This window comes from Ranitomeya variabilis, chromosome 6 (genome assembly GCF_051348905.1).
Source record: "Ranitomeya variabilis isolate aRanVar5 chromosome 6, aRanVar5.hap1, whole genome shotgun sequence".
Lineage (NCBI taxonomy): Eukaryota > Metazoa > Chordata > Amphibia > Anura > Dendrobatidae > Ranitomeya > Ranitomeya variabilis.
This window is the reverse complement of record NC_135237.1, coordinates 231,176,707-231,753,422: the sequence shown is the minus strand read 5'-3', so window position 1 is coordinate 231,753,422 and position 576,716 is coordinate 231,176,707. Positions and strand designations below refer to the sequence as shown.

At 46.2% G+C, this 576,716-nt stretch overlaps 2 protein-coding genes across 8 annotated transcripts; one reads left to right on the top strand and one right to left on the bottom strand.

The window, feature by feature from the left end:
* Positions 1–153,616: 153,616 nt before the first annotated feature.
* ERP44 (endoplasmic reticulum protein 44) lies at positions 153,617–520,656 on the bottom strand. Of its 7 annotated transcripts, XM_077269494.1 has the most exons (14): positions 497,045–497,115; positions 464,456–464,528; positions 429,326–429,365; positions 426,930–427,028; positions 408,188–408,386; positions 398,374–398,489; positions 370,953–371,137; positions 328,085–328,200; positions 323,903–323,960; positions 323,335–323,451; positions 233,432–233,543; positions 201,896–202,037; positions 174,651–174,753; positions 153,617–154,011 (listed from the first exon to the last, which is right to left on the bottom strand). In XM_077269494.1, exons 6-14 carry the CDS (start codon positions 398,471–398,473, stop codon positions 153,907–153,909), a joined length of 1,038 nt encoding a protein of 345 aa, XP_077125609.1. In that variant the 5' UTR covers positions 398,474–398,489; positions 408,188–408,386; positions 426,930–427,028; positions 429,326–429,365; positions 464,456–464,528; positions 497,045–497,115; the 3' UTR covers positions 153,617–153,906. The 7 variants fall into 7 exon arrangements, with proteins under 7 accessions (XP_077125609.1, XP_077125606.1, XP_077125605.1 ...); XM_077269491.1 differs by lacking the exon at positions 408,188–408,386 and having other exon boundaries at positions 497,045–497,317; XM_077269490.1 differs by lacking the exons at positions 408,188–408,386; positions 426,930–427,028; positions 497,045–497,115 and adding an exon at positions 520,186–520,655.
* On the top strand, positions 444,844–447,066 carry LOC143781072 (uncharacterized). Its single transcript, XM_077267623.1, has 4 exons — positions 444,844–445,365; positions 445,456–445,572; positions 445,820–445,996; positions 446,369–447,066. The coding sequence occupies exons 1-4, from the start codon at positions 445,308–445,310 to the stop codon at positions 446,410–446,412; spliced, it is 396 nt and encodes a 131-aa protein (XP_077123738.1). The 5' UTR covers positions 444,844–445,307; the 3' UTR covers positions 446,413–447,066.
* Positions 520,657–576,716: the final 56,060 nt, after the last annotated feature.

Genomic DNA, 576,716 nt, shown 5'->3' with positions numbered 1-576,716 from the left:
CCTAGCCGGAGTCAGGGTAGGATCTCTCATTTGCTCGCTGTGGAAGTCATCCAACTGGACTCCCAAATCTGGTAGGCAGGGTGCTGGATGGCTGTCTGCCTCCGCCTCTCGCTGAGTTTCCTCAGTTTCCCCCGCCATAACAGAAGGGGAACTGAAGGTTAGATTCAATAACCTCCCCAGCCACATCTGCCTGTGGGACCTCCTCTAGGAGTTCGGGACCTCCAGATGGCATGGGAAAAGATTCACCGCTACGGTGAAGGAGAAACTGATTCTCCCACAACTGCCAGAAATGGGGAAAATCCCTGCCCAGGATTGCATCCTGTAACAATGCGGGAACGAGTCCCACTTTGTGTTGCACAGACCCATAGGGAGTGGAAATCGATATGACCGCCGTTAGGTACGAGCAGGTGTCACCATGCACACACGTTACAGAAAATTTGTCAGACGAACCCGATGGAAGTGCCACCAGACTAGCTTTCACCAGAGTCACCACACTTCCAGAGTCTAGTAACGCCACAACACTTTTCCCATCAACAGATAATTCACACAGGTGTTTCGCTATATCATTTTGACCCGCATTCACATTCACTAGCCGTGTAACCAAAGACATGCGTTTCTTAGAGTCTGTAACATCGCACTGCATGGGTTTAGTGGTAACAGGACAGTTCACACAAATATGGCCCTTCTCATGGCAGCGGAAACACCTAACAGGCCCCCTATTGAGCCCACCATCCATCACTCTCGGTCTCGGAGTGCGAGCAGCCCCGTGTTCCTCCCCCACAGTTTTTGGCGATTTTCCTTCACCCGTAGTCGCTGGAACAGTCTTACCGGTTCCATGAGGAGAAGGCACAGACCGGGTGCCAGTGGTTTCGTCGGGAAGTCCTTCTGCCACGGAATAACGCTCGACCAACTCCACAAGTTGATCCGCTGTCGTGGGATTTCCTTGGCTTACCCACCTTTTCAGCGCTGGAGGTAGCACTCTCAGATACTTGTCCAGGACAACCCGCTGAATTATTTCTGGGGTTGTCAGTACCTCGGGTTGCAGCCATTTCTTTGTCAAGTAGATCAGGTCAAACATCTGAGACCGCGGCGGTTTATCTGGCTGGTACGTCCACTGGTGTACCCTCTGCTCACGGACAGCCGTCGTCACACCTAGCCGGGCCAGGATCTCAACTTTCAGCTTCTCAAAGTCCTGAGCGACTTCCGGGTCTAAGTCATGGTAAGCTTTTTGGGCCTCGCCGGAGAGAAACGGAGCAATCAAATCGGCCAATCGTGCCTTCGGCCACTTCTCCCTCAACGCCGTCCGCTCGAACGTTGTCAGGTATGCTTCGACGTCATCTTCTGCAGTCAACTTTTGCCAGTACCGACTAACATGGATCCTTCTGGACTCTGCTTCCGGGTCTACCTCAGGCATGCTCACCAGGCGCTGCGCCACCTGTTGGAGAAGCTGGCGGTCTGCAACCGTCATGTCCAATAACTCCTTCAGCTGTGCGGCCATCAAGCGATTAGCTTCATGCTGTGCGGCAGTGGCCTGCTGCTGTATGGCAGTGGACTGTACTAGGGCTTTCACCACGTCTTCCATACTGTCGCCTGTGCCATGTGTTGCCCGCGTTCTCCACCACAATGTAATAAAACACTCCAGGATCGCCTTTGCTGGGGTCAAAGGTCACGTGGTTTGTGCATTGAATTCTGAGGCGACAGCAGGTTTCCAAGTTGGCTGACCTCAGGTCAGATTTATTAACGTGAAAGCAACATAGAAAAACAAAACATAAAAATAAATCCTAGCCTGTCCGGCACTAACTAAACCAATAAGCTGCTATCTAACAACTGGGGGGGCTTCTCCCACCCAGCCAACAACACACAGTCCTTGAGCTCAGCTCTCACTCACGTTTGTCTCACACAGACAGGCAATCTGTGTGCCCCAGGCTGACACCGGAAACCCCCAGCTGGTCAATAGTGTTGAGCGATACCGTCCGATACTTGAAAGTATCGGTATCGGAAAGTATCGGCCGATACCGGCAAAGTATCGGATCCAATCCGATACCGATACCCGATACCAATACAAGTCAATGGGACTCATGTATCGGACGGTATTCCTGATGGTTCCCAGGGTCTGAAGGAGAGGAAACTCTCCTTCAGGCCCTGGGAACCATATAAATGTGTAAAAGAAAGAATTAAAATAAAAAATATCGCTATACTCACCTGTCCGACGCAGCCGGGACTTCAGCGAGGGAACCGGCAGCGTTGTTTGTTTAAAATTCGCGCTTTTACTTGGTTACGTGAATTCCCGGCTTGTGATTGGTCAGGGCGGCCATGTTGCCGGGACGCGGACCAATCACAGCAAGCCGTGACGAAATTACGTCACGGCTTACTGTGATTGGTCCGCGTCCCGGCAACATGGCGCCGTGACCAATCATAAGCCGGGACGTCACTGGAGGCTGGACACGCGCGCTTTTTAAAAAAGTGCGCAAGTCCAGCCTCCCGTGACGTCACGGCTTGTGATTGGTTAATGGCGGCCATGTTGCCGGGACGCGGACCAATCACAGCAAGCCGTGACGTAATTTCGTCACGGCTTACTGTGATTGGTCCGCATCCCGGCAACATGGCGCCGTGACCAATCATAAGCCGGGACGTCACTGGAGGCTGGACACGCGCGCTTTTTAAAAAAGTGCGCAAGTCCAGCCTCCCGTTTGGACACACCTTCTCATTTAAAGATTTTTCTGTATTTTCATGACTATGAAAACTGTACATTCACACTGAAGGCATCAAAACTATGAATTAACACATGTGGAATTATATACTTAACAAAAAAGTGTGAAACAACTGAAATTATGTCTTATATTCTAGGTTCTTCAAAGTAGCCACCTTTTGCTTTGATGACTGCTTTGCACACTCTTGGCATTCTCTTGATGAGCTTCAAGAGGTAGTCACCGGGAATGGTTCTCACTTCAGGTTTAATAAGTGGGATTTCTTGCCTTATAAATGGGGTTGGGACCATCAGTTGTGTTGTGCAGAAGTCTGGTGGATATACAACTGATAGTCCTACTGAATAGACTGTTAGAATTTGTATTATGGCAAAAAAAAAGCAGCTAAGTAAAGAAAAACGAGCGTCCATCATTACTTTAAGAAATGAAGGTCAGTCTGTCTGAAAAATTGGGCAAACTTTGAAAGTGTCCCCAAGTGCAGTGGCAAAAACCATCAAGCGCTACAAAGAAACTGGCTCACATGAGGACCGTCCCAGGAAAGGAAGACCAAGAGTCACCTCTGCTTCTGAGGATCTGTTTATCCGAGTCATTAGACTCAGAAATCGCAGGTTAACAGCAACTCAGATTAGAGACCAGGTCAATGCCACACAGAGTTCTAGCAGCAGACACATCTCTACAACAACTGTTGAGAGGAGACTTTGAGCAGCAGGCCTTCATGGTAAAATATCTGCTAGTAAACCACTGCTAAGGACAGGCAACAAGCAGAAGAGATTTGTTTGGGCTAAAGAACACAACGAATGGACATTAGACCAGTGGAAATCTGTGCTTTGGTCTGATGAGTCCAAATTTGAGATCTTTGGTTCCAACCACCATGTCTTTGTGCGACGCACAAAAGGTGAACGGATGGACTCTACATGCCTGGCTCCCACCGTGAAGCATGGAGGAGGAGGTGTGATGGTGTGGGGGTGCTTTGCTGGTGACAATGTTGGGGATTTATTCAAAATTGAAGGCATACTGAACCAGCATGGCTACCACAGCATCTTGCAGCGGCATGCTATTCCATCCGGTTAACGTTTAGTTGGACCATCATTTATTTTTCAACAGGACAATGACCCCAAACACACCTCCAGGTGATGGGGTGCTACGCCAGATGACCTGGCCTCCACAGTCACCAGACCTGAACCCAATCGAGATGGTTTGGGGTGAGAATATAAGACATAATTTCAGTTATTTCACAATTTTTTGTTAAGTATATAATTCCACATGTGTTAATTCATAGTTTTGATGCCTTCAGTGTGAATGTACAATTTTCATAGTCCTGAAATTACAGAAAAATCTTTAAATGAGAAGGTGTGTCCAAACTTTTGGTCTGTACTGTATATATGTAATAGAGTGCAGGGTTGCGTATGTCACCACGGAACAGACAGACCAACTGTTGAAGGGGATTTATTAACAGGGGTAAAATTCTCCTCACAGGGAGTAAACAGGGGGTTAATAGAGTCAAACAGTAAACAGTTAAGCGGAATCAAAAGGGTTAACGAGTGTTCTTGTAACTTATCAGCCCAGGGTGGTCCTGACTGGAGGGTCCTTTTTCCAACGTGGATACAGTCACCAGCAGGGCTTGAGATCCTGAAGTCTCTTCTGTGTCTCCTGGAAAGTCCGGGGTTAAGCCTCTGCAGCCTGTTCTTCTCAAAGTGAAATTGGAACCAGGAAATAGCACAGTCTCTCCGTCACTGCTGCAGGAGTCTCCGTAAGCCTGGCAGCTTCTCTGTAGTAACGATGTCACACACACACTGGGCAGTTACTTATCACACTCAGGGATCTTTGCTTGTCACTGCGGTCACCAGGGCTGCACTGAGTCACTGTCTCTGCACTGTCAGGGGAAGAGTCTTCTCAGATTATGGAGGCTTCCAAGTCCCCACTCTCACTCCAGCCTTAGTGCCCTCACGGGGAGCACTCCGTCATGGGGAGCACGGTGCTGCAGCCTGCTTTCTCTCTGGCACGCTGTCCCCTCTCTGGCGCGCTCTCTCTCCCGCACTTTTCTGACCACTCCCCTCTCTTTTCCCAGCAGTCTCCACATCCCCTCTGTCCAGGGCAGAAAGTCTTCCCCCCAACAACCCAGCTGTCTGACTAAGTGGTTCCAGGCAAGGAGCAGGGAAAGCAACCTCCTTACATTCCCCCTCTCTTAAAGCTCGCCATTCCACGAGCGAGGACTCTTCGTGCTTCTCTTTGTTCTTTGGAGGGGAGTCAGATACCTGCGATTCTCGCATCTCCTTCTGCCTTTCTTCTTGTACATACTCCCAGACTAAATGGTTTAGGAGCTGCTCATCAGTCAGGTTGAGATACGCTTTCTCTGCTTCATCAACAACTGCTGTCTTCTTCTTTTTCTTCTTCCTCATCTTAGCTTTGCCGCTAGCAGATGTCTGCGTAGATGATTCATCCTCCTCCTTGTCGTTATCGGAAACTTTAGGGACTTCTTGTTCGGGCTCCTCAGTTTGGGGGCTTAGTACAAGCAATTCTTCTCCATAGCTCCCCCTCTCTTTGACAGGAGCATTCTCGTCAAAGCTTGAGTCAGATGAAATAAGACCATGCAGGCCGGACACTTTGTCATCTGCGCCGGGCTCTGCGGGCATCATTTCCCAGGGTTTCTCAGCCACACGCCCTGTCTCACACAGCTGCTCCATTTCCCTTGTCCGATCAGGAACTGGTGAGCTGACAGCCAGCACATTCTTCACCTCAGGGGACGACATCAGTGGTTCCTCCTTCTCATCGACTCGGACCTTGAAAACGAGTGTCGCAGGAACACTTGGCACTTTCTCTCCTTCTTCAGGACCTCGTGCTGGGCAGGTTAGTAAAGCACTTTGGTGGTCTTCTCGAGTGAACGTCACTTTCTTCCCGCCGGACTGAGTCTCACCAACAAAACCTTCAGACCCAGGCTGTAGATCCACCAGGTTCGCCTTTATGTGTTGGGACAGCGCAGTCATTTCACCAGAGATGCCTGACACATTCTCCACCTCTTCTTGGCGTCCGACATTGTGGTACTGTCTTGCCCTTGGTGGAATTCTTCTCTTCCTGCCGTACCATTCCCTCCAGGGGCGACGTTCCCTCCAGCTAGCAGGACCCTCAGAGGGGTGAGCGGATCTCTGCCACCGCTCTTCTCGGGTAGGGCAATCTCTGGAAATGTGTCCCACCTTTCTGCACGACCAGCACTCACGTCTGCGTCTGTCTGGAGGGCGCTTCAGTCTGGATCGTCGACCTCGGCGGGGGACATCTCTCAACTGCGGTTGCTCTTCACCCCAGGATACGGAGTTACACTCTGGGGCCACCACCGAAGCCTTCTTCATGCTGCGCACCTCTCCTCTATCTCTTTCTGGCGGCTTCCACACGTTGCCTCGGGGTATGCCGCTGGTCCCCAAAACAGCAGTAAGGGCTTTCCCCAGACTCTCAATCTCCTCCCAGATTCTTCTTATCTTCAGCTGGGAATCTCGGGTCCACATCGCCTCTTCTTCATTTTGACTGGGTGCTCCGCAGTTGTAGCATCTAGGCAGTCTTCTTCGCCGAGCAGCATTAGGCTCACTTTGGGGGCCGGTCTCTCTTTCTCGCACCGGAGGGCTGTACTCTGCAGCAGGGATCTTCTTATATTCAGCCACCTCCTCACGGACTCGCTTAACCTCCTTCTTCAAGTCTTCTATCCATTGAGGGGCTGTTACCTCCCTGCTCCATACCTTTCCCACTGGCGCTACCACCCCTTGCTCACGCGTGCATGCCTCACTCCCGACCTCACAGAAAGTCATATCTAGCTTTACGCGCATGCGCTCTCGCAGGGCCTGTTTCATCAACACATCTCGCAAGCCTGTCACCAGTTGGTCTCGCAGCACAATGTCAACTGACCCCACACCTACGCCGTCCTTCCGTATAATGGCAGTATAAAGCTCTTGCAGTGCGTTCATATATTGAGTCACGGTCTCCCCCTCTCTTTGCACCCGGCGGAACAGTCGCATGCGCAGCTCCCCTACGTCAGTGGGGTCCCCATGCGTCTCCTCAAGTATATGTAATACTTTGTCCAGGGTATCTCTCGCCTGGGGGGGTCTGAGCATAACAGAGTCCCGTGCATCCCCCTCTAGGGCCATCACAGCTATTTCCACCTGCAGAGCCGGTGTCATAGGATGCATCCGCATCATCCCTCGGATGCGCTCCGTCCAACCCCACAACATGACATTACTCCCTGAAAATCTTGGCAGGTTAGCTAACATGGCTCCCAGGGAGATGCTAGACCTGGGACCTCCCTCAACTGCTTGGTCTGCCCCTTCCACGCTACCGTGTGACATCCTGCCGACTACGCCAAGTGTAATAGAGTGCAGGGTTGCATATGTCACCACGGAACAGACAGACCAACTGTTGAAGGGGATTTATTAACAGGGGTAAAATTCTCCTCACAGGGAGTAAACAGGGGGTTAATAGAGTCAAACAGTAAACAGTTAAGCGGAATCAAAAGGGTTAACGAGTGTTCTTGTAACTTATCAGCCCAGGGTGGTCCTGACTGGAGGGTCCTTTTTCCAACGTGGATACAGTCACCAGCAGGGCTTGAGATCCTGAAGTCTCTTCTGCTGCAGGAGTCTCCGTAAGCCTGGCAGCTTCTCTGTAGTAACGATGTCACACACACACTGGGCAGTTACTTATCACACTCAGGGATCTTTGCTTGTCACTGCGGTTACCAGGGCTGCACTGAGTCACTGTCTCTGCACTGTCAGGGGAAGAGTCTTCTCAGATTATGGAGGCTTCCAAGTCCCCACTCTCACTCCAGCCTTAGTGCCCTCACGGGGAGCACTCTGTCATGGGGAGAGCGGTGCTGCAGCCTGCTTTCTCTCTGGCACGCTGTGCCCTCTCTGGCGCGCTCTCTCTCCCGCACTTTTCTGACCACTCCCCTCTCTTTTCCCAGCAGTCTCCACATCCCCTCTGTCCAGGGCAGAAAGTCTTCCCCCCAACAACCCAGCTGTCTGACTAAGTGGTTCCAGGCAAGGAGCAAGGAGCAGGGAAAGCAACCTCCTTACATATACAGGGTAGGCCATTTATATGGATACACCTAAATAAAATTGGAATGGTTGGTGAAGAAAGTCAGGTGACACATCAAACTTATTGAGAATTTCACAAGAAAAGTAAGAGTGTGCTTGGTTTTAATGTAACTTTATTCTTTCTTGAGTTATTTACAAGTTTAAGATCACTTATAAAATGTGTTCAAAGTGCTGCCCATTGTGTTGGATTGTTGTCAATGCAACTCTCTTCTCCCATTCCTGACACATTGATAGCAACACCGCAGAAGAAATGCTAGCACAGGCTTCCAGTATCCGTTGTTTCAGATGCTGCACATCTCATATCATAAGGCAATTGTCTATGCTGTGGCACTTAGCCTCTCTCTTCCCACTGCCCTGTAGTGGTGGCATATGGGGTAATAAGGAGTTAATTGTATTGTAAGGTGACATTACTGATCCTAAAATATGTAAAAGGTTAAATCAACATAAACACAGACATAAAAATGATATGAAAGACCACAGTTTTGCCATCTTTATTCTTCTGCTAATCCAAACGATGCCCTCGATCTCCTGTAATAAATAAAACATTTTAAAAAGCAACAATATACCCATATCCCTCCGGTGTACAGACACAAGGCGTAATCCCTATCTGGAAGTTAAATAGTTTACAACCTGGAGTGGTGCTAATGCTATGAATGAGAAGATGCCAGCTGCAGCATCAGTGAAGTCAGGGCAGCCTCCCAGCCAAACCTGCGATGCACTCGGCAGCATGGGAAAATGAACTGTCATGATCTGTGATCCGATTTTTTATCAGATTGCACTCATCCATTTTCTCGCAAGTGAGTATGAGCCCTAAGGCCCTGATTTTTTTTTAGGATGAGTAAAGGTTTGGATTTGGGACATATTTAAATTTGCACAAACTCATTATGCACTTTTGTGCCATTTTTACATTTTTTTAGTCCTCATTATTTTTTCTGATTGCTCAACAATGTGGACATAGTTTTCACTATCCAAATGTTTTTGGTTAATTCATCATTTGAAACATTTAGAAATTCTGTAGATTTTTTGAGCAATATGCCAGTACACAGAAGTGTGAAATCTGTCTAATTTTTCTTGCTAAATTAAAAAACAATTTGTGACATTCTACTCTAAAAAGGCACAAAAAAGCAAAAGTGAAAAAAAATCTTTCAATTTGCGCTAAATTCCTGAAACATACTGTACCATTTTCATAAATTTAGCACAAAGTCTATCAACGACAACAAAGTTAAGACAGAAAAATTACTTAAAAAAAGGTCAATTGATGAATCGGAGCCAATATATATTTAAAAAATGTATATCAAATTGGAGTATTACTGACATGGAAAAATATTGGGTTATTTATGTAACGTTTTATTGCAAAGAATAATAAAATATTACAATGGTAATAAACACTATTGTTATATAGTTATTTTAGTCCTATTTCTTTCATAGGAAAATTTAATTAACATAAGGCAAACTTGTGGCTGAAATGTTTGCAACTGTCCATGACCTTGCTGTAGAAAAAAAACAAATTAATGTGGCATTCACTGATTTTCCAATGCAAAAATGTATGTTTTAAATCTGCCAAATGTAAATTGACACTAATAGTGTCTATAATGTTGAACACTAATATTTTTCTGAGGGAAAGAAGAGTATGGATTTTGATTTGGTGGGTGGGGCCCCTCGGGGTCTGATTTTGGGGGCTGGGCCCCTCGGGGTCCGATTTGGTGGGCGGGGCCCCTCGGGGTCCGATTTGGTGGGCGGTGCACCTCGGTGTCCGATTTGGATGGCGGGGCCCTTCGGGGTCCGATTTGGTGGGCGAGGCCCCTCGGGGTCCGATTTGGGGGGCGGGGCCCCTCGGGGACCGATTTGGGGGGCGGAGCCCCTCTGGGTCCGATTTGGTGGGCGGGGCCCCTCGGGGTCCGATTTGGGGGGCGGGGCCCCTCGGGGTCCGATTTCGGAGCGGGGCCCCTCGGGGTCCGATTTGGGGTCCGATTTGGTGGGTGGGGCCACTCGGGGTCCGATTTGGGAGGCGGGGCCCCTCGGGGTCCGATTTGGTGGGTGGGGCCCCTATGGGTCTGATTTGGGAGGCGGGGCCCCTATGGGTCCGATTTGGGAGGTGGGGCCCCTCGGGGTTCGATTTGGGGGGTGGGGCCCCTCGGGGTCCGATTTGGGGGGCGGGGCCCCTCGGGGTCCGATTTGGTGGGCGGGGCCCCTCGATGTCCGATTTGGGGGGCGGGGACCCTCGGGGTCCGATTTGGTGGGCGGGGCCCCTCGGGGTCTGATTTGGGGGCGAGGCCCCTCGGGGTCCGATTTGGGGGGAGGGGCCCCTCGGGGTCCGATTTGGTGGGCGGGGCATCTCGGGGTCCGATTTGAGGGGCGGGGCCCCTCGGGGTCCGATTTGAGGGGCGGGGACACTCTGGGTCCAATTTGGTGAGCGGGGTCACTCTGGGTCCGACTTGGTGGGCGGGGTCACTCTGGGTCCGATTTGGTGGGTGGGGTCACTTTGGGTCTGATTTGGTGGGCGGGGCACCTCAGGGTCCAATTTAGTGGGCGGGGTCACTCTGGGTCCGATTTGGTGGGCGGGGTCACTCTGGGTCCGATTTGGTGGGCGGGGCCACTCTGTGTCCAATTTGGTGGGCGGGGTCACTCTGGGTCCGATTTCGTGGGCGGGGTCACTCTGGGTCCGATTTGATGGGCGGGGTCACTCTGGGTCCGATTTGGTGGGCGGGGTCACTCTGGGTCCGATTTGGTGGGCGGAGCCCCTCTGGGTCCAAATTGGTGGGCGGGGCACCTCAGGAACCGATTAGGTGGGTGGGGTCACTCTGGGTCCGATTTGGTGGCCAGGGTCACTCTGGGTCCGATTTGGTGGCCCGGGTCACTCTGGGTCCGATTTGGTGGCCCGGGTCACTCTGGGTCCGATTTGGTGGCCCGGGTCACTCTGGGTCCGATTTGGTGGCCCGGGTCACTCTGGGTCCGATTTGGTGGCCCGGGTCACTCTGGGTCCGATTTGGTGGCCCGGGTCACTCTGGGTCCGATTTGGTGGCCCGGGTCACTCTAGGTCCGATTTGGTGGGCCGGGTCACTCTGGGTCCGATTTGGTGGGCCGGGTCACTCTGGGTCCGATTTGGTGGCCCGGGTCACTCTGGGTCCGATTTGGTGGCCCGGGTCACTCTGGGTCCGATTTTTTGGCCCGGGTCACTCTGGGTCCGATTTGGTGGCCCGGGTCACTCTGGGTCCGATTTGGTGGCCCGGGTCACTCTGGGTCCGATTTGGTGGCCCGGGTCACTCTGGGTCCGATTTGGTGGCCCGGGTCACTCTAGGTCCGATTTGGTGGGCCGGGTCACTCTGGGTCCGATTTGGTGGGCCGGGTCACTCTGGGTCCGATTTGGTGGGCCGGGTCACTCTGGGTCCGATTTGTTGGGCCGGGTCACTCTGACTGACAGCAGGATAAGGGAATGGCTGATAACAGAGAATAGACTGACAGCAGGACAAGGGAATGGCTGATAACAGAGAGAATAGACTGACAGCAGGATAGGGGAATGGCTGATAACAGAGAGAAATAGACTGACAGCAGGACGGGGAATGGCTGATAACAGAGAGAAATAGACTGACAGGAGGACAGGGGAATGGCTGATAACAGAGAAATAGACTGACAGCAGGATGGGGGAATGGCTGATAACAGAGAGAATAGACTGACAGCAGGACGGGGAATGGCTGATAACAGAGAGAATAGACTGACAGCAGTACAGGGAATGGCTGATGACAGAGAGAATAATTGCGGGAAAAAAGCCTAATAAGAATAAATAGACTGACAGCAGGACAGGGGAATGGCTGATAACAGAGAGGAGCTGATATTATCTGACTGAAAAAACCTGTTTCCTAGTGGGCTCGTAGGCGTTGGCATAGTAACTGCGTCTGACTGCGCATATCAATGAGCTAATCAGCCAGGTGGCAGTTTTGAAATTGCCTCAGAAATCAGGCCATTATACCATATGAGGAAATTTCCCTATTGAAATGCATTGAGCAATGCTTTCCAATGGGGGGAAAACAATTTTCAAACGCAAATTGCGCCAAAACTACAAATCCGATCGACACGAAAAATACTTAGCACACCTCTCGTGGACGCTGGCTTCGAAATGACACCTCACTGGAGTCTGTGCGTTTAGCGGTTCGGGCCGCATTAATTGCGGAAAAAAGCCTAATAATAATAACTAGATGGGTATTTCCTGAAGGAACTACAGATAGTGCTTTGGAATGGTGCCCGGGTTGCCCCAGCAAGACTTTCACACTTGGGTGCCCCTCAGGCGCTGTTTTGGTAGTTGTAGCCACTCTGGGTCCGATTTGGCGGGCGGCGCCACTCCGGGTCCGATTTGGCGGGCGGCGCCACTCTGGGTCCGATTTGGCGGGCGGCGCCACTCCGGGTCCGATTTGGCAGGCGGCGCCACTCCGGGTCCGATTTGGCAGGCGGCGCCACTCCGGGTCCGATTTGGCAGGCGGCGCCACTCCGGGTCCGATTTGGCGGGCGGCGCCACTCCGGGTCTGATTTGGTGGGCGGCGCCACTCCGGGTCCGATTTGGCGGGCGGCGCCACTCCGGGTCCGATTTGGCGGGCGGCGCCACTCCGGGTCCGATTTGGCGGGCGGCGCCACTCTGGCGGGCGGCGCCACTCTGGGTCCGATTTGGCGGGCGGCACCACTCTGGGTCCGATTTGGCGGGCGGCGCCACTCTGGGTCCGATTTTTCGGGCGGCGCCACTCTGGGTCCGATTTGGGGGGCGGCGCCACTCTGGGTCCGATTTGGCGGGCGGCGCCACTCTGGGTCCGATTTGGCGGGCGGCGCCACTACGGGTCCGATTTGGCGGGCGGCGCCACTCCGGGTCCGATTTGGCAAGCGGCGCCACTCCGGGTCTGATTTGGCGGGCGGCGCCACTCCGGGTCCGATTTGGCGGGCGGCGCCACTCTGGGTCCGATTTGGCGGGCGGCGCCACTCTGGGTCCGATTTGGCGGGCGGCGCCACTCTGGGTCCGATTTGGCGGGCGGCGCCACTCTGGGTCCGATTTGGGGGGCGGCGCCACTCTGGGTCCGATTTGGCGGGCGGCGCCACTCTGGGTCCGATTTGACGGGCAGCGCCACACTGGGTCCGATTTGGCGGGCGGCGCCACTCTGGGTCCGATTTGGCGGGCGGCGCCACTCTGGGTCCGATTTGGCGGGCGGCGCCACTCTGGGTCCGATTTGGCGGGCGGCGCCACTCTGGGTCCGATTTGGCGGGCGGCGCCACTCTGGCGGGCGGCGCCACTCCGGGTCCGATTTGGCGGGCGGCGCCACTCTGGGTCCGATTTGGTGAGCGGGTCAATAATTATAATAAGACTACAGATAGTGCTTTGAAATTGTGCTGTGCTATCACTTTAAGAGCTGATATTATCTGGCAAAACTGTGCTGGGGTCATGTACAGTTCGCAGGCGTTGGCATAGTAACTGGGCCTGACTGCACATATCAATGAGCTAATCAGCCAGGTGGCAGGTACATTTCAAATTGCCTCAGAAACCCGGCCATCATAACCTATGGGAAAATATCCCTATTGAAATGCATTACAATGAGGGGAAAATACATTTTCAAACGCAAATTGCGCCAAAACTACAAATCCGATCGACATGAAAAATACTTAGCACACCTCTTGGGGACGCTGGCTTCGAAATGACACCTCACTGGAGTCTGTGAGTGAAGCGGTTCGGGCCGCATTACGTGCAGACTGAATAATAATAAGAAAAATAAGAAGAAGTTTACCACGGTGGAATAACAGTATAGTGCTTTGTTCCAAAGCACTATAATAATAAGTTATCCACGTTCGGATTACAATATAGTGCTTTGTTCCAAAGCACTATAACTAGATGGGTATTTCCTGAAGGAACTACAGATAGTGCTTTGGAATGGTGCCCGGGCTGCCCCTGCAAGACTTTCACACTTGGGTGCCCCTCAGGCGGTCCGATTTGGTGGGTTGGGTCAATCTGGGTCTGATTTTGTGGGCGAGGTAAAAATCTAGGTCCGATTCAGTGGGCGGGGTCACTTTTGGTCCGATTCTGTGGGCGCGGTCACTCTGGGTCCGATTTGGTGGGCGGGGTCACTTTGGGTCCGATTCGGTGGGCGGAGCCACTCTGGGTCCTATTTGGTGGGCGGGGCACCTCAGAGACCGATTTGGTGGGTGGGGTCACTCAGGGTCCGATTTGGTGGGCGGGGTCACTCTGGGTCCGATTTGGTGGGCGGGGTCACTCTGGGCCCGATTTGGTGGGTGAGGTCACTCTGGGTCCGATTTGGTGGGCGGGGTCACTCTGGGTCCGATTTGGTGGGAGGGGTCACTCTGGGTCCGATTTGGTGGGCGGGGCCCCTGGGGGTCCGATTTGGTGGGCGGGTCCCCTGGGGGTCCGATTTGATGGGCGGGGCCCCTCTGGGTCCGATTTGGTGGGCGGCGCCCCTCTGGGTCCGATTTGGTGGGCGGGACCCCTGGGGGTCCGATTTGGTGGGTGGGTCCCCTTGGTGTCCGAATTGGTGGGCGGGGCCCCTCGGGGTCTGATTTGGTGGGCGGGGCCACTCGGGGTCCAATTTGGTGGGCGGGGCCCCTCGGGGTCCGATTTGGTGGGCGGGGCCCCTCGGGTCCGATTTGGTGGGCGGGGCCCCTCGGGGGGCCGACTTTGTCGGCGGGGCCCCTCGGGGGTCCGATTTGGTGGGCGGGGCCCCTCGGGGTCCGATTTGGGTGGCGGGGCGCCTTGGGGTCTGATTTGGGGGCGGGGCCCCATGGGGTACAATTTGGTCGGTGGGGCCACTCGCGGTCCGAGTTGGTGAGCGGGGTAATCTACTATATAATTGTCTAAGGGCGCTTCCGTCTTCCTGTCACCGTTATTCGTTCGCTGATTGGTCTCGGCAGCTACCTGTCATAGCTGCCGCGACCAATCAGCGACGCGCACAGTACGGAAGAAAATGGCCGCTCCTTACTCCCCGCACTCACTGCCCAGAGCCCGCATACTCCCCTCCGGTCAGCGCTCACACAGGGTTAATGGCAGCGTTGACCGCGGTGTAACGCACTCGGTTAACGCTGCTATTAACCCTGTGTGACCACCTTTTTACCATTGATGCTGCTTATGCAGCATGAATAGTAAAAATATCTAATGTTAAAAATAATAAAAAAAATAAAAAATAGTTACATACTCATCCTCCGGTGGACCCTCCGGATCAGGAACCGGCCTTTCCCGCTCCGCGCAACGCCCCGGTCACCGCTGCATGCATTGCGGTCTTGCGAGATGATGACGTGCGGTCTCACGACACCGCTACGTCATCATCTCATGAGACCGCAATGCACTCTTGGGACCGGAGCGCGCAACAAGCATCGGGTACCGGCCGCTCCAGGAGGTGCAACAAGCATCGTGTACTGGCCGCTCCAGGAGGTGCAACAAGCATCGTGTACCGGCCGCTCTAGGAGGTGCAACAAGCATCGTGTACTGGCCGCTCCAGTAGGTGAGTATGTAACTATTTTTTATTTTAATTCTTTTTTTTTTTTTACAGGGATATGCAGTATACTATGTGACTGGCAGGGCCGGTTTTAGGCAAAGTGGGGCCCTAGGCAAAAGTTTAAAATGGGGCCCCAAATACTAACATATTGCACATCACACAGAAATAGTAAAAATAATAAAAAAACCAAAAAACCTGCTATTCTCACCTTCCGTCATCCGCCAGTGCGCGCGGCTGCCGCCAGCTTCCGTTCCCAGAGATGCATTGCGAAATTACCCAGAAGACTTAGCGGTCTCGCAAGACCACTAAGTCATCTGGGTAATTTCGCAATGCATCTCTGGGAATGGAAGCTGGCGGCAACAGCGCGTGCATCGGGACAGCTTCGCTGGACGCCGGAGGTGAGTATATAACTATTTTTTATTTTAATTATTTTTTTTAACATGGATATGGTGCCCACACTGCTATATACTACGTGGGCAATGTTATATACTGCGTCGCTGCTATATACTACGTGGCCAGTGTTATATACTGCGTGGGCTGTTATATACTACGTGGGCTGTGCTATATATTATGTGGGCTGTTATATACTGCGTGGCTGCTATATACTACGAGGGCAGTGTTATATACTATGTGGGCTGTGTTATACACTGCGTGGCCACTGTTATATACTGTGTGGCCTGTATTATATACTGCGTGGGCTGTGTCATATACTGCGTGGACTGTGTTATATACTGCGTGTCTGCTACAGTATATACTATGTGGCTGCTATATACACACATACATACATATTCTAGAATACCCGATGCGTTCGAATCGGGCCACCATCTAGTAGATTACATAACCACGATATGTCTGGTATCTGCTCTACATACAGTTAGGTCCATATATATTTGGACAGAGACGACATTTTTCTAATTTTGGTTATAGACATTACCACAATGAATTTTAAGCAAAACAATTCAGATGCAGTTGAAGTTCAGACTTTCAGCTTTCATTTGAGGGTATCCACATTAAAATTGGATGAAGGGTTTAGGAGTTTCAGCTCTTTAACAAGTGCCACCCTGTTTTTAAAGGGACCAAAAGTAATTGGACAATTGACTTCAAGGCTATTTCATGGACAGGTGTGGGCAGTCCCTTCGTTATGCCATTCTAAATTAAGCAGATAAAAGGCCTGGAGTTGATTTGAGGTGTGGTGCTTGCATTTGGAAGGTTTTGCTGTGAAGTAAACATGCGGTCAAAGGAGCTCTCCATGCAGGTGAAACAAGCCATCCTTAAGCTGCGAAAACAGAAAAAAAAAACATCCGAGAAATTGCTACAATATTAGGAGTGGCAAAATCAACAGTTTGGTGTATCCTGAGAAAGAAAGAAAGCACTGGTGAACTCATCAATGCAAAAAGACCTGAGCGCCCACGTAAGACAACAGTGGGGGATGATCGCAGAATAATCTCCATGGTAAAGAGAAACTTCTTCACAACAGCCAACCAAGTGAACAACACTCTCCAGGAGGTCGGCGTATCAATATCCAAATCTACTATAAAGAGAAAACTGCATGAAAGTAAATACAGAGGGTTCACTGCACGTGCAAGCCACTCATAAGCATCAAGAATAAAAAGACTAAAAAACATCTAAAAAAGCCAGCACAGTTCTGGAAGAACATTCTTTGGACAGATGAAACCAAGATCATCCTCTACCAGAATGATGGAAAGAGAAAAGTATGGCGAAGGCGTGGTGCAGCTCATGATCCAAAGCATACCGCATCATCTGTATAACACGGCGGAGGCAGTGTGATGGCTTGGGCATGCATGGCTGCCAGTGGCACTGGGTCACTAGTGTTTATTGATGATGTCACACAGGACTGAAGCAGCCGAATGAATTCTGAGGTATTCAGACCCACACTGTGTGCTCAGATCCAGCCAAATGCAGCCAAACTGATTGGTCGTCATTTCATACTACAGATCGACAACGACTCAAAACATAAAGCCAAAGCAACCCAGGAGTTTATTAAAGCAAAGAAGTGGAATATTCTTGAATGGCCAAGTCAGTCACCTGATCTCAACCCAGTTGAGCATGCATTTCACTTGTTAAAGACTAAACTTCAGACAGAAAGGCCCACAAACAAACAGCAACTGAAAACCACCGCAGTGAAGGCCTGGCAGAGCATCAAAAAGGAGGAAACACAGCTTCTGGTGATGTCCATGAGTTTAAGACTTCAGGCAGTCATTGCCAACAAAGGGGTTTCAACCAAGTACTAGAAATGAACATTTTCTTTAAAATTATTTAATCTGTCCAATTACTTTTGGTCCCTTTAAAAACAGGGAGGCACATGTTAAGGAGTTGAAACTCCTAAACCCTTCATCCAATTTTAATGTGGATACCCCCAAATGAAAGCTGAAAGTCTGAACTTCAACTGCATTGGAATTGTTTTGTTTAAAATTCATTGTGGTAATGTCTATAACCAAAATTAGAAAAATGTTGTCTGTGTCCAAATATATATGGACCTAACTGTATACCATACATACATACAGATACACATATAAATACAGTATATGCAAACACATACATATACCATCCGTAAAAAAAAGGGAAAAAAGTCGGACCGCACCAACAGTCTGGGAGAGATGTGGTGGGAACCGCTCACCTGCACGCTGCTGGCCAAGGCATCGAGTCCTGGGTGCCGAGTTCCACAGAAGAAATCCAATGGTAAATGTCAGTGAACGCAGAAAAGGAACGCACTCACTAGACGTCCGATGCAGGTACTTTATTGATACATGAAACACATCTTCACGGCCGGGGGTGCTGGATGGGGAGTGCGGCGAAGCTGGACAACAGCTGTTTCGCGCCTGGCTGGCGCTTCAACAGGTCAGTGCATACATATACCATACATACACAGATACACATACATATACTGTAATACATACACATAGCGTACATACACATGCATATACCGTACATTCACACACATACCGTACATACATATACCGTACATACATATACATGCATATACCGTACATACCTACACACATACCGTACATTGTTGTGAACTCTATTTTTAGGCTCCCTCTAGTGGTCACAAGCGGTACTGTGTAGTGTTGTCTTTCTGCAGGTTGGCTGCATCAGCTGGTTCGTTATCCTTGGTTGGTTTCCTATTTAACTCACCTGGATACTCAGTTCCTTGCCTGCTATCAATGTATTCAGTGCTCTTCAGATTCCTTGTGATAACCTTGCTCCCAGCCTCTCCAAGACAAGCTAAGTTTTTGTCCGTTCATTTTTTGATTATCAGCATTCATCATGTTTCTTGTCCAGCTTGCTAAGATGTGATCTCCTCGCTTGCTGGTTGCTCTAGGGGACTGAGTTTCTCCCCCCACACCGTTAGTTGGTGCGGGGGTTCTTGAAATCTCAGTGTGGATATTTTGTAAGGGTTTTTTACTGACCGCACAGACCCCTTTACTATTTTCTGCTATCTAGTATTAGTGGGCCTCATTTGCTGAATCTGTTTTCACCCCTGTGTATGTGCCTTCCTCTTACCTCACCGTTATTATTTGTTGGGGGCTTCTATATCTTTGGGAATTATTTCTCTGGAGGCAAGAGAGGTCTTTCTTTCTCTCTAGGGGTAGTTAGTTCCTCAGGCTGGCTCGAGACGTCTAGGATTTTTAGGCACGTTCACCGGCTACTTCTAGTGTGTTTGGATAGGTTCAGATTTGCGGTCAGTCCAGTTTGCCACCTCCCTAGAGCTTGTCCTATGTTTGTTACTTAGCTGGAGTAATTTGTGATCCTCAACCACTAAGGATCATAACAGTATAGCAGGCCAAAAAAGTGTTTAATGCATCGCAGAAGTGGGATAAAAAGAAGACCTGAGTACATTTTTTTTTTTCCTCACGCTTTTCCTTTGCTGCAGTCTGTTTAGCTTCTTTCATCCCCTGGAACTCTGGGGGGTTTTGAGTTCAGCTGCAGACATGAATATTCAGACTCTGACTTCTAGTGTGGATCATCTTACTGCACGGGTGCAAAGTATTCAGGATTTTGTTATTCATAGCCCTATGTCAGAACCAAAGATGCCCATTCCTGAGTTGTTTTCTGGAGATAGATCTAGGTTTCAGAATTTTAAGAATAAAAGTTATTTCTGTCTCTGAGACCTCGTTCCTCTGGTGATTCCGCTCAGCAAGTTAAAATTGTTATCTCCTTGTTGCGTGGCGACCCTCAAGATTGGGCCTTCTCTCTGGCGCCAGGAGATCCTGCATTGCTTAATGGAGATGCATTTTTTCTGGCTCTTGGACTGCTTTATGAGGAGCCTAATCTTGAGAATCAGGCAAAAAAGCGTTGCTGGCTATCTCTCAAGGTCTGGATGAAGCAGAGATGTATTGTCAAAAATTTCGGAAATGGTCGGTGCTTACTTAATGGAATGAGTGTGCCCTGGCTGCAAATTTCAGAGAAGGTCTTTCTGAGGCCGTTAAGAATGTTATGGTGGGGTTTCCCACCCCTACAAGTCTGAGTGATTCTATGGCTTTAGCCATTCAGGTTGATCGGCGTTTGCGGGACCGCAAATCTGCTCATCCTTTGGCGGTATTTTCTGAACAGAGACCTGAGTCTATGCAATGTGATCGAACTCTGACCAGAATTGAGCGACAAAGTCATAGACGTCAAAATGGGTTGTGCTTTTACTGTGGTGATTCTACTCATGTTATCTCAGCATGCTCTAAACGTTTTTAAAAAATCGCTAAACCTGTCACCATTGGTACGATACAGCCTAAATTTATTTTGTCTGTTACTTTGATTTGTTCTTTGTCATCCTACCCGGTTATGGCTTTTGTGGATTCGGGTGCTGACCTGAATCTGATGGATTTGTCGTTTGCCAGGCGCTGTGGTTTTGTCCTGGAGCCTTTGGAATTTCCTATTCCTCTGAGGGGAATTGATGCTACGCCATTGGCTGAGAATAAGCCTCAGTATTGGACGCAAATGACCATGTGCATGACTCCCGTACATCAGGAGGTGATTCGCTTTCTCGTTCTGCATAATTTGCATGATGTTGTCGTTTTGGGTCTGCCATGGCTGCAGGCTCATAATCCAGTTTTAGATTGGAAAGCTATGTCTGTGTCAAGTTGGGGTTGTCAGGGAATTCATGGCGATACTCCGTTGGTGTCTATTGCTTCTTCCACTCCTTCTGAGGTCCCTGAGTTTTTGTCTGACTACCAGGATGTATTTGATGAGCCCAGGTCCAGTGCCCTGCCCCCTCATAGGGATTGTGACTGTGCTATAAATTTAATTCCTGGTAGTAAACTCCCTAAGGGACGACTATTTAATTTGTCTATACCAGAGCATGCCGCGATGCGGAGTTATATAAAGGAGTCTTTGGAGAAGGTACATATTCGCCCATCCTCTTCCCCTCTTGGTGCAGGATTTTTTTTTGTGGCCAAGAAGGGCGGTTCTTTGAGACCTTGTATAGATTATCGTCTTCTGAATAAAATCACAGTCAAATTTCAGTATCCTTTGCCACTATTGTCTGATTTGTTTGCTCGGATTAAGGGGGCCAGTTGGTTCACTAAGATAGATCTCCGTGGTGCGTATAACCTTGTGCGCATTAAGCAGGGAGATGAATGGAAAACAGCATTTAATACGCCCGAAGGCCATTTTGAGTACTTGGTGATGCCTATTGGACTCTCTAATGCTCCTTCTGTGTTTCAGTCCTTCATGCATGACATCTTCCGAGAATATCTGGATAAATTTATGATTGTTTATCTGGATGACATTTTGGTCTTTTCTGATGATTGGGAGTCCCATGTGAAGCAGGTCAGGATTGTGTTTCAGGTCCTGCGTGCTAATGCTTTATTTGTGAAGGGCTCAAAATGCCTCTTCGGAGTACAGAAGGTCTCCTTTTTGGGTTTTATTTTTTCTCCTTCTACTGTGGAGATGGACCCAGTCAAGGTCCAGGCTATTCATGACTGGACTCAGCCTACGTCTGTTAAGAGTCTTCAGAAGTTCTTGGGTTTTGCTAATTTTTACCGTCGTTTCATCGCTAATTTTTGTAGCATGGTTAAACCTTTGACGGATTTGACCAAGAAGGGTTCTGATGTGACTAATTGGTCTCCTGCGGCCGTGGAGGCCTTTCGGGAACTGAAGCACCGGTTTTCTTCAGCTCCAGTCTTATGTCAACCAGATGTCTCTCTCCCCTTCCAGGTCGAGGTTGATGCTTCTGAGATTGGAGCAGGGGCTGTTTTGTCACAGAGAAGCTCCGATGGCTCTGTGATGAAGCCATGTGCTTTCTTTTCAAGAAAGTTTTCGTCTGCCGAGCGGAATTATGATGTTGGTAATCGGGAGTTGTTGGCTATGAAGTGGGCATTTGAGGAGTGGCGACATTGGCTCGAAGGAGCTAAACATCGTGTGGTGGTCTTGACTGATCACAAAAACCTGATTTACCTCGAATCTGCCAAGCGCCTGAATCCTAGACAGGCTCGTTGGTCGCTGTTTTTCTCCCGTTTCAACTTTGTGGTCTCATACCTGCCTGGTTCGAAGAACGTGAAGGCTGATGCTCTTTCTAGGAGTTTTGTGCCTGACTCTCCGGGAGTTTCTGAGCCGGCTGGTATTCTCAGAGAGGGAGTGATTTTGTCTGCCATTTCCCCAGATTTGCGACGAGTGCTGCAGAAATTTCAGGCGGATAGACCTGACCGTTGTCCACCAGAGAGACTGTTTGTCCCGGATAGATGGACCAGCAGAGTTATTTCAGAGGTTCATTCTTCGGTGTTGGCGGGTCATCCTGGGATTTTTGGTACCAGAGATTTGGTGGCTAGGTCCTTCTGGTGGCCTTCCTTGTCGCGGGATGTGCGTTCCTTTGTGCAGTCTTGTGGGATTTGTGCTCGGGCTAAGCCTTGCTGTTCTCGTGCCAGCGGTTTGCTTTTGCCTTTGCCTGTCCCGAAAAGGCCTTGGACGCACATTTCCATGGATTTTATTTCGGATCTTCCAGTATCTCAGAAAATGTCTGTCATCTGGGTGGTGTGTGATCGTTTTTCCAAGATGGTCCATTTGGTGCCCTTGCCTAAGTTGCCTTCCTCCTCCGATTTGGTTCCTCTATTTTTTCAGAATGTGGTTCGCTTGCACGGCATTCCTGAAAATATTGTGTCTGATAGAGGATCCCAGTTTGTGTCCAGGTTTTGGCGGACTTTTTGTGCTAAGATGGGCATTGATTTGTCTTTTTCATCGGCCTTCCATCCTCAGACTAATGGCCAAACCGAGCGAACTAATCAGACGTTGGAAACTTATTTGAGATGTTTTGTTTCTGCTGATCAGGATGATTGGGTGACTTTTTTGCCATTGGCCGAGTTTGCCCTTAATAATCGGGCTAGTTCTGCTACTTTGGTTTCGCCTTTTTTCTGCAATTCTGGTTTCCATCCTCGTTTTTCCTCGGGTCAGGTTGAGTCTTCTGACTGTCCTGGGGTGGATTCTGTGGTGGATAGGTTGCAGCAGATTTGGAACCATGTGGTGGACAATTTGAGGTTGTCACAGGAGAAGGCTCAGCGCTTTGCCAACTGCCGCCCCGGTGTGGGTCCCCGACTTCGTGTTGGGGATTTGGTGTGGCTGTCTTCTCTGTATGTTTCTATGAAGGTCTCCTCTCCTAAATTCAAGCCTCGCTTCATCGGTCCTTATAAGATCTTGGAAATCCTTAACCCGGTGTCTTTTCGTTTGGATCTCCCAGCATCGTTTGCCATTCATAATGTGTTCCATAGGTCTTTGTTGCGGAGGTATGTGGTACCTGTGGTTCCTTCTGTTGAGCCTCCTGCTCCGGTGCTGGTCGAGGGAGAATTGGAGTACTTGGTGGAGAAGATTTTGGATTCTCGTATCTCTAGACGGAGGCTTCAGTATTTGGTGAAGTGGAAGGGCTATGGTCAGGAGGATAATTCCTGGGTTGTCGCCTCTGATGTTCATGCGGCCGATTTGGTTTGTGCCTTTCACGCGGCTCATCCTGATCGCCCTGGGGGTCTTGATGAGGGTTCGGTGACCCCTCCTCAAGGGGGGGTACTGTTGTGAACTCTATTTTTAGGGTCCCTCTAGTGGTCACAAGCGGTACTGTGTAGTGTTGTCTTTCTGCAGGTTGGCTGCATCAGCTGGTTCGTTATCCTTGGTTGGTTTCCTATTTAACTCACCTGGATACTCAGTTCCTTGCCTGCTATCAATGTATTCAGTGCTCTTCAGATTCCTTGTGATTACCTTGCTCCCAGCCTCTCCAAGACAAGCTAAGTTTTTGTCCGTTCATTTTTTGATTATCAGCATTCATCATGTTTCTTGTCCAGCTTGCTAAGATGTGATCTCCTCGCTTGCTGGTTGCTCTAGGGGACTGAGTTTCTCCCCCCACACCGTTAGTTGGTGCGGGGGTTCTTGAAATCTCAGTGTGGATATTTTGTAAGGGTTTTTTACTGACCGCACAGACCCCTTTACTATTTTCTGCTATCTAGTATTAGTGGGCCTCATTTGCTGAATCTGTTTTCACCCCTGTGTATGTGCCTTCCTCTTACCTCACCGTTATTATTTGTTGGGGGCTTCTATATCTTTGGGGATTATTTCTCTGGAGGCAAGAGAGGTCTTTCTTTCTCTCTAGGGGTAGTTAGTTCCTCAGGCTGGCTCGAGACGTCTAGGATTTTTAGGCACGTTCACCGGCTACTTCTAGTGTGTTTGGATAGGTTCAGATTTGCGGTCAGTCCAGTTTACCACCTCCTTAGAGCTTGTCCTATGTTTGTTACTTAGCTGGAGTAATTCGTGATCCTAAACCACTAAGGATCATAACAGTACATACATATACACGTACTGTACATACACACATACAGTTATGTACACATATTGTATATACATACCGTACATACATATACCATACATACACACATATACACATAAATACAGTATACCGTACATACATACACATACCGTACAGAGATACACCGTGCATACACAGATCTACACATATACCGTACATACAGATACACATACATGTACCATACATACACACAGTATATACACATATAGTATAAACATACCGCACACATATACATACTGTATGTACATGCATATAAACATACATATACCATATATACATACAAATTTATTGCACATACACAGATACACATACATATACTGTGCATACATACACATACTGTACATGCATACACACAGCCATACAAATATACCATACATACACACATATACCGTACATATATACAGATACACACAGATAGAAACATACACATAGATACACACACATACAAGCATATACATACACACATACCAATGTGTGATATCAGCTCACAGGTGATCAGAGGAGCCCTGGATGAGGTCACATAGTTCAGCAGGAGAGGGCTGCAGAACCCACTGCTGTGGGGGAAGGGGCACAGAGCAGGCAGGACTGATATCAGCCCCCTGGTGCTGCCGTGTTGTGTGTTGTCCCGTGCAGTGAGCTTCCTCCCCCATCTCTTCTCTGTGAGGTGCAGCCTGCTCTGATTAGAACAGTGGAGGGAGCAGAAGACACACACTAAGTCCTGCTCTTCCTCCATGATGGCTCTATGTGCTGTGCTGTGGGGCCCCTGACTGTAGGTGAGCACTCGCCATTAGGACACGCCATGCAGGAGGACAGACGGCATCCAGTGAGCGCTCTCCTCAGTCTGGTCACTGTGAGGTAAGGAAAGCGTTCATTGGCCAGCGTCCCTCCCTGCATGACACGCCCCCTTTTTGATCTCCTGCACTTCGCGCTTGCTCTCTGATTACAGGAGGGAGTGAGAGGGGCCCGATCCTGCATGATACCAGGCCTGCCTCCAGGGCCACCCCTCCACCTCTGGGCCCCGGAGCAGTGCCATCAGCAGTATGTCCAACCCTGGCTGCCTAGTCTGCCTGCCCCTAACGCCGGCCCTGGTGACTGGACAATATACTACGTGACTGGGCAGTATAACTACGTGGCTCTGCGCTGTATGCTGCGCGGCTTTGCGCTGTATAATGCGCGGCTCTGCGCTGTATACTGCGCGGCTCTGCGCTGTATACTGTGCGGCTCTGCGCTGTATACTGTGCGGCTCTGCGCTGTATACTGCGCGGCTCTGCGCTCCATACTGCGCGGCTCTGCGCTGTATACTGCGCGGCTCTGCGCTGTATACTGCGCGGCTCTGCGCTGCATACTGCGCGGCTCTGCGCTGTATACTGCGCGGCTGTGCAATATACTACGTGGACATATATATTCTAGAATACCCGATGCGTTAGAATCAGGCCACCATCTAGTAATAATAATAATAAGACTACAGATAGTGCTTTGGAATTGTGCTGTACTGTCACTTTAAGAGCTGATATTATCTGACAAAAGCTGTGACCTGGTGGGCTGATGTAGAGTTCATAGGCGTTGGCATAGTAACTGTGTCTGACTGCGCATATCAATGAGCTAATTGGCCAGGTGGCAGTTGGCAGTTATTTTTAGAAATTGCCTCAGAAATCAGGCCCATTATAAACATATGGGGAAATTTCCCTATTGAAACGCATTGAGACACTTTTTTCAAATGCAAGTTGCGCCAAAACTACAAATCCGATCGACACGAAAAATACTTAGCACACCTCACAGGAATGCTGGCTTCGAAATGACACCTCTCTGGAGTCTGTGAGTGAAGCGGTTCGGGCCGCATTAACTGCGGACTGAATAATAATAATAAGAAGTTTACCACGATGGAATAACAATATAGTGCTTTGTGCCAAAGCACTATAACTAGATGGGTGTTTCCTGAAGGAACTACAGATAGTGCTTTGGAATGGTGCCCGGGCTGCACCTGCAAGACTTTCACACTTGGGTGCCCCTCAGGCGCTGGTTTGGTAGTTGTAGCCCCTCAGGGTTGAGGCCACTCTGGGTCTGATTTGGTGGGTGGGGTCACTCTGGGACCAATTTGGTGGGTGGAGCCACTCGGTCCGATTTGGTGGGCGGGGTCACTCTGGGACTGATTTTGTGGGCGGGGTCACTCTGGGATCGATTTGGTGGGCGGGGTCACTCTGGGTCCGATTTGGTGGGCGGAGTCACTCTGGGTCCGATTTGGTGGGCGGGGTCACTCTGGGACCGATTTGGTGGGCGGGTCACTGCATCCGATTTGGTGGGCGGGGTCACTCTGGATCCGATTTGGTGGGCGGGGTCCCTCTGGGACCGATTTGGTGGACGGGGTCACTCTGGGAATGATTTGGCGGGCGGGGTCACTCGGGGGCCGATTTGGTGGGCGGGGCCACTCTGGGTCCACTTTTGTGGGCGGGGCACCTCAGGTGCCGATTTGGTGAGCGGGACCCCTCAGGTGCCGATTTGGTGGGCAAAGCCCCTCGGGCTGATTTGGTGGGCGGGGCCCCTCAGGGTCCGATTTGGTGGGCGGGGCCACTTTGGGTCCGATTTGGTGGGCGGGGCCACTCTGGGTCCGATTTGGTGGGCGGGGTCACTGGGTCCGATTTGGTGGGCGGGGTCACTCTGGGTCCGTTTTCGTGGACGGGGCCACTCTGGGTCCGATTTGGTGGGCGGGGCCACTCTGGGTCCGATTTGGTGGGCGGGGCACCTCGAAGTCTGTTTTGGTGGGCGGAGCACCTCAGGGTCCGTTTTGGTGGGCGGGGTCACTCTGGGACCGATTTGGTGGGCGGGGTCACTCTGGGTCCGATTTGGTGGGCGGGGTCACTCTGGGTCCGATTTGGTGGACGGGGTCACTCTGGGACCGATTTGGTGGGCGGGGTCACTCTGGGACCGATTTGGTGGGCGGGGTCACTCTGGGACCAATTTGGTGGGCGGGGCCCCTCGGCCTCCGCTTTGGTGGGCGGGGCCCCTCGGCCTCCGATTTGGTGGGCGGGGCCCCTCGGCCTCCGCTTTGGTGGGCGGGGCCCCTCGGCCTCCGCTTTGGTGGGCGGGGCCCCTCGGCCTCCGATTTGGTGGGCGGGGCCCCTCGGCCTCCGATTTGGTGGGCGGGGCCCCTCGGCTTCCGATTTGGTGGGCGGGGCCCCTCGGTGTCCGATTTGGTGGGCGGGGCCGCTCGGCCTCCAATTTGGTGGGCGGGGCCTCTCGGCCTCTGATTTGGTGGGCAGGCCCCCTCGGCCTCCGATTTTGTGGGCGGGGCCACTCGGCCTCTGATTTGGTGGGCGGGCCTCTCGGCCTCTGATTTGGTGGGTGGGGCCCCTCGGCCTCAGATTTGGTGGGAGGGGCCCCTCGGCCTCTGATTTGGTGGGCGGGCCCCTCGGCCTCTGATTTGGTGGGCGGGGCCCCTCGGCCTCTGCTTTGGTAAGCGGGCCCCTCGGCCTCCGCTTTGGTGGGCGGGGCCCCTCGGCCTCCGCTTTGGTGAGCGGGGCCCCTCGGCCTCCGCTTTGGTGGGCGGTGCCGCTCGGCCTCCGATTTGGTGGGCAGGGTCCCTCGGCCTCCGCTTTGGTGGGCGGGGTCCCTCTGCCTCCGCTTTGGTGGATGGGGCCGCTCGGCCTCCGATTTGGTGGGCGGGGCTCCTCGGCCTCCGATTTGGTTGGCGGGAACCCTCGGCCTCCGATTTGGTGGGCGGGGACCCTCGGCCTCCGATTTGGTGGGCGGGGACCCTCTGCCTCCGATTTGGTTGGTGGGGCCCCTCGGCCTCCGATTTGGTGGGCGGGGACCCTCGGCCTCCGATTTGGTGGGCGGGGACCCTCGGCCTCCGATTTGGTGGGCGGGGACCCTCGGCCTCCGATTTGGTGGGCGGGGACCCTCGGCCTCCGATTTGGTGGGCGGGGACCCTCGGCCTCCGATTTGGTGGGCGGGGCTCCTCGGCCTCCGATTTGGTTGGCGGGGCCCCTCGGCCTCTGATTTGGTTGGTGGGGCCCCTCGGCCTCCGATTTGGTGGGCGTGGTCCCTCGGCCTCCGCTCTGGTGGTTGGGGCCCCTCCGCCTCCGCTTTGGTAGGTGGGGCCGCTCGGCCTCCGATTTGGTGGGAGGAGTCCCTCGGCCTCCGCTTTGGTGGGCGGGGCCGCTTGGCCTCCGATTTGGTGGGCGGGGCTCCTCTGACTCCGATTTGGTTGGCGGGGTCCCTCTGCCTCCGCTTTGGTGGGCGGGGCCGCTCGGCCTCCGATTTGGTTGGCGGAGCTCCTCGGACTCCGATTTGGTTGGCGGGGCCCCTCGGCCTCCGATTTGGTGGGCGGGGTCCCTCTGCATCCGCTTTGGTGGGCGGGGCCACTCGGCCTCCGATTTGATGGGCGGGGCCCCTCAGCCTCCGCTTTGGTGGGCGGGGACACTCGGCCTCCGATTTGGTGGGAGGGGACCCTCAGCCTCCGATTTGGTTGGTGGGGCCCCTCGGCCTCCGATTTGGTGGGCGGAGTCCCTCGGCCTCCGCTTTGGTGGTTGGGGCCCCTCCGCCTCCGCTTTGGTGGGCGGGGCCGCTCGGCCTCCGATTTGGTGGGAGGGGTTCCTCGGCCTCCGCTTTGGTGGGCGGGGCCGCTTGGCCTCCGATTTGGTTGGCGGGGCCCCTCTGCCTCTGCTTTGGTGGGTGGGGCCGCTCGGCCTCCGATTTGGTGGGCGGGGCTCCTCGGACTCCGATTTGGTTGGCGGGGCCCCTCGGCTTCTGATTTGGTGGGCGGGGTCCCTCTGCCTCCGCTTTGGTGGGCGGGGCTGCTCGGCCTCCGATTTGGTTGGTGGGGCCCCTCGGCCTCCGATTTGGTGGGCGGAGACCCTCGGCCTCCGATTTGGTGGGCGGGGACCCTCGGCCTCCGATTTGGTGGGCGGGGACCCTCAGCCTCCGATTTGGTGGGCGGGGACCCTCGGCCTTTGATTTGGTGGGCGGGGACCCTCGGCCTCCGATTTGGTGGGCGGGGACCCTCGGCCTCCGATTTGGTGGGCGGGGCCCCTCGGCCTCCGATTTGGTGGGTGGGACCCTCGGCCTCCGAATTGGTGGGCGGGGCCGCTCGGCTTCCGATTTGGTGGGCGGGGTCCCTCTGCCTCCGCTTTGGTGGGCGGGGCCGCTCGGCCTCCGATTTGATGGGCGGGGCCCCTCGGCCTCCGCTTTGGTGGGCGGGGCCGCTTGGCCTTCGATTTCGTGGGCGGGGCTCCTCGGCCTCCGATTTGGTTGGTATGACCCCTCGGCCTCCGATTTGGTGGGCGGGAACCCTCGGCCTCCGATTTGGTGGGCGGGAACCCTCGGCCTCCGATTTGGTGGGCGGGGACCCTCTGCCTCCGATTTGGTGGGTGGGGCCCCTCGGCCTCCGATTTGGTGGGCGGGGACCCTCGGCCTCCGATTTGGTGGGCGGGGACCCTCGGCCTCCGATTTGGTGGGCGGGGACCCTCGGCCTCCGATTTGGTGGGCGGGGACCCTCGGCCTCCGATTTGGTGGGCGGGGACACTCGGCCTCCGATTTGGTGGGCGGGGCTCCTCGTCCTCCGATTTGGTTGGCGGGGCCCCTCGGCCTCCGATTTGGTGGGCGGGGACACTCGGCTTCCGATTTGGTGGGCGAGGCTTCTCGGCCTCCGATTTGGTTGGCGGGGCCCCTCAGCCTCTGATTTGGTTGGTGAGGCCCCTCGGCCTCCGATTTGGTGGGCGGAGACCCTCGGCCTCCGATTTGGTGGGCGGGGACCCTCGGCCTCCGATTTGGTGGGCGGGGACCCTCAGCCTCCGATTTGGTGGGCGGGGACCCTCGGCCTTTGATTTGGTGGGCGGGGACCCTCGGCCTCCGATTTGGTGGGCGGGGACCCTCGGCCTCCGATTTGGTGGGCGGGGCCCCTCGGCCTCCGATTTGGTGGGTGGGACCCTCGGCCTCCGAATTGGTGGGCGGGGCCGCTCGGCTTCCGATTTGGTGGGCGGGGTCCCTCGGCCTCCGATTTGGTGGGTGGGACCCTCGGCCTCCGAATTGGTGGGCGGGGCCGCTCGGCTTCCGATTTGGTGGGCGGGGTCCCTCTGCCTCCGCTTTGGTGGGCGGGGACCCTCGGCCTCCGATTTGGTGGGCGGGGACCCTCGGCCTCCGATTTGGTGGGCGGGGCCCCTCGGCCTCCGATTTGGTGGGTGGGACCCTCGGCCTCCGAATTGGTGGGCGGGGCCGCTCGGCTTCCGATTTGGTGGGCGGGGCCCCTCGGCCTCCGATTTGGTGGGTGGGACCCTCGGCCTCCGAATTGGTGGGCGGGGCCGCTCGGCTTCCGATTTGGTGGGCGGGGTCCCTCTGCCTCCGCTTTGGTTGGCGGGGCCGCTCGGCCTCCGATTTGATGGGCGGGGCCCCTCGGCCTCCGCTTTGGTGGGCGGGGCCGCTTGGCCTTCGATTTCGTGGGCGGGGCTCCTCGGCCTCCGATTTGGTTGGTATGACCCCTCGGCCTCCGATTTGGTGGGCGGGAACCCTCGGCCTCCGATTTGGTGGGCGGGAACCCTCGGCCTCCGATTTGGTGGGCGGGGACCCTCTGCCTCCGATTTGGTGGGTGGGGCCCCTCGGCCTCCGATTTGGTGGGCGGGGACCCTCGGCCTCCGATTTGGTGGGCGGGGACCCTCGGCCTCCGATTTGGTGGGCGGGGACCCTCGGCCTCCGATTTGGTGGGCGGGGACCCTCGGCCTCCGATTTGGTGGGCGGGGACACTCGGCCTCCGATTTGGTGGGCGGGGCTCCTCGTCCTCCGATTTGGTTGGCGGGGCCCCTCGGCCTCCGATTTGGTGGGCGGGGACACTCGGCTTCCGATTTGGTGGGCGAGGCTTCTCGGCCTCCGATTTGGTTGGCGGGGCCCCTCAGCCTCTGATTTGGTTGGTGAGGCCCCTCGGCCTCCGATTTGGTGGGCGGGGTCCCTCGGCCTCCGCTTTGGTCGTTGGGGCCCCTCCGCCTCCGCTTTGGTGGGCGGGGCTGCTCGGCCTCCAATTTGGTGGGAGGGGTCCCTCGGCCTCCGCTTTGTTGGGCGGGGCAGCTTAACCTCCGATTTGGTGGGCGGGGTCCCTCTGCCTTTGCTTTGGTGGGCGGGGCTCCTCGGACTCTGATTTGGTTGGCGGGGTCCATCTGCCTCCTCTTTGGTGGGCGGGACCGCTCAGCCTCCGATTTGATGGGCGGGGCCCCTCGTCCTCCGCTTTGGTGGGCGGGGCTGCTCTGCCTTCGATTTGGTGGGCGGGGCTCCTCGGCCTCCGATTTGGTTGGTGAGGCCCCTCGGCCTCCGATTTGGTGGGCGGGGACCCTCGGCCTCCGATTTGGTGGGCGGGGACCCTCGGCCTCCGATTTGGTGGGCGGGGACCCTCGGCCTCCGCTTTGGTGGGCGGGGACCCTCGGCCTCCGCTTTGGTGGTTGGGGCCCCTGCGCCTCCGCTTTGGTGGGCGGGGCCGCTTGGCCTCTGATTTGGTGGGCAGGGTCCCTCTGCCTCCGCTTTGGTGGGCGGGGCCGCTTGGCCTTCGATTTGGTGGGCGGGGTCACTCTGGGACCGATTTGGTGGGCGGGGTCACTCTGGGACCAATTTGGTGGGCGGGGCCCCTCGGCCTCCGCTTTGGTGGGCGGGGCCCCTCGGCCTCCGATTTGGTGGGCGGGGCCCCTCGGCCTCCGCTTTGGTGGGCGGGGCCCCTCGGCCTCCGCTTTGGTGGGCGGGGCCCCTCGGCCTCCGATTTGGTGGGCGGGGCCCCTCGGCCTCCGATTTGGTGGGCGGGGCCCCTCGGCTTCCGATTTGGTGGGCGGGGCCCCTCGGTGTCCGATTTGGTGGGCGGGGCCGCTCGGCCTCCAATTTGGTGGGCGGGGCCTCTCGGCCTCTGATTTGGTGGGCAGGCCCCCTCGGCCTCCGATTTTGTGGGCGGGGCCACTCGGCCTCTGATTTGGTGGGCGGGCCTCTCGGCCTCTGATTTGGTGGGTGGGGCCCCTCGGCCTCAGATTTGGTGGGAGGGGCCCCTCGGCCTCTGATTTGGTGGGCGGGCCCCTCGGCCTCTGATTTGGTGGGCGGGGCCCCTCGGCCTCTGCTTTGGTAAGCGGGCCCCTCGGCCTCCGCTTTGGTGGGCGGGGCCCCTCGGCCTCCGCTTTGGTGAGCGGGGCCCCTCGGCCTCCGCTTTGGTGGGCGGTGCCGCTCGGCCTCCGATTTGGTGGGCAGGGTCCCTCGGCCTCCGCTTTGGTGGGCGGGGTCCCTCTGCCTCCGCTTTGGTGGATGGGGCCGCTCGGCCTCCGATTTGGTGGGCGGGGCTCCTCGGCCTCCGATTTGGTTGGCGGGAACCCTCGGCCTCCGATTTGGTGGGCGGGGACCCTCGGCCTCCGATTTGGTGGGCGGGGACCCTCTGCCTCCGATTTGGTTGGTGGGGCCCCTCGGCCTCCGATTTGGTGGGCGGGGACCCTCGGCCTCCGATTTGGTGGGCGGGGACCCTCGGCCTCCGATTTGGTGGGCGGGGACCCTCGGCCTCCGATTTGGTGGGCGGGGACCCTCGGCCTCCGATTTGGTGGGCGGGGACCCTCGGCCTCCGATTTGGTGGGCGGGGCTCCTCGGCCTCCGATTTGGTTGGCGGGGCCCCTCAGCCTCTGATTTGGTTGGTGGGGCCCCTCGGCCTCCGATTTGGTGGGCGTGGTCCCTCGGCCTCCGCTCTGGTGGTTGGGGCCCCTCCGCCTCCGCTTTGGTAGGTGGGGCCGCTCGGCCTCCGATTTGGTGGGAGGAGTCCCTCGGCCTCCGCTTTGGTGGGCGGGGCCGCTTGGCCTCCGATTTGGTGGGCGGGGCTCCTCTGACTCCGATTTGGTTGGCGGGGTCCCTCTGCCTCCGCTTTGGTGGGCGGGGCCGCTCGGCCTCCGATTTGGTTGGCGGAGCTCCTCGGACTCCGATTTGGTTGGCGGGGCCCCTCGGCCTCCGATTTGGTGGGCGGGGTCCCTCTGCATCCGCTTTGGTGGGCGGGGCCACTCGGCCTCCGATTTGATGGGCGGGGCCCCTCAGCCTCCGCTTTGGTGGGCGGGGACACTCGGCCTCCGATTTGGTGGGAGGGGACCCTCAGCCTCCGATTTGGTTGGTGGGGCCCCTCGGCCTCCGATTTGGTGGGCGGAGTCCCTCGGCCTCCGCTTTGGTGGTTGGGGCCCCTCCGCCTCCGCTTTGGTGGGCGGGGCCGCTCGGCCTCCGATTTGGTGGGAGGGGTTCCTCGGCCTCCGCTTTGGTGGGCGGGGCCGCTTGGCCTCCGATTTGGTTGGCGGGGCCCCTCTGCCTCTGCTTTGGTGGGTGGGGCCGCTCGGCCTCCGATTTGGTGGGCGGGGCTCCTCGGACTCCGATTTGGTTGGCGGGGCCCCTCGGCTTCTGATTTGGTGGGCGGGGTCCCTCTGCCTCCGCTTTGGTGGGCGGGGCTGCTCGGCCTCCGATTTGGTTGGTGGGGCCCCTCGGCCTCCGATTTGGTGGGCGGAGACCCTCGGCCTCCGATTTGGTGGGCGGGGACCCTCGGCCTCCGATTTGGTGGGCGGGGACCCTCAGCCTCCGATTTGGTGGGCGGGGACCCTCGGCCTTTGATTTGGTGGGCGGGGACCCTCGGCCTCCGATTTGGTGGGCGGGGACCCTCGGCCTCCGATTTGGTGGGCGGGGCCCCTCGGCCTCCGATTTGGTGGGTGGGACCCTCGGCCTCCGAATTGGTGGGCGGGGCCGCTCGGCTTCCGATTTGGTGGGCGGGGTCCCTCTGCCTCCGCTTTGGTGGGCGGGGCCGCTCGGCCTCCGATTTGATGGGCGGGGCCCCTCGGCCTCCGCTTTGGTGGGCGGGGCCGCTTGGCCTTCGATTTCGTGGGCGGGGCTCCTCGGCCTCCGATTTGGTTGGTATGACCCCTCGGCCTCCGATTTGGTGGGCGGGAACCCTCGGCCTCCGATTTGGTGGGCGGGAACCCTCGGCCTCCGATTTGGTGGGCGGGGACCCTCTGCCTCCGATTTGGTGGGTGGGGCCCCTCGGCCTCCGATTTGGTGGGCGGGGACCCTCGGCCTCCGATTTGGTGGGCGGGGACCCTCGGCCTCCGATTTGGTGGGCGGGGACCCTCGGCCTCCGATTTGGTGGGCGGGGACCCTCGGCCTCCGATTTGGTGGGCGGGGACACTCGGCCTCCGATTTGGTGGGCGGGGCTCCTCGTCCTCCGATTTGGTTGGCGGGGCCCCTCGGCCTCCGATTTGGTGGGCGGGGACACTCGGCTTCCGATTTGGTGGGCGAGGCTTCTCGGCCTCCGATTTGGTTGGCGGGGCCCCTCAGCCTCTGATTTGGTTGGTGAGGCCCCTCGGCCTCCGATTTGGTGGGCGGAGACCCTCGGCCTCCGATTTGGTGGGCGGGGACCCTCGGCCTCCGATTTGGTGGGCGGGGACCCTCAGCCTCCGATTTGGTGGGCGGGGACCCTCGGCCTTTGATTTGGTGGGCGGGGACCCTCGGCCTCCGATTTGGTGGGCGGGGACCCTCGGCCTCCGATTTGGTGGGCGGGGCCCCTCGGCCTCCGATTTGGTGGGTGGGACCCTCGGCCTCCGAATTGGTGGGCGGGGCCGCTCGGCTTCCGATTTGGTGGGCGGGGTCCCTCGGCCTCCGATTTGGTGGGTGGGACCCTCGGCCTCCGAATTGGTGGGCGGGGCCGCTCGGCTTCCGATTTGGTGGGCGGGGTCCCTCTGCCTCCGCTTTGGTGGGCGGGGACCCTCGGCCTCCGATTTGGTGGGCGGGGACCCTCGGCCTCCGATTTGGTGGGCGGGGCCCCTCGGCCTCCGATTTGGTGGGTGGGACCCTCGGCCTCCGAATTGGTGGGCGGGGCCGCTCGGCTTCCGATTTGGTGGGCGGGGCCCCTCGGCCTCCGATTTGGTGGGTGGGACCCTCGGCCTCCGAATTGGTGGGCGGGGCCGCTCGGCTTCCGATTTGGTGGGCGGGGTCCCTCTGCCTCCGCTTTGGTTGGCGGGGCCGCTCGGCCTCCGATTTGATGGGCGGGGCCCCTCGGCCTCCGCTTTGGTGGGCGGGGCCGCTTGGCCTTCGATTTCGTGGGCGGGGCTCCTCGGCCTCCGATTTGGTTGGTATGACCCCTCGGCCTCCGATTTGGTGGGCGGGAACCCTCGGCCTCCGATTTGGTGGGCGGGAACCCTCGGCCTCCGATTTGGTGGGCGGGGACCCTCTGCCTCCGATTTGGTGGGTGGGGCCCCTCGGCCTCCGATTTGGTGGGCGGGGACCCTCGGCCTCCGATTTGGTGGGCGGGGACCCTCGGCCTCCGATTTGGTGGGCGGGGACCCTCGGCCTCCGATTTGGTGGGCGGGGACCCTCGGCCTCCGATTTGGTGGGCGGGGACACTCGGCCTCCGATTTGGTGGGCGGGGCTCCTCGTCCTCCGATTTGGTTGGCGGGGCCCCTCGGCCTCCGATTTGGTGGGCGGGGACACTCGGCTTCCGATTTGGTGGGCGAGGCTTCTCGGCCTCCGATTTGGTTGGCGGGGCCCCTCAGCCTCTGATTTGGTTGGTGAGGCCCCTCGGCCTCCGATTTGGTGGGCGGGGTCCCTCGGCCTCCGCTTTGGTCGTTGGGGCCCCTCCGCCTCCGCTTTGGTGGGCGGGGCTGCTCGGCCTCCAATTTGGTGGGAGGGGTCCCTCGGCCTCCGCTTTGTTGGGCGGGGCAGCTTAACCTCCGATTTGGTGGGCGGGGTCCCTCTGCCTTTGCTTTGGTGGGCGGGGCTCCTCGGACTCTGATTTGGTTGGCGGGGTCCATCTGCCTCCTCTTTGGTGGGCGGGACCGCTCAGCCTCCGATTTGATGGGCGGGGCCCCTCGTCCTCCGCTTTGGTGGGCGGGGCTGCTCTGCCTTCGATTTGGTGGGCGGGGCTCCTCGGCCTCCGATTTGGTTGGTGAGGCCCCTCGGCCTCCGATTTGGTGGGCGGGGACCCTCGGCCTCCGATTTGGTGGGCGGGGACCCTCGGCCTCCGATTTGGTGGGCGGGGACCCTCGGCCTCCGCTTTGGTGGGCGGGGACCCTCGGCCTCCGCTTTGGTGGTTGGGGCCCCTGCGCCTCCGCTTTGGTGGGCGGGGCCGCTTGGCCTCTGATTTGGTGGGCAGGGTCCCTCTGCCTCCGCTTTGGTGGGCGGGGCCGCTTGGCCTTCGATTTGGTGGGCGGGGTCCCTCGGCCTCCGATTTGGTGGGTGGGGCCGCTCGGCCTCCGATTTGGTGGGCGGGGACCCTCTGCCTCCGATTTGGTTGGTGGGGCCCCTCGGCCTCCTCTTTGGTGGGTGGGGACTCTCGGCCTCCGATTTGGTGGGCGGGGACCCTCGGCATCCGATTTGGTGGGCGGGGACCCTCGGCCTCCGATTTGGTGGGCGGGGACCCTCTGCCTCCGATTTGGTGGGCGGGGACCCTCGGCCTCCGATTTGGTGGTTTGGGCCCCTCCGCCTCCGCTTTGGTGGGTGGGGCCGCTCGGCCTCCGATTTGGTGGGCGGGGACCCTCTGCCTCCGATTTGGTTGGTGGGGCCCCTCGGCCTCCTCTTTGGTGGGCGGGGACTCTCGGCCTCCAATTTGGTGGGCGGGGACCCTCGGCATCCGATTTGGTTGGTGGGGCCCCTCGGCCTCCGATTTGGTGGGCGGGGTCCCTCTGCCTCCGCTTTGGTGGGCGGGGCCGCTCGGCCTCCGATTTGATGGGCGGGGCCCCTCGGCCTCCTCTTTGGTGGGCGGGGCCGCTCTGCCTTCGATTTGGTGGGCGGGGCTCCTCGGCCTCCGATTTGGTTGGTGGGGCCCCTTGGCCTCTGATTTTGTGGGCGGGGACCCTCGGCCTCCGATTTGGTGGGCGGGGACCCTCGGCCTCCGATTTGGTGGGCGGAGACCCTCGGCCTCCGCTTTGGTGGTTGGGGCCCCTCCGCCTCCGCTTTGGTGGGTGGGGCCGCTTGGCCTCCGATTTGGTGGGCAGGGTCCCTCTGCCTCCGCTTTGGTGGGGGGGGCCGCTTGGCCTCCGATTTGGTGGGCGGGGTCCCTCGGCCTCCGATTTGGTGGGCGGGGCCGCTCGGCCTCCGATTTGGTGGGCGGGGCTCCTCGGACTCTGATTTGGATGGCGGGGCCCCTCGGCCTCCGATTTGGTGGGCGGAGTCCCTCTGAATCCGCTTTGGTGGGCGGGGCCGCTCAGCCTCCAATTTGATGGGTGGGGCCCCTCGGCCTCCGCTTTGGTGGGCGGGGCTGCTCTGCCTTCGATTTGGTGGGCCGGGCTCCTCGGCCTCCGATTTGGTTGGCGGGGCCCCTCGGCCTCCGATTTGGTGGGCGGGAACCCTCGGCCTCCGATTTGGTGGGCGGGGACCCTCTGCCTCCGATTTGGTGGGTGGGGCCCCTCGGCCTCCGATTTGGTGGGCGGGGACCCTCGGCCTCCGATTTGGTGGGCGGGGACCCTCGGCCTCAGATTTGGTGGGCGGGGACCCTCGGCCTCCGATTTGGTGGGCGGAGACCCTCGGCCTCCGATTTGGTGGGCGGGGACACTCGGCCTCCGATTTGGTGGGCGGGGCTCCTCGGCCTCCGATTTGGTTGGCGGGGACACTCGGCCTCCGATTTGGTGGGCGGGGACACTCGGCTTCCGATTTGGTGGGCGAGGCTCCTCAGCCTCCGATTTGGTTGGTGGGGCCCCTCGGCCTCTGATTAGGTTGGTGAGGCCCCTCGGCCTCCGATTTGGTGGGCGGGGTCCCTCGGCCTCCGCTTTGGTAGTTGGGGCCCCTCCGCCTCCGCATTGGTGGGCGGGGCTGCTCGGCCTCCGATTTGGTGGGAGGGGTCCCTCGGCCTCCGCTTTGGTGGGCGGGGCAGCTTAACCTCCGATTTGGTGGGTGGGGTCCCTCTGCCTCCGCTTTGGTGGGCGGGGCCGCTCGTCCTCCAATTTGGTGGGCGGGGCTCCTCGGACTCCGATTTGGTTGGCGGGGTCCATCTGCCTCCGCTTTGGTGGGCGGGGCCGCTCGGCCTCCGATTTGGTGGGCGGGGCTCCTCGGACTTCGATTTGGTTGGCGGGGCCCCTCGGCCTCTGATTTGGTGGGCGGAGTCCCTCTGCCTCCGCTTTGGTGGGCGGGGCCGCTCAGCCTCCGATTTGATGGGCGGGGCCCCTCGGCCTCCGCTTTGGTGGGCGGGGCTTCTCTGCCTTCGATTTGGTTGGTGGGGCCCCTCGGCCTCCGATTTGGTGGGCGGGGACCCTTGGCCTCCGATTTGGTGGGCGGGGATCCTCGGCCTCTGATTTGGTGGGTGGGGCCCCTTGGCCTCCGATTTGGTGGGCGGGGTCCCTCGGCCTCCGCTTTGGTGGTTGGGGCCCCTCCGCCTCCGCTTTGGTGGGCGGGGCCCCTCGGCCTCCGATTTGATGGGAGGGGTCCCTCGGCCTCTGCTTTGGTGGGCGGGGCCGCTTGGCCTCCGATTTGGTGGGCGGGGTCCCTCTGCCTCCGCTTTGGTGGGCGGGGCCGCTCGGCCTCCGATTTGGTGGACGGGGCTCCTCGGACTCCGATTTGGTTGGCGGGGTCCCTCTGACTCCGCTTTGGTGGGCGGGGCTCCTCAGACTCCGATTTGGTTGGCGGGGCCCCTCGGCCTCCGATTTGGTGGGCGGGGCCGCTTGGCCTCCGATTTAGTTGGCGGGGTCCCTCTGCCTCCGATTTGGTGGGCGGGGCTCCTCAGACTCCGATTTGGTTGGCGGGGCCCCTCGGCCTCCGATTTGGTGGGCGGGGCCGCTTGGCCTCCGATTTGGTGGGCGGGGTCCGTCGGCCTCCGATTTGGTGGGCGGGGACCCTCTGCCTCCGATTTGGTTGGTGGGGCCCCTCAGCCTCCCCTTTGGTGGGTGGGGACTCTCGGCCTCAGATTTGGTGGGCGGGGACCCTTGGCCTCCGATTTGGTGGGCGGGGACCCTCGGCCTCCGATTTGGTGGGCGGGGCTCCTCGGCCTCCGATTTGGTTGGCGGGGCAGCTCAGCCTCCGATTTGGTGGGCGGGGACCCTCTGCCTCCGATTTGGTTGGTGGGGCCCCTCGGCCTCCGATTTGGTGGACGGGGACCCTCGGTTTCCGATTTGGTGGTTGGGGCCCCTCCGCCTCTGCTTTGGTGGGTGGGGCCGCTCGGCCTCCGATTTGGTGGGCGGGGAACCTCTGCCTCCGATTTGGTTGGTGGGGCCCCTCGGCCTCCTCTTTGGTGGGCGGGGACCCTCGGCCTCCGATTTGATGGGCGGGGCCCCTCGGCCTCCGCTTTGGTGGGCGGGGCTGCTCTGCCTTCGATTTGGTGGGCCGGGCTCCTCGGCCTCCGATTTGGTTGGCGGGGCCCCTCGGCCTCCGATTTGGTGGGTGGGAACCCTCGGCCTCCGATTTGGTGGGCGGGGACCCTCTGCCTCCGATTTGGTGGGTGGGGCCCCTCGGCCTCCGATTTGGTGGGCGGGGACCCTCGGCCTCCGATTTGGTGGGCGGGGACCCTCGGCCTCAGATTTGGTGGGCGGGGACCCTCGGCCTCCGATTTGGTGGGCAGAGACCCTCGGCCTCCGATTTGGTGGGCGGGGACACTCGGCCTCCGATTTGGTGGGCGGGGCTCCTCGGCCTCCGATTTGGTTGGCGGGGCCCCTCGGCCTCCGATTTGGTGGGCGGGGACACTCGGCTTCCGATTTGGTGGGCGAGGCTCCTCAGCCTCCGATTTGGTGGGTGGGGCCCCTCGGCCTCCGATTTGGTGGGCGGGGACCCTCGGCCTCCGATTTGGTGGGCGGGGACCCTCGGCCTCAGATTTGGTGGGCGGGGACCCTCGGCCTCCGATTTGGTGGGCGGAGACCCTCGGCCTCCGATTTGGTGGGCGGGGACCCTCGGCCTCAGATTTGGTGGGCGGGGCTCCTCGGACTCCGATTTGATTGGCGGGGTCCATCTGCCTCCGCTTTGGTGGGCGGGGCCGCTCGGCCTCCGATTTGGTGGGCGGGGCTCCTCGGACTCCGATTTGGTTGGCGGGGCCCCTCGGCCTCCGATTTGGTGGGCGGAGTCCCTCTGCCTCCGCTTTGGTGGGCGGGGCCGCTCAGCCTCCGATTTGATGGGTGGGGCCCCTCGGCCTCCGCTTTGGTGGGCGGGGCTGCTCTGCCTTCGATTTGGTGGGCGGGGCTCCTCGGCCTCCGATTTGGTTGGTGGGGCCCCTCGGCCTCCGATTTGGTGGGCGGGGACCCTTGGCCTCCGATTTGGTGGGCGGGGATCCTCGGCCTCTGATTTGGTGGGTGGGGCCCCTTGGCCTCCGATTTGGTGGGCGGGGTCCCTCGGCCTCCGCTTTGGTGGTTGGGGTCCCTCCGCCTCCGCTTTGGTGGGCGGGGCCCCTCGGCCTCCGATTTGATGGGAGGGGTCCCTCGGCCTCCGCTTTGGTGGGCGGGGCCGCTTGGCCTCTGATTTGGTGGGCGGGGTCCCTCTGCCTCCGCTTTGGTGGGCGGGGCCGCTCGGCCTCCGATTTGGTGGGCGGGGCTCCTCGGACTCCGATTTGGTTGGCGGGATCCCTCTGCCTCCGCTTTGGTGGGTGGGGCTCCTCAGACTCCGATTTGGTTGGCGGGGCCCCTCGGCCTCCGATTTGGTGGGCGGGGCCGCTTGGCCTCCGATTTGGTTGGCGGGGTCCCTCTGCCTCCGATTTGGTGGGCGGGGCTCCTCAGACTCCGATTTGGTTGGCGGGGCCCCTCGGCCTCCGATTTGGTGGGCGGGGCCGCTTGGCCTCCGATTTGGTGGGCGGGGTCCGTCGGCCTCCGATTTGGTGGGCGGGGACCCTCTGCCTCCGATTTGGTTGGTGGGGCCCCTCAGCCTCCCCTTTGGTGGGCGGGGACTCTCGGCCTCAGATTTGGTGGGCGGGGACCCTTGGCCTCCGATTTGGTGGGCGGGGACCCTCGGCCTCCGATTTGGTGGGCGGGGCTCCTCGGCCTCCGATTTGGTTGGCGGGGCAGCTCGGCCTCCGATTTGGTGGGCGGGGACACTCTGCCTCCGATTTGGTTGGTGGAGCCCCTCGGCCTCCGATTTGGTGGGCGGGGACCCTCGGTCTCCGATTTGGTGGTTGGGGCCCCTCCGCCTCTGCTTTGGTGGGTGGGGCCGCTCGGCCTCCGATTTGGTGGGCGGGGACCCTCTGCCTCCGATTTGGTTGGTGGGGCCGCTCGGCCTCCGATTTGGTGGGCGGGGACCCTCGGCATCCGATTTGGTGGGCGGGGACCCTCGGCCTCCGATTTGGTGGGCGGGGACCCTTGGCCTCCGATTTGGTTGGCGGGGCCCCTCGGCCTCCGATTTGGTTGGTGGGTCCCCTCGGCCTCCGATTTGGTGGGCGGGGTCCCTCGGCCTCCGCTCTGGTGGTTGGGGCCCCTCGGCCTCCGATTTGGTGGGAGGAATCCCTCGGCCTCCGCTTTGGTGGGCGGGGCCGCTTGGCCTCCGATTTGGTGGGCGGGGTCCCTCTGCCTCCGCTTTGGTGGGTGGGGCCGCTCGGCTTCGGATTTGGTGGGCGGGGCTCCTCGGACTCCGATTTGGTTGGCGGGGTCCCTCGGCCTCCGATTTGGTGGGTGGAGCCCCTTGGCCTCCAATTTGGTGGGCGGGGTCCCTCGGCCTCCGCTTTGGTGGTTGGGGCCCCTCCGCCTCCGCTTTGGTGGGCGGGGCCCCTCGGCCTCCGATTTGATGGGAGGGGTCCCTCGGCCTCCGCTTTGGTGGGCGGGGTCCCTCTGCCTCCGCTTTGGTGGGCGGGGCCGCTCGGCCTCCGATTTGGTGGGCGGGGCTCCTCGGACTCCGATTTGGTTGGCAGGGTCCCTCTGCCTCCGCTTTGGTGGGCGGGGCTCCTCAGACTCCGATTTGGTTGGCGGGGCCCCTCGGCCTCCGATTTGGTGGGCGGGGCTCTTCGTACTCCGATTTGGTTGGCGGGGCCCCTCGGCCTCCGATTTGGTGGGCGGGGCCGCTTGGCCTCCGATTTGGTGGGCGGGGTCCGTCGGCCTCCGATTTGGTGGGTGGGGCCGCTCGGCCTCCGATTTGGTGGGCGGGGACCCTCTGCCTCCGATTTGGTTGGTGGGGCCCCTCAGCCTCCCCTTTGGTGGGCGGGGACTCTCGGCCTCTGATTTGGTGGGCGGGGACCCTTGGCCTCCGATTTGGTGGGCGGGGACCCTCGGCCTCCGATTTGGTGGGCGGGGCTCCTCGGCCTCCGATTTGGTGGGCGCCCCGGGGACTCTCGGCCTCTGATTTGGTGGGCGGGGACCCTTGGCCTCCGATTTGGTGGGCGGGGACCCTTGGCCTCCGATTTGGTGGGCGGGGTCCGTCGGCCTCCGATTTGGTGGGTGGGGCCGCTCGGCCTCCGATTTGGTGGGCGGGGACCCTCTGCCTCCGATTTGGTTGGTGGGGCCCCTCAGCCTCCCCTTTGGTGGGCGGGGACTCTCGGCCTCCGATTTGGTTGGTGGGGCCCCTCAGCCTCCGATTTGGTGGGCGGGGACCCTCGGTCTCCGATTTGGTGGTTGGGGCCCCTCCGCCTCTGCTTTGGTGGGTGGGGCCGCTCGGCCTCCGATTTGGTGGGCGGGGACCCTCTGCCTCCGATTTGGTTGGTGGGGCCGCTCGGCCTCCTCTTTGGTGGGCGGGGACCCTCGGCATCCGATTTGGTGGGCGGGGACCCTCGGCCTCCGATTTGGTGGGCGGGGACCCTTGGCCTCCGATTTGGTGGGCGGGGACCCTCGGCCTCCGATTTGGTGGGCGGTGCTCCACGGCCTCCGATTTGGTTGGCGGGGCCCCTCGGCCTCCGATTTGGTTGGTGGGTCCCCTCGGCCTCCGATTTGGTGGGCGGGGTCCCTCGGCCTCCGCTCTGGTGGTTGGGGCCCCTCCGCCTCCGCTTTGGTGGGTGGGGCCGCTCGGCCTCCGATTTGGTGGGAGGAATCCCTCGGCCTCCGCTTTGGTGGGCGGGGCCGCTTGGCCTCCGATTTGGTGGGCGGAGTCCCTCTGCCTCCGCTTTGGTGGGCGGGGCCGCTCGGCTTCCGATTTGGTGGGCGGGGCTCCTCGGACTCCGATTTGGTGGGAGGGGCCCCTCGGCCTCCACTTTGGTGGGCGGGGCCCCTCAGCCTCCGCTTTGGTGGTTGTGGTTGGGGCACCTCCGCCTCCGCTTTGGTGGGTGGGGCCGCTCGGCCTCCGATTTGGTGAGCGGGGTCCCTCGGCCTCCGCTTTGGTGGGCGGGGCCGCTCGGCTTCCGATTTGGTGGGCGGGGTCCCTCTGCCTCCGCTTTGGTGGGTGGGGCCGCTCGGCCTCCGAATTGGTGGGCGGGGACCCTCGGCCTCCGATTTGGTGGGCGGGGACCCTCGGCCTCCGATTTGGTGGGCGGGGACCCTCGGCCTCCGATTTGGTGGGCGGGGCCCCTCGGCCTCCGATTTGGTGGGTGGGACCCTCGGCCTCCGAATTGGTGGGCGGGGTCGCTCGGCTTCCGATTTGGTGGGCGGGGACCCTCGGCCTCCGATTTGGTGGGCAGGGACCCCGGCCTCTGATTTGGTGGGCGGGGCCCCTCGGCCTCCGATTTGGTGGGCGGGGCCCCTCGGCCTCCGCTTTGGTGGGCGGGGTCGCTCGGCCTCCGATTTGGTGGGTGGGGACCCTTGGCCTCCGATTTGGTGGGCGGGGACACTCGGCCTCCGATTTGGTGGGCAAGTACCCTTGGCCTCCGATTTGGTGGGCGGGGACCCTTGGCCTCCGATTTGGTGGGCGGGGACACTCGGCCTCCGATTTGGTGGGCGGGGCTCCTCGGCCTCCAATTTGGTTGGCGGGGCCCCTCGGCCTCCGATTTGGTTGGTGGGGCCCCTCGGCCTCCGATTTGGTGGGCGGGGTCCCTCGGCCTCCGCTCTGGTGGTTGGGGCCCCTCCGCCTCCGCTTTGGTGGGTGGGGCCGCTCGGCCTCCGATTTGGTGGGAGGGGTCCCTCGGCCTCCGCTTTGGTGGGCGGGGCCGCTTGGCCTCCGATTTGGTGGCGGGGTCCCTCTGCCTCCGCTTTGGTTGGCGGGGTCCCTCGGCCTCCGATTTGGTTGGCGGGGCCCCCCGGCCTCTGATTTATTGGGCGGGGTCCCTCGGCCTCCGATTTGGTGGGCGGGGCCCCTCGGCCTCCGCTTTAGTGGGCGGGGCCCCTCGGCCTCCGCTTTGGTGGTTGGGGCCCCTCCGCCTCCGCTATGGTGGGCGGTGCCGCTCGGCCTCCGATTTGGTGGGCGGGGTCCCTTGGCATCCGCTTTGGTGGGCGGGGCCGCTCGGCTTCCGATTTGGTGGGCGGGGTCCCTCTGCCTCCGCTTTGGTGGGCGGGGCCGCTTGGCCTCCGATTTGGTGGGCGGGGCCGCTCGGCCTCCGATTTGGTTGGCGGGGCCCCTCGGCCTCCGATTTGGTGGGCGGGGTCCCTCTGCCTCCGCTTTGGTGGGCGGGGCCGCTCGGCCTCCGATTTGATGGGCCGGGCCCCTCGGCCTCCGCTTTGGTGGGCGGGGCCGCTCGGCCTTCGATTTGGTGGGCGGGGCTCCTCGGCCTCCGATTTGGTTGGTGGGGCCCCTCGTCCTCCGATTTGGTGGGCGAGAACCCTCGGCCTCCGATTTGGTGGGCGGGGACCCTCGGCATCCGCTTTGGTGGGAGGGGCCGCTCGGCTTCCGATTTGGTGGGCGGGGTCCCTCTGCCTCCGCTTTGGTGGGCGGGGCCGCTCGGCCTCCGATTTGGTTGGCGGGGCCCCTCGGCCTCCGATTTGGTGGGCGGGGTCTCTCTGCCTCCGCTTTGGTGGGCGGGGCCGCTCGGCCTCTGATTTGATGGGCCGGGCCCCTCGGCCTCCGCTTTGGTGGGCGGGGCCGCTCGGCCATCGATTTGGTGGGCGGGGCTCCTCGGCCTCCGATTTGGTTGGTGGGGCCCCTCGGCCTCCGATTTTGTGGGCGAGAACCCTCGGCCTCCGATTTAGTGGGCGGGGACCCTCGGCCTCCGATTTGGTGGGCGGGGACCTTCGGCCTCCGATTTGGTGGGCGGGGACACTCGGCATCCGATTTGGTGGGCGGGGACCCTCGGCCTCCGATTTGGTGGGCGGGGCTCCTCGGATTCCGATTTGGTTGGCGGGGCCCCTCGGCCTCCGATTTGGTTTGCGGGGCCCCTCGGCCTCCGATTTGGTGGGTGGGGCCCCTCTGCCTCCGCTTTGGTGGGCGGGCCCCTCGGCCTCCGCTTTGGTGGTTGGGGCCCCTCCGCCTCCGCTTTGGTGGGCGGGGCCGCTCGGCCTCCGATTTGGTGGGCGGGGTCCCTTGGCCTCCGCTTTGGTGGGCGGGGCCGCTCGGCTTCCGATTTGGTGGGCGGGGTCCCTCTGCCTCCGCTTTGGTGGGCGGGGCCGCTCGGCCTCCGATTTGGTGGGTGGGGCCGCTCGGCCTCCGATTTGGTTGGCGGGTCCCCTCGGCCTCCGATTTGGTGGGCGGGGTCCCTCTGCCTCCGCTTTGGTGGGCGGGGCCGCTCGGCCTCCGATTTGATGGGCGGGGCCCCTCGGCCTCTGCTTTGGTGTGCGGGGCCGCTCGGCCTTCGATTTGGTGGGCGGGGCTCCTCGGCCTCCGATTTGGTTGGTGGGGCCCCTCGGCCTCCGATTTGGTGGGCGGGAACCCTCGGCCTCTGATTTGGTGGGCGGGGACCCTCGGCCTCCGATTTGGTGGGCGGGGACCCTCTGCCTCCGATTTGGTTGGTGGGGCCCCTCGGCCTCCGATTTGGTGGGCGGGGACTCTCGGCCTCCGATTTGGTGGGCGGGGACCCTCGGCCTCCGATTTGGTGGGCGGGGACCCTCGGCCTCCGATTTAGTGGGCGGGGACCCTCGGCCTCCGATTTGGTGGGCGGGGCTCCTCGGCCTCCGATTTGGTTGGCGGGGCCCCTCGGCCTCCGATTTGGTTGGTGGGGCCCCTCGGCCTCCGATTTGGTGGGCGGGGTCCCTCGGCCTCCGCTCTGGTGGTTGGGGCCCCTCCGCCTCCGCTTTGGTGGGTGGGGCCGCTCGGCCTCCTATTTGGTGGGAGGGATCCCTCGGCCTCCGCTTTGGTGGGCGGGGCCGCTTGGCCTCCGATTTGGTTGGCGGGGTCCCTCTGCCTCCGCTTTGGTGGGTGGGGCCGCTCGGCCTCCGATTTGGTGGGCGGGGCTCCTCGGACTCCGATTTGGTTGGCGGGGTCCCTCTGCCTCCGCTTTGGTGGGCGGGGCCGCTCGGCCTCCGATTTGGTTGGCGGAGCTCCTCGGACTCCGATTTGGTTGGCGGGGCCCCTCGGCCGCTGATTTGGTGGGCGGGGTCCCTCTGCCTCCGCTTTGGTGGGCGGGGCCGCTCGGCCTACGATTTGATGGGCGGGGCCCCTCAGCCTCCGCTTTGGTGGGCGGGGCCGGTCGTCCTTCGATTTGGTGGGCGGGGCTCCTCGGCCTCCGATTTGGTTGGTGGGGCCCATCGGCCTCCGATTGGTGGGCGGTGACACTCGGCCTCCGATTTGGTGGGCGGGGACCCTCGGCCTCCGATTTGGTTGGTGGGGCCCCTCGGCCTCCGATTTGGTGGGCGGGGTCCCTCGGCCTCCGCTTTGGTGGTTGGGGCCCCTCCGCCTCCGCTTTGGTGGGCGGGGCCGCTCGGCCTCCGATTTGGTGGGAGGGGTCCCTCAGCCTCCGCTTTGGTGGGCGGGGCCGCTTGGCCTCCGATTTGGTGGGCGGGGTCCCTCTGCCTCCGCTTTGGTGGGCGGGGCTCCTCGGACTCCGATTTGGTTGGCGGGGTCCCTCTGCTTCTGCTTTGGTGGGTGGGGCCGCTCGGCCTCCGATTTGGTGGGCGGGGCTCCTCGGACTCCGATTTGGTTGGCGGGGACCCTCGGCCTCCGATTTGATGGGCGGGGTCCCTCTGCTTCCGCTTTGGTGGGCGGGGCCGCTCAGCCTCCGATTTGATGGGCGGGACCCCTCGGCCTCCGCTTTGGTGGGCGGGGCCGCTCGGCCTTCGATTTGGTGGGCGGGGCCCCTCGGCCTCCGATTTGGTGGGCGGGGCCCCTCGGCCTCCGATTTGGTGGGTGGGACCCTTGGCCTCCGAATTGGTGGGCGGGGCTGCTCGGCTTCCGATTTGGTGGGCGGGGACACTCGGCCTCCGATTTGGTGGGCTGGGTTCCCGTCCTCTGATTTGGTGGGCGGGGCCCCTCGGCCTCCGATTTGGTGGGCGGGGCCCCTCGGCCTCTGATTTGGTGGGCGGGGTCCCTCTGCCTCCCCTTTGGTGGGTGGGAACCCTCGGTCTCCGATTTGGTGGGCGGGGACCCTCGGCCTCCGATTTGGTGGGCGGGGACCCTCTGCCTCCGCTTTGGTTGGTGGGGCCCCTCGGCCTCCGATTTGGGGGGGGGACCCTCGGCCTCCGATTTGGTGGGCGGGGACCCTCGGCCTCCGATTTGGTGGGCAGGGACCCTCGGCCTCCGATTTGGTGGGCGGTGACCCTCGGCCTCCGCTTTGGTGGGCGGGGCCGCTCGGCCTTCGATTTGGTGGGCGGGGCTCCACGGCCTCCGATTTGGTTGGTGGGGCCCCTCAGCCTCCGATTTGGTGGGCGGGGACCCTCGGCCTCCGATTTGGTGGGTGGGGACCCTCGGCCTCCGATTTGGTGGGCGGGGTCCCTCTGCCTCCGCTTTGGTGGGCGGGGCTGCTTGGCCTCCGATTTGGTGGGCGGGGTCCCTCGGCCTCCGCTCTGGTGGTTGGGGCCCCTCCGCCTCCGCATTGGTGGGTGGGGCCGCTCGGCCTCCAATTTGGTGGGCGGGGACCCTCTGCCTCCGATTTGGTTTGTGGGGCCCCTCGGCCTCCGATTTGGTAGGCGGGGACTCTCAGCCTCCGATTTGGTGGGTGGGTACCCTCGGCCTCCAATTTGGTGGGCGGGGCCCCTTAGGGGCCGATTTGGTGGGCGGAGCACCTCAGTGGCCGATTTGGTGGGCGGGGCCCTGCAGGAGACGATTTGGTGAGCGGGGCCCCTCAGGGGCCGATTTGTTGGGCAGGGCCACTCTGGATCTGATTTGGTGGGAGGGGACACTCTGGGTCCGATTTGGTGGGTGGAGCACCTCAGTGGCCTATTTGGTGGGCGGGGCCCCTCAGGGGACTATTTGGTGGGCGGGGACCCTCAGTGGCCGATTTGGTGGGCGGGGCCATTCTGGGTCCGATTTGGTGGGAGGGGACACTCTGGGTCCGATTTGGTGGGCGGGGCTCCTCAGGGGCCGATTTGGTGGGCGGGGCCCCTCAGGGGCCGATATGGTGGGCGGGGCCACTCTGTGTCCGATTTGGTGGGCGGGGCCACTCTGAGTCCGATTTGGTGGGTGGGGCCCCTCAGGGGCCAATTTGGTGGGAGGAGCCAGTCAGGGATAGATTTGGTGGGCGGGGTCACTCAGGGTCCGATTTGGTGGGCGGAGCACCTCAGGGACCGATTTGGTGGGCGGGGTCACTCTGGGTCCGATTTGGTGGGTGGGGTCACGCTGGGTCCGAATTGGTGGGCGGGGCCACTCGGGGTCTGATTTGTTGGGCTGGGCACCTCAGGGGCCGATTTGGTGGGCGGGTCATTTTAAAAGCTGATATTATCTGGCAAAACTGTCCTGCTGGGGTCATGTACAGTTCGTAGGCGTTGGCATAGTAACTGCGTCTGACTGCGCATATCAATGAGCTAATCAGCCAGGTGGCAGTTGGCAGTTATTTTGAAATTGCCTCAGAAAGCAGGCTATTTATAACCTTCAGGGAAATTTTCCCTATTGAAACACATTGAGACAATATTTTCAAACGCAAATTGCGCCAAAACTACAATTCCGATCGGCACGAAAAATACTTAGCACACCACTTGGGGACGCTGGCTTCGAAATGACACCTCACTGGAGTCTGTGAGTGCAACGGTTCGGGCCGCATTAATTGCGGACTGAATAATAAAAACTAGATGGGTATTTCCTGAAGGAACTACAGATAGTGCCTTTGGAATGGTGCCCGGGTTGCCCCTGCAAGACTTTCACACTTGGGTGCCTCTCAGGCGCTGGTTTGGTAGTTGTAGCCCCTCAGGATTGAGACCACTCTGGGTCCGATTTGGTGGGTGGGGTCACTCTGGGACCAATTTGGTGGGCGGAGCCACTCTGGGTCTGATTTGGTGGGCGGGGCACCTCAGGGACCAATTGGGTGGGCGGGGTCACTCAGGGTCCGATTTGGTGAACGGGGTCACTCTGTGTTCGATTTAGTGGGCCGGGTCACTCTGGGTTCGATTTGGTGGGCGGGGTCACTCTGGGACCGATTTGGTGGGCGCGGTCACTCTGGGACCGGTTTGGTGGGCGGGGTCACTCTGGGACCGATTTGGTGGGCTGGGTCACTCTGGGACTGATTTGGTGGGCGGGGTCACTCTGGGACAGATTTGGTGGGCGGGGTCACTCTGGGACCGATTTGGTGGGCGGGGTCACCCTGGGACCGATTTGGTCGGCGGGGTCACTTTGGGTCCGATTTGGTGGGCGGGGCACCTCAGGGTCCGATTTGGTGGGCGGGGCACCTCAGGGTCTGATTTGGTGGGCGGGGTCACTCTGGGTCCGATTTGGTGGGCGGGGTCACTCTGGGTCTGATTTGGTGGGCGGGGCACCTCAGGGGCCGATTTGGTGGGCGGGGCACCTCAGGGACCGATTTGGTTGGCGGGGTCCCTCTGGGGCCGATCTGGTGGGCGGGGCCCCTCAAGGGCCGATTTGGTGGGCGGGGCCCCTCAGGGGCCAATTTGGTGGATGGAATCACTCAGGGGCTGATTTGGTGGGCGGAGCCACTCTGGGTCCGATTTGGTGGGCGGGGCACCTCAGGGACCGATTTGGTGGGCGGGGTCACTCTGGGTCCGATTTGGTGGGCGGGGTCGCTCAGGGGCCGATTTGGTGGGCTGGGCCACTCCGGGTCCGATTTGGTGGGCGGGGCACCTCAGGGCCCGATTTGGTGGGCGTGGCCCCGCAGGGATCTATTTCGTGGGCGGGGTCCCTCAGGGGCCTATTTGGTGGGCGGGGCCGCTCTGGGGCCGATTTGGTGGGCGGGGCCACTCTGGGTCCAATTTGGTAGGCGGAGCCCCATCAGGGGCCGATTTGGTGGGCGGGGCCCCTCAGGGGCCGATTTGGTGGACGGGGGCACTCTGGGTCCGATTTGGTGGGCGCCCGGGGCCACTCTGGGTCTGATTTGGTGGGCGGGGCACCTCAGGGGCCGATTTGGTGGGCGGGGCACCTCAGGGGCAGATTTGGTGGGTGGGGTCCCTCAGGGGCCGATTTGGTGGGCAGGGTCCCTCAGGGGCCAATTTGGTAGGCGTAGTCCCTCAGGGGCCGATTTGGTGGGTGGGGCCACTCTGGGTCCGATTTGGTGGGCTGGGTCACTCTGGAGCCGATTTGGTAGGCGGGCCCCCTCAGGGTCCAATTTGGTGGGCGGGGCCCCTCAGGGGCCGATTTGGTGGGTGGGGCCACTCTGGAGCCGATTTGGTGGGCGGGGCCACTTTGGGGCCGATTTAGTGAGCGTGGCCCCTCAGGGGCCGATTTGGTGGGCGAGGCCCCTCAGGGGCCGATTTGGTGGGCGGGGACACTCGGTCCGATTGGGTGGGTGGGGCCCCTCAGGGGCCGATTTGGTGAACGGGGCCCCTCAGGGTCCGATTTGGTGGGCGGGGCCCCTCAGGGGCCGATTTGGTGGGCGGGGCCCCTCAAGGGCCGATTTGGTGGGCGGGGCCATTCGGTCCGATTTGGTGGGTGGGGCCATTCGGTCCGATTTGGTGGGAGGGGCACCTCAGGGTCCGATTTGGTGGGCGGGGCCCCTCAGGGGCCGATTTGGTGGGCGGGGCCACTCTGGGTCCGATTTGGTGGGTGGGGCCCCTCAGGGTCCGATTTGGTGGGCGGGGCCCCTCAGGGTCCGATTTGGTGAATGGGGCCCCTCAGGGGCTGATTTGGTGGGCGGGGTCACTCTGGGGCCGATTTGGTGGGTGGGGCCCCTCAGGGGCCGATTTGGTGGGCGGGACCCATCAGGGTCCGATTTGGTGGGCAGGGCCCCTCAGGGGCCGATTTGGTGGGCGGGACTACTCTGGGTCCGATTTGGTGGGCGTGGCCACTCTGGGTCCGATTTGGGGGGCGGGTCCACTCTAGGTCCGATTTGGTGGGCGTGGCCACTCTGGGTCCGATTTGGGGGGCGGGGCCACTCTAGGTCCGATTTGGTGGGCGGGGCCCCTCAGGGGCCTATTTGGTGGGCGGGGTCCCTCAGGGGACGAATTGGTGGGCGCGGCCCCTCATTGGCCGATTTGGTGGGCGGGGCCCCCCAGGGGCCGATTTGGTGGGCGGGGCCCCTCAGGTGCCAATTTGGTGGGCGGGGCCACTCTGGGTCCAGTTTGGTGGGTGGGGCACCTCATTTTCCGATTTGGTGGGTGGGGCCACTCTGGGTCCGATTTGGTGGGCGGGGCCCCTCAGGGGCCGATTTGGTGGGCGGGGTCACTCTGGGGCCGATTTGGTGGGTGGGGCCAATCAGGGGCCAATTTGGTGGGCGGGACTACTCTGGGTCCGATTTGGTGGGCGTGGCCACTCTGGGTCCGATTTGGGGGGCGGGGCCACTCTAGGTCCGATTCGGTGGGCGTGGCCACTCTGGGTCCGATTTGGGGGGCGGGGCCACTCTAGGTCCGATTTGGTGGGCGGGGCCCCTCAGGGGCCTATTTGGTGGGCGGGGTCCCTCAGGGGACGAATTGGTGGGCGCGGCCCCTCATTGGCCGATTTGGTGGGCGGGGCCCCTCAGGGGCCGATTTGGTGGGCGGGGCCCCTCAGGCGCCAATTTGGTGGGTGGGGCCACTCTGGGTCCGATTTGGTGGGCGGGGCCCCTCAGGGGCCGATTTGGTGGGCGGGGTCACTCTGGGGCCGATTTGGTGGGTGGGGCCTTTCAGGGGCCTATTTGGTGGGTGGGGCCCCTCAGGGTCCGATTTGGTGGGCGGGGCCCCTCAGGGGCCAATTTGGTGGGCGGGACTACTCTGGGTCCGATTTGGTGGGCGTGGCCACTCTGGGTCCGATTTGGGGGGCGGGGCCACTCTAGGTCCGATTCGGTGGGCGTGGCCACTCTGGGTCCGATTTGGGGGGCGGGGCCACTCTAGGTCCGATTTGGTGGGCGGGGCCCCTCAGGGGCCTATTTGGTGGGCGGGGTCCCTCAGGGGACGAATTGGTGGGCGCGGCCCCTCATTGGCCAATTTGGTGGGCGGGGCCCCTCAGGGGCCGATTTGGTGGGCGGGGCCCCTCAGGCGCCAATTTGGTGGGCGGGGCCACTCTGGGTCCAATTTGGTGGGCGGGGCACCTCATTGGCCGATTTGGTGGGTGGGGCCACTCTGGGTCCGATTTGGTGGGCGGGGCCACTCTGGGTCCGATTTGGTGGGCGGGGCCAATCTGGGACCGATTTGGTGGGCGGGTCACCTCAGTGCGGATTTGGTGGGTGAGGCCCCTCAGGGGCCGATTTGGTGGTCGGGGCCACATTGGGTCCGATTTGGTGGGCGGGGTCACTCTGGGTCTGATTTGGTGGGTGGGGTCACTCTCGGTCCGATTTGGTGGGCGGGGTCACTCTGGGATGCGATTTGGTGGGCGGGGCACCTCAGGGACCAATTAGGTGGGTGGCGTCACTCTGGGTCCGATTTGGTGGGCGGAGCCACTCTGGGTCCGATTTGGTGGGCGGGGCACCTCAGGGTCCGATTTGGTGGGCGGGGTCACTCTGGGTCCGGTTTGGTGGGCGGAGCCACTCTGGGTCCGATTTGGTGGGCTGGGCACATCAGGGTCCGATTTGGTGGGCTGGGCACCTCAGGGTTCGATTTGGTGGGTGGGTCACTTTAAGAGCTGACATTATCTGGCAAAACTGTGTCTTGGTGTAGTCATGTACAGTTCGTAGGCGATGGCATAGTAACTGGGTCTGACTTCGCATATCAATGAGCTAATCAGCCAGGTGGCAGCTGGCAGTTATTTTAAAGTTGCCTCAGAAACCAGCCCATTATAACCTATGGCAAAATTTCCCTATTGAAACACATTGAAACAATGCTTTCCAATGAGGGGAAAACAATTTTCAAACGCAAATTGCGCCAAAACTACAAATCCGATCGACATGAAAAATACTTAGCACACCTCTCGTGGACGCTGGCTTCGAAATGACACCTCACTGGAGTCTGTGCGTACAGCGGTTCGGGCCACATTAATTGCGGAAAAAAGCCTAATAATAAGAAGAATAAGAAGAACTAGATGGGTATTTCCTGAAGGAACTACAGATAGTGCTTTAGAATGGTGCCCGGGTTGCCCCAGCAAGACTTTCACACTTGGGTGCCCCTCAGGCGCTGGTTTGGTAGTTGTAGCCACTCTGGGTCCGATTTGGCGGGCGGCGCCACTCTGGGTCCAATTTGGCGGGCGGCGCCACTCCGGGTCCGATTTGGCGGGTGGCGCCACCCTGGGTCCGATTTGGCGGGCAGCGCCACCCTGGGTCCGATTTGGCGGGCGGCACCACCCAGGGTCCGATTTGGCGGGCGGCGCCACTCCGGGTCCGATTTGGCGGGCGGCACCACTCTGGGTCCGATTTGGCGGGCGGCGCCACTCTGGGTCCGATTTGGCGGGCGGCATTACTCCGGGTCCGATTTGGCGGGCGGCGCCACTCCGGGTCCGATTTGGCGGGCGGTGCCACTCCGGGTCCGATTTGGCGGGCGGCGCCACTCCGGGTCCGATTTGTCGGGCGGCGCCACCCTGGGTCCGATTTGGCGGGCGGCGCCACCCTGGGTCCGATTTGGCGGGCGGCGCCACCCTGGGTCCGATTTGGCAGGCGGCGCCACTCCGGGTCCGATTTGGTGGGCGGCGCAACTCCGGGTCCGATTTGGCAGGCGGCGCCACTCCGGGTCCGATTTGGCGGGCGGTGCCACTCCGGGTCCGATTTGGCGGGCGGCGCCACTCCGGGTCCGATTTGGCGGGCGGCGCCACTCTGGGTCCGATTTGGCGGGCGGCGCTACTCGGTCCGATTTGGCGGGCGGCGCCACTCTGGGTCCGATTTGGCGGGCGGCGTTACTCCGGGTCCGATTTGGCGGGCGGCGCCACTCCGGGTCCGATTTGGCGGGCGGTGCCACTCCGGGTCCGATTTGGCGAGCGGCGCCACTCCGGGTCCGATTTGGCGGGCGGCGCCACTCTGGGTCCGATTTGGCGGATGGCGCCACTCTGGGTCCGATTTGGTGGGCGGCTCCACTCTGGGTCCGAATTGGTGAGCGGGGCAATAATTATAATATGACTACAGATAGTGCTTTGGAATTGTGCTGTGCTCTCACTTTAAGAGCTGATATTATCTGACAAAACTGTGACCTGGTGGAGTTGGTAGGCGTTGGCATAGTAACTGTGTCTGACTGCGCATATCAATGAGCTAATCAGCCAGGTGGCAGTTTGCAGTTATTTTTAGAAATTGCCTCAGAAACCAGCCCATTATAAATGTATAGGAAAATTTCCCTATTGAAATGCATTGAAACAATGCTTTCCAATGAGGGGGAAACAATTTTCAAATGCAAATTGCGCCAAAACTACAAATCCGATCGACATGAAAAATACTTAGCACACCTCTCGTGGACGCTGGCTTCGAAAAGACACCTCACTGGAGTCTGTGCGTTCAGCGGTTCGGGCCGCATTAACTGCGAAAAAAAGCCTAATAATAATAATAATAATAACTAGATGGGTATTTCCTGAAGGAACTACAGATAGTGCTTTGGAATGGTGCCCGGGCTGCCCCTGCAAGACTTTCACACTTGGGTGCCCCTCAGGCGGTCCGATTTGGTGGGTTGGGTCAATCTGGGTCTGATTTTGTGGGCGGGGTAAATCTAGGTCCGATTTGGTGGGCGGGGTCACTTTTGGTCCGATTCTGTGGGCGCGGCCACTCTGGGTCCGATTCGGTGGGCGGAGCCACTCTGGGTCCGATTTGGTGGGCAGGGCACCTTAGGGACCAATTTGGTGGGTGGGGTCACTCGGTCCGATTTGGTGGGCTGGGCACCTCAGGGTCTGATTTGGTGGGCTGGGCACCTCAGGGTCCGATTTGGTGGGTGGGGTCACTCTGGGTCCGATTTGGTGGGCGGGGTCACTCTGGGCCCGATTTGGTGGAAGGGGTCACTCTGGGTCCGATTTGGTGGAAGGGGTCACTCTGGGTCCGATTTGGTGGGCGGAGCCACTCTGGGTCCGATTTGGTGGGCGGGGTCACTCTGGGTCTGATTTAGGGGGCGGGGTCACTCTGGGTCCGATTTGGTGAGTCGGGCCCCTCGGGGTCCGATTTGGTGGGCCGGGCCTCTCGGGTTCCGAATTGGTGAGCGGGGTAATCTACTATCTAATTATCTAAGGGCACTTCCGTCTTTCTGTCTCACAACACCGCTACGTCATCATCTCGTGAGACCGCAATGCACTCTTGGGACCGGAGCGCGCAACAAGCATCGGGTACCGGCCACTCCAGGTGCAACAAGCATCGTGTACCGGCCGCTCTAGGAGGTGCAACAACCATCAGATACCGGCCGCTCCAGGAGGTGAGTATGTAACTTTTTTATTTTAATTCTTTTTTTTTTTAACAGGGATATGCAGTATACTATGTGACTGGACAATATACTACGTGACTGGGCAGTATAACTACGTGGCTCTGCGCTGTATACTGCGTGGCTCTGTGCTGTATACTGCGTGGCTCTGCGCTGTATACTACGCGGCTCTGCGCTGTATACTACGCGGCTCTGCGCTGTATACTGCGTGGCTCTGCGCTGTGTACTGCGCGGCTCTGCGCTGTGTACTGCACGGCTCTGCGCTGTGTACTGCGCGGCTCTGCACTGTGTACTGCGCGTTCTGCGCTGTATACTGCGCGGCTCTGCGCTGTATACTGCGCAGCTCTGCGCAGCTCTGCGCTTTGTACTGCGCGGCTCTGCGCTATATACTGCGTGGCTCTTCGCTGTATACTACGCGGCTCTGCGCTGTGTACTGCGCGGCTCTGCGCTGTGTACTGCGCGTGTCCGTGCTGTGTACTGCGCGTGTCTGCGCTGTATACTGCGGGGCTCTGCACTGTATACTGCGGGGCTCTGCGCTGTATACTACGCGGCTCAGCGCTGTATACTGCGCGGCTCTGCGCTGCATACTGCGTGGCTCTACGCTGCGTACTGCGCGGCTCTGCGCTGTATACTGGGTGGCTCTGCGCTGTGTACTGCGCGGCTCTGTGCTGTGTACTGTGCGGCTCTGCACTGTGTACTGCGCGGCTCTGCGCTGTGTACTGCGCGGCTCTGCGCTGTGTACTGCGCGGCTCTGCGCTTTATACTGTGCGGCTCTGCGCTCTGTACTGCGCGGCTCTGCGCTGTGTTCTGCGCAGCTCTGCGCTGTATACTGCGCAGCTCTGCGCTGTATACTGCGCGGCTCTGCGCTGTGTACTGCGCGGCTCTGCGCTGTGTACTGCGCGGCTCTCCGCTGTGTACTGCTCGGCTCTGCGCTGTGTACTGCGCGGCTCTGCGCTGTGTACTGCGCGGCTCTGCGCTGTGTACTGCGCGGCTCTGCGCTGTGTACTGCACGGCTCTGCGCGGTATACTGTGCGGCTCTGCGCTCTGTACTGCACGGCTCTGCGCTGTCTACTGCGCGGCTCTGCGCTGTGTACTGCTCGGCTCTGCGCTGTGTACTGCGCGGCTCTCCGCTTTATACTGCGCGGCTCTGCGCTTTATACTGCGCGGCTTTGCGCTGTGTACTGCATGGCTCTGCGCTGTGTACTGCGCGGCTCTGCGCTGTGTACTGCACGGCTCTGCGCTGTGTACTGCACGGCTCTGCGCTTTATACTGCGCGGCTCTGCGCTGTGTACTGCACGGCTCTGCGCTGTGTACTGCGCGGCTCTGCGCTGTGTACTGCACGGCTCTGCGCTTTATACTGCGCAGCTCTGCGCTGTGTACTGCACGGCTCTGCGCTGTGTACTGCGCGGCTCTGCGCTGTGTACTGCGCGGCTCTGCGCTTTATACTGCGCGGCTCTGCGCTGTGTACTGCGCGGCTCTGCGCTGTGTACTGCACGGCTCTGCACTTTATACTGCGCGGCTCTGCGCTGTGTACTGCGCGGCTCTGCGCTGTGTACTGCACGGCTCTGCGCTTTATACTGCGCAGCTCTGCGCTGTGTACTGCACGGCTCTGCGCTGTGTACTGCGCGGCTCTGCGCTGTGTACTGCGCGGCTCTGCGCTTTATACTGCGCGGCTCTGCGCTGTGTACTGCGCGGCTCTGCGCTGTGTACTGCACGGCTCTGCACTGTATACTGCGTGGCTGTGCAATATACTACGTGGACATGCATATTCTAGAATACTCGATGAGTTAGAATCGGGCCACAGTCTAATAATCATAAGACTACGGATAGTGGTTTGGAATTGTGCTGTACTGTCACTTTAAGAGCTGATATTATCTGACAAAACTTGTGACCTGGTGAGCTGATGTAGATTTCATAGGAGTTGGCATAGTAACTGGGTCTCACTGCGCATATCAATGAGCTAATCAGCCAGGTGGCAGTTATTTTTAGAAATTGCCTCAGAAACCAGCCCATTATAAACGTATAGGAAAATTTCTCCATTGAAACGCATTGAAAGACTTTTTTCAAACACAAATTGCGCAAAAACTACAAATCCGATCGACACGAAAAATACTTAGCACACCTCTCAGGAACGCTGGCTTCGAAATGACATCTCACTGGAGTCTGTGAGTTTAGCGGTTCGGGCCGCATTACGTGCGGACTGAATAATAAGAATAAGAAGTTTACCACGGTGGAATAACAGTATAGTGCTTTGTTCCAAAGCACTATAACTAGATGGGTATTTCCTGAAGGAACTACAGATAGTGCTTTGGAATGGTGCCCGGGCTGCCCCTGCAAGACTTTCACACTTGGGTGCCCCTCAGGCGCTGGTTTGGTAGTTGTAGCCCCTCACGGTTGAGGATTTGGTGGGCCGGGTCACTCTGGGTCCGATTTGGTGGGTCGGGTCACTCTGACTGACAGCAGGATAAGGGAATGGCTGATAACAGAGAATAGACTGACAGCAGGACAAGGGAATGGCTGATAACAGAAAGAATAGACTGACAGCAGGACAGGGGAATTGCTGATAACAGAGAGAAATAGACTGACAGCAGGACGGGGAATGGCTGATAACAGAAAGAATAGACTGACAGCAGGACAGGGGAATGGCTGATAACAGAGAAAAATAGACTGACAGCAGTACGGGGAAGGCTGATAACAGAGAGAAATAGACTGACAGCAGGACGGGGAATGGCTGATAACAGAGAGAATAGACTGACAGCAGGACAGGGGAATGGCTGATAACAGAGAGAATAGACTGACAGCAGGACGGGGAATGGCTGATAACAGAGAGAATAGACTGACAGCAGGACAGGGGAATGGCTGATAACAGAGAGAAATAGGCTGACAGCAGTACAGGGAATGGCTGATAACAGAGAGAAATTGACTGACAGCAGGACGGGGAATGGCTGATAACAGAGAGAATAGACTGACAGCAGGACGGGGAATGGCTGATAACAGAGATTATAGACTGACAGCAGGACAGGGGAATGGCTGATAACAGAGAGAAATAGACTGACAGCAGTACGTGGAATGGCTGATAACAGAGAGAAATAAGTATTTCCTGAAGGAACTACAGATAGTGCTTTGGAATGGTGCCCGGGTTGCCCCAGCAAGACTTTCACACTTGGGTGCCCCTCAGGCGCTGGTTTGGTAGTTGTAGCCACTCTGGGTCCGATTTGGTGGGTGGGGCCCCTCAGGGGCCGATTTGTTGGGCGCTGTATACTGCGGGGCTCTGCGCTGTATACTGCGGGGCTCTGCGCTGTATACTGCGGGGCTCTGCGCTGTATACTGCGGGGCTCTGCGCTGTATGCTGCGGGGCTCTGCGCTGTATGCTGCGCGGCTCTGCGCTGTATGCTGCTCGGCTCTGCGCTGTATAATGCGCGGCTCTGCGCTGTATACTGCGCGGTTCTGCGCTGTATGCTGCGCGGCTCTGCGCTGTATACTGTGGGGCTCTGCGCTGTATGCTGCGGGGCTCTGCGCTGTATGCTGCATGGCTCCGCGCTGTATGCTGCGTGGCTCTGCGCTGTATACTGCGCGGCTCTGCGCTGTATACTGCGCGGCTCTGCGCTGTATACTGCGGGGCTCTGCGCTGTATACTGCGCGGCTCCACGCTGTATGCTGCGCGGCTCCACGCTGTATGCTGCGTGGCTCTGCGCTGTATAATGCGCGGCTCTGCGCTGTATACTGCGCGGCTCTGCGCTGTATACTGCGGGGCTCTGCGCTGTATACTGCGCGGCTCTGCGCTGTATGCTGCGCGGCTCCGCGCTGTATGCTGCACGGCTCTGCGCTGTATAATGCGCGGCTCTGCGCTGTATGCTGCGGGGCTCCGCGCTGTATGCTGCGCGGCTCCGCAGTGTATGCTGCGCGGCTCCGTGCTGTATACTGCGCGGCTCTGGGCTGTATAGTGCGCGGCTCTGCGCTGTATACTGCGGGGCTCTGCGCTGTATACTGCGGGGCTCTGCGCTGTGTACTGTAATAATAATAAGACTACAGATAGTGCTTTGAAATTGTGCTGTGCTGTCACTTTAAGAGCTGATATTATCTGGCAAAACTGTGCTGGCGTGGTCATATACAGTTCGCAGGCACCTCTTGGGGACGCTGGCTTCGAAATGACACCTCACTGGAGTCTGTGAGTGAAGCGGTTCGGGCCGCATTACGTGCGGACTGAATAATAATACGAATAACTAGATGGGTATTTCCTGAAGGAACTACAGATAGTGCTTTGGAATGGTGCCCGGGCTGCCCCTGCAAGACTTTCACACTTGGGTGCCCCTCAGGCGCTGGTTTGGTAGTTGTAGCCCCTCAGGGTTGAGGCTTGGTGGGCCGGGTCACTCTGGGTCCGATTTGGTGGGCCGGGTCACTCTGGGTCCCATTTGGTGGGCCGGGTCACTCTGGGTCCCATTTGGTGGGCCGGGTCACTCTGGGTCCCATTTGGTGGGCCGGGTCACTCTGGGTCCCATTTGGTGGGCCAGGTCACTCTGGGTCCCATTTGGTGGGCCGGGTCACTCTGGGTCCCATTTGGTGGGCCGGGTCACTCTGGGTCCCATTTGGTGGGCCGGGTCACTCTGGGCCCGATTTGGTGGCCCGGGTCACTCTGGGCCCGATTTGGTGGCCCGGGTCACTCTGGGTCCGATTTGGTGGCCCGGGTCACTCTGGGTCCGATTTGGCGGGCGGCGCCACTCTGGGTCCGATTTGGCGGGCGGCGCCACTCTGGGTCCGATTTGGCGGGCGGCGCCACTCTGGGTCCGATTTGGCGGGCGGCGCCACTCTGGGTCCGATTTGGCGGGCGGCGCCACTCTGGGTCCGATTTGGCGGGCGGCGCCACTCTGGGTCCGATTTGGCGGCCCGGGTCACTCTGGGTCAGATTTGGCGGCCCGGGTCACTCTGGGTCCGATTTGGTGGCCCGGGTCACTCTGGGTCCGATTTGGCGGGCGGCGCCACTCTGGGTCCGATTTTGCGGGCGGCGCCACTCTGGGTCCGATTTGGCGGGCGGTGCCTCTCTGGGTCCGATTTGGCGGGCGGCGCAACTCTGGGTCCGATTTGGCGGGCGGCACCACTCTGGGTCCAATTTGGCGGGCGGCGCCACTCTGGGTCCGATTTGGCGGGCGGCGCCACTCTGGGTCCGATTTGGCGGGCGGCACCACTCTGGGTCCAATTTGACGGGCGGCGCCACTCTGGGTCCGATTTGGCGGGCGGCGCCACTCTGGGTCCGATTTGGCGGGCGGCGCCACTCTGGGTCCGATTTGGCGGGCGGCGCCACTCTGGGTCCGATTTGGCGGGCGGCGCCACTCTGGGTCCGATTTGGCGTGCGGCGCCACTCTGGGTCCGATTTGGCGGGCAGCACCACTCTGGGTCCGATTTGGCGGGCGGCGCCACTCTGGGTCCGATTTGGCGAGCGGCGCCACTCTGGGTCCGATTTGGCGGGCGGCGCCACTCTGGGTCCGATTTGGCGGGCGGCGCCACTCTGGGTCCGATTTGGCGGGCGGCGCCACTCTGGATCCGATTTGGCGGGCGGCGCCACTCTGGGTCCGATTTGGCGGGCAGCGCCACTCTGGGTCCGACTTGACGGGCGGCGCCACTCTGGGTCCGATTTGGCGTGCGGGGGCACTCTGGGTCCGATTTGGCAAGCGGGGGCACTCTGGTCCGATTTGGTGGGCTGGGTCCGATTTGGTGAGCGGGGCAATAATGATAAGACTACAGATAGTGCTTTGTAATTGTGCTGTACTGTCACTTTAAGAGCTGATATTATCTGACAAAACTTGTGACCTGGTGGGCTGGTAGAGTTTATAGGCGTTGGCATAGTAACTGGGTCTCACTGCGCATATCAATGAGGTAATCAGCCAGGTGGCAGTTATTTTTAGAAATTGCCTCAGAAATCAGGCCCATTATAAACGTATTGGAAAATTTCCCTATTGAAATGCATTGAGACACTTTTTTCAAACGCAAATTGCGCCAAAACTACAAATCCGATCGACATGAAAAATACTTAGCACACCTCTCAGGAACGCTGGCTTCGAAATGACACCTCACTGGAGTCTGTGAGTTTAGCGGTTCGGGCCGCATTACGTGCGGACTGAATAATAATAATAAGAACTAGATGGGTATTTCCTGAAGGAACTACAGATAGTGCTTTGGAATGGTGCCCGGGTTGCCCAGCAAGACTTTCACACTTGGGTGCCCCTCAGGCGCTGGTTTGGTAGTTGTAGCCACTCTGGGTCCGATTTGGCGGGCGGGGCCACTCTGGGTCCGATTTGGCGGGCGGCGCCACTCCGGGTCCGATTTGGCCGGCGGCGCCACTCCGGGTCCGATTTGGCGGGCGGCGCCACTCCGTGTCCGATTTGGCGGGCTGCGCCACTCCGGGTCCGATTTGGCGGGTGGCGCCACTCTGGGTCCGATTTGGCGGGCGGCGCCACTGTGGGTCCGATTTGGCGGGCGGCGCCACTCTGGGTCTGATTTGGTGGGCGGCGCCACTCTGGGTCCGATTTGGCGGGCGGCTCCACTCTGGGTCCGATTTGGCGGGCGGCGCCACTCTGGGTCCGATTTGGCGGGCGGCGCCACCCTGGGTCCGATTTGGCGGGCGGCGCCACCCTGGGTCCGATTTGGCGGGCGGCGCCACCCTGGGTCCGATTTGGTGGGCGGCGCCACCCTGGGTCCGATTTGGCGGCCGGTGCCACCCAGGGTCCGATTTGGCGGCCGGTGCCACTCCGGGTCCGATTTGGTGGGCGGCGCCACTCCGGGTCCGATTTGGCGGGCGGCACCACTCTGGGTCCGATTTGGCGGGCGGTGCCACTCTGGGTCCGATTTGGCATTCGGCGCCACTCTGGGTCCGATTTGGTGGGCGGCGCCACTCTGGGTCCGATTTGGCAGGCGGCGCCACTCCGGGTCCGATTTGGCGGGCGGCGCCACTCCGGGTCCGATTTGGTGAGCGGCGCCACTCCGGGTCCGATTTGGCGGGCGGCGCCACTCCGGGTCCGATTTGGCGGGCGGCGCCACTCCGGGTCCGATTTGGCGGGCGGCGCCACTCCGGGTCCGATTTGGCGGGCGGTGCCACTCTGGGTCCGATTTGGCGGGCGGCGCCACTCCGGGTCCGATTTGGCGGGCGGCGCCACTCTGGGTCCGATTTGGCGGGCGGCGCCACTCTGGGTCCGATTTGGCGGGCGGCGCCACTCTGGGTCCGATTTGGCGGGCGGCGCCACTCTGGTCCGATTTGGTGGGCTGGGTCCGATTTGGTGAGCGGGGCAATAATGATAAGACTACAGATAGTACAGCACAATTCCAAAGCACTGTCACTTTAAGAGCTGATATTATCTGACAAAACTTGTGACCTGGTGGGCTGATGTAGAGTTTATAGGCGTTGGCATAGTAACTGGGTCTCACTGCGCATATCAATGAGCTAATCAGCCAGGTGGTAGTTATTTTTAGAAATTGCCTCAGAAATCAGGCCCATTATAAACATATTGGAAAATTTCCCTATTGAAATGCATTGAGACACTTTTTTCAAACGCAAATTGCGCCAAAACTACAAATCCGATCGACACGAAAAATACTTAGCACACCTCTCAGGAACGCTGGCTTCGAAATGACACCTCACTGGAGTCTGTGAGTTTAGCGGTTCGGGCCGCATTACGTGCGGACTGAATAATAATAATAAGAATAAGAAGTTTACCACGGTGGAATAACAGTATAGTGCTTTGTTCCAAAGCACTATAATAAGAAGTTTACCACGGTGGAATAACAGTATAGTGCTTTGTTCCAAAGCACTATAATAAGAATAAGAAGTTATCCACGATGGAATAACAGTATAGTGCTTTGTTCCAAAGCACTATAATAATAAGAATAAGAAGAAGTTATCCACGATGGAATAACAGTATAGTGCTTTGTTCCAAAGCACTATAATAAGAAGAAGTTATCCACGATGGAATAACAGTATAGTGCTTTGTTCCAAAGCACTATAAATAGACTGACAGCAGGACGGGGAATGGCTGATAACAGAGAGAAATAGACTGACAGCAGGACAGGGGAATGGCTGATAACAGAGAAATAGACTGACAGCAGGATGGGGGAATGGCTGATAACAGAGAGAATAGACTGACAGCAGGACGGGGAATGGCTGATAACAGAGAGAATAGACTGACAGCAGTACGGGGAATGGCTGATAACAGAGAGTAGCTGATATTATCTGACTGACAAAACCTGTTTCCTAGTGGGCTCGTAGGCGTTGGCATAGTAACTGGATCTGACTGCGCATATCAATGAGCTAATCAGCCAGGTGGCAGGTGACAGTTATTTTTAGAAATTGCCTCAGAAACCAGGCCATTATACCCTATGTTGAAATTTCCCTATTGAAACGCATTGAGACAATGCTTTCCAATGAGGAGAAAACAATTTTCAAACGCAAATTGCGCCAAAACTACAAATCCGATCGACACGAAAAATACTTAGCACACCTCTCGTGGACGTTGGCTTCGAAATGACACCTCACTGGAGTCTGTGCGTTCAGCGGTTCGGGCAGCATTAATTGCGGAAAGAAGCCTAATAATGATAAGAAGAAGTTTACCACGATCGGATAACAGTATAGTGCTTTGTTCCAAAGCACTATAAATAAGAATAAGAAGTTTACCACGATCGGATAACAGTATAGTGCATTGTTCCAAAGCACTATAACAAGAAGTTTACCACGATCGGATTACAATATAGTGCTTTGTTCCAAAGCACTATAACTAGATGGGTATTTCCTGAAGGAACTACAGATAGTGCTTTGGAATGGTGCCCGGGCTGGCCCTGCAAGACTTTCACACTTGGGTGCCCCTCAGGCGCTGGTTTGGTAGTTGTAGCCCCTCAGGGTTGAGGCCACTCTGGTTCCGATTTGGTGGGCGGGGTCACTCTGAGTCCGATTTGGTGGGCGCGGTCACTCTGGGACCAATTTGGTGGGCGGAGCCACTCTGGGTCCGATTTGGTGGGCGGGGCACCTCAGGGACTGATTTGGTGGGCGGGGTCACTCAGGGTCCGATTTGGTGGACGGGGTCACTCAGGGTCTGATTTGGTGGGCGGGGTCACTCTGGGTCCGATTTGGTGAGCGGGGTCACTCTGGGACCGATTTGGTGGGCGGGGTCACTCTGGGTCTGATTTGGTGGGCAGGGTCACTCTGGGTCTGATTTGGTGGGCGGGGTCACTCTGGGTCCGATTTGGTGGGCGGAGCCACTCTGGGTCCGATTTGGTGGGCGGAGCCACTCTGGGTCCGATTTGGTGGGCGGGGTCACTCTGGGACCAATTTGGTGGGCGGGGCACCTCAGGGTCCGATTTGGTGGGTGGGGCACCTCAGGGACCGATTTGGTGGGCGTGGTAACTCTGGGTCCGATTTGGTGGGCGGAGCCACCTCTGGGTCCGATTTGGTGGGCGGGGTCACTCTGGGTCCAATTTGGTGGGCGGGGTCACTCTGGGTCCGATTTGGTGGGCGGGGTCACTCAGGGTCCGATTTGGTGCTCGGGGCACCTCAGGGACCGATTTGGTGGGCGGGGTCACTCAGGGTGCAATTTGGTGGACGGGGTCACTCAGGGTCAGATTTGGTGGGCCGGGTCACTCAGGGTCAGATTTGGTGGGCCGGGTCACTCTGGGTCCGATTTGGTGGGCGGGGTCACTCTGGGTCCGATTTGGTGGGCGTGGTCACTCGGGGTTTGAATTGATGAGCGGGGCAATAATTATAATATGACTACAGATAGTGCTTTGGAATTGTGCTGTGCTATCACTTTAAGAGCTGATATTATCTGACAAAACCTGTGTGCTGGGCTCATGTAGAGTTCGTAGGCGTTGGCATAGTAACTGAGTCTGACTGCGCATATCAATGAGCTAATCAGCCAGATGGCAGTTGGCAGTTATTTTGAAATTGCCTCAGAAATCAGGCCATTATACCCTATGACGAAATTTCCCTATTGAAATGCATTGAGCAATACTTTCCAATGGGGGGAAAACAATTTTCAAACGCAAATTGCGCCAAAACTACAAATCCGATCGACACGAAAAATACTTAGCACACCTCTCATGGACGCTGGCTTCGAAATTACGCCTCACTGGAGTCTGTGCGTGCTGCGGTTCGGCCCGCATTAATTGCGGAAAAAAGCCTAATAATGAAAAGAAGAAGAAGTTTACCACGATCGGATTACAATATAGTGCTTTGTTCCAAAGCACTATAACTAGATGGGTATTTCCTGAAGGAACTACAGATAGTGCTTTGGAATGGTGCCCGGGCTGGCCCTGCAAGACTTTCACACTTGGGTGCCCCTCAGGCGCTGGTTTGGTAGTTGTAGCCCCTCAGGGTTGAGGCCACTCTGGTTCCGATTTGGTGGGCGGGCTCACTCTGGGTCCAATTTGGTGGGCGGGGTCACTCTGGGACCAATTTGGTGGATGGGGTCACTCTGGGTTCGATTTGGTGGGCGGGGTCACTCTGGGTCCGATTTGGTGGGCGGGGCACCTCAGGGTCCGATTTGGTGGGCGGGGCACCTCTGGGTCTGATTTGGTGGGCGGGGTCACTCTGGGTCCGATATGGTGGGCGGGGTCACTCTGGGTCCGATTTGGTGGGCGGGGCACCTCAGGGACCGATTAGGTGGGCGGGGTCACTCTGGGTCCGATTTGGTGGGCGGGCCACTCTGGGTCCGATTTGGTGGGCGGGGTCACTCTGGGTCCGATTTGGTGGGTGGAACCACTCTGGGTCCGATTTGGTGGGCGGGGTCACTCTGAGTCCGATTTGGTGGGCGGTTCACCTCAGGGACCGATTGGGTGTGCGGGGTCACTCAGGGTCCGATTTGGTGGGCGAGGTCACTCTGGGTCCGATTTGGTGGGCGGGGTCACTCTGGGTCCGATTTGGTGGGCGTGGTCACTCGGGGTCCGAATTGGTGAGTGGGGCAATAATTATAATATGACTACAGATAGTGCTTTGGAATTGTGCTGTGCTATCACTTTAAGAGCTGATATCTGACAAAACCTGTGTGCTGGGCTCATGTAGAGTTCGTAGGCGTTGGCATAGTAACTGGGTCTGACTGCGCATATCAATGAGCTAATCAGCCAGGTGGCAGTTATTTTTAGAAATTGCCTCAGAAACCAGCCCATTATAAACGTATAGGAAAATTTCTCCATTGAAACGCATTGAAAGACTTTTTTCAAACACAAATTGCGCAAAAACTACAAATCCGATCGACACGAAAAATACTTAGCACACCTCTCAGGAACGCTGGCTTCGAAATGACACCTCACTGGAGTCTGTGAGTTTAGCGGTTCGGGCCGCATTACGTGCGGACTGAATAATAAGAATAAGAAGAAGTTTACCACGGTGGAATAACAGTATAGTGCTTTGTTCCAAAGCACTATAACTAGATGGGTATTTCCTGAAGGAACTACAGATAGTGCTTTGGAATGGTGCCCGGGCTGCCCCTGCAAGACTTTCACACTTGGGTGCCCCTCAGGCGCTGGTTTGGTAGTTGTAGCCCCTCACGGTTGAGGATTTGGTGGGCCGGGTCACTCTGGGTCCGATTTGGTGGGTCGGGTCACTCTGACTGACAGCAGGATAAGGGAATGGCTGATAACAGAGAATAGACTGACAGCAGGACAAGGGAATGGCTGATAACAGAAAGAATAGACTGACAGCAGGACAGGGGAATTGCTGATAACAGAGAGAAATAGACTGACAGCAGGACGGGGAATGGCTGATAACAGAAAGAATAGACTGACAGCAGGACAGGGGAATGGCTGATAACAGAGAAAAATAGACTGACAGCAGTACGGGGAAGGCTGATAACAGAGAGAAATAGACTGACAGCAGGACGGGGAATGGCTGATAACAGAGAGAATAGACTGACAGCAGGACAGGGGAATGGCTGATAACAGAGAGAATAGACTGACAGCAGGACGGGGAATGGCTGATAACAGACAGAATAGACTGACAGCAGGACAGGGGAATGGCTGATAACAGAGAGAAATAGGCTGACAGCAGTACAGGGAATGGCTGATAACAGAGAGAAATTGACTGACAGCAGGACGGGGAATGGCTGATAACAGAGAGAATAGACTGACAGCAGGACGGGGAATGGCTGATAACAGAGATTATAGACTGACAGCAGGACAGGGGAATGGCTGATAACAGAGAGAAATAGACTGACAGCAGTACGTGGAATGGCTGATAACAGAGAGAAATAAGTATTTCCTGAAGGAACTACAGATAGTGCTTTGGAATGGTGCCCGGGTTGCCCCAGCAAGACTTTCACACTTGGGTGCCCCTCAGGCGCTGGTTTGGTAGTTGTAGCCACTCTGGGTCCGATTTGGTGGGTGGGGCCCCTCAGGGGCCGATTTGTTGGGCGCTGTATACTGCGGGGCTCTGCGCTGTATACTGCGGGGCTCTGCGCTGTATACTGCGGGGCTCTGCGCTGTATACTGCGGGGCTCTGCGCTGTATGCTGCGGGGCTCTGCGCTGTATGCTGCGCGGCTCTGCGCTGTATGCTGCTCGGCTCTGCGCTGTATAATGCGCGGCTCTGCGCTGTATACTGCGCGGTTCTGCGCTGTATGCTGCGCGGCTCTGCGCTGTATACTGTGGGGCTCTGCGCTGTATGCTGCGGGGCTCTGCGCTGTATGCTGCATGGCTCCGCGCTGTATGCTGCGTGGCTCTGCGCTGTATACTGCGCGGCTCTGCGCTGTATACTGCGCGGCTCTGCGCTGTATACTGCGGGGCTCTGCGCTGTATACTGCGCGGCTCCACGCTGTATGCTGCGCGGCTCCACGCTGTATGCTGCGTGGCTCTGCGCTGTATAATGCGCGGCTCTGCGCTGTATACTGCGCGGCTCTGCGCTGTATACTGCGGGGCTCTGCGCTGTATACTGCGCGGCTCTGCGCTGTATGCTGCGCGGCTCCGCGCTGTATGCTGCATGGCTCTGCGCTGTATAATGCGCGGCTCTGCGCTGTATGCTGCGCGGCTCCGCGCTGTATGCTGCGCGGCTCCGCAGTGTATGCTGCGCGGCTCCGTGCTGTATACTGCGCGGCTCTGGGCTGTATAGTGCGCGGCTCTGCGCTGTATACTGCGGGGCTCTGCGCTGTATACTGCGGGGCTCTGCGCTGTGTACTGTAATAATAATAAGACTACAGATAGTGCTTTGAAATTGTGCTGTGCTGTCACTTTAAGAGCTGATATTATCTGGCAAAACTGTGCTGGCGTGGTCATATACAGTTCGCAGGCACCTCTTGGGGACGCTGGCTTCGAAATGACACCTCACTGGAGTCTGTGAGTGAAGCGGTTCGGGCCGCATTACGTGCGGACTGAATAATAATACGAATAACTAGATGGGTATTTCCTGAAGGAACTACAGATAGTGCTTTGGAATGGTGCCCGGGCTGCCCCTGCAAGACTTTCACACTTGGGTGCCCCTCAGGCGCTGGTTTGGTAGTTGTAGCCCCTCAGGGTTGAGGCTTGGTGGGCCGGGTCACTCTGGGTCCGATTTGGTGGGCCGGGTCACTCTGGGTCCCATTTGGTGGGCCGGGTCACTCTGGGTCCCATTTGGTGGGCCGGGTCACTCTGGGTCCCATTTGGTGGGCCGGGTCACTCTGGGTCCCATTTGGTGGGCCAGGTCACTCTGGGTCCCATTTGGTGGGCCGGGTCACTCTGGGTCCCATTTGGTGGGCCGGGTCACTCTGGGTCCCATTTGGTGGGCCGGGTCACTCTGGGCCCGATTTGGTGGCCCGGGTCACTCTGGGCCCGATTTGGTGGCCCGGGTCACTCTGGGTCCGATTTGGTGGCCCGGGTCACTCTGGGTCCGATTTGGCGGGCGGCGCCACTCTGGGTCCGATTTGGCGGGCGGCGCCACTCTGGGTCCGATTTGGCGGGCGGCGCCACTCTGGGTCCGATTTGGCGGGCGGCGCCACTCTGGGTCCGATTTGGCGGGCGGCGCCACTCTGGGTCCGATTTGGCGGGCGGCGCCACTCTGGGTCCGATTTGGCGGCCCGGGTCACTCTGGGTCAGATTTGGCGGCCCGGGTCACTCTGGGTCCGATTTGGTGGCCCGGGTCACTCTGGGTCCGATTTGGCGGGCGGCGCCACTCTGGGTCCGATTTTGCGGGCGGCGCCACTCTGGGTCCGATTTGGCGGGCGGTGCCTCTCTGGGTCCGATTTGGCGGGCGGCGCAACTCTGGGTCCGATTTGGCGGGCGGCACCACTCTGGGTCCAATTTTGGCGGGCGGCGCCACTCTGGGTCCGATTTGGCGGGCGGCGCCACTCTGGGTCCGATTTGGCGGGCGGCACCACTCTGGGTCCAATTTGGCGGGCGGCGCCACTCTGGGTCCGATTTGGCGGGCGGCGCCACTCTGGGTCCGATTTGGCGGGCGGCGCCACTCTGGATCCGATTTGGCGGGCGGCGCCACTCTGGGTCCGATTTGGCGGGCGGCGCCACTCTGGGTCCGATTTGGCGTGCGGCGCCACTCTGGGTCCGATTTGGCGGGCAGCACCACTCTGGGTCCGATTTGGCGGGCGGCGCCACTCTGGGTCCGATTTGGCGAGCGGCGCCACTCTGGGTCCGATTTGGCGGGCGGCGCCACTCTGGGTCCGATTTGGCGGGCGGCGCCACTCTGGGTCCGATTTGGCGGGCGGCGCCACTCTGGATCCGATTTGGCGGGCGGCGCCACTCTGGGTCCGATTTGGCGGGCAGCGCCACTCTGGGTCCGACTTGACGGGCGGCGCCACTCTGGGTCCGATTTGGCGTGCGGGGGCACTCTGGGTCCGATTTGGCAAGCGGGGGCACTCTGGTCCGATTTGGTGGGCTGGGTCCGATTTGGTGAGCGGGGCAATAATGATAAGACTACAGATAGTGCTTTGTAATTGTGCTGTACTGTCACTTTAAGAGCTGATATTATCTGACAAAACTTGTGACCTGGTGGGCTGGTAGAGTTTATAGGCGTTGGCATAGTAACTGGGTCTCACTGCGCATATCAATGAGGTAATCAGCCAGGTGGCAGTTATTTTTAGAAATTGCCTCAGAAATCAGGCCCATTATAAACGTATTGGAAAATTTCCCTATTGAAATGCATTGAGACACTTTTTTCAAACGCAAATTGCGCCAAAACTACAAATCCGATCGACATGAAAAATACTTAGCACACCTCTCAGGAACGCTGGCTTCGAAATGACACCTCACTGGAGTCTGTGAGTTTAGCGGTTCGGGCCGCATTACGTGCGGACTGAATAATAATAATAAGAACTAGATGGGTATTTCCTGAAGGAACTACAGATAGTGCTTTGGAATGGTGCCCGGGTTGCCCAGCAAGACTTTCACACTTGGGTGCCCCTCAGGCGCTGGTTTGGTAGTTGTAGCCACTCTGGGTCCGATTTGGCGGGCGGGGCCACTCTGGGTCCGATTTGGCGGGCGGCGCCACTCCGGGTCCGATTTGGCCGGCGGCGCCACTCCGGGTCCGATTTGGCGGGCGGCGCCACTCCGTGTCCGATTTGGCGGGCTGCGCCACTCCGGGTCCGATTTGGCGGGTGGCGCCACTCTGGGTCCGATTTGGCGGGCGGCGCCACTGTGGGTCCGATTTGGCGGGCGGCGCCACTCTGGGTCTGATTTGGTGGGCGGCGCCACTCTGGGTCCGATTTGGCGGGCGGCTCCACTCTGGGTCCGATTTGGCGGGCGGCGCCACTCTGGGTCCGATTTGGCGGGCGGCGCCACCCTGGGTCCGATTTGGCGGGCGGCGCCACCCTGGGTCCGATTTGGCGGGCGGCGCCACCCTGGGTCCGATTTGGTGGGCGGCGCCACCCTGGGTCCGATTTGGCGGCCGGTGCCACCCAGGGTCCGATTTGGCGGCCGGTGCCACTCCGGGTCCGATTTGGTGGGCGGCGCCACTCCGGGTCCGATTTGGCGGGCGGCACCACTCTGGGTCCGATTTGGCGGGCGGTGCCACTCTGGGTCCGATTTGGCATTCGGCGCCACTCTGGGTCCGATTTGGTGGGCGGCGCCACTCTGGGTCCGATTTGGCAGGCGGCGCCACTCCGGGTCCGATTTGGCGGGCGGCGCCACTCCGGGTCCGATTTGGTGAGCGGCGCCACTCCGGGTCCGATTTGGCGGGCGGCGCCACTCCGGGTCCGATTTGGCGGGCGGCGCCACTCCGGGTCCGATTTGGCGGGCGGCGCCACTCCGGGTCCGATTTGGCGGGCGGTGCCACTCTGGGTCCGATTTGGCGGGCGGCGCCACTCCGGGTCCGATTTGGCGGGCGGCGCCACTCTGGGTCCGATTTGGCGGGCGGCGCCACTCTGGGTCCGATTTGGCGGGCGGCGCCACTCTGGGTCCGATTTGGCGGGCGGCGCCACTCTGGTCCGATTTGGTGGGCTGGGTCCGATTTCGTGAGCGGGGCAATAATGATAAGACTACAGATAGTACAGCACAATTCCAAAGCACTGTCACTTTAAGAGCTGATATTATCTGACAAAACTTGTGACCTGGTGGGCTGATGTAGAGTTTATAGGCGTTGGCATAGTAACTGGGTCTCACTGCGCATATCAATGAGCTAATCAGCCAGGTGGTAGTTATTTTTAGAAATTGCCTCAGAAATCAGGCCCATTATAAACATATTGGAAAATTTCCCTATTGAAATGCATTGAGACACTTTTTTCAAACGCAAATTGCGCCAAAACTACAAATCCGATCGACACGAAAAATACTTAGCACACCTCTCAGGAACGCTGGCTTCAAAATGACACCTCACTGGAGTCTGTGAGTTTAGCGGTTCGGGCCGCATTACGTGCGGACTGAATAATAATAATAAGAATAAGAAGTTTACCACGGTGGAATAACAGTATAGTGCTTTGTTCCAAAGCACTATAATAAGAAGTTTACCACGGTGGAATAACAGTATAGTGCTTTGTTCCAAAGCACTATAATAAGAATAAGAAGTTATCCACGATGGAATAACAGTATAGTGCTTTGTTCCAAAGCACTATAATAATAAGAATAAGAAGAAGTTATCCACGATGGAATAACAGTATAGTGCTTTGTTCCAAAGCACTATAATAAGAAGAAGTTATCCACGATGGAATAACAGTATAGTGCTTTGTTCCAAAGCACTATAAATAGACTGACAGCAGGACGGGGAATGGCTGATAACAGAGAGAAATAGACTGACAGCAGGACAGGGGAATGGCTGATAACAGAGAAATAGACTGACAGCAGGATGGGGGAATGGCTGATAACAGAGAGAATAGACTGACAGCAGGACGGGGAATGGCTGATAACAGAGAGAATAGACTGACAGCAGTACGGGGAATGGCTGATAACAGAGAGTAGCTGATATTATCTGACTGACAAAACCTGTTTCCTAGTGGGCTCGTAGGCGTTGGCATAGTAACTGGATCTGACTGCGCATATCAATGAGCTAATCAGCCAGGTGGCAGGTGACAGTTATTTTTAGAAATTGCCTCAGAAACCAGGCCATTATACCCTATGTTGAAATTTCCCTATTGAAACGCATTGAGACAATGCTTTCCAATGAGGAGAAAACAATTTTCAAACGCAAATTGCGCCAAAACTACAAATCCGATCGACACGAAAAATACTTAGCACACCTCTCGTGGACGTTGGCTTCGAAATGACACCTCACTGGAGTCTGTGCGTTCAGCGGTTCGGGCAGCATTAATTGCGGAAAGAAGCCTAATAATGATAAGAAGAAGTTTACCACGATCGGATAACAGTATAGTGCTTTGTTCCAAAGCACTATAAATAAGAATAAGAAGTTTACCACGATCGGATAACAGTATAGTGCATTGTTCCAAAGCACTATAACAAGAAGTTTACCACGATCGGATTACAATATAGTGCTTTGTTCCAAAGCACTATAACTAGATGGGTATTTCCTGAAGGAACTACAGATAGTGCTTTGGAATGGTGCCCGGGCTGGCCCTGCAAGACTTTCACACTTGGGTGCCCCTCAGGCGCTGGTTTGGTAGTTGTAGCCCCTCAGGGTTGAGGCCACTCTGGTTCCGATTTGGTGGGCGGGGTCACTCTGAGTCCGATTTGGTGGGCGCGGTCACTCTGGGACCAATTTGGTGGGCGGAGCCACTCTGGGTCCGATTTGGTGGGCGGGGCACCTCAGGGACTGATTTGGTGGGCGGGGTCACTCAGGGTCCGATTTGGTGGACGGGGTCACTCAGGGTCTGATTTGGTGGGCGGGGTCACTCTGGGTTCGATTTGGTGGGCCGGGTCACTCTGGGTCCGATTTGGTGAGCGGGGTCACTCTGGGACCGATTTGGTGGGCGGGGTCACTCTGGGTCTGATTTGGTGGGCAGGGTCACTCTGGGTCTGATTTGGTGGGCGGGGTCACTCTGGGTCCGATTTGGTGGGCGGAGCCACTCTGGGTCCGATTTGGTGGGCGGAGCCACTCTGGGTCCGATTTGGTGGGCGGGGTCACTCTGGGACCAATTTGGTGGGCGGGGCACCTCAGGGTCCGATTTGGTGGGTGGGGCACCTCAGGGACCGATTTGGTGGGCGTGGTAACTCTGGGTCCGATTTGGTGGGCGGAGCCACCTCTGGGTCCGATTTGGTGGGCGGGGTCACTCTGGGTCCAATTTGGTGGGCGGGGTCACTCTGGGTCCGATTTGGTGGGCGGGGTCACTCAGGGTCCGATTTGGTGCTCGGGGCACCTCAGGGACCGATTTGGTGGGCGGGGTCACTCAGGGTGCAATTTGGTGGACGGGGTCACTCAGGGTCAGATTTGGTGGGCCGGGTCACTCAGGGTCAGATTTGGTGGGCCGGGTCACTCTGGGTCCGATTTGGTGGGCGGGGTCACTCTGGGTCCGATTTGGTGGGCGTGGTCACTCGGGGTTTGAATTGGTGAGCGGGGCAATAATTATAATATGACTACAGATAGTGCTTTGGAATTGTGCTGTGCTATCACTTTAAGAGCTGATATTATCTGACAAAACCTGTGTGCTGGGCTCATGTAGAGTTCGTAGGCGTTGGCATAGTAACTGAGTCTGACTGCGCATATCAATGAGCTAATCAGCCAGGTGGCAGTTGGCAGTTATTTAGAAATTGCCTCAGAAATCAGGCCATTATACCCTATGACGAAATTTCCCTATTGAAATGCATTGAGCAATACTTTCCAATGGGGGGAAAACAATTTTCAAACGCAAATTGCGCCAAAACTACAAATCCGATCGACACGAAAAATACTTAGCACACCTCTCATGGACGCTGGCTTCGAAATTACGCCTCACTGGAGTCTGTGCGTGCTGCGGTTCGGCCCGCATTAATTGCGGAAAAAAGCCTAATAATGAAAAGAAGAAGAAGTTTACCACGATCGGATTACAATATAGTGCTTTGTTCCAAAGCACTATAACTAGATGGGTATTTCCTGAAGGAACTACAGATAGTGCTTTGGAATGGTGCCCGGGCTGGCCCTGCAAGACTTTCACACTTGGGTGCCCCTCAGGCGCTGGTTTGGTAGTTGTAGCCCCTCAGGGTTGAGGCCACTCTGGTTCCGATTTGGTGGGCGGGCTCACTCTGGGTCCAATTTGGTGGGCGGGGTCACTCTGGGACCAATTTGGTGGACGGGGTCACTCTGGGTTCGATTTGGTGGGCGGGGTCACTCTGGGTCCGATTTGGTGGGCGGGGCACCTCAGGGTCCGATTTGGTGGGCGGGGCACCTCTGGGTCTGATTTGGTGGGCGGGGTCACTCTGGGTCCGATATGGTGGGCGGGGTCACTCTGGGTCCGATTTGGTGGGCGGGGCACCTCAGGGACCGATTAGGTGGGCGGGGTCACTCTGGGTCCGATTTGGTGGGCGGGCCACTCTGGGTCCGATTTGGTGGGCGGGGTCACTCTGGGTCCGATTTGGTGGGTGGAACCACTCTGGGTCCGATTTGGTGGGCGGGGTCACTCTGAGTCCGATTTGGTGGGCGGTTCACCTCAGGGACCGATTGGGTGTGCGGGGTCACTCAGGGTCCGATTTGGTGGGCGAGGTCACTCTGGGTCCGATTTGGTGGGCGGGGTCACTCTGGGTCCGATTTGGTGGGCGTGGTCACTCGGGGTCCGAATTGGTGAGTGGGGCAATAATTATAATATGACTACAGATAGTGCTTTGGAATTGTGCTGTGCTATCACTTTAAGAGCTGATATCTGACAAAACCTGTGTGCTGGGCTCATGTAGAGTTCGTAGGCGTTGGCATAGTAACTGGGTCTGACTGCGCATATCAATGAGCTAATCAGCCAGGTGGCAGTTGGCAGTTATTTTGAAATTTCCTCAGAAATCAGGCCATTATACCCTATGAGGAAATTTCCCTATGGAAATGCATTGAGCAATGCTTTCCAATGGGGAGAAAACAATTTTCAAACGCAAATTGCGCCAAAACTACAAATCCGATCGACACGAAAAATACTTAGCACAACTCTCATGGACGCTGGCTTCGAAATGACGCCTCACTGGAGTCTGTGCGTGCTGCGGTTCGGCCCGCATTAATTGCGGAAAAAAGCCTAATAATAATAAGAAGAAGTTTACCACGATCGGATAACAGTATACTGTTTTGTGCCAAAGCACTATAAGGGTACGTGTCCACGGTCAGTAAACGCTGCTTGTTTGACGCTGCGCAGAGCTGCAGCGTCAAACACGCAGCGTCCAGATGTTCCAGCATAGTGGAGGGGATTTTATGAAATCCCGTGTCCACTATGCATGGAAACCCGCACGCGGCGGGCCTGCGACTCCGGACATGCTGCGCGTCTTTTCAGATCGCAGCATGTCCGTACACCTTGCGGGGACGTAGCATCCCCGCAAGGCATAACACAGGGCCCTATGGGAGGGGGGCGATGATCCCGGATGTGTACAGTTAACACATCCGGCATCATCGCGTCCAAAAAGGGGGCGGGGCTAAGCGCCGAGCGGCTTCGCCGCTCCGGCGATTCTGCCGGCCATCCTGACCGTGGACACACAGCCTAATAAGAAGTTTACCACGATTGGATTACAATATAGTGCTTTGTTCCAAAGCACTATAACTAGATGGGTATTTCCTGAAGGAACTACAGATAGTGCTTTGGAATGGTGCCCGGGCTGGCCCTGCAAGACTTTCACACTTGGGTGCCCCTCAGGCGCTGGTTTGGTAGTTGTAGCCCCTCAGGGTTGAGGCCACTCTGGTTCCGATTTGGTGGGCGGGCTCACTCTGGGTCCAATTTGGTGGGCGGGGTCACTCTGGGACCAATTTGGTGGGCGGAGCCACTCTGGGTCCTATTTGGTGGGCGGGGCACCTCAGGGACCGATTTGATGGGCGGGGTCACTCAGGGTCCGATTTGGTGGACGGGGTCACTCAGGGTCTGATTTGGTGGGCGGGGTCACTCTGGGTTCGATTTGGTGGGCCGGGTCACTCTGGGTCCGATTTGGTGGGCGGGGTCACTCTGGGACCGATTTGGTGGGCGGGGTCACTCTGAGCAAGATGCTGGGACCGATGTCTCCGCTGAGCAGGCTCCACTGCGGCAGGAGAAGAATGGGAGACCGCAGCGGCCGTTGCTGAGGGGACATGTTCTTGGCGCAAAGAGACACACGCCCGAACATAGTCTGCGACATCACGAGTCATATGCGGCCACCAGTATGTCCTCGCCAGTAACTCAGATGTCCTTTTGGAACCAAAATGTCCACCCACCCTCCAGTGTGCCCAAGAGAGAACCTCCGGTCTCAAACTGGATGGTACAAAAGTCTTGCCCGGAGGCACAAAAAAATGGAGGGTGAAATGAAAGCGGGAGAAGAACAAGGACCATCTGGCCTGGCGAGAATTTAACCACTGGGCTGTCTGCAGGTACACCAAATTTTTATGGTCTGTGAAGACTTGGAATGGAAAACAAGCTCCCTCCAAGAGATATCTCCACTCCGAGAAGGCCAACTTCATGGCTAGCAACTCCCTGTCCCCGATGGAATAGTTCCTCTCTGCTGGTGAGAAGGTCTTTGAAAAGAAGAAGCAAGGATGCTTCCGACCTTGAGCATCCTTTTGGAAGAGGACTGCTCCAGCACCAACAGATGAGGCATCCACCTCCATGATAAATGGCTTATCTACATCGGGGCGATGTAGGATGGGAGCGCTAGCGAAGTGTGTCTTTATGGAGTTAAAGGCCTTGGAGACCTCCTCAGACCACAATTTGGGATTTGCCCCCTTCTTGGTGAGGGCAACCAAGGGAGCTACCAAAGTTGAGAAGTGCAGAATGAACTGACAATATTAATTAATGAACCCCATAAAGTGCTGCACCGCTTTAAGAGAATGGGGTTCCTGCCAGTCCATCACAGCCTGTAGTTTGGCAGGATCCATAGCCAATCCCTGGGAGGAGATGATATAGCCCAGGAAAGGTAAGGACTCCTGCTCGAACATACACTTCTCCAACTTGGCATAGAGGGAGTTTGCCCATAGGAGGTCGAAGACTTTGCAAACATCTCTCCGGTGGGAGTCAATATCTGGAGAGTAGATGAGAATATCATCCAGATAGACTACGACCGAGGTGGTGAGCATATCCTGGAAGATGTCGTTCACAAAGTCTTGGAAAACGGCTGGGGCATTACAGAGCCCGAAGGGCATCACTAGATATTCATAGTGCCCATCCCTGGTGTTAAAAGCCATCTTCCATTCGTCCCCATCGCGGATGCGAATCAGGTTGTAAGCACCCCGCAGATCTAGTTTAGTAAACACCCTTGCTCCCCAAAGCCTATCGAAGAGCTCAGATATCAAAGGCAAAGGATACTTATTTTTAACGGTGATGGCGTTAAGACCCCTGTAGTATATGCATGGACGCAGTTCCCCACTCTTCTTCTGCACGAAGAAGAACCCAGCCCCAGCAGGTGACACTGACTTCCTGATGAACCCTCTTGCCAGATTCTCTTGAATGTACTGAGACTTTGACTCCGTCTCTGGGAGAGATAACAGATAAACTTGACCCCGGGGAGGCTCAGCAGCCGGCAAGAGATCAATAAGACAGTCATAGGGGCGATGGGGTGGAAGGGTCTCTGCCGTCTTTTTGGAGAACACATCTGCATAAGACCAATATTGCTTGGGGAGAGAGGATGGACCTGCGGGTATCTCTGTTGTAGCAACCTGAACGCACTCCCTCTGACACCTACCCCCACAAGATTCACCCCAACCCAAAATTCTGCCTGAGGACCACTCAATATGAGGAGAGTGGTATCGTAGCCATGGTATCCCCAACAGGACCTCATCAATTCCTTCAGGAATGACGAGCAGAGATATAATCTCCTGATGGGATGGCGACATGGACAGAGTAAGAGGGATGGTCTGGTGTGTTATCTGTGAGGGCAGTGTCGACCCATTCACCACTCGTACCGTTACTGGTTGAGCTAGCATAACCAGGGGTATTGCGTGACGTTGGGCGAAGGCTGAAGACATAAAATTGCCCTCCGCCCCAGAATCCACGCAGAGCTCTACCGAGTGGGTGGATGAGCCAATAATTATTGTCCTCTTAAAGGACAATTTGGAGGCAAACGTCGCCGTGTCTAGTGTACCTCCACCTACTATCACTAGACGCTGGTGTTTCCTCGGCCGCTGGGGACATCTGGTGGCAAGATGTCCTGACTGCTGGCAAACATGACAGACCTTGTGTGCACAAGTGGTCCGGGACTTAGATCCCTCATGTGACACTTCCATGGCCACATGTGACTCAGGAACCAGGACCGGAGATTCCAGAGGTTTGGCAAAGGTGGGAGCCAGCCGAAACCTCTGCCTACACTGAGCTCGCTCTAACCTCTGCTCGTTAAAACGGAGGTCAATACGAGTGGAGACAGATATTAACTCCTCCAGTGTGGCAGGAATCTCCCTAGTGGCCAGAGCGTCCTTAACGTGACCAGCCAGCCCCCTCCAAAATATGGGGATAAGGGCTTTATCCGACCATTCCAGCTCAGAAGCTAAAGTACGGAAGTGGATGGCAAATTGGCTGACCAAGGACTCACCCTGAGTTAATGCCAGCAGTTGGAGCGCCATATCATGGGTGACTCGAGGTCCTAAAAAGACCTGTTTCAGAGTGCTCAGGAGCGGAGCACTCTGCACCACATGATCACAACGCTCCCACAGCGGTGTAGCCCACTCCAACGCCCTGTCTGACAAGAGGGAAACAATAAATCCCACCTTAGCTCGCTCTGTAGGAAAACGTGCAGCCAGGAGCTCGAGGTGAATAGAGCACTGACTCACGAATCCCCTACAGGACTTGCTGTCTCCAGAAAATTTCTCTGGCAGCAGAAGGCGAGATAATATCGGAACAGGGGTGGCAGTGGACAGGGTTGCTGCAGCTACGCTAGCAGCCTGTACAGCAACTGCGGTAACATCCACAGCTGAGGTTGAGCTCTCGAGAGCCGCCAACCTACCCTCCAGCTGCTGGATATACCGCAAAGATTGCTGAATGTCCACCATTTACTAGCCAGACCCTGGCGCTAGTATTATGTTAGGGCTAGAGGAACGCACCAAATTAATATAGAGACTTTATTATAATATATTCGTTCGCAGCCCGGGGTCCACCGTGCAGGAGAACCTGCTGCTAGCAAATGCGGAACTAAATAGCGGTAGGAGCTACCTCTGTTACTTCACAGAGTAGCCGTGAACTCAAAGCACTGCGCCCTGTTAACCTTCACAGTGGCACAGGCTAACTACCCAAACAAGAGCAGTCAGTGGTCATGCATGCACACAAAACTCCTCGCCGGAGGTGCCAGCATTCTAGGGGCTTATTTCAGCCGGGTCCCTGAACACTATCATACGTGACCACACTGGTGCAAAGTACAACATACAACAATACTAGCGCATGGCCGTGCGGCCATGCGAGCCTTAAATAGTTGCAGCACATACAGGACCTTCCTAGAAGGACCAATGAGAGGCTGCCACAGAGCGTGAGCACCTACAGGACCTTCCTGAAGGACCAATGGCCTTAGCTGCAGTGTCTGATCATGTGACCCTCGATCTCCACTGATCTTACTCTGGGCATGCTCAGAACGAGAAAAGCAGGACTTAGTCCCAGAAGCATCTGCTCGCCGCTGCCCAGCACTGACTCAAATGGCAGAAGCAGGAAAAGCAGCAGTAACTCTCTGTACAGAGTCAGACTGAGCAAGATGCTGGGACCGACGTCTCCGCTGAGCAGGCTCCACTGCGGCAGGAAAAGAATGGGAGACGGCAGCGGAGATGGCCCAAGATTCCCCTTGTGCAGAGGCGGGAACTCGACCCCTAACACATGGAATCTGGTAATATTCAGGCTATCCTTGACTGCCCGGTACCCAAGAACGTTAAGGAGGTCCAATGTTTTTATGGTTTTGCAAATTTCTATAGATGCTTCATTCGAAATTTTTCTGATATTGTCCGTCCCATTACTTCCTTGACAAAGAAGGAAAAGCCCTTTAAGTGGTCATCACAGGCTCAAGGAGCTTTTTATCAGCTTAAGATCTGTTTCACATCAGCACCGTTGTTGGTACACCCAGATCCAACACTTTCTTTCATTGTGGAGGTGGACGCTTCTGATAATGCTTTGGGGGCTATTCTCTCCCAAAGAACTAGAGAGAAGGGTCTGCTACATCCTTGTGCTTTCTTTTCCCGTAGACTAACCTCAGCAGAGAAGAATTACGATGTGGGAGACAAGGAATTGATGGCTATTATTGCGGCTTTCAAATAATGGAGGCATAATCTGCAAGGAGCTGCACAACAGATCATAGTGCTAACTGACCATCGCAATTTAGAGTTCCTTAAATTCGCTAGATGTCTTTCTCCTCGTCAGGCTCGTTGGAACTTATTTTTAAATCAATTTAACTTTATCTCGTACCGTCCAGGTTCTCGTAATGGGAAGGCTGATGCTTTATCCTGAATCCATGCTGCGGATTCCGTACATAGAGCCCCGTCCAAGACCATTCTATCTGATGCCAATTTCATTAGAGTTATCCACAATCAGGACTTGTGGAAGGAGTGCAGGGAGGCCTATGATGGTGATGTATTTCTGGCCAACCCACCTGTGGATATTAATCTTGTCTTTAAGGGTGGCATGTGGTTCAGAGATCGACGTTTCTACGTCCCTGAGGTCGTCCGTCTGCAGATCCTCAAGTTGGTACATGACTCCAAGTTGGCTGGTCACAGGGGGGCACAGAAGACACAAGAGTTCCTGAGCCGATTCTTCTGGTGGCCAACTTGCCTGAAGGATACCAAGGACTATGTTCTCTCTTGCGAGGTATGTGCTCGTTACAAGACTCCTCATGTGGCACCTACTGGTCTTCTACAACCATTACCTGTTCCGTCCCGCCCTTGGGGGTCTATATCAATGGACTTTATTGTGGAGCTGCCTACATCGGGGGGCATGAATACAATCATGGTGGTAGTTGATCGCCTGACTAAAGCTGCTCATTTTGTTCTGTGCACCGGCCTCCCCTCAGCTAAAGATACAGTGAACTTGGTTATACAGAATGTCTTTCGGTTGCATGGGGTTCCGGATGAGATCATCTCTGACGGTGGAGTGCAGTTCACTTCAAGATTCTGGAAGGGGTTTTGCTCTGCACTCAATATTAATGTCTGTCTCTCTTCCGCTTACCATCCCCAGACAAATGGTCAGACTGAGCGTACCAACCAGATGCTGGAACAATATCTAAGATGCTATGTCAGCCATTTCCAGGATGATTGGTTGGAGTTGCTGCCGTTAGCCGAATTTTCATATAACAATTCTCAGAGCGCCTCCACTAAATTTACACCTTTCTTTGCCAATCTGGGTTATCATCCATGTATCTTACCTAGGTCTCCAATTAATTCTCCGGTTCCAGCAGTGGAGGAAAGGCTGACTGCGATGAGGCAAAATCTGGAGGTTCTGAAGGAATCCCTGACCACCACAGCTCAAGAACGTTATAAGAGATCGGCTGATAGATTCCGTAAACCTGCACCCATGTTCAAGGTAGGAGATTCCGTGTGGTTAGCAACTAAGAATCTGAAGTTAAACGTTCCTTCACAAAAACTTGGACAGAAATTCATTGGCCCTTTCAAGATCAACAGTATTGTGAGCTCTGTGGCCTGCCGGCTGAAGCTGCCTAGGACTATGAAGCTACATCCAGTTTTTCATGTATCTTTACTAAAGCCTGTATCTCCTAATACCTTCCAGGGACGTGTTGTGCCACCTCCGCAGCCTGTGGTGATTGATGGGCAAGAACAATTTGTGGTGGAGGAAATTGTTGATTCCAGGATTCGCAGGAATCGGCTCCAATATCTGATAAGATGGCAGGGATATCCCCCTGAGGAAGACTCTTGGGAACCTGTGGAAAACATCAATGCCCAACAGAAGATTTCTCATTTTCATCAGAGATTCCCTGAGAAACCAGGTCCAGGATTGTCCTGAGGCCGCTTCTAAGGAGGGAGTAATGTCAGGACTCTGAACATTTTTTATTACCTTTTGTGCATTACTGCCCTTTTCCAAGATGGCATCTTTGGTCTCATGTGCACTGTGTCTTCCTGCTAAAAACTCCACCCCATCCTTCAGTCTGTGCTAGAGTATTCTGCCTTGCATCCAGCTCCTGACCTCTGATGACTCCCTGGCTTTGCACCTGCTCCTGTGAACCTGTGTGGAGATCCTGTTACTCAGCTCTGAGTTCCTGCTGCATACACCAGTTCCAGTAATTCTCCTTCATCTGCTGCTCGTGTTTACTTCCATCTGCATTTGCTGGACATATAAGCTGTTTCTGCTTTGCAAGAACCTGAGACTATCACCCAGGCCTCCCTGGTTGAGCTAAGATATTATTTGAACTGCCTTATAAGCATATCTATCTGTGTTTTGGACTAAGCAAGGACTTATTCGTATCAAGTATCCTCAAGAATAATTGTGCTTCATAGACTTTCTGCGTGATTGCATTTTCCTCTGAAGTTTCCTATAGACTGCTAAGCTGCATTTAATATTTACTCCAAGTTTCGTGGACTTGAGTTTTTCTGCACCTGTTTGAATCACCGTGTGAAAATATAGACTTTACCACTTATAAAACTGTGTCCTGTAGTTGTCTTGTTCTACGCAAAGAGTCTCCTGAGTTATCCCCTATAATTATTACAGTCTAGTGGAAGTAGGTGGAGGTACACTAGACACGGCGACATTTGCCATCAAAATTGTACTTTAAGGGGACAATTATCATAGGCTCATCCACTCATTCGGTAGAGCTTTGCGTGGATTCCTGGGGGAAGGGCAATTTTATGTCTTCTGCCTTTGTCCAATGACACGCAATACCCCTGGTGATGCTCACTCAACTAGTGACCGTACGACTGGTGAATGGGTCGACACTGCCCTCACAGATAACACGAAAAAACACCAAAAACAGGCAGAGATGCTTACCTGTCTGAATAGGCCTCAATACTAATGCACAAGCAGGATGCAGCGGACCCAAATGAAATAGCAAATGCACAGGTGCAATACCTTGGATTGTTCCTTTTTTGGTGTTTTTCATGTTAGTGTAGGACTGGCAATAAGTAAGGACCCTTGACGTGGGTTGCCAGCTTCCATATTATGGCCAGAATATCAACCAATACCTTACATATATTTATATGTTTTGTTTTTGCACGTATATCTTTTTGCAGGGTGCAGCTGGGCCCAATTGGTTCTGTACACTGTGGCCTCTGTTCACACGGGATGCATTTTGGCACTGGGCAGCCCGCCATAGGGCGTTATTAATAGGCTGGAGCCAGATGCCTGCATTCCCTGTGTGAACACGCCACATACAGTTTTTATCTTAGTGCACGGGTGCACCACACGGCCAAACCCTTATTGAAGGCTGGCTGTCTCATCAGGTATTGCACCTGTGCATTTGCTATTTCATTTGGGTCTGCTGCATCCTGCTTGTGCATTAGTATTGAGGCCTATTCAGACAGGTAAGCATCTCTGCCTGTTTTTGGTGTTTTTTCTTGGATTGTTCCTTTTTTGGTGTTTTTCATGTTAGTGTAGGACTGGCAATAAGTAAGGACCCTTGACGTGGGTTGCCAGCTTCCATATTATGGCCAGAATATCAACCAATACCTTACATATATTTATATGTTTTGTTTTTGCACGTATATCTTTTTGCAGGGTGCAGCTGGGCCCAATTGGTTCTGTACACTGTGGCCTCTGTTCACACGGGATGCATTTTGGCACTGGGCAGCCCGCCATAGGGCGTTATTAATAGGCTGGAGCCAGATGCCTGCATTCCCTGTGTGAACACGCCACATACAGTTTTTATCTTAGTGCACGGGTGCACCACACGGCCAAACCCTTATTGAAGGCTGGCTGTCTCATCAGGTATTGCACCTGTGCATTTGCTATTTCATTTGGGTCCGCTGCATCCTGCTTGTGCATTAGTATTGAGGCCTATTCAGACAGGTAAGCATCTCTGCCTGTTTTTGGTGTTTTTTCTTGGATTGTTCCTTTTTTGGTGTTTTTCATGTTAGTGTAGGACTGGCAATAAGTAAGGACCCTTGACGTGGGTTGCCAGCTTCCATATTATGGCCAGAATATCAACCAATACCTTACATATATTTATATGTTTTGTTTTTGCACGTATATCTTTTTGCAGGGTGCAGCTGGGCCCAATTGGTTCTGTACACTGTGGCCTCTGTTCACACGGGATGCATTTTGGCACTGGGCAGCCCGCCATAGGGCGTTATTAATAGGCTGGAGCCAGATGCCTGCATTCCCTGTGTGAACACGCCACATACAGTTTTTATCTTAGTGCACGGGTGCACCACACGGCCAAACCCTTATTGAAGGCTGGCTGTCTCATCAGGTATTGCACCTGTGCATTTGCTATTTCATTTGGGTCCGCTGCATCCTGCTTGTGCATTAGTATTTAGGCCTATTCAGACAGGTAAGCATCTCTGCCTGTTTTTGGTGTTTTTTCTTGGATTGTTCCTTTTTTGGTGTTTTTCATGTTAGTGTAGGACTGGCAATAAGTAAGGACCCTTGACGTGGGTTGCCAGCTTCCATATTATGGCCAGAATATCAACCAATACCTTACATATATTTATATGTTTTGTTTTTGCACGTATATCTTTTTGCAGGGTGCAGCTGGGCCCAATTGGTTCTGTACACTGTGGCCTCTGTTCACACGGGATGCATTTTGGCACTGGGCAGCCCGCCATAGGGCGTTATTAATAGGCTGGAGCCAGATGCCTGCATTCCCTGTGTGAACACGCCACATACAGTTTTTATCTTAGTGCACGGGTGCACCACACGGCCAAACCCTTATTGAAGGCTGGCTGTCTCATCAGGTATTGCACCTGTGCATTTGCTATTTCATTTGGGTCCGCTGCATCCTGCTTGTGCATTAGTATTGAGGCCTATTCAGACAGGTAAGCATCTCTGCCTGTTTTTGGTGTTTTTTCTTGGATTGTTCCTTTTTTGGTGTTCCTCACAGATAACACACCAGACCATCCCATGTACTCTATCCATGTTGCCATCTCATCAGGAGATTATATCTCTGCCCGTCATTCCTGAGGAAATTGATGAGGTCCTGTTAGGGATACCTTGGCTACAGTATTACTACCCTCATATAGAGTGGTCCACAGGCAGAATTTTGGGATGGAATGAATCCTGTGAGGGTAGATGTCAGAGGGAGTGTGTTCAGGTTGCTTCTACTGAGGTACCCGCAGATCTTTCCTCTCTCCCCAAGCACTATTGGCCCTATGCCGACGTGTTCTCCAAAAGGGCTGCGGAGATTCTTCCGCCTCACCGCCCCTATGACTGTCCAAATGACCTCTTGCCTGGTGCAGAGCCTCCCCGGGGTCGAGTCTATCCGTTAACTCTTCCAGAGACGGAGGCAATGTCCCAGTATATCCAGGAGAATCTGGCAAGAGGATTCATTAGGAAGTCAGTGTCACCTGCAGGGGCTGGGTTCTTCTTCGTGCAGAAGAAAAATGGAGAACTACATCCATGCATAGACTTCAAGGGTCTTAACGCCATCACCGTTAAGAATAAGTACGCACTACCCCTAATATCTGAGCTCTTTGATAGGCTACGGGGAGCAAGGGTATTTATTAAACTAGATCTGCGGGGTGCTTACAACCTGATTCGCATCCGTGAGGGGGACGAATGAAAGATGGCTTTTAATACCAGAGATGGGCACTATGAGTATCTGGTGATGCCCTTCGGGCTCTGTAATGCCCCAGCCGTTTTCCACGACTTTGTGAATGACATCTTCCAGGATATGCTCACCACCTCGGTTGTAGTCTATCTGGATGATATTCTCATCTACTCTCCAGATATTGACTCCCACTGGAGAGATGTTTGCAAAGTCTTCGACGTCTTAAGGGCAAACTCCCTCTACGCCAAGTTGGAGAAGTGTGGCTATATCATCTCTGCCCAGGGATTGGCTATGGATCCTGCCAAGCTACAGGCTGTGATGGACTGGCAGAAATCCCATTCTCTTAAAGCGGTGCAGTGCTTTATGGGGTTCATTAATTACTATCGCCAGTTCATTCCCCACTTCTCAACTTTGGTAGCTCCCTTGTTGCTGGTGACACTGTTGGGGATTTATTCAAAATTGAAGGCATACTAAACCAGCATGGCTATCACAGCATCTTGTAGCGGCATGCTATTCCATCCGGTTTGCATTTAGTTGGACCATCATTTACTTTTCAACAGGACAATGACCCCAAACACACCTCCAGGCTGTGTAAGAGCAATTTGACCAAGAAGGAGATTGATGGGGTGCTACGCCAGATGACTTGGCCTCCACAGTCACCAGACCTGAACCCAATCGAGATGGTTTGGGGTGGGCTGGACCACTGAGTGAAGGCAAAAGGGCCAACAAGTGCTAAGCATCTCTAGGAACTCCTTCAAGATTGTTGGAAGACCATTCCCAGTGACTACCTCTTGAAGCTCATCAAGAGAATGCCAAGAGTGTTCAAAGCAGTCATCAAAGCAAAAGGTGGCTACTTTGAAGAACCTAGAGTATAAGACATATTTTCAGTTGTTTCATACTTTTTTAAGTATACAATTCCACATGTGTTAATTCATGGTTTTGATGCCTTCAGTGTGAATGTAAAATTTTCAGTCATGAAAATACAGAAAAATCTTTAAATGAGAAGGTGTGTCCAAGCTTTTGGTCTGTACTCTATTTATATATCTATATATTGGTTTAATGCTGGTTTATCAGCTGATTCTTTTTTCTTTTTTCTTTTTTCTTTTTTTTACTTGGTCCTTTATGCGACTTCAATATTTACTTGTCTGACAACTGGTCTCATACAGTGCCATACAAATGTATGGCATTGTATGAGACCTGTCAGTGTTACACAGGCAGATCATCTGTTAGACTCACCTATGGGAGTGGAGAGAGGTGAATATTCTTAACTCTTAAGAAGTAGCACATGTGAACTCCTGGTAGCTGCTGGAAGCCGGCGACTACGGCCGACACTGTGCGTGCTATAAGAGAAATGAAAATTCATTGCCAGCACAGTGAATATTAATTTCTCTTTAACAGCGGGCACAGGACTTAGCCGCAGGTCCTGCCTCCTGTGACCCACTGCTCCACCGCTCACCATCCCCCGCCGTCTTCTGGGACAATGAATTGAGTATAAGCCGAGGGGGAAATTTTCAGCCCAAAAAATGTGCTGACAAACTTGGCTTACACTTGAGTATATATGGTAAATTGCTAAAGTTGAAAGAAATTTGAAACAGACAGATACTAAGGAGTATTTGGCTAAAATGTATGATGAGATGAAAATAATTGAAGTGAGAAAATACAAGAGACAAAATGGAAAAAATAGAAGAATTGGTGGTGAATATTTCAAAAAATGAACTGACTTTCGCTGAGAGGTCTGTGATCAAAAAGGGTTTGAATTTTGTTTCTACACATTTGATTGATTTGTTTTTGTCACAGATTTTTATAAGTTTTGTAGAAATCTAAGACTATTTTTTATTTTTAATTACAAAAATAAGTTAATAAAGAGAATACCAACTGAACGGAGACAAAAAAAAAGAAGGTACTTCAAAGCAATGATCGAGTATAATTTATTAAATCATTCCAATATGCAGTTATTAGTGAAGTAAAAAATTGATACATTTTAAGAAATTAAATGGCTCTAATAAATTAAGAAAGCAATTAAGGGGTGCAGTTTTTACAAATAAGCAGGAATCCAAGCATGAAGCTTTTAAACAACTGTCTAATAAAATAGCTTACAGTCTACTCCCTGGTGATCACACACTATCTAAAAAGCAGGAAAGTGACTTAATTCAGCAAAAGGCATAGAATTAGGTGTTTAGTATGTGAAAACTAAATATTGCTAACTAATAGTGATGGGCGAACCCCTAGAAGTTCGGACGGCAGGTTCAGACAAATAGTTACAAAAAAGTTTGGGTGCCAGAGTAGTATCCAAACCCCATTCAGATAAATGCGGGGTCCAAATATTCATTGTTTGCCACGCTGTCATCTGCATGACAGCGCGGAAAACACTAGCTCTGATCGGTGGTAAGATAATTAATGCTGGTCAGAGAGCTGTGTTTCTTATGCTGGCGGTAAAAAGTTTACCTCTATTCTCCTCTGTGTTTCATAATTTGATAACCAGCACGGCAAAACTGCGAGCTGCAGGCTGCAACCCTCATCTACCAGCTTTGTAAAAAATGGGGGGATTTCCCCCAACGCCTTTTAAAAAAAAAATTATTTATTTAAACAATTAAAAAAAAACGTCTTGGGAACCCATCTATTCTTTCTAACAGCCATGATAAAGCTGACGGATGAGGGTTGCAGCCCGCAGCTGTCAGTTTTGTCATGCTGGTTATCAAAAACCGAGGGTAAACCAAGCCATTATTTTTTTATTTATTTATAGCGCAGGATGATGAGTATTACCATCAGCTGGTGGTTGCTCTAGCTGTGATTGGCGACATCAGGCAAAGTACAGCTGATGCCTGTGACAGAAGGTAAACATTTTACTGTCGATTACAGCTATTGCCTCACGCTATCATGTGACAACATGGGAACCGCAGCGCTCTGACCAGTGGTAATAATCTTACCGCCGATCAGAGCTGCCGGTGTTTCTTATGCTGTCATGCAGATATCATGCATGGGAAACACCCAATGTTCGGGTTGCTGACCCCAAACAGCAACACGGACTTCCTGGATAAGGCTGTGTCAGTGCCCAAGCAATAGGTGTTCAGGTTCACCCATCTCTTCTAACTAATGAAAACCCTAGAGTCCCTTTGTTCTATTACCCTAAAATTAATAAAAATCTTAATTCTCCTCTTTGTAACTCATTGTGTTTGGTATGAATTCTGTCTTCCAACCAATTGCCTCATATGAAGATTTTTTTTTTCAGAAAATTGTAAAATCACTTAAGAACTGTTTAAAAGATACTGATGACTTGTAGTAGAATTAAGTCAATTGACTTGTCACAGGTTAATAATAATAATCTTTATTTTTATATAGCGCTAACATATTACGCAGCGCTTTACAGTTTTGCACACATTATCATCACTGTCCCCGATGGGGCTCACAATCTAAATTCCCTATAAGTATGTCTTTGGAATGTGGGAGGAAACCGGAGTGCCCGGAGGAAACCCACGCAAACACGGAGAGAACATACAAACTCTTTGCAGATGTTGTCCAAGGTGGGATTAGAACCCAGGACTCCAGCGCTGCAAGGCTGCTGTGCTAACCACTGCACCACCGTGCTGCCCTTAAATGACTTTGTTTGTTTGATGCCTGTAGCTAGTACACAAATATTCCGAATGATGAAGGTCTTCGTACTATCAGATAAACTGTGTGAAGATCCACATCTTACTAAATCTTATCTTATCATTGTTGGAAATGATATTGAGTAAAAATGTCAGATTTGGTGATGAGTATTACCTGCAGCTGCAAGGGCACAATCAATGGGGTCCTCTGTAGCCCCAGGTTTGCTGTTTGCTGATATGTACAGTATGTCAGATTTTGAGGAGAAATTTATTTTTTTCTAGCGATCTTATCAAATTGTGGGTTTGATATGTGAATATGTCTATTTTTGGACAGGTTCTGTTGATATTCTTTCTTTTGAACAAATATATTAATCCCTTAACCCCCTAGGGTGGTTTGTATGTAAATGAGAAAGCCAATTTTTACAATTCTGACCACTGTCCTTTTATGAGGTAATAACTCTGGAACGCTTCAATCGATCCCGGTGATTCTGCCAATTTTTTTTGTGACATATTGTACTTCATGATAGTGGTAAAACTTCTTTATATGACTTGCACATAAAATGCAAGAAAATCAATCATTTTTGGTGTTGTTCATGTGCAGTAATTTCTTTATTTGAGTCAGCATTCGGTTTTTATTTGATTGCTCTAGATTTGCACAGGTATAAGGCCGGTGTCACACTGGCGTTTTTAACGGCCGAGTGCAATGCGATGAAAAATCGCATTGCACTCGGACCAATGTTCAGCTATGGGGCAGCTCCCACCAGCCGACTTTTTGTCGGCCGTTTTCCTCTGTCCGAGACAAACGCAGCATGCTGCGATTGTCTCGGACCGAGGAAAACTCTTGGCTCACTCACACCCATATAAGCCTATGGGTGCGAGTGAGACAGCGCACACCACTCGAATATTATCCGAGTGCTGTGCGTTATAAGCGGACCCCAACAATGGAGGAGATGGAGAAATTCATTTCTCCGCATCCTCCGCAGCTGTGCTCCGATCCTCCCTGTGCGAGAGAATCGGAGCAGAGACACATGACACTCGGCTCCTGCTCTGCTGCAAGCAGGAGCTGAGTGTCATTAGCACATCGCATCCGATGATATCGCATCGGATGCAATATGCCAGTGTGACGCCACCCTTAAGGGTAAGTTCACACAGGGCGATTTTGCTGCTTTTTTTTCTGCAGCAAAACCTGATCTTCTTGGCAGGAAAGAAGGTGTGTCAAAAACGCAGGTTTAGGTGCGTTTTTTTCTCTTTGTTCATGCTAATGTCCTTGAATTTTCAGCAGAAAATAATACCACCATTTTTGCTGCGTTTTTTTCACACCCATTCAAGTCAATGGGTGAAAAAAGGCAGCAAAAACGCTGAAAGAAGTGACATGCTCTATGTCCAAAAAACGCAGCAAAGTACAAAATACTGATCACACAAAAAAACAATGTGTGTGCATGAGATTTCTGAAATCTCATAGGCTTTGGTGGTATTGTAAAAAGCAGCTGAAAATTTGCATAAAAAAGCAGCAAAAAAAGCAGCAAAAACACCCTTACTCTTAATTAACTTATTCCATCATTATTTATGTTTTAACAATTTTAAGCACTTGTTTTCATATTTAATTTCGTGAGCATTCACCCTGTACTTTTTTGGCTATACCTCTACACTATTGAACCATACATTGTCCTGCATTTTGGTAGTGCTACTTTGTTTAAATTTCTTTTTAATATTTATACTAATAAAAACATTTTTAATGGTTGAATATACTCTTTTGACCCTCCCATTGATTTAATACGTTCAGTTGGGCCCTCCTGTGTTGAAAATACTTAAGTAACATTTCCCACATGGAAATGGCACAATTATGGAACCAACATTTTTGTTGTTGTTAGAAAGTTATAAGGGTTAAAAGTTAAACAACGATTTCTCATTTTACAACACCATTTTTTTTTTAGGGACCACTTCACATTTGAAGTCACTTTGAGGGGTCTATATCATAGAAAATACTCCAAATGACACCATTCTAAAAACTGCACCCCTTACTGTGCTCAAAACCACATTCAAGAAGTTTATTAACCCTTCAGGTGCTTCACAGGAATTTTTGTAATGTTTAAAAAAAAAAATGAACATTAACTTTTTTTTCACAAAAAATATATTTCAGATCCAATTTTTTTCATTTTACCAAGGGTAACAGGAGAAATTTGTCCTGAGTATGCCGAAATCCCATATGTGGGGGTAAACCACTGTTTGGGCGCATGGCAGAGCTCGGAAGGGAAGCAGCTCCGTTTTACTTTTTCAACACAAAATTGTCTGGAATTAAGAACGGACACTATGTCTCGTTTGGATCCCAAAAAAACACTTATTGAGCGGGCACCATCTGCATAAGAGGTATATTTACGAGGATCACCACCTGCATACTATTGTATAAGCAAGACCAAACAGAGCAAAAATGTATGCATACAAACTGGGATCACCACAGCAATTTAAGAGTTTATCAAAAAAGCATCTTTATTGAGGGAACACCACACGAAGAACATATAAAAACATTTAAAAACCCCACACTGGGACCTGGGGTAACGGGTCTATATATATAACAGGTAAGTACCGTCATACAACATACAACATTGTACAGCCAATGTGCAAAAATGCCTAATTTACAAACACCAGTGTCCTTCACATATGGACATAATATAATATGATATAATACATAAGCAACACCCCAGATAATATACCCTTATTTTAAGCCAGGCACACAATACCGTGTTCTATTGAAGAGGGTCCCAAAGGAAAGAATATAATGCATATAATATGCTTAAGAGGTGCTAAGCACCATCCGGATCACCAGACCAATGTAATTCCTATATTCTTACCCTACCTAACAGACAGGCAGTAACAGGGCTCCTGGCAGGGTGGTTTAAGCGAGGTTCTGGCAGGCTGTGCAGTTGTTAGTAACCCACACGTATCGACGCCTATAGCGTCTTCCTCAAGGTCAATACAAAGTATGGCACGTTCCCTTCCTTAAATAAATCAATAATTCCCTATTATACATACCAGGTGTGCACAGCAGCGTCGGCCATGATACACCATTCTCGGCGTCTCACAGGATCTATTGCGCAAGTGCAAGGGCGCTAGTCGTCATCACGCAGCGTATGTAGCCGGCGCATGCGCGCTGCACACTTCAATGTACCCGGTCTCCATGTACAAGTAACCAGGCAAGCTAACAACCAACGCATATGCGCAAAACACGTCAGCGCTTAATGTGTTTACTAAGGGCACAGCGTGATCGATCAGCAGCCCACAGATACCAGTGCGCCTGCGCAACAGTATTTTTGAATTAAAGTGATAGATGCTCAATAATTGTGTACCACTTGATGTAAGTAGGGATGTATGTCCTCATAGTGGTCACACTTCCTGACCTCATATACATTGTTGGCAACATAGCCTGACGCACGGGAGTATAACGATACCTAGACGGACGCAAGCTCATCCTATTTACAGTGGTTTAACCAGTGACAAAACAAACTATAGATAAAGGACGTCTAGGTCCAAGTAGTAATACTCATTACGGACTATCGCAGGCGCACACACTTATGGTGATATAGATAGTGGCGCCAAAGACACGGACATATAAATATGTCAATACGCCTAGATATATAAAATAATTGCTATTGTGGACTACAATCTATGTGGGGTAACCCCATATAGAGTATGAACCAATGTGGCCACATGGTATGTATGCGCATACATTTTTATGGGTGGAGTAAATCTACTCCCACCTGTTAGAACAGAGGCTGACATCCTCAGCATCAGTCCCTTAAAAAGTATGTCCCTAATGTAGTTCACAAATACCTTTTCAAGCAACAAGGCTATTTACATAAGGTGCAGTATAAATATTACATCCTATCCCAGAATCCTCTAGAATAAATATAAGTAAAAAGCCCTTAAATAATATACATCTAAATACGGCGCCCATACAGACAGTTCATTACTGAAATTTACTCTTAGATAAAGAATCCCCCTCAAAGTAGGAGTAACAAATTGCTAACCGGGATAACAGATAGAGAAGAGGCGTAATGCCCCACTGGGGAATAAGTTTAGTAATCTTAATGAGAGTAAAGACATAGATTCAATTGTCAACTATAAAGAACACACAACAAAGGCAATATAAGCATCAAGAATTATTCAATAGGGTAAATGTTTGTCTCGTGGGCCTCTAATCACCAGCAGGTAATACGTCTTCATTTCATTTATTGGATAAGTCACATATTCTGGTCCCCCTTGAAAGCGATGGTATATCAAATGGAATCAAATAGTCCATCCTGTTGATCTATAATGAAAAAAAGAGAAGACAAAACGTCCAAATATAAGAAAGACTTGGACTAGGCCCAATCAAATTCATACCCAGTGGAATCCACAAAGAGCACTTAGGTCAAAGACCTATAGTCTTTTTTAGAAGCCTGTATATAGGAGTTCACCATTCAGGCCACCCGGTATTAGACTCTCAAGCTCGTAAATCCAACGGGACTCCTTTCTTAGTAATTCGTCTGTTAATCTGCCCCCCTAATATTAGGGGTGACCCCCTCTAGCCCCATAACACAGAGAGACCTTGAACTACCATTGTGGTGTTCCAGGAAATGGGAAGCCACAGTGGTAATCTGTTTGCCTTTATCTTTATCACTTCTCGCTGTGGATATACTAGAGATGTGCTGCTGCACTCTACGACGTAATTCTTGAGTCGTTTGTCCGACATAGATTTTATGGCATCCACAGATTAGGGCATAAACTAGGTTGTGTGTACGGCAATTAAAGTAAGATCTAGATTTTACCCGAAAGGGCAAAGAGGGAACAGAAATACCCGTATCGGCCAACATAAGTGGACATATAGAACAACCCCCACACGGGTAGGAGCCAAGAATGACCTTACCTGAGTGGGTTCTCGATGTAGGCCTTCTAAAATGGCTCCTGGACAAATGATCTTTCAGGTTTCTCGCTCTTCTAGCCACAATCCTTGGTCTGCTGGGGACAAGTGTCTTCAACCTCGTGTCGTGCAATAGAATTCCCCAATTCATATCCATCAGGCGAAGTACGTCATCCCATTGGTTGTTAAATCTCGTAATAAGGCTCAGTTGGTCCTTGTTAGCTCTTTGTTGTGCTTTAAGGACTTCCTCCCTTGATTTCTGCCGTGAGTATTCAAATGCCCTTGAAACAACCCTACGTGGGTATCCACGCTCGTGGAAGCGATTCGTGAGCTGTCTCGATTCATCATGGAAATCTGCTATGGTACTACAGTTCCTTCTAACCCGAAGGAACTGTCCCTTTGGGATACTGTTGTGTAGATGGTTTGGGTGGAAACTAGAGTAGTGCAGAACGTTGTTCGTTGCGGTCTTCTTCCGGAAGAGAGTGGTGTTGATCCGGTTATCTTGGACCATGATCTTCAGGTCTAAGAAATCGACCAAACTCCTAGAATAACAAGAAGTCAGTCGAATATTGCACTGGTTCATATTGAGTTCATCGACAAACTTCTCAAGTGCCTCTGCCGTACCTGTCCACAAAACAACAATATCATCGATGAATCGGTACCACTTCAAAACACTTTGTTGAAAGTACCGATTCTTAGATACTTGAGTTTCCTCCCACCACCCCATAAAGAGATTTGCATATGGGGGCGCGCACCTAGCCCCCATAGCTGTACCAGTCACTTGTTTATAGAACACCCTATCAAAGGTAAAATAGCTCTTTTCAAGGACCACATGGAAATGGCACAATTATGGAACCAACATTTTTGTTGTTGTTAGAAAGTTATAAGGTTTAAAAGTTAAACAACGATTTCTCATTTTACAACACCATTTTTTTTTTTAGGGACCACTTCACATTTGAAGTCACTTTGAGGGGTCTATATCATAGAAAATACCCCAAATGACACCATTCTAAAAACTGCACCCCTCACTGTGCTTAAAACCACATTCAGGTGCTTCACAGGAATTTTTGTAATGTTTAAAAAAAAAAATGAACATTAACTTTTTTTTCACAAAAAATATATTTCAGATCCAATTTTTTTCATTTTACCAAGGGTAACAGGAGAAATTTGTCCTGAGTATGCCGAAATCCCATATGTGGGGGTAAACCACTGTTTGGGCGCATGGCAGAGCTCGGAAGGGAAGGAGCTCCGTTTTACTTTTTCAACACGCATAAACCGCAGGGATCCACAAATATAACAATTTTTATTAATTTCAAGTCCTAACACAGAACACTAACAAGGTAAAAACATTTAAAATAAACAATAGAAAAATTACCCAAGAAAATAAATCTCACACGGGACCTGACCTCCTACACAATATGCCTCTGTAGTCCTGAACTAGTGGCTATAATAAGAAGTGTGTCAGTCAATAAAAATCACACAATGCAATATGTGCAGCTATCAAACCAACATACAGTACTACTTCAATAAATAGACCAAAGCATGAAGCATATAGCATATAGTTACCCACACAAAGAGATCCTGGTGGACATGCTCACGGTCAATCAGTGCAAAAGAATAAGAAGAGGCAATAAGGACGTCAGCCCCCCTGTGACCCACCCAACGCGTGTCGTGACATAAGTGACTTCATCAGGGGTAATAATAGTGTACTGTGCACTAGATACTGGGTTATATAGTACTTACTAATGAACAGATCTGGTACAGCTGTTTGGAGGCTTGTGTGCAGGTCTCATGCCTTGAATTCACAGCGTCCCGGAAATAGCCACTGCGCATGTCTGTTGGTTACCTAGGTGATGCACTCACTTCCAGAGCGACCCCCCTCCCTCCTGTCATCACGGAAATCCAAACACCAATACAAGACCGTGGAGGAGCGCTTCTCTCCACATTCCTCTCCTCTGCAGGCATAAACAAGCCTGTCCTATTTTAAAGGGCCGGTCCCAAAAAAAAAAAAAAAAAAAAAAAGCTCATTGCTGCTTGCCAAAGGCCGCTATCGCGCATGTCCCAGAACTTCCAGGTCTGTTGCTATGAGTCCCTAGCAACTCTCGGACGTCCTGCCTAATCTGCGCAAGCGCCCTCAGGACTGCTGCCGTTCTGAGACCAGGACGTATGTCCGGGTGATGCGCTGCCGTGAGGAGCTCACTCACGTGGGCGCACCAACCCCACACACCCCCAGCCCCGGCAAGGTCAGCTATGTTGGTACATCTAAGTCACACAAATATAATATCAAAAAGAGGGGGGTTGATTTAACTCACCCATTAAACGCAAGAAAGCTTTCCTTGATTACTCAAAGCATGCACCAGACATTATCTGTCTCCAGGAGACTCATTTTTCCACCACTTTCTATCCTAAATACTTTGATGCCAACTACTCACAACACTATACGTCGAGCTGGGATAAAAAAAACGAGAGGTGTCGCTACTTTCATTAGAAATAACTTCCCATTTCAACTCATCAGCGCACAGTCGGACCCGGAGGGCAGATTCCTCATAACCCTTGGAACGTCACGAAACCAGACAATTTGCATTGTTAACAGCTATCTACCCGCAGCCTCCCAGAGGTCGGTCTTTCAACTAATTACATCAAAACTAGCCACTCTTACGTATGACCACCTTATCTGGTGTGGTGACTTCAACTTTATCATTAATCCTAACTTAGATAGCAGCGCTCAGAAGCGATCAGACATAACTAAAGCTGACAAAAAGAAAATCCAACACCTAATGAAAGAAAACTGCCTGGTCGATGTATGGAGGGAATTAAATGGTCCTGTAAAGGGTTACACATGTTTCTCGCCTGCACATCGGTCCTACTCGAGAATAGACCTACACCTAACTACAGCAAGAACGATTCCATCGGTCTTATTCTCTCGTCATATTCCATCATCATGGTCTGATCACGATGTTGTCCTAACAACATTTAAATTCAATGTCACCACCTCCAAATTATTCAAATGGAGACTGAATGAATCCTTACTAACTGACCCTGCTACTCTCTCTAAAATTAAAGAGGAGTTGGATCTGTACTTCCAGACCAATTCCACTGATGACACTTCCCCTGGACTAGTGTGGATGGCACATAAAAAATTTATTACCGGCTCACTAATTAAAATTGCATCCAATAAAAAGAAACAAAGGTCTGAATTACAAACACGCTTAGAGACTAAACTTATGAAACTTGAACTTGCTAACCAGACCACCACTACCCTCTTCCTGATGAAACAAATTAGAGACACTAAACTACAATTAGATGCTATACTTACAAACAAAACAGAGAGAGCGTTGACATGGACTAAGTCAACTTTTTACAAATACGCAAATAAACCTTCTAACATGTTGGCACGTAGACTCAGATGCAAAGAATTTTTAAATAATGTCACCTCCATCAAAGATTCCAAAGGCAGAATTTCCGCACACCCGGATATAGTATACGAGACATTCCGAGACTATTATCAGAAACTATATTCCTCCCCACAGATAACCTCACCACAGTCCTTATCCTCCTTTCTTGATGAATTGAAAATTCCTAAAATCCCCAACTCTGCTGTAGATCAACTCCATACACCAATATCGGAGGACGAAATTTCTGCAGTAATTAAAAACCTAAAGAAAAACAAAGCCCCCGGACCTGACGGCCTCACGGCACTATATTACAAAAAATGTATAAACATCCTCACACCACACATTAAAAATTACTGTAATGCTCTACTAAATGGCACCCAAATGCCTCCTGAATTCTATACTGCTCATGTGACGGTAATCCCAAAACCAAAGAAAGACCATCTCCTTCCCAAGAATTATAGACCCATATCGTTATTAAATGTTGACCTCAAACTCTTTACATCCATCATTACCACTAGACTCAACAAATTTTTACCTACCCTTATTCATCGTGACCAAGTGGGGTTCATACCTAATAGACAAGGCCCCGATAACATTAGGAGAAATTTAAATATTGTACATTCAGCAAACTTCCACAAACAACCCCTGCTATTATTAGCTTTAGATATAGAGAAAGCTTTCGACTCAGTCTCATGGTCCTATCTATTTGAAGTCCTAGCCAGATTCGGCATCCCCAGTACCCTTATTTCGTGTCTCCAACTACTATACGACAGCCCTACAGCTTACCTGAAACTCCCGTCAACTAGACCTACTCCTATCACCATACAAAGGGGGACGAGACAGGGCTGCCCACTTTCTCCAGCCCTGTTTGCCATGGCCATGGAACCACTAGCTGAGGCAATAAGGCTTAATCCGAACATACTTGGGCCTGTGGGACATGGCGCACAATATAAGGCGAGTTTATTTGCGGACGATTTATTGCTGACTTTGTCCAGCCCACTTACCACTCTCCCAAATTTATTTTCAGTCCTACGTAGATTTGAGTTGATCTCAGGACTCAAAATTAATGTCGACAAATCTGAAGCTCTATTTCTTAACACCACTAAGGATATGCAAACAAATATTATTTCACAATTCAAATTTGCAAAAAATGAACATTATATAACTTATCTTGGAGTCAATCTTACCTCTCACAGGTCGACCCTATTCAAGTGGAACTATCTCCCACTAATAAAAAATCTCCGAGCTGACTTAACCAGATGGTCTGCCATGAAGCTGACCTGGTTGGGCAGATTGCATGCAATCAAAATGGTCTCTCTGCCTAGATTTCTGTACTTATTCCGCTCTCTCCCCATTCCGTTGCCTCATGAGACCTTGCGCGAGGTCCACTCTATGATTTCAAAATTTATTTGGCAAGGAAAAAAACCCAGAATCCGTCAAAAAACTATGTTCATACACAGAAAGCTGGGGGGGCTTTCCATGCCTAACTTCACTCTGTATTACAAGTCGGCTCAGTTGGCCCAATTGACTAACGCCTGTGCTGCCATCCATGCTCCAAGATGGGTTGGTCTGGAATCGTCCCTCTTGCAACCATTTTCCTTGTCTGGCCTTATGTGGTCCACACAAAAACTACCAAAAGGCCTACACATTACAGCACCTTTCACAGCTCATTCCCTGATCCTTTGGAGGAAGGAAAGGTTTAAATTTGAACTCCAATCTAGGTCCGCCCCGCTGACCTCCCTCTTCTGCAACCCCATGTTCCCACCGGGACTTGACCCGCATTCTTTTACTTGGTGGAAGCTTAATGGAATCACCACTCTAAAACATCTCTGCTCACCCTTTAATATAATTTTAACCAGACAAGAATTCCTACATAAATATAATCCACCCACTAATGAAACCTTTCGTATCTATCAGGTTTTCCATTTCGCGGAACAACTTCTACAACATAAAAACCCTTTTCGCACGACTAGCTTTGAACAAAGGTGTATGGATGACCCACTGGGAAGAGGAACTATTTCTCTGCTATACAGTTCTCTCAATGCGACGCATGAAGTTGACAAATTACATTACATGAAACAGTGGGAGGAAGACCTGGGCATCCAATTAACTTTGGAAGATTGGAGGCGATGCAGTGACACAGTTTCTAGAGGTAGTCATCAAGCCTCCCTAGCAGAGACATCCATTAAAGTCCTGCAGAGAACATACCAAGTCCCAAGTAAACTCCACACTATATACCCCAACATTTCAGATCAATGCTTTAGAGGATGTGGCGCTGTGGGAGATATGAAACATATTTGGTGGGAGTGTCCGATAGCCTCGACTATGTGGCGGGAAGTGGGATCAATAATTGAAAAAATGTATGGCGGAGCAATACAACCTGACCCGACCACATTCCTCTTGGGAGCCAAATATCCAGGATTTTCTAACAAATTTCACAGGCTGATAAACCAGTTGCTTATGGCCGCTAAATTGCATATAGCTACCAACTGGAGGATGCCATTTCTCTCGGTCCAAACAGTTAGAGATAAAATGAATTCAATCCTCTTATATGAACGTATACATGCGACTAGGGAAGATGGGTGGGAGGCCTTCTACCAAATTTGGAAACCGTGGATGGATCTTAACACGAACTTGAATCTTGAACAAACCTTGACTATATCTATTTGAGTCTCCGCTGCCATGTGGGAGATTCTGATGTCACTGGGGTTGAACCTGTGTTGGGTGGGGAGCGGGGAGGTGGGAGGCGGAATTTATAAAACGGAACAAAGTATAATCTTGTCTGGTAAATATACTACAGCTTACCGCGAAGTAAAAAGCAGAATCTCATTTCCCTCCCCATTTTCCCTCCATTTTGTCCCACCATGTCTTTGTCTTGTTTTATTTGTATCTTTGAAATTGAGTTAATGTATGTACGGTTTTGCCTCTTTGTTTAGTTTAAAGCTTACTGAACTCCCTTGCAAGGGAATCTGTTGTTCAATCGCTATGTCATTGAAAATAAAAATTATTGAAACTAAAAAGAGGGGGGTTGTTGAAAAAGAGAGAAAAAATGCTAAAAGAGGTGCCAAAACAGCAAAACAATGCACCCTACACATAAAGGCTCTATCTTAATGGTTAGAGGGACATATCAATATGAGGCATCCACATATAACCATTATACCCATATAATTAAATATAGAAGTCTTTATCAGAATACTTCATCATAGAGACCTAAAGGCATAACAGTGCAACAAAGTCCACAGATATTACAGTTGTTTATAAAACCCCGTAAATAGGAGCTCTTCATTTAGTCCTCTTGGGGCAAGACTCTGCAGTTTATATATCCACTTAGATTCACATCTTAGTAGTTGATGGGTATGGTTGCCTCCTCTGATGGTCTCTTTGACCGCTTCTAATCCCATCACTCTTAGGCTTTTTATACTGCCACTATGGACATTCAAAAAGTGCGTAGCCACTGAAGTTAGTTTTTTTCCTTTTGCGAGATCCTGTTTAGCCATATTGATATTGGAAATGTGTTGTTGACACCTTTTCCTCAATTGTTGGGACGTTTGGCCCACATATAGCTTGGGGCATTCGCAGAGTAGTAGATAGATCAAATTGCTCGACCTGCAATTGAAATAACAATCAGACTTAATTGGAAATGGTAATACATCCACCCGAACTTCTTGCCGTGCAACCATGAACTGGCACACGCTGCAGTCCCCACATGGGAATGTACCCAAAATTTTTCTGCCAGTGCCTAGTTTGTTTTTGGGGCGTTGATAATGGCTGTGGCACAGTTGGTCCTTGAGGTTGCTGGCTCTCCTAGCCACCACCCTAGGAGTCGGTGTAATGTGTGGAATTAGTCTCGATTCGGATAGAAGAATATTCCAATTCTTATTCAATATTCTATAAACATCCGACCACTGATTATTATATGTGGTGATTAAGGAAAGGGGTTGTTCTGAGCTACGCACCTGTTGATTGAAGAGGCTTCGTCTTTCTCTTTGTCTTGCTTCTCTATATGCCCCAGAGACTATTTTCCGTGGATATTGCCTATTTGTGAAACGGATGGTTAAGTCTCCTGCTAATTTTTGGAAATCTTCTGTTGAACTGCAATTTCTACGAAGCCTCAAGAACTGACCTTTTGGAATCCCGTTTTTCAAGTGTACAGGATGAAAGCTGGAGTAGTGTAAAAGGTTATTCGTTGCCGTTGGTTTACGGTACAGACACGAGGAAACACGTTTATCCTTCACAGTAAGTTTGATGTCCAGGAAGTCTATGGTACATGGGGAGATGGTGGAGGTAAGTCTGATGTTAAACATATTGTGGTTCAGGTCTTCAATAAATTTCTCACATTCAGATAGCGACCCTGTCCATATAAATAGCACATCGTCTATATACCGTCGCCAGGTGATTACCTTCTGCGAGAACCTTTCCTACTGGAACACCACATTCTCCTCCCACCACCCCAAAAAAAGATTCGCATATGAGGGCGCACAACGCGCCCCCATAGCGGTCCCAGAAATTTGCCTGTAGTATTTCCTGTCAAACGTGAAATAACTCTTATCAAGAACAAAATGAAGAAGTTCCAACAGAAACCTATTGTGCTTCTCATTATAATGATGTTTATCCAGATAGTATGAAACTGCTTGAATACCCAAATCGTGTGCTATATTCGTATAAAGAGATTCCACATCTAAACAGATTAACAATGCATTCTCTGGAATCTCCAAGTCCTCTAGATGTATCATCAGATGTGTTGAGTCCCTTATATACGAATCAAGCAGAAGGGCCAGGGGCTGAAGGAAGTGATCCAAATAGATACATGGTCTCTCCATGATCCCCCCTATACCGGAGACTATTGGTCTTCCTGGGGGCAAAGTCAATGACTTGTGCACTTTCGGCATAGTGTAGAAGGTTGGGACTACAGGATGCTTGGTAAAAAGAAAGTCCGCTTCCCTCTTGTTGAGAATACCCTCCTTCATTGCTCTCTGTATAAGACAGTCTAATTTCCCCTTAAAGACCCAAGTGGGATCTGAGGGGAGAACATGATAATTGTTGATATTATTCAATTGCCGTAAGGCTTCTGTGATATACATCTCATGAGGCCAAAGGACCACATTTCCCCCTTTGTCTGCTTCTCGAATGAGAAATTCATTGTTGTTCCGTAATCTCCGTAGGGCTTGCTTCTCCCCCATAGTAAGGTTAGCATGTCTGGTGGAGTCAAGTTTGAGTCCTTCCACATCTCTACAAACACTATAAAAAAAAATTTGAACTGCCGGAAACAGTGACAATGCTGGTGTTACCTGTGATGGAGATCTTCTAGTAAATCTTGTCTGGTCAGAACCATTCTCATTTTCCTGCAAGAGTTCTAGGAGGTCTCGAAACGTTTGTCTTTCATCATCTGGGAGTGAATCAACTAGAGAGGGTTTATGATATAATAATTTGAAAGTCATTTTTCGACAGAATAAATAGATGTCCTTGACCAAAGTAAACTTATCCAAAGGATTCATGGGTGAAAATAATAGACCCTTCATTAAGACTGATTTTTCAACGTCTGAGAGGACATAAGTAGATAGATTAATAATTTGAAAGTCTTTTGTCGCTATAGGAGTAGTTGGCGTGTCTAATGTAGTTACCGTTTCCGGTTGAGCCTCGTCTCCCTCGTATACGTTGGTGACCAATTCCGATGGTTCCTGCCTTTCTTCCGGGATGGCTTGTGGTTTACGCCTCCCCCTCCTCCTCCTGCGCCGCCTATTGCACCCTCCGGATCGCTGAGGTCCGAGGATAAAAAATCACTAGAAGAAAGTTCATGTCTGGACAGTGGTTCAGTTGGATTATCTCCAGCATGCAATATCTGCAGCTATCAAACCAACATACAGTACTACTTCAATAAATAGACCAAAGCATGAAGCATAAATAGAAGGAAATCTTAGATAAATTTGAAAAAGAAATCATTAATAAGAAAAGGACGAAATTCTATAGGGATAAGACGGACTTTGCCAGAGATCAAGCCTTTAGATGGGTACATCGTGGTAATAGACGCTATACTAGTAATATTCATCCGCATGCTGGAGATAATCCAACTGAACCACTGTCCAGACATGAACTTTCTTCTAGTGATTTTTTATCCTCGGACCTCAGCGATCCGGAGGGTGCAATAGGCGGCGCAGGAGGAGGAGGGGGAGGCGTAAACCACAAGCCATCCCGGAAGAAAGGCAGGAACCATCGGAATTGGTCACCAACGTATACGAGGGAGACGAGGCTCCACCGGAAACGGTAACTACATTAGACACGCCAACTACTCCTATAGCGACAAAAGACTTTCAAATTATTAATCTATCTACTTATGTCCTCTCAGACGTTGAAAAATCAGTCTTAATGAAGGGTCTATCATTTTCACCTATGAATCCTTTGGATAAGTTTACTTTGGTCAAGGACATCTATTTATTCTGTAGAAAAATGACTTTCAAATTATTATATCATAAACCCTCTCTAGTTGATTCACTCCCAGATGATGAAAGACAAACGTTTCGAGACCTCCTAGAACTCTTGCAGGAAAATGAGAATGGTTCTGACCAGACAAGATTTACTAGAAGATCTCCATCACAGGTAACACCAGCATTGTCACTGTTTCCGGCAGTTCAAATTTTTTTTGATAGTGTTTGTAGAGATGTGGAAGGACTCAAACTTGACTCCACCAGACATGCTAACCTTACTATGGGGGAGAAGCAAGCCCTACGGAGATTACGGAACAACAATGAATTTCTCATTCGAGAAGCAGACAAAGGGGGAAATGTGGTCCTTTGGCCTCATGAGATGTATATCACAGAAGCCTTACGGCAATTGAATAATATCAACAATTATCATGTTCTCCCCTCAGATCCCACTTGGGTCTTTAAGGGGAAATTAGACTGTCTTATACAGAGAGCAATGAAGGAGGGTATTCTCAACAAGAGGGAAGCGGACTTTCTTTTTACCAAGCATCCTGTAGTCCCAACCTTCTACACTATGCCGAAAGTGCACAAGTCATTGACTTTGCCCCCAGGAAGACCAATAGTCTCCGGTATAGGGGGGATCATGGAGAGACCATGTATCTATTTGGATCACTTCCTTCAGCCCCTGGCCCTTCTGCTTGATTCGTATATAAGGGACTCAACACATCTGATGATACATCTAGAGGACTTGGAGATTCCAGAGAATGCATTGTTAATCTGTTTAGATGTGGAATCTCTTTATACGAATATAGCACACAATTTGGGTATTCAAGCAGTTTCATACTATCTGGATAAACATCATTATAATGAGAAGCACAATAGGTTTCTGTTGGAACTTCTTCATTTTGTTCTTGATAAGAGTTATTTCACGTTTGACAGGAAATACTACAGGCAAATTTCTGGGACCGCTATGGGGGCGCGTTGTGCGCCCTCATATGCAAATCTTTTTTTGGGGTGGTGGGAGGAGAATGTGGTGTTCCAGCAGGAAAGGTTCTCGCAGAAGGTAATCACCTGGCGACGGAATATAGACGATGTGCTATTTATATGGACAGGGTCGCTATCTGAATGTGAGAAATTTATTGAAGATCTGAACCACAATATGTTTAACATCAGACTTACCTCCACCATCTCCCCATGTACCATAGACTTCCTGGACATCAAACTTACTGTGAAGGATAAACGTGTTTCCTCGTGTCTGTACCGTAAACCAACGGCAACGAATAACCTTTTACACTACTCCAGCTTTCATCCTGTACACTTGAAAAACGGGATTCCAAAAGGTCAGTTCTTGAGGCTTCGTAGAAATTGCAGTTCAACAGAAGATTTCCAAAAATTAGCAGGAGACTTAACCATCCGTTTCACAAATAGGCAATATCCACGGAAAATAGTCTCTGGGGCATATAGAGAAGCAAGACAAAGAGAAAGATGAAGCCTCTTCAATCAACAGGTGCGTAGCTCAGAACAACCCCTTTCCTTAATCACCACATATAATAATCAGTGGTCGGATGTTTATAGAATATTGAATAAGAATTGGAATATTCTTCTATCCGAATCGAGACTAATTCCACACATTACACCGACTCCTAGGGTGGTGGCTAGGAGAGCCAGCAACCTCAAGGACCAACTGTGCCACAGCCATTATCAACGCCCCAAAAACAAACTAGGCACTGGCAGAAAAATTTTGGGTACATTCCCATGTGGGGACTGCAGCGTGTGCCAGTTCATGGTTGCACGGCAAGAAGTTCGGGTGGATGTATTACCATTTCCAATTAAGTCTGATTGTTATTTCAATTGCAGGTCGAGCAATTTGATCTATCTACTACTCTGCGAATGCCCCAAGCTATATGTGGGCCAAACGTCCCAACAATTGAGGAAAAGGTGTCAACAACACATTTCCAATATCAATATGGCTAAACAGGATCTCGCAAAAGGAAAAAAACTAACTTCAGTGGCTACGCACTTTTTGAATGTCCATAGTGGCAGTATAAAAAGCCTAAGAGTGATGGGATTAGAAGCGGTCAAAGAGACCATCAGAGGAGGCAACCATACCCATCAACTACTAAGATGTGAATCTAAGTGGATATATAAACTGCAGAGTCTTGCCCCAAGAGGACTAAATGAAGAGCTCCTATTTACGGGGTTTTATAAACAACTGTAATATCTGTGGACTTTGTTGCACTGTTATGCCTTTAGGTCTCTATGATGAAGTATTCTGATAAAGACTTCTATATTTAATTATATGGGTATAATGGTTATATGTGGATGCCTCATATTGATATGTCCCTCTAACCATTAAGATAGAGCCTTTATGTGTAGGGTGCATTGTTTTGCTGTTTTGGCACCTCTTTTAGCATTTTTTCTCTCTTTTTCAACAACCCCCCTCTTTTTGATATTATATTTGTGTGACTTAGATGTACCAACATAGCTGACCTTGCCGGGGCTGGGGGTGTGTGGGGTTGGTGCGCCCACGTGAGTGAGCTCCTCACGGCAGCGCATCACCCGGACATACGTCCTGGTCTCAGAACGGCAGCAGTCCTGAGGGCGCTTGCGCAGATTAGGCAGGACGTCCGAGAGTTGCTAGGGACTCATAGCAACAGACCTGGAAGTTCTGGGACATGCGCGATAGCGGCCTTTGGCAAGCAGCAATGAGCTTTTTTTTTTTTTTGGGAACCGGCCCTTTAAAATAGGACAGGCTTGTTTATGCCTGCAGAGGAGAGGAATGTGGAGAGAAGCGCTCCTCCACGGTCTTGTATTGGTGTTTGGATTTCCGTGATGACAGGAGGGAGGGGGGTCGCTCTGGAAGTGAGTGCATCACCTAGGTAACCAACAGACATGCGCAGTGGCTATTTCCGGGACGCTGTGAATTCAGGGCATGAGACCTGCACACAAGCCTCCAAACAGCTGTACCAGATCTGTTCATTAGTAAGTACTATATAACCCAGTATCTAGTGCACAGTACACTATTATTACCCCTGATGAAGTCACTTATGTCACGACACGCGTTGGGTGGGTCACAGGGGGGCTGACGTCCTTATTGCCTCTTCTTATTCTTATGCACTGATTGACCGTGAGCATGTCCACCAGGATCTCTTTGTGTGGGTAACTATATGCTATATGCTTCATGCTTTGGTCTATTTATTGAAGTAGTACTGTATGTTGGTTTGATAGCTGCAGATATTGCATTGTGTGATTTTTATTGACTGACACACTTCTTATTATAGCCACTAGTTCAGGACTACAGAGGCATATTGTGTAGGAGGTCAGGTCCCGTGTGAGATTTATTTTCTTGGGTAATTTTTCTATTGTTTATTTTAAATGTTTTTAACTTGTTAGTGTTCTGTGTTAGGACTTGAAATTAATAAAAATTGTTATATTTGTGGATCTCTGCGGTTTATGCATGTTTCTTTTTTTGGTTAATTCATTAGTTACATTTTGACATGCAGCGGGTCGAGCCAGTATATATATAGAGATGGTGCCCTCTATTCAGTTGTTCTCTTTACTTTTTCAACACAAAATTGTCTGGAATTAAGATCGGACACTATGTCTCATTTGGAGAGACCCTGATGTGCCTAAACAGTGGAAACCCTCCACAAGTGACACCATTTTGAAAACTAGACCCCTCAAGGAACTTATCTAGATGTGTGGTGAGCACTTTGAATCCCCATGTGCTTCACAGAAGTTTATAACATACAGCTGTAAAAATTAAAAAAATGATGTTTTCCACAAAAATGATCTTTTCGCCCCCAATGTTTTATTTTCCCAAGGGTAACAGGAGATATTGGACCCTAAACGTTATTGTGCAATTTGTCCTGAGTACGCTGATTCCCCATATGTGAGGGTAAACCACTGTTTGCACGCATGGCAGAGCTCGGAAGGGAAGGAGGTTCGTTTTAGTTTTTCAGTGCAGAATTGGCTGGAATTGAGATCGGATGCTATGTCGCGTTTGGAGAGACCCTGATGTGCTTAAACAGAGGAAACCTCCAACAAGTGACACCATTTTGGAATCTTAATCCCACAATGAACTTATCTAGGTGTGTGATGAGCACTTTGAACCCCCAAGTGCTTCACAGAAGTTTATAATGTAGATCCGTAAAAATAAAATACTTTTTTCAACAAAAATGATATTTTCACCCCCAATTTTTTATTTTACCAAGGGTAACAGGATAAATTGGACCTCAAAAGTTGTTGTGCAATTTTTCTTGAGAACGTCGATACCCCACATGTAGGGGAATACTACTTTTGAGGCACAGTGCAAAGCTCAGAAGGGAATAGGCACCATATTGGAGTTCAGATTTTGGTGGAATAGTTTGATAGTGCCATGTCACATTGGCAGAGCCCCTGAGGTGCCAAAACAATAGAAGCCCCCTATATGTGAACTCATTTTACAAACTACACTCCCCAATGAATTCATCTAGGGGTGCAGTGATCATATTAACACCACATGTGCCTCACAGACTTTTATACCACTGAGCAGTGAACAAAGAATAAGTTACATTTCTACCACTAAAATGATGTTTTAGCTCCAAGTTTTTAATTTTTCTAAGGGCTAATAGGAAATTGTTCTAAGAACAAACTGAGGTCCATTTTTTCCTGAGTGTGCCAATACCCTACATGTAATCGAGAAATATTTTTCAGGTACAGTGCAAAGCTCAGAAGGCAAGGAGAGCCAGATTTTACTGTTGTGGTTTGCAGGTGCCAAAACCCACTGGGAGAGCCCATGAGGTGCCAGAACAGCAAAACCTCCCCTTAAGTGACCCCATTTTATGAACTACACCTCTCAATAAATTCATCTAGGGGTGCAGTGATCATTTTGTTTTAGCCAAAGATTTTACATTTTCACACAAAAAGTGGGCAAAAATGGCACCAAAATTTGTCCTACAATTTTTACTGAACATGGCAATACCCCACACGTGGCTGTCGCAGTACTACTTATCTATATGGAGAGACTTAAGAGGAACGGAGTGTTATTTGCCTATTCAAGTGAATGGGTCTGTGCACATGTCAGTGTCTTTCCACGGACCATGTGTCCGTGGGCAAAACGCACTGACATGTCCGTTTTTAATGTCAGCACAGGCCACAAAACTTCCAACATGTGCATACGCACAACACACATGGATGTTATCTGTGTGACATGCATCGGCGCCTGAGAAGAAGTGTTACAGTAAGTGCTGTTCCCCGTCATCGGGTGCTAAACTCGGCTGTAATCATTATGAGAGACATTTAAGTGATAAAAGAGCAGGCGGCGGCTGACGGGACTATTACTCTCATCAGACTATCCCTGCTGCTAATAACAGTGCCAGTAGGAGTGGCTGATGGGGTATTAATCAGCCACCGCCTGAGCTATAAATAAATGAAAAGAAATGGCATGGGTTCCCTGTATTTTCTATAACCAGTTAGGCAAAACTCTGGGGGCTCAAATCCTCAGCTGTCAGCTTCAGCAAGGCTGGTTATCAAGAATAGAGAGGACCCCATACTGTTTTTTTTTTTAAATTATTTAAATAATTTAAAAACACAGTGTGGGTTCCCCCCATTTTTGACAACCAGCCTTATACTAAAGCTCACAGCTGGGGGCTGGTATTCTCAGGCTGGTAAGGGGCCATGGATATTGACCCCTGCAGCCAAAAAATAGCAGCCCGCAACTGCCCAGAAAAGTCACATATATTACATGCACCAATTCTGGCGCTTTGCCCGACTCTTCCCACTTGCCCTTTAGCGGTGGCAAGTGTGGTTCACATTTGTGGGGTTGATGTCACCTTTGTATGTTCAGGTAACATCAAGCCCATTTCTTAGTAATGGAGAACTGTCTATAAGACACCTCTCCATTACTAATCCTATAGCTATATGTTAAATAAAGACACAGCAAGAATAAAGTCCTTTAATTGAAAAAAATTAGACTCCTTTATTATTCTCAATTAAACCATACTTACTGCAACGCCTAATTCCTGCGAAAACTTCGATCTCCTCTAATAAAAGTAAAATAAAAAAGCAACAATATACCATCCCTGTATGTCATTATGTCCCATGCCGTAATCCATGTCTGGGGATAATTAGTTTTCAATCTGGAAGGTGCCACTGGTGAATGAGCAGCTGGGAATGCAGCGTCAGTGACTAGGGGTGACGTCATAGAGGTTACCTCCTGTCACCAGGATGAGTTCACAGCTGGGCTGCGCTGCGATCCCTGTTGGCACCGTGAACGCTCAGTGACCGGGGGTGACGTCCTAGAGGTTACATCCGGTCACTGGGCTCCGTTCCCAGCTGAGGTGAGATCCCCGCTAGCACCGTGAGCACTCAAGTGACCGGGGAGTGACGTCATAGAGGTTACCTCCGGTTACTGGGCTGCATTCCCAGCCGGGCTACGATCCCCGCTAGCACCATGAGCGCTCAGTGACTGGGGTGACGTCATAGAGGTTACCTCCGGTCACTGGGCTCTGTTCCCAGCCGGGCTGACCTGCGGTGAGATCCCCGCTACCAGAGTAAGCCGATCACATTATTTCGGGGGTTAAAGTGCCGGGAGCCGTCTGTGACCACACCTGGCACCTAGTGCCGGGTGTCAGCTGTCAGAATCAGCTGACACCCGGCGGTGATTGCCCACGCTCCCCAGTGAGCGTGGCCGATCGCTCAGATGTAATATTCTGTCCATGGTCAAATTGGCCCAGGTCACATGAACGGATATTACGTCTGATGTCAGAAAGGGGTTAATGGTTGTCATCCACTTATCAAACTCGCTGTACAAAAATATGAGGGCGAGTTAAATTTTCTGGATGTGAAAATACAAATTGAAAAGGGGGTATTAAAAATGACAATTTAAAAAAAAAAAAATTGATAGAAATAATCCGGTACATAGACAAGTGATGATACCCAACAGATTTTTTTCTTGAATACCAAAAGGTCAGTTTACAAGATTGCAGAGAATTTGTTTCTAGAAAAAAAAAGAATGAAATACATTGATAAATGAATTAACAGCTAAATTAGCATAGTTACATTGAATAACATGGGTCAGCAAGCAGTCAGATTCAAAATCCAATAGCACGTCTTTTTTAAGCTTGTTTGCATAAGCCCTTGTTCAGAGGTCAGTGTTTGTTCACGTGCAGTGGCATGTAAAAGTTTGGGCACCCATGGTCAAAATTACTGTTATTGTGAACAGTTAAGCAAGTTGAAGATTAAATGATCTCTAAAAGGCCTAAAGGTAAAGATGACACATTTCCTTTGTATTTTAGGCAAAAAAATAAAATATATTGTCATTTTTTACTTTTTAAAAATTACAAAAAGGAAAATATGCCTATGCAAAGGTTTGGGCACCCTTGGATATTTCTGTGCTAAAATAATTTTGACCAAGGTTTCAGACCTTAATTAGACTGTTAGAGTTATGGCTTGTTTACTATCATCGTTAGGAAAGGGCAGTTGATGCAAATTTCCCAGCTTTATAAAAACCTAGCCACCTCTAACCTTGTGCCAAAATACAACAGTCATGGGCTATTCTAAGCAGCTGCCTTGCACTCTGAAAATGAAAATGGTGGTGTTCCACAAAGCAGGACAAGGCTATAAGAAGATAGTAAAGCTTTTTCAAGTTGCTCTTTTCTTAGTTTGAAATGAAATTAAGAAATGGCAGTTATCAGGAACAGTGGAGGTCCAGATAAGGTTTGGAAAAACAAGCAAAATTTCAGTGAGAGCTGCTCGTAGGATTGCTAGAGAGGCAAATCAGAACCCCTTCTTGACTGCAAAAGACCCTCAGAAAGATTTACCAGACTCTAGAGTTGTGGTACATTGTTCTACTTTTCAGAGACACCTGTACAAATATGGCCTTCAGAAGAAAACCTCTCCTGCATCTTCACTATAAAATTCAGCATCAGAAGTATGCAAAAGAACATCTAAACAAACCTGTTGCATTTTGAAAACAAATCCTGTGGACCGATGAGATTAAAATAGTACTCTTTGGCCACAATGATAAAAGGATTGTGAGGAGTAAAAAAATTTCAGGAAAATGTATCTCTAACCATTAAGCTTGAGGGTGGCTCAATCATGCTTTGGGGTTGTTTCATAGCTAATGGCACGGAGAACATTTCACGGGTAGAGGGAAGAATGGATTCAATGAAATTTCAACAAATTCTTGATGCAAACATAACACAATCTGTAAAAAAGCTGAAGTTGAAAAGAAGATGGCTTCTACAAATGTCAAAATCCACAATAGACTACCTCAAATGGTGCAAGGTGAAGGTTTCACAATAACCCTCACAGTCCCCTGACCTGAACATCATTGAAAATTTGTGGCTAGATCTCAAAATAGCAGTGCATGTAAGATGACCCAAAAATATCACAGAACTGGAAGAATTTTCCAAGGAAGAATGGATGAAAATCCCTCAAACAAGAATTGAAAGACATTTGGCTGGCTACAAGAAGAATTTACAAGCTGTGATACTTTCAAAAGCGGGAGCTACTAGGTACTAACCATGCAGGGTGCCGAAACTTCTGCATCGGCCAATTTTCCTTTTTGTAATTTTTAAAATGTAAAAAAAAATTACAATATATATATATTTTCCTAAACTACAAAGGAAATGTGTCATCTTTAACTTTAACCCTTTTAGAGATCATTTTATCTTCAACTTGTTAAATTGTTCACAATAAAAGTTATTTTGACAAGGGGTGCCCAAACCTTTACATGCCACTGTACAAAATTAAAATGACAACAGAGTCAATATTTCGGCCTGTATCAGATTTTACCATCAGTGTTTCATTCGTTTTTGTTTTTTTTAATGTATGGATAAATAAATTACAAAGTTTGTCCTATCCTTTGCAATGTAAAAATCACAGACAGAACAATGATGCCATCAGTGTGCTGTCTGTGACTTTCATGGACCCATAGACTTGCATTGGTACTTCTCATCTGTTATACAGTTTAAAAAAAAAAAGAAAAAAAACTCAAAACCAAAAATGGTGTTTTGCATTTTTGCACAGACAAAAAAAACATAATAGAGACATTTGCTAAAAAAAGTTATGATAAAAAGATGGTGAAAGAAATTAGCAATGAAATTGGGACAAAATCAAAGGAAACTAATTAAAAATCAGGAAAACAGGTGTGTGCATTCATATCAGTTTATAATAGACTTGTAAAAAAAGATCTATAAAAAAACACTTAGAGCCTATTACAAGATGACCAGAAGGTCAGAAGACTACGGTATTTAAAACATCCCCTAGGGTTAATTTTATCAGAGATACCTAAATTGATGTTTTTATGAGCATGTACCCATGAATTGCCAAAATTGTGATGCCATCATTAAGGAGGACTGCATATTCCACCTCCTCGGCTATTAGGCTATTTGAGGAAAAGCTGAAAAAAAATCACCAAAGAGAAAGGCAAAAAGAAAAATGAAGAAACATCAGTAGAAATTTGGGTTAAATAAAGTTGAAAGACATTTTTTGGGAATGTAAAGGAGCCAAAATGGATGATCTTTGAGATAAAAATGAATTCAAAGAAAACTACCAGTCGGAAAAGGCTATTGCTTATTTTCTATAAATACAGTAAGCTCAAAGGGGATGAATGAATTTTAACGTGCGATTTCCTATAAAATCATATGCTAAATGATGTGTTTGTTCTGCCCTTGTTGAAGTTAAAGCAACAAATGGGGTTATTAAATTAAGAATACATGAACTGCATGATATATGAGAGTATACAGCTCTGGCAAAAGTTAAGAGACCACTGCAAAATGTTCAGTTTGTCTGAAATTTGTCTGTATATTTTTGAGTATAATGTAAATTGTTAATTTATTCTATAAACTTCTGACAACATGTCTCTGAATTTCCAAGCAATACATTTTGTATTTTTTTTTCTGAAAAAGAAAAATGGTCAAAAGAAAAGTAAAATAACCCCAGTGCTTTCAGGCCTCAAATAATGCAAAGAAATCAAGTTCATAATCATTTAGGAACAACAATACTAATGTTTTAACTCAGGAAGAGGTCAGAATTCAATATTTTGTGGAATAACCATGATTTTTAATCACAGCTTTCATGCATCTTGGCATGCTTTCCACCAGTCTTTCACACTACTTCTGGTGCAAAAATGTTTGATGTCTTGTGACTTTCCATCATCCTCTTATTTACATTCCAGAGGTTTTCATTGGGGTTCAGGTCTGGAGTTTGGACTGCCCATGACAGGGTTTTGTGTGGTCGTCTCTTAAATTAAATACAGCTCTGGCAAAAATTAACACAAAGGGTAATTACTTTAAAAGATTGTGAATTTATTGCTCTGTTCATACTGAAATCATTTTTATGTTTTAAAAACCTTTATCACATGGTGTTTTTCTTTTTAAGTAAGGGAAGCAAGGTTGAGTGCTTGAGAATGGGGAAGATGCCCAGAAATGTCGCTACAGGTGCAGACATCCCATTCATCAAGGAGCATCTCTGCCTTTAATCACTGGAATGAAATTCCAACATAGTCTACACAGGATCATTGTTGACTTTCTTCACTGTAGTGAATATGGGGGCTGTCAGTTGCTCATAAAAGTTATGTATTAATTATTATTTCTAAATTTGATAAAATAAATATTGAAAAATCCAACGTGTTCAGTATTGTATTTTTTGCGCTTTGATATATGTATGTAGTTGTGCAAGAGAATATGACTACAACAAAAGAATGGCCTCTCCAACATTCTCTTTGGCCAGAGTATGGAAAAATAAGGTAATTCATTAAAATGCAAAAGCATTCATTTAGCTCATTGATAAAATTCAATGAAGTAAAGACATAGGAAGATGTCTTTATTGGGCCTCAGATTTCTAATCTTCAAGATGAGGAGTTTCTACATTTGTTCCAGGGCAAGGAAAAAGATGCATGGGTAGCATTTGTATTTGTGGCAACTATTTTTGGGGGAAACGCAATAACAGATAACTATGAACAATTGGTGAAAAATTGACTCAAAATATAATGATCTTGTCCTTAACATTTAATTTTTAACATTCGCATCTAGACTTTTTTTTCCCAAACTGCGTCACAATGAGCAACGTGCACAGTGAATGATTTCACCAAGATATTGTGGCTATGGAGAAAAGATATCAAGGAAAATGGAATTCATCAATGCTTCCAGATTACAGTTGGACAATAGTAAGATGATCCAATGCAGGAGTACAAGAGTCAAGCAAAAATGGAGTTGCCACTGAATGAGAACTAAATTTTGTAGTGCAATTTCTATAACTGTTTATAATTTGCAATAGTGTTTAGACATGTTTTAGTTACGGTATTTGAATTGTTGCAAAGTTTCCCCTGAATAGATATCAGAAAATTGCCGTAACAAAATATTCTGCATCTCTATATTTGCAAAAATAATATTTCAATGTAGTGAAACTTATGAATTATAAAGTAAAACTCTGAAATCACAGAAACAAGAGCCAATTATACAGTTTGATTGTCAGATTTGAATTCATGAGGACAAGGACAAAAATATTAAGAAAATGTTTATTTTATAAGTGAACCTTTTGAAAATGTATAAACTGTATAATTTAATCCTCACACTATTAGCATCTGTCTGGTCTGCCCTGCACCATTTCCCCCTTTACTGGAGTAGATAATCCCCAGGCTTACAGAGGACATATCGTGCTGCAGCAGAGATACTCCCATGCTGACACCCTCTAACAGTCCACTGTAGCTGATAGCTTCCTGCAATCCCTCTTAAGGCCCCGTCACACATAGCGATTTACCAACGATCACGACCAGCGATACGACCTGGCCGTGATCGTTGGTAAGTCGCTGTGTGGTCGCTGGGGAGCTGTTACACAGACAGCTCTCTCCAGCGACCAACGATCAGGGGAACGACTTCGGCATCGTTGAAACTGTCTTCAACGATGCCGAAGTCCCCCTGCAGCACCCGGGTAACCAGGGTAAACATCGGGTTACTAAGCACAGGGCAGCGCTTAGTAACTCGATGTTTACCCTGGTTACCAGCGTAAATGTAAAAAAAAACAAACAGTACATACTCACCATCTGATGTCCGTCAGGTCCCTTGCCGTCTGCTTCCCACACTGACTGAGCGCCGCAAAGTGAAAGTGAAAGTACAGCACAGCGGTGACGTCTGTTGTGATTCGGTTATTTGGCTCCCCCAGTGGTCGCTTGTGGTACTGGTGTCTTGTGAGCTTTTCACCTGTTTCTATCAGGATGTGGGAGTTTCCTATTTAGCCTTGTTCCTCAGTCATTCCTATGCCGGCCATCAATGTAACCAGAGTCTTTCTGTTGCATGTACCTGCTCCCAGTCTGCTGACCAGCTAAGTTGGACATTTCTGTCCTTAGTCTATTTTTGTATGTTTTGTCCAGTTTGCAGTTATGTGATTCTCTGCAGCTGGAAGCTCTTGTGGGCTGAAATTGCCACTCCGGTGCCATGAGTTGGCACATGAGTTTAAGGTAATTTCAGGATGGTTTTTGATAGGGTTTTGTAGCTGACTGCGAAGTCCACTATTGTATAATTCTGCTATCTAGTTAGTGGGCCTCGCTGTGCTAAATCTGTTTTCATACTACGTTTGTCTTTTCACCTTAACTCACCGTTATTATATGTGGGGGGCTACTATCTCCTGTGGGGAATTTTCCTCTGGAGGCAAGCCAGGACTGTGTTTCATCTATTAGGGGTAGTTAGTCCTCCGGCTGGTGCGAGACGTCTAGCGAAAACGTAGGCACGTTCCCTGGCTACTATTAGTTGTGTGTATAGGTTTAGCATCGCGGTCAGCTCTAGTTTCCATCACCCGAGAGCTTGTCCGTTTTTCTATGTTTCTGATGTTCCCTTGCCATTGGGAACCATAACAGTATGGCCGGCCTACATGTTTAATCTATGGGCTGAAGCAGGAGAGAAAAAGGAACTGTGTGGAATTTTTTTTTTTTTTTTTCTCTGAAGTTGCACTCCAGCTCTAATTGCAGTCTCCTGCTTTCCTCTCCTCTTAACCCCTGAATGGCTCAGATTTTATCTGTTGAAATATGGATCTCCAGAGTCTGGCTACAAATTTGAATAATCTTGCTGCTAAAGTTCAGAATATACAAGATTTTGTTATACATGCTCCTCGGTCTGAACCTAAAATTCCTTTACCAGAGTTTTTCTCCGGAGATCGATCTTGTTTTCTGAATTTTAAATACAATTGTAAATTGTTTCTTTCTCTGAGATCTCACTCTGCTGGAGATCCTGCACAGCAGGTTAAAATAGTGATTTCATTATTGCGGGGTGACCCTCAAAATTGGGCATTTTCATTGGCGCCAGGGGATCCTGCGTTGCTCAATGTGGATGCGTTTTTTCTGGCCTTAGGGTTGCTTTATGAGGAACCTAATTTAGAGATACAGGCTGAAAAGGCCTTGATAGCCCTCTCTCAGGGGCAAGATGAAGCCGAAATATATTGGCAAAAATTTCAAAAATGGTCTGTGCTTACTCAGTGGAATGAGTGCGCTCTGGCGGCAAATTTCAGAGAAGGTCTCTCTGATGCCGTAAAAGACGTCATGGTGGGGTTTCCTACGCCTACGGGTCTGAATGAGTCCATGACAATGGCTATTCAGATTGATCGGCGTTTACGGGAACGCAAACCTGTGCACCATTTGGCGGTGTCTTCTGAGAGGGTACCAGAGAGTATGCAATGTGATAGTTTTCTGTCCAGAAGCGAACGACAGAATTATAGGCGCAAAAATAAGTTGTGCTTTTATTGTGGGAATTCAACTCATGTTATATCAGCATGCTCAAAACGAACAAACAAAGTTGCTAAATCCTCTGCTATTGGCACTTTGCAGTCCAAGTTTATTTTGTCTGTGACTTTAATTTGTTCGTTATCTTCTATTGTCGCGGATGCTTATGTGGATTCTGGTGCCGCTTTGAGTCTTATGGATTGGTCCTTTGCCAGACGCTGTGGGTTTGATCTAGAGCCTCTGGAAGTCCCTATACCTTTAAAGGGTATTGATTCTACACCATTGGCTAGTAATAAACCACAATACTGGACACAAGTGACTATGCGTATGACTCCAGACCATCAGGAGGTGATTCGCTTCCTTGTGTTGTTTAATCTACATGATGTATTAGTGCTGGGATTGCCATGGTTGCAAACCCATAACCCAGTCCTTGACTGGAAAACAATGTCTGTACTAAGCTGGGGATGTCAGGGAAATCATGGGGGCGCACCTTTGGTTTCCATTGCTTCATCTATTCCCTCTGAGATCCCGGCTTTTTTGTCTGATTATTGTGATGTTTTTGAGGAGTCTACTCTTAATTCTCTTCCCCCTCACAGAGATTGTGATTGTGCCATAGATTTGATTCCTGGCAGTAAATTTCCTAAGGGTCGTTTATTCAATCTGTCGGTACCTGAACATGCTGCTATGCGAGAGTATATTAGGGAGTCCTTGGTAAAAGGACATATTCGTCCTTCTTCGTCTCCTTTAGGAGCAGGGTTCTTTTTTGTAGCCAAAAGAGATGGTTCTTTGAGACCTTGTATTGATTATAGACTCTTAAATAAGATCACAGTCAAATATCAGTATCCTTTGCCATTGCTGACAGATTTATTTGCTCGCATTAAGGGAGCTAAGTGGTTCTCTAAGATTGATCTTCGCGGTGCGTATAATTTGGTGCGAATTAAGCAGGGGGATGAGTGGAAAACCGCATTTAATACGCCCGAGGGCCATTTTGAGTATTTGGTAATGCCTTTTGGTTTGTCAAATGCCCCTTCGGTCTTTCAGTCTTTTATGCACGATATTTTCCGTGAATATCTGGATAAATTCATGGTTGTGTATCTGGATGATGTTTTGATTTTTTCGGATGACTGGGAGTCTCATGTTCAACAGGTTAGGAAGGCTTTTCAGGTTTTGCGGACCAATTCTCTGTTTGTAAAGGGTGCAAAGTGTGTTTTTGGGGTTCAGAAGATTTCTTTTCTGGGGTACATTTTTTCCCCTTCTTCTATTGCGATGGATCCTGTTAAGGTTCGGGCAATTTGTGACTGGATGCAGCCGACTTCTCTTAAGAGCCTTCAGAAATTTTTGGGCTTTGCTAATTTTTATCGTCGATTCATAACTGTTTTTTCTAGCGTGGTCAAGCCTTTGACTGATTTGACTAAAAAAGGTGCTGATGTTGCCGATTGGTCTCCTGCTGCTCTGGAGGCCTTTCGAGAGCTTAAGCGCCGCTTTTCTTCTGCCCCTGTGTTGCGCCAGCCTGATGTTTCACTTCCTTTTCAGGTGGAAGTTGATGCTTCCGAGATTGGAGCGGGGGCGGTTTTGTCACAGAAAAGTTCAGATGGTTCAGTGATGAGACCTTGTGCGTTCTTTTCTCGAAAATTTTCGCCCGCCGAGCGAAACTATGATGTTGGTATTCGGGAGCTTTTGGCGATGAAATGGGCATTCGAGGAGTGGCGTCATTGGCTTGAGGGTGCTAGACATCAGGTGGTGGTCTTGACTGATCACAAGAATTTGATTTATCTTGAGTCGGCCAGACGTCTGAATCCTAGACAGGCGCGCTGGTCGTTGTTTTTCTCTCGGTTTAATTTTGTGGTCTCGTATCTGCCAGGTTCTAAAAATGTGAAGGCTGATGCCCTTTCTAGGAGTTTTCACCTATCACCTGATTTCCCTGGTGATTCCAAACCTACGGGTATCCTTAAGGATGGGGTGATATTGTCTGCTGTCTCCCCTGACCTGCGACGTGCTTTACAAGAGTTTCAGGCGGATCGGCCTGATCGTTGTCCGTCTGGTAGATTGTTTGTGCCGGATGAGTGGACCAGTAGAGTCATCTCGGAGGTTCATTCTTCTGCGTTGGCAGGTCATCTGGGAATTTTTGGTACCAGGGATTTGGTGGCCAGGTCCTTCTGGTGGCCTTCCCTGTCTCGGGACGTGCGTACTTTTGTGCAGTCTTGTGATGTTTGTGCTCGGGCCAAGCCTTGTTGTTCTCGGGCTAGTGGATTGTTGTTGTCCTTGCCTATTCCTAAGAGGCCTTGGACACACATCTCTATGGATTTTATTTCTGATCTCCCTGTTTCTCAGAAAATGTCTGTCATCTGGGTGGTGTGTGACCGTTTTTCTAAGATGGTTCATTTGGTACCTTTGCCCAAGTTGCCTTCCTCATCTGAGTTGGTGCCTCTGTTTTTTCAGAATGTGGTTCGGTTGCATGGTATCCCGGAGAATATAGTTTCTGACAGGGGATCTCAGTTTGTGTCCAGATTTTGGCGGGCGTTTTGTGCCAGGATGGGCATTGATTTGTCTTTTTCGTCTGCATTTCATCCTCAGACGAATGGCCAGACGGAGCGTACTAATCAGACCTTGGAGACTTATTTGAGGTGTTTTGTGTCTGCTGATCAGGATGACTGGGTCACCTTTTTGCCGTTGGCAGAGTTTGCCCTTAATAATCGGGCCAGTTCTGTCACTTTGGTTTCCCCTTTCTTTTGCAATTCGGGGTTCCATCCTCGTTTTTCATCTGGTCAGGTGGAATCTTCGGATTGTCCTGGAGTGGATACTTTGGTGGACAGGTTGCATCGTATTTGGGGTCAGGTGGTGGACAATTTAAAGTTGTCCCAGGAGAGGACTCAGCATTTTGCTAATCGCCATCGTCGTGTTGGTCCTCGTCTTCGTGTTGGGGACTTGGTGTGGTTGTCTTCCCGTTTTGTCCCTATGAGGGTCTCTTCTCCTAAGTTTAAGCCTCGGTTCATCGGTCCTTATAGGATTTTGGAAATTCTTAACCCTGTGTCTTTTCGTTTGGACCTCCCAGCATCCTTTGCTATCCATAATGTTTTCCATCGGTCGTTATTGCGGAGGTATGAGGTGCCAGTTGTGCCTTCTGTTGAGCCTCCTGCTCCTGTGCTGGTTGAGGGTGAATTGGAGTACGTGGTGGAGAAAATCTTGGACTCCCGTGTTTCCAGACGGAGACTTCAATATCTGGTTAAGTAGAAGGGCTACGGTCAGGAGGATAATTCTTGGGTTTCAGCTTCAGATGTTCATGCCTCTGATTTGGTCCGTGCCTTTCATAGGGCTCATCCAGATCGCCCTGGTGGTTCTTGTGAGGGTTCGGTGCCCCCTCCTTAAGGGGGGGGGGTACTGTTGTGATTCGGTTATTTGGCTCCCCCAGTGGTTGCTTGTGGTACTGGTGTCTTGTGAGCTTTTCACCTGTTTCTATCAGGATGTGGGAGTTTCCTATTTAGCCTTGTTCCTCAGTCATTCCTATGCCGGCCATCAATGTAACCAGAGTCTTTCTGTTGCATGTACCTGCTCCCAGTCTGCTGACCAGCTAAGTTGGACATTTCTGTCCTTAGTCTATTTTTTTATGTTTTGTCCAGTTTGCAGTTATGTGATTCTCTGCAGCTGGAGGCTCTTGTGGGCTTAAATTGCCACTCCGGTGCCATGAGTTGGCACATGAGTTTAAGGTAATTTCAGGATGGTTTTTGATAGGGTTTTGTAGCTGACTGCGAAGTCCACTATTGTATCCTTCTGCTATCTAGTTAGTGGGCCTCGCTGTGCTAAATCTGTTTTCATACTACGTTTGTCTTTTCACCTTAACTCACCGTTATTATATGTGGGGGGCTACTATCTCCTGTGGGGAATTTTCCTCTGGAGGCAAGCCAGGACTGTGTTTCATCTATTAGGGGTAGTTAGTCCTCCGGCTGGTGCGAGACGTCTAGCGAAAACGTAGGCACGTTCCCTGGCTACTATTAGTTGTGTGTATAGGTTTAGCATCGCGGTCAGCTCTAGTTTCCATCACCCGAGAGCTTGTCCGTTTTTCTATGTTTCTGATGTTCCCTTGCCATTGGGAACCATAACAGACGTCACCGCTGTGCTCTGCTCTCACTGTACGGCGGCACTCAGTCAGAGCAGGAAGCAGACGGCAAGGGACCTGACGGACATCAGATGGTGAGTATGTACTATTTGTTTTTTTTTACATTTACGCTGGTAACCAGGGTAAACATCGGGTTACTAAGCGCGGCCCTGCGCTTAGTAACCCGATGTTTACCCTGGTTACCAGTGAAGACATCGTTGGATCGGTGTCACACACACCGATTCAGCGATGTCAGCGGGACCTCAACGACCAAAAAAAGGTCCAGGCCATTCCGACACGACCAGCGATCTCGCAGCAGGGGCCGGGTCGCTGGTACGTGTCACACATAGCGAGATCGCTACTGAGGTCGCTGTTGCGTCACAAAACTTGTGACTCAGCAGCGATCTCGCTAGCGATCTCGCTATGTGTGACGGGGCCTTAACAATCATCCAGTTGCTGGCAGTAACTATTCACCATAGCATCTAGAGCAGTGTTTCCCAAACTCCAGTCCCCACGGACCCCAACAAGTCATGTTTTCAGGATTTCCTTAGTATTGCACAGGTGATGGAAGTATCAGTAGTTCTCTCACTTGTGCAGCACTATGGAAATCCTGAAAACATGACCTGTTGGGGTCCGTGAGGACTGGAGTTTGGGAAATACTAATCTAGAGGATTGAACAGCAAGGCACTGTTCTTTAATAGACCTTGGCTACTGCTGTAAGAGATTAGTTGTCAATTAAGCCAAGCTCCCTGTAGGAGATCAGTTGTCAATTAAGCCGGTGGTGATCCTGCAGGCACTATTCCAGCGCATGCCCAATCACCAGGACATGTTATACCTCATGTTGCGGGAACTATTTCCCAATGAAGACATATATGTATGTTAAATGCCAGGAAGGGTTTAATTTTTACATGTCAGTTGTTACCTTTAGCTACAGTGCCGTGAGAAAGTATTTGGCTCCCTGGAACTTTTCAATCTTTTCCCACATATCATGCTTCAAACATAAAGATACCAAATGTAAATTTTTGGTGAATAATCAACAACAAGTGGAACACAATTGTAACACAAATAAACGTATCCAGGTGTTAGAATGGCTAAGTCAAAGTCCGGACCTCAATCCAATCGAGAATCTGTGGAAAGAGCTGAAAACTGCTGTTCACAAATATTCTCCATCAAACCACACTGAGCTCGAGCTGTTTGCCAAGGAAGAATGGGCAAGAATTTCAGTCTCTTGAGGTACAAAACTGATAGAGATATACCCCAAGCGACTTGCAGCTGTAATCGCAGCAAAAGTTGCCGCAACAAAGTATTAAGTTAAAGGGGCCGAATAATATTGCACTCCCCACTTTTCAGTTTTTGAATTTCCACAAAAATTTTAAATAACCAATAAATTTCGTTCAACTTCACAATTGTGTTCCACTTGTTGTTGATTCTTCACTAAAAATTTACATTTGGTATCTTTATGTTTGAAGCATGATATGTTGGAAAAGGTTGATAAGTTCCAGGGAGCCAAATACTTTCGCAAGGCACTGTATTTATGTATTGTTGTATCATTTAATGTAAAATGTATTCTTAAAACTAATAAAATAAGTTTCAGGATCTAACCATCACATCTCCACTCATTTTCACAGTCTCTCATATTTATTGGGCAATGATGACAGGTTTCAGAGTTTTCTTACATAGAAGTGCCTTTCTGAGAAATACACGTAGAAAGTGTTTACAGATGCTGCTGCGTTCATGAGTTCTCATAATAACCAAGAATTAAATAAAATAACTTTGTAATAATAGATCTGTTTGGCTTGCTTATGCAGATCCAGGATAAAATGTTTGTTTGCATATAAAATTGTACTTGACAGGCACACATGTTCTAGTTTGACCGCCAGGTGCAATGAGAACCATAGGTTCCCTGCAAGTTCATTTAATTGGTGTCAAAAGGGTGAGAGATGGAGCCCCATCCCACTCTACCTTCTAAATGCAGCAATCGCCAATGACCACAACTTTTAGAGGGCAGGTACGAAGAAGCCACCTCCCTGGAGGACCCAGAAGGACCACGCGGCCATCTTGGTTCTGGGGGTCTGCAGGCAGGGAGAACCTCAGACAACGCAATCACATCACGTTGTTCTGAGGGTCTGAGAGAAGCACACAGGGAGACCCCTCCCTGCGCGATGCTTCTCTATGCCACCAGAATGCTGCGATCTTGTTTGATTGCAGTGTTCCGGGGGTTTAAGTGGCGGGTGTCAGCTGTGAGAATCAGCTTACACCCGGCGGCCCCGATCAGCCGCACACCACCTGAATGTGCACCTCATGTGCTGCGATGTACTATCCCATTCATGGTCACACGGGCCCAGCCCACATGGACGGAATAGTATGTCGGATGTCAGAAACGGGTTAACCCTTCAGGTGCTTCACGAGAACTACAGCAATGTGTAAGGAGAAAATGAAAAATTTACTTTTTCCACAAAAAATTTACTTTGGAATCAATTTTTTTATTTTCACAAGGGTATCAGGAGAAAATGGACCACAAAATTTCTTGTGCAATTTCTCCTGAGTACACCAATACCACGTATGTGGGGGAAAGCCACTGTTTGGGTGCATGGCAGGGCTCAGAAGGGAGGGAGCACCATTTGACTTTTTGAACGCAAAATTGGCTGGAGTCAATGGTGGCACCTTATCGCGCTTGGAGATCCCCTGATGTACCTAAACAGTGGAACCCCCCCAATTCTAACTCCAACCCTAATCGCAACACACCCATTTACCTAATCCCAACCCTAACTTTAGCCCAACCCTAATGGAAATACATTTTTTTTTATTTTATCATTTTTACCTAACTAAGGGAGTGATAAAAAGGGGTTTGATTTATTATTTTCTATATTTTGATCACTGTGATAGGGCCTATCACAGTGATTAAAATGAACCAATAGGAAAATTTCCTATTGTTGCCGGCAGATCTGGGAGGGTGCTGGTGGCAGGGGGACTTCATTGGGGGATGCAGGGACACTGGATGTACCGGGGGGGAATCGGGGGAACACATTTCTCTCTCTTCTGATGTGCGATCACATCAGAGGAGAGATTAAATGGGAAATCTGACTTTTTTTTGCGGTCGCCGTTATTCCGTTAACCCCTTTCTGACATTAGATGTACTATCCTGTCGAGGTGGGGTGGGCCCATATGCCCACCGACGGGATAGTACATCATAGCAATTGGCTGAGCTCACGGGGGAGCGCGGCCGGGTGTCAGCTGACTATCGCAGCTGACATCGGGCACTATGTGCCAGGAGCGGTCATGGACTGCCCCAGCACATTAACCCCTGGCACACTGCAATCAAACACGATCGCAGCGTTTCGGGGGCATAGGGAAGCATTGCCCAGGGAGGGGGCTTCATGCAGGCTTCCCTAAGACCCTCGGTACAAGGCGATGTGCTCACCTTGTACTGAGCGTCTCCTCCCTGCAGGTCCCGGATCCAAAATGGCCGCGGGGCTGCATCCAGGTCCTGCAGTGAGGTGGCTTACAAGACCCTACTCAGTGCAGGCGCAGGGAAGCCTCCCTGCTGTGCCTGTGTGATTGCTGATCTGACACAGTGCACAGCAAAGTGTCAGATCAGCGATCTGTCAATTTATTGTGATGTCCCCCCCTGGGGCAAAGTAAAAAAAAAAAATTGTGTAAAAAAAAATAAATTCCTAAATAAATAAATAAAAAAATATTGTTCCAATAAATACATTCCTTTATCTAAATAATAAAAAAAAACAGATAAAAGTACACATATTTAGTATCGCCGCGTCTGTGACAACCCGACATATAAAACTGTCCCGCTAGTTAACCCCTTCAGTGAACACCGTAAAAAAATTTAAAAAACGAGGCAAAAAACAACCCTTTATTATCATACCACCGAACAAAAAGTGGAATAGCACACAATCAAAAAGACAGATATAAATAACCATGGTACCGCTGAAAACGTCATCTTGTCCCGCAAAAAATGAGCCACCATACAGCACCATCAGTGAAAAAATAAAAAAGTTATAGTCCTCACAATAAATCGATGCAAAAATAATTCTTTTTCTATAAAATAGTTTTTATCGTATAAAAGAGCCAAAACATAAAAAAAATCTAAATTAGGTATCGCTGTAATCATACTGACCCGAAGAATAAAACTGCTTTATCCATTTTACCAAACGCGGAACGGTATAAACACCCCCCCAAAAGAAATTCATGAATAGCTGGTTTTTAGTTATACTGCCTCACAAAAATCGGAATAAAAAGCGATCAAAAAATGTCACGTGCCCGAAAATGTTACCAATAAAAGCGTCAACTTGTCCCACAAAAAACAAGACCTCACATGACTCTGTGGACTAAAATATGGAAAAATTATAGCTCTCAAAATGTGGTAATGCAAAAAAAATTTTTTTGCAATAAAAAGCGTCTTTTAGTGTGTGACAGCTGCCAATCATAAAAATCTGCTAAAAAAACTGCTACAAAAATAAATCAAACCCCCCTTCATGACCCCCTTAGGGGAAAAAAAAAGTATTTATTTCCATTTTCCCATTAGGGTTGGGGCTGGGGCTAGGGTTAGGATTACATTTACGGTTGGGATTAGGGGTGTGTCAGGGTTAAGGGTGTGGTTAGGCTTGGGATTAGGGGTGTGTTGGAGTTAGGGGTGTGGTTGGGATTAGGTGTGTGTTTGGGTTAGGGTTTCAGTTAGAATTGGGGGTTTCCACTGTTTAGGCACATCAGGGCTCTCCAAACGCGACATGGTGTCCCATCTCAATTCCAGCCAATTCTGCGTTGAAAAAGTAAAACAGTGCTCCTTCCCTTCCGAGCTCTCCCATGCGCCCAAACAGGTGTTTACCCCAACATATGGGGTATCTGCGTACTCAGGACAAATTGGACAACAACTTCTGGGGTCCAATTTCTCTTGTTACCCTTGGGAAAATAAAAATTTGGGGGGCTAAAAAAACATTTTTGTCCCACAAAAATTATTTTTTATTTTCACGGCTCTGTGTTATTAACTGTAGTGAAACACTTGGGGGTTCAAAGTTCTCACAACACATCTAGATAAGTTCCTGGGGGGTCTAGTTTCCAATATGGGGTCACTTGGGGATTTCTACTGTTTAGGTACTTCAGGGACTCTGCAAACGCAATGTGATGCCTGCAGACCATTCCATCTAAGTCTGCATTGCAAATGGTGCTCCTTCCCTTCCGAGCTCTGCCATGCGCCCAAATGGTGGTTACTCCCCACATATGGGGTATCAGCGTACTCAGGACAAATTGCAAAACAACTTTTGGGGTCCAATTTCTCCTGTTAGCCTTGGGAAAATACAAAACTGGGGGCTAAAAAATAATTTTTGTGGAAAAAATAATTTTTATTTTCACAGCTCTGCGTTATAAACTGTAGTGAAACACTTGGGGGTTCAAAGCTCTCACAACAGATCTAGATAAGATCCTTAGGGGGGTCTACTTTCCAAAATGGTGTCACTTGTGGGGGGTTTCAATGTTTAGGCACATCAGGTGCTCTCCAAACGCAACATGGCGGCCCATCTCAATTCCAGCCAATTTTGCATTGAAAAGTCAAACGGCGCTCCTTCCCTTTCGAGCTCTGCCATGCACCCAAACAGTGGCTGTACCCCCACATATGGGGTATCAGCGTACTCAGGACAAATTGCACAACAACGATTGTGGTACAATTTCTTCTGGTAACCTTGGGAAAATAAAAAATTGGGGGCAAAAGTTTTATTTTTGTGAAAAAATATTTTTTATTTTTACGGCTCTACATTAGAAACTTCTGAGAAGCACTTGGTAGGTCAAAGTGCTCACCACACATCTAGATAAGTTCCTTAGGGGGTCTACTTTCCAAAATGGTGTCACTTGTGGGGGGTTCCAATGTTTAGGCACATCAGTGGCTCTCCAAACGCAACATGGCATCCCATCTCAATTCCTGTCAATTTTGCAGTGAAAAGTCAAACGGCGCTCCTTCCCTTCCGAGCTCTCCCATGTGCCCAAACAGTGGTTTACCCCCACATATGGGGTATCAGCATACTCAGGACAAATTGCACAACAACTTTTGGGGTCCATTTTCTCCTGTTACCCTTGGTAAAATAAAACAAATTGGAGCTGAGGTAAAATTTTTGTGAAAAAAAAATTAAATGTTAATTTTTTTTAAACATTCAAAAAATTCCTGTGAAACACCTGAAGGGTTAATAAACTTTTTGAATATGGTTTTGAGCACCTTGAGGGGTGCAGTTTTTAGAATGGTGTCACACTTGGGTATTTTCTATCATATAGACCCCTTAAAATGACTTCAAATGTGACGTGGTCCCTAAAAAAAAATGTGTTGTAAAAATGAGAAATTGCTGGTCAATTTTAACCTTTATAACTCCCTAACAAAAATAAATTTTGGTTCCAAAATTGTGCTGATGTAAAGTAGACATGTGGGAAATGTTACTTATTAAGTATTTTGTGTGACATATTTCTGTGATTTAAGGGCATAAAAATTCAAAGTTGGAAAATTGCGAAATTTCCATTTTTTCACAAATAAACGCAGGTAATGTCAAAGAAATTTTACCACTATCTTGAAGTACAATATGTCACGAGAAAACAATGTCAGAATCCCCGGGATCTATTGAAGCGTTCCAGAGTTATAACCTCATAAAGGGACAGTGGTCAGAAATGTAAAAATTGGCCCGGACATTAATGTGCAAACCACCCTTGGGGGTAAAGGGGTTAATAACGGTGACTGCAATATGGTTTGGTAAAAACGACCTGAATTATGTTCTCTGGCATCTCGGCTACCCCTGGTAGCCGAAACCTTGGAGAAATTCCAACTCTGGGGGGTTCTATACACGTGCTTCTCAGCAAAGATAAAAAAATGGCACTGAGGCGTAAGTACCCTTAACTGCCGCCATTAAAAGGCATATCGGCAGTCGTTAAGCAGTTGTCCAGAACAAAAGTTCATTGTAATCAGTCTTTGGATAATTTCCACAATTGGATGTGTAAATAAAATGCTCCTGTGCTGAGATAATTTTCGAAATGTGCCCAGGGCTGGCGTCAGCACCCGGCGCACCCGGGCAAGTGCCGGGGCCCTGGCGAGACGGGGGGGCCCACTCACGCTGTCAGAGATCCATCTGGCCGTTCAATTTGTGCTGGCACAAGCATCTTCTCACTGTCAGTGCAGGGCCAGGCACATAGGGGTTAAGAAGGCAGCCAGCGTGACACTGTTTGTGGGCGGAGAGAGCACGTTCTCCTGCTCTGCTCTCCCGCCCGCCCCTCGCTGGCTGCACTCACTGACTGCTGAACTGAACTTATCAGATTCAGGCAGCCAGATTCCGAAGGAGCTCCTAACCCGCCCTGAGTGAGTGCGATGTATCTCTGTATTCTGACAGTCTGGGTGACCTGGGGCGGCCACAGCTGATATACTGTATATTATATACTTCAGCAGCCGCCCAGGCCCCCAGCACCTGTCCTGTATATGTATATACTGTATCTATACAGCCTGTATGACAGTATATATAATATATATACAGGACAGGTGCTGGGGGCCTGGGCTGCGCGGCTGTTGAAATATATATACACTGCACAGTACCATCACTGCCCTGTATATATACACTGCCCAGTACCGCTCCTCGTGTCCTGTATATATACACTGCACAGTACCATCACTCCCCTGTATATATACACTGCACAGTACCACTCCTCCTGCCCTGTATATACACTGCACAGTACCACTCCTCCTGCCCTATATATACACTGCACAGTACCGCTCCTCATGTCCTGTATATATACACCGCACAGAACTGCTCCTCCTGTCCTGTATATATACACTGCACAGTACCACTCCTCCTGTATATATACACTGCACAGTACCACTCCTCCTGTCCTGTATATATATACACTGCACAGTACCACTCCTCCTGTCCTGTATATATACACTGCACAGTACCACTCCTCCTGTCCTGTATATATACACTGCACAGTACCACTCCTCCTGCCCTGTATATATACACTGCACAGTACCACTCCTCCTGTCCTGTATATATACACTGCACAGTACCACTCCTCCTGTCCTGTATATATACACTGCACAGTACCATTTCTCCTGTCCTGTATATATACACTGCACAGTACCACTCCTCCTGTCCTGTATATATACACTGCACAGTACCACTCCTCCTGTCCTGTATATATACACTGCACAGTACCATCACTGCCCTGTATATATACACTGCACACTACCGCTCCTCCTGTCCTGTATATATACACTGCACAGTACCACTCCTCCTGTCCTGTATATATACACTGCAGAATTTTCAATAGCTATCACTCATGTAAGAAGTGAAATCTGGCATTGTACTATAGCTATATTTCTCAGCTGTATTTGTGCATCATGAATCGTGGTATGTGTGAAAGGGGGGGCCCACTGAGACTCTTTCGCCCGGGGCCCTCAAAAACCTGGAGCCGGCCCTGAATGTGCCCCTGCTATGTGCTGTGTAACGGCTGTGTCTTACCCTGCAAGGAACAGCATACAGACATTACAGCATGGGCTCACAAATGATTCCTTCTTTGAGGTAAAACATTATTTAAAAGCAGGCAGGGAAATGTTTTACCTCACAAAAAGAATCCTCTACAATCCCATGCTTTCCTGTCAGTTTCCTATCTTTTGCTTCCTCCCCTGCCCAGGAGCTGTGGTATGATCAGACCATGTCGCTGCATGGACAGACACAGCCATTACACAGCACATAAAAGAGGCACATTTATAAGATTATCTCAGCACAGGAAAATTTTATTTAATCACTTCCAAATCACTTGGAAATTATTATTATTCCAAGATATATTGATTATAATTAACTTTTGTCTCTAGTTCATGTGAAACCCCTGTAAGACACGTGCTAGAGAGGTCCATAAGCCACCACTTCTTGGTAAAGCCCACAGAAATGAGCTCTGATTGAAAAGGCCAATATTGATTTAATTCTCTGCACTTTCTGGGATTCTTGGTCGGTGGACTACCGTTCAAAAGTTTAGGGTCACCCAGACAATTTTGTGTTTTCCATGAAAACTCATACTTTTCCACTATCGTTCAAACATTTGGATTAATAAAAGTATGAGTTTAAATAGAAAACACAAAATTGTCTGGGTGACCCTAAACTTTTGAACGGTAGTGTATTAATCCAATGAGTTGCCAAACGAATTGAAAATCTAGTCCAGACATTGACAGAGTTCGAAAAAAAGATTTTTATTTGAAATAATAGTTTTCTCCTTCAAACGTTGCTTTTGTCAAAGAATGCTCCCTTTGCAGCAATTACAGCATTGCAGACCTTTGACATTCTAGCAGTTAATTTGCTGAGGTAATCTGGAGAAATTTCACCCCATGCATCCAGAAGCCCCTCCAACAAGTTGGTTTGGCTGGATGGGCACTTTCTGCGTACCATACGGTCAAGCTGCTCCCATAGCAGCTCAGTGGGGTTAGATATGGTGACTGCGCTGGCATTACAGATAGAATACCAGCTCTTTGCTTCTTCCCTAAATAGTTCTTGCATAATTTGGAGGTGTGCTTTGGGTCATTGTCCTGTTTTAGTTTTAGTTTTTTTTTGCTCCAATCAAGTACTGTCCACAGGGTATGGCATGGCAGAATGGAGTGATAGCCTTTCTTATTCAAAATCCCTTTTACCTTGTACAAATCTCCCACTTTACCAGCACCAATGCAACCTTAGACCATCACATTACCTCCACCAAGCTTGGCGTCAGGCACTGTTCCAGCATCTTTTCAGTTGTTCTGCATCTCACAAAGGTTCTTCTGTGTGATCCTAACACCTCAAACTTGGTTTTGTCTGTCCATAACTTTTTTCCAATCTTCTTCTGTCCAATGTCTGTGTTCTTTTGCCCATATTAATCTTTTCCTTTTATTAACCAGTCTCAGATATGGCTTTTTCTTTGCCACTCTGCCCTGAAGGCCATCATCCCGGAGTTGCCTCTTCACTGTAGACGTTGACACTGGCGTTTTGTGGGTACTATTTAATGAAGCTGCCAGTTGAGGACCAGTGAAGCGTCGATTTCTCAAACTACAAACTAATGTACTTGTCTGGTTGCTCAGTTGTGCAGCGGGGCCTCCCACCTCTCTTTCAACTCTGGTTAGAGCCTGTTTGTGCTCTCCTCTGAAGGGAATAGTACACACCGTTGTAGGAAATCTTCAGTTTCTTGGCAATTTTTCACATGGAATAGCCTTCATTTCTAAGAAAAAGAATAGACTGTCGAGTTTTGCATGAATATATGATATCAATGGTTAGCACTCGACAGAACAATATGGGTATATGGTGCTAGTGAAAAAGGACCATTGGCTCCGTAGATACAAGTTCAATGTAGAATCACTGCACTCATACAATGGAAAAAGGTATGCTTCAGATGAATATTTATTAATGGTGATGAGTAAAGCGACAGCTAGAGACATTTCGGCTGGAAAACAGCCTTTATCACATAGTCGCTGGAAAATAAAAAAATATACATACAGTGAGGACCAGATATGTACAAGATATATACAAATATTTACAAAGAGGCATATTCAAAGGTTCATTAGTAATGCAATATGCATTGATATAGTAAGATCCAATGAATACCTAGAGGCATCATAGACAAGAAAGCAGGTTGCTGGCAACAGTCATGAAAAAAAACGCAAGTAAGACTAACAATAATCAGGCAATCGCAAACCCTTTTGAGTGAAGAGTCACCGAGTAGATAGTGTCACTGCTATGCAATATTTCATTTAGCGCAATGTCCTATAAGCAAGAGTGATGGAAGGCATAATTAGGTAGGGTACTTGGTAATAAAAATATTAGGCAGTAGGAGGCTGATTTAAAGGGAACCTGTCACCCACAAAATCGAAGATGAGCTAAGCCCACCGGCCTCAGGGGCTTTTCTACAGCATTCTGTAATGCTGTAGATAAGCCTCCGATGTGTCCTGAAAGATGAAATAGAAATAATACTAGGCAGTAGGCGGCTGATTTAAAAAAAGGAAAAACATGAAAAAAGGAAATGGGGAGGGGAGAGGAGTGTGTCAGTTGTAAGTCTGTTAATGCTTTAGCAGACTCTGACTGTACTACCACCACTTCACCAAAGCCACCCAGACTCCCTTTTGACCATGGCCACCATCCATCTATGCAAAACGTCCATAACCTCATTCACAAACACTGGCCTCTACTAACCAAAGCTTATCCTAACTTTGCCATATTCAAAAATCCGCCATTGATGTGTTTAAGAAGGCTCCAGAACATCAAAGACAAATTGGTCAGAGCCGACATGAGACATTCTAACCAGACATCCACACAAACCTTGAAGGGGCTTAGAAGAACGGGCACCTTCCCGTGTCTTAATTGCATGAGTTTCTTTAACATCATTAAGGGTGATGAGGTCATCCATCCACGCACAGGTAAATCTTACCCCATTAAGGATTATTTCACTTGTGAAACTAATTTCGTGGTGTATACCATCAAATGTCCTTGCGGACTACTATAAGTGGGAGAGACCACTCAGGCTATCAGGGATCGCATTTCTAGCCACAAGTCTACCATCAGATGCGAAAACAAATGGCTACCTCTACCTGCACATTTCAAAGAGGCCAAACACAATGTGTCCCAACTAAGGTTTCAAATAATTGAGAAAGTGCCTAAAAGGATGGCAACCACATCCGTATACTTAAACAATGAGAAACCTACTGGATATACACCCTGGATACTCTTTATCCTAGCGGTCTCAACGGTGAGATAGATTGGCTGATATGATATATTTCTCTCCTTAGACCCACTGAACGTGGCCTCTCTGACCTTTCCCGACGCCTGTGCACTGCAGTACTTTGCTCTGCCCACAACAGGGCAGACAAAATACGCCTGCCCCGGAGCCGCAGCGTGAATACAAGAAGAGGACGTCATCGTAAAAAGATGGGAGGCCCCAGACTGGACCGCCCCCCCAGGTGAGTATAATCTAACCTCTTTTTCTCATCTTTCAGGACACATCGGAGGCTTATCTACAGCATTACAGAATGCTGTAGATAAGCCCCTGATGCCGTTAGGCTTAGCTCATCTTCGATTTTGGGGGTGACAGGTTCCCTTTAAATCAGCCTCCTACTGCCTAATATTTTTATTACCAAGTACCCTTCTGTCAGGACTCTGAACATTTTTTATTACCTTTTGTGCATTACTGCCCTTTTCCAAGATGGCGTCTTTGGTCTCATGTGCACTGTGTCTTCCTGCTATAAAACTCCACCCCAGCCTTCAGTCTGTGCTAGAGTATTCTGCCTTGCATCCAGCTCCTGACCTCTGGTGACTCCCAGGCTATATACTTGCTCCTGTGAACCAGAGTGGTGATCCTGCTACTCTGCTCTGAGTTCCTGCTGCATACACCAGTTTCCAGTAATCCTCCTTCATCTGTTGCTTGTGTTTACTTCCATCTGCATTTGCTGGACATGTAAGCTGTTGCTGCTCTGCAAAAACCTGAGACTATTACTCAGGCCTCCCTGGTTGTGCTAAGATATTATTTGAACTGCCTTATAAGCATATCTATCTGTGTTTGGACTAAGACAAGGACTTATTTGTGTCAAGTATCCTCAAGAATAACTGTGATTCATAGACTTTTTGCGTGTTTGCATTTTCCTCTGAAGTTCCCTATAGACTGCTAAGCTGCGTTTAATATTTACACCAAGTGTTGTGGACTTGAGTTTCTCTCTGCACCTGTTTGAATCACCGTGTGATAATATAGACTTTACCACTTATAAAACTGTGTCCTGTAGTTGTCTTGTTCCACGCAAAGAGTGTCCTGAGTTATCCCCTATAATTATTACAGGATACTCTAGCCACAGAATAGGAGACTGCTGGAACAATGACTGCAGAAAGCAGATTAGAGCAGGTGTTTTCCATAATTAGATCACTGCAGAAAGATGTGGAAGGTCTGCAAAAGAAGCTTGGAAGCTTTGAACACAATCAACAAGTGTTTGGACAGACTTTGCAGGACTTAAGCACCCGCATGGCAGCCCAGGAAAACAAACTTGCTGGCATAGAGTCCCAGTATGGACGGGCTTTTCAGGACATAAGCACGCAAATAGCTGCATAAGCGACTTTACCCTCTGGGCAACCGCCACCAGCTAGCCCACCTAAGTTGCCCCCATTCAGATTTAATGGTGATCGTGACAAATTTTGTTGCTTTGTGAATCAATGTATGCTATATTTTGATGTGCATGCTGACCATTTTCCTAATGATAGATCCAAAGTATTGTGTGTAATAATGCTGTTGACCCCACGAGCGCTCGCCTGGGTGAATCCGATGATTGAGTCTCGTGACCCACGGTTAAATAACTTGAATTATTTTTTTGGCCGCTATGGCATTAATGTTTGATGACCGTAATCGCTGTGCAACCGCTGAATCTGCTTTATTGTCAATACGCCAGGCTAAACGTTCTGTTATTGAGTATGCTACTGAATTCAGGAGATTAGCGGTAGATACCAATTGGGAGAGTTATGCACAATTGCCTATTTTTAAAAGGGGTCTGTCTAGTATTGTAAAAGATGAACTAGCTCGCTCTGAGTCACCACAAGAGCTAGAGACATTTATACAGCATTGTGTGCGCATAGACATTCGCCTTACTGAGCGTAGGCAGGAGAAGTTTGCTGCATATAACCGTATTTCTAACTTTTCCCTTCCTTCCAAAGAGCCTGCAGGTAAAACATCTCGGGAGGAGGAGGCGGTGCCCATGCAAATTGATTCCGTTCAGAGGCGCGAGATCAATGAGCGCCGGGAGCATCGCCTTCGTGAAAGTCTATGTTTCTACTGCGACCAGTCTGACCACTTCTTGATCAATTGTCCTAAGTGTCCTAGACGGCCTAACAAGGTGCTAGCAGCAGTAGGGGAGTATGACAATTGTGATGATGAGTCTGACATCTCTGAATGTAGCCTGCCTTTAAACACTGTATTCCATTCACTTTCTATGACTTCACCCCCCAAGGAGCTTAAGGAAAAGAACTCTCACTGTTCTCTCCCTATTAAGATCCTGTGTTCAGGACAGTGGATTTCCAGTGCAGCTATGATTGACTCTGGTACAGGTGGCAATTTCATGGATATCACATTTGCCAAGGAACATGGTATTGAAATTCAGCAAAGAGCCTCTCCAGTTACCATGGAAACAGTGGATGGGTCACCTTTAATCTCTGGGCCTGTGGATCAGGAGACCGTACCCCTTGAAATTTTGTTGGAGCCTAATCATCAGGAGCAACTTTCTTTCTTGCTAATTTCTTCTCCTCATTTTCCTGTGATTTTAGGCATTCCTTGGTTGCGTTCTCAGAACCCAATTATCAACTGAGAGACAAAGGAGATTATCTTTCCAACAACGAGCAACTCAGCGTTAACAGAAGCTGTCCCTGAGTCCACAACTACGGAACCACATGTACAGGTATTTTCTTTACCTCCAACATATAAAGAATTCTCTGACATCTGTGACAAGAAGAATGCAGATCAGCTTCCTCCACACAGGCATTATGACTGTCCCATTGAGCTGCTTCCTGGGGCAGCTATTCCTTTTGGTAACGTATACCCTTTGGCGGCACCTGAGCTTCAAGCCTTAAAGGAGTATATTGATGAAAATCTGGCCCAAGGCTTCATACGTCCTTCTTCCTCACCAGCAGGGGCACCTATATTTTTTGTAAAAAGAAGGATGGGACCCTGAGACCCTGTGTTGACTATCGGGAACTCAATAAGGTAACCGTACGAAGCCGTTACCCTTTGCCTCTGATTCCGGAATTACTGGAAAGAGTCCGCCATGCTAAGGTGTTCTCTAAACTGGATCTTCGTGGGGCTTATAATTTGGTGCGTATTCGTCCAGGGGATGAGTGGAAGACAGCATTCAGATGCCAGTATGGACACTTTGAATATCTTGTGATGCCCTTCGGCCTTTGTAACGCCCCTGCAACGTTTCAACACCTTGATAATGACATTTTCAGAGATTTGTTGGACCAGTTTGTGGTGATCTATTTGGATGATATACTAATCTTTTCTGACTCTTTACAGGAACATGAAGAATATGTCAAAACTGTTTTAAGACGTCTGAAAGAGAACCATCTGTATATTAAGCCGGAGAAATGCGAGTTCCATCGTTCTGAGATACAGTTCTTAGGTTATATCATCTCTCCCCAGGGGCTGAACATGGAATCTGGTAAAATTCAGGCTATCCTTGACTGGCCAGTACCCAAGAACGTTAAGGAGGTCCAACGTTTTATTGGTTTTGCAAATTTCAACAGGCGCTTCATTCGAAATTTTTCTGATATTGTCCGTCCCATTACTTCCTTGACAAAGAAGGAAAAGCCCTTTAAGTGGTCATCACAGGCTCAAGAAGCTTTTGATAGGCTTAAGATCTGTTTCACATCAGCACCGCTGTTGATACACCCAGATCCAACACTTTCTTTCATTGTGGAGGTGGACGCTTCTGATAATGCTTTGGGGGCTATTCTCTCCCAAAGAACTGGAGAGAAGGGACTGCTACATCCTTGTGCTTTCTTTTCCCGTAGACTAACCTCAGCAGAGAAGAATTATGATGTGGGAGACAAGGAATTGCTGGCTATTATTGCGGCTTTCAAAGAATGGAGGCATCATCTGCAATGAGCTGCACAACAGATCATAGTGCTAACTGACCATCACAATTTAGAGTTCCTTAGATCCGCTAGATGTCTTTCTCCTCGTCAGGCTCATTGGAACTTATTTTTAAATCAATTTAACTTTGTTATCTCGTACTGTCCAGGTTCTCGTAATGGGAATGCTGATACTTTATCCCAAATCCATGCTGCGGATTCTGTACCTGGAGCCCCATCCAAGACCATTCTATCTGATGCCAATTTTATCCATGATCAGGACTTGTGGAAGGAGTGCAGGGAGGCCTATGACGGTGATGTATTTCTGGCCAACCCACCTGTGGATATTAATCTTGTCTTTAAGGGTGGCATGTGGTTCAGAGATTTACATATCTACGTCCCTGAGGTCATCCGTCTGTAGATCTTCAAGTTGGTACATGACTCCAAGTTGGCTGGTCACAGGGGGGTACAGAAGACACAAGAGTTCCAGAGCCGATTCTTCTGGTGGCCAACTTGCCTGAGGGACACCAAGGACTATGTTCTCTTGTGAGGTATATGCTCGTTACAAGACTCGTCATGTGGCACCTACGGGTCTTCTACAACCATTACCTGTTCCGTCCCACCCTTGGGGGTCTATATCAATGGACTTTATTGTGGAGCTGCCTACATCGGGGGGCATAAATACAATCATGGTGGTAGTTGATCGCCTGACTAAAGCTGCTCATTTTGTTCCGTGCACCAGCCTCCCCTCAGCTAAAGATACAGTGAACTTGGTTATACAGAATGTCTTTCGGTTGCATGGGGTTCCGGATGAGATTATCTCTGACCGTGGAGTACAGTTCACTTCAAGATTCTGGAAGGGAAAAAAAAAAAAAAACACAAACAAAAGGAGAAAAAACGTCCACTTGAACATATTTAGATAAAAATATTCAAAACTTTATTAGAGTATAACAATCACATACATGCATAAATGCATAAAGTACAAAATGGGTGTGTTGTAAACACAGCCAAATAGCAGGAGACACAAAAAGGAGAAACGTGGCAATGACCAAGTTAGAGGGGGAATACTCAAATATACCCTTCTGGTAGCAGCATCAATTAACCCCTTCCCGACCTGTGACACAGCGTATGCATCATGAAAGTCGGTGCCAATCCGACCTGTGACGCATATGCTGTGTCACAGAATGATCGCGTCCCTGCAGATCGGGTGAAGGGGTTAACTCCCATTTTACCCGATCTGCAGAGACAGGGGGAGTGGTACTTCAGCCCAGGGGGGGTGGCTTCACCCCCCTGTGGCTACGATCACTCTGATTGGCTGTTGAAAGTGAAACTGCCAATCAGAGCGATTTGTAATATTTCACCTATGAAAATGGTGAAATATTACAATCCAGCCATGGCCGATGCTGCAATAGCATCTGCCATGGCTGGAGACCCCGATCTGCCCCCACCCCACCCCACCGATCGCCTCCCCAGTCGTCCTTTTTGCCCCGATCTCCGTTCCGCTCCCCTCCTCCCTCCTGTCGGCTCCCCCGGTCCTCCTGTCCGCTCCCCAGGTCCTCCGACCCCCCCCCCCCGTGTTCCGGTCCCACCCCCCATACTTACCTAGCTCCGATGTCCCTCCCGGTGTCCGGCCGTCTGCTTCATGGGCGCCGCCATCTTGGAAAATGGCGGGCGCATACGCAGTGCGCCCGCCGATTCTGCCAGCCGGCAGATTCGTTCCTGCACATTTTGGTCGCTGTGATAAGTTCTATCACAGCGATCAAAATAAAAAAAAGTAAATAAATCACCCCCTTTATCATCCCCATAGGTAGGGACAATAATACAATACAGAAAATATAATTATTTTTGTTTTTCCATTAGGGTTAGGGGTAGGGTTAGGGGTACAGTTAGGGGTAGGGTTAGGGTTGCACTTAGGGTTGCACTTAGGGCTAGGGTTGCACTTAGGGCTAGGGTTGCACTTAGGGTTGCACTTAGGGCTAGGGTTGCACTTAGGGTAGCACTTAGGGTTGCACTTAGGGTTGCACTTAGGGCTAGGGTTGCACTTAGGGTTGCACTTAGGGTTGCACTTAGGGTTGCACTTAGGGCTAGGGTTGCACTTAGGGTTGCACTTAGGGCTAGGGTTGCACTTAGGGTTGCACTTAGGGCTAGGGTTGCACTTAGGGTTAGGGTTGCACTTAGGGCTAGGGTTGCACTTAGGGCTAGGGTTGCACTTAGGGCTAGGGAAGCACTTAGGGCTAGGGTTGCACTTAGGGCTAGGGTTGCACTTAGGGCTAGGGTTAGAATTAGGGTTAGAATTAGGCTATGTGCACACGGTGCGGATTTGGCTGCGGATCCGCAGCGGATTGGTCGCTGCGGATTCGTATCAGTTTTCCATCACGTTTACAGTACCACGTAAACCTATGGAAAACCAAATCCGCTGTGCCCATGGTGCGGAAAATACAGCGCGGAAACGCTGCGTTGTATTTTCCGCAGCATGTCAATTCTTTGTGCAATTCCGCAGCGTTTTACACCTGCTCCATAATAGGAATCCGCAAGTGAAATCCACACAAAAAACACTGGAAATCCGCGGTAAATCCGCAGGTAAAGCGCAGTGCATTTTACCTGCAGATTTTTCAAAAACTGCGGAAAAATCCACACAAATCCACAACGTGAGCACATAGCCTTAGGGTTGGAATTAGGGGTAAGACTAGGGTTAGGGGTGTGTTGGGGTTAGGGTTGTGGTTAGGGTTGGGATTAGAGTTAGGGGTGTGTTGGGGTTAGTGTTGGAGTTAGAATTGAGGGGTTTCCACTTTTTAGGCACATCAGGGGGTCTCCAAACGCGACACGGCCCCACCATTGATTCCAGCCAATCTTGCGTTGAAAAAGTAAAATGGTGCTCTCTCCCTTCCGAGCCCCGACATGTGCCCAAACAGTGCTTTACCCCCACATATGGGGTACCAGCGTACTCAGGAGAAACTGATCAACAACTTTTGGGGTCCAATTTCTTCTGTAACCCTTGGAAAAATAAAAAATTGCGGGCTAAAAAATTATTTTTGAGGAAAGAAAAATGATTTTTTATTTTCACGGCTCTGCGTTATAAACTTCTGTGAAGCACTTGGGGGTTCAAAGTGCTCACCACACATCTAGATAAGTTCCCTTGGGGGTTTAGTTTCCAAAATGGGGTCACTTGTGGGGAGTTTCTACTGTTTAGGCACATCAGGGGCTCTGCAAACGCAACATGATGCCCGCAGAGCATTCCATCAAAGTCTGCATTTCAAAACGTCACTACTTCACTTCCGAGCTCCGGCATGTGCCCAAACAGTGGTTTACCCCCACATATTGGGTATCACCGTACTCAGGAGAAACTGGACAACAACTCTTGGGGTCAAATTTCTCCTGTTACCCTTGGGAAAATAAAAAAATCAGGGTTAAAAAAAATTTTTTGAGGAAAGAAAACGTATTTATTATTTTCACGGCTCTGCGTTATAAACTTCTGTGAAGCACTTAGGGGTTCAAAGTGCTCACCACACATCTAGATAAGTTCCCTTGGGGGTTTAGTTTCCAAAATGGGGTCACTTGTGGGGGGTTTCTACTGTTTAGGCACATCAGGGGCTCTGCAAACGCAACGTGACGCCCGCAGAGCATTCCATCAAAGTCTGCATTTCAAAACATCACTACTTCACTTCCAAGCCCCGGCATGTGCCCAAACAGTGCTTTACCCCCACATATGGGGTACCAGCGTACTCAGGAGAAACTGATCAACAACTTTTGGGGTCCAATTTCTTCTGTAACCCTTGGAAAAATAAAAAATTGCGGGCTAAAAAATTATTTTTGAGGAAAGAAAAATGATTTTTTATTTTCACGGCTCTGCGTTATAAACTTCTGTGAAGCACTTGGGGGTTCAAAGTGCTCACCACACATCTAGATAAGTTCCCTTGGGGGTTTAGTTTCCAAAATGGGGTCACTTGTGGGGAGTTTCTACTGTTTAGGCACATCAGGGGCTCTGCAAACGCAACATGATGCCCGCAGAGCATTCCATCAAAGTCTGCATTTCAAAACGTCACTACTTCACTTCCGAGCTCCGGCATGTGCCCAAACAGTGGTTTACCCCCACATATTGGGTATCACCGTACTCAGGAGAAACTGGACAACAACTCTTGGGGTCAAATTTCTCCTGTTACCCTTGGGAAAATAAAAAAATCAGGGCTAAAAAAAATTTTTTGAGGAAAGAAAACGTATTTATTATTTTCACGGCTCTGCGTTATAAACTTCTGTGAAGCACTTAGGGGTTCAAAGTGCTCACCACACATCTAGATAAGTTCCCTTGGGGGTTTAGTTTCCAAAATGGGGTCACTTGTGGGGGGTTTCTACTGTTTAGGCACATCAGGGGCTCTGCAAACGCAACGTGACGCCCGCAGAGCATTCCATCAAAGTCTGCATTTCAAAACATCACTACTTCACTTCCAAGCCCCGGCATGTGCCCAAACAGTGCTTTACCCCCACATATGGGGTACCAGCGAACTCAGAAGAAACTGATCAACAACTTTTGGGGTCCAATTTCTCCTGTAACCCTTGGGAAAATAAAAAATTGCGGGCTAAAAAATTATTTTTGAGGAAAGAAAAATGATTTTTTATTTTCACGGCTCTGCGTTATAAACTTCTGTGAAGCACTTAGGGGTTCAAAGTGCTCACCACACATCTAGATAAGTTCCCTTGGGGGTTTAGTTTCCAAAATGGGGTCACTTGTGGGGGGTTTCTACTGTTTAGGCACATCAGGGGCTCTGCAAACGCAACGTGATGCCCGCAGAGCATTCCATCAAAGTCTGCATTTCAAAACATCACTACTTCACTTCCAAGCCCCGGCATGTGCCCAAACAGTGGTTTACCCCCACATATGGGGTATCAGCATACTCAGGAGAAACTGGACAACAACTCTTGGGGTCAAATTTCTCCTGTTACCCTTGGGAAAATAAAAAAATCAGGGCTAAAAATTTTTTTTTTGAGGAAAGAAAACATATTTATTATTTTCACGGCTCTGCGTTATAAACTTCTGTGAAGCACTTAGGGGTTCAAAGTGCTCACCACACATCTAGATAAGTTCATTTGGGGGTCTAGTTTCCAAAATGGGGTCACTTGTGGGGGGTTTCTACTGTTTAGGCACATCAGGGGCTCTGCAAACGCAACGTGACGCCCGCAGAGCATTCCATCAAAGTCTGCATTTCAAAACGTCACTACTTCCCTTCCGAACCCCGACGTGTGCCCAAGCAGTGGTTTACCCCCACATATGGGGTATCAGCGTTCTCAGGAGAAACTGGACAACAACTTTTGGGGTCCAATTTCTCCTGTTACCCTTGGGAAAATAAAAAATTCAGGGCTAAAAAAAATTTTTTGAGAAAAGAAAAATGATTTTTTATTTTCATGGCTCTGCGTTATAAACTTCTGTGAAGCACTTGGGGGTTCAAAGTGCTCACCACACATCTAGATTAGTTCCTTGGGAGGTCTCGTTTCCAAAATGTGGTCACTTATGGGGAAGCTCCAATGTTTAGGCACACAGGGGCTCTCCAAACGCGACATGGTGTCCGCTAATGATTGGAGCTAATTTTCCATTCAAAAAGCCAAATGGCGTGCCTTCCCTTCCAAGCCCTGCCGTGCACCCAAACAGTGGTTTACCCCCACATATGGGGTATCATCGTACTCAGGACAAACTGGACAACAACATTTGGGGTCCAATTTCTCCTGTTACCCTTGGGAAAATAAAAAATTCTGGGCTAAAAATCATTTTTGAGGAAAGAAAAATTATTTTTTATTTTCACGGCTCTGCGTTATAAACTTCTGTGAAGCACTTGTTGGTTTAAAGTGCCCACTATGCATCTAGAGAAGTTGCTTGGGGGGTCTAGTTTCCAAAATGGGGTCACTTGTGGGGGAGCTCCAATGTTTAGGCACACAGGGGCTCTCCAAACGCGACATGGTGTCCGCTAACGATTGGAGCTACTTTTCCATTCAAAAAGTCAAATGGCGCGCCTTCCCTTCCGAGCCTTGCCATGCGCCCAAACAGTGGTTTACCCCCACATATGAGGTATCGGCGTACTCAGGAGAAATTGCCCAACAAATTTTAGGATCCATTTTATCCTGTCGCCCATGTGAAAATTAAAAAATTGAGGCTAAAAGAATTTTGGGTGTTGAAAAAGCCACGCGAAACGCGCGTCCGGGGGGACCAAGCGAGGAGGGGATACCAGCCCTGACCACTAATGGGTAAGCAGCAAACACATATGAGTATGTGATTATGTATACAGGGTGATCTTATAATGTATATCAGATACAATGATGGTACATGGTCACACATGATCTTTTAGATCTTAATTGATGCTGCTACCAGAAGGGTATATTTGAGTATTCCCCCTCTAACTTGGTCATTGCCATGTTTCTTCTTTTTGTGTCTCCTGCTATTTGGCTGTGTTTACAACACACCCATTTTGTACTTTATGCATTTATGCATGTATGTGATTGTTATACTCTAATAAAGTTTTGAATATTTTTATCTAAATATGTTCAAGTGGACGTTTTTTCTCCTTTTGTTTGTGGTTTTTGTATTTTGGAGTAGTCCTGGAGGGGCACCTGTTGGGTGCCTAGAGAGAGCTGGTATTATCCGCTCATCTGTACAAAATATATTGGTGCTTCATGACTGTAGTATTAAAGATTCTGGAAGGGGTTTTGCTCTGCACTCAATATTAATGTCTGTCTCTCTTCCGCTTACCATCCCCAGACAAATGGTCAGACTGAGCGTACCAACCAGACGCTGCAACAATATCTAAGATGCTATGTCAGCCATCTCCAGGATGATTGGTTGGAGTTGCTGCCATTAGCCGAATTTTCATATAACAAATCTCAGAGCGCCTCCACTAAATTTACACCTTTCTTTGCCAATCTGGGTTATCATCCGTGTATCTTATCTAGGTCTCCAATTAATTCTCCGGTTCCGGCAGTGGAGGAAAGGCTGACTGAAGGAATCCCTGACCACAGCTCAAGAACTTTGTGAATGTTTTTCCCAGCAATATGCGCTCCTGAAGGATGATGATGGAACTCGATATTCTGATTCAAGGATGATTTTTATTTCAAACTAAAATACAACCGTTTTGACTTCTTGGAGTCTTCCTCAGGTACAATGTCATGCATATAAACAGATCTATCTGAACACATTTTATAGCAGATATCCCTGCAAATCAATTTGGGTGGGGGCTGACAGATCTATTCGTCAGACACACCCAGATACTCAGATATGCAGGAATTTGCACTCTGAGGAATCTAACAAAATTCATATACCAAATAAATTCTATACACAAGGTTTTTTTTCCTTTTCTTTGTTTCCCCACACAAGGAAGAAAAAGTTAAAAAATTCCACACTAAAAGAAAAAAAAAATTTACACACAAATTCTTCACTAAAATGATTTTTTCTTTTCTAAAAACACTATAAATATAATTATACTATATATAAAATTTCTTTTTAAAATGCTATTAAACATACTAAAGTGTGATTTCATACTAAAATGTAAAATCCTACAAACATATACATTATAACAAAAAAAAAAAAAGGAGAAAAAAACACCACTTCCTTTTTTCACATTGGGACTATTTCCAAATGCCAAAGTACTCTATTAGTACAATTCACAGGTATTTGCTCCAACGGGGTTACAGAAATATTGAATGTTTTATTATGCTTCAAACATAAATGCCGGGATAAGCTCTGTTTTAAAAAGCCATTTTTAGTATTGTCTGTGGCCATTCATACGGGATCTTAAGGACTGAATAGTCCGACCCACGTATTGCAGGCCACAGGCACAGGTAATAACATATATCACAAAATCACTATCACACGTTAGTTTTTGTGTGATCGTTATGGTTTCACTCGTACTATACGACGTGAGGTGATGAGTCATATGGGTGATAATTTTGCAGGTACAACATTTTCGGGAACCACATCGATAAATACCCGGTTTGGAAGCATCCGTTTTATTTATCCTAATTTTTTCTTTTCTCTTTATGCATTCACGTTCCTCATCTTTGGTCATTCTGAGATTACTAGGGGCAATTATACCCTTCACTGTTTGGCCCCTACGAAAAGTAATATTGGGTTTGTCTGGTAAAAGTTTTTTCAAAAATGTATCTTTTTTCAATAAGTACCAATATTTATTTAAAATGTTTCTTATCTCTGTATTACTACTATTAAAAGCAGTGATAAAATTATACTGCCACCCATCTTTTTTTCTATCCTTATTATTTTTGTTTTTATTAGTTATCTGCTCAGGTTTTTCTCCTCCTTCCTTAGTTATCCCCTCTTCCACTTCCTTATTTTTATTATTCTCTCTGGATAAGCACTCCTGCTGAGTTCTTTCTAGATTGGTTCTATATGCTGCCATAATTAAACGCTTTGGATATTTCTTATCCGTAAACCTATCGATCAAAATTTTCGATTGTTCCACATAATCTTTATTTGTATTATTTCTCCTGATTCGACGGAACTGGCTATAAGGAATGTTTTGCTTCCATTTTTGATGGTGTGCACTCCGATAATCGAGGAAACCATTGGTGTCAGTTTTCTTGAAGTAAGTTCTAGTGCTAATTTTTTTGTTTTTATGAGATATTTCTAGATCAAGAAAATTAATTTTTCTTTATTAACCTCTGCGGAAAAAGTGATACCCCAGTCATTCCTGTTTAATGCCACAATAAATTCTTGAGCTTCAACTGCAGTGCCTTTCCAGAATATAATTAAATTGTCAATGAAGCGTCGATAATATATTGTTACAGTAAGGTAGCTGACATAAGGGGGATGAGGACTTGAAGCACCCCATGAAAAGATTCGCAAAACTTGGGGCTACCCGAGTCCCCATAGCGGTGCCAAGCCGCTGTATAAACAATTGCCCCTGGAAAGTAAAAAGGTTGTGTTCCAATATGAATTTTAGACCCATTATTAAAAATTTTCTCTGATGTTCTGGCATATCAATTACCTCATTCAAATAATGTGAAACTGAATTTATTCCCAATCTATGATCAATATCGGAGTAGAGCGTGTACGTCTAAAGTTATGAACATGTAATCTTCTTCCCAAACAAAATTTTCACATTCTTTTATTAATTGGCTGGAGTCTAGGAGAAAATAAGGTAATTTTCTAACTAGATCCTGCAGGTACAGATCAATGTAATGAGACAGCTGACTAGTTAGTGACCCTATCCTCGAAATGATCGGTCGTCCGGGAGGTTTCACAAGATTTTTATGCACCTTGGGCAGATGATAAAATAGGGTTGTATTTGGATTTTTGTTGGTCAGGAACCGTTTTTCCCTTTTATTTAGGATGTTTTGATTAAAGGCAGTGTCTATCAACCTATGATATTCTTCGATATGTCTTTTGGAAGGGTCAACATCTAATTTTTTTATAGTATTTTACATCCGATAATATATTATATGCTTCTTCCAAATAGTCCTCTCAGTCCTGAATGACAATACCCCCTTCTTTATCTGCCCCTCGAATCACAATTTTTTCATTGTTCTTTAAAAGCTTCTTTTTCTTCCTTTGAAATATTCATTTTTTGAATGGTTCTTTTATTACTTAGTCTGTTTCTACCTACAGAACTCGTATTTTCTATTTTCCCTTTTTGTATAGTTTTTCCAGTCTTATTTAATCCCCAAAATTCCTCAGATACTAAAGTATAAAAAGTGTCCAAATGACTGCCTCGATGGTGGGTGGGGTTAAAATTAGATTTGGGACATTTTTATGTATACTTTCACTGGATAGTATGGTATCTGCTTTTTCAAGTTTTGACTTCATCCTTGTCTTTACACCCTGCTGTTCGATCCATTATAGCAAAATGTCTAATAATTGTTAATTTGCGGACATACTTATTTAGATCAAGAAATAAATCAAAAGGCCTGGCTCTTTGTGTGGGACAGAAGCCTAGACCTTTAGATAGAATTTCTTCTTCAGCCTTAGAGAGTTGATGTTTTGATAAATTGAATAATTTAATCGTACTATTCTCTATATTCCGTTCAGTATTCTTTTATAAAATCCTCCTTCTTTTAGAGAGACCAGAGTTTTTTTTTTCTTTCCTCCCTCAAGAGCCTCTGGTCCTCTTTTTCTTTTTGAGGACTGCAATGGTGTTGGGGGAAAATACTTTGTAATCAAATTCTTCTTTTGTGCCTCTATTGGAGGCGCTACTAACGAGCATGTCTCCAGACTGTGTAAAATTACCTCTGTGGGTGGTTGTGTTATTCTTGGTACAATCTCTAAAAAAGATATCTTGGAATTTGCTGGAGAAGGAGATGGTCCTTGTACTACTGTGGTGTAAAGATTAGGAGGTTCAGTAGTGTCATGTATTGTAAAAATACTATAATTAGGGCAAAGTTCAGATATGTAATTCTGAGGTCGTACTGTTTCCTGTAATTTTGTACTTGCAAAGTACCTGTCAAGCGCAGGGCCGAGCTTAGTAACCCGATGTTTACCCTGGTTACCATCGTAAATGTAAAAAAAACCAAACAGTACATACTTACATTCCGGTGTCACGTCCCTCGCCGTCTGCTTCCCGCACTGACTGTGAGTGCCGGCCAGCCGTAAAGCACAGCACAGCGGTGACGTCACTGCTGCGCTCTGCTTTTACTTTACGGCCGGCACTCACAGTCAGTGCGGGAAGCAGACGGCGAGGGACGTGACACCGGAATGTAAGTATGTACTGTTTTTTTTTTTTTTACATTTACGATGGTAACCAGGGTAAACATCGGGTTACTAAGCGCGGCCCTGCGCTTAGTAACCCAATGCTTACCCTGGTTACCCGGGGACTTCGGCATCGTTGGTCGCTGGAGAGCTGTCTGTGTGACAGCTCTCCAGCGACCACACAACGACTTACCAACGATCACGGCCAGGTCGTATCGCTGGTCGTGATCGTTGGTAAATCGTTTAGTGTAATGGTACCCTTAGAATTGTAAAAGGTACGCAAACCATTTACTATTTCATTTTGTTTTTTCTAAAACCTATTGTTGTCTCCCCATGATGCGGTTCCTGTGGAGTTGACCTGACCAGGGGTTTTTGGTTTTGTGGGAACTTCATTGTATTTAGTCAATCTCCATCCTGGCTGTGGTTTCTCTAGATGTTTTTTTGCCTGTTTTTTTAGATCAAAAAAATCTCTGCGGATCTTTTTGGTCTTTATCTCAATTAAATTGTTTTCAAAAATTTGTCGATTTCTATTCGTATCCCTATTAAGTGCTTCATACAGAGGTAAAGAACTATACTAAATTCTTCTAGATCATTTTCACATAATGTTGCAAAATTTTTTGCTAGCTTGTTACGTTTTTCTAAGCAGGAGTGCTTATCCAGTGAGAATAGTAAAAATAAGGAAGTGGAAGAGGGGATAACTAAGAAAGGAGGAGAAAAACCTGAGCAGATAACTAATAAAAACAAAAATAATAAGGATAGAAAAAAAGATGGGTGGCAGTATAATTTTATCACTGCTTTTAATAGTAGTAATACAGAGATAAGAAACATTTTAAATAAATATTGGTACTTATTGAAAAAAAATACATTTTTGAAAAAACTTTTACCAGACAAACCCAATATTACTTTTCGTAGGGGCCAAACAGTGAAGGGTATAATTGCCCCTAGTAATCTCAGAATGACCAAAGATGAGGAACGTGAATGCATAAAGAGAAAAGAAAAAATTAGGATAAACAAAACGGATGCTTCCAAACCGGGTATTTATCGATGTGGTTCCCGAAAATGTTGTACCTGCAAAATTATCACCCATATGACTCATCACATCACGTCGTATAGTACGGGTGAACCCATAGCGATCACACAAAAACTAACGTGTGATAGTGATTTTGTGATATATGTTATTACCTGTGCCTGTGGCCTGCAATACGTGGGTCGGACTATTCAGTCCTTACGATCCCGTATGAATGGCCACAGACAATACTAAAAATGGCTTTTTAAAACAGAGCTTATCCCGGCATTTATGTTTGAAGCATAATAAAACATTCAATATTTCTGTAACCCCGTTGGAGCAAATACCTGTGAATTGTACTAATAGAGTACAAAAGTTAAACTGGAAAGAATCATATTGTATCTTCCGTCTGGGTACATTATACCCAGATGGATTAAATGATGTTATAGAAGGTATATGATGTACAAAGCAAATAAATTGACAGGTAGAAAATTGCATATTAGTTTTTTTAGGTTTGATATGAATGAAATTTTGAAAATTTGTATTTGGCATTTGGAAATAGTCCCAATATGAAAAAAGGAAGTGTTTTTTTTTTTTTGTTATAATGTATATGTTTGTAGGATTTTACATTTTAGTATGAAATCACACTTTAGTATGTTTAATAACATTTTAAAATACATTTTTATATATAGTATAATATTTATAGTGTTTTTAGAAAATAAAAAATCATTTTAGTGAAGAATTTGTAAATTTTTTTTCTTTTTTTTTTAGTGTGCAATTTTTTTAACACTTTTTTTCTTCCTAGTGTGGGGAAAATAAGAAAAGGAAAAAAAAACCTTGTGTATAAAATCTATTTGGTATATGAATTTTGTTAGATTCCTCAGAGTGCAAATTCCTGCATATCTGAGTGTGTCTGACGAATAGATTTGTCAGCCCCGACCCAAATTGACATGCAGGGATATCTGCTATAAAATGTGTTCAGATAGATCTGTTTATATGCATGACATTATACCTGAGGAAGACTCCAAGAAGTCGAAACCGGTTGTATTTTAGTTTGAAATAAAAATCATCCTTGAATCAGAATATCGAGTTCCATCATCATCCTTCAGGAGCGCATATTGCTGGGAAAAATATTCACAAAGTGTTAAGAGATCGGCTGATAGATTCCGTAAACCTGCACCCATGTTCAAGGTAGGAGATTCCGTGTGGTTAGCAACTAAGAATCTGAAGTTAAATGTTCCTTCACAAAAACTTGGACAGAAATTCATTGGCCCTTTCAAGATCAACGGTATTGTGAGCTCTGTGGCCTGCCGGCTGAAGCTGCCTAGGACAATGAAGGTACACCCAGTTTTTCATGTATCTTTACTTAAGCCTGTATCTCCTAATACCTTCCAGGGGCATGTTGTGCCACCTCCGCAGCCTGTGGTGATTGATGGGCAAGAACAATTTGTGGTGGAGGAAATTGTTGATTCCAGGATTCGCAGGAATCGGCTCCAATATCTGATAAGATGGCAGGGATATACCCCTGAGGAAGACTCCTGGGAACCTGTGGAAAACACCAATGCCCAACAGAAGATTTCTCGTTTTCATCAGAGATTCCCTGAGAAACCAGGTCCAGGATCGTCCTGAGGCCGCTTCTAAGGAGGGAGTAATGTCAGGACTCTGAACATTTTTTATTACCTTTTGTGCATTACTGCCCTTTTCCAAGATGGCATCTTTGGTCTCATGTGCACTGTGCCTTCCTGCTATAAAACTCCACCCCAGCCTTCAGTCTGTGCTAGAGTATTCTGCCTTGCATCCAGCTCCTGACCTCTGGTGACTCCCTGGCTATATACCTGCTCCTGTGAAACTGAGTGGTGATCCTGCTACTCTGCTCTGAGTTCCTGCTGCATACACCAGTTTCCAGTAATCCTCCTTCATCTGCTGCTTGTGTTTACTTCCATCTGCATTTGCTGGACATGTAAGCTGTTGCTGCTCTGCAAAAACCTGAGACTATTACTCAGGCCTCCCTGGTTGTGCTAAGATATTATTTGAACTGCCTTATAAGCATATCTATCTGTGTTTGGACTAAGACAAGGACTTATTTGTGTCAAGTATCCTCAAGAATAACTGTGCTTCATAGACTTTCTGCGTGTTTGCATTTTCCTCTGAAGTTCCCTATAGACTGCTAAGCTGCGTTTAATATTTACACCAAGTGTTGTGGACTTGAGTTTCTCTCTGCACCTGTTTGAATCACCGTGTGATAATATAGACTTTATCACTTATAAAACTGTGTCCTGTAGTTGTCTAGTTCCACGCAAAGAGTCTCCTGAGTTATCCCCTATAATTATTACACCTACCTAATTATGCCTTCGGTCACTCTTGCTTATAGGACATTGCGCTATATGAAATATTGCATAGCAGTGACACTACCTACTCGGTGATTTTTCACTCAAAAGGGTACGCGATTGTCTGATTATTGTTACAGTTTTACTTCTGTGTTTTTTTTTCATAACTGCCGACAGCAACCTGCTTTCTTGTCTATGATGCCTCTAGGTATTCATTGGATCTTACTGTATCAATGCATATTGCATTACTAATGAACCTTTGAATATGCCTCTTTGTAAATATTTGTATATATCTTGTACATATCTGGTCCTCATTGTATGCATATTTTTTTTTATTTTCCAGCGTCTATGTGATAAAGGCCGTTTTCCAGCCGAAACATCTCTAGCTGTCGCTTTACTCATCACCGTTAATAAATATTCATCTGAAGCATACCTTTTTCCTTGTATGAATGCAGTGATTCTAAATTGAACTTGAGTTTCACATGGAAGTTCTTTTTTTCTGGCAATTTTGAGAGTTTAATGGAACCAACAAATGTAATGCTCCAGATTCTCAACTAGCTCAAAGGAAGGTCAGGTTTATAGGTTCTCTAATCAGCCAAACTGTTTTCAGCTGTGCTAACCATCCATTAGCCTTCTTACACAGTTAGCAAACACAAAGTACCATAAGAACACTGGAATGATGTTTGTTGGAAATGGGCCCCTATACACCTATGAAGATATTGCATTACAAACCAGACGTTTGCAGCTAGAATAGTCATTTACCACATTAACAAGGTATAGAGTGTATTTCGGAAACATTTAATGTTAGAGTCATTGGAAAAAACTGTGCTTTTCTTTCAAAAATAAGGAAATTTCTAAGTGACCCTAAACTTTTGAACAGTAGTGTATCTCTGTATGCACACTTATACAAAAAAAGCTGACAGTCACTGACCACTGGAACAAGATCCCAGAAAGAGATTTAAGTGATTAAAACACAGAATATACTCAATCTTTTCTCACAAAACTATCAGTCAACTCCTAGTCACCTGCTCTATAACATACTGCCTGCATTTTATGGCAACAGGTCACCTTTAAGGAGAAAACCTTATTTGCTGTGTAGTTATCACCCAATGTGGAGTTTTGCTTTTCTTTGTTTACTTGAAGCAATTTCTTCATCTTATATTCAGTCTTATTGGTTTTCTGTTGGGTTTTGCATAGAAAAATTAAGATTCTGGAAAATACCTATAGAAGTAATGTACGAAAACAACTTATGTTCTATTTGAAAGAATAAGAACCTTCCCTGCTTGGTTACATTGTACATTCTCAAATTGCTGAATCTCGTGTTCTTAAAATAAAGACATAGACTTCACAAGAAAAACAAAAATTCAATTTAATGGGGAAGTGCAATTTAACAACTTATGTAAATTTCATGATAACTTTGTAGTTATAAAAAGGACCGTTGGTTTCATAAATTTAAATTTTCATATTTTCAATGTAAAAGTCTGTACAGAAAGAAACCACCAAACAGACATATTTACAAACAGTGGGAGCAAATAAAAATAATCCAATATTGTTTGTGTATCCCAAATAAAAAATACAATTCTGAAAATATAGGCTTGATCAAACATTAAGGCTTCCACGGCATTTCTAATGTACTAAAGCTCATCACGATCCCTTTTCAGTATAGTGTACCTATATTCACTTGGTGCTAATTTTTGGAAAGAACTCTCAGGAGGATTACTTGCAATATCTTGAGTTTGCTAGAAAAACAAACAAACAAAAGAAATACATTGATAAATGAATTACCAGCTAAATTAGAATAGTTACATTGAATAACATGGGTCAGTGTGCTGTCTGACCCAAAATCAAATAGCACACGTCTTTTTAAAGCTCATCTGCATAGGCTCTTGTTCAGAGGTCAGTGCTTATTCACTGACCTCTCATTAGATTTAAATTCTTATTTCTTCAAAGAGCACCTGATAAAATGCTAGAAGTTATGCCAATCAAATTGCCACAAATTGGATGCACAAACAGAACCTATGAGATTTGTACATGAAACCATAATTTTCCATTTGTGAGTTTTATATATGCAATTAAATTAATTGTAAATTCATTAGATAGGTCTTCAGAATTGTAAACATTCATGTTTAGCAATATTGTGGTTTTTCAAGTATGGGAGTTTTCTTTAAACAAAAGATGTCACATCAAAAATAAAGCATTTCACTCTTTCCACTCAATGTTGGCCTTCTTGACAGAGTCCTATATTTTCAGATCTAACTTGTCACTTCATCCAAATAATTTTGAGACTTTTTTTTGTGATACATTGTACCTTTTACCTTTTTACCTTGTACATTTATAAAAATGGGAAATTTGCCAAAAACATTGATAAATTAGGAGTTGCATGAGCATTTAAACCCAATTGTTTTGGCCTTTTGGCAACACTGTCAAGAATTAATTTTGGGTAAGGAATTGCAAAAAAAAAATTGATAATTGATTATGCAATTGCCGTAATCATGATGACTATTTTCCTATGCCGATGTCAAATTGATATTTTGTTTTACAACTTTTACACAAAAATTTACATTGAGAGAGCCTTTTTTAATTTTTATGTTGACAGACCCACATTTAGTATTTTGTTTCTTGGAGACATATCATTTGTACCATTTTTGGGTATATGCCTCTTGCATAGAAAATTTATATATAATTTTTTACAAATGTTTTTTGTGTGTCGCAATATTGTGTGATCCATAACTTTTTTTTCTTTGAATAGACCAAAGTTGCTGCTTATTTTGTGTGTGGGATAATTTGAAGTAATTGCTACTCTTTGGGGTACATACATTTTTGAAAATTTTTTTAGACACATGCTCACTGTGCAGTAAAAGTGACAGTACAATTTAATTCTTCAGGACAGTATAATTAAGTAAATGATCTGAGTTTTCTATAGTTTTTCTAAGCCTTGTTTTTACTTTTGTGGTAATTCTCAGTCACTTCAAAAACACTCTGATGGTGTTAGTGACAAAGCTGTGGTGAAATACCTGTTGGGTCTCTTGGTGGGTGAGCTGATGATATCTATGTATCTCTGTTATCCAAATATTGAACGTAATCTATTTGTATTTACTATCTATCATTACTTCATTATTACTGATGTATTCTCTTTGGGGTTTTAGCTAATTACTTTGTTATACTGGAATAACCTGTTATATTCAGGCTCTCTGAAAAGACAGCAATAGTTTAGCCATGTGACTTGTGTTTACACCCCTTTTCTCATACCGATTTGTATCTGGAACATCCTTAGATGCATAGATACACTATGTCAATGCACCCTTTTTGATTAGCTCAACTACCAATTTTCTTTGTTGTTTGTGCCTGCTCTGATTTTTGGCTTAAATTGTACTGTTTATTGTATTTTGTTCTTGGCACATTGTTTTTCTCTTTGGTTGCATATTTGCAGAAACTTGATTCCAGCTTACCCAGTTACTCTATGCTCATCCACCTGGGGCTCAGACACCGGCCTCGCCCTGGCCTCATATTAAGGATAATAAAAAAAATTGTAGTCCGGCTCAACAGGACTGGATTTTCCTTTTCTTTTTCAAAAGAAAATATGGTGCATACAAAAGAAAAATTTACATGGTCGACATGACCCAGTCAACACGTTTCGACTGCACTAGGCAGTCTTACTCAGGACTCATGAACATTTAACTCAAGCTTCCGGCCATTGGGCCGGAAATCCGCCCACTGGTGATCCCCGTGATCGCGGGTCACTGGTTCATTGGCATGACAACCAGTGATCTCTATGGTTGTCACTGCTGGATTGCTGTGAGTCCCACCCAGTGGTCGGCGCTCATAGCTAGTGAGTAATTCTACTACATAGAGGCAATCTGATCATCGCCTCTTTGTAGCAGAGCCGATCGGGTTGTGGCTGCTTCTATTCTCCCATGGAGACTATTGAAGCATGCCAAAATAAAAAAAAAATAAAAAAAAATAAAATTATATATATATACACACACACATAATTGTCTAAGGGGTACTTCCGTCTGTTTGTCTGTAACTTCCGTAACGGAAATCCCAGGTCGCTGACTGGTCGCCGGCCGGCCGACCGCGACCAATTAGCGATATTGGGGCTGGAGTTAAACACTGCTTCACTTTTTACTATTGATGCAGCATCAATAGTAAAAACAGATAATGTTAAAAATAATAATAATAATAAAAAAACACCATTATAGTCTCACCTTCCGGCGTCCGTGGCACCCTTTCCCACTCCTAGCGACGCTTCAGTCCCAAGAATGCATTGCGGAAATGACTCGAGATCACGTAGCGGTCTCGCGAGATGATGACGTAGCGGTCTTGCGAGACCGCTACATGATCACGAGTTATTGCCGAAAGGCATTACTGGGAACGGAGCATCGCTAAAGGCCTGGGCTGGATCCGGGGGCCGCCGGAAGGTGAGTATATAACTTTTTTTATTTTAATTTATTTATTTTTTAACAGGGATATGGTGCCTACATTGCAATATACTACATGGGCTTTGTTATATACTACGTGGCCAGTGTTATATACTGCGTGGGCTGTTATATACTACGTGGGCTGTGTTATATACTGCGTGGGCTTGTTATATACTACATCGCTGTGCTATATACTACGTGGGCTGTGTTATATACTACGTGGGCTGTGTTATATACTACGTGGGCTGTGTTATATACTACGTGGGCTGTGCTATATACTACATACATATTCTCGAATACCCGATGCATTAGAATCAGGCCACCATCTAGTATGTATGAATGAATATATAGATAAAAAAATTACAGCAGCACATGTACATGAATCTAGGCCATGTGAAAACACAGACAAATATTCAATATGAATTATACTTCTCAAAAATATTTTTTTCAAAAATTTTTTTTTTCATAAAACTTACAGTAATAGATGAAATGAAGATTCTTAGCGCATAAATTGGCCAATTCATGTGTGCCAATCAACCCCTCCTCCCATTGACCTTGCAGGTGACGGTAATCAACTCTACCTGCCCATAAATTGTAGATTTAACCCAGAGAGACATGTTTTGTCCATAGTTGTAGGCTGGTGGCCCAAAAGTGGCATGTATGGTAGAATAGGACCCATCAGAGGGAGATCACCTTGCCGTGGTTGATGGGCACACATGAATTGGCCAATTTATGCGCTAAGAATCTTCATTTCATATATTACTGAAAGTTTTATGAAAAATTTTTTTTTGAAAAAAATATTTTTGAGAAGTATAATTCATATTGAATATTTGTCTGTGTTTTCACATGGCCTAGATTCATGTACATGTGCTGCTGTTCTTTTTTTATCTATGTAATGCAGTTTGCACGTGTTCACATTAGGGGTGCTGGTTGTTTTTTTTTCTCTATTTAGTTATTGGATGTTGACTGCATCCAGACTGATCTTGCACTCTTCCCATTGACCTTGCAGGTGGCGGTAATCAACTCTACCTGCCCATAAATTGTAGGTTTAGCACAGAGTGACATGTTTTGTCCATAGTTGTAGGCTGGTGGCCCAAAAGTGGCATGTATGGTAGAGTAGGACCCATCAGAGGGAGATCACCTAGCCGTGGTTGATGGGCACACATGAATTGGCCAATTTATGCGCTAAGAATCTTCATTTCATCTATTACTGTAAGTTTTATGAAAAAAATTGTTTTGAAAAAATTTGTGAAAAAAATATTTTTGAGAAGTATAATTCATATTGAATATTTGTCTGTGTTTTCACATGGCCTACATTCATGTACATGTGCTGCTGTTCTTTTTTTTATCTATGTGATGCAGTTTGCACGTGTTCACATTTGGGGTGCTGGTTGTTTTTCTCTCTCTCTCTCTATATATATATATACACACACACACATACACAGTACAGAGCAAAAGTTTGAACACACCTCATTTAACCCCTTAAGCCCCGAGGGTGGTTTGCACGTTAATGACCGGGCCAATTTTTACAATTCTGACCACTGTCCCTTTATGAGGCTATAACTCTGGAACGCTTTGACGGATCTTGGCGATTCTGACATTGTTTTCTCGTGACATATTGTACTTCATGTTAGTGGTAAAATTTATTCTATATAACTTGCGTTTATTTGTGAAAAAAACGGAAATTTGGCGAAAATTTTGACAATTTCGCAATTTTCCAACTTTGAATTTTTATGCCCTTAAATCACAGACATATGTCACGCAAAATACTTAATAAGTAAAATTTCCCACATGTCTACTTTACATCAGCACAATTTTGGAACCAACATTTTTTTTGTTAGGCAGTTATAAGGGTTAAAATTTGACCAGAAATTTCTCATTTTTACAACACCATTTTGTTTTAGGGACCACATCTCATTTGAAGTAATTTTAAGGGGTCTATATGATAGAAAATACCCAAGTGTGACATCATTCTAAAAACTGCACCCCTCAAGGTGCTCAAAACCACATTCAAGAAGTTTATTAACCCTTCAGGTGTTTCACAGGAATTTTTGGAATGTTTAAATAAAAATGAACATTTAACTTTTTTTCACACAAAATTTATTTCAGCTCCAATTTGTTTTATTTTACCAAGGGTAACAGGAGAAAATGGACCCCAAAAGTTGTTGTACAATTTGTCCTGAGTACGCTGATACCCCATATGTGGGTGTAAACCATTGTTTGGGCGCATGGCAGAGCTTGGAAGGGAAGGAGCGCCATTTGACTTTTCAATGCAAAATTGACTGGAATTGAGATGGGACGCCATGTTGCGTTTGGAGAGCCCCTGATGTGCCTAAACACTGAAACCCCCTACAAGTGACACCATTTTGGAAAGTAGACCCCCTAAGGAACTTATCTAGATGTGTGGTGAGCACTTTGACCCACCAAGTGCTTCACAGAAGTTTATAATGCAGAGCCGTAAAAATAAAAAATCATATTTTTTCACAAAAATGATCTTTTCGCCCCCCAATTTTTTATTTTCCCAAGGATAAGAGAAGAAATTGGACCCAAAAAAATGTTGTGCAATTTGTCCTGAGTACGCTGATACTCCATATGTGGGTGTAAACCATTGTTTGGGCGCATGGCAGAGCTTGGAAGGGAAGGAGCGCCATTTGACTTTTCAATGCAAAATTGACTGGAATTGAGATGGGACGCCATGTTGCGTTTGGAGAGCCCCTGATGTGCCTAAACACTGAAACCCCCTACAAGTGACACCATTTTGGAAAGTAGACCCCTTAAGGAACTTATCTAGATGTGTGGTGAGCACTTTGACCCACCAAGTGCTTCACAGAAGTTTATAATGCAGAGCCGTAAAAATACAAAATCATATTTTTTCACAAAAATGATCTTTTCGCCCCCAATTTTTTATTTTCCCAAGGGTAAGAGAAGAAATTGGATCCCAAAAATTGTTGTGCAATTTGTCCTGAGTACGCTGATACCCCATATGTGGGTGTAAACCATTGTTTGGGCGCATGGCAGAGCTTGGAAGGGAAGGAGCGCCATTTGACTTTTCAATGCAAAATTGACTGGAATTGAGATGGGACGCCATATTGCTTTTGGAGAGCCCCTGATGTGCCTAAACATTGAAACCCCCCACAAGTGACACCATTTTGGAAAGTAGACCCCCTAAGGAACTTATCTAGATGTGTTTTGAGAGCTTTGAATCCCCAAGTGTTTCACTACAGATTATAACGCAGAGCCGTGAAAATATATATATTTTTTTTTCTCAAAAATGATTTTTTTTTTAGCCCCCAGCTTTGTATTTTTACAAGGGTAACAGAATAAATTGGACCCCAAAATTTGTTTTCCAATTTGTCCTGAGTACGCTGATACCCCATATGTGGGGGCGAACCACTGTTTGGGCGCATGACAGAGCTCGGAAGGGAAGGAGCGCCATTTGGAATGCAGACTTAAATGGATTGGTCAGCAGCCGTCACGTTGCATTTGCAGAGCCCCTGATGTACCCAAACAGTACAAACCCCCCACAAGTGACCCATATTGGAAACTAGACCTCCCAAGGAACTTATCTAGATGTGTTGTGAGAACTTTGAACCCCCAAGTGTTTCACTACAGTTTATAACGCAGAGCCGTGAAAATAAAACATCTTTTTTTTCCCACAAAAATGATTTTTAGCCCCCCAAATTTTTATTTTCCCAAGGATAACAAGAGAACTTGGACCCCAGAAGTTGTTGTTCAATTTGTCCCGAGTACGCTGATAACCCATATGTTGGGGTAAACCCCTTTTTGGGCGCACGGGAGAGCTTGGAAGGGAAGGAGCACTGTTTTACTTTTTCAACGCAGAATTGGCTGGAATTGAGATTGGACGCCATGTCGCGTTTGGAGAGCCCCTGATGTGCCTGGACAGTGGAAACTCCCCAATTCTACCTGAAACCCTAACCCAAACACACCCCTAACCCTAATCCCAACGGTAACCCTAACCACACCCCTAGCCCTGACACACCCATAATTCTAATCCCAACCCTAATCCAAACCGTAAATGTAATCCAAACCCTAACCCTAACTTTAGCCCCAACCCTAACTTTAGCCCCAACCCTAACCCTAACTTTGCCTCCAACCCTAGCCCTAACCCTAACTTTAGCCCCAACCCTAACCCTAGCCCTAACCGTAGCCCTAATGGGAAAATGGAAATAAATACATTTTTTTAATTTTATTATTTTTCCCTAACTAAGGGGGTGATGAAAGGGGGTTTGATTTACTTTTATAGCGTTTTTTTATATCGGATTTTTATGATTGGCAGCTGTCACACACTAAGGCTTGTTTCACACTTGCGTTTTTATCTGCATGCATGCGTGAAAAAACGCATGTAAACGCGGTAAAACGCATGCGTTTTTATAGAAAAACACAAGAAAAAACAAGAAAACCCTATCCCTAACCCTACCCCTAACCCTAAACGTGACTGAAATACGTGGCACTGAAATACGTGACACTGAAATACGTGACACTGAAATACGTGACACTGAAATACATGGTACTTAAATACGTGGCACTGAAATACATGATATGTGGCACTGAAATACGTGATACGTGGCACTGAAATACGTGGCACTGAAACACGTGGCACTGAAATACGTGATACGTGGCACTGAAATACGTGGCACTGAAATACGTGGCACTGAAACACGTGGCACTGAAATACGTGATACGTGGCACTGAAATACGTGGCACTGAAATACGTGGCACTGAAATACGTGGCACTGAAATATGTGGCACTGAAATACGTGGCACCGAAATACGTGGCACTTAAATACGTGGCACTATGACTGTCAGAAAATGTTCATTAAACGGTTAGGGGTGAGGTTAGGGGTAGAGTTAGGGTTTGGATCCCTTTATCACCTTGATGGTGGTGGGTGGCTTTTCAGTGTGTTTCCTGTTTTTTTTCGATAAAAACGCATGCGTTTTTAATGCAAACAAATGCATGTGCTTAAAAACGCATGCGTTTACATAGACCGCAATGCATTTTTTTGCCGCAGCAAAAAAACGCCGCAAGAAAATACTGCAGGTTGTATTTCTGAAAATGAACGCATGCAGAAAAAAAACGCATGCGTTTGAAAACGCGACCAAACGTGTACAAAAAAACGCATGCGTTTTCAATGTTAAATATAGGGAAAAAACGCATGCGTTTTTTTGTGCAAAAAACGCTGCAGACAAAAACTCAAGTGTGAAACCAGCGACGCTTTTTATAGCAAAAAAGTTTTTGCGTCTCCACATTTTGAGACCTATAATTTTTCCACATTTTGCTCCACAGAGTCATGTGAGGTCTTGTTTTTTGCGGGACGAGTTGACGTTTTTGTTGGTAACATTTTCGGACACGTGACCCTTTTTGATCACTTTTTATTCAGATTTTTGTGAGGCAGAATGACCAAAAACCTGCTATTCATGAATTTCTTTTGGGAGAGGCGTTTATACCATTCCACGTTTGGTAAAATTGATAAAGCAGTTTTATTCTTCGGGTCAGTACGATTACAGTGATACCTCATTTATATCTTTTTTTATGTTTTGGCGCTTCTATACGATAAAAACTATTTTATAGAAAAAATAATTATTTTGGTATCGCTTTATTCTCAGGACTATAACTTTTTTATTTTCTTGCTGATGATGCTGTATGGCGGCTTGTTTTTTGTGGGACAAGATGACGTTTTCAGCGGTACCATGATTATTTATATCCGACTTTTTGATCGCGTGTTATTCCACTTTTTGTTCGGCGGTATGGTAAAGCGTTTTGGCCTCGTTTTTTTTTTTTTTTCCCTTACGGTGTTTACTGAAGGGGTTAACTAGTGGGGCAGTTTTATAGGTTGGGTCGTTACGGACGCGGCGATACTAAATATGTGTACTTTTATTGTTTTGTTTTTTTTATTTAAAGAAATGTATTTATGGGAATAATATATTTATTTTTTTATTATTTATTTAGGTTTTTTTTTGTTTGTTTTTTTTTACACATGTGGAAAAAATTTTTTTTTTACTTTTTTACCTTGTCCCAGGGGGGGGACATCACAGATCGATGATCTGACAGTGTGCACAGCACTCTGTCAGATCGGCGATCTGCTGTGCAGGGCTGCAGGCTTACCAAGCGTCTGCTCTGAGCAGGCGCTCGGTAAGCCACCTTTCTCCCTGCAGGACCCGGATGCCGCGGCCATCTTGGATCCGGGACCTGCGGCGAGGAAGGAGGTAGGAGACCCTCGCAGCAACGCGATCACATCGCGTTGCTCCGGGGGTCTCAGGGAAGCCCGCAGGGAGCCCCCTCCCTGCGCGATGCTTCCCTATACCGCCGGTACACTGCGATCATGTTTGATCGCGGTGTGCCGGGGGTTAATGTGCCGGGGGCAGTCCGTGACCGCTCCTGGCACATAGTGCCGGATGTCAGCTGCGATAGGCAGCTGACACCCGGCCGCGATCGGCCGCGCTCCCCCCGTGAGCGCGGCCGATCGCTATGACGTACTATCCCGTCACTGGGAATTAAGTCCCAGGTCACCTTGACGGGATAGTACGTCATATGGGATTAAGGGGTTAAAGATTTTTCTATATTTTCATGACTAAGAAAATTGTAAATTCACACTGAAGACATCAAAACTATGAATCAACACATGTGGAATTACATACTTAACAAAAAAAGTGTGAAACAACTGAAATTATGTCTAATATTAACAGCTTAACAGCGCAGATCCATTCAGTCCCGCCATCCAACACAAGAGACGCTCTCACAAATCACTTAACCATCTGCTCACTCTTTCTATCCTCCTTCTCCTAGTCGCTGGAGACATCTCTCCCAACCCCGGCCCCCATGTTATAGCCAGTCAAACCTCCCATTTGCTACACCCAGAAATCCCTCTAACCTTATTAATATTCCATACATGCAGAAGGTCTCTTTCAATTGTGCCATCTGGAATTCTCGCTCTGTGTGTAATAAACTCTCCTTCATTCATGACTTCTTCCTTTCTAACTCTCTTAATCTCCTGGCTCTTACTGAAACCTGGATCCAGCAGTCAGGCACCACCGCTGCTGCTGCGCTTTCATATGGTGGACTACACTTTTCTCATACCCCAAGATCAGACAACAGAGCAGGTGTAGGCGTTTGTCTGCTCCTTTCACCCAAATGTACCTTCCAAGTTATCCCCCAAGTACCATCACTTGTATTTCCTTCCTTTGAGGTCCATGCTGTCAGACTCTATGTCCCCTTCTCCATGCGAGTAGCGGTGGTGTATCGTCCTCCCGGCCCCTCTCATCAGTTGCTGGATCACTTTGCCACCTGGCTTCCACACTTTCTCTCCTGTGACACCACCACCCTTATCATGGGTGATTTCAACATCCCCATTGCTTCTCCCCTCTCCCCATCTGCTTCTCACCTTTTATCTCTAACCTCCTCTTTTGGCCTCTCGCAGCATACTAACTCTCCAACGCATGAAGATGGAAACTCCCTTGACTTGGTCTTCTCCCGGCTTTGCTCAGTGGATGATTTCACAAACTCCCCTCTCCCTCTCTCTGACCACAACCTTCTTTCATTCTCTATCAAGAACTGCCATCCCGCTCAGGTCACCCCCACTTTCCACACTTATAGAAACATACAGGCCATTAACACCCAGAAACTTATGAAGAACTTGCATTCCTCATTGGCCCCAATCTTCTCCATCTCATGTCCTGATTCTGCACTGAAGCATTACAATGAAACCCTGCAAAGTGCCCTGGATGAAGCTGCACCTCCTATACATAGAACTCGGCACAGACGGCGACAACCGTGGCAAACACGTTTCCTGCAGCGGTGCTCCAGGTGCGCCGAACGTCTGTGGAGAAAATCTAATCTACCCGAAGATTTCATCCATTATAAGTTCATGCTAAAAACATACAACTCTGCCCTTCACCTCTCCAAACAAACCTATTTCAACACCCTCATGACCTCACTGTCAAATAACCCTAAACGTCTCTTTGACACTTTCCAGTCCCTACTCAACCCAAGAGAGCAGTCCCCAACCACGGATCTCCGCGCTGACAATCTGGCCAATTACTTCAAAGAAAAAATTGACCACATTCGACAGGAAATCATCTCCCAATCTCTTCATACCATGCACTGTCCTCCCTTCCCCACTGCATCTAGTTCACTCTCTGCCTTTGAACCAGTTACAGAAGAAGTAAGCAGGCTACTTGCATCTTCTCGCCCGACCACTTGCACCAGTGACCCCATTCCGTCACATCTCCTCCAGTCCCTATTCCAAAACAGAAGGACAGCGCTCCAACCAGGTGTTATAGTCCAATAAAAGAAGTCTTTATTTCAGCCATGATAAAACAGCAAAGCAGCAACGTTTCGACCTATCACCGGTCTTTTTCAAGCATGCTTGAAAAAGACCGGTGATCGGTCGAAACATTGCTGCTTTGCTGTTTTATCATGGCTGAAATAAAGACTTCTTTTATTGGACTATAACACCTGGTTGGAGCGCTGTCCTTCTATTTTGGAATATATGCTGTACCCAGGAGGGTTCCCTGGATTTGGAATGAGCGCCCTATATAAGTGAGTGCTGACAGCTACCTTTATACTATATCTCCTCCAGTCCCTTTCCCAGGCTGTTACCTCTCACCTAACAAAAATATTCAACCTTTCCCTCACTTCCGGTATTTTTCCCTCCTCATTTAAGCATGCCATCATACATCCATTACTTAAAAAACCCTCCCTCGACCAAAATTGTGCCGCTAATTATAGACCTGTCTCTAATCTTCCCTTCATCTCCAAACTCCTCGAACGCCTGGTCCACTCCCGTCTTAGGCTAGGTTCAGATTGCGTTAGGGCAATCCGTTTAGCGCTAAGCGCTAGCGGATTGCGCTAACGCAATGTCTTTTTCGGGTTTGCGTTAAACGTCCCCACTAGCGCAGATCCCCGCTGCAAGCAGCGTCCGAGGCGCACCACAAAAGAACGGCACATCGCTAGCGCGTGCCGAAAATGTCACGCGCTAGCAATGTGCGTTAACATTGCTGGCAATGGGAGCGCTAATGGACGCGTTGCACGGCGTTAATTTCGCCGTGCAACGCTGTCCGTTAGCGCTAACACCAAAACGCAATGAGAACCTAGCCTTACCCGCTATCTCTCAGATAACGCTCTTCTCGACCCTCTTCAATCTGGCTTCCGCTCTTTACACTCTACTGAAACTGCCCTCACTAAAGTCTCTAATGACCTACTAACAGCTAAATCTAATGGTCACTACTCCATGCTAATTCTCTTGGATCTCTCCGCAGCATTCGACACTGTGGATCATCAGCTCCTCCTCACTATGCTCCGCTCCATCGGCCTCAAGGACACCGTTCTCTCCTGGTTCTCCTCCTATCTCTCTGACCGCTCCTTCACTGTATCTTTTGCTGGTTCCTCCTCCTCTCACCTTCCCCTTACTGTTGGGGTTCCTCAAGGATCAGTCCTAGGCCCCCTCGTCTTCTCTTTGTATACTGCCCCTATTGGACAAACAATCAGTAGATTTGGTTTTCAGTACCATCTCTATGCTGACGACACCCAATTATACACCTCTTCTCCTGTTATCACGCCGACCTTTTTAGAAAACACCAGTGATTTTTCTTACCGCTGTCTCTAACATCATGTCCTCCCTCTATCTGAAACTGAACCTGTCAAAAACTGAACTCCTCGTGTTCTCTCCCTCTACTAACCTACCTTTGCCTGACATTGCCATCTCCGTGTGCGGTTCCACCATTACTCCAAAGCAACATGCCCGCTGCCTTGGGGTCATCCTTGATTCCGAGCTTTCATTCACCCCCCACATCCGATCACTGGCTCGCTCTTCTTATCTGCATCTCAAAAACATTTCTAGAATTCGCCCTTTTCTTACTTTCGACTCTGCAAAAACTCTTACTGTTTCACTTATTCATTCTCGTCTGGACTATTGTAACTCTCTACTAATCGGCCTCCCTCTTACCAAACTCTCCCCGCTCCAATTTGCCCTAAATGCTGCTGCCAGGATCATATTCCTCACCAACCGTTACACCGATGCCTCTACCTTGTGCCAGTCATTACACTGGCTACCCATCCACTCCGGAATCCAGTACAAAACTACTACCCTCATCCACAAAGCACTCCATGGCTCAGCATCACCCTACATCTCCTCTCTGGTCTCAGTCTACCACCCTACCCGTGCCCTCCGCTCCACTAATGACCTCAGGTTTGCATCCTCAATAATCAGACCCTCCCACTTCCGTCTCCAAGACTTTACACGTGCTGCACCGATTCTTTGGAATGCACTACCTAGGTTAATACGATTAATCCCCACAGTTTTAAGCGTGCCCTAAAAACTCATTTGTTTAGACAGGCCTACCGTCTCAATGCATTAACCTAACTATCCTTGTGTGGCCTTTAAAAAAAAAAGTTCCTCGCATCATGTTCTCATACACTTTATGCAGTTAATAGCACTCTGTGTCTGTACTGCTACATACTTAGGCAGTTAACTGGTTCATGCAGCTTTACATGAACACCCGAGCCTTACATTATGGCTGGTCCAAATAACTAAAGCAATTGTTACCATCCACCTCTCGTGTCTCCCCTTTTCCTCATAGTTTGTAAGCTTGCGAGCAGGGCCCTCATTCCTCCTGGTATCTGTTTTGAACTGTGATTTCTGTTATGCTGTAATGTCTATTGTCTGTACAAGTCCGCTCTATAAGTTGTAAAGCGCTGCGGAATATGTTGGCGCTATATAAATAAAAATTATTATTATTATAATATTCTAGGTTCTTCAAAGTAGCCACCTTTTGCTTTGATGACTGCTTTGCACACTCTTGGCATTCTCTTGATGAGCTTCAAGAGGTAGTCACCGGGAATGGTCTTCCAACAATCTTGAAGGAGTTCCCAGAGATGCTTAGCACTTGTTGGCCCTTTTGCCATCACTCTGTGGTCCAGCTCGCCCCAAACCATCTTGATTTGGTTCAGGTCTGGTGACTGTGGAGGCCAGGTCATCTGGCATAGAACCCCATCACTCTCCTTCTTGGTCAAATAGCCCTTACACAGCCTGGAGGTGTGTTTGGGATCATTGTCCTCTTGAAAAATAAATGATAGTCCAACTAAACGCAAACAGGATGGAATAGCATGTCGCTGCAAGATGCTGTGGTAGCCATGCTGGTTCAGTATGCCTTCAATTTTGAATAAATCCCGAACAGTGTCACAAGCAAAGCACCCCCACACCTCCTCCTCCATGCTTCACGGTGGGAACCAGGCATGTAGAGTCCATCTGTTCACCTTTTCTGCGTTGCACAAAGACACGGTGGTTGGAACCAAAGATCTCAAATTTGGATTCATCAGACCAAAGCACAGATTTCTACTGGTCTGATGTCCATTCCTTGTGTTCTTTAGCCCAAACAAGTCTCTTCTGCTTGTTGCCTGTCCTTAGCAGTGGTTTCCTAGCAGCTATTTTACCATGAAGGCCTGCTGCACAAAGTCTCCTCTTAACAGTTGTTGTAGAGATGTGTCTGCTGCTAGAACTCTGTGTGGCATTGACCTGTCTCTAATCTGAGCTGCTGTTAACCTGATATTTCTGAGGCTGGTGACTCGGATAAAGTTATCCTCAGAAGCAGAGGTGACTCTTGGTCTTCCTTTCCTAGGGCAGTGAGCCAGTTTCTTTGTAGCGCTTGATGGTTTTAGCAACTGCACTTGGGGATACTTTCAAAGTTTTCCCAATTTTTCAGACTGACTGACCCTTAATTTCTTAAAGTAATAATGGCCACTCGTTTTTCTTTACTTAGCTGCTTTTTTCTTGCCATAATACAAATTCTAACAGTCTATTCAGTAGGAGACACAGTGGTTGGAACCAAAGATCTCAAGTTTGGACTCGTCAGACCAAAGCACAGATGTCCACTTGTCTAATGTCCATTCCTTGTTTTCTTTAGCCCAAACAAGTCTCTTCTGCTTGTTGCCTGTCCTTAGCATTAGTTTCTATTTTACCATGAAGGCCTGCTGCACAAAGTCTCCTCTTAAGGGCTCCTTCTCACTTGTGAGCAACTCGGATGAGTCTCGCATGGTTAAAACCCGGCTCTGCACCCGGCACTCAGATCGGAGCGTGCGACCGCAGAGGGATACATGCAGCTGCATACTCCGCTCCTCTGTGCCGGCAGCAACGCCGGGGTTTTGCCGTGCGAGACTCATCAGAGTCTCGCACAAGTGAGAAGGAGCCCTAACAGTTGTTGTAGAGATGTGTCTGCTGCTAGAACTCTGTGTGGCATTGACCTGTCTCTAATCTGAGCTGCTGTTAACCTGCGATTTCTGAGGCTGGTGACTTGGATAAACTTATTCTCAGAAGCAGAGGTGACTCTTGGTCTTCCTTTCCTGGAGCGGCCCTCATGTGAGCCAGTTTCTTTGTAGCGCTTGATGGTTTTTGCAACTGTACTTGGGCACACTTTCAAAGTTTTCCTAATTTTTCGGACTGACTGACCTTCATTTCTTAAAGTAATGATGGCCACTCGTTTTTCTTTACTTAGCTGCTTTTTTCTTGCCATAATACAAATTCTAACAGTCTATTCAGTAGGACTATCAGCTGTGTATCCACCAGACTTCTGCACAACACAACTGATGGTCCCAACCCCATTTATAAGGCAAGAAATCCCACTTCTTAAACCTGACAGGGCACACCTGTGAAGTGAAAACCATTTTCGGTGACTACCTCTTGAAGCTCATCAAGAGAGTGCCAAGAGTGTGCAAAGCAGTCATCAAAGCAAAAGGTGGCTACTTTGAAGAACCTAGAAGATAAGACATATTTTCAGTTGTTTCACACTTTTTTGTTAACTATATAATTCCATGTGTTATTTCATAGTTTTGATGCCTTCAGTGTGAATTTACAATTTTCAGTCATTAAAATACAGAAAAATCTTTAAATGAGAAGGTGTGTCCAAACTTTTGCTCTGTACTGTATAAATATATATATTGAATGTGTGTGTGTAAGTGTGTGTGTGTGTATGTCCGGGACTGGCATCTGCACCGTCGCAGCTACAGCCACAAAATTTTGCACAGTCACACGTCTGGACCCCGAGAGCGTCATTGGCTATGTTGTGAGGCAAAATTTTAACCCTGCGCTTTCCAATTCACCAAACAATTTTGCCCCATCTACATAATGGGGAAAAAGTGAAAGGAAAAGTGTTGGAGGCAAATTGACAGCTGCCAGATGTGAACAAGGGGGACTTAAAGAATGAGAGCGATGGCGCCAAAGAGTGTATACCGTACAGTTGCTAAGGTGGGACCCCGACATGGGATACTCACGACACACGGGGATATGAACACACACACAAAATGCACCACACACTACCACGTGCTTGAACACATATACCACCCTCAGCACACATTTCACCACACATACACCAATCTCGCCACATGAAAGTCGAAACACAAAAGTCACTGCTCAAAACTCGCCACATGCAAAATTCGTCACATGCAAAACTCGCTACATGCAAAACTAGGCTCACGCAAAACTAGCCACACGTGCAAAACTCACCTCATGGAAAACTCGCCACACGCAAAACTTGCACACGCGGAAAAATTGACACATGCACAAAAGTTGCTACACATGCAAAAGTTGCCTCACACAAAACTTGCACATACTCAAAACGCACCACACATAAAACTCGCCACACCCAAAACTTGCTACACACAACTTGCTACACTAACCTGTCATATGCAACTCGACACACAAAAAGTTGCTACACGCATGTCGCCACACAAAACTCATCTCACAAAAGTCTCTACATGCATGTCGCCATAAGCAACTCAACACACACAACGTGACACATGAAACTCACCCTAAAACACACACAAGTCTGGTATTATCCTTCAAAAATAAAAATCTGATTAATAAGCAGACAAACTACAAAAGCAACAAATGTACCATATTGGAAATACGGCAGCTGTCAGTCACATGACCTGTCTATTATGTGCATGTGTGAGCCAATATATACTGCCAGGGGGGAGGGCTTCCTGTTGGCTGGGGATTTATCAGGCTGCCAATTTAGCTTACAAATACTGAGGTAAAAATACTGACCAAATAATGTGTGAACGAGGTCTAATACAGGAGGAGATGACACACAGGTATATACTATAAACAGGAGCAGATGACTCACAGGTATAAACTCTATACAGGAGGAGATGACTTACAGGTATATACTATATACAGGAGGAGATGACATACAGGTATATACTATATACAGGAGGAGATGACATATAGCAGGTATATACTATATACAGGGGAGATGACATACAGGTATATACTATATACAGGAGATGACATACAGGTATATACTATATATAGGAGGAGATGACATACAGGTATTTACTATATACAGAAGAGATGACATACAGGTATATACTATATACAGGAAGAGATGACACATAGGTATATACTATATACAGGAGGAGATGACACATAGGTATATGCAATATACAGGAGGAGATGACATACAGCAGGTATATACTATTTACAGGGGAGATGACATGCAGGTATATACTATATACAGGGGAGATGACATACAGGTATATACTATATACAGGAGATGACAGGTGTATTCTATATATAAGGGAGATGACAAACATGTATATACTGAGGGGAAAATGAGAGGTGTGAGGTGAAAATGAAAAGGTGTGAGTGCAAAATGAGAGGAGTGAGGGAAAATACGTGGAGTGATCGGAAAATGACAGATGTGAGGTCGAAATGACAAGTGTTAGTGGGGAATGAGAGGAGTGAGGGGGGAATGAGAGGAGTGAGGGGGAAAATGAGAGGCGTGAGGGAGAAAATTAGAGATGTGAGGGGAAAATGAAAGATGTGAGGGGAAAATGAAAGATGTGAGGGGGAAAATGCGAGGCGTGATGGGAAAATAAGAGAAGTGAGGTGCTATAACTAACCACAGATACTTACTATGCCCAGGCAACGCCGGGCTCTTCAGCTAAATATATATATATATATATATATATATATATATATATATATATATATATATATATATATATATATATATATATATATACACATATACACACACACACATACAATATATATATACATATATACATACAGTTATATGAAAAAGTTTGGGCACCCCTATTTATCTTAAGCTTAATGTTTTATAAAAATAGTTTTTTTTTGCAACAGCCATTTCAGTTTCATATATCTAATAACTGTTGGACACAGTAATGTTTCTGCCTTGAAATGAGGTTTATTGTACTAACAGAAAATGTGCAATCTGCATTCAAACAAAATTTGACAGGTGCATAAGTATGGGCACCTCACCAGAAAAGTGACATTAATATTTAGTAGATCCTCCTTTTGCAAAAATGAAGAACAGCCTCTAGTTGCTTCCTGTAGCTTTTAATGAATTCCTGGATCCTGGATGAAGGTATTTTTGACCAATCCTCTTTACAAAACAATTCCAGTTCAGTTAAGTTTGATGGTCGCCGAGCATGGACAGCCCTCTTCAAATGATCCACAGATGTTCAATGATATTCAGGTCTGGGGACTGGGATGGCCATTCCAGAACAGTGTAATTGTTCCTCTGCATGAATGCCTGAGTAGATTTGGAGTGGTGTTTTGGATCATTGTCTTGCTGAAAGATCCATCCCCTGCGTAACTTGAACTTTGTCACTGATTCATGAACATTATTGTCAAGAATCTGCTGATACTGAGAGGAATCCAAGCGTCCCTCAACTTTAACAAGATTCCCGGTGCCAGCATTGGCCACACAGCCCCAAAGCATGATGAAATCTCCACCAAATTTTACTGTGGGTAGCAAGTGTTTTTCTTGGAATGCTGTGTTTTTTTGCCGCCATGCATAACGCCTTTTTTGTATGACCAAACAACTCAATCTTGGTTTCATCAGTCCACAGGACCTTCTTCCAAAAAGAAATTGGCTTCTCCAAATGTGCTTTTGCATACCTCAGCCGACTCGGTTTGTCGCGTGCTTGCAGAAACGGCTTCTTTCGCATCACTCTCCCATAGAGCTTCTCCTTGTGCAAAGTGCGTTGTATAGTTGACCGATGCACAGTGACACCATCTGCAGCAAGTTGATGCTGTAGCTCTCTGGAGGTGGTCTGAGAATTGTCCTTGACTGATCTCACCATTCTTCTTCTCTGCCTTTCTGATGTTTTTCTTGGCCTGCCACTTCTGGCCTTAACAAGAACTGTACCTGTGTTCTTCCATTTCCTTACTATGTTCCTCACAGTGGAAATTCATAGGTTAAATCTCTTAGGCAGCTTTTTGTATCCTTCCCCTGAACAACTATGTTGAATAATCTTTGTTTTCAGATCATTTGACAGTTGTTTTGAGGAGCTCATGATGCCACTCTTCAGAGGAGATTCAAACAGGAGAACAACTTGCAAGTGGCCACTTTAAGTAGCTTTTCTCATGATTGCATACACCTGGCTATGAAGTTCAAAGCTCAATGAGGTTACAAAACCAAAAAAAGTGCTTTAGTAAGTCAGTAAAAAGTAGGTAGGAGTATTTAAAACAAGAAAATGATAAGGGTGCCCATACTTATGCACCTGTCAAATTTTGTTTGAATTCAGATTGCACATTTTCTGTTAGTACAATAAACCTCATTTCAAGGCAGAAACATTACTGTGTCCAACAGTTATTAGATATATGAAACTGAAATAGTAATAGTAGTAATTTTTATAAAACATTAAGCTTTAGATTAATAGGGGTGCCCAAACTTTTTAATTTAACTGTATATACATACACACACACATACATACATATACACACTAGATGGTGGCCCGATTCTAACGCATCAGATATTCTAGAATATGTATGTAGTTTATATACTACGTGTCTGTGCTATATACTACGTGGCGCCCGGCCGCGAACAATTGGCGACAGGCACAGTCCAACCGCGAATTGGCGCGGAATTTGAACCATGCTTCACTAATTGGTGCCGGACGAATCCTGTGTATAAATTGCATTATTCTGAAAATTTCATAAATAAACTACATACATATTCTAGAATACCCGATGCGTTAGGCCACCATCTAGTATATATATATATATATATATATATATATATATATATATATATATATATATATATATATATATATATATAATGTTCAAATCAGCCCCCTTTCACCCCATTCAAAATAAAACAGTAATAATTAAAAAAAAAATCAATCATACAAATATTTGGTATCGCCGCGTTCAGATTCGCCAGATTTATCAATATAAAAAAAAGGATTAACCTGATCACTAAACGGAGTAGCGAGAAAAAAAGTAAAAGCGGCAGAATTATGCTTTTTGGTTGCCACGACATTGCATTAAAATGCAATAACAGGCGATCAAAAGATCATATCTGCACCAAAAAGGTATCATTAAAAACGTTAGCTCAGCATACAAAAAATAAGGCCTAACCCAACCCGAGATCACTAAGAATGGAGACGCTACAGGTATCTGAAAATGGCACAATTTTTTCTTTTTTTTTTTACAAAGTTTGGAATTTTTTTTCACCACTTAAAGAAACTAGACTTGTTTGGCGTCTATGAACTTGTAATGGCTGGAATCATAACGGCAGGTCAGTTTTAGCAATTAGTGAACCTAGTAAAAAAGCAAAATAAAAAAAAAAAAAAAAAAAATGAAGTGTGGGATTGCACTTTTTTTTGCAATTTCACTGCACTTGGAATTTTTCTCCCGTTTTCTAGTACACGACATGGTAAAACCAATGGTACAGTTCAAAAGTACAACCCGTCCCGCAAAAAGAAAGCCCTCATATGGCCATATTGACAGAAAAATAAAAAGTTATGGCTCTGGGAAGAAGGGCAGCAAAAAACTAAAACGCAAAAATGAAAATACCTCCGAGGGGTTAAATATATTTTCTTATGTCCAAGCCATTTCATATTTCCCTTAAGATCCACTTAATCTACATATTTAATGATGATAACTTAATGTAAATATTCTATATACCTGTCCTGGAGCAACATCAGTTGGATCAGGTCCATGGTGAAATTCTCTATGTAGTTTTCCAGAATGTAAATCTAAAACGAACTGTTTTAGTTTACCAGGAATCCTAAAAAACAAAACACCAGACTTTAGAGATTACATAAATAGCAACAAGTGGCAGCAACAATAAGCCATTTAACCCTTTCCTGGTGCCGCTCGTTTTGGCCTGACAAATGCCTATTTTTCAGATCTAACGTATCACTATTTGTAGTATTCACCACACAAGAAAACTTGTATCGTGAAGGAGCTCATTTTGAAAGCATAGAGCCTAATGTCACAAAATGTAGTTTGAAAAAAAAAAGTAGCATCTATTTAGGTTAGGGACATGATGTTATTAGGTAAATGTTGCAATTTTTTTCTGTTCCAATGCCTTGTGTTAAAGGGATTATCAAACTGATTTTTTTTTTAAAAGGCATGGATGATTTTTAAAAAAGCAGAGGCAGAACCACCTTCCAACATCCCCTGTGCATCCAGCGCAGGCCGCTGTGGCAGTCTGAAGTGAGTACAGATACAATGTCTGCTTCGTTCATAAGTCAACAGGAACACTTGTCGGAGAAACATTCGATGACGTGCTCCTCTAATCGCCTGACCGCAGAGTAGTCCTGCTGACTTCTAAAAGTAGCAAACATTGCTTCTGGAGCACGTACATACCTCAAGAGCTGCCTACACCGGATTTAGGCTATGTGCACATGTTGCGGATACCATTGCGGATTTTTCCGTGCGGATTCAGCGCAGTTTTTGTGCGGATTTCACCTGCGTTTTTACACCTGCGGATTCCTATTAAGGAATAGGTGTAAAACGCTGCGGAATCTGCACAAAGAATTGACATGCTATGGAAAATAAAGCGCAGCATTTAAGAGCGGAATTTTCCACAGCATGTGCACTGTGGATTTGGTTTTACATACGTTTACATGGTACTGTACAACTGGGAAACTGCAGCGGATCCGCAGCCAAATGCGCAACGTGTGCATATAACCTTATGGGGATACTGGAAAGTGACTATGTCAGCTTCTGGTTTTAAAAAACATCTGGGTTTTAAAGAAAAAAAAAATACTTCAGTATCAGACAACCACTAGGGCTGCTTTCACACATCAGTTTTTTGCCGTCAGGCACAATCCGGCAAATTTTGAAAAAAACGGATCCGTCGCAAATTGTGAAAAACTGATGCGACGGATCAGTTTTTTCGCGTGAGAGAGACCACAATGATAATTGCAAAAATCGACGTTTTCTCCGGCCACCGTAAAAAAAATTCTTTGACTGATCCGGCGAAAAACGGATGAAACGTGAGGCCATCCGTCGCGGACGGCAAAAAACTGATGTGTGAAAGCAGCCTAACTCCCTTACTAAAGAAAAGTCAGCCAAACTTAATTTCTTCAGGACAGTCAATTTATTGAGTATGAGGGGCCTACTGGGGTAGAAGTTTTAATCAGGTTTCACCTTGAAAAATCACATATATTGGCTCAACTAAGCAATATTTTTAGAAATATAAACAACCCACTCATTGCTGGACCACAAAGAAACAAAGCTTTACCTGAAACAAATTTATGGCATTAGCTCATCCTATACCAAATATCAAGTTTTATTAGTGTGAAATATTTGTGCTTTTTATGGTTTAAAACATAGGTGTGCCTGATAGTCCAACAATATAGTAACTATACTCTGGTTAAAGGGTTTGTCATTCCTTAGAGCTACCCTATTTTTTAACCCCTTAACGACTGCCGATATGTCTTTTAAAGGCGGTAGTTAAGGGTACTTAAACCACAGCGCGGTTAACTAACGGCGATGTGGAAAAAGTGTAAAGCGCACCCCAGAGTAGGATTTTCTCCTCCGCGGTCTCGGCAGCCGGGGGTAGACGAGACCCCAAAGAACATAATTCGGGTCGGTTTTTACCAACCCCAGTTTTGCCATCGCCGGTATTAACCGTTCATCGGCGACCACACAAAAAAAAGTCCGATGTGACATTTAATTTCTCTCTCATCTGATGTGTTTGCACATCACCGGAGAGAAAAATAGGGTTTCTGATCCCCCCCCCCGGTGCTCCTGGGCCCTCCTGCCACCCCCCATGGGCGCCGCCATCTTTTCCCGGAAAAAAAATGGCGGGCGCATGCATAGTGCGCCCGCCGAGATCTGCCGGCCGGCACCAGGCAACAATAGGAAGATTTTTCCTATTGGTTCACTTTGGTCACTGTGATAAACCCTACCAGTGATCAAAATAAAAAAAAATAGTATGTAACCCCCCCCCCCCTTTATCACCCCCTTAGTTAGGGAAAAATAATAAAATGAAGAAAATGTATTTATTTCCATTTTCCCTTTAGGGTTAGAGTTGGACTAAAGTTAGGGTTGAGGCTAAAATTAGGGTTAGGGTTGGGGCTAAAATTAGGGTTAGGGTAAGGCTTCTTTTATACTTACTTGGTTTTGCGTCCCGTTGTTGCGGTCCCAATAGATTTCTATGGGGCCGCAAAAACAGGCCGCAATAATTCCACGGAGTGCCGAACGGCCGTGAGGGCCGTATTTAAGGTTGTAAAAAAAAATATCGAGCCTGCTTGATATTTTTCACGGGTTACGGACACGACCCCTATTGTAATTCAATGGGGCTGCAAAAGCAACGGAAGGTTGATTTTGCAGTGCACCGTGACTTCTGGTTTTGCGAACCGCCTTTTTTCCCCAATACTTTTGTCATAGTATTGAAAACCCAAAAAACGGGCCGCTAAAAAAAACCCGGAAAAATGTAAAAGAAGCCTTAGGTTTGGGATTAGGTTTAGGGTTATGGATGGTATTAGGGGTGTGGGGATGGAGTTAGAATTGGGGGTTTCCACTGTTTAGGTACATCAGGGGGTCTCCAAACGTGACATGGCTCCACCATTGACTCCAGCCAATTTTGCTTTGAAAAAGTAAAATGGTGCTCCCTCCCTTCTGAGCTCTGCAGTGTGCACAGTGGTTTACCCCCACATATAAGGCTTCAGCGTACTCAGGACAAACTGGACAACAACTTTTGGCATCCAGTTTCTCATGCTACCCCTGGGAAAATAAAAAAAAATGGGGGCTAAAAAATAATTTTTGAGGAAAAAAAAAAGATTTTTTATTTTCACGGCTATACGTTATAAACTTCTGTGAAGCACTTGGAGGGTCAAAGTGCGCACCACACACCTAGATAAGTTCTTTAAGGGGTCTAGTTTCCAAAATGGTGTCACTTGTGAGGGGTTTCCACTGTTTAGGCACATCAGGGGCTCTCCAAACGCAACATGGCGTCCAATCTCAATTCCAGCCAATTCTGCGTTGAAAAAGTCAAACGGCATTCCTCTTCCAAGCTCTACCGTGTGCCCAAACAGTGGTTTACCCACACATATGGGGTATCTGTGTATTCAAGAGAAATTGCACAACAAATTTTGTGGTTCATTTGCTCTTTTTACACTTGTGAACATAAAAAAATGGTTCTGAATTAAAAATGTTTGTAAAAAAAAAGTTAAATGTTAATTTTTCCCTTCCACATTGCTTCACTTCCTGTGAAGCACGTAAAGGGTTAATAAAATTCTTGAATGTGGTTTTGAGCACCTTGAGGGGTGTAGTTTTTAGAATGGTGTCACTTTTGGGTATTTTCTGCCATATAGACCCCTAAACGTGACTTCAAATGTGATGTGTTCCATAAAAATATGGTTTTGTAAATTTTGTTGTAAAAATGAGGAATTGCTGGTCAACTTTTAACACTTAGAACTCCCTAACAAAAAAAATTTGTTTCCAAAAATGTGCTGATGTAAAGTAGACATGTGGGAAATGTTCTTTATTAATAGTGATGAGCGAATATACCCGTTACTCGAGATTTGTCGATCATGCTCAGGGATCCTCCGAGTATTTTTTAGTACTCGGAGATTTAGTTTTTCTTGCCGCAGCTGAATGATTTACATCTGTTAGCCAGCATAAGTACATGTGGGGATTCTCTAGCAACCAAGCAACCCCCACATGTACTTATGCTGGCTAAACAGGGGTAAATCATTCAGCTGCGGCAAGAAAAACTAAATCTCCGAGTACTAAAAAATACTCGGAGGACCCCCGAGCATGCTCGAGAAATCTCGAGTAACGAGTATATTCGCTCATCACTATTTATTAACTATTTTGTGTGACAATTTTAAAAATTTTCGCCATATTTCCATTTTTAAAAAAAATAAATGCAAGTAATATCGAAGAAATTTTACCATTGACACGAAGTATAAATTTGTCACGAAAAAACAAACTCAGAATCAGCGGGATCCGTTAAAGCGTTTCAGAGTTATAACCTCATATAGTGACAGTGGTCGGAATTGTAAAAATTTGCGGTGTGATTTTTTTTTTTTTTAATCTAAAGTAAGATGTTTAAAGACAACCCAACAGTATAATGCTAAAACAAATTATACCCATCAAGTTGCAATATTTAAGTTACAGTCCCCGAGATCTCCAGGTCACTCAGGTGAAAGAATCTGTAACAGTACAGTAATTAGCACTGAACATTTGAGCTCCCAGATACAAGCTTTGTAAATTACCCCAGAACTTAACATCTGTAAATTTTATAGATACCATGACAAATGTTGCAAAGAGGACATTATAGACACAGAAAAGAATTTTAGAATAAAGTTTTTTTTGTATTAAATAAAATATTTCTGCATTCAAAGTGGCATAAAGAATAAACCTTTTAACCCTTTCCTACTGCAGCCATTTTTGACCTTTGACAAAGAACCCATTTTCAAATCTAAAACATGTCACTTTATGCAGACCCCCTTTGACAAAAACGTATTAAACAATGCAGTTTGGAGCGTTGCACCACCAGTTTGGGCTATTGATAAAACTTCTGCAGATTCTGTTTAAGTGAGGAACGCCTAAGTAGCAAACCCAACATTAAGATTTCATTTTTACAGTACACTTTGTCACTATGGTAACAGCACAACCAAACTTTTTTTTTGTTCAACATGTTTTGATTTTTTTTTTGCTAGAAGATTTAGGCTATGGGCCCACGTTGCAGATATGCTGCGGAAATGTCCGCAGCATTACCGCAACTCCCTGTCGCGTTTTTAGCTTGCAGAATGCTTGCGTTTTCCAAGCGATTTGAAGCATCGATTGGAAAAGTGATTGACAGGTTTGGTCACACTTGTGAAACATAGTGCTTGACAAGTGTGACCAACTTTTTACTATTGGATGCTGGCTATGCAGCATCAATATAGTAAAAGACAATGTTAAAAATAATTTAAAAAAAAAAATAAAAAAATATGGCTATTCTCACCTTCAGACGGCCCCCGATCTCCGTAGCGGCGCTCCTGGTACGTTCCATTCCCAGGGATGCTTTGCGCGGAGGACCTTTGTGATGTCACGGTCACGTGACCGCGCCGTCATCTCAGGTAATTTGCGCAATGCATCCCTGGGAACGGAAGCCGCGGCGTGCACCTCTGAGAGGACTCTGGGGGCCATCAGAAGGTAAGTATATCCCTATTTTTTATTTTAATTCTTTTTTTACATGAATATGGAGCCGAGGGCATGGAGGAGAGTCTCCTCTCCACCAAACCCTGGGTACCATCCGCACATGAAACACTCACTTTACACATGGTGGGCATAGCCACATGCGTTAAGTGAGCATTTCAATGCAATCCTAGGTCGGCGGAATCGCCGTGATTACGCAAAGTTAATGAAAATGCTGTGGATTTTACCGCTATGCGATTATGCAGCGCGAAAATCCGCAGCATGGGCACAGCAACTGCAGAATCCCATAAAATTGCATTTTTTAAGCGTTTCTGCTGTGGCAAAAAACACGGCACAACGCATAAAAAACGCAACGTGGGCGCACAGCCTTTGGCATCTCAGTGATTTACTAGAGTAACACAAAAAACAACACAGAAACAGCAAATAAACTGTGTAGCATTTTCTACGTTGTGAAGCAGCAAGAGAAAAATCACAAATGTAAGTTTCTTTTCCACTTAAGACGCCGCTACGGCATTGAACCGCATTGTGAATAAAAAGCGTTGCTCATCTTTTCTGAAGAATTGATTCACTCCAGCAGCAGCACAGCACACCCAAGTGTTTATCCAACTGGATTCCATCTCTCCTGGAGAATTTATCCACCAGCCAAGAGAAAGCAGTAGCCATTTTTCTTCATACTTACATAGGAGATGTGCTTGTCCCAACACCACCAGGTGAGCATTACCAGCACTCTCCTACTCTCCCTCTATAGGGTATCACCCTATTGTGCGCTCTGGTTCCCATTTCTAGATTTACATACTAATATTTGCATTGACATATGATGGATCTCAGTGGGGACTTGCTATTTTTGTGGATTGAGTTGAAGCTTTTATTGGAAACATTTTACATAACATTTGGGATCACATTTATCCTGCTGACCACTTACTTTGGGGTTTCCATCTAAATCACAGAGTGAAGTAATTCAGATGAAACCCCAAGTGATCCATTTATGATAATGAGGCAGCAGAGTTACTCTGGGCTCCGTCTGGCAATTTCCTTCTTTTCAGAAGTGCACAAAACTATGGCAGTCTGCGCTTTAATGCACACCTAAAAACAGACGCCGTCAGATCACAGGCCAGACTGTGTCCACAGTGCCTCCATCTGCCTCATTATAGGGAATCTCCAGCCGGGGGTTCTGTCTAAATCACGTGTTTCAGAGATGTACTTGGAAACCCCGGTGTAAGAACTCGGCGTAGAGCGCAGGATAAATGTGAGCTGAGCCTTACTGCAATCTTTGGGAGGCAGAATAAAAAAAAAATAAAAAAATCAACAGCAGGTGAAGTGATTTCATTTATTTTTACACCATTCCTCGGTTCGATTATAACTTTACCAGATTTATAGCTTTTTTTTATGTTTGGCTGCTGTTGAACACTAAATAAAATGCTTTTATTGCAAAAAATAGTTTTTCCATTACCATATTTTGAGCGATTTAATTTTTCCACATTTCAGTTGACAGGATTTTGAGGGCTTGTTTTTTGCGTGATGAGTTGATGTTTTCTATATTGGTACAGTTTTCCGTACACAACTCTGAGAAAAAAGTGGCAGCTGTAACCGTGTCCTGGTCCTTCCAGGCACTGGCTCTGCATTAGGACCAGCTGGCAGTCAGGGCAGGGGGGTGGTAACAGCTGCTACTCTAATCTCAGAGTGGTGGCTGAATCAGAGCTGGCGTCGCCGACTGAAAACTGAACGTTGCTGGGGGTAATAAAGTTAATTTTCTCACTGAAGCGTTTAGATAAGTGTAGGCGCCGGGCAGTCATCAAAAATAGCATTTTTTGATGGCAACAGGTTCCTTTTATGGAATTTGATGAAAATTTTTTTTAGAACCAAATGTATATTTATTTTTACAGATGCAACCACACAGTAATCTATATCTATCTATCTATCTATCTATATACAGTCATGGCCAAAAGTATTCACACCCCTGCAATTCTGTCAGATAATACTCAGTTTCTTCCTGAAAATGATTGCAAACACAAATTCTTTGGTATTATCTTCGTTTAATTTGTCTTAAATGAAAAACACAAAAAGAATGGTCTTAAAGCCAAATTGGATATAATTCCACACCAAACATTCAAAAGGGGGTGGACAAAAGTATTGGCACTGTTCGAAAAATCATGTGATGCTTCTCTAATTTGTGTAATTAACAGCACCTGTAACTTACCTGTGGCACCTAACAGGTGTTGGCAATAACTAAATCACACTTGCAGACAGTTGACATGGATTAAAGTTGACTCAACCTCTGTCCTGTGTCCTTGTGTGTACCACATTGAGTATGGAGAAAAGAAAGAAGACCAAAGAACTGTCTGAGGACTTGAGAAACCAAATTGTGAGGAAGCATCAGCAATCTCAAGGCTACAAGTCCATCTCCAAAGACCTGAATGTTCCTGTGTCTACCGTGCGCAGTGTCATCAAGAAGTTTAAAGCCCATGGCACCGTGGCTAACCTCCCTAGATGTGGACGGAAAAGAAAAATTGTCAAGAGATTTCAACACAAGATTGTGCGGATGTTGGATAAAGAACCGCGACTAATATCCAAACAAGTTCAAGCTGCCCTGCAGTCCGAGGGTACAACAGTGTCAACCCGTACTATCCGTCGGCGTCTGAATGAAAAGGGACTGTATGGTAGGAGACCCAGGAAGACCCCACTTCTTACCCCGAGACATAAAAAAGCCAGGCTGGAGTTTGCCAAAACCTACCTGAAAAAGCCTGAAACGTTTTGGAAGAATGTTTTCTGGTCAGATGAGAAAAAAGTAGAGCTTTTGGGGCAAAGGCATCAACATAGGGTTTACAGGAGAAAAAAAGAGGCATTCAAAGAAAAGAACACAGTCCCTACAATCAAACATGGCGGAGGTTCCCTGATATTTTGGGGTTGCTTTGCTGCCTCAGGCCCTGGACTGCTTGACTGTGTGCATGGCATTATGAAGTCTGAAGACTACCAACAAATTTTGCAGCATAATGTAGGGCCCAGTGTGAGAAAGCTGGGTCTCCCTCAGAGGTCATGGGTCTTCCAGCAGGACAATGACCCAAAACACACTTCAAAAAGCACTAGAAAATGGTTTGAGAGAAAGCACTGGAGACTTCTAAGGTGGCCAGCAATGAGTCCAGACCTGAATCCCATAGAACACCTGTGGAGAGATCAAAAAATGGCAGTTTGGAGAAGGCACCCTTCAAATATCAGGGACCGGGAGCAATTTGGCAAAGAAGAATGGTCTAAAATTCCAGCAGAGCATTGTAAGAAACTCATTGATGGTTAGCGGAAGCGGTTGGTTTCAGTTATTTTGGCTAAAGATTGTGCAACCAAGTATTAGGCTGAGGGTGCCAATACTTTTGTCTGGACCATTTTTGGAGTTTTGTGTGAAATGATCAATGTTTTGCTTTTTGCTTCATTCTCCTGTGTTTTTTCATTTAAGACAAATTAAATGAAGATAATACCAAAGAATTTGTGTTTGCAATCATTTTCAGGAAGAAACTGAACATTATCTGACAGAATTGCAGGGGTGTGAATACTTTTGGCCATGACTGTGTATATATATATATATATATATATAAGGCATCGTGATTGCTCGCTAATCCCGCCCCCTGCACAGTAGCTCCGCCCCCCACCCCATTACCACACACAATCCCGCCCCCACATTACCACACACAATCCGCACCACATCACCACACAATCCCGCCCCCCACAAATTCCGCCCGCCCACCACATTACCACACATAATCCCGCCCCCCACCACATTACCACACAATCCCGCCCACCACATTACCACACATAATCCCGCCCTCCCACATTACCACACATAATCCCGCCCCCCCACCACATTACCACACATAATCCCGCCCCCCACCACATTACCACACATAATCCATCCCCCACCACATTACCACACATAATCCAGCCCCCCACATTACCACACATAATCCAGCCCCCCACATTACAACAGATAATCCCGCCCCCCACCAAATTACCACATAATCCCGCCCCCCACCACATTAACAAACATAATCCCGCCCCTCCAACACATCACCACACATAATCCCGCCCCCCACCACATTAACACACATAATCCCACACCCCACCACACATAATCCCACCCCCCACCACATTACTACAGATAATCCCGTACCCCCACCACATTACTACACATAATCCCACCTCCCACATCACCACACATAATCCCGCCCCCCACCACATCACCACACAATCCCACCCCCCACCACATCACCACACATAATCCCGCCCCCACCCCAATACCACACATAATCCCACCACATCACCACAAATAATCCCGCCCCCCAACACATCACCACACATAATCCCGCCCCAATACATCACCACACTATTGTTATTAACTTTATTTTAAGTTAATTTACCACCTGCGTAAGTGCTATTGAATGTTGTCATTATTTACTTTAGTTTAATCACCAGCAGCATAAATTAGATAGCAATGAGCGAGCCGAGCGTTAGCTGGCTGGAAACATCTAGTTAGTTTAATATGAGATTAATATCAGTATGCACACGTGGTCAAAATTGTTGGTACCCCTCGTTTAATGACAAAAAAACCCACAATTGTCACAAAAATAACTGGAATCTGACAAAGTCAGACACTGGTTTTCAATCAAGCTTCCACAGAATTTAAAAAAGAAAAAAAAAAACATACAACAACAACAACAACAACCAAAACCTTATGAAACAGGCCTGGACAGAAATGATGGTATCCCTGAAAATAATGTGACAAAAGGGACATGTTAAATGAAGGCGTGTCCACTAACTAGCATCACAGGTGTCTACAATCTTTTAATCAGTGATTGGGCCTGTATATAGGGCTACAGATACTCACTGTGCCGTTTGGTGACATAGGGTGTATGACACTCAACATGGACCAGAGGAAGCGAAGGAAAGAGCCGTCTCAGGAGAATAGAATCCCCCGTAATCCGAACCTCGCACCTCCGTCTCCAAGACTTCTCTCGTGCTGCGCCAGCTCTCTGGAATGCTCTTCCCCAGACGATCAGACTGATACCAAGCCCCGACCTATTCAAGCGCGCTTTAAAAACCCATCTCTTCAAACAAGCCTACCACATCAACTACTCAGTAAACTAACTTTGCCCTGTTCCCTCCTTCCAAATATTATTCTAAATCTGCACCCTACTATTCATCTGTCTCCACACCCTCCATGCACATGATAACTGCACTTGATACTTGACTATTGCACTTAAACACACGGGCTGATGACCGGATCATGCAGCTTTATATGAAAATGCCTATTTATTATAATTGCCAGACCTGAAATAACAAGCACTTTTCACCTATTGTGTCCCCATTTCCTTGTAGATTGTAAGCTTGCGAGCAGGGACCTCACTCCTAATGTCACTGTTTAAATTGCCTTAACTGGTATTGAATTTGTCTGTACATGTCCCCGCTTAATTGTAAAGTGCTGCGGAATATGTTGGCACTATATAAATAAAAATTATTAATATTATTATTATTATTAATAGAAAGAAAATTATAGACAAATGGGTCGCCCGCCAAGGCCGTGGGGTACTCCGTACTGGGTCCTGAGTTCACAGGGGGATGTCACGGTGGCTGCGATCTGGTCCGTGGCCCTGGGCGCCCATGTAAAAGGGAAAGGTCTTTAAATGGAATAAAGTTTATGTTCGTGAAGCCACCTGTGGTATTCGGTCAGTGGGGACTGACGCGGCTTTAAGGGGTCCTCTGGCAACTAGATGGTATAACTTCCCACAGGTGAAGTATATCTCCAAGGATCCCGGTGTGTAGATGGAAGATGGTGAATGGCGCAGTAAGGAACAAGGACACAGGTTTGCAGTCTCTATCTTGTTTACTGAAGACTTCAGGCAGCCACAGTCCAGGGCACCAGATCACAGGGCAGGCAGGGTCCGGCCGGCTTGGAGGCAAGTTAGGAGTCCCCTTATCCAGGTGGAAATCAAAGCCTTCCTCTAGCGCCGTGGTGTTGTAGTCCCTTACTGCCTATGGCTTCACATAAGGACCTTACAAATGTTCTCTCTCTGTCCCCCATATAGGATAGGACACAGCCCGTATGACTGGTGACTAGAGGCGGTTTATAGGGACTCTAGCCCGCCCCAGCCTCTAAGGATGTCACCATGCCTCCTGGGTACTAAGGCGGACAGGGAACGTGGAATTCAGCAGTCCTGCCGGTCTCTGATGTAAGTCGTGGAGAGCCTTACGATCCTCGGTGTTTCGGCTACCAGTCTCTTGGCCTTAGAAGGAGGCAGCCTGCTCGGGGCTGGTCTCCCCCTGGTATCCTCTCCTGTGCTTTGCACTCCTGCGCGTTCACTGCAATGTATTCGGCTTTCTGAATGTCTCTTTCCAGGAACTGCTGCACTGCGGCTACACAGCTCCGTAAACCCTCTTCTGCCTCAGACTGATCCAGTCTGTTTCCTGGTGGCCTGGAGTGTGAATGTGTTGCATGTTTGTGGTACCTGGTTACAGTTATGCCTTCTTGCGTAACATCACTCTCCCCGTGAGGAAAGCAATGCTACTGTGACGACCAGGACCCTGGGGCGCCACACAAACATGTTAAAGGTAAAAGTTATAAGACCATCTCCAAGCAGCTTGATGTTCCAGTGACTACAGTTGCATATATTATTCAGAAATGTAAGATCCATGGGACTGTATCAAACCTCCCTGGAAGTGGGCGCAGGAGGAAAATTGATGACAAATCCAAGAGACGGATAATACGAACGGTAACAAAAGAGCCCAGAAAAACTTCTAAACAGATTAAAGGTGAACTTCAAGCTCAAGGAGTATCAGTGTTAGATAACAAATTCTGCTACAGATAGATCTGGATAAGATGGAAACTTGGGCCGAGAGGTGGCAGATGTGGTTTAATAATGATAAATGTAAGGTTATACACATGGGAAGAAGGAATCAATATCACCATTACACACAACGGGAAACCACTGGGTAAATCTGACATGGAGATGGACTTGGGGGTCCTAGTTAATGATAAACTTACCTGTAGCAGCCAGTGCCAGGCAGCAGCTGCCAAGGCAAACAGGATAATGGGGTGCATCAAAAGAGGTCTGGATACACATGATGAGAGCATTATACTGCCTCTGTACAGACCATGGAGTTCTGTGTACAGTTTTGGGCATAGATGCTCAGGAAGGATATAATGGAACTATAGCGAGTATAAAGGAGGGCAACAAAATTAATAAAGGGGACGGGGAAACTACAATACCCAAAGATATTCGCAAAACCGGTTGTTACTTACCGGTAATAGGATTTTACAGAGTCCACGACAGCACCATACGAGAGAGGGGATCTGCCCACCATCAGGACAGGAACCTACAGGTTAAAAATGGGCGGTCCCCCTAGCCTCCTCAGTTTGTGTTTCAGAGTATAAGGGGAACCGCCGTCCAATTAGTACATGATAATCTTCATTTTAACAACACTAAGTACCATCACCACTACAGAGTGAAATTTATAATGCACACCATCCACTAGAGTGCAGGAATCCAGTGATTAATTACGGGGGGAAATGTGCGGGTGCTGTCGTGGACTCTGTAAAATCCTATTACTGGTAAGTAACAACCGGTTTTCCTATAGCCACGACAGCACTCTACGAGAGACTTCCAGAGACTATTCACCTGTGAGGGACCACCGCATTAAGTACCGATCGTCCAACGTCTAGGCTGGAGTTGGATGATAGATCAAGATGGTAGTGCCTATAAAAAGGTGGAAGGTGATGACCAGGTTGCCGCCTTACAAATTATGTCAATGGAGACATCCTCTTTCTCCGCCCAGGATGATGCCATAGCTTGAGCGGAGTGGGCCTTGATCCCTTCTGGTGGAGTTTCCCCCTTGGCTGAATAGGCAAGACATATCGCATCTCGAATCCATCTGGCGATAGAGTTCTTTTTAACACTCAACCCCTTCCTTTGAGTCTGGAAGGAAACAAACAAAGCCCTACTCTGCCTCCAGCCTCGTGTTAAATACTCTAACACTGATCTTCTAACGTCTAGAGTATGGAACTTATGTTCTGCTGTGACCGGATTATCGTAAAAGGATGGCAAGTAGATTTCCTGGCTTCTGTGAAATTTAGAAGCGACCTTTGGTAAATATGCTGGGTCTGGTTTTAAAACAATTTTATCCTGAAAAACCATTAGAAAAGGAGGGTCTACTGATACTGCCTGGATATCACTGACCCGTCTAGCGGAAGATAAGGCTAATAATAGGGCTGTTTTTAGGGTCAGCACCTTGATTGAGGCAGAACCTAAAGGTTCAAAGGGAGGCTCTGTTAATGCATCCAATACATGGTTCAAATCCCATGGCGGTAATCTAGCAATATGTACCGGGTCACTACGTTCACTAGCCCTAATGGATCTAGAGATCCATCTATTTCCCGCCACGTTACGGTTATACAAAGCTCCCAAAGCTGACACCTGAACTCTAGGGTATTTACTGACAGCCCCAATTCTTGGCCTTTCTGTAAGAATTCCAAAATTGCCGGAATCAGAACATGATCTGTTAGGGGATATTGATGGAACATTAGAATTTTTTTATTTTTTTTTTACAGTAAATTTTTAGAAGTGACCTTCTTCCGTCTACCTAACAAGGTATTAACTAACGCCTCCGAAAATCCCCTATGCCTCAGTAACTCCCTCTCAAATTCCACACCGTCAAGTGGAGACCCTCCACCTGAGGATGACAGAATGGGCCCTGAGAAAGAAGCCTCGGGCTCGATGGCAACACCCAAGGGTCGGTTACTGACATTGCTCCAAGTAGAGAAAACCATGGCCTCTTGGGCCAGAAGGGGCAATTAGTATTACCCTCGCCCTCTCCTCCCTGATCTTCGTGAGAACCAGAGGAATCAAGCACATTGGGAGGAATGCATATGCTAGAGGAAAATCCCACCGAACCTGCAGGGAGTCTACTATGTATGGCCTGTCTGCTACCCAAAGTCATGCAAACTTCCCGACCTGCCTGTTGCTCCATGTGGCAAAAAGATCTATAACCAGGAGACCCCATAAATGGACTATCTGTTTGAAAATTTGCAAATTTTGTAAAATTTGTACTGGACATCAGTGACTGTGATCTTGTCGCTCCCTGATGGTTGAGGTAGGATACCCCTGTCATGTTGCTGGTTTGTACCTGCATGTGTGAACCCCGCAGAGACGATAGAAACTGAAGGATGACATATTTGACTGCCGTGAGTTCTTTTAAGTTTGAAGAACTTTGGGTTTCCAAGACTGACCACCGAACCTGGGCTAGAAAGTCTCCCATGTGGGCTCCCCACCCTACCGGGCTGGCATCGGTATTGACTGTTGTTGAAGGGGGTTCAGTGGGGAATAAAACCAGACAAGTGGCAAAGGTCCAGCCACCAAATTAGATCGTTGAGAGTGACGGTTGACAATCTGAGTCTTCCACTTAGGTGACCCTGAAGCGTTCTGTCTGCTTTGAGAATCTCGGATTGTAACATGCAGGTGTGGGACGGAGTCCACCGAACGGCTGGTATGCACGATGTCAATGAACCTAGTAAGACAACAAGGATTCGGATTCCTGGACCACGGTGTAAATTACTTGTACGATGGACTCCTCGCCAGAGACGGACTACACCTCAACAAACCTGGGAAACACACATTCGCCAGAAGACTCGCTACACTCATCAGGAGGGCGTTAAACTAGAAGTAGAGGGGACGGGAAGAAAAACATTAGACTCGAACAAAGAAGACCCAGGAAAACATACTCAGAAGGGAGGTAAGAACATTTCTAAAACAATCCACAGCGAGGAGATTGGAACAAAACAAAATCCTCTAAACTGCATGCTCGCAAACGCCAGAAGCCTGACAAACAAGATGGAAGAACTAGAAGCAGAAATATCTACAGGTAACTTTGACATAGTGGGAATAACCGAGACATGGTTAGATGAAAGCTATGACTGGGCAGTTAACTTACAGGGTTACAGTCTGTTTAGAAAGGATCGTAAAAATCGGAGAGGAGGAGGGGTTTGTCTCTATGTAAACTCTTGTCTAAAGTCCACTTTAAGGGAGGATATTAGCCAAGGGAATGAGGATGTCGAGTCCATATGGGTCGAAATTCATGGAGGGAAAAATGGTAACAAAATTCTCATTGGGGTCTGTTACAAACCCCCAAATCTAACAGAAATCATGGAAAGTCTACTTCTAAAGCAGATAGATGAAGCTGCAACCCATAATGAGGTCCTGGTTATGGGGGACTTTAACTACCCGGATATTAACTGGGAAACAGAAACCTGTGAAACCCATAAAAGCAACAGGTTTCTGCTAATAACCAAGAAAAATTACTTTTCACAATTGGTGCAGAATCCAACCAGAGGAGCAGCACTTTTAGACCTAATACTATCTAATAGACCTGACAGAATAACAAATCTGCAGGTGGTCGGGCATCTAGGAAATAGCGACCACAATATTGTACAGTTTCACCTGTCTTTCACTAGGGGGACTTGTCAGGGAGTCACAAAAACACTGAACTTTAGGAAGGCAAAGTTTGACCAGCTTAGAGATGCCCTTAATCTGGTAGACTGGGACAATATCCTCAGAAATAAGAATACAGATAAAAAATGGAAAATGTTTAAGAACATCCTAAATAGGCACTGTAAGCGGTTTATACCTTGTGGGAATAAAAGGACTAGAAATAGGAAAAACCCAATGTGGCTAAACAAAGAAGTAAGACAGGCAATTAACAGTAAAAAGAAAGCATTTGCACTACTAAAGCAGGATGGCACCATTGAAGCTCTAAAAAACTATAGGGAGAAAAATACTTTATCTAAAAAACTAATTAAAGCTGCCAAAAAGGAAACAGAGAAGCACATTGCTAAGCAGAGTAAAACTAATCCCAAACTGTTCTTCAACTATATCAATAGTAAAAGAATAAAAACTGAAAATGTAGGCCCCTTAAAAAAAAATGAGGAAAGAATGGTTGTAGATGATGAGGAAAAGGCTAACATATTAAACACCTTCTTCTCCACGGTATTCACGGTGGAAAATGAAATGCTAGGTGAAATCCCAAGAAACAATGAAAACCCTGTATTAAGGGTCACCAATCTAACCCAAGAAGAGGTGCGAAACCGGCTAAATAAGATTAAAATAGATAAATCTCCGGGTCCGGATGGCATACACCCACGAGTACTAAGAGAACTAAGTAATGTAATAGATAAACCATTATTTCTTATTTTTAGGGACTCTATAGCGACGGGGTCTGTTCCGCAGGACTGGCGCATAGCAAATGTGGTGCCAATATTCAAAAAGGGCTCTAAAAGTGAACCTGGAAATTATAGGCCAGTAAGTCTAACCTCTACTGTTGGTAAAATATTTGAAGGGTTTCTGAAGGATGTTATTCTGGATTATCTCAATGAGAATAACTGTTTAACTCCATATCAGCATGGGTTTATGAGAAATCGCTCCTGTCAAACCAATCTAATCAGTTTTTATGAAGAGGTAAGCTATAGGCTGGACCACGGTGAGTCATTGGACGTGGTATATCTCGATTTTTCCAAAGCATTTGATACCGTGCCACACAAGAGGTTGGTACACAAAATGAGAATGCTTGGTCTGGGGGAAAATGTGTGTAAATGGGTTAGTAACTGGCTTAGTGATAGAAAGCAGAGGGTGGTTATAAATGGTATAGTCTCTAACTGGGTCGCTGTGACCAGTGGGGTACCGCAGGGGTCGGTGTTGGGACCTGTTCTCTTCAACATATTCATTAATGATCTGGTAGAAGGTTTACACAGTAAAATATTGATATTTGCAGATGATACAAAACTATGTAAAGCAGTTAATACAAGAGAAGATAGTATTCTGCTACAGATGGATCTGGATAAGTTGGAAACTTGGGCTGAAAGGTGGCAGATGAGGTTTAACAATGATAAATGTAAGGTTATACACATGGGAAGAAGGAATCAATGTCACCATTACACACTGAATGGGAAACCACTGGGTAAATCTGACATGGAGAAGGACTTGGGGATCCTAGTTAATGATAAACTTACCTGGAGCAGCCAGTGCCAGGCAGCAGCTGCCAAGGCAAACAGGATCATGGGGTGCATTAAAAGAGGTCTGGATACACATGATGAGAGCATTATACTGCCTCTGTACAAATCCCTAGTTAGACCGCACATGGAGTACTGTGTCCAGTTTTGGGCACCGGTGCTCAAGAAGGATATAATGGAACTAGAGAGAGTACAAAGGAGGGCAACAAAATTAATAAAGGGGATGGGAGAACTACAATACCCAGATAGATTAGCGAAATTAGGATTATTTAGTCTAGAAAAAAGACGACTGAGGGGCGATCTAATAACCATGTATAAGTATATAAGGGGACAATACAAATATCTCGCTGAGGATCTGTTTATACCAAGGAAGGTGACGGGCACAAGGGGGCATTCTTTGCGTCTGGAGGAGAGAAGGTTTTTCCACCAAAATAGAAGAGGATTCTTTACTGTTAGGGCAGTGAGAATCTGGAATTGCTTGCCTGAGGAGGTGGTGTTGGCGAACTCAGTTGAGGGGTTCAAGAGAGGCCTGGATGTCTTCCTGGAGCAGAACAATATTGTATCATACAATTATTAGGTTCTGTAGAAGGACGTAGATCTGGGGATTTATTATGATGGAATATAGGCTGAACTGGATGGACAAATGTCTTTTTTCAGCCTTACTAACTATGTAACTATGTAACTATGTAACCTAGTAAGGACATTGCTTCCCTTAATGTTAGATTTGGATCCCTTCTTACTGCCATGACCTTGTGAATTATGCTTAGTTTTTTGTCCTGTGGCAGGAAACACAGTTGAGCTTTGGAGTCCAGAAGGATGCCGAGGAAAGTGACGAGTTGAGGGTCTTAGATTTGACTTCTTTAAATTGAACAACCAACCAAGGCCCTGCAGGGATGATATTATACAGTTTAGACGGGCTCTACATTGGATGACTGATTTTCCCATTATCAGGAAATCGTCTGTTACAGAAACCCCCAGCACCAAGAATATGTTATGCAGTATATGTATGTATGTATGTATATGTATGTATAATAGGTTCCATGTGAAATGCATCAGTCCACAGGCTGCGCCTCTGGACAAGATATTCTCCTTCTGACCTCCCCCACCTTTGTAATTCCCACAGTAAATATCGGCAGGCTCCGGCCACCTGCGGCTATTGTAATGCATGTCTGGCCTGCTGTTTTTCTATTGGCCTGCCCTGTGTATCTGTGTTATATATGCTGTGTGCTGTGAATAAAGTGTAGTTAGACTGGAAATATGTGGAGTAGCAGTCAGCTTTTATATGCTCATGTAATCAAGGAATTCCAGCCAGCGTCTTTCATTCAGACTCCAGCGAAAGCAAAAGGGGACCTCCTGAAACACGGCGTGGTACTGAAAGAGGTACCCCAGTTTGGTAGACCCCGTTACACTGGTGGCAGACAGCGGGATGTGATACCCCTTCTACAGGAGGAAAGGAATGAATGGAAGACAACTACCAGGAGTTAAAGAGGACTACATTAAAAGATCTGGTGGAAGCCAGAGGGTTAATCGCTAGCAACAAAACAAAAGCGGATTTGATAGCAGCCATTATGGAACACGACAGTGCAGCGCCCCCCAATGTGAACGTGGAGGAGACTGAATTCCAGAGGGAGGTAAAGAACAGACTGGCGTTCTATGGCCCAAACCCTGCAGTAGAGATCATACGAGAGGTGATGGCTGATGTCCGTACTGATCTGAAGGAAGAGATGGCCGAGCGGACCAGGATAGAGCTAACCAAGATGGAGATGGAAGAGCGGACCAAAGTGGAGCTGGCCAAGATGGAGATGGCAGAGCGGAGAGAGGAGAGTCAGCGAGCAAGGGGAGCTCTGGCCTCCGCCCAGGTACCTTCAACAGTAAGCCGCAAAAAAGATCCAGTATAATGCCTTCTGACAGTTGGGGGAGGCAGAGGAAGACATTGATGGCTTTCTGCAGGACTTTGAGCGGCAGTGTGCCCTTCATCAAGTGAAGCCGGAGGAACGGGTTCAGATTCTGGCCAGCAAGCTGACCGGCCGGGCAGCGGACGCCTATCGCACAGTACCTGATGAGGACTGTATGGACTATGAGCGGATCAAAGAAGTGATCTTGGCCCGGTATGCGCTGACACCAGAGGCATACCGCCAAAAGTTCCGCGGACTTATAAAACGAGTAACCGATACCCACACTGAATGGGCTGGTAAATTACGGCGGTCACAGCTACAGTGGGTACAAGGGAGCCAAGAAACCACTAAGGAGGAAGTCCTCCAGCTCTTCTTGTTAGAACGATTCTTTAATGGACTAATCCCCGAGACACGGGAATTGGCTTCGGGAAAGGCGGCCAATGACTCTTGAGGAAGCCGCTCATCTGGCCGATGAACATCATGACGCCAGGAGGCCTCAGTTGTCCGGATCAAAGATCGTCACTAAGGGTCCGCCCATGGACCTGGAGGGCCCCAAACCACCGAAGATTGTAGGGGGACCAGCTAGAAACCCGGCCTACCACAGTTCCCCTGGGGCGCGATGCCACACCTGTCATCAGCTGGGCCACCTGCATAGACAATGTCCCAACCGGACTCAGCATACCCAGTGGCCAAAGGCGGGAACAGCTACCTTCAGCCGGGCCGCTGTACACTGCTACCAAGGTGAAGCTCACCCGGCATTGGGGGCTACAACTAACCAAGGGGTGGAAGAGATGGAGGAAGTGCTGCATGAAGTAGACCCCGTGCAGGCAGCCCGGGCAGATAATCGACAACAGCATCGACAGGTCATGTGGGTTAATGGGAAACGCATGCAGGGACTAAGATTCCGGAGCAACTTTGACCCTTGTGAAGCCTCATCTCGTCCGGGACCAAGAGAAGACGGACCGGACAGTGGCAGTCCATGTGGCAGGGGGAGCCATACATCGACTGCCCACTGCCAAGATTCACCTGAACTGGGGAGTTGGGGATGGCCTTGTTGAGGTCGGCTTGATGGAGGATTTGCCTGCAGACGTTTTGCTGGGAAATGACTTGTGGCCCATGTTGTCTGCCTTCTCGGTTGCCCCTCTGGCTGAGACATATCCTGTGACCACCCGGAGACAAGCTCGAGATGCGGAGGCGGAATCACACTCAGAGGAGGCCCAGGTAAGACATCCCAGCCCTCCACGTATTCCCATAGCCAGACACATTTCTTGGGCCACCCCAGCTGAATTTAAGAGGGAGTTACTTGAGGATCCTTCATTAGTGGGATATCGTGGGAAGGCACAGGAGGGGAGAGGGGTACTGGAAGGGGAACAGTTTGAATGGAAGCAGGGACTCCTCTACCGGATCACAGAGCAGCACCACACAGGGACGAGCCCCACTATAAAACGACAGCTGGTAGTTCCCAAGAAGTACAGGCAGGAGTTACTGCGAATCTCTCATGACATACCCTTGGCCGGGCACTTCGGCATCAGTCACACCAGGCATACCTTTTCCCTGACGGACTGGGTTTTGCTAACGGCCCTATCAGATCGACCACTACTCGGCTAAATGGTTCCTAAACAATGGGGAGGGGGCATAATTTGGCCTTGCATCGATCTCCCCTCTTGCCAATGCGCTGGCAACTGTCACAGGTCTGGCAGTATTGACGAACATCGTAGGTTACCCCCGGCCAAAAGAAGTTTTGTGTCAGACGATGTCGCCGATTGTGACGACCCCAGGGTTATCCGCATGTTCCACGTGAATATGCTGAAGCCCTACCGGGAGCGCCCTGAAGAGGTAGTGGCCATCTGTGCACCTGAAGCAGAGGATTTAGCCGGACTTCCTTTGCCTGATGTTTTAGGGGAAAGGACTCAGTCTAAAACATGGGACCAGGTACACTTGGGTGAAGACCTAGGCCACCAGGAGAGACAGCAGACGGAGGCGTTGTTGAGGCAGCGACAGAGGATGTTTTCGGGGAAACTCGGGTACACTCACCTGGCACAACACAAGGTTGAGACCCAGGATCAGAACCCCCTGCGACAACCCCCCTTCCACGTCCCTGAGTCTGTACAAGAAGGGATGCGACAAGAGATACAAGAGATGTTGCGTTTAGGGGTCATTGAAGAGTCAGATAGTCCCTGGGCGTCCCCCGTAGTGTTAGTGCCCAAGAAGGATGGGACTACACGGTTTTGTGTAGACTATCGTAAGCTCAATGAGAAAACAGTGATGGATGCGTATCCCATGCCGCGTATGGGTGAGTTGCTAGACCGGCTGGCAGGGGCAAAGTATTTGACCACCATCGATCTATGCAAAGGCTACTGGCAGATTCCCCTTAGTCCTGACGCTATTCCCAAGTCGGCATTTGTCACCTCGTCTGGCTTATTCCAGTTTCGAGTTATGCCATTCGGGATGAAGACTGCCCCGGCGACCTTCCAGAGGCTGGCTGACCGGCTTCAGGATGGTCTCCAGGACTATGCATGTGCCTACCTGGATGACATCGCCATCTACAGCGTGACATGGGAAGAGCATCTAAATCACCTAGAGACAGTTTTAGACAGGATCCACAAGGCCGGAATCACCCTGAATCCAAACAAGTGTCACGTGGGCAAAGCAGAGGTTCAGTATTTAGGACATTGGGTGGGAAGTGGGAAACAGCGACCAGAACCAGCCAATATTGAGGCCATAGCCAAATGGCCCACCCCACGCACTAAAACCCAGGTCATGGCGTTTCTAGGGACAGCGGGGTATTACAGGAAATTCGTTCCTAATTACAGCAGCGCAGCCAAGCCCCTCACTGATCTGACCCATAAGAACCAACCCTGCCAGGTAACCTAGACCCCAGAGTGTGAGGAAGCCTTCCGCCAGCTAAAGAACGCCCTCACCAATACCCCTGTATTGGCCGCACCCGATCCAACTAAACGTTTCCTGGTTCACACAGATGCTTCTATGTTTGGATTGGGGGCAGTACTAAGCCAAGTCGGGCCGGACGGCCAAGAACACCCGGTAGCTAACCTGAGTCGGAAACTACTGCCCCGTGAAGTGAGCTATGCGGCCATCGAGAAGGAGTGCCTGGCAATAGTATGGGCACTCAAAAAGTTACAACCATATTTGTATGGACGACAGTTTTCCCTCCTAACGGACCATAATCCCCTAGTCTGGCTTAATCAGGTCTCCGGAGACAACGCCAGATTACTGCGGTGGAGTTTAGCCCTACAACCTCTGGACTTCACCATCCACTACAGACCCGGCAAACAAAACGGTAACGCCGATGGACTAAGTCGACAAACGGAACTTGTACCAACCCCATAAACTTCGGTCATCCCCAAACCGATCCGTTAAGGATCAGACTGTGTATGCCGATCGCGTCGCTAAAAAGGGGAGCCGTGTTACAGAAACCCCCAGCACCAAGAATATGTTATGCAGTATATGTATGTATGTATATGTATGTATAATAGGTTCCATGTGAAATGCATCAGTCCACAGGCTGCCCCTCTGGACAAGATATTCTCCTTCTGACCTCCCCCACCTTTGTAATTCCCACAGTAAATATCGGCAGGCTCCGGCCACCTGCGGCTATTGTAATGTATGTCTGGCCTGCTGTTTTTCTATTGGCCTGCCCTGTGTATCTGTGTTATATATGCTGTGTGCTGTGAATAAAGTGTAGTTAGACTGGAAATACGTGGAGTAGCAGTCAGCTTTTATATGCTCTCATGTAATCAAGGAATTCCAGTCAGCGTCTTTCATTCAGACTCCAGCGAAAGCAAAAGGGGACCTCCTGAAACACGGCGTGGTACTGAAAGAGGTACCCCAGTTTGGTAGACCCCGTTACATCGTCCAAGTAGGGTATGACCAGGGTATGCCGTTCTCTGAGATGGGCAATTACCTCTGCAATTACTTTAGTAAATACCCTTGGTGCCATAGACAGCCCAATCGGCATCGCCGTAAACTGAAAATGTCTGACCTGATCGTTTAGCCGAACCGCCAGTCTGAGGTATTGATGGTGATCCTTGTAAATAGGCAGATGGCAGTAAGGATCTTTTAGATCCAGCACTGTCATGTAACACCTGGGAAATAGAAGTTTAGTTGCAGATCTAATGGATTCCATTTTAAAGGTATGATATTGTAGAAATTTATTCAATTTCCGCAAGTTTATGATGGTTCTAAAGGAACCATTAGGCTTGGAAATTATAAAAAAAGGGAGAATAAAACCCCCTTCCCCTCTTGATCTTAAGGGACTTCTACAATAACTTCTTTTTCCCTCAACTGCCGAATCTCTATTTTTAGGGCCTGCTCCTGATCTGGAGAATTTAAAGTTGTTAATACAAAAAAAATTCGGAGGCACACTCCGAAATTCCAATTTTAGCTTGGACGCAATTATCCTCAAGATCCAAGTATTGGCCGATATCTTGGCCCATTGGTCAAAAAAATTATTCAATCTGCCCCACACTGGGAGGACCGTCTTATCGATAGTTGTGTCTATGTCTTGACATTGATGCGCCACTGAAGTAAGCACCTTTCTTCTTTGGCTCTGCCGGTTCCCAATCCCGGTCTGAATAAGTCTCCTAGAAAGGCATCCGTTTCCTGAAGGCGTTTCTAAAAGTAGGATTAAATAATTTAGGAAATCCTTTCTTTCTATCTTCTGCCTTTGAAAGGATATCGTCCAGCACGGGGCCAAATAAGTACTCACCCCTGCATGGAATTGCACATAGCTTACCTCTAGCTTGAGCATCTCCCTTCCAGCTTTTAAGCCAGAGTGCACATTAAACAGCGTTTGAGAGACCCGCAGATCTGGCTGCCAGTTTTAAAGAGTCTACTGACGCGTCCACCAGATATGCCACTCCTTCACGGATTTGAGAGAGAGTCAAGTAACTTGTTTCTAGGAAACTTGGCCTTTAGCTGCTCTCCCAGCTGACCCACCCAAACCATAACAGATCTGGCAGTGCAGGTGCCAGCAATTGCCGGTTTAAAGGCTCCGGCCGACGACTCCTAAACCTTCTTTAAGAACATATCTGTCATCCTGTCGGATGGATCTTTAAGAAGGCCTACATCCTCCAGCGGTAGAGTGGCTGATTTTGATGTGGAAGCAACAGCTGCATCCACCTTAGGGATCTTTACCCACTCAGCTAGCACCTCGTCATCAAAAGGGCATCTCCTTTTTGCAGATGATGGCAGGAAACCCTTATCCTGTTTGTCCCATTCACGTTTAACAAGATCTTTAACTGTATCATTAACCTGAAATGACTTGCGATTCTTCTGACACAGACCCGATTTGGGTTCTTTATTATCTGCAATCCCCATGGTGGTGCGTAGTGCTTTAACTAACATGTCCATATTTTCTACAGGGAAACATGGTCTACCTTCCTCGTCCGAGGAAGATAGCGATGAGGAGTCTGAACATTCATCCCGCTGTTCTCCTATAGATGGGCTGGATTCTGAACTTAACCCCATACTAGCTTTTCCACGCCGTCTGCTTTTAAGGGAACTCTTAATCTCTTCCCTGATAACAGCTCTTAAATCAGATGTACGGAGGGGAGCCTCTTCTTCTAGGGTCTGGCATACACAAGCCCGACAAAGCTTTTTTATATAGCTGTCCAGCAAAAGTGCTGTGCATAAAGCACACTACTTGTGTTTAGTTTTAGCTGTTTTTTAACCTAAAACAAAGCACAAAAAATGGGGAAATTAAGCTACTAGGTGCACATCAAACACTCACCACAGAAAGCCGTTTAGTGGAGTACAGTTTCCGGAGGAGATTCGCTGCATGACATTGGGGAACTTGAGTGTTGCCTCCCCCGTACCAATCTGCTGCCGCTTCTAGAGCGGCTGCTACCGCTTGCTTTTCCTGTGCTGCTCAGGCACTTCCGACACATGTAGGTGCTCTGTATCCCCCACAGAGGACATCTTGCTGCACGCTTTCCACAGCGCTGGCACCATCCTAAGAAGGCTAGGCCATGCCTCCTCCCCCGTAAGTATATGGATCAGCTTCCGGGTCACGGGTGCTTTGCCTTCCACGCCGCTACTTCTGGATGAACGCAAGGATCCACCTGCGCTGCGCCCGCGCGACCCAGGGCGGCCTTCCACGGACCCTGGGATCGCGACATCCATGGCTTTAGCTGAGGAGGGGTCAGCATGCAGAGCACCCCCGACGCTGCTTCCAGCACCCCAGACTCTGCCATTCCCTCAGACACAGCGCAGAGGCTGTTGGATCTGGGTAAGTACTACTTGTCAGTTCCCATCTAGGACAGGAACCCAAAACTGAGGAGGCGAGGGGGACCGCCCCTTTTTAACCTGTAGGTTCCTGTCCTGATGGTGGGCGGATCCTCTCTCTCGTAGGGTGCTGTTGTCTAGAAAAAGATGACTGAGGGGCGATCTAATAACCAAGTATAAGTATATAAGGGGACAATAGAAATATCTCTCCGAGGATGTTTCTGCCAAGGAAGGTGACAGTCACAAGGGGGCATTCTCTGCTTCTGGAGGAAAGAAGGTTTTTACACCAACATAGAAGAGTATTCTTTACTGTTAAGGCAGTGAGAATCTGTAATTCCTTGCCTGAGGGGGTTCAAGAGAGGTCTGGATGTCTTCCTGGATCGTAACAAAATTGTATCTTACAGTTATTAGGTTCTTTAGATCTTGGGATTTATTCTGACGGAAAATAGGCTTAACTGGATGGACAAATGTCTTTTTTCGGCCTTGCTAGCTATGTTACTATGTTACCATCCATCATTGTATGAGCCAAAGAGGACTTCATGGGAGACGACCAAGGAGAATACCATTGTTGAAATAAAATCATAAAAAAGGCAGACTGGAATTTGCCAAACTACATGTTGGCAAGTCACAAAGCTTCTGGGAGAATGTCCTATGAACAGATGAGACAAAAATGGAACTTTTTGGCAAGGCACATCAGCTCTATGTTCACAGACGGAAAAATGAAGCATATCAAGAAAAGAACACTGTCCCTACTGTGAAACATGGATCAGGCTCTGCCATGTTCTGGGTCTGCTTTGCTGCATCTAGCACAGGGTGTCTAGAATCTGTGCAGGGTACAATGAAATCTCAAGACTATCAAGGGATTCTAGAGAGAAATGTGCTGCCCCCAGTGTGAGAAAGCTTGGTCTAAATTGCAAGTCATAGGTCTTGCAACAGGATAATGACCCAAAACACATGGCTAAAAACAACCAAGAACGGCTAAGAGGAAAACACTGGACTATTCTGAAGTGGCCTTCCATGAGCCCTGACCTAAACGTTATTGAGCATCTTTGGAAAGAGCTGAAACATGTCGTCTGGAAAAGGTAACCTTCAAAACAAGAGACAACTGGAGCAGTTTGCTCGAGGAGTGAGCCAAAATACCTGTCGAGAGGTGCAGAAGTTTCATTGACAGTTACAGGAATCAATTGATTGCAGCGATTACCTCAGAAAATTGTGCAACAAAATATTAAGTTAAGGGTACCATCAATTCTGTCCAGGCCAATTTCATGTTTTTTTTTTTTGTTTTTTTTTTTAAATTCTGTGCAAATATGGTTGAAAAGCAATGTCTGACTTTCATTTGTTCATTTTCATAGATTTTTTCCTTTATTACTACTTTTGTCAGATTCAAGTTATTTCTGCGACCATTGTGGGTTTTACTGTCTTTAAACGAGGGGTACCAACAATTTTGATCACATGTGTATGAATTTACTGAAGCAACAATATTAAATGGCTGTAGAAGTATACATTTGTTTATCAAGTAATGCCTGAACTTGAACATAAACATAGGGCGAACATATATTGTTGATAAAAAAATTTGTATGAAAGATACTTACGATAAATCCTTAAAATCTGAAAACACATACATGTGCCTAAAACTATCAATTGCTATTACTGGGCAATCTGCAGGAGTTTTCTGAATGTGCAAAAGAGGATGTCTAAACTTATCACAGTCTGCATGAAGAAAGTTTAACGATCCTGGAAAAAAGGAGAAAGTTGTAAGCCTTTAAAATAAATAAAAAAAAAAAAAAAAAAAAAATTGTGTAGTAAAACGTGTGTTTATTTTTCATTTCATCTTGAAAAGTTCAACTATACATTTGAGTGCAAGAACAAAAAAAGCAAATATACCGTATTTTTCACTTTGTAAAACGCACTTCCCCCCCCCCAAACTTGGGGGGAAAATAGGGGTGCGTCTTAGAAAGCGAACATGCCTTACTGAGATCGTGGGTGCAGGCCGCAGGCTGGGATGAGGGGGTGTCCGGGTGTCTCCAGGTGCCCGGCGGCTGCTGGCTTGTGCTGCGGGGGGCCTCCGATGCCCAGCGGTGCTGCCGACATTTTGCGGCAGGCCAGAGCCCCGGCACTTCCACGGTTCCATGTGCTGTGATCTCCGGTAATATGGCCGCCACCAGGGGCGACGTATGCGCAGATGGTGATCTCGGGATCAAGATCTCGAGAGATGAGATTTCAGCGCATGGACACCCACGCAGCACTGCTGGGCACCGGAAGCCCCCCTCAGCACAGGCCAGCAACCTCCGGGCACCCATAGACACCCCTGCAGCAGCACCCCACACTCCTGCAGTAGCAGCATGCCGCACATCAGAACATCCCCTCATCCCAGCCTGCGGCATCACCCCACTCATGCCTCCTCCAGCAGCGACCCTGCATCCTGCTTCACCACAGCCACCATCCCCGGTAAGTAATAAGGTGCAAGGATTATAAGAAGCGCCACCATTTTATTAAAAAATATTTTTTTCTAATTTTTCTTCTCAAAATTTGGGGTGCGTCTTATAATCCGAAAAATGTTTTGAAACTTGCACAAATTTTGGTTTTCACATAGACTGCTGCTTTAGTTTATACAGTGGCAATCACATGAAATGCAAAATATTGCAAAATCTTCCAAGAGGCATAACTTTATTTTTCAGTCCACATGGCTGCATGAGGGCTTGCGTTTTTGTAGAACGAGTTGTACTTTGAAAAAAATCATTTTTTATCATGGGATGCACTGGAAAGCGAGAAAACATTTTGAGAGCGATGAAATTGCAAATAAAAGCGTATTTCCACATTTTTTTTTATTTACTATATGGTAAAACTGATCTGGCAATATGACACTACAGGTCTGTACGAGTACCCAGATACCAAACATGTATTATTTTTTTTTAACTTAAATTGTGAAAAAAAAATCCAGAAATTTGTAAGAAAAAAAAAAATAGCCATTTTCTGTGACCTGTAATGTTTTCATCTTTCGGAACATGGGGCTTATTTTTTTACACAGCAGATGTTACATAACAGATGTTTTTACAGATCCAATTTTGGGGTAGATGCGATGTTTTGATCACTTCTTGTTGCATTTTATTGCAATGTTGTGGTGGTCAAAAAAAGTACTGTATTTTTCAGACTATAAGACACACCTAGATTTTAGAGGTGGAAAATAGGGAAAAAAATATTTGAAGCAAACAAATGTGGTAAAATATTTAATAACATTAATAACATACTATCATATGTGGTGTTATTACATATAATAGTATGTCATTATGTTGGAAGCTACAGGTAGAAGATAGTGCTGTGGGACCAGTGTGGTGTCTGTAAAGTACTATATGAAGACGCTGGAGGGTGAGTATAAGAATGGGGGCACAGGGCTTATATTTAAAGCACCACTTTAGAAATGAAAAATAACACTGAAGTGCAGCTTTAAGATCCCATGGGAGAACTATAACTCCCAGCATGTCCTGCAGATCCTATTGCATGCTGGGAGTTATAGTTCACCACAGGAGTGGCAGAGTGCTTTTTATGTGTTGTAAAGACTAACCCTTTAATTAATTCTTAGTTGTTCAGGCTGTGCAGGTCCCGCAGCCAGCCAGCCACCTTATGGAGAGGTAAAGATCTGGAGCTTCCCATGATCGCACAGAGCCGTCCCTCTTGCTGCCTCTCCACAGGTCACAAGAGGAAGCTTGCAGATTGTAGTGTGGTGTCTGAAGGACCTGTGATGACATCAGGGAGGGAGGGCTCTGTGCCGTCATGTGATGCTCCAGCCCGCCCTCTTCATGACCTCACACAGGTCCTATTCTGAAGCACTCAGCATCCAGCACAGCTCAGGCCGGAGCTGTGCTGTCAGGTATGCGGCGATCTCTCCTTTGGCATCCTGCTCCTGCCCCTTCCTCCACCAGACACACTGGTGGCAGGAGGCAGGAAAATGTCCCCCCTGCAGGAATCTGGTGCTGGGGAACTTATGTAGGTCCGCTGTTTAAGGCTACTTTCACACTAGCGTCGTTTGGCCTCCGTCGCAATGCGTCATTTTGGAGAAAAAACGCATCCTGCAAAAGTGCTTGCAGGATGCGTTTTTTCTCCATTGACTTGCATTAGCGATGCATTGCGACGGATTGCCACACGTCGCATCCGTCGTGCGACGGATGCGTCGTGTTTTGGCGGACCGTCGGCACAAAAAAAGCTACATGTAACGTTTTTTGTGTGACGTGTCCGCCATTTCCGACTGCGCATGCGCGGCCGAAACTCCGCCCCCTCCTCCCCGGACCTTACAATGGGGCAGCGGATGCGTTGAAAAACTGCATCCGCTGCCCCTGTTGTGCGGCGCTTTCAACGCTAGTGTCGTTGCCGTGCAGTGCACGACGCTAGTGTGAAAGTAGCCTAGTGAATATTCATTTGCTGCTCCCCAATCATTGCTCGGCACTGACAGGTGGGCGGGGAAGTGGAAGCGGCTAATGAATATTCCTTAACTTTAAGCATCGGGACCACGTGGTTTCCCCAGTGCCAGATTCCTGCAGCAAGGACATTTTCCTGCCTCCTGCGAGTGGGATCTCAGTGCGATCCCACTCCGTCGCTGCCTCTTCCCCACATGTTACATCCGTACCATAGGACGCAGCCCACACTTTCCTCCCAAATTTGGAGGAAAAAAAAGTGAGTCTTATGGTCCGAAAAATACGATAATTCTGGCAGTTTTTTTTCTCTGTACGCGGTTTATTATTTGGATTTCACAAGAGGATCAGGACACGCACGTGGGTCTTCACCAGACCCCAGCTGACATGGAAACCATGAGCGGAGCTCCACTCCATCCATGGTTGTTTATGGATTCAATCAGACATCATGTGCTGGGAAAAATGCTGCCTCTGTATGCGAGCCCGCACCAAACCCAGGGAAATTACTTGATGTACAAGCAAGTCAAATGTCGTTAAAGGGTTTTGGGTCAAAATCTGCCTTCATCTACTAAAGGGAATCCATCAGCAGGTTTCTGCTATGTAATCTGACAGCTGCATAAAGTAAGGACAGAGAACGTGATTCCAGCAATGTATTACTTTGTTTACTAGATACAACAGTTATGATAGAATCAAGGTTTTCTCTATTGCAGATTTAGTAGAGTGTTGAACCTTGTGTAACCTCCCCCAAAATATCACAGATCAGCAGCTTTCTGTGTGCATTATATAGTGAGAGAAAGCTGCTAAACAGTCTTGGGGTGGGATTGATCATGTGCTGATAAAACACAGATTGTATTAAAACAAAACAGCCTGATTCCAGTGAGGCTCACTTACTGGGTTCTCTAACCCTATTTCATGGTGCTCCCAGAATACATAGCAAAAACCTGCTGACCAATTCCTTTTAACCATGGCTGCCTCCAAGCAAATGTGTAAACATAATTGCTTTGCATCAAAAGTGGCTTTACAGGCAATAACAATTGATCTTTGTAAAATAGTTCCTAAATCAAGCATTGATTCATCAAGCATTGATCAAACCATTTAGAACTTCAAATTATGTGAAGAAGGTTTCAGGTCACTCATGAGTCCAGCAAGGGCCAGGGCCAAATCCAAAAGAGGATTAAGGAAAGAAATTGGTTCAACACTAGAGATAAGCGAATATCTCAATATTCGGTTTGGGTCACGTTTGCCGAATGAGCACTTATTTGCTGATTAATTTGGCTAATATTCGGCAAACGTTACCGAACACCATTATAGTCATTGGGAGGCAAAAATAAACGCATGCACAACACCTTAGAACGGCCCCAAATGATGACAAAACACATCAAGTGATTGACAGACACCAGGAAAGTGGCCTCACTTCACCCACATTACAAATTTAAGCATGTAACTTCAGCATTCAGCCAGCATGAGGTATTGGGGTCTGGGGCAGCATTTACAGTTTCCAATGGAGGTCACAGTAAGACGAGGTGGGTGAGGGATCGGTGTAGGGCTCCTTTGCTGGGAGCCCTGACACCACATTCAACAGCTCAACCTGCTTTCATGCTGAGCCAAACTCAGGTGGCACAAATATCAGTTTTGTAGACTACCATAGTTAGCAAAAATGTAAGGATAGTAACACGGGTAGTTGATGAAAGGAAGTGGAGGCCTGACGGGCTCGGAAGCCCACTGCTACAGGCAATATGCATGAAGGAGACGTAACCAGGAGTCTGTACATTTTCCAAAATTATTTACAGATACCACCAAAGTGGCATCAATTTCACCACTGTAGAAATAGGAGAATAGGGACTGACAGATCTTTCACTACACCCAATCCAACAACATAACTGTAGAAGAAATCCGTGCTTATCCGATGGACAAAATACCGTATTTTTCGGCATATAAGACGCACCGGACCATAAGACGCACCCCAAATTTGGGGTGAAAATTGCAGAAAAAAAGATTTTTTATAAGATGGGGGTCCGTCTTATTGTCCGAATTTACAGTATCTTACCTGTGGGCTGGTGGTGGCAGAGCAGGGTCACAGGAGGCATGGTGTCGGCAGAGGTGGGGTGAGGCGGTACGGCGTGCACCTGAGCAGGGTCCCTTCCTGCTTAGGTGGGCGACGCCACGGCCTGGTGTCCATGGGAGGGTGGCAGCAGTGGTTACCGGCAGAGGTGTTGGGATGAGGAGGCACAGTGAGAGGTATGGCGTGAGAGGGGTCCCTTTCCCCGGTGAGGTGATGCAGCAGCCCGGTAATGCAGCAGAGCCGGGTGAATCCTGTTGTTACCGCAGTGGCAGAGGTGTGGAGACGAGGAGGCGCAGTGAGCGGGGTCCCTTTCCCTGGTGAGGTGATGCAGCAGCCCCGGTAATGCAGCAGAGCCGGGTGAATCCTGTTGTTACCGTGGTGGCAGAGGTGTGGAGATGAGGAGGCGCAGTGAGCGGGGTCCCTTTCCCCGGTGAGGTGATGCAGCAGCCCCGGTAATGCAGCAGGGCCGGGTGAATCCTGTTGTTATCGGTGCGCGCGGCCATCTTCCTGAGGCCGCCCGTTCGCAGATGCAGCTCTGCTGCCCGGGGCTTCAGGAAAATGGCCGCCGCGATCCCCATCTGCGCACGCGCGGCATCCCGCGGCCATTTTCCTGAAGCCCCGGGCAGCAGAGCTCCATCTGCGAATGCGCGGCCTCAGGAAGATGGCCGCGCGCACCGATAACAACAGGATTCACCCGGCTCTGCTGCATTATCGGGGCTGCTGAATCACCTCACCGGGGAAAGGGACCCCGCTCACTGCGCCTCCTCATCTCCACACCTCTGCCGCCGCACCTCTGCCGCCACGGTCCACGGTAAGCCTGCATTGCGAATATAAGACGCACCCCCCATTTTCCCCCCTTTTTTTGGGGGGAAAAAGTGCGTCTTATATGCCAAACAATACGGTAAGCAATGTATTCAAATTGCACTAACCTAATAGATCTAATGTAATACAGATCTGTTTGAGAATATCAGCTGCTGCAGATCCACGGGTACGTAGGCGGCCGAATCAGATGTGAAGAGGTAGAAGGTTTGTGGACGTAATCCTCGCTGCCGATTAAAATGCAGGACCAAAGATATCCAAATGAAGGAAAGTGGTTTTTCAACGTGTTTCAAAGTTCAAATGACTTCTTCCTCAGGAACACGACCACATGTATACAAGGACAGATAGAAATGGCTATACAAATACAAAAAAAATTCAAATCTGGAACAAAACAAAAAAAATTAAAAAAATTACATGACAGATGTGTCAGGGTACATAGTATTTACATATGGTATAACACATGATCTGTATATAAATTGAGTATAAACAAAATAAAATTCACATTGGTGTTCCCATGATTAGGGAATAATGAAATATGTTGTTTATCTATGTTTTCATAGATAGATTGAAAAAAGAAGAAAAAAAAAAAAAAAAAAAAAAAAAAAGGCTCGGTGGAGAACTCTCACTAAAAGATCAAACAATGACACCCTCAGCCATCAACCCTATGAATGTGCCACAACTCCGGACACAAGACAGAGGAGAAAAAAGGAGAAATACCATTACCACCTTCCGATATTCAGAGTATCAAAATAAATTTTTGAAAATATTAAAAAATCAATGTGATATGTTGGAAGAGAAAAAAGGAGGGAGAAAAATACACAAAATTGTTAATATTTATTTTTTCAATAAACAAATTTTTGAAATGATTAAAATATTTTTTGATACTCTGAATATTGGAAGGCGGTAATTGTATTTCTCCTTTTTCCTCCTCTGTCTTGTGTCTGGAGTTGTGGCACATTCGTAGGGTGATGGCTGAGGGTGTCATCACCTATTGTTTGATCTTTTAGTGCGAGTTCTCGACCTAGCCTTTAGTTTTTTTTTTTCTTCTTTCTTCATAGCTGTGAAACAACATTTTATTATTGCCTAATCATGGGAACACCAATGTGAATTCTATTTATTTTGTTTATACCCAATTTATATATAGATCATGTGTTATACCATATGTAAATACTATGAACCCTGACACCATCTGTCATGTGATTTTTTATTTTTTTCTTTGCGCCAGATTTGAAATTTTTTTTCTATTTGTATAGCAATTTCTACCTGTCCTTGTATACATGTGATTGTGTTCTTGAGGAAAAAGTCACATGAACTTCAAAACGCGTTGAAAAAAACCCCCACTTTCCTTCATTTGGATATCTTTGGTCCTGCATTTTAATCGGCAATGCGGATTACATCCACAAACCTTTTACCTCTTCACACTATACCCAATCCAGCAGATGGACACCCAACCAGGAGTGTTCACGTTTCCAAAAATTATTGGCAGACACCAAAGTGGCATCAATTTCACCACACTAGAAATAGTCAAATAGAGACCAACAGGTCTTTCTCTACATCCAATCCAGCAGATGGACACTGAACTTGGAGTTTTCAAATTTTTAAAAATGAGGGCCTGACACCACCGAAGTGGAATAACTTTCACGAGAATAGAAACAGTATAATTGGTACCGACACATCTTCCACTACAGCTAACACAGAGGATGTAGACCAACCATGACTTTTCACATTACAATAAAATTTGTGTTAACATCAGCAGCAGCCAAAGAAGCGACACTAAAGGTATCAGAGTGCAGTTACATGACATTAATGCATTACACAAAAAATGCAATATCACCTAGTCTGTACAGTCTGCGATTGGGGTGCAAAAATCCTTGGAGATTCATGACTTGTTTTTCTTAATGAAAGTTAGGAGGTCAACACTTTCAAGGGACGGCCCTATGCGCTTATCAGTCAGGACACCACCAGCAGCGCTGAAGACACGTTCTGAGAGAACACTGGCTGCTGAGCACGATAAAACCTCCAAGGCATGTAAGGCGAGCTCAGGCCACTCATCCATTTTGGAAGACCAAAATGTGAAAGGGTACAAACCATCCCTGATGGCATTGATATTGACCGTATATACTCGAGTATAAGCCGAGATTTTCAGCCCAAATTTTTGGGCTGAAAGTGCCCCTCTCGGCTTATACTCGAGTCATGATCGGTGGTGGGGTCGGCGGGTGAGCACTGTCATATACTCACCTAGTCCCGGCGTTCCTGTCGCTCCCCCTGCCTGTCACACTGTCTTCGGTGCCGCAGCCTCTTCCCCTGAGCGGTCACGTGGGACCGCTCATTAGAGAAATGAATAGGCTGCTCCACCCCCCATAGGGGCGGAGCCGCCTATTCATTTCTCTAATCAGCGGTGCCGGTGACCGCTGACAGAGGAAGAGGCTGCGGCACCGAAGAACAGCTGTCCGGGGGAAGGAGCGGGACGCCGGGAGCAGGTAAGTATGTCATATTCACCTGTCCTCGTTCCACACGCCGGGCGTCGCGCCATCTTCCCGGCGTCTCTCCGCTCTGACTGTTTTCAGGCAGAGGGCACGATGACGCATATAGTGTGCGCGCCGCCCTCTGCCTGATCAGTCAGAGCGGAGAGACGCCGGGAAGATGGCGCCGAGGAGCTGCAAGCAAGAGAGGTGAGTATGTGTTTTATTTTTTTTTATTGCAGCAGCAGCAGCTATGGGGCAATAATGGACGGTGCAGAGCACTATATGGCACAGCTATGGGGCAACGGTGCAGAGCACTATATGGCACAGCTATGGGGCAATGGTGCAGAGCATTATATGGCACAGCTATGGGGCAATGGTGCAGAGCACTATATGGCACAGCTATGGGGCAATGGTGCAGAGCACTATATGGCACAGCTATGGGGCAATGGTGCAGAGCACTATAAGGCACAGCTATGGGGCAATGGTGCAGAGCACTATATGGCACAGCTATGGGGGCAATGGTGCAGAGCACTATATGGCACAGCTATGGGGCAAAGGTGCAGAGCATTATATATATGGCACAGCTATGGGGCAACGGTGCAGAGCACTATATGGCACAGCTATGGGGCAACGGTGCAGAGCACTATATGGCACAGCTATGGGGCAACGGTGCAGAGCATTATATATATGGCACAGCTATGGGGCAACGGTGCAGAGCACTATATGGCACAGCTATGGGGCAATGGTGCAGAGCACTATATGGCACAGCTATGGGGCAACGGTGCAGAGCACTATATGGCACAGCTATGGGGCAACGGTGCAGAGCACTATATGGCACAGCTATGGGGCAACGGTGCAGAGCACTATATGGCACAGCTATGGGGCAACGGTGCAGAGCACTATATGGCACAGCTATGGGGCAACGGTGCAGAGCACTATATGGCACAGCTATGGGGCAATGGTGCAGAGCATTATATATATGGCACAGCTATGGGGCAACGGTGCAGAGCATTATATATGTGGCACAGCTATGGGGCAACGGTGCAGAGCATTATATATATGGCACAGCTATGGGGCAACGGTGCAGAGCATTGTATATATGGCACAGCTTTATGTGGAGTATCTATGGGGCAACGGTGCAGAGCATTGTATATATGGCACAGCTTTATGTGGAGCATCTATGGGGCCATAATGAACGGTGCAGAGCATTATATGTGGCACAGCTTTATGTGGAGCATCTATGGGGCCATAATGAACGGTATGGAGTATCTATTTTTAATTTTGAAATTCACCGGTACCTGCTGCATTTTCCACCCTAGGCTTATACTCGAGTCAATAAGTTTTCCCAGTTTTTTGTGGCAAAATTAGGGGGGTCGGCTTATACTCGGGTCGGCTTATACTCGAGTATATACGGTAGTTCTAGATACTCCTGCACCATCCTCTCCATTCATTCACCACGTGTAAGACTTGGACTTTGTTGTGCTGGTGCATGAGTTGATCTAAAAAAAAAAGTGTCAAACAACTGACAGAAATTGCTTCTTCCACTGCTGCTAATGATTGGGCGTTGACAAATTGACAGGCCGGAAGTTGGAAGTCTACAGCTGTGATGCGAACTGTGTGCTTCACTGGTGTCTTAGGGAAAAGCGCTCTTAAGGTTGTATAAAAGCGTGTTTCGATACTTCAGCAAAATGTGGCAAAATTGTGGGTTTTTTTTGTAATTCTTTATTTAAGAGAATTTTTACATACAACACAAAAAAGTTATGGCTCAGCCAATTAATCAACATATGCTTCACAAGCTCGAAAATAACAGATAGAGCAACATTTACATTTCAATGAAATCGTACTGGCAGAGACCATAAAACAGGTAACTCTAAAAGGAATTAAACAATATAAAGAACTAATTTCAGGTAGTATTAACTTAGTGATTGTAGTAACGGCTCCGAAAGAACGTATACAATCCTTCTGGAGACCTAGAAAGATGAGACAATAGAAGTAAGGAGTGCACAAGTTAACCCCTTAACGACCGCCGATACGCCTTTTAACGGCGGCCGCTAAGGGTACTTAAACCACAGCGCCGTTAATTAACGGCGCTGTGGAAAAAGTGAATAGCGCCCCCCAGAGTCGGATTTTCTCTGGGGTCTCGGTTGCCGAGGGTAGCCGAGACCCCAGAGAACATGATTCGGGGGGTTTTTACCGACCCCCGAGTTCCGATCGCCGGTAATTAACCGTTTACCGGCGGTCGCAACAAAAAAAAAAAAAACGCGATTTGCCGTTTAATTTCTCTGTCCTCCGATGTGATCGCACATCGGAGGACAGAGAAATGTGGTCCCCGATGGCCCCCAATAGCCCCCCAATACTTACCTACCTCCCCCGGTGCTCCTCGTGTCTCCCCATGGGCGCCGCCATCTTTTTTCCGGGAAAAAATGGCGGGCGCACGCGCAGTGCGCCCGCCGCCCGGCACCCGGATGTTCTTTGGGGTCTCGGCTGCCGGGGGTAGCCGAGACCCCAAAGAACATGATCGGGGTCGATTTGCACCGACCCCTGCTTTGCGATCGCCGGTAATTAACAGTTTACCGGCGACCGCAAAAAAAAAAAAAAAAAAAAAAAGCGATTAGTTATTTCTCTGTCCTCTGATGTGATCGCACATCAGAGGACAGAGAAATAGGGGGATTCGGGGACCCTATCATACTCACCCGGGGTCCCTGGGTCCTCTTCTGTCTTCTCCTGCCGGCCGGCTTTTTCATCATGGCGGGCGCATGCGCAGTGCGCCCGCCATCTGCTGCCATCTGCCGGCCGGCAGGAGAAGACAAGTTGGGGCTAAAATTAGGGTTAGGGTTAGGGTTAGAGTTAGGGTTAGGGTTAGAGTTAGGGTTAGAGTTAGGGTTAGGGTTAGAGTTAGGGTTAGGGTTGGGGCTAAATTTAGGGTTAGGGCTAGGGTTAGGCTACTTTCACACTAGCGTTTTTTGGCTTCCGTCGCAATGCGTCGTTGGAGAAAAAACGCATCCTGCAAAAGTGCTTGCAGGATGCGTTTTTTCTCCATTGGCTTGCATTAGCGACGCATTGCGACGGATTGCCACATGTCGCATCCGTCGTGCGACGGATGCGTCGTGCTTCGGCGGACCGTCAACACAAAAAAAACTACATGTAACTTTTTTGTGCAACGTGTCCCACATATTTCAGTGCCACGTGCCACGTATTTAAGTGACACGTGCCACGTATCAAAGTGCCACGTGCCACATATTTCAGTGCCACGTATCAAAGTGCCACGTGCCACGTATCAAAGTGCCACGTGCCACGTATCAAAGTGCCACGTGCCACGTATCAAAGTGCCACGTATCAAAGTGCCACGTGCCACGTATCAAAGTGCCACGTGCCACATCTTTCAGTGCCACGTGCCACGTATTTAAGAGACACGTGCCACGTATCAAAGTGCCACGTGCCACATATTTCAGTGCCACGTATCAAAGTGCCACGTGCCACGTATCAAAGTGCCACGTGCCACGTATCAAAGTGCCACGTGCCACGTATCAAAGTGCCACGTGCCACGTATCAAAGTGCCACGTGCCACGTATCAAAGTGCCACGTGCCACGTATCAAAGTGCCACGTGCCACGTATCAAAGTGCCACGTGCCACATATTTCAGTGCCACGTGCCACGTATCAAAGTGCCACGTGCCACGTATCAAAGTGCCACGTGCCACATCTTTCAGTGCCACGTGCCACGTATTTAAGAGACACGTGCCACGTATCAAAGTGCCACGTATCACGTATTTCAGTGCCACGTATTTAAGTGACACGTATCACGTATAAGTGCCACGTGTCACGTATTTAATTGCCACATATTTAAGTGCCACGTATCAAGATTTTCCATGGAGAACAGACACATCCAGAGATATGTCAGCTCTCCACGGCTGCAGCAACACACTGACAGGAGCCATAGTTCCTGTCGGTGTGTCACTGCGCATGCGCGAGCGAGTTTACCGGCGGTCATTGACCCCGGCACTCTCGCTTAACGGCAGTGCTGCGTGGGAAAGTTCAACGCAGCTGTACTGCTGTTAACCGAGACGCCGGAGTCATTGAACTCCGGAACAGTACGCGATACACTGCTAGGAGCTTCGCTCCTGGCAGTGTATCGCCGGAGAGCAGCCGATCGGCGTGGGACACTCGTTTTATGGATTCTGCGGACAGGGAGTATGAATTTGGTTTATTATTTTTGGATTTTTTCCTGGAGGATCGAGGGCTTCGCCTACAAGTGTGCTGTTGGTGAGTATATACTCTGTGTTATATGTTGTATGTACTGTGTGTCATGTATGTGTATTGTGTGTAGGTGTTTTGTGTAACTTTACAATTGTGCTAAGTCGCCGGACACAGGGACAACTCTCCCATCCTAATACCGGATGGGAGTAGTAGTCCCATACGGCGACTTAGCACAATGGTGGCACTAGCGTCGCATGGGGACACACACACGCACACACACGCGCACACACACACACACAGAAGGACTCCATGCTGCTTCACTGGGGGGCGGGGGCTTCCCTCTTCCTGTCCGACGTCACGTCCGGTCCTGGGTGTCAACCCCTCCGTACAAAGACGCCGACACCCAGGACAAAGGTGCTGTGTGTGGAAGGTAATATGGGGCCCTAGGGGGATACGCAGACACGCCGCTGCGTAAAGAATTGACATGTCAATTCTTTTTACGCCGGCGTGTTTGCAGACAAAAGCGCCGCGTTTTTTTGCGGTGTGTCTGAACGGCAAAGTGAATTTCTCATTCACTTTGCCGGCAGACGAAAATGACATTGCGCATTTTTGAAAAGCGCCCGCAAAATAGCGCTCAAAAATGCGCTATGTCTGAAAGTAGCCTAAGGCTTCTTTCACACTTGCGTCGGTACGGGGCGGTCGCAATGCGTCGGCCCGATGTACCGACGCACGTTGTGAAAATTGTGCACAACGTGGGCAGCGGATGCAGTTTTTCAACGCATCCGCTGCCCAGTCTATGTCCTGGGGAGGAGGGGGCAGAGTTACGGCCACGCATCCGCGGAAATGTTTAGGTACATCAGGGGGTCTCCAAACACGACAGCCAATTTTGCGCTAAAAAAGTCAAATGGTACTCCCTCCCTTCTGAGCTCTGCCGTGCGCCCAAACAGTGGTTTACCCCCACATATGGGGCATCAGCGTACTCGGGATAAATTGGACAACAACTTTTGGGGTCCAATTTCTCCTGTTACCCTTGTGAAAATAAAAACTTGGGGGCTAAAAATCTTTTTTGTTGGAAAAAAATATATTTTTTTATTTTCACTACTCTGCATTATAAATTTCTGTGAAGCACTTGAGCTTTCAAAGTTCTCACCACATATCTAGATAAGTTCCTTAGGGGGTCTAGTTTCCAAAATTTGGTCACTTGTGGGGGTTTCTACTGTTTAGGTACATTAGGGGTCTGCAAACGCAACATAACGCCCGCAGACAATTCTATCAAAGTCTGCATTGCAAAATGGCGCTCCTTCCCTTCCGAGCTCTGCCGTGCGCCCAAACAGTGGTTTACCCCCACATATGGGGTACCAGCATACTCAGGACAAATTGGACAACAACTGTTGGGGTCCAATTTCTCTTGTTACCCTTGTGAAAATAAAAATTTGGGGGCTAAAAAAATCTTTTTTGTGGGAAAAAAAATATTTTTTATTTTCACTACTCTGCATTATAAACTTCTGTGAAGCACTTGGGCATTCAAAGTTCTCACCACATATCTAGATAAGTTCCTTGGGGGGTCTATTTTCCAAAATGGGGTCACTTGTTGGGGGTTTCTACTGTTTAGGTACATTAGGGGTCTGCAAAGGCAACATAACGCCCGCAGACAATTCTATCAAAGTCTGCATTCCAAAATGGCACTCCTTCCCTTCCGAGCTCTGCCGTGCGCCCAAACAGTGGTTTACCCCCACATATGGGGTACCAGCATACTCAGGACAAATTGGACAACAACTGTTGGGGTCCAATTTCTCTTGTTACCCTTGTGAAAATAAAAACTTGGGGGCTAAAAAATCTTTATTGTTAAAAAATATATATTTTTTATTTTCACGACTCTGCATTATAAACTTCTGTGATGCACTTGGGCATTCAAAGTTCTCACTAAACATCTAGATAAGTTCCATGGGGGGTCTAGTTTCCAAAATGGGGTCACTTTTGGGGGGTTTCTGCTGTTTAGGCACATCAGGGGCTCTCCAAACGTGACATGGCGTCCGATCTCAATTCCAGTCAATTTTGCATTGAAAAGTCAAATGGCGCTCCTTTGCTTCCGAGCTCAGCCATGCGCCCAAACAGTGGTTTACCCCCACATATGGGGTGTCGGCGTACTCAAGACAAATTGTACAACAGCTTCTGGGGTCCATTTTCTCCTGTTACCCTTGGTAAAATAAAAATTTGGAGGCAAAAAGATCATTTTTGTAGAAAAAATGCGATTTTTTTATTTTCACGGCTCTACGTTATAAACTTCTGTGAAGCACCTGGGGGTTTAAAGTGCTCACCACACATCTAGATAAGTTCCTTAAGGGGTCTAGTTTCCAAAATGGTGTCATATGTGGGGGGTCTCTACTGTTTAGGCACATCAGCGGCTCTCCAAACGTGACATGGCGTCCGATCTCAATTCCAGCCAATTCTACATTGAAAAAGTAAAACGACACTCCTTCTCTTCCAAGCTCTGCGGTGCGCCCAAACAGTGGTTTACCCCCATATATGGGGTATCGACGTACTCAGGAGAAATTGCAAAACAACTTTTGTGGTCTAATTTCTCCTGTTACCCTTGTGAAAATAAAAATTTGGGGGCAAAAAGATCATTTTTGTAGAAAAAATGAGATTTTTTATTTTCACGGCTCTACGTTATAAACTTCTGTGAAGCACTTGGGGGTTCAAAGTGCTCACCACACATCTAGATAAGTTCCTTGGGGGGTCTAGTTTCCAAAATGGTATCACTTGTGGGGGGTTTCCACTGTTTAGGCACATCAGGGACTCTCCAAACGCGACATGGCATCCGATCTCAATTCCAGCCAATTCTGCATTGAAAAAGTCAAACGGTGCTCCTTCACGTCCAAGCTCTGCGGTGCGCCCAAACAGTGGTTTACCCCCATATATGGGGTATCGACGTACTCAGGAGAAATTGCACAACAACTTTTGTGGTCTAATTTCTCCCGTTACCCTTGTGAAAATAAAAATTTGGGGGCAAAAAGATCATTTTTGTAGAAAAAATGAGATTTTTTATTTTCACGGCTCTACGTTATAAACTTCTGTGAAGCACTTGGGGGTTCAAAGTGCTCACCACACATCTAGATAAGTTCCTTGGGGGGTCTAGTTTCCAAAATGGTATCACTTGTGGGGGGTTTCCACTGTTTAGGCACATCAGGGACTCTCCAAACGCGACATGGCATCCGATCTCAATTCCAGCCAATTCTGCATTGAAAAAGTCAAACGGTGCTCCTTCACTTCCAAGCTCTGCGGTGCGCCCAAACAGTGGTTTACCTCCACATATGGGGTATCGACGTACTCAGGAGAAATTGCACAACAACTTTTGTGGTCTAATTTCTCCTGTTACCCTTGTGAAAATAAGAATTTGTGGGCGAAAAAATCATTTTTGTGAAAACAAATGCGATTTTTTATTTTCACGGCTCTACGTTATAAACTTCTGTGAAGCACTTGGGGGTTCAAAGTGCTCACCACACATCTAGATAAGTTCCTTGGGGGGTCTAGTTTCCAAAATGGTGTCACTTGTGGGGGGTTTCCACTGTTTAGGCACATTAGGGGCTCTCCAAACGCGACATGGCGTCCGATCTCAATTCCAGCCAATTCTGCATTGAAACAGTCAAACGGTGCTCCTTCACTTCCAAGCTCTGCGGTGCGCCCAAACAGTGGTTTACCTCCACATATGGGGTATCGGCGTACTCAGGAAAAATTGCACAACAAAATTTGTGGTTAAATTTCTGTTTTTACACTTGTGAAAATTAAAAAAAATGGTTCTGAAGTAAAATGTTTGCAAAAAAAAGTAAAATGTTAATTTTTTTCTTCCACATTGTTTTAGTTCCTGTGAAGTACGTAAAGGGTTAATAAACTTCTTGAATGTGGTTTTGAGCAGCTTGAGGGGTGCAGTTTTTAGAATGGTGTCACACTTGGTTATTTTCTATCATATAGACCCCTCAAAATCACTTCAAAGGTGATGTGGTCCCTAAAAAAAACATGGTGTTGTAAAAATAAGAAATTGCTGGTCAACTTTTAACCCTTATAACTCCCTAACAAAAAAAAAAATTGTTTCCAAAATTGTGCTGATGTAAAGTAGACATGTGAGAAATGTTATTTATTAACTATTTTTTGTGACATATCTCTCTGATTTAAGGGCATAAAAATACAAAGTTTGAAAATTGCAAAATTTTAAAAATTTTCGCCATATTTCCATTTTTTTCATAAATAATCGCAAGTAATATCGAAGAAATGTTACCACTAACTTGAAGTACAACATGTCACGAAAAAACAATCTCAGAATCAGCGGGATCCGATAAAGCGTTCCAGAGTTATAACCTCATAAAGTGACACTGGTCAGAATTGTAAAAATTGGCTCGGTCATTAAGTACCAAATTGGCTCTGTCACTAAGGGGTTAAAGCAGTCAGATGAGTCAAAGGATGAGTAAGGGTACCGTCACACAGTGCCATTTTCATCGCTACGACGGCACGATTCGTGACGTCGCAGCGTCGTATGATTATCGCTCCAGCGTCGTAGACTGCGGTCACACTTTGCAATCATGGCGCTGGAGCAATGCCGAAGTCCCAGGGTAACCAGGGTAAACATCGGGTTACTAAGCGCAGGGCCGCGCTTAGTAACCCGATGTTTACCCTGGTTACCATCGTAAATGTAAAAAAAACAAACACTACATACTTACATTCCGGTGTCTGTCCCCCGGCGTTCTGCTTCTCTGCACTGTGTAAGCACCATAGCCGGAAAGCAGAGCGGTGACGTCACCGCTGTGCTCGCTTTCCGGCCGGAAGGCGCTCACAGTGCAGAGAAGCTGAGACGCCGGAGGACAGACACCGGAATGTGAGTATGTACTGTTTGTTTTTTTTACGTTTACGCTGGTAACCAGGGTAAACATCGGGTTACTAAGCGCGGCCCTGCGCTTAGTTACCCGATGTTTACCCTGGTTACAAGCGAACGCATCGCTGGATCGGTGTCACACACAACGATCCAGCGATGTCAGCGGGTGATCAAGCGACGAAAGAAAGTTCCAAACGATCTGCTACGACGTACGATTCTCAGCGTGATGTCTGATCGCAGTAGCGTGTCAGACACAACGATATCGTAACGATATCGCTAGAACGTCAAGAATCGTGCCGTCGTAGCGATGAAAATGGCACTGTGTGACGGTACCCTTAGGCTACTTTCACACTAGCGTCGCTTGCTGTACGTCGCAATGCGTCGTTTTGGAGAAAAAATGCATCCTGCAAAGTTGCCCGCAGGATGCGTTTTTTCTCCTTAGGCTTGCATTAGCAACGCACTGCCACACGTCTAATCCATCGTGCGACAGATGCGTCGTGTTTTGGCGGACCGTCGACACAAAAAAGTTACATGTAACTTTTTTTGTGTGTCATATCCGCCATTTCCATCCACGCATGCGCGGCCGGAACTCCGCCCCCTCCTCCACGGATATTACAATGGGGCAGCGGATGCGTTGAAAAACTGCATCCGCTGCCCCATTGTGCTTTTATTTCACAGTATGCCTCGGTACGTCGGCCCGACGCACTGCGACGGGCCCGTACCGACGCTAGTGTGAAAGTAGCCTAAGTAGAACAATCAAGATTAGAAATGTTTGTAGTAATTTGGGGCAGTTTTGAGGTCAGGCTCTGCCACCCCGGGCGCAAGACTCTAAAAGGGAGAGGAGGGGTGTGTAGGTATGACAGCTACTGAGGGCTGCCAAGGGGTAAGGGAGGGTCTATTTATCCAAGGGTGCCAAGTTGATAGGAAATTGCTATGTGAGCGAGACTCCCAACTTGACAGCTCTTCCATTCTGTAGATGTCTTGAACTTTAGTTACCCACTCAGCAATTGTGGGGGGAGAGGGTTGTCTCCAATGAATGGAGATTAGGTGCTTAGCAGCCGCTAACAAAAGGGGTAGTAGGTTATGTTTCTTGGGCTTAAACTCTCTAGTAGGTAGTGATAGAAGAACTTCTTGAGGGGTAAGGTTCCATTTAGTTAATCCTAATTGGCGAAGGGAACTATCAATTCCTGACCAGTATGCAGAAATAGCCGGGCATGTCCAAAAGATGTGAGTCAGTGTTCCAACCGAACCAGAGCCTCTCCAACATAGAGGAGAGGAAACCAAACCCACACGGAACAGTGTGTCCGGAGTTCTGTACCAGCGTGAATTAATTTTAAAGGCATTTTCCTGTAAAAGAATACACCGTGAGAAGCCATGGGAGTTGCCTAAGATTTGACTAGTCTCCTGAGGAGATAAAGACAGATTTAATTCCGATTCCCATGAGGATAAATAAAGTGGCTTAAATTGAGAAGGATTGAGAGGATTGACCAGATTAACATACAACTTAGAGACGAGTTTAGGGGGAATAGACCGGAGACCTACTAAAAATTCCAACCATAGCCAGTCAGAACCATGTTTGTATCTCGACCTAAATTTGGAGATAATAAAACGTATATGAATTTTCTGTAAAAGGTCTCGAGGTTGTTTCCTGGCGTCTTTTGGCGAGTCTTCTGTGCAGGGGACCTGGTTAGAGAGAAGGTGTGAGATTGGCAGATTCGGTAAAAAATCCCAGAGTCCATAAACGTCAACATAATTCGGGTCAGTCAGCCAAGGAATGACTCTTAGTGGGATGTGGTCTAAAAAATAACAATGAGGTAATATATTAGGAACTAAAGAATGTCTAATAGATAAAGTGTTATAAGTTATGGCGTCGATCGAGTGAGTAGCTGAGGTACAGGAAGACCAAAGAAAAATCTCAGCCATGTTACCCATCAGACAATTCAAAATTTAGAGCTTTCTGATCAGGGTTGGACTTGACCATGCGTAGCCAACGGGAAAGGTGGATGGCCTGGTAATATTTCTTGACGTCAGAGAGACCGAGTCCCCCTTTATTTTTTGGTAAAAATAAAATTTTCGGAGGTAGTCTGGCTTTTTTGTTTTTCCATATGAATTTTGAAACTAATTTGTTCACAAAATTGTGTTTTATAACATGGATCTGGCAACTGGCAACCCAGTAGTCAGCATTAAGCCTAATCATTACTATTCGGGGATGATGTTGCAGATAGTGCAGCAAGAAGGTACTCATATTGGGCTCTACCATGAGGTCCGAGACCATGCTGTGTTGGTGGCTAGGTAACAATAAAGCTCGTTTCCTCCATACCCTCCCGTCAGCCCCAAACAACAGAGAAGGGAGGATTATCCTCCTTATCCGACAGTTGCTTCCTCCTCTATTTGGTCCTCGAATCTTGCAACTTCGATAACAGTTTGCCTGTTACCACCAGCCCCCCTCGATCGCAGTACTTCACCCTCCCTTGCCACCCACCTGTGTGACGACAAACTTTAACTTCGAGACAATGTTATTCCTTCCTCAGCCTCCTCTGCTTCCTCCTCTTCTGGCTTCTGGGACCAAAATCTCCTCCCACAGGCTATTCAAAGTCTGCTCCAGCATATAAATGTCGACCGGAATAGTGATGCTGATGACAATGTCGTCAGCGCTGACCATCTTAGTAGCCATTTTGAAACTGAAGAAGGGTGCAGAGGTCCTTAATCTGTGCCCACTTGCCAGCTCCGTATTGCATTGACCCAGGCTATACTCATGACATACTGCGTCAGGGCTCGTTGCTGCTGCCACAGTCGCTGCAACATGTGCAGAGTGGAACTCCATCATGTCGGCACATCGCATATTAACCTGTTATCTGGCATGGACAAAGACCTCTGTATCGATGCAAGTTGATGAGCAGAAGGGTGCGAACGGCGGAAATGAGCACACAGCTTACGTGCTTTCTGGAGTAGGTCTCCCAGGCCAGGATAGTTGGTGAGAAAACACTGCACCACCAGGTTGAGGACGTGAGCCATGCAAGCAGTGGGGGAAGTGTTTAATGTAGAGGTTTGTCCTGCAAGCCTTGGGGATTCCAACACTTGTGGAGCAGCGCTTGTTCCCACAGCCACCAGAGTCATCCAGTGTCAAGTCAGCGTGATGCAACGCCCTTGGCCATGCTTACTCGTCGAAGTGTCTGAGGTGAAATGCACCCTAGCAAACATAGATTTTGTCAAGGAATGGGTGACGTTGACTGCTACATGCTAGTATAGCACAGGAACAGCTTTCTTGAAAAATAATGGCGACTGGGTAATTGGTACTGGGGGACTGCGACGGCCATAAGCTTTTGGAAACAGTCAGTATCCACCAGGTGAATAGGAAGCATTTCTGTGGCCAATAAATTCGAGATGGTGGAGTTCAACCTCTTAGCTTTGTCATGCGTAGGAGGAAAAAAATATTTTCCGTGACCACCATTGAGGAACCGTGGGCTGGCTGCTGTGATGCGAGAGGGTAGAGTATGGTGAAGCGGACAAACTGCTGGACTGTAAGATAGGTGCAGGCGGAGATGTTAGTGTGGATTGAGAAACCTCTGGTGTGATTGGTCAAAAACAATAGGCATGTCCGCTTCTGTTACAGCTGAAGGCTGCCTCTCATTCAGTGTGACTCAATCGGGTACCGAACGTGAGGTTCTACGGTGAAAGACCTGCATCTCAAAAGTTGGCACAGTAACAGGAGAAAGAAGCAGCGGCAATTGATTGGGCGGCTGATGGTGGTTGATGTCCGCTGGTCAGCATTTTTGCACAGTGGGATTACCACACTAAAGCATGTTGATTGTGCATGTGAAGGTTCATACATGAGTAGTCAAATTATTGCAGTTTTTACCTCGATTCAGTTTTTTTTTGCAAAGTTGGGAGATTACGTGAATTGGCTCATCTTTTGCAGTTTCAAAAAAAGGCCCAGGCTACGCAACCCTTGCTACCCCTGTAAGCTGCAGACCCACAGATGCTGCTGGTCAGAGGCACAGTTAGGGCTGAGGAAGCATCATTCGTTGTGGCTGCATCACTGCGTGTCTGCGAAGGACAGCACAACGTATCCTCCTCCTCAGATGACCTACTCAGCTGTATGCCTCCATGTTCACGCCAACTGGGATCTAACACCTCATCACCATCCTCTGTGTTATCACATTCCTAGCCATTGGAGTCACTCTCCTCCTCTTCTTGCCCTGACAGCACAGTACAGTCCACATGAGCCTCAGATATCTGACATCAGGATCACCTCCCCCCAGGGATTAACGTCTGATGACGAGGGTCAGGATGCTGTTGGGAACGTAGTTCTTCCTGCCACAGATCCAAGCAAAAAAAAAATTGGGGGCATCGGTGCAGATTTCCTCATCTTGACTCTGCTAAGCTTTTGAGTACACTTCTGATGAACATGGCATACAATGTGTGAACAGCTCTTCAGAATCACCCATCTGTGGTTCCATACAGTCAGTTGAACGTTTAGATAGTTGGGACGTGGGGGGAAGCAAGGGGAATTTTGGTGCCACATCTGTGGACTGTAGTGGGTGTGATGTGGAGGAAAAGGAGGAGAGGCCACTTGAAGCTGCACTTTCCATCCACTCGAGTACATGCTCTTTCTGGGCATCATCAACAAGGCGTACTGCTGTGCGGCTGCCAAAGAAAGGTAGTGGTGTAGCCTGTCCAGCAACATAAGTTGTCAATTCTCTTTGCATAGGATGTGACGTTGCTTCACTAGTGCTTTCACCAACATTACCACCAACCCCACATACACCTTGAACACCAAGCCTAATTCCCCTTCCACCACGGCCTCACTTTTTCCCAGTCATGTTGCTCAGATAGTGTGGTATTGCCACAGTATTAACACCCAAAAATTAGATTTTAAACTCTGCACCACCTCTGCAAACAGCTGATTTTCAGCAACAGTAAATTCAAAGTTGAAATATGGCGTGCTGTATCATGTTAGTCGTAGAAATTTTTATCTTTTTTTTTTCTACCTTGGAACAGGCCTCTATAACTCACTAGATGATACAAACTCTTTAAACTCAGGTTCCTTACTGTATGATGCTAGTAACAAATTCTTCTGTTTGTGGCCTCTGGATCAGGCCTCTACAGCTTAATTTCAACCCAAACAAATGACAAAGTGTGCTACAGTGGGTTGTCTAACGTTTTGCATCTGACAAATTATAATTTTCTTTTAACGTGCCTTAGGTCTGCAGACAGGTACCATCACTGCCACAAAATGACTATGTGGGATACAGCAGGCTGTTTCACATTTAGCACCTGGAAAAATGTATGTGCCTTAGATCTGCAGACAGTTTTATTTCACCACAGCACCAAATTACAAGGTGGGATAGAGCAGGCTGTTTAATATTTTTTCACTAGCTACATGGGAATTAGAATGCTATACTCGTGCATGGATCACAATAGAATTAGTCAAAAGATACACCGCACTCACGGATGGAATATATTGCAAAACATATAACAATTTATTCATGTACATACATATCAAAAGGTAACAGTGCAATCAATCAATAAAAGCGTATTTGACGTTTCGAACCCAACCGGGTCCTTACTCATATATCGCTTGTAATGATATGTAGTTTGTAAATTCAGGACCGTCTCAGCCGAGACAGAATATTGCAGCAGTTATGCTATAAACGCTGTGATGGGAATAATCCAGATGGAGGCTAGCTGTCGCTAGGTAAGAAAACCTGAAGGCAGAATGCTGAAGAGCGGTGCTCCCGCGCCTAGCATAGCTAGGCGCGGGAGCGCCGCTCTTCAGCATTCTGCCTTCAGGTTTTCTTACCTAGCGACAGCTAGCCTCCATCTGGATTATTCCCATCACAGCGTTTATAGCATAACTGCTGCAATATTCTGTCTCGGCTGAGACGGTCCTGAATTTACAAACTACATATCATTACAAGCGATATATGAGTAAGGACCCGGTTGGGTTCGAAACGTCAAATACGCTTTTATTGATTGATTGCACTGTTACCTTTTGATATGTATGTACATGAATAAATTGTTATATGTTTTGCAATATATTCCATCCGTGAGTGCGGTGTATCTTTTGACTAATATTATTGGGGACTTTATGTCCGTTACACCAGCACCCTCTTTAAAACAGAGTGCAGACTAATTTTCTATATACTGGATCACAATAGAAGCAGTGCACAACACATGCCCTACTGCATTTGTTTGTGTACCTCAGTATGACCCCCCCCCCCCAAAAAAAAAAAAAAAAAAATGAAAGGGAAGGTGCCGCAATTTTTTTTTTCACTAAAAATGATTGTTTATATAAAAAATTATTTTTAATACAAAAGTAAATTTTTAACTTTAATTATTTTTGCAGCCACTGGGCCCCGCCATTTTGCTTTGCATGAGTGTAAGAGTCCCAGCACGACACTTACACTCTGCAAATACAGCTGCTTTGTATTGAGCTGCCCCCCTGCTGTGATCTGGGCACGCCCCCTGGACTGTCCCGATCACAGCAGAGGGAGGAGATTGGCGCCATTGTTCTGGAGCCCACAGTGTATTTGTGAGCTCTATTTGAGAGCAGCGCTGTTATAGGAGGGGCAGCTCGATTTGTCAGCGGGCCTTCCCTGTCCTCTTCTATGCTGCCTGGTGCGCTGGCTGTAATCTCTAGAATCGCTAGAGGATGAAGTGCTGTGGTCTGATGTCCTTATCACGAGCTGCAGAGAGGTAACACAGAGACAGGGAAAGGGGGAGGGAAAGGCTCTCTGTGCTGCTCCAGCCCTGCCTCATACTGTAGCTACTGATCAGGACATTAGACCTGTGTGATACTGTCTGCTGAGCAGTGTATCTATTCCTATACTGTGTGATACTGTGCTGAGCTGAGCTGTGTATCTAATCCTATCCTGTGTGATACTGTCTGGTGAGCTGTGTATCTAATCCTATCCTGTGTGATACTCCTCTCCCCCCTGCATGTCTTTCCCCACTAATGTAAAAGGTATATGACGGCATTATATGAGAAGTATATGGCGGTATTGAGAGAGATCTATATGGCGATATTGAGAGAGATCTATATGGCGGTATTGAGAGAGATCTATATGGCGGAATTATGTGAGATGTATGTGGCGGTACTATGTGAGAAGTATATGGCGGTATTATGTGAGATGTATATGGCAGTAGTATATAAGTATATGGCGGTATTATGTGAGATCTATGTGGCGGTATTATGTGTGACCTATATGGTGATCTATATGGTGGTATTATGTGAGAACTATATGACGATATGTGTGATCTATTTCAGTGATTTTCAACCAGTGTGCCGCGACACATGGTCGGGTGTGCCGCGGGGAAAGTTCCCCAAACTATGGTGCCCCCTTTGTTTTGTTCCCCGGCGATGCGCAGTCACGGAATAACACATGAGCGAGCTTTGAATGCTCGCGCGACTTAATGACGTCACCAAGGCCGGCGCGTCATCCTGAGAGCGTAGAGACTCTCGCATTTGCCCGCCGCCAAGGTAATGCCCGCCTATAATGCTGTGTATAATCATTAAGTCAGCAACAGCTCATTAACCTCTTCCCGACCTTTGACGCCACGTAGGCGTCATGAAAGTCGGTGCCAATCCGACCCATGACGCCTATGTGGCGTCATGGAAAGATTGCGTCCCTGCAGATCGGGTGAAAGGGTTAACTCCAATTTCACCCGATCTGCAGGGACAGGGGGAGTGGTACTTCAGCCCAGGGGGGGTGGCTTCACCCCCCCGTGGCTACGATCGCTCTGATTGGCTGTTGAAAGTGAAACAGCCAATCAGAGCGACTTGTAATATTTCACCTACGAAAATGGTGAAATATTACAATCCAGCCATGGCCGATGCTGCAATAGCATCTGCCATGGCTGGAGACCCCGATCTGCCCCCCCCACCGCCACCGGTCGCCTCCCCAGTAGTCCTTTCTGCCCCGATCTCCTGTCCGCTCCCCTCCTCTCCGCTCCCCCGGTCCTCCTGTCCGCTCCCCCCCGGTCCTCGGATCCCCCCTCCCGTGTTCCGATCCCACCCCCCCATACTTCCATACTTACCTAGCTCCGATGTCCTTCCCGGTGTCCGGCCGTCTTCTCCATGGGCGCCGCCATCTTGGAAAATGGCGGGCGCTTGCGCAGCGCGCCCACCGAATCTGCCGGCCGGCAGATTCGTTCCTATACATTTTGGTCGCTGTGATAAGTTCTATCACAGCGATCAAAATAAAAAAAATAGTAAATAAACCCCCCCCTTTATCACCCCCATAGGTAGGGACAATAATAAAATACAGAAAATATATTTATTTTTGTTTTTCCATTAGGGTTAGGGGGTAATGTTAGGGTTGCACTTAGGGTTGCACTTAGGGTTAGGGTTGCACTTAGGGTTGCACTTAGGGCTAGGGTTGCACTTAGGGTTAGCGTTGCACTTAGGGTTAGGGTTGCACTTAGGGTTAGGGTTGCACTTAGGGTTAGGGTTGCACTTAGGGCTAGGGTTGCACTTAGGGCTAGGGTTGCACTTAGGGCTAGTGTTAGAATTAGGGTTAGAATTAGGGTTAGAATTAGGGTTGCAATTAGGGTTAGGGTTGGAATTAGGGTTAGAATTAGGCTATGTGCACACGGTGCGGATTTGGCTGCGGATCCGCAGCGGATTGGTCGCTGCGGATTCGTATCAGTTTTCCATCACGTTTACAGTACCACGTAAATCTATGGAAAACCAAATCCGCTGTGAACATGGTGCGGAAAATACAGTGCGGAAACGCTGCGTTGTATTTTCCGCAGCATGTCAATTCTTTGTGCGGATTCCGCAGCGTTTTACACCTGCTCCATAATAGGAATCCACAGTGCGTTTTACCTGCAGATTTTTCAAAAACTGCGGAAAAATCCACATACAAATCCGCAACGTGAGCACATAGCCTTAGGGTTAGGGTTGGAATTAGGGTTAAGACTAGGGTTAGGGGTGTGTTGGGGTTAGGGTTGTGGTTAGGGTTGGGATTAGGGTTAGGGGTGTGTTGGGGTTAGTGTTGGAGTTAGAATTGAGGGGTTTCCACTTTTTAGGCACATCAGGGGGTCTCCAAACGCGACACGGCGCCACCATTGATTCCAGCCAATCTTGCGTTGAAAAAGTCAAATGGCGCTCCTTCCCTTCCGAGTTCTGCCGTGCGCCCAAACAGTGGTTTACCCCCACATATGAGGTATCAGCGTACTCAGAACAAATTGGACAACAACTTTCGTGGTCCAGTTTCTCCTTTTACCCTTGGGAAAATACAAAAATTGTTGCTAAAAGATCGTTTTTGTCACTAAAAAGTTAAATGTTCATTTTTTCCTTCCATGTTGCTTCTGCTGCTGTGAAGCACCTGAAGGGTTAATAAACTTCTTGAATGTGGTTTTGAGCACCTTGAGGGGTGCAGTTTTTAGAATGGTGTCACTTTTGGGTATTTTCAGCCATATAGAACCCTCAAATTGACTTCAAATGTGAGGTGGTCCCTAAAAAAAATGGTTTTGTAAATTTTGTTGTAAAAATGAGAAATCACTGGTCAAATTTTAACCCTTATAACTTCCTAGCAAAAAAAAAATGTTGCTTCCAAAATTGTGCTGAAGTAAAGTAGACATGTGGGAAATGTTATTTATTAACTATTTTGTGTCACATAACTCTCTGGTTTAACAGAATAAAAATTCTAAATGTGAAAATTGCAAAATTTTCAAAATTTTCGCCAAATTTCCGTTTTTTTTACAAATAAACGCAGAAATTATCGACCGAAATTTACCACTAACATGAAGCCCAATATGTCACATAAAAAACAATCTCAGAAACGCTAGGATCCGTTGAAGCGTTCCTGAGTTATTACCTCATAAAGGGACACTGGTCAGAATTGCAAAAAATGGCCAGGTCATTAAGGTCAAAATAAGCTGGGTCATGAAGGGGTTAACAGTTAATCAGCTGTTGCTGACTATATGAGCTTTTGCCTGAGTATATGAACTGTTGGCAGAATACTCAGCATATGAGCTGGTACTTTTACAAAAACGATCTTTTAGCAACAATTTTTGTATTTTCCCAAGGGTAAAAGGAGAAACTGGACCACGAAAGTTGTTGTCCATTTTGTTCTGAGTACGCTGATACCTCATATGTGGGGGTAAACCACTGTTTGGGCGCACGGCAGAACTCGGAAGGGAAGGAGCGCTATTTAACTTTTTCAACGCAAGATTGGCTGGAATCAATGGTGGCGCCGTGTCGCGTTTGGAGACCCCCTGATGTGCCTAAAAAGTGGAAACCCCTCAATTCTAACTCCAACACTAACCCCAACACACCCCTAATCCCAACCCTAACCACAACCCTAACCCCAACACACCCCTAACCCTAGTCTTAACCCTAATTCCAACCCTAACCCTAAGGCTGTGCTCACGTTGCGGATTTGTGTGTGGATTTTTCCGCACAGTTTTTGAAAAATCTGCAGGTAAAACGCACTGCGCTTTACCTGCGGATTGACCGCGGATTTCCAGTGTTTTTTGTGTGGATTTCACCTGCGGATTCCTATTATAGAGCAGGTGTAAAACGCTGCGGAATCCGCACAAATAATTGACATGCTGCGGAAAATACAACGCAGCGTTTCCGCGCTGTATTTTCCGCACTATGTTCACAGCGGATTTGGTTTTCCATAGATTTACGTGGTACTGTAAAAGTGATGGAAAACTGATACGAATCCGCAGCGACCAATCCGCTGCGGATCCGCAGCCAAATCCGCACCGTGTGCACATAGCCTAATTCTAACCCTAATTCCAACCCTAACCCTAATTGCAACCCTAATTCTAACCCTAATTCTAACCCTAACCCTAATTCTAACCCTAACCCTAATTCTAACCCTAGCCCTAAGTGCAACCCTAAGTGCAACCCTAGCCCTAAGTGCAACCCTAACCCTAAGTGCAACCCTAAGTGCAACCCTAACCCTAAGTGCAACCCTAAGTGCAACCCTAAGTGCAACCCTAGCCCTAAGTGCAACCCTAACCCTAAGTGCAACCCTAAGTGCAACCCTAACCCTAAGTGCAACCCTAACCCTAAGTGCAACGCTAACCCTAAGTGCAACCCTAAGTGCAACCCTAGCCCTAAGTGCAACCCTAACCCTAACCCTACCCCTAACCCTAATGGAAAAACAAAAATAATTATATTTTCTGTATTTTATTATTGTCCCTACCTATGGGGGTGATAAAGGGGGGGGGTTTATTTACTATTTTTTTTATTTTGATCGCTGTGATAGAACTTATCACAGCGACCAAAATGTATAGGAACGAATCTGCCGGCCGACAGATTAGGCAGGCACACTACGCATGCGCCCGCCATTTTTCAAGATGGCGGCACCCATGGAGAAGACGGCCGGACACCGGGAGGGACATCGGAGCTAGGTAAGTATGGGGGGTGGGACCGGAACACGGGGGGGGGGATCGGAGGACCGGGGGAGTGGACAGGAGGACCGTGGGAGCGGACAGGAGGACCGGGGGAGGGGAGCGGACAGGAGATCGGGGCAGAAAGGACTACTGGGGAGGCGATCGGTGGCGGTGGGGGGGGGGGGCAGATCGGGGTCTCCAGCCATGGCAGATGCTATTGCAGCATCGGCCATGGCTGGATTGTAATATTTCACCATTTTCATAGGTGAAATATTACAAATCGCTCTGATTGGCAGTTTCACTTTCAACAGCCAATCAGAGCGATCGTAGCCACGGGGGGGTGAAGCCACCCCCCTGGGCTGAAGTACCACTCCCCCTGTCCCTGCAGATCAGGTGAAATTGGAGTTAACCCTTTCACCCGATCTGCAGGGACGCGATCTTTCCATGACGCCACATAGGCGTCATGGGTCGGATTGGCACCGACTTTCATGACGCCTACGTGGCGTCAAAGGTCGGGAAGGGGTTAATGAGCTGTTGCTGACTTAATGATTATACACAGCATTATAGGCGGGCATTACCTTGGCGGCGGGCAAATGCGAGAGTCTCTCCGCTCTCAGGATGACGCGCTGGCCTCGGTGACGTCATTAAGTCACGCGAGCGTTCAAAGCTCGCGCATGTGTTATTCCGTGACTGCGCATCGCCGGGGAACAAAACAAAGGGGGCACCATAGTTTGGGGAACTTTCCCCGCGGCACACCGACCATTACACTGGTTGAAAATCACTGTACTAGTGCATGCAGCACTATAAAAGTGCACAACACACTTACTTGTAGGACATGTGCCCTGCCGGCTTTGTCTGACAACCTCTATAATGACACAAAAAAAAAAAATTCTGGAAGATAAATTTTACAGCCACACTGGACACCATCTACCTACTACACTATCTGACTGCTATACAACCGCCTAACGAACTAGCTGAAATTTGGATGCAAAACTCGGCAGTGGCAGGAGCAGCCTCTCTGCGCTGTATTGGTGTCAAAATGGAGCTAAAACAACATATTTCGCTATTTATATGGAGAGGGACATGTGATTTCAGCAGCGAATGACACAAGCTGTTGTGTCAGGACATTGTGGGTTTTTCCTGTGCCCTGACAGGCTAGCCACAATGTGCACACAAAGTTAGGGAAAAAAAAAGACTGCTGTGCTTACAAGAATGCTGCACCTCTGAGCTCTGCAACCCCCTCCCCTCATCATCCAAGTGCCAAACGCTCATGATTAGTGTTGAGCGATACCGTCCGATACTTGAAAGTATCGGTATCGGAAAGTATCGGCCGATACCGGCAAAGTATCGGATCCAATCCGATACCGATACCCGATACCAATACAAGTCAATGGGACTCATGTATCGGACGGTATCCCTGATGGTTCCCAGGGTCTGAAGGAGAGGAAACTCTCCTTCAGGCCCTGGGAACCATATAAATGTGTAAAAGAAAGAATTAAAATAAAAAATATCGCTATACTCACCTGTCCGACGCAGCCGGGACCTCAGCGAGGGAACCGGCAGCGTTGTTTGTTTAAAATTCGCGCTTTTACTTGGTTACGTGAATTCCCGGCTTGTGATTGGTCAGGGCGTCCATGTTGCCGGGACGCGGACCAATCACAGCAAGCCGTGACGAAATTACGTCACGGCTTGCTGTGATTGGTCCGCGTCCCGGCAACATGGCGCCGTGACCAATCATAAGCCGGGACGTCACTGGAGGCTGGACACGCGCGCTTTTTAAAAAGTGCGCAAGTCCAGCCTCCCGTGACGTCACGGCTTGTGATTGGTTAATGGCGTCCATGTTGCCGGGACGCGGACCAATCACAGCAAGCCGTGACGTAATTTCGTCACGGCTTACTGTGATTGGTCCGCGTCCCGGCAACATGGCGCCGTGACCAATCATAAGCCGGGACGTCACTGGAGGCTGGACACGCGCGCTTTTTAAAAAGTGCGCAAGTCCAGCCTCCCGTGACGTCACGGCTTGTGATTGGTTAATGGCGGCCATGTTGCCGGGACGCGGACCAATCACAGCAAGCCGTGACGTAATTTCGTCACGGCTTACTGTGATTGGTCCGCGTCCCGGCAACATGGCCGCCCTGACCAATCACAAGCCGGGAATTCACGTAACCAAGTAAAAGCGCAAATTTTAAACAAACAACGCTGCCGGTTCCCTCGCTGAGGTCCAGGCTGCGTCGGACAGGTGAGTATAGCGATATTTTTTATTTTAATTCTGTCTTTTACACATTTTTACATTAATGTTGTTTCGATACCGATATCCGATATCACAAAAATATCGGATCTCGGTATCGGAAATTCCGATACAGCAAGTATCGGCCGATACCCGATACTTGCAGCATCGGAATGCTCAACACTACTCATGATACACCACCATTACTGTTGCAGGAAATATTTTTGTGGCAACACAAACATTTTCAAGCACTTTTACCAAATTTTACAGATTTTATGCAGTTTTGCTCAGCTTTCCGATCACGGATCCGAATGTGCCATACTGGTGTGTAAACTAATAAGGTCTCAAAGCAATCCAATTGAGAAGGCACAATTAATCCTGAGACTGGACAAAAAAAAAAAACAACAAAAAACCACAACTGTGAAACTCCATTCAAGATATGACTAAGCAAGAATGGGTTTACATCAGTCAGGATTATGCTCAGAAACTTCCAGTGCGAATTGCATTATTGTAAAAAAATAAGGGTTCCCATTGTATGGAGTCTCTGCATAAACTTCATATATTTGTCAACAAAGGTTTAAAAATAAATATAATTCTACTTCAGTAACCATAGAAACGTGACTAAAAGATATAAATAAACAGCAACTCTGTGAAAACCAAAATTCAAGTCAGCCTCCAAAATTTTGGCAACGACTGGAATATCATAAATAAATATGGAAGTCAAAACCTACCTTTTTCAGTAATTAATTGACGAGCAACTTCTTGCTGGAACTTTTCTAAACTTTCCACATCATCTTTCATATGGAAAAGTATAAGGAAAGGAAGACCCTCCTCCGTCAGCTCCTAAAACACACGATTACATATTGAAGGTAACAGCTAATCATTTTGTTTTAACACTAACTTTCACAAAAAAGGAACACTTAGAAATCCTGCAAAGATGCAATAAAATCTAAACGATACATAAAGATGGAACACTGCGGAAGGTGGGGGGAGTATACAGACATTACAGCATTATAGCCTCACAGACATTACACATCACAGGATGACAGCTGACTTTTTTGTGAAGTAAGACATTTCACTGCTCGTTATTAACCATTTCACGACAGGGCCTGTTTTTTTCACCTTCCTGACCAGGACAATTTTTCAATTCTGATTGGTGTCACTTTATGAGGTCATTACTTTGGAACATTCAACAGATTGTTTTTGTGACACATTGTACTTCATGATGGTGGTAAATAAAGGTCAATATTTATTTCTGAAAAAATGTGCAATTTTCAAACTTAATTTTTATGCCCTTAAACCAGATATTTATTATTAGCATAAAGTTTTTTGTTAGGCAGTTAGAAGGGTTAAAAGTTTATCAGCAAAATACCGTTTATACCATTCCGCATGTGGTAAAATTCATAAGGCAGTTTTTTTCTTTGGGTCAGTACGATTACAACGATCCCTCATTTATATCTTTTATGTTTTGGCGCTTTTATACAATAAAAAATATTTTATACAAAAAATAATTGTTTTTTCATCCCTTTATTCTGAGAGCTATAACTTATTTTTCGCTGATGATGCTGTGTGGCGGCTCTTTTTGTGGGACAAGATGACATTTTCAGCGGTACTATGTTTATTTATATCCGTCTTTTTGATCGCGTGTTATTCCACTTTTTGTTCGGCAGTAATATGATAAAGCATTGTTTTTTGCCTTGTTTATTTTTTCTTTTTTACGGTGTTCACTGAAGGGGTTAACTAGTGGGACAGTTTTTTAGGTCGGGTCGATCCGGAAGCGGCAACACTAAATATGTGTAGTATGTGTTCCTTTAATTGTTTTTTATTTACATAAAGAAATTTATTGGAACAATTTTCTTTATTTAGGATTTTTTAAAAAAAATATATTTTTACACAGTATATATATATATATATATATATATATATATATATATATATATATATATATATATATATATATATATATATATATATTTTTTTTTTTACCTTTTTACATTGTCCCAGGGTAGGAGATCACTGTATAAAAGTCAGATCGCTGATCGGACACTTTGCACAGTACTGTGTCAGATCAGCGATCTGACAGGCAGTGAAGTAGGCTTCTCACGTCCTGCTCTCAGCACTGACTCAGAAGCCACCTCCCTGCAGGACCCCTGCATCCAGGGGTCTGAAGGCAGACCTCCCTGCCTGATGCTTCTCTATGCCACCGGAATGCTGCGATCTTGTTTGATCCCAGTGTTCCGGGGGTTAAAGAGCTGGGAGCGGTTCGTGACCGCTCCTGGCACTTAGTGCCGGGTATCAGCTGTGAGAATCAGCTGACACCCGGCCCTGATCTGATCAGCTTCGACGTACTATAGTGTCCATAGTCATAAGGGCCCAGCCCACATGGACGGGATAGTACGTCAGATGTCAGAAAGGGGATAAAATGAAGGAATCTCATTAAGGCTTTATAATGAGCTCAGGACAGAACATGATAGCTACAAATACAGGGGTACTGTGGACAGATATTGACAAGTACAGTAATTTCTACCAGGGATCAATAAAGTGTATTGTATCGTATCATTGTAGGAATGGAGAGTGTATTTTTTTTTTTTTAACTAAACATGGAGAGTAAGGCTACTTTCACACTGGCGTTTTCTGCAATACGTCGCAATGCGTCGTTTTGCCGAAAAAACGCATCCCGCAAAAGTGCTTGCAGGATGCGTTTTTTTTGCATTGACTTACATTAGCGACGCATTTGCGACGCATTGCCACATGTTGCAACCGTCGTGCGACGGTTGCGCCGTGTTGTGGCGGACCGTCGGGACCAAAAAACGTTACATGTAACGTTTTTTGCTCCCGACGGTCCGCTTTTTCCGACCGCGCATGCGCGGCCGGAACTCCGCCCCCACCTCCACGCACTTCACAATGGGGCAGCGGATGCGCTGGAAAAATGCATCCGCTGCACCCACTGTGCGGCGGAGACAATGCTAGCGTCGGGGACCTCGGCCCGACGCTAGTGTGAAAGAAGCCTTAGGCCCACTTTTATTTATTTATTTATTTATTTAATTTCAGGGGCATTTGTGAGGATGAATGAACATGAATTAAAGGATGTGGGTTTTTGGGAAATATATTGCCGGACATATATATTGGTTTGGTGGGCAATTAATTGTAGGACTTCTGGGGTAACAAATTTTGAAATATTCAAAAAAGGGGTGAAACTGGTGATTTCCAATTTTATTCCAGGGGATGCTGGAAAAGGGAAATTTGAGGGGAAAATGCATTGTCAGTATGAATATAGAGGGGGACTACGGAACTTGAAATATTTAAATATACCTAAAAAATATACTTTATTAGTAACCAATAAAATTAATGACAAACAACCACAGACCAACACCCCAAAAACCAAAAAGTACAAAAAACACAGGCTCCTAGTAAACCCCATTACTCCCTAGTCTACCCTTTTTAACAGCGGAGGTTGGCACCCTATCTTGTACGCAAATTGGCGCCCCCACTCACCGACGGCTCACCCTAGATATCCACTATTGAACCCTAAGGAAAAAAGAACAATCAACAACAATACCTCGGTTCAAGAAAAAAGCGTGCCGTACTAAAGAATGAAGGAAGGAAGGGAGACAAGAGATGATAATCACTAATATCGCCAGAAGCAGACAAATCTGTTTAGATAAAAAGGAGCCAAATAACCATACTAGTGGATATACACAACTCAAAAAATGGAGATCCAGATAATTGAATAGTAGGCTAGGGTCAATGTTATAACACAAAGGCCTAAACTAGCTAGCCCTTGCGAACCCTATTCCCTCTGTCCCTGCCTGTCAGCGGAGGTTGGCACCCTATAATACAACGCCCATGGCGCCCCCGCTCCCGTCGGCTGACCCTCACTCACCCTCCTTCCTGCCCCTCTCACTTAAAGAGAACTAGAGGTGGTGAGGGAACCACGTGAATGTAGGAAAGGAAAAAGAAAAGGGTGCAAAGGACAGTATACTATACAAGTTATATGTCCAATGGGAGAGACTTAAGGGCATGCACGGGGTATAACAGATGAAATCTAAATAACAATCAAAAAATGAGAGATTATGCCTCTCATCTAGTGCTCAACCTTCAAAAGTAGGCAATCATCTCACCTAAGATTTCAACAGGTATCTTAACGGGAAAAATTATGCAATACAAGCTGATACGTTACACTGGCATGGATGTAAAAAAAGAGACCTTATTGTAACAAAAAGTAAAATATCACACACAAAATTCTTTTAAAGTGAAATACCAATTATGTCTCTAAGAAAGACCCTCTATAGATATTACTTCAGGGTCATATAGCTACCAGCAAAGCGAGCAAAATGTTCCTCTCATGAACGGAGGATAGTTAAATATTACAACTTATCCCTATTGCACACATGTCAATGCTTCAGACTCTTGTCTCTATTGCACACATATGCTTCAGGGTCATATATCTCCTAGCAAAGCGAGCAAGATATCCCTCTAGTGAAGGGAGGATAGTTAGATAATACAGCTTGTCTCTATTGCACACATGTCAATGCTTCAATACTGCTTACTATATAGACTCCAGATAAGATATAATTTTTTGTCCTATAAATTTTCTTTGTATCTGGCGGGTATTTGTGTTACTGATGCAATAGAGTGCAATAGAGACTAACTGTAATATTTAATCATCCTCCGTTCATTAGAGGAATATCTTGCTCGCCTTGCTAGGAGCTATATGACCCTGAAACATATGTGTGCAAGAGAGACAAGATCTTGAAGCATTGACATGTTTGCTCCTTGCACCTTCGTGTATACCCGCCGCCCTTGAGGCATGTCCTCACCCCGCCAAGTGGGAGAATAAAAGGACTTTTAAACGCATCGTTTGGTGAGCGCCACTATTTCTTTTTCTCTATAAATTTTCATCATGGATTACTTTTTGGTTGAGCACCACAGTGCGAGATGAAACCACCACCGTTTTATGGTCACATAAGATATCTGCCTGTTTAGCATTTTGCTCACTATCCATCGGCCATCGCCTTACCTGGTGCCGCTCTACTACTTCTTTTTTTTGTTTTTACTATTGATGCTGCATAGGCTGCATCAATAGTAAAACGTTGATCACACTTACAGGGTTAATGGCACCATTATCGGACTGCGTTACACCGCGTTATGCCGCGGTGTAATGCAGTCCGTTTAACGGACTTCTGAAACGCTATGTCAGCACTGACTGGAGGGGAGTATGGAGGGGGCACTGAGACTGGAGGGGAGTATGGAGGGGGCACTGAGACTGGAGGGGAGTATGGAGGGGGCACTGACTGGAGGGGAGTAGGGAGGGGCCAATTCGCGGCCGGACTGTGGCTGTCGCTGATTGGTCGCGCCCAGCCGGCCGCGACCAGAGACGCAGGATTTTCGTGACAGAGAAACAGACAGACAAACAGACAGATGGAAGTGGACAATTATATAGATAGATAACGGCAACCAAGTGATCAGGGACTGAAAAAAACATTTGTGATCGTGTTCTCCAGGCTCTCAGCTACCCCAGGTAGCTGAAAGCTCAGATTATCTGACGCTGGTGGGCGCTATTCACTTATTTCTCAGAGGTGTTAAAAAGCAGTGCTGAAGAATAGAGATGAGCGAATTTGATCAGAAAATGATCGCCAAACAAATGCGGCACAAATATGGCATATTCGTATTCGTAATCGGAAACCCGAGTAAAATTTTATAAAACTGGTAAAAATCGGTAACATTCGGTAAAAGTGCGGGAAAATATTTGCATTGCCACGGCGTTTTTGTAAGCACAGCAGTCTTTTTTTTCCCTAACTTTGTATGCGCACATTGCAGCTACCCAATCAGGGCGCAGGAAACACCCACAATGTCCTGACACCACGGCTTGTGTCATTGGCTGCTGAAATCACGTCCCTCTCCATATAAATAGCGGACATGTTGTTTTAGCGCAATTTTGACACTAACAGCGCAGAGAGGCTCCTCCCGACGATGCCACTGTTACTAGCAAGATTTCAGCTATTTAGTTAGGCGGTTGCATAGCAGTCAGATAGTGTAGCTAGATCGTGTCTAGTGTGGCTGTAAAATTTACCTTCTGGAAGTTTTTTTTGTGGCCTTACTGAGGTTCTCACACAAAGTCGGCAGGGCACATGTCCTACAAGTGTGTTGTGCACTGCTTCTACAGTGCTGCGTGCATGAGTATAGCATTCTAAATTATATTATTTCAGTAGGTTAATGTGAAAAAAGCCTGCTGTATCCCACATTGTAGCTAGTTAGATAGGTGGTTGTATATCAGTCAGATATTGTAGGTAGCTAGTGTCCAGTGTGGCTGTTAAATTTACCTTCCAGCACTTTTTTTTTCTTTTTTGCCTATACTGAGGTGCACAAACAAATCCAGCATGGCACGTGTTGTACACTGCTTCTATTGTGATCCATGCACAAGTATAGCATTCTAATTCACACGTAGCTAGTGAAAAAATATTAAACAGCCTGCTGTATCCCACCTAGTAATTTAGTGCTGTGGTGAAATAAAACTGTCTGCAGACCTAAGGCAGATTAAAAAATATATATATTTTTTTTCTGTTGCTAAATGTGAAACAGCCTGCTGTATCCCATGTAGTCATTTTGTGGCAGTGATATAAACCTGTCTGCAGACCTAAGGAACATTAAAAATAATAATTTTTCAGTTGCTAAAAGTTAGACAACCCGCTAAATCACACTTTGTCATTTGTTTGGGTTGAAAGTAAGCTGTATAGGCCTGATCCAGAGGCCACAAACATATTCTTCTGTTTATTAACGTCATACAGTAAGGGACCTGACTTGAAAAATAGTTAATTTTCCACAGAATATCAATTCTTTTTACTTATCTGCAGCATTTCTGCACCCATTGACTTACAACACTGAATTAGTCACATCCGCAGCCAAACCGCAGGTGTAAAAAGGTTTGCGGATTTGCTGTCCAAAACGTTGCAGAAAGGGGCGTGGCTTCGGGCACTGCAGATGGCAGTCATGTGAGCGCTCAGCTCCTGTGATACTACCCACTGAAGCGACTTATAACTCGACACAGAGGTTTATTTTTCTTCATGTTTTTATAAAAAAATGTCCCTTATTAAATGGAATCATTTTGACACCAAGAACTTGAATTTTGGTTCAGTAATATTTACACTGTGTCCCTCTGAAGGGAGTGGAGCCAGAGCCTGAGGTGATTTACAGCCTGTGTCCAAAATGTATGCTGCTGAAGAATGAAAACTAGAGTGATGGTAGACTTCACAGAAGACTAAGAATACACCTGGTATTTATCCTGTCTCTGTCGGTACTGTTGTGCCTTTTAATCTGGGCTTTTCTGTTGTTGTGAGGAAAGACGCTGCTGTGGAGAGAACGGTGAGGCGCTGAAGTGGGAGGCGCCATAGTGCGGCATTAGACGCGCCCTGCCTCGGGGCTGACGCCATCTTTCTCAGCCTTCCATTCAAAGCCTCAGCAACAGAGAATACAGACAGCTCCTGAGAGACTACAGGTTGTGATAACAGTAAATTTGATTTACTCAGCAACTATTCAGTAACACTAAATGTGAATGCTGGATCTCTGTAATATAAGAGCAGGACCCCAGAGGAATAAATGACTCCTGGCTCTATCATTGACTTTCTCTTCCTATTCTTAATTGAAGCTACTGGGATTGTGTTTACCCGTTGTACCTAGAAAGGAACTGGAGTTTTCACAGCGGGGAAGCTACAGAGACTCACCAACTTGTGGAACTCAGATAATTCAGCACTAGACATTTAAAGACCCTGGTTATATTAGAAGAATTACAGGACAATATTGCAATTTAAAATATAGATCAAGCTTGTAGAGCTCCTTGATAACAGAATATTAAGAAGGTACCAGAATAAGCTACTCTCATATTGACATAGAGTGGGTAAGGTAATATAAGGTGCTCTCTTACTAAGTGCTGGTAGAAGACATTGAGTTCATTCTATTGTTGTTCTGGTGAATAATTTATAGTTCCTTTTGCTGAAGGAGGTAATACCTAGGTGGACAAGAATATTGCAGATCATTTGGTACTTATATGCACACCGATGGAAAAGTGTATAAGATTGTGTGAGTTTGCTAACAATAAGTGGTCTTAAAATAGACAGATTTAACCTACTATGTAGTTTAACAGCTCATAGACCTGCCCTTAAGATCTATCATTTTTGAGTGGTTATATAAACAAAATACTAAGCTTCATTATGGAATCAGGTGGAGATAGACCTAAATCTTTAATAAAACAGGAGAACACTCTAGTAATAGAGCAAAAAATGCAAAAGGGAAAGAAACCCCACCACAACTAACATTGAACCCTACTGAAGATGCACAAAATCTGCTTAGCTCTCCAAGGTCTAAAGAGGAATCGTTTATTAAGCCAGCCAAATTTTCCTCAATACCCATTTTTAATAAAACCTCAAAAAATGGAAATGATATGAATCACATAGTGTCAAAATCCTGTCCTCAAAGTACTACTAAAGGACAAAATGATGCTACTTTGGAGAGCAACACATCCTAAAGTATGGATCTCTCAAACACTACTAAAAGGAGAGGTTCAGACTCCAGAGCCCCAGATAAGAACTTCTTAAATGCGGATTCAGATAGCTTATCGAAGAAGTTCTCCCCCAACATAAGTCCAAATAAACAATGTCCCAAAAATACAGTGCCTACAAGTAGTATTCAACCCCCTGCAGATTTAGCAGGTTTAATAAGATGCAAATAAGTTAGAGCCTTCAAACTTCAAACAAGAGCAGGATTTATTAACAGATGCATAAATCTTACAAACCAAAAAGTTTTGTTGCTCAGTTAAATTTTTATACATTTTAAACATAAAAGTGTGGGTCAATTATTATTCAACCCCTAGGTTTAATATTTTGTGGAATAACCTTTGTTTGCAATTACAGCTAATAATCGTCTTTTATAAGACCTGATCAGGCCGGCACAGGTCTCTGGAGTTATCTTGGCCCACTCCTCCATGCAGATCTTCTCCAAGTTATCTAGTTTCTTTGGGTGTCTCATGTGGACTTTAATCTTGAGCTCCTTCCACAAGTTTTCAATTGGGTTAAGGTCAGGAGACTGACTAGGCCACTGCAACACCTTGATTTTTTGCCTCTTGAACCAGGCATTGGTTTTCTTGGCTGTGTGCTTTGGGTCGTTGTCTTGTTGGAAGATGAAATGACGACACATCTTAAGATCCTTGATGGAGGAGCGGAGGTTCTTGGCCAAAATCTCCAGGTAGGCCGTGCTATCCATCTTCCCATGGATGTGGACCAGATGGCCAGGCCCCTTGGCTGAGAAACAGCCCCACAGCATGATGCTGCCACCACCATGCTTGACTGTAGGGATGGTATTCTTGGGGTCGTATGCAGTGCCATCCAGTCTCCAAACGTCACGTGTGTGGTTGGCACCAAAGATCTCGATCTTGGTCTCATCAGACCAGAGAACCTTGAACCAGTCAGTCTCAGAGTCCTCCAAGTGATCATGAGCAAACTGTAGACGAGCCTTGACATGACGCTTTGAAAGTAAAGGTACCTTACGGGCTCGTCTGGAACGGAGACCATTGCGGTGGAGTACGTTACTTACAGTATTGACTGAAACCAATGTCCCCACTGCCATGAGATCTTCTCGGAGCTCCTTCCTTGTTGTCCTTGGGTTAGCCTTGACTCTTCGGACAAGCCTGGCCTCGGCACGGGAGGAAACTTTCAAAGGTTGTCCAGGACGTGGAAGGCTAACAGTAGTTCCATAAGCCTTCCACTTCCGGATGATGCTCCCAACAGTGGAGACAGGTCTTGTCTCTGATGGCCTTGGAATGCTCCTTTGTCTTTCCCATGTTGACCATGTATGAGTGCTGTTCACAAGTTTGGGGAGGGTCTTAAATAGTCAGAAAAGGCTGGAAAAAGAGATAATTAATCCAAACATGTGAAGCTCATTGTTCTTTGTGCCTGAACTACTTCTTAATACTTTAGGGGAACCAAACAGAATTCTGGGGGGTTGAGGGGTTGAATAATAAATGACCCTCTGAAAAAAACTTTTCACAATTTAAAAAAAAAAAAATAAACAAAGAAATAACATTCTTTTTTGCTGCAGTGCATTTCACACTTCCAGGCTGATCTACAGTCCAAATGTCACAATGCCAAGTTAATTCCAAATGTGTGAGGCCATGTGCACACGTTCAGTATTTTTCGCGTTTTTTTCGCGTTTTTTCGCTATAAAAACGTGATAAAAACGCGAAAAAAACGCTAACATATGCCTCCCATTATTTTCAGTGTATTCCGCATTTTTTGTGCAAATGTTGCCTTTTTTTCCGCGAAAAAATCGCATCGCGGAAAAAAAAGCAACATGTTCATTAAAATGCGGAATTGCAGGGGATTCTGCACACCTAGGAGTGCATTGATCTGCTTACTTCCCGCACGGGGCTGTGCACACCATGCGGGAAGTAAGCAGATTATGTGCGGTTGGTACCCAGGGTGGAGGAGAGGAGACTCTCCTCCACGGACTGGGCACCATATAATTGGTCAAAAAAAAAGAATTAAAATAAAAAATAGTCATATACTCACCTTCGATGTCTTCCCGCCTCTCAGCTGCATGCTGCCGCTTCGGTTTCTATAGCTGATGTGCGGTGAAGGACCTGCGATGATGTCACGGTCTTGTGATTGGTCGAGACCGGTCATGTGACCGCTCACGTGACCGCGACGTCATGGAAGGTCCTGAACCACACCGGCATCTATAGGAACGGATGCCTGCAGGTGAGTATAACCATTTTTTTAATTATTTTTAAACATTCTATCTTTTACTATAGATGCTGCATAGGCAGAATCTATAGTAAAAAGATGGTCACACTTGTCAAACGCTATGTTTGAGAAGTGTGACCAACCTGTCAGTCAGTTTTCCAAGCGATGCTACAGATCGCTTGGAAAACTTTAGCATTCTGCAAGCTAATTACGCTTGCAGAATGCTAAAAAAAACGGAAAAAAAAAATGCGGATTTCTTGCAGAAAATTTCCGGTTTTCTTCAGGAAATTTCTGCAAGAAATCCGGACGTGTGCACATACCCTGAACCTGCTAAATCTGCAGGGGGTTGAATACTACTTGTAGGCACTGTAGGTATTTTTGTGTTACTCACCGTAAAATACTTTTCTCCGAGACGCTCATTGGGGGACACAGGACTGTGGGTGTATGCTTCTGCCGCCAGGAGGCTGACACTAAGTAAACTTGAAAAAAAAGTTAGCTCCTCCTCCATCGTATACACCCCGACACTGGCTACCAGAGCATCCAGTTGGGTACAAAAGCAGTAGGAGAATAAAACACGAGAAATAACATAACAGCATAATTACAGAAAAAACTCATGTCTAGAAAAGTCCTACCGACTGATAATTTCAGGTAAAGAAAAAGCAGCCAACAGACGATCAGTGAGGGAGCTGTGTCCCCCAATGAGTGTCTCGGAGAAAAGGATTTTACGGTGAGTAACACAAAAATCCCTAATTTTCCTTCGCCTCATTGGGGGACACAGGACTGTGGGATGTCCTAAAGCAGTCCCTGGGTGGGAAATTAACTCACCAGTAATAATCATCCAGATAACGGTTGTCTATAAGTGTGCCACCGCTGCTTGAAGAATCCTTCTACCCAGACCTGCTTCTGCAGAAATCTGGGAGTGGACATTATAATGTTTAGCAAAAGTATGCAGACTAGACCAGGTTGCAGCTTTGCAAACCTGTTCTGCTGAGGCCTGGTGCCGAATCGCCCAGGAAGCCCCCACCGCCCTAGTGGAGTGAGCTTTGATTCCAGCCGGAACCATCATGCCCTTGGCGCGATAGGCCTCCTGAATGGTAGCCCGTATCCACCTGGCCAGGGTGGATTTTGAGGCCGCACATCCCTTCCTGCGACCCTCCGGGAAGACAAACAGAGCATCTGTCTGGCGAAAAGGAGCCGTTCGGGAAATGTATCTTCTCAGTGCTCTCACTAAATCCAACGTATGGAGAGCTCTTTCTACACGGTGTGTAGGTGCCGGACAAAATGAAGGAAGAACTATATTCTCATTAATGTGGAACGAGGAAACAACCTTCGGCAAAAAGGAAGGTGCTGGTCTGAGCACTACCTTGTCCTGATGAAATCGTAGAAAAGGAGTGCGTCAGGAAAGGGCTGCTAGCTCTGATACCCGCCTTATGGAAGTTATGGCTACTAAAAATACGACTTTCCAAGAAAGTAAGGTCAAGGAAATATCCTGAAGAGGCTCAAAAGGAGCGTCCTGTAAAGCCCTTAAGACCAAATTAAGGTCCCAAGCTTCCAAAGGAGTCTTATAAGGAGGGACCTTGTGAGCGACTCCCTGGCAAAAAGTCCTGACCTGACGGTTAGTAGCAATTCTGCGCTGAAAGAGGACTGATAAGGCCGAAACCTGCCTTTTAAGAGTGCTCGGAGCAAGTCCAGAATCCAGGCCTACTTGGAGAAAGGCTAGAATGTTTGGGACGGAGAAACGCAAAGGAGGCAGCCCGCGCTCTCTACACCAAGAAAGGAAAACTTTCCAAGTGTGATAATAAATTCTGGACTAAACGGTTTTACGTGCACTGATCATGGTATCAGCTACCTCTTGGGAGAACCCTGCCTGAGTTAAAACCCAAGATTCAACGGCCAGGCCGTCAAACGTAGAACCCCTGAGTTCTGGTGGTAGATCGGCCCTTGAGATAGAAGATGCGGCCGATCTGGAAGCCGCCAAGGAACCCCGGCGAGAAGTTGTACTAGGTCCGCATACCAAGTCCGTCGCGGCCAATCCGGGGCGATCACAATAGTTGGCACTCTTTCTGCCTTGATTTTCTTGATTACCCTCGGGAGTAGTGCCAGAGGAGGGAACAGATAAGAAAGAGGAAACTGGTGCCAAGTTAGTACCAGTGCATCCACGGCGATTGCCTGAGGGTCTTGGTACCGGGAGACAAATCTGGGTACCTTGGCATTCCCCCTGGATGCCATCAGATCCACATCCGGAGTCCCCCATAGATGGCATATCTGCTGAAATACCCCGGGATGGAGAGACCATTCTCCGGACGCTAGACCCTGACGGCTCAGGAAATCTGCCGCCCAGTTCTCCTTGCCCGGAATGTGGACTGCTGAAATCACAGAGTGATTTCTCTCGGCCCAGCACAGTATTTGTCTTACCTCTTGCATGGCTGCCCTGCTGCGGGTGCCCCCCTGATGATTTATATAGGCCACGGCTGTGGCGTTGTCCGATTGAATTCGGACAGGGCGACCTGCCAGAAGATGGTGGAAATACTGCAGAGCTAGACGAACTGCCCGAATCTCTAAGAGATTGATGGGGAGAACTGATTCCAGAGGAGACCAGCGCCCCTGAGCCGTGTGGTGAAAGAACACTGCTCCCCAACCCAGGAGACTGGCATCTGTTGTCACCACTAGCCAATTGGTAGGGGGAAAGGGCTTCCCCCCGAGTAGGGATGAGCTGTTTAACCACCATGATAGAGCCTGCCTGACCTGGGGAGACAACCGAAAGCTGCGGTTGAGAGAGAGTGGATTCCTATTCCATACTGCTAGGATTGCTTGTTGGAGAGGTCGAAGTTGAAACTGTGCAAATGGTACTGCTTCTATGGTTGCAACCATCCTCCCTAACACCCTCATGCAAGATCGGATCGTATGAGGGTATGGCTGCTGAAGATTCCTCACTTCCTGCCGAAGGGCTAGGACCTTGTCCTGGGGAAGGATCGACAGGGCTCGAGAGGTGTCGAAAATCAGGCCTAGAAAGTAGATCCTCCGAGATGGTTGTAGGGATGACTTCTTTAAATTTACTAGCCAACCTAGACGAGAAAGAGTGTCTAGAGTGATGCTGACATTTTCTTTGCAAGTCTGAAAGGTAGGCACTTTGATCAGAAGATCGTCTAGATATGGCAAGACTACTATGCCTCGGGAGTGAAGAATGGACACCACAGTTGACATGACTTTCGTGAACACCCTGGGGGCGGATGCCAGCCCGAAGGGTAAAGCTGTGAACTGGAAGTGTAAATTGTTTAAAGCAAACCGGAGAAATCTTTGATGAGGAGGAAAAATGGGAAATGTAGGTAGGCATCCTGAATGTCTATTGAGGCCAAAAACTCTCCTTTCTCCATTGAGGCAATAACTGACCGAAGAGATTCCATCCGAAAGTGACGAACGCAGACAAACCTGTTTAAACGTTTGAGATCTAGTATAGGTCTTACTGTCCCGTCCTTTTTGGGTACTACAAAAAGATTGGAATAGAATCCCTGAAACCTTTCTTCTTTTGGGACAGGAGAAATGACCCCGCTGAGACAAAGGGACTCTATGGAATTGAAAAGGTCCTCTCGGAGAGACTCGGACCTGGGAAGACGGGATGTGAAGAACCCAGGGGGGGGGGGCGCTGACAGACCAGCTCTATCTTGTACCCTGAAGGTACAAGCTCACCTACCCACCGGTCGTGAATTGCTTGAAGCCAGACCTGGTGAAACAAACGTAGACGTCCGCCTACTTTGTCGGAGGCATTCTGAGGAGGCCTCCAGTCACTTGGCCGAAAACCTTGAGTCCTAGATCCTCTGGATCTAGCTGACTGGGAACACATTCCTCCCCCTTGGTTGGCCGAATAGGAGATCCGAGGGTCTCGGTCCTGATTGGGTCGACCCTGCGCAGTAGAGCCCGAGGCTGGAGCCCATCTAGCATTACGAAAAGAACTGAAACGGGCCTGGATTTGGCAACGAAAAGGCTGTCTAATCCTCTGCTGAGGAAGAAACTTACTATTCCCAACTGTGGAATCAGAAATAAGCTGATCCAACTTCTCTCCGAACAGGCGACCCCCCTGATACGGAAGGGTCGTAAGGGATTTTTTAGAAGTAGAGTCTGCCCGCCATGTTCTTAACCAGAGTGCCCTTCTAATGGCAATAGCATTAGCCGCAGCAGAAGAGGCACAGTCTGCAGCATCAAGAGATGCATTGATCAGATAGCTACCTGCAAGCGCTATCTGTGAAGACTGTTGTGAGTTAGACTTTTTTGGCTCCCTCTTGTGGTCACTAGTGATATGACTCTGGGATTGTCTTTCCTCAGTTTGGCACCCACCTGGGTCGTTAGTCCAGGGGTGTTGCTATATAAACTCCCTGGATTCTCAGTCCAGTGCCTGGCATCGTTGTAATCAGTTCCTTTCTGTTTGCTCCTGTCTGCTGGTCCTGGATCTTGCAAAATTAAGCTAAGTCTTGCTTCCTTGTTTTTTGGTTATTTGCATTGCTATTATTTTTTGTCCAGCTTGTACTAAATGTGATTCCTGATTCTGCTGGAAGCTCTAGGGGGCTGGTGTTCTCCCCCCGGGCCGTTAGACGGTTCGGGGGTTCTTGAATATCCAGCGTGGAAATTTTGATAGGGTTTTTGCTGACCGTAGAAGTCATCTTACTATATTCTGCTATTAGTCAGTGGGCCTCTCTTTGCTAAATATCTAGTTCATTCTTACGTTTGTCTTTTCTCCTTACCTCACCGTTATTATTTGTTGGGGGCTTGTATCCAACTTTTGGGGTCTTTTCTCTGGAGGCAAGAAAGGTCTATCTTTTCCCTTCTAGGGTTAGTTAGTTCTCCGGCTGGCGCGAGACGTCTAGAACCAACGTAGGCACGTTCCCCGGCTGCTGCTATTTGTGGTGCTAGGATTAGATATATGGTCAGCCCAGTTACCACTGCCCTATGAGCTGGTTTTTTGTGTTTGCAGACTTGGTATGTATTTTTGAGACCCTCTGCCATTGGGGTCAAAACAGTATGCCAGGCCTAGGTTGAATGTTTAATGCATTGCAGAAGTGGGATTACAAGAAAGGAAAGTCTGAGTTTTTTTTTTTTCTTTCCTCTCTTTTTTCCTCCCCTTTACCTCTGAGTGGCTTCTGCTTGCTGCAGACATGAATGTCCAGACTTTGATTACAAGTGTGGATCAGCTTGCTGCTCGTGTGCAGGGTATACAAGATTTTGTTACCAGTAGTCCAATGTCTGAACCTAAAATACCTATTCCTGAGCTGTTCTCTGGAGACCGATTTAAGTTTAGGAATTTCAGGAATAATTGTAAATTGTTTCTATCTCTGAGACCCCGTTCATCTGGAGACTCAGCTCAGCAAGTTAAAATTGTTATCTCTTTTTTTACGGGGCGACCCTCAGGATTGGGCCTTCTCGCTAGCGCCAGGAGATCCGGCATTGACAAATGTTGATGCGTTTTTTCTGGCGCTCGGATTGCTTTACGAGGAACCCAATCTTGAAATTCAGGCAGAAAAAGCCTTGTTGGCTATTTCTCAGGGGCAGGATGATGCTGAAGTGTATTGCCAAAAATTTCGGAAATGGTCCGTGCTTACTCAGTGGAATGAGTGTGCTCTGGCCGCAAATTTCAGAAATGGCCTTTCTGAAGCCATTAAGAATGTGATGGTGGGTTTCTCCATTCCTACAGGTCTGAATGATTCCATGGCGCTGGCTATTCAAATTGACCGGCGTTTGCGGGAGCGCAAAGCCGCGAATCCTCTGGTGGTGTTGTCTGAACAAACACCTGATTTAATGCAATGTGGTAGAATTCAGACTAGAAATGAACGGAAAAATCATAGACGTCAGAATGGGTTGTGTTTTTACTGTGGGGATTCTACACATGTTATATCAGCATGCTCTAAACGCCTAACAAGGGTTGTTAGTCCTGTCGCCATTGGTAATTTGCAACCTAAATTTATTTTGTCTGTAACTTTAATTTGCTCATTGTCCTCCTACCCTGTTATGGCGTTTGTGGATTCAGGTGCTGCCCTGAGTCTTATGGATCTGTTGTTTGCCAAGCGTTGTGGTTTTGTTCTTGAGCCATTGGTAAATCCTATCCCTCTTAGAGGTATTGATGCTACGCCATTGGCGGAAAATAAACCGCAGTTTTGGACACAGGTAACCATGTGCATGACTCCTGAACATCGGGAGGTGATTCGTTTTCTTGTTCTGCATAAAATGCATGATTTGGTCGTTTTGGGTCTGCCATGGTTACAGACCCATAATCCAGTCTTGGATTGGAAGGCAATGTCTGTGTCAAGTTGGGGCTGTCAGGGAATTCATGGTGACTCCCCGCCGGTGTCTATTGCTTCCTCTACTCCTTCGGAAGTTCCTGAGTATTTGTCTGATTACCAGGATGTATTCAGCGAGTCCAGCTCCAGTGCTCTTCCTCCTCATAGGGACTGTGACTGCGCTATAGATTTGATTCCAGGTAGTAAATTTCCTAAGGGAAGATTATTTAATCTGTCTGTACCTGAGCATACCGCAATGCGTTCGTATATCAAGGAATCTCTGGAGAAGGGGCATATCCGTCCATCCTCTTCCCCTCTTGGTGCGGGATTCTTTTTTGTGGCCAAGAAGGACGGATCTTTGAGACCTTGTATTGACTATCGGCTTCTGAATAAAATCACTGTTAAATTTCACTATCCTTTGCCTCTGTTGTCGGACTTGTTTGCCCGGATTAAAGGTGCCAAGTGGTTCACCAAGATAGATCTTCGTGGTGCGTACAACCTTGTGCGCATTAAGCAAGGAGATGAATGGAAAACTGCAGTTAATACGCCCGAAGGTCATTTTGAGTACTTGGTGATGCCTTTCGGGCTCTCTAATGCTCCTTCAGTGTTTCAGTCCTTAATGCATGATATTTTCCGGAAGTATCTGGATAAATTTATGATTGTTTATCTGGATGATATTCTGTTTTTTTCTGATGATTGGGACTCGCATGTAGAGCAGGTCAGGATGGTGTTTCAGGTTTTGCGTGAGAATGCTTTGTTTGTTAAGGGCTCAAAGTGTCTCTTTGGAGTACAGAAGGTTCCCTTTTTGGGTTTTATTTTTTCCCCTTCTGCGGTGGAGATGGACCCAGTCAAGGTCCGAGCTATTCATGATTGGACTCAACCCACGTCAGTTAAGAGTCTTCAGAAGTTCTTGGGTTTTGCTAACTTCTACCGTCATTTTATCGCTAATTTTTCTAACGTTGTTAAACCTTTGACGGATATGACCAAGAAAAGTTCTGATGTTGCTAACTGGGCTCCTGCAGCCGTGGAAGCTTTTCAAGAGTTGAAGCGCCGGTTTACTTCAGCGCCTGTTTTGTGCCAGCCTGATGTCTCACTTCCCTTTCAGGTTGAAGTGGATGCTTCTGAGATTGGGGCAGGGGCCGTTTTGTCGCAGAGAGGCCCTGGTTGCTCTTTAATGAGACCATGTGCTTTCTTCTCTAGGAAGTTTTCGCCTGCTGAGCGGAATTATGATGTTGGCAATCGGGAGTTGCTGGCCATGAAGTGGGCATTTGAGGAGTGGCGTCATTGGCTCGAGGGTGCTAAGCATCGTGTGGTGGTCTTGACTGATCACAAGAATCTGATGTATCTCGAGTCTGCTAAACGCCTGAATCCTAGACAGGCCCGTTGGTCATTGTTTTTCTCCCGTTTTGACTTTGTGGTCTCGTATTTACCAGGTTCAAAGAATGTGAAGGCTGATGCTCTTTCAAGGAGCTTTGTGCCTGACTCTCCTGGAGTCGCAGAACCAGTTGGTATTCTTAAAGAGGGAGTAATCTTGTCAGCCATTTCTCCAGATTTGCGACGTGTGTTGCAGAGATTTCAGGCTGGTAGACCTGACTCTTGTCCACCTGACAGACTGTTTGTTCCTGATAAGTGGACCAGCAGAGTCATTTCCGAGGTTCATTCCTCGGTGTTGGCAGGGCATCCGGGAATTTTTGGCACCAGAGATCTGGTGGCTAGGTCCTTTTGGTGGCCTTCCTTGTCACGGGATGTGCGGTCATTTGTGCAGTCCTGTGGGACTTGTGCTCGGGCTAAGCCTTGCTGTTCTCGTGCCAGCGGCTTGCTCTTGCCCTTGCCTGTCCCGAAGAGGCCTTGGACACTCATTTCCATGGATTTCATTTCAGATCTTCCGGTGTCTCAAGGTATGTCTGTCATCTGGGTGGTATGTGATCGCTTTTCCAAGATGGTCCATTTGGTATCTTTGCCTAAACTGCCTTCCTCTTCCGATCTGGTTCCATTGTTCTTTCAGAATGTGGTTCGTTTACACGGCATTCCTGAGAATATCGTGTCTGACAGAGGATCCCAGTTTGTTTCCAGGTTCTGGCGATCCTTTTGTGCTAAGATGGGCATTGATTTGTCGTTTTCGTCTGCCTTTCATCCTCAAACTAATGGACAAACGGAGCGAACTAATCCGACTCTGGAGGCTTATTTGAGGTGTTTTGTTTCTGCAGATCAGGATGATTGGGTGACCTTCTTGCCGTTGGCTGAGTTTGCCCTTAATAATCGGGCTAGTTCCGCTACCTTGGTTTCGCCATTTTTTTGCAACTCTGGTTTCCATCCTCGTTTTTCCTCGGGACATGTGGAGCCTTCTGACTGTCCTGGGGTAGATTCCGTGGTGGATAGGTTGCAGCAGATCTGGAATCATGTGGTGGACAACTTGAAGTTGTCACAGGAGAAGGCTCAGCGTTTTGCCAACCGCCGCCGCGGTGTGGGTCCCCGACTTCGTGTTGGGGATTTGGTATGGCTGTCTTCTCGATTTGTTCCTATGAAGGTCTCCTCTCCTAAATTTAAGCCTCGCTTCATCGGTCCTTAAAAGATATTGGAAATCCTTAATCCTGTGTCCTTTCGCTTGGATCTTCCGGTGTCGTTTGCCATTCACAACGTGTTCCATAGGTCTTTGTTGCGGCGGTACGTTGTACCTGTGGTTCCTTCTGTTGAGCCTCCTGCTCCGGTGTTGGTTGAGGGCGAGTTGGAGTACGTGGTGGAGAAGATCTTGGATTCTCGTCTCTCCAGGCGGAGGCTTCAGTATCTGGTCAAGTGGAAGGGCTATGGTCAGGAGGATAATTCCTGGGTGGTTGCCTCTGATGTGCATGCGGCCGATTTAGTTCGTGCCTTTCACGCTGCTCATCCTGATCGCCCTGGTGAGGGTTCGGTGACCCCTCCTTAAAGGGGGGGTACTGTTGTGAATTAGACTTTTTTGGCTCCCTCTTGTGGTCACTAGTGATATGACTCTGGGATTGTCTTTCCTCAGTTTGGCACCCACCTGGGTCGTTAGTCCAGGGGTGTTGCTATATAAACTCCCTGGATTCTCAGTCCAGTGCCTGGCATCGTTGTAATCAGTTCCTTTCTGTTTGCTCCTGTCTGCTGGTCCTGGATCTTGCAAAATTAAGCTAAGTCTTGCTTCCTTGTTTTTTGGTTATTTGCATTGCTATTATTTTTTGTCCAGCTTGTACTAAATGTGATTCCTGATTCTGCTGGAAGCTCTAGGGGGCTGGTGTTCTCCCCCCGGGCCGTTAGACGGTTCGGGGGTTCTTGAATATCCAGCGTGGAAATTTTGATAGGGTTTTTGCTGACCGTAGAAGTCATCTTACTATATTCTGCTATTAGTCAGTGGGCTTCTCTTTGCTAAATATCTAGTTCATTCTTACGTTTGTCTTTTCTCCTTACCTCACCGTTATTATTTGTTGGGGGCTTGTATCCAACTTTTGGGGTATTTTCTCTGGAGGCAAGAAAGGTCTATCTTTTCCCTTCTAGGGTTAGTTAGTTCTCCGGCTGGCGCGAGACGTCTAGAACCAACGTAGGCACGTTCCCCGGCTGCTGCTATTTGTGGTGCTAGGATTAGATATATGGTCAGCCCAGTTACCACTGCCCTATGAGCTGGTTTTTTGTGTTTGCAGACTTGGTATGTATTTTTGAGACCCTCTGCCATTGGGGTCATAACAGAAGACATATCTGCCAGCTCTGCAGGCAGATTCCCTTCTTGAAGAGCCTTCGTTAAAGACTCTGACCAAGAAACCATAGCTTTAGCAACCAAAGTTCCCGCAAAAGAGGGAAAAAGTGCAGAACTTGAAGCCTCAAAAACAGAACGAGCCAAGCTCTCAATAAGACGATCCGTGGGGTCCTTAATCGATGAACCATTAGGGAGAGATAGAAAAGTGTTAGAGGCTAAACGAGACACCGGAGGATCTACAGAAGGACTTTCTGCCCATTTACTACATAGCTCAGTAGCAAAGGGATACCTAGCCTTCAGGGCTTTTTGCCCCGAAAAACGCTTGTCAGGGTGCTCCCGGTTACGCCGAATCAGGTCCTCAAACTCAGGGTGAAAGGAAAAAACCCTATTGGCCCGTTTGGCCCGCTTAAATGAGACTTTGTGATCTGAGGATAAGGCGAGCTCGTCCTCTATCCCCAGGGACTGATTGACAGCCTCAATCAGGCTATCCGGAGACTCTTGAAACCCTGGAGTCTCAAAATTAAGGGACTCTTCTGACTCATAATCTGTCTCAACTTCCCCGCTCTCTGCTGGGGAAGGAGAACGTGATACGGAGCTCCAGGATGCAGAAGCACCTGAGGGCCTAGGTGACGCTGAGCGAACCCGCTTTCCATGAGTCTGTTTAGTGCGAGCACGGCTCTGGTTCCTGAGACCCTGAGGCCTTTTCCGAGACAGATGGGCAGCTACCCCTGACTGCCGGGGCCTGAAGGGATTTAATTGCTTCAGTCAGAGTCACCATGGATTGTGATAAGGACGAGATCCACTGCGGTGGAACTGCCCCAGCCTAGGTCTGAGGGACAAGAGCTGGAGGGCTGGCGGGGGGGGGGCTCCTGGGCGCGTTCAGAGTCGCAGGCCTCGCAGAGGCGGTTAGTCTGGGCATGCGGGAAAGCAGAGTGGCAAGCTATACAACTGGTATATAGGACCATGTGAGATTTACCCTTTCTAGACATGGTAATCCGTAAAAGCTATACACAGGGCCCGAGATACTGATAGCTGGGGGGAGAAGCACTTACCCCAGTCCTGTGTCCCCACGATTACAGTGTCGGCTCACATGGTGAAGTGCCAAATGCGGTACCTTTATCCCTGGACTATCTCAGGGGGCAGGACCGCCCTGTTGCGACGCGGCCTGTAGTAGGCCTGAAGCCGGGGCCTCGATTTCCCCCAGCGAGGAGAGGAGGGGAGGATCCGGAAGGAGAAGCGCCGGAAGGGGCGGGGCCTCACAGCGCGGTTTGCTGGATGGAAGACTGAGACCGAATGACCCGGAAGTGCTGCAGAGAGACAGGCTGGAGCCTGAAGCCTCTCTGAAGGCTGAAGCGCCGACCGCTCCTGCATTGCTGCAGCGCCGGCAGAGCATACCGCCGCGGTGCAGGCCGCAAGTATTTCCCCCAGCGAGGCCCTGCAGCTCCAGTACCGAGCCGCAAAATGCGCCGGAGACTGCAGCAGCGACGGAGCCCCGGGGACCGCGGCGTCCATATAAACTGTAAGAAGACACCTGGAAGACGGAGCCCCGGGATAGCTGGGAAGCACAGCCACCTATCTACCAGGTAAAATGCCAATATCAGGAGCCCCCCTTCACTGCCCCTTCCCCCAGCCAGCATATAGAAAGAATCCAGAGGGGGAGGCAAAAGACGGTGCAGGAACCCTGGCTCCATTATTTACTCAGAATAAGGAGAGGGACCGTCCACCACCCCATCTATCATCGTGACGTAGGCAGGGTGTAGAAAACAAGGGGGGATCACACGGACATCTGGGGGCACCTGTACAGCCTAGGGTCAAATACCTCAGGGTGGTCAGGGCCAAATCCGATGAGAGATCCCACGTCGCGGGGAAGGATACGTGGAGAATACTCGCACGTGCTTGCCCGTTGCTGGTTTGGGGATATCGGACCCTCAAAAGGGTCCGTCGCCCCTCATCCGTATAATGTTGAAAGAAAAAAGGGGGTCCAAAAAGGATCCGGGACCCAAGCGTGTGCCTCCTTGAGACACTAAGCATGAACTGGATGTTCTAGTAGCCAGTGTCGGGGTGTATACGACGGAGGAGGCGCTAACTTTTTTTTCAAGTTTACTTAGTGTCAGCCTCCTGGCGGCAGAAGCATACACCCACAGTCCTGTGTCCCCCAATGAGGCGAAGGAGAAAAATACGCTCAGAGCTTAATAGTCCACCAGACACTCCATTCCCTGTTATAAGTTATGAGGATTTTCTCTCCTCAGATAGACAAGTAACAGAAGGCTTTATGGCAAGACTATGCAAATCTTTCAATGACTACATTAAATTGGGTTTTGAAGCTCAATACAAAACGCTCCAGGAAATGCAGAGTTCTTTCTCTCAAAGATAAGAAGACAACGAAAAAAGAATCTCAGAGGTTGAGACAAAAACGAATTGCCTCTTAGATGAAAACACTGTCTTTAAACAAGAAATTCTCACTCTGAAGATCAAACTTACAGACATAGAAGACAGGAACAGACGCAATAAGTTAAAAATAAGGGGGGGGGGGTTCTGAAAGCATAATGCAGAACAATCTCTCTAGTTACGTTAAAAATCTATTTAAAAAAGCTATCCCAAAATTATCGGATACTTTCCCAGACCCGTATGTAAATATAAAAATCTTTGCCGACCTTTCCAAAGCGACGATGGAGGCTAGAAGGGATTTTAGAGAGGTTACCACAAAACTGAGATCTATAGGAGTATTATATAGATGGGGATTCCCCACAAAAATCCTGGTTTGGCACAGGGGCAAAACTACCCCATTATACACTCCGGAAGAAGGAGTGTATTATTTCTTCCCTTCAGGGGGTCCACAATAATAAAGATAATGGCTGAAGCTCTAAATTAATGGATACCTTGTTTCAATCTGATTCCTCAAATAATAGTGGTTGCCATTTTATTCAACAAATAGATCAGTTTAATTAATAGATGGGTATGTCACGGGTTCGTGCCTATTTTCTTTTGCCCCCAAAGTAGGAGAGACATCACTTCAGGTGATATCCTCCAGGGGAATTCACAAATTTGTATTTTGTTCTGATTCTTTCTTTTTTTCTTTTCTTAGTGATAAGTTAACTTTTCTTTATTCTCATTTTTAGCTACTATTGTGTTATCAGACGACCCTAGAGTAGTCCACATGAAATGAAAAGTTCTCTCATATAATGTTAACCCCTTTAAGCCCCGAGGGTGATTTGCACGTTAATGACCGGGCAAATTTTTACAATTCTGACCACTGTCCCTTTGTGATGTTATAACTCTGGAACGCTTCAACAGATCAGCGATTCTGACACTGTTTTCTCGTGACATATTGTACTTCATGATACTGGCAAAATTTCTTCGATATAACTTGCGTTTATTTGTGAAAAAAATGGAAATTTGCCGAAAATTTTGCAATTTTCCAACTTTGAATTTTTATGCCCTTAAATCACAGAGATATGTCACGCAAAATACTTAATAAGTAACATTTCCCACATGTCTACTTTACATCAGCACAATTTTGGAACCAACATTTTTTTTTGTTAGGGAGTTATAAGGGTTAAAAGTTGACCAGAAATTTCTCATTTTTACAACACCATTTTTTTTTAGGGACCACATCTCATTTGAAGTCATTTTGAGGGGTCTATATGATAGAAAATTCCCAAGTGTGACACCATTCTAAAACCTGCACCCCTCAAGGTGCTCAAAACCACATTCAAAAAGTTTATTAACCCTTCAGGTGTTTCACAGGAACTTTTGGAATGTTTAAATAAAAATGAACATTTAACTTTTTTTCACACAAAATTTATTTCAGCTCCAATTTGTTTTATTTAACCAAGGGTAACAGGAGAAAATGGACCCCAAAAGTTGTTGTACAATTTGTCCTGAGTACGCTGATACCCCATATGTGGGGGTAAACCACTGTTTGGGCGCATGGCAGAGCTCGGAAGGAAAGGAGCGCCATTTTACTTTTCAATGCAAAATTGACTGGAATTGAGAAGGGATGCCATGTTGCGTTTGGAGAGCCCCTGATGTGCCTAAACATTGAAACCCCCCACAAGTGACACCATTTTGGAAAGTAGACCCCTTAAGGAACTTATCTAGATGTGTGGTGAGCACTTTGACCCAACAAGTGCTTCACAGAAGTTTATAATGCAGAGCCGTAAAAATAAAAAATCATTTTTTCACAAAAATGATCTTTTCGCCCCCAATTTTTTATTTTCCCAAGGGTAAGAGAAGAAATTGGACCCCAAAAGTTGTTGTGCAATTTGACTTGAGTACGTCGATACCCCATATGTGGGGGTAAACGACTGTTTGGGCGCATGGCAGAGCTCGGAAGGGAAGGAGCGCCGTTAGACTTTTCAATGCAAAATTGACTGGAATTAAGATGGGACACCATGTCGCGTTTGGAGAGCCCCTGATCTGCCTAAACATTAACACCCCCCACAAGTGACACCATTTTGGAAAGTAGACCCCCTAAGGAACTTATCTAGATATGTTTTGAGAGCTTTGAACCCCCAAGTGTTTCACTACAGTTTACAACGCAGAGCCGTGAAAATATATTTTTTTTTTCACAAAAATCATTTTTTAGCCCCCAGTTTTGTATTTTCACAAGGGTAACAGGACAAATTGGACCCCAATAGTTGTTGTCCAATTTGTCCTGACCTGAGTACGCTGATACCCCGTATGTGGGGGGGGGAACCACTGTTTGGGCGCATGGCAGAGCTCGGAAGGGAAGGAGCGCCATTTGGAATGCAGACTTAGATGGATTGGTCTGCAGGCGTCACGTTGCATTTGCAGAGCCCCTGATGTACCCAAACAGTAGAAACCCCCCACAAGTGACCCCATATTGGAAACTAGTCCTCCTAAGGAACTTATCTAGATGTGTTGAGAGAACTTTGAACCCCCAAGTGTTTCACTACAGTTTACAACGCAGAGTCGTGAAAATAAAAAATCTTTTTTTTCCCACAAAAATTATTTTTAGCCCCCCCACATTTTTATTTTCCCAAGGATAACAAGAGAACTTGGACCCCAAAAGTTGTTGTCCAATTTGTCCCGAGTACGCTGATACCCCATATGTTGGGGTGAACCCCTGTTTGGGCGCACGGGAGAGCTCGGAAGGGAAGGAGCACTGTTTTACTTTTTCAACGCAGAATTGGCTGGAATTGAGATCGGACGCCATGTTGCGTTTGGAGAGCCCCTGATGTGCCTGAACAGTGAAAACTCCCCAATTCTACCTGAAACCCTAATCCAAACACACCCCTAACCCTATTCCCAATGGTAACCCTAACCACACCCCTAACCCTGACACTAACTCTAATGCCAACCCTAATCCCAACCGTAAATGTAATCCATATCCAAACCCTAACTTTAGCCCCAACCCTAACTTTAGCCCCAACCCTAACCCTAACTTTAGCTCCAACCCTAGCCCCAACCCTAACCCTAGCCCTAACCCTAATGGGAAAAGGGAAATAAATACATTTTTTTTAATTTTATTATTTTTCCCTAACTAAGGGGGTGATGAAGGGGGGTTTGATTTACTTTTATAGTGTTTTTTTATAGCAGATTTTTATGATTGGCAGCTGTCACACACTAAAGACGCTTTTTATAGCAAAAAAGTTTTTGCGTTTCCACATTTTGAGACCTATAATTTTTCCATATTTTGGTCCACAGAGTCATGTGAGGTCTTGTTTTTTGCGGGACGAGTTGACGTTTTTATTGGTAACATTTTCGGACACGTGACAGTTTTTGATCGCTTTTTATTCCGATTTTTGTGAGGCAGAATGACCAAAAACCAGCAATTCATGAATTTCTTTTGGGGGAGGCATTTATACCGTTCTGCGTTTGGTAAAATTGATAAAGCAGTTTTATTCTTCGGGTCAGTACGATTACAGCGATATCTCATTTATATCATTTTTTTATGTTTTGGCGCTTTTATACGATAAAAGCTATTTTAATAGAAACAATAATTATTTTGGCATCGCTTTATTATGAGGACTTATAACTTTTTATTTTTTTGCTTATGATGCTGTATGGCGGCTCATTTTTTGCGGGACAAGATGACGTTTTCAGCGGTACCATGGTTATTTATATCCGTCTTTTTGATTGCGTGTTATTCCACTTTTTGTTCGGCGGCATGATAAAGCGTTTTTGCCTTTTTTTTTCTTACGGTGTTCACTGAAGGGGTTAACTAGTGGGACAGTTTTATAGGTTGGGTTGTTACGGACGCGGCAATACTAAATATGTGTATTTTTATTGTTTTTTTTTATTTAGGTAAAGAAATGTATTTATGGGAATAATATATATTTTTAACAAAAGAAGAGGGAGAGTTAGAGCAGCACAGCTCCGCTGAATGAGAGGACACAGCAGCGTGGAGTATGTCAGAAGGTGCCAGACTGAGCGGTGGAGACCGGCGGTGCTAGCGTGGAAACATGAAAGTCCATATCAAAGCCAATGGTAGAAAAAACGCCAAAGCACTCACCGATCTTGCAGTTGCAGAAATGCTTTATTACTTCATACAAAAATCATCTTCACGGCATACGGGAGGACGGGCAAAGTGCAGGAATGCAGCGGACGAGACAACGGCCGTTTCGCGCCAACTAACGGCGCTTCAACGGGTCTAAGTCAGGAGGGAAGTGACGCGGTATACATAGGTGAGTATGATTAATCTCCACCTGCGTCAAGTCCCTACCTGACCACGGAAAAGTGCATAGTGTGTTTAAAAACAATATAAAAACATGTCTAAAGCACAGACCTGACTATAACAAAGTCAATTCATTAATCGGAAAATAAATGTACAATTCTATTTCTGTCATACAACATATAGGGTCAAGCATATTGGCGTCATAAGCGACGTCAATTCTAGATGGAATTATTCTTCTTATTATCACGTTTCGCAGACTCTGTGGGAAAGGGGAAAAAAAGCATGCAAGAACATATGAATTACTATTATAATGCAATGTATAACTGCTAATGAATAAAGCCATAAAACAACACAAAACAAAAAGGAGAGGAATGATATTTCAAAGAAAAATGGACATATCTATTTTATCATTCATACCAGCTGGGCCAGTGGCTCGGGTGCGCATAATCCATTTGGCCTCAGTACGTAATAATGTTTTGTGGAGGTCACCTCCCTGGACTGGAAGTGAAACTCTTTCCACTCCTGCAAAGGTTAAAACATCGGAGTTTCCTCCATGGCTCTCTCTGACATGCTGAATAAGTCTGGGGACACCTTTCCCTGATGAAATCGACTTAAGATGTTCTCTGAACCGTATGTACAATTTACGGATGGTTTTGCCAATGTAAAATCTTCTGCAAGGACAGAACAACACAAACAACATGATCTGTCTTGCAGGAAATAAATTGCTGCACAGTATGCGTGATAGGGCCGATGTTTATGATTTGGCCTGTGACATGAAAACGACAATATCGACAATGGCCACATTGAAAATTACCTTTAGGGACAGAACGTTCTAACCAAGTGGTATGATTATTGGTTAGACGATTATGGACCAAGGTGTCTCTCAGACGAGTACCTCGTCTCGTAGAGACTAGTGGGCCTCCTATGGTTTTGTCTGTAAGTTCCCTGTCTCTTTCAAGAACGTGCCAATGTTTACGAATCACGGATCTGACCTCCCGATCTAGTGGGCTATATTGAAAGCAAAAGGTGAATCGTTGTCCGGAACCGGCAGAAGTCAAAGGGTGTGGAAACGGGGTACCGGCCTCGACACGACTGACCGCTGACTCCAATACGTGTTGTGGGTACCCTCTTTCCAAAAATCTATTTAAAAGCTCTTTTGATTGTTTATTATAGCCCTCCTGTGTATTGTTGGTACGACGAGTTCTAACCAACTGGCTGTACGGCAGTGACCTTTTCGTGTGATATGGGTGGAAACTATTGTAATGTAAAACGGAATTGACCGCAGATGGTTTTCTGAAGACAGATGTTTTTAATCCATCTCCAGACGCTTCAACTGAAACATCCAAGAAGTCAAGACTGGACCCACCAAATTTGTAGGTGAATGACAGGCCCATAGTGTTACAATTATTAAGGTGAGTAACGAAAGAATCGAATTCAATTTCTGTACCATCCCATACCACAAATAGGTCATCCACAAATCTCACAAAAAATTGGATATGTCTTAAGAAACTATTTTTACCCGAATAAAAATAATCCTCTTCAAAAACAGCCATATACAGGTTCGCGAATGTACATGCGACCGGGGTCCCCATGGCAGTCCCGGTGGTCTGTCTGTACCAATCATCAGCAAAGGTGAAGCCATTGTGTGTGAGTATGAAGTCAAGACCTCCACACACAAAATCAATGTATTCCTGACCCTTGCCAGTGATGCACAATATGCGTCTGATGGTGTCTACTCCAAGTCTCTGAGGGATGTTGGTATACAGACTGACCACATCAATGGAAGCCATGGAGAACCCCGGCCGCCACTCGAAACCCTGTATTAGGCTTAAAAAAGAGTTCGTGTCCTTGATGTAAGACGGGACATCGACCAGCAAAGGGCGCAGAAGCCAATCTATGTATTGAGATAATGGTTCTGTGAGAGATCCAATACCCGCCACGATAGGTCTACCAGGGGGGGCTGTGGAAGACTTGTGGATTTTAGGGAGGTAGTACCAATGGGGTTTGGTGGGAAAGCTAGGAAGAAGCTTCTCAGCCTTGCCTTGTGGAATAACTCCATTTTCCACTGCCTTTCTAAGAAAGGTACATAATTCCCCTTTAAATTTGTTAGTGGGGTCACCTCGTAATTTAATATAAATCGACTTGTCTGATAACTGCCGTACAGCTTCAGCTACGTAGACTTCTCTGGGCAACAATACGGTCTTACCAGAGGTCTACGCGTCTGGAAAGACATCTCTCACCACAGTGGTGATGCATCATTCAAAACTGAATGGGAACAAATTATGTTGAAATGCTCTGAGGATCTATTAAAATTGGTGTTAAAATCCAACATGCAGAACTATGAATCACTTAATGCAGATATTGTGAAAACACAAACTGAGCTGCGTAATAGATTATCTGACACTCAATGGACTGCCTTTAACAAAAAATTGGATTCCAGACTTATTTTAGTACAAGCTGATACAAAGCAGAGAAAAAGGGACAAGTTTGTGCGAGACAAATATGATTATGAGTCCGGCAATGTATTCACCTGGGGGAAAATGCTGAGAGAAAATCGTATCAGACAGACCCCAGGGACTAATCCCAGACAACGGAAACGAAACTACAATAGAAAGAGAAAATCTTCTCAACAGAATAACAGGGACTATTTAACCACTGAGTCGGACTCAAGTCTGAGTGACAGCGTGTCCTTGAACCCTGAGTCATCGGAAAGTACATCTCTAGACAATTCAACCACTGCCCCAGTCCCTTTAGGAGGAAGACACGGAGGGGCAAACGGAAATCCCGGCCCAGAATGGCGACGCAAGAGGAAATGGGTTTCGTGGAGATAGGACCGCTATCCTATATTCCGGATGAGGACTTGGTGGTTAATTTGACATCTCGAGTGTTAAATCCTGCCCAATTATCCCTATTATCTAAAGGTCTTAACTATTGTGTACCTAACAAATTTGATTTTGTTTCTTTCCAAATTGACTTATTTAAAGCTACTAGAAAAATGCACCTGTACAAATTTTTCAAATCCAACACGGTGACACAAACATCCTTAGAAGGAGAACGCCCCTGTAAGGTAGGACCTTTGGGCTTCATGGCTAATGCTCGGGAAGATGTGTTGGCGGACCTTTTTGAGGACGCCAGATGTTTACTTAGTCTCAATAATCCAGCAATTGATGAGGAGACACCTATACCCCAAGATAACACTCCCTTCTTAGGTGGTATTCCATCCTCATTTATGCCCCCCACCTCCCCGGGCAACATGATCGATTTATTCGAAACTCTTGTTTTAAAAGACATGGAAGCCTTAGTTTACAAACAGGCTCCTGCTAATTTAACCTTAGAAGAAACTAAGGCATTGAAAGAAATGACAGGATGGACGGATGTTATATTCCGTCCTGCTGATAAGGGTGGTAAGACCGTATTGTTGCCCAGAGAAGTCTACGTAGCTGAAGCTGTACGGCAGTTATCAGACAAGTCGATTTATATTAAATTACGAGGTGACCCCACTAACAAATTTAAAGGGGAATTATGTACCTTTCTTAGAAAGGCAGTGGAAAATGGAGTTATTCCACAAGGCAAGGCTGAGAAGCTTCTTCCTAGCTTTCCCACCAAACCCCATTGGTACTACCTCCCTAAAATCCACAAGTCTTCCACAGCCCCCCCTGGTAGACCTATCGTGGCGGGTATTGGATCTCTCACAAAACCATTATCTCAATACATAGATTGGCTTCTGCGCCCTTTGCTGGTCGATGTCCCGTCTTACATCAAGGACACGAACTCTTTTTTAAGCCTAATACAGGGTTTCGAGTGGCGGCCGGGGTTCTCCATGGCTTCCATTGATGTGGTCAGTCTGTATACCAACATCCCTCAGAGACTTGGAGTAGACACCATCAGACGCATATTGCGCACCACTGGCAAGGGTCAGGAATACATTGATTTTGTGTGTGGAGGTCTTGACTTCATACTCACACACAATGCCTTCACCTTTGCTGATGATTGGTACAGACAGACCACCGGGACTGCCATGGGGACCCCGGTCGCATGCACATTCGCGAACCTGTATATGGCTGTTTTTGAAGAGGATTATTTTTATTCGGGTAAAAATAGTTTCTTAAGACATATCCAATTTTTTGTGAGATTTGTGGATGACCTATTTGTGGTATGGGATGGTACAGAAATTGAATTCGATTCTTTCATTACTCACCTTAATAATTGTAACACTATGGGCCTGTCATTCACCTACAAATTTGGTGGGTCCAGTCTTGACTTCTTGGATGTTTCAGTTGAAGCGTCTGGAGATGGATTAAAAACATCTGTCTTCAGAAAACCATCTGCGGTCAATTCCGTTTTACATTACAATAGTTTCCACCCATATCACACGAAAAGGTCACTGCCATACAGCCAGTTGGTTAGAACTCGTCGTACCAACAATACACAGGAGGGCTATAATAAACAATCAAAAGAGCTTTTAAATAGATTTTTGGAAAGAGGGTACACGTATTGGAGTCAGCGGTCAGTCGTGTCGAGGCCGGTACCCCGTTTCCACACCCTTTGACTTCTGCCGGTTCCGGACAACGATTCACCTTTTGCTTTCAATATAGCCCACTAGATCGGGAGGTCAGATCCGTGATTCGTAAACATTGGCACGTTCTTGAAAGAGACAGGGAACTTACAGACAAAACCATAGGAGGCCCACTAGTCTCTACGAGATGAGGTACTCGTCTGAGAGACACCTTGGTCCATAATCGTCTAACCAATAATCATACCACTTGGTTAGAACGTTCTGTCCCTAAAGGTAATTTTCAATGTGGCCATTGTCGATATTGTCGTTTTCATGCCACAGGCCAAATCATAAACATCGGCCCTATCACGCATACTGTGCAGCAATTTATTTCCTGCAAGACAGATCATGTTGTTTATGTGTTGTTCTGTCCTTGCAGAAGATTTTACATTGGCAAAACCATCCGTAAATTGTACATACGGTTCAGAGAACATCTTAAGTCGATTTCATCAGGGAAAGGTGTCCCCAGACTTATTCAGCATGTCAGAGAGAGCCATGGAGGAAACTCCGATGTTTTAACCTTTGCAGGAGTGGAAAGAGTTTCACTTCCAGTCCAGGGAGGTGACCTCCACAAAACATTATTACGTACTGAGGCCAAATGGATTATGCGCACCCGAGCCACTGGCCCAGCTGGTATGAATGATAAAATAGATATGTCCATTTTTCTTTGAAATATCATTCCTCTCCTTTTTGTTTTGTGTTGTTTTATGGCTTTATTCATTAGCAGTTATACATTGCATTATAATAGTAATTCATATGTTTTTGCATGCTTTTTTTCCCCTTTCCCAGAGTCTGCGAAACGTGATAATAAGAAGAATAATTCCATCTAGAATTGACGTCGCTTATGACGCCAATATGCTTGACCCTATATGTTGTATGACAGAAATAGAATTGTACATTTATTTCCCGATTCCGATTAATGAATTGACTTTGTTATAGTCAGGTCTGTGCTTTAGACATGTTTTTATATTGTTTTTAAACACACTATGCACTTTTCCGTGGTCAGGTAGGGACTTGACGCAGGTGGAGATTAATCATACTCACCTATGTATACCGCGTCACTTCCCTCCTGACTTAGACCCGTTGAAGCGCCGTTAGTTGGCGCGAAACGGCCGTTGTCTCGTCCGCTGCACTCCTGCACTTTGCCCGTCCTCCCGTATGCCGTGAAGATGATTTTTGTATGAAGTAATAAAGCATTTCTGCAACTGCAAGATCGGTGAGTGCTTTGGCGTTTTTTCTACCATTGGCTATAATATATATTTTTCTTTTCTTTATTTAGGAATTTTTTTTTTTTTTTTTTTTTTACACATGTGGAATTTTTTTTTTAACTTTTTTACTTTGTCCCAGGGGGGGACATCACAGATTGCTGATCTGACAGTTTGCATAGCTCTCTGTCAGATCAGCGATCTGACTTACAGCGCTGCAGGCTTACCAGCGCCTGCTTTGGACCCGGAAGTAGTCCCTGCAGGACCCGGATGCAGCCCGGCGGCCATTTTGGATCCGGGGCCTGCAGGGATAGGAGGTAAGAGACACTCGGAGCAACGCGATCACATCGCGTTGCTCCGAGGGTCTCAGGGAAGCACGCAGGGAGCCCCCTCCCTCCGCGATGCTTCCCTATACCGCCGGAACACTGCGATCATGTTTGATCACAGTGTGCCGGGGGTTAATGTGCCGGGGGCAGTCCGTGACCGCTCCTGGCACATAGTGCCGGATGTCAGCTGCGATAGTCAGCTGACACCTGGCCGCGCTCCCCCCCGTGAGCGCGGCCGATCGCATATGACGTACTATCCCGTCGGTGGGAATTAAGGCCCACCCCACCTCGACGGGATAGTACGTCATATGGGATTAAGGGGTTAAAGGTCTAAATAGCCCATACAAATGATTTCTCACTTGGAACGAAATTAAAAATTACTAGGCTGATATCACTTGCTTGCAAGAAGTAATATTTGCAAGAGATAATCATCCACTATTTAATCGTAAGAACTATCCCCACATTTTCAAATCATTATGAGAAAACAAGAGGGCGGGGGTTATCACTATAGTTAATAATAATGTCCTTTATTCATCATAACATGACACTGGACATAGCAAGGAGAGGTGGCTGGGAGAGATCAGCGGTGCGGGGAGAAAGAACAGGACTACGATCGTTTCGCGCTTGTGCGCTTCCACGGGTCCAGGTGCACAGGTTAAAATCGTCATTTCCTTTATAGGGAACTAGACAGCTTAATGTGAACAGGTGTGAGATTAAAAACACATTGGTTTGTGTGCAAGAAACAGATGTAACAAGCACAAATACAAATCGGCATTATAAGCCACGCAACATAAGGGAGCCAGCACAAAGATAATTACAATAATATTGCTATAAGAATATGTAGCAAAAATATTACAAAAATATTACAAAAATATTGTCATGTCCAGTTTGTCATTGAGACCAATGGGCCCTTGCGCATTGGTCTCCATGATGATGCGTAGATCTCTTTGTCAATCAGACTGTGGGTAAACGTAAATGTGAACCTGTGCTGCTCATTAGAGGAGACATTTGGTGTTGTTTTGCGTCTTTTTAATAAATCATTTTGAGTTAATTGCACCACCCTTCGTTCCGCTTTTGCTAGAATATCTGGTGGGTAATTTCTATAAATTTCTATAGAGATCTACACAGCCATCAATAGAAATTGGCACATCTTGCAATCTGATAGAGAATTATCTTCTCTGACCACGAATCGCCCAAGGTTTGGGTATAGGCGTACAAGAAATTTGGGGGATTTACTGATTAAAAATCGTCTCCCCACAATAGAAAACAATTGGCTCACGAAACATCAACCTACGTGTAATCACAAATGTGGTAACTGTAAATTCTGCCATTTAAGACTTCTGAAAAATCCGATTCACATAGGCTCTGTTTGTCATACTGTTAGAGATTTAATCACGTGCAAAGCTCCATATGTCGTTTATTTAATCCTCTGCCCATGCCAGTTTTATTATATTGGCAAAACAATACGCCCTATGGTCACGAGATTCAGTGAGCACTACAGTTCTATAATGTCCGGGAAGGGTCGCCCGCGCTTTATTAAACATATGCGGGATCACCACAATGCGAATCCAAATGTGTTACAATTCGCAGGTCTGGAGGTAGTTAAAAGTCCAGTAAAAGGTGGTGACCGCAAGAAAATTCTGCTACAGCATGAGGCACGTTGGATCATGGAGACCAATGCGCAAGGGCCCATTGGTCTCAATGACAAACTGGACATGACAATATTTTTGTAATATTTTTGTAATATTTTTGCTACATATTCTTATAGCAATATTATTGTAATTATCTTTGTGCTGGCTCCCTTATGTTGCGTGGCTTATAATGCCGATTTGTATTTGTGCTTGTTAAATCTGTTTCTTGCACACAAACCAATGTGTTTTTAATCTCACACCTGTTCACATTAAGCTGTCTAGTTCCCTATAAAGGAAATGACGATTTTAACCTGTGCACCTGTACCCGTGGAAGCGAAACGATCGTAGTCCTGTTCTTTCTCCCCGCACCGCTGATCTCTCCCAGCCACCTCTCCTTGCTATGTCCGTTGTCATGTTATGATGAATAAAGGACTTTGATTCGCAATTCATCTGGGTGAGTGCCGCATTTCCTCTTTTTTTTTTTTTTTTCTTTGACATTTATTCACTGCTTTTTATGCTGAACACCACCCGAACATTGCAGACTATATACGTGCTATAGGAGTCTTGCAGTGGAATCCTTGGGCTGCAGTTACACCACCTGCTGCGTTAACACCTAGTGCCGTTCATATTCTGTGCTTTTTAATAATAATGTCCCATTCCAATTGATAAAAGAAGTGATTGACCCACTGGGAAGGTTCCACATCCTCATAGCCAACTTAAATTCTAAGGTCTGCACAATCGTAAATGTCTATGCACCAAATAGACGACACATCCATTTTTTTAATAAGCTAATAAAAAAGGTCAATGAGGTCAGGAGAGGAGATTTGATAATAGCAGGGGACTTTAATGTGGTGCCAGATGCTCTCTTGGACTCCTCCTCTTTGGTACGCCGACAATTGCAGTCCCTTAATAACTGGATCAATAAAAATGAACTGTTTGACATATTTCGCTGTCTCAACGCGTCTTCCAGGGAATTTACGTTTTACTCTACAGTCCATTAATCATTTTCGAGAATTGACTTGTTTCTGACCAATATATTTTCATTATCCAAATTTTAAAAAATTGATATATTAGATAAATCCTTTTTGGACCACTCCCCAATTATGGGTGAATTTATTCTCGGACCCTCCCTTAACCCCTTCATGACCCAGCCTATTTTGGCCTTAATGACCTTGCCGTTTTTTGCAATTCTGACCAGTGTCCCTTTATGAGGTAATAACTCAGGAACGCTTCAACGGATCCTAGCGATTCTGAGATTGTTTTTTCGTGACATATTGGGCTTCATGTTAGTGGTAAATTTAGGTCGATAATTTTTGAGTTTATTTGTGAAAAAAACGGAAATTTGGCAAAAAATTTGAAAATTTCGCAATTTTCACATTTTGAATTTTTATTCTGTTAAACCAGAGAGTTATGTGACACAAAATAGTTAATAAATAACGTTTCCCACATGTCTACTTTACATCAGCACAATTTTGGAAACAATTTTTTTTTTTTGCTAGGAAGTTTATAAGGGTTAAAATTTGACCAGTGATTTCTCATTTTTACAACAAAATTTACAAAACCATTTTTTTTAGGGACCACCTCACATTTGAAGTCATTTTGAGGGTTCTATATGGCTGAAAATACCCAAAAGTGACACCATTCTAAAAACTGCACCCCTCAAGGTGCTCAAAACCACATTCAAGAAGTTTATTAACCCTTCGGGTGTTTCACAGCAGCAGAAGCAACATGGAAGGAAAAAATGAACATTTAACTTTTTAGTCACAAAAATGATCTTTTAGCAACAATTTTTTTATTTTCCCAAGGGTAAAAGGAGAAACTGGACCAGGGACGTTGTTGTCCAATTTGTCCTGAGTACGCTGATACCTCATATGTGGGGGTAAACCACTGTTTGGGCGCACGGCAGGGCTCGGAAGGGAAGGAGCGCCATTTGACTTTTTTAATGAAAAATTGGCTCCAATCTTTAGCGGACACCATGTCGCGTTTGGAGAGCCCCCGTGTGCCTAAACATTGGAGCTCCCCCACAAGTGACCACATTTTGGAAACTAGACCCCCCCAAGGAACTTATCTAGAAGCATAGTGAGCACTTTAAACCCCCAGGTGCTTCACAAATTGATCCGTAAAAATGAAAAAGTACTTTTTTTTCACAAAAAAATTATTTTAGCCTCAATTTTTTCATTTTCACATGGGCAACAGGATAAAATGGATCCTAAATTTTGTTGGGCAATTTCTCCTGAGTACACCAATACCTCACATGTGGGGGTAAACCACTGTTTGGGCACATGGTAAGGCTCGGAAGGGAAGGAGCGCCATTTGACTTTTTGAATGGAAAATTATCTCCATCGTTAGCGGACACCATGTCGCGTTTGGAAAGCTCCTGTGTGCCTAAACATTGGAGCTCCTCCACAAGTGACCCCATTTTGGAAACTAGACCCCCCAAGGAACTCATCCAGAGGCATAGTGAGCACTTTAAACCCCCAGGTGCTTCACAAATTGATCCGCAAAAATGAAAAAGTACTTTTTTTTCACACAAAATTTCTTTTAGCCTCAATTCTTTCATTTTCACATGGGCAACAGGATAAAATGGATCCTAAAATTTGTTGGGCAATTTCTCCTGAGTATGCCGATACCTCATATGTGGGGGTAAACCACTGTTTGGGTGCACGGCAAGGCTCGAAACGGGAGGCGTGCCATTTGACTTTTTGAATGGAAAATTAGCTCCAATCGTTAGCGGACACCATGTCGCGTTTGGAGAGCCCCTGTGTGCCTAAACATTGGAGCTCCCCTACAAGTGACCCTATTTTGGAAACTAGACCCCCCAAGAAACTTATCTAGATGCATAGTGAGCACTTATAACCCCCAGGTGCTTCACAGAAGTTTATAACGCAGAGCCGTGAAAATAAAAAAATAATTTTTCTTTCCTCAAAAAAGATTTTTAGCCCAGAATTTTTTATTTTCCCAAGGGTAATAGGAGAAATTGGACCCCAAATGTTTTTGTCCAGTTTGTTCTGAGTACGATGATACCCCATATGTGGGGGTAAACCACTGTTTGGGCGCACGGCAGGGCTCGGAAGGGAAGGCACGCCATTTGGCTTTTTGAATGTAAAATTAGCTCCAATCATTAGCGGACACCATGTCGCGTTTGGAGAGCCCCTGTGTGCCTAAACATTGGAGCTCCCGCACAAGTGACCCCATTTTGGAAACTAGACCTCCCAAGGAACTAATCTAGATGTGTGGTGAGCACTTTGAACCCCCAAGTGCTTCACAGAAGTTTATAACGCAGAGCCATGAAAATAAAAAATAATTTTTCTTTTCTCAAAAATGATTTTTTAGCCCACAATTTTTTATTTTCCCAAGGGTAACAGGAGAAATTGGACCCCAAAAGTTATTGTCCAGTTTCTCCTGAGTACGCTGATACCCCATATGTGGGGGTAAACCACTGTTTTGGCACACGTCAGGGTTCGGAAGGGAAGTAGTGACGTTTTGAAATGCAGACTTTGATGGAATGCTCTGCGGGCGTCAGGTTGCGTTTGCAGAGCCCCTGATGTGCCTAAACAGTAGGAACTCCCCACAATTGACTCCATTTTGGAAACTAGACCCCCAAGGGAACTTATCTAGATGTGTAGTGAGCACTTTGAACCCCCAAGTGCTTCACAGAAGTTGATAACGCAGAGCCGTGAAAATAAAAAATGTGTTTCCTTTCCTCAAAAATATTTTTTTAGCCCAGAATTTTTTTATTTTTGCAAGAGTAACAGGAGAAATTGGACCCCAAAAGTTGTTGTCCAGTTTCTCCTGAGTACGCTGATACCCCATATGTGGGGGTAAACCACTGTTTTGGCACACGTCGGGGTTCGGAAGGGAAGTAGTGACGTTTTGAAATGCAGACTTTGATGGAATGCTCTGCGGGCGTCAGGTTGCGTTTGCAGAGCCCCTGATATGCCTAAACAGTAGAAACCCCCCACAAGTGACCCAATTTTGGAAACTAGACCCCCCAAGGAACTTATCTAGATGTGTGGTGAGCACGTTCAACCCCCAAGTGCTTCACAGAAGTTTACAACGCAGAGCCGTGAAAATAAAAAATCATTTTTCTTTCCTCAAAAAAGATGTTTTAGCAAGCAATTTTTTATTTTCACAAGGGTAACAGGAGAATTTGGACCCCAATATTTGTTGCCCAGTTTGTTGTGAGTACGCTGATACCCCATATGTGGGGGTAAACCACTGTTTGGGCACACGTCAGGGCTCGGAAGGGAAGTAGTGACATTTGAAATGCAGACTTTGATGGAATGGTCTGCGGGCGTCACATTGCATTTGCAGAGCCCCTGATGTACCTAAACAGTAGAAACACCCCACAAGTGACCCCATTTTGGAAACTAGACCCCCGAAGGAACTTATCTAGATGTGTGGTGAGCACTTTCAACCCCCAAGTGCTTCACAGAAGTTTATAACGCAGAGCCGTGAAAATAAAAAATAATTGTTCTTTCCTGAAAAATTATGTTTTAGCAAGTAATTTTTTATTTTTGCAAGGGTAACAGGAGAAATTAGACCCCAACAGTTGTTGCCCAGTTTGTCCTGAGTACGCTGGTACCCCAAATGTGGGGGTAAACCACTGTTTGGGCGCACGTCGGGGCTTGGAAGGGCGGGAGCACCATTTGACTTTTTGAACGCAAGATTGGCTGGAATCAATCGTGGCGCCATGTTGCGTTTGGAGACCCCTGATGTGCCTAAACAGTGGAAACCCCTCAATTCTAACTTCAACACTAACCCCAACACACCCCTAATCCTAATCCCAACTGTAGCCATAACCCTAATCACAACCTTAACCCCAACACACCCCTAACCACAACCCTAACCGCAACACACCCGTAACCCTAATTCCAACCCTAATCCTAACCCTAATCCCAACCGTAACCCTAATCCCAACCCTAACCACAACTGTAACCCCAACACACCCCTAACCCTATCCGTAACCCTAACCACAAGCCTAATCTTAACCCTATTTCAAACCCTAGCCCTAATTCCAACCCTAACTCTAATTCCAACCCTAACCCTAAGGCTATGTGCCCACGTTGCGGATTCGTGTGAGATTTTTCCGCATGATTTTTGAAAAATCTGCAGGTAAAAGGCACTGCGTTTTACCTGCGGATTTACAGCAGATTTCCAGTGTTTTTTTGTGCAGATTTCACCTGCGGATTCCTATTGAGGAACAGGTGTAAAACGCTGCGGAATCCGCACAAAGAATTGACATGCTGCGGAAAATACAACGCAGCGTTTCTGCACGGAATTTTCCGCACCATGGGCACAGCGGATTTGGTTTTCCTTAGGTGTACATGGTACTGTAAACCTGATGGAAAACTGCTTCGAATTCGCAGCGGCCAATCCGCTGCGGATCCGCGGCCGATCCGCTGTGGATCCGCGGCCGATCCGCTGCGGATCCGGTGCCGATCCGCTGCGGATCCGCTGCCCATCCGCTGCGGATCCGCTGCGGATCCGCTGCGGATCCGCTGCCGATCCCCTGCCGATCCGCTGCGGATCCGCGGCCGATCCGCTGCCGATCCGCTGCGGATCCGCGGCGGATCCGCGGCCGATCCGCTGCCGATCCGCTGCGGATCCGCTGCCGATCCGCTGCGGATCCGCGGCCGATCCGCTGCGGATCCGCGGCCGATCCGCTCTGTGTGCACATGCCATAACCCTACCCCTAACCCTAACCCTACCCCTAACCCTAACCCTACCCGTAACCCTAACCCTACCCCTAACCCTAACCCTAGTTCTAACCCTAGTTCTAACACTAACCCTAGTGGAAAAAGAAAAAAAAATATTTTCTTTATTTTATTATTGTCCCTACCTATGGGGGTGATAAAGGGGGGGGGGTTATTTATTATTTTTTTATTTTGATCGCTGTGATAGAACCTACCACAGCGATCAAAATGTACCTCTAATGAATCTGCCGGCCGGCGGGCGCACTGAGCATGCGCCCGCCATTTTGGAAGATGGCGGCGCCCATGATGGAGGCGGACGGGGACCGGGAGCCTCGGTAAGTATAAGGGGGGGGAGATCGGGGCACGGGGGGGGAGATCGGGGCACGGGGGGGGCGTCGGAGCACGGGGGGGTGACATAGGAGCAGGGGGGGACCGGGCAGGAGGACGGGGGAGCGGACAGCAGGACGGGGGAGCCGGCAGGCGGACGGAGGGGACCGGACCTTATAACGGAGCACTGGGGGGGCGATCGGTGGGGTGGGGGGGGGTTACATTAGTGTTTCCAGCCATGGCCGATGATATTGCAGCATCGGCCATGGCTGGATTGTAATATTTCACCAGTTTTTTAGGTGAAATATTACAAATCGCTCTGATTGGCAGTTTCACTTTCAACAGCCAATCAGAGCGATCGTAGCCACGGGTGGGTGAAGCCACCCCCCCTGGGCTGAAGTACCACTCCCCCTCTCCCTGCAGATCGGGTAAAATAGGAGTTAACCCTTTCACCCGATCTGCAGGGACGCGATCATTCCATGACGCCACATAGGCGTCATGGGTCGGATTGGCACGGGTTTTCATGACGCCTATGTGGCGTCATGGGTCGGGAAGGGGTTAATAATACTTTTCTGTGGAAATCGAATCCAACCCTTTTTGAAATTCCTGAATACAAGGAAATCATAGATAAGACAATAGCCAATTATTTCAAAGAAAACTCATCAGAGGACATAGACCCGTTTGTCCTATGGTGTGCACATAAGGCAGTATTGAGGGGTTGCCTGATCCAACTTTCATCCAGGCTTAACCCCTTAACGACCGCCGATACGCCTTTTAACGGCGGCCGCTAAGGGTGAATAACGCCCCCCAGAGTCAGATTTTCTCTGGGGTCTCGGTTACCGGGGGTAGCCGAGACCCCAGAGAACATGATTCAGGGGTTTTTTACCGACCCCCGAGTTGCGATCGCCGGTAATTAACCGTTTACCGGCGGTCTCAAAAAAAACACCAAAAAACGCGATTTCCCAATTAATTTCTCTGTCCTCCGATGTGATCGCACATCAGAGGACAGAGAAATGGGGTCCCCGATCGGCCCCGATGGCCCCTCGATACTCACCTGTCTCCCCCGGTGCTCCTCGTGGCTCCCGGTGGGCGCCGCCATCTTCTTCCGGCAAAAAAATGGCGGGCGCAGGCGCAGTGCGCCCGACGGCCGGCACCCGGGAGATCTTTGGGGTCTCGGCTGCTGGGGGTAGCCGAGACCCCAAAGAACATGATCGGGGTCGGTTTTTACCGACCCCTGTTTTCCGATCGCCGGTAATTAACTGATTACCGGCGACCGCAAAAAAAAAAAAGCGATGTGTAATTCCCTGTCCTCTGATGTGATCGCACATCAGAGGACAGAGAAATAGGGGGATTCGGGGACCCTATCATACTTACCGGTGTCCCTGGGTCCTCCTGCGTCCTCTCCTGCCGGCCGGCTTCTTCCTATGGAAAGAAAATGGCGGGCGCATGCGCAGTGCGCCCGGTCTCTGCTGCCGTCTGCCGGCCGGCAGGAGAGAGGAGTTGGGGCTAAAATTAGGGTTAGGGTTGGGGCTAAATTTAGGGTTAGGGTTGGGGCTAAAGTTAGGGCTAGAGTTAGAGTTGGGGCTAAAGTTAAGGTTAGGGTTGAAGCTAAAGTTAGGACTAGGGTTGCGGCTAAAGTTAGGGTTAGAGTTGGGATTAGGGTTTGGATTAGGGTTGGCATTAGGGTTACGTTTGGGATTAGGGTTAGTGTTATGATCCTGGTGGTAGGATCTCAAACTGACCTGACACATATACCCTGAATATATAGGACAAGTTCTGGGGATGTGGAAGCTATACTGACCGCAATCCTGATCCTATCCAAACATACTAAAGGCAGCTGTGGAGCGTTACCTGAAAACCTAGACGCCTCGTCACAGCCTGAGAAACTGACTACCCCTAGAGAGAAAGCAAAGACCTCACTTGCCTCAGAGAAATATCCCCAAAGTTTTAGATAGCCCCCCCCCCCCACAAATAATAACGGTGAGTTAAGGGGAAAACACAAACGTAGAGATGAAACAGGTTTAGCAAATGAGGCCCGCTAATACTAGATAGGTAGATAATAGATAGGTGTCTGTGCGGTCAGTACAAAAACTATCAAAAATAAACCACGCAGAGAATACAAGAACCCCCACACCGACTCACGATGTGAGGGGCGCACTCTGCACCCCAGAACTAACCAGCAAGCGAAAAATCACATAAAAGCAAGCTGGGCAGAACTCATCATATACTGAGAAACGTTTTCAAGGAAATAATGAGAAAATGAACAAGCAAACTTCGCTTCTCATAGCAGAAGACTGGTCACAAGGAATATTCAGGAGAGCACAGAATCCAGACTGAATACACCGACAGCAGGCGACAAGTAAAGGTCCAGGTGAGTTAAATAGCCCAGCCTAGCAGGAAATGAAACAGCTGAGCCCAGCCAAGACCAGCCATATCGCTAAAGGCCACCAGAGGGAGCCCAAGAACAAACACACAGTACCACTCATGACCACAGGAGGGAGCCCGAGAACGGAATTCACAACAGGTTAGGTTTGGGATTAGGGTTAAGGTTAGGGTTGGGATTAGGCGTGTATTGGGATTAGGGTTAGGTTTGAGGTTAGGGTTGAGATTAGGATTAGGGGTGTGTTGGATTTAGGGTTCTGATTAGGGTTATGGTTGTTTTGGGGTTAGGGTTGCGATTATCCTTAGGGTTGTGATTAGGATTATGGATCGGGTTTGCATTAGGGTTAGGCCTCTTTCACACTTCAGTCTTTTGGCGTCAGTCTGAAACCGCCATTTTCGTCAAATAGGTCATTTCGTCATCTAGACATTGACGGCCATTGTAACGTTTTTTGTCTGCGCCGAAATGGCGGTTCGCGACGGATTCGTCGCGTTCGTCATTCCATAGAATGGCCGCCTATGGGCGACGGATCCGTCATTACCGTCATTTCGGCGGATCCGTCACCCCAATCCGCTTTTTCAATTGCGCATGCTCCAAAAAGTAGATACTTTTCCCAGACAACCCCCAAGTAACGGATCCGTCAAAAAAATGGATCCGTTAGAACCATTTTCTCAACAATTGTGACAGATCCGTCGATCCGTCACTATGTCGGAGCTGACTGACGCCAAACAACTGAAGTGAGAAAGAAGCCTTAGGGGTGTGTTGGGGTTAGATTTGGGGGGTTTCCACTGTTTAGGTACATGAGGGGGTCTCTAAACGCCACAGCCGATTTTGCGCTCAAAAAGTCAAATGGTGCTCCCTCCCTTCCGAGCTCTGCCGTGCACCCAAACAGTGGTTTACCCCCACATATGGGGCATCAGCGTACTCGGGATAAATTGGACAACAACTTTTGGGTCCAATTTCTCCTGTTACCCTTGTGAAAATAAACATTTGGGGGCTAAAAAATCTTTTTTGTGGAAAAAAAATATTTTTTATTTTCACGACTCTGCATTATAAACGTCTGTGAAGCAGTTGGGCATTCAAAGTTCTCACCACACATCTAGATAAGTTCCTTGGGGGCTCTAGTTTCCAAAATGGGGTCACTTGTGGGGGGTTTCTACTGTTTAGGTACATCAGGGTCTCTGCAAACGCAACATAATGCCCGCAGACCATTCTATCAAAGTCTGCATTCCAAAATTGCGTTCCTTCCATTCCGAGCTCTGCCATGTGCTCAAACAGTGGTCCCCCCCACACATGGGGTATCAGTGTACTCAGGACAAATTGGACAACAACTTTTGGGGTCCAATTTCTCGTTACCCTTGTCAAAATAAAACTTTGGGGGCTTAAAAATCTTTTTTGTGGAAAAAAATTTGTATTTTTATTTTCACGACTCTGCATTATAAACTTCTGTGAAGCACTTGGGCATTCAAAGTTCTCACCACACATCTAGATAAGTTCCTTGCGGGGTCTAGTTCCCAAAATGGGGTCACTTGTGGGGGGGGTTTCTACTGTTTAGGTACATCGGGGGCTCTGCAAACGCAACATAACGCCCGCAGACCATTCTGTCAAAGTCTGCATTCCAAAACGGCGCTCCTTCCCTTCCGAGCTCTGCCATGCGCCCAAACAGTGGTTTACCCCAACATATGTGGTATCAGCCTACTCAGTATAAATTGCACAATAATTTCTGGGGTCCAATTTCTCCTGTTACCCTTGAGAAAATAAAAAATTGCAGGCTAAAAAATCATTTTTGAGGAAAAAAAAATGATTTTTTATTTTCACGGCTCTACTTTATAAATTTCTGTGAAGCACTTGGGGGTTTAAAGTGCTCACCACACATTTAGATAAGTTCCTTAAGTGGTCTAGTTTCCAAAATGGGGTCACTTGTGGGGGGGTTTCTACTGTTTAGGCACATCAGGGGCTCTCCAAACGCGACATGGTGTCCGATCTCAATTCCAGCCAATTCTACATTGAAAAAGTAAAACGGCACTCCTTCTCTTCCAAGCTCTGCGGTGCGCCCAAACAGTGGTTTACTCCCACATATGGGGTATCGATGTACTCAGGAGAAATTGCACAACAACTTTTGTGGTCTAATTTCTCCTGTTACCCTTGTGAAAATAAAAATGTTGGGGCAAAAAGATCATTTTTGTAGAAAAAATGCAATTTTTTATTTTCACGGCTCTACGTTATAAACTTCTGAGAAGCACCTGGGGGTTTAAAGTGCTCACCACATGGCGTCCGATCTCAATTCCAGCCAATTCTACATCGAAAAAGTAAAACGGCACTCCTTCTCTTCCAAGCTCTGCAGTGCGCCCAAACAGTGGTTTACCCCCACATATGGGGTATCAACATACTCAGGAGAAATTGCACAACAACTTTTGTGGTCTAATTTCTCCTGTTACCCTTGTGAAAATAAGAATTTGTGGGCGAAAAGATCATTTTTGTGTAAACAAATGCGATTTTTTATTTTCACGGCTCTACTTTATAAACTTCTGTTAAGCACTTGGGGGCTCAAAGTGCTCACCACACATCTATATAAGTTCCTTAAGGGGTCTAGTTTCCAAAATGGGGTCACTTGTGGGGGGTTTCCACTGTTTAGGCACATCAGGGGCTCTCCAAACGCGACATGGCGTCCGATCTCAATTCCAGCCAATTCTACATTGAAAAAGTAAAACGGCACTCCTTCTCTTCCAAGCTCTGCGGTGCGCCCAAACAGTGGTTTACCCCCACATATTGGGTATCGGCGTATTCAGGAGAAATTGCACAACAACATTTATGGTAAAATTTCTGTTTTTACACTTGTGAAAATAAAAAAAATGGTTCTGAAGTAAAATGTTTGCAAAAAAAAGTTAAATGTTCATTTTTGCCTTCCACATTGTTTCAGTTCCTGTGAAGCACGTAAAGTGTTAATAAACTTCTTGAATGTGGTTTTGAGCACCTTGAGGGGTGCAGTTTTTAGAATGGTGTCACACTTGGTTATTTTCAATCATATAGACCCCTCAAAATGACTTCAAATGTGATGTGGTCCCTAAAAAAAAATGGTGTTGTAAAAATGAGAAATTGCTGGTCAACTTTTAACCCTTATAACTCCCTAACAAAAAAAATTTTTGGTTCCAAAATTGTGCTGATGTAAAGTAGACATGTGGGAAATGTTATTTATTAACTATTTTTTGTGACATATCTCTCTGATTTAAGGGCATAAGAATACAAAGTTTGAAAATTGCAAAATTTAAATTTTTTTTGACATATTTCCATTTTTTTCATAAATAATCGCAAGTAATATCAAAGAAATGTTACCACTAACATGAAGTACAATATGTCACGAAAAAACAATCTCAGAATCAGCAGGATCCGTTGAAGCGTTCCAGAGTTATAACCTCATAAAGTGACAGTGGTCAGAATTGTAAAAATTGGCTCGGTCATTAAGTACCAAATTGGCTCTGTCACTAAGGGGTTAAAAAGAAAAACAGGTTAGTGATTACCTCCCTGCAGTCTCAAATAAAAATAAAAGAGAATTTACAGAAAAACTTATCAACCCCCTCCTCAGAAATCCATCGGGAGATTATAGACTTAAGGCAAAAACTCAAGGAAGCCATTCTTGCTGAGTGCGAGCCGTAATAAGAGCCTCAAAATTCAATTATTATACAGCAACTAACAAACCAACTAAACACATGATGTATAGATTGAAACAAGACCGCATAAAGAAAAGTACACTTAAAATTAAAACACCTTCAGGGGTCATTAAAGCCCACCCCTCAGAAATAGCAAACATCTTTGCAGACTTTTTCTACAAACTTTATAATCTAAATCAGGACCCTTTAACTCCTACCCCAGATATGGAATCAATAAACTCCTTCCTATCGGACCTTAATCTCCCACAGTTAGAGCCCTCTGATTTGGTATCCTTGAATCGGGCTTTCAAAAGAGAAGAAATTACAAATGTCTTCAATAAACTCAAATGCCAAAAATCACCTGGGCCGGATGGGTTTACAAACGACTATTTCAAGACTTTCTCTCACATTAACACCCCTCAATTAAAAGTCTTATTTGATCACGCTTCCACAACTGGATCCTTCCCCAGAGAAATGCTACAAGCCCACATAATTATGATTCCCAAAGATAAGGAGGATTCAGACAGGGTCCAAAACTACAGGCCTATATCCTGTATCAATGGGGATATCAAAATCTATTCCAAAATCTTAGCCGATCGAATGAAAAATTTTCTTTCCTCTCTCATTAACGGTGACCAAATTGGGTTTATCACAGGAAGGCAGGCTCCAGATGGCACAAGAAGGATATTAAATATATTAAACATAGTTAAATCCCTGAATACCCCTCACTTTTTGTAACCTTAGATGCAGAAAAGGCCTTTGATAGAATTAACTGGAATTACCTCAAAGCAACTTTATTTAAATTCGGATTCAATGATAAATTTATATCTTCCATTTTTGCATTATACTCAGACCCAAATGCCAAAGTTTATACCAATAACCATCTTTCTAAATTGTTCCCCATAACAAATGGCACAAGACAGGGGTGCCCCTTATCACCTTTGCTCTTTGCCCTGGCAATGGAGCCATTGGCTGAAAAGGTTCGATTAAATAATTCAATTACGGGATTTAATACTCCACACCTCCAGCATAAAATTAACTTATTCGCTGATATCTTTTTAACAATTAAGGACCCTTTAAAATCAATTACTGCCCTTAAATCAGATTTGGACTTCTTTTCGAAAATTTCATACTTTAAAATCAATCCTCAGTCACAGGCTGGTGGCAGCTTCAGGGGGCCTGCCCCTCCCTCCCAAGACTGGCAGTCTATTCTGGCAACCCTACCATCTAAAGAGGACTTTAAGATCCTTCTTAGTGAGGTCAAAGACATATGCAGGGCTGAAATAGCCAACATAAGACGAGATTTACAACACTTAAATGGGAGGATTGAGGCCCTGGAAGAGGAACATGACTCCACAAGAAAGCACCTGACAGAATTGAAATTGACCAGCTAGTGTCCTCACAACAAAAAGTGATGGAGGAAATGCAGTCCCACTTGGAGGATTTGGACAATAGGGGACGCAGATGCAATATATGTGTGAGAGGAGTGCCTGAGGTGGAGGACTCTGAGTCTCCTGATCTGATCCTGCAGGACATCTTTAATAAAATTCTGGGTGCACCTTCAACCAATATAACTAAGTTGGACAGAGCACACAGGGCGCTACAGCCTAAGAACATGTCCACTCAACCCCGAGATATTATATGCTGTGTTCACGACTTTACTACTAAAGAATTGATCATGACTTTACTACTAAAGCCAGGACCTGGAACCAGACCCCCTCATTTCGAGGAACGGAGGTCCAGCTCTTCCCTGATCTCTCCCGTATAACCCTGCAGAAGCGGAGACACCTCAGGCCCCTGTTGCTAATAATAATAGATGGGGGTTCCCATTTGCCCTGACAGCCAGGAAAGATGGAAAGTCCGGGTCTCTGCGCACCCCTGCTGATGTGACGGCCTTCTGTACAACCCTGGAGATACCGGCGGTCAACATTCCACCATGGGTCCTGCATGTACCTTTCTGATTGGCCCCTCTGCTTTCTGGCCTGTGACGCTGGAAATGGAACACCCAAACCCCGCCGGGGGATGGACACAATGCTACCTCTGTGTGCCTGGAGCCACATCATTTACTTTAGCAATTGAAGCAGGTCACCCAGGAAGGCGGGGGCTTCACCAAGGCCACTTCGGTTGCTTCTCAGTTGCCCCTTTCTTCACATTGGAGGGGCGGCTGGCTGGAGATGGACCGACTCTCTCGGATTCGGAGACCTCCACCTATCCTAGGGCTTCCCTGGGATTGATACTGAGACCTACTTTTTCTACCACTCTGGCCCTCCGAGCCAAGAGTGGGTTTCCTCAGGGGATCCCTCTCCGGGTTAATCCCCGGGTATTGTTCTCAATTGTTTTTCTATGTTTTTTCACTTTTTGGATATGTAATTTACTAACTGAGTGTCTATGTCTTCCCTTCTCCTTGTTGTTCTTACCCTACCTAACCATCCAAATTTCGTTTCCACCCTCGGTTCGATCCTTGACAGCCTACATCTGGTGGACCAGCCGCGCTAAGACAACCTCTATGTTAACCTACACCTTCAAAGGTAACGGTCCCGACGCCTGCACTACATTCCACTTAATGCAACTAAGATGACAAGTATTGTATCTATTAATGTGCGGGGTCTTAATTCTCCCAGCAAGAGGAAATTGCTGTTACAAGAGCTGCGCTCCACTAGGGCAGACGTGGCTTTTATCCAAGAGACTCATTTTGACTCTACAGGCTCATTTAAGTTTGCAGCCCACTTATTTCCCCAACAATATCTAGCAAGCACGAATACTAAGAAAGGGGGGGTTGCAATCCTGATTGCAAAAAATTGCCCTATAGAAGTTACTGGAAATCACTCTGACCCTAAGGAACATTACGTGATCCTGGAGGCACAGGTAGGGGGCTCACCTCATATTCTCGCCAACATTTATGCCCCGAACGAGGGGCAGATTCGCTTTCTGAGGGGGTATCTTCACTCGTAGAAGGGCTTCCCCATGCGGCGACGATGGTAGGTGGAGATTTCAATCTTCCATTCTCTGAAAAATTTGACAGGCTTTCTCTCGGGGGGTTGCCACCCTCTGACTCTGTAAAGAAGCCGTCTTTGGGCTTCCGGAGGATTATAAGATCTGAGGTTCTCTTTGACGCATGGAGGGTGGCACACCCTGGAGAGAGGGCCTTCACCTTTTTTTCACACCCAAACCAGACCCATACCAGGATCGATTACTTCTTTGTAAACTCTGCTATTCTTAAGAGGTTGGGGGGGGTGGAATTGGAGTCTATTACTTGGTCAGATCATGCTCCTGTGATCATGGAACTTGAGGGGGCCCACTCGTGACCTAGATTTGGCCACCGGCGATTGAATGAATCTTTACTCAAAGACCCCGAAGTCAAGGCCTCACTGCATAAGCAACTGGAGGAATTCTTCCAGCTCAATACGGACTCAGTCTCCTCCCTGGGAGTTCTGTGGGAGGCACATAAGGCGGTGATGAGGGGCCATTGTATTAGGGAGGGCGCCAGGGCCAAGAGATTCGCGGGGGTCCAGAGGGCACATTTGACTTCTCAATTAAAGCTTCATGAGAGATCACTCGCTGAATCTCCCTCGCTGGCCGCTTTGAAAGAGGTGGTCAGATTAAGGGAAAAATTAAAAGATCTGGCGGTGGCGGGGGCGGAGAAGCTGCTAACTTTCTCTAGACAGAAATTCTATGAAAGGGGCAATAAGGCACATACCCTCCTGGCATGCCAGTTGAAGGAACGATCCGTGACTTCATGTCCTCAGGCCTTGCGGGACGCTGCAGGGGTGATGCACTATCACCCTGACGCCATAGCTGACATTTTTTATAATTTCTACAAAAAATTGTACAATCTTGGTCCCCCATCGGCTGATGGTTCCCAGGGTTCAGGGGCTATTGAAGACCATCTTGCTACCTTAGATCTCCCCTCCCTACCTAGTGAAGCGATTGAATCTCTAAATAGCGCAGTTTCCTCCGAAGAGGTAGAGGAGGTTTTGGAGTCCCTGCCCATGGGAAAATCACCTGGCCCTGATGGTCTGACGTACTTTTATTATAAGACATTCGCCAAAACACTTCTTCCTCACATGGCCTCGTTATTTAACTCCTTCTTGCAAGGCGACCCAATCCCGTCCACAATGCTACATTCCCACCTCATCCTCCTTCCAAAACCGCCTAGGGACCCCTTGGACTGTGCAAACTATAGGCCAATATCCCCTTTGAATATGGATTTGAAGGTGTTCACCAAGCTACTGGCCTCCAGACTTAATAAATGGCTACCCTCGATTATTCATAAAGACCAAGTAGGCTTTATTCCATGTCGTCAAGGGGGTGATAACACCAGGAGGGTTGTGGACTTGGTGGACATCTCGAACCGAAAGAAATTGCTAACACAAGTATTGAGCCTTGATGCTGAGAAGGCTTTCGATCGCCTCTCCTGGCCATTCCTTTTTAGTACGATGCGGGTCTTTGGCATCTCAGGCGGATTTTTGTCCGCGCTGAAATCCCTTTATAACCACCCTACAGAGGCAATAAAACTCCCTCTCTGTACATCTAAACCATTCACTATATCAAATGGCACCAGGCAGGGGTGCCCTTTGTCACCTCTCCTGTTTGCCCTCTGCATAGAGCCCCTGGCAGCGTCCATACGGCGGGACCCCAATATCTCTGGGGTGATGGTTGGGAGTAAGTCTTTTAAGATCGCACTATTTGCGGATGATGTCCTATTGACGCTCACTAATCTCCACGTGTCTCTTCCAAACCTCATGAGGGCGTTGAGGAGATATGGGGACTTATATGGATATAAAATCAATTCCAGCAAAACGGAGGCTATGCTGCTGAACATCCCCCCTGAGGTATGGGACCACCTACGCCTGAATTTTAAATTCAGGTGGAAACAGGATGCTGTGAAATATCTGGAGGTGAATATTACTTCCTCATACGAGACCCTCTACAAACTAAATTTCCCCTCCCTCTTTAAAGAATTAAAAGCCCGCCTGACTAAATGGCAATCGCTCCCTCTCTCGTGGATGGGTCGGATAGCGGCGGTAAAAATGAGTCTTTTACCCAGTTTGATCTACGCCTTTGAGACCTTCCCAGTTGGAGTTCCGGTCTCGGAATTGAAGTCCCTTCAGGCGGCTATTATTAGGTTCATATGGCAACAAAAGCGCCATAGAGTGGCTAAGGAAGTTCTCACAGCTCATAAGACCAGGGGAGGGCTTTCTGTGCCAAATATTCTTAAATACTAAAGGGCTACACACCTGAGGAGAATCCCCTGCTGGACATCCCTATGGGCCTATAGCAGGTGGAATGAAATAGAGAAACAATGGCTTGCCCCAATACACCCTAACTCCCTTTTATGGTCGCCGGCACAATGTGAGTCCTTTCCGCCCCTTTTAGGCCCCATGCAGTCCACCCGTGACATTTGGAAGCCTGCACACGGAGATTCGCCCTCATGTCACCTTGCTCCCCCATGGTGTCCTTCATCTATCATCCACAGCTCCCGAACAGTTTAGAGTCTTCTATGGTTCACCCTTGGCTTAAAGCGGGCCTATTTAGATTTGCGGATATTATAGATGGGGAGACCATGGAGATTCACTCCTTTGATTATCTTAAGCAACATTTCTCGATTTCCAACAGGGAATTCTTTCAATACCTACAAATCAGAGATTTTGCTAACTCCCTATATGGTAAAGCGGGAGCTTCGATCCCTACGGATTTCGAGAAAATTTGCAGGAGGGGCGTGGACAACAGGGGTCTGATCTCAGAAATTTACAACCTTTTATCGGATCCACAGGATGGGTCTGGTGAATCTTTTCTATATATGCGCAAGTGGGAGGCCGCCCTGGAGCGGCGTATTTCTCCCCGAGAGTGGTCTGTCATTTGGAGGAATGCCGCAAAATCATCAGTGTGTACGATCTATAGAGAAAATATATATAAGATACTAATGCACTGGTATCACACTCCAGAGTTTCTGCACGGACTGAATCCCTCTGTCCCTCCCTCCTGTTGGAGATGTGGGGGAAGCACTGGGTCCCTCATGCACATATTCTGGTCATGCCCAAAAATTGTGCCCTTTTGGGGTCAAGCTAAGTCCCTCATTGACAAGGTATTGCATACAGATATAGAACTAAACCCGCTGGTGCTTCTCCTGGGTCACGGGGCGCCGGGTATGGGCAAACTCTCCACTAGATTATTGCAACATATCCTTACGGCGGCCAGATGCCTGATTGCGCGTCTTTGGAGGCAGCCGAGTCCCCCTTCGCTTCAGATTCTCATTAGACGGATCATGGATGTCAGAAGGATGGAACACCTTACAGCCTTATTAAATGACTCGGTGGTGCGCTTCCAGGCAATATGGTCCCCGTGGGATTATTATGCAGCGGGATCCGACCTGTAGTGCGGCTGAGTTCGGATTTGATTAGTCGATTTAACTGAGGTTTTTCCCCCCCTTTTTTCCTCCCTTCCTTCAACCCCTTATTGTCTTGTCTTTGTTATTTACGTCTTTGTAGAATTAAGGTCATTTTTAGCCTTACATCGTTTACATAGTTTATATCGTTTATTGTTCATGCATACTATACAGAAACTAAATACTTGTAAGACCCTGTTTTGTTATACAATGTTTAATAAAATAAAAATTTTATGGTTAAAAAAAAAAATCAATCCTCAGAAATCTAAAATCCTACCTTTTTGCCTCAACCATAACTTGACCCAAGAAATTAAACAGCATACTAATTATCTATGGGAAGACAAAGATCGCGTATTTAGGAATCACACTAACAAATAAATTCCACTTGTTAATCCCTACGAATATAGACAACCTGACTAAAACCATATCCAAAGACTTTGCCCGCTTTAAATTCTTAAACTTGTCTCTATTAGGTAAAATCCTGGTGGTGAAATCCATAATTTTGCCAAAAATGATATACCGTATATACTCGAGTATAAGCCGAGATTTTCAGCCCAAATTTTTGGGCTGAAAGTGCCCCTCTCGGCTTATACTCGAGTCATGATCGGTGGTGGGGTCGGCGGGTGAGCACTGTCATATACTTACCTGCTTCCGGGGCTCCTGGCGCTCCCCCTGCCCGTCCCACGGTCTCCGGGTGCCGCAGCCTCTTTCCCCTGAGCGGTCACGGGGGACCGCTCATTAGAGAAATGAATAGGCTGCTCCACCTCCCATAGGGGCGGAGCCGCCTATTCATTTCTCTAATGAAGCGGTGCCGGTGACCGCTGATAGAGGAAGAGGCTGCGGCACCGAAGACAGGCAGGGAGAAGGAGCCAGGGATGCCGGGAGCAGGTAAGTATCGCATATTCACCTGTGCGCGTTCCACACGCCGGGCGTCGCGCCATCTTCCTGGCGTCTCTCTGCACTGACTGTGCAGGTCAGAGGGCGCGATGACGCATATAGTGTGCGCGCCGCCCTCTGCCTGATCAGTCAGTGCAGAGAGACGCCGGGAAGATGGCGCCGAGGAGCTGCAAGCAAGACAGGTGAGTATGTGTTTGTTTTTTTTTTATTGCAGCAGCAGCAGCACAGATTTATGTGGAGCATCTATGGGGCAATGGTGCAGAGCACTATATGGCAGAGCTATGGGGCAACGGTGCAGAGTACTATATGGCACAGCTATGGGGGAAAGGTGCAGAGCACTATATGGCACAGCTATGGGGCAACGGTGCAGAGTACTATATGGCACAGCTATGGGGCAACGGTGCAGAGCACTATATGGCACAGCTATGGGGCAACGGTGCAGAGCACTATATGGCAGAGCTATGGGGCAAAGGGGCAGAGTACTATATGGCACAGCTATGGGGCAACGGTGCAGAGCACTATATGGCACAGCTATGGGGGAAAGGTGCAGAGCACTATATGGCACAGCTATGGGGCAACGGTGCAGAGCACTATATGGCACAGCTATGAGGCAACGGTGCAGAGCACTATATGGCACAGCTATGGGGCAACGGTGCAGAGCACTATATGGCACAGCTATGGGGCAACGGTGCAGAGCACTATATGGCACAGCTATGGGGCAACGGTGCAGAGCACTATATGGCACAGCTATGGGGCAACGGTGCAGAGCACTATATGGCAGAGCTATGGGGCAACGGTGCAGAGCACTATATGGCAGAGCTATGGGGCAACGGTGCAGAGCACTATATGGCAGAGCTATGGGGCAACGGTGCAGAGCACTATATGGCAGAGCTATGGGGCAACGGTGCAGAGCACTATATGGCACAGCTATGGGGCAACGGTGCAGAGCACTATATGGCACAGCTATGGGGCAACGGTGCAGAGCACTATATGGCACAGCTATGGGGCAACGGTGCAGAGCACTATATGGCACAGCTATGGGGCAACGGTGCAGAGCATGATATATATGGCACAGCTATGGGGCAATGGTGCAGAGCATTATATATATATGGCACAGCTATGGGGCAACGGTGCAGAGCATTATATATATGGCACAGCTATGGGGCAACGGTGCAGAGCATTATATATGGCACAGCTTTATGTGGAGCATCTATGGGGCCATAATGAATGGTATGGAGTATCTATTTCTAATTTTGAAATTCACCGGTACCTGCTGCATTTTCCACCCTAGGCTTATACTCGAGTCAATAAGTTTTCCCAGTTTTTTGTGGCAAAATTAGGGGGGTCGGCTTATACTCGAGTATATACGGTACTTATTTCGAACCCTTCCTCTGATGATCCATTCCTCCTCCTTAATAAAGATACAAAACTTAATAAAATCCTTTATTTGGAATAACAGAAAGGCGAGGGTAGCGAACGACGTTCTTTATAAAAAGAAAAGCAGGGGAGGCATTGCCTTGCCAAATATCCTGGCCTATTACCAGGCTTCTATGATTAGGCATAGCCAAAACTGGTTTCGTGACAATTCCCAGGTAGCCTGGCTGGACCTAGAAATAACTCAAAACAATAATACGTCTTTACAAGACTCCTTTTTTAGATATTTACTAGGACCAGCTCAAAAGGAGCATCAACCCATTTTTAAAGCGGTATTGTCAGCATGGAAGTCACTGACTAGGCCGGGGAGGGGAGGTTCGAGGTTAAGTCAAATTAAGAACTATCCCATATCTTTAATAGCTGTAATTTATAAAATTTCGATCCCATCTATTTGGTCAGAAGCTGGAATAAACACTGTAGGCAACATTTACAATGGTGAATCATTCTATTCATATAGCGAAATCAAACATATTTATAACCTGCCTTCCTCCCAATTTTTATTCTATTTAATCTTAAAAGAAAATATCCAAAAATTATCATCAAGTAGATCCCTAAACTTAGACATAATTTCTTCCCTATTCGAAAACACTAATAATAAAAACAGATGGAGTCTTAAAAACATCTACAGCCACTTCAATAAAGATACTAATGAGACTATAAAAATATTTATCTTTGAAGATGGGAATCTGATTTGACTAGAGTTTTTTCGACGGAAACATGGGAAAATGCTATCAAGCACACTTATGCGTCAAATATTTCCATTCCCCTCTATGAGTCCTTTTATAAACTGATCACGAGGTGTTATTTCACACCGATACGACTTTCACACATCAATGGAGATAACTCCCCCCCCCCCCTTTGTTGGAGAGGATGTGGATCACCTGCTAACTTATATCACATTTTCTGGACATGCCCAAAAATAAAGAAACTCTGGAAAGACGCTACACTACATATTAATGCTCTTACACATATCAAACTTATAGTTACGCCACAAATGGCGCTCTTCTCGATAGGACTCGAGAGTGTTGACCCTTCAATTAAATATATAATTATTCATATCTTCCTGGTGATTAAAAATTCAATTGCATTGTGGTGGAAAAAAATCCCAAACACCAACATTTTCGAATATTATTAATACAATTCAACTCCACAGCGCCATTGAAAAAAGGTTCGCTTTGAACAACAATTTCCTCCATAAATATACATATAAAATGGGATTTGTGGAATGCCAAATATCTTGAATTGTAGAAAGAATTTGACCTCTGGTCTCAGTCATTTTAGACTTGTAATAAATTTTCAGCTTTATTTATTTTGTAACATTACACTTGTTATAATTACTAATGTTCATATATGGTTATTCTTAGGCTAAATATCTATATAAATAGTCTGAATTCTCTATTTTTTCTTTTAAGATACTCTGCCCTTGTCTTTCCTCTCCTTTCCCCATACTTGCCATCCTTCTATATAACTGTTTGAGAAGTTAATAAAAATGTTTGAAAAGAAAAACGATGCAGAAAGGAAAGTGTGTCAGAAGGAAGAACAGCGTGTGGGCGGAGAATATGTGCGTGCCTCTGTGTGTGGGCGGAGAATGTGTGTGAGCGGAGAATATTTGCGTGTCTGTGTCTGTCTGCGGGTGTGGGTCTCTACGGGGGTGTGTGTGTGCCTGTCTGCGGGGGTAGGTCTACTACTCCCATCCGGCTATGTCTGCTGCCATTTATAACAGTGACAGCATGAGCAGATGATGGGAGAGTAGTCCCAACATCTGGCACCTGTGGTTCAATTGTGAAAAAAAACAAAACATTTACATAATTACATACAATATACATACTCACCATACACCTAATCCCCGACGCCCTCGTCTCCTGCAAGCAATCAAAAGTAATAAACCAAAATATACTTACCTTTCCGCCGTAGTCCATTTAATAGCAAGTGTCCCACGATGACCTCATGTGTAGAACAGTCAAATCTGGAGATGTGACCGCTCTACCTGGCCACCGGCGATTTACTTCCGGTCAGTGAATCACTGAGTCTCCGCGAAAGTTCACCGGAGTTCATCAGCTGATCAGCTCCGATGCTCTCACTTGCGGCACCGCTTTGCGAGAAAATTCTCACGCAGCGGTGCCGTAAGGGATAGCACCGGAGCTAATTAACTCCGGTGAACTCTCAGTGATACACTGGGGAGCAATTAGTTCCTGTGAGTGTAATGCCAGAGGCAGTGTAGAGCGGTCACATCTCCCGATGTGACTGTTCTACATGTGAGATCGTCGTGGGGCACTCTGTAATGGATTACGTCGGACAGGGAGTATTATATGTTGGTCTATTTTATTTTTGTTGAAGGAGACGAGGGCGTCGGAGATTAGGCGTTCAGTATGTATGGTAAACTAATATTGAATAAAGGAATCTGTGTGATTATTTCAAATAAATTACTTTATTCTGGCTGTCTTTATTTACCATGTAACTATGGGGTTAGTGATGGATAGATGTCTTATAGACGCCTCTCCATTACTAACCTGTGGGGCTTAATGTCACCTGACAATACAAAGGTGACATCAAACCCAAAAATCTGAACCCCACTTGCCACCGCTACAGGGAAAGTGGGAAGAGTGAGGCTAAGTGCCAGAATTGGCACATTTGTAAGATGCGCCATTTCTGGGACGGCTGGAAGCTGATGTTTTTAGCCTGGAGGAGTGCCAATATCCATTGGGAATTAGGTTTGGTGTTCAAGGTGTACGTGGGGTAGGTGGTAATGTTGGTGAAAGCACTAGTGAAGCAACGTCACCTCCTATGCAGAGACAACAGATGTTAAGGGACAGGCTACACCACTACCTTTCTTTGGCAGGCGCACAGCGGTGCGTCTTGTCGATGATACCCAGAAGGAGTATGTACTCGAGTGGATGTTAAGTGCAGCTTCAAGTGGCCTTTCCTCCTCTTCAAAGACCAAAAAAAAGGGAGAAGCCAGCACTGCTTAAGGTCAGGACACAATACATAAGGTGCATATGCACATACTGAATTCTATCTGTATTTCAAATATGAGACATTTAGCAAACAATTGATCAAGTGAAGTGGCGGGGTAGCTCAAAGAATTGATCAATTGTTTGCTAAATGTCTCACATTTGAAATACAGATAGAATTCATGTGCATATGCACCTTATGTATTGTGTCCTGACCTTAAGCAGTGCTGGCTTCTCCCTTTTTTTGTCTTTACATTGGTAAGTGGCTGACCACCACTGTTGCTGCGCACGCTGGGTTAGGTACGCCTTTCTTTCTGTGTTCATTGTGATTGAAAGGCTGCTGTTCCCACACACAGCAGCCCTGCCTCAGGCTCTAGTTAATTGTGCACCTGTGTCTCAGCCTGTTTCACTCTTTAACTTTGGTGCTGGTTTGGAAGTGTGGAAGCCAGATCTGAAATGTCCGCACAGGACCTGATCGGCTTTTACCTGTGCTTGCCTTTCGCGGCACCAAGGGAGTGATTCTGAAATGCTCTAGGTACAGTTTGCATGTTATGGTAATGTTATTTAATGTGGTCTTTCCTTTTTTTTTTTCTCACTCTTAATACATTTAGGAGGCCGTAATGGCACAATGTAAATAAAATACGTAGAGTAGGACTGCCCAATTATGAGAATGCCGTGAAGTGGTGGGGTAGCTCAAAGAATTGATCAATTGTTTGCTAAATGTCTCATATTTGAAATACAGATAGAATTCAGTATGTGCATATGCACCTTATGTATTGTGTCCTGACCTTAAGCAGTGCTGGCTTCCCCCTTTTTTTTGTCTTTCCTCCTCTTCCTCCACCTCAACATCACACCCAGTACAGTCCACAGATGTGGCACCCAAATTCCTCTTGTTTCCCCACACGCCCCAACTAGCCAAACGTTTGACTGACTGTACGGAACCACAGATGGGTGAGTCTGAAGAGCTGTTCAAACATTCTATGCCATGTTCATCAGAAGTGTACGCAAAAGGTTTGCAGAGTCAAAAAGAGGGAATCTGCACCGATGCCCAAAATATTTTTAGCTTGGATCTGGGGCAGGAAGAAGTAAGGTCCAAACAGCATCCAGACCCTACATCAGACGTTAACCCCTGGGGGGAAGGGGGGTGTAACGGGGTCTACCAAACTGGGGTACCTCTTTCAGTACCACGCCGTGTTTCAGGAGGTCCCCTTTAGCTTTCGCTGGAGTCTGAATGAAGGACGCTGGCTGGAATTCCTTGATTACATGAGAGCATATAAAAGCTGACTGCTACTCCACGTATTTCCAGTCTAACTACACTTTATTCACAGCACACAGAATATATAACACAGATACACAGGGCAGGCCAATAGAAAAACAGCAGGCCAGACATACATTACAATAGCCGCAGGTGGCCGGAGCCAGCCGGTATTTACTGTGGGAATTACAAAGGTGGGGAAGGTCAGAAGGAAAATATCTTGTCCAGGGGCGCAGCCTGTGGACTGATGCATTTCACATGGAACCTATTATACATACATATACTGCATAACATATTCTTGGTGCTGGGGTGTTCTGTAACACGGCTCCCCTTTTCAGCGACGCGATCGGCATACACAGTCTGATCCTTAACGGATCAGTTTGGGGATGACCAAAGTTTATGGGGTTGGTGCAAGTTCCGTTTGTCGACTTAGTCCATCGGCGTTACCGTTTTGTTTGCCGGGTCTGTAGTGGATGGTGAAGTCTAGAGGTTGTAGGGCTAAACTCCACCGGAGTAATCTGGCGTTGTCTCCCGAGACCCGATTAAGCCAGACTAGGAGATTATGGTCCGTTAGGAGGGAAAACTGTCGTCCATACAAATATGGTTGTAACTTTTTGAGTGCCCATACTATTGCCAGGCACTCCTAATCGATGGCCGCATAGCTCACTTCAAGGGGCAGCAGTTTCCGACTCAGGTAAGCTACCGGGTGTTCTTGGCCGTCCGGCCCGACTTGGCTTAGTGCTGCCCCCAATCCAAACATAGAAGCATCTGTGTGAACCAGGAAACGTTTAGCTGGATCGGGTGCGGCCAATACAGGGGTATTGGTGAGGGCGTTCTTTAGCTGGCGGAAGGCTTCCTCACACTCTGGGGTCCAGGTTACCTGGCGGGGTTGGTTCTTACGGGTCAGATCAGTGAGGGGCTTGGCTACGCTGCTGTAATTGGGAACGAATTTCCTGTAATACCCCGCTGTCCCTAGAAACGCCATGACCTGGGTTTTAGTGCGTGGGGTGGGCCATTTGGCTATGGCCTCAATCTTGGCTGGTTCTAGTCTCTGTTTCCCACTTCCCACCCAATGTCCTAAATACTGGACCTCCGCTTTGCCCACGTGACACTTGTTTGGGTTCAGGGTGATTCCGGCCTTGTGGATCCTGTCTAATACTGTCTCTAGGTGATTTAGATGCTCTTCCCATGTCGCGCTGTAGATGGCGATGTCATCCAGGTAGGCACATGCATAGTCCTGGAGACCATCCAGAAGCCGGTCAGCCAGCCTCTGGAAGTTGCCGGGGCAGTCTTCATCCCGATGCATCCCAATGCGCTGGCAACGGTCACAGGTCTGGCAGTATTGACCAGCATCATAGGTTACCCCCGGCCAAAAGAAGTTTTGTGTCAGACGATGCCTGGTGCGACTGACGCCGAAGTGCCCGGCCAAGGGTATGTCATGAGAGATTCGCAGTAACTCCTGCCTATACTTCTTGGGAACTACCAGCTGTCGTTTTATAGTGGGGCTCGTCCCTGTGTGGTGCTGCTCTGTGATCCGGTAGAGGAGTCCCTGCTTCCATATAAACTGTTCCCCTTCCAGTACCCCTCCTGTGCCTTCCCACGATATCCCTCCAATGAAGGATCCTCAAGTAACTCCCTCTTAAATTCATATGGGGTGGCCCAGGAAATGTGTCGGGCTATGGGAATACGTGTAGGGTGGGATGTCTTACCTGGGCCTCCTCTGAGTGTGATTCTGCCTCCGCAGCTCGAGCTTGTCTCCGGGTGGTCACAGGATATGTCTCAGCCAGAGGGGCAACCGAGAAGGCAGACAACATGGACCCCAAGTCATTTCCCAGCAAAACGTCTGCAGGCAAATCCTGCATCAAGCCGACCTCAACAAGGCCATCCCCAACTCCCCAGTTCAGGTGAATCCTGGCAGTGGGCAGTCGATGTATGGCTCCCCCTGCTACACGGACTGCCACTGTCCGGTCCGTCTTCTCTTGGTCCCGGACGAGATGAGGCTTCACAAGGGTCAAAGTTGCTCCGGAATCTCTTACTCCCTGCATGCGTTACCCATTAACCCACACGACCTGTCGATGCTGATGTCGATTATCTGCCCAGGCTGCCTGCACGGGGTCTACTTCATGCAGCACTTCCTCCATGTCTTCCACCCCTTGGTTAGTTGTAGCCCCCAATGCCGGGTCAGCTTCGCCTTGGTAGCAGTGTACAGCGGCCCGGCTGAAGGTAGCTGTTCCCGCCTTTGGCCACTGGGTATGCTGAGTCCGGTTGGGACATTGTCTTTGCAGGTGGCCCAGCTGACGAAAGGTGTTGTGAATTAACTTTTTGGCTCCCTCTTGTGGTCACTAGTGGTATGACTCTGGGATTGTCTTTCTTCAGTTTGGAACTCACCTGGGTCGTTAGTCCAGGGGTGTCGCTATATTAACTTCCTGGTTCCTTAGTCCAGTGCCTGGCATCGTTGTAATCAGATCCTTCTGTTGCTCCTGTCTGCTGGTCCTGGTTCTTGCAAAATTAAGCTAAGTCGTGCTTCTTTGTTTTTTGAGTTATTTGCTTGCTCCTATTTTTGTCCAGCTTGTACTAAATGTGATTTCTGACCTTGCTGGAAGCTCTAGGGGGCTGGTGTTCTCCCCCCGGCCGTTAGTCGGTTCGGGGGTTCTTGAATATCCAGCGTGGATATTTTAATAGGGTTTTTGCTGACCATATAAGTCATCTTACTATATTCTGCTATTAGCTAGTGGGCCTCTCTTTGCTAAATACCTAGCTCATGCTTATGTTTGTCTTTTCCTCTTACCTCACCGTTATTATTTGTTGGGGGCTTGTATCCAACTTTTGGGGTCTTTTCTCTGGAGGCAAGAAAGGTCTTTCTTTTCCCTTCTAGGGTTAGTTAGTTCTCCGGCTGGCGCGAGACGTCTAGAACCAACGTAGGCACGTTCCCCGGCTGCTTCTATTTGTGGTGCTAGGATTAGATATATGGTCAGCCCAGTTACCACTGCCCTATGAGTATGCCAGGCCAACATTGAATGTTTAATGCATTGCAGAAGTGGGATAATAAGAAAGGAAATTCTGAGTTGTTTTTTTTTTTCCTCTCTTCCTCCCCTTTACCTCTGAGTGGCTTGAGCTTGCTGCAGACATGAATATCCAGACCTTGATTACAAGTGTGGACCAGCTTGCTGCTCGTGTGCAAAGCATACAAGATTTTGTTACCAGTAGTCCTATGTCTGAACCTAAAATACCTATTCCTGAACTGTTTTCTGGAGACCGATTTAAGTTTAGGAATTTCAGGGATAATTGTAAATTGTTTCTATCTCTGAGACCCCGTTCATCTGGAGACTCAGCTCAGCAAGTTAAAATTGTTATCTCTTTTTTACGGGGCGACCCTCAGGATTGGGCCTTCTCGCTAGCGCCAGGAGATCCGGCATTGGCAAATATTGATGCGTTTTTTCTGGCGCTCGGATTGCTTTACGAGGAACCCAATCTTGAGGTTCAGGCAGAAAAAGCCTTGCTGGCTATTTCTCAGGGCCAGGATGAAGCTGAAGTGTATTGCCAAAAATTTCAGAAATGGTCCGTGCTTACTCAGTGGAATGAGTGTGCTCTAGCCGCAAACTTCAGAAATGGCCTTTCTGAAGCCATTAAGAATGTGATGGTGGGTTTCTCCATTCCTACAAGTCTGAATGATTCCATGGCGCTGGCTATTCAAATTGACCGGCGTTTGCGGGAGCGCAAAACCGCTAATCCTCTGGTGGTGTTGTCTAAACAAACACCTGATTTGATGCAATGTGATAGAATTCAGACCAGAAATGAGCGGAAAAATCATAGACGTCAGAATGGGTTGTGTTTTTACTGTGGTGATTCTACACATGTTATATCAGCATGCTCTAAACGCCTAACAAGGGTTGTTAGTCCTGTCGCCATTGGTAATTTGCAACCTAAATTTATTTTGTCTGTAACTTTAATTTGCTCATTGTCCTCTTACCCTGTTATGGTGTTTGTGGATTCAGGTTCTGCCCTGAGTCTTATGGATCTGTCATTTGCCAAGCGCTGTGGTTTTGTTCTTGAGCCGTTGGTTAATCCTATCCCTCTGAGGGGTATTGATGCTACGCCATTGGCGGAAAATAAACCGCAGTTTTGGACACAGGTAACCATGTGCATGACTCCTGAACATCGGGAGGTGATTCGTTTTCTTGTTCTGCATAAAATGCATGATTTGGTCGTTTTGGGTTTGCCATGGTTACAGACTCATAATCCAGTCTTGGATTGGAAGGCAATGTCTGTGTCAAGTTGGGGCTGTCAGGGTATTCATGGTGATTCCCCGCCGGTGTCTATTGCTTCCTCTACTCCTTCGGAAGTTCCTGAGTATTTGTCTGATTATCAGGATGTGTTCAGCGAGTCCAGGTCCAGTGTTCTGCCTCCTCATAGGGACTGTGACTGTGCCATAGATTTGATCCCAGGTAGCAAATTTCCTAAGGGAAGACTATTTAATCTGTCTGTACCTGAGCATACCGCAATGCGTTCGTATATCAAGGAATCTCTGGAGAAGGGGCATATCAGTCCTTCCTCTTCCCCTCTTGGTGCGGGATTTTTTTTTGTGGCCAAGAAGGACGGATCTTTGAGACCTTGTATTGACTATCGGCTTTTGAATAAAATCACTGTTAAATTTCAGTATCCTTTGCCTCTGTTGTCAGACTTGTTTGCCCGAATTAAAGGTGCCAAGTGGTTCACCAAGATAGATCTTCGTGGTGCGTACAACCTTGTGCGCATTAAGCGAGGAGATGAATGGAAAACCGCGTTTAATACGCCTGAAGGTCATTATGAGTACTTGGTGATGCCTTTTGGGCTCTCTAATGCTCCTTCAGTGTTTCAGTCCTTTATGCATGATATTTTCCGGAAGTATCTGGATAAATTTATGATCGTTTATCTGGATGATATTCTGGTTTTTTCTGATGACTGGGACTCGCATGTAGAGCAGGTCAGGATGGTGTTTCAGGTTTTGCGTGAGAATGCTTTATTTGTTAAGGGCTCAAAGTGTCTCTTTGGAGTACAGAAGGTTCCCTTTTTGGGGTTTATTTTTTCCCCTTCTGCGGTGGAGATGGACCCAGTCAAGGTCCGTGCTATTCATGATTGGACTCAACCCACGTCAGTTAAGAGTCTTCAGAAGTTCTTGGGTTTTGCTAACTTCTACCGTCGTTTTATTGCTAATTTTTCTAGCATTGCTAAACCTTTGACGGATATGACCAAGAAAGGTTCTGATGTTGCTAACTGGGCTCCTGCAGCCGTGGAGGCTTTCCAGGAGTTGAAGCGCCGGTTTACTTCGGCGCCTGTTTTGTGCCAGCCTGATGTCTCACTTCCCTTTCAGGTTGAAGTGGATGCTTCTGAGATTGGGGCAGGGGCCGTTTTGTCGCAGAGAGGCCCTGGTTGCTCTGTGATGAGACCTTGTGCCTTTTTCTCGAGGAAGTTTTCGCCTGCTGAGCTGAATTATGATGTTAGCAATCGGGAGTTGTTGGCCATGAAGTGGGCATTTGAGGAGTGGCGTCATTGGCTCGAGGGTGCTAAGCATCGTGTGGTGGTCTTGACTGATCACAAAAATTTGATGTATCTCGAGTCTGCTAAACGCCTGAATCCTAGACAGGCCCGCTGGTCATTGTTTTTCTCCCGTTTTGACTTTGTGGTCTCGTATTTACCAGGTTCAAAGAATGTGAAGGCTGATGCTCTTTCAAGGAGCTTTGTGCCTGACTCTCCGGGAGTCGCAAAACCTGTTGGTATTCTTAAAGAGGGAGTTATCTTGTCAGCCATTTCTCCAGATTTGCGACGTGTGTTGCAGAGATTTCAGGCTGGTAGACCTGACTCTTGTCCACCTGACAGACTGTTTGTTCCTGATAAGTGGACCAGCAGAGTCATTTCCGAGGTTCATTCCTCGGTGTTGGCAGGGCATCCGGGAATTTTTGGCACCAGAGATCTGGTGGCTAGGTCCTTTTGGTGGCCTTCCTTGTCACGGGATGTGCGGTCGTTTGTGCAGTCCTGTGGGACTTGTGCTCGAGCTAAGCCTTGCTGTTCGAGTGCCAGCGGCTTGCTCTTGCCCTTGCCTGTCCCGAAGAGGCCTTGGACACACATTTCTATGGATTTCATTTCAGATCTCCCGGTGTCTCAGGGCATGTCTGTCATCTGGGTGGTATGTGATCGCTTTTCTAAGATGGTCCATTTGGTACCTTTGCCTAAGCTGCCTTCCTCTTCCGATCTGGTTCCTGTGTTCTTTCAGAATGTGGTTCGTTTACACGGCATTCCTGAGAATATTGTGTCTGACAGAGGATCCCAGTTTGTTTCCAGGTTCTGGCGATCCTTTTGTGCTAGGATGGGCATTGAGTTGTCGTTTTCGTCTGCCTTTCATCCTCAGACTAATGGACAAACGGAGCGAACTAATCAGACTCTGGAGGCTTATTTGAGGTGTTTTGTTTCTGCGGATCAGGATGATTGGGTGACCTTCTTGCCGTTGGCTGAGTTTGCCCTTAATAATCGGGCTAGTTCCGCTACATTGGTTTCGCCATTTTTCTGCAACTCTGGTTTCCATCCTCGTTTTTCCTCGGGACATGTGGAGCCTTCTGACTGTCCTGGGGTAGATTCTGTGGTGGATAGGTTGCAGCTGATCTGGAATCATGTGGTGGACAACTTAAAGTTGTCACAAGAGAAGGCTCAGCGTTTTGCCAACCGCCGCCACGGTGTGGGTCCCCGACTTCGTGTTGGCGATTTGGTATGGCTGTCTTCTCGATTTGTTCCTATGAAGGTCTCCTCTCCTAAATTTAAGCCTCGCTTCATCGGTCCTTACAAGATATTGGAAATCCTTAATCCTGTGTCCTTTCGCTTGGATCTTCCGGTGTCGTTTGCCATTCACAACGTGTTCCATAGGTCTTTGTTGCGGCGGTACGTTGTACCTGTGGTTCCTTCTGTTGAGCCTCCTGCTCCAGTGTTGGTTGAGGGCGAGTTGGAGTACGTGGTGGAGAAGATCTTGGATTCTCGTCTCTCCAGGCGGAGGCTTCAGTATCTGGTCAAGTGGAAGGGCTATGGTCAGGAGGATAATTCCTGGGTGGTTGCCTCTGATGTGCATGCGGCCGATTTAGTTTGTGCCTTTCACGCTGCTCATCCTGATCGCCTGGTGGTCTTGGTGAGGGTTCGGTGACCCCTCCTTAAGGGGGGGGTACTGTTGTGAATTGACTTTTTGGCTCCCTCTTGTGGTCACTAGTGGTATGACTCTGGGATTGTCTTTCTTCAGTTTGGAACTCACCTGGGTCGTTAGTCCAGGGGTGTCGCTATATTAACTTCCTGGATCCTTAGTCCAGTGCCTGGCATCGTTGTAATCAGATCCTTCTGTTGCTCCTGTCTGCTGGTCCTGGTTCTTGCAAAATTAAGCTAAGTCGTGCTTCTTTGTTTTTTGAGTTATTTGCTTGCTCCTATTTTTGTCCAGCTTGTACTAAATGTGATTTCTGACCTTGCTGGAAGCTCTAGGGGGCTGGTGTTCTCCCCCCGGCCGTTAGTCGGTTCGGGGGTTCTTGAATATCCAGCGTGGATATTTTAATAGGGTTTTTGCTGACCATATAAGTCATCTTACTATATTCTGCTATTAGCTAGTGGGCCTCTCTTTGCTAAATACCTAGCTAATGCTTATGTTTGTCTTTTCCTCTTACCTCACCGTTATTATTTGTTGGGGGCTTGTATCCAACTTTTGGGGTCTTTTCTCTGGAGGCAAGAAAGGTCTTTCTTTTCCCTTCTAGGGTTAGTTAGTTCTCCGGCTGGCGCGAGACGTCTAGAACCAACGTAGGCACGTTCCCTGGCTGCTTCTATTTGTGGTGCTAGGATTAGATATATGGTCAGCCCAGTTACCACTGCCCTATGAGCTGTTTTTTTGTGTTTGCAGACTTTGTATTTATTCCTGAGACCCTCTGCCATTGGGGTCATAACAGACAGGTGTGGCATCGCGCCCCAGGGGAACTGTGGTAGGCCGGGTTTCTAGCTGGTCCCCCTACAATCTTCGGTGGCTTGGGGCCCTCCAGGTCCATGGGCGGACCCTTAGTGACCATCTTTGATTCGGACAACTGAGGCCTCCTGGCGTCATGATGTTCATCGGCCAGACGAGCGGCTTCCTCAAGAGTCATTGGCCGCCTGTCCCGAAGCCATTCCTGTGTCTCGGGGGTTAGTCCATTAAAGAATCGTTTTAACAAGAAGAGCCGGAGGACTTCCTCCTTAGTGGTTGCTTGGCTCCCTTGTACCCACTGTAGCAGTGACCGCCGTAATTTACAGGCCCATTAAGCGTGGGTATTGGTTACTCGTTTTATAAGTCCGCGGAACTTTTGGCGGTATGCCTCTGGTGTCAGCGCATACCGGGCCAAGATAACTTCTTTGATCCGCTCATAGTCCATACAGTCCTCATCAGGTACTGTGCGATAGGCGTCCGCTGCCCAGCCTGTCAGCTTGCTGGCCAGAATCTGAACCCGTTCCTCCAGCTTCACTTGATGAAGGGCACACTGCCGCTCAAAGTCCTGCAGAAAGCCATCAATGTCTTCCTCTGCCTCCCCCAACTGTCGGAAGGCATTATACTGGATCTTTTTGTGGCTTATTGTTGAAGGTACCTGGGCGGAGGCCAGAGCTCCCCTTGCTCGTTGACTCTCCTCTCTCCGCTCTGCCATCTCCATCTTGGTTAGCTCTATCCTGGTCTGCTCAGCCATCTCTTCCTTCAGATCAGTACGCACATCAGCCATCACCTCTCGTATGATCTCTACTGCAGGGTTTGTGCCATAGAACGCCAGTCTGTTCTTTACCTCCCTCTGGAATTCAGTCTTCTCCACGTTCACAGTGGGGGGCGCTGCACTGACGTGTTCCATGATGGCTGCTATCAAATCCGCTTTTTGTTTTGTTGCTGGCGATTAACCCTCGGGCTTCCACCAGATCTTTTAATGTAGTCCTCTTTAACTTCTGGTAGTTGTCTTCCATTCATTCCTTTCCTCCTGTAGAAGGGGTATCACATCCTGCTGTCTGCCACCAGTGTAAAGGGGTCTACCAAACTGGGGTACCTCTTTCAGTACCACGTCGTGTTTCAGGAGGTCCCCTTATGCTTTCGCTGGAGTCTGAATGAAGGACACTGGCTGGAATTTCTTGATTACATGAGAGCATATAAAAGCTGACTGCTACTCCACATATTTCCAGTCTAACAGCACTTTATTCACAGCACACAGAATATATAACACAGATACACAGGGCAGGCCAATAGAAAAACAGCAGGCCAGACATACATTACAATAGCCGCAGGTGGCCGGAGCCTGACGGTATTTACTGTGGGAATTACATAGGTGGGGAAGGTCAGAAGGAGAATATCTTGTCCAGGGGCGCAGCCTGTGGACTGATGCATTTCAAATGGAACCTATTATACATACATATACTGCATAACATATTCTTGGTGCTGGGGGGTTCTGTAACAGGGGGTGATCCTGATGAGACTCAGATATCTGAGGCTCACGCAGACTGTACTGTGCTGTCAGGGCAAGAAGAGGAGGAGGGTGACTCGAATGGTGAAGAATGTGATAACACAAAGGATGATGATGAGGTGTTATCCCAGTTGGCGTGAACATAGAGACACACAGTTGAGTAGGTCATTGAGGAGGAAGACGAGGAGGTTACGTTGCGCCATCTGTCAAAGACACCCAGTGATGCAGCCACGGCAAGCGACGCGTCCTCAGCCACAACTGTGCCTAGCCTGGGCCTTTCTCAACACTGCAAAGGATGAGCCAACTCACGTAATCTGACAACTTTGCAAAAAGAATCTGAGTTAAGATAAATACGGCAATAATTTGACTACTACATGTATGAACCTTCACATGCGCAATCAACATGCTTTACTGTGGGAATCGCATGGCGCAAAAATGTGGGGCAGCGGACATCAACCACCATCAGCCGCCCCATCAATTGCATCTGCTGCTTCTTCCTCCTCCTCTGTTACTCTGCCAACAATTGAGACGTAGGTCTTTGACCGCAGAACCTCGGGTTCTTTACCCGATCGAGGCATGCTGACTGAGAGGCCGACTTCAGCTGTAACAGAAGAGGAAAGGCCTGCTGTTTTTCACATATCTCTGAGAACGATCACTCCACAAGTTTCCCAAAGAACAGTAACATCTCTGCCTGCACCTCTCTCACGGTCCAGCAGTTTGTCCGGTTCACCGTGTCCAGCCCTTTCACAGCACTGCAGCTGCCCATAGTTCTGCAATTGTGGTCATGGAAAAGATTGTTACCTCCTAAGCATGACAAAGCTAAGAGGTTGTACTCCACCATCTCCAATTTGTTGTCCATGGAAATGCTGCCTTTCCGCCTGGTACAGTGCCTTGCAAAAGTATTCGGCTCTCCCTGGAACTTTTCAACCTTTTCCCACATATCATGCTTCAAACAAAGATACCAAATGTACATTTTTGGTGAAGAAGCAACAACAAGTGGAACACAATTGTGAAGTTGAAAGAAATTTATCCGTTATTTTAAATTTTTGTGGAAATTCAAAAACTGAAAAGTGGGTCGTGCAATATTATTCTGCCCCTTTAACTTAAAACTTTGTTGCGCCACCTTTAGCTGCGATTACAGCTACAAGTTGCTTGGGGTATATCTCTATCAGTTTTGTACATCAAGAGACTGAAATTCTTGCCCATTCTTCCTTGGCAAACATCTGGAGCTCAGTGAGGTTTGATGGAGATCGTTTGTGAACAGCAGTTTTCAGCTCTTTCCACAGATTCTCAATTGGATTGAGGTCTGGACTTTGACTTGGCCATTGTAACACCTGGATACGGTTATTTGTGAACCATTCCTTTGTAGATTTTGCTTTATGTTTGGGATCATTGTCTTGTTGGAAGAGGAATCTCCATCCCAGTCTCAGGTCTTTTGCAGACTCCAACAGGTTTTCTTCAAGAATGGTCCTGTATTTGGCTCCATCCATCTTCTCATCAATTTTAACCATCTTCCCTGTCCCTGCTGAAGAAAAGCAGGCCCAAACCATGATGCTGCCACCACCATGTTTGACAGTGGGGATGGTGTGTTCAGGGTGATGAGCTGTGTTGCCTTTTCGCCAAACATATCGCTTGGCATTGTTGCCAAAAAGTTTGATTTTGGTTTCGTCTGACCAGAGCACCTTCTTCCACATGTTTGATGTGTGTCTCAGATGGTTTGGAAGAAAAAGAAAAACAGAACATGCCCACAGAATGGGAACACCCATAACAGGTAAAATACATACTTTATTATCCAAAAAGTAAAAAAAATTCACAATTCAAACAATTTTGAACAGGACACAGCAACAACAGTGTTAACCCTTTCACAACATGCGCCGTACTATTACAGCGCATGTCGTGTCTCCCCCTTTGATGTGGGCTCCGGCGCTGAGCCCACATCAAAGTCGCGACATGTCAGCTGTTTTGTACAGCTGACATGTGCGCGCAATAGCGGCGGGTGGAATCGCTATTCACCCGCCGCTATTAACCTGTTAAATGCCACTGTCAAACGCTACCGCGTGCGGCCGGAAATGAGCGCATCGCCGACCCGTCACATGATCGGGGGTCGGCGATGTGTCCGGACAGTAACCATAGAGGTCCTTGAGACCTCTATGGTTACTGATGCCAGCCTGCTGTGAGCGCCCCCCTGTGGTCGGCGCTCACAGCACACCTGCAATTCAGCTACATAGCAGCGATCTGATAATTGCTGCTATGTAGCTGAGCCAATCGAGTTGTGCCAGCTTCTAGCCTCCCATGGAGGCTATTGAAGCATGGCACAAGTAAAAAAAATGTTTTTAAAAATATGAAAAAAATAAAAAAATATAAACGTTTAAAACACCCCCCTTTCGCCCCATCCTAAATAAAACAATAAAAAAAATCAAACCTACACGTATTTGGTATCGCCGCGTTCAGAATCGCCCGATCAATAAAAAAAAAAGCATTAACCTGATCGCTAAACAGCGTAGCGAGAAAAAAAAATCGAAACGCCAGAATTAAGTTTTTTTGGTCGCCGTGACATTGCATTAAAATGCAATAACGGGCGATCAAAAGAACTTATCTGCACAAAAGTGATACTATTAAAAACGTCAGCTCGGCACGCAAAAAATAAGCCCTCACCCGACCCTACATCACGAAAAATGGAGACGCTTCGGATATCGGAAAATGGCACTTTTTTTTTTTTTTTTTAAGCAAAGTTTTGAATTTTTTTTCACCACTTGGATAAAAAATAACCTAGACATGTTAGGTGTCTATGAACTCGTAATGACCTAGAGAATCACAATGACAGGTTAGTTTTAGCATTAAGTGAACCTAGCAAAAAAGCCAAACAAAAAACAAGTGTGGGATTGCACTATTTTTGTAATTTCACCGCACTTGGAATTTTTTTCCCCGTTTTCTAGTAAAAGACATGGTACAACCAATGGTGTCGTTCAAAAGTACAACTCATCCAGCAAAAAATAAGCCCTCACATGACCATATTGACGGAAAAATTAAAAAGTTATGGCTCTGGGAAGAAGGGGAGCGAAAAACGAAAACGTAAAAACGAAAAAGGGCCGCGACTTGAAGGGGTTAAAAACATTTAAAAACCATCAAAGATGCATGCGCTAGTCATGCCTTGTGGTAATGGCAATGAAAACCCACAAAACAACCCCTCACAGCATAATGGTATAATATGGCTCACAAAAAGGATAGATCAAATGATAGCAATATAATGCTACATATAACTAAGGCATGGACAAATAAACATATGAAAAACCGTGCTTATTCACAGTACCAATGAGGAGGATAAGGGGGGCAATATTGTTTTGTGGCCTGTTGACATGTACGTGAAAGAAGCGCATCGACAGCTAAACAATGTAAACTGTTCTCAGGTACTGCCGTTTGATCCCATCGATGTATTTATTAGGAAATTAGATAGTCTACTATCAGCCAAATGTAATAACATATTGAACAAGATGGGTATTTCCTGAAGGAACTACAGATAGTGCTTTGGAATGGTGCGCGGGCTGCCCCTGCAAGACTTTCACACTTGGGTGCCCCTCAGGCGCTGGTTTGGTAGTTGTAGCCCCTCGGGGTTGAGGCCACTCTGGGTCCGATTTGGTGGGCGGGGTCACTCTGGGTCCGATTTGGTGGGCGGGGTCACTCTGGGTCCGATTTGGTGGGCGGGGTCACTCTGGGTCCGATTTGGTGGGCGGGGTCACTCTGGGTCCGATTTGGTGGGCGGGGCCACACGGCCTCCGATGTGGTGGGAGGGGCCCCTCGGCCTCCGATGTGGTGGGCGGGGCCCCTCGGCCTCCGATGTGGTGGGCGGGGCCCCTCGGCCTCCGATGTGGTGGGCGGGGCCCCTCGGCCTCCGATGTGGTGAGCGGGGCCCCTCGGCCACCGATGTGGTGGGCGGGGCCCCTCGGCCTCCGATGTGGTGGGCGGGGCTCCTCGGCCTCCAATTTGGTTGGCGGGGGCCCTCGGCCTCCAATTTGGTGGGCGGGGTCCCTCTGCCTCCGCTTTGGTGGGCGGGGCCGCTCGGCCTCTGCTTTGGTGGGCGGGGCCCCTCGGCCTCCCCTTTGGTGGGCGGGACCCCTCGGCCTCCCCTTTGGTGGGCGGGGCTGCCCCTCAGGGTCCGATTTGGTGGGCGGGGCCCCTCAGGGTCCGATTTGGTGGGCGGGGCCACTCGGGGTCCGATTTGGTGTGCTGCGCACCTCAGGGTCCGATTTGGTGGGCGGGTCACTTTAAGAGCTGATATTATTTGGCAAAACTGTCTTGGTGGTGTCATTTAGAGTTCGTAGGTGTTGGCATAGTAACTGGGTCTGAGCTAATCAGCCAGGTGGCAGTTGGCAGTTATTTTTAGAAATTGCCTCAGAAATCAGGCCCATTATAAATGTATGGGAAAATTTCCCTATTGAAATGCATTGAGTAATGAGGGGAAAAAAATGTTCAAACGCCAATTGCGCCAAAACTACAAATCCGATCGACACGAAAAATACTTGGCACACCTCTTGGGGACGCTGGCTTCGAAATGACACCTCACTGGAGTCTGTGAGTGAAGCGGTTCGGGCCACATTAGCTGCGGACTGAATAATAATAATAATAACTAGATGGGTATTTCCTGAAGGAACTACAGATAGTGCTTTGGAATGGTGCCCGGGCTGCCCCTGCAAGACTTTCACACTTGGGTGCCCCTCAGGCGCTGGTTTGGTAGTTGTAGCCCTTCAGGGTTGAGGCCACTCTGGGTCCGATTCGGTGGGCCGGGTCACTCTGGGTCCGATTCGGTGGGCCGGGTCACTCTGGGTCCAATTCGGTGGGCCGGGTCACTCTGGCTCCAATTCGGTGGGCCGGGTCACTCTGGCTCCAATTCGGTGGGCCGGGTCACTCTGGCTCCAATTCGGTGGGCCGGGTCACTCTGGCTCCAATTCGGTGGGCCGGGTCACTCTGGCTCCAATTCGGTGGGCCGGGTCACTCTGGCTCCAATTCGGTGGGCCGGGTCACTCTGGCTCCAATTCGGTGGGCCGGGTCACTCTGGCTCCAATTCGGTGGGCCGGGTCACTCTGGCTCCAATTCGGTGGGCCGGGTCACTCTGGCTCCAATTCGGTGGGCCGGGTCACTCTGGCTCCAATTCGGTGGGCCGGGTCACTCTGGCTCCAATTCGGTGGGCCGGGTCACTCTGGCTCCAATTTGGTGGGCCGGGTCACTCTGGCTCCAATTTGGTGGGCCGGGTCACTCTGGCTCCAATTTGGTGGGCCGGGTCACTCTGGCTCCAATTTGGTGGGCCGGGTCACTCTGGCTCCAATTTGGTGGGCCGGGTCACTCTGGCTCCAATTTGGTGGGCCGGGTCACTCTGGCTCCAATTTGGTGGGCCGGGTCACTCTGGCTCCAATTTGGTGGGCCGGGTCACTCTGGCTCCAATTTGGTGGGCCGGGTCACTCTGGGTCCAATTTGGTGGGCCGGGTCACTCTGGCTCCAATTTGGTGGGCCGGGTCACTCTGGGTCCAATTTGGTGGGCCGGGTCACTCTGGGTCCAATTTGGTGGGCCGGGTCACTCTGGGTCCAATTTGGTGGGCCGGGTCACTCTGGGTCCAATTTGGTGGGCCGGGTCACTCTGGGTCCAATTTGGTGGGCCGGGTCACTCTGGGTCCAATTTGGTGGGCCGGGTCACTCTGGGTCCAATTTGGTGGGCCGGGTCACTCTGGGTCCAATTTGGTGGGCCGGGTCACTCTGGGTCCAATTTGGTGGGCCGGGTCACTCTGGGTCCAATTTGGTGGGCCGGGTCACTCTGGGTCCGATTTGGTGGGCCGGGTCACTCTGGGTCCGATTTGGTGGGCCGGGTCACTCTGACTGACAGCAGGATAAGGGAATGGCTGATAACAGAGAATAGACTGACAGCAGGACAAGGGAATGGCTGATAACAGAGAGAATAGACTGACAGCAGGACGGGGAATGGCTGATAACAGAGAGAATAGACTGACAGCAGGACAGGGGAATGGCTGATAACAGAGAGAAATAGACTGACAGCAGGACGGGGAATGGCTGATAACAGAGAGAAATAGACTGACAGCAGGACGGGGAATGGCTGATAACAGAGAGAATAGACTGACAGCAGGACAGGGGAATGGCTGATAACAGAGAGAAATAGATTGACAGCAGGACAGGGTAATAGCTGATAACAGAGAGAAATAGACTGACAGCAGTACGGGGAATGGCTGATAACAGAGAGAAATAGATGGGTATTTCCTGAAGGAACTACAGATAGTGCTTTGGAATGGTGCCCGGGTTGCCCCAGCAAGACTTTCACACTTGGGTGCCCCTCAGGCGCTGGTTTGGTAGTTGTAGCCACCCTGGGTCCGAATTGGCGGGCGGCGCCACCCTGGGTCCGATTTGGCGGGCGGCGCCACCCTGGGTCCGATTTGGCGGGCGGCGCCACCCTGGGTCCGATTTGGCGAGCGGCACCACTCCGGGTCCGATTTGGCGGGCGGCGCCACCCTGGGTCTGATTTGGCGGGCGGCGCCACTCCGGGTCCGATTTGGCGGGCGGCGCCACTCCGGGTCCGATTTGGCGGGCGGCGCCACTCCGGGTCCGATTTGGCGGGCGGCGCCACTCCGGGTCCGATTTGGCGGGCGGCGCCACTCCGGGTCCGATTTGGCGGGCGGTGCCACTCTGGGTCCGATTTGGCAGCCTAGTGCTTTGGAATTGTGCTGTGCTATCACTTTAAGAGCTGATATTATCTGGCAAAACTGTGCTGGTGTGGTCATGTACAGTTCGCAGGCGTTGGCATAGTAACTGGGCCTGACTGCGCATATCAATGAGCTAATCAGCCAGGTGGCAAGTGGCAGGTACATTTCAAATTGCCTCAGAAACCCGGCCATTATAACCTATGGGAAAATTTCCCTATTGAAATGCATTACAATGAGGGGAAAAAAAATTTTCAAACGCAAATTGCGCCAAAACTACAAATCCGATCGACACGAAAAATACTTAGCACACCTCTTGGGGACCCTGGCTTCGAAATGACACCTCACTGGAGTCTGTGAGTGAAGCGGTTCGGGCCGCATTACGTGCGGACTGAATAATAATAATAAGAAGTTATCCACGATGGAATAACAGTATAGTGCTTTGTTCCAAAGCACTATAATAATAATAATAATAATAATAATAAGTTTACCACGATCGGATTACAATATAGTGCTTTGTTCCAAAGCACTATAATAAGAATAATAATAAGAAGAAGTTTACCACGATCGGATTACAATATAGTGCTTTGTTCCAAAGCACTATAACAAGAAAGAGTTCAACTTTCTGACAAGCCATCACCGGTTGTTCCAACCTTGTATCTACTCCCTAAAGTTCATAAGTCCATACAGTAGCCACCAGGAAGGCCCATTGTGGCTGGTATTGGTAGTATTTTTGAAAGACCCTGTATTTATTTGGATCATTTTTTACAGCCCTTTTGTTGTCCGTTTAGGTTTATACAATCAAGACACTTCCACCTCATTCGTCAGTTACAAGATATGACTGTTCCACAACACACCATACTAGTGACAATGGATGTTGAATCATTATATACATGTATAAACCACGCATTGGGTATCGAAGTAGTTTCCTTCTTTTTGGATCAACAAATATCAGGTGACCGCAGACGTCAGTCATTTATCTTGGATTTATTGTCTTTTGTCCTCTTCAACAGCTATTTTGCATTTGACCGGGTCTTTTACAAACAGATCTCGGGTACTGCAATGGGTGCCCGGTGTGCTCCATCCTATGCCAATCTATTTTTGGGTTGGTGGGAGGAGACACGGGTGCGCCCATTGTGTGCTTTCGAGGCCAATGTCCACCAATGGTTTCGTTATATAGATGACCTCCTGGTTTTCTGGACGGGTTCTGAATCTGAATGCAGGACATTCATTGCCGAGTTGAATAATAACAATTTGAATATTTCCCTGACAGCTTCTCTCTCTACGTCTGTCGACTTTTTGGATCTCAAAGTCATGAAAGTGGGCTACCGGATTTAGACAAAACTATCGCAAGTCAACTGCTAGGAACAGCTTGCTGCATTTTACGAGCTTTCATCCTTATCTGCTAAAGAACCTCCACAAAGGGCAATTTTTGAGACTGAGGCTCAACTGCAGCTCTGAAGCTGCTTTCGGGGCAGGAGCCCAGGATCTCACCAACCGATTATCTGAGAGGGGATACCCTCGTAAGGTAACTTTTAAGGCCTTTCAATACTCCCTGGCCAGTGACAGGTGCTCTTTACTACAGCCAAAGACCAGAGATAGACTTTGTACCACTAATTTAATTACAGTCTACAACAATCAATGCCATGATATTTACAACATCTTGGGTAAACACTGGGGTATTTTACACAGTGAACTGAAATTGAGACCTTTTGTCTCTGATACCCCCAAGATGATAGCTAGAAGGGCAAAAAACTTAAAGGATCATCCCACTGCTAGTCATTTTAAAAGACCAACCACTAGACTGGGCATGGGAAATCGCCTTATAGGATCTTCTCCACATGGTGGTTGCAATATTTGCCCTTATATGATTGCAGCTGACCATGTTACTCTCCCAATTTTTCCAGGTATGATCCAAACCAAGCTTTATTCCAACTGCCGATCGAGGAATGTGATATATATTCTCATTTGCCAATGCCCAAAGATATATGTGGGACAAACTAGCCAAGAGATCAGACGCAGAATTCAGCAACATTTATTATTATTATTATTCATTTTTATAGCGCCATTTATTCCATGGCGCTTTACATGTGAAATACGGGGCAAATATAGACAAATACATTAGACATGAGCAAAAAAAAAAAAAAACAAGGCACACGGGTACATATCGGCAAAGCAAAGATTGACAAGGAAAAGGGTAAGCCAATTTCTTCAGTTGCATCTCACTTTCTGGAACATCATGGGAGTAGACAACACAAAATATGTGTAATGGGGTTGGATCAGGTCATTAGTAATATTCGGGGTGGGAATCCAACCTAGGAACTGCTTCATCGGGAGTCCCAGTGGATCTTCAATCTAAGGAGTATGGCCCCTGGAGGTTTAAATGAGGAATTCTTGTTTTCTGGGTTCTACGATTAAAACATACACCAAGTTCTTATGCTATTTAATTTTTTTTTTCCTTCATTGATTTACTTTTATTTTTCCTCTTTCCAGATTTGTTGACCTTTCTGGGCTATACATTATATATATATATTTTATTTTTATTTATTTTTTTGACCCCCATTGGATATCTTGGTCTGTCTAATTATAATCAAGCCACTTTTTGGTCTCCCTAGATAAGTAGACAGTGACATTTTTTGCTCCGATGGAAGCAGATTTCACCTACCCCGGAAAGGATCTCCAGCTCACTTTTAATTTAATTTGATGGTCATAGTCACAAGGACTCCATCACATGGACTCCATCACAAGGCTATCGTTTGGACTTACCTGGACCACCTTGGACACTGCTCTGAATATTCTGATATATATACTATATTATCTTCAGAGTACCATTAATTCATGCATATGTATTTTTCTATACGTATACACGTCTTCATATACATATTTTTGGTTGCAGTATTATGGCTATCCTTCATCTGGGAGTTATTTTCCAATCATCGGGCTTTTTGACAGATGCGTTCATTCACAGTACCATATCTTTATTTACATTTCTGGTGTCTTCTCCTATTTCAATTGGCCAGCCAGGTCCGATACTTATTCAACAAGCATCTGCTCTTTACATCTTGGACCATTTATTGTGGAAGAATCAGCAGCTCAGCATTATCCGAGATATGTGTTTATGTACTATGAGATGCCATTTGACCATTTTCCCAGATTCCCTTTAGATTTTTTTTATTTTTCATTTTTTTGATCCTTTTTCATCCATATAAAAACTATGTTTAATTTGGGGTAGTTTGTTGAAGGAGACTTTTAGGCTCCCATTGATCTGTATGTATTTTACCCAATGGGTTAATAAAGGTTTAGTTTGCATCATACAGTGTGATGTGATAGTCAATTAGTACTTTTATGTGGTCCTGTGTAATTTCCCTATATTATTTAAAAACATTTTCTGTTATATTATTTTATTTTTCATCATTTTTTTTTCTTTATTTTTCATATTTGTTCATGTGTTTTTTTCCTAGCATTCTTCTAAATTTTTGTCTTAGTGTGCTTCTATGTATCGGAACCATTGCTGATGCATATCAGCCTCACGTCTGACATTTTGGTCGTATATGCGCAATTTCTGTGTGGCCCCTTTTTATTTTTTTACCAATTGACTTTATGGACCATTGACAACAGACTGACACTGACAAGATGGCAGCCACCATGTGCTTTCTTTCTGTTCCATTGCCAGCTGGCTCTCTCTTCCAGGTGACTGTTGCTACTTTTGTATATATACGTCATAATTCTGGGACACAGAATGCCATTTTCCCTGAATAAGCCGCAGTCAGTGCGGCGATACACATGGGTGTCTATCCCACACTCTCTCCCCCTCCCAGCTACTATGGCTCCATCCAGGACTTGAGGATTCCCACCACATCTTTTGGTCTGAGTATTTGGGTTTTTGCTTCTTTCTTTTTCTTACTATCAGAAAAGGAATGGCAACTCCCCTTTCTATTTCCAATATGGTACTGTGAATAAGCACGGTTCTTCATATGTTTATTTGACTGTGCCTTAGTTTTGTGTAGCATTATATTGCTATCATCTGCTCTATCCTTTTTGTGAGCCGTATTATACCATTATGCTGTGAGGGGTTGTTTTGTGGGTTGTCATTGCCATTACCACAAGGCATGATTAGCACATGCATCTTTGATGGTTTTTAAATGTTTTTAACACTTGTTGCTGTGTCCTGTTCAAAATTGTTTGAATTGTAAATTTTTTGTATAATAAAGTATGTTTTTTTACCTGATATGGGTGTTCCCAGTCTGTGGGCATGTTCTATTTTCTTTTTCTTCCACAGTATATTTCGCATGCTTATGGAGAACCCCAAGTACATTGTTTAGTGGTGCCCTCCAACCTTTCTTTATTCTCCCAGGTGGTTTGTTGCCAACTTTAAACAGCACTTTTTATGGATATCTTTGAGAAGTGGCTTTCTTCATGCCACTCTTCTATAAAGGTCAGATTTGTGCAGTATACGACTGATTGTTGTCCTATAGACAGACTGTCCATGGGTCTCTTGGCTGCATCTCTGATCAGTCTTCTCCTTGTTTGAAATTAAAGTTTAGAGGGACGACCGGGTCTTGGTAGATTTGCAGTGGTATGATACTCCTTCTATTTCAATATGATCACTTGCACAGTGCTCCTTAGGATGTTTAAAGTTTTGGAAATCATTTTGTATCCAAATCAGGCTTTAAACTTCTCCACAAAAGTATCACAGACCTGCCTGTTGTGTTCCTTGGTCTTCATGATGCTCTCTGTGCTTTAAACAGAACACTGAGACTATCACAGAGCAGGTGCATTTATACGGAGACTTGATTACACGCAGGTGGATTATTTATCATCATTATGGATCCACATGGAGAAAAAAGAAGAACCGGAGGATAAAAGCCGCGCAGACCACAATGAAGATAACAGAGTTACACACTCTGTTTATTAGCCTACGCGTTTCGTGGCAGACAAGCCACTTCATCAGGGCATCAAGATTCATCAATAAAACCAGGTATATATACCCACAAGTACAATCAAAAAAACACAAACATGTATAAGCCCCACCCTCTTACGACATCACTTCTGGTGGGAACGCCCACTTTAGGTCAAACATTTGTAAATATACCCATAATATTGGTTACAAAACATTAAAATACATTGAAACCCAATGATCGATCTTTAAAACCATATATATTCATCAATAAATAATTAAAACAAATATAAACATTTCTGGTATCCAGATAAACCAGGATAAAAACTCACACTAAAAACTATCCTCCAGAGATCAAACCTCCGTCTTATACCACTAAACCACCTGGTGGTCTTAGGTGAGGGTAACTATTTATCTTGGAGCCACCAGTTAAACCCATTCGAAACACTTAAAATATCATATATTGACCCATAGTAACGAACCAAGGGCTCATATGGGGTAACTAACACTACATTGTAGTATGCTTCAATATCAATAGGATTATTTGGACAAAAATTACATGAAATAAGAGAAGTAAAGGGGAGGGTGAATTCCCATGTGCTCAATTTCAACGGTTCATTCGGGAATTGAACCCATTTGGTCCAGAGGTCTACAAACACTGCAATGAAATAAGCAGCATCTCAGACCAGTCGGCCACCTAGATTAATGGAAGGTAGGGGCCACTGAAGTCAATAATCTCTCGCCACATCGTCACACGGAGGCACTCCAAACACCAAAAAAATTTTTTTTACAGAAGAATGTCAGTGTGATGAAAATTCATGATATCAGTTATTGGTTTCTAGAAGAGGTCACTTACCTCATTTAATCCACCAGGGCTTAAAGTGCCCAACTTGAATATCCAATATGTTTCTTTTTTACCCAGGACCTCCAATCTCCTAGGTGTATTCACAGGCACATGGTCAATGGGGGTCACAGATAATTTAACATTACCATGATGAACTATAGTACAATGACGCGACAATCCATGTTTAGAAAAACCTCTAAGAATATTAAACCTATGGGAGTTAACCCGTTTGTGAAGAGGTTGAGAAGTTCTTCCCACGTACTGTTTGCCACAGTTACACTGAATTAAATAGATTATGTAATCTGTCTGACACGTCATTCTAAAATTGATATTAAAAACCTTTCCTTTCTTTACAAACGACATGAAACTGTCAACATTGTTACTAATAGATCTACAACATTTGCACCCACGTCCATTACATCGGTAAGAACCGTTGCGGCCGATCCATTCATTACCTACTAAAGTGCATCCAGAGGTGGAAACCTTAACTACACTGGGTGCCAAGACATTTTTGATGGTGGGGGCCCTTTTAAATGTTACTGTTGGTTTCCTAGGAACCACCTTATTAAGGATCGGATCATTTAAGATCACACTCCAATGTTTTTCTAATATATTCCGTATTTGAACATTTTGTGACGAAAAAGTAGTGATAAAATTAGTTTCAAAAAGGTTTTTCTTAGCACCCTTATTTTTGTCGAGATGTATAAGCTCATTTTGGGAACAACCCTTAACGGAGTTATAAGCCTTTTTGACAAGCTTCACAGGATATTCTTTTTCTTGAAATCTCTCCCTCAGAATTTTGCTTTGTTCCCTGAATGCTGTATCAGAAGTGCAATTTTTTCTAATCCTATAATACTGGTTCCTTGGGATGTTCCTAAGCCATGGTCTGTGATGGTTACTTTCAAAATGAACATACCCATTGGCATCCACATTTTTAAAATGGTTTTTGGTCATGATCTCTCCGGCCTCATCAATATAGATGTTCAGGTCTAGAAAGGTAACATTTTTACTTTCCACACAGGGAGTGAGCTCTATACCCCAATGTTTATCCCTTATAGCATCAAGGAATTCAAAAACCGTATTATCTGCATTATCATAGATGATAAATATATCATCTATAAAACGTTTGTATAGGACCAGATTCTGTTTATGTTTGCAATGGAGGACATACCAGGACTCAAAGGCAGCCATGAATAAATTAGCATACGTGGGCGCTGCCTTCGAGCCCATTATTTATCATCATTAGGCATTTAGGACAACATTGTGGATCTCTGAATGATCCAATGAACTGCCGGAGAGATTTTGCTACACAGAAAGTAAAGGGGCCGAATAATATTGTACGCCCCACTTTTCAATGAATTTCCACAAAAATTGTAAATAACTAATAAATTTCGTTCAACTTCACAATTGTGTTCCACTTTTTGATACTTCACCAAAAATGTACATTTGGTATCTTTATGTTTGAAGCATGATATGTGGGAAAAGGTTGAACAGTTCCAGGGAGCCGAATACGTTCGCAAGGCACTGTAGATACATACAGTTTCTGAAAGCTGATGGCTGTTACAGTCCCCCCAGTACCAATTACCCAGTCGCCATTACTATTCTAAGTAAGCTGTGCCTGCGCTACACCAGCATGTAGCAGACAACATCACCAGTTTCTTGACAAAATCTGTTTGTCAATGTGCATTTCTTCACTGCTTCGGTCTCCTCTAGGGCCTCCACCTGTGCCCTCAACCTCTGCCTTCACAAGACATGCGTTCCAACAGTGCATAGCGAACCTCCACCACCTCCATACTGCGCAGTCAGGGCTCACCGCAATCAGGCAGTCTTAAAATTGATATGCCTTGGATACCGCAGTCATACAGCTGAAGAGTTGTGGACTGCTCTCCAGGCTGAATTTGAACAATGGCTGTCTCCGCTGAACCTGCATCTAGGGAAGGGCGTGTCCGATAACAGTGTGAACCTAGTGGCTGCCCTATGGCAAGGCAAGCTCACACACGTGCCTTGCATGGCTCATGTCCTCAACCTGGTGGTACAGCGTTTTCTCAGCCACTATCCTGGCCTGGGTGACCTGCTCCAGAAAGCATATAAGCTGTGTGCTCATTTCCGCCGTTCGCACCCCTCTGCTCATCGACTTGCATCGATACAGAGGTCTTTATCCATGCCAGTTAACTGTTAGATATGCGATGTGCGGACACGGTGGAATTTCACTCTGCACATGTTGCAGCGACTGTGGCAGCAGCAACGAGCCCTGACGCAGTATGTCATGTCATATAGCCTGGGCCAGTACGGAGGTGGCGCATATCAGATTTACTGATTGGGTACAGGTTAAGGACCTCTGCACCCTTCTGCACAGTTATGAAATGGCTACTAAGATGGTTAGCGCTGATGCCGCCGCATCTTTGAATATTTATGCCCTTAAATCACAGAGATATGTCACACAAAATACTTAATAGTTAACATTTCCCACATGTCTACTTTACATCAGCACAATTTAGGAACCAAAATTTTTTTTTTGTTAGGGAGTTATAAGGGTTAAACGTTGACCAGCAATTTCTCATTTTTACAACACCATTTTTTTTTTTAGGGACCACATCTCATTTGAAGTCATTTTGAGGGGTCTATATAATGGAAAATACCCAAGTGTGACACCATTCTAAAAACTGCACCCCTCAAGGTGCTCAAAACCACATTCAAGAAGTTTATTAACCCTTCAGGTGTTTCACAGGAATTTTTGGAATGTTTAAATAAAAATGAACATTTAACTTTTTTACACAAAATTTATTTCAGCTCCAATTTGTTTTATTTAACCAAGGGTAACAGGAGAAAATGGACCCCAAAAGTTGTTGTACAATTTGTGCTGAGTACGCTGATACCCCATATGTGGGGGTAAACCACTGTTTGGGCGCATGGCAGAGCTCGGAAGGGAAGGAGCACCATTTGACTTTTCAATGCCAAATTGACTGGCATTAAGATGGGACGCCATGTTGCGTTTGGAGAGCCCCTGATGTGCCTAAATATTGAAACCCCCCACAAGTGACACCATTTTGGAAAGTAGACCCCCTAAGGAACTTATCTAGATGTGTGGTGAGCACTTTGACCCACCAAGTGCTTCACAGAAGTTTATAATGCAGAGCTGTAAAAATAAAAAATCATATTTTTTCACAAAAATTATCTTTTCGCCCCAAATTTATTTTATTTTCCCAAGGGTAAGAGAAAAAATTGGACCCCAAAAGTTGTTGTGCAATTTGTCCTGAGTACACCGATACCCCATATGTGGGGGTAAACCACTGTTTGGGTGCATAGCAGAGCTCGGAAGGGAAGGAGCGCCATTTGACTTTTCAATGCAAAATTGACTGGAATTAAGATGGGACGCCATGTTGCTTTTGGAGAGCCCCTGAAGTGCCTAAACATTAAACCCATCACAAGTGACACCATTTTGGAAAGTAGACCCCCTAGGGAACTTATCTAGATGTGTTTTGAGAGCTTTGATCCCCCAAGTGTTTCACTACAGTTTATAACGCAGAGCCGTGAAAATAAAATATATTTTTTTTTCACAAAAATGATTTTTTTAGCCCCCAGCTTTGTATTTTCACAAGGGTAACAGGATAAATTGGACCCCAAAAGTTGTTGTCCAATTTGTCCTGAGTACACTGATACTCCATACGTGGGGGGGAACCACTGTTTGGGCGCATGGCAGAGCTCGGAAGGGAGGGAGCACCATTTGACTTTTTGAGCGCAAAATCGGCTGTGGCGTTTAGAGACCCCCTCATGTACCTAAACAGTGGAAACCCCCCAAATCTAACCCCAACACACCCCTAAGGCTTCTTTCTCACTTCAGTTGTTTGGCGTCAGTCAGCTCCGACATAGTGACGGATCGACGGATCTGTCACAATTGTTGAGAAAATGGTTCTAACGGATCCCCATATGTGGGGGCGAACCACTGTTTGGGCGCATGACAGAGCTCGGAAGGGAAGGAGCGCCATTTGGAATGCAGACTTAGATGGATTGGTTTGCAGGCGTCACGTTGCATTTGCAGAGCCCCTGATGTACCCAAACAGTAGAAACCCACCACAAGTGACCCCATATTGGAAACTAGACCTCCCAAGGAACTTATCTAGATGTGTTGTGAGAACTTTGAACCCCCAAGTGTTTCACTACAATTTATAACGCAGAGATGTGAAAATAAAAAATATTTTTTTCCACAAAAATGATTTTTAGCCCCCAGTTTTGTATTTTCCCAAGGGTAACAGGAGAAATTGGACCACAAAAGTTGTTGTCCAATTTGTTCCGAGTACGCTGATACCCCATATGTTGGGGTAAACCCCTGTTTGGGCGCACGGGAAAGCTCGGAAGGGAAGGAGCACTGTTTTACTTTTTCAATGCACATTTGGCTGGAATTGAGATCGTACACCATGTCGCGTTTGGAGAGCCCCTGATGTGCCTAAACAGTGGAAACTCCCCAATTCTAACTGAAACCCTAATCCTAACACACCCCTAACCCTAATCCCAACGGTAACCCTAACCACACCCCTAACCCTGACACACCCCTAACTCTAATCCCAACCATAAATGTAATCCAAACCCTAACCCTTTAGCCCCAACCCTAACCCTAACTTTAGCTCCAACCCTAGCCCCAACCCTAACCCTAGCCCTAACCCTAGCCCTAACCCTAATGGGAAAATGGAAATAAATACATTTTTTAATTTTATTATTTTTCCCTAACTAAGGGGGTGATGAAGGGAGGGTTTGATTTACTTTTATAGCATTTTTTATAGCGGATTTTTAGGATTGGCAGCCGTCACACACTAAAAGATGCTTTTTATAGCAAAAAAGTTTTTGCATCTCCACATTTTGAGACCTATAATTTTTCCATATTTTGGTCCACAGAGTCATGTGAGGTCTTGTTTTTTGCGGGACGAGTTGACGTTTTTATTGGTAACATTTTCGGACACATGAGTTTTTGATCGCTTTTTATTCCGATTTTTGTGAGGCAGAATGACAAAAAAAAAAACAGCCATTCATTAATTTCTTTTGGGGAGGCGTTTATACCGTTCCACGTTTGGTAAAATTGATAAAGCAGTTTTATTCTTCGGGTCAGTACGATTACAGCGATACCTCATTTATATCTTTTTTTATGTTTTGGAGCTTTTATACGATAAAAACTATTTTATAGAATAAATAATTATTTTGGCATCGCTTTATTCTGAGAACTATAACTTTTTTATTTTTTTGCTTATGATGCTGTATGGCGGCTCGTTTTTTGCAGGACAAGATGACTTTTTCAGCGGTACCATAGTTATTTATATCCGTCTTTTTGATCGCGTGTTATTCCACTTTTTGTTCGGCGGTATGATAATAAAGCGTTTTTTGCCTCTTTTTTTCTCCTACGGTGTTCACTGAAGGGGTTAACTAGTGGGACAGTTTTATAGGTTGGGTCGTTACGGACGCAGCGATACTGAATAATATATATTTTTTTATTCTTTATTTAGGTTTTTTTTTTTTTTTTTTACACATGTGGACATTTTTTTTTTTTTACTTTGTCCCAGGGGGGACATCACAGATCGTTGATCTGATCGTTTGCACAGCACTCTGTCAGATGGTCGATCTGACTTACAGTGCTGCAGGCTTACGAAGCGCTTGCTCTGAGCAGGCACTCGGTAAGCCACCTCCCTCCCTGCGGGACCCGGATGCCGCAGCCATTTTGGATCCGGGGACTGAAGGGAGAGGAGGTAAGAGACCCTCGGAGCAACGCGATCACACCGCGTTGCTCCGGGGGTCTCAGGGAAGCACGCAGGGAGCCCCCTCCCTGCACGATGCTTCCCTGTACTGCCGGCACACCGCGATCATGTTTGATCGCGGTGTGCCGGGGGTTAATGTGCCGGGGGCGGTCCGTGACCGCTCCTGGCACATAGTGCCGGATGTCAGCTGCGATAGTCAGCTGACACCCGGCCGCAATCGCGCTGGACGTACTATCCCGTCGGTGGTCATACGGGCCCACCCCACCTCGACGGGATAGTACGTCCAATGTCAGAAAGGGGTCAATGAAATGTATTTATTTCCATTTTCCCATTAGGGTTAGAGTTAGGGTTGGCGCTAAAGTTAGGGTTGGGGATAGAGTTGGGGTTAGGATTACATTTACGGTTGGGGTTAGGGGTGTGTCAGGGTTAGGGGTGTGTTGGGGTTAGGAATCTGGTTAGGGTTGGGATTACCCTTGTGAAAATAAATTTGGGGGCTAAGAAATCATTTTTGTGGAAAAAAAAAATTATTTTCATGGTTCTGCTTTATAAACTTCAGTGAAACACATGGGGGTTCAAAGTTCTCACAACATATCTAGAAAAGTTGATTGGGGGTCTATTTTCAAATATGAGGTCACTTGTGGGGGGGTTTCTACTGTTTAGGTACATCAAGGGCTCAGCAAACGCAATGTGATGCCCGCAGACCATTCAATAAAAGTCTGCATTCCAAAATGGTGCTCCTTCCCTTCCGAGCTCTGCCATGCGCCCAAACGGTAGTTCCCCCCCCCCCCACATATGGGGTATCAGCGTAGTCAGGACAAATTGCACAACAACTTTTAGAGTCCAATTTCTCTGGATACCCTTGAGAAGATAAAAAAAAATTGGGGCGAAAAGATCATTTTTGTGAAAAATAAAAATATGATTTTTTATTTTTACGGCTCTACATTATAAACTTTGTGAAGCGCTTGGGGGTTCAAAGTGCTCACCACACATCTAGATAAGTTCCTTAGGGGGTATAGTTTCCAAACTGGTGTCACTTGTTTGGGGTTTCCATTGTTTAGGCACATCAGAGGCTCTCCAAACGCGACATGGTGTCCAATCTCAATTCCAGCCAATTTTGCATTAAAAAGTCAAACGGCGCTCCTTCCCTTCTGAGCTCTGTCATGCGCCGAAAAAGTAGTTTACCCCCACATATGGGGTATCAGCGTACTCAGGACAAATTGTACAACAACCTTTTGCGTCCAATTTCTCCTGTTACTCTTGGTAAAATAAAACAAATTGGATCTGAAAAAATTTTTTTGTGAAAAAAAGTTAAATGTTCATTTTTTTAAATAAACATTCAAAAAATTCCTGTGAAGCACCTGAAGGGTTAATAAACTTCTTGAATGTGGTTTTGAAAAACTTGAGGGGTGCAGATTTTAGAATGGTGTCACTTTTGGGCATTTTCTGTCATATAGGTCCCTTAAAGTCAGTTCAAGTGTGAGGTGGTCCCTAAAAAAAATGGTTTTGCAAATTTTGTTGTAAAAATGAGAAATCGCTGGCCAACTTTTAACCCTTATAACTTCCTAACAAAAAAAATAGGTTTCCAAAATTGTGCTGATGTAAAGCAGACATGTGGGAATTGTTATTAACTATTTTGTGTGTGATATGACTCTAATTTACGGGCATAAAAACTAAAACTTTGAAAACTGCAAAATTTTTGTCAAATTTCTGTTTTTTACACAAATAAATGCAAGTCATATCGAAGAAATTTTACCACTATCAAACTACAATATGTCACAAGAAAATCTCAGAATCACCAGGATCTGTTGAAGTGTTTCAGAGTTATGACCTCAATAAAGTGACAGTGGTCAGAATTGAAAAAAATGGCCTGGTCAGGAAGTTGAAAACAGGCTTCGGGGTGAAGGGGTTAAATGCTGTCCTAGACCCCGATACCTCATGCCTGGCTGATTGCTGCAGTTCCTTGCTGCAATTTGTACTGTGTATGAATTAAGGCCAGTTTCCTGGTTTGATGTGTTTTGGCAGCATTTGGGGCCGTTCTAAGGTGTTGTGCAAGCGTTTGTTTTTGCCTCCCATTTGCATGAATGGCGTTCGGTTATGTTCGGCGAATTTTCGACAAATTAATCGGCGAGTATTTCAAATTTGGTGAACGTAATCCGAATCAAACATTGAAATATTCGCTCATCTCTACTGAAGAATAAGGCCTATGAAAAGGCATATTGGTGGTTAAGAGGTTAAGAAATAAACTGTATATAAAGAAATATCTCAATATTCCTTGTCAGCATACACTTTAAACCTCATTCTGGCATGTTTTTTTTTTTTTTTAAACAAAAAACAAAAACAAAAAAAAAAGATTTTCCCTCAATGTTTGGTCTGAGTATCGTTTGACAGATTATAGGTTTCTCATGCTCATCTTAACAAGTGGTCCGAGAAAATCTGAGAGCACTAGGATGTAGCAATCAGTGTGCTGCCAGAGTTTCAGCAAAAACGGACAGGTGTTTTTTATTTCTCTCCATATACCGTCTTCTGTCTAAAAACACAAACATGTAAACATCCTCACAGACTATTATAGGTAACTGTTTTATCTAAGAGAAATAAAGAAAGAACATCAGATTTATTAAAAAAAAAAAAAAAAAAAAGAAGTAGTAGACAATTTGCCAACTCATCCCACATTTGAAAGTATTACTAATAAACAAGAGTGTAAATTTCCAATAATATCCAGTTAGGCAGCAGAGTGTTAAAAAAAAACAAAAACAAAAAAAAAACAAAGATTCACACATCATGTTAAATTAATCATTTGCTTCTTTTTGATTATTTTTACACTTTAATATTTAAAATTTGCAAACAGGTTGCAAAATAGGATTCTGATGAACATTAGCCCAAAACAAGTCTGGGCAATTTATCAAAACATATTCAAGAAGTCAAAATGAATGAAAAAGTGGAAAAAGTAATTTTTTACCTCTCCGTTTTCAAAAGTGATTTCCCGTACAAGTGGCACACACTTATCTTGTGTCCAAGCAAAAGCCAAGTCAAAATTTGTGAGTGAACCCAAATACACCATATCAGGAGCATTATCCTTTATGAAAAACAAAGAATGTTTAGTTTTCAGTTTTATAACAGCGAGATAAGAGTGGTGTACTATAAATATATAAGCACAATGATCAAATATTTGCAAATCGGATTGTCAGTAACAAGTTTGAAATCACCCAAACCCATTTACAAAAAACTAAATAAATAAATATATTTGGGTTTTTAAAACAAAACACAAAAAGTCTTGCTCCTGCCACAGGCACCACTAATTATCTTTTTTGGAAGAATAGTAAAATTGTGTAGAGGGGCTGAATAGCAAATGATAGGCATTAAACAGATGATAGGAATTAAAACAATTGAATGTTAACAATGAAGACAAAGCTTCATAATACACATCATTTACTCAAACTAATAAGAAAATAGTAATCTGCTTTGCATACAATTTATGATCGCATATAAATGTTTCTTTGGTGAGGAATAACTAAAATCATACTCACTCCTATGGGCCTGTAGATAACATTGTCTCCACTAAACCTTTCCGGCTTTGACACCTCTCTAAAAAAGGAGGTAAATAAGAAAAAAAAAGCATAAATCATAAATTACCGTAGCATGAATTCAGTAACTAGGAGATGCTAAAAAGCCCATTTTGGCCTTTAGGACACAGCACAAATTTTGCCATCATTGCCACTTTTGCGACATGAATTTAGATGCTTTTATGCAGCGATTCGGAAATCATACGATAGTAGTAAATGCTTCTCAATATATTGTATGCTAAAGAATGAATTTATACCACATGACTGTAAAGAAGAAAAAAAAAAGTGTGTCAATGTGAAAAAAAGAAAGGGAGTGTGGGGAAGGAGATGTGCAAATATGTGAAAAAGATTGCATAAGTGATGGATACCAGACAGAGAAAGCAAATTAGGGCCACCAAAAGGGAACCAAGCCAACCATGTCAGGCATGGAGCCACAGAAATGCCGATTTTTAATATGATGTTGAAATTGTGAACAAAATTTCGTAATTTTTTTTGGGTGGTTTCATATCCCTTACTTTTACAGTTACCATATATAGTTTTATAGTTATGCAGGTGTCCATTGTATCTTCCCTGACAAGGCTTGTGTGCCTTCACATCAAACTGCGCACCTCAGTGACCTCAACCCGCTGGCATTGTCTGGGCGGCATTCAAGGTGTGTACAGCGGCGCTAAGTAAGAAGACAACTCCCATCTTTAGATTACATACAGCCAATGTTTGTGGTATTTATGGACCCTTGCTTCTATTGTCTCGGCACAGGAGCTCAGTGGATAGCATAGCAGCTTAGCAGAGCTGGAGTCCTGGGTTCAAATCCCACCAAGGACAACATCTGCAAGGAGTTTGTATGTTCTCCCCATGTTTGCGTAGGTTTCCTCCAGGTTGTCCTGTTTCCTCCCACATTCCAAAAACATACTGATAGGGAATTTAGATTATGAGCCCCATCGGGGACAGAGCAAACCGTAAAGCACTGCGGAATATGTTAGCGCTATATAAAAATAATGATTATTATGCAAACTATACATTATTATTGTGCAAACTGTAAAGCGCTGCGGAATAAGTTAGCGCTATTAAAAAGAAAGATCATCATCATTATTATTATTGTCTCCATACTCCCTTAGGAAGCCCACACAAAATGCACATTGGAGTGTGTAGAAGGGGCCAGTTTCCTCATCGGGTTTATAACTCAGCTTTTGGATATATGCTTTTGAGATACCATATGCATTTGTGATCTATACATGGATTGTGCTGGTAAGATATAACATTGTTTATACATCTTTTAAATCAATTATAATAAATATTTAATTGCTGTGCACTGTCACTTTTTCATTCATTATACATCTGTTGTCAGTCTTTACTCACACTTTTTGATAAATTGCCCCACCCATCCTTTATGGAATCAGGGCTAATTTTTCTTATGGAATCATGGCAACTTTTTCTTAATATATTTATAGTATACCCATTGAATATATTTGTTGTTCATTTGTGGTCTCCTCATTGTAAGAGAATGGTCAGGCATAATATACTGAACAGCTATGTTGGCTCTAGCAGCCATCTTTTGCAAAGTTAGAAACCAACTACCCGTATTTTCCGGCGTATAAGACGACTTTTTAACCCCTAAAAATTGTCCCAAAAGTCGGGGGTCGTCTTATACGCCGGGTACGGCGTGTGCAGGGAGCGATCCTGGATGTTCCCAGGGTCTGAAGGAGAGGAGACCTAAGAATGCAGAGTGAAGGACCTTCCATGACGTCGCGGCTTGTGATTGGTCACGTGACCGCTCACACGAACAATCACAAGCCGCGACGTCATCGCAGGTCCTACACTCACTGCATTCTTAGGAACGGAGGCAGACGCTTGCAGCGGTAACAGCCAGGGGCCGTCCGAGGGTGAGTATATCCATATTTTTATTCTTTATTTTTTACATGAATATGGATCCCAGGGCCTGAAGGAGAGTTTCCTCTCCTCCAGACCCTGGGAACCACACGCCGTATAAGATGACTGGGCGTATAGGATGACCCCCATCTTATACGGCGGGCATATCCCAAATTCCATATTTTATATGGAAAAGTTGGAGGTCGTCTTATACGCCCAGTCGTCTTATACACCAGAAAATACGGTAATACTGTCTTTAAAAAGCTAATAAGATGTACTCCTGAAAGCCCTAGAGATTGGAGACACAAGATGAGATTAAAGCCATTAGCAGGTATAGTGGACATACAGGTTAACTGGATCAGCTGCATGGCAATGAGATAATAGAAAAAGGGTAACATATGGTAATAAATAAGTGTATTTGTTGTCGTGACAATGGAGAACAGACATATACAGTTGTCAATATGCACAGATGTGACCAGCCTAAGAGCTGTGTCAGTAGCTAAGAGGAACATGGAGATTACCAGTTCTAATGGAGCTTTAAAGCCATTACAATTAATCATTGTATGCTTTGTTCTTGAATGTATGTTTTTCTCTGCCGAAACGCACGTAGGGGAAGTGGCACCATCACATGGTGAGGTGAGATATGTTTATTACATTCATTACATCAATGTAGGATACTATAGTCTTCACATCGATGCTCCAGCGTTCTATCCAATGTATATTGCAGGCACTTTAGCCATAATTTTGAGGGTTATGGGAATATAGTCAAAACACTATATGATTTTTTTTCTAGTCTCTGGGTGCAAGTTTTATTTAAGTTGGTACTTATTTGTGTATTTTCAATTCTTGACTACATTGTCTATTAGCATTACATCTTGCTCTTGCCTGCCATCTTGTGGTGCCACTTACTTTCTTTGGCTCATCACCTTGAACTACATTGGCACTTTTGTAAGGCTGGTTTCACTTTTGCGTCTTTGTGAGCAGAGTTTGATCAGCATAGATCCGCATGCTTTTACGTACATATATTTAACATGGTGTACGCATTGACATGCGTTTGCATGCTTTTGCGTACACATGCGTCGTTTCGCGGTGTGCGGCTGGGCGCAGTGAACACAACATGTATTTTTGGAGGCTTCATAAATCCGTCAAATATGTGCGTGTGTATGAGAGCGTAAAAATCAGCATTACTGTCTATGGGAACGCATGCGTAGGCATGTCCTTCCGTACACATACGTTGGATGCGCTTGCGAACTACAGACTGAACATGTCCAGGAACTGTTTTGAGACATGCCCTCCTGGAAATATCGAATGCATGCGCATAAACGCAAATGCAGGCAAAAATGCATACACATGTAGCTTTTTTTTTGCCATCATGTGTAAGCTGATGCGGATAAAAAAATGCTGCGTAGACATGCGTTTGCACATGCAGATGATACGCTGCGCACATATACGCAAATGTGAACTTAGCCTAACATTGTTTGTCTTGTAAATAATTTCTAATAAAGTATTGTACTTTTATTGTTCATCTTACACTTCTCCTTATATGCTCTCTCTGTTGTAGCGTAGAACAGCTTTTTATACAGTCCTATTTGGACCGTAGAACAGCTTTTTATACAGTCCTATTTGGATGCTAGAAAACTTTCTGTCCCATTGGACCATCAATTAGTTTTGATTATTATTAGCATCATTCGCTGGGAATTTAATCTGTTTTTGCTCATCAACAGGAGACCTATTAGACTTAAAGAATAACTGTCGATTTAAATTTTTAATGCAATAAATCAATAATACACATGAAAATAAGAAATATATTTAATCAGATAAATCTGCTTCTTTCTCTTCCTGGACTGATCTTTGACTGTTAAAACTAACTTTACCAGTAAAATCTGTATTAGGTAGAGACCGATTATTAAAGTGACACGTAAAATGTGGGCACCCGGGGTCAAAATTACTATTATTGTAAACAGTTAAGCAAGTTGAAGATTAAATGATCTCTAGAAGGCTCATGCAAAAGCTTGGAGATTTGTGTGCTCAGATAACTTTGATCAAGGTTTAAGCGCTTAACTAGCCTGTTAGGGCTATGGATCGTTCACCATTGTCATTAGGAAGGGTGACACAAATTTGCCAGTTTTTTTAAAAACCCAGCCTACTCTAACTTTGTGCCAAAACACAACACCCATGGGATCTTAAGCAGCTGCCTAGCACTCTGAAAATGGTGGAGGCCCACAAAGCAAATTTATTATGTACATTTATAATTAAGATTCTGTACTTTAGATCACTTACCCCAAAGTGGCAATAAATACACAATCATCATGCAAAATGTTTGATACTTTTACAAATGTTCGATAGTTGTCAGATTCATTGGTTTCAAAAAAACCAATTATTGTCCTTTTACTGCGCTGTAATAAAACACAAGATTGTCGTAAGTACATATGGGATTATAAGAATAGTCGTCCTGAAAAATACACTTTCAGATTTATTGGACAGATTTTTTTTGGTCTTAACTATGCGGCAATCCATTAGTAAGAGGTGGAAACTGGAGAATCTGAGCTTTGTTCTAGTAGTGCATTTGTAGGGTTCACAATTTGTTAACTGCTCACTGAACAGTCACAACTTATGTAAATTGTGACTGTTCACTAAGCAGAAAACAGACAACTGCACACAACTGTACTGTACTGTCAGTAGGATCAACCTTCCTATGGGCATCTAGGTCATAGGAAGCTAAATAAATTGATATCTGGATGTATGTGATCAGATATCTTATTCTGTAGAAATCCACTATTTTATTATATGTAAATGAGCTGTTCTAAGCCATGAGCCGGGCACTGGTCTGCATGAGAATCGGCCTCCAGAGCCAATTTTGGTAATGGAACTGTAAACTGGTAAAGGGGAATTACCAGTGTGACATGCAATGGCTGCTCTCACTGTAGAGATGTGTATGATTATAACTGACAATCTGCAGGTGTCTTTAGTGCTTCACCTTCCATCTCGCAGCCAGCCAGGGTTGCAATATAGCAGAGCTGTAAGAACTGCAGCTGCCAATATTTTTGTTGTGAGACAAAGCTCAGTTGTACTATTTTGTGTTAGTTACGTGCCTCACACTGGTAACTTCCCTTTTATTTAAAACTAGATGGTGGCCCGATTCTAACGCATCGGGTATTCTAGAATATGTATGTATATAGCAGCCACATAGTATATAGCACAGGTCACGTAGTATATAGGAGCCATGTAGTATATAGCAGACAAATAGTACGTGGCCTGTGCTATATAGTATGTGGCTGCTATAGTATATAGCAGCCATGTAGTACTGTATATAGTACTGTCCACGTAGTATATAGCAGCCATGTAGTATATAGTACTGCCCACGTAGTATATAGCAGCCATGTAGTATATAGTACTGCCCACATAGTATATAGCAGCCATGAAGTATATAGTATTGCCCACGTAGTATATAGCAGCCATGTAGTATATAACGCAGCCCACGCAGTATTTAGCAGTGTGGGCACCATATCCCTGTTTAAAAAAAAAAAAAAAGAATTAAAATAAAAAGTAGTTACCGTATTTTTCGCTTTGTAAGACGCTCCGGATTATAAGACGCACCCCAAATTTTGAGGAGAAAAATAGGAAAAAAACTTTTTTTAATAAATTGGTGGGGCGTCTTATAATCCATGCGTCTTATTACTTACCAGGGGTTGTGGCTGCGGTGGATCAGGGTCCCAGGGTCGTTGCTGGAGTCAGGAGTGGAGCATTGCTGCAGGCTGGGATGAGGGGGTCTGCAGGGGGGCTCCTGTGCTGCAGGCTCGGATGAGGGGGTCTGCAGGGGGGCTCCGGTGCTTCAGGGGGGCTCCGGTGCTGCAGGCTGGGATGAGGGGGTCCGCAGGGGGGCTCCTGTGCTTCAGGGGGGCTCCTGTGCTTCAGGCTGGGATGAGGGGGTCTGCAGGGGACTCCAGTGCTGCAGGGGGGCTCCGGTGCTGCAGGGCTGTCTCCGGTGCTGCAGGGCTGTTTCCGGTGCTGCGGGGGGCTCTGCCGACATTTTGTGAAAGGCCAGAGCCCCCCGGCAGTTCGTCCATGCGTTCCTGTATGACTGACTCCGGGAAAATGGCCGCCGGAATCTCGAGAGATGAGATCTCAGCGCTGAAATCTCATCTCCCGAGATTCCGGCGGCCATTTTCCCGGAGTCAGTCATACAGGAACGCATGGACGAACTGCCGGGGGGCTCTGGTCTTTCACAAAATGTTGCCAGAGCCCCCCGCAGCACCGGAGCCTCCTGCATCACCCGGGGCAGCAGTGGACAACCGCGGTGGCGGGAGGCAGCGGTGGCGGGCGGTGGACACCCCCTCATCCCAGACTGTAATGGTAAGCGGTATATCCGCTTTGTAAGACGAACCCCCATTTCCCCCCCAAATTTGGGGGAAATAAAGTGCATCTTACAAAGCGGAAAATACGGTACATACTCACCCCCTGGGATCCAACGGCGCTCTAGCGATGTGCGCGCGGCTGCCGCCATCTTCTGTTCCCAGGATGCATTGCGAAATTACCCAGAAGACTTAGCGGTCTCGCGAGACCGCTAAGTCTTCTGGGTAATTTCGCAATGCATCTCTAGGACCGGAAGCTGGCAGAAGGCGCGAACGCATCGTCGGACTACGGAGGGTGAGTATAGCAGGTTTTTTTTTTAATTATTATTTTTAACATTAGATTTTTTTACTATTGATGCTGCATAGGCAGCATCAATAGTAAAAAGTTGGGGACACAGTGTTAATAGCAGCGGTAACGTTACCCGGGGCACAGCACGGTACGTTACCGCTGGGATTAACCCTGTGTGAGCGGTGAGGGGAGTATGGAGCAGGCGTCGGGCACTGACTGCGGGGAGTATGGAGCGGGCGCCGGGCACTGACTGTGGGGGAGTAGGGAGGGACTAATCGGACTCTGCCCGTCGCTGATTGGTCGCGGCAGCCATGACAGGCAGCTGGCGAGACCAATCAGCTACGCAGGATTTCTGTGACGGAAGTTGCCGACAGAAAGATGGAAGTACCCCTTAGACAAGAATATATATATATATAGATAAGACCTGGAGACAGTTTCTCAAGCATATCAGTCTCTGTCCCATAGTCCAACAGCTCTTTTACATAAAAGAAAAATGTGGATTTTTCTGAAATAAGTAATTAAGAGTGAGATACACCCATTGTACTCCAATACCAATAATGAACCACAGCAAGTTATATCTTGTGATAGATACTTAAAGACATCACAGCCCCAGAATAGGGTTAGAAAACCTTATTGCCCAGCAAAATATAGTGAGAGTCACAGCCACCACACAATGAGGACTGTACCGACCAATAATACGCTGCATGGGCTTATAACCCAGGACTGTTCCTTCATCGGACCTTCTGGGCTCAGGTTAAGTCTTGGTTACAGACCAGCTTACCGTACTACAAGGAGACCTGCAGGACAGAGGCCCTGGACTGCGGGAAGATCAAACCAGTAACAGTTAGTACATGGATAATGGCACAGCATTGGGATGTACGCACATTACTCATCCAGGAGATCACGTCTATTCCAAATCCTTAGATGTCTAACCCCAAGTAAGGGTTATATATTATTGAAACTAAGGAATACACCATCCGGCAGGTAATATCTCCTGCCATTACCAACGTCGGGCTTCTCATTAGAAGCGCTGAAAGAGAAACGTCCTGTTTTACTTGATGTTAGACACAGGCAATCCGGACTCGGAATGAAGGTGGTGGTGGTGCTAGTAAAAAATCTTCCGACACTTGAAATTATTCGAAACTGCATTTCTACGAGTCATTAGTCCAGACATTATAAGTATGTCAACTTATTTGTCCATATATGCATATTACGCACATACATATCCCAAGAGGCAATCTTCTCAGGAATCTTTTTACACTCAAGACAGCCATTGTGGGAGTAACCATATTCAATGGCTAGAGAAAAAGTAGGTTTCTTCCTCATCACAGAGGGAGATTATCTACTGTGAGGCAGTGAAACTATGGAGTCTTAACAGTAAGAGCCCTGGATACAGTTTCATTTATCTCAGGAGCCGTGACTGCTGTAAGAGCCGCGAGTATGGGATCCTCTGCCACACGACACAGTGCTGCTGCTTCACCACAAGGTACAAAAGGCAGTGCTGATGTCCGTGGTAAACAAAACGCAACAGACTTATGGGACAAGAATCTGTCTATCTGATTGCCGAATGTGGAGTTTGGGAAGGATTAATAATAATAACAACAATAATAATAAACTTTTATTTATATAATAATTAAAGCAAAATAAAAACCACCCTGCTCCTGAGAGCTTACAATCTACAATGAGGCAGGGAAGATACAAAGTACAGGTGTGTATCAACAATGTTTTATTTACAATGATGGCACAGCCATCTTCAGGGGGTGGGGATAGATGGAGATAGTGACTGGGCTACACACACACACAAACATAAAATGACTGATTAGGGAACGTGATTGGCCGCTCTGAACAAATGTGTTTTGAGGGTGCCCCTAAAACTATGCAAATTGTAGATGGTCCTAATATCTTAGGGCAAAGCATTCCGAGGCGGAAGGAATCCTTTCTTTCAACTCATGGGATTTTCTGCTCCCAGGACAGCAGTATGTCCTTTTATAGGATGTACCAAAATGACATATGTCATCTTTTAAAGCTAATTATGTAATAGACTTGCCTTTAGCACTCAAAGTAGGACCTACCTTAGAGATCTGTTCCAAACAGAAGAAATGCAGATTTTACTAAGCCAATTCAAGCATATCTGTTTGCTTGACTAAGCCCTGTTGTAAAGAATGAAGTAACAGAAGCTGGATCGGGGTCCTAAACACAAGGACTCCATATCCAGAGTTGAGGCCCAAGACAAAAATGTGAAGTGGTAGGCCGATGGTACAATGTGCGGCCACACAACAAGGCACCAGACAGAAGGTCTGACCCAGTGGCTCACAGCCAGAGGCGAAAAAGGCACCAAGCCCGACACACTAATGATACCCCCTGAGGCAAAGGGCACCAAAACCCTATGATGCAATATGATGCATATAGGAACTATGAAGCAATATAATGCAATATGATGTCCAAAGGCACTATTAATTAATCTGATTCAATACGATGCAATATGATGCATGAAGTAACTATGAAGCGCTATGGTGCATATAGGAACAATGAAGCACTCTGATGCATGTAGGAGCTATGAAGCAAAATTTTGTAATATAATGCACAAAGGCAATATGAAGCGCTATGATGCATATAGGAACCATTAAGCAATATGATGCAGAAAGACAATATGAAGCACTATGATGCATATAGGAACAATGAAGAACTATGATGCATATAGGAACCATGAAGCAATATGATGCAATAGGATACATGAAGTCACTATGAAGCGCTATGATGCATATAGGAACCATGAAGCAATATGATGCAATAAGATGCAGAAAGGCAATATGAAGCACTCTGATGCATACAGGAACCATGCAGCAATATGATGCACAAAGGCAATATGAAGCACTATGATGCATATAGGAACCATGATGCATATAGGAACCATGAAGCAATAAGATGCAATGTGATACATGAAGCAACTTATGAAGCGTTTTGATGCATAAAGAAACTATGAAGTAATATGATGCACAAAGGTAATCTGAAACCGTATGATGCCACAGAGGCACTCAATATGATGCATAGAGGCACTATGCTGCAGTATCATGCACAGAGGCACTCAATATGATGCATAGAGGTAGTATTATCTGTTTTATATAGTTATTAAGGTTGAAGCAAGACTTTAAGTCCATCTAGTTCAACCCATAGCCTAACCTAACATGCCCTAACATGTTGATCCAGAGTAAGCTCCACATTGGGGAAAAAAATTCCTTCCCGACTCCACATACGGCAGTCAGACTAGTTCCCTGGATCAATGCCCTATCAAGGAATCTAGTGTATATACCCTGTAACATTATACTTTTCAAGAAAGGTATCCAGTCCCCTCTTAAATTTAAGTAATGAATCACTCATTACAACATCATACGGCAGAGAGTTCCATAGTCTCACTGCTCTTACAGTAAAGAATCCGCGTCTGTTATGCTTAAACCTTCTTTCCTCCAGACGTAGAGGATGCCCCCTTGTCCCTGTCTCAGGTCTATGATTAAAAAGATCATCAGAAAGGTCTTTGTACTGTCCCCTCATATATTTATACATTAAAATAAGATCACCCCTTAGTCTTCGCTTTTCCAAACTAAACAGCCCCAAGTGTAATAACCTATCTTGGTATTGCAGACCCCCCAGTTCTCTAATAACCTTGGTCGCTCTTCTCTGCACCCGCACTAGTTCAGCTATGTCTTTCTTATACACCGGAGACCAGAACTGTGCACATTATTCTAAGTGTGGTCGAACTAGTGACTTGTATAGAGGTAAAATTATGTTCTCCTCATGAGCATCTATGCCTTTTTTAATACATCCCATTATTTTATTTGCCTTTGTAGCAGCTGCCTGACACTGGCCACTGAATATGAGTTTGTCATCCACCCATACACCCAGGTCTTTTTCATTGACGGTTTTGCCCAGAGTTTTAGAATTAAGCACATACCGTATTTTTCGGACTATAGGACGCACTGGACTATAAGGCGCACCCAGGTTTTAGAGGTGGAAAATAGGGAAAAAAATATTTGAAGCAAAAAAAATGTGGTAACATATTTAATAACATAAATAACATACTATTATATGTGGTGTTATTACATATAATAGTATGTTATTATGTTGGAAGCTGCGGGACCAGTGTGGTGTCTGTGAAGAACTATATGAAGACTGTTGTGAATTTGGATTCTGGGCTCCCCCGGTGGCTACTGGTGGAATTGAACTGGTGTCTTCATCTTCTCTGTTCACCTGTTCCCATCAAGATGTGGGAGTCGCTATATAACCTTGCTGCTCTGTTAGTTGCTTGCCGGTCAACAATGTTATCAGAAGCCTCTCTGTGCTTGTTCCTGCTCCTAGACAACTACTAGATAAGTTGGACTCTTGTCCATGTTTGTTTTTGCATTTTTGTTCCAGTTCACAGCTGTAGTTTCGTTACTGTGTCTGGAAAGCTCTTGTGAACAGGAATTGCCACTCTGGTGTTATGAGTTAATGCCAGAGTTTTAAAGTAATTTCTGGATGGTGTTTTGATAGGGTTTTCAGCTGACCATGAAAGTGTCCTTTCTGTCTTCTGCTATGTAGTAAGTGGACCTCAAATTTGCTAAGCCTATTTTCATACTACGTTTGTTATTTCATCTTAATTCACCGCCAATACATGTGGGGGGCCTCTGTCTCCTTTCGGGGTATTTCTCTAGAGGTGAGCTAGGACTTATATTTTCCTCTGCTAGCATTATTTAGTCCTCCGGCTGGTGCTGGGCATCTAGAATCAACGTAGGCATGCTACCCGGCCACTGCTAGTTGTGCGTTAGGTTTAGTTCATGGTCAGCTCAGTTTCCATCTTCCAAGAGCTAGTTCCTCTATATGCTGATGCTATGATCTCTTGCCATTGAGATCATGACAGTTTGACCGGCACACTAAAGGGTTAAAATCCTTGGCTGAGAAAGGAGAGAAATAAGTAGTCTGCTGAAATTTTTTTTTTTTTCCTCTCCTTTGAATGGCTCTGTGTCCACCTGTTTGTAATGGATCTTCAGAGTGTAACTGCAGGTTTGAATAATCTCGCCACGAAGGTACAAAATTTGCAAGATTTTGTTTGTCATGCACCTGTATCTGAGCCGAGAATTCCTTTGCCGGAATTTTTCTCGGGGAATAGATCTGGGTTTCAGAATTTTCGAAATAATTGCAAATTATTTTTGTCCCTGAAATCTCGCTCTGCCGGAGATCCTGCACAGCAGGTCAGGATTGTGATTTCCTTGCTCCGGGGCGACCCTCAAGACTGGGCTTTTTCATTGACACCAGGGGATCCTGCGTTGCTCAATGTGGATGCCTTTTTTCTGGCCTTGGGGTTGCTTTATGACGAACCTCATTTGGAGCTTCAGGCAGAAAAAACTTTGATGTCCCTATCTCAGGGGCAAGATGAAGCGGAAATTTACTGCCAAAGATTCCGTAAATGGTCTGTGCTTACTCAGTGGAATGAGTGCGCCCTGGCGGCGACTTTCAGAGAGGGTCTCTCTGATGCCATTAAGGATGTTATGGTGGGGTTCCCTGTGCCTGCGGGTCTGAATGAGTCCATGACAATGGCTATTCAGATCGATAGGCGTTTGCGGGAGCGCAAACCAGTGCACCATCTGGCGGTGTCCACTGAGAAATCGCCAGAGAGTATGCAGTGTGATAGAATTCTGTCCCGAAGCGAGCGGCAGAATTTTAGACGGAAAAATGGGTTGTGTTTCTATTGTGGTGATTCTACTCATGTTATATCAGCATGCTCTAAGCGCACTAAAAAGCTTGGTAAATCTGTTTCCATTTGCACCTTACCGTCTAAGTTTATTCTATCTGTGACCCTGATTTGCTCTTTGTCATCTATTACCACGGACGCCTATGTCGACTCTGGCGCCGCTTTGAGTCTTATGGATTGGTCCTTTGCCAAACGCTGTGGGTATGATTTAGAGCCTTTGGAGACTCCTATTCCTCTGAAGGGGATTGACTCCACCCCATTGGCTAATAATAAACCACAATACTGGACACAAGTAACTATGCGTATTAATCCGGATCACCAGGAGATTATTCGCTTTCTGGTGCTGTATAATCTACATGATGATTTGGTGCTAGGATTGCCTTGGCTGCAATCTCACAACCCAGTCCTCGACTGGAGAGCTATGTCTGTGTTGAGCTGGGGATGTAAGGGGGCTCATGGGGATGTACCTGTGGTTTCCATTTCATCATCTATTCCCTCTGCAATTCCTGAGTTCCTGTCTGACTATCGTGACGTCTTTGAAGAATCCAAGCTTGGTTCGTTACCTCCGCACCGAGAGTGCGATTGTGCCATAGATTTAATCCCGGGTAGTAAATACCCAAAGGGTCGTTTATTTAATCTGTCTGTGCCTGAACATGCTGCTATGCGTGAATATATAAAGGAGTCCTTGGAAAAGGGACATATTCGTCCATCGTCATCTCCCTTAGGAGCCGGTTTTTTCTTTGTGTCAAAGAAAGACGGCTCTTTGAGACCATGTATTGATTATCGGCTTTTGAATAAAATCACTGTTAAATATCAATACCCATTGCCGTTGCTGACTGATTTGTTTGCTCGCATAAAGGGGGCCAAGTGGTTCTCTAAGATTGACCTTCGTGGGGCGTATAATTTGGTGCGAATCAGGCAGGGGGATGAGTGGAAAACCGCATTTAATACGCCCGAGGGCCACTTTGAGTATTTAGTGATGCCTTTTGGTCTTTCAAATGCTCCGTCAGTTTTCCAGTCCTTTATGCATGATATTTTTCGCGATTATTTGGATAAATTTATGATTGTGTATCTGGATGATATTCTGATTTTTTCGGATGACTGGGACTCTCATGTCCAGCAAGTCAGGAGGGTTTTTCAGGTTTTGCGGTCTAATTCTTTGTGTGTGAAGGGTTCTAAGTGTGTTTTTGGGGTACAGAGGATTTCCTTTTTGGGATATATTTTTTCCCCCTCTTCCATTGAAATGGATCCTGTCAAGGTTCAAGCTATTTGTGATTGGACGCAGCCCTCTTCTCTTAAGAGTCTTCAGAAATTTTTGGGCTTTGCTAACTTTTATCGTCGATTTATTGCTGGTTTTTCGGATATTGCTAAGCCATTGACCGATTTGACTAAGAAGGGTGCTGATGTTGCTGATTGGTCCCCTGATGCTGTGGAGGCCTTTCGGGAGCTTAAGCGCCGTTTTTCCTCTGCCCCTGTGTTGCGTCAGCCTGATGTTGCTCTACCTTTTCAGGTTGAGGTCGACGCTTCTGAGATCGGAGCTGGGGCAGTGTTGTCGCAGAAAAGTTCTGACTGCTCCGTGATGAGGCCTTGTGCCTTCTTTTCCCGTAAATTTTCGCCCGCTGAGCGGAATTATGATGTTGGGAATCGGGAGCTTTTGGCCATGAAGTGGGCTTTTGAGGAGTGGCGCCATTGGCTTGAGGGGGCCAGACATCAGGTGGTGGTATTGACTGACCACAAAAATTTGATTTATCTTGAGACCGCCAGGCGCCTGAATCCTAGACAGGCGCGCTGGTCATTATTTTTCTCTCGGTTTAATTTTGTGGTGTCATACCTACCGGGTTCTAAGAATGTTAAGGCGGATGCCCTTTCTAGGAGTTTTGAGCCTGACTCGCCTGGTAACTCTGAGCCCACAGGTATCCTTAAGGATGGAGTGGTATTGTCAGCCGTTTCTCCAGACCTGCGGCGGGCCTTGCAGGAGTTTCAGGCGGATAGACCTGATCGTTGCCCACCTGATAAACTGTTTGTTCCTGATGATTGGACCAGTAGAGTCATCTCTGAGGTTCATTCTTCTGCGTTGGCAGGTCATCCTGGCATTTTTGGTACCAGGGATTTGGTGGCAAGGTCCTTCTGGTGGCCTTCCCTGTCACGAGATGTGCGAGGCTTTGTGCAGTCTTGTGACGTTTGTGCTCGGGCCAAGCCTTGTTGTTCTCGGGCTAGTGGATTGTTGTTGCCCTTGCCTATTCCTAAGAGGCCTTGGACGCACATCTCGATGGATTTTATTTCAGATCTGCCTGTTTCTCAGAAGATGTCTGTCATCTGGGTGGTGTGTGACCGTTTCTCTAAGATGGTCCATTTGGTTCCTCTGCCCAAGTTGCCTTCTTCTTCCGAGTTGGTTCCTCTGTTTTTTCAAAATGTTGTTCGTTTGCATGGTATTCCTGAGAATATCGTTTCTGACAGAGGGACCCAATTCGTGTCTAGATTTTGGCGGGCATTCTGTGCTAGGATGGGCATAGATTTATCTTTTTCGTCCGCTTTCCATCCTCAGACGAATGGCCAGACCGAGCGGATTAATCAGACCCTGGAGACATATCTGAGGTGTTTTGTGTCTGCTGACCAGGATGATTGGGTTGCTTTTTTGCCATTGGCGGAGTTCGCTCTCAATAATCGGGCCAGCTCTGCCACTTTGGTGTCCCCGTTTTTCTGTAATTCGGGGTTTCATCCTCGATTTTCCTCTGGTCAGGTGGAATCTTCGGATTGTCCTGGAGTGGATGCTGTGGTGGAGAGATTGCATCGGATCTGGGGGCAGGTGGTGGACAATTTGAGGTTGTCCCAGGAGAAGACTCAGCTTTTTGCCAACCGCCACCGTCGTGTTGGTCCTCGGCTTTGTGTTGGGGATTTGGTGTGGTTGTCTTCTCGTTTTGTCCCTATGAGGGTCTCTTCTCCTAAGTTTAAGCCTCGGTTCATCGGCCCGTATAAGATATTGGAGATTCTTAACCCTGTTTCCTTCCGTTTGGACCTCCCTGCATCCTTTTCTATTCATAACGTTTTTCATCGGTCATTATTGCGCAGGTATGAGGTACCGGTTGTGCCTTCCGTTGAGCCTCCTGCTCCGGTGTTGGTTGAGGGTGAGTTGGAGTACGTTGTGGAGAAAATCTTAGACTCTCGTGTTTCCAGACGGAGACTCCAGTATCTGGTCAAGTGGAAGGGATACGGCCAGGAGGATAATTCTTGGGTGAATGCATCTGATGTTCATGCCTCAGATCTGGTTCGTGCCTTTCATAGGGCCCATCCTGATCGCCCTGGTGGTTCTGGTGAGGGTTCGGTGCCCCCTCCTTGAGGGGGGGGTACTGTTGTGAATTTGGATTCTGGGCTCCCCCGGTGGCTACTGGTGGAATTGAACTGGTGTCTTCATCTTCTCTGTTCACCTGTTCCCATCAAGATGTGGGAGTCGCTATATAACCTTGCTGCTCTGTTAGTTGCTTGCCGGTCAACAATGTTATCAGAAGCCTCTCTGTGCTTGTTCCTGCTCCTAGACAACTACTAGATAAGTTGGACTCTTGTCCATGTTTGTTTTTGCATTTTTGTTCCAGTTCACAGCTGTAGTTTCGTTACTGTGTCTGGAAAGCTCTTGTGAACAGGAATTGCCACTCTGGTGTTATGAGTTAATGCCAGAGTTTTAAAGTAATTTCTGGATGGTGTTTTGATAGGGTTTTCAGCTGACCATGAAAGTGTCCTTTCTGTCTTCTGCTATGTAGTAAGTGGACCTCAAATTTGCTAAGCCTATTTTCATACTACGTTTGTTATTTCATCTTAATTCACCGCCAATACATGTGGGGGGCCTCTGTCTCCTTTCGGGGTATTTCTCTAGAGGTGAGCTAGGACTTATATTTTCCTCTGCTAGCATTATTTAGTCCTCCGGCTGGTGCTGGGCATCTAGAATCAACGTAGGCATGCTACCCGGCCACTGCTAGTTGTGCGTTAGGTTTAGTTCATGGTCAGCTCAGTTTCCATCTTCCAAGAGCTAGTTCCTCTATATGCTGATGCTATGATCTCTTGCCATTGAGATCATGACAGAAGACACTGGAGGGTGAGTATAAGAATGGGGGCACAGGGCTTATATTGAAAGCACCACTCCAGCACTGCAAAATAACACTGGAGTGCTGCTATAAAATCCCATGGGAGAATAATAACTCCCAGCATGTCCTGCAGATCCTATGACATGCTGGGAGTTATAGTTCACCAAAGGAGTGGCAGACTGCTTTATTGTGTTTTGTAAAGACTAACCTCTTAATTGCGGGAGCCAGCCTGTGGTGAGGTAAAAGCTGGAGCATCCCATGGCTGCACACACAGAGCCCTCTCTCGTTGCCTTTCCACAGCGCACGCGCAGGACATAAGAAGAAGCTGCAGATTCTAGGTGGGAGTCTGAAGGACCTATGATGATGTCAGAAGAGGGAGGGCTCTGAGCTGCCATGTGATGCTCCAGCCCGCCCACTTCTGACATCACACAGGTCCTCCTTGTGCACCACAGAAAGCTCAGCGTCGAGCACAGGCAGGTATGCAGCGATCTCCTGGCCCCTGCTGCTGCTGCCTCCTCCCCCGGACACACAGATTCTCCCCAGAATCAGTGCTGGGGAAAATGTGTGTCGCTGCTTAAGTGCAGTATTCATTTGCTGCTCCCCGCTCACCGCTCAGCTGATAGGTGGGCGGGGAGCCGCTAATGAATATTCACTGCACTTGCTTCTACCCAAGTGCATGACCTTACATAAATCCCCATTAAAGCTCATTTGCCATTTATCAGCCCGAGCTTCTGGCCCCTGTGGTTGGTACCCCACTGCTAACCGTGACCCAGTCCGAGTGTGCTCCATTAATAACCACCCTTTGTTTCCTATCCCTGAGCCAGCTCTCAACCCACTTGCACATATTTTCCCCTATCCCCATTATTCTCATTTTATGTATCAACCTTTTGTGTGGCACCGTATCAAAAGCTTTTGAAAAGTACATACAGTGGGGCAAAAAAGTATTTAGTCAGTCAGCAATAGTGCAAGTTCCACCACTTAAAAAGATGAGAGGCGTCTGTAATTTACATCATAGGTAGACCTCAACTATGGGAGACAAACTGGGAAACAAAAAGCAAGAAAATCACATTGTCTGTTTTTTTATCATTTTATTTGCATATTATGGTGGAAAATAAGTATTTGGTCAGAAACAAACAATCAAGATTTCTGGCTCTCACAGACCTGTAACTTCTTCTTTAAGAGTCTCCTCTTTCCTCCACTCATTACCTGTAGTAATGGCACCTGTTTAAACTTGTTATCAGTATAAAAAGACACCTGTGCACACCCTCAAACAGTCTGACTCCAAACTCCACTATGGTGAAGACCAAAGAGCTGTCAAAGGACACTAGAAACAAAATTGTAGCCCTGCACCAGGCTGGGAAGACTGAATCTGCAATAGCCAACCAGCTTGGACTGAAGAAATCAACAGTGGGAGCAATAATTAGAAAATGGAAGACATTCAAGACCACTGATAATCTCCCTCGATCTGGGGCTCCACGCAAAATCCCACCCCGTGGGGTCAGAATGATCACAAGAACGGTGAGCAAAAATCCCAGAACCACGCGGGGGGACCTAGTGAATGAACTGCAGAGAGCTGGGACCAATGTAACAAGGCCTACCATAAGTAACACACTACGCCACCATGGACTCAGATCCTGCAGTGCCAGACGTGTCCCACTGCTTAAGCCAGTACATGTCCGGGCCCGTCTTAAGTTTGCTAGAGAGCATTTGGATGATCCAGCGGAGTTTTGGGAGAATGTCCTATGATCTGATGAAACCAAACTGGAACTGTTTGGTAGAAACACAACTTGTCGTGTTTGGAGGAAAAAGAATACTGAGTTGCATCCATCAAACACCATACCTACTGTAAAGCATGGTGGTGAAAACATCATGCTTTGGGGCTGTTTCTCTGCAAAGGGGCCAGGACGACTGATCCGGGTACATGAAAGAATGAATGGGGCCATGTATCGTGAGATTTTGAGTGCAAACCTCCTTCCATCAGCAAGGGCATTGAAGATGAAACATGGCTGGGTCTTTCAACATGACAATGATCCAAAGCACACCGCCAGGGCAACAAAGGAGTGGCTTCGTAAGAAGCATTTCAAGGTCCTGGAGTGGCCTAGCCAGTCTCCAGATCTCAACCCTATAGAAAACCTTTGGAGGGAGATGAAAGTCCATTTTGCCAAGCGAAAAGCCAAAAACATCACTGCTCTAGAGGAGATCTGCATGGAAGAATGGGCCAACATACCAACAACAGTGTGTGGCAACCTTGTGAAGACTTACAGAAAACGTTTGACCTCTGTCATTGCCAACAAAGGATGTATTACAAAGTATTGAGATGAAATTTTGTTTCTGACCAAATACTTATTTTCCACCATAATATGCAAATCAAATGATAAAAAAACAGACAATGTGATTTTCTGGATTTTTGTTTCTCAGTTTGTCTCCCATAGTTGAGGTCTACCTATGATGTAAATTACAGACACCTCTCATCTTTTTAACCCCTTCATGACCTTGCCGTTTTTTGCAATTCTGACCAGTGTCCCTTTATGAGGTAATAACTCAGGAACGCTTCAACGGATCCTAGCGATTCTGAGATTGTTTTTTCGTGACATATTGGGCTTCATGTTAGTGGTAAATTTAGGTCGATAATTTCTGAGTTTATTTGTGAAAAAAACGGAAATTTGGCAAAAATTTTGAAAATTTGTCAATTTTCACATTTTGAATTTTTATTCTGTTAAACCAGAGAGTTATGTGACACAAAATAGTTAATAAATAACATTTCCCATATGTCTACTTTACATCAGCACAATTTTGGAAACAAATTTTTTTTTTGCTAGGAAGTTATAAGGGTTAAAATTTGACCAGTGATTTCTCATTTTTACAACAAAATTTACAAAACCATTTTTTTTAGGGACCACCTCACATTTGAAGTCAGTTTGAGGGTTCTATATCGCTGAAAATACCCAAAAGTGACACCATTCTAAAAACTGCACCCCTCAAGGTGCTCAAAACCACATTCAAGAAGTTTATTAACCCTTCAGGTGTTTCACAGCAGCAGAAGCAACATGGAAGTAAAAAATGAACATTTAACTTTTTAGTCACAAAAATGATCTTTTAGCAACAATTTTTTATTTTCCCAAGGGTAAAAGGAGAAACTGGACCACGGACGTTGTTGTCCAATTTGTCCTGAGTACGCTGATACCTCATATGTGGGGGTAAACCACTGTTTGGGCGCACGGCAGGGCTCGGAAGGGAAGGAGCGCCATTTGACTTTTTCAATGAAAAATTGGCTCCACTCTTTAGCGGACACCATGTCGCGTTTGGAGAGCCCCCGTGTGCCTAAACATTGCAGCTCCCCGACAAGTGACCCCATTTTGGAAACTAGACCCCCCAAGGAACTTATCTAGAAGCATAGTGAGCACTTTAAACCCCCAAGTGCTTCACAAATTGATCCGTAAAAATGAAAAAGTACTTTTTTTTTTCACAAAAAAATTATTTTAGCCTCAATTTTTTCATTTTCACATGGGCAACAGGATAAAATGGATCCTAAATTTTGTTGGGCAATTTCTCCTGAGTACACCGATACCTCACATGTGGGGGTAAACCACTGTTTGGGCACATGGTAAGGCTCGGAAGGGAAGGAGCGCCATTTGACTTTTTGAATGAAAAATTATCTCCATCGTTAGCGGACACCATGTCGCGTTTGGAAAGCCCCTGTGTGCCTAAACATTGGAGCGCCTCCACAAGTGACCCCATTTTGGAAACTAGACCCCCCAAGGAACTTCTCTAGATGCATAGTGAGCACTTATAACCCCCAAGTGCTTCACAGAAGTTTATAACGCAGAGCCGTCAAAATAAAAAATAATTTTTCTTTCCTCAAAAATGATTTTTAGCCCAGAATTTTTATTTTCCCAAGGGTAATAGGAGAAATTGGACCCCAAATGTTGTTGTCCAGTTTGTCCTGAGTACGATGATACCCCATATGTGGGGGTAAACCACTGTTTGGGCGCACGGCAGGGCTCGGAAGGGAAGGCACGCCATTTGGCTTTTTGAATGGAAAATTAGCTCCAATCATTAGCGGACACCATGTCGCGATTGGAGAGCCCCTGTGTGCCTAAACATTGGAGCTCCCGCACAAGTGACCCCATTTTGGAAACTAGACCTCCCAAGGAACTAATCTAGATGTGTGGTGAGCACTTTGAACCCCCAAGTGCTTCACAGAAGTTTATAACGCAGAGCCATGAAAATAAAAAATAATTTTTCTTTTCTCAAAAATGATTTTTTAGCCCACAATTTTTTATTTTCCCAAGGGTAATAGGAGAAATTGGACCCCAAAAGTTGTTGTCCAGTTTCTCCTGAGTACGCTGATACCCCATATGTGGGGGTAAACCACTGTTTTGGCACACGTCGGGGTTTGGAAGGGAAGTAGTGACGTTTTGAAATGCAGACTTTGATGGAATGCTCTGCGGGAGTCCGGTTGCGTTTGCAGAGCCCCTGATGTGCCTAAACAGTAGGAACTCCCCACAAGTGACTCCATTTTGGAAACTAGACCCCAAAGGGAACTTATCTAGATGTGTGGTGAGCACTTTGAACCCCCAACTGCTTCACAGAAGTTTATAACGCAGAGCCGTGAAAATAATAAATGTGTTTCCTTTCCTCAAAAATATTTTTTTAGCCCAGAATTTTTTATTTTTGCAAGGGTAACAGGAGAAATTTGACCCCAAAAGTTGTTGTCCAGTTTCTCCTGAGTACGCTGATACCCCATATGTGGGGGTAAACCACTGTTTGGGCACATGCCGGGGCTCGGAAGGGAAGTAGTGACGTTTTGGAATGCAGACTTTGATGGAATGGTCTGCGGGCATCATGCTACGTTTGCAGAGCCCCTGATATGCCTATACAGTAGAAACCCCCCAAAAGTGACCCCATTTTGGAAACTAGACCCCCCAAGGAACTTATCTAGATGTGTGGTGAGCACGTTCAACCCCCAAGAGCTTCACAGAAGTTTACAATGCAGAGCCGTGAAAATAAAAAATCATTTTTCTTTCCTCAAAAAAGATGTTTTAGCAAGCAATTTTTTATTTTTACAAGGGTAACAGGAGAAATTGGACCCCAATATTTGTTGCCCAGTTTGTTGTGAGTACACTGATACCTCATATGTGGGGGTAAACCACTGTTTGGGCACACGTCAGGGCTCGGAAGGGAAGTAGTGACATTTGAAATGCAGACTTTGATGGAATGATCTGCGGGCATCACGTTGCATTTGCAGAGCCCCTGATGTGCCTAAATAGTAGAAACACCCCACAAGTGACCCCATTTTGGAAACTAGACCCCCGAAGGAACTTATCTAGATGTGTGGTGAGCACTTTCAACCCCCAAGTGCTTCAGAGAAGTTAATAACGCAGAGCCGTGAAAATAAAAAATAATTGTTCTTTCCTCAAAAATTATGTTTTAGCAAGTAATTTTTTATTTTTGCAAGGGTAACAGGAGAAATTGGACCCCAACAGTTGTTGCCCAGTTTGTCCTGAGTACGCTGGTACCTCAAATGTGGGGGTACACCACTGTTTGGGCGCACGTCGGGGCTTAGAAGGGAGGGAGCACCATTTGACTTTTTGAACGCAAGATTAGCTGGAATCAATGGTGGCGCCATGTTGCGTTTGGAGACCCCTGATGTGCCTAAACAGTGGAAACCCCTCAATTCTAACTTCAAAACTAACCCCAACACACCCCTAATCCTAATCCCAACTGTAGCCATAACCCTAATCACAACCCTAACCCCAACACACCCCTAACCACAACACTAACCCCAACACACCCGTAACCCTAATTCCAACCCTAACCCTAATCCTAACCCTAATCCCAACCCTAACCCTAATCCCAACCCTAACCACAACTGTAACCCCAACACACCCCTAACCCTATCCGTAACCCTAACCACAAGCCTAATCTTAACCGTATTTCCAACCCTAGCCCTAATTCCAACCCTAACTCTAATTCCAACCCTAACCCTAAGGCTATGTGCCCACGTTGCGGATTCGTGTGAGATTTTTCCGCACGATTTTTGAAAAATCTGCAGGTAAAAGGCACTGCGTTTTACCTGCGGATTTACAGCGGATTTCCAGTGTTTTTTTGTGCGGATTTCACCTGCGGATACCTATTGAGTAACAGGTGTAAAACGCTGCGGAATCCGCACAAAGAATTGACATGCTGCGGAAAATACAACGCAGCGTTTCTGCACGGAATTTTCCGCATCATGGGCACAGCAGATTTGGTTTTCCATAGGTGTACATGGTACTGTAAACCTGATGGAAAACTGCTACGAATTTGCAGCGGCCAATCCGCTGCGGATCCGCGGCCAATCCGCTGCGGATCCGTGGCCAATCCGCTGCGGATCCGCGGCCAAATCCGCACTGTGTGCACATGCCATAACCCTAACCCTACCCCTAACCCTACCCGTAACCCTAACCCTACCCCTAACCCTACCCCTAGTTCTAGTTCTAACCCTAGTTCTAACCCTAACCCTAGTGGAAAAAATATATATATATATATTCTTTATTTTATTATTGTCCCTACCTATGGGGGTGATAAAGGGGGGGGTTTATTTATTATTTTTTTATTTTGATCGCTGTGATAGAACCTACCACAGCGATCAAAATGTACTTTGCCGGCCGGCAGATTCGGCGGGCGCACTGCGCATGCGCCCGCCATTTTGAAAGATGGCGGCGCCCAGGGAGAAGACGGACCGACTTCGGGAGGCTCGGTAAGTATGAGGGGGTGGTGGGGGGGTGGATCGGAGCACAGGGGGGGGGATCGGAGGACCGGGGGAGCAGACAGGAGCACGGGGGAGCGGACAGGAGCACGGGGGAGCGGACAGGGGGACGGAGGGGTGTACCGGACAGAACGGAGGACTGGGGAGGAGATCGGGGGCGGTGGGGGGGGCAGAACATGATTTCCAGCCATGGCCGATGCTATTGCAGCATCGGCCATGGCTGGATTGCAATATTTCACCATTTTCATAGGTGAAATATTGCAAATTGCTCTGATTGGCTGTTGCACTTTCAACAGCCAATCAGAGCGATCGTAGCCACGTGGGGGCAAAGCCACCCCCCTGGGCTGAAGTACAACTCCCCCTCTCCCTGCAGATCAGGTAAAATAGGAGTTAACCCTTTCACCCGATCTGCAGGGACGCGATCATTCCATGACGCCACATAGGCGTCATGGGTCGGGAAGGGGTTAAGTGGTGGAACTTGCACTATTGCTGACTGACTAAATACTTTTTTGCCCCACTGTATACACTACATCTACTGGGTTCCCTAGGTCCAGTCCGGAACTTACCTCTTCAAAGAAGCTGATCAAATTAGTCTGACATGAACGGTCCCTAGTAAACCCGTGCTGATACTGGGTCATGAGGTTATTCCTCTTCAGATACTCCAGTATAGCATCCCTTAGAATGCCCTCCAGGATTTTACCCACAGTAGAGGTTAAGCTTACTGGCCTATAATTTCCGAGTTCAGTTTTTGTCCCCTTTTTGACTATTGGCACCACATTTGCTATACGGTAGTCCTGTGGTACAGACCCTGTTATTATGGACTCTTTAAAGATTAAAAATAATGGTCTATCAATGACTGTACTTAATTCCTGCAGTACTCGGGGGTGTATCCCATCCGGGCCCGGAGATAAGTCAATTTTAGTAATTTTTAGACGCCGCCGTACTTCCTGCTGGGTTAAGCAGGTGACACTTAATTGGGAATTTTTGTTATCACTGATCATATTGTCTGCCATTGGATTTTCTTGTGTAAATACTGATGAAAAAAAGTCATTTAGCATATTGGCTTTTTCCTCATCCTCATCCACCATTTCCCCCAGACTATTTTTAAGGGGGCCAACACTTTCATGTTTTAGTTTCTTACTATTTATGTAGTTAAAGAATATTTTGGGATTATTTTTACTCTCTCTGGCAATGAGTCTCTCTGTCTCAATTTTTGCTGCCTTGATTTGCTTTTTACAGAATTTATTTAATTTTCTGTATTTATTTAATGCCTCATCACTACCTACTTCCTTTAATTCTCTAAATGCTTTCTTTTTGTCACTTATTGCGCCCCTTACAGCTCTATTTAGCCATATTGGTTTCCTCCTATTTCTAGTATGTTTATTCCCATACGGTATATACTGTGCACAGGTCCTATCCAGGATGCTAATAAACATCTCCCATTTTCTTTGTGTATTTTTATGTCTCAGGATATCGTCCCAGTTAATTGCACCAAGATCATCTCTCATCCGTTGGAAATTTGCCCTCCTGAAGTTTAGTGTCCTTGTCACCCCTCTACTACACATCTTATTAAAAGGATACACGAAAACTTATATTTGATATGCGGTCTGGCCTGTTTGTTAATATTAGGTCTAGCAGTGCCCCCTTCTTGTTGGGTCCTGAACCAGTTGTGAAAGGTAATTGTCTCTCATAGTTGTCAAAAAACAATTACCTTTGCTGGAACTGCAGGTTTCTGTTCCCCAATCTATTTCAGGGTAGTTGAAGTCCCCCATAATAATGACTTCTCCTTGAGTCGCAGCTTCATCTATTTGCTTTACGAGGATATTCTCCATTGCTTCCATTATTTTTGGAGATTTATAACAAACCCCTATCAGTAATTTATTAGTTTTTCACCCTCCCCTTATCTCCACCCACAGGGACTCTACATTTTCATTAAATTCACCTATATTATCACGCCGGATGGGTTTTAAAGATGATTTTACATACAGACACACTCCTCCCCCTCGCTTATCTGTACGGTCATTTCTGAAAAGGCTATAGCCCTGCAGGTTAACCGCCCAGTCATGGCTCTCATCCAGCCATGTTTCAGATATCCCCACCATGTCATAATTATGCTCCAACATTAATTCTAATTCGTCCGTTTTGTTGGCGAGGCTTCTGGCATTAGTATACATGCACTTGATGTTCCGCTCTGTACCTCTATTCTTTCTTAAATTATTAACTGTTCTAACCCCACCCCCCATGCCACCGCCACCCCCAACTTCCTTATTTGTGCACAGGTCTCTATCTGCATTATCTTCCCCTCCTATAAATTGAATACCCTCCCCCCAATCCCTAGTTTAAACACTCTTCCAACCTTCTAGCCATTTTCTCCCCCAGCACAGCTGCACCATCCCCATTGAGGTGCAACCCGTCCCTAGCGTAGAGCCTGTAGCCCACTGAGAAGTCGGCCCAGTTCTGCAGGAACCCAAACCCCTACTTCCTACACCAATTCTTGAGCCACTTATTAACCTCCCTAATCTCCCGTTGCCTATCTGGCGTGGCACGTGGTACAGGCAGTATTTCGGAAAATACCACGTTGGAGGTCCTTGCTTTCAGCTTGCAGCCTAATTCCCTGAAATCATCTTTAAGGACCTTCCACCTACCTCTAACTTTGTCATTTGTGTCAATGTGCACCATGACCGCTGGGTTCTCACCAGCCCCTCCCAGTAATCTGTCCACCCGATCAGCGATGTGTCGAACTCGAGCGCCAGGTAGGCAGCACACCTTCCGACTATCCCTGTCTTTGATGCAGTATGATGCACGGAGGTACTCAGTATGATGCATAGAGACACTATGATGCAGTATCATGCACAGAGGCACGCAATATAATGCATAGAGGCGCTATGATGCAGTATTATGCACGGAGGCACTCAATATGATGCATAGAGGCACTATGATGCAGTATTATGCACGGAGGCACTCAATATGATGCATAGAGGCACTATGATGCAGTATTATGCGCGGAGGCACTCAATATAATGCAGAGGCGCTATGATGCAGTATTATGCAGGAAGGCACTCAATATGATGCATAGAGGCACTATGATGCAGTATTATGCACGGAGACACTCAATATGATGCATAGAAGCAGTATGACTTACACTTTTAAGCAAAAGAGCCATCTATCAGAGTTCCAGATAAATCTCCACTCTGAACAGTACATCTCATTTATCAGACTGACTCCACCCGAAGGGGCTAATTAATGAGCAGCAGCTGGAGGGCAGTCTTCATGGAGACAATGTGCTGAATTAACACCTTGTGTCCTCCTCTGGACGGAGTAGTTAAGTTGCACAGAAAAGTGAAACACTTGCTTATTGAAAAGGAAAATAGAAAGCATGCTTCCAAAAAGTCACTCTGAAGCCCAATCATAAGGCTCTGGGCAGACAAGACCTGCAACTAACTGAAGTCCAGTCATGAGATGTAGCCTGGACATATGGCCCTACCATAGCCTAGAGGTCCAAGGCCTAGCTGCAAATGGGTTCCAGGTACAGCTTTGGCACAAAGGCATGAGACTAGAGTCAGCCCAGAGGCCCAGGCCATCAATGCAACATTTAAACCATGCACTCATCTGTGCTGGCTCCATACCTGCTAGAAGACAGGGGGAGCTGGTAACGCCGAGAGCCTACCGTGGAAGGAAGCAGCGTCCCGTCAGGAATGCTGCATTACTGCCTGTGCCTCCTTCCGTTTTCCATCGTGGAACGCACGCCGATCCTATGTGCCGGCGCCCCTTTCTGACGTCACCGGAAGCGCAATGGCCTTCTCCACCACACGACTTTCGGAAGTAGCGGTGTTTTTCCAGAAGGCGTCCGAGTCGAGAGCCCCCAACGGGAGGAAGCGGCTCTACCCAGGAGCCCATCCGCTCGACTGGTCTCTGGGGCTGAGGGACTCCCCACCGGGGAGTTTCCACCCTGGGCTACTTGACAGGGGGAAGGATTGGACCTGCCACATGATCCCCCTAAGCCCATTGCACAGGCTGACTGTTGGCTGAGGAACCTCTCAAAGAGGAGTCGGCCTCGGTCCATCTGACCAGGAAAAGGGAAGGTTGAGACCCCCAAACTCTGAGTCCGTCTGGTACAGCACTGATAGCTGAGGGACCTCTACCCAGTGAGATGTCGGCCACGGACCACTTGACAGGGGGAAGAGAATCCACAGGCTACCTTCGCTCTAGGAGCAACCTCTCATACATCCGTCCCTGTAAGGACAGGAAAAACACTGGAGGGTGGAGGTGGGAGGGTCCTTTTAACCGCTCTATGAACCTGTCCCGCTATAGGTCAAGGAAGGACGTCCTCCATGGTGCTGTCCTGAGGGACGTAATGGAAACGTGGATTTTTCTGAAATAAGTAATTCGATTTTAGCCATAAAGGTATAATTTTATTCAGTTTCCTATGACCTGCATGCCCATATATACGGATACGGAGGGTTGATCCTACTATCAAATCCTCTAATCTGCTCTGCAGGTATTTCTATGGTCAAAAGAAATAAAAATAAATAAATAAATAACTTACAACAATTTAGAAAAATAAAGTTAAATATATTTTTCCTTAGTTAAGCTATGTGCACACGTAGAATGATCCACTGCAGATTTTTCCGCAGCAGATTTGATAAATCTGCAGTGCAAAAACGCTGCGTTTTTGCTGCAGATTTATCGCGGATTTACCGCGGTTTTTCTGCGGATTTCACTGCGGTTTTACAACTGTGGTTTTCTATAGGAGCAGCTGTAAAACCGCTGCGGAATCCGCAGAAAGACGTCACATGCTGCGGAATGTAAACCGCTGCATTTCCGCACGTTTTTTTCCGCAGCATGTGCACAGCGTTTTTTGTTTCCCATAGGTTTACATTGTACTGTAAACTCATGGGAAACTGCTGCGGACCCGCAGCTGCGGATCCGCAGCAAAATCTGCAGCGTGTGCACATAGCCTTACACAAGTGTGGTTTTTATTAATATTTTAAAAGTACAAATATGTCATCGATAGCCTTAACCAATCATTTATTTTGCTGCTTTGACCACACTGCCTCAGCATTATGTACTCAGGTGTGTCGGCTACACTTGCTTCGTTAATAAGATTACTGTATATACTTGAGTATAAGCCGAGATTTTCAGCCCATTTTTTTAGGCTGAAAGTTCCCCTCTCGGCTTATACTCGACTCATTGTCCCAGGGGGTCAGTGGGGGAGGGGGAGTGGCAGCTGTCACATCATACTCACCGTTCCGGCGCGGTCCCTAGCAGCTTCTCCAATGCAATGGTCTCTGGCGCCGACAGCTTGTTCCTGTGTTCAGCGGTCACATGGTACCACTCATTAAAGTAATGAATATGGATGCAACTCCACTCCCATAGGGGTGGAGCGCATATTCATTACTTTAATGAGCGGTACACCAGTGACCACTGAACACCCGAACAAGCTGCCAGCGCCAGAGAGAGCATCGCATTGGAGAAGCTGCCAGGGACCGCGCTGGGAGGGTGAGTATGACGGGGGAGGGTGAGCATTGCGATATTCACCTGTCCCCGTTCCACCGCCGCCCGTCGCTCCGTCTTCCGGGTCCTCTGGCTGTGACGTTCAGGTCAGAGGGCGCGATCACGTGTTTAGTGTGCGCTCCGTCCTCTGCCTGAACAGTCACTGCAGAGACCCGGAAGACGGAGTGGCGCACAGCGGTGGAACGGGGACAGGTGAACATCGCAAGTGCCAATGTCACCGCCTGCTCAGGACAAGAGGCGAGTACGTCTTTTTTTTTTTTTAATCGCAGCAGCATATGGGTCATAATATTCTATGGAGAATCTTATGGGCCGATAATCAACCTTTGTGCAGCCTTATATTGGGCAAATGTGTCTATGGAGCATCTTATGGGGCCATAATCAACCTTTGTGCAGCATTATATGGGGCATATTTTTGTATGAAGCATGTTATGGGGCCCATTATAAACTTTACGGAACATTATATGGGGCGTATTTTGTATGGAGCATCTTATGGGGCCCATCATAAACTTTATGGAGCATTATATGGGGTGTATTTTGTATGGAGCATTATATGGGGTTCCTTATTCAATATGGATATTCAAAAACATGTAAACCTACTGATGTCTCAATTAATTTTACTTTTATTGGTACAGTGGCATGTAAAAGTTTGGGCACCCATGGTCAAAATTACTCTTATTGTGAACAGTTAAGCAAGTTGAAGATTAAATGATCTCTAAAAGGCCTAAAGGTAAAGATGACACATTTCCTTTGTATTTTAGGCAAAAAAAAAAAAATATATTGTCATTTTTTACTTAAGGCTATAAGAAGATAGTAAAGCTTTTTCAAGTTGCTCTTTTCTCAATTTGAAATGAAATTAAGAAATGGCAGTTATCAGGAACAATGGAGGTCCAGATAAGGTCTGGAAAAGCAAGCAAAATTTCAGTGAGAGCTGCTCATTGGATTGCTAGAGAGGCAAATCAGCACCCCTTCTTGACTGCAAAAGACCCTCAGAAAGATTTACCAGACTCTGGAGTTGTGGTACATTGTTCTACTTTTCTGAGACACCGGCATAAATATGGCCTTCAGAATAAAACCTCTCCTGCATCCTCACTATAAAGTTCAGCATCAGAAGTATGCAAAAGAACATCTAAACAAACCTGATGCATTTTGAAAACAAATCCTGTGGACCGATGAGGTTAAAATAGTACTCTTTGGCCACAATGATCAAAGGTTTGTGTGGAGTAAAAAAAGCACTAAATTTCAGGAAAATATATCTCTACCATTAAGCTTGAGGGTGGCTTAATCTTGCTTTGGGGTTGTTCTGTAGCCAATGGCACAGAGAACATTTCACGGGTAGAGGGAAGAATGGATTCAATGAAATTTCAACAAATTCTTGATGCAAACATAACACAATCTGTAAAAAAGCTGAAGTTGAAAAGAGGATGGCTTCTACAAATGTCAAAATCCACAATAGACTACCTCAAATGGTGCAAGGTGAAGGCTTCACAATAACCCTCACAGTCCCCTGACCTGAACATCATTGAAAATTTGTGGCTAGATCTCAAAATAGCAGTGCATGTAAGATGACCCAAGAATATCACAGAACTGGAAGAATTTTCCAAGGAAGAATGGATGAAAATCCCTCAAACAAGAATTGAAAGACACTTGGCTGGCTACAAGAAGAATTTACAAGCTGTGGTACTTTCAAAAGCAGGAGCTACTAGGTACTAACCATGCAGGGTGCCCAAACTTCTGCATCGGCCCATTTTCCTTTTTGTAATTTTTAAAATGTAAAAAAATTACAATATATATATATTTTCCTAAACTACAAAGGAAATGTGTGATCTTTAACTTTAGCCCTTTTAGAGATCATTTTATCTTCAACTTGTTAAATTGTTCACAATAAAAGTTATTTTGACAAGGGGTGCCCAAACTTTTACATGCCACTGCATGTATTTTTATTTTTTAAATTTACCAGAAGCTGCTGCTACATTTCCCACCCTAGGCTTATACTCGAGTCATTAAGCTTTCCCAGCTTTTTGTGGCATAATTAGGGGTCTCTGCTTATACTCGGGTCGGCTTATACTCAAGTATATATGGTAGGTTAAATCAACAATGTGTTGGCTATTAGACTGACATGGCACCTGCAGTTTTTATTTCAGTCTCTGCCAGTTCTAATCTGATAATCATGCTCAAAACCAGCCTAACACTGGAGTTAAAAAGCAGAGTTTTTAATTATTTAAGAAGACTGTTTGGCACATAAAGTTTCTGTATGTAAATTGATGATGACAATGATATTTAAAATTGGTATTTTGGTGTTGGAAAACACTAATCTTCCAGAGCTGCAGCTAGTTTAAAGACATAAAAACAAAACTGTACATGTCTTGACTAACAGATTTGACATGTTACAGGATATCAGTTTGTCACTAGTGTTTGAAATATTCAATAACCTTATTGAAAGCAAAAAAAAAATAAAAACATTAAATAACAAAAACACCCCACACTTATTTACTCACCCTCCCCAAGTCCAGCACAGAGTCTCAGCTGCGGCTCCCAATGTATTATTGCCTGCAGTGCTGAAGTCACTCTGACAGTGCTGCAACCAATTGTGAAGCAAAGCTCTACAAATAATACAATACACCAGGAGCAGCAGTGGAAACTTAGAACTGAACCCATGAAGGGTGAGTATAGCAACGATTTCAAAGGGTTAAGGATTTTCCAAAACCAGAAAACATTATTAATCTATACCAGTGTTTCCCAAACCCTGTCCTCATGCTCTCCCACCCCAACACATCATGTTTTCAGGATTTACTTATTATTGCACAGGAGAGCGAACCAGTGGCAGTTGCTGATGTCTTAATTCCATCACCTGTGCAATACTAAACGAAATCCTGACAACATGACGTGTTGGGGCTATGAGGCCCGGAGTTTGAGAAACACTGATCTATATTATTTTTATTTAAAGTATATAGCAACAGATTTGGGAGAAATGAAATACAAAGAGAAAGTCACCTCAAAGTCTACTACATAAAAAGGGAATGTTCACTATCCCAAACTAGAATTTATATGGTTTATTTATATGGTAATTATAGAGCCGTGAAAATAAAATGAAATTTTTTTCGCCCACAAAAATTATTTTTTTAGCCCCCAATTTTTTATTTCCCCAAGAATACCAAGAGAAATTGGACCACAAAAGTTGTTGTCCAATTTGTCCCGAGAACGCTGATACCCCACATATTGGGGTAAACCCCTGTTTGGGCGCATGGCAGAGCTCGTAAAAGGGAAGAAGCACTGTTTTACTTTTTCAACACAGAATTGGCTGGAATTGAGATCGGACACCATGTCGCGTTTGGAGCCCCGGATGTGCCTAAACATTGGAAATCCCCCAATTCTAACTCCAACCCTAACCCGAACACACCCCTAACCCTAATCCCAACCCTAACCACACCCCTAACCTGAACACGCCCCTAACCCAAATCCCAACCACACCCCTAACCCCAACCACACCCCTAGTGCCAACACACCCCTAACCCCAACACACCCCTAACACTAATCCTAACCACACCCCTAAATCCAACACACCCCTAACCCTAATCCCAACCATAACCCTAACCATTATCCCTAACACAACCTAACCCTAATCCCAACCGTAAATGTAATCCAAACCTTAACCCTAACTTTAGCCCCAACCCTAACCGTAGCCCCCAACCCTAACTGTAGGCCCCAACCCTAACTTTAGTAACAGTTATTAAGGTTGAAGGAAGACTAAGTCCATCTAGTTCAACCCATAGCCTAACCTAAAATGTTGATCCAGAGGAAGGCAAAAAAATTGAGATTTTTGTGTACTCACCGTAAAATCCTTTTCTCCGAGCCATTCATTGGGGGACACGGATCGTGGGTGTATGCTGCTGCTGCCGCCAATAGGAGGCTGACACTAAGTGATACAAAAAAGTTAGCTCCTCCCCTGCAGTATACACCTTCCTGCTGGATCTCAGCTCAGCTAACCAGTTCGGTGCAAAAGCAGTAGATCAATAACAACATAAAGTATAGCATGTCAAATTATATATGAGAGTATAGCATGTCAAACTATAAAACAAGCAGAAGCTAATAACAGGGTGGGAGCGGTGTCCCCAATGAATGGCTCGGAAAAAAGGATTTTACGGTGAGTACACAAAAATCCCTATTTCTCCTTCACCTTATTGGGGGAAACAGACCGTGGGACGGCCCAAAGCAGTCCCTGGGTGGGGACAACATCAGATCAGGCCCTGTGTAACTGCTACTTACAAGTGCGCCACCACGGCCTGCAGAGTCCGCCTGTCCAGACTCATCTGCGGAAGTCTGGGAATTATAGTGCTTCAAGACTGCATGTGGACTGGATGAATCCGCAAGCTTCCAGGCGTGATTTAGACGCCTGCTGCCTAGAGTCCAAGAAACCTTGATCGACAGAGTGGAGAGGAGTTAGGCTAACGTCTAACCCGGAAGGACTCCTGGATAGTGTAACGAATCCACCAGGCTAACATGGCCGATGAAATGGCTAAATCCTTCCTGTAACCATCAGGAAGCCTTCCTCTGACAGTCAGGAAGCCCAAATAAGGTGTCCAATCTTCGGAAGGATGCCGTGCACGATACGTACCTACTCAGAGTACTCACTTCGTCCAGAATATGGAGAACTCATCCCATTTTGAGGACTGGTGCCGAAAGAGATCAGGAAAGAAAGATGCCCTCGTAACATTGGGAATACAATACCACCATGGTAACAAGGGACAGGGATGGCCTGAGGACAACCTTGCCTTGATGGTAATAAGGAAAAAATGTCTGAAAGAACAGAGCGTTCTTGAAGACTTGTCAGGATGACGAGTTCGCAGAGAAAAAAAGGGGCGACCTTCCTTGATAGTAAAGTCTGTCCGGATCAGAAAGGAGTCTACTGTAAGACCACCAGGAACCCCTTTTTTTTTTTTTTTTCAGGCATGCGAAGTCTGCCCTGCCCTTTGAACTTACAGCGGAGGCACCGGGGACATTCATGAAGGAAATGGAGGCAGCGCCCGGAGGCCCTGAGTGATGGCTGGGAGGCGTTTGTGTCAGGGGGGAAAGGCATGCCCACTGACAAAATACAGGTATGAGGGACAAATTATAAAAACGATTATTTCAGCGTTGGCAGGGACACCAACTAAGAGAGCCTTGACAGAATGCCGCATTAGTGCAGCACAAGGTGGCTCCTTAAGTTAAAAACGCCTGGGGGGTGACAGATTCCCTTTAAGGTCCCAAAGATCTAATGGTATGTGAAAGGGAAGGACCACATGTGAAAACTCCCTACGAGAAAGTCACTAATTGCAGTTTTGCTGCAATAAGACGGAAAAAGCACTAGCTTCACAAACAAAAAACCTAATGTGGTCCGAGCGGATCTCCCAGGACCACTGGGGCCCTTCCTGCTTCCAAACGACTCTCGGAAGTAGGGAGAGGGATTATGGAAACTGGTACCACGGAAGAACCAGAGCATTCACTGCAATGGCTTTTGAATCTTGAGGCTGAACCATGAACACGAGTACACTGGCATTCAGTCTGGACACCATCCGATCTACATCTGGAGTGCCCCAGTGAAGGCAGATCTGATGGAAGACTTCTGGGTGAAGTTCTCACTCACTTGAGGCGGGACCCTAATGGCTGAAGAAGTCTACCGACCAGAGATCTACTCCTGGGATGTGTACTGCCGACATCACCGAATGATAGATCTCGGCCCATCAGAGAATGTGAGGTACCTTGTCCATGATGCCTGACCGTGGGTACCTGCTAGATGATTGACGTATGGCACAGATGTGGCATTATCCAATTGAATTCGGATGGGGTGACTCGCCAGAAGCCAGAGGACCTGCTGTAGGACTAGCCATATCGGTCGGATCCCCAGAACAAAGATTGGGAGAAGAAGGCTGGCATCGGTAGTCACTAATAATCATTGAACCGGAAGGAACTCCCCTGGATGAGGAAGCAGCTCAGAGACTACCATCTGAAAGCCTGTGTGACCTACAGAAAATGAGCAGAGCGAAGGAAACAGCTTCCACTACTGTCACCATTTTTCCTCATGACCCTCCCAGCAAATCGAATGGAATGAGTGATCAAGTAAGCGAGTTCTGAGTTGAAGGGCCACGGCCTTGTCTCAAGGGAGAAATACTAACCCTTTGGAAGTGTGCAGGATCATCCTCAAAAAGGATATCTGCTGGGTTGGAAAAGAGGAAAAACCGGTCTAGATGAAGCTGCCAGCCCAGGAGAGAGACGGTATAGTAATTGATATAGACGACTCAGCGTAGTGCTGGAAGAGCGGCTAGAAAGTCGACTGGATAGGGCAGGACGACCACGACTTTAGGTTGCAAGAGGAACATGACAGCCGCCATGACCCTTGCGAACAATCAGGGTGCGGTAGAAAGGCCGAAGGACAAGGTCGTGACTTGAAAATGCTGTTTGCAAAAGGGAAAGAGAAGGAATTTTTGAAGAGGGGACAATAGGAATGCGAAGGTAAGCATGTCGGTGGATGCCAGAAACTCCACCCTTTTTTCGTTGAAGTAATGGCTGAGCGGAGGAACTCCATCCGAATAAGGAGGACCTTGTCCAGCTTGGTAAAAGATTGAGGTCCAGGATCGGTCTTACTTTTCGGTCCTCCTTTTTGGAACCAATATCCCTTAGATCTAGACAGTCCTGGACAATTCTTCCACTGCTGGTTGGGTCTATAGGAAATATGCGATCCTAGGGAGTGATGTCTGAGGCTTTTTGAACACAGAGTACGCTTTCATACTCTGAGCTCTAATGCCCTTCTGGGTGTAATGGCATTTGCTGCTGACAGCGCCGCGCAACTAGCTGCATCTGAGAGGCGTGAACCAGTAAGGGTATGTGTCCACTTTCAGGATTGCATCAGGATTTGGTCAGGATTTTACATCAGTATTTGTAAGCCAAAACCAGGAGTGGGTGATAAATGCAGAAGTGGTGCATATGTTTCTATTATACTTTTCCTCTATCTGTTCCTCTCCTGGTTTTGGCTTACAAATACTGATGAAAAATCCTGACCAAATCCTGATGCAATCCTGAACGTGGACACATACCCTTAGTCTCCCGCTCATGAAATTTGATTGACCAGCAGTACTGTCTTCGGGAAAAGGTTACTGGATGTGAATCAAAGTAGTTAAGGTCTCCGACCAGGAGACCATTGCTCTAGCAACCCATGCGGTGGCTAAGGAAGGGTAGACCACTCAACCAGAGGCTGCTAGACGGAACGAACCAGATTTGCCATCTGACAGTCCGCTGTAATTTTAATTGATGACCCATTGGGCAGGAATACTGGTAGACAAACCACAGGAGATTCTACCCGGTTAATCTGCCAAGTGGCAGAATGGGTGGCTGCATCCAGAAGGTCAGGAAAAGCCGTCTCATGCTACCTCCGCACTCTTGACAGTGCGGAGTTAAAATGATGAACCCTCGATCCACCACCCTCTTAACAGGGAAGTGGAGAGGGATCGTCAACCTTCTTGCATCATCTGCTAAATAGTGGAGATGCAGAGAGGGGTGTTCAGATGCCAAAAAAGGGTGCCACTATACATCCACAGAGTTCAGGTCACCGGGTGGACAGGGCTGGTTCCGGTGTTAGGTCTGGCTGCAGAAGAGTATACATGGAGGTGACACTCCATTTGCTCGTCCATTGATGGTGTGGGGAGATCAGTGCCCTTTAAAAGGACCCGTCGCCCCTAAGAATCAGATAAGGAATGGCATCCCACATCGTAGGGGGGTATACGTGGAGGGGACACCCCACGTGTTTGCATATTGGCTCCACGCCTGCAGAGGCTTCTGTCCAGTGAATCGCTTATCCGGACGCTCCCTGTCCGGGTGAATGACAAATGCTCTGCGAGGGAATTTAGTGTCCTTATGAGGGACACTGCGTGATCTAGAGTAGAACCGTAGCCCTCATCAATCTACAGTACAGAGATTGGTTGATGATATAAATAGGCAAATTCATTATTTTCTGAAGCTCTGGAGAGTCCAGATCCAAGGCAGTATACGATCCATATCAGAGTCTTGCTCTCAGCAAATCATTGGTGAGGGAGATAAGGAAATTAAGCTTCCATTTTCTAGACCCCTGTACGTTTCTAGAATACTTGCGGTCCCTGCTAGCCGACGGCTCCCATGTAGGAGAGGAACCATGTATACCGGTCCTGCGAGAACTCCGAGCCACAGGGTTCATGGAGAGCTTCAATCTCTTGATCAGAGGAGCCATGGGATGTGGCAGTGATGAAGCCCACTCAGGGGAACTAGGTACTCTGGGATAAGCTGGGATCGGCGGCGGAGGGTTCCCGAGTTCATTTAGGTTACCGGCTTTGGACTGGTCATGTGCCTTTAAGACAAGGGAATACTAGTCATGTGCCTTTAAGACCAGGGAATGCTAGTCAAATGTCTTTAAGACCAGGAAATGCTAGATATGTGCCTTTTAGACCAGGGAATCTTGAGCATGTGCCTTTAAACCCAGGGAATACTGGTCATGTGCCTCTAAGACCAGGAAATACTGGTCATATACCTCCATTAAGACCGGGGAATAACATGGGTCATTCATGTAAGTACAGGAGGGAAGAGGGCAGTACTTCCTTACCTGGCTGCAGAGTCGTTGTGCCCCTTTAATGCAAAAGACCATCGTCCCTGCCAGCTGGGTAGACCAAGATGGCCACCAGGAGTTGCAGAGGTGATAATGTCTTGCAGAGAGCAAGAGGAGCCATTTCGGGGGCGGAGCCACAGACGCGATGTGGGCGGAGTCTCATGACTTCCATGAATAGGACCAAGCCAGGGCCTAAATTTCTGCAGCCGGCGGGAACAATACCAGAATAGAGGGGCACTGGGCCGAGAAAAGCTAACGCTCCCGTGCCACACAGAAAACGCCAGAAAAGATGGGCGGAGCCTCCTTATGTGTGCCATAGTGCGGGCGCGAATTCCGGGATGCGGCGTACACATCGGCCGAAGCCGGTGGGTAAGTTTTTGCAACTGGCCGGAGCGTTACCTTAGGGAGGTGGGCCACAGGGAAGTCACTGCAGGGGCCCATCACCATTGGTGCGCGTCCCGGCATGGAGCCGCTGCGGATGACTGGGTTACAGCACCGAGAAAAGCGCGCACTCTACTGTTCTGCTACAGGTCAGGTATTGCAGCGTGGACGGAGCAGGGATAAAGCAATAACCCTCAATCCACCATTCCTTTGTTAGGGAGGTGGAGAGGAACCGTCCGCCTCCTTGTGCCATCCGCTTTAACAGTGTTGGGACAGGGGGGGGCTGCTCGGACGCCAAAGAGAAGGAGCCTCTGTACATCCACGGAGTTCAAGCCCCCGGGTGGACTGGGCAAGTTGTCCGGCAATAGGCCTGGCTCCAGGAGAGGATACATAGAGGCGACACTCCATGTGCTCGCCCGTTGCTGTTATGGGGAGATCGGGACCCAAAGGAACCGTTGCCCCTTAAGTGAGCTCAGGATTGGCTTCCCACGTCACAGGAGAGGATACGGGGGAGGCGACACTCCACGTTCTCGTCTGTTGATGGTTCGGGGGAGATCAGAACCTTGAAAAGGATCCGTCGCCCACTTCACTCCGTTAATTAAAAAATAAAAATTTACAGAAAAGTAAAAAATAAAATAAAAACGATGGGGTCTGAACCAGACCCAAGTGCTTCCTACAGACACTAAGCATGAACTGGTTAGCTGAGAGCCAGCAGAAAGGTGTATACTGCAGGGGAGGAGCTAACTTTTTTTGTATCACTTAGTGTCAGCCTCCTATTGGCAGCAGCAGCATACACCCACGGTCTGTGTCCCCCAATGAGGCGAAGGAGAAAACCCATGTGACAAAGAGTAAGCTCCACAATGGGGAAAAAAAATCCTTCCCGACTCCACATATGGCAATCAGACTAGTTCCCTGGATCAACGCCCTATCAAGCAATCTAGTATATAAAACCTGTAACATTATACTTTTCAAGAAAGGTATCCAGTCCCCTCTTAAATTTTAGTAATGAATCACTCATTACAACATCATACGGAAGAGAGTTCCATAGTCTCACTGCTCTTACAGTAAAGAATCCGCGTCTGTTATTATGCTTAAACCTTCTTTCCTCAAGACGTAGAGGATGCCCCCTTGTCCCTGTCTCAGGTCCATGATTAAAAAGATCATCAGAAAGGTCTTTGTACTGTCCCCTCATATTTATACATTAAAATAAGATCACTCCTTAGCCTTCGTTTTTTCCAAACTAAATAGCCCCAAGTGTAATAACCCATCTTGGTATTGCAAACCCCCCAGTCCTCTAACAACCTTTGTCGCTCTTCTCTGCACCCGCTCTAGTTCAGCTATGTCTTTCTTATACACAGGAGACCAGAACTGTACACAGTATTCTAAGTGTGGTCGAACTAGTGACTTGTATAGAGGTAAATATCGTAGTTACTTACCGAAAACGGTATTTCTCTGATGCCATAAAGGAGCCACGGAGAGAGAGGGATCAGCCCGCCCTCAGGAACAGGAAACCTACAGGTGAAAAAGGCGGTACCTCTCTCCCACATCAGTTGGTTTACAGAGCCTTAACAGAACTTCAGCTGTAACTTAAATGTTATCAAACAAAAACTTTAATTTTAACTTATCAGAGGCACCGCGTGACTAAGTATTAAGACTAACTCTAGTGTTCACACTCACACGTGAAGGGAGGGAATGTACGGGTGCCGTCATGGGATCAGAGAAATATTGTTATCGGTAAGTAACTACGATATTCTCTTACCCCCATGACAGCACCACGGAGAGAATTTCATAGATGTACATTAGGGAGGGACCACTGCCTCTAGAACCCTTCTGCCAAAGGTGAGGTCTGAAGAGGGAGTCAGGTCTAGTAGGTAGTGCTTAAAAAATGTGGAAGGAGACTTACCAAGTGGCCGCCCCACATATCTGTTCAATTGATGTTCCTGCTCTCTCTGCCCAGGAGGTTGCCACCGATCTGGTTGAATGAGCTCTGACTTCCCCTGGAATGGCTTCATTAGTTGACAAATACGAGAGGATGATGGCGTCCCTTATCCATCTCGCAAGAGTGGCCGCCTTTGATGCTTTATGCCCTTTATTTGGACCCTGAAAACATACAAACAGAGCCCTATCCTTCCTATAGTCTCTTGTGGCCGCTAGATATTGGACTAAACATCTTTTAACGTCTAGTGTGTGTAGATGTTCCTCTTTCCTATTTCTGGGGTTTGGACAGAAAGAGGGTAGCGAGATCTCCTGTGATCTATGGAAATGTGATGCCACTTTAGGAAGGTAGGATAGATCAGTTTTAACGATTACTCTGTCATCTAGTATGCGTGTCATAGGTGGATATGCTGATAGGGCCTGCATGTCACTAATCCTCCGTGCTGACGTTAGTGCCACAAGAAGGGAGGTTTTGAGTGATATTTTTAAAGAGGCTTGGGACAGTGGCTCAAAAGGTGCTTTAGTTAGTGCAGAGAGAACTAAATGTAGATCTCAGGGAGGTGTAGTATGGTGTACCACTGGTCTAGATCTGGTCGAGGCCTTAATGAATCTCTTTACCCAGCGGTTCCCCGCCAAATCACAATTGTAAAGGGCCCCCAACGCTGCTACCTGGACTTTAAGCGTGCTCGTTGCTAAGCCTTTTTCTAGCCCCTTCTGAAGAAATTCTAGCACTTTTTGAATTGGGATTTCCTCAGATAAACTGGCACCTGATTCTGACAAAAATCTCCGCCAAACCTTCCCATACGCTCTAGTAGTCACTGGTTTTCTACTTAGCAGGAGAGTGGAGACTAGATTTGAAGAGAACCCTCTCTTGATTAGAAGCTTCCTCTCAAATTCCAAGCCGTCATATGCAAGTTCTTTACTTACAGATGATTTACCGGCGCCTGATACAGCAGGCTCGGAATTTCTGGAAGGACCCAGGGGTCTGTTACAGACATTATCCTTAGCAATGGAAACCATGCTCTCTTTGTCTTTGGCCAGAAAGGAGCTATCATGATGACTCTCGCTCTGTCCTCCCTGATCTTTTTCAACAATAAAGGAATTAGCTCCCTGTTTGAGTTGTGTTCGGCTTAGAAAATCTGCATGCAGTTTGATTCTCCGACACCCCGTGATGTGAAGGGCTGACAGTGACGACAGATTGGCCTCTGCTAATAATAGAATGGATTTTGTCACTTTCATCAGTGTACGAGATCTCGTGCCCCCTGGTGATTTAAGTAGGCTACCACCACCCTGTTGTCCGATAATACCCTCACGTGATGGGAATGGAGGGAGTGTAGGAAGTGGATGAGTGCATATTTTACTGCTAAGATAACCATGGCCCTTGAGCAACCTGGTTGTCTACATGAGCCCCCCAACTCCAAGGACTCGCGTCGGTAGTTAGGGTTATAGATGTTGGCCATACCCATGGAACACCCCTGGTTAGATTGTGTGGGTCCACCCACCAAGCTAGGGAATGTATTGTTTGCGAGGAGATTTTTAAGTGCTTTTCTAAATCCCCTTTTAACATAGAATCTGCTTCTAAGATCTCCCACTGGAGGTCTCTGGTGTGACTCTGGGCCCATTGGACCGCTGAAAGACAGGCTGTCATCGATCCCAGTATGGACATCGCTTTGCGTAGAGTTACTACTGGAGACTGAGTTGTCCTACCAGTTGGAACATGTTTGAAACTTTCCCCCCTGGAAGGCGGCATTCTTGCCGGTTTGAGTCCATTATTAACCCCAAGTATTGTTGTACTTGGGTTGGAATGATTCTGGACTTTGCTAGGTTCAACATCCAACCTAGGTTTGTCAGGGATGTCATTACTTTGTTCAATTATTGAGTGGAGTGGAGGGGAGTTTTGCCAACTACCAGGAGGTTGTCCAAATATGGAACTATTAATATGTTTTGCTCTCTTATGTGAGCCATGACCTCCGCCATCAACTTCGTGAATACCCTCGGGGCTATGGCTAGGCCGATGGGAAGGGCCCTGTATTAGTAGTGCTTTAACTCTCCCTGCATTAATACCGCCACTAAATTTCTGGTAGTCTGGGTGTATGGGCACATGGTATTATGCGTCCTTTAGATCGATGACAGTCATAAAACAAGACGGATAAAGCGTTCTCACACATGTCTATTGTTTCCATCTTGAAACTCTCCGTCACTAGGTACTGGTTCAATTTTTTTAAATTTATTATTGTTCTGTAAATTCCATCCGGTTTCATCCAAAGAAACAGAGGAGAGTAGAATCCCATGCCTCTCTCCTGGCTTGGGACCTCCTGTAGGACATTCTTTGCTAAAAGCGTTTGTATCTCCTTTTGAAGGCCCCGCTGTTCGGCTTCCACTTTCCTTTGTGGTGTCATGACAAAGTGACGAGACTGTATTGTATGAAATATTAGTTTCAACCCAGTTTTTATTATATTTAGGGTCCATAGGCTCCCTGATATCTCTTCCCAGACTGGAAGAAAGTGTGCCAATCTTCCTCCCACCTGGGGACCACCTTCATTGGGGTTGTTTTTTGGTGTCAGGCTTGTTGAACAAGTAGCCTTTTCCCTTAAATTTTTTATCGTCCCATCCTTCTTTCTGATTTTTTGGGGGGCCTTCTACGCATGAATTTTCTGTTCCGAAAGGACAGTTTATATAATTGGTTAGGGAACCCCGAAAAGGCTTTTTTCTTGTCCCCCGCTTTCTCGAGGATATCATCTAAGGTAGGGCCGAATAGGAATTCCCCCTCACAGGGTATGGAACATAATTTGGATTTCGTTTGTAGGTCCCCCGGCCAGCATTTGAGCCATAAAGCCCTCCTAGCTGCATTTGAAAAGGAAGCAGCTCTTGCCGCCAGTCTCTCAGAGTCTACAGATGGTCTGCTAGGAACGCAGCTGCTCCTTTCATTATTGAGATTAAATCTAGTACTGATTCTCTCGGGGATCTATCTTTTAGTTGGGATTGTAAATGAACCAACCACACCATTAATGCCCTGGTGGTACATGTGGCGGCTATAGCTGGTTTTAGTCCCCCCCCCCCCCTTCCCAGCGGCTTCCCAAGAACCTTTTAAAAAACCTCAGCCTTCTTATCCATAGGGTCCTTTAGGGTCCCCATATCTTCAAAAGGTAAAGCAAATTTTTTTTGATGCCTTTGCAATGGCGACATCCAGTTTTGGTGCTTTACTCCAGGAAGAACAGGCTGGGTCATCAAAAGGATATTTCCTTTTCGGGGTTAAGAGGACTTTTTTGTCTGGTCTCTTCCATTCTTATTTTATTAGGGCATGTATTTTATCATTTACTGGAAACGCTCTACATTTCCTTTGTTTCACACCGCTAAACAAAGTCTTGTGCGTTTTTTTTGGATTTAGTTTCTACTAGTCCCATGGTTGTTCTTACCGCTTTTACTAAAGCGTCTGACTCATCAATGGGAAAGCAATTGCGGTCCCCCTCCGAGGAAGAAGAGGATGATCGAGAGGAAAGCGAACTGTCTGAATTAGAGGTATCGCTATCTTTTTCGCTGGAACTTGGCTCTTGGGACCTATGTTTGGACCTATGTTTCCTTGTCAAACCTTTGGCACTTTTTAATGCATCCCCTACCTGGGATCTAATGAATTGCTTTAAGTCTGATGCGAATCTTGGGGACTCTTCGGAAATGGTATTTTCTATACATATGGCACAGAGTTTTTACCCATGTAGCGGGCAGTTCTACGGAGCAGATTGGGCATACTCTGTGCCTGGTTTTTGCTGTACATTTCTTCCCCTAAGAAAACACAATAAAACCCCTTTTAGAAACTGAGCATTACCCTCCTAATTTAAAGGGGATACCGGTTCTGGCGTAGGAGTAGCTACCTCGACTTGAACCGTTACTGGTCTGCTGGATCCACCCGACCCTCTGCTACGTTGAGATCCTGAGCTGCGACGCGGGGAAGGAGTATCATGCGGTCGCCACTGCTGGTGATGGTGCTGCTGAGGTTAGCGTTTTTCGGCGGGGACTGCAGAATTTCTTCTGTCGGTTGCTCTTTCTCACTCATGGTGAGACCTTCCTGAGGACCAGCCATCTGTTTTCTGCCTTTTTTTATGTATAAGCAGGGCGGCGCACCACTGGATCCATTACCCAGAGATGCCGTGTGCCGCCCCGGAAGTGACCCCTGCGCCGACCATTCTGGGACTACCAGAACGCTTTGCGCCCAGTACGCACGTGCGTGTGCGCATTCCACCGCCATGTTGCTTCCTGGAGGGAGCACGGCCATTCCACAATCCACCGGCCCGCCTGCAGACCACGGAGGAGGCGACCAGCTTCAGCCTTGGGATCCCGGGCGCACGCCGGCGCCAGCAGAGGGAGCGCCCTGGACGAGCATACCATCTAGCAGGAGAACTGGCGGTAAGGCACCAGGTGACCGCTGTAACATATTACCGGCTGCTAGTTTTTCATGGGGGAGAAGCAGACTGGGTCTTTCTTCACTGCTTCTCCCCTGCTCACGCACAAGGCCTGCCGACCCTGGGATCGTGGTCTTCGGGGGAGGGATATCCATCGTATCCGAAGCAGGGCCCCCCGCTGCCAATAATCGCACCGATGGAACTCTGGCATCCCACGACGATCATGCTGAAGGTTCCCCGTCAGGGACAGGAAACCGAACTGATGTGGGAGAGAGGTAACGCCTTTTTCACATGTAGGTTTCCTGTCCCTGAGAGCGGATCCCTCTCTCTCCATGGTGCAGTCATGGGGGTAAGATAAATTATGTCCTCCTCATGAGCATCTATGCCTCTTTTAATGCATCCCATTATTCTATTTGCCTTTGTAGCAGCTGCCTGACACTGGCCATTAAATGTGAGTTTGTCATCCACCCATACACCCAGGTCTAATACACCCAATTAAAAATTGACGGTTTTGCCCAGAGTTTTAGAATTAAGCACATAGTTATACATCTTATTACTTCTACCCAAGTGCGAGACCTTACATTTATCCCCAATTAAAGCTTATTTGCCATTTATCAGCCCAAGCTTCTAGTTTACATAAATCATCCTGTAATATAAAATTGTCCTCCTCTGTATTGATTACCCTGCAGAGTTTAGGGTCATCTGCAAATATTGAAATTCTGCTTTGTATGCCCCCTACAAGGTCATTAAAAAATATGTTAAAAAGAAGAGGGCCCAATACTGGCCCCTGTGGTTGGTACCCCACTGCTAACCGTGACCCAGTCCGAGTGTGCTCCATTAATAACCACCCTTTGTTTCCTATCCCTGAGCCAGCTCTCAACCCACTTGCACATATTTTCCCCTATCCCCATTATTCTCATTTTATGTATCAACCTTTTGTGTGGCACCGTATCAAAAGCTTTTATAAAGTCCATATACACTACGTCCACTGGGTTCCCTTGGTCCAGTCCGGAACTTACCTCTTCATAGAAATTGATCAGATTAGTCTGACAGGAACGGTCCCTAGTAAACCCATGCGGATATTGGGTCAAGAGGATCAGATACTCCAGATTAGCATCTCTTAGAATACCCTCCAGGATTTTACCCACAGTGGAGGTTAAGCTTACTGGCCTATAATTTCAGAGTTCAGTTTTTGTCCCCTTTTTGAATATTGGCACCACATTTGCTATACGCCAGTCCTGTGGTACAGACTCTGTTATTATGGACTCTTTAAAGATTAAAAATAATACGCTCAGTTCACACTCGCTAAGCTTAAGATTTAAAGAGATTTTTTTTTTCCCCTCGGCAGCAATCCACCTTGCTGTTCAATGCACTTCCAAACCCTAACTTTAGCCCCAACCCTAACCCTAATGGGAAAATGAAAATAAATAATTTTTTAATTTTATTATTTTTCCCTAACTAAGGGCATGATGAATGGGGTTTGATTTACTATTTATAGCATTTTTTTAGCGGATTTTTATGATTGGCAGCTGTCACACACTAAAAGACACTTTGTATTGCAAAAAATAGTTTTTGCATCTCCACATTTAGAGAGCTATAATTTTTCCATATTTTGGTCCACAGAGTCATGTGAGGTCTTGCTTTTTGCGGGACGAGTTGACGTTTGTATTGGTACCATTTTCGGGCACGTGACATTTTTTGATTGCTTTTTATTCCGATTTTTGTGAAGCAGAATGACCAAAACCAGCAATTCATGAATTTCTTGTTGGGGGGATAGGGGGTGCTTTTATACCGTTCTGCGTTTGGTAAAATTGATAAAGTAGTTTTATTCTTCAGGTTAGTACGATTACAGCGATACCTCATTTATGTCTTTTTTTATGTTTTGCCGCTTTTATACGATAAAAACTTTTATACAAAAATAATTATTTTTGCATCACTTTATTCTGAGGACTACAACTTTTTTAATTTTTTGCTGATGATGCTGTATGGCAGCTCGTTTTTTGCTGGACAAGATGACGTTTTCAGCGGTACCAAGTTTATATATATCGGTCTTTTTAATCGCGTGTTACTGCACTTTTTGTTCGGCGTTATGATAAAGCAGCGTTGTTTCCCCCCCCTTTTTTTTTTTTTTTTTTTTTTTTTAAGGTGTTCACTGAAGGGGTTAACTAGTGATAGTTTTATAGGTCGAGTCGTTACGGACGCGGTGATACTAAATATGTGTACTTTTATTGTTTTGTTTTGTGTTTTAGATCACATCGCGTTGTTCCGAGGGTCTCAGGGAAGCAAGCAGGGAGCCAACTCCCTGCGCGATGCTTCCCTATGCCGCCGGAACGCTGCGATCATGTTTGATCATGTTTGATCGCAGTGTTCCGGGGGATAATGTGCCAGGAGCGGTCCGTGACCACTCCTGGCACATAGTGCCAGATGTCAGCTGTAATAATCAGCTGACACCTGGCGGCGATCGGCCGCGCTCCCCCCGTGAGCGCCTATGACGTACTATCCCATCCCTGGGAATTAAGTCCCAGGTCACCTCGACGGGATAGTACATCATAAGGGATTAAGGGGTTAAAATGCAATAAAGGGAGATCAAAAAGCTCATACCTGCATCAAAATAGTATAATTAAAACCATCAGATTGGCACACAATAAATAAGCCCTCATCCAACCCCAGATTCCGACAAAATTGAGACGCTAAGTGTATCTGAAAATGGCTCTTTTTTAAACCAAAGTTTGAATTTTTTTTTCACCACTTAAATAAAAAAGAACTCGTAATGACCTGGAGAATCATAATGGCAGGTCAGTTTTAGCATTTCATGAACATTGTTAAGAAAAATAATAAAACAATTCTGGAAAAAAAAAATTATATGGGGTGTCAAAATGTTGTCTTAGTACATATTATACAATTTCACACCTTATATTTTTCTTTCTTGTGCATGTACTTGTTTCTGGTGTCTTGAATTTGTGGTCCGATTTTAAAATTAAGTGGTGACAATCACAGCATTTGTCTTACATTTTTATTGAGTAAAAATTAAGCCGGTGTAATGGTCCCAAATCAAAAACAAGGTCATTATCATGTGCACTATTTAAGCGAAAAGCAGAATATTAAAAGTTTTAGTAAAATACTCACATCAATTGTTTTCAGTTCCTCCAAATCTCCAACTACCCGTATTGGATCACTTTTCTGTTGTCTAATGTAGTCTGCAATTGCAGTCACTGAGCGCTGACCTCTGTACTCTCTCTTCATCATCATTCCATTTCTAAACAGTTTTAGAGTGGGATACTTGCTTATCCGATATCTTTGTGCTATGTCTGCTGTATAAGGTGGATATATAAAATTACATAAGTATCTTTGACCACTATATTTTAAATGACTTCATTTTACAGATTACAGTATTTTTGGACTATAAGACGCACCGGACAATAAGACACACCCCAAATTTGGGGTGAAAATTGCAGATTTTTTATAAGATGGGGGTCCGTCTTATTGTCCGAATTTACAGTATCTTACCTGAGGGCTGGCGGTGGCAGAGCAGGGTCACAGGAGGCATGGTGTCGGCAGAGGTGGGGTGATGCGGTACGTCATGCACCTGAGCAGGGTCCCTTCCTGCTTAGGTGGGCGACGCCACGCCTGGTGTCCATGGGGGGGTTGCAGCAGTGCTGTGGCGGCGGCAGAGGTGCGGGGATAATGAGTGGTATGGCGTGAGCAGGGTCCCTTCCACAGGTGAGGTGACGCAGCAGCCCGGTATGCAATTTGAGCAGCAGAGCCGGGTTAATCACCGGTTTATCGGTGGCGGCGGCCATCTTCCTGAGGCTGCACGTGCGCAGATGGAGTGCTCTGCTTCCCCAGGCTTCAGGAAAATGGCCGCGGGAGGCCGCTCGTGCGCAAATGGAGATCGCTGCAGCCATTTTCCTGAAGCCGAGATCTAAATCTGCGAACTCTGCTTAAGGAAAATGGCCGCCGCGACCGATAAACCGGTGATTAACCCGGCTCTGCTGCTCACATTGCATACCAGGCCGCTCCGTCACCTCACCTGTGGAAGGGACCCTGCGCACGCCATACCGCTCATCATCCCCGCACCTCTGCCACCGCCACCACACCACTGCGGGTAAGCCTGCATTACGACTATAAGACGCAACCTCTATTTTCCCCCCTTTTTTTTTTTGGGGGGGGGGGTGGGGAGTGCGTCTTGTAGTCCGAAAAATGTTTAAAAATGTCTAATGCAGCTAAATAAAAGTACTCAATTTAAGGTAGGCAGCATTTCTAGTTTCTGCATTTTGCATATTTGGTGATGGACCACTTTAGCAACTGGATATTTGGTCAGTAATTTGTATCAAGCAGGCCTGTGGGCAGTTCTTTCCTTGGTTTCTCTGGCATAGAGCGGGAAGATAAGACTCTGCCTACAGTCCTGCCCCAAAGCACAAACAGTCTGTCTCTAAGATGAGGAACACGTTTGTGATTCGGGATGGTCTGTGGGCAGGTCCGTCCTTTGGTTGTCTGGTATAGAACAGGAAGATAAGACTCTGCCTACTGTCCTGCCCTGGAGCACGAGCATATCATTAAATGAAAACTTCCAACACTGATTACTCAAGAACCACAAGACAGATTTCTTCTCCCAGCATGTGGGGGTGAGCATCGTGATACAGCAGTAATAGAGGTGATACCAACCTAAGTACCGAGCATAGAAGAGGTCCGGACGCGCGTTTCGCTGTCAATGCTTCCTCGGGGGGGGGGGCCTCTATTACTATGCAATATTCACTGATATACCCATCGTGGGTGTTGGGGACTTCTGTGTATCAATGATAGTTCTATTTATGACATGGATGTATTATGTGTTGGTTCTACATATTATGAGCGTACTGATTGACGCTATATACTACTATCGGCTACCCATAGCGGTTGTGCACTTGCATATTCATATAGGCCACCGCATTAACCCTTGCATATATTAAACCTTGTTTCTCCCCGCCTTATGGGCTTATCTGTTTGAACATATATTCTGTGTATACCTCCTCATACTTGTACTGTATATTATATATCTTGCTGAGCATAGCACATTGGTGTCACTATCCCTGCTATTATTTTTTCTTTGTTACAAATTTTAATGGTTACTATTTGTATTAATCTAATATATAAAGCTGAATGTGTGTGTGTGTGTATGTATGTATGTATGTATGTATGTCCGGGATTGGCATCTGAACCGTAGCAGCTACAGCCACAAAATTTTGCACAGTCACACGTCTGGACCCCGAGAGCGTCATAGGCTATGTTGTGAGGTGAAATTTTAACCCCGCGCTTTCCAATTCACCAAACAATTTTGCCCCTATCTACATAATGGGGAAAAAGTGAAAGGAAAAGTGTTGGAGGCGTCGCAGCTACAGGCACAAAATTTTGCACAGTCACACGTCTGGACCCTGAGAGCGTCAAAGCTATATTGTGAGGTGAAATTTTAACCCCGCGCTTTCCAATTCACCAAACAATTTTGCCCCTATCTACATAATGGGGAAAAAATGAAAGAAAAAGTGTTGGAGGCAAATTAACAGCTGTCAGATGTGAACAAGGGGGACTTAAAGAATGACAGCGATGGCACCAAAGAGTATATACTGTACAGTTGCTAAGGTGGGGCCCCAACATGGGATAATCACACCACCACGGGGATATGAACACACACACAAAATGCGCCACACACTACCACGTGCTCGAACACATATACCACCCTCAGTGCACATTTCACCACACATACACCAACCTCGCCACATAAAAGTAGAAACACAAAAGTCGCCGCTCAAAACTCGCCACGCGCAAAACTCTCCACATGCAAAACTCGCCACACGTGCAAAACTCGCCACACGCAAAACTTGCACACGCAGAAAAATTGCCACACGCAGAAAAATTGCCACATGCACAAAAGTTGCAACACATGCAAAAGTTGCCTCACACAAAACTTGCACATACTCAAAAGGCACCACACATAAAACTCGCCACGCACAAAACTCGCCATGCGCAAAACTTGCTGCACACAACTTGCTACACTAACCTGTCACATGCAACTCGACACACAAAAAGTTGCTACACGCATGTCGCCACACAAAACTCATCTCACAAAAGTCCCTACATGCATGTCGCCACACGCAACTCAACACACACAACTTGACACACGAAACTCGCCCTAAAACACACACAAGTCTGGTATCCTTCAAAAATAAAAATCTGATTAATAAGCAGACAAACTACAAGAGCAACAAATGTACCATATAGGAATCCGGCAGCTGTCAGTCACATGACCAGTCTATTATGTGTATGTGTGAGCTAATATATACTGCCAGGGGGTGGGCTTACTGTTGGCTGGGGATTTATCAGGCTGCCATTTTAGCTTACAAATACTGAGGTAAAAATACTGACCAAATAACGTGTGAACGAGGGCTAATACAGGAGGAGATGACATACAGCTATATACTATATACAGGAGATGACACACAGGTATATACTATTTACAGGGGAGATGACACACAGGTATATACTATATACAGGAGGAGATGACACACAGATATATACTATATACAGGAGAGATGACACACAGGTATATACTATATAGAGGAGGAGATGACATACAGGTACATACTACATACAGGAGGAGATGACATACAGGTATATACTATATACAGGAGGAGATGACACACAGGTATATACTATATACAGGAGCAGATTACCTACAGGTATATAGTATATACAGGAGGAGATGACACAGGTATATGCTATGTATAGGAGGAGATGACATACAGGTATATACTATATACAGGAGATGACACACAGATATATACTATATATAGGTGAGATGACACACAGGTATATACTATATACAGGAGATTACATACAGGTATATCTAATATATAAAGCTGAATGTGTGTATGTATGTATGTGTGTATGTCCGGGATTGGCATCTGTACCATCGCAGCTACAGCCACAAAATTTTGCACAGTCACACGTCTGGACCCCGAGAGCGTCATAGGCTATGTTGTGAGGTGAAATTTTAACCCCGCGCGTTCCAATTCACCAAACAATTTTGCTCCTATCTACATAATGGGGAAAAAGTGAAGGGAAAAGTGTTGGAGGAAAATTGACAGCTGCCAGATGTGAACAATGAGGACTTAAAGAATGAGAGCGATGGCGACAAAGAGTATATACCGTACAGTTGCTAAGGTGGGGCCCCGACATGGGATACTCACCACACACGGGGATATGAACACAAACACAAAATGCGCCACACACTACCATGTGCTTGAACACATATACCACCCTCAGCACACATTTCACCACACACACACACCAACCTCGCCACATAAAAGTCGAAACACAAAAGTCACCACTCAAAACTCGCTACATTCAAAACTCGCCATATGCAAAACTAGGCTCACGCAAAACTCGCCACACGTGCAAAACTCACCTCATGGAAAACTCACCTCATGCAAAACTTGCACACACAGAAAAATTGCCACATGTACAAAAGTTGCACCACATGCAAAAGTTGCCTCACACAAAACTTGCACATACTCAAAATGCACCACACATAAAACTCGCCACGCGCAAAACTCGCCATGCACAAATCTTGCTGCACACAACTTGCTACACTAACCTGTCACATGCAACTCAACACACAAAATGTTGCTACACGCATGTCGCCACACAAAACTCATCTCACAAAAGTCGCTACATGCATGTCGCCACACGCAACTCAACACACACAACTTGACACATAAAACTCGCCCTAAAACACACACAAGTCTGGTATTGTCCTTCAAAAATAAAAATCTGATTAATAAGCAAACTACAAGAGCAACAAATGTACCATATAGGAAATACGGCAGCTGTCAGTCACATGACCTGTCTATTATGTGTATGTGTGAGCTAATATATACTGCCAGGGGGGAGGGCTTCCTGTTGGCTGGGGATTTATCAGGCTGCCAATAGCAACCAATCACAGCTCAGCTTCTATTTTGCTACAGTTAATTAACCTGAGCTCTGATTGGTGAATATAGGCAACAAAGACATTCTCAGTATAACAAAGCTAATATATGTTGTGAAATGCTTCTATTTGCTTAGTTTTTGCCTTTTAATAATTACATTTCTATCTATTTGTTTTGTGGTTTTTGTGTGCAGAATAAATTTTTGTTAACACATTCTATTTTGCTAACAGCAGTCATTAACCCGGGCGAAGCCGGGTAGTACAGCTAGTTCTTAATAAAAATAATATATTTTATTATACTTCGCTCTGTGATTCACTTTTTTTGTACAGGTCACTTACGTAACATAGTTATTAAGGCTGAAGGAAGACTTTAAGTCCATCTACTGTAGTTCAACCCATAGCCTAACCTAACATGCCCCAACATGTTGATCCAGAGGAAGACAAAAAAAAAACCCATGTGGCAAAGAGTAAGCTCCACATGGGAAGGAATTTTTTTCCCCAGACTCCACATACGGCAATCAGACTAGTTCCCTGGATCAACACCCTATTAAGGAATCTAGTATATATAACTGGTAACATTATAGTTTTCAATAAAGGTATCCAGTCCCCTCTTAAATTTTAGTAATGAGTCACTCATTACAACATCATAAGGCACAAAGTTCCATAGTCCCACTGCTCTCACACTAAAGAATTTGCGTCTGTTATGATGCTAAAACCTTCTTTCCTCTAGACGTAGAGGACGCCCCCTTGTCCCTGTCTCAGGTCTATGATTAAAAAGATCATCAGAAAGGTCTTTGTACTGTCTCCTCATACATTTATACTTTAAAATAAGATCACCCCTTAGCCTTCGTTTTTCCAAACTAAATAGCCCCAAGTGTAATAACCTATCTTGGTATTGCAGACTTCCCAGTCCTCTAATAACCTTGGTCGCTCTTCTCAGCACCCGCTCTAGTTCAGCTATGTCTTTCTTATACACCGGAGACCAGAACTGTACACAGTATTCTAAGTGTGGTCGAACTAGTGACTTGCATAGGAGGTAAAATTATGTTCTCCTCATGAGCATCTATGCCTCTTTTAATGCATTCCATTATTTTGTTTGCCTTTGCAGCAGCTGCCTGACCTGGCCACTAAATGTGAGTTTGTCATCCACCCATACTCCCAGGTCTTTTTCATTGACGGTTTTGCCCAGTGTTTTAAAATGAAGCACATAAGATGTATAACTATTACTTCTGCCCAAGTGCATGACTTTACATTTATCCCCATTAACCCCTTCGCGACCTGTGACACAGCGTATGCGTCATGAAAGTCGGTGCCAATCCGACCTGTGAGGCATATGCTGTGTCACAGAATGATCGCGTCCCTGCAGATCGGGTGAAAGGGTTAACTCCAATTTCACCCGATCTGCAGGGACAGGGGGAGTGGTACTTTAGCCCGGGGGGGTGGCTTTGCCCCCACGTGGCTACGATCGCTCTGATTGGCTGTTGCACTTTCAATAGCCAATCAGAGCAATTTGTAATATTTCACCTATGAAAAGTGGTGAAATATTACAATCCAGCCATGGCCGATGCTGCAAAATCATCGGCCATGGCTGGAAACCCTGATCTGCCGCCCCCCACAGCCATCGATCTCCTCCCCAGTCCTCCGTTCTGTCCCGTACTCCCCTCTGTCCGCCTGTCCGCTCCCCCGTCCTCCTGTCCGCTCCCTCCGTGCTCCGATCCACCCCCCGTGCTCCCCCCCTCATACTTACCGAGCCTCCCGGTGTCCGTCCGTCTCCTCCCTGAGCGCAGCCATCTTCCAAAATGGTGGGAACATGCCCAGTGCGCCCGCTGAATCTGCCGGCCGGCAGATTCATTCCATGTATATTTTGATCACTGTGATAAAACCTATCACAGTGATCAAAATAAAAAAATTGTAAATGAACCCCCCCTTTATCACCCCATAGGTAGGGACAACAATAAAATAAAGAAAATATATATATTTTTTCCCACTAGGGTTAGAACTAGGGTTAGGGTTAGAACTAGGGTTAGGGTATGGCTATGCACAAGTATTCTGGTCCTCTGTGGATTTTTCAACAGCGGATTTGATAAATCCGCAGTGCAAAACCGCTTGGGACTTATCGCGGATTCAACGTGGTTTTTCTGCGGATTTCACTGCAGTTTTACAACTGCGGTTTTCTATTGGAGCAGTTGTAAAACCGCTGCGGAATCTGCAGCAAGAAGTGACATGCTGTGGAATGTAAACCGCTGCGTTTCCACGCAGTTTTTTCCGCAGCATGTGCACAGTGTTTTTTCTTTCCCATAGGTTTACATTGAACTATAAACTCAAGGGAAACTGCTGCGGACCCGCAGCTGCGGAAACGCTGCAGATCCGCAGCGTTTTCCGCAGCATGTGCACATAGCCTTAGAATTAGGCTATGTGCACACGGTGCAGATTTGGCTGCGGATCCGCAGCGGATTGGCTGCTGCGGATTCGTAGCAGTTTTCCAACAGGTTTACAATTCCATGTAAACCTATGGAAAACCAAATCCGCTGTGCCCATGGTGCGGAAAATACCACGCGGAAACGCTGCGTTGTATTTTCCGCAGCATGTCAATTCTTTGTGTGGATTCCGCAGCGTTTTACACCTGTTCCTCAATAGGAATCCGCACGTGAAATCCGCACAAAAACCACTGGAAATCCGTGGTAAAACGCAGTGCCTTTTACCTGCGGATTTTTCAAAAATGGTGCGGAAAAATCTCTCACGAATCCGCAACGTGGGCACATAGCCTTAGGGTTAGGGTTGGAATTAGGGCTAGGGTTGGAATTAGGGCTAGGGTTGGAAATAGGTTCAAGATTAGGCTTGTGGTTAGGGTTATGGTTAGGGGTGTGTTGGGGTTAGGGTTGGGATTAGGGTTAGAGTTGGGATTAGGGTTAGGTGTGTGTTGGGGTTAGGGTTGTGGTTAGGGTTATGGCTAGAGTTGGGATTAGGGTTAGGGGTGTGTTGGGGTTTGTGTTGGAGTTAGAATTGAGAGGTTTCCACTGTTTAGGCACATCAGGGGTCTCCAAAGGCAACATGGCGCCACCATTGATTCCAGCCAATCTTGCGTTCAAAAAGTCAAATGGTGCTCCCTCCCTTCCGAGCCCCAAGGTGCGCCCAAACAGTGGTTTACCCCCACGTATGGAGTACCAGCATACTCGAAACAAACTGGGCAACAACTATTGGGGTCCAATTTCATCTGTTACCCTTGTGAAAATAAAAAATTGCTTGCTAAAACATCATTTTTGAGGAAATAAAAATGATTTTTTATTTTCACGGCTCTGCGTTGTAAACTTCTTCACATATGGGGTATCAGCGTACTCAGGAGATACTGGACAACAACTTTTGGGGTCAAATTTCTCCTGTTACCCTTGGGAAAATAAAAAATTCTGGGCTAAAAAATTATTTTTGAGGAAAGAAAACGTATTTATTATTTTCATGGCTCTGCGTTATAAACTTCTGTGAAGCACTTTGGGGTTCAAAGTGCTCACGACACATCTAGATAAGTTCCTTCGGGGGTCTAGTTTCCAAAATGGGGTCACTTGTGGGGAGTTTCTACTGTTTAGGCACATCAGGGGCTCTGCAAACGCAACGTGATGCCCGCAGAGCATTCCATCAAAGTCTGCATTTCAAATCGTCACTACTTCCCTTCCGAACCCCGACGTGTGCCCAAACAGTGGTTTACCCCCACATATGGGGTATCAGCGTACTCAGGAGATACTGGACAACAACTTTTGGATTCAAATTTCTCCTGTTACCCTTGGGAAAATAAAAAATTCCGGGCTAAAAAATCATTTTTGAGAAAAGAAAAATTATTTTTTATTTTCATGGCTCTGCGTTATCAACTTCTGTGAAGCACTTTGGGGTTCAAAGTGCTCACCACACATCTAGATTAGTTCCTTGGGAGGTCTAGTTTCCAAAATGGGGTCACTTGTGGGGGAGCTCCAATGTTTAGGCACACAGGGGCTCTCCAAACGCGACATGGTGTCCGCTAATGATTGGAGCTAATTTTCCATTCAAAAAGCCAAATGGCGTGCCTTCCCTTCCGAGCCCTGCCGTGCGCCCAAACAGTGGTTTACCCCCACATAAACATATTGCCCAGAGTTTTAAAATTAAGCACATAGTTATACATCCTATTACTTCTACCCAAGTGCATGACCTTACATTTATCCCCATTAAAGATCATTTGCCATTTATCAGCCCAAGTTTCTAGTTTACATAAATCATCCTGTAATATAAAATTGTCCTCCCCTGTATTGATTACCCTGCAGAGTTTAGTGTCATCTGCAAATATTGAAATTCTACTCTGAAAGCCCCCTACAAGGTCATTAATAAATATGTAAAAAATTCTGCTGACAGGTTTGTGTTAACTTATGAATTCGGTGAACTAAATGGCCAAAATATGCAAGCAGGAATGAAGCCTCAACCTGTATGCTGTTCTGAAGACTACAGTTGCACTGAGAAGTTGATGAGAGCATTATACTGCCTCTGTACAAATCCCTAGTTAGACCGCACCTGGAGTACTGTGTCCAGTTTTGGGCACCGGTGCTCAGGAAGGATATAATGGAACTAGAGAGAGTACAAAGGAGGGCAACAAAGTTAATAAAGGGGATGGGAGAACTACAATACCCAGATAGATTAGCGAAATTAGGATTATTTAGTCTAGAAAAAAGACGACTGAGGGGCGATCTAATAACCATGTATAAGTATATAAGGGGACAATACAAATATCTCGCTGAGGATCTGTTTATACCAAGGAAGGTGACGGGCACAAGGGGGCATTCTTTGCGTCTGGAGGAGAGAAGGTTTTTCCACCAACATAGAAGAGGATTCTTTACTGTAAGGGCAGTGAGAATCTGGAATTGCTTGCCTGAGGAGGTGGTGATGGCGAACTCAGTCGAGGGGTTCAAGAGAGGCCTGGATGTCTTCCTGGAGCAGAACAATATTGTATCATACAATTATTAGGTTCTGTAGAAGGATGTAGATCTGGGGATTTATTATGATGGAATATAGGAATACAGGTCCTTCTCAAAAAAATAGCATATAGTGTTAAATTTCATTATTTACCATAATGTAATGATTACAATTAAACTTTCATATATTATAGATTCATTATCCACCAACTGAAATTTGTCAGGTCTTTTATTGTTTTAATACTGATGATTTTGGCATACAACTCCTGATAACCCAAAAAACCTGTCTCAATAAATTAGCATATTTCACCCGTCCAATCAAATAAAAGTGTTTTTTAATAACAAACAAAAAAACCATCAAATAATAATGTTCAGTTATGCACTCAATACTTGGTGGGGAATCCTTTGGCAGAAATGACTGCTTCAATGCGGCGTGGCATGGAGGCAATCAGCCTGTGACACTGCTGAGATGTTATGGAGGCCCAGGATGCTTCAATAGCGGCCTTAAGCTCATCCAGAGTGTTGGGTCTTGCGTCTCTCAACTTTCTCTTCACAATATCCCACAGATTCTCTATGGGGTTCAGGTCAGGAGAGTTGGCAGGCCAATTGAGCACAGTAATACCATGGTCAGTAAACCATTTACCAGTGGTTTTGGCACTGTGAGCAGGTGCCAGGTCGTGCTGAAAAATGAAATCTTCATCTCCATAAAGCATTTCAGCCGATGGAAGCATGAAGTGCTCCAAAATCTCCTGATAGCTAGCTGCATTGACCCTGCCCTTGATGAAACACAGTGGACCAACACCAGCAGCTGACATGGCACCCCACACCATCACTGACTGTGGGTACTTGACACTGGACTTTGGCACCTTGATTTCCGAATGACATGCAAAATTTGCTTTCATCAGAAAAAAGTACTTGGGACCACTTAGCAACAGTCCAGTGCTGCTTCTCTGTAGCCCAGGTCAGGCGCTTCTGCCGCTGTTTATGGTTCAAAAGTGGCTTTACCTGGGGAATGCGGCACCTGTAGCCCATTTCCTGCACACGCCTGTGCACGGTGGCTCTGGATGTTTCCACACCAGACTCAGTCCACTGCTTCCTCAGGTTCCCCAAGGTCTGGAATCGGTCCTTCTCCACAATCTTCCTCAGGGTCCGGTCACCTCTTCTCGTTGTACAGCGTTTTCTGCCACATTTTTGCCTTCCAACAGACTTACCATTGAGGTGCCTTGATACAGCACTCTGGGAACAGCCTATTTGTTGAGAAATTTCTTTCTGGGTCTTACCCTCTTGCTTGAGGGTGTCAATGATGGCCTTCTTGACATCTGTCAGGTCGCTAGTCTTACCCATGATGGGGGTTTTGAGTAATGAACCAGGCAGGGAGTTTTTAAAAGCCTCAGGTATCTTTTGCATGTGTTTAGAGTTAATTAGTTGATTCAGAAGATTAGGGTAATAGGTCGTTTAGAGAACCTTTTCTTGATATGCTAATTTATTGAGACAGGTTTTTTGGGTTATCAGGAGTTGTATGCCAAAATCATCAGTATTAAAACAATAAAAGACCTGACAAATTTCAGTTGGTGGATAATGAATCTATAATATATGAAAGTTTAATTGTAATCATTACATTATGGTAAATAATGAAATTTAACACTATATGCTAATTTTTTGAGAAGGACCTGTATAGGCTGAACTGGATGGACAAATGTCTTTTTTCGGCCTTACTAACTATGTTACTATGTTACTATGTAAGTACAATCAACTCGGGCAAATTCCTGCTCTTGTGCGTTTCTTTTTTCAGGTGCAATAACTTTTTATTCTTCTGTTGAGCTAGATATCTGAGGGCTTATTGATGACAGTATGAGTTGTAGTTTTGAACGACAATGCACTGAAAGTGAGAGGAAAAAAACATCTAGAGTGCAGTGATACTATGAACCCACCAAGAAAAAAAAATACAAAACAAAAAAAAACATGCAATCCTACCAATGCTTTTGGGGTTTTGCTTTTGAGTTGTTCATTTGTGTGGTAAAAATGACCAGGAAATAGGATTATTCAGCACTGGAACATTGAGGCACAAGAAAAGTCACGTTTTGGCTGTGTGCACACGTTCAGGATTTTTCACTTTTTTTCGCTATAAAAATGCGATAAAAACGCTTAAAAACCGCATACGTATGTGTTGTGAATTTGGTTTTTGGGCTCCCCCAGTGGTCACTGGTGGTACTGGACTTGTGTGCTTCACTTTCTCTGTTCACCTGTTTCCATCAGGATATGGGTGTATCCTATTTAGCCTTGCTGCTCAGTTATTCTAGTGCCGGCCATCAATGTAATCAGAGCCTTTCTGTTGCATGTTCCTGCTTCTAGACTACTATCAGCTAAGTTGGACTCTTTGTCCTAAGTTTGTTTTGCATTTTTGTTCCAGTTCACAGTTATGTTATTTTTCTGTAGCTGGAAGCTCTTGTGGGCCGAAATTGCCACTCCGGTGTCATGAGTTGACACATGAGTCTTAAAGTAATTTCGGGATGGTATTTTAATAGGGTTTTCAGCTGACCGTGAAGTTCCCTATTGTATATTCTTGCTATCTAGTAAGCGGACCTCGCTTTGCTGAACCTACCTTCATACTGCGTATGTCTTTTCCTCTGAACTCACCGTCAATATATGTGGGGGGCTTCTGTCTCCTTTTTGGGGGAATTTCCCTAGAGGTAAGCCAGGTCTGTCTTTTCCTCTATTAGGGTTAGTTAGTCCTCCGGCTGGCGCTAGGCGTCTAGGGATAAAACGTAGGTACGCCACCCGGCCACTGTTAGTTGTGTGGTAGGTTTAGCTCACGGTCAGCTCGAGATTCCATCACCCAAGAGCTAGTCTGTTGTTTAAGTTCTCTGACGTTCCCTTGCCATTGGGAACCATGACAGTATGGCCGGCCAAGGGTTAAAACCGTTGGCAGAAGAAAGGAGAGAAAAAGTCTGCAGATTTTTTTTTTTTTTTTCTTCCTTCTGAGTTTGCTTTTTAGTTGACTCAGTTGCATTTCTGCTCTAATTGCAGCCTTTCTCTCTCTCTCTCCTTCTAATCCTTGAATGGCTCTGATCTCACCTGATTAAAATGGATCTTTAGAGTTTGGTTACAGGTTTGAATAATCTTGCTACGAAGGTTCAAAATTTACAGGATTTTGTTATTCATGCTCCTATATCTGAACCTAGAATTCCTATACCAGAATTTTTCTCCGGGGATAGATCTCGTTTCCTGAATTTCAAAAATAATTGTAAATTATTTCTTTCCCTGAGATCTCGCTCCGCTGGAGATCCCGCACAGCAGGTTAAGATAGTAATTTCCTTGCTGCGGGGTGACCCTCAAAACTGGGCATTTGCATTGGCACCCGGGGATCCTGCGTTGCTCAATGTGGATGCGTTTTTTCTGGCTTTGGGGTTGCTTTATGAGGAACCTAACTTAGAGATTCAGGCTGAAAAAGCCTTGATGGCCCTATCTCAAGGGCAAGATGAAGCTGAAATATACTGCCAAAAATTTCGTAAATGGTCTGTGCTTACTCAGTGGAATGAGTGCGCCCTGGCGGCGAATTTCAGAGAGGGTCTCTCTGATGCCATTAAAGATGTTATGGTGGGGTTCCCTGCACCTACAGGTCTGAATGAGTCCATGACAATGGCTATTCAGATTGATCGGCGTTTGCGGGAGCGCAAACCTGTGCACCATTTGGCGGTGTCTTCTGAGAAGGCTCCAGAAAATATGCAATGTGATAGAATTCTGTCCAGAAGCGAACGGCAGAATTTTAGGCGAAAAAATGGGTTGTGCTTCTATTGTGGTGATTCAACTCATGTTATATCAGCATGCTCTAAACGTACAAAAAAGGTTGATAAGTCTATTTCAATTGGCACTTTACAGTCTAAGTTTATTCTGTCTGTGACCTTGATTTGTTCATTATCGTCAATTACCGCGGATGCCTATGTAGACTCTGGCGCCGCTTTGAGTCTAATGGATTGGTCCTTTGCCAGGCGCTGTGGGTTTGACCTAGAGCCTCTGGAAGTTCCTATACCTCTGAAGGGTATTGACTCTACACCTGTTGTGAATTTACCTTTTGGCTCCCTCTAGTGGCTACTAGTGATTTTTCTCTGGATATGTCTATCATCCCTTGTATGCTCACCTGGGTCGTTAGGTCAGGGGTGTTGCTATATAAGCTCCCTGGACCTTCAGTTCAATGCCTGGCAACGTTGATATCAGAGCTAATCTGTAGTGCTCTTGTCTACTGATCCTGGTTCCTGCTTGATTAAGCTAAGTCTGCTTTCTTGCTTTTTGCTATTCGTTTTTGTTTGCATTTATTGTCCAGCTTGTATATAATCTGTATCCTGACCTTGCTGGAAGCTCTAGGGTGCCTGGTGTTCTCCCCCCGGGCCGTTAGACGGTTCGGGGGTTCTTGAATCTCCAGCGTGGATTTTTGATAGGGTTTTTGTTGGCCATATAAGTTATCTTACTACATTCTGCTATTAGTAAGTGGGCCTCTCTTTGCTAAACCTAGTTCATCTCTGTGTTTGTCATTTCCTCTTACCTCACCGTTATTATTTGTGGGGGGCTTGTATCCAACTTTTGGGGTCTTTTCTCTGGAGGCAAGAGAGGTCTTTGTTTTCCTCTTCTAGGGGTAGTTAGCTCTCCGGCTGGCGCGAGACATCTAGCGACCAACGTAGGCATGTTCCCCGGCTACTTCTAGTGTTGGCGTTAGGAGTAGATATATGGTCAACCCAGTTACCACTGCCCTATGAGCTGGATTTTTGTACTTCGCAGACTTGCTGATATCTCTGAGACCCTCGCCATTGGGGTCATAACAGTTTGCCAGGCCGCATTAAATGTTAAATGCATTGCAGAAGCGGGATTATAAGAAAGAAAGTTCTGAGTTTTTTTTTTCTCTCTCTCATTTTTTTTTCTTTTCCCCTTTACCTCTGAGTGGCTTTTGTTTGCTGCAGACATGAATGTCCAGACCTTGATTACAAGTGTGGACCAGCTTGCTGCTCGTGTGCAGGGTATACAAGATTATGTTATCAGAAAACCTATGTCAGAACCTAAGATACCGATTCCTGAACCGTTTTCCGGAGACCGATTTAAATTTAGAAATTTCAGGAATAATTGTAAATTGTTTTTGTCCCTGAGACCCTGTTCATCTGGAGACTCCGCTCAGCAAGTAAAAATTGTTATTTCTTTTTTACGGGGCGACCCTCAGGATTGGGCCTTCTCGCTGGCGCCAGGAGATCCGGCATTGGCTGACATTGATGCGTTTTTTCTGGCGCTCGGTTTGCTTTATGAGGAACCCAATCTTGAGATTCAGGCAGAAAAAGCCTTGCTGGCGATGTCTCAGGGCCAGGACGAGGCTGAAGTGTATTGCCAAAAATTTCGGAAATGGTCCGTGCTGACCCAGTGGAACGAGCATTGGCTGCAAATTTTAGAAATGGCCTTTCTGAAGCCATTAAGAATGTGATGGTGGGTTTTCCCATTCCCACAGGTCTGAATGATTCTATGGCCCTGGCTATTCAAATCGACCGGCGGTTGCGGGAGCGCAAAACCGCAAATTCCCTCATGGTGTTGTCTGAACAGGCACCTGATTTAATGCAATGTGATAGAATCCTGACTAGAAATGAAAGGAAAATTCATAGACGCCAGAATGGCTTGTGTTACTACTGTGGTGATTCTACACATGTTATCTCAGCATGCTCTAAACGTCTTACTAAGGTTGTTAGTCCGGTCGCCATTGGTAATTTGCAACCTAAATTTATTCTATCTGTAACTTTGATTTGCTCACTGTCATCGTATCCTGTCATGGCGTTTGTGGACTCAGGTGCGGCCCTGAGCCTTATGGATCTGTCATTTGCCAAGCGCTGCAGATTTGTTCTTGAGCCATTGGAAAATCCTATCCCTCTTAGGGGTATTGATTCTACGCCATTGGCAAAAAATAAACCGCAGTTTTGGACACAGGTTACCATGTGCATGACTCCCGAACATCGGGAGGTAATACGTTTTCTTGTTCTGCATAAAATGCATGATTTGGTTGTTTTGGGTTTGCCATGGTTACAGACCCATAATCCAGTCTTGGACTGGAAGGCTGTGTCAGTGTCAAGTTGGGGCTGCCATGGAATTCATGGAGATTCCCTGCCCTTGTCTATTGCTTCTTCTACGCCTTCGGAAGTTCCGGCGTATTTGTCTGATTATCAGGATGTCTTCAGCGAGTCTAAGTCCAGTGCACTGCCTCCTCATAGGGAATGTGACTGTGCAATAGATTTGATTCCTGGCAGTAAGTTTCCTAAGGGGAGACTGTTTAATCTGTCGGTACCTGAACATACCGCGATGCGTTCATATATCAAGGAGTCTCTTGAGAAGGGGCATATCCGTCCTTCTTCTTCCCCTCTTGGTGCGGGATTCTTTTTTGTGGCCAAAAAGGACGGATCTTTGAGGCCTTGTATTGACTATCGGCTTTTAAATAAGATCACTGTCAAATTTCAGTATCCCTTGCCGCTGTTGTCAGATTTGTTTGCCCGGATTAAAGGTGCCAAGTGGTTCACCAAGATAGACCTTCGTGGTGCGTACAACCTTGTGCGCATTAGGCAGGGCGATGAATGGAAAACCGCATTCAATACGCCCGAAGGTCATTTTGAGTACTTGGTGATGCCATTTGGGCTCTCTAATGCACCTTCAGTTTTTCAGTCCTTCATGCATGACATTTTCCGGAAGTATCTGGATAAATTTTTGATTGTTTATCTGGATGATATTCTGGTTTTTTCTGATGATTGGGACTCGCATGTGGAGCAGGTCAGGATGGTTTTTGAGATTCTGCGTGAAAATTCTTTGTTTGTAAAAGGCTCAAAGGCTCAAAGTGTCTCTTTGGTGTACAGAAGGTTCCCTTTTTGGGGTTCATTTTTTCCCCTTCTGCTGTGGAGATGGATCCAGTCAAGGTCCGAGCTATTCATGATTGGACTCAACCCTCGTCAGTTAAGAGTCTTCAGAAGTTCTTGGGTTTTGCTAACTTCTACCGTCGTTTTATCGCAAATTTCTCTAGCGTTGTTAAACCGCTGACGGATATGACCAAGAAAGGCTCTGATGTAGCTAACTGGGCTCCTGCTGCCGTGGAGGCTTTCCAGGAGTTGAAACGCCGGTTTACTTCGGCGCCTGTTTTGTGCCAGCCTGACGTCTCACTTCCCTTTCAGGTTGAGGTGGATGCTTCGGAGATTGGGGCAGGGGCTGTTTTGTCGCAGAGAGGCCCTGGTTGCTCTACTATGAGACCTTGTGCCTTTTTCTCTAGGAAGTTTTCGCCGGCAGAGCGAAATTATGATGTGGGCAATCGGGAGTTGTTGGCCATGAAGTGGGCATTTGAGGAGTGGCGTCATTGGCTCGAGGGTGCTAAGCATCGTGTGGTGGTCTTGACTGATCACAAAAATTTGATGTATCTCGAGTCTGCTAAACGCCTGAATCCTAGACAGGCCCGCTGGTCATTGTTTTTCTCCCGTTTTGACTTTGTGGTCTCGTATTTACCAGGTTCTAAGAATGTGAAGGCCGATGCTCTGTCTAGGAGCTTTGTGCCTGATGCTCCTGGAGTCGCTGAACCTGTGGGTATTCTTAAGGAAGGAGTTATCGTGTCTGCTATTTCTCCAGATCTGCGACGTGTGTTGCAGAGATTTCAGGCTGGTAGGCCTGACTCTTGTCCACCTGACAGATTGTTTGTGCCTGCTAGATGGACCAGCAGAGTCATTTCCGAGGTTCATTCCTCGGTGTTGGCAGGGCACCCGGGAATTTTTGGCACCAGAGATCTGGTGGCCAGGTCCTTTTGGTGGCCTTCCTTGTCAAGGGATGTGCGGTCATTTGTGCAGTCCTGTGGTACTTGTGCTCGAGCTAAGCCTTGCAGCTCTCGTGCCAGCGGGTTGCTCTTGCCCTTGCCTGTCCCGAAGAGACCTTGGACACACATCTCTATGGATTTCATTTCTGATCTTCCGGTGTCTCAGGGCATGTCTGTCATCTGGGTGATATGTGATAGTTTCTCCAAGATGGTCCATTTGGTTCCTTTGCCTAAGCTGCCCTCCTCTTCTGATCTGGTTCCTGTGTTCTTCCAGAACGTGGTTCGTTTGCACGGCATTCCTGAGAATATTGTGTCAGACAGAGGATCCCAGTTTGTTTCCAGGTTCTGGCGATCCTTTTGTGGTAGGATGGGCATTGAGTTGTCGTTTTCATCCGCTTTCCATCCCCAGACTAACGGACAAACGGAGCGAACTAATCAGACTCTGGAGGCTTATTTGAGGTGTTTTGTCTCTTCTGATCAGGATGATTGGGTGACCTTCTTGCCGTTGGCTGAATTTGCCCTTAATAATCGGGCTAGTTCCGCCACCTTGGTTTCGCCATTTTTCTGCAACTCTGGTTTCCATCCTCGTTTTTCCTCGGGACATGTGGAGCCTTCTGACTGTCCTGGGGTGGATTCCGTGGTGGATAGGTTGCAGCGGATCTGGAGTCATGTGGTGGACAACTTTAAGTTGTCACAGGAGAAGGCTCAGCGTTTTGCCAACCGCCGCCGCGGTGTGGGTCCCCGACTTCGCGTTGGGGATTTGGTATGGCTGTCTTCTCGATTTGTTCCTATGAAGGTCTCCTCTCCCAAATTTAAGCCTCGCTTCATTGGTCCTTACAAGATATTGGAAATCATTAATCCTGTATCCTTTCGCCTGGATCTTCCGGTGTCGTTTGCCATCCACAACGTATTTCATAGGTCCTTGTTGCGGCGGTACGTTGTGCCTGTGGTTCCTTCTGCTGAACCTCCTGCTCCGGTGTTGGTTGAGGGCGAGTTGGAGTACGTGGTGGAGAAGATCTTAGATTCTCGTCTCTCCAGGCGGAGGCTTCAGTATCTGGTCAAGTGGAAGGGCTATGGTCAGGAGGATAATTCCTGGGTGGTCGCCTCTGATGTGCATGCGGACGATTTGGTTCGTGCCTTTCACACCGCTCATCCTGATCGCCCTGGTGGTCTTGGTGAGGGTTCGGTGACCCCTCACTAAGGGGGGGGGTACTGTTGTGAATTTACCTTTTGGCTCCCTCTAGTGGCTACTAGTGATTTTTCTCTGGATATGTCTATCATCCCTTGTATGCTCACCTGGGTCGTTAGGTCAGGGGTGTTGCTATATAAGCTCCCTGGACCTTCAGTTCAATGCCTGGCAACGTTGATATCAGAGCTAATCTGTAGTGCTCTTGTCTACTGATCCTGGTTCCTGCTTGATTAAGCTAAGTCTGCTTTCTTGCTTTTTGCTATTCGTTTTTGTTTGCATTTATTGTCCAGCTTGTATATAATCTGTATCCTGACCTTGCTGGAAGCTCTAGGGTGCCTGGTGTTCTCCCCCCGGGCCGTTAGACGGTTCGGGGGTTCTTGAATCTCCAGCGTGGATTTTTGATAGGGTTTTTGTTGGCCATATAAGTTATCTTACTACATTCTGCTATTAGTAAGTGGGCCTCTCTTTGTTAAACCTAGTTCATCTCTGTGTTTGTCATTTCCTCTTACCTCACCGTTATTATTTGTGGGGGGCTTGTATCCAACTTTTGGGGTCTTTTCTCTGGAGGCAAGAGAGGTCTTTGTTTTCCTCTTCTAGGGGTAGTTAGCTCTCCGGCTGGCGCGAGACATCTAGCGACCAACGTAGGCATGTTCCCCGGCTACTTCTAGTGTTGGCGTTAGGAGTAGATATATGGTCAACCCAGTTACCACTGCCCTATGAGCTGGATTTTTGTACTTCGCAGACTTGCTGATATCTCTGAGACCCTCGCCATTGGGGTCATAACAACACCATTGGCTAGTAATAAACCACAATACTGGACACAAGTGACTATGCGTATGAATCCAGACCATCAGGAGATGATTCGCTTCCTTGTGTTGTACAATCTACATGACGTTTTGGTGCTTGGATTACCATGGTTACAATCTCATAACCCAGTCCTTGACTGGAAAGCTATGTCTGTGTTAAGCTGGGGATGTCAGGGGGCTCATGGGGACGTACCTTTGGTTTCCATTTCGTCATCTATTCCCTCTGAGATTCCGGAATTTTTGTCTGATTATCGTGATGTTTTTGAGGAGCCTAAGCTTGGTTCACTACCTCCTCACAGAGATTGCAATTGTACCATAGATCTGATTCCGGGCAGTAAATTTCCAAAGGGTCGTTTATTTAATCTATCTGTACCTGAACATGCTGCTATGCGAGAATATATTAAGGAGTCCCTGGAAAAGGGACATATTCGTCCTTCTTCATCTCCCTTGGGAGCCGGTTTTTTCTTTGTATCTAAAAAAGATGGCTCTTTGAGGCCGTGTATTGATTATCGACTCTTGAATAAAATTACAGTCAAATATCAGTATCCTCTGCCACTGCTGACTGATTTGTTTGCTCGAATAAAGGGGGCTAAGTGGTTCTCTAAGATTGATCTCCGTGGGGCGTATAATTTGGTGCGAATTAAGCATGGGGATGAGTGGAAAACCGCATTTAATACGCCCGAGGGCCATTTTGAGTATTTAGTAATGCCTTTTGGTCTTTCAAATGCCCCTTCAGTCTTTCAGTCCTTTATGCATGACATTTTCCGTGAATATTTGGATAAATTTATGATCGTGTATCTGGATGATATTTTGATTTTTTCGGATGACTGGGATTTTCATGTCCAACAGGTCAGGAGGGTTTTTCAGGTTTTGCAGGCTAATTCCTTGTGTGTGAAGGGTTCTAAGTGTATTTTTGGGGTTCAAAAGATTTCTTTTTTGGGGTACATTTTTTCCCCCTCTTCCATTGAGATGGATCCTGTCAAGGTTCGGGCTATTTGTGATTGGACGCAACCTTCTTCTCTTAAGAGCCTTCAGAAATTTTTGGGCTTTGCTAATTTTTATCGTCGATTTATAACTGGTTTTTCTGATGTTGCTAAACCTTTGACTGATTTGCCCAAAAAGGGTGCTGATGTTGCTGATTGGTCCCCTGCTGCTGTGGAGGCCTTTCGGGAGCTTAAGCGCCGCTTTTCTTCCGCCCCTGTGTTGCGTCAGCCTGATGTTACTCTTCCTTTTCAGCTTGAGGTTGATGCTTCAGAGATCGGAGCTGGGGCGGTCTTGTCGCAGAAAATTTCCGACTGCTCCGTGATGAGACCTTGTGCGTTCTTTTCACGAAAATTTTCGCCCGCCGAGCGAAATTATGATATTGGTAATCAGGAGCTTTTGGCTATGAAGTGGGCTTTTGAGGAGTGGCGTCATTGGCTTGAGGGGGCTAGACATCAGGTGGTGGTATTGACCGATCACAAGAATTTGATTTATCTTGAGTCTGCCAGGCGCCTGAATCCTAGACAGGCGCGCTGGTCGTTGTTTTTCTCTCGGTTTAATTTTGTGGTCTCATACTTACCAGGTTCTAAAAATGTGAAGGCGGATGCCCTTTCTAGGAGTTTTGAGCCTGATTCCCCTGGTGATTCTGAACCTACAGGTATCCTTAAGGATGGGGTGATATTATCTGCTGTTTCCCCTGACCTGCGACGGGCCTTGCAGGAGTTTCAGGCGGATAGACCTGATCGTTGCCCGCCTGGTAGACTGTTTGTTCCTGATGATTGGACCAGTAGAGTCATCTCGGAGGTTCATTCTTCTGTGTTGGCAGGTCATCCCGGGATCTTTGGTACCAGGGATTTGGTGGCTAGGTCCTTCTGGTGACCTTCCCTGTCTCGAGATGTACGAGTTTTTGTGCAGTCTTGTGATGTTTGTGCTCGGGCCAAACCTTGTTGTTCTCGGGCCAGCGGATTGTTGTTATCTTTGCCTATTCCGAAGAGGCCTTGGACTCACATCTCTATGGATTTTATTTCTGATCTCCCTGTTTCTCAGAAAATGTTTGTCATCTGGGTGGTGTGTGACCGTTTTTCAAAGATGGTCCATTTGGTGCCCTTGCCTAAGTTGCCTTCCTCATCCGAGTTGGTTCCTCTGTTTTTTCAAAATGTGGTTCGCTTGCATGGTATTCCGGAGAATATCGTTTCTGACAGGGGGACCCAGTTCGTGTCTAGATTTTGGCGGGCGTTCTGTGCTAGGATGGGCATTGATTTGTCTTTTTCGTCTGCGTTCCATCCTCAGACTAATGGCCAGACTGAGCGAACTAATCAGACCTTGGAGACTTATTTGAGGTGTTTTGTGTCTGCGGATCAGGATGACTGGGTTGCCTTTTTGCCGTTGGCGGAGTTTGCCCTCAATAATCGGGCTAGTTCTGCCACTTTGGTTTCTCCTTTCTTTTGCAATTCGGGGTTTCATCCTCGTTTTTCTTCTGGTCAGGTGGAGTCTTCGGATTGTCCTGGAGTGGATACTGTGGTGGATAGGTTGCATCGGATTTGGGGACAGGTGGTGGACAATTTGGAGTTGTCCCAGGAGAAGACTCGGCATTTTGCTAACCGCCGTCGTCGTGTTGGTCCTCGTCTTCGTGTTGGGGACTTGGTGTGGTTGTCTTCTCGTTTTGTCCCTATGAGGGTTTCTTCTCCTAAGTTTAAGCCTCGGTTCATCGGCCCGTATAAGATTTTGGAGATTCTTAACCCCGTGTCCTTTCGATTGGACCTCCCAGCATCTTTTTCTATCCATAATGTCTTCCATCGGTCATTATTGCGCAGGTATGAGGTACCGGTTGTGCCTTCCGTTGAGCCTCCCGCTCCGGTGTTGGTTGAGGGTGAATTGGAGTACGTTGTGGAGAAGATCTTGGACTCCCGTGTTTCCAGACGGAAACTTCAGTATCTGGTCAAGTGGAAGGGCTACGGTCAAGAGGATAATTCTTGGGTGACAGCCTCTGATGTTCATGCCTCTGATTTGGTCCGTGCCTTTCATAGGGCTCATCCTGATTGCCCTGGTGGTTCTTGTGAGGGTTCAGTGCCCCCTCCTTGAGGGGGGGGTACTGTTGTGAATTTGGTTTTTGGGCTCCCCCGGTGGTCACTGGTGGTACTGGACTTGTGTGCTTCACTTTCTCTGTTCACCTGTTTCCATCAGGATATGGGTGTATCCTATTTAGCCTTGCTGCTCAGTTATTCTAGTGCCGGCCATCAATGTAACCAGAGCCTTTCTGTTGCATGTTCCTGCTTCTAGACTACTATCAGCTAAGTTGGACTCTTTGTCCTAAGTTTGTTTTGCATTTTTGTTCCAGTTCACAGTTATGTTATTTTTCTGTAGCTGGAAGCTCTTGTGGGCCGAAATTGCCACTCCGGTGTCATGAGTTGACACATGAGTCTTAAAGTAATTTCGGGATGGTATTTTAATAGGGTTTTCAGCTGACCGTGAAGTTCCCTATTGTATCTTCTTGCTATCTAGTAAGCGGACCTCGCTTTGCTGAACCTACCTTCATACTGCGTATGTCTTTTCCTCTGAACTCACCGTCAATATATGTGGTGGGCTTCTGTCTCCTTTTTGGGGGAATTTCCCTAGAGGTAAGCCAGGTCTGTCTTTTCCTCTATTAGGGTTAGTTAGTCCTCCGGCTGGCGCTAGGCGTCTAGGGATAAAACGTAGGTACGCCACCCGGCCACTGTTAGTTGTGTGGTAGGTTTAGCTCACGGTCAGCTCGAGATTCCATAACCCAAGAGCTAGTCTGTTGTTTAAGTTCTCTGACGTTCCCTTGCCATTGGGAACCATGACACGTATGCATCCCATCATTTATAATGCATTCCGCAATTTATGTGCATATGTTGCGCTTTTTCCGCGAAAAAAAGCATCACGGTAAAAAAATGCAGCATGTTCATGAATTTTGCGGATTTTTTGCGGATTTCCCATTATATTATTGCATTGGGAAATCTCTGGAAAAAAATGCAAAAAATCCGCGAAAAAAAACGCATGCGGATTTCTTGCAGAAAAAGTCCGGTTTTGTTCAGGAAATTTCTGCAAGAAATCCTGACGTGTGCACATAGCCTTCCTCACGAAGCCTCTTGCAAGGCTACACAGGAGTACTGAAATGACAGGCATGGGGGTATTCAGCAAGCCCGGGGTTGCCATGGCAACGCACCAGCACGTTACAATCATGTTGCAAGGAGAAAAGATGGTGTAGTCAATAGAATGGCAAGGAGTCTCTCCAACAGCAGCATTTTAGCTGCTTGTAACGCAAGAAATCCAAGCTCAGCTTCTCTCAATGTTAGGCCAGTCTCACACGTCCAGATAATTCCGGTACCAGAAAAATCGGTACCGGAGTTATCCGTGTCCGTGAGCTCACGTGGCACATCAGTGTGGCACACGTGCGGCAGCCGTGTGCCGACTGAGTACCACACGGACCGTGCAGGAGACAGCGCTACAGTAAGCGCTGTCCCCCCTGCGTGTGGTGCTGAAGCCGCCATTCATTCCTTCTCTCCAGCAGCGTTCGCTGGAAAGAAGGAATGAAAAATCATGTTTTTTTAATTTTTTTGGTTTTTAAAATAAAGTTCCCGGTCAGCTCCCACCCCCTGTGCGCCCGCCTGCTGGCATTAAAATACTCACCCAGCTCCCGCGATGTCTCCTCTCAGCGCCACAGCTTGTCCTGTGTGAGCGGTCACGTGGTACCGCTCATTACAGTGATGAATAAGCGGCTCCACCTCCCATAGGGGTGATTGGGAACTTTATTTTAAAAACAAAAAAAACATGGATTTTTAATTCCTTCTTTCCAGCGAACTCTGCTGGAGAGAAGGAATGAATGGCGGCTTCAGCACCACACGCTGGGGACAGAGCTTAACTCTAGCGCTGTCTCCTGCACTGTCCGTGTGGTCCTCAGTCGGCACACGGACAGCATCCGTGTGCGGTACGTATTTATACGGACCCATTGACTTTAATGGGTCCGTGTGATCCGTGCGCTCCCTCAAACACGGACATGTCTCCGTGTTTTTAAAACGGACACACGGTCCGTGAAAACACGCTGACATGTGCAGAGACACATTTATTTTAATGTGTCTATGTGAGTCAGTGTCTCCGGTACGTGAGAAAACTGTCACCACACGTACCGGAGCCACTGACGTGTGAAACAGGCCTTAGGCTGGAGTCCCACTTGCGAGTGCAATGTGAGAAACTCTCACGAGTCTCTCACATCAATACCCGACATTGCCGCCGGCTCTCGTGTGTTCACCTGCATAGAAATACATGGAGCCGCACACTCCGGTCCCGAGTGCCAGGAATTGATGCGAGTTTCGCACATTGCACTCACAAGTGTGACCCCGGCATTAGAGGCAGACACTGGCTGAGTGACACAGCTGGCTGTATTTGATACAGGTTCAGGTCTTTAGCCCACGCCATACCAAGGTGCCACAACACTGGATGTATCAGTAAGTCCAATGTTAAGAAGTTTTTTAATTTAACAGTGTCAATATATTGTATCCTGTAAGTATCTAAGGCAGTGGCATGTTCAGCCTTATTTCTTCATGTTAAAGGGAACCTGTCAGCAGGATTGTGCACAGTAACCTACAGTGTCAGGTCAGCGCAGTTATACTGATTAACATGATACCTTGGTTGATGAAATCAGTCTTGTGGTTGCTTAATCCTTATTTGCAGTTTTGAGTTAATGATATGATGGTGCTTCAGGGCAGCCTGTGAGGGGATCTGCATGTGGTGCTCTGGTTGGGTATTCATAATGCAGACGGCTGACAGGTCACTGATCAGTTTGCATAATAAATACCTGCACATATTGAAGGAAAAAAAAAAAAACTTCCACAGGCAGGTGCCGGACGTAGCCCCTGCACTGCAGCATAATCGCATGTTTAGTGTCCTAGTAATAACCGTTCTCGATGCTAGTGAGCAAGTACAAAAAACAAACAAAAAAAACAAATTTGAAAATGGCAACAGGTATCCGGGTTCCGGAAGAAGCTGCATCAGGAACTCGGGATACCTGGAGTGCTCCCGATAATCAGCTGTTTGGTGCTGCAGCTGCATGTTTCGTGGCTGTGTGACAGTCACAACAAACAGGCTCTCCATGCATATGTTGTGACTGTCATACAGCTGTAACACATGCAGCTGTGGTGCCGAACAGCTGATTATCGGGAGCGCTCCAGGTTCCCGCTGCAGCTTCTTCGGTAAGCGCTATAGCTTGCCGAACAAGGAGGGAACCGACGATGTTCGCTCATCTCTACTCACTTGTAATAACTTGTATGTGCAACAGATGCTTGAATGAAGTTGGAGAGGGGGGGGGAACACACCAATTGATGTACATCTTTCTTTGTTTGTCATCTCTGCAGAGAGACTAGGCAAGGCTCGTTGGAGTCGATATTGTACTTTTAGGCTATGTGCCCACGTTCAGGAATGTTTGCGGAATTTTCCTGAGCAAATCCGGACTCCTTTCGCAGGAAATCCACTTGCAGTTTTAGCGCTTTTTTTTGCAGATTTTTCACGGTTTTTTTCGGAGGTTCCCAATACAATATAGCAGCAAATCTGCAAATTTTCCGCAAAATTAATAAACATGCTGCATTTTTTTCTGCAATGCGTTTTTTTGCGGAAAAAAAATGCAGCATGGGCACAAAAATTGCAGAATGCATTAAAATGATGGGATGCTTAATGTAAGCGTTTTTGCAGCTGAGAACTGCCGAAAAAAACGCAAACAATCCTGAACATGGGCACATAGCCTTAGGATTGCTTCTTCTAATAGGTGGCACTAGAGTTCAAGTCCTCTTCCTCACTGAAGAGACTATTTGCATATTTCTCAGAGGAGCAAAGAGAAATCTTCTCTTGCAAAGAGAAATCTTACCCCTTGGATGACGCTCTTTATTAGAACAGCTGATTGCAAGCAAATTATTTGAGCAGGAGAATGCCAAGATGGTATTACCCTTTAAAGAAAACCTGTTACAAGGTCAAAAGTGGACAGCTTTTGCTCATATTTTACACCCACTGATTTACAGTATTTTATTATTTTTTTCTTTATAAAATCGGCATATGGTTCCAGATATGTGGGCCTTTTAATTCAGCTAACTTTTATGGTCTTACCAAGGGGGTGAATTAAGAAAAACAAAAAATACAAAACGGATTACTCAGGGGAGCAGCAGGAATAAAAGTAAGGGTAAAAACTGTTGACTTGGTAACGTCCTCTTTAAATCTATTAATAAAATACATAACATTAGTAAAAGGTTGTAATCGTTTAACAGTTGGCGGCAAAACAATGTTTTACAAGTGAAATATTGAACCCAAAAATATAGACATGGTATTTACAAGTCAAAAGGAAAATGCACAAACAGGATTCTAAATATTAGAATATATATATATATATATATATATATATATATATATATATATATATATATATATATATATATATATATATATATATATACACATGTTATATAGCACCTTGCAAACTAGGGGCTTGTACCTCTGACGCACTGGTAGAGTGCCGGGCAGCCTGCCTAATCGAATAGTAAAAGCATGTAATAAGCCGTTAACTAGGCACTGTGCTAAATGTGTGGGACTGGCGCCCTATTGCAAGCTTCATTTGCGTGCAATCCCAATACTAGGCAATCACCCCCTCCATAGATTGCTGGGCTGACAGTGGTGGTTTCAGCAGTATTTTGCACCATTGTTACCTCCTTTAGTAAGAGGGGCTGCTGCATCCAGTTTTGCATTTTCCTTTGTGACTTTGGCTGGTTGATAACATTGCCTTTTTGTGATGTGTACAAATGAATTATTTTGGGAATTTTTAAAGTTCCTTTTATTGCTTTGAAAATATATTAAAATTATAAGACTTCTACTCACAATGTTGATCACAGTCCACTCTGGCAAACACAACTTTATTTCTGTCAGGATATTCTTCGTTAATGATATTTGAAGCTTCCTCAAATATAGGATGCAACATTTGACTGAATCTGCACCTAAAACATTAAAAGAAAAAATTATATATATATTGATCGACCACTGAAATACTCCAGTTCTCGGTACTCGAATCCAGCTTGTCGGAAGCTCGGATATGCTCGACTCAAGTAGTGGGCATAATGGAAGTGAATGGCAAATTCTAGCAGTTTTTCAGGGGAAAAATATTCTCTCGCAAAAATCCCTGTGGCTCCCCAATTCTGCCAAAATGTTTTCTTGCAGTCCAAAGGGGCGTTATTTCAAAGTTCTCTTGGGGGGTATGTACTCTATATCCTCTATCTCTTCCGAATACGGCGATTGGCAACTTCTGGGAGGAAAGTGCACACCCCCCTTGAGAAAACTCTCTGAACAAACGCCGAGTTGAAGTTCAAGCAGAGATTTCACATACTGTGCTCCAAAAAAAAAAATTTCAGTATCTATGCAATCAAGTGACAAGATGGAAGAGCATCATTATCAGGGGACTTTTTTTTTTTTTTTTATGAGGTATTTAACACAAATTTTTTTTTTTAGTGACAGGCCTTTAACCCCTTCAAGACGCGGCCCTTTTTCATTTTTGCGTTTTCGTTTTTCGCTCCCCTCCTTCCCAGAGCAATAACTTTTTTATTTTTCCGTCAATATGGTCATGTGAGGGCTTATTTTTTGCGGGACGAGTTGTACTTTTGAACGACATCATTGGTTTTACCATGTCTTGTACTAGAAAACGGGAAAAAAATTCCAAGTGTGGTGAAATTGCAAAAAAAAGTGCAATCCCACACTGGTTTTTTGTTTGGCTTTTTTGCTAGGTTTACTAAATGCCAGAACTAACCTACTATTGTGATTCTCTAGGTCATTACGAGTTCATAGACATCTAACATGTCTAGGTTATTTTTTATATAAGTGGTGAAAAAAAATTCAAAACTTTGCTTTAAAAAAAAAAAAAAAAAAAAAGTGCCATTTTCCGATACCCAAAGTGTCTCCATTTTTCGTGATCTGGGGTCGGGTGAGGGCTTATTTTTTGCGTGCCGAGCTGATGTTTCTAATAATACCACTTTTTTGCAGATACGTTCTTTTGATCGCCCGTTATTGCATTTTAATGCAATGTCGCGGCGACCAAAAAAAGGTAATTCTGGCGTTATTTTTTTTCGCTACGCTGTTTTGCGATCAGGTTGATGCTTTTTTTTATTGATAGATCGGGCGATTCTGAACACGGCTATGCTAAATATGTGTAGGTTTGATTTTTTTATTTTTTTTAGGATGGGGCAAAAGGGAGGGTGATTTAAACTTTAATATTTTTTTTTATTTTTTTCATATTTTTAAAAAACATTTTTTTTTTTTTTTAAACTTGTGCCATGCTTCAATAGCCTCTACGGGAGGCTAGAAGCTGGCACCACTCGATCGGCTCAGTTACATGGGAGCGATCGTCAGATCGCTGCTATGTAGCTGAGATGCAGGCTTGCTATGCGCGCCGACCACAGGGGGGCACTCACAGTAGGCCAGCATCAGTAACCATAGATGTCTCAAGGACCTCAATGGTTACTGTCCTGACACATCGCCGACCCCCGATCATGTGACAGGGGTCGGCGATGCGCTCATTTCCAGCCACGCGGCCGGAAGCGGTAGTTAAATGCCGCTGTCAGCGTTTGACAGGTAATAGAGGCGGGTGAATCGCGATTTCACCCACCGCTATTGCGTGCACATGTCAGCTGTACAAAACAGCTGACATGTTGCGACTTTGATGTGGGCTCACCGCCGGAGCCCACATCAAAGGGGGAGACACGACATGTGCAGTAATAGTACGGCGCATGTCGTGAAGGGGTTAAGTCACGTTCAATTGAAAAAAAGTTCACCTTGATTTTATGTTTACACAGTATTAATTGATTTTTATTTTGATGACTATTTAGCACCAAACCTCAAGTTGCAAACTTTATAAAATTATTTTGTTTTTATCTGCAAAATCTCGGTAGAGTGTAGACATTTGATTAATATGTGGATTTACTGTGGACCTTACGGACTGAAAATTATTGGGTGTAATAGGTGCAAATTCAGCAAAAAAGAAACAAGAGTCCGAACGTATCGTTCTAGACACTACTGACCAATATCATTACTTGAAACAGCATAGCCAGCTACTAAATTCTAAAAACTTAACATTTAATATGTATACCTTTAAAATTAATACATTTCCTTTAAAATCACTTTGGTGCTCATGTTTAACAGTGCACTAAATAGAAAAATTGGCACGATCTCACCCCGTCACTCTTTCTCTCCTTGTTGTGGATTTCTTGTCAGAAGCGCGACATAGGGGAGAGACAAATAAACCACTTTGGGGGGGAGGGGGGAAAAAAAAAGGGAGATTTTAAACCTGTCTTCCCTGCCGTGCCCGGTGCGTAAGACTCCCACCCTAACAAGGGCAGTCCCCAAGTTTTAACCTGCTTAGTGGGGCCCTTTCATATATATAGCCACCCTGGATAGTGTATCTTCTTTTCCCGACGCGTTTCCCTCCCCGTTCTGGGGGTTTATCAGGGGAAAATGTCCAGGTCAAATAGAGGTATTCTGCAGTGGCAGATACAGCCTCATTCGGTAGCAACCTCCGTGTATGAGGATCAAATGGACCATTTAGTAGCTGGCTATGCTGTTTCAAGTAATAGGTGCAAGTTCGATGCAAATGTTATCCCATTTCATGACCCATGACTCCATGAGGGCTCCGATGCCGATCCTGCATGTTTTCTGGCACATGTCAGCTGATTTCAATCCACCCGCAGGTGTCAACATGTTAAATGCCACTGTCAATCTTTGACAGCGGCATTTAACATGGCTGCGCCAAAAGTGTGTCACTAATCCTGCCCATTGGCACTAATGTCACATTCTCGTGGGCTGTCGATGTATTGGCATGACAACCTGGGTCTGCAGGAGACCCCTGTGGATGGCAATGCTGATCTGCTGAGCGCCTCCCTGTGGATGGTGCTCATAGGAGAAGATCATTTTAGCTACACATAGCAGGGCACATGTTTGGCATTGCCGCATTCCGAATCGTCTGATTTACCAAAATATAAAAAGAATTAATCCGATTAGTGAACGTTGCAAAGAGAAAAAAAAAAAAAAGTCAAAAACAGCAGAATAACTTTTTTTTGCTTGTTTTTGGTTGCCACAACATTGCATTTTATTGCAATCAAAACAGCGTACCTACACCAAAATGGTATCAATAAAAATGTCAGCTTGGCGGGCAAAAAATTAGCCCTCTCCCAGCCAAAGATCCCGAAAAGTGGAGAAGCTATGGGTCTTGGAAGTTTATTTTTTTGCAAACTTTGGATTTAAATATTAAGAAAAAAAAAATCTATGCATGTTTGGTATCTGAACTCAATGACTTTGAGAATCATAATGGCAGGTCAGGTTTAGGATTTCGTGAACATGATTATATATATATATATATATATATACATATACATACACACACACACACATATATATATCTATATCTATATATATATATATTGTGAGGTACCAAGGGGAGAAGTACTAGAAAACAGATATGTTTCTCCCCGTTTCATTTCATATGTCTCCCAGTATTGATTGTGAAGCTGTTTATTTCACTGTAATCTGGTCCTGGTTTCTTTAGTGATCAGCGTGGAAAGGACTGGTGCTTCCCCTCCACACATGCAGTCCAGGTTTTGGTCTCCTGACTGCTTCAGCTGATATAATCAAGAGCTGCTGGGATCTCACTCTCATCATCTGCTGGTCTGGGAAGCTGACACAGTAAGGCTACGTTCACACGATCCGTTTTTCACTGCGGATTTTTCCGGTCCTTTTTCGGGGAAATCCGCAGTGGAAAACGGCGGTGCTTCTCTCGGCGGATTTGTGTCCTTTTTCTTCTGCGGATTCCACTGCGGGTTTCCAACTGCAGTTTCCTATTGGTGCTGTTGGAAACCCGCAGCGGAATCCGCTGAAAGAATTGACATGGTACTTCTTTTTTCCGTTGGCAAATCCGCGCGGATTTTCCAGCGAAAAAAAGGATCGTCGGCACAGCGGGTTTTGTTTTCCATAGGGTAACATTGTACTGTACCCTGCATGGAAAACGGCTGCGGATCCGTAGCTGCAATTCCGCTACGGATCCGCAGCAAAAAACGGATCGTGTGAACGTAGCCTTAGGCTGCATTAACTTCTCTGTTATTGTGTAGGTTTATTTTGTAGTTAGAAACTTATTGTTAGTTAGTGGCCAGACGGCCTTAGATATTTTATTTCATGTTTGGCACGTGTAACATTGTACGACAAGTGTGTACAATAAATACGCCTTGGTGCATACCTGTGTGGAACTCGCTAACCTGCTATTGTCTGTTGTGACTCCATAGCCACCTGCTTGGGCCAAAGCAAAGATCCCTGCTGAGCTATATTCCCACAATATATATATATTTTTTTTAAATAAAAAAAAATTTGTGTAATTGCACTTTTGTTGCAATTTCACCTACACATGTTTTGTTTTTTTTTCCAGATTTCCAATACACGATATGGTAAAAACAATGGTGTGGCTCTTTGACAGCGATGGACTACCATTAAAATAGGTCAACAATATCAGATCATTGTAGGTCATCATTACCAGATTGGAGGGGTCTGATATCCGGCTTCCCCTATAGGTTGTTAACAGTATAGTGGTTTGTTTCAATGGGAAATGAGCTGCAGCACTAGCAAATTATACAAAGCTGTTGTGTATTGGCTCAGCACACAGTTTGCAGTTTCAATGGCAGATGTAAAGAGCTGATTGGTAGAAGTTCAATACCTGCCATAACGACTAATCTGATATTAAGAATAACAATAATAATCTTTATTTTTATACAGCGCCAACAGTCTGCAGCGCTTTACAGTTTGCACACATTATCATCGCTGTCCTCGATGGGGCTCACAATCTGAATTCCCTATCAGTATGTCTTGTAATGTGGGAGGAAACCCACGCAAATACGGGAGGACATTTTGATGGTCTACCCTAAGAATTGGCTATAAAAATCCTTAAAATATCCTTTTAATACCAAATGTGTAGCATATTTTATATGTCAGGTATACGTATGAGTTAGATGAGACAATATGATTGAATACGGAGTTTTGTACAAAAGTCCTATATAGAGTCCTACTGGTAAAATTCCAAGATATGAGGTAGTGCAGTCATAATTAAAGGGAACCTGTCACCCCCAAAATGGAAGAGGACGTCATCGTAAGAAGATGGGAGGCCCCGGACCGGACCGCGACACCCATCGTACCGGGACCGCCCCTGGGTGAGTATAATCTAACCTCTTTTTCTTACCTTTCAGGTTAAGGTACCGTCACATTAAGCGACGCTGCAGCGATAGCGACAGCGATGCCGATCGCTGCAGCGTCGCTGTTTGGTCGCTGGAGAGCTGTCACACAGACCGCTCTCCAGCGACCAACGATGCCGAGGTCCCCGGGTAACCAGGGTAAACATCGGGTTACTAAGCGCAGGGCCGCGCTTAGTAACCCGATGTTTACCCTGGTTACCAGCGTAAAAGTTAAAAAAACAAACAGCACATACTCACCAGCGCGTCCCCCAGCCTCTGCTTCCTGACACTGACTGAGCTCCGGCCCTAACAGCACAGCGGTGACGTCACCGCTGTGCTTTCACTTTCAGTTTAGGGCCGGCGCTCAGTCAGTGTCAGGAAGCAGAGGCTGGGGGACGCGCTGGTGAGTATGTGCTGTTTGTTTTTTTAACTTTTACGCTGGTAACCAGGGTAAACATCGGGTTACTAAGCGCGGCCCTGCGCTTAGTAACCCGATATTTACCCTGGTTACCAGTGTAAAATATCGCTGGTATCCTTGCTTTTGCTGTCAAACACGGCGATACACGGCGACCTAGCGACCAAATAAAGTGCAGACCTTCTAGCAGCGACCAGCAATTTCACAGCGGGATCCAGATCGCTGCTGCGTGTCAAATACAGCGATATCGCTATCCAGGTCGCTGCAACGTCACGGATCGCTGGCGATATCGCCTAGTGTGACGGTACCTTTACATCAGGGTCTTATCTACAGCATTCCAGAATGCTGTAGATAAGCCCCTGATGCTGGTGGGCTTAGCTCATCTTCCATTTTGGGGGTGACAGGTTCCCTTTAAACTAAACAGATGAATCCCCCATAAAATAACATAAGTAATCATTGTGGTTATTTAACCCCTTCACGACATGCACCGTACTAGTAATGCGCATGTTGTGACTCCCCCTTTGATGTGGGCTCCGGCGCTGAAACCCACATCAAAGTTGCAACATGTCAGCTGTTTTGTACAGCTGACATGTGCGCGCAATAGCGGCAGGTGGAATCGCAATCCATTTAACTAGTTAAATGCCGCTGTCAAACACTGACAGCAGCATTTAACTACCGTTTCCGGCCATGCGAGCCGAAATGCTCGCATCGCCGACCCTGTCACATGATCGGGGGTCAGCGATGCGTTGGCATGACAACCTGAGGTCTCCTTGAGACATACATGGTTGTTGATGCTAGCTGGCTGTGAATGCCACCCTGTGGTCGGCGCTCATAGCAAGCCTGTAATTCAGCTACATAGCAGCGATCTGGTGATCGCTGCTATGTAGCAGAGCCGATCAGGCTATGCCAGCTTCTAGCCTCTGATGGAGGCTATTGAAGCATGGCAAAAGTAAAAAAAAAAATGTTTTAAAAAATATGAAAAAAGTAAAAAAAAAAATATTAAAGTTTAAATCACCCCAATAAAAAAAAAAAAAATCAAACCTACACATATTTGTTATCACCGTGTTCGGAATCGCCCGATCAATTAAAAAAAAAAAGGATTAATCAGATCACTAAACGGCGTAGTGAGAAAAAAATTATTAACGCCAGAATTATGTTTTTTTGGGTCGCCGTGACATTGCATTAAAATGCAATAACAGGAGATCAAAAAAACGTATCTGCACAAAAGTGGTATCATTAAAAACGTCAGCTCGGCACGCAAAAAATAAGCCCTCACCTGACCCGAGATCCTGAAAAAATGGTAACGCTACAGGTATCGGAGAATGGCACAATTTTTTTTTTTTTCTTTTTATTAAAGTTTGGAATTTTTTTTCACCACTTAGATAAAAAATAACCTAGACATGTTTGGTGTCTATGAACTCGAAATGACTTGGAGAATCATAATGGCAGGTCAGTTTTAGCATTTAGTGAACCTAGCAAAAAAGCCAAACAAAAAACAAGTGTGGGATTGCACTTTTTTTTGTCAATTTCACCACACATCGAATTTTTTTCCTGTTTTCTAGTACAAGACATGGTAAAATCAATGGTGTCGGTCAAAAGTACCACTCTTCCCACAAAAAATAAGCTCCCACATGGTCATATTGACAGAAAAATAAAAGTTATGGCTCTGGGAAGGAGGAGAGTGAAAAACGAAAAAAAGAAAAAGGGCTGCGTCTTGAAGGGGTTAATCTTTTAAAAAGTGAAAGATTTTTGCCACAGGAAGATCACATGTTAAAAAAAACAAACAAATTAATAGACAGAGGATGAGCAATATAGACAATGCACAATCAGATACGTTAATTACATACTGAATGCAAACATTTCCAGATTGAACAAAACAAAAGCTTTATGGTAGGAATTGTGTCCTGGGTCTTTTGTGAATATTATGCAATGCTTCGAGATATAGAGTGCAATATGTATTGTTAGTATGTGTATGTTATGTTATGTTAGTATGTGTTCCTGTATAGTATAGCATAAGTGTGGGGAACCTCATGCACGAAGGGCCCTCGATGACCTTTTATCTGGCCCCTGGGAAGATTCCCAGGGACTGCAGTGCTCCGGCTGGTAGCTGCATTTTGACAGCTGCTGCCCCTTTAAATTTTATCTTACTCTGAGCACACTTACACAGGGTTCACTACTGAATGGTGCGGCACATGCATTGTAAGATTACTTTCTCTTGCCGACAAGTGTCAGGATGTACACTGTGAGCGGAGTTAGCACATGATGCGCTCCCATCCTACAGCAGAAGACAGCAGTATCACCAGTGATAAGTACACCGCAGCACCATATCAGCTGTGATGACTATACTGCAGCCCAAGTCTGCTGATGTATTTACAGCAGCCTCAGTCTCCTATGATTGTATATACAGCAGTTTCTGACTCCAACGTTATGTACACAGCAGTCTCTGTTTCCTATGTAATGTATACACTGCAGATCTCCCACTGCTTCAGTTCTTTAAAAGTAACTTGAGCTGTGAAGGATTTCCCACTCTAAGGGTACCGTCTCACTATACGATTTACCAACGATCACGACCTGCGATACGACCTGGCCGTGATCGTTGGTAAGTCGTTGTGTGGTCGCTGGGGAGCTGTCACACAGACCGCTCTCCAGTGACCAACGATGCCGAGGTTCGCTGGTAACCAGGGTAAACATCGGGTTACTAAGCGCAGGGCCGCGCTTAGTAACCCGATGTTTACCGTGGTTACCAGCGTAAAAGTAAAAAAAAACAAACCGTACATACTCACCATCTGATGTCCGTCAGGTCCCTTGCCGTCTGCTTCCCGCTCTGATTGAGTGCCGCCGTAAAGTGAAAGCAGATCACAGCGGCGACGTCACCGCTGTGATCTGCTCTCACTTTCCGGCCGGCAGACAGTCAAGAGCGGGAAGCGGACGGCAAGGGACCTGACGGACATCAGATGGTGAGTATGTACGGTTTGTTTGTTTTTTACTTTTACGCTGGTAACCATGGTAAACATCGGGTTACTAAGCGCGGCCCTGCACTTAGTAACCCGATGTTTACCCTGGTTACAAGCGATCGCATCGCTGGATCGCTGTCACACACAACGATCCAGCGATGACAGCGGGAGATCCAGCGACGAAAGAAAGTTTCAAACGATCTGCTACGACGTACGATTCTCAGCAGGGTCCCTGATCGCAGTAGCGTGTCAGACACTGCGAGATCGTAACTATATCGCTAGAACGTCATGAATCGTGCCGTCGTAGCGATGAAAATGCCACTGTGTGACGGTACCCTAAGAAGACATACAGTGTAATATACATTTGTGTTTGGTACGACTTACTGCTGCGAGTTCAACAAAACATAAAGCAAAGAGTCTCCTGCATGCTAGACAACACAAATTTTGAAAAGCAGTTACGAGTAGTTACATCATTCATACCACCCAACATCACAGTAGCTCCAAAGAGAAGCAGTCTTAATCACATTAGCGGCAAGTCAATTAAATGTTTGACAAGATACAAGACACCCTATGCCAGATGCAGCCCCAAAACATAACTGAGCTTCCTTCATGTTTCACAGTAGGTACAAAGCTATCTGTTCAATTTTTGCATCTGTAAACAGCAGGGCTGTGGAGTCCAAGTCCATTTTGGTGGTGTTGGTATAAAATGGACCAACTTACTCCTAAAATATATCATAAATTGGGTTCAGTAGTTCAATGCAGTCAGTGCTGTAAGTGTTTTCATACAAATTTGGGAAAGTTATAAAATGTCTTATGTCTGTTCTATTTCTGATCTAAGAGTGTAGGCTTTTAATTGAGATGAATTGGTGCTGCACTTTATATACATGATCAGTAGTGAGCAGTTGGAGTTGGAGTTCGGGAAATTGTAGTCGATGGTTTGGCTTGCATTTTGGCAAATTCTAGACTTGCTTTTTTATGGTTTGATTTCAACAATGGTTTCCTCCTTTTAGAGCTCTACCATGAAATCCACTTTGACCAAGACAGACAGATGGTGCGATCTCACATTGATGTACCTTGACCTTGGAGTTGATCTCTAGTCTTTTTTGGAAGTTGTCAGGCTCTTCGGTTACCATTCATATTATCTGTCTAAAATTTGTCACCAATTTTCCTTTTGTGGCCTTGTGAAGAGAGGTTGGCTATAGTCCCATAGATCTTACACACTTGAATAGTATGTGCAACTGTAGCAACAAGAACTTCAAGCTGTTAAGAAAACTATAGACAAATGTTAAAGGGAAAGGTTATAAGACCATATATATCCTCTCGAGACACTTCCCTTATATACGATACGATCAACTTTATTGATCCCGGGGGGAAATTACAGCAATACACACAGCAGTACATAAAATATTTGGACAAATCTTGCACAGGTATACCAACATTACATAACAAATACATGTGGGTGGTTCGGGTATATAAGTCACTGTTAATTGACATTAGTACACCAGCAATCAGTCATTATTGTCTACCACCCTTAGGAAATTATACATCCCCATAGCAGTAGGTACAAACAATTTCCTGAATTTCTCCTTTTTGCACCTTAGTAGGATTAGACGGCTGCTGAATGTGCTCTTCTGCTTCAAGAACAGCTCGTATAGTGGGTGTGTATTATTGTTCATTATAGCCCTACACTTCTTCTGAATTCTATCCTCCAATACCTCCTCAAATGAGTCCAGATGGAGGCCAACAGTCGCGCTTGCCTTCTTGATTAGTTTGTTGAGCTTATTAGCGTCAGCTACTCGCACACTACTGCCCCAGCATATGATAGCAAAAAAGATGGCGCTTGCCACAACGGACTGGTAGAACATTTCCAGCATTTTACTGCACACATTGATTGACCTGAGCTTCAGAAGAAAGTACAGTCTGCTCATTCCCTTCTTGTAAACCTTTTCTGTATGACACCTCCAATCGAGTTTACTGTCAAGGTGAATCCCCAAATATTTGTAGCTCTCAACAATCTCAACCTCCTGGCCAGCAATATTGATCGGTAAGTAATCCTCCTTTTTCTTTCTATAACTCCCCACCAACTCCTTGGTTTTCTTTACATTTAGTTCTATACAGTTAGTCCGGCACCAATCAACAAAGTCAGAAACCACCCTTCTATAGTCCTCCTCCCCCTGGCCCCACACAATGCCCCCTACAATCACTGAGTCATCTGAGAATTTTTGGAGGTGACAAAAATCTGATTTATACTGAAAGTCAGCTGTGTACAATGTGAAGAGGAAGGGTGAAGCACTGTACCCTGAGGGGCTCCAACACTGCCAGATACCACCTCCCCCATCCTTACAAACTGCGGCCTGTCCGTCAGGTAGTCATTTATCCAGTTTAACATCCCCTCATCTACCGCCATATCAGTCAACTTGTTACTTCGTAAGGATGGCTGTGAGGTATTGAAAAGCACTTGCAGTGCTTTGAAGGGACAAAAGATGTTGCTCTGCTATCTGAAAGTTTGTTCTAAGCTGCAATTAGGGATTGGGACTTTATTCCCTTCTGGTGGTTTATATATGTCACTGTAGCCTGGTTGTCTGACATAACTCAGACATGGCGACCCAGGATGAGAGGAAGAAAGCCCTGTAGAGCCCTTTCCACCGCCCACAATTCTTTTAGGTTTGATGACCTTCCCTTCTCGAGTAGTGTCCAAAACACCTGAATTGTTTGACTCCTCAGATGTGCCCCCCACCCCAAGCTGCTTGCATCTGACATGTGGTTTACTGGTCTCACACATTGGACTCCTGATGTTAAGTTTGCCATGTCCGTCCACCACATGAGGGCATTTCTGACCTCTAAAAGAAAAAGCCAAGCTCTCTATTCTAAACAGTATTTTAGTGATTTGAAGCTGAATTGTGTGGAACTGGGCCCATCTGACTGCTAGGATGCAGGATGTTGGGGTTCCCAACAGGGGCATAGCTGTCCTTAAGGTCATCTTTGGAAGCTCAATGGTTGACAAAGCCAGATTTACAACCTTGTCCACCTTGGCTGGGTAAGAAACAAGCCTGAAGTTCAGAATTCAGAACAAGGCCCAGAAGGCTTGTACGCTTACGGGTTTTAGTCTTGATTTGTAAGAGTTAACCATCCACCCAGATTTTGTAAGACAACTGTCACCTCTTTCAACTGTGTAGCACAGTGGTCCTCCTAACTTCCTATGAGGAAGTTGTCTAGATAAGGAATGAGGACTGTGATACAGATGCGTAGAAAGGCTGACATCTCAGCTATTAACTTGGTCAAGACACTGGGAGCTACTGACAACCTAAAGGGAATGGCTCTGAATTGTAAATGTCTGATCTTTCCTCGTATGTATAGGTCCACTCCTAGGTATCTCTGATAATCAGGATGTGACAATAAGTATCCTTAAATTCGCCAACCACCATAAAGCAATTGTGGTGACGTTTAATGGTCGTAGTCACAGACTCCATATTGAAAGGTTGATTTTTTTTTATCAAACTATTGAGACCCTTCAGATTGGTGATTGTACGGATGATGGTTCTGAATGAGCCATTAGTTTTATTTATTTTTTTTTTTTAGATAAAAACAGAGGTTAAATAAAATCCCCCCCCCTTTTTGTTTGATCTTGCTTAGAACCTGCTTCTCTACTAGGCCCAAGTTTTCTAGCTGTTCCGCTGATCTTCTGATGGGGGTAATTACAAAAGACTGATGCGGCAGATGGTAGAATTCTATTTTCAGGCCTTCACTTACAATAACCGGGACCCTGATGCTGGAAGAGATTTTCTCCCAGGCCTATTGGAGAGGGAAAGCATTCCCCCTACTGCTGGCCTGGCGTCATTGTGAGGACTTTTTGGAAGAGGAGGGTGGACCTCCAAACATGAAACCAGTTTTTGTACAATCCTGACAAAGGATTGTATCTGAAACATGCGTCGGGGCGCGTGGCTGTCCGTACCGACATGACCACACAGGTATCTACTCTTTATTTTACTATCTAGCCTTATTGAGCATTTTGTGGCCTTCTTACCTGGGTGCTGCATCGCCACTACGATGTACCTATACAGCACTGTGGGTTTCTGGCGCAAACCTGGGTCATTTTACATTTGGCAAGATTTGTGTGTTTTTTCTAACTGCTATATAATTGCATTCCGTGTCACTATGTGGTATTACGGATACCCCGTTTGCTCTTATACATATGCACCTGCACTCTTCCTTTTTGCCACCTTTACTCATATAGGTTACCTGTGTGTTTATGATTTGTTGGGGCACATCCATGACTACATTCTACTATGCGCATATTTGCCGTGCTGACATACATTGATTGTTTTTAATAATAGGCACTAACCACCTACGATTCTTGTAGACTATACATTTTACTAATATCCATATGGATTGATTACAATGTGTACATTATATATACACTGTTCCAAATTATTATGCAAATAATATTTCCTCATTTTCTCTAAATTATCTATCTGAATTGCAGTCATTTTCCAGTCATCTACTATTCTAGTATAATTGCAATGTTTTAGAACAAACTGCCTATGAAAACAGTATCTTTTTAAAAAAAAAACACTCAAAATGCATGTTCCAAATTATTATGCACAGCAGTTTTCAACCTTTTTTTTTTTTATTTTGAAAAAAAAAATGGTCAATTGTGAAGTTATAAGCATTATCAGCTTATTACAAAATGAAATCAAACAGTTTTCAAGTGATAACTTTATTCTAGGTGATGCTACATTTGCACATAGGACCCCTTGTTCGAAAGCATTAAGCTACTTACGGGTAGCTGCGTTTTTCGGAGGCCCATGACAGCACTACGAGAGAGGGGATCCGCCCTTCAGGAACAGGAAACCTACAGAGATACAAAAGGGCGGCACCTCTCCCTATGCATCAGTTGTATATTAGAGCCTGAGAGGACTACCGCGGTTAGTAGCACACAAATATTATATACAGTTTATATACAAAACTAATCCAATACAAATACCACACGTGAGATCTATATATATCTCATTATATACATTATAGGAAGTGCAACCCCCCGTGAATAGGGAGGGAACTAAGGGTGCTGTCATGGGCCTCCGAAAAACGCAGCTACCCGTAAGTAGCTTAATGCTTTATTCGGACTCCCATGACAGCACTACGAGAGAATTACAGAGATGTAAAACTACCTTAGGGAGGGACTATAGCCTGCAGCACCCTTAACCCGAAGGTGAGATCAGAGGAGCACCCTAAGTCCAACCGATAGTGCTTGAAAAAGGTGGAAGGGGACGACCACGTAGCTGCCTTACATATCTGGTCGATTGATACTCCAGATCTTTCCGCCCAGGATGTAGCCATGGCCCTGGTGGAATGCGCCCTCAGATTCTGCGGAGCCGGACCGCCACCTGCAGTATAAGCCAGAGAGATAGCCTCCCTAATCCACTTCGCTAGTGTGAACTTCGAAACTCTAAGCCCTTTCCTAGGACCTTGGAAGGATAAAAATAACGCATCCTCTCTCTTCCAAGCGTTAGTGGCTGTGATGTATTCTAACAGGCATCTCCTAACATCTAATGTATGGAGTAGTTCTTCTTTGGCGTTAGAGGGGTTAGGGAGAAATGATGGTAACACTATCTCCTGTGATCTGTGAAAATGTGAGGCGACTTTTGGCAAATAGGCGGGGTCCGGTTTTAGGACTACTCTGTCCTGTAAAAACTCTGTATATGGGGAGAGTCTAGAGAGCGCTTGAATGTCCCCTACTCTACGAGCAGATGTTATCGCTACCAAGAACGCGGTCTTGAGGGACAATAATTTAATTGAAGCAGAATGTAAGGGCTCAAACGGTTCTCTAGTCAAGGCTGACAGGACTAGGTTGAGATCCCAAGGTACCGACCTGTTCTTGTGTATAGGTCTAGCTCTACTGGAAGCTTTTATAAACCTTGATACCCAATAGTTATTAGCAACGTTACAAGAAAACAGGGCCCCCAGGGCTGAGACTTGTACTTTTAGTGTACTCGTGGATAGGTTTAACTCTAACCCTTTCTGCAGGAATTCTAAAATTTGGTTAATTGGTAACCCTTCTTCAATTCTGAAATCTGAAGAGGCCAAGAACTTCCTCCAGGTTCTAGAGTAGATCTTTGTTGTTATATTTTTTCTACTCTTCATAAGGGTATCAATTAAGTTTGGGGAAAAACCTCTGTTTTTTAATAATGACCTCTCAAACACCATGCCGTCAAATGGAGCCCCTTCACCTGCGGATGGGTGATCGGACCTTGATGGAGTAAATTGGGAATGTCCGGAAGTACCCAGGGGTCTTCCACCGACATGGTCCTGAGCCACGCGAACCAAGCTCTCTTGGGCCAGAAAGGGGCGACCAGTATGACCCTTGCTCGGTCCTCCCTTATTTTCCTGACCACAAGAGGTAATAGGCCCAGCGGGGGAAACGCATAAGCCAAACGGAAGTCCCATTTGATCAAGAAGGCGTCCACTGCCAACGGATTCTCCCTGGATTCAGAGAACAGAATTTTTTTTTCTGTTGTCCCTGGTGGCAAACAGGTCCACGTCTGGATGACCCCACATGTGGACAATCTGACCGAAGATGTCTCTGTTCAGGGACCATTCCCCTTGTTTTAACGTGTTGCGGCTTAGAAAGTCCGCTTTTATGTTTTCTTTCCCTTTTAAATGTAGAGCAGTTAAAGATAGTAAATTGCTCTCTGCTGTCTGGAGAAGGCGGTCTGCTACTTCCATCAGAGATTCGGAGTGTGTTCCACCCTGGTGGTTTACGTAGGCTACTGCCACCTGGTTGTCGGAGAGGATCTTGACATGGTGACCCTGTAGATACACGAGGAGTTTTTTAACTGCTAGCTCAATAGCCATTAACTCTCTCTGATTGGAGGAAGCTGATGTTTGAGGGTCCCATAGCCCTTGAACTACGATGTCACCCATGTGCGCCCCCCATCCCGTAGGGCTGGCGTCAGTTGTTATTACACGAGTCACATGTGTCACCCAGGGAACTCCTGCCGACAGATTGCCTTCTACTAGCCACCATCTGAGAGATGTAAGTACTACTGGACTTAACGTCACCTGACCCTGCAAGGACCCCTGTAAGGCTCTATCATTGTCCAGAACCTCAAACTGTAAAGGTCTGGTATGGAATTGGGCCCAACGGACGGCAGGAATGCACGAAGTTAGGGATCCTAACAGTGACATAGCCTGTCTAAGGGTCATGGATGGTTTATTAATCGCCTTCAACACCTGTTGTTGAATGTGGAGTAATTTATCAGGCGGCAAACAGCATTGTTGGGTCTCTGAATTTAATAACAGTCCGAGGAATCTCTGAATTTTTAGGGGCTGTAAACGGGATTTGTCATAATTTATAATCCAGCCCAGATGTTCTAGTTTGGCTATGGCTGTCATTGCTTGCGAAAGGCAATGATCTGCTGAATTCCCCACAATAAGGAAATCATCCAGATAAGGTATTATGAGGATATCGGATTCTCGCAAATATGCCATAACCTCAGCGACTACCTTGGTAAATACCCTAGGAGCTGCAGAAATGCCGAAGGGAAGGGCTCGATATTGAAAATGACGAACAATTCCCTCTATAGACACCGCCACCCTCAGGAACCTCTGGAAGTTCTCATGGATAGGAACATGATAGTATGCGTCCTTAAGATCTACAACTACCATAAAGCAGTGTTTGAACAACATCTTTATTGTAGTACTGATAGACTCCATTTTGAAGGTTTTATTAACCAGGAATTCATTAAGAGATTTAAGATTAATGATGGTCCTAAATGACTTATCTGGTTTTTGAATCAGAAATAGAGGAGAGTAGAACCCTCTTCCTCTTTCTGAATCTGGGATCTCAATCAGCACCTTTTTAAGACATAAATTGGTGACTTCAGCTTCCAAAGCCGTTTGTTCAATAGAGGAGGAACGTAAGGGGGTTAATTTGAACTTATCCCGAGGCCAATGGTCAAACTCCAGTCTCAGACCGTCTGATATAATGCCTCGGACCCAGTCACTATTAGTGATGTCAGACCATGCGGAAGAGAAGGCTGCCAATCTCCCTCCCACAGGGATTGCTAGTCATTGGTCTGACTTTTTACGTTCTTTTGAGGAACGGCGGAACATATAGCCCGTACCTCTCTTGCGTCTATCCTCCCATCTGAAATTATCTCTCGAGGGTGAGGACGCGCGTTTCCTTCCGCGACCAAACCTCCTTCTGTTGAAGGGGCGACGGTAAGATGCTGATGCCAGATTAGGGAACTTCTTCTTATCATCACCTGCTTTTTCAAGCAAGTCATCCAGAGTTGGTCCGAAGAGATATTCCCCTTTACATGGGATAGCGCAGAGCTTGGATCTTGATTGGATGTCACCGGACCAACATTTTAACCATAAGGCTCTACGAGCCGCGTTGGAAAGACCTGCTGCTCTGGCCGCCATCTTGACAGAATCCAATGAAGCGTCCGACAGGAAGGCCGCAGCATCTTGAATTACTGGGAGCGCATTCAGGATTGTATTCCTGGACGCACCTTCCTTAAGTTGTGACTCCAGCTGATTCAGCCAGACCATTAAGGATCTTCCTGTACACGTTGCGGCCACCGCTGGTCTCAGAGATCCAGCCGCCATCTCCCAGGTACCTTTAAGAAAGGTGTCTGCCTTCCTATCAAGCGGATCTTTAAGGGACCCCATATCCTCAAAGGGTAATGCGGCTTTTTTGGACGCTTTTGCCACCGCAGCATCTAGCTTAGGGGCTTTGTCCCAGGTATCAACCGCTGCATCCTCAAAGGGATACCTGCGTTTTAAAGCTGGTGGTAATGAGCCTTTTTTCTCCGGTTTCTTCCACTCTCGGAGAATTAACTCTTGAACTTTATCTATCACCGGAAAAGATCTGCGTTTCTTATGGTCTAATCCGCTGAACATTAATTCCTGCCTGGAAGGTTGAGTTTTTGGCTCTTCCAGGCCCATCGTACCCCTGACCGATTTTAACTAGTTTATCAACTCGGTCCAGCGGCAGACAAAAACGGCCAGAGTCCTCTTCCGATGACGAGGAAGAGGGAATAGAGCCATAGGAACCTTCCTCTCTTTCTTCCTCCGAAGACTCAGAGATTAAGGGAGTTCTAGGTTTTGAACTTCCCGCCTGGGATAGAGACCGCAGGGATTCCCTTACTTCCAGACGGATCATCTCTTTTAAGTTAGCCGTAGTTGCAGATTCTTCCGCTACCTAGGGGAGGACAATAAGGTGATACCATCTATCCGACCTGATGTCCCTTAACCCCTACCACACCTGTAGACCTCACCGTCTGCTGTATACAGGGGGCACATAACTTTTTGGGATAAGAATCTGGTAAGGGGATTCCACATAGGGCGCACTCCTTATGTTTCGTCTTTGCACTTTTCTTCCCCTAGAATGACAAAGTATAAGGGGGCCCGCGTCACTGAGTGAACATTCACGTAGATCACTTACCAGCATACGCCAAGAAAGGTACCGGAACACGAGGGGGTTCTTTCCCAGTCGACGCTCTCGATCCCTGCTTGGACGAGCTTTTGCGGCTGGACTGGTCACTCCTGACATGCTCCTTCTCCAAGGGCTTCTGTCGCACCTCCAGTAGCTGAGGCTGCTCACCATCACTCTCCATGATGGAAGTGTGACCAAAAGCAGGGCTCTAAGTCCGACACCTGCTTAAATCCCCCTGGGTTCCGGTCAGCAGGCTGCCTGGCGTCATCCCATTGGTTTCTGCTTACCAGACCGCAGCTGGGAGGTCAGCGGTAGTTAGTGGGGAATCCGGTGTCCAGGATCGATGGGCGCCGCCATCTTGGATAGACTGCGCATGCGCAGCCATCCAGTAACCCGGAAGCGCCTGCCGACTCCGCCCCCGGCGTCACAGCACTCCGGAAACGCTCCTGAGAGCGGTGCAGGACGCCGGAGATGTGCGACAGCGCTCCGGTCGGCGCCGCTCTCCCGTCACCGCTACCCCACTCCACCGCCGCACCGCATCGCTGCAAGAACCAAGGGGGGGATATACTTACCAACGCCGGCATAGAATGGAGATCAGGCAATCCTCCGGACCCTGCTCCCTGCTGCCATACGCCACCGACGTGCAGTCCAGCCAGGACCACCGTGGCGCCTCCAGGGACATCCGCACCGGCCGAGGTAGGAGACCCCCCCGCTACCAGATTCGGCCGGCCGGCCTGGGATCCACTACGGAGATTTTCATCTGTAGGATCCTGTCCCTCCAGGAACAGGAAACCAACTGATGCATAGGGAGAGGTGCCGCCCTTTTGTATCTCTGTAGGTTTCCTGTTCCTGAAGGGCGGATCCCCTCTCTCGTAGTGCTGTCATGGGAGTCCGAATAAAGAAGCTCTGAACTCTCATCCATTGAATTTGTCAGTTTTTGGATGGTTTCTGCTTCAATTGTTTTGCATGTGGACAGAATACCCTCCCAGAGCTGTTGCTTGTTTTTTGCAGCATGAGATGGTGCATTATCATGCATGAAAATGATCTTGCTGCGGAAAGCACTGTTCTTCCTCTTGAACCATGGCAGGAAGTGTTGTTTTAGAAACTCCACATAAAATATGGGAGTTCATCTTTACCCCTTCAGGGATCATAAAGGGGCCAGCAATCTCTGTCCCCATGATTCCAGCCCAAAACATTACTCCACCTCCTCCTTGTGGGCGCCTTAGCCGTGTTTTCATGGGGTGTCCATCAACCAGCCATCCTCCAGTCCATCCATCTGGACCATCGAGCGTTGCATGGCACTCATCGGTGAACAAAACAGTTTGGAAGTCAGTCTTCATTATCGTTTGGCCCACTGGAGCCGTTTCTGCTTGTGTGCAGTGGATAGAGGTGGTCGACAGGATGGCTTACGCACAGCTGCAAACCTCTGAAGGACCCTGCATCTTGTTGTTCTGGGGACGTTGGAGGCACCAACAGCTTCAAAAACTTGTCTGCTGCTATGACAAGGCATTTTTGCAGCTGCTCTTTTAACCTTACGCAATTGCCTGTTGGAAAGAGTCCTCAATTTTTCCTTATCAGCACGCACACGTGTGTGCCGGGAATCAGCTACATACTTCTTGATTGTGCAATGATCACGATGAAGTGTCTTGGCAATGTTGATTGAAGTCATACCTTGACCTAAATAGACCACAATTTGTTGCTTCTCAGCAGCCAACACATCCTTTTAATTTCCCATTTTGGCAAAAAATGTAGGCTTCTTAATAATATGGAACAGCCTTCTTAAGTAGTCTTGCCTTTATTTGGACACACCTGCCAAACTAATTTGCACAGCTATCTGCAATTGCTTTCAGTGATATAAAGAGCCCTGACACATCACCATCAATGAGTCTAAATGACAAACAAAAAAATTCTAACCTTATTACTCCTAAACTCTTTGTGCATAATAAGTAGGTACTATTATCAGTCACATATACGTTATTTATTTCTGGTCTGTTTTGGTCACGGCCGATATACACTCTGTGTTGTCATTATCATGTCAGTATCTTCTGCTTCCCTGTATTGTTTTAATTAATAAATTATGTTTTTTTGTACTACACATGTATTGTCTTTCAATATTTTACATATTGGACCTTACGGTTAGGCATTTTCCTCCGTCTCATTTGAGTAACCTAGAGGCAGAGTAACGTTGGTATCATGATACTGATGAAAATGATACCTTGGCTGTTCAAATCCATCTTGTGGTGGTTGTGTAATCTTGATTCTCCGGTTTTCAATTAATGATATGCTCGTGCTTTGGGGCGGCCTGTGTGTGGGGGTCTTCATGTGGTGCTCTGATTATGTATTCGTCAGTATGGGTTCTGACATGTCACTAATCCCTCATGGACCTGCCCCTACTTTACATAATGAATATTATACATTTAAAAAAAAAAAAAAAAAAAACCCTTCAGGCAGGCGCCGGCAGTGGCGCCTGCGCTGCAGCCTGATCGCATGTGTAATGTGCAGTTAATGTTTGTATAGTTCTCCTTAAAAATCAGTCTAAAAATGGCGCTGGCTGCTCCTGCGCAAAAGAAATTGCCTCCTCAAAGATGGCACCGCTGGTGTGTGCGCCATCTTGCTAGAGGGGAAAAAAAAATCTCTAAGATGGCGCCTGTGCGGTAGCATCTATCGGTGATCCGATAAATGTTAATGTGCACGCAGCAATTTTTTTTTCTCTAGCAAGATGGCGCCATCTGCATAGTAGCAGCTATCGGATCGCCAATAGTTGCTACTGTGTAGGCACGGCAGGTGCCATTTTCAGACTTTTTTTTTTTTTTTTTTAAAGAATGAGAACCATAAAAAAAAAAAATAATTAAATACAAATTACACATGCAATCAGGTTGCAGCGCAGGAAGAATTTTTTTTTTTTTTTTTAACCCCTCTACCCCCAAGGGTGGTTTGCACGTTAATGACCAGGCCAATTTTTACAATTCTGACCACTGTCCCTTTATGAGGTTATAACTCTGGAAGGCTTCAACAGATCCCGGTGATTCTGACACTGTTTTCTCGTGACATATTGTACTTCATGATAGTGGTAAATTTTCTTTGATATTACCTGCGTTTATTTGTGAAAAAAAACGGAAATTTGGCGAAAATTTTGAAATTTTACAAATTTGAATTTTTAGGCCCTTAAATCACAGAGATATGTCACACAAAATACTTAAGTAATATTTCCCACATGTCTACTTTACATCAGCACAATTTTGGAGACACAATTTTCTTTGTTAGGCAGTTATAAGGGTTAAAAGTTGACCAGCAATTTCTGATTTTTACTACACCATTTTTTATTTTTTTTTTGTAGGGACCACATCACATTTGAAGCCATTTTGAGGGGTCTATATGATAGAAAATAACCAAGTGTGACACCATTCTAAAATCTGCACCCCTGAAGGTGCTCAAAACCACATTCAAGAAGTTTATTAACCCTTCAGGTGTTTCACAGGAATTTTTGGAATGTTTAAAAAAAAAATGAACATTTAACTTTTTTTAACATAAAACAAATTGGAGCTGAAATAAATTTTATTTTACCAAGGGTAACAGGAGAAATTGGACCCCAAAAGCTATTGTACAATTTGTCCTGAGTACGCCGATACCCCACATGTGGGAGTAAACCACTGTTTGGGCGCATGGCAGAGCTCGGAAGGGAAGGACGCCAATTGACTGGAATTGAGATGAGACACCATGTTGCGTTTGGAGAGCTTCTGATGTGCCTAAACAGTGTAAACCCCCATTTCTAACTGAAACCCTAATCCAAACACATCCCTAACCCCGACCACACTCCTAACCCCAACACACCCCTAACCCTAATCCCAACCCCAACCACACCCCTAACCCTGACAAACCCCTAACCCCCAACCGTAAAAGTAATCCAAACCCTAGCCCTAATGGGAAAATGGAAATAAATACATTTTTAAAATTTTTCCCTAACTAAGGGGAAGATGAAGGGGGGTTTGATTTACTATTTATAGCGGGATTTCTAGCGGATTTTTATGATTGGCAGCCATCACACACTAAAAGACGCTTTTTATTGCAAAAAATATTTCTTGCGTTACAACATTTTGAGAGCTATAATTTTTCCATATTTAGGTCCACAGAGTCATGTGAGGTCTTGTTTTTTGCGGGACGAGTTGACGTTTTTATTGATAAGATTTTCTGCACTTGACATGTTTTGATCGCTTTTTATTCCGATTTTTGTGAGGTAGAATGACCAAAAACCAGCTACTCATGAATTTCTTTTTTGGGGGGGGCGTTTATACCGTTCCGCGTTTGGTAAAATGGAAAAAGCAGTTTTATTCTTCGGGTCAGTACGATTACAGCAATACTTCATTTCTCATTTTTTTATGTTTTGGCGCTTTTATACGATAAAAACTATTTTATAGAAAAAATAATAATTTTTGCATTGCTTTATTCTGAGAACTATAACTTTTTTATTTTTTCCCTGATGCTGTATGGTGGCTCGTTTTTTGCGGGACAAGATGACGTTTTCAGCGGTACCATGGTTATTTATATCCGTCTTTTTGATCGCGTGTTATTCCACTTTTTGTTCGGCGGTATGATAATAAAGCGTTTGCCTTTTTTACGGTGTTCACTCAAGAGGTTAACTAGTGGGACAGTTTTATAGGTCGTGTCGTTACGGACACGGCGATACTAAATATGTGTACTTATTGTTTTGTTTTTTTTATTTAGATAAAGAAATGTATTTATGGGAACAATATAAATATTTATTTTTTCTACACATCATTTGCTGTGCACTGTGTCAGATCAGCGATCTGACGTGCACTATTGGAGGCTTCTCCCTGCAGGACCCGGATGCAGCCCCACCGCCATTTTGGATCCGGGGCCTGCAGGGAGAAGAAGGTAGGAGACCCTCGGAGCAACGCAATCACATCGCGTTGCTGCGAGGGTCTCAGGGAAGCCCGCAGGGAGCCCCCTCCCTGCGCGATGCTTTCCTATACAGCCGGAACACTGCGATCATGTTTGATCGCAGTGTGCCGGGGGTTAATGTGCCGGGGGCGGTCCGTGACCGCTCCTGGCACATAGCTGACACCCGGCCGCGATCGTCCACGCTCCCCCCATGAGCGCGGCCGATCGCTATGACGTACTATCCCATCGGTGGGCATATGGGCCCACCCCACCTCGACGGGATAGTACATCTAATGTCAGAAAGGGGTTAATATACAGCTCTGGCAAAAATTAAGAAACCACTGCAAAATTTTCAGTTTGTCTGATTTTTCTCTTTATAGGTATAGTTTTGAGTAAAATGTAAATTGTTCTTTTATTCTATAAACTACTGACAACATGTCTCCAAAGTTCCAAGCAACAAATTTTGTATTTATTTTCTGAAAATGAGAAATGGTCAGAATAACAAAAAAAATGCATTGCTTGCAGACCTCAAATAATGCAAAAAAAAAAAAAAAACAAGTTCATAGTAACATAGTTAGTAAGGCCGAAAAAAGACATTTGTCCATCCAGTTCAGCCTATATTCCTATATTCCATCATAATAAATCCCCAGATCTACATCCTTCTACAGAACCTAATAATTGTATGATACAATATTGTTCTGCTCCAGGAAGACATCCAGGCCTCTCTTGAACCCCTCGACTGAGTTCGCCATCACCACCTCCTCAGGCAAGCAATTCCAGATTCTCACTGCCCTTACAGTAAAGAATCCTCTTCTATGTTGGTGGAAAAACCTTCTCTCCTCCAGACGCAAAGAATGCCCCCTTGTGCCCGTCACCTTCCTTGGTATAAACAGATCCTCAGCGAGATATTTGTATTGTCCCCTTATATACTTATACATGGTTATTAGATCGCCCCTCAGTCGTCTTTTTTCTAGACTAAATAATCCTAATTTCGCTAATCTATCTGGGTATTGTAGTTCTCCCATCCCCTTTATTAACTTTGTTGCCCTCCTTTGTACTCTCTCTAGTTCCATTATATCCTTCCTGAGCACCGGTGCCCAAAACTGGACACAGTACTCCATGTGCGGTCTAACTAGGGATTTGTACAGAGGCAGTATAATGCTCTCATCATGTGTATCCAGACCTCTTTCATTTCTCTTCATAATCATTTAGAAACAACAGTACTAATGTTTTAACTCAGGAAGAGTTCAGAAATGAATATTTTGTGGAATAACCATGATTTTTAATCAAAGCTTTCATGCGTCTTGGCATGCTTTCCACCAGTCTTTCACACTGCTTTTGGGTGACCTTATGCCACTGCTGGTACAAAAAAAGTAAGCAGTTCTTTGATGGCTTGTTACCAGGGCTGTGGAGTCGGAAAGCCAAACCTCCGACTCCAACGCCTCAATTCCCATGACACAGACTCCGACTCCACGAATCTGACTCCCTCATAATAGATGGCTCATGTTTAAGTGATAAATTTACTGTTGTAAAAAGGTAACATAAGGCTTTTAATCTTTATAATGCTAAAATAATCCATTTAGATATTTTATGTTCTATTTACTGGAATACAAATTTAGAACACTTTTTTTACATAATTACAATTTATTATACACTCTGCAGTAAGTAGAAAAAAAGTTTTCAACAAAAACGTACTGCATAGCATTTGTGCAGTCTATGAATTTGTTCTGAGAAATAGTATCGCCTCTATGAGATCCTCCTTTAGAGATGAACTCAAATCTGACCTAATTATTTTAAGGCTAGAGAACAACCTCTCTACACCAACTTGGGTTGGTGGCAATACAGTAACAACATGGGCAACATCTCTAACAATTTCAGGGTATAAAGGAATTGCCTTGTGCACAGTCAGTTTTGATGAACGATTGAATCTTTCTAGTTTGAGAGCAAGTGAAAAATTTTGCTGAAATATGGTCAATCTGTTTTCTATGGAAGTGGAATCTTTTTCCCTGCAGCAACGCTTTTTGCCTGCTCTATGTCGTCCAAATACTTGTCGAAATCAAACTCCTCATCTGAAGAGGATGAAGGAAAGGCAGAAGCAGCACTAGCAGGACCCGAGTCCTCTTGGCCGTCCAGTAGCCCACTCATCCTAACTGCTACTTCAATCAAAGCTTCTTTTCCTTTAGTAAGCTGTTGATCATCAGCAATATACGATGACTCAGGTCCACATAAACAGCTGCCAGAAGAATTTTATTTTCTAATAGCAGTGTCTCTCTCCGCTTTATTGAACTAGCAATACCATCTGCGATTAAACCCCCTCTTTGGGATAGGCAAAACAACAAGTTCTTCCACTCCTTTATAAAAATGCCAGGAGTTAAATCCTCAGCTTGTAACTTTTTAGTCACTGTATACGGGTGATGAATCAATTCCTTCAATTCAGCCACCTGTGTCCATTGACCTTCATGTAGTGTTACCTGCGGGTTGGCCATATCTACAAGGAAGGGTTTCAGCTCAAGCAATCACTCAATCATTAAATAGGTGCTGCCCCATTGAGTGGCTTGATCCACAATTTCCCCTTTTCCAGCACGTTTCAAGATGGAATCAATTTTAAGGGTTCTGGCAGCAATAGCCACTTTCCTCACTTTGCTAATCAGAGTTCCAGACTATCTCTTATTGCCAGCTGCAGCGTGTGCACAACACAGCGCATGTGATGAATAGGGAAGAGGTGAGAACAAGATCATCTAATTGTCAAGAATCATTTTGCGGTTCTTCTGTAATATCTGTTTGTTCCTCCATTATGTGAACAGGACTGTGGCCTTCCATCTCCAAAATACTTGATGTAAAATGTTCTTCTAGCTGCTGTTCACCTTCATTATTCTCATTCATCAGTTTAATTGTACTTATGTTTGAAGCATCAGTTACAATAGCAAGAACCTGTTCTTTTTTTAGTTCATAATCTTGCAGAACTTTTTCCACTAAGGTCTGGAGAAACTGGCTACTGTGATGAGCTTTAGCATCTTTTACTGCCAGTATCTTAGTAACAATTTTTTTGTTGCCACAAACATATCGAACGTTGATAGCAAAATAGTTCACTCTGTGACATGTGCAGGCATCTATTTTAAGAAATACAAAGCATCTCTTGAGAGTCTTTTTAAAATCTTCCTTTTGGTAAGGGTTTCTTCAATCACTAATTTTCTAATACTTTCTCTTTCCAGAGAAATACCAAGTCTGCAAGCCATTTCTCCATTAAGAGCTGTGAAAGATGGTCGTGCAAATAATAATGATACACTGTCCTTCACAACAAGCTTGATGATTTGTCTTTTAAAACACATCTGCTGTCATTGTTACAGTAACTTTGTCACTTACAAAATATCTTGTAACTGACATTTGAGACGCTCTTTCCTCCTCCTTTGCCTGATGGGAAGTGCTGGTCTCTGGTTTCTCGGTGCTGCTGTGATCTTTTTCAGTCACCGCTTTGTAAACTTCTGGGTGGCAGCGTTTTACATGTCTTTTTAGATTGGAATCTCTTGAAGGAGCATTTTTACCACTGCTCGAGTATGCACTAGTTTTGGCATCACAGCATTTGTTTTCATCTGGCTCACTTATACACAAAATGTTTATCTTGAGTCACTGTGAAATGCTCAAATACAGCTGACTTCATAAGATGCTTCTTAGACATTTTGTAATTCTGTAAATTCGCTCTCAAAATAACTTTGTCCTGTAAAAAAAATAAAGTATATTGTAATTCTTGCAAGAATAGGGAATCATGCACTGTATAATTTAGGATAGAAATAAAACAATCTTTGCATAAATCAATAGGACAGATGATAAGTCTAAAGTTTGTAAAATGTGTTTTTAAATAGCTTTATTCTGAACTTTCAATGTCAAGGCTTGTCTCAGCAGGGTACAGTTCACTAAATGCTTCACATATTTCTTCACAGTCTACGAAGAGGGAGGGAGCATGTTTGTGCTGAATCAAATTGCAGAACACACAAATATATATTTCTTCATCGATTCTATTACTATATTTCCGAATTTGAGATGTTAGGAAACATTTTTCCCCTTCTATTTTATGTATAGTGTATATAAGTCATCAGAGCAGCTAATTTTTTCAAACATGAGCTAGAGTAAAAACAAACTAAAACATCAAGCATACAGAGACAACATATACTGGACTACTGATTTATGCACAGTCTATTGAAAGTTTAGATATGCTTTAGGAAGTACTTACCTTCTTTAATCTTGCTTTCCTGTTCACTTCAGAAATTCTGAGATGAATGTAGGCTTTCCTTCCCTGTGTGTTTATTTTTTCCCCTTATCTGTAGAGGAGGAACTTCACTACTTATGAACATAAATAGCAGCACAGATTCATCTCAGCTAAAAGTCTAGACCTTAGATCAGGGTTAGAACAGACATTTATAGGTCATTTTATAACTTTCCCAAATTCTTATGAAAAAATATTCCCCACAAACTGCATTGAACTACTGTACCCAATTTATTATATATTTTAGAAGTCAGAGTAGGTCCATTTTATACCGACTCCAACTCCACCAAAATGGGCTCAGACTCAAGACTCCATAGCCCTGCTTGTGACTATCCATCTTTCTCTTGATTACATTCCAGAGGTTTTCAATGGGTTTAGGTCTGGAGATTGGGCTGGCCATGACAGGGATTTGATGTGGTGGTCATTCATCCACACCTTGATTGACCTAACTGTGTGGCATGGCACATTGTCCTGCTGGAAAAAGCAGTCTTCAGAGTTGGGGAACATTGCCTGAGCAGAAGGAATCAACTGTTTTCCCAGAATAGCCTTGTATGTGGCTTGATTCATACGGCCTTCGCAAAGAACAACTGCCCAATTCCAGCCTTGCTGAAGCATTCCCAGATCATCACCGATCGTCCAACAAATTTCACAGTGGGTGCAAGACAATGTGGCTTGTACACCTCTCCAGGTCTCAGTCTAACCATTAGACGACCAGGTGTTGATCTGGGGATGCTTCAGCAAGGCTGGAATTGGGCAGGTTAATCTTTGCGAAGGACGTATGAATCAAGCCGCATACAAGGTTATCCTGGAAAAACAGTTGATTCCTTCTGCTCAGGCAATGTTCCCCAACTCTGAAGACTGTGTTTTTTCCAGCAGGACAATGCCACACAGCTAGGTCAATCAAGGTGTGGATGAAAAACCACCACATCAAATTGCTGTCATGGCCAGCCCAATCTCCAGACCTGAACCCCATTGTAAACCTCTGGAAATACTCAACTCTGCCCATTCTCAGGCAGCTCCTATCCCTTCATAAAGTCTTCAAATCCTCTGCCCATCTTGGTACAACGGGCGCTTTGTAAGGAAGTCATTGTGTCTGCAGAACTGAGACATTAGACAGAGGGAGAATGATGGTAGAGGGAGCATCATCTAACGCTCTAACTGCAATCATTTCTTTCAACTGCATTATATCAGAAAAAGTAAGAAAAGCAGCACTCACCCGATCCTTCTTTCAAGATGTTTTTAATCCATAAAATTGGTTACATTGATATTAGCGAAAGTGCATGTGTCAGGGGAGTTGTTTCATGAACAGTAAGACCTGCCGAAATCAGGAATGGATCAGTATTGGTTCAGGATTTGACGCAGGTAAAATCTGCACCAAATCTGCATCTGAGGTCACCTGCATTTTTTACATGCGTTTTTGATGAGTTTTTTCATTGCATACGTTTTATTATCACTTTAAATAAAGCTAATTGAAAGTTGGCTTCTGGGAAGGAAAAAAATGATTTCCTGTTTGCAGATATATTGGGATATGTTCCTACGGTTAGTACGCTGCGGGCTGGACGATGCGTACATCCGCAATTTTCATGCGGATTTGTGTGCGTTTTTGTTAGCTAAATAAAGATTTACCAAGGGAAAAAAAAGAGAATTGTGATGTAATTTCCATGTCCAACCTCCTATTTTACATACTCCATTGAAAAATAATGTTTACACACATCGACAGATAGGTACGACAGATAATAGATATATCTATAGATATATAGATAATACCAAGCCCGATGTTTAGTAATGAACATAATAAAACGGTACATAAAGAGTTAGACCAGTGCAGGCAGCACCCCAGGTTACAGTTTGCTGCAGTGATGTTGCTTTTCCTTCTGGAGGCAAAGGAGTTCTCTTCACCGGGTAAGGCACTTACATGCAACACATTCTGAATCCAGGCCAGGGGTGGGAGCTCAAGACCTGGATTCAGGGGAGCTTCCCTATGCTTTATGTTTCCTGACCTGGAGGAGGAGTTGGTTAAGTTGGAGGTTAATAAAAGGAGAAGGAAGTCTGGAGCAGACGAGTGAGGCCTGGCAGCAACGTGGAGCTGCAGCCTCTGGGAAGGAGAACCTGTTGGGTTGCACGTGGAGCAGCCGGAAGGGAAGGAGCACAGGAGAGACAGGGCTCAGAGGGGAACTGCGGCAGGGCACCCTCGGAACTGAAGCGCAGTAATCCGGGTACTTTGAGTCTGAGGCTTTCGTGGACTCTAGGACACGGAGCAGAATCGGAGGGCACTGCACTATACGTCATCTGCCCGCACCACGCCTTAGACGCAGCAGTACCTGAGGAGCCCGGGCATCTGAGAGTCCCTGTAAAAAGGCTCAAGCTGCCCATCGTGCAGGTACCTGTCTCAGGACAGGGGGAAACTGGAGGACCTTGAAGGAAGCTTAAAGCAGCAGGGACCTCACTTAGAAAGGCGCAAGTAGGAAAGGCTCATGGACCTCTACTGTGAAAAGAGAACTCTAATTTGCCTCTGAGTCGGCCGGACCACCATCATCTGTGCCTGGTACCCTGGACTGTGGCCTGTCACCCACAAGTAAACCAGGTAAAGACTTATCACTTATCTCCTCCATTTATTCACTGGCTACACCATCTACGCCACACACCATAGGACCCACAGGTGAAGCGAGGTCCCCAGGGGAAGTGTAACATCTGGGCTGCCGCAACATCCCCCAGGGGACCCCTTTAATGCAGCGTCGGTCCCACTACTGACCGAACTCCACAGGTGGCGTCACGACAAACTCTGAACATTTAACCCCCTTTAACGTTGATGCCCAGGGCAACGGACCGGGTCGCAGCCACTGTGACATCCCCCCTTTGCGACCGGACCTGGTACCGAGTACCCCACTGCCCTGTGGGTGCGTCACCAGGATCACACATGTGAGAAACTCAGACGAGTCTCACATCTTAATACCAGGTACTGTCGCCGGTACTCGGGAGCGGAGCGTGTGGCTGTATGTATTTCCGGACGCGGACTTCCGGAAGTGTGACAGGGAAGAGATTATTTAAATCAGTAGACAAGAGTAGTAAGCTGCGTTTTACCGCATCTAATGATAGTCTATGGTAAATTTAGGGTGCGGCAACAGAGCACAGACATGCTGCGTTCTAAAAAGACGCATCGCATGTCCGTTTACGCGGACTTCCGCATGCATCTTTTAAAGCACAGTGGAGAGGGGATTTCAGGAAATCCCCTCCACTATGCTGTAACATCTGGACGCTGCATGTTTGACGCTGCAGCTCTATGCAGCGTCAAAAACGCAGTGTTTCCTGACCGTGGAAACTACCCTGACTGTCCATGAAACAACTTTAATTTTGTCCATTTGTGTATTAAAAATATGTGCCATTTCCATCTACTCAATCATGTTACAAACACTATGGCTATATTTATTTTTGGAATATTCCTTTCCACATTTTCTTTTATTATGAAATCTGACACATTTGTTGAAATTTCTACATCTGCAGAAATCCATACACATGCCCCTGGAAACAGCGAAAGTTATTTAACCATTTTTATTCTTCGTGTATCATAATATGTAAATATAGAATAAGGGAAAAAAATAGCAAGAAACATACCAGTCAGCATAAAAATTAACTAAAGCGACGTCTGCATTACCTGTAACAAGAAAGAAAAATAGTGGTTTATTAAAAAAAAAAACAAAAAAAAAAACTGATGTTACACAGCAACTAAAAGGTACTCACCTGCTTAAAACGCTACAAACTATCAATCTCATAATCTGGCTGTGATGTACAATAACAAATTATATTGTGGTACCGTGTTAGCCAGAAAAATCGATGTGAATACAATTCTGCCCAATGATGACAAAAGTATTCTCGGAGTGATAGCTTTATTGGCTAACCAGAATATAATATGTTTGCAAGATTTCAGAGCACAGAGGCTCCTTCTCCAGGCAGGATAACACATACTTTATATACTCGAGTATAAGCCAAGGCACCTAATTTTGCCACGGAAAACAGGATGTTAATTGACTCGCGTATAAGCCGGGTATGCATTGTCCCCTCATCCCTGTCCTGCTCTGTGTGGCTCCCCCGGTTCCTTCGTTGTATGAGTGGCTCCTCCTTCATCCCCCATCATATGCGTGGCTCCCCCAGTCCCCTCGTTGTATGCGTGGTCCCGCGTCTTCCATCATATGCGTGGCTCCTCTGTCATACCCATCCCCTCCTGGCATGGTCCTGCATGTCCCTGCATCTCCGCTGTCCGGCGCCAGCAGCTCTCCTCTCCTCTCCTGAGCGGTCGCGTGGTACCGCTCATTAAGGCAATGAATATGTGCTCCACGTCTATGGCAGTGGAGACGCGTACATATTCATTACCTTTAAAGAGCGGTACCACTTGACCACTCAGCACAGGAAGAGCTGCTGCGCCAGGACAACGGAAATGCAGGGACGTTCAGAGACGGACCAAGAAGGGCGAGTATGATGTCACTGCCATATGATGTTTTAATGAGTGATTCATTACTAAAATTTATGAAGGGACTGGATGCCTTTCTCGAAAAGTATAATGTTACAGGTTATTTACACTAGATTCCTTCATAGGGTGTTGATCCATGAAACTAGTCTGATTGCCGTGTGTGGAGCCAGGAAGGAATTTTTTTTTCCCCAATGTGGAGTTTACTCTTTGCCACATTAGTTTATTTTGCCTTCCTCTGGATCAACATGTTAGGGCATGTTAGGTTAGGATATGGGTTGAACTAGATGGACTTAAAGTCTTCCTTCAACCTTAAAAACTATGTTACTATGTTACACAGACACAATCAGGAAAGAAATGGACACGCCTGTGGGAAAACATTTCTCTGGAACTGGACAATGTATGACAGACTTAGGATATGTTTCCAGGGTCACAGCCGCAGCGTCAAACATGCAGCGTCCAGATGTTACAGCATAGTGGAGGGGATTTTCATGATATCCCGTCTCCACTATACGTTAAAAGACGCAGGCGGCGCGTCTTTCCAGAACGCAGAATGTCTGTTTACAATGCAGCGACGCTCCGTCGCCGCACTGTAAATTTACCATAGACTATCATTAGATACGGTAAAACCGCCTCTAACGATTAGTCACATTCGCAGTAACTGCGTAAACGCAGCTTACTAAACATGTCTACTAATTTAAATAAGGTCTTACCTTGTCATACCGCCCGGAAGTCCGCATCGACAGCAGTTCTCGCGATAACTTAGCTTACCACGAGAACTGCTGTGCACGTGACCAGTGGTTATCTCTGGTCACCTTAGGCTGGTTCTCACGGTCAGCTGACCGCGAGAGCTAGAGTGTAGGTGATCGTCAGAGTTATCTCCAGTGGTCATCTATAAGTTCTATGTCTGGAGGTCAGGTATCCAGATGTAGCAGAGCTGGACTTGTCGTGGGGCACTCGTTATTAAGGACTGCGTCGGACACAGGGAGTATACTGTTGGTTTATTTTTTTATTTTTCAGAAGATCGATGGCTTCGCTTGCATTACCAGTGTAATAAAGATGGCAAAACTGTGTTTTATTTAATTAAAATACTTTACTCCGTGTGTGTGTGTGTTTTATTAACCCTTTACCAACTATAGGATTAGTATTGGTAGGAGTCTTATTGACGCCTCTCCACTACTAAGCCATCTTAATGTCGCCTTACAAAGGTGACATTAACCCCTTATTACCCCATATGCCACCACTACAGGGCAGTGGGTAAGAGAGAGGCTAAGCACCGGAATTGGCACATCTTACAGATGCGCCTTTTCTGGGGCAGTTCGGAGCTGGTATTTGCAGCCCGTAGGGGGCCAATATCCATGGTCCCGCTCTAGGCTATGAATATCAGCGCACAGCTGTCGGTGTAGCCTTTCTGGCTATAAATTATAGGGGGACCCCACGTTATTATTTTTGGGGGGTCCCCCCATTTTAATAGCCAGTAAAGGCCAAATATACAGCTGTGGGCTGATATTTGTAGCCTGGGAAGCTCCATGGGTATTAACCCCTTCCCAGGGTGTGTGTGTGTGTGTGTGTGTGTGTGTGTGTGAGTTTCTCGCATGTGTGACTCTGGCCTTAAATAAAGACACACACACACACACACACACACACACACACACACACACACACACACAGTCTCGCATCTTAATACCCAGCACTGCCACCATCACTCGGGAGCAGAGCGTGAGGCTGCATAGAAATATATGCAGCCGCATGCTCGGTGCCAGAGCAAGGTATTAAGATGCGAGACTCGTCCGAGTTTCTCGCATGTGTGATCCCGGTCTAACTCTTTATGCACCATTTTATTACTAAATATCGGGCTTGGTATTATGTATGTATGTATGTATGTATATATATATTATCTATGAATCATCTATCTATCGTATCTTTCTATCTATCGCTATACCTATTATCTATCGCTATACCTATCTATCGATATATCCATCGATATATCTATCCACTATCTATCTATCTAGCAAAGAAGGAAAATGCAGATAGCACTCACCGGTCCTTAAAACTTCATCCTTTATTCAAACTTTAAAATGTCATGGCCAGAGGAACAGGTTGCTGGGATGTGCGAGCTGGTGTAAGACGACGGCCGTTTCGCGCCACTTAGCGCTTCAACGGGTCTATACGTCAGAGGATATGACGGTGAGTGATATACCTTAGTTCAGTACAAGCTCCTCCCATCATAAAAACCACATGACAAAGTGCAAAAGACATACAACTGTTAAAAACATTGCCACATTATTTGTATCAAAATGTCTGTATAGGAAAGAGAAAAGACAGAACACCTATGTCACATTACCGGAGAAACGATTTCTTAGTATAAACTTGTCAGGGAGTTATGATTATGCCTGGCTTGGCCTGTAGCAGGGAGAGAGAGAAAAAAAAAAGGATCTATGCGCCCTTAGGGACCATCCTTGCCTAGTTATTTCACAGGAATGTGGACATGTCCATTCTATCATTTAACAAGGGGGATCCTAATGTCTTGATGTTAGCAGGTTTGGAGAGAGTAGTGCTGCCACCTAGAGATGGAAATTTGCATAGATTGTTGTTGCAGCGACAAGCAAAATGGATCATGCGCACAGACGCAATGGGACCTATGGGGTTAAATGATAGAATGGACATGTACATATTCCTGTGAAACAACAAGGCAAGTCTGGTCCCCAAGGGCGCATAGATCCTTTTTTTTTTTCTTCTCCCTGCTACAGGTCAAGCCAGGCATAACAATAACTCAGTGACAAGTTTATACTAAGAAATTGTTTCTCCGGTAATGTGACATAGGTGTTGTCTTTCTTTTCTCTTTGCTATACAGACATTTTGATACAAAAAATGTGGCAATGTTTTTAACAGTTGTATGTCTTTTGAACTTTGTCATGTGGTTGATATGATGGGAGGAGCTTGTCCTGGACTAAGGTATATCACTCACCGTCATATCCTCTGACGTATAGACCCGTTGAAGCGCTAAGTGGCGTGAAACGGCAGTCGTCTTACACCAGCTCGCACATCCCAGCAACCTGTTCCTCTGGCCATGACATTTTAAAGTTTGAATAAAGGATGAAGTTTTAAAGGACCGGTGAGTGCTATCTGCATTTATCTTCTTTGCTGCATACACCTTGTTTTTGCATAAGCACCCGGAGTCCATAGAGGCGGTCTCTATCCGGAAAGCACTCCATTCAGCAATATGGTTGTCTGGCCCCACAGCAGTGCCGTTATATTTTTCTTTTTTGCATATGCTATCGATATATCTATCTATTGATGATATATCTATCTAGGTACCTATAGATATATAGATCGATATACCGATAGAGATATATCAGAAGATAATAGATATATCCATCTAAAGCTATATCTATCGTATCCATTTTTAGCTATATCTATCTATTATCCATCTATCATCTATCTATAGGTGCATCTGTGTGGATATTCTTCAATGGAGTATGTAAAAGAAGAGGTTGAACAAGGAAATTACATAACAATTATATATATATACCGTATATACTCGAGTATAAGCCGAGATTTTCAGCCCAAATTTTTGGGCTGAAAGTACCCCTCTCGGCTTATACTCGAGTCATGATCGGTGGTGGGGTCGGCGGGTGAGCACTGTCATATACTCACCTAGTCCCGGCGTTCCTGTCGCTCCCCCTGCCTGTCACACTGTCTTCGGTGCTGCAGCCTCTTCCCCTGAGCGGTCACGTGGGACCGCTCATTAGAGAAATGAATAGGCTGCTCCACCTCCCATAGGGGCGGAGCCGCATAATTCATTTCTCTAATCAGCGGTGCCGGTGACCGCTGACAGAGGAAGAGGCTGCGGCACCGAAGACAGGCAGGGGGAAGGAGCGGGACGCCGGGAGCAGGTAAGTATGTCATATTCACCTGTCCTCGTTCCACACGCCGGGCGCCGCGGCCATCTTCCCGGCGTCTCTCCGCACTGACTGTTCAGGCAGAGGGCGCGATGACGCATATAGTGTGCGCGCCGCCCTCTGCCTGATCAGTCAGTGCGGAGAGATGCCGGGAAGATGGCGCCGAGGAGCTGCAAGCAAGACAGGTGAGTATGTGTTGTTTTTTTTTTTTTTATTGCAGCAGCAGCAGCTATGGGGCAATAATGGACGGTGCACAACACTATATGGCACAGCTATGGGGCAATAATAAACGGTGCAGAGCACTGTATGGCACAGCTATGGGGCAATAATGGTGCAGAGCACTATATGGCACAGCTATGGGGCAACGGTGCAGAGCACTATATGGCACAGCTATGGGGCAATGGTGCAGAGCACTATATGGTACAGCTATGGGGCAACGGTGCAGAGCATTATATATGGCACAGCTATGGGGCAATAATGGTGCAGAGCACTATATGGCACAGCTATGGGGCAACGGTGCAGAGCACTGTATGGCACAGCTATGGGGCAACGGTGCAGAGCACTGTATGGCACAGCTATGGGGCAATAATGGTGCAGAGCACTATATGGCACAGCTATGGGGCAACGGTGCAGAGCACTGTATGGCACAGCTATGGGGCAATGGTGCAGAGCACTGTATGGCACAGCTATGGGGCAATAATGGTGCAGAGCACTATATGGCACAGCTATGGGGCAACGGTGCAGAGCACTATATGGCACAGCTATGGGGCAACGGTGCAGAGCACTATATGGCACAGCTATGGGGCAATGGTGCAGAGCACTGTATGGCACAGCTATGGGGCAATGGTGCAGAGCACTATATGGCACAGCTAAGGGGCAACGGTGCAGAGCACTATATGGCACAGCTATGGGGCAACGGTGCAGAGCATTATATATGGCACAGCTATGGGGCAATGGTGCAGAGCATTATATGGCACAGCTATGGGGCAACGGTGCAGAGCATTATATATGTGGCACAGCTATGGGGCAACGGTGCAGAGCACTATATGGCACAGCTATGGGGCAACGGTGCAGAGCATTGTATATATGGCACAGCTTTATGTGGAGCATCTATGGGGCCATAATGAACGGTATGGTGCATCTATTTTTAATTTTGAAATTCACCGGTACCTGCTGCATTTTCCACCCTAGGCTTATACTCGAGTCAATAAGTTTTCCCAGTTTTTTGTGGCAAAATTAGGGGGGTCGGCTTATACTCGGGTCGGCTTATACTCGAGTATGTATGTGTGTGTATATATATATATATATATATATATATATATATATATATATATATATATATATATATATATATCTTTATTTAGCTAAAAAAAAAAAAAACCACGATTCTGCATGAAAAATACATCACACTTCACCTGCGTCAAATCCTGAGCAAATACGGAGCCATTCCTGATCATGGAAACATACCCTTAAAAGTCTTAATACTAAAAGGTAATTTTAAGGATAACAGACAAAGAAAAAACTGGGAATTCAAACTGATAAAGATGTTCAATTGTTTAACACTATGACTCAATTTAACACCTGGATTTATGACTCACTATATGGATACAATTCACACCTCCACAACATGCACTCCAGATAATTAAGGACACCTCTCCATTTGTAACAAAATGCCGAATTTCATTTCCATGGCTTATCTTTAGGAGGCATCACACCTCCCTCCTCATGAACAAATGTCCTACTGTACTATCGCTTAAGGCTATGTGCACACGTCTGGAATTGCCGCGGAAATTTCAGCGGCAATTCAGCACGTGATATATCCGCGGCACAGTTGCAAAATTGCCGCGGAAATGGCATGCGTTTTCCCGCTAAGCACCAGCGTTTTGCAAGCGTAATTAGCTTGCAGAATGCTAGCATTTTCCAAGCGATCTGTAGCATCGCTTGGAAAACTGATTGACAGGTTGGTCACTCTTGTCAAACAGTGTTTGACAAGTGTGGCCAACTTTTTACTATCGATGCTGCCTATGCAGCATCAATAGTTAAAAGATCTATTGTTAAAAATAAAAAAAAATCGTGATATTCTCACCTTCCGGCGTCCCCCGCAGCGTTCCCACTCCTCGCGATGCTCCCGTTCCCAATAATGCCTCGAGGCAATGACCCCAGATGATGAGACCGCTACGTCATCACAGGTCATTGCTGCAGAGCATCCCTGGGAACGGAAGAATCTTTTGGAGAAGGAAGGCTGCCGGAAGGTGATTATATCATGATTTTTTATTTAAATTTTTATTTTATATAGATATATGGTTCCCAGGGCCTGGAGGAGAGTCTCCTCTCGTTCACCCTGGGTTCCAACCGCACATGATCCGTTTACTTCTCGCATGGTGGGCATAGCCCCATGCGGAAAGTAAGCGTATCAACGCAGCGGATCAACGCATTCCTCTGTGCGGAATCCCTGCGATTCCGCACAAAGAATGAACATGCTGTGTTTTTTTCCGAAATGAGATTCCGCCGCGGAAAAAAAAAGCAACATGTGCACAAATTGCGGATTGCATTGTAATCGGATGCTTAATGTATGCATTTTTTTCACGTTAATCGAGTTTCTATTGCGGAAAACAAGCCGAAAAAAACGCGAAAAACCCTTAACGTGTGCACACAGCCTAAATGTTGTGCTTTTTTCTTATTTACCTATTTGCAATCTTGCCTGAAGAATGAGTTTCTGTGCTCTGAAAGCTTGCAAACATTTTCTGGTTAGCCAATAAAGGTATCACTCCGAGAATACTTTAGTCATCATTAGGCAGAAAAGTATTCACATTGATAATCTGGCTGAACATACTTATTTTGTCTTCTGAGAAGAGATTTTCTTTGAATCTTTTCCTTTTCACATGGATACTATTGGGAATGAGGAATATTGGTCTAGCAGGAATGGCTGCCATCCTAGCGCAAAACGCACATCATGTGTTTCTGATGGCTGGGCTCTAATATTTGCTAACAACATTTACTGTGTTATCTTATTTTACTCAAATGAAAGTTGTCGAATTTAGATGTATGGTCAAATATATTGCTCACGCATGCTTAATAAATAAATATATATATATATATATATATATATATATATATATATATATATATATATATATATATATATATATATATATATATATTTATACACTAGGGTGACCACAAAAAATCGATGTTGGAATTTTGTCCGTCTGGACCCCACAAAACGATTCCCCTTTCCGGATATTGAGATAGCCAAAATTTGAGCTCGATCAAACGACGTTAACCCGTGCCGCTCGTCGATCAAAGTTTGAAAAAATCCGAATTTTTGCCCAAAAAGCTGACATATGAAGCCATAACTCCAGAATGGTAAATAATAAAGACACGCTTAATATCTCAAAAGAAAGCTAATGTTGTTCTTCAAAATTTATATTTTATACATAATTGTTATTTTAAGTCAAACTGAGTTAAAACATCTTATAGCCCCAAGAACGTGACCTGGTACCACTAGGAGCATACTTCGTATATTTTGTTATTAAGTGATACATTTTTTTTTTTTTTGTATATTTTTGAGTTTAAAGTAGAAATATAATAAAAAAACAAGTAATACTGATAAGTCTAATGACTTTTTTTATTTTAAAATATAAAAATGAGGTATTTAATACATATTGAAATAATATAATATATAATATATATAATAATATAATATATACACATGCATTTCTGTCGGATAACTTAGCATGAGCAAGATGCAATTACTAAGCTGGAAAAAGTTCACGCCGCGTGGAGAAGTCTTCAAAAAGACCGGAAGAAAACATCGGAAACGGCCAAGAACAAATTTAAACAGTTTATTGAAAGGTTGGATGATCTCTTTGATATTGCTCAACAAGATGCCTTGGCTCTGTTGAAATCGGAAGAAGATAAGGCGTTTCTCGTGAAACAGAGGCAGAAGGGCCGCCCAGGTTCCATGGCTGGAGTGGACATCAAGTTGTGTCAAGCTGAAGAAATCAAGGCGCAAAAGGAACTTGCAAAAATGAACCGACAAATCCAAGAAGAAACTTTTGATATTGGTGAGTTTATTTTATTATTATTATTCTAAAAAGTAGATAAACAAATAAGTAAATAGTTTCAATATAATTGAAAGAAAATTGTACAATGCACATGAAAGCATCATTTGGCATCTTTATGATTGAGTTTATATTCTTAAAATAATACCTATTGATAATTAGAAGTAGGTAATTTAGTACCTATGTATTATTACTATTCTGCTAAAACGACACGTTTTTATAGTCTTTTTTTTCTCTTTCTTTTGTTACTTCTTAGAGACGGATGATGAAGACAAGCTCGAAGAAGGAAAAGAAGAAGAAGATACTGAAGAGGACAACATCTACCAGGAACTTGAGAGCTTGGAGGAAATGGACAACATCCCTGAAGAAGCTGCAGAAGATCCAGGACCATCTGAGAGCAAGAGGATGAAACTTTCATTTGCAAGGGGCGTTAAAGAGATTTTAAACATGAAATTATCCATTGTGTTAGATCGATGTAAGTTATCCGACAGAAATGCATGTGTATATATTATATTATATATATATATATATATATATATATATATATATATATATATATAATATATATATATTATATTATATTATATTATTTAAAGGGAACCTGTCACCACGTTTTTGGAAGATGGGATAAAAATAGCGTTAAATAGGGGCAGAGGTGGGCATTACATTAGTGTGTTTGTTATGCGTTTATTACCCACCTAAGTTGCCGAAATACGTTTGCAAAGTCTCCGTTTTCGCCTGTCAATCAGGCTGGTCTGGTCAAAAGGGCGTCTTGTCTTCCCCCAGATTTTGCGTAGTTTTCCGTTGGTGGCGTAGTGGTGTGCGCATGCCCAAAGTCCGGAATCCTCTGCCAGGGGATTTAAAAGAGCGCGCTGTTCGTTTTCATTGGTGATCGGTGGGCGCGGCCATCTTCCTTTGGCCGCGCGTGCGCAGAAGCGGCGCTCTGCTGGCCGCGGCTTCAGGAAAATGGCCGCGGGATGCCGCGCGTGCGCAGATGGATATCGCGGCGGCCATTTTCCTGAAGCCGCGGCCAGCAGAGCGCCGCTTCTGCGCACGCGCGGCCAAAGGAAGATGGCCGCGCCCACCGATCACCAATGAAAACGAACAGCGTTTCTACTTTAAACTCAAAAATATACAAAAAAAAAAAATGTATCACTTAATAACAAAATATACGAAGTATGCTCCTAGTGGTACCAGGTCACGTTCTTGGGGCTAAAAGATGTTTTAACTCAGTTTGACTTAAAATAACAATTATGTATAAAATATAAATTTTGAAGAACAACATTAGCTTTCTTTTGAGATATTAAGCGTGTTTTTATTATTTACCATTCTGGAGTTATGGCTTCATATGTCAGCTTTTTGGGCAAAAAATCGGATTTTTTCAAACTTTGATCGACGAGCGGCACGGGTTAACGTCGTTTGATCGAGCTCAAATTTTGGCTATCTCAATATCCGGAAAGGGGAATCATTTTGTGGGGTCCAGACGGACAAGATTCCCACATTTTTTCAAACCCATATAAGATCTGGTCACCCTAATATACACACATATATATATATACATAAGTAGTGTATAATCGGGTCCATTCGTCAAACTCAATCTGACAGGTGCCCCGCCCCTATCAAGATGTATCAAAAGGGTGTAACCCCTCCTCCCCCTGCCCTGTCAGCCAGCTGTCCCTCCTTGTCTGGCTGTCGGCTTTTGATACAGTTTGAATTGTTAATTGGATCCAGGGATTATTATCCCAGTATTGTTTTTATATTAGATTTTGATATTGTTAATTTGATACAGCGATTGCATTCTGTAATCAGCCCACTGTGTTTTTTTTTTATTACCAATGAGCACATATTGTATTTATTTGTTTTTATATGAATTTTATAACACATCAGACCCTTTGTTTGTGGCCTCTGTAATATGTATAGTATTAAATTTGCTCTTATTTACAAGTGCTGCGAGATTAACACAAACAGTTGTTTGTGGCTTCTGTAATCGCTGACTGCGACACATTTAAAATGAAAGCACTAGTATGTACCAGACTGCAATGTTAGCTAATTCTCAACATTGCATGATAGTGTAATTCTCAATATTATGAAAAATGACATTGTATGAGTCTTAAAAGACTTTATTAAAGTATGTAGCAGACACAATACATTTTGTGGATTACAGCATTACCAATGAGCACATATAATGCAAAATTATGCTTTATCACACACTCAGCTGTTTATTTTATATCCTAGGATTCGCAGTAATCAGGGGCATGTGGCCTCTGTAATATGTATTGTATTAAGTTTGCTCTTATTTACAAGTGCTGCGAGTTTGTTGTTTATTTTATATCCTATGAGAATAGTTGTCAATGGAGCTGACCGCGATACATTTAGAATGAAAGCACCAGTATGTATCAGACTGCAATGTTAGCTAATTCTCAGCATTGCATGATAGTATAATTCTCAATATTATATTATGATAAATGACAGTCATCAAAAATCTCAGGACAGCGGGTTAAGCTTGAAATTTTGATGACACAGATATAACAAAGGAGGCTCACTGTACGGGGTTTTTGACAGGTATAAAGCGGTTGTTTTATACATGACTGGTATATGAATATAAGTAAAGTAAAAATCACCACATATACAATTAACATACATCATTACACTTCTTACAAAATAGATAATATACAGTATATAGTTCAGCGATAATTGTTACAGTATTTTATTTTCCTGCTGTTACTTTTGTTCATGTATTACCGGCTTCTTCCTCAGTTGTGATTCTCACCTTTTCTATATAAATAGTACAATAATTCTCACCCACGGACAGTTTTCCTTTAAAAATATGAATATTATTGAATATAGTGTTTTACTTATGTTACAGTATTTTATTTTCCTGCTGCTACTTTTGTTCGTGTATTATCGGCGTCTTCTTCAGTTGTGATTCTTACCTTTTCTATATAAATATGGGTAAATGAATTGTCCAGTGCCAGCATAATTTTTCAGCGTGTCCGGGGGATTGTGTTATGTGTGATAACGCCCCACCCTGTACAGATAATGACCAGTGTTAGAGTGATACAGCAATGCGGCCAGCTAACCAGACACACTTTGCAATGTTAGCTAATTCTCAGCATTGCATGACAGTATAATTCTCAATATTATGAAAAATGACAGTCATTGTATGAGTTGGACAGGCATTTATCAGTCTTTCATATGTATCACAGAAAATCTGTGCGAGTTTGATATGGACGTGCAGATCTCATGTTACAACGCCCGCAAGTGTGAAGCGGTGTGTTTTTTATACGTTTCTAAAAAAGCAAAGACACTATATTGTAAAGTTTAAACATGTATTTTATTCACAGTGTTCACTAGTCAGGTGGATTTAGATTTATTTTAACTCATAGGTGGGGTGTGTGTACACATGCATGATTTAGTTTAAAAGCACATAGTTCAGTGATAATGTCAGGCGTTGGACAGGCATTTATCAATCTTCTTCATACGTATCACAGAAAGATTTTAGTTTGATCTGTGCGAGTTTGATATGGACGTACTGCGCAGACATGGCAATAAAGATTCTGATGTGTTCATCACTCCACACAGGGTCCCCCGTGTAAGGTGAATGGCCATCAACATTCCGTTTTTTACTTACACGGCGCCGCGATACTGGGCGTTTCTTTAGAGGCTGTACATTGTCAAAATCGCTGGAAGATCCTGCAAGAGCAGAATCTGCAGATTGTACAGCTTGACGCATCCGTATATTGAACGGAACTGTGGGTGACCACATACCCTCGGAGAGCTGTTCAATTTCGCTGTTTTCAGAAGTAACTTGTGGGGTGCTGACTGTGCTATTGGCCTCCTGAGTTATACAGGGACTAGCGATCGGCGATGCAGATCGCTTTCTTGAAACGTTCTTAGATTTTTGACGTGAAATCTTGGGGCTTGGATTCCCGGAGTGTCTGGGTGCAGCGTAGCTTTCCTCATGGTCTACAGCACAGATGGGCGAAAGAGGCGCTGTTCTCACAGACGCAATAGCTCTTTGTGGTTGATTCTGCGCAGAGCCGTAATTACACCGCTGCAAATCTCGTGGTTGAAAATCCGGCGTATCTAAAAGAAAAGATGCAAGTGTCTGTTACCCGCGAAACCGGTGTAAAATTGGAAAAGCTACACGCCGACTGTCACGATCCCTTAGCCGCTGCCACCAATTGTCACGATCCCTTAGCCGCTGCCACCAATTGGTCACGAAATCCACGGGGATTCCTGACCACTGTCACCAATCTGTCACGGATTGGGGTGACTTTAGACCAACAGACAGCCATCACATGTGCAGGGGGCTTATCTTAGTTATCCCTCCACTGCCACAATGTGATAAAAACACACACACAAGGCTTGTGACCTCTTAGTTTACAGCAGGGGCTTATTTTAGGTATCCAACTGCTCTTCAATATACCACGAACTGCAGGGATTTTTGTGTATCCCGCTTACAGTTCCACTTAAACCTTGCAGCTCTCTGGCGCCCCCCTTTCTATCAGGTCAGGTTAGGTACTGCACCTAGGGTAATTAGTCGCCAGAAAGGCTGCCTGCTATGTACTGGCTATTGGGCACGCTGCAGCGACGCGATAAACTACTCCCGCTCAGGCAGGAACAATAATTATCAAGCCGCAATCGCTGCAATGTCACCCAAAGGCCTGCACACGGTAGTGCCGCCACCAGCTTCGATTAAACGGGTCCGAAGCTAACCCACAACAGTAGCGTAAATTCCCTTCAAGAGACAGGGTATGGTTTAGGGCAGGAAGAACGAACTAGTATTAAATATTATACCCCATAAATGATTTTTAGGCAGTGTTTATAAAAAGTTATTTTACAAGGCTGTTACAAAAAAGAGACAATTGCAAATATGTACAAGGTAATTATAAAAAAAAAAATAGGGAATAACATGAGAAATAAACACTTACAGTTGTTCAAAGCATTGCAGGCAACAGGCTAGGGGAACTTTCCATCTATCCCAATGCATCAGGGCGTGCACTCTGGGCTCTTCAGGTAAAAACTCAAATCTGACCCTCTTGGACGCCGGCCAGCACTTAAAACCTACAGCCTGTGACCTCACAGAAAGGGCTGGCTTTTCCAAACCCTCCTACCTCTTCCTTTTTACTAATTGGGCATTAAATATATCTGATGCCCGTAACTTCGCTACAGAACATGTCATAATCGTACCATACCCAGCATTCATCTCGTATTATCGCTGGCATTCTAGTGAGATCAAATATGTCCTATTTGGGATGTATATTTACAGAGAAATCCCTACTTCTTTACCTGATGGAGTTAAAAGCTCATGTTTAGAGTGCTGGATAGATGCCCCGATGGAGATTCAAAATATATGTTTTCGTGGTCTTAACTTAAATGGTTGGCCTAATATCTTACAAAAACCAAACAAAGAACTTTCATGGATTCTAGAAGTTTCTAGTCCAGTTATAGCTGGACAAGAGCTTACACGGCAGGAAATGCCGGTCGTAAATACCTTGGCTCTCATAAAACCCTCACACTCTCTGAGAAGGAAAGTCAGGAATTTGCAGCTATGAGCTGTTGCTGAATCACTCCAAGGAGGGGGGCTTAGCCCACAGCATGCTAGCAAGAGAACTAAACTTATGATATTTCATACCATCGTGACACCGACACTTACCGTATTTTCCGGCGTATAAGACGACTGGGCGTATAAGACGACCCCCCAACTTTTCCAGTTAAAATGTAAAATCTTCTTAAAAGTCGGGGGTCTTCTTATAAACCGTGTCGTCTTATAGGGCCGGTGACTTTTGTGCCTTTTGGGGGGGGGGGGGGGGTGGGCCTGATGACGACGAGGGGGCGTCTCACAGGAAAGTGAGTATCCCCCATTACCTCATTGTATCGCTGCAGCGTGGGGTCTCTGCTGGGAGCGGCGGCTGCTGCTCCTCATTGTGCCGCGTGGGTGCTGTGGGGCGGCGGCTCCTCTTCTTCAGTGTGTGGCCTCTGTGCTGCTGGGCGGCGGCGGCTTATCTTCAGGCAGTCGGGGCTCCTCCGGTATCTCCTTAAAGCCCGGAGGCCCTGCCGGCAACTCCATCGGTGCAATGCAGTGGCCTCCGGGAACATGGCCGCTGCTCAGATTCAGATCTCGTCCCGAGATCTCGGGAGACGAGATCTAAATCTGAGCAGCGGCCATTTTCCCGGAGACAGCTCCATTGCTGCTATGCGGTGACCTCCGGGAAAATGGCCGCTGGGGGCGGCGCATGCTCAGATTCAGATCTGAATCTGAGCAGCGGCCATGTTCCCGGAGGCCACTGCATTGCACCGATGGAGTTGCCGGCAGGGCCTCTGGGCTTTAAGGAGATACCGGAGGAGCCCCGACTGCCTGAAGATAAGCCGCCGCCGCCGCCCAGCAGCACAGAGGCCCCACACTGAAGAAGAGGAGCCGCCGCCCCACAGCACAGCCGCCGCCGCTCCCAGCAGAGACCCCACGCTGCAGTGATACAATGAGGTAATGGGGGATACTCACTTTCCTGTGAGACGCCCCCTCGTCGTCATCAGGCCCACTCCCCCCCCACCCACCATATACACCCGGCAAGGCGATACCCGGCGTATAAGACGACCCCCGACTTTTAAGAAGATTTTCAGGGGTTAAAAAGTCGTCTTATACGCCGGAAAATACGGTATCTATGATCCTGCGTAATATTTGAAAACTTACCGGCGACAATTAACCATGAAATCATTGTAACAATATTTGCATAAATCCAGTATAGAGCAGACCAGGTATATACATACAAGTATGAACCAGGAATTGCACCTCCGCAGCTCCTGGTTTAATGGACCGAGCATTGTTCAAACTCGTCGAGACGGAGATATTCTCTTTTTCAAATTGAATTTTTGATGCATTGCTTGGTATAAACATATTTATGCAGCAGCCGCAAATTTAGTTGCTGAGGCGTATAAAATAGTTTACTCTGTCAGAATTTGTGGGGGCGGTGTTTTCTCTTTAAATACAGGCAAATGCAGTTTGCCACACAGAATCTTAAAGACACTTTTTCAGACCTCTGAGCAGGTGCTCTACTCTTTGAGAAAGTAAGTTTGTCTGTAGCGTATATATTTGTAACGTAGCTTTAAACTGTATTTATCGTCGGTATAGATATAGATAAAACTTCTCCCCCTTTTTATTTAAGATGGAATCCCAATATCGCCGCGATCAATACAGACCCCTTCTTACAAGCACCCCATTAGGTAATACAGAATATAGTGTACAGAGTATTGGATGATTCTGATTAAGTAATTTATATTAATTATATATTCCTGCAATCTTTCTTATTCAAGGGGTGTGTATGTCTCCAGATTATCGCAATAATTTCGTCACGCAGAATTATGAAACCTTTGAACACGTGGCTGGGGAACAGTTAGACGATAATGAGCCTGCTCTTCACCTTATCACAGGTAAGAAAGATATATATATATATATATATATATATATATATATATATATAGATATATATATATATATATAGAGATATATACTCTGTGTTAATGCCGCCACAAATACTGGTTATACCGTAAAACTATAACAGCTATTAACTATTGTATTACACAAATTATGTCATTATACCGTAAAACTATATTATACCGTGTCAACTGCTTTAATCCTTTGTATGTAAACACGGACTAAGTGCAATTTCTCATACAGATAGGGACACGCAACCATCGGTCTATATGCCGGAAAACTGGCGGGCTCCCGAACCGTGTCAAGATCTGGACTCAGACATCGAGATCATAGATGTCAAGAACACTGTAATTTCACAGCTACCCGATGCTCCTAAAAGACGTGGAAATTCGTTAAGCAGGTGTCTCGAGAATAGAAAAGGTAACGGTTCACTTGAAATACATACGATTCTCACTTTTTTCTGTAATAGTTATATTTTATTTACAACTGGTAAGCTAGCTGTCAGAAAAATTCAATTTGAAAAAGAGAATATCTCCGTCTCGACGAGTTTGAACAATGCTCGGTCTATTAAACCAGGAGCTGCGGAGGTACAATTCCCAGTTCTTTCTTGTATGTATATACCTGGTCTGCTCTATACTGGATTTATGCAAATATTGTTACAATGATTTCATGGGTAATTGTCGCTGGTAAGTTTTCAAATATTACGCAGGATCATAGATAAGTGTCGGCGTGTAGCTTTTCCAATTTTACACCGGTTTCGTGGGTAACAGACACTTGCATCTTTTCTTTTAGATACGCCGGATTTTCAACCACGAGATTTCACGTCAAAAATCTAAGAACGTTTCAAGAAAGCGATCTGCATCGCCGATCGCTAGTCCCTGTATAACTCAGGAGGCCAATAGCACAGTCAGCACCCCACAAGTTACTTCTGAAAACAGCGAAATTGAACAGCTCTCCGAGGGTATGTGGTCACCCACAGTTCCGTTCAATATACGGATGCGTCAAGCTGTACAATCTGCAGATTCTGCTCTTGCAGGATCTTCCAGCGACTTTGACAATGTACAGCCTCTAAAGAAACGCCCAGTATCGCGGCGCCGTGTAAGTAAAAAACGGAATGTTGATGGCCATTCACCTTACACGGGGGACCCTGTGTGGAGTGATGAACACATCAGAATCTTTATTGCCATGTCTGCGCAGTACGTCCATATCAAACTCGCACAGATCAAACTAAAATCTTTCTGTGATACGTATGAAGAAGATTGATAAATGCCTGTCCAACTCCTGACATTATCGCTGAACTATGTGCTTTTAAACTAAATCATGCATGTGTACACACACCCCACCTATGAGTTTAAATAAATCTAAATCCACCTGACTAGTGAACACTGTGAATAAAATACATGTTTAAACTTTACAATATAGTGTCTTTGCTTTTTTAGAAACGTATAAAAAACACACCGCTTCACACTTGCGGGCGTTGTAACATGAGATCTGCACGTCCATATCAAACTCACACAGATTTTCTGTGATACGTACGAAAGACTGATAAATGCCTGTCCAACTCATACAATGACTGTCATTTTTCATAATATTGAGAATTATACTGTCATGCAATGCTGAGAATTAGCTAACATTGCAAAGTGTGTCTGTGGTTAGCTGGCCGCATTACTGTAGATCCCTTAACCAGGAAAAAATCAGGAGAATCACATCTGTTATACAAAATGTTTAAGGCTACGTTCACATTTGCGTTGTGCGCCGCAGCGTCGGCGCCGCAGCGCACAACGCAAACAAAAACGCAGCAAAACGCATGCACAACGCTGCGTTTTGCGCCGCATGCGTCGTTTTTTTCATTGAATTTGGACGCAGCAAAAATGCAACTTGCTGCGTCCTCTGTGCCCCGACGCGGGCGCCGCAGCGACGCATGCGGCGCAAAACGCAAGTGCGCCGCATGTCCATGCGCCCCCATGTTAAATATAGGGGCGCATGACGCATGCGGCGCCGCTGCGGCGCCCGACGCTGCGGCGCTGGCCGCAAATGTGAACGTAGCCTAAGGTCAACAAAACATAGATTCAAAATGGCTCTATAATGGACAATTCATTTACCCATATTTATATAGAAAAGGTGAGAATCACAACTAAGGAAGAAGCCGGTAATACATGAACAAAAGTAACAGCAGGAAAATAAAATACTGTAACATAATTAAAACATTATATTCAATAATATTCATATTTTTATAGGAAAACTGGCCATGGGTGAGAATAGTGTACATTCAGAAGCCCCAAAAGAGAAGTGAGTCCAGTGGTAATGCTCAGTGAGCTGCGGGTACGCTCGCATCTTTATGGACTGTCGGCCGTTATAGTATCAGACTTGTTCAACTCACTTAGCTAGCTAGAATGTATTCTTTATCTTTGTGTTGTTGTGGTATTTGGCAGTAAATATTTTAAACTGCTCTCTGTGCAGTTCTACAGCTGTATTTGCTTTTGCTGCTTATAACTGTCATTTTTCATAATATTGAGAATTATACTGTCATGCAATGTTGAGAATTAGCTACCATTGCAAAGTGTGTCTGTGGTTAGCTGGCCGCATTGCTGTATCACTCTAACACTGGTCATTATCTGTACAGGGTGGGGCGTTATCACACATAACACAATCCCCCGGACACGCTGAAAAATTTTGCTGGCACTGGACAATTCATTTACCCATATTTATATAGAAAAGGTGAGAATCACAACTGAGGAAGAAGCCGGTAATACATGAACAAAAGTAACAGCAGGAAAATAAAATACTGTAACAATTATCGCTGAACTATATACTGTATATTATCTATTTTGTAAGAAGTGTAATGATGTATGTTAATTGTACATGTGATGATTTTTACTTTTTATATTCATATACCAGTCATGTATAAAACAACCGCTTTATACCTGTCAAAAACCCCGTACAGTGAGCCTGCTTTGTTATATCTGTGTCATCAAAATTTCAAGCTTAACCCGCTGTTCTGAGATTTTTGATGACTGTCATTTTTCATAATATTGAGAATTATACTATCATGCAATGCTGAGAATTAGCTAACATTGCAGTCTGATACATACTGGTGCTTTCATTCTAAATGTATCGCGGTCAGCTCCATTGACAACTATTCTCATAGGATATAAAATAAACAACAAACTCGCAGCACTTGTAAATAAGAGCAAACTTAATACAATACATATTACAGAGGCCACATGCCCCTGATTACTGCGAATCCTAGGATATAAAATAAACAGCTGGGTGTGTTTATAAAGCACAATTTTGCATTATATGTGCTCATTGGTAATGCTGTAATCCACATAAAATGTACTGTGTCTGCTACATACTTTAATAAAGTCTTTTAAGACTCATACAATGACTGTCATTTTTCATAATATTGAGAATTACACTATCATGCAATGTTGAGAATTAGCTAACATTGCAGTCTGGTACATACTGGTGCTTTCATTTTAAACGTGTTGCAGTCAGCGATTACAGAAGCCACAAACAACTGTTTGTGTTAATCTCGCAGCACTTGCAAATAAGAGCAAACTTAATACAATACATATTACAGAGGCCACAAACAAAGGGTCTGATGTGTTATAAAATCCATATAAAAACAAATAAATACAATATGTGCTCATTGGTAATAAAAAAAACACAGTGCGCTGATTACAGAATGCAATCGCTGTATCAAATTAACAATATCAAAATCTAATATAAAAAACAATACTGGGATAATAATCCCTGGATCCAATTAACAATTCAAACTGTATCGAAAGCTGACAGCCAGACAAGGAGGGACAGCTGGCTGACAGGGCAGGGGGAGGAGGGGTTACACCCCTTTTGATACATCTTGATAGGGGCGGGGCACCTGTCAGATTGAGTTTGACGAATGGACCCGATTATACACTACTTACATATACAATATGGTCCAAAAGTAGGTGGTCAGAATGTGTGATAGGGTTATGAAGGTCAGAAAATAACATTTATTTTGATTTATATATAAAATTATATTTACTAACACAAGCATAGCATTGACAATTAAATTTTATTCTGAACAATGATCCAAAACCCCTTAAATCTTATCAATGCAGGTGCTCAAACTGTTTTCCATCACATCTTGCACAGCTTTGAAGTCTGCCTCTTGCGCTTCAACAAACATTTTTGCACAAGTCTCTAATCAAGTGAGCCTTTTTGGCCAATCCATTTATTAGGAAATGTTCCACCCAATAGATTTCAGGATTCGCATGATGGAAGCTCGTGAAATTCCCAATTCTAAAGAGACTCTTCTGGTGGACTTTTTTGGACTCTGAACAAACATTTCAGCAACAAGTTGTTTATTATTTACTGTACAGGCTGTTTTGGGTAAAACAGTTTTTGGAGCATTAAGGATTGAGCCAATGGCATCGAATTTGTCACGAATGTGGTAAATGGTTTGTCTCTGAGGCTTGAGTACCAAATGTTTCAACCAATTTGCTCTAACTGTTTCAGCATTTTGAGATTTCCAATACTCTTAAAATCCATTATTTTAATCTGTATTTAAATTATTTGCCATTATGGGTTATCTGAATTATCTGAAAAGAAAACAGATTTGGGGGAAATTTATCTGTGAAAACTGGATCTGTGAAACTGACTCAGTTGCTCTTACCAACCAATCAATTCCACCTTTCATTTTCCAAAGAGTGTGAAGAATGAAAAGTGGAATCTGATTGGTTGCTAAGAGCAACTGAGTCAGTTTCACTTTATATCCATACAAAGAAAAAAGGGGGTAGTTCCAGCTCCTTTAAAATACAAAGTCTTTATTTCCAGGTTAAAATTCCAGCATAATAAGATCCTTGTACATAGTGAACATATATGCAGCGGAAAACAGAGGACAAGCAACGCGTTTCGATCTCTCAAGATCTTTTTCACAGCTTAATTCTATGTGTAACCTCCAAGACTTATATGCTGTTTTTTACTGCTACCCAGCTGATTCAATTACAGTACGTGCCAAAGATATGTAAGTTTAACCCATTGGACTCCACATGGGCTTACGCATGTATTAAAAAATTAACATTACTACCATTCCCATTAGCAATAATGATACATAAACTCGTTTCTTCTATTTAGACCGTTTGGATGTCTTTTTTCAAGATTATATATCCAAAACACCTCTCTGGTTAAGAGGCGTCTTTTTACATCCCCTCCCCGTGGTGATTTTATTTATATGTTCAATACCTTGTATTCTCATGGTGGATGTATCTCCTGCATGGTGGGTTTTAAAATGTTTTGCCACCATAGACATTACGGTTGTTAACAATAGGTTCTATTATATCTCTTAAGTGTTCTGAAATACGAGTTTTTAGTTTTCTCGTTGTGCAGCCAATACATGATAAGCCACAAGTACCGCAGTCCACTTTATACACAACGTTAGTAGTATGGCAATTTATAAAGTGTTTTATATTGTATACTCTTGTCATCTTTGAATGTTTTACTCACAAGTGCGTGTTTACATGTGCTGCATGAAGTCGTACCGCATTTATAAAACCCTTTGGTTTCCAACCATGTTCTTGAGGTGGTTTTGGATGTAAAGAACCCTGGGGAGACTAAATTTCCTATTTCACTTTACACCATGTTTGATAAATCTCCCCCTTCATAACCCTATTACACATTCTGTCCACCTACCTTTGGGTGTGTGTGTGTGTGTGTGTGTGTAGTACAGACCAAAAGTTTGGACACACCTTCGCATTTAAAGATTTTTCTGTATTTTCATGACTATGAAAATTGTACATTCACACTGAAGGCATCAAAACTATGAATTAACAAATGTGGAATTATATACTTCTCAAAAAAGTGTGAAAAAACTGAAATTGTCATATTCTAGGTTCTTCAAAGTAGCCACCTTTTATGACTGTTTTGCACACTCTTGGCATTCTCTTGATGAGCTTCAAGATGTAGTCCCCGGGAATGGTATTAAGATTAATATTAATATTATTACTTTAAGAAATGGCCAGTCAGTCCATAAAATTAGGAAAACTTTGAAAGTGTCCCTAAGTGCAGTGGCAAAAATCATCAAACGCTACAAAGAAACTGACTCACATGAGGACCGCCCCAGGAAAGGAAGACCAAGAGTCACCTCTGCTTCTGAGGATAAGTTTATCCGAGTCACCAGCCTCAGAAACCGCAGGTTAACAGCAGCTCAGATTAGAGACCAGGTCAATGCCACACAGTTCTAGCAGCTGACACATATCTACAACAACTGTTAAGAGGAGATTTTGTGCAGCACGCCTTCATGGTAAAATAGCTGCTAGGAAGCCACTGCTAAGGAGAGGCAACAAGCAGAAGAGACTTGTTTGGGCTAAAGAACACAAGAAATAGACATTAGACCAGTGGAAATCTGTGCTTTGGTCTGATGAGTAAAAATTTGAGATCTTTGGTTCCAACCACCGGGTCTTTGTGCGACGCAAAAAAGGTGAACGGATGGACTACATGCCTGGTTCCCACCGTGAAGCATGGAGAAGGAGGTGTGATGGTGTGGGGGTGCTTTGCTGGTGACACTGTTGGGGATTTATTCAAAACTGAAGGCATACTGAACCAGCATGGCTACCACAGCATCTTGCAGCGGCATGCTATTCCATCCGGTTTACGTTTAGTTGGACCATCATTTATTTTTCAACAGGACAATGACCGCAAACACCTCCAGGCTGTGTAAGGGCTAATTGACAAAGAAGGAGAGTGATGGGGTGCTACGCCAGATAACCTGGCCTCCACAGTCATCAGACCTGAACCCAATCGAGATGGTTTGGGGTGACCTGGAGCAGAGTAAAGGCAAAAGGGCCAACAAGTGCCAAGCATCTCTGGGAACTCCTTCAAGATTGTTGGAAGACCATTTCCGGTGCCTACCTCTTGAAGCTCATCAAGAGAATGCCAAGAGTGTGCAAAGCAGTCATCAAAGCAAAAGGTGGCTACTTTGAAGAACCTAGAATATAAGACATTTTCAGTTGTTTCACACTTTTTTGCTAAGAATATAATTCCACGTGTTAATCCATAGTCTTGATGCCTTCAGTGCGAATTTAAATTTAGTCATGAAAATACAGAAAAATCTTTAAATGAGAAGATGAGAAGGTGTCAAAACCTTCGGGTGTGTGTGTGTGTGTGTGTGTGTGTGTGTGTGTGTGTGTGTGTGTGTGTGTGTGTGTGTGTGTGTGTATATATATTATATATACACACACAGTGGGGCAAAAAAGTATTTAGTCAGTCAGCAATAGTGCAAGTTCCACCACTTAAAAAGATGAGAGGCGTCTGTAATTTACATCATAGGTAGACCTCAACTATGGGAGACAAACTGAGAACAAAAAATCCAGAAAATCACATTGTCTGTTTTTTTAGCATTTGATTTGCATATTATGGTGGAAAATAAGTATTTGGTCAGAAACAAACAATCAAGATTTCTGGCTCTCACAGACCTGTAACTTCTTCTTTAAGAGTCTCCTCTTTCCTCCACTCATTACCCGTAGTAATGGCACCTGTTTAAACTTGTTATCAGTATAAAAAGACACCTGTGCACACCCTCAAACAGTCTGACTCCAAACTCCACTATGGTGAAGACCAAAGAGCTGTCAAAGGACACCAGAAACAAAATTGTAGCCCTGCACCAGGCTGGGAAGACTGAATCTGCAATAGCCAACCAGCTTGGAGTGAAGAAATCAACAGTGGGAGCAATAATTAGAAAATGGAAGACATTCCAGACCACTGATAATCTCCCTCGATCTGGGGCTCCACGCAAAATCCCACCCCGTGGGGTCAGAATGATCACAAGAACGGTGAGCAAAAATCCCAGAACCACGCAGGGGGACCTAGTGAATGAACTGCAGAGAGCTGGGACCAATGTAACAAGGCCTACCATAAGTAACACACTACGCCACCATGGACTCAGATCCTGCAGTGCCAGACGTGTCCCACTGCTTAAGCCAGTACATGTCCGGGCCCGTCTGAAGTTTGCTAGAGAGCATTTGGATGATCCAGAGGAGTTTTGGGAGAATGTCCTATGGTCTGATGAAACCAAACTGGAACTGTTTGGTAGAAACACAACTTGTCGTGTTTGGAGGAAAAAGAATACTGAGTTGCATCCATCAAACACCATACCTGCTGTAAAGCATGGTGGTGGAAACATCATGCTTTGGGGCTGTTTCTCTGCAAAGGGGCCAGGACGACTGATCCGGGTACATGAAAGAATGAATGGGGCCATGTATCGTGAGATTTTGAGTGCAAACCTCCTTCCATCAGCAAGGGCATTGAAGATGAAACGTGGCTGGGTCTTTCAACATGACAATGATCCAAAGCACACCGCCAGGGCAACGAAGGAGTGGCTTCGTAAGAAGCATTTCAAGGTCCTGGAGTGGCCTAGCCAGTCTCCAGATCTCAACCCTATAGAAAACCTTTGGAGGGAGTTGAAAGTCCGTGTTGCCAAGCGAAAAGCCAAAAACATCACTGCTCTAGAGGAGATCTGCATGGAGGAATGGGCCAACATACCAACAGCGTGTGGCAACCTTGTGAAGACTTAGAGAAAACGTTTGACCTCTGTCATTGCCAACAAAGGATATATTACAAAGTATTGAGATGAAATTTTGTTTCTGACCAAATACTTATTTTCCACCAGAATATACAAATAAAATGATAAAAAAACAGACAATGTGATTTTCTGGATTTTTGTTTCTCAGTTTGTCTCCCATAGTTGAGGTCTACCTATGATGTAAATTACAGACGCCTCTCATCTTTTTAAGTGGTGGAACTTGCACTATTGCTGACTGACTAAATACTTTTTTGCCCCACTGTATGTATGTATGTATGTATGTATGTATGTATGTATGTATGTATGTATGTATGTATGTATGTATGTATGTATATGTATATATGTGTATATATATATATATATATATATATATATATATAATGTGTGTGTGTGTGTGTGTGTGTATATATATATATATATATATATATATATATAATGTGTGTGTGTGTGTGTGTGTGTGTGTGTGTGTGTGTGTGTGTGTGTGTGTGTGTGTGTGTGTGTGTGTGTGTATATATATATATATATATATATATATATATATATATATAATGTGTGTGTGTGTGTGTGTGTGTGTGTGTGTGTGTGTGTGTGTGTGTGTGTGTGTGTGTGTGTGTGTGTGTGTGTGTGTGTGTGTGTGTATATATATATATATATATATATATATATATATATATATATACACTCACCGGCCACTTTATTAGGTACACCTGTCCAACTTCTTGTTAACACTTAATTTCTAATCAGCCAATCACATGGCGGCAACTCAGTGCATTTAGGCATGAAGACAATCTCCTGCAGTTCAAACCGAGCATCAGTATGGGGAAGAAAGGTGATTTGAGTGCCTTCGAACGTGGCATGGTTGTTGGTGCCAGAAGGGCTGGTCTGAGTATTTCAGAAACTGCTGATCTACTGGGATTTTCACGCACAACCATCTCTAGGGTTTACAGAGAATGGTCCGAAAAAGAAAAAAAATCCAGTGAGCGGCAGTTCTGTGGGCGGAAATGCCTTGTTGATGCCAGAGGTCAGAGGAGAATGGGCAGACTGGTTCGAGCTGATAGAAAGGCAACAGTGACTCAAATCGCCACCCGTTACAACCAAGGTAGGCCTAAGAGCATCTCTGAACGCACAGTGCGTCGAACTTTGAGGCAGATGGGCTACAGCAGCAGAAGACCACACCGGGTACCACTCCTTTCAGCTAAGAACAGGAAACTGAGGCTACAATTTGTACAGGCTCATCGAAATTGGACAGTAGAAGATTGGAAAAACGTTGCTTGGTCTGATGAGTCTCGATTTCTGCTGCGACATTCGGATGGTAGGGTCAGAATTTGGCGTAAACAACATGAAAGCATGGATCCATCCTGCCTTGTATGGAGCATCTTTGGGATGTGCAGCCGACAAATCTGCGGCAACTGTGTGATGCCATCATGTCAATATGGACCAAAATCTCTGAGGAATGCTTCCAGCACCTTGTTGAATCTATGCCACGAAGAATTGAGGCAGTTCTGAAGGCAAAAGGGGGTCCAACCCGTTACTAGCATGGTGTACCTAATAAAGTGGCCGGTGAGTCAGTGTGTGTATGTGTATATATATATATATATATATATATATATATATATATATATATATATATATATATATACACACACACATATATAAACATATATATATACACATATACACACACACACGCACACACTAGGCTGGCAACTCCCTTCACCATTATATTCACCACCATTTGCATCCTGAGGATGCAGATAACGGATATAGGAACACGGAAGGGAATAGGGCTGCAGCACGGTGCGGCCCAGCCAATGTATTCAGCCCTTGGGCTGTCTTAGTCTGCGGACTGGACAAGTCAGAGGGCCAACAATTTGCCCAAGTCTCCTCTAAACTATGGTCAGGGCATATTATCTCTCTAATATTGCTGCCTATTTAGGATTGGGCAACTCATACAGGAAGAAGTACACACCACTAGGGTTGAGCGACTTTTGCTTTTTTAGGATCAAGTTGGGTTTTGTGAAACCCGACCTTCCCGAAAGTCGGATCGCGTGAAGTTGGCCGATTCTACTGTAAAGTCGGGTTCCGGACCGGAACACGAAACCCAGTGCAAGTAAATGTGGACTATATCTCTCTCTCTCTCCCCTCCCCTCCCTGCAAAGCATATGTTGTGTTTGACTGCGGAAATCACTGCAGCCCAAACGGTAATATGGCTCTATGACGCCGCAGAAACCAGGCCGGAACCTATGTCATCACGCTGCCCGCACTCCTTAATTGGCTGAAAAAATGGCGGGGAAGGCGTCATACAAAACGCGACTTTGGCGCCAAGATCGCCGACCACGTGGCCGATCCCACGCTGGAGTCGGTCGGGTTTCACGAAACCCGACTTTGCCATAAGTCGGCGACTTTTGAAAATGAACGATCCGTTTCGCTCAACCCTACACACCACTAGTGAAAATGATATGATATAACTACACAACAAAGAGGCAGAATTTCTCTTCCTAGCAACCCTCACATGTACTTATGCTGGCTAACAGATGTAAATGTTTCAGCTGCGGCAAGAAAAACAAACTCCAAGCACTAAAAAACACTCGGAGGACCCCCGAGCGTGCTCGAGAAATCTCGAGTACCAAGTATATTTGCTCATCACTAATCTTTATTATTGAAATGGGTATATACCTTGCAGTTTTTTCTACCACATGTCATTTTACTGCATATAAATCAACTAAAGAAGAAGTTCTAGTCACATTTGTCATCACTGCATCTTATACTCTTAAAGGGAAGGTGCCGCAATTTTGTTTTTGTATTAAAAATGATTGTTTATATAAACATTAAATTAATACAAATTTTTTTTTTTACTTTAATATCTTTTTATTATTAATTATTTTTGCAGCCACTGGGCGCCGCCATTTTCCTTTGCAGCAGTGTAAGAGTCCCAGCACGACACTTACACTCTGCAAATACGGCAGCCCTGGGCATAGGAGGCTGCGGTCGGCGTCCGACCCCATACCTAGCATTGTGCTGCTCTCTGCTGTGATTTGGCCACGCCCCCTGGGCTGTCTCCACATCGCAGCAGAGGCAGGAGGTCGGCGCCATCTTTCTTCAGCCCACAGTGTATCTGTGAGCTCAACTATGACTTGAGACCTGCGCTGTTATAGGAGGGACAGCTCCATCTGCCTCTCCTTTCACAGTGTCAGCAGCGGCCGTTCCCTGTCCTCTGCTACGCTGCCTGGTGCCCTGGCTCTAATCTCTTGAATCGCTAGAGAGGATGAAGTGCTGCCGTCTGATGTCCTCTTAGGCTACGTTCACACTAGCGTCGTGCACTGCACGTCGCCATGCGACGTTGCAGCGCACCGACGCTAGCTGTGAAAGCGCCGCACAACGGGGGCAGCGGATGCAGTTTTCCAACGCATCCGCTGCCCCATTGTGAGGTGCGGGGAGGCGGGGGCGTTGTTCCGGCCGCACATGCGCGGTCGGAAATGCTGCAGACGACGCACCAAAAAACGTTACAAGCAACATTTTTGGTGGCGATGGTCCGACACAACCGTTGCACGACTGTTGCGACGTGTGGCAATGCGTCGCACTGCGTCGCTAATAAGTCTATGGAGAAAAAATGCATCCTGCAAGCACTTTTGCAGGATGCGTTTTTTCTGCAAAACGACGCATAGCGACATGCAGTGCACGACACTAGTGTGAAAGTGGCCTTATCAGGAGCTGCAGAGAGGTAACACAGGGGACAGGAAGGCTCTCTGTGCTGCTCCGACCCTGCCTCTCACTGTAGCTCCTCACAGGACATCAGACCGTGTATCTATTACTATACTGTGCTGAGCCGTGTATCTAATCCTCTCCTGTGTGATACTGTCTGTTGAGACGTGCATCTAATAATCCTCTCCTGGGTGATACTGACTGCTGAGCCATGTATCTAATCCTACACTGTGTGATACGGTCTGAGCCATGTATCTAATCCTATCCTGTGTGATACTGTCTGGTGAACAGTGTATCTAATCCTCTCCTATGCACTCCCTCCCCCCTGCATGTCTTTCCCCATTGCACACAGAACTCAATGCGTTGCGATAACAGGAGCTGCAGGGGTCATGCTGTATTATGGCATTATGTGTGATCTGTATGGTGGTATTATACTTGATCAGTATTGAGAGAATTATGTGGTGGTATTGTGTGTGATCTATATGGCGGTATTATGTGAGATCTATGTGGCGGCATTGTGAGAAGTATGTGGCGGTATTGTGTGATCTATATGGCGGTATTATGTGAGAATACTGGCAGCATTATGTGTGATCTATATGGCGGTATTATGTGAGAACACTGGCAGTATTATGTGTGATCTATATGGTGGTATGTGTGATCTGCATGGCGGTATTATGTGAGAACACTATGGCAGTATTATCTTCAGAAAGGGGACCCATTCTATGGTGGTCCTGGCTGAGCAGCTGCACACGGGTCTGGGGTAATAGAGAGGGCAGCATGACCTCCAGTTAGGTGCAGTCAGGGGAGGGCTGGTGAGGCAGCTGAAGAGGGGGCTGAATTTAATTTACCTATTGAGGTATGAAGTGACACGTTAGTAAGTGACGGTAAAAAAAGCTTTATTAACAAAATAATTTAAAATTACAATACTTAAAAAGACAGGGTGATGTAAACAATTGGACCTCCACATATAAAACAGGTGGTGACCCACGGTTCCCAGTAGCAGTGTATTTTACATATTAGATATGAATATAAAGTGTTACTATGCTGTGAATGATAACCCTATAGAAAAGACGAGGTTGTCTATGTGGATGGGCGTGAAACAAGTCTCTTTACAAATACCACATAAAAAAATAATATCTAGTTAAAGGGTTTAGCACAGAGATAAGTAATTAACAATAGATATGTAAATTAGACAGTGCCCTGACACCAGGAGATAGGAAGTGGCTCTGGCTGTGGTGCTAATAGATTTTATTGAAGTAAAAATGGTATTTTACTGCTGATGATTACTACTGTGCATAAGAACATGGCAGCAGTAAGCTGTGGAAGAGATTGGCCACTAGATGGCAGTGTAAGGGCCCCTTCACACTGTGCAATCAAAGTCTGAACGAGCGTTCGATTTGTGACGTTTATCCGTCCTCGTTCCGAGGTTGCAAAGTGTGACATGGCGTTACGATCTGCGACGCAGCCCAGCATCGTACGATGTGAAAGAAAGAGCAGAACTTTCTTTCGTCGTAAATGTCTCGCTGTGGCGGTCGAAATCGTAGTATGTGACGGCGGTCATACGAGCTCGTAATGCGACTACGTGGGTTGGGCTTCCGCATACCTGTCTCCTGATTGGGCGTGACGTTTTAGCACGCCCATGCTGGTAATACGTCACGCTCGGAGTCGTAGGACTATGGCGGTGTGAAGGGTAGCGTACGATTGCGACGCGTGACGTTCACATCGCAACTACGTCAGAAAAAGCGTTAACATCGTAGAGTGTGACCGCTGGCTACGAGCTCGTACTGCGATGTCGAATATGACGCAAATGCGTCGTAATCGTAGCAGAATCGACCAGTGTGAAGGGGCCCTTAAACATGAGAGAAGGAAATGTAAATTTCCTTAGGAAGACAACCAGCAGAGAGGGAACTAAAGAAAAAAAAAGGATTAGAAACGGAGCCAGAGCTGATGTTTACCTGATGGTGGATAGAGCTGATGAACTGGGAAAGCAGGTCACCTCCTGTGCCCGACGAGCGCCGTTTCGCCTTTCGGCTTCTTCAAAACAAGAGGGGCAATGGAGACTAGGTGTTTGAAAGGGTTTATATGTCCAGGACGCCGGATATGACGTATAGGGAGGGCGGGACGGGGCTGGTCAGTTGGATGCATGTGACTAAGTGAGTGTAGCTGGATGTTGCTACCTCCGACACAGCTCATTCACCCTTGTGTGATTACAGCCTACACACGCCCCCGCCCCCCCCCCCCCCCTGCATGTCACTCCCGGCTTCCTTATGCGCCGATAGCAACATCCAGCTACACTCACTAAGTCACATGCATCCAACTGACCAGCCCCGTCCCGCCCTCCCTATACGTCATATCCGGCGTCCTGGACATATAAACCCTTTCAAACACCTAGTCTCCATTGCCCCTCTTGTTTTGAAGAAGCCGAAAGGCGAAACGGCGCTCGTCGGGCACAGGAGGTGACCTGCTTTCCCAGTTCATCAGCTCTATCCACCATCAGGTAAACATCAGCTCTGGCTCCGTTTCTAATCCTTTTTTTTTTTTCTTTAGTTCCCTCTCCGCTGGTTGTCTTCCTAAGAAAATTTACATTTCCTTCTCTCATGTTTTACACTGCCATCTGGTGGCCAATCTCTTCCACAGCTTACTGCTGCCATGTTCTTATGCACAGTAGTAATCATCAGCAGTAAAATACCATTTTTACTTCCATACTACTTCAATAAAATCTATTAGCACCACAGCCAGAGCCACTTCCTATCTCCTGGTGTCAGGGCACTGTCTAATTTACATATCTATTATTAATTACTTATCTCTGTGCTAAACCCTTTAACTAGATATTAGTTTTTTATGTGATATTTGTAAAGAGACGTGTTTCACGCCCATCCACATAGACAACCTCGTCTTTTCTATAGGGTTATCATTCACAGCATAGTAACACTTTATATTCATATCTAATATGTAAAATACACTGCTACTGGGAACCGTGGGTCACCACCTGTTTTATATGTGGAGGTCCAATTGTTTACATCACCCTGTCTTTTTAAGTATTGTAATTTTAAATTATTTTGTTAATAAAGCTTTTTTTACCGTCACTTACTAACGTGTCACTTCTTACCTCAATAGGTAAATTAAATTTAGCATCTATAATCGAAGTGCTTATGTTCTGCCTATACTAAACCCTCTCTTTTTCGGATTATCGTATTAGCTGAAGAGGGGGGTCTCATTTTTATCGTTACTATATGGCTACATTTCCTTCCCAGCGTCACCCCGTACTTCGCCTGTCGCCTCGCTTTCACACATCGCCAGGACAGGATGGAGAAGACAGGATCTGAGGAGGGGAATAGGGCTTTTGCATGCAAAGTCTGGATCAGAACAGGCCATCAATCCGCAGAAATGTTTCCTGGATTTCTGTGGAGCAGACAAGCAGACTGTCCATCCATGTGTATAAAAGACAGCGCTCTATGTACAATCCCTGGCTGCTCCGCGCACCAAACAGGGTGCCCCCCATAGACCAGCACACTGCTCTCCTGAAATACTCTGTGCTGCTGTCACCCTGCTCCCTCCACCATATATCTCCCAGAATCCTTGCTGCCTGCCTTCCTCGGTGACTGTCTACTTGTCAGTATAAGGCTACTTTCACACTAGCCTCGGTACGGGGCCGTCGCGAAAATAATGAACAACGGGGGCAGCGGATGCAGTTTTACAACACATCCGCTGCCCCATTGTAATGTCCGAGGAGGAGGGGGCGGAGTTCCGGCCGCGCATGCACCGTCGGAAATGACGGACAAAAAAACGTTTCATGTAACTTTTTTTGTGCCGACGGTCCGCCAAAACACGACGCATCCGTCGCACGAAGTGTGGCCATAAGTCGCAATGCGTCGCTAATGTAAGTCTATGGGGGAAAAACGCATCCTGCAGACAACTTTGCAGGATGCGTTTTTTCTCCAAAACGACGCATTGCGACGTCCGTCAAAAGACGCTAGTGTGAAAGTAGCCTAACTCTGCAGTCACCAACAAAATGGCTGCTCACTGGGTTCCTGAATATCATCCTCTCTTATCCCTTAGCAAACACCAGAAGGGAAGGAGAGGAGTGACATCACACACACGTCAGCAGACTCCGCCCATACACTAGGTTTTTGTGAAATTTCAGCAGCTGCTCCCCCTAGTGTTTAAAAGTGGAATTTCCAAAACATTACAAATTATTTTTCAGATTTTACTAAATTATAAACAAATGATAATATTTTTTAATAAAATGTAAACATTAATTCTTTACATTTTTTCAATTGCGGTAAAAAAATTTTTTTGGATGGCACCTTCCCTTTAAAGCATTTTCTTTTTTTTAGGAAAGTGACTACAGGTGTAAAATTTGCCTACAGGAGCACAGGACCGATATAGGGTATAATTAATTTGTCTATAAATTAGGTCTCATTTGCATAAGATAGAATACTGAAAAATCGCCCTGGCTTCCAGAGGTACAGATATGTGTTATGCCAGGCATCCAGTTAATTATTCTCTTGTGCATCAGTCCACAGCCCATTTATGCATTTTTTTTTTAATAAATCAAGATCCATGACCAGTCAACCACTGATGTAACATATTCTGGGAAACAGCTACCGTATATACTCGAGTATAAGCCGAGATTTTCAGCCCACTTTTTTGGGCTGAAAATGACCCTCTCGGCTTATACTCGAGTCAGTGTCTGCGGGGGGGTCGGCGGGTGAGGGGGAGCGGCGCGGTGACATACTCACCTGTTCCTAGCACGGTCCCTGCATGTCCGATGGTCTCCGGGAGCCGGCGGTATCTTCCTGTGTAGAGCGGTCACGTGGTACCGCTCATTACTTTTAATGAGCGGTACGTGACCGCTGAACATAGGAAGATGCTGCCGGCTCCCGGAGACCATCTGACAGTGAGACGCTGCCAGGGACCGCGCCGGGAGCAGGTTAGTATATCGGGGGAGGGGGAGCATTGCGCGATAGTCACCTGTCCACCGTTCCATCGCTGCGCGCTGCTCTGTCTTCCGTCCTCTGGCTGTGACTGTACAGGTCAGAGGGCGCGATTAGTGTGCGTGTCGCCCTCTGCCTGAACAGTCAGTGCGGAGGATGGAAGACAGAGCAGCGCGCAGCGATGGAACGTGGAATAATAATAATAATCTTTATTTATATAGCGCCAACATATTCCGCAGCGCTTTACAGTTTAACAGTTTCAAACACAACAGTCATAGGTAACAACGTTAACAATACAGTAATAAAGCAAAAATAGGACAAAATAAAAGAAGGAAGGTGACTATCGCAAGTGCCGGGGCCGGAGCGAAGAGAGGTGAGTATGTGATTGTTTTATTTTAATCGTAGCAACAGCATATGGGGAATAATGTGTGGAGCATCGTATGGGGCCATATATGTGGAGCATGTCATGGGGCCATATATGTGGAGCATGTCATGGGGCCATATATGTGGAGCATGTCATGGGGCCATATATGTGGAGCATGTCATGGGGCCATATATGTGGAGCATCTCATGGGGCCATATATGAGGAGCATGTCATGGGGCCATATATGAGGAGCATGTCATGGGGCCATATATGTGGAGCATGTCATGGGGCCATATATGAGGAGCATCTCATGGGGCCATATATGAGGAGCATCTCATGGGGCCATATATGTGGAGCATGTCATGGGGCCATATATGAGGAGCATGTCATGGGGCCATATATGAGGAGCATGTCATGGGGCCATATATGAGGAGCATGTCATGGGGCCATATGTGAGGAGCATGTCATGGGGCCATATATGTGGAGCATGTCATGGGGCCATATATGAGGAGCATATCATGGGGCCATATATGTGGAGCATGTCATGGGGTCATATATGAGGAGCATCTCATGGGGCCATATATGTGGAGCATGTCATGGGGCCATATATGAGGAGCATCTCATGGGGCCATATATGAGGAGCATGTCATGGGGCCATATATGAGGAGCATGTCATGGGGCCATATATGAAAAGCATCTTATGGGGCCCTAATGTGTGGAGCATCTCATGGGGCCACAATGTATGGAGCATCTCATGGGGCCATAGTGTGTGGAGCGTCTTATGGGGCCATTATTAACCTTTGTGCAGCATTGTATGGGGCATATTTTAATATGGAGCATCTTATGGGGCCCATCATGAACTGCATGGAGCATTATATGGGGCGCCTGATTCAATATGGATATTCAAAAACAGTTAACCTACTGATGTCTCAATTAATTTTACTTTTATTGATATCTATTTTTATTTTTGATGTTAACCGGTAGCTGCTGCATTTCCCACCCTAGGCTTATACTCGAGTAAATAAGTTTTCCCAGTTTTTTGTGGCAAAATAAGGGGGGGGGCGGCTTATACTCGGGTTGGCTTATACTCGAGTATATACGGTAATAGAAAATTATGGGATAATATCTGGCATTTTACTAGAAATCCTGTGGCAGATGGAAAAAAAAAAAAAGTAAAAATAAAAAAACAAGAGGGCAAAAACAGCACAAAAAGAAAGAAGGTGACAAGAGCAAAAGTAACAAGAAATAAAAATGCACAACAAAAGCAAGAACAAGATCTATTTTTTTAATTTATTTTTTAAAAGATAACTTACCTAATGTGTCATCTATATTGCCGCTTTCTAAATTCATGATGTCACTTTTTGCTGGAGTGCAAGCCCATGCGGCCTGTAAAAGATATAACAGTAATATCACAAAATAATCTCACATTTTTAATTTTTACACTTACAACTTCATTACATACTATGGCTGGTAGGAAAACAAACATTTTCAGTCATTAAGGCTGTGTGCACAAGTTCAGGATTTTTCGCCTTTTTTTCGCTATAAAAACGCGATAAAACCGCAAAAAAAAATGCAAACATTAAGCATCCTATTATTAGAATGGAATCCGCAATTTTTGTGCACATGTTGCGGTTTTTTCCGCGGTGGAATCGCATTCCAGAAAAAAACGCAGCATGTTCATTCTTTGTGCAGGGATTCCGCACACATAGGAATGCATGGATCCACTTACTTTCCGCATGTGGCTATGCCCACCATGCAGGAAGTAAGCAGATCATGTGCGGTTGGTACCCAGGGTGGAGGAGAGGAGACTCTCCTCCAGGCCCTGGGAACCATATAATTGTTAAAAAAAAAGGGAAATTAGACTTACCGGTAATTCCATTTCCAGTTAGTCCCTCAGGACAGCACCATGGAGGACGTCCTTCCTTGACCTATAGCGGGACAGGATCACAGAGAGGTTAAAAGGACCCTCCCACCTCCACCCTCCAGTGTTCTTTCAAAGTACCACCGAAGGATGGAAATAAATGGTCTAAACGTGCCCTTACAAACATGTCTGTAATAACCATTAAACTGCTTCATCTTAATTTCGAGCCATGGTGACCCGAAGGACAACGATCTGCCGGTAGATTAATCCCAAACAATCCTAAAACAGAAACATAAGGGAGGGAACTATGGGTGCTGTCCTGAGGGACTAACTGGAAATGGAATTACCGGTAAGTCTAATTTCCCTTTTTCCATTACGTCCCTCAGGACAGCACCATGGAGATTACCAAAGCAGCTCTCCCAGGGTGGGTACAGAAGCCCAGGAATCAAAGTCCCAGGCAAAAACCAGACTAGATATATAAATGATCTGGAAGATCAGAAAAACCATAGATCTCTAAAGAGATCCTTAAAGAAAATCACCATAGTGAGTGACTGGTATACATCTATAATGGCCAATTTCAGTGTGAATGTAGTAAATGAAATAAGCATCAGGAGCAGAGAGTGAGATACACCCATTGTACTCCAATACCAATAATGAACCACAGCAAGTTATTTATTGTGATAGATACTTATAGACATCGCAGCCCCAGAAAAGGGTTAGAAAACCTTATTGCCCAGCAAAATATGGTGAAAGTCACAGCCACCACACAATGAGGACTGTACCGACCAATAATAAGCTGCATGTGCTTATAACAGGACTGTTCCTTCATCGGTCCTTCTGGGCTCAGGTTAAGTCTTGGTTACAGACCAGCTTACCGTACTATAAGGAGACCTGCAGGACAGAGGTCCTAGATTGCGGGAGTATCAAACCAATAACAATTAGTACAAGGATAATGGCACAGCATTGGGATGTACGCACATTACTCATCCAGGAGATCACGTCTATTCCAAATCCTTAGATGTCCAAGCCCAAGAAGGGTTATATATTATTGAAACTAAGGAACCCCATGCGGCAGGTAATATCTCCTGCCATTACCAACGTCGGGCTTCTCATTAGAAGCGCTGAAAGAGAAACGTGGATCATCACTCCTGTTTTACTTGATGTTAGACACAGGGAGTCCGGACTCTGAATCATGCTGTTTGGTCGCTGGAGAGCTGTCACACAGACCGCTCTCCAGCGAACAACGATGCCGAGGTCCCCGGGTAACCAGGGTAAACATCGGGTTACTAAGCGTGGCCCTGCGCTTAGCAACCCGATATTTACCCTGGTTACCAGCGTAAAACATCGCTGGTATCGTTGCTTTTGGTGTCAAACCTGACGATACACGCCGGTCTGACGACCAAATAAAGTTCTGAACTTTATTCAACGACCAGCGATATCACAGCAGGATCCAGATCGCTGCTGCGTGTCAAACACAACGATATCGCTATCCAGGACGCTGCAACGTCACGGATCGTTGTCGTTCTCGTTGTAAAGTCGGTTCGTGTGAAGGTACCTTTACACTCTACAATGAGGCAGGGAAGATACAAAGTACAGGTGTGTATCAACAATGTTTTATTTACAATGATGGCACAGCCATCTTCAGGGGGTGGGGATAGATGGAGATAGTGAATGGGTTACACACACACAAAAACATAAAATGACTGACTAGGGAACGTGATAGGCCGCTCTGAACAAACGTGCCCTGAGGGTGCCCCCAAAACTATACAAATTGTAGATAGTCCTAATATCTTAAAGGTACCGTCACATTAAGCGACGCTGCAGCGATATAGACAACGATGTCGATCGCTGCAGCGTCGCTATTTCGTCGTTGTGTGGTCGCTGGAGAGCTGTCACACAGACAGCTCTCCAGCGACCAACGATGCCGAAGTCCCCAGGTAACCAGGGTAAACATCGGGTTACCAAGCGCAGGGCCGCGCTTAGTAACCCGATGTTTACCCTGGTTACCATTGTAAATGTGAAAAAAACCAAACACTACATACTTACATTCCGGTGTCTGTCGCGTCCCCCGGCGTTCGCTTCCCTGCACTGTGTAAGCGCCGGCCCTAAAGCAGAGCGGTGACGTCACCGCTGTGCTCTGCTTTACGGCCGGCCGGCGCTGACAGTGCAGGGAAGCGGACGCCGGGGAACGCGACAGACACCGGAATGTAAGTATGTAGTGTTTTTTTTTTTTTTACATTTACAATGGTAACCAGGGTAAATATCGGGTTACTAAGCGCGGCCCTGCGCTTAGTAACCCGATGTTTACCCTGGTTACAAGTGAAGACATCGCTGAATCCGCATCACACACACCGATCCAGCGATGTCAGCGGGTGATCCAGCGACGAAATAAGGTGCTGGCCTTCTAGCTCTGACCAACGATGTCACAGCAGGATCCTGATCGCTGCTGCGTGTCAAACACAACAATATCGCTATCCAGGACGCTGCAACGTCACGGATCGCAATCGTTATCGTTGTTAAGTTGTTCAGTGTGAAGGTACCTTAAGGCAAAGCATTCCAAGGCTGAAGGAGTCCCTTCTTTCAACTCCTGGGATTTTCTGCTCCCAGGACAGTAGTATGTCCTTTTAAAGGATGTACCAAAATGACGCATGTCATCTTTTAAAGCTAATTATGTAATAGACTTGCCTTTAGCACTCAAAGTAGAATCTACTTGAGAGATCTGTTCCAAACAGAAGAAATGCAGATTTTACTAAGCCAATTCAAGCCTGTTTGCTTGACTAAGCCCTGTTGTAAAGAATGAAGTAGCAGAAGCTGGATCTGGGTCCAAAACACAAGGACTCCATATCCAGAGTTGAGGCCCAAGACAAAAATGTGAAGTGGTAGGCCGATGGTACAATGTGCGGCCACACAACAAGGCACCAGACAGAAGGTCTGACCCAGTGGCTCACAGCCAGAGGCGAAAAAGGCACCAAGCCCGACACACTAATAATACCCCCTGAGGCAAAGGGCACCGAAACCCTGATGCAATATGATGCATCTAGGAACTATGAAGCAATATAATGCAATATGACGCACATAGGATTAATGAAGCACTATGATGCATACAGGAACCATGAAGCAATACAATGCAATATGATACATGAAGCAACTTATGAAGCGCTATGATGCATATAGGAACTATGAAGCAATCTGATGCACAAAGGCAATATGAAACAGTATGATGCCACACAGGCACTCAATATGATGCATAGATGCACTATGATGCAGTATCATGCAGAGGCACTCAATATGATGCATAGAGGTACCATGATGCAGTATGATGCACGGAGGCACTTAATATGATACATAGAGGCACTATGATGCAGTATCATGCACAGAGGCACTCAATATGATGCATAGAGGTACAATGATGCAGTATCATGCAGAGGCACTCAATATGATGCATAGAGGGACTACGATGCAGTATTATGCACGGAGGCACTCAATATGATGCATAGAGGGACTACGATGCAGTATTATGCACGGAGGCACTCAATATGATGCATAGAGGGACTACGATGCAGTATTATGCACGGAGGCACTCAATCTGATGCATAGAAGCAGTATGACTTACATTTTTAAGCAAAAGAGTCATCTATCAGAGTTCCAGATAAATCTCCACTCTGAACAGTACATCTCATTTGTCAGACTGACTCCACCCGAAGACTAATTAATGAGCAGCAGCTGGAGGGCAGTCTTCATGGAGACAATGTGCTGAATTAACACCTTGTGACCTCCTATGGACGGAGTAGTTAGGTTGCAAAGTAAAGTGAAACACTTGCTTATTGAACCAGAAAATGGAAAGCATGCTTCCAAAAAGTCACTCTGAAGCCCAATCATAAGGCTCTGGGCAGACAAGACCTGCAACTAACTGAAGTCCAGTCATGAAATGTAGCCTGGACATATGGCCCTACCATAGCCTAGAGGTCAAAGGCCTAGCTGTAAATGGGTTCCAGGTACAACTTTGGCACAAAGGCATGAGACTAGAGTCAGCCCAGAGGCCCAGACCATCAATGCAACATTAAACCATGCACTCACCTGTGCTGGCTCCATACCTGCTAGAAGACAGGGGGAGCTGGTAACGGCGAGAGCCTACCGTGGAAGGAAGCGGCGTCCCGTCAGGAATGCTGCATTACTGCCTGTGCCCCCTTCCGTGTTCCATTGAAGAACGCACGCCTATCCTATGTGCCGGCGCCCCTTTCTGACGTCACCAGAAGCACAATGGACTTCACCACACAACTTTCGGGAGTAGCGGTGTTTTGCCGGTCGGCGTCCTAGCCGAGAGCCCCCCACCGGGAGGAAGCGGCTCTACCCAGGAGCCTGTCCGCTCAACTGGTCTCTGGGGCTGTGGGACTCCCCACCGGGGAGTTTCCACCCTGGGTTACTTGACAGGGGGAAGGATTGGACCTGCCGCACGATCCCCCTAAGCCCATTGCACAGGTTGACTGTTGGCTGAGGAACCTCTCAAAGAGGAGTCGTCCACAGTCCGTCTGACCAGGAAAAGGGAAAGTTGAGACCCCCAAACTCTGAGTCCATCTGGTACAGCACTGGTAGCTGAGGGACCTCTACTCACTTAGGTGTCGGCCACGGACCACTTGATAGGGGAAGAGAATCCATAGGCTATCTTCGCTCTAGGAGCAACCTCTCATACGTCCGTCCCTGTAGGGACAGGAAAAAACACTGGAGGGTGGAGGTGGGAGGGTCCTTTTAACCCTTCTGTGATCCTGTCCCGCTATAGGTCAAGGAAGGACGTCCTCCATGGTGCTGTCCTGAGGGACGTAATGGAAATAAATAAAATGAAAAATCATGGTATTCTCACCTTCCGGCGTCCCCGGCAGTCTTCCCACTCCTCGCGATGCTTCCGTTCCCAATAATGCATTGCGAGAATGACCTGTGATGACGTAGCGGTCTCGCGAGACCGCTACATCATCTGAGGTCATTGCTGCAAAGCATCACTGGGACCGGAGCATCACGAGGAGCGGGAAGACTGCCGAAGACGCCGGTACGTGAGAATATCATGATTTTTTATTTTTCTTTATTGTTTTTAACGTTCTATCTTTTTACTATTGATGCTGCATAGGCAGCATCAATAGTAAAAAGTTGGTCACACTTGTCAAACACTATGTTTGACAAATGTGACCAACCTGTTAATAAGTTTTTCCAAGCGATGCTACAGATCGCTTGGAAAACGCTAGCATTCTGAAAGCTAATTACGCTTGTAAAACGCTAGTGTTTAGCGGGAATACACATGGCAATTCCGCATGCGATATACCCGCAGCAGGAGTTGCGGAATTGCCGCGGGAATTTCCACGGCAATTCTGCAACGTGTGCACTTAGCGTTACGCTAGCATGCTAAACATAATGCTGAGCTGCTATGCAGCTCAAGCTTAGGGAGGTTACAGCACAAATGTAATATCTTTCAGATAAAGTTGACAAGTGGAAGGGAGGGCACAGGCGAGGTAAGCTGTATCACATTTCAAACCCTTCTATTCGCTCTCCTCCTCTCCAATCAGCTCTACTGTACTGCCCCCTATCTCCACACTGCCTATCCAGGTGTGTCACACTTAGGACCCAAATACTTTGAATGCTAATATCTCTGCTAATATAGTCTATACGTCTCAAGAAAATTTTGGTGAAAGGTACTCTACATACATAAACTATTAAAAATTGCATACTCATTTACATTGAAATGCAAGTGTTTCACAATTTCTTTATGCAGATAAAACTGGAAACAGACTGGTTTCACATTTGCGTTCAGGAGGGCTGCGGATGGCTGGGTATTTCCCTTTTTCCTCCCTAAAGCTCCACCTACTTCTGTATGCATCCTGCGTTTCCCCGCGCACCCATCTTTAACATAGAGTACGCAGGGACATGCGTTGTATGTGGATACATCTGCATGCGGTGATTTGACGTGTGCAGCAACCGCACAAGAATGCAAAATTTTGCGTTTCCCTGCGTACCCAATGTTAAAGATAGGTACGCAAGGAAACGCAGGACACATACAGAAGTAGGCGGAGCTCCAGGAAGGAAGTACCCAGCCATCCGCAGCCCTCCTGAGTTCACGCAAATGTGAAACCAGCCATATTTGGAAATGTGTTTTATCAAGCTCTTGATAGGTTTAGAAAAAAAATGTTTTGATCCTGGTTTATCACCATTTTTACTCTGGAGCATAATCAAGAGGGATACCCGGCCACACCATTAAAGGGGTCCAAGGATACAAAAAAAAAAAAAAAAAATGAAAATCAATCAAGCTTTGAGTGATGTGGCATGCTCCTCACAACAATTTTTCTCTAATCCCTGCTGGAGTAAGATCTGTGGCATTGCAAATTTTAAGAAATATGCCCCAACCCAACCCCAACTACGGCCACTTTTCCAGAGTTGAAAAAAAAATCCGTAATAAGTGGAGGAAAAGCCGTTGAAAATTAGCAAAAATTTGCACTATTTGCACCCAGCTCCGACTAAAGCGATGGAGAAATGGAAGGACAGATGCTTGACTAGCAGCGGTGTTTCACACACCACAAATCTTACTCCAGGCACAGACTCTCTGAACACTCCCCCATTCATAGCCATCATCAGATGATCAAACATGTAGCCATGCAGAGGAAGATTGAGGTCAGCAAGATTCCTGTGCAGTATGCAATTGAAGTAACAGATTCAACCTGCTCAGGCAGTAGGAATGGGTCATAGAGGAACTGAGGACAAAAGGTCAGATGAACATATATTGAAATTGCATGTGCCATATAAGAAATCACCTACCATCAATCATCATCAACTACCCTCCATATAAAAAAACAAAACAGGACTCTTGTCCTTGGCAGCCACTGTACGCAGCACACAAGAACACTAACCAGACATTTTTCAATTGGATTGCTGCCATCCGTTAAGCTGAGCCATCTCAGTGACCAGAGTTTAGTAAGTTTCTTTTGTTAATCCATTTTATTTTATGTAACTGTATATGCTGTATTGCTTTGCCCCCTTGATTTAAAAAAAAAAAAAAAAATCTACAAAGCATTTTACAAAAACTGTTATTTTTCTGGATTAAATATAAAATGTAATTGTGTGGAGACACAGCATTGCATTTAACTAACCAGATGCCTATTTTTAGCAAACCAAAAAGAATAGACTTATCTATAATTTGACTTTTTAATTCATGTGTTTCTATCTGGTTGGTCAAGAAAACAGACTTGCTTCTGTAAAGGTACCGTCACATTAAGCGACGCTGCAGCGATATAGGCAACGATGCCGATCGCTGTTTCGTCGCTGGAGAGCTGTCACACAGACAGCTCTCCAGCGAACAACGATGCCGAAGTCCCCTGGTAACCAGGGTAAACATCGGGTTACTAAGCACAGGGCCGCGCTTAGTAACCCGATGTTTACCCTGGTTACCATTGTAAATGTAAAAAAAAAAAAACAGTACATACTTACATTCCGGTGTCTGTCCCCCGGCCTCAGCTTCCCTGCACTGTCTCAGCGCCGGCAGCAGAGCGGTGACGTCACCGCTGTGCTTTACGGCCGGCCGGCGCTCACAGTCAGTGCGGGAAGCTGACGGCGAGGGGACAGACACCGGAATGTAAGTATGTACTGTTTGGTTTTTTTACATTTACAATGGTAACCAGGGTAAACATCGGTTTACTAAGCGCGGCCCTGCGCTTAGTAACCCGATGTTTACCCTGGTTACCAGTGAAGACATCGCTGGATCGGTGTCACACACACCGATCCAGCGATGTCTGCGGGAGATCCAGCGACGAAATAAGGTGCTGGCCTTCTAGCTCCGACCAACGATGGCACAGCAGGATCCAGATCGCTGCTGCGTGTCAAACACAACGATATCGCTATCCTGGACGCTGCAACGTCACGGATCGCTAGCGATATCGTTGTTAAGTCGCTCAGTGTGAAGGTACCTTAAGCCTGTAATATTGACTAGTAATTGGATATTTGGTATAACATTTTGTGCTCTTATCCTTGATGACTAGTGATGTTTACCGATATGCCTATTATGCATTGTCTAGGCCAGGTGGTTTGTTGACTTTGAAAAGAGGGGAGGAAAAGCTATGCAAATAGATTAACCCCTTAGTGACAGAGCTAATTTGGCACTTAATGACCGAGCCAATTTTTACAATTCTGACCACTGTCACTTTATGAGGTTATGACTCTGGAACGCTTTAACAGATCCCGCTGATTCGGAGACTGTTTTTTCGTGACGAATTGTACTTCATGTTAGTGGTAACATTTCTTTGATATTACTTGCGATTATTTATGAAAAAAATGCAAATATGGGGAAAAATTTTGCAATTTTCAAACTTTGAATTTTTATGCCCTTAAAATCAGAGATATATCACACAAAATAGTTAATAAATAACATTTCCCACATGTCTACTTTACATCAGCACAATTTTGGAAACAACATTTTTTTTTGTTAGGAAGTTATAAGGGTTAAAAGTTGACCAGCGATTTCTCATTTTTACAACAAAATTTACAAAATTTTTTTTTTTTTTTTTTTTTTAGGGACCACCTCACATTTAAAGTCACTTTGAGGGGTGTACATAAAAGAAAATAGCCAAACTTGACACCATTCTAAAAACTGCACCCCTCAAGGTGTTCAAAACCACATTCAAGAAGTTTATTAACCCTTTACGTGCTTCACAAGAACTAAAAATATGGAAGGAAAAAATGAACATTTAACTTTTTTTTTGCAAACATTTTATTTCAGAACCAATTTTTTTTATTTCCACAAGTGTAAAAAGAGATTATGAACCACAAAATTAATTGTGCAACTTCTTCTGAATAAGCCGATACCCCATATGTGGGGTAAACCACTGTGTGGGCGCACGGTTAGATGTGTGGCGAGTACTTTGAACCCCCAAGTGCTTCACAGAAGTTTATAATGTAGAGCCGTGGAAAAAAATAAATTAATCGCATTTTATTTATTTATTTATTTTAAACACAAAAATGATTTTTCGCCCACAAATTTTTATTTTCACAAGGGTAACCGGAGAAATTAGACCTCAAAAGTTGTTGTGCAATTTGTCCTGAGTACGCCAATACCCCATACAGTTAGGTCCATATATATTTGGACACAGACAACATTTTTCTAATTTTGGTTATAAACATTACCACAATGAATTTTAAACAAAACAATTCAGATGCAGTTGAAGTTCAGACTTTCAGCTTTCATTTGAGGGTATCCACATTAAAATTGGATGAAGGGTTTAGGAGTTTCGACTCCTTAATATGTGCCTCCCTGTTTTTAAAGGGACCAAAAGTAATTGGACAGATTAAATAATTTTAAATAAAATGTTCATTCCTAGTACTTGGTTGAAAACCCTTTGTTGGCAATGACTGCCTGAAGTCTTGAACTCATGGACATCACCAGACGCTGTGTTTCCTCCTTTTTGATGCTCTGCCAGGCCTTCACTGCGGTGGTTTTCAGTTGATGTTTGTTTGTGGGCCTTTCTGTCTGAAGTTTAGTCTTTAACAAGTGAAATACATGCTCAATTGGGTTGAGATCAGGTGACTGACTTGGCCATTCAAGAATATTCCACTTCTTTGCTTTAATAAACTCCTGGTTTGCTTTGGCTTTATGTCTTGGGTCATATTCCATCTGTAGTATGAAATGACGACCAATCAGTTTTGCTGCATTTGGCTGGATCTGAGCACACAGTATGTCTCTGAATACCTCAGAATTCATTCGGCTGCTTCTGTCCTGTGTCACATCATCAATAAACACTAGTGACCCAGTGCCACTGGCAGCCATGCATGCCCAAGCCATCACACTGCCTCCGCTGTGTTTTACAGATGATGTGGTATCCTTTGGATCATGAGCTGTACCACGCCTTCGCCATACTTTTCTCTTTCCATCATTCTGGTAGAGGTTGACCTTGGTTTCATCTGTCCAAAGAATGTTCTTCCAGAACTGTGCTGGCTTTTTTAGATGTTTTTTAGCAAAGTCCAGTCTAGCCGTTTTATTCTTGATGCTTTTGAGTGGCTTGCACCGTGCAGTGAACCCTCTGCATTTACTTTCATGCAGTTTTCTCTTTATGGTAGATGTGGATATTGATACACCAACCTCCTGGAGAGTGTTGTTCTCTTGGTTGGCTGTTGTGAAGGGGTTTCTCTTTACCATGGAGATTATTCTGCGATCATCCACCACTGTTGTCTTCCGTGGGCGCTCAGGTCTTTTTGCATTAATGAGTTCACCAGTGCTTTCTTTCTTTCTCAGGATGTACCAAACTGTTGATTTTGCCACTCCTAATATTATAGCAATTTCTCGGATGGGTTTTTTCTGTTTTCGCAGCTTAAGGATGGCTTGTTTCACCTGCATGGAGAGCTCCTTTGACCGAATGTTTACTTCACAGCAAAACCTTCCAAATGCAAGCACCACATCTCAAATCAACTCTAGGCCTTTTATCTGCTTATTTGAGAATGACATAATGAAGGGATTGCCCACACCTGTCCATGAAATAGCCTTGGAGTCAATTGTCCAATTACTTTTGGTCCCTTTAAAAACAGGGTGGCACATGTTAAGGAGCTGAAACTCCTAAACCCTTCATCCAATTTTAATGTGGATACCCTCAAATGAAAGCTGAAAGTCTGAACTTCAACTGCATCTGAATTGTTTTGTTTAAAATTCATTGTGGAAATGTCTATAACCAAAATTAGAAAAATGTCATCTCTGTCCAAATATATATGGACCTAACTGTATGTGGGGGTAAACTACTGTTTGGGCGCACGGCAGAGCTTGGAAGAGAAGGAGCACCGCTTGACTTTTTCAATGCAGAATTGGCTGAAATTGAGATCGGACGCCATGTCGCATTTGGAGAGCCCCTGATGTGCCTAAACAGTAGAAACCCTATTGCTACAAAGAATATATGTATTAAGGGGAAAAGGTGTAAATCATAAATTGAATGCCCTAACATTAAAATACTTTTATTGTTAAAACCAAGGCAAGCTAAAGTGACCAAAAACACAAACAAAACAAGTGCTCAAACAAAAATACTCAAAACCTAAAGGGGAAAACTAGACACCCCTAGCTCAAGCGTCTATAATCGCCCCTACCTGGCTGCGGAGGTAGACGCCCTAGGGGGGAACGTTGTGGCGCCCCCGCTCCACGATGGCTGACCCTAGAGGCCCTAATGAACCCTACCGCCGCTAGTGAGAGCCTCTACCCACAAACTAGAGGGTCCTCTAACACTAAACAGAGGGCTGCCTGTGCTAAGGAAAAGCTAGGTCCCCAATAAATATAAAATCAATGTATGAACACATGGCGCGTATTGATTTAAACACCAGATGATACCGCACTATAGCAAAAAACTGCTGTTCCAGCCTGAGTGGTTTAGATATCACTCTTATAGATATCCCACATGGTAGAGCAAGGGTCACCAGGTCACCTGTATATTCCACACAGATATATGCAGTACAGGATAACTCTTATATTTGACTAGATAAATGCGTCATTAGTATATATCCCCTGCAGAAAGATCCGGTGCTGGTAGCACAAACACCTTGCATGAAAATCAAAATATGTGGGATACATATATACTCATCTTAAGATGTGTCAGCGGTGGTTCACCATACGCCATTACTATTTAACGCCTCAACGCGTTTCGCCCATTTAGGCTCATCAGGAGGCCCGATGCAAAGATAATATGTGTCATATCTGATGATCGATAGCAATCTGCCAAGTGAAAAGTACCTGCTTTTGTAACTACCGCCAACTTCATCACGCACAGGGCCACCCCTTTCGTTTCCTATAGCGTCCAGGGTCATCCAGGGCGCATGCCCGTTCCGGAACGCAGGAAAATAGAAGGCGCCTCCATCTAATCCCTAGCAGCGCCCTGACAGATCACTGCGCATGCTCGCCCTGGACCGCACGCCATCGGGGAAAAAAACAGCCCTCTAGTGACGCTGATCAATGTCCACTTCCGGTCCCAGGGCTCCGGTGCAGGCGGAATGAACTAGGATGATCGAACTGTGCATGCCGCCTCCAAAATAGGTTCCCTCGGCAACCATACACAGCGGCATTGACTTTTTCAATGCAGAATTGGCTGATATTGAGATCGGACGCCATGTCGCATTTGGAGAGCCCCTGATGTGCCTAAACAGTAAAAAAAACCCACAAATGACACTATTTTGGAAACTAGACCCATTATGGAACTTATCTAGATGTGTGGTGAGAACTTTGAACCCCCAAGTGCTTCACAGAAATTTATAACTTAGAGCCGTGAAAATCCTTTTTTTTCCCCCTCAAAAATGATTTTTTTTTTAGCTCGCAATTTTTTATTTTCTCAAGGGTAACAGGAGAAATTGGACCCCAAAATTTGTTGTCCAGTTTGTCCTGAGTACATCGATACCCCATATGTGGGGGGGGCACGGTTTGTGCACACATCGGGGCTCGGAAGGGAAGTAGTGACATTTTAAAATGCAGACTTTGATGAAATGGTCTGCGGGCGTCATGTTGCATTTGCAGAGCTCCTGATGTACCTACACAGTAAAAAAAAAAAAACCCACAAGTGACTCCATTTTGGAAACTAGACCCCCCAAAGAGCTTAGTTAGATGTGTGGTGCGCACTATGAACCCCCAACAGCTTCACAGAAGTTTATAGCCATGAGAATAAAAAATCATTTTTTCCACAAAAATGATCTTTTCACCCCCAAATTTTTACTTTCACAAGGGTAACAGGAGAAATTGGACCCCAAAATGTATTGTGCAGTTTATGCTGAGTACGCTGAGACCCCATATGTGGGGGGGGGCCCACTGTTTGGGTGCATGGAATAGCTCGGAAGGGAAGGAGCGCCGTTTTGGAATGCAGACTTTGAGAGAATGGTCTGCGGGCCTTATGTTGCATTTGCAGAGCCCCTAATTTACCTAAACTAGACCCCCCAAGGAACTTATCTAGATGTGTGGTGAGCACTTTGAACGCCCAAGTGCTCCACAAACATGATTTTTTTTCGCCGCCCCCAATTTTTTATTTTCCCAAGGGTAAAAGGAGAAATTGGACCCCAAAACATGTTGTCCAATTTGTGCTGAGTGCGCCGATACCCCATTATGTTGGGGGGACCACTGTTTGGGCACACATCAGGGCTCGGAAGGGAAGTAGTGACGTTTTAAAATGTAGACTTTGATGGAATGGTCTGCGGGCGGAGGAAGAAGTCAGCGGCCAGGAGGGGACGCAGGAGGACCCAGGGACACCGGTAAGTATAACAGGGTCCCCGATCCCCCTAGTTCTCTGTCCTCTGATGTGCGATCACATCAGAGGACAGAATGACACACAACTTTTTTTTTCGGTCGCCGGTAAACTGTTAATTACTGGCAATCGCAAAACAGGGGTCGGTAAAAACCGACCCCGATCATGTTCTTTGGGGTCTTGGCTACCCCCGGCAGCTGAGAACCCAAAGATCTGCTGGGTGCCGGCCAGCCATTTCTTTCCCGGAAAGATGGCGGCGCCCATCGGGAGCCACGAGGAGCATCGGGGGAGACGGGTGAGTATCGGGGGGTGATTGGGAACCCCATTTCTCTGTCTTCTGATGTGCGATCACATCGGAGGACAGAGAAATTAAATGGGAAACTGCGGGTTTTTTTGCGGCCGCCAGTAAACTGTTAATTACCGGCGATCGCAACCCGGGGGTTGGTAAAAACCAACCCGAATCATGTTCTCTGGGGTCTCGGCTACCCCCGGCAACCGAGACCCCAGAGAAAATCCACACTTTGTGTGTTTTGTGACCTCCATACCATGCAATTCTTAAATCAGTTTACTGACATCTACCCCATTACTGTAGAGGACGACTGGGTCACATTCTGGACATGAATAGGTCAGGTTTGATGTTTGGTCACGGTTGCTATGAATTATTACCCATGAATTAGTCTCACAAATTGTAATTGTGACAAATTCTGTGGTAGCTTATTATTAAAGGGAATCTGTCACCCCAAAATTCGCCTATAAGCCAAGGCCACCGGCATCAGGAGCTTATCTACAGCATTCTGTAATGCTGTAGATAAGCCCCCAATGTAACCTGAAAGATTAAAAAAAATGGTAATTAGACCTACCAGTAATTGTATTTCCAGGAATCCTTCCTAACAGCACCATGGAGGATGTCCTTCTTAAGGTACCTTCACACGAAGCGACGCTGCAGCGATAGCGACAACGATGCCGATCGCTGCAGCGTCGCTGTTTGATCGCTGGAGAGCTGTCACACAGACCGCTCTCCAGCGACCAACGATGCCGAGGCCCCCGGGTAACCAGGGTAAACATCGGGTTGCTAAGCGCAGGGCCGCGCTTAGTAACCCGATGTTTACCCTGGTTACCAGCGTAAAAGTAAAAAAAACAAACAGTACATGCTCACCTGCGCGTCCCCCAGCCTCTGCTTCCTGACACTGACTGAGCTCCGGCCCCAACAGCTGTGCTTTCACTTTCACTTTAGGGCCGGCGCTCAGTCAGTGTCAGGAAGCAGAGGCTGGGGGACGCGCAGGTGAGCATGTACTGTTTGTTTTTTTTACTTTTACGCTGGTAACCAGGGTAAACATCGGGTTACTAAGCGCGGCCCTGCGCTTGGTAACCCGATGTTTACCCTGGTTACCAGTGTAAAACATCGCTGGTATCGTTGCTTTTGCTTTCAAACACAACGATACACAGCGATCGGACGACCAAATAAAGTTCTGGACTTTATTCAGCGACCAGCGACATCACAGCAGGATCCTGATCGCTGCTGCGTGTCAAACGAAACGATATCGCTAGCCAGGACGCTGCAACGTCACGGATCGCTAGCGATGTCGTTTCGTGTGAAGGTACCTTTACCCTCATTGGGACAGGAACAACGAGCGGTTAAAAGGACCCTCCCCTTACCACCCGCCAGTGATTTTCCAAAGTACCACATCTGGATGGATGCAAAAAAAGAAACTTTATTAACAATTCTTACACCAATGTTACTTCACATTAGTATACAAAACAAAATCTTGCAGTGGGGAGTGAACTAGTAGTGCTGTCAGGATGGATTCCTGGAAATACAATTACCGCAAGGTCTAATTACCGTTTTCTAGTTGACCATCTGACAGCACCATGGAAAAGTACCAAAGAATGGTAATCTTAGGGCTTGTTTCCACTTGCGAGAAACACGTCCATGTCTCGCATGTGGAAACCAAGCTCTGGCGCCGGCACTCCAGAGTGGAGCGTGCAGCCGCATAGGAACACATGGAGCTGCACGCTCCGCTCCAAAGTGCTGGCGTCGGAGCTTGGTTTCCACATGCGAGACACGGACGTGTTTCTCGCAAGTGGAAACAAGCCCTTATGGTGGGACTACTGCATGTAAGACCTTCCTGCCAAAGGCTAATTGTTCTGAAACAACTAGCTTGTAATGTCTAGCAAAAGTACTAAGACTAGCCCAAGTTGTGGCCCTGCAGATTTGTTAGGTTGAGCACCCCCCCCCTTTCTGCCCATGACGTAGCTATAGCTCTGATTGAATGGGCTCTAGGAATGTCTGGGGGATCCTACCCTCGAGCTCTATAAGCTACGTCTATCAGTCTTTATCCACCTCGCGATGGTTGCCTTTGCCCATTTACAGCCCCTATTTGGCCCCCCATCTATATATATAATTGTCTAAGGGTAACTTCCGTCTGTCCTTCTGTCACCGTTATTCGTTCGCTGATTGGTCTCGGCAGCTGCCTGTCATGGCTGCCGCGACCAATCAGCGACGCGCACAGTCCAGAAAAAAATGGCCGCTCCTTACTCCCCGCACTCACTGCCCGGCGCCCGCATACACCGCTCACACAGGGTTAATGCCGGCGGTAACGGACCGCGTTATGCCGCGGGTAACGCACTCCGTTACCGCTGCTATTAACCCTGTGTGTCCCCAACTTTGTACTATTGACGCTGCCTATGCGGCATCAATAGTACAAAATGTAATGTTAAAATAAATTTTAAAAAAAAAACCTGCTATACTCACCCTCCGCCGCCTTTCTCGCTCCTCGCCACGCTTCCCGGACCGCTCCATTACAACCGTCAGCTTGCGGTGAGGTCCCGTCCCAGGGCTGGTGTGCGGCAAGGACCTTCCGTGACGTCACGGTCATGTGACCGCGACGTCTTCATAGGTCCTATTCCCACCAGCCCTGGCACTTGCAATGGAACTCGGCTTCAGGAAAATGGCCGCCGCGATCTCGATCTGCGCACGCGCGGCATCCCGCGGCCATTTTCCTGAAGCCGAGCACTACCATCTGCACAGGATCCCACGAAGAGGAGAGGCGGGACGCGGAGGAGCAGTGACAAGAATGGTGAGTATGATACACTACAAGGGGCCCTCGGATCGTTAGGTGAGTATGTTTATTTTTTATTTTTTGCACCTGTCACATACGTGCCTCGGTAATATACTACGTCACTGGGCAATATCCTACGTGGCTCTGCTGTATACTACAAGGCTGGGCAATATACTACGTGGCTGGACAATATACTACAAAACTGTGCAATATACTATGTGGCTCTGTGCAATATACTACGTAGCTGTGCTGTATACTAGGTAGCTGGGCAATACACTACGTGGCTGGGCAATACACTACGTGGCAGGGCAATATACTACGTCGCTGGGCAATATACTACGTGACTGGGCAATATACTATGTGGCTGGGCAATATACTATGTAGCTGGGCAATATACTACGTGGACATGCATATTCTAGAATACCCGATGTGTTAGAATCGGGCCACCATCTAGTAATGTATAATCAGATTTTTGTCTCGTCTCCAACTCTCCGTTGCCTTTACATATTTTAAAACTGTCTCTCTGACATCTAAATTATGATAGACCCCCTCTTTTGGATTTCTAGGGTGCTGGCAGAACGAGGGAAGGATTACTTCTTGGTTCATATTTGTAGATACCACCTTGGAGAGCAAAGTTGGGTCAAGACTCAGGACTATTCTATCATCAAAAATCTGTAGATATGGATCCTGTCTATACAGGATCCATATCCCCCAACCTTTTAGCCGATGTAATAGCCACAAGAAAAGCTGTTTTAAAAGAGAGCTTGGCTATATCCATGTCCTCTGACAGGAGATATGGAGGTTTACACAGGGCATTAAGGACCAAGTTACGGTCCCACGGTGGAGATGACTTCCTTACAAGGGGTCTCATTCTCTGTGTGGCTCTAGAAAACCTCGCTACCCAGGGATGTGCGGCAAAGAAAGGTCAAAGAAAACACTAAGGGCCGTAATCTGCACTTTTAAAGTACTAGGCCGAAGGCATTTTTTAAAGCCTAATTGGAGGAAGTTGAGGATTTTGGGAATGTCCGGACTTGTAGTGTCTACTGGAGCTCCTCCTGAAAAGGAACAAAATCGCCTCCAAGTTTTTTTGTAGATTGTCGAAGTCACCGGCTTTCTGCTTGCTTGCAGCGTGGTGATCACATCTTCCGACAGGGTTTGGCGTTCAGGATCCAAGCAGATAGTTGGAGTGAGCCTAAATTCTTGTGGAGCAACGGGCCTTGGTATAGTAGGTCCTGTCTCTTTAGTAAAAGAATAGGCCTCTCTACCGCCATTCTGGTTAGTTGAGAGAACCAGCTTCTCCCTGGCCAAAAAGGTACTACCAAGATCACTGTCGCTCCGTCGTCCCATATCTTACTGACTGCTCTCTGAATTAGTGGGAGGGGTGGGAAGGCATACAGAAGCCCTTCTCCCCAAGGATGTCAGAGCATCGACTCCCGCTGCATCATCTAGGGGATATAGTTAAAAAAAAGGTTCTGGCTTTTGCATATGTCCTGGTGGCAAAGAGATCCACTTGCGGTGTTCTCCAACATTGGCACAACATGTAGAACACTTCTGAATTCAATTTCCACTCTGTGGGATTAATCGGTGTTCTGCTCAAGAAATCTGCCACCTGGTTCCTGGCTCCCTCCAGATGTACAGCCCACTTAAAAATCTGGTTTGCCAGATGCTGTAATGATGGGTGCTTCGGGCCTCCCTGGTGTCTTAGAAACGCCACTGCTGTCACATTGTCGGACAGTACCTTCACGTGCTTGCCTCTGATCGATCCTGGTAAAGAACTTTCCATATTGCATATAGTTCCCTGAAATTTGATTATCTGGACTTCATTTCTGGATTCCATTGTCCTTGGTAGTATTTCCCTTCGATATGTCCGCCCCATCCGAACTGACTGGGGTCCATGGTAACGGTGATACAGGGACAGAGAACCCATGGTACCCCTACTTTCAGGTTTTCTGGGATGGTCCATCAAATTAGTCCTTTCTTCACTGAAAGACAAAAAGAGTCATCTTCTTGTCCAAAGAACTCTGTCTTCTGTCCCAAGTCCTCAGAACCTCCTTCTGCAATCTTCGAGAGTGAAATTGACTCCACTTCACACAGGAGATACAAGCCATCATTAAACCCAGAATCTTCATTGCCTCCCTTATAGAGGACGGATTCTTCCTGAACCAGCGGACGTTTTCGATTATTGTTACTTGTCTCTCTTCTGGCAAAAAAGATGTTCTGATGTGGGAATCTAATATGACTCCCACAAATTTTATTCTGGATTGTGGGACCAAATTTGATTTCTCCCAATTTACGATCCACCCAAGCTCCTGCAGCATGGAGATTGTAAAGTGGCAGTCGATCCCAAGATGTTTCTCGGATCTCGCCATTACCAAAAAGTCGTCCAAATATGGTAATATGGTTATACCGTGGCTTCTTAAGTAGGCGACCACTTCTATCATCAGCTTGGTAAAAATTCTGGAGGCCAAAGCAAGGCCGAAGGGAAGGCACCGGAATTGAAAATTATGGATTATCCCCTGGTTTATCAGGGCGAATCTTAAATACTTCTGATCGGAAGTGTGGATTGGGACATGGTAGTATGCACTTTTCAAATCTAAAGTGCACATCATGTCCTTGTGTATCAGGGGTATCACAGACTTTATGGACTTCATCTTGAATTTCTTGTATTTTATCCACTTGTTCAGGGGTTTGAGATTTATGATCGTTCTGGAGTCTCCTGATGTTTTCTTTATTGAGAAGAGACTCGAGTAATGACCCCTGCCTCTCTCTGGAGTGGGAACTGGAACGACTGCGTCTATTTTTAGTAGCCCCTGGATATCTGTCCAGATAGGGGAGTCTAGCAGAGGATGGGATCTGGTTACTATGAACCTCTCTGGGGGTAAGCTGGTGAATTCTAGTTTGTAGCCCTGGCCAATCGTATGAAGAATCCAAGGATTCTGAGACATCTTCTGCCAACCCCCTAGAAACTCCTTTAACCGACCTCCCACTCTGATGGCGTCATTTATTGAATTTTTCTGAGCCGGGACCTGAGAAGATGGAGTCTCTACTCTTTCCCCCTTTGGGATAGGTCAACTTCTCGGTCTTCACCTTCCCTCTGTAGTCTGTTTTGTGACTAGGACGGGATCTACGAAAGGGCTGGTATTTTCCACCCTGAGAATGGGATCCCACAGAGTTTACTTTTTGACAGGTATCCCCCGACCAAGCCTTTAGCCAGATTGCTCTTCTGGCCGCATTAGATAAAGACTCGTTCCTGGCATAGATTCGCACTGACTGCCAATGCGTCTGCCATGAATCCTGTCTCGAGCGTTAACAAATGCAGGGATTTAAGTATGACATCTCTGGAAGTTTTTGCTTTGAGATGTTCCTCCAGATCGTCCATCCATAAATGCATGGACCAGGCTACAGAGGTTGCTGCAATGTTCGCCCGAATTATCACTGCCGAAGACTCCCAAACTCTCCTTAGTAGTCCATCCCTTACGATCCATTGGTTACTTCAGTCCAGAGGAGTCCTCGAACGAAATCGCCGTCTTTTTCGACACTTTGGCCAATGGCACGCCTATCTTGGGTACTTCATCCCAAGTCTTTATATCCTCTAGGTTGAAAGGCAAATGGAGCCTTAAGTCCCTTGGGACCACTAGCCTCTTCTCCGCCTCCTGCCACTCTTCTAAGATCATGGAGCGGATATGGTTATTAACAGGGAAAACTCTAGTGACCTGGGAACGCAGACCGCCAAACATTTCATCTTGTATAGAAACTTCTTCCGGTGTGTCCTGCAAATGCACAGTGTTTCGTACTGCGTGTAGAAGCTTATCCGTGTCTGCTGCTTTAGAATAGATATCTCTTCCCTCTTTCTATTGAATCCTCCCTTTCATCCTTATCCGAATCTTCCGAGACATTGTCCTCTGAGGAGGGGCTAGATTCCCTAAGCCTTTTCCGCAATCTTTGCAGTTCTGCTTGGCTGGTATGAGGGAGATTCAGGCTCGAGATGGAAGCCTGGACCTCCTGTCTTATCATTGACCTCATGTTGGTCATTATAGTGAGGTCTGCTCCTCCCCGACAATTTTAAACGTACAGGCTTTACAGAGCAGTTTCTGCCAGTTTTCTGGCAATTTAGCAGTGCAAATGGGACATTTACTCTTCCCGGAAATCTTTTTTTCTGAAGGGGTGGATGGCTCTCCCTAAAAACACAGATTTAAGTATTACCTCCGAGTGCATAGGGGATTGGTATGGCATTGTGGCATGGCTTTTTGTGAGTAGCCTACTCACGTGCCCCTGGCTCTGCTCTGGTTCCTCAGGTTTGGCTGTGTCCTCCATTGTAAAAGAGCACACTGACCGAGTGCTCCTATTTCAGGATGGCCAGCGGTAGATACTGCGCCCTCCCCCTTATCTTCGTCTTTACCTGGTTGATCCTGCTTATCCTCTACCGCTCCCCGTGTGGCATGACTGCGCTGAGAAAAGCTTCTCCAAGAGGCCAGAACCGCCGCTGAGTTCTGCCACTACCCGGCAGAGATGCTGGAGCCCGGAAGTGACGCGGCCGCTCCACCGCGCCTCAGCAGCATAGCGCCAGGTCCTAGAGCCCCCGAGGAGGAAGCAGATCCGACCCCAGGAGCAGCACTACACTGGGGAGGCTGAGGGACCCCCCATCGCAGGTATCAGCAGCAGATCTCTTGCGGTGGGAAGGGAAAGGCTGGGCCCCATGATCCTCACCATCTGAACAGCACCGTCCGAGGACACGCTCGCCGTTCCTATCCCCAGTGGGGCAGGAAAAACACTGGTGGGTGGTAAGGGGAGGGTCCTTTTAACCGCTCGTTGTTCCTGTCTCACTGAGGGCAAGAAGGACGTCCTCCATGGTGCGGTCAGGTGGTGAACTAGAAAAACAATTTAGATTATACTCACCCAGGGGCAGTCCGGTTTAATGGGCGTCACGGGCCGGGTCCAGCGCCTCCCATCTTCATACAATGACATCCTCTTTACTTCTTGCCGTGGCTCCTGCGCAGACGTACTTTATCTGCCCTGTTCAGTGTGCAGGTGCAGGAGAGGCCCAGCACCTGCACACTGCAGTACTTTGCTCTGCCCTGAACAGGGCAGAAAAAGTACGCCTGCGCAGGAGCCGCAACAGGAAGCAAAGAGGACGACATCGCATGAAGATGGGAGGCCATTTAACTGCCAGTTATGTACTGTTTATTCATCACACTTATGAAAACTGACATGTTATCACCGTTTAATATTGAGGGGTGTGGTTTGACCGACATTTGTTTTTACGGTTTGCGGATTTGTGTGTCCTAATGTTCAAATACAGCTATATATTTTACTAGATGGTGGCCCAATTCATCGCGTATTTTAGAATATGTATGTAATTTATGAGGATTTAAGAATAATGCAATGAATACACAGGATTTTCTGAGTAAAATATATACATTAACAGTGAAGCGGTGTTTAAATCCCACGCCAATATCACTGATTGGTCACGGCCGGCCGGGCATGACCAACCAATGCAGAAGGGTTTAAATCTCGAGCCAATATTGCTGATTGGTCACGGCCGGCCGGCCGTGACCAATCAGCAAAGCATGGTTCAAATCCGCGCCAATTTGCGGATTAACAGCGCCTGTCGCTGATTGGTCGCGGGCAGCTGGCGAGACCAATCAGTGACGCAGGATTTCCGTTACAAACAGACAGAATTAGACGATTACATAGTAGATACCCGATGCGTTAGAATCGGGCCACCATCTAGTATTCATATAAACATTGGTGCCTACATTTAGGTTTTAACCCATTGGACACACTGCCATTGTTTTTCGCCTGTCTTTATTTTAAGAGTCAAAACTTTATTAGTCATCTATCGCTGTATGACAGCTTGGTTTCCACAGGATGACTTATAGTTTTCAAAGACACCATTTATTTTACCATATGATAAACTTAAAAACGGGGAGAATTTTTATTCAATTCAAATAAGCTTTATTGGCAGGACTAAGTACATGATAGCATTGCCAAAGCATATGGTAAAAATAGGGGGTGGGGTAGGGAGGCATAGAGGTCCTGGATATATCAGGCTCCTTTTAGAGGATAGGGGACATGTCTATGGTGGGGTATAGGAGTCCATGGCATATCAAGTTCCTCTTAGTCTGTGGCAGGCACTGACATATTCCGCTACTATGGCTGCTGAACTTTCCTCTTCCCCCAGTATTATCAGTAGTTTCTCTTCCTCCTCCATGGATGTTAAGTCTGGGAGGAGATCAGACAGTCTCTTGAAGTGAGTGTCCCTCACTGCGGAGTATTTGGGGCACCTCAGCAAGAAGTGGGCCTCATCCTCCACGGCCTCCTGGGGGCACTGCTTGCAGTCTGCTCTCTCGGAGCTTGTAGTTCTGTCGGTGCCGCCCGGATTCGATGATTAGGCTGTGGGCACTCAGCCTGCATCGGCTCAGGATCTGTCGCTCTTTGGGGTTTTCTAGTTTCTCTAGATATGGGGCCAGTTTATACTCCCTCTGTAGGTTCTCGTATATCGTCAGTTTCTGGGATTTATGTCGGTCCTCCAGATGCTGATTCCTCTTTGACTTTGTGTATCATCTTCTGGATTTCACCTTTTGTCAGGCCATGTAGGTTGATGGCTTGGTCAGACTGGCTTTGGGTACTTTTTGTTGGGAGGCTTCCTGGTGTAGGAAGGCATTGTGATGGTAGGAGCTGGGACTGCTACTTTGTAGATGAGCCTTGAATGACAGTGCCTTCTTTATTACGATGTGTAGTGGGAACCTTCCCAACTCTGCTCGGCAGGCGCTGTATGATGTGGTCCGATAGATTTGGAGAAGATGCTTGCAGAACTCTAGGTGGAATATTTCAATCGGCCCAGCATCCCACTTTGACCAGTTTGGGTATGAGGCTGGGCCCCAGACATCACTGCCGTACAGAAGGATTGGGGGCAAAGATGAAGTCAACGTTTTTTAGCCAGACTGTTACTGGTGCCTTGAGATGGTACAGACGTCTTCTGATGGCATATAAGGCTTTGGATGCCTTGTCTTTTAGTAACTCTATGGCTTGCTTGAAGCTCCCTGACTGGCTGAGTTCTAGGCCCAGGTAGGTGTACCTGTTGGTTTCTGTAAGTGGAAGGTTGTCTCATAAAGGTAGGAGGGCCAGTAGGTTTCTGCTTTCTTTTCTGGAACACCATAATATTTGTTTTCTTCTGGTTGATTGGCAGTGCCCATGTGCTGCTGAAGGTCTCTAGGATTTTCAGATGATCTTGGAGGCCTTTCTCAGTTGGTGATAACAGCATGAGGTCATCCGCATACAGCAGAAATTTCACCTGGGTGTCATGGAAGGCGAGTCCTGGTGCTGAGGAGGACTCTAGAGCCACCGCCAGCTCATTGATGTAGATGTTAAAGAGCGTTGGACTGAGGCTGCAGCCCTGTCTCACTCCTCAGCTCTGTTGGAAATAGGCCATCCTCCTTCCGTTGACCTTCACACTGCAACTGTTCTCAGTGTAGGAGCTTCGGATGACGTCGCATGTTTTGCCTCCTATTCCGCTCTCCAGCAGTTTTAGGAATAGTTCTGGGTGCCACACTGAGTCGAAGGCCTTCTTGAATTCTACAAAACAAGCGTATATCTTCCCGTTCTTTGTATTGTGGACGTGGCTCTTGAGGCTGTGCAGAGTGTAGATGTGGTCAGTGGTGCGGTGGTTTGGCATGAACCCTGCTTGGCTCTTGCTGAGGATGTTGTGCTGGGTGAGGAAGGTGAGGATCCTCTTGTTCAGGGTGCAGTTGAAGAGTTTACCAAGGTTGCTGCGGACACATATCCCCCAGTAGTTTGATGGGTCGTACTTGTCCCCGTTTTTGTGTATAGGGGTTATGAGGCCTTGGTTCCAGTTTTTGTGGAAGCAGCCGGACTGCAGTACAATATTAAATAGTTGCTATCGCAACCTGGATGTCTGGAGGGCTGTATTTCAGCATTTCTAGGTGGATCCCATCTGGACCGTTGGCTTTTTTACCTTTTATCTGTGTGATGCTTTCTGTTATTTCTGACAGTATGATTGGTGGATCCAGAAGATTTTGGAAATCTGAACTTTTCCTCCATATCTTTCAGTTTTTTTCACAAGCTCTTTTTGTGCCGGGTTCAGGTCTTCACTTGGGATGTCATTGTAAAGGTCCTTGAAGCACTGGAGCCAGATGTTGCCACTCTGGAGGTGGAGGCTGTTGCTTTTCTGGTTGGATCCAAGGTGATTCCACAGTTACCAAAATTTGTTGTAACATAGTTAGTAAGGCCGAAAAAAGACATTTGTCCATCCAGTTCAGCCTATGTTCCTAGATTCCATCATAATAAATCCCCAGATCTACATCCTTCTACAGAACCTAATAATTGTATGATACAATATTGTTCTGCCCCAGGAAGACATCCAGGCCTCTCTTGAACCCCTCGACTGAGTTCGCCATCACCACCTCCTCAGGCAAGCAATTCCAGATTCTCACTGCCCTAACAGTAAAGAATCCTCTTCTATGTTGGTGGAAAAACCTTCTCTCCTCCAGACGCAAAGAATGCCCCCTTGTGCCCATCACCTTCCTTGGTATAAACAGATCCTCAGCGAGATATTTGTATTGTCCCCTTATATACTTATACATGGTTATTAGATCGCCCCTCAGTCGTCTTTTTTCTAGACTAAATAATCCTAATTTCGCTAATCTATCTGGGTATTGTAGTTCTCCCATCCCCTTTATTAACTTTGTTGCCCTCCTTTGTACTCTCTCTAGTTCCATTATATCCTTCCTGAGCACCGGTGCCCAAAACTGGACACAGTACTCCATGTGCGGTCTAACTAGGGATTTGTACAGAGGCAGTATAATGCTCTCATCATGTGTATCCAGACCTCTTTTAATGCACCCCATGATCCTGTTTGCCTTGGCAGCTGCTGCCTGGCACTGGCTGCTCCAGGTAAGTTTATCATTAACTAGGATCCCCAAGTCCTTCTCCCTGTCAGATTTACCCAGTGGTTTCCCGTTCAGTTGTCTTCAAGGGCATCTTGGAGTTAGAGGAGTTTGGTGGAGATGTGGTTTTGCTTTTTCTTTCTGAGGATGGCTTTGTAATTTTGTTGTACAGTGTGGTAGGCTTCTCTCAGAGTAGGGTTGTTTGGGTCTAGCTGTGTTTTTTATTTGAGGCCATTCTTAGGGCCTTCCGTATAGTCTTGCATTCTTTGTCAAACCAGTTGTTGGGATTTGGTTTACTCGGCCTCTTGTTGGTGCTTCTTTTCAGGTTGGATATTTCTGCCATGGCATAGAGAATGTCGTTAAGGTCTCTTATCGCTAGGTGTATTCCTTCGGGGTTAAGCTCATACATGCTATTATGGGAGCGTTGGAGTTTCTCCTTGATCTCTGGTCTGCTGATGACATCTTTATATTTTTGGGCCGACATCTTGGACCATTTGAAGGATGGTGGCAAGCTAAAGAGGCCAGTCTTTTGCGGGGTTTGTGAGGGTGATTTATTTGTGGATTTGATGTATAGGAGCAGCTGGTTGTGGTCTGACAGATGTGTTTGTGGGGTGACTATAAGGGCACCAATATATGTAGGGTCCATATCTGTGATGGCATAGTCTATCACACTGCTGCCCACAGGGGAGTTTAGGATATGCCTTCCCAGTGAGTCTCCCTTGGTGCGGCCATTGAGGATAAGAAGTCCAAGGCTTCGGCATAGGTTCAACAGTGTTCTGCCGCTTTTATTTACTGTGCAGTCGTAGCTGTTCCTGTCAGTGTGCACTGCATTGTCACAGTCATTATCTGCTCCAAATATATAGATGTTTCCATCAGTGGTCAGGTAGTCTCTTTCCCTTCCCGTTCTTGCGTTGAGGTCACCATAGATGAGACCGTTGCCCAGAGTCTGGAAATGGGCAGCTTCCGTCTTTAGGTTCTCAAAACTTCTGGGTTGAAGTATGGAGACTATGAAGGAGCTACGTAAGCTGCACAGAGGTAGAGGTCGGCCCAGGAAGTGAGGATTAAGCGGCTTATTCTTATCCAGATGTGGCTGTCTCCTCTCTTCACTGCTCTGATATGTTCTTGGAGCTCCTCTTTCTACCAGACTAATATTCCTCCTGAGCTCCGGCCCTGTTTGATGTTTTTGTTTTTCAGGGCGGAAACAGAATTCCCTGTATCCGGTGGGGACATAGGATTCATTATTTGCCTTAGTCCATGTTTCAAGGAGGATCTGTATATCAATGTCTTTTAGTCTTTGGTTAAAGTCTGGGTCGTTTGTCTTGCATCCGAAGGCTGAAGAGTTCAGGCCCTGGATGTTCCAGCTACTGATGATTAGGGTTGACATTGTGTGGCTGTATACCTTGTATTCTCTCCCTCACACACTGTCCTCCATGTTATTCTCTCCCTCACACACTGTCCTCCATGTTACTCTCTCCCTCACACACTGTCCTCCATGTTACTCTCTCCCTCACACACTGTCCTCCATGTTATTCTCTCCCTCACACACTGTCCTCCATGTTATTCTCTCCCTCACACACTGTCCTCCATGTTATTCTCTCCCTCACACACTGTCCTCCATGTTATTCTCTCCCTCACACACTGTCCTCCAACACTGATTGGTCGAGGCCGGCCGGGCATGACCAATCAGCGACGCGGGATTTCGGTTACATTCAAATAGACCCTTAGAGCTTGTTTCCATTTGCGAGAAACACGTCCGTATCTCGCATGTGGAAACCAAGCTCTGGCGCCGGCACTCCAGAGCGGAGCGTGCGGCTCCATGTATTGCTATGCGGCCGCATGCTCCGCTCCCAAGTGCCGGCACCAGAGCTTGGTTTCAACATGCGAGATACAGACGTGTTTCTCGCAAATGGAAACAAGCCCTTAGACAATTATACATATAGATTATTGTTATCTTGATCCGAGTATTGAAAAAGGTGTGCACGCCCATTTGTCTCTGGTCTTTTTTCCTTTGATTCAAGTTGTATTTTCAGGCACAGTGTAGCACCCTGCTACACAGATTGACAAGTAGACTAACGGAGGTGCACCCTATTTTCTACCCTGTTACTTTAAATAGGTGTGGACATTTGCTGGAATGAGCAGGGAAACCTAACCTTGCATATCTTATAGGATTTTAATCCATGACGGTGTATCGTGTTAACAATGTTTGAGACTGTGGTCCCAGCTCTCTTCAGGTTGATTGAACAGGTCCTCCCATGTAGTTCTGGGGCGATTCCTGACCTCTTTCAGAATCATCCTTACCCCACAAGGATAGATCTTGCATGGAGCCCCAGACCGAGGAAAATTGACAGTCAATCCCCTCCAGTCAGCCCTCACACAGGGTTAATGGCAGTGTTAACTGACCGCATTATGCCGCGGTGTTATGCACTCCATTAAAGCAGCTATTAACCCTGTGTGACAAACTTTTTACTATTGATGCTGCGTATGCAGCATCAATAGTAAAAAGATCTAATGTTACAAATAATAATAATAATAATAATAAAAAAGGTTATTCTCACCTTCCGACGTCGCGGCTGTCCTCGGCAGTGCAAGCGGCAGGTTCCGGTGCCAAGGATGCTATGCGAGAAGGACCTACTATGACGTCATGGTCATGTGACTACGACGTCATCACAGGTCCTGCGCTCATACCAACCCTGGGACCGGAGGCTGCCGCGTGCACCGTACACAGGCGCCAGGACTTCAAGGGGTCTTAGGAAGGTGAGCATACGTTTATTTTTTATTTTAACTCTCTTTTAACCACGCATATAGTGCCCACATTGCTATATAGTACGTGGGCTGTGTTACATACGGCGTGGGCTCTGTTATACTACATCTGTGCTATATACTATGTAGCTGGTGGCCATTTTCCTGAAGCAGAGTTCGCATCTCGGCTTCAGGAAAATGGCTGCCGCGATCTCCATCTGCGCATGCGCGGCATCCCGCGGCCATTTTCCTGAAGCCCCGGGCAGCAGAGCGCTCCATCTGCGCACGCGCGGCCACAGGAAGATGGCCACCCCCACCGATCACCAGGGAAATAGCGCAGATCGCGCTTTTCCCCCTCACCTATGCAGTGGATTCGGAACTTGGGCATGCGCAAACCACTACGCCACCAACGGAAAAATAAGCAAGATCTGGGGGAAGAAACAGTGATGTCACCACGCCCATCTGACCAGACCAGCCTGATTGACAGGCGAAAACGGCTACTTTGGTAACGTATTTCGGCAGCATAGGTGGGGAATCAGGGTACACAACATACACTATTGTAATGCACAGCTCAGGCCCTATTTAACACTATTTTTATCTCATACGGAAAAAAACAGGGTGACAGGTTCCCTTTAAATATAGGGGCGCATGACGCATGCACCGCCGCGGCTGTGCCTGACGCAACCCTAATGTGAACGTAGCCTTAGTCCAGAACACTGGAAACATCCTTTGGGGAGCAGGAAATCATCATCTCACCTACAGCTAGCTGAACACTAGCTCTAGTCAGGACCACTAGGGGGCACAAAGCTGCTTCCCAGTGATGGCAAATAGGGGCTCCTGGAGAGCAGGCTGTTCTCCAGCGCTTGTAAAGCATGTCTCATCACAGCCGGAGAACTGACTACCCCTAAAGATGGAAACAGGAAAGCTATCTTGCCTCAGAGAAAATTCCCAAAGGACAGACAGCCCCCCACAAATATGGACTGTGAGTGGAGAGGGAAATGACATACACAGAATGAAACCAGGATTTAGCAAAGGAGAACACTTCTAACTATATAGACAGAATAGGAAAGGATACTGTGTACTGTGCGGTCAGTATTAAAAGCTAGAAAAAGCCATCACAGAGTTTACAAAAAATCTCCACACCTGACTAACGGTGTGGAGGGCAAATCTGCTTCCCCAGAGCTTCCAGCTTAAATGAATATAGAATACTGACAAGCTGGACTAGAGCAAACATTAAATGAGCTGAACGATTAAGTCCACAGCAAGAGGACAACAACAAAAAAAAGCAAGGACTTATCTTTGCTGAACAGGACTAACTATCAAGGAAATCCATGGAGAGATCTGAATCCAACCAAGAAACAGACAGCTGGCACTGGCTGAAGATCAGAGCCAGGCTAAATAGCAGAGCAGGAGACGATCAGTGGAAGCAGCTGCTAAGCTGAATCCAAGGAGTAGCAGTTCCACTTAAAACCACCGGAGGGAGCCCAAGAACGGAATTCACAACAGGTCCCGCTGCAGCAGATGTCGGCGCCTGCAATGGTGGCAGCAGGACGTGCAGAGCTCCTTGTACGCCCCCTGCTCCCGCCGCACTGCTATCCCGTCCTTTGTGGTCCCCTCCTCCGCTGGAGCATGCTCACGTCCAAACAGCATTTCAGCGTACTCAGATACTATGCTTGAGTCACTGTAGCTGCATGTGTTGCAGCTGTTAGACAGCTGCAACACACAGAGATACTCAATCACAACATGAGCGTGCTCAGATGACACCTTTTCCGAGGACGCTTGCTCATCACTAGAACTTGAAACTTATGTCTTTATGCCACTCTTCACACCGCTTTTTTCAAGTCCCTATGCATTGCTTTCTGTTTCATTTCCATAGCATCATTTCATTTGGCCAGTGATAATCATTTTGTGGTTCATTCCCCAAGACTAGTCATCCCACTAACTACATTATCATGCCCCTGTGGGTGTAACAGGATTTGAAAGAGCCAGCCGTGAGATTTGCAGAGCCAGTGATAGCCGCTGCAGGAGTCCTGCGTTACTGAGGTGCGCAGTTAGAGACGGGGCTCAGTGCGCAGTCGGTAAGAACAATATTTGCCAGGGGTGGCACTGCTCATGTAAATCATCTTACTCATGCCCACAGGAGAGCAATAAGATGATTAGTGACAACCAGTAGAGAGAAAACAATCCCTATCTTGTCACTCACTGATTTTCTTATCCCTGGCCAAATGAAAGAAATTATTTAACTGAAATCAAACAAAAGAGGCTTGTTGGAAGCAGTAAAAAGAGTGGGCTACCGATATGGGGCTGGTTTGTGGGACATGGGGAATAGTCAGGTTTCAATTGAAACTACAATCACCTCCTGCACCAGCGCTGCATTCCCTGAAGGTCTGATAGAATAATAAACAGTGGTGGCTTCAGGGACAAATCTATTGCTGCTGATAGGCTATAACGTTCACACACACTGCGCCAGCAGCGGCCGCCCTGGCCCGCACACCCACTCTGCGCCAGCCCTGCCCCGCACACGCACCATAAGCGGCCGCCCTTCCCTGCCCCGCACACACACTCTGCGCCATAAGCAGCCGCCCTTCCCTGCCCCGCACACCCACTCTGCGCCAGCCCTGCCCCGCTCACCCACTCTGCGCCAGCCCTGCCCCGCACCATAAGCGGCCGCCCTTCCCTGCACACACACTCTGCGCCATAAGTGGCCGCCCTTCCCTGCCCCACACACGCACTCTGCGCCATAAGCGGCCGCCCTTCCCTGCCCCGCACACGCACTCTGCGCCATAAGCGGCCGCCCTTCCCTGCCCCGCGCACACACTCTGCGCCATAAGCGGCCGCCCTTGTGATAGAAATATATATCATGTAGATCTCACTTGCATGTATACTCCTCTATAATCATATATACTCATATACTCACAGCTAATATATACACATTATAATCAATGGTTTAAAATGGCTGACATGAACTGATATAAGCCAGACAGATTGTATGGGGTTTTCCATCCCAAAAGCGGAACAGTGTCAGATGTATTAAACTGCTGATCAAATATCTCAACTTTGTCCTAGATACAGAGCTCCATTTTAGTTGCTTAATCAGCAGTCATATGAGCATTAATCACAATATTCCATATATGTTTAGATAACCAATGACAGAGGAGCTAGACAATATGGTAATTAACTAACCACCCCTAACCACTCCTTTCTATATGCTATCATAAAAACTATGTATGTACAATAAAGTATCAGTATTGATGGAATGTTGTTCTGACACAATGGTGTTGCAGTCTCATTCCTTGAAAGCTCAAAATACTCAGTCTTATTGGGAGCGGCCACAGCACACACAGGGATAAATTTATCCAACCCAAGTTTCCATATCACCCTGCCCCGCACACGCACTCTGCGCCATAAGCGGCCGCCCTTCCCTGCCCCGCACACGCACTCTGCGCCATAAGCAGCCGCCCTTCCCTGCCAAGCACACTGCGCCATAAGCGGCCGCCCTTCCCTGCACACACTGCGCCATAAGCGGCCGCCCTTCCCTGCACACACTGCGCCATAAGCGGCCGCCCTTCCCTGCACACACTGCGCCATAAGCGGCCGCCCTTCCCTGCACACACTGCGCCATAAGCGGCCGCCCTTCCCTGCACACACTGCGCCATAAGCGGCCGCCCTTCCCTGCTCCGCACACACACTCTGCGCCATAAGTGGCCGCCCTTCCCTGCCCCGCACACGCACTCTGCGCCATAAGTGGCCGCCCTTCCCTGCGCTGCACACACACACTGTGCGCCTGCGCCATAAGCGGCCGCCCTTCTCTGCCCTGCACACACACTCTGCGCAAACCGAGAGTTCCGGGATAGCAGCCAATCACACGGGGACACAACACACGACTTCAGAGAGCCGGACTGTGATAGGGTGACTGGAGGGCCGACTGGATCTGAGGCCCGGAGCTGGCCGGTGCGGAGGTCCCGGCCACAGGAGCGGTCGTGTCCCACACTGGAAGGTACGACAAGCAGTGCGCAGCCGCTACACAGCGCGGTGCCCTCCTGTGGAGAGCCACGGGCCTGTCAGCGCGCACACACAACCGGTAACAAATCAGGATAAGGCTTCGGCCACTCACCAGAAGTACCAGAACGCAGGCCGTGTCACTGAGAGGCCGGAAGATTGAGTGTCTCATAGTTAGGATGCCTGTATAAGCAGTGGCGGCTCAGCAGCGCTTACAATGACTCGGTATATTTCCGCAGCCGGCTAGGTCGGTAACGACGGTTAGTAGATGTTAAAGTGCATTGGCTCCCTGGAGCTATGACGTCACGTGAACGGAACGCCTTCCGACTGCTTCCAGAGCGCGCAGCTGGTACGTGCCGTGTGCTTGGAGCACGAGCATGATGACGTGCGCGCTCCCGAGTACGTGGAGTCGTGTCTCTCCAGATGGGTCACTGCTGTGAGCCAGGCATTAGGGATACACAGCGCTAGGACCATACCCGTGAACAGCAGCAGAGCGCAGCTACCCCCGCTTTACAAGCGCTGGAGAACAGCCTGCTCTCCAGGAGCCCCTATTTGCCATCACTGGGAAGCAGCTTTGTGCCCCCTAGTGGTCCTGACTAGAGCTAGTGTTCAGCTAGCTGTAGGTGAGATGATGATTTCCTGCTCCCCGAAGGATGTTTCCAGTGTTCTGGACTAAGGCTACGTTCACATTAGGGTTGCGTCAGGCACAGCCGCGGCGGTGCATGCGTCATGCGCCCCTATATTTAAAGAGAACCTGTCACCCTGTTTTTTCCGTATGAGATAAAAATAGTGTTAAATAGGGCCTGAGCTGTGCATTACAATAGTGTATGTTGTGTACCCTGATTCCCCACCTATGCTGCCGAAATACGTTACCAAAGTAGCCGTTTTCGCCTGTCAATCAGGCTGGTCTGGTCAGATGGGCGTGGTGACATCACTGTTTCTTCCCCCAGATCTTGCTTATTTTTCCGTTGGTGGCGCAGATGGAGATCGCGGCAGCCATTTTCCTGAAGCCGAGATGCGAACTCTGCTTCAGGAAAATGGCCACCGCGATCTCCATCTGCGCACGCGCGGCATCCCGCAGCCATTTTCCTGAAGCCCCGGGCAGCAGAGCGCTCCATCTGCGCACGCGCGGCCACAGGAAGATGGCCGCCCCCACCGATCACCAGGGGAATAGCGCAGATCGCGCTTTTTCCCCTCACCTATGCAGTGGATTCGGAACTTGGGCATGCGCAAACCACTACGCCACCAACGGAAAAATAAGCAAGATCTGGGGGAAGAAACAGCGATGTCACCACGCCCATCTGACCAGACCAGCCTGATTGACAGTCGAAAACAGCTACTTTTGGTAACGTTCCGCTCCGCTGGGGCATGCTTCTGACCCCTCGTAGGCTCATGCCTGGGAGTCCATTCTTTTTGGAATAATAGAATGCAGTGTCCTGTGGTGACAACTATTCCTCTTAGCATGTGTGGGGCGTGCTGGGAGTAGTAGTGCATTAGACATGATTGAAGACCACTGCAGTGCACGAGTATTTTGGGGTCAGATGTGATTCATTGCTTTCCAGGAAAACTACATATTTGGTGCGCAGGTAAATGGCGTGTAGCAGTGTCCTTGTTCCTGCTGACATCTCACGGATGTTTATTCTCCGTTGCCCTCTTATGACTGGACGTAAATATGTAACGTATTTCGGCAGCATAGGTGGGGAATCAGGGTCCACAAAATACACTAACGCACAGCTCAGGCCCTATTTAACAGTATTTTTATCTCATACGGAAAAAATGGGGTGACAGGTTCCCTTTAACCCCTTCCCAACCTTTGACGCCACGTAGGCGTCATGAAAGTCGGTGCCAAGCCGACCCATGACGCCTATGTGGCGTCATGGAATGATCGCGTCCCTGCAGATCTGGTGAAAGGGTTAACTCCTATTTCACCCGATCTGCAGGGAGAGGGGGAGTTGTACTTCAGCCCAGGGAGGGTGGCTTTGCCCCCACGTGGCTACGATCGCTCTGATTGGCTGTTGAAAGTGCAACAGCCAATCAGAGCAATTTGCAATATTTCACCTATGAAAATGGTTAAATATATTGCAATCCAGCCATGGCCGATGCTGCAATAGCATCGGCCATGGCTGGAAATCATGTTCTGCCCTCCCCCACCGCCCCCGATCGCCTCCCCAGTCCTCCGTTCTGTCCGGTACCCCCCTCCGTCCCCCTGTCCGCTCCCCCGTGCTCCTGTCCGCTCCCCCAGTCCTCCGATCCCCCCCCCTGTGTTCCGATCCACCCCCCCACCACCCCCTCATACTTACCGAGCCTCCCGAAGTCGGTCCGTCTTCTCCCTGGGCGCCGCCATCTTCCAAAATGGTGGGCGCATGCGCAGTGCGCCCACCGAATCTGCCGGCCGGCAGATTCATTACAAAGTACATTTTGATCTCTGTGGAAGGTTCTATCACAGTGATCAAAATAAAAAAATAATAAATAAAACCCCCCCCCTTTATCACCCCCATAGGTAGGGACAATAATAAAATAAAGAAAATATATATTTTTTCTTTTTCCACTAGGGTTAGGGTTAGAACTAGGGTTAGAACTAGGGGTAGGGTTAGGGTTATGGCATGTGCACACAGTGCGGATTTGGCCGCGGATCCGCAGCGGATTGGCCGCTGCGAATTCGTAGCAGTTTTCCATCAGGTTTACAGTACCATGTACACCTATGGAAAACCAAATCCGCTGTGCCCATGGTGCGGAAAATTCCGTGCAGAAACGCTGCGTTGTATTTTCCGCAGCATGTCAATTCTTTGTGAGGATTCCGCAGCGTTTTACACCTGTTCCTCAATAGGAATCCGCAGGTGAAATCCGCACAAAAAAACACTGGAAATCTGCTGTAAATCCGCAGGTAAAACGCAGTGCCTTTTACCTGCAGATTTTTCAAAAATCGTGCGGAAAAATCTCACACGAATCCGCAACGTGGGCACATAGCCTTAGGGTTAGGGTTGGAATTAGAGTTAGGGTTGGAATTAGGGCTAGGGTTGGAAATAGGGTTAAGATTAGGCTTGTGGTTAGGGTTACGGATAGGGTTAGGGATGTGTTGGGGTTACAGTTGTGGTTAGGGTTGGGATTAGGGTTAGGGTTGGGGTTAGGGTTAGGGTTGGAATTAGGGTTACGGGTGTGTTGGGGTTGGGGTTAGGGTTGTGATTAGGGTTATGGCTACAGTTGGGATTAGGATTAGGGGTGTGTTGGGGTTAGTGTTGAAGTTAGAATTGAGGGGTTTCCACTGTTTAGGCACATCAGGGGTCTCCAAACGCAACATGGCGCCACCATTGATTCCAGACAATCTTGCGTTCAAAAAGTCAAATGGTGCTCCCTCCCTTCCAAGCCCCGACGTGCGCCCAAACAGTGGTTTACCCCCACATCTTGGGTACCAGCACACTCACAACAAACTGGGCAACAAATATTGGGGCCCAATTTCTCCTGTTACCCTTGTGAAAATAAAAAATTGCTTGCTAAAACATCTTTTTTGAGGAAAGAAAAATGATTTTCTATTTTCACGGCTCTGCGTTGTAAACTTCTGTGAAGCTCTTGGGGGTTGAACGTGCTCACCACACATCTAGATAAGTTCCTTGGGGGGTCTAGTTTTCAAAATGGTCACTTGTGGGGGGTTTCTACTGTTTAGGCATATCAGGGGCTCTGCAAACGTAACATGATGCCCGCAGACCATTCCATCAAAGTCTGCATTCCAAAACGTCACTACTTCTCTTCCAAGCCCCGGCATGTGCCCAAACAGTGGTTTACCCCCACATACGGGGTATCAGCGTACTCAGGAGAAACTGGACAACAACTTTTGGGGTCAAATTTCTCCTGTTACCCTTGCAAAAATAAAAAATTCTGGGCTAAAAAAATATTTTTGAGGAAAGGAAACATTTATTATTTTCACGGCTCTGCGTTATAAACTTCTGTGAAGCACTTGGGGGTTCAAAGTGCTCACCACACATCTAGATAAGTTCCCTTGGGGGTCTAGTTTCCAAAATGGAGTCACTTGTGGGGAGTTCTTACTGTTTAGGCACATCAGGGGCTCTGCAAACGCAACCTGACCCCCGCAGAGCATTCCATCAAAGTCTGCATTTCAAAACGTCACTACTTCCCTTCCAAACCCCGACGTGTGCCAAAACAGTGGTTTACCCCCACATATGGGGTATCAGCGTACTCAGGAGAAACTGGACAACAACTTTTGGGGTCCAATTTCTCCTGTTACCCTTGGGAAAATAAAAAATTGTGGGCTAAAAAATCATTTTTGAGAAAAGAAAAATTATTTTTTATTTTCATGGCTCTGCGTTATAAACTTCTGTGAAGCACTTGGGGGTTCAAAGTGCTCACCACACATCTAGATTAGTTCCTTGGGAGGTCTAGTTTCCAAAATGGGGTCACTTGTGCGGGAGCTCCAATGTTTAGGCACACAGGGGCTCTCCAAACGCGACATGGTGTCCGCTAACGATTGGAGCTAATTTTCCATTCAAAAAGTCAAATGGCGTGCCTTCCCTTCCGAGCCCTGCGGTGCGCCCAAACAGTGGTTTACCCCCACATATGGGGTATCATCGTACTCAGGACAAACTGGACAACAACATTTGGGGTCCAATTTCTCCTATTACCCTTGGGAAAATAAAAAATTCTGGGCTAAAAATCATTTTTGAGGAAAGAAAAATTATTTTTTATTTTGACGGCTCTGCGTTATAAACTTCTGTGAAGCACCCGGGGGTTATAAGTGCTCACTATGCATCTAGATAAGTTCCTTGGGGGGTCTAGTTTCCAAAATGGGGTCACTTGTAGGGGAGCTCCAATGTTTAGGCACACAGGGGCTCTCCAAACGCGACATGGTGTCCGCTAACGATTGGAGCTAATTTTCCATTCAAAAAGTCAAATGGCACGCCTCCCCTTCCGAGCCTTGCCGTGCACCCAAACAGTGGTTTACCCCCATATGTGAGGTATCGGTGTACTCAGGAGAAATTGTCCAACAAATTTTAGGATCCATTTTATCCTGTTGCCAATGTGAAAATGAAAAAACTGAGGCTAAAATAATTTTTTTGTGAAAAAAAAAGTACTGTTTCATTTTTACGGATCAATTTGTGAAGCACCTGAGAGTTTAAAGTGCTCACTATGCTTTTAGATAAGTTCCTTGGGGGGTCTAGTTTCCAAAATGGGGTCACTTGTGGGGGAGCTCCAATATTTAGGCACACGGGGGCTCTCCAAACGCGACATGGTGTCCGCTAAAGATTGGAGCCAATTTTTCATTGAAAAAGTCAAATGGCGCTCCTTCCCTTCCGAGCCCTGCCGTGCGCCCAAACAGTGGTTTACCCCCACATATGAGGTATCAGCGTACTCAGGACAAATTGGACAACAACGTTCGTGGTCCAGTTTCTCCTTTTACCCTTGGGAAAATAAAAAAAATTTCGCTAAAAGATCATTTTTGTGACTAAAAAGTTAAATGTTCATTTTTTACTTCCATGTTGCTTCTGCTGCTGTGAAACACCTGAAGGGTTAATAAACTTCTTGAATGAGGTTTTGAGCACCTTGAGGGGTGCAGTTTTTAGAATGGTGTCACTTTTGGGTATTTTCAGCCATATACAGGTCCTTCTCAAAAAATTAGCATATAGTGTTAAATTTCATTATTTACCATAATGTAATGATTACAATTAAACTTTCATATATTATAGATTCATTATCCACCAACTGAAATTTGTCAGGTCTTTTATTGTTTTAATACTGATGATTTTGGCATACAACTCCTGATAACCCAAAAAACCTGTCTCAATAAATTAGCATATCAAGAAAAGGTTCTCTAAACGACCTATTACCCTAATCTTCTGAATCAACTAATTAACTCTAAACACATGCAAAAGATACCTGAGGCTTTTAAAAACTCCCTGCCTGGTTCATTACTCAAAACCCCCATCATGGGTAAGACTAGCGACCTGACAGATGTCAAGAAGGCCATCATTGACACCCTCAGGCAAGAGGGTAAGACCCAGAAAGAAATTTCTCAACAAATAGGCTGTTCCCAGAGTGCTGTATCAAGGCACCTCAATGGTAAGTCTGTTGGAAGGCAAAAATGTGGCAGAAAACGCTGTACAACGAGAAGAGGTGACCGGACCCTGAGGAAGATTGTGGAGAAGGACCGATTCCAGACCTTGGGGAACCTGAGGAAGCAGTGGACTGAGTCTGGTGTGGAAACATCCAGAGCCACCGTGCACAGGCGTGTGCAGGAAATGGGCTACAGGTGCCGCATTCCCCAGGTAAAGCCACTTTTGAACCATAAACAGCGGCAGAAGCGCCTGACCTGGGCTACAGAGAAGCAGCACTGGACTGTTGCTAAGTGGTCCCAAGTACTTTTTTCTGATGAAAGCAAATTTTGCATGTCATTCGGAAATCAAGGTGCCAGAGTCTGGAGGAAGACTGGGGAGAAGGAAATGCCAAAATGCCTGAAGTCCAGTGTCAAGTACCCACAGTCAGTGATGGTGTGGGGTGCCATGTCAGCTGCTGGTGTTGGTCCACTGTGTTTCATCAAGGGCAGGGTCAATGCAGCTAGCTATCAGGAGATTTTGGAGCACTTCATGCTTCCATCGGCTGAAATGCTTTATGGAGATGAAGATTTCATTTTTCAGCACGACCTGGCACCTGCTCACAGTGCCAAAACCACTGGTAAATGGTTTACTGACCATGGTATTACTGTGCTCAATTGGCCTGCCAACTCTCCTGACCTGAACCCCATAGAGAATCTGTGGGATATTGTGAAGAGAAAGTTGAGAGACGCAAGACCCAACACTCTGGATGAGCTTAAGGCCGCTATTGAAGCATCCTGGGCCTCCATAACATCTCAGCAGTGTCACAGGCTGATTGCCTCCATGCCACGCCGCATTGAAGCAGTCATTTCTGCCAAAGGATTCCCGACCAAGTATTGAGTGCATAACTGAACATTATTATTTGATGGTTTTTTTGTTTGTTATTAAAAAACACTTTTATTTGATTGGACGGGTGAAATATGCTAATTTATTGAGACAGGTTTTTTGGGTTATCAGGAGTTGTATGCCAAAATCATCAGTATTAAAACAATAAAAGACCTGACAAATTTCAGTTGGTGGATAATGAATCTATAATATATGAAAGTTTAATTGTAATCATTACATTATGGTAAATAATGAAATTTAACACTATATGCTAATTTTTTGAGAAGGACCTGTACAAGGCTGTGATATTAACCCTAACAGTAGCTATGACAGGAGAGCCAGTGAGTAGAGTAATTTCTCGAATGAGGGAATTGCAGGATATGGGTGACTGGAAAGCTGCAGCCCAGACATCCTCTCCTCAAAATACCTCCCAAAAGCATCCCGGTAACAGCAAACCTTATAATCCGGAATGGAAAAAGAAGGGACTCCGTCAAAGTCAACGGAGCGGGTGTCCCGAAGAGAAATGTTTCAAGCATTGTTGAAAGCAGGAGTGAGTAAGGAATCTATTGATGGTAAGCAGACAGGTGAACTATGGAAGCTGTACAAACAAAAGGTGTTGTCAGCTAAGAAAGTAAGCACTGCCCCAACAGCCCCGGCAGTAGAAACAGAGAAGAAGGAGGAGAAGACTAAGAGGTCTGAACCTCCAAAGAAAGTGTCATGGGAAGACTTTCAAAATATCTACCCATGGGAAGAACTGGCGGCAGCAATCGCCACCAGAATAAATAAGGATGACAGTCCCAGAGATTTTCATGGCAGAAGAAGTTACTCGGATGAGGAAGATTCAGCATAGGTAGCCAGCCAAACCTCCGTATGGGCCCGAAGGGACGCACGTCCCTATGTAAATTTGAGTATTCATTGGAAAGGGGGGAATGTGCAAAGAGTCCCCACTCTAATAGATACGGGGGCAGAGGCTACCTTAATATATGGAAATCCCAACAAATTCAAGGGCTCTAAAATAAAAATAGCTGGATTAGGAGGTCAAGTTATTACAGGGGTACAGACACATGTAGCTCTGAAAATAGGTAATTTACCTATTAGAAAATATCGGGTGCTGGTGGTACCCGTTCCTGAATATATCTTGGGGATTGATATCCTTAAAGGTATGACGTTGAACTTGCATGAAGGAAAATTCTCCTTCGGAATAAAATCAAATGCAATACAGATGAGGCCAGTAGTAGTAGGAAAAGTCAAAATGCCGACAGTGCATGTGCCTCCGGGTACTAAAATGGTAGCGATGAAACAATATCGTATACCAGGAGGACACAAAGAAATTACTGAAACAATTAAAGAATTGGTGGATGTAGGGGTAATGCGTCCCACTACCACTGCATGGAATAATCCCTTGTGGCCAGTGAAAAAGAGCGATGGCTCCTGGCGTATGACAGTGGATTATCGAGAATTAAATAAGAATACTCCACCTTTGACTGCTGCAGTACCAGATACTATTACTATAATAGAGAAATAAGATCTTATCTGTAATATCTGTCAGTATATTAATTGGTTGTGTATTTGTATAAGTGTGTAATACAGAGCTGGGATAGGCTCTGTGCAGTGTTGTTATTTTGGTCATTTTGAATTGGCAGTACATTATATGAAGCTGTATTTTGTATAAGGCCGTGGTTTTTGTTGTTTGGCCTTGAAGTGCTTTCAGAGTGTCAGTGGACACTGCTGCAGTTTTATTTATATAGAGTTAATGTGTTAATTCCAAAGTGCAAAATAGGCAGGCTGTGTGAGCCTTGTATGTATGTATGTATGTCAATGAGACATTATTCAACTCAGTTTGAGCTGAACTAGGTGGAGTGATTGAGATAAGGGATTTTCTTCTTGTAAAAATCAACTGAAAAGTGAAAGGAAAAAAAAAAAAGAGAGAAAAAACAATCCCTGAATGAGCATGTATGAATAAGTGATCACATAAGTATCATTACTTATCTAACTGTTGTTGAAGGTCCAAGGACTGGCCCAAGTGGTGAAATTTTTAGGAATTCAATGGAACAAAGGACATAGGAAAACCTTGTCTAAAGCTAGACAGAAAATAATCAATTTCCCAGTTCCTAGATCTAAACAGGAAACTCAATCGTGTATTGGGTTATTTGGAATCTGGAGGCAGCACATTCCTCATTTGGGACAAATGTTGTCCCCATTGTACAAGGTAACTCGGAAGAAATATGAGTTCCATTGGGGAGAGGAGCAACAAGTTGCTTTTGAGATGGTAAAAGAAGCTATTCAACAGGCCGTAGACTTATGGCCAATGACACCCGGAGGGGTGGAACTACACGTGTCAGTACAAAATATGTATGCAAATTGGTCTCTGTGGCAGAAGCAACAAGGGAAGAGAGTCCCTTTGGGATTCTGGAATCGCAAGCTACCTGATGCAGGAGAGAAATACACTCCCTTTGAACAACAATTGCTAGCTTGCTACTGGGCACTAGTGGAAACAGAACAGCTAACACTAGGCCATGAGGTGTTACTAGGACCGGCAATACCTATAATGCAATGGGTTTTGTCCAACCCAAAAACCAACAGAGTAGGACATGCTCAAGAACAAAGTATCATTAAGTGGAAATGGTACATTTCAGAGAGAGATAAGAAAGGAGAAAGCGAGATCGCTGTTCTCCATGAGAAAATAGCTGATGTGGGGGAAAATGAATCGTCTCCCATAAAACCCACTGTTCTGGAGGAATCCCCAGTGAAATGGGGAAAATCATATGAAGATCTTATTGCTGAACAACAACAGCATGCCTGGTTTACGGATGGTTCTGCCAGATATGTCAATGGCAAAAGACAATGGAAAAGTGTGGCATATAATCCCAAATTGGAAAAACATATAAAAATGGAATGTCATGGTAAGAGCAGTCAATATGCGGAATTATATGCAATTTTCTTAGCTCTGAGTTTTGAGCAAGGACGTGAATGTCATTTGTATACAGATTCTTGGTCAGTGGCAAATGGACTAGCCACTTGGATGATGGGGTGGGGAAAAAAAAAATATGGGTGGCTTATCCATGAAAAAGAAGTTTGGGGGAAAGAGGTGTGGGAGAGTATTGAAGAAATAATGCAAACCACGCCTACCACTGTTTTTTTATGTTGATGCACATGTACCTGCTGATTCACTTGAATGTTTGTTTAATTCTGAAGCAGATAGAGCAGCTGCCATATTGACAAACAACGGCGGAAACCGATAAAGCAAAAGAAACATGGCTTCACGGTACGGCCGTTTGGGCACATCAGAAAAGTGGACACCTGGGAGAAAAAGCCACTTACAGGTGGGCCCAGGAAAGAGGAGTTCCCCTCACTATGGACATAATAAAACAAATTATTGCACAGTGTCCTGTTTGTCAACATTCCCAAAGGAGAGAGGTGCCACACACAGTAATGGGACACATAGGGAGGGGACAATTACCTGCACAAATTTGGCAAATGGACTTTATAGGGCCACTATCAGAGAGCAGAGGGTGTAAGTATGTCTGTACCGCAGTAGACACATACTCAGGCCTGATGGTAGGTTTCCCATGCAAGGCAGCTACACAATGGAGTACATTGAGAATTTTAGAAATAATAACACGGTATTATGGAGTCCCACTACAAGTACAGACAGATAATGGGTCACATTTTACCGGACAACAAGTCAAAGACTATGCTATGGAACACAACATTCAATGGGTATATCACATGCCTTATTACCCTCAAGCAGCAGGGTTAGTAGAAAGAATGAATGGGTTACTAAAGGTTACCCTGAAAAAGTTGAGCCAATCTGATACTTCATTTGGGCAATGGAGGGAAAAATCTAAGTGATGCCCTCCAGATAATAAACAATAGGCCCATAACTGATTCCATGACTCCTCTGATGAGAATGTTGACACCCAATCTCATAATACATGAAGCACACGTAGTAGAGACTATTATCTACTGGAAAATACATGAAGAGGCCAGGATCCCTGAAAGGGCAACACCCCTATCAGCCGGACTGGATTTGAGTGCACTAGATGTAACAGTCATTCCTTCAGGTAAGGTGGTTCCAATTTCCACTGGATTGGGTTGTCAAATGCCCAAACGACATTATGGCCAGTTGGCAACTCGTTCTAGTTTTGCTCTAAAAGGGGTCATAGTGGTGGGAGGAATTATTGATGCAGATTATCAAGGAGAAATTAAAGTATTGATGTTAAATTTGGGAACAGAGCCATTGATCATTGAGAAGAAACAGAAAATGGCTCAGATGTTATTAATACCCATAAACTTATCTCTGGGGGAAGAAGGTCATGCCCCCACTGAATTAACTAAGAGGAGATAAAGGTTTTGGCTCCTTTGAAGTAACTAATGTTGGAGCTAAAATTTGGGTACAAAATGCTCAAGAACCGCCTTCAGAAGCTGAGGTGATTGCAGTAGGCAGAGACCGCACCTTGCTGATCATGAGGCCAGGTGTAGAAAAATGGGAGTATATCCCACAGGGAAAAATAAAAATGTTATTTGCGGGAATAAACGTGTTATGTTCTGATTTCTGCAGATTTCCTTCCTAATCGTATGTGGAATCCTTGGAGGCGTATTTTTGGACGTCATTGAAGCATGGACTCTCGGTGTCCAATTAACAAGTGAGCGAGTGCCACCTTTGAGGTCACCTGGTGATTGGAATGTCTACAATGTCACAAAGGATGGAAGGAAAAACTTTAGTGATATACTGGCTATTGTAAATATAACTTTATCTAACACTAGTTCTGTATGGATGTATGGGCCTGTAATTGAAGAACTGGCTCCATACAATTATCCAGGAAGGAAGTATTGGCCAAGTACTGTTTTGACCAACGGAACTGGAACTGTAAAGATAACACATGAAGACAATATAGCATGTTGGGAAGTTGAAATGACAGATTTAAATTTAACGACTGGACTAATCGAATCTCGAGTATACGCTAATTATACTTCTAGTAGGTTGAATGATACTAGCTTTATATTTTGTTCAAATGGAACAAAATTGATGGTGTGTTCTAATATGACAGATAAAGTATATTCCACTGATCTTAAGAGGTATTATCCAAATTGGAGAAATTATCTTAGAATAATACAGGTAATGTGTAGGTATATAGTATTGCCAATGATGTTGGGGCTTCCGGGGAATATATTTTTCTGGATGCCAAAATTCAATGGACCTTATGTTGATAACAATAACAAAACTCATGATTTATCTATCTGTGAAGATACTCTGGAAGGCAAAATTTGTAGATTACACTCAGCAGTTTATGAACCATGTCTGCTACAAAATAGTATAAATGTATGTGAATTTGAATTTAACTAGGCTAAAGCAAATAATTGAGCAATCCGCAGAGGGAAAAGGAATAATTAAGCAATTCAAAATCATATAATCACTACTACGATTATAAGTAATAAAATGGTTAAAATGGGTTCAGTAATAGCAGATGCCACTTCTCATCGTTGGTATGATATTTTTCTTGGGTACTCGCCATCCGCTAAGAAAATGTTGGACTGGGTAATCCACCCACTCCTAGTGGTCATGATAATAGTTATCATATTGTCAATATGGAACTGTTATATGGCTTACAAAGTGTTCTGTAGGAGACCTAAGGTCCTAATGGTCACCTATGGTAATGGCAAATAGTTACATGATATCAAGGACCGTTTGTGATACAAATGAGACAAGAATGTCTGAATGTATGTGTAGATAGTGATTTCATGTATCTATTGCCATTAACTGAGTAAAACAAGACAAAATGGAAGCGGTGCCCTTTGAGTGACCTATTTGTATTGCATGGGGAGATGTGGCATAAACAACTATGTACGCATGCGCAGCAGCATTCTTGTAGTGTGAGGAAAATATTCTCAAGGCCGAATAACAAGATAAGTGTGGAATTTGCACAATAAACAACTCGTGATCTGTATAGTAACAAGTCGAATAAGAAAAATGCCAGTACGCATGACGAAACTAAATCCAGTTTGAAGTGTATAAGACAGGACAGCACCTAGGTGGGGGTAGGGAGGTTTCCAGACTCTTCAAGTGGACGCACTGTGGTCTGTGATGTAAGCCGGAATTGCTTCCTTCCCCCTGTCGAGGTCCCCCGTCAGGAGAAAGTGATGTTACAATATCCGGTAATGTATTGAGGCTTACTATCTCTATGTATATATAGTTGTATAATAAAGATATGGATCATTGTATGTCAGAACTTTTGAACTAATCTTGTGCCAAAGGTCAAAATAAGTCTTTTTAATCACAATTAATAAATTTTATAATCTTATTTTACCGAAAAAGACTTTTGTCTGTGCCTAATTAGTATATTAGTGAGCGCTTCGTAAGTAAGGTGTAAACACCTCTTCATTTATGACTCGGTAAGACACGCCGACACTGCACCGCACAACGCAAATGTGAACGTAGCCTAAGTAGGTCTCCTACGACTTGGGTCCCCTGGAGTAATGGGATTGATTGAGAAATTATTATTTTCTGTTCCCGCTGTTATACACACACATCTCCATTTGCACACACTGACACCAGACAATTTGCATTTATCCTGGGGACGTACTAAAAGAATGAACAAAAGGAATACACAGAAAGAACATTATAACTTGGTGGTCCAAATGTATAGAGGGGTATAATAGATTTCCTGAGCTTCTCAGACATGAGCATGGCGCTGAAATATGTCCTGTATATTACACGTTCTAGTTACTGCCTGTGCCTTCTGCAGCCTTCTCCACTGAAACCATTATAGTCCCCTGCATCCAAGTTTTTTGTTTAATCTGGTTTTTATTGAAAAGAACTTCAAAACAAACAAGGAACAAAGGATTCAACAACATAAAAAGTATTGAGTACAAAAAGAAATCTCATATACAACTGTATGTCAAGACCTGTAACCAACAAGACCCGAAATAGTATAACTTTCAGGTCAAAATCATTTTCAATCAAGTCCAACAAGATATGAAAAGAAAAAAAAAAAATCGATGGCGGATGTAGGTATCCCCTATCCAGGGAGACTGTAGGACCTTTGGTGATACATATGAGGTATCCTCTGAAAGAGAGCGACCCAAACAAGAGGAGCTAGGTCACTCCAAGTAATAATGGTATAAACACGAACGGAAAGAATGAGACTAAGAAGAGGAATATGGGGGAGGAGAGAGGATGAAAAAAAGGGGGGAGGGGGAGGAACCATGGAGTCTGATATAGAAGGGGGCAACTTGCACCCCTATAATGACGTCCATCTAACCCATATTGTTCAATCTATCTTCCTTATATTTTTTTTTTAGTTATTAAGGTTGAAGGAAGACTGTAAGTCCATCTAGTTCAACCCATAGCCTAACCTAACATGCCCTAACATGTTGATCCAGAGGAAGGCAAAAAAAAACCCATGTGGCAAAGAGTAACTCCACCATGGGGAAAAAAATTCCTTCCCGACTCCACATACGGCAATCAGACTAGTTCCCTGGATCAACGCCTTATCAAGGAATCTAGTGTATATACCCTGTAACATTATACTTTTCCAGAAAGGTATCCAGTCCCCTCTTAAATTTAATTAATGAATCACTCATTACAACATCATACGGCAGAGAGTTCCATAGTCTCACTGCTCTTACAGTAAAGAATCCGCGTCTGTTATTATGCTTAAACCTTTTTTCCTCCAGACGTAGAGGATGCCCCCTTGTCCCTATCTCAGGTCTATGATTAAAAAGATCATCAGAAAGGTCTTTGTACTGTCCCCTCATATATTTATACATTAAAATAAGATCACCCCTTAGTCTTCGTTTTTCCAAACTAAATAGCCCCAAGTGTAATAACCTATCTTGGTATTGCAGACCCCCCAGTCCTCTAATAACCTTGGTCGCTCTTCTCTGCACCCGCTCCAGTTCAGCTATGTCTTTCTTATACATCGGAGACCAGAACTGTGCACAGTATTCTAAGTGTGGTCGAACTAGTGACTTGTATAGAGGTAAAATGATGTTCTCCTCATGAGCATCTATGCCTCTTTTAATACATCCCATTATTTTATTTGCCTTTGTAGCAGCTGCCTGACACTGGCCACTTAATATGAGTTTGTCATCCACCCATATACCCAGGTCTTTGGCTTAGAAAAGAGGGATTGAGAGTCCATAAACAAAATCCAAGGACTCCAGACCTGCAGATATTTCTCCATTGAACCGTTAACCTTAGCGGACAATTCCTCCATACTTTGAAGGCTGGTCATCTCCTTGACCCATTCAGACACATTAGGAGATTGGGAGGATTTCCAATGTCTCGGGATCACAGTGCGCGCAGCAGTTAAGCAAAATCTTAGGAGCCCCATTTTCTGGAAGCGAAACAAGCCCGGGAGGATAGATAATAAAGCCACCCGGGGGGAGTTGGTCACCAAATGACCGCTAATGGCTTGATAAGCGGAAAAGACAGAATCCCAAAATGGCTTAATAAGCTTACATCCCCACCAAATGTGTAGCATAGTACCTCTCTCTACTCCACAACGCCAGCACCTATCGGAGACGGAGGGAAAAGCGGCGTGTAAGACATCAGGACAGCGATACCACCTGGTGAGAATTTTGTAATTCTTTTCCTGTGCGGCACAGGCAATAGAGAATTTATGTGAATATACGAACGCCTTCCTCCACTCCGCCTCCGATATAGCAACTCCCAACTCACCCCGCCACCTCTCCACATACTTGGGGAACTTGTCTTTGGTATTTTGGTTCAAAAGAGCATATATTAAGGAGACAGCATGTGCAGGCGGCAACCCCAACAGGAAAAGCTTTTCAAACGGCGTAGGAAGGGAGGAGTATGAGCCTGCGCCCTCAGGAGACGAGAGGAAGGATTTTAGTTGGAGGTATTCCAACCAATCAGAAGGGCCCCCTCCCTCTAACGGCTGCACTGATTCGAAAGCAAGCATGGCCGAACCCTTGAGGACATGAAAGCATCTGGTATTGTCCCCTCTCTCCCACCCAAGAAAACGATCCCTCTCCACCCCCAAGGGAAACTCCGGATTAGAGAAGAGAGGCGTAAGCGGTCCACTGCCTAAGGACAGAGAGCCTCTGCGGGTCTCCAGATCCCATCCTCTAAGTGTATCTTTAAGGAGGTCAGCTTCAGAACTGAATTGACCTCTACTTTTAGGGCTGATCCAGGGAAGGTTATGGAGTGGAATTGTAGAGCTAATTTGTTCTATTCCCACCCATTGTTTGTCTGAACTGTGGTACTGCCAGTCCACCATGCGTGTCAATAGCGCTGCTCTGTGATACAATTTGAAATTCGGAAGACCCGCGCCCCCTGAGCCTTTGTGCCTATATAAAGTACCCATGCCGATCCGGGGACTACCACCCCCCCCACACAAATTGCGAGATGGCTGATTGGATTCTGGAAAAGAAAGGAGGAGGAATTACAGGAACTGTCTGGAAAATATACAGGAAACGAGGAAGTACATCCATTTTTATCGCATTTATACGGCCGAACCATGAGAGCTTCCGCTTATCATAGCTACCTAAGTCTTTCAAAGTCTTATCCAAAAGGGGTTGGAAGTTTAAAGAATATAGTTTAGTATGATCTGTCGGGATGGTTACTCCCAAGTACAGTATCTTAATGCTGTTTCCTGCCATTTAAAGGGAAAATTATCTTTAAGATGTTGAACTTCATCTCTAGATAAAGTTATATTAAGGGCCTCTGATTTAGAATAATTCACTTTAAAATTACTAAGATGGCCAAATGTCTCAAATTCTTTGACTATGGAGGGGAAGGAAATGCGAGGCTGTGATATAAACATGAGAAGGTCATCTGCATATAAGGCCGATTTACATTGGCCTACCCCAACTGGAATACCGTGAATGCTGGGGTTCTTTCTAATGGCTATTGCCAGATGTTCCATTATCAATACATACAAGAGAGGGGACAGAGGACACCTCTGCCGTGTACCGTTGTTGATGTGGATAGGGGAGGACAGGAACCCATTAACCCTTAACCCTAACCCTAGCTGTAGGGCCCCTATATAGAGAGAGAATCTTCTCAATAAATATGGTGCCCAGGCCCAATTGATGCAAGGAAGCCGACATGAAGCTCCAACTGACCCGGTCGAAGGCCTTCTCTGCGTCAACCGTAAGCAAACACAATGGGAGTGATCTGGAACTCGCCCAAGCCATCAGGAGAAAGTTTTATATGTATTATCTCTGGCCTCTCGGCCCTTGACAAACCCTACTTGATCTGTATGAATAACCCCGAGTAACAAAGGTGCCAACCTATTAGCCAGGGCCTTCGAAAATATTTTGATGTCCACATTAATCAAAGAGATGGGCCTATAATTGGAAATTAACAATGGATCTTTCCCTGGTTTTGGTAAAACGCTGATGTGGGCCTCCAGGGACTGGGGCACGAATGGGGATCCCTCTGACACAAAACTGAAGACTTTTGTTAGGAAAGGGACAAGCTGTTCGCTAAATACCTTATAAAATTTTGGTGTGAACCCATCAGGCCCTGGGCTCTTTCCCAAAGGATTTGATTTAATAATGGCAGAAATCTCTTCCTCTGAAAAGTCCTCCTCCAGAGAGTCTGCGAGTTCAGGATGGACAGCTGGAAGGGCGTTTTGTCTGATATAGTCGTTTATTTTAAGGTGAAGAGATGAAGCTGACATGTCCCTGAATTGTCCCTTAATATTATAAAGGTCACTATAATAAGCTCGAAAGGATTCGGTAATTTGGGTTGGATCTTGTGTGCGGGCCCCCCCCCCCCGATCCGCATGATTTGTGGGATATAACTAGTGTCCTTTCTGGGATGTAGCACCCTAGCCAATGCCCTGCCACATTTATCCGCATGTTCATACATAAATCGATGGAATCTGATTTTTTGACGGGAATATTTTTGATCCAGTAGGACCCTAAGCTCCTCCCTTGCTTTTAACAGGTCCGCGTACACAGAAGATGATAAAGATTGTTTATGTGAGGATTCCAATGTATTAATCTGCTGGAGCACTCTGGAAATTAGAGAGGCCCTTTCTTTTACAATCTAGAGCCATGCTTAATCAAAAGACCCCTTATAACACACTTAAGTGTTTCCCACTGGTTAGGAAGGGACATCTGGTCACGTTCATGGATTTCGAGAAATTCTGAGATAGACGTCCTAATCTCCAAAGTGCATAGAGGGTCTTTAAGTAAGTTATCCTTGAGACGCCATGTCCATGGTCGATGAAGGCCATTTCGTGGGATAAGATGGAGAAACACCGGAGCATGGTCCGACCAGGCAATGTGACCAATAGAAGCCTGGGCTTGCCAGGTCAGGGCATGCTGGCTTATTAACAGCATATCTATGCGGCTGTATGAAGAGTGAGTCGGGGAGTAATACGTATAGTCCCTATCCGTAGGATGCAGGACTCTCCAGGCGTCTACCAGGCGTATGTTCTGAATCCTACGTTTAAAAGAATTGATACGTCTACGTGGCAGGAAATGACGCTGAGATGAAGTATCCACCTCCGGATCAAGGGTAAAATTGAAGTCACCGCCTGCAATCAGAGTCCCCTCCCTGAAATCCGACAGGAGCGACAGAATAGCGGAATAAGCTAAAGTCGGATCTTTATTTGGTAGGTACCAATTAGCTATGGTGAATACCATTGAGTTAATGTGAAGTTTTAGGAGAATGTACCTGCCTTCTGGGTCAATCCTAGAATCCAGGACTGAATGGACCAATGACTTATGTAGGGCTATTGAGACCCCTTTTGACTTTGAGTCGGGGTTAGGGCTGTGAAACCAAGAGCAATAATATCGATCCTTCAGGGTGGGGAGACAGCCAGCCTTGAAATGAGTCTCTTGGAGCAGGAGGATGTGAGTCCGCTTTTTATGCATATCATACAAGATCTGGGACCTTTTCTGAGGGACATTAATCCCTCGGGTGTTGATGGATCCTATGTTAATCCGTTCCATGGTAATGGTAAAGTACTTTATAAACAGAGGAGGAAAAGGGAGAGAAAGAAGAAAAAGAGAAGCAAGAAGAAAAAGGGAAAAAAAAGGAAAATAAACAAATAAATAAATTTAAAAAAAAATTATGGGAGGGGGAGGAAAGAAGAAGGGACAGAAGCAGACACAGGAGTGAGTAGAGGGAAGAGAAAGAAAAATATAAAAGAAGAGTCAGCAGGGGAGAGAATAAAAATGTAAGGGAAGAAAACAGACAAACGTACTAACTAGGTTAGAGTGAGTATACTAAGATACAAAAGAACATGTACAAAAGGATGTGCGAAGTGCACAAGTATTGTTGGGAAAATTGTTTAACGTCCAACAATGTGACGTGAATTCCCGGTGGGGACTATGCTTTCCATAGAGGGGCTCCCCTCACCAGGCCGAGACGACACCAGAGCTAAATCTGCCCCCTAAATGCCACCGCCCCCCCCATGTAAAAACCAAGGAGAACAGAGTATAGTCAAATAATCAGAATATAAGCCCCAGGACCCTCCCTCACCCAAGACTATTATTAACCTGTTATCTATGTCTAGGGAAGGGGGAGAAGGTCAACAAGCCCCAGGGTGAAGAAGACATTAATAACCTGATGATGGTTACAAATAAAGATAACTGGAGCAACATTCCACAATCAGTATCTGAAAGCAAAACATGGACACATATTATTGCATATCAGAATAGTGCATTAATTTTGAAAGGAAATTATCCCCAGACCACAGATCTCAAGGAGGAGGGAAAGATTCCCGCCCCCTCTTGCCCCAGAGTTGAGTGGCCCTCGGCAGACGTTGGTTTAACCCGCCAAAGGCCTCCACTACAATAGTAGGCCAGTCCATAATTTCAATCCGAGGGAGGTTCAAGGTTGATGTAAATGATGCAATGTCCGATGGGGACCTGAGGATATGCATGCGGCCCGCATGACGGACCTGCAAACGGAATGGAAACCCCCAGCTATACGGCAAGTTATGATCTCGAAGCAAATCCAAGAGAGGTCTCAATGCTCTTCTTCTTTGCAACGTAAGGCGGGACAGGTCTGGTAGGATTAGAATCTTTGATCCTTGGAATAGAGCAGAGGATCCATCTCTGAGCCTCTGCAGGATGGCTTCTTTTTGTACATAATGATGAATGCGGCATATCACGTCCCGTGGACGGTCTGGGTCAGATGCTCTGGGGCCAAGTGCTCTATAAGCTCTGTCCAATTCAATCTCCTCAGGAGGCTCACCCAGAATTCTGTTGAAAATGCATTGCAATGTGTGAGAAAGATCTTTAGATTCTACTGACTCTGGTAGACCCCGTATCCTCAGATTATTGCGCCTTCCCCTGTTTTCTGCATCATCCTGGGCTTCTATCAGGTAGTGAAGGGGTCATTCCATGTCAAGTGAACCAATGATTTTTACCACTATATTTTTAATTCTTTTGAGATTTTGTTATTTGGTAATAGTGTGTCAGAGAATGCAAAATGTGAAGAAGAAAAAAATTCTAGAATTTTTTTTTATTTTTTATTGATTTTCAAAGTTCGGAAAAAGTGCGAATTTCGGTGTTGCCTGCCTTTACATTTCTCCCCATAACTCAGGCTAGAAAAGAGATAGAGAAACAAAATAAACACCATTCTACTCAGAATTGTACAGGCTTTCACCAGATATGTCACAAGAGTATCTTTGATAATATTTTACCTATGCGAACGCAAGCGCAAAACTTTAAAACGCATTTCCGAAAAAAACGTTTAATTTAAAAATTTCAAAAACTGCACATGTGCCTGCTATGCTCCTATTCACATCTGTACCAAAATACAAGCTGGGATCGTGATGGGATCATATTTTAAAAAATAAAACTATTACAGTGTCAGTTCAAAAATCTTGATTTCAGATCTGCTCAGCTTGTGGTCTAACAGTGTGAGGTCTATATTTACCAAATAATCCATGATTGCTAGATATTACGGTATTATTTATTATGTTACAGAGTATTAGAAGCAGGAGAGGACAGAGGAGAAGCTTTGTTAGGGCTGAGAATGACCAGGGGTAGACGGTGACTACAGAGCAGATGACAGGCCGGCAGCTCGGGCCGTATTCACACCAAATCTGAACACCCAGGCAACTCCTCAAATGGAGGGAGAAAAATATTCTTAACATCCAGTTCATGTGTTGTACAAACCAGGACTACAAGGAGCAGGAGGAGAGTTTGTTATATCGGTTACAGGAAGCAGAACCCATCACAGGTACTCAGCAATACTGGACTGTCATCCCATGTAGTGGAAATAAAGACCGTGACGTCCATGATGTGGTAGAAGGCGGCACAAGATCGGCAATGGATGACACAACTGGCTATGTGACCTGTGAATATGATCGGCGCTGGCGGCTACTGGACTCTCCAAAGATTGTGAAAATGAAGACGTAGAAGTGACTTTTCTGCACCGTCTGGTCCAGCGCCGTCCTTTGTGTATCCAAGAAAATCAGACATTGTAAAAGTGAACAAAAAACAGATATAACTCAGGTGGAGCCGAGCACCATGACAGCCGCACATACTCTGACACAGAAGGAAACGGCCATTGCTAGGGAGCGCTTATGGGCAAGATGACATTTCATCCTCTAGAAGGGACACATTGATGATAGAAGGCCAGTGTAAAAACCTACTATTAATTGTTTGATTAGTTCATATTTTATAGAACGAGGATTTAACTACCGTACTATTCTTCTTAAACACTTCAGAAATGACATGTTTAGTGATATAGTAGAAAAAAAATTGTTCCATGTATAAATAGGTGGTAGAAATATCGGCTCTTTTAATCTTGTTTTTAACATATAATTAGGATCAGACTGTATTTAGAAAACCACACTTGAGGATGTGATCACCTTTTATCTTTTGGCTTGTTCAATGAATTCAGGTTGAAAATGCTGAGCAAGTAGTTATGATGATTAAGGGTACTTTCACACTGGCGTTTTTTGTCCTCCGTCGCAATGCGTCGTTTTGGTCAAAAAACGCATCCTGCAAAAGTGCTTGCAGGATGCGTTTTTTCTCCATAGACTAACATTGGCGACGCATTGACACACGTCGCAACCGTCGTGCGACGGTTGCGTTGTGTTGTGGCGGACCGTCGGCAGCAAAAAACGTCTTTTCCGACTGCGCATGGACGGCCGGAACTCCGCCCCCTCCTCCCCGCACCTCACAATGGGGCAGCGGATGCGCTGAAAATCTGCATCCGCTGCACCCGTTGTGCAGCGCAAACAAAGCTAGCACTGCGACGGGCCGAGTACGATGCTAGTGTTAAAGTAGCCTAAGATGCATTTATTCTGGCACTTTGTTTTTTGTGTTTCTTTATTGTTACATATAAATGTTGAATGCAGTAAGTTGTAATTTGAAAAGAAAAAAGGAAGAAACTCACACAAACATAAAATCAGATGATTCAAGGCTTAAAAAAAATACAAATGTGATAGATCCCAAGTTGAATCCCTGTACAAATGTAAACAAGGACACAAGTAACACACATGCATGTTTTCACAATTTTAAAACATACGTTTTTTTCAGAATTGCGCATCAAAATTTTTAATTTGATTTCTCCAAAACAAAATATAAAGAAACATAGTCTTGTGACATATCAAATGAAAGCCGGTACCGTTCTGAGAAAAATGATGCGTCTCCCACCTCTATATCTTAATTCTAGCCCGAGATATGATACAAAATGTAAAGCCATACCAGGCCAAAATCCATGCTTTTTCAAAACTTTAAAAATCTGTAAAAAATTAACTGATGAAGAAAAAAATTCTAAACTTTTAATTTGTAATTAACTAAAGTTGTACTTCATAAAAACAAAAAATAAAAAAAATCTAAATACGTAAGGTAAAAAAAAATATTCATATTTGGATCACTTGATATGGAATGACCCGAAGCTGGCTGGAGTATATGTCTAGTGACTTCTGATGAGAAAGCATCTTCCTTTCAATATCTTGGATTCTGTTAGTATGGTCCTGGACCTGAGTATCTACTTGTTTAACTTCAGTGCGCAGAGTATTGAATTCTGACCTGCAAGCCTGCTCCAGCTGTGTTATGTATCTCTCCATGTCCTCTCTTGTAGGAATAGCTGTTAGCCTGGTTCGTAGCTGAGTCAGCTCTGCTACAACTCCTGAGGCTTGTATGGCAGAGGAATGTGTGTCCCCTCCCCTGGGATGAGCAGGAGAAGCAGCAGTCTCCTCCAAAGGGGAATTAGCTCCTGCTGCACCGCTGGGGATTGTAGTGCACCCTGGTGAAAGTGAGGGGGGAGGCAGTTCCTCAGAACACCCTTTCTGCCTCTGGGTCTCATCAAGGGTTACCCCCCACCCAGATTCTGCATGCCATGTCTGAGTCTGGCTAGAATGACCAGCTGCCATCAGTGTACCTTGTGCGTCCATGTCTGTGCTGTGCCAGTCCTGGTCATCATTCATGGTGAAGGGAGACAGCAGCCCATCCCCCTGTGCTGTGCTCTGTGGCTGCTTAGACGACCTCCTTGTTTGAACTCCTGCAGCACTGAGTGATGGTATGGGAGCTGGAGTCTGTACAAGATCAGGCTCTCCTTCTCTGGCTCTCACCTCGCTCTCCTGTAGCTCCAAGGCAGCTGCATAGCTGGAGGGGGCGGCGGCCATGTTTTTGCAACCCTTACTGGCTGGGGTTCTCAGAAGAAAGTTCTGTATGCCTCTGTTGCTGGATGAGAGGCTCTTGGATCTGCTGTAGGCTGATCTCCCCTTTCTCCTACAGCTCATGTTCTGAGCAAAACGCCCCAGGGAGTTCATAATTGGCTGATTCTCGGCCCGGAGAAGAGAGCTGAGGTGAAGTATGTCCTCACTCCTCCATAGCCAGGCCATGCCCCCCTGCATCCAAGTTTTGTGCCATAGTGACATGAGCACCACAGCAGAAGTCTGAACCGCTCCTTCACAGCATCGGGCAGCCCGGGGTCACAGCATCGGGCAGGCTGAAGTCACAGGCATCGGGCAAGCCAGGGTCACAGCATCGAGCAAGCCGGGGTCACAGCATCGGGCAGGCTGAGGTCACAGGCATCGGGCAAGCTGGGGTCACAGCATCGGGAAAGCCGGGGTCATAGCATCGGGCAGGCTGAGGTCACAGGCATCGGGCAGGCTGAGGTCACAGGCATCGGGCAAGCTGGGGTCACAGGCATCGGGCAAGCTGGGGTCACAGGCATCGGACAGGCCGGGGTCACAGCATCACGCAGGTCGGAGTCACAGCATCACGCAGGCTGGGGTCACAGCATCACAGGCCGGGGTCTCAACATCATGCAGGCCGGGGTCACAGCACCAGGCAGGCTGGGGTCACAGCACGGGCCGGCCAGTGTCACAGTATAACGCAGGCCGAGGTCACAGCATCGGGCAAGCCGGGGCACAGCAGAGACCATACAGAATCGTTTAATCACTTTGCAGGGTAGAGGGTTGCTTCAAAACACTTTGGTTAACATACACTGACTAAGTTGACAACTTTGTTGAAGGAATTTGATCAGTGTTTCTTTTTTCAATCCTGGTTTTAAGTTTTCTTCTGATGACGTCTTCTGTGAATCAGAGCTGCTGGGGGAGGGGGAAGGGGCGCCTTCTGCTCCTACCCCTCCGTCTGCCTCCTGTGTTTCTACAGGAGCAGAAGACGACCCAACCCCCTGAGGCATGCCACAATGCACAGAAGATGTCAGCAGAAAACTTAAAACCATGATATAAAAAGAAACACCGTTCAAATTCCTTCAACAAAGTTGTCAATTTAACTCTTCGTCAGGAACAGTGCCTTCACTAGCGAGTTCAGGTACAATGCGCCTGTAGGCGCAGGCTGGAAAAATACCTATAATATCTAATTTTCTCAATTTCAGTGCTCTAAAAGTGATCAGTGACGTTCATAAGGATGTAATAAAAGAGAGTACGCATAATCAGGTGCAAAAAAAATAAATTACCGTACTTACCATAAAAGTACTGTATATACTCGAGTATAAGCCTAGATTTTCAGCCCTAAAAAATGGGCTGAAAGCACCCCTCTCGGCTTATACTCGAGTCATAGTCGGTGGGTGAGGGGGAGCGATGACTGTCAAATACCTGCTCCTGACGCAGTCCCTGCATGTCCCACGGTCTTCGGGCGCGGCAGCTTCTTCCCCTGTTCAGCGGTCACTGGTACCGCTCATTAAAGTAATGAATATGGATGCCACTCCCATAGGGGTGGAGCTGCATATTCATTACTGTAATGAGCGGTACCATGTGACCGCTCACTACAGGAAGAAGCTGCCGTGCCTGGAGACCGTGGGACATGCAGGGACCGTGTCAGGAGCAGGTGAGTATTTCATATTCACCTTCCCTCGTTCCACCGCTGCCCCATCTTCCGCGTCCTCTGCAGTGACTGTTCAGCCCGGAAGCTGCGCATGGGTCATACTTGAATGTTCCAGCATGACAATGATCCAAAACACAAGGCCAAGTCAACCTGTCATTGGCTAAAGCAGAACAAAGTGAAGGTTCTTGAGTGGCCATCTCAGTCTCCTGACCTCAATATCATTGAGCCACTCTGGGGAGATCTCAAGCATGCACTTCATGACAGACAACCCAGGAATTTACAGGAACTGGAGGCTTTTTGCCACGAAGAGTGGGCAGCTTTACTATCTGAGAAAATAAAGAACTTCATCCACAACTACCACAAAAGACTTCAAGCTGTAATTGATGTTAGAGGGTGCAATACACGGAATTAAGAAATGGGGTATGTAAACTTTTGATCAGAGTCATTTGGATGCTTTGGGTTGTCATTGTGACTTAAAGGGAACCTGTCACCTGAATTTGGCAGGACAGGTTTGCGATCATATGGGCGGGGTTTTCGGGTGTTTGATTCACCCTTTCCTTACCCGAAAAGCATTAGTGCGCATGCACTAGCGCACTATGTCTCGGAAGTACAGTATTTCGCTGTGTTCCGGGACATAGTGCGCCGGCGCATGCGCACCAATGCTTTTCGGCTTTGCCCACAGTTGGGCAAAGCATACTGCGCATGCGCAAGGCAAGATTGCCTTGCTTAGGCGTGTACTACGAAGGACACAGCATGAACTTCAACCCAATATTGCAGCCAGCATGCAGCCAGCGGGTAAGGAAAGGGTGAATCAAACACCTGAAACCCCCCCCATATGACCGCAAACCTGTCCCGCCAAATTCAGGTGACAGGTTCCCTTTAAAAAGATAAAACACAGTAGTTTGACAATAAATGACTTCACTCAACCACTACCCATGAGTGGAGAAAAAGTTTTGGTGTTATCATTCATAACCTCTGAAAAACGGCCAAAAAAGCAAAAATTCTGCAGGGGTATGTAAACTTTTGAGCACAACTGTATGATTAATAAATAAATATATATATATATATATATATATATATATATATATCACAATGCTATATATATATATAATCACAATGCTATATATATATATATATATATATATATATATATATATATATATATATAGCATTGTGATTACTCACTAATCCCGCCCCTGCACAGTAGATCCGCCCCCCCCACCACATCACCACTTATAATCCTGCCCCCACCCCATTACCACACACAATCCCGCCCCCACCACATTACCACACACAATCCGCACCACATCACCACACACAATCCCGCCCCCCCACCACATCACCACACATAATCTCGCCCCCCATCACATCACCACACATAATCCCGCCCCTTCAACACATCACCACACATAATCCCGCCCCCCGACAAATCACCACACAATCCCGCCCCCCAACACATCACCACACATAATCCCACCCCCCCACCCCATTACCACACGTAATACCACCCCATTACCACATAATCCCGCCCCCACCACATTACCACAGATAATCCCGCCCCCCCACCACATTACCACACATAATCCCGCCCCCCACATTACCAATAATCCCGCCCCCCACCACATTACCACACATAATCCTGCCCCCCCACCATATTACCACACATAATCCCACTCCCACCACATTACCACACATAATCCCGCCCCCCACCACATTACCACACATAATCCCGCTCCCCCACCACACATAATCCAGGCCCCCCACCACATCACCACACATAATCCCACCCACCACATCACCACACATAATCCCGCGCCCCCAACACATCACCACACATAATCTCGCCCCCACATCACCACACATAATCCCGCCCCCCACCACATTGCCACAGATAATCCCGCCCCTACCATATTACCACACAATCCCGCCCCCACCACATTACCACACATAATCCCGCCCCCCACCCCATTATCACACATAATCCCGCCCCCCCACCACATCACCACACTGTTGTTATTAACTTCATTTTAAGTTAATTTACCATCTGCGTAAGCGCTATTGAATGTTGTGATTATTTACTTTAGTTTAATCACCAGCAGCGTAAATTAGAAAGCAATGAGCGTGCCGAGCGTTAGCTGGTTGGAAACATCTAGTATATAGATAAATAGATAGATAGACACACAGTTGTGGCCAAAAGAATTGACACCCCTGCAATTCTAAATAATGCAATGGCGGCTGACAGCACTGCTGCATAAAGTGGTTGCTCGTCCTCACTCCACAGGACCCAAGTGGAAGAGTACATACCAAAGGTTCAAAGTGAAGGACAGCATCCAATCCAGGAGAAGACAACAAACACTTTATTGTGCCATAAGTGTGACGTTTCAACCTCAGAGGGTCTTTATCAAGCATACATGACAATCAACATGATGGCCTTAAATAGGAAGTGGATAACCACCACCTGTTAGGTCCGCCCACAGAATTTACATACATAATATCTGGTGATCATAATAACAATAGAAAAATATATAAACAGTGAGACATACCATTAAAATCTCATCACAATGTCACTAAAATCCCCCGTTGTGGACAATACTTGTTCATGATCATAGTAGTGAACACATGTAAAAAGTTGGAACGTAAACAAACAACGCTGCCTGTCACATCTAAGCCTATCAAAAACGCTCTTGGGGGCCATTATGCACGCGAGCTGCCTATGACTGAGCTTGTATCACATCTCTCATGATCCACCAATCCGTACCTGTAATAGAGATCCAATCAGGGGCATCAATACATGACCAGCAACATGCAGTGGAACCAATCCAGGTTCCATTACTGCATCCAACGAACCGCCTCCCAGGCTAATAACATAACCCGCCATCCATTACATCAGAGGCTCACCTTGCTCCCCGTATAAAGGAAAAGTCCCAACACTGTTGCGCATGTCTGCCGGCTCCATAGCAATGCATACAATGCCGCCACGGACAACCGAAAGGCACGCCCACCTGTGCCGATACTATATCAGCCTCATGTAGAAGAGCCAATCCAGGTTGCACAACCTTTAGCCAAAATAACTGCGACCAACCGAATTGTCCTAAAGCCAAATTGGATATAATTCCACACCAGACATAATAAAGAGGGTGGACAAAAGTATTGGCACTGTTTGAAAAATCATGTGATGCTTCTCTAATTTGTGTAATTAACAGCACCTGTAACTTACCTGTGGCACCTATCATGTGTTGGCAATAACTAAATCACACTTGCAGCCAGTTGACATGGATTAAAGTTGACTCAACCTCTGTCCTGTGTCCTTGTGTGTATCTCATTGAGCATGGAGAAAAGAAAGTAGACCAAAGAACTGTCTGAGGACTTGAGAAACCAAATTGTGAGGAAGCATGAGCAATCTCAAGGCTACAAGTCCATCTCCAAAGACCTGAATGTTCCTGTGTCTACCGGGCGCAGTGTCATCAAGAAGTTTAAAGCCGATGGCACTGTGGCTAACCTCCCTAGATGTGGATGGAAAAGAAAAATTGACAAGAGATTTCAACGCAAGATTGTGCGGATGTTGGATAAAGAACCTCGACTAACATCCAAACAAGTTCAAGCTGCCCTGCAGTCCGAGGGTACAACAGTGTCAACCCATACTATCCGTCGGCGTCTGAATGAAAAGGGACTGTATGGTAAGAGACCCAGGAAGACCCCACTTCTTACCCCGAGACATAAAAAAGCCAGGCTGGAGTTTGCCTAAACTTACCAGAAAAAGCCTAAAACGTTTTGGAAGAATGTTCTCTGGTCAGATGAGACAAAAGTAGAGCTTTTTGGGCAAAGGCATCAACTTAGAGTTTACAGGAGAAAAAAAGAGGCATTCAAAGAAAAGAACACGGTCCCTACAGTCAAACATGGCGGAGGTTCCCTGATGTTTTGGGGTTGCTTTGCTGCCTCTGGCACTGGACTGCTTGACCGTGTGCACGGCATTATGAAGTCTGAAGACTACCAACAAATTTTGCAGCATAATGTAGGGCCCAGTGTGAGAAAGCTGGGTCTCCGTCAGAGATCATGGGTCTTCCAGCAGGACAATGACCCAAAACACACTTCAAAAAGCACTAGAAAATGGTTTGAGAGAAAGCGCTGGAGACTTATAAGGTGGCCAGCAATGAGTCCAGACCTGAATCCCATAGAACACGTGTGGAGAGATCTAAAAATGGCAGTTTGGAGAAGGCACCCTTCAAATATCAGGGACCTGGAGCAGTTTGCCAAAGAAGAATGGTTTAAAATTCCAGCTGAGCATTGTAAGAAACTCATTGATGGTTACCGGAAGCGGTTGGTCGCAGTTATTTTGGCTAAAGGTTGTGCAACCAAGTATTAGGCTGAGGGTGCCAATACATTTGTCTGGCCCATTTTTGGAGTTTTGTGTGAAATGATCAATGTTTTGATTTTTGATTCATTCTCTTTTGTGTTTTTTCATTTAAGACAAATTAAATGAAGATAATAATACCAAAGAATTTGTGATTGCAATCATTTTCAGGAAGAAACTGAGTATTATCTGACAGAATTGCAGGGGTGTCAATACTTTTGGCCACAACTGTATATATCTACTATATAATTGTCTAAGGGTACTTCCGTCTGTCTGTCCTTCTGTCTGTCTCCGTTATTCGTTCGCTGATTGGTCTCGGCAGCTGCCTGTCATGGCTGCCGCGACCAATCAGCCACACGCACAGTCCGGAAGAAAATGGCCGATCCTTACTCCCCGCACTCACTGCCCGGCGCCCGCATATACCCCTCCGCTCACACAGGGTTAATGCCGGCTGTAACGGACCGCGTTATGCCGCGGGTAACGCACTCCATTACCGCCGCTATTAACCCTGTGTGACCAAGATTTTTACTATTGAGGCTGCCTATGCAGCGCCAATAGTAAAAACATCTAATGTTAAAAATAATAAAAAAAATAAAAAATTGATATATACTCACCGTCCGTTGGCCCAGGCCTTTCCCGGTCGCGACGCTCAGCTGTCCACTCCATGCTGCAATCTCGCGAGATGATGACGTAGCGGTCTCACGAGACCGCTACGTCATCATCTCGCGAGACCGCAATGCACTCTTGGGACCGGAGCACACCAGCAGCGACGGTAACCGCTTCGCCGGAAGGTGAGTATATAACTCTTTTTTTTTATTTTTTATTTTTTTTTTAACAGGCATATGATGCCCTTTTTAAGCTGTGTCATACGTGGATGGGCAATATACTACATAGCTGGGCAATGTACTATGTGGCTCTGCTGTATACTACGTCCCTGGGCAATATACTATGTGGCTCTGCTGTATACTACGTCCCTGGGCAATATACTACGTCACTGGGCAATATACTATGTGGCTCTGCTGTATACTACGTCCCTGGGCAATATACTACGTCACTGGGCAATATACTATGTGGCTCTGCTGTATACTACGTCCCTGGGCAATATACTATGTGGCTCTGCTGTATACTACGTCCCTGGCCAATATACTATGTGGCTCTGCTGTATACTACGTCCCTGGGCAATATACTATGTGGCTCTGCTGTATACTACGTCCCTGGGCAATATACTACGTCACTGGGCAATATATTATGTGGCTCTGCTGTATACTACGTCCCTGGGCAATATACTATGTGGCTCTGCTGTATACTACGTCCCTGGGCAATATACTACGTCACTGGGCAATATACTATGTGGCTCTGCTGTATACTACGTCACTGGGCAATATACTATGTGGCTCTGCAGTATACTACGTGGCTGGGCAATATACTACGTCCCTGGGCAATATACTACGTGGCTGGGCAATATACTACGTAGCTGGGCAATATACTACGTGGTTGGGCAATATACTATGTGGCTGGGCAATATACTATGTGGCTGGGCAATATACTATATGGCTGGGCAATATACTACGTGGACATACACTCACTGGCCACTTTATTAGGTACACCTGTCCAACTTCTTGTTAACACTTAATTTCTAATCAGCCAATCACATGGCGGCAACTCAGTGCATTTAGGCATGTAGACATGGTCAAGACAATCTCCTGCAGTTCAAACCGAGCATCAGTATGGGGAAGAAAGGTGATTTGAGTGCCTTTGAACGTGGCATGGTTGTTGGTGCCAGAAGGGCTGGTCTGAGTATTTCAGAAACTGCTGATCTACTGGGATTTTCACGCACAACCATCTCTAGGGTTTACAGAGAATGGTCCGAAAAAGAAAAAAAATCCAGTGAGCGGCAGTTCTGTGGGCGGAAATGCCTTGTTGATGCCAGAGGTCAGAGGAGAATGGGCAGACTGGTTCGAGCTGATAGAAAGGCAACAGTGACTCAAATCGCCACCTGTTACAACCAAGGTAGGCCTAAGAGCATCTCTGAACGCACAGTGCGTCGAACTTTGAGGCAGATGGGCTACAGCAGCAGAAGACCACACCGGGTACCACTCCTTTCAGCTAAGAACAGGAAACTGAGGCTACAATTTGTACAGGCTCATCGAAATTGGACAGTAGAAGATTGGAAAAACGTTGCTTGGTCTGATGAGTCTCGATTTCTGCTGCGACATTCGGATGGTAGGGTCAGAATTTGGCGTAAACAACATGAAAGCATGGATCCATCCTGCCTTGTATGGAGCATCTTTGGGATGTGCAGCCGACAAATCTGCGGCAACTGTGTGATGCCATCATGTCAATATGGACCAAAATCTCTGAGGAATGCTTCCAGCACCTTGTTGAATCTATGCCACGAAGAATTGAGGCAGTTCTGAAGGCAAAAGGGGGTCCAACCCGTTACTAGCATGGTGTACCTAATAAAGTGGCCGGTGAGTGTACATATTCTAGAATACCCGATGCGTTAGAATCGGGCAACCACCTAGTATATATATATATATATATTATATATATATATATATATATATATATATATATATATATATATATATATATATATATATATATATATATACACTAGATTGTGGCCCGATTCTAAAGCATCGGGTATTCTAGAATATGCATGTCCCCGTAGTATATGGACAATGATGATTCCAGAATGCGCGGCAGACTGTGCCCGTCGCTGATTGGTCGAGGCAACCTTTATGACATCATCATCGCCATGGCAACCATTATGACATCTACGTTGATACTGTGCCCGTCGCTGATTGGTCGAGGCCTGGCGGCCTCGACCAATCAGAGAGGCGGGATTTCCAGGACAGACAGACAGACAGACAGACGGAAAAACCCTTAGACAATTATATATATAGATATATATATATATATAGATATATATATATATATATATATATATAAATTATTGACTCGAACATAAGCCTAGGGTGGGAAATGCAGCAGCTACCAGTAAATTTCAAAAATAAAAATAGATACCGTATATACTCGAGTATATATATATATATATATATATATATATATATATATATATATATATATATATATATATATATATATATACACACACACTCGAGATCTTCAGCCCATTTTTTTGGGCCTGAAAGTCCCCCTCTCGGCTTATACTCAAGTCATACCCAGGGGTCGGCAGGGGAGGGGGAGCGGGGGCTGTCTAATTATACTCACCTGCTCCTGGTGCTGTCCCTGCAGGTCCCTGGCTTCCCCGGCGCCGGCAGCTTCTTCCTGTAGTGAGCGGTCACATGGTACCGCTCATTACAGTAATGAATATGCGGCTCCACCTCCCATAGGGGTGGAGCTGCATATTCATTACTGTAATGAGCAATAACGGTGACCGCTCACTACAGGAAGAAGCTGCGGGAAGCAGGGACTGCACAGCCCCTGGAGCAGGTGAGTATAACGGGGAGGGGAGCGATGCGCGATATTCACCTGCTCCTCGTTCCGGCGCCGCTCCATCTTCATCAGTGACGCTCAGGTCAGAGGGCACGGTGACGTGGTTAGTGCACGCCCTCTGCCTCAACGTCAGTGCAGGAGACGCTGAAGACTGAGCGGCGCCGGAACGAGGAGCAGGTGAATATAGCAAGTGCTGGGGGCCTTAGCGACCGAGAGGTGAGTATGTGATTTTTTATTTTTTTATCGCAGCAACAGCAAATGGGGCAAGTGTGTGTATGGAGCATCATATGGGGCCATAACGTTTGTGCAGCACTATATGGGGGCCATAACGTTTGTGCAGCACTATATGGGAGTCATAACGTTTGTGCAGCACTATATGGGGCCATAACGTTTGTGCAGCACTATATGGGGGCCATAATGTTTGTGCAGCACTTTGTGGAGCCATAACGTTTGTGCAGCACTATATGGGGGCCATAACGTTTGTGCAGCACTATATGGGGGCCATAACGTTTGTGCAGCACTATATGGGGGCCATAACGTTTGTGCAGCACTATGTGGAGCCATAACATTTGTGCAGCACTATATGGGGCCATAACATTTGTGCAGCACTATATGGGGGCCATAACGTTTGTGCAGCACTATATGGGGGCCATAACGTTTGTGCAGCACTATATGGGGGACATAACGTTTGTGCAGCACTATGTGGAGCCATAACATTTGTGCAGCACTATATGGGGCCATAACATTTGTGCAGCACTATATGGGGGCCATAACGTTTGTGCAGCACTATATGGGAGTCATAACGTTTGTGCAGCACTATATGGGGCCATAACGTTTGTGCAGCACTATATGGGGGCCATAACGTTTGTGCAGCACTATATGGGGGCCATAACGTTTGTGCAGCACTATATGGGGGCCATAACGTTTGTGCAGCACTATATGGGGGCCATAACGTTTGTGCAGCACTATATGGGGCCATAACGTTTGTGCAGCACTATATGGGGCAAGTGTCTGTATGGGGCCATAATCAACGTTTGTGCAGCACTATATGGGGCAAATATCTTTATGGAGCATCTTATGGGGCCATAATCAACATTTGTGCAGCATTATATTGGGCAAATGTGTCTATGAAGCATCTTATGGGGCCATTATTAACCTTTATGCAGGATTATATGGGGCATATTTTAATATGGAGTATCTTATGGGGCCATCATGAACTGCATGGAGCATCATATGGGGCTCCTGATTCAATATGGATATTCAAAAACACTTAACCTACTTATGTCTCAATTAATTTTACTTTTATTGGTATCTATTTTTACTTTTGACATTTACCGGTACCTGCTGCATTTCCCACCCTAGGCTTATACTCGAGTCATTAAGTTTTCCCAGTTTTTTGTGGCCCCATATAATGCTCCATACAGTTCATGATGGTCCCCATAAGATGCTTCATACAAAATATGCCCCATATAATGCTCTATACAGTTCATGATGGGCCCCATAAGATGCTCCATATTAAAATATGCTCCATATAATGATGCACAAATGTTATGACCCCATAAGATGCTCCATACAGACATTTGCCCCATACAATGCTGCACAAATGCTGATTATGGCCCTATGAGATGCTCCATACAGACATTTGCCCCATACAATGCTGCACAAATGTTGATTATGATCCTATAAGATGCTCCATACAGACATTTGCCCCATAGAATGCTGCACAATTGCTGATTATGGCCCCATAAGATGCTCCATCCAGACATTTGCCCCATACAGTGCTGCACAAATGTTGATTATGACCCCACAAGATGCTCCATACAGATATTTGCCCCATATAATGCTGCACAAATGCGGATTATGGCCCCATAAGATGCTCCATACAGACACTTGCCCCATACAATGCTGCACAAATGCTGATTATGGCCCTATGAGATGCTCCATACAGACATTTGCCCCATATAATGCTGCACAAATGCTGATTATGGCCCCATAAGATGCTCCATACAGACATTTGCCCTATACAATTGTTACGGTTTCTGAACTGACAGAAGGGACAGACAGAGAGTGGACCCTCTGGGTCAAGGCACTGAAGCTCCAACGGGCGAGCAAACCTGGGAGACCAAACCCTATACAGAGCCGTGAGGAGCAAGCCCAAGGGAGTCAGATACTGCAACGGTTGGAACTAAGAGGGACGGATAAATAGGAAGTTCAGGATGGAAAGCGGGGTAAAACGGACAAACAGTAGCGAGCAAGCAGTAAGAGGAATCAGAGTAACAGGACGGGTAAGAAAACGGGCCAGAAGCTTGCATGAAGTTCACACGATAATCAGGCATTGCTAGAATGGTGGAGACGCCTGATAAACCCTGTGCTGAAATCTGATTGTGACACAGGGACTGCTGGGAAGGAGCCGAGAAGGTTAATAAGAACAGGGAATGCGTGCCCGCGCCCTATAGCACCTGACTGGAGCAGAGACAGGACGAGAGAACGCAGGGAGAGAAGCAGCACGCCGAAGCCCCCTAGTGGCAGGAGAAGAAATCGGGGGATCAGCGTGACGCCTGGACCGAGGAGGAGCTGACGGCACAGCAAGCCCAGAAACAACAGCGGGAGCGGCCGCAATGGAGGAGGCGGCAGCGCAACGATGAGAGCGACGGAGAGGAGACAAAGCGGCGGACCAGGAAGCAGGAACAGCAGCGGGGACGACCGCAAGCGGAGAGGAGTCAGCGCGACGCCCAGAGAGGTAAGTAGAGGCGGCAGCAGAAGCGGGAGCCATAACAACAATGCTGCACAAATGCTGATTATGGCCCCATAAGATGCTTCATACAGACATATGCCTCATACAATGCTGCACAAATGCTGATTATGGCCCCATAAGATGCTCCATACAGATATTTGCCCCATATAATGCTGCACAAATGTTGATTATGACCCCATAAGATGCTCCATACAGACATTTGCCCCATATAATGCTCCACAAATGCTGATTATAGCCCCATAAGATGCTCCATACAGACATTTTCCCCATACAATGCTGCACAAATGCTGATTATGGCCCCATAAGATGCTCCATACAGATATTTGCCCCATCTAATGCAGCACAAATGCTGATTATGGCCCTATGAGATGCTCCATACAGACATTTGCCTCATATAATGCTGCACAAATGCTGATTATGGCGCTTTAAGATGCTCCATACAGACATTTGCCCCGTATAATGCTCCACAAATGCTGATTATGGCCCCATAAGATGCTCCATAGACACATTTGGCCCATATGCTATTGCTGCGATAAAAAAAAAAAATCACATACTCACCTCTCGTCGCTCAGGCCCCCGGCACTTGCTATAGTCCACCTCTGGGCGCCGTGCTGTCTTCCTCTGCACTGATGTTCAGGCAGAGGGCGGTGCGCACACTAATTGCGTCATCGCGCCCTCTGACCTGAGCGTCACTGCAGAGGAAGACGGAGCGGCGCCCATCGGTGGAACGCGGACAGGTGAATATCGCGCAATGCCCGCATACTCACCTGCTCCTGGCGCGGTCCCTGCACATCCCTGGTTCTCTGGGCGCCAGCAGCTTCTTCCTGTGTTGAGCGGTCACATGGTACCACTCATTACAGTAATGAATATGCTGCTCCACCCCTACGGGAGTGGAGTAAGGTCCATATTAATTACTGTAATGAGCAGTACAGGTGACCGCTCAACGCTGGAAGAAGCTTTCAGCGCCCGGAGAACCAGGGATGTGCAGGGACCGCACCAGGAGCAGGTGAGTATGATTAGACAGCTGCCGCACCCCCTCCCCTGCCGACCCCTGGGAATGACTCGAGTATGTATTGCCGAGAAAGGCAATTTCAGCCTAAAAAATGGGCTGAAATTCTCGGCTTATACTGGAGTATATATGGTAAGTATTATGCAAGAATGACCAAAGTTCCAGTTATCATCTGTCAACATGAAGATATTTTTATGGCCTGATGTTTTTTTCTTTTTAATTCCCAGAAATTGGTCAAGGACATATTGTTGTTTCCAAATTCTATGATGATATAGGACAACCACCCAACATTCTGTGGATTCGGCACAAATTCTCTTGAGAACTTCAACTCTTGATCCAGAGCACACTGACAAAGGGAAATTTCCCCAACATTCTCTCATGTAATTTATCTTGTATCCCAGGATGTGTTTGACAAACAATTGTATAACTCATATTTCTGCCAGATTATTGTGCAATGCCTTATTTCCCTTTGATCTTGTACTATAAAAGATCACCCTATCAATTTAATAAACACACACTATTTGGAAAGACAAGGACTCTGTGTCTCTCTAATTATTTCGCCCATCTCTTAGGTACCCGAGCTATAACCATACCTCAGGTTGGATCGTGACAGAAAAAATCCTGACTAATAATATGTGGCTGTACAGTTCTACTTAGCCACACAGTGAGCTCGGGAGGGACGGAGCGGTATTTGACTCCTGGAGAACAAATTGTTATAAAATAGTTCCCAGACTCCATATATAGAGCCCCTAAAGGCCAGAAGATCAGAATGTCCCCTCAAATGGCCCCATTTTGGAAATTACCCCCTTTGGGACCTTATCTACAGGAGTAGTGATGTTTTTGACTACATAATTGTTTTCCAGAAACAAGCAGCAGTGGATGTTACTGAGTGAAAACTGCAAACTGCCATTGTAGTGACCAGCACATTGTAGAGGCCAGTACGTTATACGCAGCCCGTGCTTCTGGAGACATGCACCCGTAAATTAAGTGGGCTCTCATCTCTACAAAAATGACAAACATGAAAAAAACACAGAAAAACAGGCAAAGGTGCTTACCTGTCTAGGCCTCAAATCAAATGCACAATCATGGTGCAGAGGGCCCAAGTAAAGATGTTTTTTTCCAGTATAGTGGAGGTTTTTTCCTCCTTTTTTCCTCCTGTTGTGGTTGTGGTATATGTTCTTATGCACTTTTTTTACTTTTTGAGGTGCAGTTGGGCCCTGGTGGCTTTGTATAAGGTGGCCTCTGTTCACACGGGACGCATTACAGTTAGCACTGGGCAGCCCGCCACAGGGCATTACTAATAGGCCATGATCCAGATGCTGTGCATACTCTGTGTGAACACTGCTGCAGATTATTTATTTGCTCTGGTGTGCCAAGTGGCCAATCCCTGATTGTAGGCTGGCTGTCTCATTTGGTATTACCGCACCTGTGCAGTCGCCATCTTTACTTGGGCCCTCTGCATCATGATAGTGCATTTGAGGCCTAGACAGGTAAGCACCTTTGACTGTTTTTCTGTGTTTTTTTCCAGTATAGTGGAGGTTTTTCCTACTTTTTTTCCTCCTGTTGTGGTTGTGGTGTGGTGGTTTTTGCTGTTAGAGTAGGACTGGCAAGCATGAGGAGACGTGACTTTGGTTGCCAGCTTACATATTGTGGCCATAATATTAACTAATACCTTACATATTTTGATATGCTAGTAGTAGAGCGTCGGGTGGTTTCGTCAAACTCAATTTGACAGGTGGACTCTCCCCTATCAAAGTGTATCAAAGTGTGTAACCCCACCCCTCCCTGGCAGCCAGCTGTCCCTCCTTGTCTGGCTCTCCCCTTTTGATATAGTTTAATATTATTATCACAGTGAATATTCTCCCAGTAATTGTTTTATATTAGGTGTTTATATAATTTGATACTGTGATTATTATCACAGTATTTGCCTGCGTTTATATTAGATGCTTATATGTAGCTGCTACGAGTTTGAATGAGTCTGGTACTATAATTGTTAGCAGCTGCTAAAATGTATCTCTACTGTCCATTAACTAGACAGCCAGAGTTTCTGTGTTGGAGATACAAACATTCCATACAAACATTCCTTAAACCACACAGAAATAATTTGATGTTGTGATTATTATCATAGTGTTGGATTGTTTTTATATCCTATTAGATTTTTATATTAAATGTAACTGCTATGAGTTGAATGAGTCTGTTACTATAATTGCTAGATTATCCCAGTATTGGAATGTTTTTATATCCTATTAGATTTTGATTTTATATGTAGCAGCTATGAGTTTGAATGAGTCTGGTACTATAATTGTTAGCAGCTGCTAAAATGTATCTCTACTGTCCACTAACTAGACAGCCAGAGTTTCTGTGTTGGAGATATACAAACATTCCATACAAACAGTCCATACAAACATTCCTTAAACCACACAGAAATAATTTGATGTTGTACAGAATGATATAAAAATCATCACATGTACAATTAACATACATCATTACACTTCTTACAAAATAGATAATATAGTGTTACAGTTCAGCTACAACAGCACATTTCAGTGGGATTACAGCGTGGTGTACAATAGCACACAGTGGTACTGAGTTTAATAATATATAGTATCACTGATTTTACAAGTGTTCAGAAAGTGGTGATAGAATAATTTTCAACACTGTCAGGGTGTGTGTTAAGAGGTGTTTACCAAATATGTGCTCTGACCAGCAGATAATTAATTAAAATCGCATAAAGTGTGTTAAATAGACATCATACGGATATCGTAGTGAATCAAAATGTATTAAATTGATTACTGATACGATTCCAACAAATTGATAACAAATTGTTATCAAAGTGACAGCAAAGCATATTAAATAGATATCACACCGAAATCATAGTGTAGCAAAGTGTATTATTACACCTATTATTACATAGGACCTTTTATTTATAGTCCCAATAATATTTATTCTCTTTTATTGACATTTTCATACACCTATAGTCCCAATAATGTTTATTCTCTTTTATTTACATTTTCATACACCTATAGTCCCAATAATATTTATTTTACCAGCAGATAATTAATTAAAATCGCATAAAGTGTGTTAAATAGACATCATACGGATATCGTAGTGAATCAAAATGTATTAAATTGATTACTGATACGATTCCAACAAATTGATAACAAATTGTTATCAAAGTGACAGCAAAGCATATTAAATAGATATCACACCGAAATCATAGTGTATCAAAGTGTATTATTACACCTATTATTACATAGGGCCTTTTATTTATAGTCCAATAATATTTATTCTCTTTTATTGACATTTTCATACACCTATAGTCCCAATAATGTTTATTATCTTTTATTTACATTTTCATACACCTATAGCCCCAATAATATTTATTCTCTTTTGATAATTTGATACATTTATTATTATATAGGCCCTTTTATTTATAGTACATGCATGTACTATTGGAAGCGCCTGCTTCATTCTGAAGAGCACCCGATCTGAGCATATGTGGCTGGCAGTATAATGACTGTTGATTAGCGTTTATTTATAGTTAAATAATATTTTTCTCTTTTATTGACAATTTGATACACCTACAGTATTTATATAGGTAGGACCCTCTTTTATTGACAATTTGATGCTATAAACAGTACTGATCTTTGTAAAATAAAGAACGAGAGAACTTTTTCAGATAAAAGTAATAACGTTTATGGAACAAAATCAATTACATTTTATAAAAAAGTCGTATGAATAAATTTCGCTGTTCAATTAGATTCAAACAGCTACTTCTTGAAATCCACAATACACCGCAAATAAACAAATCAAATCAATTATCACTGAACACTCATTATTACACTCATATAGATGGCTTGGAATGTAATAATGTATATACAGTACACAATATTTCGTCCATAATAATTTATAGCAATACAATTGATAACGGCTACATAGTGAAGCATGTGGCTTGTAGTATCGGTGATTCTCTTTTTTGAGCCTCAAGGGTCCTTGAGCGATACCTAGTGGGGTGGAGTGTAAAGGACGGATCGCACGGGGTGATGTGAATAGAGTTTGTGGCTTAGATGTTCCATCAGTTTCATTCATTGGAATTTTTAATCGATCAAATTGTTCTCTAGTAGCGGAATTACCAACAATGGTGGAGGGCACATTTAATTCTGACATAGCCTGCATAAGCGAATCCCACCCCCGGGGGAAATTCCTGCGCATGGGGGGAAATTCCTGCTGGACATGGCATGACTCTGAGTTGTGTTACGCACCAAATCCAGCATGTTAGAGCCGGGAATTACAGTTCCTTTGAATAGAAATTCACTTTTCTCATTCCACGATGTAATACTTTGGGTCTGTAACAGTCTACGTAGTAAAAATTCAGCATTCTTTTTATATCGCTGATTTACATGACTTACAATTTCATTAACACCTGTATTTTTATCAGGTTCTGTATTCAACAATTGTTGGTGATCAGATTTAAGAGTGCTAATGATCTTTAAAGTTGATTTTTCCTCTGCATCATGTTTAACATGAGCCAAGTAGCTCTGTAGTACATCACTATATTTTTTAATTTTCACATCATCTGGATTATCACGACGTTGTAAAATCTCAGCAATTTCTCCATCAAGACGTTGGCTAACACTCTGGCGTATGTTGGTTGTAATAGGGGGTCTTAGTTTAATTAGTCCCTGCTTGGGAACAAGATACATTTTCTCGGTATGTTCCATTAATTATCGTTGAGAAAACTTGTTAATAACGTAATCACAAAACCTACACTATTATTTCGGTGTGATATCTATTTAATATGCTTTGCTGTCACTTTGATAACAATTTATTATCAATTTGTTGGAATCGTATCAGTAATCAATTTAATACATTTTGATTCACTACGATATCCGTATGATGTCTATTTAACACACTTTATGCGATTTTAATTAATTATCTGCTGGTCAGAGCACATATTTGGTAAACACCTCTTAACACACACCCTGACAGTGTTGAAAATTATTCTATCACCACTTTCTGAACACTTGTAAAATCAGTGATACTATATATTATTAAACTCAGTACCACTGTGTGCTATTGTACACCACGCTGTAATCCCACTGAAATGTGCTGTTGTAGCTGAACTGTAACACTATATTATCTATTTTGTAAGAAGTGTAATGATGTATGTTAATTGTACATGTGATGATTTTTATATCATTCTGTACAACATCAAATTATTTCTGTGTGGTTTAAGGAATGTTTGTATGGACTGTTTGTATGGAATGTTTGTATATCTCCAACACAGAAACTCTGGCTGTCTAGTTAGTGGACAGTAGAGATACATTTTAGCAGCTGCTAACAATTATAGTACCAGACTCATTCAAACTCATAGCTGCTACATATAAAATCAAAATCTAATAGGATATAAAAACATTCCAATACTGGGAAAATCTAGCAATTATAGTAACAGACTCATTCAACTCATAGCAGTTACATTTAATACAAAAATCTAATAGGATATAAAAACAATCCAACACTATGATAATAATCACAATATCAAATTATTTCTGTGTGGTTTAAGGAATGTTTGTATGGAATGTTTGTATCTCCAACACAGAAACTCTGGCTGTCTAGTTAATGGACAGTAGAGATACATTTTAGCAGGTGCTAACAATTATAGTACCAGACTCATTCAAACTCGTAGCAGCTACATATAAGCATCTAATATAAACGCAGGCAAATACTGTGATAATAATCACAGTATCAAATTATATAAACACCTAATTGTTGTGAATTAGACTTTTTGGCTCCCTCTTGTGGTCACTAGTGATATGACTCTGGGATTTTTTGTGTTTGCAGACTTGGTTTTTATTCCTGAGACCCTCTGCCATTGGGGTCATAACAGTATGCCAGGCCAACATTGAATGTTTAATGCATTGCAGAAGTGGGATTATAAGAAAGGAAATTCTGAGTTTTTTTTTTTTTTTCCTCTCTTCCTCCCCTTTACCTCTGAGTGGCTTGAGCTTGCTGCAGACATGGATGTCCAGACCTTGATTACAAGTGTGGACCAGCTTGCTGCTCGTGTGCAAGGCATACAAAATTTTGTTACCAGTAGTCCTATGTCTGAACCTAAAATACCTATTCCTGAACTGTTTTCTGGAGATCGATTTAAGTTTAGAAATTTCAGGAATAATTGTAAATTGTTTCTATCTCTGAGACCCCGTTCATCTGGAGACTCAGCTCAGCAAGTTAAAATTGTTATCTCTTTTTTACGGGGCGACCCTCAGGATTGGGCTTTCTCGCTAGCGCCAGGAGATCCGGCATTGGCAAATATTGATGCGTTTTTTCTGGCGCTCGGATTGCTTTACGAGGAACCCAATCTTGAGGTTCAGGCAGAAAAAGCCTTGCTAGCTATTTCTCAGGGCCAGGATGAAGCTGAAGTGTATTGCCAAAAATTTTGGAAATGGTCCGTGCTGACTCAGTGGAATGAGTGTGCTCTGGCCGCAAATTTCAGAAATGGCCTTTCTGAAGCCATTAAGAATGTGATGGTGGGTTTCTCCATTCCTACAAGTCTGAATGATTCCATGGCGCTGGCTATTCAAATTGACCGGCGTTTGCGGGAGCGCAAAACCGCTAATCCTCTGGTGGTGTTGTCTAAACAAGCACCTGATTTGATGCAATGTGATAGAATTCAGACCAGAAATGAGCGGAAAAATCATAGACGTCAGAATGGGTTGTGTTTTTACTGTGGTGATTCTACACATGTTATATCAGCATGCTCTAAACGCCTAACAAGGGTTGTTAGTCCTGTCGCCATTGGTAATTTGCAACCTAAATTTATTTTGTCTGTGACTTTAATTTGCTCATTGTCCTCCTACCCTGTTATGGCGTTTGTGGATTCAGGTGCTGCCCTGAGTCTTATGGATCTGTCATTTGCCAAGCGCTGTGGTTTTGTTCTTGAGCCGTTGGTAAATCCTATCCCTCTGAGGGGTATTGATGCTACGCCATTGGCGGAAAATAAACCGCAGTTTTGGACACAGGTAACCATGTGCATGACTCCTGAACATCGGGAGGTGATTCGTTTTCTTGTTCTGCATAAAATGCATGATTTGGTCGTTTTGGGTTTGCCATGGTTACAGACTCATAATCCAGTCTTGGATTGGAAGGCAATGTCTGTGTCAAGTTGGGGCTGTCAGGGTATTCATGGTGACTCCCCACCGGTGTCTATTGCTTCCTCTACTCCTTCGGAAGTTCCGGAGTATTTGTCTGATTATCAGGACGTGTTCAGCGAGTCCAGGTCCAGTGCTCTTCCTCCTCATAGGGACTGTGACTGTGTCATAGATTTGATTCCAGGTAGCAAATTTCCTAAGGGAAGACTATTTAATCTGTCTGTACCTGAGCATACCACAATGCGTTCGTATATCAAGGAATCTCTGGAGAAGGGGCATATTCGTCCATCCTCTTCCCCTCTTGGTGCGGGATTCTTTTTTGTGGCCAAGAAGGACGGATCTTTGAGACCTTGTATTGACTATCGGCTTTTGAATAAAATCACTGTTAAATTTCAGTATCCTTTGCCTCTGTTGTCAGACTTGTTTGCCCGAATTAAAGGTGCCAAGTGGTTCACCAAGATAGATCTTCGTGGTGCGTACAACCTTGTGCGCATTAAGCGAGGAGATGAATGGAAAACCGCGTTTAATACGCCCGAAGGTCATTTTGAGTATTTGGTGATGCCTTTTGGGCTCTCTAATGCTCCTTCAGTGTTTCAGTCCTTTATGCATGATATTTTCCGGAAGTATCTGGATAAATTTATGATCGTTTATCTGGATGATATTCTGTTTTTTTCTGATGACTGGGACTCGCATGTAGAGCAGGTCAGGATGGTGTTTCAGGTTTTGCGTGAGAACGCTTTGTTTGTTAAGGGCTCAAAGTGTCTCTTTGGAGTACAGAAGGTTCCCTTTTTGGGGTTTATTTTTTCCCCTTCTGCGGTGGAGATGGACCCAGTCAAGGTCCGAGCTATTCATGATTGGACTCAACCCACGTCAGTTAAGAGTCTTCAGAAGTTCTTGGGTTTTGCTAACTTCTACCGTCGTTTTATTGCTAATTTTTCTAGCATTGTTAAACCTTTGACGGATATGACCAAGAAAGGTTCTGATGTTGCTAACTGGGCTCCTGCAGCCGTGGAGGCTTTCCAGGAGTTGAAGCGCCGGTTTACTTCGGCGCCTGTTTTGTGAAGTGGATGCTTCTGAGATTGGGGCAGGGGCCGTTTTGTCGCAGAGAGGCCCTGATTGCTCTGTGATGAGACCTTGTGCCTTTTTCTCTAGGAAGTTTTTGCCTGCTGAGCGGAATTATGATGTTGGCAATCGGGAGTTGTTGGCCATGAAGTGGGCATTTGAGGAGTGGCGTCATTGGCTCGAGGGTGCTAAGCATCGTGTGGTGGTCTTGACTGATCACAAAAATTTGATGTATCTCGAGTCTGCTAAACGCCTGAATCCTAGACAGGCCCGCTGGTCATTATTTTTCTCCCGTTTTGACTTTGTGGTCTCGTATTTACCAGGTTCAAAGAATGTGAAGGCTGATGCTCTTTCAAGGAGCTTTGTGCCTGACTCTCCGGGAGTCGCAGAACTAGTTGGTATTCTTAAAGAGGGAGTTATCTTGTCAGCCATTTCTCCGGATTTGCGACGTGTGTTGCAGAGATTTCAGGCTGGTAGACCTGACTCTTGTCCACCTGACAGACTGTTTGTTCCTGATAAGTGGACCAGCAGAGTCATTTCCGAGGTTCATTCCTCGGTGTTGGCAGGGCATCCGGGAATTTTTGGCACCAGAGATCTGGTGGCTAGGTCCTTTTGGTGGCTTTCCTTGTCACGGGATGTGCGGTCGTTTGTGCAGTCCTGTGGGACTTGTGCTCGAGCTAAGCCTTGCTGTTCTCGTGCCAGCGGGTTGCTCTTGCCCTTGCCTGTCCCGAAGAGGCCTTGGACGCACATTTCCATGGATTTCATTTCAGATCTCCCGGTGTCTCAGGGCATGTCTGTCATCTGGGTGGTATGTGATCGCTTTTCTAAGATGGTCCATTTGGTACCCTTGCCTAAGCTGCCTTCCTCTTCCGATCTGGTTCCTGTGTTCTTTCAGAATGTGGTTCGTTTACACGGCATTCCTGAGAATATTGTGTCTGACAGAGGATCCCAGTTTGTTTCCAGGTTCTGGCGATCTTTTTGTGCTAGGATGGGCATTGATCTGTCGTTTTCGTCTGCCTTTCATCCTCAGACTAATGGACAAACGGAGCGAACTAATCAGACACTGGAGGCTTATTTGAGGTGTTTTGTTTCTGCGGATCAGGATGATTGGGTGACCTTCTTGCCGCTGAATTTGCCCTTAATAATCGGGCTAGTTCCGCTACATTGGTTTCGCCATTTTTCTGCAACTCTGGTTTCCATCCTCGTTTTTCCTCGGGACATGTGGAGCCTTCTGACTGTCCTGGGGTAGATTCTGTGGTGGATAGGTTGCGGCAGATCTGGAATCATGTGGTGGACAACTTAAATTTGTCACAGGAGAAGGCTCAGCGTTTTGCCAACCGCCGCCGCGGTGTGGGTCCCCGACTTCATGTTGGGGATTTGGTGTGGCTGTCTTCTAGATTTGTTCCTATGAAGGTCTCCTCTCCTAAATTTAAGCCTCGCTTCATCGGTCCTTACAGGATATTGGAAATCCTTAATCCTGTGTCCTTTCGCTTGGATCTTCTGGTGTCGTTTGCCATTCACAACGTGTTCCATAGGTCTTTGTTGCGGCGGTACGTTGTACCTGTGGTTCCTTCTGTTGAGCCTCCTGCTCCGGTGTTGGTTGAGGGCGAGTTGGAGTACGTGGTGGAGAAGATCTTGGATTCTCGTCTCTCCAGGCGGAGGCTTCAGTATCTGGTCAAGTGGAAGGGCTATGGTCAGGAGGATAATTCCTGGGTGGTTGCCTCTGATGTGCATGCGGCCGATTTAGTTCGTGCCTTTCACGCTGCTCATCCTGATCGCACTGGTGGTCTTGGTGAGGGTTCGGTGACCCCTCCTTAAGGGGGGGGTACTGTTGTGAATTAGACTTTTTGGCTCCCTCTTGTGGTCACTAGTGATATGACTCTGGGATTTTCTTTCTTCAGTTTGGCACTCACCTGGGCCATTAGTCCAGGGGTGTCGCTATATAAACTTCCTGGATCCTTAGTCCAGTGCCTGGCATCGTTGTATTCAGATCCTTCTGTTGCTCCTGTCTACTGGTCCTGGCTCTTGCAAAATTAAGCTAAGTCCTGCTTCTTTGTTTTTTGAGTTATTTGCTTTGCTCCTATTTTTGTCCAGCTTGTACTAAATGTGATTTCTGACCTTGCTGGAAGCTCTAGGGGGCTGGTGTTCTCCCCCCGGCCGTTAGTCGGTTCGGGGGTTCTTGAATATCCAGCGTGGATATTTTAATAGGGTTTTTGCTGACCATATAAGTCATCTTACTATATTCTGCTATTAGCTAGTGGGCCTCTCTTTGCTAAATACCTAGCTCATTCTTATGTTTGTCTTTTCCTCTTACCTCACCGTTATTATTTGTTGGGGGCTTGTATCCAACTTTTGGGGTCTTTTCTCTGGAGGCAAGAAAGGTCTTTCTTTTCCCTTCTAGGGTTAGTTAGTTCTCCGGCTGGCGCGAGACGTCTAGAACCAACGTAGGCACGTTCCCCGGCTACTTCTATTTGTGGTGCTAGGATTAGATATATGGTCAGCCCAGTTACCACTGCCCTATGAGCTGGTTTTTTGTGTTTGCAGACTTGGTTTTTATTCCTGAGACCCTCTGCCATTGGGGTCATAACACCTAATATAAAACAATTACTGGGAGAATATTCACTGTGATAATAATATTAAACTATATCAAAAGGGGAGAGCCAGACAAGGAGGGACAGCTGGCTGCCAGGGAGGGGTGGGGTTACACACTTTGATACACTTTGATAGGGGCGGGTCCACCTGTCAAATTGAGTTTGACGAAACCACCCGACGCTCTACTACTTATGCTCTTGTGCATTTTTTTTACTTTTTGAGGTGCAGTTGGGCCCTGATGACTTGGTATATTGTGGCCGCTGTTCACACGTGATACATTACAGTTAGCACTGGGCAGCCCGACACAGGGCGTTATTAATAGGCTATGATCCATATGCTGTGCATACTCTGTGTGAACACTGCTGCAGATTCTTTATTTGCACTGGTGTGCCAAGCGGCCAATCCCTGATTGTAGGCTGGCTGTCTCATTTGGTATTACCTCACCTGTGTAGTCACCATCTTTACTTGGGCCCTCTGCACCATGATAGTGCATTTGATTTGAGGCCTAGACAGGTAAGCACCTTTGCCTGTTTTTCTGTGTTTTTTCCAGTACAGTGGAGGTTTTTTCCTACTGTTGTGAAAAATGCCAAACATGTAGATGCTAAATCTGGATTAAGCATTTGGATTTTGGATTTGCTGAATTTCTTTTAGGGGGGTGAGGAGCCATAGTGTTTTTCCAGAGCTTTTGTACTATCAGCAACGTGGAAACTTGCTTTCTTTTGGACTTAGTTGAAGCTTTTATTGGGCACATTTTACATAACGTTTGGGATCACAGTATTAATTTTAGAGCTTAGAAGGTTAACATAGACGTTCGATAATAGTCTCTGGATGGGTGGTTTAATTTTCATCAGTAAATCCAACCAAAGCCACTCAGAAGGTGGAGTGGATAATGTTTTAACTTTCATCATAAAATGTGAGACATGTGTCTGTTGGAGACAATTACGTGGGTGCTTTGAAGCATCTGAGGGCCATGAATTATGGCAAGGTATCTTATTATTTAGCAGATAAGAGGTTGGTTTATTTGGAAGAGAGGACCAAATACCGCAGGGGTCAGTGAACTCCGGATCAAAAATATATGGGATCAGGCCTATTGGAATTTTATCCAGAAAAAGACCAGAAGGTGGCTGGTTTGGTATCAATGAGCGTTTAATTAGAATAGTCGTGGAAATAATTTCATTAGAGCTAACTGTTGAAATAGGGTGATTGGTCCATAACAATTTTCCCAAATCTTGGCCTAATAGTTGTGTTTCAATATGTGCTTGCACATTTTGATCAATCAAATGTATTACCATAATCCATCTGGCTATATGTATGGCATGGTAATAACAAATAATATCCAGAAGGCCCAGCCCCCCAAGTTCCTTCGGGAGAATAAGTGTCTTAAAAGGTAATCAAGGTTTTTAAGATTTTCAGATAAATTTTGAAATAATTTTGTTTAGTGTGTTGAAGAAAGATTTCGGGAGTGAGATGGGGACCATGTTCATTACGTAGAGGATTTTGGGTAGTATATACGATTTAAAAATATTTGAAGATTAATTCCAAGATAGGAAGGGCAAATAGAAAGCGGTAAGAAGGCTTCTAATATTTTTCAGAAGGGGACTAAAGTTATGTAGAAAAAGAGAGTTTGGATCTTTGGAGATAAAAATTCCTAAATATTTAATTTTATCTTTAGGCCATTTAAAGGACATAGTGTTTTTGAGAAAGTGAATATCTGACAATTCCGCTGATATATTGAGGGCTTCAGACTTATCAAAGTTGATCTTAAAATTAGATAGTTCCCCGAATAATGAGAAGGTCTGCAATAACTTTGTGAAATCAGTCCTCTGGTTGGATATCAACAATAAGAGGTCGTCCGCAAAGGCCGCTGCTTTTACTTCTAATTGGTTGATTCTAACTCCTCTAATATCACTATCCTGCCTAATATATTGTATAAGTGTCTCCATGACCAAAATAAATAGGGAAGGGGAGAGAGGACAACCCTGCCTGGTACCACTGCTTATCTTAAAAGACTCTAATAAAATACCACTGACTCTAACTTTAGCTGTAGGTTGAGCATACAAGGACATAATAGCTTCAATAAAGGGAGCGGGGAAGGAAAATTTCTGCAAGACACATACCAAAAAATGCCAGCTTATATGATCAAAAGCCGTCTCGGCATTAGTAGAAAGGATCGCGAGGGGCTGATGAGTATGTTTCGCGTAGGAAATGGTCTGCAGAATCCTAGTGGAATTGTCTTTACCCTCTCTGCTTCGTACAAATCCAGCTTGGTCGGGATGGACCAGGTCTGCCAATACCAGATTAATCCTAGTTGCCAAGATCTTCGCCCACAATTTAACATCTGTATTAAGCAACGATATGGGACGGTAGCTACTACACAGGGTGTCGTCTTTCCCCTCCTTAGGAATGATTGTGATATAGACTTCTAAAGTCTGGGGAGGAGGGGTTGTGCCCTGTAGAAAGGAGTTGAAGAGTTCAACCATTTGCGGGATTAAAACATCTGCAAATTTTTTTGAATAAATAATGAGAAAACCGTCTGGGCCCAGGGATTTCCCGTTCGGTATTTCCGCTAAAGTGTCTGTCACTTCCTGGATCCTAATTTCTTTCAATAGTATAGCTTGACCCAAAGGGGAAATCCCAGGCAGAGAGTGAGGCGAGAAAATTGTGTATGTTCTGTGCAGCCATATGAGGGTCTATCATGGAAACAGGTGTATCTAAATTATACAGTAAGTGGTAATAGTTTTGAAAGGCTTTAGCTATGTCCTTTGATTCGCTAATTCTAACATTTCCGTTTAAGGAAATCTAAAGTATTTCTCCTTTTGTTTTTTAAGCATTCTGGAAGTAAGTTTACTACCTTTGTTGCAGTGCATATAGATTTTTTATCTACATCGTGCAAACATTTTGCCGGTATTAAGGTTTAGTAAATCTTTAAGTTGACCACGCAGGGAGGACAGGTCAGCTAACGTATGTTCAGACCTATCTTTCTTGTGAAACCTTTCCATCAAGCTAATTTGATGTAAAATAGAGGAAATTTCTTTATCTCTCTCATTTAATGTGAGCGCTTAATGCTATCAATTCACCCCTGAGGACTGTTTTATGGGTTTCCCAAATAATAGGGGTAGTGTGCTTTTCCAATATATTTTCACTAAAAAAATCTAGTAATAGAAACTTTTAATTGGGATATATGGTTCGTGTTATCTAATAGGGATTAATTTAGTCGCCACGTCGGAACAGCTCGGGGGAGAGAGGTGATACATAATTTCAGAAAGATTGGTGCGTGATCTGAAATTGTGATAGGGCCTAGTGAAGTGTCTTCCACTAGTGAGGTAGATGAAGATTGCTTCAATATATAATCTAGTGTTTGGTAAGAGTTGTGTGGCGTTGAGTAAAAGGTATAGTCTTTTGTAGTAGGATGTAAAACTCTCCATGGGTCAATCAGATTTAATGAGTTTAGGTTGTGTAGGATGTTTTTCCTCTCATTTAACCCCTTAAGCCCCGAGGGTGGTTTGCACGTTAATGACCAGGCCAATTTTTACAATTCTGACCACTGTCCCTTTATGAGGTTATAACTCTGGAACGCTTCAACGGATCTTGGCGATTCTGACATTGTTTTCTCGTGACATATTGTACTTCATGTTAGTGGTAAAATTTGTTCGATATAACTTGCGTTTATTTGTGAAAAAAACGAATATTTGGCGAAAATTTGGAAAATTTCGCAATTTTCCAACTTTGAATTTTTATGCCCTTAAATCACAGACATATGTCACACAAAATACTTAATAAATAACATTTTCCACATGTCTACTTTACATCAGCACAATTTTGGAACCAAAATTTTTTTTTGTGACGGAGTTATAAGGGTTAAAAGTTGACCAGCAATTTCTCATTTTTACAACACCATTTTTTTTTAGGGACCACATCTCATTTGAAGTCATTTTGACGGGTCTATATGATAGAAAATACCCAAGTGTGACACCATTCTAAAAACTGCACCCCTCAAGGTACTCAAAACCACTTTCAAGAAGTTTATTAACCCTTCAGGTGTTTCACAGGAATTTTTGGAATGTTTAAATAAAAATGAACATTTAACTTTTTTTCACACAAAATTTATTTCAGCTCCAATTTGTTTTATTTTACCAAGGGTAACAGGAGAAAATAGACCCCAAAAGTTGTTGTACAATTTGTCCTGAGTACGCTGATACCCCATATGTGGGGGTAAACCACAGTTTGGGCGCATGGCAGAGCTTGGAAGCAAAGGAGCGCCATTTGACTTTTCAATGCAAAATTGACTGGAATTGAGATGGGACGCCATGTTGCATTTGGAGAGCCCCTGATGTGCCTAAACATTGAAACCCCTAACAAGTGACACCATTTTGGAAAGTAGACCCCCTAAGGAACTTATCTAGATGTGTGGTGAGCACTTTGACCCAACAAGTGCTTTACAGAAGTTTATAATGCAAAGCCGTAAAAATAAAAAATCATATTTTTTCACAAAAATGATCTTTTCACCCCCAATTTTTTATTTTCCCAAGGGTGAGAGAAGAAATTGGACCCCAAAAATTGTTGTGCAATTTGTCCTGAGTACGCTGATACCCCATATGTGGGTGTAAACCATTGTTTGGGCGCAGGGCAGAGCTCGGAAGGGAAGGAGCGCCATTTGACTTTTCAATGCAAAATTGACTGGAATTGAGATGGGACGCCATGTTGCATTTAGAGAGCCCTTGATGTGCCTAAACATTGAAACCCCTAACAAGTGACACCATTTTGGAAAGTAGACCCCCTAAGGAACTTATCTAGATGTGTGGTGAGCATTTTGACCCAACAAGTGCTTTACAGAAGTTTATAATGCAGAGCCGTAAAAATAAAAAATCATATTTTTTCACAAAAATGATCTTTTCACCCCCAATTTTTTATTTTCCCAAGGGTAAGAGAAGAAATTGGACCCCAAAAATTGTTGTGCAATTTGTCCTGAGTACACTGATACCCCATATGTGGGTGTAAACCATTGTTTGGGCGCAGGGCAGAGCTCAGAAGGGAAGGAGCGCCATTTGACTTTTCAATGCAAAATTGACTGGAATTGAGATGGGACGCCATGTTGCGTTTGGAGAGCCCCTAATGTGCCTAAACATTGAAACCCCCCACGAGTGACACCATTTTGGAAAGTAGACCCCTTAAGGAACTTATCTAGATGTGTGTTGAGCACTTTGACCCAACAAGTGCTTCACAGAAGTTTATAATGCAGAGCCGTAAAAATAAAAAATCATATTTTTTCACAAAAATGATCTTTTCACCCCCATTTTTTTATTTCCCCAAGGGTAAGAGAAGAAATTAGACCACAAAAGTTGTTGTGCAATTTGTCCTGAGTACGACGATACCCCATATGTGGGTGTAAACCATTGTTTGGGTGCATAGCAGAGCTCAGAAGGGAAGAAGCGCTATTTTACTTTTCAATGCAAAATTGACTGGAATTAAGATGGGATGCCATGTTGCGTTTGGAGAGCCCCTGATGTGCCTAAACATTAAACCCCCCCACAAGTGACACCATTTTGGAAAGTAGACCCCCTAAGGAACTTATCTAGATGTGTTTTGAGAGCTTTGAACCCCCAAGTGTTTCACTACAGTTTATAACGCAGAGCCGTGAAAATAAAAATATTTTTTTTTTCACAAAAATGATTTTTTAGCCCCCAAGTTTTGTATTTTCACAAGGGTATCAGGATAAATTGGACCATAAAAGTTGTTGTCCAATTTGTCCTGAGTACGCTGATACCCCCTATGTGGGGGGGAACCACTGTTTGGGCGCATGACAGAGCTCGGAAGTGAAGGAGCGCCATTTGGAATGCAGACTTAAATGGATTGGTCTGCAGGCGTCACGTTGCATTTGCAGAGCCCCTGATGTACCCAAACAGTACAAACCCCCCACAAGTGACCCCATATTGGAAACTAGACCCCCCAAGGAACTTATCTAGATGTGTTGTGAGAACTTTGAACCCCCAAGTGTTTCACTACAGTTTATAACGCAGAGCCGTGAAAATATATATTTTTTTTTTTTCACAAAAATGAAATTTAGCCCCCAGTTTTGTATTTTCACAAGGGTATCAGGATAAATTGGACCCTAAAAGTTGTTGTCCAATTTGTCCTGAGTACGCTGATACCCCCTATGTGGGGGGGAACCACTGTTTGGGCGCATGACAGAGCTCGGAAGGGAAGGAGCGCCATTTGGAATGCAGACTTAAATGGATTGGTCTGCAGGCGTCACGTTGCATTTGCAGAGCCCCTGATGTACCCAAACAGTACAAACCCCCCACAAGTGACCCCATATTGGAAACTAGACCTCCCAAGGAACTTATCTAGATGTGTTGTGAGAACTTTGAACCCCCAAGTGTTTCACTACAGTTTACAACGCAGAGCCGTGAAAATAAAACATATTTTTTTTCCCACAAAAATGATTTTTAGCCCCCCAAATTTTTATTTTCCCAAGGATAACAAGAGAACTTGGACCCCAGAAGTTGTTGTTCAATTTGTCCCTAGTACGCTGATACCCCATATGTTGGGGTAAACCCCTTTTTGGACGCACGGGAGAGCTCGGAAGGGAAGGAGCACTGTTTTACTTTTTCAACGCAGAATTGGCTGGAATTGAGATTGGACGCCATGTCGCGCTTGGAGAGCCCCTGATGTGCCTGAACAGTGGAAGCTCCCCAATTCTACCTGAAACCCTACCCCTAACCTCACCCCTAACCGTTTACTGAACATTTTCTGACAGTCATAAGTGCCACGTATATAAGTGCCACGTATTTAAGAGCCACGTATTTCAGTGCCACGTATTTCAGTGCCACGTATTTCAGTGCCACGTATTTCAGTGCCACGATATTTCAGTGCCACGTATTTCAGTGCCACGTATTTCAGTGCCACGTATTTCAGGCACTGAAAAATACGTGGCACGTAAATACTTCAGTGCCACGATATTTCAGTGCCACGATATTTCAGTGCCACGAATTTCAGTGCCACGAATTTCAGTGCCACGTATTTCAGTGCCACGTATTTCAGGCACTGAAAAATACGTGGCACGTAAATACGTGGCACTGAAATACGTGGCACTGAAATACGTGGCACGTAAATACGTGGCACGTAAATACGTGGCACTGAAATACGTGGCACTGAAATACGTGGCACTGAAATACGTGGCACTGAAATACGTGGCACTGAAATAGGTGGCACTGAAATACGTGGCACTGAAATACGTGGCACTGAAATACGTGGCACTGAAATACGTGGCACTTATATACGTGGCCACTGAAATATCGTGGCACTTATATACGTATATATACGTATATAAACGTATATTTCAGTGCCACGTATTTCAGTGCCACGTATTTCAGGTTAGGGGTAGGGTTAGGGGTAGGGTTAGGGTTTTTTGTTTTTTTCTTGTTTTCTTGTGTTTTTCTATAAAAACGCATGCGTTTTACCGCGTTTACATGCATTTTTTCACACATGCGGTTTTTTTAAAAAACGCATGCAGATAAAAACGCAAGTGTGAAACCAGACTAAAAGACGCTTTTTATAGCAAAAAAGTTTTTGCGTCTCCACATTTTGAGACCTATAATTTTTCCACATTTTGGTCCACAGAGTCATGTGAGGTCTTGTTTTTTGCGGGACGAGTTGACGTTTTTATTGGTAACATTTTCGGACACGTGACAGTTTTTGATCGCTTTTTATTCCGATTTTTGTGAGGCAGAAAGACCAAAAACCAGCTATTCATGAATTTCTTTTGGGGGAGGCGTTTATACCGTTCCGCGTTTGGTAAAATTGATAAAGCAGTTTTATTCTTCGGGTCAGTACGATTACAGCGATACCTCATTTATATCATTTTTTTATGTTTTGACGCTTTTATACGATAAAAACTATTTTATAGAAAAAATAATTATTTTGGCATCGCTTTATTCTGAGGACTATAACTTTTTAATTTTTTTGCTGATGATGCTGTATGGCGGCTCGTTTTTTGCGGGACAATATGACGTTTTCAGTGGTACCATGGTTATTTATATCCGTCTTTTTGATCGCGTGTTATTCCACTTTTTGTTCGGCGGTATGGTAATAAAGCGTTGTTTTTTGCCTCGTTTTTTTTTTTTTTTTTTCTTACGGTGTTTACTGAAGGGGTTAACTAGTGGGCCAGTTTTATAGGTTGGGTCGTTACGGACGCGGCGATACTAAATATGTGTACTTTTATTGTTTTTGTTTGGTTTTTTTAGATAAAGAAATGTATTTATGGGAATAATATTTTTTTTTTATTATTATTTATTTAGGAATTTTTTTTTTTTTTTTTTTACACATGTGGAATTTTTTTTTTTTACTTTTTTACTTTGTCCCAGGGGGGGACATCACAGATCGCAGATCTGATAGTGTGCACAGCACTCTATCAGATCCGCGATCATACTTTCATCGGAGCAGGCTGCAGCTTTCATCTGCAGCCTGCTCCGACCCGGAAGTGCTCCCTGCAGGACCCGGATACAGCCCCTCGGCCATTTTGGATCCGGGGCCTGCAGGGAGAAGACGTTCGGTACGAGGTGAGTACATCACCTTGTACCGATCGTCTCAGGGAAGCCCGCAGGGAGCCCCCTCCCTGCGCGATGCTTCCCTGTACCGCCGGTACACCGCGATCATGTTTGATCGCGGTGTGCTGGGGGTTAATGTGCCGGGGGCGGTCCGTGACCGCTCCTGGCACATAGTGCCGGATGTCAGCTGCGATATGCAGCCGACACCCGGCCGCGATCGGCCGCGCCCCCCCGTGAGCGCGGCCGATCGCGTATGACGTACTATCCCGTCACCGGGAATTAAGGCCCACCCCACCTCGACGGGATAGTACGTCATACGGGCTTAAGGGGTTAATGGTATTGAAGACTTTCCATTTGATGTATCAAGGCGTGGATTTAATGTTAAATTGAGATCTCCTCCTAGAATCAAAAGACCCTCTTTAAACAAAGCCAGTGTGTCTAAAGATGAAGATAACCAGCGCGCTTGTCCCTTATTAGGGGCATATAGATTCTCAAATGTAATCATGGTGTAGGTTTAAAAAACCTTTCAGGAAGATATATCTTCCTTCTACATCTGCTAGGGAGTCTTTTAAAGTGAAAGGTAACCCTTTTTGAAAAGCAATACTAACTCCCTGCTGAAGAAGAGTAACTATTGAACCACGTAGGATAGCGAGAAAATGAAGTGTAAGGGCCCCTTCACACTGTGCAATCAAAGTCTGAACGAGCGTTCGATTTGTGACGTTTATCCGTCCTCGTTCCGAGGTTGCAAAGTGTGACATGGCGTTACGATCTGCGACGCAGCCCAGCATCGTACGATGTGAAAGAAAGAGCAGAACTTTCTTTCGTCGTAAATGTCTCGCTGTGGCGGTCGAAATCGTAGTATGTGACGGCGGTCATACGAGCTCGTAATGCGACTACGTGGGTTGGGCTTCCGCATACCTGTCTCCTGATTGGGCGTGACGTTTTAGCACGCCCATGCTGGTAATACGTCACGCTCGGAGTCGTAGGACTATGGCGGTGTGAAGGGTAGCGTACGATTGCGACGCGTGACGTTCACATCGCAACTACGTCAGAAAAAGCGTTAACATCGTAGAGTGTGACCGCTGGCTACGAGCTCGTACTGCGATGTCGAATATGACGCAAATGCGTCGTAATCGTAGCAGAATCGACCAGTGTGAAGGGGCCCTTAGGAGCTCTGCCTACCTTAAAATTTGTTTCTTGGAGGAAAAGAATCTATGCACCATTTTTCCGTAATAATGTATTTGACTATGCTTTGCAGGAACGTTAATACCTTTTACATTGAATGAGGCCACGGTGATCGAGTCTCCCTGGTTTCTTTCAGCCATTGGCATATGAAACAATGAGTCTTAACTAGGGTTGAGCGACCTTTACTTTTATAGGATCGGGTCGGGTTTCACGAAACCCGACTTTTTCAAAAGTCGGGTAGAGTGAAATCGGCCGATCCTATAAAAAAGTCGGGGTCGGGGTCGGCCGAAACTCGAAACCCAATGCAGTGCATTGGGTTTCTAATGGTTCCCAGGGTCTGAAGGAGCGGAAACTCTCCTTCAGGCCCTGGGATCCATATTTAAGTGTAAAATAAAGAATTAAAATAAAAAATATCGCTATACTTACCCTCTGACGGGCCCTGGTACTAACCGGGAACCTTCCTTCCTTAGAATCAACCTTCCAGGACCTTGCGGTGACGTCACGGTGACGTCGCGGCTTGTGATTGGTCGCGCGGCCGCCCATGTGACCGCTCGCGCGACCAATCACAAGCCGCGACGTCACCGTGACGTCACCGAAGGTCCTGGAAGGGCTGATTCTTAGGAAGGAAGGCTGCCGGAAAGAAGCAGGGCATGTCCGAGGGTGAGTATATACCTAATAGGAATATACTCACCCTCGGCTTCGTTCCGGCAGCCTTCCTTCCTAAGAATCAGCCCTTCCAGGACCTTCGGTGACGTCACGGTGACGTCGCGGCTTGTGATTGGTCGCGCGAACGGTCACATGGGCGGCCGCGCGAAAAATCACAAGCCGCGACGTCACCGCAAGGTCCTGGAAGGCTGATTCTAAGGAAGGAAGGTTCCCGGTTAGTACCAGGGCCCGTCAGAGGGTAAGTATAGCGATATTTTTTATTTTAATTCTTTATTTTACACTTAAATCTGAATTCCGATACCAATTCCCGATATCTTAAACATATCGGGAATCGGTATCGGAATTCCGATTCCAGATTCAGAAGATCGCCGACTTCATGGCCGACCCCACACAGGGGTCGGGTCGGGTTTCATGAAACCCGACTTTGCCAAAAGTCGGCGACTTCTGAAAATTGCCGACCCGTTTCGCTCAACCCTAGTCTTAACTAGTGTTGAGCGATACCGTCCGATACTTGAAAGTATCGGTAAGTATCGGCCGATACCGGCAAAGTATCGGATCTAATCCGATACCGATACCCGATACCAATACAAGTCAATGGGACTCAAGTATTGGAAGGTATCCCTGATGGTTCCCAGGGTCTGAAGGAGAGGAAACTCTCCTTCAGGCCCTGGGAACCATATTAATGTGTAAAATAAAGAATTAAAATAAAAAATATTGATATACTCACCTCTCCGACGCAGCCTGGACATCACCGCTGGTAACCGGCAGCCTGCTTTGCTTAAAATGAGCGCGTTCAGTACCTTCCATGACGTCACGGCTTCTGATTGGTCGTGTGCCGCTCATGTGACCGCCACGCGACCAATCACAAGCCGTGACGTAATTCTTAGGTCCTAAATTCCTAATTCTAGGAATTTAGGACCTGAGAATTACGTCACGGCTTGTGATTGGTCGCGTGGCGGTCACATGGGCGGCCGCGACCAATCACAAGCCGTCACATCATCTAAGGCCCTTCACGCGCTCATTCTTAAGAAGGAAGGCTGCCGGAAAGAAGCAGGGCGCGTCCGAGGGTGAGTATATACCTAATAGGAATATACTCACCCTCGGCTTCTTTCCGGCAGCCTTCCTTCCTAAGAATGAGCGCGTGAAGGGCCTTAGATGATGTCACGGCTTGTGATTGGTCGCGGCCGCCCATGTGACCGCCACGCGACCAATCACATGCCGTGACGTAATTCTCAGGTCCTAAATTCCTAGAATTAGGAATTTAGGACCTGAGGGATGACGTCACGGCTTGTGATTGGTCGCGTGGCGGTCACATGAGCGGCACGCGACCAATCAGAAGCCGTGACATCATGGAAGGTACTGAACGCGCTCATTTTAAGCAAAGCAGGCTGCCGGTTACCAGCGGTGATGTCCAGGCTGCGTCAGAGAGGTGAGTATATCAATATTTTTTATTTTAATTCTTTATTTTACACATTAATATGGTCCCGATACCGATTCCCGATACAACAAAAGTATCGGATCTCGGTATCGGAATTCCGATACGGCAAGTATCAGCCGATACCCGATACTTGTGGTATCGGAATGCTCAACACTAGTCTTAACGCCAGAAGTGCACACCTGAGGTAGAATAACAGGTTAATCAACATAGAACTATATACAAAAACATTCTCATCTTCAGCAGGGGGGAAGATGGAAGATACCCCAACATTAAAGATGAGACATAGTTGACACAATCAGCAATCAAAGAAGGTTACACTGAATAAACAACCAGAAAAATCTCTCACATAAATTTAAGCTCAGCAAACTGACCTCACCCTCTTCCACCCTCCGAAATGTCAATGTTAATAAACAATACAGATATTAATGGGGTGAAAGCAGGGATAAGAGGTCTCCGGAGCCTTATTTAAATCTAAGGAAGCTAGAAAGATTCCACTCTAGCAAATAGAACTCTAAGACAAGTTCGGATCTGACAAAGATACCACGGAGTCTTCTCATGTTAAATGCCGTTTGAAGAAATTCTTCTTGACCTTTGGAGAGGCGGATTTCTTTTTTTGGACCACTCCGTTTGCCTGTCAAGCTTCGGGATGTCTAGCCCAAGATCCATAGGCATCCAGGAAGGGACTTAAATAGGATATGCAGTAAGTCCCAAGAGTTCTCTAAATCCTCCGGAGTTTGAATGGTAATCTGACGGCCATCTTTGGTGATCCCAATACCAAATGGAAAGAGCCATTTAAATCTTAATCCTTTAGCTGCTAAGATTTCTGTCAGTGGTTTCAAAATTCTTCTCTTGGACAGAGTGGAGGGAGAGATATCTTGAAAAATTTGAAAATTCGTATCCCCATACGTCAAGAATTCTCTCTGGCCCCTGCTAAAATTGCTGCAGTATCGAGGTAATTGAGAAGTCCGCAAATTATATCCCTGGGTGGCTCAGAAACTTTAGGTTTCGGTCGAAGCGCTCTATGGACTCTTTCAATTATAACAGTATCCGCTCGGTCCTGACTCAGGATGGAAGAAAAAAATCTCTTTGCAGAATTTATTAAGAGCTTCTGGGGCAAAGGACTCTGGTATACCCCTGATTCTTATATATTTTTTTCTCCTACTCCTGTTCTCTTGGTCTTCTATGGCCAGAGAGACCAAATTTATATGTTTTTAATGGGCCAGTAAGTGCTCTCTCATCGTATTAGAGGTTTCGATTAGGTCAGACTGGGTACTTTAAAATGTTTCAACTCTCTGTTCAATATGTTTCAAGTCAGACCTTAAGCCTGCGACTTCTTCAGTCAAGGCTTTCATGTTGTGGCTAAAAGTTTTTTTCATAAAGTTTCGTGAGAACTTGATCGGCTATTGTAGATTCACAATCTGACTCATCTGGACTAATGTCCGAATTTTCAGGTAGTGCAGGGGGTTCATTGTTCTGTCTTTGTAATTTGTCTAGGGACCGTCGAGTCTCTGATTTTTGCATTAGAAATTTATCAAGTTCTCCGTGTGAGGTTGACTTCAGGTTCATAGAGGAATTTCTGGTTAAACTTTTTGCCCGTTCTTTACTGGTGCGTACCGTTCTGTTAGTAAATTTATACGGGCGTGCTGTGATCGCTGGTTGGGCCCACAAGTGTGGTTAGATAGGCATACTTATAAAGTGTACATTATGTGTTTGAGATGACCAGCAGGTGGCGCACCTTACTAAAAAATCATGAGAATGGCCACAGCATTATTTAATATCTGTATCTTTTATCATCAAAATATGGGCTTAAATGAAATTTGTACAGATTAATCCAATTCAATTATAGTCCTGCCAGTGCCAGAGTACAATAGAGAGTTCATGTTTTCAGCAGTATTAATTGCTGGTAGAGGAGGCTGGCGGGTTAAACTGTTACCTCACCAGAGCAGATTTTAGCCAGGAACTCTGCAATGAGGCGCAAGCTTAAAATGGCACCAATTTTGGCTGGAAATTTCCCGGTGTCCTTATCTCGCCCTCAGATATTGCATCTGTCAAGCTAAGTAAGGGCTCTCTTCAAGCAGCCCGAAGTGCAAGGGTTATGTGGCTCTCAGTCCCTTATGCCGAATCTGCTTTCCTTAAGGGCTGCTAGGGAATGTTCTTGGGTCTTCACCGGAGAGAGTGACTCACCGCTAGTTGTAGAAGTGCTGGGGTCGAAGAAGCGCTGTCAAAGGCTGGTCCTTCGCTGCCGTTAATGTTAGGAGGGCGATTCTTCCTCTGTAGCTGGCTTCCCGCCACTGGCTATGACGGGAGACCAGTCGGCAGGAGACGCGACAGGAAGTTGGACCCCACAGCAGAGAGGTGGCTCCGGGATGCCCAGCAGTCGGGTGAACTCCACAGGGCCTTCCCTGATGCTGTGTATACCCTGCGGTGGACAAGTCCAGGCGGCAGCAATTGCTGTGAAGAGGCGGAGGGCGGGAAGCGCTGCTGCAATGTCCCCGGCTTACTCACCGACCGCGAGCTCTCTCCTCGCCTCCAGACACCAAAGCACAGCCGAAAAAGCACGCCGGATCCCCGGGTATGTAGTGAACTGCACCTCCGAAGGTCTGCAGTATGCAATCTCCAGTCCAGCGATGGGAGAGATGCGGGAGGCGGCGCACACATACGGAGAGTGGGGAGTGCTTCCAGAAGGTCTCAGGCCCGCTTGTAGGCCTCAGTTCTTTGGTGTGCCTGGGTCCACTATTTGTAAAAATTGTGAAATGGTGAGATAATGTCTCCGAGGCTTTGGGACAGGTTAACGTTGTGACCTAATAATGTGGATGGGCCTCCAAAAAATCATAAAATAATGAAATTGTTGTAGCTATCAGCGGAGCTTTGGAAAGCACATCTTGCTCCTTCAACTGCTGGCCACGCCCCCCAGTGGATAGGTTATTTGAGGCCCTATGATGAACCAGACTGTGTTAGGGTGGCAGAGGATACTATCTTGGGTCTTGCTCAGGGAAAGCTCTCAGCCGAGTGGTATTGCCCCGAGTTTAGGTGATGGTACCCAGAGGTCACATGGAACTACTCTGCACTCAGGTGCTAGTTCCGGAGGGGAATGTCTGACCATATGAAGGATGCATTCGCTCACCACCCACCACCTATTTTTTTAGTGGAGGCTATGACTCAGGCCATCCGGATGGATCGAAGACTAAGAGAGAGGGGTGTCATGCAGCGAGAAGGTCCTTTGCTTCCGTGTAACCCTGATGCTACGCCTCAGTCTGCACCCTTGGAGGGAGGTAGGGGTCACCACCATCAAGGAAAGAGGAGACAACAACGTTATGGGAGACTCTGCTTCTACTGTGGTAGTCCGGGACACTGGAAGGACTGTCCCTCCTGTCCTCCGACTCCCAAGGTGCTGGGAAATTAAATATGCAAATTGCCTCGTCTGAGAAAAAGAGGACTTAACTCTATAGTGCCACCTGTTGGAAGTAGCGATCCTACAAGTCACAATCAACCCTCTAACCGTTAACGAGTCGTGCAATATGACTTTGGATAAAAGCCAAATCAGTATCTCAATTCGCAGACACAGTGTTTCGGGCTGTTGGCCCTCATCAGTGCGAAGCATGAGAACTGATTTGGCTAGGTGAGAGGCTCTGGACTGGGGTCTAAGGGGTATCGTTTCTCCTTATGGAGAGTGACATACCATCTCTGGCTTGTCAAGGTAAGGAGGCTTATTTGCCGTACAATGCTCCTCTGGGAAATTAAATATGCAAATTGCCTCTTCTGAGAAAAAGAGGACTTAACTCTATAGCGCCACCTGTTGGAAGTAGCGATCCTACAAGTCACAATCAACCCTCTAACGAGTCGTGCAATATGACTTAGGATAAAAGCCAAATCAGTATCTCAATTCGCAGACACAGTGTTTCGGGCTGTTGGCCCTCGTCAGTGCGAAGCATGAGAACTGATTTGGCTAGGTGAGAGGCTCTGGACTGGGGTCTAAGGGGTATCGTTTCTCCTTATGGAGAGTGACATACCATCTCTGGCTTGTCAAGGTAAGGAGGCTTATTTGCCGTACAATGCTCCTCTGGGAAATTAAATATGCAAATTGCCTCTTCTGAGAAAAAGAGGACTTAACTCTATAGCGCCACCTGTTGGAAGTAGCGATCCTACAAGTCACAATCAACCCTCTAACGAGTCGTGCAATATGACTTAGGATAAAAGCCAAATCAGTATCTCAATTCGCAGACACAGTGTTTCGGGCTGTTGGCCCTCGTCAGTGCGAAGCATGAGAACTGATTTGGCTAGGTGAGAGGCTCTGGACTGGGGTCTAAGGGGTATCGTTTCTCCTTATGGAGAGTGACATACCATCTCTGGCTTGTCAAGGTAAGGAGGCTTATTTGCCGTACAATGCTCCTCTGGGAAATTAAATATGCAAATTTCCTCTTCTGAGAAAAAGAGGACTTAACTCTATAGCGCCACCTGTTGGAAGTAGCGATCCTACAAGTCACAATCAACCCTCTAACGAGTCGTGCAATATGACTTAGGATAAAAGCCAAATCAGTATCTCAATTCAAGGCTTATTTGCCGTACAATGTGTGACGTCGGGAAGACGTGAACAAGAGTGGACCCTCTGGGTCACGGCACTGAGGATCCAATGGGCGAGCGAGCCTGAGAACAACCCCTATACAGGGACTGTGAGGAGCAGGCCCGAGGGAGTCAGATGCCGCAACAGCTGGAAGCAAGAGGGACGGCTCAAGAGAGAAAAAGCACAGGACAGAGTAACAGCGATGCTTGAGTCAGAGGGGAACAGGAATACAGAACAAAGCCAAATAACCTGGACGGAACAAGGAACGGGCCAAAAGCACGTATGGAATACACACGATAATCAGGCTCCGCCATAATGGCGGAACTGCCTGATATATCCTGTGCTGAAGGCTGATTGGGAGGCAGGGACTGCTGGGAAGGAACTGAAGGGGTTAACTGCAGGGAAGAGCACGCACCCGTGACCTAAGGGGTTTGCAAGGAGCTGACACAGGTCGGGAGAAAGAATGAGAACGTGCAGCATGCTGAGGACCCCTAGTGGCTGCAAGGGAGGACGGAGGAAGCACGCAACGCTGGAAGGAAGGAGACGGAGCAGAACCCCCGGGAACAGCAGCGTCAGAGATGGCGGCGAGGCATCCAGAGCGGCGAGGAGAAAGCGAGAGAGCGGACCCCGGAGCAGGAGTAACGACAGCACGATGCCTGGAGAGTTAAGTAACGGCAGAAGCGGCGGAAGCAGCGGCAGAAGCAGGAGGAGCAGCGGCCATGACAGTACCCCCCCTTCTAAGACTCCCCTTCCCCGGATTGGCCAAAAATTTCCTTAAAATACGTGGAGCATTAATGTTCTCGCGGGCTCCCAGGAACTCTCCTCTGGACCGAATCCCTTCCAATCGACAAGAAAGAAGAATTTACCTCTGACCCTTTTCATGGCCAAGATATCTCTAATTTCAAAATTATTGTCATCCCCTATCGGCAAATGAAGAGCAGAAGGAACGGAAGAAAACTTGTTAAGGATGACTGGTTTTAGGAGCGAAACATGGAAGGCGTTTGGGACTTGAAGCGAAGCAGGCAACCTCAATTTATAGACCACGTTGTTTATGCGTCCAAGAACCTCGAATGGACCGATAAACCGGGGACCCAGTTTGTAGGAAGGAATTTTCAAGCGAATATGTTTAGTAGATAACCACACTTTGTCGCCAGGATGGTATGGAGGCAGATCCCTTCTCCTCTTGTCCGCATGCTTTTTCATCCGGAAGGCAGCTTGAATGAGAGCATCCCTAGTCTCCCTCCAAACTTGAGAAAACTCCTGAGAAAGGACATCAGCAGCAGGAACACCGGAAGAAGGAGCCAAAGGAAGTGGCATACTAGGATTCCGACCATAAACCACGAAGAATGGAGACTTGCAAGTAGATTCGCTGGAATGATTGTTATGAGCAAACTCCGCCCAAGGAAGAAGACCAACCCAGTCATCCTGATGAGCGTTAGTGAAGTTGCGTAGATAAGAAGTTAGAACCTGATTAATACGCTCCACCTGGCCATTGGTTTGTGGATGATAGGAGGAGTAATCCAGAGATATGCCCAGAAGCTTAGAGAGTGCCCTCCAGAAACGGGACGTAAATTGAACCCCCCGATAAGATATGATACGTTGAGGAAGCCCATGCAATCTGAAGATCTGAAGAATGAAGATTTTGGCTAGTTCAGGAGCTGAAGGCAATCCAGGTAGCGGAATGAAATGGGCCATCTTGGAGAATCGATCCACTACCACCAAGATTGTTGTGCATCCAGAAGAACGAGGCAAATCAGTGATGAAATCCATCCCGATATGTTGCCAAGGGACCTCTGGAACAGGTAAGGGATGCAGAAGCCCGAAAGGCAATTTTCTAGGAACTTTGTACATTCCTGCGAGACTTGCGCTAGGAATAAAGTCAGACACATCCTGTCGAAGGGAAGAGCACCAGTAATAGCGGGAGAGGAGATTGAGAGTCCTCTTGATTCCGACATGTCCAGCGATCTTAGAAGAGTGTCCCCAGAGTAATACCTCAAGTCTCTTGTCTTGCGGGACGAAGGTCTTTCCAGGCGGGACAGGAAGAAAACTCACGGGAGCTACTGAGATGAATTTTGCTGGCTCAATAATGTGCGACGGAACCTCCTCTGACTCTCTAGTTTGTTGAGAATGAGAAAGTGCATCTGCCTTAGTATTCTTGCCACCCGGTCGAAAATTAAGCTTGAAATCAAAGCGGGAAAAGAACAAGGACCATCTGGCTTGTCTGGAATTAAGTCTTTGTGCCGACTGGATATAGGCAAGATTTTTGTGGTCGGTGAATATTGTAAAAGAATGAACGGCCCCTTCCAAAAGATATTGCCACTCCTCCAAAGCCATCTTAATGGCCAGAAGCTCCCGGTCCCCGATAGTATAATTGCATTCAGCCGGAGAAAAGGATTTTGAGAAAAACCCGCAGGGGACTAGACGACACGAGGTTGACTTTTGAGAGAGAACCGCTCCGGCTCCTGTGGAGGAGGCATCTACCTCAAGAATGAAAGGCTTACTAGCCACAGGCCGGTGCAGAACAGGTGCAGTGGCGAAGGCCCGTTTCAGGGCGATGAAGGCATCTTCAGCCTCTGACGGCCAAGAGTTAGGTTTAGTTCCTTTCCGGGTAAGGACGGTGAGTGGCTTATTGAGAGAAGAAAAGTAAGGTATAAACTGTCTGTAATAATTTACGAAACCCAGGAAACGTTGAATGGCTTTAGTTCCAAGTGGACGCGGCCATTGAAGCACGGAAGACAATTTCTCAGGATCCATCTTCAAGCCAGAGTCAGAAATAATATAGCCCAAGAAAGGCAAAGAGGTTTGTTCAAATAAACATTTTTCAATTTTTGCATAGAGACGATTCTCCCGAAGACTTTGCAGGACCAGACGGACACTCTTTCTGTGGGAGGAAAGATCAGCAGAAAAGATGAGGATGTCGTCCAAATATACCACCACACAGGAGTACAGAAGATCCCGAAAGATCTCATTAACAAATTCTTGGAAGACTGCTGGGGCGTTACAGAGACCAAAAGGCATGGCCAAATACTCATAATGGCCATCCCAAGTATTAAAGGCAGTTTTCCATTCGTCTCCAGCGCAGATCCGGACCAAATTATATGCTCCTCTCAGATCCAGTTTGGAAAAGATTCGAGACCCTCTCAGGCGATCAAAGAGCTCTGGGATAAGTGGAAGAGGATACCTGTTCTTGACTGTGATGTTGTTCAAGCCCTGGTAATCAATGCAAGGCCGAAGGGATCCATCTTTTTTCCGAACAAAGAAAAATCCTGCCCCTGCCGTGGAAGAAGATTTCCGGATGAAACCTTTGGCTAAGTTCTCTCTGATGTATTCGGACATAGCCGCAGTTTCCGTAGGAGACAAAGGATAAGTTCTTCCTCTGGGAGGCGTGGTTCCTGGAATAAGCTCGATGGGGCAATCATATGCCCGATGTGGAGGAAGAGACTCCGCCTCTTTTTTGTCAAAGACGTCAGAAAAAGAATGATATGCTGAGGGAAGACCGGGAAGATCGATTGAAGCACGAGAAGGAGTAGAAGGGGTAACTGGCAGGAGACAATGTTCATGACAGGAATGACCCCAGCGAAGAACCTCCCCGGAACGCCAATCAAGAACTGGCTCGTGAGTCCTGAGCCAGGGCAAACGAAGGAGCAAGGCATGAGACAAGTTGGGCAAAACATAACAAGCGATCTTTTCCCGATGAAGGGCTCCTACTTGCATCTCTAATTCGAGGGTAACTGAAGTAACGGAAACTGGTAACGGTTTGCCATCCACAGCAGTAATAACACGCGGATTTTCAAGAGACACCACTAGTATTCGGAACTTGTCCACCTCCTCTTGACGAATGAAATTGCCAGCCGCACCCGAGTCCACATACGCCTCCAAGGACTTACGCTCCTGACCTAAAGAGATAACAACTGAAAAAGTAAGGGGCAGAGAGGAATTAACATCACCTAGGAAAGCCTCCCTTACCTGGCCTAGGCAGAGGAGTTTCCCACTCTCTCGGGGACAGGAACGCAAGAAATGATTAGCTCCTCCACAGTAGAGGCACAACCCCTGCGCAAGTCTATCCCTGCGACGTTGCTCCGAAAGCTTTATACAGTCAACTTGCATGGGTTCAGGAACCGAACCACTGGAGTCCGGCCAAGAGAGATGCGTTACCGGGATCAGACAATTGCAAAGCAGAGAGCCGGGTATCCATTGATTTCATAACGGACATGATCCGGGTCTGATTCTCTCGTAGGAAAAGTAATTCCTTTAGAGTCACGGCTGAGAACCCAGCGGGGTCCATGGCCTGATTATACTGTGACGCCGGGAAGACGTGAACAAGAGTGGACCCTCTGGGTCACGGCACTGAGGATCCAACGGGCGAGCGAGCCTGGGAACAACCCCTATACAGGGACTGTGAGGAGCAGGCCCGAGGGAGTCAGATGCCGCAACAGCTGGAAGCAAGAGGGACGGCTCAAGAGAGAAAAAGCACAGGACAGAGTAACAGCGATGCTTGAGTCAGAGGGGAACAGGAATACAGAACAAAGCCAAATAACCTGGACGGAACAAGGAATGGGCCAAAATAACGTATGGAATACACACGATAATCAGGCGCCGCCATAATGGCGGAACTGCCTGATATATCCTGTGCTGAAGGCTGATTGGGAGGCAGGGACTGCTGGGAAGGAACTGAAGGGGTTAACTGCAGGGAAGAGCGCGCGCCCGCGACCTAAGGGGTTTGCAAGGAGCTGACACAGGTCGGGAGAAAGGATGAGAACGTGCAGCATGCTGAGGACCCCTAGTGGCTGCAAGGGAGGACGGAGGAAGCACGCAACGCTGGAAGGAAGGAGACGGAGCAGAACCCCCGGGAACAGCAGCGTCAGAGATGGCGGCGAGGCATCCAGAGCGGCGAGGAGGAAGCGAGAGAGCGGACCCCGGAGCAGGAGTAACGACAGCACGACGCCTGGAGAGGTAAGTAGCGGCAGAAGCGGAGGAAGCAGCGGCAGAAGCAGGAGGAGCAGCGGACATGACACAATGCTCCTCTGGGAAATTAAATATGCAAATTGCCTCTTCTGAGAAAAAGAGGACTTAACTCTATAGTACCACCTGTTGGAAGTAGCGATCCTACAAGTCACAATCAACCCTCTAACGAGTCATGCAATATGACTTAGGATAAAAGCCAAATCAGTATCTCAATTCGCAGACGCGGTGTTTCGGGCTGTTGGCCCTCGTCAGTGCGAAGCATGAGAACTGATTTGGCTAGGTGAGAGGCTCTGGACTGGGGTCTACGGGGTATCGTTTCTCCTTATGGAGAGTGACATACCATCTCTGGCTTGTCAAGGTAAGGAGGCTTATTTGCCGTACAATGCTCCTCTGGGAAATTAAATATGCAAATTGCCTCTTCTGAGAAAAAGAGGACTTAACTCTATAGCGCCACCTGTTGGAGGTAGCGATCCTACAAGTCACAATCAACCCTCTAACGAGTCGTGCAATATGACTTAGGATAAAAGCCAAATCAGTATCTCAATTCCCAGACACGGTGTTTCGGGCTGTTGGCCCTCGTCAGTGCGAAGCATGAGAACTGATTTGGCTAGGTGAGAGGCTCTGGACTGGGGTCTAAGGGGTATCGTTTCTCCTTATGGAGAGTGACATACCATCTCTGGCTTGTCAAGGTAAGGAGGCTTATTTGCCGTACAATGCTCCTCTGGGAAATTAAATATGCAAATTGCCTCTTCTGAGAAAAAGAGGACTTAACTCTATAGCGCCACCTGTTGGAAGTAGCGATCCTACAAGTCACAATCAACCCTCTAACGAGTCGTGCAATATGACTTAGGATAAAAGCGAAATCAGTATCTCAATTCGCAGACACGGTGTTTCGGGCTGTTGGCCCTCGTCAGTGCGAAGCATGAGAACTGATTTGGCTAGGTGAGAGGCTCTGGACTGGGGTCTAAGGGGTATCGTTTCTCCTTATGGAGAGTGACATACCATCTCTGGCGAAACGCCTAAGTCTAAACGCCTAAGTCTGGGTAACTGTCGAGGAGGTTGCCCAGACTCTCAGGTACCTTTGTACTCATCTCTTAGACTACTGTTGGAAGTAGAACTTTGTGTCAAGAACGGATGTACATCCACTTCAGCTTTTTGTGGACTGCGGGTCATCTTTAAACTTGATTGACTCTGATTTGGTGGCCAAATGTAAGATAGGGACAATCAGGTTCAAAACTCCCATTAATATTGTGGCCATTGATAAAACACCCCTCACTAAGAATGTTCTTAAGCTTATCTCTGAGGAGTTTATCCTCAAGGTGGGGTCCTGTCATCAAGAATGTATTGCATGTTTTATTATGGACAATCTACCTGTGGGACTGGTGTTGGGGTTTCCCTGGTTACTGTTACATAACCTGATCATTGCTTGGGAATCTAGGGGCATTGTTAACTGGGGTCCTAATTGTTCTAAAGATTGCCTCGTTAATGTGTCATCCATCAGTCTGGAGGGTATTCCAGAGTACCTGAAGGATTTTGAGGATGTATTCTCTGAAAAGGAGGTTGAGGTTCTACCACCACACCGTCCATTCGATTGTGATGTTAATCTCATCCCTGATGCCAAACTGCCCATTTATACAATCTCTCCAGCCCTGAGCAGGAGGCTATGAAGGAGTATTTCTATGATAGTCTTCGTAAGGGGCACATTCGCCCCTCTGTGTCTCCTATGGCAGCAGGATTTTTTGTGAAGAAAAAAAGATGGTGGTTTACGCCCATGCTTCGATTTTCGAGAATTAACCCCTTTCTGACATCTGACGTACTATCCCGTCGAGGTGGGGTGGGCCCGTATGACCACCGACGGGATAGTACGTCATAAGCGATCGGCCGCGCTCACAGGGGGAGAGCGGCCGATCGCGGCCGGGTGTCAGCTGCATACCGCAGCTGACATCCGGCACTATGTGCCAGGAGCGGTCACGGACCGCCCCCGGCACATTAACCCCCGGCACACCGCAATCAAACATGATCGCAGTGTACCGGCGGTATAGGGAAGCATCGCGCAGGGAGGGGGCTCCCTGCCGGCTTCCCTGAGACCCCTGGAGCAACACGATGTGATCGCGTTGCTCCGAGGGTCTCCTACCTCCCTCCTCGCCGCAGGTCCTGGATCCAAGATGGCCGCGGCATCCGGGTCCTGCAGGGAGGGAGGTGGCTTACCGAGTGTCTGCTCAGAGCAGACACTTGGTAAGCCTGCAGCCCTGCACAGCAGATCACAGATCTGGCAGAGTGCTGTGCACACTGCCAGATCAATGATCTGTGATTTCCCCCCCTGGGACAAAGTAAAAAAGTTAAAAAAAAATTCCCCACATGTGTGTAAAAAAAAAAAAAAAAAAAAAAATCCTAAATAAAGAAAAAAAAAATATTATTCCCATAAATACATTTCTTTAGCTAAATAAAATAAAAAAAACAATAAAAGTACACATATTTAGTATCGCCGCGTCCGTAACGACCCAACCTATAAAACTGCCCCACGAGTTAACCCCTTCAGTAAACACCAGAAGGAAAAAAAAAAAAAACGAGGCAAAAAACAACGCTTTATTATCATACCGCCGAACAAAAAGTGGAATAACACGCGATCAAAAAGACTGATATAAATAACCATGGTACCGCCATGGTAAACGTCATCTTGTCCCGCAAAAAACGAGCCACCATGCAGCATCATCAGCAAAAAAATAAAAAAGTTATAGTCCTGAGAATAAACCGATATCAAAATAATTATTTTTTCTATAAAATAGTTTTTATCGTATAAAAGCGCCAAAACATAAAAAAAATGATTTAAATGAGATATCGCTGTAATCGTACTGACCCGACAAATAAAACTGCTTTATCAATTTTACCAAACGCGGAACGGTATAAACGCCTCCCCCAAAAGAAATTCATGAATAGCTGGTTTTTGATCACTCTGCCTCACAAAAATCGGAATAAAAAGCGATCAAAAAATGTCACGTGTCCGAAAATGTTACCAATAAAAACGTCAACTCGTCCCGCAAAAAACAAGATCTCACATGACTCTGTGGACTCAAATATGGAAAAATTACAGCTCTCAAAATGTGGTAACGCAAAAAATATTTTTTGCAATGAAAAGCGTCTTTCAGTGTGTGACAGCTGCCAATCATAAAAATCCGCTAAATAACCCGCTATAAAAGTAAATCAAACCCCCCTTCATCACCCCCTTAGTTAGGGAAAAATAAAAAATTAAAAAAATGTATTTATTTCCATTTTCCCATTAGGGTTAGGGTTAGGGCTAGAGTTAGGACTAGAGTTAGGGTTAGGGCAAGGGTTAGGGCTAGGGTTAGGGTTAGGGCTAGGGTTGGGGCTAGGGTTAGGGCTAGGGTTAGGGCTAGGGTTAGGGCTAGGGTTGGGGCTAGGGTTGGGGTTAGGGCTAGGGTTAGGGCTAGTGTTAGGGCTAGTGATAGGGCTAGTGATAGGGCTAGGGTTATTGCTAGGGTTAGGGCTAGGGTTAGGGCTAGGGTTGGGGCTAGGGTTGGGGCTAGGGTTGGGGCTACAGTTAGGGTTGGGGCTAAAGATAGGGTTAGGGTTTGGATTACATTTACGGTTGGGAATAGGGTTGGGTGTGTCTGGGTTAGAGGAGTGGTTAGGGTTACTGTTGGGATTAGGGTAAGGGGTGTGTTTGGATTAGGGTTTCAGTTATAATTGGGGGGGTTCCACTGTTTAGGCACATCAGGGGCTCTCCAAACGGAACATGGCATCCGATCTGAATTCCAGCCAATTCTGCGTTGAAAAAGGAAAACAGTGCTCCTTCCCTTCAGAGCTCTCCCGTGTGCCCAAACAGGGGTTTACCCCAACATATGGGGTATCAGCGTACTCAGGGCAAATTGGACATCATCTTTTGGGGTCCAATTTATCCTGCTACCCTTGGGAAAATACAAAACTGGGGGCCAAAAAATAAGTTTTGTGGGAAAAAAAAGATTTTTTATTTTCACGGCTCTGCGTTGTAAACTGTAGTGAAACACTTGGGGGTTCAAAGTTCTCACAACACATCTAGATAAGTTCCTTGGGGGGTCTAGTTTCCGATATGGGGTTACTTGTGGGGGGTTTGTACTGTTTGGGTACATCAGGGGCTCTGCAAATGCAACGTGACGCCTGCAGACCAATCCATTTAAGTCTGCATTCCAAATGGCGCTCCTTCCCTTCCGAGCCCTGTCATGCGCCCAAACAGTGGTTCCCCCCCACATATGGGGTATCAGCGTACTCAGGACAAATTGAACAACTTTTGGGGTCCAATTTATCCTGATACCCTTGTGAAAATACAAAACTGGGGGCTAAAAATCATTTTTGTGAAAAAAAAAGAATTTTTATTTTCACGGCTCTGCGTTATAAACTGTAGTGAAACACTTGGGGGTTCAAAGCTATCAAAACACATCTAGATAAGTTCCTTAGGGGGTCTACTTTCCAAAATGGTGTCACTTGTGGGGTTTTTTAATGCTTAGGCACATCAGGGGCTCTCCAAACGCAACATGGCATCCCATCTTAATTCCAGTCAATTTTGCATTGAAAAGTAAAATAGCGCTCCTTCCCTTCCGAGCTCTGCTATGCACCCAAACAGTGGTTTACCCCCACATATGGGGTATCGACGTACTCAGGACAAATTGCACAACAACTTTTGTGGTCTAATTTCTTCTCTTACCCTTGGGGAAATAAAAAAATGGGGGCGAAAAGATCATTTTTGTAAAAAAATATGATTTTTTATTTTTACGGCTCTGCATTATAAACTTCTGTGAAGCACTTGTTGGGTTAAAGTGCTCAACACACATCTAGATAAGATCCTTAGGGGGTCTACTTTCCAAAATGGTGTCAATTGTGGGGGGTTTCAATGTTTAGGCACATCAGGGGCTCTCCAAACGCAACATGGCGTCCCATCTCAATTCCAGTCAATTTTGCATTGAAAAGTCAAATGGCGCTCCTTCCCTTCCGAGCTCTGCCCTGCGCCCAAACAATGGTTTACATCCACATATGGGGTATCAGCGTACTCAGGACAAATTGCACAACAATTTTTGAGGTCCAATTTCTTCTCTTACCCTTGGGAAAATAAAAAATTGGGGGCGAAAAGATCATTTTTGTGAAAAAATATGATTTTTTATTTTTACGGCTCTGCATTATAAACTTCTGTGAAGCACTTGTTGGGTCAAAGTGCTCACCACACATCTAGATAAGATCCTTAGGGGGTCTACTTTCCAAAATGGTGTCACTTGTGGGGGGTTTCAATGTTTAGGCACATCAGGGGCTCTCCAAATGCAACATGGCGTCCCATCTCAATTCCAGTCAATTTTGCATTGAAAAGTCAAATGGCGCTCCTTTCCTTCCGAGCTCTGCCATGCGCCCAAACAGTGGTTTACCCCCACATATGGGGTATCAGCGTACTCAGGACAAATTGTTCAACAAATTTTGTCGTCTATTTTCTCCTGTTACCCTTGGTAAAATAAAACAAATTGGAGCTGAAATAAATTTTGTGTGAAAAAAAGTTAAATGTTTATTTTTATTTAAACATTCCAAAAATTCCTGTGAAACACCTGAAGGGTTAATAAACTTCTTGAAAGTGGTTTTGAGTACCTTGAGGGGTGAAGTTTTTAGAATGGTGTCACACTTGGGTATTTTCTATCATATAGACCCCTCAAAATGACTTCAAATGAGATGTGGTCCCTAAAAAAAAATGGTGTTGTAAAAATGAGAAATTGCTGGTCAACTTTTAACCCTTATAACTCCGTCACAAAAAAAAATTTTGCTTCCAAAATTGTGCCTATGTAAAGTAGACATGTGGGAAATGTTACTTATTAAGTATTTTGCGTGACATATGTCTGTGATTTAAGGGCATAAAAATTCAAAGTTGGAAAATTGCAAAATTTTCAAAATTTTCGCCAAATATTCATTTTTTTCACAAATAAACACAAGTTATATCGAAGAAATTTTACCACTATCATGAAGTACAATATGTCACGAGAAAACAATGTCAGAATCGCCAAGATCCGTTGAAGCGTTCCAGAGTTATAACCTCATAAAGGGACAGTGGTCAGAATTGTAAAAATTGGCCCGGTCATTAACGTGCAAACCACCCTTGGGAGTGAAGGGCAGGGGCGTAACTACCGCGGTCGCAGCGGTCGCCATTGCGACCGGGCCCCGCAGGTCAGGGGCCCCGGGCCGGCAGGTCTGAGCAGGGCCAGGCTGGCCATCGGGCACTTCTGGCAAATGCCAGAAGAGCCGATGCCAGTAGTGGGCCGCTGCACTGTTCCTCCCCCGGAACCCCCCCAGTGCCGCCGCCGCCGCCGCATTTAACTATACCGGCGTCTATGACACCGGTATAGTTCAATGCAATGATGGGAGGAGAGAGCGTCACCTGACGCTTCCTCTCCCATCATTCCCCGCTCTGCCTCTGACAGTACACTGCGGGTGCGCGATGACGTCATATCATCGCGCACCTGCAGTGTCCTGGGCAGACTGCAGCCGCCAGGAGCAGCGCGGGCAAAAGGAAAGGTGAGGAGAGTTTTTTTTTTTTTTTCTTTTTAACCGGACTGTGGGGCCATTATCGGGGGGGGGGGATGAGATGAGATGTGGGCTGTGCTCTATATACCCCTGTGCGGGCTGTGCTGTATATACCCCTGTGGGGGCTGTGCTGTATATATCCCTGTGCGGGCTCTGCTGTATATACCCCTGTGGGGGCTGTGCTGTATATATCCCTGTGCGGGCTCTGCTGTATATATCCCTGTGCGGGCTCTGCTGTATATACCACTGTGCGGGCTCTGCTGTATATACCACTGTGCGGGCTCTGCTGTATATACCACTGTGCGGGCTCTGCTGTATATAACACTGTGCGGGCTGTGCTGTATATACCACTGTGCGGTCTCTGCTGGATATACCACTGTGCGGTCTGTGCTGGATATACCACTGTGCGGTCTGTGCTGGATATACCACTGTGAGGGCTGTGCTGGATATACCACTGTGCGGTCTGTGCTGGATATACCACTGTGCGGTCTGTGCTGGATATACCACTGTGCGGTCTGTGCTGGATATACCACTGTGCGGTCTGTGCTGGATATACCACTGTGCGGTCTGTGCTGGATATACCACTGTGCGGTCTGTGCTGGATATACCACTGTGAGGGCTGTGCTGGATATACCACTGTGCGGGCTGTGCTGGATATACCACTGTGCGGGCTGTGCTGGCACCCAACACCATGTTGCAGTGCAGGAGATTCCTGCAACAGTCCGAGGCGTATCTAGGGGAAGCGGGGCGGGGGAAGGTGGGGGGGTTGCGGGGGCGGGGGAAGGTGGGGGGGTAGGGGGGGGCCCCATTTGGAAGTTCGCACCGGGGCCCATAACTTTGTAGTTACGCCACTGGTGAAGGGGTTAAACAAAATCACCATAAGGAACACTTACCCCCTTCCACTTATTCCGTATTTGTACAAACAATTGTCCGGGCCAGGTGGTTCTTTAAGTTAGACCTCGGGGGAGCATATAATTTCATCCACATGCGGGACCGGGGATGAGTGGAAAACAGCTTTCCTCCCCACCGAGGTTTTGAGAGCCTTGTTATGCCCTTTGGTCTGACTAACACGCCTGCAGTATTTAAAAATGTAATTAATCATGTTTTTATGGATTTCATTGGGCAATTCATGGTAGTGTATCTGGATGATATCCTTATATATTCTGCTGATAAAATAAAACATATGGGTCATTTCTGTGTTGTCCTCCAGAGGCTCAGGGAGAACTGTCGCTTTGCTAAACTGGAGAAGTGTTTATTTTTTTGTGCTAGAATTGCCCTTTCTGGAGTTTATTTAGTCTGCTGAGGGGTTTTGCATGGACCCTGGAAAGTTACAGGCTATTGTTGATTTGGTGCAACCCAAAGTTCTCAAGGGTCTTGAGAGATTTTTCGGTTTTGCCAATTACGATAGAAAATTAATCAAGGGGTTTTCACAGGTGGTTAAACCTCTCACTGATTTAACTTGCAAGGAGGCTGATATCAAAAATTGGTGAGCTCCAGCTTTAGCAGCATTTTTTTCTTTAAAAGAATGTTTTATGTATGCGCCTGTACTGATTCAACCTGATCTGTCTAAGCCATTTATTGTGGAGGTGGATGCCTTAGAGGTGGGAGTGGGGGCAGTGTTGTCTCAAAGGCCCACCATGTTAACCAATTTAAGACCCTGTGCCTTCTTTTCTATAAAGTGTTCCTCTGCGGGCAGAAAGGAATTACGATGTGAGTAACTGGGAGTTACTAGACATTAAATTGGCTTTTGAAGAATGGAGGCATTTTTGGAGGGGGCTGGTCTTCAAATCACGGTCATCACGGACCACAGGAACCTGTATTATATCGAGTCGGCCAAACATTTAACCCTGAGGCAGGCGAGGTGGTCACTTTTGAAAGGGTTAACTCCAATTTCACCCAATCTGCAGGGACAGGGGGAGTGGTACTTTAGCCCAGGTCTGCTCCTCTCCGTCCGCCTGTCCTCTCCCCCGTCCTCCTGTCCGCTCCCCCCGTTCTCCGATCCCACCCCCCGTGCTCCAATCTCCCCCCCTGTGCTCCGATTCCCCCCCCCTCATACTTACTGAGCCTCACAGTGTCCGTCCATCTGTTCCATGGGCACCGCCATCTTCCAAAATGGCGAGCGCATGCGTAGTGCGCCCGCCGAATCTGCCGGCCGGCAGATTCGTTCCATGTACATTTTGATCACTGTGATAAAACCTATCACAGTGATCAAAATAATAAAAAAAAAATAGTAAATGAACCCCCCACTTTATCTCCCCCATAGGTAGGGACAATAATAAAATGAAGAAAATATATTTACTTTTATTTTTCCACTAAGGTTAGGGTTAGAACTAGGGTTAGGGTTAGAACTGGGGTTAGGGTTAGGGTTACGGCTAGGGTTATAATTAGGGTTAGGGTAAGGCTATGTGCACACGTATTCTGGTCCTCTGCGGATTTTTCCGCAGCGGATTTGATAAATCCGCAGTGCAAAACCGCTGCGAATTTATTGTGGATTTACAGCGGTTTTTCTGTGGATTTCACTGCGATTTTACAACTGCGGTTTTCTATAGGAGCAGCTGTAAAACCGCTGTGGAAATCCGAAGAAAGAAGTGACCTGCTGCGGAATGTAAACCGCTGCGTTTCTGCGCAATTTTTTTCCGCAGCATGTGCACAGTGTTTTTTGTTTCCCATAGGTGTCATGATCTCCATGGCCAGAGAACTAGCATAAGCCTCAATAGGAACAAGCTCTTGGAAGATGTAACTGTACTGACCATGAACTAAACCTACCGCATCATCTAGAAGTAGCCAGGTAGCATGTCCTACTTTTTATCCCTATATGCCCAGCGCCGGCCGGAGAACTAAATAATGCTAGCAGAGGGAAATATAAGACCTGACTCACCTCTAGAGAAATGCCCAGAAAGGAGACAGAGGCCCCCCACATATATTGGCGGTGATATGAGATGAAACAACAAACGCAGCAGGAAAATAGTTTTAGCAAATTTGAGGTCCGCTTTCTAGATAGCAGAAGACAGAAAGCATACTTTCATGGTCAGTAGAAAACCCTAACAAAACACATCCAGAAATTACTTTAGGACTCTGGCATTAACTCATAATACCAGAGTGGCAATTCCTGATCAACAAGAGCTTTCCAGACACAGTAACGAAACTGCAGCTGTGAACTGGAACCAAAATACAAAAACAAAACATGGACGAATGTCCAACTTATCTAGTAGATGTCTGGGAGCAGGAACAAGCACAGAGAGGCTTCTGATAACATTGTTGACCGGCAAGCATCTAACAGAGAAGCCAGGTTATATAGCGACACCCAGATCTAATCAGAACAGGTGAACAGGGAAGATGATGTCACAAGTTCAATTCCACCAGTAGCCACCGGGGGAGCCCAGAATCCAAATTCACAACAGTACCCCCCCCTCAAGGAGGGGGCACCGAACCCTCACCAGAACCACCAGGGCGATCAGGATGGGCCCTATGAAAGGCACGAACCAGATCAGAGGCATGAACATCAGATGCAGTGACCCAAGAATTATCCTCCTGGCCGTATCCCTTCCACTTGACCAGATACTGGAGTCTCCGTCTGGAAACACGGGAGTCTAGGATTTTTTCCACAACGTACTCCAACTCACCCTCAACCAACACCGGAGCAGGAGGCTCAACGGAAGGCACAACCGGTGCCTCATACCTGCGCAATAACGACCGATGAAAAACGTTATGAATAGAAAAGGATGCAGGGAGGTCCAAACGGAAGGAAACAGGGTTAAGAATCTCCAATATTTTATACGGACCGATGAACCGAGGCTTAAACTTAGGAGATGAGACCCTCATAGGGACAAAACGAGAAGACAACCACACCAAATCTCCAACACAAAGCCGAGGACCAACACGACGGTGACGGTTGGCAAAAAGCTGAGTCTTCTCCTGGGACAACTTTAAATTGTCCATCACCTGCCCCCAGATATGATGCAATCTCTCCACCACCGCATCCACTCCAGGACAATCCGAGGATTCCATCTGACCGGAGGAAAATCGAGGGTGGAACCCCGAATTACAGAAAAACGGGGACACCAAAGTGGCAGAGCTGGCCCGATTATTGAGGGCGAACTCCGCCAATGGCAAAAAAGCAACCCAATCATCCTGGTCAGCAGACACAAAACACCTCAGATATGTCTCCAGGGTCTGATTAGTCCGCTCGGTCTGGCCATTAGTCTGAGGGTGAAAAGCAGACGAAAAAGACAAATCTATGCCCATCCTAGCACAGAATGCCCGCCAAAATCTAGACACAAATTGGGTTCCTCTGTCAGAAACGATATTCTCAGGAATACCATGCAA

Coding starts and splice junctions, on each gene's coding strand:
- LOC143781072 (XM_077267623.1), top strand. CDS start 445,308: ATGGAATCCCAATATCGCCGCGATCAATACAGACCCCTTCTTACAAGC. Junction 445,366..445,455: donor TCTTACAAGCACCCCATTAG/GTAATACAGAAT, acceptor TTCTTATTCAAG/GGGTGTGTATGTCTCCAGAT. Junction 445,997..446,368: donor GTGTCTCGAGAATAGAAAAG/GTAACGGTTCAC, acceptor CTTTTCTTTTAG/ATACGCCGGATTTTCAACCA.
- ERP44 (XM_077269488.1), bottom strand. CDS start 497,101: ATGAGACACTCAATCTTCCGGCCTCTCAGTGACACGGCCTGCGTTCTG. Junction 398,490..429,325: donor GTTAATTTTTATGCTGACTG/GTATGTTTCTTG, acceptor TTAATGTTTTAG/GTGCAGATTCAGTCAAATGT. Junction 323,961..328,084: donor GTATTTATTGCCACTTTGGG/GTAAGTGATCTA, acceptor CTCCTTTTTTAG/AGAGGTGTCAAAGCCGGAAA.